This window comes from Homo sapiens, chromosome 1 (assembly GCF_000001405.40).
Source record: "Homo sapiens chromosome 1, GRCh38.p14 Primary Assembly".
Lineage (NCBI taxonomy): Eukaryota > Metazoa > Chordata > Mammalia > Primates > Hominidae > Homo > Homo sapiens.
The window spans coordinates 108,866,016-109,424,633 of record NC_000001.11 but is presented as its reverse complement, the minus strand read 5'-3'; the positions used below and the strand labels follow the sequence as shown (position 1 = coordinate 109,424,633).

The 558,618-nt window shown below is 44.3% G+C and overlaps 13 protein-coding genes, 1 long non-coding RNA gene, 1 other non-coding gene and 6 pseudogenes across 116 annotated transcripts in view, besides 66 other annotated features; 12 read left to right on the top strand and 9 right to left on the bottom strand.

Annotated features, from left to right (window-relative positions):
- The window catches only part of PSMA5 (proteasome 20S subunit alpha 5), a 27,407-nt gene extending 1,815 nt beyond the window's left edge, over nucleotides 1-25,592 (top strand). For 3 of the 4 annotated variants that reach the window (NM_001199774.2, NM_001199773.2, NM_002790.4), the window contains exons 2-9: nucleotides 2,708-2,774; nucleotides 9,271-9,397; nucleotides 11,499-11,566; nucleotides 12,450-12,557; nucleotides 12,699-12,757; nucleotides 13,521-13,623; nucleotides 14,620-14,706; nucleotides 22,544-25,592. In NM_001199774.2, the coding sequence (NP_001186703.1) occupies nucleotides 9,349-9,397; nucleotides 11,499-11,566; nucleotides 12,450-12,557; nucleotides 12,699-12,757; nucleotides 13,521-13,623; nucleotides 14,620-14,706; nucleotides 22,544-22,621 (552 nt within the window). In that variant the 5' untranslated portion in view covers nucleotides 2,708-2,774; nucleotides 9,271-9,348 and the 3' untranslated portion in view covers nucleotides 22,622-25,592. The remainder of the gene's footprint in view (nucleotides 1-2,707; nucleotides 2,775-9,270; nucleotides 9,398-11,498; nucleotides 11,567-12,449; nucleotides 12,558-12,698; nucleotides 12,758-13,520; nucleotides 13,624-14,619; nucleotides 14,707-22,543) is intronic. The other variant, NM_001199772.2, reaches the window with a different exon arrangement.
- Nucleotides 25,582-26,563: an enhancer, noted in NCBI's record as "H3K27ac hESC enhancer chr1:109940693-109941674 (GRCh37/hg19 assembly coordinates)". NCBI's record gives its function as "activates a minimal SCP1, AML or CMV promoter by ChIP-STARR-seq in naive H9 embryonic stem cells {active_cell/tissue: H9 hESC(naive)}" and the evidence as "EXISTENCE:reporter gene assay evidence [ECO:0000049][PMID:30033119]".
- Nucleotides 26,590-26,719: a silencer, noted in NCBI's record as "silent region_1149". NCBI's record gives its function as "represses an Ori minimal core promoter by ATAC-STARR-seq in GM12878 lymphoblastoid cells {active_cell/tissue: GM12878}" and the evidence as "EXISTENCE:reporter gene assay evidence [ECO:0000049][PMID:35858748]".
- Nucleotides 26,716-115,059, top strand: SORT1 (sortilin 1). 4 transcript variants are annotated; one of them, XM_005271100.3, is made up of 20 exons: nucleotides 26,716-27,047; nucleotides 55,045-55,104; nucleotides 57,153-57,226; nucleotides 69,165-69,267; nucleotides 70,103-70,267; nucleotides 73,632-73,705; nucleotides 77,102-77,151; nucleotides 78,756-78,883; nucleotides 82,476-82,620; nucleotides 83,755-83,910; nucleotides 88,288-88,394; nucleotides 97,033-97,135; nucleotides 97,474-97,642; nucleotides 99,545-99,735; nucleotides 101,513-101,702; nucleotides 106,665-106,781; nucleotides 107,676-107,784; nucleotides 109,856-109,962; nucleotides 110,250-110,373; nucleotides 110,577-115,059. In XM_005271100.3, the coding sequence occupies exons 1-20, from the start codon at nucleotides 26,742-26,744 to the stop codon at nucleotides 110,589-110,591; spliced, it is 2,493 nt and encodes an 830-aa protein (XP_005271157.1). In that variant the 5' UTR covers nucleotides 26,716-26,741; the 3' UTR covers nucleotides 110,592-115,059. The 4 variants fall into 4 exon arrangements, with proteins under 4 accessions (XP_005271157.1, NP_002950.3, NP_001192157.1 ...); NM_002959.7 differs by having other exon boundaries at nucleotides 78,753-78,883; NM_001205228.2 differs by lacking the exon at nucleotides 26,716-27,047 and adding an exon at nucleotides 31,499-31,607.
- Nucleotides 26,760-26,829: a silencer, noted in NCBI's record as "silent region_1148". NCBI's record gives its function as "represses an Ori minimal core promoter by ATAC-STARR-seq in GM12878 lymphoblastoid cells {active_cell/tissue: GM12878}" and the evidence as "EXISTENCE:reporter gene assay evidence [ECO:0000049][PMID:35858748]".
- Nucleotides 26,840-26,939: a silencer, noted in NCBI's record as "silent region_1147". NCBI's record gives its function as "represses an Ori minimal core promoter by ATAC-STARR-seq in GM12878 lymphoblastoid cells {active_cell/tissue: GM12878}" and the evidence as "EXISTENCE:reporter gene assay evidence [ECO:0000049][PMID:35858748]".
- Nucleotides 102,721-102,921: a silencer, noted in NCBI's record as "peak354 fragment used in MPRA reporter construct". NCBI's record gives its function as "represses an SCP1 promoter by STARR-seq MPRAs in K562 erythroleukemia cells {active_cell/tissue: K562}" and the evidence as "EXISTENCE:reporter gene assay evidence [ECO:0000049][PMID:32103011]".
- Nucleotides 116,627-117,365: an enhancer, noted in NCBI's record as "H3K27ac-H3K4me1 hESC enhancer chr1:109849891-109850629 (GRCh37/hg19 assembly coordinates)". NCBI's record gives its function as "activates a minimal SCP1, AML or CMV promoter by ChIP-STARR-seq in primed H9 embryonic stem cells {active_cell/tissue: H9 hESC(primed)}" and the evidence as "EXISTENCE:reporter gene assay evidence [ECO:0000049][PMID:30033119]".
- Nucleotides 117,366-118,105: an enhancer, noted in NCBI's record as "H3K27ac-H3K4me1 hESC enhancer chr1:109849151-109849890 (GRCh37/hg19 assembly coordinates)". NCBI's record gives its function as "activates a minimal SCP1, AML or CMV promoter by ChIP-STARR-seq in primed H9 embryonic stem cells {active_cell/tissue: H9 hESC(primed)}" and the evidence as "EXISTENCE:reporter gene assay evidence [ECO:0000049][PMID:30033119]".
- MYBPHL (myosin binding protein H like) lies at nucleotides 117,623-132,269 on the top strand. 5 transcript variants are annotated; one of them, XM_017001175.2, is made up of 9 exons: nucleotides 117,623-117,787; nucleotides 126,377-126,465; nucleotides 127,017-127,143; nucleotides 127,445-127,584; nucleotides 127,692-127,851; nucleotides 128,264-128,400; nucleotides 129,337-129,523; nucleotides 130,385-130,428; nucleotides 132,170-132,269. In XM_017001175.2, exons 1-8 carry the CDS (start codon nucleotides 117,643-117,645, stop codon nucleotides 130,393-130,395), a joined length of 996 nt encoding a protein of 331 aa, XP_016856664.1. In that variant the 5' UTR covers nucleotides 117,623-117,642; the 3' UTR covers nucleotides 130,396-130,428; nucleotides 132,170-132,269. The 5 variants fall into 5 exon arrangements, with proteins under 5 accessions (XP_016856664.1, NP_001252542.1, XP_016856662.1 ...); NM_001265613.2 differs by having other exon boundaries at nucleotides 132,046-132,269; XM_017001173.2 differs by having other exon boundaries at nucleotides 127,017-127,212.
- Nucleotides 123,281-123,790: an enhancer, noted in NCBI's record as "H3K4me1 hESC enhancer chr1:109843466-109843975 (GRCh37/hg19 assembly coordinates)". NCBI's record gives its function as "activates a minimal SCP1, AML or CMV promoter by ChIP-STARR-seq in naive H9 embryonic stem cells {active_cell/tissue: H9 hESC(naive)}" and the evidence as "EXISTENCE:reporter gene assay evidence [ECO:0000049][PMID:30033119]".
- Nucleotides 123,791-124,301: an enhancer, noted in NCBI's record as "H3K4me1 hESC enhancer chr1:109842955-109843465 (GRCh37/hg19 assembly coordinates)". NCBI's record gives its function as "activates a minimal SCP1, AML or CMV promoter by ChIP-STARR-seq in naive H9 embryonic stem cells {active_cell/tissue: H9 hESC(naive)}" and the evidence as "EXISTENCE:reporter gene assay evidence [ECO:0000049][PMID:30033119]".
- Nucleotides 127,369-127,940: an enhancer, noted in NCBI's record as "H3K27ac-H3K4me1 hESC enhancer chr1:109839316-109839887 (GRCh37/hg19 assembly coordinates)". NCBI's record gives its function as "activates a minimal SCP1, AML or CMV promoter by ChIP-STARR-seq in naive and primed H9 embryonic stem cells {active_cell/tissue: H9 hESC(naive and primed)}" and the evidence as "EXISTENCE:reporter gene assay evidence [ECO:0000049][PMID:30033119]".
- Nucleotides 140,395-141,120: an enhancer, noted in NCBI's record as "NANOG-H3K27ac-H3K4me1 hESC enhancer chr1:109826136-109826861 (GRCh37/hg19 assembly coordinates)". NCBI's record gives its function as "activates a minimal SCP1, AML or CMV promoter by ChIP-STARR-seq in primed H9 embryonic stem cells {active_cell/tissue: H9 hESC(primed)}" and the evidence as "EXISTENCE:reporter gene assay evidence [ECO:0000049][PMID:30033119]".
- Nucleotides 140,978-141,027: an enhancer, noted in NCBI's record as "active region_1439". NCBI's record gives its function as "activates an Ori minimal core promoter by ATAC-STARR-seq in GM12878 lymphoblastoid cells {active_cell/tissue: GM12878}" and the evidence as "EXISTENCE:reporter gene assay evidence [ECO:0000049][PMID:35858748]".
- On the top strand, nucleotides 141,489-145,078 carry PSRC1 (proline and serine rich coiled-coil 1). 32 transcript variants are annotated; one of them, XM_005271283.4, is made up of 8 exons: nucleotides 141,489-141,560; nucleotides 141,903-141,954; nucleotides 142,059-142,116; nucleotides 142,574-143,015; nucleotides 143,383-143,497; nucleotides 143,588-143,857; nucleotides 144,145-144,238; nucleotides 144,478-145,078. In XM_005271283.4, exons 2-8 carry the CDS (start codon nucleotides 141,936-141,938, stop codon nucleotides 144,479-144,481), a joined length of 1,002 nt encoding a protein of 333 aa, XP_005271340.1. In that variant the 5' UTR covers nucleotides 141,489-141,560; nucleotides 141,903-141,935; the 3' UTR covers nucleotides 144,482-145,078. The 32 variants fall into 32 exon arrangements, with proteins under 32 accessions (XP_005271340.1, XP_047288240.1, XP_047288231.1 ...); XM_047432284.1 differs by having other exon boundaries at nucleotides 143,383-143,526; nucleotides 143,718-143,857; XM_047432275.1 differs by having other exon boundaries at nucleotides 143,383-143,526; nucleotides 143,665-143,857.
- Nucleotides 146,460-147,209: an enhancer, noted in NCBI's record as "H3K27ac-H3K4me1 hESC enhancer chr1:109820047-109820796 (GRCh37/hg19 assembly coordinates)". NCBI's record gives its function as "activates a minimal SCP1, AML or CMV promoter by ChIP-STARR-seq in primed H9 embryonic stem cells {active_cell/tissue: H9 hESC(primed)}" and the evidence as "EXISTENCE:reporter gene assay evidence [ECO:0000049][PMID:30033119]".
- Nucleotides 146,729-146,788: an enhancer, noted in NCBI's record as "active region_1438". NCBI's record gives its function as "activates an Ori minimal core promoter by ATAC-STARR-seq in GM12878 lymphoblastoid cells {active_cell/tissue: GM12878}" and the evidence as "EXISTENCE:reporter gene assay evidence [ECO:0000049][PMID:35858748]".
- Nucleotides 146,873-147,167: an enhancer, noted in NCBI's record as "tiled region #472; HepG2 Activating DNase unmatched - State 5:Enh, and K562 Activating DNase unmatched - State 5:Enh". NCBI's record gives its function as "activates a minimal TATA promoter and a strong SV40 promoter by Sharpr-MPRA in HepG2 and K562 cells {active_cell/tissue: HepG2 | K562}" and the evidence as "EXISTENCE:reporter gene assay evidence [ECO:0000049][PMID:27701403]".
- Nucleotides 148,351-150,382: an enhancer, noted in NCBI's record as "VISTA enhancer hs2263". NCBI's record gives its function as "enhancer in: other[4/11]" and the evidence as "EXISTENCE:transgenic organism evidence [ECO:0001131][PMID:17130149]".
- On the bottom strand, nucleotides 148,883-175,095 carry CELSR2 (cadherin EGF LAG seven-pass G-type receptor 2). Its single transcript, NM_001408.3, has 34 exons — nucleotides 171,245-175,095; nucleotides 165,555-166,202; nucleotides 163,370-163,592; nucleotides 163,006-163,121; nucleotides 162,738-162,826; nucleotides 162,190-162,347; nucleotides 161,665-161,828; nucleotides 161,367-161,492; nucleotides 160,857-161,023; nucleotides 160,269-160,556; nucleotides 160,006-160,180; nucleotides 159,625-159,766; nucleotides 159,323-159,443; nucleotides 158,716-158,899; nucleotides 158,428-158,529; nucleotides 156,992-157,086; nucleotides 156,574-156,783; nucleotides 155,870-156,053; nucleotides 155,626-155,754; nucleotides 155,344-155,524; nucleotides 155,043-155,210; nucleotides 154,814-154,940; nucleotides 154,501-154,701; nucleotides 154,034-154,208; nucleotides 153,595-153,707; nucleotides 153,338-153,417; nucleotides 153,122-153,248; nucleotides 152,912-153,034; nucleotides 152,229-152,356; nucleotides 151,906-151,994; nucleotides 151,607-151,801; nucleotides 151,298-151,468; nucleotides 150,964-151,198; nucleotides 148,883-150,612 (listed from the first exon to the last, which is right to left on the bottom strand). The coding sequence occupies exons 1-34, from the start codon at nucleotides 174,552-174,554 to the stop codon at nucleotides 150,585-150,587; spliced, it is 8,772 nt and encodes a 2,923-aa protein (NP_001399.1). The 5' UTR covers nucleotides 174,555-175,095; the 3' UTR covers nucleotides 148,883-150,584.
- Nucleotides 149,651-149,670: a transcriptional cis regulatory region, noted in NCBI's record as "protospacer region encompassing rs12740374 targeted for CRISPR-SNP perturbation". NCBI's record gives its function as "minor T allele positively regulates PSRC1 and SORT1 gene expression in human primary hepatocytes and transgenic mouse liver {active_cell/tissue: primary hepatocyte | liver(adult)}" and the evidence as "EXISTENCE:mutant phenotype evidence [ECO:0000015][PMID:29097363]".
- Nucleotide 149,666: a transcriptional cis regulatory region, noted in NCBI's record as "rs12740374 G>T single nucleotide polymorphism; the GRCh38 assembly represents the major G allele". NCBI's record gives its function as "minor T allele positively regulates PSRC1 and SORT1 gene expression in human primary hepatocytes {active_cell/tissue: primary hepatocyte}" and the evidence as "EXISTENCE:mutant phenotype evidence [ECO:0000015][PMID:29097363]" and "EXISTENCE:natural variation mutant evidence [ECO:0001103][PMID:29097363]".
- Nucleotides 159,304-159,490: a silencer, noted in NCBI's record as "fragment chr1:109807766-109807952 (GRCh37/hg19 assembly coordinates)". NCBI's record gives its function as "represses an EF-1alpha promoter that drives an FKBP-Casp9 reporter gene in an ReSE screen in K562 erythroleukemia cells {active_cell/tissue: K562}" and the evidence as "EXISTENCE:reporter gene assay evidence [ECO:0000049][PMID:32094911]".
- Nucleotides 159,909-160,891: an enhancer, noted in NCBI's record as "H3K27ac-H3K4me1 hESC enhancer chr1:109806365-109807347 (GRCh37/hg19 assembly coordinates)". NCBI's record gives its function as "activates a minimal SCP1, AML or CMV promoter by ChIP-STARR-seq in primed H9 embryonic stem cells {active_cell/tissue: H9 hESC(primed)}" and the evidence as "EXISTENCE:reporter gene assay evidence [ECO:0000049][PMID:30033119]".
- Nucleotides 159,909-160,918: a biological region, named in NCBI's record as "H3K27ac-H3K4me1 hESC enhancer GRCh37_chr1:109806365-109807347".
- Nucleotides 160,869-160,918: a silencer, noted in NCBI's record as "silent region_1146". NCBI's record gives its function as "represses an Ori minimal core promoter by ATAC-STARR-seq in GM12878 lymphoblastoid cells {active_cell/tissue: GM12878}" and the evidence as "EXISTENCE:reporter gene assay evidence [ECO:0000049][PMID:35858748]".
- Nucleotides 163,328-163,827: an enhancer, noted in NCBI's record as "H3K4me1 hESC enhancer chr1:109803429-109803928 (GRCh37/hg19 assembly coordinates)". NCBI's record gives its function as "activates a minimal SCP1, AML or CMV promoter by ChIP-STARR-seq in naive H9 embryonic stem cells {active_cell/tissue: H9 hESC(naive)}" and the evidence as "EXISTENCE:reporter gene assay evidence [ECO:0000049][PMID:30033119]".
- Nucleotides 164,341-164,889: an enhancer, noted in NCBI's record as "H3K4me1 hESC enhancer chr1:109802367-109802915 (GRCh37/hg19 assembly coordinates)". NCBI's record gives its function as "activates a minimal SCP1, AML or CMV promoter by ChIP-STARR-seq in naive H9 embryonic stem cells {active_cell/tissue: H9 hESC(naive)}" and the evidence as "EXISTENCE:reporter gene assay evidence [ECO:0000049][PMID:30033119]".
- Nucleotides 168,406-171,560: an enhancer, noted in NCBI's record as "VISTA enhancer hs2216". NCBI's record gives its function as "enhancer in: hindbrain (rhombencephalon)[6/10] | dorsal root ganglion[9/10] | trigeminal V (ganglion, cranial)[9/10] | cranial nerve[7/10]" and the evidence as "EXISTENCE:transgenic organism evidence [ECO:0001131][PMID:17130149]".
- Nucleotides 168,406-171,595: a biological region, named in NCBI's record as "VISTA enhancer hs2216".
- Nucleotides 170,821-171,595: an enhancer, noted in NCBI's record as "H3K27ac-H3K4me1 hESC enhancer chr1:109795661-109796435 (GRCh37/hg19 assembly coordinates)". NCBI's record gives its function as "activates a minimal SCP1, AML or CMV promoter by ChIP-STARR-seq in naive H9 embryonic stem cells {active_cell/tissue: H9 hESC(naive)}" and the evidence as "EXISTENCE:reporter gene assay evidence [ECO:0000049][PMID:30033119]".
- Nucleotides 173,448-173,638: a silencer, noted in NCBI's record as "fragment chr1:109793618-109793808 (GRCh37/hg19 assembly coordinates)". NCBI's record gives its function as "represses an EF-1alpha promoter that drives an FKBP-Casp9 reporter gene in an ReSE screen in HepG2 liver carcinoma cells and K562 erythroleukemia cells {active_cell/tissue: HepG2 | K562}" and the evidence as "EXISTENCE:reporter gene assay evidence [ECO:0000049][PMID:32094911]".
- Nucleotides 174,737-174,836: a silencer, noted in NCBI's record as "silent region_1145". NCBI's record gives its function as "represses an Ori minimal core promoter by ATAC-STARR-seq in GM12878 lymphoblastoid cells {active_cell/tissue: GM12878}" and the evidence as "EXISTENCE:reporter gene assay evidence [ECO:0000049][PMID:35858748]".
- Nucleotides 174,997-175,056: a silencer, noted in NCBI's record as "silent region_1144". NCBI's record gives its function as "represses an Ori minimal core promoter by ATAC-STARR-seq in GM12878 lymphoblastoid cells {active_cell/tissue: GM12878}" and the evidence as "EXISTENCE:reporter gene assay evidence [ECO:0000049][PMID:35858748]".
- Nucleotides 175,058-175,778: an enhancer, noted in NCBI's record as "H3K27ac-H3K4me1 hESC enhancer chr1:109791478-109792198 (GRCh37/hg19 assembly coordinates)". NCBI's record gives its function as "activates a minimal SCP1, AML or CMV promoter by ChIP-STARR-seq in primed H9 embryonic stem cells {active_cell/tissue: H9 hESC(primed)}" and the evidence as "EXISTENCE:reporter gene assay evidence [ECO:0000049][PMID:30033119]".
- Nucleotides 181,640-182,139: an enhancer, noted in NCBI's record as "H3K4me1 hESC enhancer chr1:109785117-109785616 (GRCh37/hg19 assembly coordinates)". NCBI's record gives its function as "activates a minimal SCP1, AML or CMV promoter by ChIP-STARR-seq in primed H9 embryonic stem cells {active_cell/tissue: H9 hESC(primed)}" and the evidence as "EXISTENCE:reporter gene assay evidence [ECO:0000049][PMID:30033119]".
- Nucleotides 183,493-183,787: a silencer, noted in NCBI's record as "tiled region #12007; HepG2 Repressive non-DNase unmatched - State 18:Pol2". NCBI's record gives its function as "represses a minimal TATA promoter and a strong SV40 promoter by Sharpr-MPRA in HepG2 cells {active_cell/tissue: HepG2}" and the evidence as "EXISTENCE:reporter gene assay evidence [ECO:0000049][PMID:27701403]".
- Nucleotides 183,798-184,493: an enhancer, noted in NCBI's record as "H3K27ac-H3K4me1 hESC enhancer chr1:109782763-109783458 (GRCh37/hg19 assembly coordinates)". NCBI's record gives its function as "activates a minimal SCP1, AML or CMV promoter by ChIP-STARR-seq in naive H9 embryonic stem cells {active_cell/tissue: H9 hESC(naive)}" and the evidence as "EXISTENCE:reporter gene assay evidence [ECO:0000049][PMID:30033119]".
- Nucleotides 184,895-185,309: a silencer, noted in NCBI's record as "fragment chr1:109781947-109782361 (GRCh37/hg19 assembly coordinates)". NCBI's record gives its function as "represses an EF-1alpha promoter that drives an FKBP-Casp9 reporter gene in an ReSE screen in HepG2 liver carcinoma cells {active_cell/tissue: HepG2}" and the evidence as "EXISTENCE:reporter gene assay evidence [ECO:0000049][PMID:32094911]".
- Nucleotides 186,434-187,633: an enhancer, noted in NCBI's record as "CDK7 strongly-dependent group 2 enhancer chr1:109779623-109780822 (GRCh37/hg19 assembly coordinates)". NCBI's record gives its function as "activates an origin of replication core promoter dependent on BRD2, BRD4, P300/CBP, MED14 and CDK7 cofactors, with strong dependence on CDK7, by STARR-seq in HCT116 cells {active_cell/tissue: HCT116}" and the evidence as "EXISTENCE:reporter gene assay evidence [ECO:0000049][PMID:35650434]".
- SARS1 (seryl-tRNA synthetase 1) lies at nucleotides 186,452-210,741 on the bottom strand. 3 transcript variants are annotated; one of them, NM_001330669.1, is made up of 12 exons: nucleotides 210,506-210,741; nucleotides 200,586-200,656; nucleotides 196,202-196,282; nucleotides 195,062-195,220; nucleotides 193,613-193,756; nucleotides 192,848-193,003; nucleotides 189,203-189,424; nucleotides 188,528-188,657; nucleotides 188,086-188,243; nucleotides 187,764-187,829; nucleotides 187,261-187,390; nucleotides 186,452-186,903 (listed from the first exon to the last, which is right to left on the bottom strand). In NM_001330669.1, exons 1-12 carry the CDS (start codon nucleotides 210,639-210,641, stop codon nucleotides 186,746-186,748), a joined length of 1,611 nt encoding a protein of 536 aa, NP_001317598.1. In that variant the 5' UTR covers nucleotides 210,642-210,741; the 3' UTR covers nucleotides 186,452-186,745. The 3 variants fall into 3 exon arrangements, 2 of the variants coding, with proteins under 2 accessions (NP_001317598.1, NP_006504.2); NM_006513.4 differs by lacking the exon at nucleotides 187,764-187,829 and having other exon boundaries at nucleotides 210,506-210,716; NR_034072.1 differs by lacking the exons at nucleotides 186,452-186,903; nucleotides 187,261-187,390; nucleotides 187,764-187,829; ... (6 more) ...; nucleotides 196,202-196,282; nucleotides 200,586-200,656 and adding an exon at nucleotides 207,143-210,087.
- Nucleotides 193,326-194,123: an enhancer, noted in NCBI's record as "H3K27ac-H3K4me1 hESC enhancer chr1:109773133-109773930 (GRCh37/hg19 assembly coordinates)". NCBI's record gives its function as "activates a minimal SCP1, AML or CMV promoter by ChIP-STARR-seq in primed H9 embryonic stem cells {active_cell/tissue: H9 hESC(primed)}" and the evidence as "EXISTENCE:reporter gene assay evidence [ECO:0000049][PMID:30033119]".
- Nucleotides 194,124-194,920: an enhancer, noted in NCBI's record as "OCT4-NANOG-H3K27ac-H3K4me1 hESC enhancer chr1:109772336-109773132 (GRCh37/hg19 assembly coordinates)". NCBI's record gives its function as "activates a minimal SCP1, AML or CMV promoter by ChIP-STARR-seq in naive and primed H9 embryonic stem cells {active_cell/tissue: H9 hESC(naive and primed)}" and the evidence as "EXISTENCE:reporter gene assay evidence [ECO:0000049][PMID:30033119]".
- Nucleotides 197,891-198,575: an enhancer, noted in NCBI's record as "H3K4me1 hESC enhancer chr1:109768681-109769365 (GRCh37/hg19 assembly coordinates)". NCBI's record gives its function as "activates a minimal SCP1, AML or CMV promoter by ChIP-STARR-seq in primed H9 embryonic stem cells {active_cell/tissue: H9 hESC(primed)}" and the evidence as "EXISTENCE:reporter gene assay evidence [ECO:0000049][PMID:30033119]".
- Nucleotides 198,576-199,260: an enhancer, noted in NCBI's record as "NANOG-H3K4me1 hESC enhancer chr1:109767996-109768680 (GRCh37/hg19 assembly coordinates)". NCBI's record gives its function as "activates a minimal SCP1, AML or CMV promoter by ChIP-STARR-seq in primed H9 embryonic stem cells {active_cell/tissue: H9 hESC(primed)}" and the evidence as "EXISTENCE:reporter gene assay evidence [ECO:0000049][PMID:30033119]".
- Nucleotides 210,293-210,652: an enhancer, noted in NCBI's record as "active region_1437". NCBI's record gives its function as "activates an Ori minimal core promoter by ATAC-STARR-seq in GM12878 lymphoblastoid cells {active_cell/tissue: GM12878}" and the evidence as "EXISTENCE:reporter gene assay evidence [ECO:0000049][PMID:35858748]".
- Nucleotides 210,703-210,922: a silencer, noted in NCBI's record as "silent region_1143". NCBI's record gives its function as "represses an Ori minimal core promoter by ATAC-STARR-seq in GM12878 lymphoblastoid cells {active_cell/tissue: GM12878}" and the evidence as "EXISTENCE:reporter gene assay evidence [ECO:0000049][PMID:35858748]".
- On the bottom strand, nucleotides 217,853-310,519 carry ELAPOR1 (endosome-lysosome associated apoptosis and autophagy regulator 1). Of its 8 annotated transcripts, none has more exons than XM_011541825.3 (22): nucleotides 310,298-310,519; nucleotides 262,620-262,740; nucleotides 259,943-260,135; nucleotides 252,621-252,768; nucleotides 252,066-252,146; nucleotides 251,055-251,160; nucleotides 250,797-250,946; nucleotides 239,501-239,589; nucleotides 236,280-236,457; nucleotides 235,440-235,568; nucleotides 234,952-235,042; nucleotides 233,163-233,268; nucleotides 232,771-232,908; nucleotides 231,760-232,023; nucleotides 230,040-230,213; nucleotides 226,980-227,160; nucleotides 226,559-226,655; nucleotides 225,960-226,061; nucleotides 224,654-224,780; nucleotides 224,397-224,575; nucleotides 223,734-223,899; nucleotides 217,853-221,721 (listed from the first exon to the last, which is right to left on the bottom strand). In XM_011541825.3, the coding sequence occupies exons 1-22, from the start codon at nucleotides 310,448-310,450 to the stop codon at nucleotides 221,680-221,682; spliced, it is 3,015 nt and encodes a 1,004-aa protein (XP_011540127.1). In that variant the 5' UTR covers nucleotides 310,451-310,519; the 3' UTR covers nucleotides 217,853-221,679. The 8 variants fall into 8 exon arrangements, with proteins under 8 accessions (XP_011540127.1, NP_065826.3, XP_011540129.1 ...); NM_020775.5 differs by having other exon boundaries at nucleotides 217,853-221,690; XM_011541826.4 differs by lacking the exon at nucleotides 217,853-221,721 and adding an exon at nucleotides 223,096-223,315.
- Nucleotides 226,098-227,297: an enhancer, noted in NCBI's record as "CDK7 strongly-dependent group 2 enhancer chr1:109739959-109741158 (GRCh37/hg19 assembly coordinates)". NCBI's record gives its function as "activates an origin of replication core promoter dependent on BRD2, BRD4, P300/CBP, MED14 and CDK7 cofactors, with strong dependence on CDK7, by STARR-seq in HCT116 cells {active_cell/tissue: HCT116}" and the evidence as "EXISTENCE:reporter gene assay evidence [ECO:0000049][PMID:35650434]".
- Nucleotides 230,510-230,719: an enhancer, noted in NCBI's record as "active region_1436". NCBI's record gives its function as "activates an Ori minimal core promoter by ATAC-STARR-seq in GM12878 lymphoblastoid cells {active_cell/tissue: GM12878}" and the evidence as "EXISTENCE:reporter gene assay evidence [ECO:0000049][PMID:35858748]".
- Nucleotides 310,698-310,767: a silencer, noted in NCBI's record as "silent region_1142". NCBI's record gives its function as "represses an Ori minimal core promoter by ATAC-STARR-seq in GM12878 lymphoblastoid cells {active_cell/tissue: GM12878}" and the evidence as "EXISTENCE:reporter gene assay evidence [ECO:0000049][PMID:35858748]".
- CFAP276 (cilia and flagella associated protein 276) lies at nucleotides 310,803-318,683 on the top strand. 8 transcript variants are annotated; one of them, NM_001122961.3, is made up of 5 exons: nucleotides 310,803-311,001; nucleotides 316,597-316,713; nucleotides 317,512-317,627; nucleotides 317,975-318,099; nucleotides 318,536-318,683. In NM_001122961.3, the coding sequence occupies exons 1-5, from the start codon at nucleotides 310,957-310,959 to the stop codon at nucleotides 318,604-318,606; spliced, it is 474 nt and encodes a 157-aa protein (NP_001116433.1). In that variant the 5' UTR covers nucleotides 310,803-310,956; the 3' UTR covers nucleotides 318,607-318,683. The 8 variants fall into 8 exon arrangements, 6 of the variants coding, with proteins under 6 accessions (NP_001116433.1, NP_001353129.1, NP_001353131.1 ...); NM_001366200.3 differs by having other exon boundaries at nucleotides 316,567-316,713; NM_001245025.3 differs by lacking the exon at nucleotides 310,803-311,001 and adding an exon at nucleotides 311,887-312,035.
- Nucleotides 319,866-321,386, top strand: LOC100420092 (poly(rC) binding protein 1 pseudogene; annotated as a pseudogene).
- Nucleotides 322,641-323,399: an enhancer, noted in NCBI's record as "H3K27ac-H3K4me1 hESC enhancer chr1:109643857-109644615 (GRCh37/hg19 assembly coordinates)". NCBI's record gives its function as "activates a minimal SCP1, AML or CMV promoter by ChIP-STARR-seq in primed H9 embryonic stem cells {active_cell/tissue: H9 hESC(primed)}" and the evidence as "EXISTENCE:reporter gene assay evidence [ECO:0000049][PMID:30033119]".
- SCARNA2 (small Cajal body-specific RNA 2) lies at nucleotides 324,022-324,441 on the bottom strand. The gene has a single exon (NR_003023.1).
- Nucleotides 324,160-324,919: an enhancer, noted in NCBI's record as "NANOG-H3K27ac-H3K4me1 hESC enhancer chr1:109642337-109643096 (GRCh37/hg19 assembly coordinates)". NCBI's record gives its function as "activates a minimal SCP1, AML or CMV promoter by ChIP-STARR-seq in primed H9 embryonic stem cells {active_cell/tissue: H9 hESC(primed)}" and the evidence as "EXISTENCE:reporter gene assay evidence [ECO:0000049][PMID:30033119]".
- Nucleotides 324,920-325,679: an enhancer, noted in NCBI's record as "H3K4me1 hESC enhancer chr1:109641577-109642336 (GRCh37/hg19 assembly coordinates)". NCBI's record gives its function as "activates a minimal SCP1, AML or CMV promoter by ChIP-STARR-seq in primed H9 embryonic stem cells {active_cell/tissue: H9 hESC(primed)}" and the evidence as "EXISTENCE:reporter gene assay evidence [ECO:0000049][PMID:30033119]".
- TMEM167B (transmembrane protein 167B) lies at nucleotides 327,700-333,870 on the bottom strand. Of its 4 annotated transcripts, NR_136242.2 has the most exons (4): nucleotides 333,752-333,870; nucleotides 332,886-332,974; nucleotides 331,613-331,744; nucleotides 327,700-330,217 (listed from the first exon to the last, which is right to left on the bottom strand). NR_136242.2 is itself a non-coding variant. In NM_001322248.2 (3 exons), exons 1-3 carry the CDS (start codon nucleotides 333,759-333,761, stop codon nucleotides 330,055-330,057), a joined length of 366 nt encoding a protein of 121 aa, NP_001309177.1. In that variant the 5' UTR covers nucleotides 333,762-333,870; the 3' UTR covers nucleotides 327,700-330,054. The 4 variants fall into 4 exon arrangements, 2 of the variants coding, with proteins under 2 accessions (NP_001309177.1, NP_064526.1); NM_001322248.2 differs by lacking the exon at nucleotides 332,886-332,974 and having other exon boundaries at nucleotides 331,552-331,744; NM_020141.4 differs by lacking the exon at nucleotides 332,886-332,974.
- NDUFB3P1 (NADH:ubiquinone oxidoreductase subunit B3 pseudogene 1) lies at nucleotides 331,594-332,167 on the top strand (annotated as a pseudogene).
- Nucleotides 334,037-334,236: an enhancer, noted in NCBI's record as "active region_1435". NCBI's record gives its function as "activates an Ori minimal core promoter by ATAC-STARR-seq in GM12878 lymphoblastoid cells {active_cell/tissue: GM12878}" and the evidence as "EXISTENCE:reporter gene assay evidence [ECO:0000049][PMID:35858748]".
- TMEM167B-DT (TMEM167B divergent transcript) lies at nucleotides 339,884-346,342 on the top strand. 2 transcript variants are annotated; one of them, XR_947688.3, is made up of 2 exons: nucleotides 339,884-341,419; nucleotides 345,988-346,342. It is a non-coding gene; the product is annotated as a TMEM167B divergent transcript (long non-coding RNA). The 2 variants fall into 2 exon arrangements; XR_007066295.1 differs by having other exon boundaries at nucleotides 345,984-346,342.
- Nucleotides 348,374-348,623: an enhancer, noted in NCBI's record as "active region_1434". NCBI's record gives its function as "activates an Ori minimal core promoter by ATAC-STARR-seq in GM12878 lymphoblastoid cells {active_cell/tissue: GM12878}" and the evidence as "EXISTENCE:reporter gene assay evidence [ECO:0000049][PMID:35858748]".
- Nucleotides 348,631-360,494, top strand: TAF13 (TATA-box binding protein associated factor 13). Its single transcript, NM_005645.4, has 4 exons — nucleotides 348,631-348,713; nucleotides 349,569-349,647; nucleotides 358,402-358,499; nucleotides 359,941-360,494. Exons 1-4 carry the CDS (start codon nucleotides 348,687-348,689, stop codon nucleotides 360,109-360,111), a joined length of 375 nt encoding a protein of 124 aa, NP_005636.1. The 5' UTR covers nucleotides 348,631-348,686; the 3' UTR covers nucleotides 360,112-360,494.
- Nucleotides 348,724-348,783: an enhancer, noted in NCBI's record as "active region_1433". NCBI's record gives its function as "activates an Ori minimal core promoter by ATAC-STARR-seq in GM12878 lymphoblastoid cells {active_cell/tissue: GM12878}" and the evidence as "EXISTENCE:reporter gene assay evidence [ECO:0000049][PMID:35858748]".
- Nucleotides 349,388-350,374: an enhancer, noted in NCBI's record as "NANOG-H3K27ac-H3K4me1 hESC enhancer chr1:109616882-109617868 (GRCh37/hg19 assembly coordinates)". NCBI's record gives its function as "activates a minimal SCP1, AML or CMV promoter by ChIP-STARR-seq in naive H9 embryonic stem cells {active_cell/tissue: H9 hESC(naive)}" and the evidence as "EXISTENCE:reporter gene assay evidence [ECO:0000049][PMID:30033119]".
- Nucleotides 356,696-357,499: an enhancer, noted in NCBI's record as "H3K4me1 hESC enhancer chr1:109609757-109610560 (GRCh37/hg19 assembly coordinates)". NCBI's record gives its function as "activates a minimal SCP1, AML or CMV promoter by ChIP-STARR-seq in primed H9 embryonic stem cells {active_cell/tissue: H9 hESC(primed)}" and the evidence as "EXISTENCE:reporter gene assay evidence [ECO:0000049][PMID:30033119]".
- On the bottom strand, nucleotides 376,973-377,851 carry RANP5 (RAN pseudogene 5; annotated as a pseudogene).
- Nucleotides 378,229-378,508: a silencer, noted in NCBI's record as "fragment chr1:109588748-109589027 (GRCh37/hg19 assembly coordinates)". NCBI's record gives its function as "represses an EF-1alpha promoter that drives an FKBP-Casp9 reporter gene in an ReSE screen in phorbol 12-myristate 13-acetate-treated (for megakaryocytic differentiation) K562 erythroleukemia cells {active_cell/tissue: K562(+PMA)}" and the evidence as "EXISTENCE:reporter gene assay evidence [ECO:0000049][PMID:32094911]".
- Nucleotides 382,335-382,884: a silencer, noted in NCBI's record as "silent region_1141". NCBI's record gives its function as "represses an Ori minimal core promoter by ATAC-STARR-seq in GM12878 lymphoblastoid cells {active_cell/tissue: GM12878}" and the evidence as "EXISTENCE:reporter gene assay evidence [ECO:0000049][PMID:35858748]".
- On the top strand, nucleotides 382,532-454,420 carry WDR47 (WD repeat domain 47). Of its 15 annotated transcripts, none has more exons than NM_001142551.2 (15): nucleotides 382,532-382,772; nucleotides 401,113-401,279; nucleotides 407,033-407,116; nucleotides 410,709-410,793; nucleotides 412,916-413,718; nucleotides 419,919-420,042; nucleotides 422,232-422,410; nucleotides 428,797-429,054; nucleotides 433,305-433,380; nucleotides 437,954-438,111; nucleotides 441,183-441,352; nucleotides 441,855-442,025; nucleotides 442,770-442,901; nucleotides 449,880-450,098; nucleotides 453,062-454,420. In NM_001142551.2, the coding sequence occupies exons 2-15, from the start codon at nucleotides 401,122-401,124 to the stop codon at nucleotides 453,202-453,204; spliced, it is 2,760 nt and encodes a 919-aa protein (NP_001136023.1). In that variant the 5' UTR covers nucleotides 382,532-382,772; nucleotides 401,113-401,121; the 3' UTR covers nucleotides 453,205-454,420. The 15 variants fall into 15 exon arrangements, with proteins under 15 accessions (NP_001136023.1, XP_011539330.1, NP_055784.3 ...); XM_011541028.4 differs by having other exon boundaries at nucleotides 441,849-442,025; NM_014969.6 differs by having other exon boundaries at nucleotides 419,916-420,042.
- Nucleotides 393,421-393,621: a silencer, noted in NCBI's record as "peak353 fragment used in MPRA reporter construct". NCBI's record gives its function as "represses an SCP1 promoter by STARR-seq MPRAs in K562 erythroleukemia cells {active_cell/tissue: K562}" and the evidence as "EXISTENCE:reporter gene assay evidence [ECO:0000049][PMID:32103011]".
- On the bottom strand, nucleotides 394,258-394,603 carry RPS27P6 (ribosomal protein S27 pseudogene 6; annotated as a pseudogene).
- On the bottom strand, nucleotides 431,760-432,373 carry RPL17P7 (ribosomal protein L17 pseudogene 7; annotated as a pseudogene).
- On the top strand, nucleotides 437,294-437,947 carry LOC107985160 (NADH dehydrogenase [ubiquinone] 1 beta subcomplex subunit 3-like; annotated as a pseudogene).
- A 6,729-nt stretch (nucleotides 454,421-461,149) lies between the features above and the next one.
- CLCC1 (chloride channel CLIC like 1) lies at nucleotides 461,150-495,129 on the top strand. Of its 18 annotated transcripts, NR_165299.1 has the most exons (15): nucleotides 461,150-461,273; nucleotides 462,165-462,325; nucleotides 474,186-474,325; nucleotides 474,713-474,814; nucleotides 476,916-477,023; nucleotides 477,126-477,296; nucleotides 480,577-480,798; nucleotides 481,019-481,159; nucleotides 483,136-483,229; nucleotides 484,492-484,589; nucleotides 484,852-484,998; nucleotides 486,326-486,468; nucleotides 487,216-487,557; nucleotides 489,692-490,014; nucleotides 492,133-495,129. NR_165299.1 is itself a non-coding variant. In NM_001377467.1 (13 exons), the coding sequence occupies exons 3-12, from the start codon at nucleotides 474,197-474,199 to the stop codon at nucleotides 489,962-489,964; spliced, it is 1,656 nt and encodes a 551-aa protein (NP_001364396.1). In that variant the 5' UTR covers nucleotides 461,150-461,233; nucleotides 462,165-462,325; nucleotide 474,196; the 3' UTR covers nucleotides 489,965-490,009; nucleotides 492,133-495,129. The 18 variants fall into 18 exon arrangements, 17 of the variants coding, with proteins under 17 accessions (NP_001364396.1, NP_001364395.1, NP_001364394.1 ...); NM_001377467.1 differs by lacking the exons at nucleotides 477,126-477,296; nucleotides 486,326-486,468 and having other exon boundaries at nucleotides 461,150-461,233; nucleotides 474,196-474,325; nucleotides 489,692-490,009; NM_001377466.1 differs by lacking the exons at nucleotides 477,126-477,296; nucleotides 486,326-486,468 and having other exon boundaries at nucleotides 461,150-461,233; nucleotides 489,692-490,009.
- Nucleotides 461,355-461,594: a silencer, noted in NCBI's record as "silent region_1140". NCBI's record gives its function as "represses an Ori minimal core promoter by ATAC-STARR-seq in GM12878 lymphoblastoid cells {active_cell/tissue: GM12878}" and the evidence as "EXISTENCE:reporter gene assay evidence [ECO:0000049][PMID:35858748]".
- Nucleotides 461,733-462,027: a silencer, noted in NCBI's record as "tiled region #7966; HepG2 Repressive non-DNase unmatched - State 1:Tss, and K562 Repressive DNase unmatched - State 1:Tss". NCBI's record gives its function as "represses a minimal TATA promoter and a strong SV40 promoter by Sharpr-MPRA in HepG2 and K562 cells {active_cell/tissue: HepG2 | K562}" and the evidence as "EXISTENCE:reporter gene assay evidence [ECO:0000049][PMID:27701403]".
- Nucleotides 461,733-462,074: a biological region, named in NCBI's record as "Sharpr-MPRA regulatory region 7966".
- Nucleotides 461,955-462,074: an enhancer, noted in NCBI's record as "active region_1432". NCBI's record gives its function as "activates an Ori minimal core promoter by ATAC-STARR-seq in GM12878 lymphoblastoid cells {active_cell/tissue: GM12878}" and the evidence as "EXISTENCE:reporter gene assay evidence [ECO:0000049][PMID:35858748]".
- Nucleotides 462,447-462,947: an enhancer, noted in NCBI's record as "H3K4me1 hESC enhancer chr1:109504309-109504809 (GRCh37/hg19 assembly coordinates)". NCBI's record gives its function as "activates a minimal SCP1, AML or CMV promoter by ChIP-STARR-seq in naive H9 embryonic stem cells {active_cell/tissue: H9 hESC(naive)}" and the evidence as "EXISTENCE:reporter gene assay evidence [ECO:0000049][PMID:30033119]".
- Nucleotides 462,948-463,448: an enhancer, noted in NCBI's record as "H3K4me1 hESC enhancer chr1:109503808-109504308 (GRCh37/hg19 assembly coordinates)". NCBI's record gives its function as "activates a minimal SCP1, AML or CMV promoter by ChIP-STARR-seq in naive H9 embryonic stem cells {active_cell/tissue: H9 hESC(naive)}" and the evidence as "EXISTENCE:reporter gene assay evidence [ECO:0000049][PMID:30033119]".
- Nucleotides 465,860-466,361: an enhancer, noted in NCBI's record as "H3K4me1 hESC enhancer chr1:109500895-109501396 (GRCh37/hg19 assembly coordinates)". NCBI's record gives its function as "activates a minimal SCP1, AML or CMV promoter by ChIP-STARR-seq in naive H9 embryonic stem cells {active_cell/tissue: H9 hESC(naive)}" and the evidence as "EXISTENCE:reporter gene assay evidence [ECO:0000049][PMID:30033119]".
- Nucleotides 490,089-547,649, bottom strand: GPSM2 (G protein signaling modulator 2). Of its 10 annotated transcripts, XM_047418723.1 has the most exons (17): nucleotides 547,406-547,649; nucleotides 546,860-547,103; nucleotides 542,009-542,158; nucleotides 539,056-539,359; nucleotides 527,549-527,770; nucleotides 527,007-527,142; nucleotides 526,533-526,675; nucleotides 525,869-525,992; nucleotides 525,640-525,755; nucleotides 522,689-522,844; nucleotides 521,400-521,508; nucleotides 520,380-520,509; nucleotides 510,226-510,296; nucleotides 505,845-506,021; nucleotides 502,058-502,217; nucleotides 500,420-500,634; nucleotides 490,089-494,933 (listed from the first exon to the last, which is right to left on the bottom strand). In XM_047418723.1, the coding sequence occupies exons 4-17, from the start codon at nucleotides 539,109-539,111 to the stop codon at nucleotides 494,694-494,696; spliced, it is 2,055 nt and encodes a 684-aa protein (XP_047274679.1). In that variant the 5' UTR covers nucleotides 539,112-539,359; nucleotides 542,009-542,158; nucleotides 546,860-547,103; nucleotides 547,406-547,649; the 3' UTR covers nucleotides 490,089-494,693. The 10 variants fall into 10 exon arrangements, with proteins under 10 accessions (XP_047274679.1, XP_011539604.1, XP_047274680.1 ...); XM_011541302.4 differs by lacking the exon at nucleotides 542,009-542,158; XM_047418724.1 differs by lacking the exon at nucleotides 542,009-542,158 and having other exon boundaries at nucleotides 539,056-539,127.
- Nucleotides 547,254-547,323: a silencer, noted in NCBI's record as "silent region_1139". NCBI's record gives its function as "represses an Ori minimal core promoter by ATAC-STARR-seq in GM12878 lymphoblastoid cells {active_cell/tissue: GM12878}" and the evidence as "EXISTENCE:reporter gene assay evidence [ECO:0000049][PMID:35858748]".
- Nucleotides 547,414-547,813: a silencer, noted in NCBI's record as "silent region_1138". NCBI's record gives its function as "represses an Ori minimal core promoter by ATAC-STARR-seq in GM12878 lymphoblastoid cells {active_cell/tissue: GM12878}" and the evidence as "EXISTENCE:reporter gene assay evidence [ECO:0000049][PMID:35858748]".
- Nucleotides 547,894-547,993: an enhancer, noted in NCBI's record as "active region_1431". NCBI's record gives its function as "activates an Ori minimal core promoter by ATAC-STARR-seq in GM12878 lymphoblastoid cells {active_cell/tissue: GM12878}" and the evidence as "EXISTENCE:reporter gene assay evidence [ECO:0000049][PMID:35858748]".

Genomic DNA, 558,618 nt, shown 5'->3' with positions numbered 1-558,618 from the left:
CGGCTAATTTTTGTGTTTTTAGTAGAGACAGGGTTTCCTCATCTTGGCCAGGCTGGTCTTGAACTCCTGACCTCGTGGTCCACCTGCCTTGGCCTCCCAAAGTGCTGGGATTACAGGCGAGAGCCACCTCGCTCGGCCTGAGACTCTTAAAGAATTGTTTACAGGTACAGTGGCTCATGCCTGTAATTCCAGCACTTTGGAAGGCCGAGGCAGGATTGCCTGAGCTCAGGAGTTGGAGACCAGCCTGGGCAACATAGTGAGACCTCATCTCTACTAAACATTAAAAAATATCAGCCGGGTGTGGTGGCGCTGACCTTGTCTCCAAAAAAAAAAAAGAATTGTTTACAGAAGTAACTATAGTGTGAGTCAGAAATATATTAATGCCATTAGAGAAATTCAAATCAATACCATGGAAGTTTTGATGAGGGATTGCATTCAATATGAGACGATCATGGAAAACTTCACAAAGGAGCTGACATTTAAACTAGGTTTCTTGAAAGAGTAGGAATTTAATAAAGACAGTGAGATCAATAGTTGTGGGTTGGAGAATATGGGATAAATGAAGGAGGGGCAATGGAAAAGCACAATACATTTTGGGAAAAGTCCAGTCTGACTGGCACATATGATACGTGTATGGGAACAGCAGGAGATAATGGGAAAAACAGGATGCTGCTAGATATTGAATGGTTTTTAATACGAGGCTAAGGAGTTTGGGTCCTATTTCTGTAGGCAACTGTGTGCTGTTAAATAATAATTGTGTTTTACAGAGATTAATTGTCTGAATTAGGGGAAAGTGAGTCAATACCTGTTAGTGTTAGGCTATTAACAATAGTTAGGTGAAAGGTAATGAGGGCATTGAGAAGGAAGAGTGATGTGTTACTGTGGAGGAGGAATTGATATGAATTGGTATGACTTAGCATATAGTTGGATATGGGAAAAGATGGGGAGGAATGAGTCAGATCATTTAGAACTTCGTATGTTGGGAACACTGGAAGATTTGAGATGTTTTAAATTAAAACTGAAATTGGAATGGCAGGAGATGAAGTCAATTTTGCAAGGTGGCTGGATTTAAAGAGATAATATTTCAAACTGGAAAACGTTAAGTGTTAAGTGCTAATAGGATATGCAAGTGGAAATGTTCAGCAAACATTTAAATTAGTTAGGAAAGAGGTGAAACTGGTAGTAGAGATTTGGAAGTAACTTGTGCTTAGCACTCTCCCAGGCTGGAGTGTAGTGGCACCATCTCGGCTCACTGCAACCTCCGCCTCCTGGGTTCAAGTGATTCTCATGCCTTAGCCTCTCAAGTAGCTGGGATTACAGGCACCTGCCACCACGCCCAGCTAATTTATGTGTTTTTAGTAGAGACGGGGTTTCACCTTGTTGGCCAGCCTGGTCTCGAACTCCTGACCTCAGGTGATCCGCCTGCCTCATCCTCCCAACGTGCTGGGATTACAGGCGTGAGCCACCACGCCAGGCCAAAAGCACTACTATATGACATGTTACCTGTTGTAAAGTCTGGACTCCATAAACCACGGATTGCAACCATCTCATTCATTTGTTCACATATTTTTTGTGTCCATTGTGTGCTCAAAGCTTTTATAGCTGAGACCATGATTGGTGCCTCTTCTCCGTAGGGATTTCCAGCACACTTGAGCAAGGAAAGGTGGAAAGTGTTAAGTGTTAAGGGGAAGTGTTTAGAGAGGAAAGCAGTCTGACATGTAAGTTATATAAATATTGAGTGAATGAACTAGGTTAGAATTAGGAACTACATGGATCTCAGTCTGTTAAGATAACAATAGTAATTCATACAAATAAGTAGAGAAATGTACCTGTGACTAACTTTTAGTAAAAAGTAATAATTAGGCCCAGGCACAGTGGTTCATGCCTGTAATCCCAGCATTTTGGGAGGCCGAGGCGGGTGGATCACGAGGTCAGGAGTTCAAGACCAGCCTGGCCAATATGGTGAAACCCCATCTCTACTAAAAATACAAAAATTAGCCGGGCGTGGTGGCATGCACCTGTAGTCTTAGCTGCTGGGGAGGCTGAGGCAGGATAACTGCTTGAACCCAGGAGGCGGAGGTTACAGTGAGCTGAGATCGCACCCGCCTGAGCGACAGAGCGAGACTCTGTCTCAAAAAAAAAAAAAAAAAAGTAATAACTGTGTTTTATAGAGATTGTCTGAATTAGGGGGAAAACTCTTCCTACTTGCTCCACGAGTCAATACCTGTTAGGAGACTATTACAAACGTTAGGTGAAAGGTAATGAGGGCATTGAGAATGGAAAGAAGAGTGATAACCCCAAGTATTAACGTCATATGCATGTTATGGGAAGAGGATAAGGAAAAATGCACATTTTCTTGGAAATTGGCTGATAGTTTTGAGGCATGAACTTACCAAAGGAACTGGTAAGTCTATTCAGAATGGATCCAAGTTGATTCAGGATTGAGGCAGAAAAGTCATTTGCTCTCATTTCATCAATTTGGGAAGACTTTCTGGGAGTGAGGCAGAAGTGTTCTATATATAGGTTCCATTGCCTTGAGAAACTGTTAATGTACAAAAAAATGCTACAGATTGTTGTGGGCGAAGTAGAGAATAATGACAATGTGCGTATTCTGTAGCTATCTGAGCTAGTTGTCAAGGAACTTGAATTCAGTGTCTACATGGCTAGTTTTTATGAGTATAATTAATAATTTTTTTTTAAATTATAGGGGCGTGAATACTTTTTCTCCCGAAGGAAGATTATTTCAAGTGGAATATGCCATTGAGGCTATCAAGGTATAGTAGCAAGTAGCATAGGTCCTGAAATTTCATGGCTACCTAACATTTTGCTGGCAGAACACTTGGAGTAAATGTGGTTTAACCATTCCTTTAGAAAATGTTCTTATATCCCTTTAAGCAACCACTGTTAACCATTTTTATAACAGTTTCAATCCTATTCCTAATATCTATTTTAAAACTTTTTGAGCAGTTAACTGCTTCATAATTATCTAAATAGCTTTTTCTCAGTGGGGGTGGAGGGACATATTTGTGCTTTTGATCCTCTTAGCTATAAAGAGAGGTACAGAAGTCCAGAATTAGCACCTGTATTACTTTTTCTGTTTTGTTTTCTTTAGCAAATCATGTATCTGACCACCTTTGTATTCTTTCTTTTTCTTTCTTTTTTTTTTTTTTTGAGATGGAGTCTCTCTCAGTTGCCCAGGCTGGAGTTCAGTGGCGTGATCTCAGCTTACTGCAACCTCCGCCCCTCGGGTTCAAGTGATTTTCCTGCCTCAGCCTCCCAGTACCACCAGGCTGGTCTCGAACCCCTGACCTCAAATGATTCGCCCATCTCAGCCTCCCAAAGTGCTGGGATTACAGGCGTGAGCCACCACGCACAGCCCACCTTTGTGTTCTTGTTGGTAAAGTCACCTTAGGGACTAAATAAGAGATTTGTTTTAGTGGTTTTTTAGAGACAGGGTCTCACTCTGTCACCCATGCTGGAGTACAGTGACACCATCTTAGCTCACTGCAGCTTCTAACTCCTGGGCTCAAGCTTTCCTCCCACCTTAACCTCCCTAGCAGCTAGGGTACAGATGTGTGCACCATGCCTGGCTAATTTTTTTTTTTTTTTTTTTTTGGTAGAGATGTGGTCTTGCTATGTTGCCCAAGTTGGTCTCAAACTCCTGGGCTCAAGTGATCCTCCTGCCTCAGCCTCTCAAAGTGTTGGGATTTACAGGTGTGAGCCACCACACCTGGCGTGGACTGGATAATTCTTTGTTGTGGAGGGCCATCTTGTACATTTTAGCATGTTTATCAATTCCTGGGTACTACCCATTAGGTGCCAGTAGCACTCTTTCAGTTGTGACCATCAAAAATGTCTCCAGACTTTGCCAAATGTCTGGTGGGGACAAAAGGGCCCCCAATTGAGAATCACTCTTCTAGATAAAAAGTATATATGAATTCTGTCCTACTCTGTTCAGTTAGGGATTCAAGATCAGTATACTATACATAAAACAATTAGAGAACAACTAAGTGCTAAATTAAGTTTTCTGGCAATGGTTTCTGATTATATATTTGTTTGATTTTTAAGGTATACATGCATGTAGTTTCAGAGTTAGAAGGCAAAGTAGTTCTATAAACCTTGTAACAAAAATAGCAATTCTTGAGGCCTGCATCATCTAGGTTCAGCTTTTCAGAGGCAACACTTTAAATTGTTTCAGCTGGTAATGTTCTAGGACTGTACCTCCATATCTCTATAACACAGATGTATGGTTTTTTTTTATTAGGCATTATCCATGGACTTTTCATTATGAAAGATGAAGATTTCTGCCCTAACCCCACACCCCTACTCCCCACCACACACAATTGTCTTCTGAGGTGGGGATAGGGTGACCCTCTCCATATATATCATGAATATCATAATTTTGTAAGATCATTAGTCAATAGTTACATTAGTATAACTAAATGCTTTTCACAGCTGAGCCATTTTGCATTTTATAATTATTTTTCTGTTTCTGCACAACATTGTTTTTCTTGGAGTTAATAATTCTCTTTTTAAAAATATTTGCTTAATTTAGGATGATCAATAATGCATTCCAAAGTCTCTCCAGGTTACATGTATCCTCTCAAAACATTCAGGCAAATTAAGTGTCCTATTAAGGATTCCTTTTTTTTTTTTTTTTTGAGACAGAGTCTTGCTCTGTCACCCAGGCTAGAATGCAGTGGCGCATCTCAGGTCACTGCAGCCTCAACCTACCAGGCTCAAGTGATCCTCCCGCCTCAGCCCCCAAAGTAGCCGGGACTACAGCTATGCACAACCATGCGCGGCTTGTTTTTTTTTTTTTTTTTTTTTTTTTTGAGACGGAGTCTCACTCTCTCACCCAGGCTGGAGTGCAGTGGCGCTATCTCAGCCCACTGCAACCTCTGCCTCCCAGGTTCAAGCAATTCTCCTGCCTCAGCCTCCTGAATAGCTGGGATTACAGGCGCGTGCCACCACACCTAATTTTTGTATTTTTAGTAGAGATGGTGTTTCACCATATCGGTCAGGCTGGTCTCGAACTCCTGACCCTGTGATCCACCTGCCTCTGCCTCCCAGAGTGCTGGGATTACAGATGTGAGCCACCGCGCCTGGCCTAAGTTTTTGTATTTTTTGTAGAGACGGGGTTTCGCTGTGTTGCACAGGCTGGTCTCGAGCTCCTGAGCTCAAGTGATCCGCCCACCTAGGCCTCCCAAAGTGTTGGAATTACAGGTATGAGCCACAGTGCCCTATTAAGGATTCTTAATGAAATCTTGGAGCCTTCTAATCTGCTCCAGTCTGGACTGGTTGTTCTCTGGGCCTCCTGTGTACCTGTGGACTTCATTTTCTGTGAGATCATTCTAGGCATTCCCTTTAACTCCCTCTTGTGTAAGGCCCCATGTCATCTTTTTTGATTTATTTGCTCAATTTGGTAGAACCCATTTTCCAGTAGTATTGTAGAAACTATTTATTTATTTATTTATTTTGAGGTGGAGTTTTGCTCTTGTTGCCCAGGCTGGAGTGCAATGGCGTGATCTCGGCTCACTGCAACCTCCGCCTCCCGTGTTCAAGCGATTCTCCTGCCTCAGCCTCCTGAGTAGCTGGGATTACAGGCATGCGCCACCACGCTGGCTAATTTTGCATTTTTAGTAGAGACGGGGTTTGTCCATGTTGGTCAGGCTAGTCTTGAGCTCCTGACCTCAGGTGATCTGCCCGCCTCACCCTCCCAAATTGCTGGGATTATAGGCATGAGCCACCGTGTTTGGCCAGAAATAATTTTTAATTTTCAACTTCTTTTGTTTCTTTTCTTCTTATTAGCATCCCGTTCTTGTTTTATGGATGAAATGTCTTGTTTTTCTTCAACAATTTTCTAATTTTTCTTGAAAATTTTTTTCCTTGTGGACATTGTTGCTCATCCCTATAATCTCAGTACTTTGGGAGGCTGAGGGAGGAGAATCACTTGAGCCTAGGAGTTCAAGACTAGCCTGGGCAACATAGCCCGTGTCTAGAAAAAATTTAAAAAATTAGGCTGGGCAAGGCTCACACCTGTAATCCTAGCACTTTGGGACGCTGAGGCAGGAGGACTGCTTGAGTCTAGAAGTTCAAGACCAGCCTGAGCAACATAGTGAGACTTTGTCTTCACAAAAAATTTAAAAAATTAGTTGAGTGTAGTAGTGTACACCTGTAGTCTTAGCTATTTTGCAGGCTTAGGTGGGAAGATCTCGTGAGCCTGGGAGGTTGGGGCTCCATGAGACGTGATTGTGCCACTGCACTCCATCGTGGGCAACAGAGTGAGACCCTGTCTAAAATATTTTTTTTTCCTTTTGAACTGGTCAGATTGTTTAGAGCTATGTTTTTCAAACTGCAGGTCTAGACCTATTAGGAGATAATAAAATAAATTTAGTGGTCATGAGGAGCATTTCTTTTGAGACAGAATGTCACTCTGTCACCTAGACTGGAGTGCAGTGGTACGATCACAGCTCACTGCAGCCTCAACCTCCCAGGCTCAAGTGATCCTCCCACCTCAGCCCCCAGCTACAGGCACATGCCACCACACCCAGTTATTTTTTTTTATTTTTTGTGGAGGTAAAGTTTTGCCATGTTGCCCAGGCTGGTCTCAAACTCCTGGGCTCAAGTGATCTTCCTGCCTCAGCCTCCCAAAGTGTTGTGATTATAGGCATGAGCCACCACTCCTGGCCCACATTTCTTTTTTAAGTGAAACAGAGCAGTAGATATCAAAATGCCTTGCCCATAGTAGTGATGAGTGGTTTTTTTCCTGAAATTTTGTTTCTGTTATGTATTTATATTTATTTGTGGGTTTTAGTTATGAAATCAAATGTATTCCTTACTGTGGCTTTTGGTCAAAAAGTTTGAAAAACATTGCTCAGGAGAAAACTGCCTCTTCTCATTTCATTCCGGGAGGGTATTTCTGGCTGCTGGCTTCTGAGAGCTGAGTAGGGAAAGAAGGCTGAGGTTCTTAACATTTGGTTTGGAAATTTTTACATATTTATCCCGTTTTCAGTACATTATTCCTGCCTTAGACTGTGCTTGGTGTCCCCAATCCAAAGACGCTCTATTTTACGGTCTCCAGAGAATAAGCCTGGAGTCTTCCACGGGAGTGGGGGAGGTGCAGTCGTCTAGCTTTACAGCATAGGGGAGGGGATCCGGGAATCTGTTTCTTAAACATTGAACCACCTTGCAATTTTTAGCTCCTTGTTCATTTCCATTTCCAGAGGTCCTTGTTGCCACCATTTCCTTTTTTGAGGTCCTGTGATAAAAATCAGGTTGTTTCTTTACTTTCTTTACGGCTGGTTTAGGATTTGGATTACCCAGGTATCACTAACCTATCTTCTTTTTAGCTTCAAAGTTTTGTTGCTGTGTCTTCTCCCACTCTCTGTTATAGTGGATTTATGCCTTTTTAGAAGTCCTTTAATCTTACATCAATAGACTTAAGGAAGGCGTGGAACTAATGTTATGTCTTTAGTCTGCACCTTTAACTAGAAATATGAGCATTCATTTTTATTTATTTATTTTTTGAGATGGGGTCTCACTCTGTTGTCCAGGCTGGAATGCAATGGCGTGATCTTGGCTCACTACAACCTCTGCCTCCCGGGCTCAAGCAGTCCTACCGTTTCAGCCTTCCGCGTAGCTGGGAGTACAGGCATACGCCACCAAGCCTGGCTAATTATTGTATTTTTTATAGAAACAGGGTTTCACCATGTTGCCCAGGCTGGTCTTGAACTCCTGGACTCATGCAATCTGCCCACCTCAGCCTCCCAAAGTGCTGGGATTACAGGCATGAGCCACCATGCCCAACCTGAGTACTCATTTTTTTACATAAAATTTTTTGACAGTTCATCTCCTGTAGTTATGCAGGTATCCACTGATTAAGAAAATACATGACAAAAAGCTGGTGTACATTTAATAACACTTCTAAATAAAGTCACAACTCAACACATTTGAAAAATAATATATATGCGTGTGAAATGATCATTCAGTCTGCAGACATGTTAAGCAAGTTATACATAAAGATTCGTGGGATTCTTTGGAACTCTTTGCAGTGCTCACACTTGGCAGTGATTACTTTGTAGAAATAACTAAATATAATGGAATTCAAAGCAGAAAGCATAGTCATGGAAGGCTTTGATGAGTGGAATTTGGATTGGGGGAAGGAAGAATGTATTCCAGGGGAGACAGCATGAGCAGAGGGGTGCAAGGGTAGGAGATAACGTGGCTTGAGCCAGTGGGCTGGGCTATACCTGAGGGATTTTGTTGGAGAATAACGAGTAGTGAAGTTGGAAGGGAAAAGTGGCATCAGGATATGAAGGCTCTGGAAGTTTATTTGGATATATTATAGGCAGTATAGGGTGATGTTAATTCTTGAGAGAAGAAATATAATGATAATAGCATTTTATTAGATCAGTCAGGTTATAACATTAGAGATACATTGAGAGAGATTAAAGATGAGAGAGGCTATTGAAGTATCTAGGCATGGAATATGAATAACATTTGTTCATATTTGGCAGGCACCATTTTAAGCATTTTATAATATATAATGTGTTTACCCTTCTTATTATTATTGTCATCCTCATTTTGCAGGAAATGGGCATAGAGGAGTAGATGACTGGGAGTTACGTAGAGATAGAGATGAATTCCAGGTATATTGTGGACTTCTAGCGACCTTAAATAATTAATAGTTTTACGTTGTTGGTGGTGATGATGGTGGTGGTTCTTTTCGTCCCTCCCTACCTTCCTTTATTACTTTTTTGGAGGTCAGGTAGGTTGGGGAATATCATCACCTCTTGGGACAGACCAAGGTAGATGGCAGAGGTGAAAAGAGGCCAGGTCCAGAGAAGACATTAAGAGTTTTATTACTTTCTTGCCCACTATGTTTAGAACTTTTGAATCCTCCGTCCTCCAAATATTGGCATTAGAGAGTGGATTTTTCCAGTGTTTGAAAGACTTTGTTGAACTTACTCTTTTGGGGTTCTGGGAATTACATGGGTAAATTATAAAGAAAACATTAAAAATTTTAAAAAAATTTAAGGGAGAAAAAAGAACTTTTTAGAATCACAAAATTCTGTAAATCAATGTTCTTGCTATTGACAGGAATAGTATATTAATTACTTACAGTATGTTAGGGTGCTCCTTCTCTCTGCCTATAAGATGTGGCCAGTTGAAGTTTCTATCATGTGAAGATTTACAGAGAGCTATCTGGTGAGTATGTAAGACAGTTATTTGACCTATATATGGTAATCATAACATGTTTCTCTTTAGCTTGGTTCTACAGCCATTGGGATCCAGACATCAGAGGGTGTGTGCCTAGCTGTGGAGAAGAGAATTACTTCCCCACTGATGGAGCCCAGCAGCATTGAGAAAATTGTAGAGATTGATGCTCACATAGGTAAGGAGTGGAGGAAAGCTGTTCTGTAGGATCTGGTCTGGGTTAATTAGTCCTCTATGATGTTCCAAGGAAGGTTTATGAAATGAACACGTTATCCCCTTGTTAGCTATTATTTTCCAGGCAGTAGGCCAGAATGCGTAAATGTAGGAGTAGGAGGCTGTTGCAGGACTCATTTATGTTTAACCTACTCCCATAAGTTCCTTTCCCCTCAAATTTAGACTTGGTAAATGTGATGGTTGTTGAAATATGCAAAGGTTGAGATCTTTGAAGTGACTACAAGTTATAAGAATAATATAGACTTGCCTAGATCAGTCTTCCTCCTTTGTTTTCAGATTATCTTTGTATTCCTTGTTGCCTCTGCCCACTTTTTTGGTCTTTAATTCCCCTGCCTTGGCTTCTGACATCATTGTATAATAGTATTACAGGGTGAGTAATTCTACTTATTTATAGAATGGCATTTTATTTGGCTATCCAAATTTTCTTAACCTGTCTAGTCATCTAATTAATGAAGCATTGGCAAAATAATTAATTGCTTGAAGGCATCAGAACCAAATGCCATGGTGACTCTGGGAGCTTGATATTATGTCTTTCATAGATATAGAAACTGAAATTTTATCTTTTAAGATTGGAACATTGTGTCTTCTTTAACTCAAGTCACTTGGTCTTTTGAAGGTAGCTCAGTGTCACTGTGTTCAACAAATTGAGAGCCTACAATGTGCCAGACCTTATGCTAGATACCAGGATATAGAAAGGAATAAGACATAGTCCTTGTTTTACAGGAGCATACAGTCTAATTGTGGTGGTGGACATGTAAGTAAGTCAATGCAATTAAGTGACAAAAGTATTAAGAAAGACTAGTGTGTTCTTAGTAGGAGTACAAGGGAAGAAATAATTAGTTTTGCCTGGAGTCAGCGGTAGTGGGGCTTTCAGAAAAGGATTCCATGAAAGTGATTTTGAGCTGAGTTTAATTCTGAAAGATAAGGAAGTGTACACAAGGCAAACAAGTGTCTGGGTATAGCAAGGGAGAGCATTCTAGTCAGGGGGAATAGAAATGACTGAAGCCATCGTGGTGTAAAATATAAAATACCATGTCACAAGCAGTTTTGTAGGCCTGGGCCATGAACTGCAGCAGCAGAGTCGGTCAGAGAGCGGAATTCCTTTTTTACCACACTGAAGGGCTTCAATGTAATCCTTTTGCAAGGATGGGAAAGGTTTTAAGCAATGAGGTAATAGGATCCCATTATAATTTTAGAAAGGCCATTCTGATAATGATATTAAAGATAGACTAAAGAGGGCTGAAACTGGAGGCACGGAGGCCAGTTGAAAAATTTGTAATAGTCCAAACAAAGAGATGGTGAAGGTTTTAACCAACACAGTAGCCAGAGAATGGAGAGGAAGATAGAAATTGACAGAACTTGTGATCTGATTGATTGTGAGGGCCAAGGAAGAAGACGGGGTCTGGAAGGGAAATGAGTGTGTGATATGTCCAAGTAGATATATTAAGGAAGTTATTTGGCTTTATATGTCTGAAACTTGGGAGAGAAACTTAGGCTGGAGATTTAGATTTGAGCCATGGCATGTACAATAACAGTTATAGCCATAATCGTGACAGCTTGGGCCATCAGGCAAACTCTCTCTGATATAACTAGTTGCTTTGTGTTTGGGACAGAGAGGCAAAAGGCTTTTGATTTATTCGAGAGTCCTCCACTGTAGTCCATAGTGAGGTGATTTTCTTTTCCTTGTTTCCCAGGTTGGGGCATTAGTATTTGCTTCGTTTGAAAATGTATCATCGTCTACAAAGAGTGCTAAAGGGATGCTTAGGGATGTAATATGTGGAAATTCATGTTTGGTTAGCTGCTTTTCTCTGGGCTTATTTTTATCGTCTGGACTTCTGTGTCATTGTGGATGGTTTTTTGTTTCTAATATCATTAATACTTGGGTTCAGTGCAGATCATTTCCTATCTAATCTTTTGGGTATAAAATGCCATGGGATAGCTGAATGGCTGCCGTGGTTCCAATCCAGAATTTCAGGATTTCCTGAGTGGATGAAAGAGTTTTACAAGGATTTGGCCACTGGGTCACTGTCGCTTTTACATTGCAGGTTGTGCCATGAGTGGGCTAATTGCTGATGCTAAGACTTTAATTGATAAAGCCAGAGTGGAGACACAGGTAAAATTGGCATTATCTCCTTTTTACCAGGATGCTTGAGTTCCTTGTTTAGTGATTATCTAGCTGCCTGGGCTATACTGCAGGTACCTGTGTCAATATTAGATGTGGCTCTTGGGAGTAATTTTGGGTAGAATTCCCAGTTAGAACTTCCTGGGGCTTGGAGTTTAGCTGTCCAATCATTGCAGTTTTAAAGAGGCTCTGGTCAGTAGTGCTGACAGTGTCTTCCTTTTTTTTTTGGCTTTGCCTATATATAAAGCATGCATTGTTTCCTAATTGACTTTGTGTGGGAGCATCATGGCAGGAGGTGGACGTAGTTAAAGGATATTCTCCCCTCAGCTGCCTTTGCTGCCAGGCTTGTAAATAACAGCCCGCCTTTGGTGAGTAATAACTTGTACCAACTGACAAATACTGGTCAGGGATACTGTTTTTTTTTTTTTTAAACTTTGTAGCTGCTGCTTGAAGATAGGCTAGTAAGAAAAATACATCACATGGTAAAATTTTTTGTACTTATTTGCAAGTTTGCTGTCTGTACTTATGTAAGAATAAGTCATTTGAACATCAACAGAATAAGCTAGAGTCTTTGAGGGAAAGAGGCACTTTTAGTTTTTGAAAGAGTAAACTTGGTGCTTTGAGGCATAACCCTCTTTTTCAAGGCAGTAATTCTCTTGTCCGTCGTTGCGTAGAGTCCTTGTGATATGTTTATTTCCAGAGCTATTTCTCTTCCTCTCATGTACTCCCAAGTACTCAGGGTTAATGTTAATTAAGAAAACCACATTTGAGCCTTCAGTTTTCAATCCCAGTTTAAAGGGATGTGCGTAGTGAGATGGTGGGCTGCTTTAATGTCCTTATTAGAAGGTTGTACCATGCTTTGCTCTTCTTCTAGAACCACTGGTTCACCTACAATGAGACAATGACAGTGGAGAGTGTGACCCAAGCTGTGTCCAATCTGGCTTTGCAGTTTGGAGAAGAAGATGCAGATCCAGGTGCCATGGTGAGTGTGATACTTCTGTCGAGTTTTCTTATTGTTCTATGGGACTTAGGACATTTGTCCTGTGAACATAACATTCCCAGCCCCTCTCACCTCCTTACTTTATAGCCATTTATCTTAATATCTCTTATTTTTTGGTTCTAGTCTCGTCCCTTTGGAGTAGCATTATTATTTGGAGGAGTTGATGAGAAAGGACCCCAGCTGTAAGTACCATTTTGTAATTTTCCCCCATGCTTTTGCAGGGAATTATTTTAATTTGGGGTGGAGACTGAGAAGATTATTGTAGACTGTTAGCCAGGTATTAGCACACACCTGTAGTCCCAGCTACTTGAAGGCTAAGGCAGGAGGATCTCTTGAGCCTGGGAGTTGTTATCCAGGCTGTAGTGAGCTATGATCATGCCACTGCACTCCAGCCTGGATAACAGAGCCAGACCCCATCTCTTTAAAAAATACATTAAAAAAAGATTATTGTAAAAAGGGCTATTGTAGAGTGTGTGTGTGTGTATGTATATACATATATATGGCTTCTAATACTAAAGTTTAGTGATTCTATACCGTTTGCACAAATTTGGGGATTCCATGAAGAATTCCCCTATTGGAACCAGTGCTAATTCTGGAAGGAATTAGAAGTAACTTGTTACTATAGTCAGGGTATGTTTTAGAACTTTGCTCTGGAATGTTGATCTGATCCTCATCCTCAAATATTTCTAAGATAGGCATAAACAAGTACCATATTTATACATACTATACTTCTAAATCCCTAAGGAAGGTACTAATTTTCTTAAACAGTTTTTAAAATGTCTGGTTTCTCCAGACATAGAACATCTTTTAGATCTGTGCCTCAATATTTCAGTGGTGTTTCCTGGCTGCAGGGCCAAGCATTTATACTTTGTTTTAGTGAGACGTTTGTTACATAAAGTGCCACCACTCCTGAGCATTTTAGTCCTCATTTTGGGGGTTTTGCAGGTTTCATATGGACCCATCTGGGACCTTTGTACAGTGTGATGCTCGAGCAATTGGCTCTGCTTCAGAGGGTGCCCAGAGCTCCTTGCAAGAAGTTTACCACAAGGTAATTAAGTATTCTCACAACTCTTACTATTTTTTTATCATGGTATAATTTACATATAATAAAATGTGCAAACCTTAAGAGTTCAGTTCTGTTTTGACAATTGCAAAACAAGATAAATAACACTTTCATCACCACCAGAAAAATGCTCATCCACATTCCAGTCAATCTCTTTCCCTCCCTTGCAACCATGTTTACCACCATGTTTACCACTCTCCATTAGTTTTGTCTGTTGTGCTTTGTTATAAATGGAATTAAACAGTTAGTCAGTTTGTATCTGTTTTGTTTAACACACTGTTTTTGAGATCCATTCATGTTGTTCCAGTATTTCCGTTTGATGGCTGAGTAATATACCATGGTATGGATGTACCACAATATGTTTATCCTCTATATTCACAGCTTTACTTAGCACTTTACAATTGGCTCTTGAAGCAAGTGGGCATTTGGTATTTTCTTTGTGAGATGGGAAGATTTGGTTTTGGGTAACTCATTGGTGTGATTGAAGGCTGCTCTACTTATTCAGGTGGTTCATACAGGGATGCCTGCTCACATTAGCTCCTAATGGTATTGCTTTTACATGTGGAAGAAATTAGGTACAAAACAGGGTAAATTTGAATTTTCTAAACCATTGGGCTACCTCTTAGATCATTTGGGCATTATTGTTCATTGGATATTACCAATAATATTATCTTCTAAATTAAAAGAGGAATTCAAATGTACACAAGACTAGTCTATCCCTTTCCCCTTCTTCAAAGATTACTTTGGTTGGTGACTTTATTGTGGCTCACAATAAGGTTTGGGGGTTTTTTTTCCTGAAAAAATGTATTCTACTTATTTGCCATTTACTTGAGTTCTGGAGATACTTGTAATGCACCATACTAAGTAAGATGTTTGACATACTTGCTAAATACTTTTTTCAGTGAGATAAAGGGAAAATCTTTGAAGGAAGGACGGATTGTGCATAATTAATAGGCATCTTCTTGCCTTCTTTGTTTCAAGTCTATGACTTTGAAAGAAGCCATCAAGTCTTCACTCATCATCCTCAAACAAGTAATGGAGGAGAAGCTGAATGCAACAAACATTGAGGTACTTTCTGTTTTATTGTTGGATTTTTTTCGGTTTTTTTTTTAAGAGATGAGGTCTGGCTATATTGCCTAGACTGGTCTTGAACTCATGAGTTCAAGTAGTCCTCCCACCCCAGCCTCTCGAGTAGCTGGGACTACAGGTGCACACACCATGCCTGGTTAATGTTTTTTAATTTTTTTAGAGATGGGGTCTTGCTGTGTTGCCCAGACTGGTCTTAAACTCCTGGCCTCAGGCAATTCTCCTGCCTCAGCCTACTGAGTACCTGGGACTATAGGTGAGAGCCACTGCACCTGGCTGTTTTATTGTTTTTTATTCAGATATCATAGCTGGCATTGCTGAAGACTACATAGATCATGGAAATGACATTTTTGTATGTTTAGTTCCTAAGAAATTATTAACAGCCTTTGAATAATAAGCAGCTTCAGTAAAGTGGTGCTGGCAGAAGCCAGAATTCAGTGAGTTAAAGAATGAGGCCTGGCGAGGTGGCTCACGCCTGTAATCCCAGCACTTTGGGAGGCCAAGGCAGGCAGATCACTTGAAGCCAGGAGTTCGAGACCAGTCTGGCCAGCATGGCAAAACCCCGACTCTACCAAAAATACAAATACTAGCCAGGTGTGGCGGCACGCACCTGTAGTTCCAGCTACTCGGGAGGCTGAGGCATCAGAATTGATTGAACCCAGGATTTGGAAGTTGCAGTGAGCTGAGATTGTGATACTGCGCTCCAACCTGGGCGATAGAGCGAGACTCTGTCTCAAAAATAAAATAAAAAGAATGAAAGGGAGATGATGAGTGGAGAAAACAATAGTATGCTGCTTTCTCAAGAAGTTTGATTAGTGTCAGCAGAAGATAGCATTAAAGAAAAGGATTGTGTCTTTTTTAGGATGTGGAAAAGTCTTGAAAATATAAACGGAGATGAAACTAGTGTATAGAAAAATGTTGAAAGAGTTGGGCGCAGTGGCCTGTAATCCCAGCACTTTGGGAGGCTGAGACAGGTGGATCGCTTGAGGGCAGGAGTTCAAGACCAGCCTGCCCAACATGGTGAAACCCCATCTCTACTAAAAATACAAAAATTAGCCAGGCGTGGTGGTGGACGCCTGTAATCCCAGCTACTTGGGAAGCTGAGGCATGAGAATCACTTGAACCCGGGAGGTGGAGGTTACAGTGAGCCGAGATTGCACCACTGCACTCCAGCCTGGGCGACAGAACGAGACTCCGTCCCGAAAAAAAAAAAAGCTGAAAGAAATAAAAGGAGAGGTTAGGATAGTGATGGAAAAGTTATAGAAGAGGTAAGGCATGGTACACATGAAGGAGTTGGTTTTGAAAAGTAAAATTCATTCAGCATCATATTGAGTACCCATTATATAGCAGGTATTATGCTAGATGCCCAGGGTTACAGACACAGAAAATCCAATTCCTATTCAAGTAGTATACTGTGTAGTGCAGGGAACATATAGATAATAAGAACCTGGGGTGATACTTCTATAATAGCAGTAAAAACAGATTCCTGTGAGTATGTATAACTTAGACTAAAGCATTAGGGAAGCTTCTTGGAAGAGGTGATGTCTGGAAAAGGGAGCAGAAAGGTATTCCAGGAAGACGGGACAACATGTGCAAAGGGTTCAAGATGTAAAAATAATATTGTGGGTAAAGGAAACTTTGAGGTTTTGTCTGACTGCTGAGGTGTGGGATGTATATAAGATGGTGGGGGACGGTAAGGGATGAGACTGGAGAGGTATGGACCAGCTTGGGAATGTCCTTTTTTAGTATGCTAAGAGTAGACAGGAGCAAAGGAAGTAATGACGAGTAAAGATAGGTGGGTTTGGCGGTAAACCTGGAGAGATGTCCCACATTTCCCCAGATTTTTCCTAGTGATTGTAAAGTCATCTGCCGAGGGTAGGTGAATGCAACAGTAAAATTGAGAATGGGAAATATTTGGAAAAGTTGTTATGAGAAGACAGGGAAGAGTAAAAGGATTGCTGGGCCATATTAAAATCGTAGTTGAGGCCAGTAATCCCAGCACTTTGGGAGGCCAAGGCAGGAAGATCACGTGAGGCCAGAAGTTCGAGACTAGCCTGGCCAACATAGTGAAACCCCGTCTCTACTAAAAAAATACAAAAAATTAGCTGGGTGTGGTGGTGCGTGCCTGTAATCTCAGCTATTCGGGAGGCTGAGGCATGAGAATTGCTTGAACCTGGGCAGTAGAGGTTGCAGTGAGCTGAGATTGCACTCCAGCTGCACTCCATCCTGGGCAACAGCACGAAACTCTGTCTCAAAAAATAAATAAATAAAATTTAAAGGCCAACCAAGGCTGTAATTATATATCAGTAATTAAACCAATCAGTACTTACCAGGATATTTGTTGACCACACTCATGAGAAAATGGATGGTTGGATTAATCCATGGTAGGGGATTGACTAGTTAAGAACAGAAGATTAGAGAGGACTGGAGAGTATTGTTGGTGAATGTCTCACCCATAGAACCAGCTTTCATAGGCTGCTGTGAAAGGTCAGTCTAAGAAGGACTGACATTTGGGAGCCACTGCGCTAGAGCCCATCTGCTTTAAGTTCTTAGTCCATTAGTTGTTCCTTGGAGCTCCAGCCTCCCTACATGAACTGCTTCCCCTAAGAAAAGGAAAATATCCGGCCAGGCGTGGTGGCTCATGCCTGTAATCTCAGCACTTTGGGAGGCCGAGGCTGGCGGATCACGAGGTCAGGAGATTGAGACCATCCTGGCTAACAGGGTGAAACCCCTTCTCTACTAAAAATACAAAAAAAATTAGCCGGGTATGGTGGCGGGCGCCTATAGTCCCAGCTACTCCAGAGGCTGAGGCAGGAGAAGTGTGAACCCGTGAGGCGGAGCTTGCAGTGAGCCGAGATCATGCCGCGCCACTGCACTCCAGCCTGGGCGACAGAGCGAGACTGTCTCAAAATATATATATATATCCAAGTTACATCTTACATCTTTCTTTTTAAGAAAATCTTTATATGTACCTCCTTCTGTCGAGTGTCCTTACTTTCAATGAACTTTTTTGAGATATAATTTATATACAGTAAAATGTACCTATTTTAAGTTTACAATTCAGCGGATGTTGACAAATGTACAACCCCCAGTATCTGTCACCCCAGTCATTATATTGATCCTCCCAAAAAGTTCTCTCATGTCCCTTTGTAGTCTCTTCCCCCACATTGATCTACTTTTTGTCACTATAGATTTGTTTTGTGTTCTAGAATTTCATATAAATGTTTTTGTTTGTTTTTTTAAGAGATGAGGTCTGGCTGTATTGCCTAGACTGGTCTTGAACTCATGAGCTCAAGTAGTCCTCCCACCCCAGCCTCTCGAGTAGCTGGGACTACAGGTGCACACACCATGCCTGGCTAATGTTTTTTAATTTTTTTAGAGATGGGGTCTTGCTGTGTTGCCCAGACTGGTCTTAAACTCCTGGCCTCAGGCAGTTCTCCTGCCTCAGCCTCCTGAGTAATTGGGACTATAGGTGATTATAGGGACTATACTTCTTTCACTTGGCATGATTTTGAGATTCACCTGTGTTGCATCAATTCTGTTACATTTCATTGCTGAGTGCTATCTCATCCATCCTATTTTTTCACCTTTATTGCCAAGTCTCCTCCAAACAGAACCTGTATTATCTCCACTGCTTCACCTCTCATTTACTCCTCAATCACTACTATTTGTTTCAGCTTTTATTATTTCCATGAGACTGCTCCTTGCTAAGATAACTCTTATTTGTCAGATTTCATGGTCACTCTTTGGAACTATCATTTGACTTTTTTGAAGGATTCACCTCAGATTTGACAGTTCTAAAATTAAAATCATTATCTTTCCTAAAAACCATTTCATCTTCCCATATTTCTAATCTTGGTTGATGACACCCCCAGGGTACTTGTCATTCACACGAGAAACCTGGAAGACTTTGACTTTCCTTCCCTTTTACTCAGTCATTTCTTTGCTCCCTTATAAATAACTCCCAAATCCATGTCCCTTCTCCATCCCTACTTCCAGTGCCGCCTTTTGTTCAGGTTCCCATTTTTCCCCTACCTTGTATATTTTCAGAGGCTTCCTAATTAATCTTGCCCTCCTCCATTTCAGTCCATTTTTTCCTCATTGTGCTACTATAGTGGATTTTCTAAGCTATATCTAATCTTAATGGTTCTCCACTTAAAAAATATTTTCTGGCTGGACATGTGGCTCACACCTGTAATCCCAGCACTTTGGTAAGCCAAGATGGGTGGATCACTTGAGGCCAGGAGTTCAAGACCAGCCAGGCCAATATGGTGAAACCCCTGTCTCTAATAAAAATACAAGAAATTAGCTAAGCACGGTGACATGTGCCTGTAATCCCAGGTACTTGGGAGGCTGAGGCATGAGAATTGCTTGAACCCAGGAGGCGGAGGTTGCAGTGAGCTGGAATCACGCCACTGCACTCCAGAGCGAGACTCTGTCTCAAAAAAAAAAAAAAAAAAAACCTTTTCTGACTTCTATTGTCTGTGAGATAAATTCCAAAATTCTTTTCATGGCATAATTCACTACTTCTTAAGTCATTTGTTTAATCTATTAGAGACTTTGCTAAGCATTTTACATGCAATTACATCTCTTAATCTTCACAACACTTCTATGAGATAGATATTCCTATTCCGAAAATCTTATTTTACAGAAGAGGAAACTGGCTTTGAGACGGTAGGGCCAACAGGTAAATGGTAGAGTCAGGATTTGAATCCAGGTCTGGTCTTAGGTCTTATACTTTTAACCACTTTAACGTACTGTCTCCCATGAGCTCTGACCCCCTACTCCCTCTCCTTTTCACGTCATATTCCATGTGCAAGCTGTGGTCTAGCCATACAGAATTACTTTCAGTTTTGCAAATATGTCGTGTTCTTTTGTGGTTCTGTGCATTTGCACATTGTTTGCCCTTCCTGTCTTTGACTGTCTGACCCATTCTTGCCATGCTTTAATACACAACTCAAAAGTTGCTTCTCCCTGAAGCCTTCCTGGGCTCCTCCAGATCACTCTTAAACATATTCTTAGTTCTATTACAACACTTACCTGACATTGAACACATTTGGCATCTAGCACTTAGTAAATAAAGACTTTCTTCATCTTTGGATCCTTAGTCACAAGTACATGTAACTAATACACAGGTGCTTAGTAATTAATTATTGGTGAAATAAATTGAAAGAAAATATCTGTTCTACCTGCCTCATAGAGATGTTTTTTGAAAGTGAGATAATAAATAGAAAAGTATCTTTCATATTATGCAAATACATTTATTATTATGCAAATGTAAGGGATTATTTTTACTTATCTAGTGATGAGCAACTTCCTGAAGGCAGTCCTTGGCTCAGACGCTATTATTAATAGTATTGATTTGCGTTCCAGTTCTTCTGTAGGACTGTTCCACTCAGAGTTTTCCCAGTTTCTGCTTTTTAGCCCCTGTAATGTTTTGAGAAGGCTAGCCTGAGTCATGAGTGAAATTCTTTAGGCCCTCACTCTTTAGATTATTGCTCTTATATTTCTCTGTCCTCATGTCATTGATCATCAAGTAAAGATATATCTTAAGAGAAGCAGTAGTAACATTTTTATTTATTTATTTATTTATTTATTTGAGACAGGATCTCACTTTGTTGCCTGGGCTAAGTGCAGTGGTGCGATCTCAGCTCACTGCAACCTCCACATCCCATGTTCGAGCAATTCTTGTGCCTCAGCTGGGCCTACAGGCGTGTGCCACCATGCCCGACTAATTATTGTATTTTTAGTAGAGACAGGGTTTTGCCATGTTCACCAGGCTGGTCTCGAACTCCTGACCTCAAGTGATCTGCCTGCCCCAGCCTCCCAAAGTGCCATAATTGAAGGAATTACAGGCTACCACGCCTGGCCAAGAGAAGCAGTAATAATATTTGTATGTTTAAATATCCTTGGAATGGAACTCATGGTCTACATGGTAAACTAATTGTTTACCTATATTTTGCAGATATATTTGGGACTTTTCTGACATTTCATGTAATTAGAGATATATCTTTTAGGAGAATCTAGAGGAGACTACAAGCTTTGAGAGGAGAACTTTTTTTTTAAGTCTGTTCCCAGATATCAGATGTCTTAAGACTTGCAGCAGTCTTTCTGAATTTTACTTATAGATGAGGCAGAGGATACTAAACATCATATAACTGGATTATGCTGATTCTCTCTAGCAACTTTCAAGTTACATTAAATATTAGTACTGAAAATTACTTTAAAATGCCCTACTATATTTAATTTTAAAAAATTATTATTAATTAATTTATTGTTTTAGACAGAGCCTCTTTCTGTCACCCAGGCTGGAGTGCAGTGGGATGATCACAACTCACTGCAGCCACAACCTCCCAGGGTTAAGCAATTCTCCCACCTCAGCCTCCTGAGTACGTGGGACACAGGCGTTTGCTACACCCCCTGCTAGTTTTTGGGGTTTTTTTTTTTTGGTAGACACGGGGTCTCCCTGTGTTGTCCAGGCTGGTTTTTGACTCTCGGGCTCAAGTGATCCTCCCGCCTCAGTCTCCCAAAGTGCTGGGGTTACAAGCATGAGCTACTGTTTCCAGCCATGTGTTTAATTTTAAAAATTGAAGAAAAAAGACACTATGAGGAAATGACATGTAAAACACAAATCTTTTGAGGCAAATGTGAAGTGGCACCTATTGCTCAGTATTGCCCAAAACTGTGGGACATGATCAACAGAGAGAATGGAAAACCTAGTCATGATAGTTAAATTTGAAATTAACCATCTTCTGACCCTAGTTTTTTATTGTTGTTGTTGCTTTTAAATGTAAATATAATCTGGATTTCCAGTTATTACTGATATCTTCAGCAGTCACAACTGGTTTCCTATGCCAGTGTTAATGAAATCTTTTCTTGGCCAGTTCTTTTAAAAAAACGTAACAGGCCAGGTGCAGTAGCTCACATCTGTAATCCTAGCACTTTGGGAAGCTGAGGTGGGCAGATCACCTGAGGTTGGGAGTTCGAGACCAGCCTGACCAACATGGAGAATCGCCGTCTCTACTAAAAATACAAAATTAGCCGGGTGTGGTGGCGCATGTCTGTAATCCCAGCTACTCGAGAGGCTGAGGCAGGAGAATCGCTTGAACCCGGGAGGCGGAGGTTGCGGTGAGCCTAGATCACGCCATTGCACTCCAGCCTGAACAACAAGAGCGAAACTCCATCTCAAAACAAAACCAAAAACAAACAAAAAAAACTTTTTTGTTAAGTTTTGCCACATAAACAATTTTAGAGAAAATACCTGACAATAGTTAATGATTATTTGTTGTAGGCAATAATGGTCTAAGCACTTTATATATATTAACATTTAATCCTCACAACTACTCTATGAATTAGCTATTCTTATTGTCCTCATTGTACAGATGAAGAAATAGAGGCACAGAGTGGCCAAGTAACCTCAAGTCACACACACAAGCTCAACTTTTAAGTATTTAAATATACTTCAAATATATTTCTAAAGGAGTCTTTAACAGAAAAAAGTACTGACTCCATGTACTTTGCTGCTGCTTTTGTGATCCCTGTTGAAGTGACTTCAAGAAGTGACAATGATGCCAGGCATTTGGTTAAGTATGATGTGGTGAGTTAACCTTAAAATAGAAAATTTGGTCAATAAGCATTTTTATTTTGGAGCCAGAGAGCTATTTTAGGGACCTGCTGCCTGGAAAGGATATCCTTGGGACAGCAGATCCCTTAGTTCCTAATGAATAGCTGCATCACCAACACAGCTTCTCCTGACCATGGTAGGGCCATCAGCAGGGTAACTCAGCCCAGCTTATTAACCCTTCTGTTTTCTTTCCAGCTAGCCACAGTGCAGCCTGGCCAGAATTTCCACATGTTCACAAAGGAAGAACTTGAAGAGGTTATCAAGGACATTTAAGGAATCCTGATCCTCAGAACTTCTCTGGGACAATTTCAGTTCTAATAATGTCCTTAAATTTTATTTCCAGCTCCTGTTCCTTGGAAAATCTCCATTGTATGTGCATTTTTTAAATGATGTCTGTACATAAAGGCAGTTCTGAAATAAAGAAAATTTTAAAATATTTGTTAATAGACTGTTCTCTTCTAATAGTCTTTTTTTTTTTTTTTTTTTTAAGAGATGAGGTCTCACTATATTGCCCAGGCTGGTTTCAAACTCCTGGGTTCAAGTGATCTTCCCGCCTCTGCCTCCTGAAGTGCTAGGATTATAGGCGAGAGCCACTGTGCCCAGCCATTGTAATACAGTCTTTTGTTTGAAATGCAAATGTTAGTGGGCCAAAAGGACAGTGTTATTAATATCCCTATTCTATGAAGATGTCTGTTCTAAAACTGTTTTAGTGATGCTCTATAACAGAATCAACTATATCCATTAATCCCATGGTGTTGATAAATGAACTAGTCCAGCTCTTCCCAGTGGTTAATAGATGTTAACAGCACTGTAAATCCATTTCGGCCCTATAATTTCTGGAGCAAACGTGTATTTTTGCTGCTTTTCTTATAAGGAGATGCTACTAATTGACTATCAGAAGAACATGTTTTGAGGTCCTCCTCAAAACATTGATGGGTTGGAATCAGCCATCAACAGTGTTGTACCAGTTCTTGGGTCTTGATAGACAATTTGGAAAGAGATTTCCTTGTTTACGAAGTGAAGGACTAAGAATTAAATTAATGACCTTGGCCTCACTGGCAATCAATTACAAATCTCTATATCAGTAAGAGAATTGTAAAATTCAGAAGCAGTTTACATTAGACTTTGGAATGAATGATGAACTTTCCCCATTAGAGCTGCCATCATATGATTGGTGGAGATTGTTTAAAGAATCATTCTATCTCAGCCTCAAAAATTACCACGGGAAGATGGTATCAGTATCACTACTTAACAGATGAAGAATCTAATGCTGTGTGCCCATGGACACACAAAATTAAGCTGTTGGGACTTGAACAGCTCAAATTTTCTTGTTTCAGATCACCAGCTCTTGAGTAATAGGGAAATCTGGAGATTTGAAAAGTACTTGCACTGTCCACAACATGGCTAATCCATATGTGGATGATGCAGAATTGATTTAATTCACTAACAGGGACCCCATAATTATTTGCTGGGCTCTGGGTATATTGATGTGTAGGAAGTTGTACTATATGTTAATAAATTATGACTATTTGGATAGGCTGAATTCATACTAAATCCATACTGTAGTTCAACAAAAAACAACATGTTTATATACATTTGGAAACTGCAATGATAGGAAACATTTGGAAGAAAGGGATTTTGCCCTAGAATAACACATAAGGAAAGCAGAGAATTAGAGTATATTGTTACTGAATGTTCCAGAGACTTCTAGTGATTTTAACACTTATTAAGTATAGCATGTTGATGGGGAGATTTGTTTCTCTAAAGATCACTTTGTTTTATTAAATCCTAATAGAAAATACCCTTGAAAATCCTATCTCATTTATTCCTGTAACAAATTTATTGAGCACCTACCTACTATATGCCAAGAAATGTATTAGCCATCAGGCAGAGAGCTGTTCAAATGGTAGATATGATCTGTGCTCCTGTGAAACTTCTAGTGGGGAGAGCCAAACAATAAACAATATTCCTTTTTAACTCTAGGTTAATGCAGAAATGGATAAAGCCCATGTTGCTTTTGGGAGAGGTGAGTTGTGTCTCTGAATCACATGCATTTCATAGGGGGAAAAATGCCCAAATACTAAGGAGTAGCTCTTAGCCTATGTCCGTTCGCCTCAGCTTAAGTTGTTTTCCCTCCCACTGGCTGGGCAGCATATTTGTGTTTTACCTGGTAAAACAGTAAATTTCGTACCTTCTATAATTGGCATTCTTCAAAGAGGTAGAACTTTGATTTTTTTGTAGAATATTAAAACAAGCTTTCTTAGGTTAAAGAAGTGATCTTACTACGAACAGCAATGGTTTCATGATGTGTAATTGCTTTATGTTATCTTTCTGCTATAGAATGTTTCCTGGAGAAAGGTACGGTTTTTAGTAATAAGATAAATTTACTTTAGTCCTGCAAATAAGGTGAAATCTTATGTCCAGTATCTCACAAAGGAGAACTGACAGTGCCACTTTTATATTTAATGTCAATCTCATTAGACAAAAATGAAATATAGTTCCTAGGGTTTCCAATTTAAAAAGTGAAATAATAAATATATTCACTCAAACATTTTCTCAGTGCCATATGCAAGTTACCATGTCCCAGAAGCTGATACAGTTTGAAGAAGGAAATATATAAGTACTGTAAGCCTGTGATAACTAAAAGCAACATACTAAAAAGTGAAGGTACAGATAATTGGAACAAATTTAATAGCGTTTAAAAGTGTATTTGGTAATTTCTCCAGGAGGTGGCACTGTTGAGTTGTTTTTTCTTTTCAGACAGTAAGACAATAGACCATTCATCTTTGTGTCACCCAAACAAAGAAATATTCCTTTATAACCCCCTTTCCTCCCCCCACCTAATCACATGCTACTGGAACTGACTGTCTTGTGATCTACTCCCATAGTTGGCATAGATTTAAAAATAATCTTTTTTAAATTAATCTGATAGTAGTTATGGAAAGGAACAAATTGTTCACCAATTTTCATCAGCTTTATCTTTTCAGTCCAGTAACTGAGAACTTAAAAAGACTATTCTAGTGATTTTACTATCCTGCTCAGATGGCATTCAAAAACATTTTTCACTTCTCACGTCTTGGAAAAATTTGTAAATTCGTTAAGTCTTTTTGTTTGAAAGTTAATGTGACTGGAAATATTTTAATGTAAATATCGGGTTGGGTGCATTGTATCATTTTGCTCTACAATGACTATATCCTCATTTGGGTTTATGGCCAGTTTATAATTAAAAGTAATCTTTACTTGCTTTGAGTGTAATGACTTGCATATTTTGTATCTTTCTATTTGCTACCTTTTCTACTGAACAATTTCTAGCTTTCTGAAGGGATGGAGTCAGTAAGCTTAAGGATTCAGAACTGGTTTTACCTGTGCTACGTGTTGTAGAAGTTGTGTGTGCAGCTTCTGCGGTAAAGGGAACAGCGTAGGGGTTTTATTTTATTCATTAGAGGTGGATCGGGGTGCTAATTTAGAGGACATCACATACTGGAACCAAACTTGTCCGAAGCTCTCACTGCAGAGTTAAGGCACTTTGGTAAAATAAATGTGCATCTAGGAAATGATCATGTGTACAGTAGGCATTGGATCATTCTCTTGCCCCTCTTTTACCTGCCCCTAATGCCTAAGCTACATTCGAAGTCCTGGAAAACCTGTAAGTAATTCCGCCTTTGGCCTACCTCCCCTCAGAAGAGGAAGGTGAGAGAGGCCAAACGTATGGAAAGACTATTCTTCAGGCTTGCAGGAGTCACGGATGTCCTGATGTCTGTCTCCGTAGGATGTGGCCCACATCAGTTCGCATTCACCTTCTTGCAGCAAGGCAGCTGCTTAGCAGACAATGGGCGCTCCAGTGAGCGGGGTTTATAAAAACCCGAAGCCCCGGTTCATGATGGAGCCCCCTTTTCCAGCTGAGCAAGCTCAGGGATTTCCTGGGTAGGTTTTTCCAGGCTCTGCCTCACCGAAGGAATTTTAGGAGTGTCTCTGGGGAACAGGAGGGACGTAACCCAGCCCCAACTTGAGGGCGCTAGAGGTGCGGCAAGGGGTCGCGACGCCAGGAGCCCGGGGCTCGGCGGGAAGGTATGAGAAGCTCCTACGTGAACTCCACAAGCCGGGCCCGGGAGACGCCGGGCGAGGCGGGGTTGACCTCAGCAGTCTCTGCCCCGTTCCAGCCAATCAGTCCCGCATCTTAGCATCCGAATCCAGGACCCCCGAAGCCGGAGGCGACGCGAGCCAATGAGGAGTGGGCCGGGGAAGAGGGACAGGCGGCCAGCCTATGGGGCGGAGAGGCCCGGCCGCGCGTATCCAAGGAGCGCCGCGCTCGGCTCGGGGGTGTGGCGCGCGCCGGCGGGGGTGGGCGGGCGCGCCGGGCGGCAGGTGTCGGCGTCGGCGGCATTCGGCGGCGATGGAGCGGCCCTGGGGAGCTGCGGACGGCCTCTCGCGCTGGCCCCATGGCCTCGGCCTCCTCCTCCTCCTGCAGCTGCTGCCGCCGTCGACCCTCAGCCAGGACCGGCTGGACGCGCCGCCGCCGCCCGCTGCGCCGCTGCCGCGCTGGTCTGGCCCCATCGGGGTGAGCTGGGGGCTGCGGGCGGCCGCAGCCGGGGGCGCGTTTCCCCGCGGCGGCCGTTGGCGTCGCAGCGCGCCGGGCGAGGACGAGGAGTGCGGCCGGGTCCGGGACTTCGTCGCCAAGCTGGCCAACAACACGCACCAGGTGAGCGGGCGCCGGGCCCGGGAGCCGCTCGGGTGCGAGGTGCCGCCCGCGTGCCCCTCCCGGCCCGTGCGCCCCGCGACTCCCGGAGGAGACCCCAGCCCTGCCGCGCCCGCGTCCCCCGGGCCGCAGCCCCGAAACTGCGGCGGGCGGGCGGGCGGAGTCGGGCCCGGGCGGCCGGCGGGGCTGTGTTTTGTCATAGGGGAGGCAATCTTAGACTTCCACCGCATTCTTTTTTTTTTTTTTAAGTTGTCAAAATCTCTTGAACATCGTTTTTCGTCTGTATAAATAATCAGGACCCAGTAACGCTGTTAGGCCCCAGGAAGGTGAAGGAGTAATTAACTCTTGAGCGCTTGCAGAAGTTGGGCTGCGCAGAAGCAAAGGTGTGTCCTCTCTGGGTCAGTACTTTCCGGGTGGGAGAGGCGGGAGTTCAGGAGGCCCGAAGCAGCGATCTGGTCACCGTGTTTTAATAGTTAAGGGGACTAGCTTGGAAATGAGATGGCAATATTTATGTGATCTCTTTTACTGCTTCAGATTTGACCTTCTGTCATGGTACGGAAGTCTGACTAGCATGTCTATATCCCGTGGTGACAAGATTTTCAATAGTTAAGAAACGCATTGCACATATTCTGCTTTGAGCCAGCTCTTGGTCAAAAGACTTTCAAAATTATGGGATTTCTGTCCCTGGGGACAAGCAGCTCAACCTTTGCACACTACTGGACTGACAAAACTAATTATTAAGAAAGTCCTGGTTCCTTGCTTCAGCACAACTTGGGCATCTTTCTCCTATTTCTCTAAAATTAACAATTTAATCCTTGCTAGCCACATTTGCATAATGTATTTTCAATTCTATATATTTTCTCCCTTGCCTGTTTTCCTCTTTCAAAGAAAATGAATTGCACTTGGGGGCAGAGATGGGTGGCCAAGGCTCTGTGCCAGCACTTGTCCTTCTGTAACCGTTTTTCAGCGTCAGCCAAGCCTCAGTCTCCCTTTGGACTGCCTGGTTATCTGGACCATACTTGTTACCTGTAATAGAATTCTCTGATCTGAGGACACAAGACACAAATATTCAGGAATAATTGTGCTTAGTGTATCCCGAGCAGCAGCTGTGTAAAGGTAGCCAAGCTAGTGCTGGAGGGTGAGACAGGTTGGGTAGAATGAGTACTGGGAAGTCTTCCTACTTGATGAGAAAAAAAAATCGAATAGACTTCCTTCTCACAGTGGGGGATTGAGAAAGGCTTTACAACACTAATGCTTAATTTATACTGGACCACTTCCTTCCTTGAGCTAGCTGGTCACAGCATTCTTGCTCCATATTTCAAATTCTTCTCTCGCTGGTTGACCTAACTTTAGGTCTGCTGCTACTCCTGGATTTAGATTTACTCCTGTTTTTCTTTTTCTCTTTTTTTGTGAGATAGAGTCTTACCTCAGCCTCCTGAGTAGCTGGGACTACAGGTGTGCACCACTATGCCTAGCTAATTTTTGTGTAATTACTATTTTTTTTTTGAGATAGGGTCTCACTCTGTTGCCCAGGCTGGAATGCAGTGGTGTGATCACAGCTCACTGCAGCCCTGACCTCCTGGGCTCAAGTGATCCTCTCACCTCAGCCTCCCAAGTAGCCGGGACTACTGGTACATGCACCCAGCTAATTGTTCTTTTCTTTCTTTCTTTCTTTTTTTAAGAAACAGGGTTTTGCCATGTTCCCCAGGCTGGTCTTGAACTCCTGGGCTCAAGTGCTCCACCCACCTTAGCCTGCCACAGTGCTGAGATTAGAGGCGTGAGCCACTATGCCCTGCCTGGATTTATTCCTTGAGTCAGAGTCTTCCTGGTTAGTTTGAATTGATGTGTCATTTGTAATATATTGATTCCAAAGAAAGAGGTTGAAAAAACTGGCTCAGGGGTTCTAAGGCCAAATCTGTGGAAGAGTAGACCTAAAACCACTCATTCTTTGAAGTCCACATGTAAAGAAATTTTCTTCTATTTCTTTCATTTAGCTGTTTGCAATAATTTTTTTTTAGTTTTTCTCTCCCAGTCTTTTTTTCAGTGACCTTATTTAAAATAGCTATTTTGGCTGGGCACGGTGGCTCATGCCTGTAATCTTATCAATGTGGGAGGCCAAGGCAGGTGGATCACTTGAGGTCAGAAGTTCAAGACTAGCCTGGCCAACATGGTGAAACCCTGTCTCTACTAAAAATACAAAAGTTAGCCAGACGCGGTGGCATGCGCCTGTAATTCCAGTTATTCTGGAGGCTGAGGCATGACGATCACTTGAACCCAGGAGGCAGAGGTTGCAGCGAGCCGAGATCGCACCGTTGTACTCCAGCCTGGGTGACAGAGTGAGACTCTATCTCAAAAAAAAAAAAAAAAAAAAAAAAAAAAAAGTTTTTGCGTTTGTTAGTCATCCGTGGTCTCTTCTTCAGAGATCTCATCCTTTCTGTATCTGGTTAAAAAAAAAAAAAGTGGAGCCTTTGTTTAATATCATTTACCTTAAAAATGGTTAAGTAGTACTTCTTAACCAAGAATTGTTATGTAGTAGCCTGTTCTTCTGTTTATTTATTTGGTTTTAGAAGTCATAAAAAATCCTGAACTGTATTGAAGAGATCTAGTATTTTTGGACCGTTTATAAAACAGTGTGAAATAAAAGCATCAGCATGACAGAACAACTTTTTATCAGAGATATTGTACTTTGTACAACTGGGGAAGGAAGGTACATGTAGAATCATTTTTCCTACATAACATGACAGGATTCGAGTCCCAAGAAAAAGCAAAAGTTCATGGTTCTCTTATTTCTTTTAACTTGGTCCTGTTTCATTTCAAGCCACATTAATTCACATCATCAATGTATGTGAATGCCCTCCAAATGCCTAGATCTGTGCTAGATGCTGGGGTGCCAAGATACAAAGAAAAGATCATTCAGACTGGAGAATGAAAAGCCTCAGAAGGTTATAGCAAACTACTAGACCTGTGTCTGTGGCTTATGAGGATATATTAGCATTTAACCTGTCTTCTCAAGAAAGCACGGTAAAGCTAAAGCATAATAGTGCGTTTATATTACGGTTTAAGGAGACCGGTGTCCTGATGACCACTCAGGCTTCTCTGTCCATGAAATCCAGCAGGTTTTTCTCTTTGCCCAAGCCTCCCTTTTTCTCTCTAAGGTTTTTTTTCTCATATCATTTCTTTTCAATCTATTAATTTAAAATATATTTAAAGTGCATTGGGTTTATTACACACAGCATATATTTTTTCACATAGAAGTCCTAATGATTAAGTGCTTTATTTTAGGAGTTGAGGCAGGAGAGGAAAACATTTTCCTTTCTAGTTACAGTATTACAAGTTAGCTATAATAGACTCATGGGAAAGTGGAAATAAAAAATACTGGCTATTACTAAAAAAACAAACAAAAGGGATGACAAGAAAACGAAGGAGAAAGATAAATAGTTATAACTTTCCAAAAATTATGCTCCCTAATTTTGTTCTAAGGGTTTGACTTACCATGGTAAGGTGGTATAGCACTGCCTTATCTGGACTGCCTGCATTTGAACCCTGGCCATGTCACTGTGTGATCCTGGGTGAGTTACTTAAGTTTTCTGTGTCTCAGTTCCTAATCTGTAAAGTGAAGATAAGAGCACTTAATTTGTAGGGTGGTTGTGAGAATTAAATGAGTGTGTGTTAAATTATATATACATAATATATACGTATATGTATATTATTGTATAAATATATATTTGTATTACATAATATATGCATATGTAATATTGTATTTGTAATGAGTTATAGTATGTATTACAACATATCACATTGTGTTGTATAATCTATACATATGTAATAACTCATTAGAAGAATGTCTGGCACATAATTAGCACTCAGCAATTAGCTATCATTTATAAATGCTCTCTTCTTAGACTCAATAATCTTCCTTTTGCCTGGAACTCAAAACTGTTTTCATGCCACATTTTTAACTGATTCTTTCCTTCAGCTGCTTGGAGTATTCATGACATGTATAACCTTTGTACATGCGTGAAATTGAGCAGGCCTAGAAGACTTTATTGTTGGTTACTAAGTTGGATTGCTTCAAAACATTTCTGCTGTAAGCACCCCTTTGAGGGTAGGCATGAAACTGTCTTAAAGGAACAGATGAAATGCCTTGGCCAGAGTTGTGGTGGTGGCTGACATAATTTCCTTACTTCTCATTCCTGTGTACAGACCATTTGACAATTTCCTTAAAACTTTTTAAACTTATGATGAATAAAGCCAGGAACTCTTGCTTATTTTCTGTCCTCCCTCTGCTCCTGTCACTAACTACTTCTGTAAACATAACTTCCCAACTTCTACTCCAACTTTAAAGCATCTGGTTCCTTAAATAAACAGGCCCTGTAGAGAGGCCGTGTTGTATGGGGTGTCAGCTCTGGGAAGAATGCGTGTGTTTGTTTGCTGGCTCTGGCAGGGTTGAGTCCAAGCTGACAGGACTGAGTGTGCCTGTCAGAGGCTTCAGGGAGCTGCCGCTGAAGACCTCGGCCTGTTGTTGTGAATCGCCAGACCTTTGTAACACCCGGAAGTCTGAAGGTCAGTCCTTTAATGCCCCGGAACTTCCTAACTGCCTCATTTCTTCCAATACTTGGCCTCTCTTCATCCTACCTTCCCTAGCACCCCCAGCCGTCTAGCTTATTTAATAGTCTCTTGAGTTCTGTTTCTTCCATTCAGCTTTGGATCAAGGAGTAGGAACTCTGTAGGATCTCCTTCTTGGTCCTGGTTGAGCAGAGTGAGCGAAACCTTCATGAAGAGTCTTCTCTCATGCAATGTATAGTCAGACCTTTAGCCCCTAGAGGGATGTTAAAATGACTTATGCATTGGATATTTCAGTAAGAAGTATCAGCAGATTTGATGAAGTGTAATTTATCTGGGGAAAGGTTAGTCTTCATCTGAAGTTTGGTTGGGATGAGAGTAGAAAGCTAGCCAGGTATGACAGATGGCTCCAAGGGAATGCAGTGTTAACAATTAGGTAAGTTCTCTGCTGACTCAAATGTTTGGCTCTGTGCACAGTGATTTTTAATTAGAAATCTGAGTCTCATGTCTGCTTGTGGAAATAATTGGAAGAAGGCTTATGTTCTGTTCAATTTCTAATGGCTATTTTCTTTTTGTGATTATTAACAACAATAATAGGCTTTCTATCCTGCTGTTTTGATCAGATCTTTCATGTCAGGGTCACAGATACTATTAGCAGTTTCTTCTGCACTCTGCCAGTTTCCAGTCAACTCTCGTCAACAGGCATTGGGTTCTCAGTGGGTGACTGCAGAGTCTGCGTTCCCCAACTTTGTCCCAGTTGGCCTGTTACCCTTGTGTGACCATCACATGCTGGGCAGTGCTTAGCACCAAGTTGTAATGGTCAGGACGGGGGAGTAACGTTTGTTCTTCTCCCTCCTTCCTACCTAATCCTACCCCTCAATTTTTTTTACAGAAAGTGAACTATGTTTTGAGGCTGCAGAAATGAGGCTCAGATATTTTATATAATTAGGAGCTAATATTAAGGCAGACAAAGCCATCACATTTGACATGTAATTTAAAATACAGCTTTTCTAGAAACAACAAAACTGTGGCAATGGCTCTGACAATATTATGAACTAGATACTGCATTTGTAGATTTCTACAAGTTTCAGTTCCCTTTCTCTCCTTTTGTCATCAGTGTTTTTATTGCATCTTTTACTTCTATTTTTAAAAACTTGGTGAAAACTTGTTCTTCCCACTATGTGGTCTCAGTGATTTGTATGCAGGTGGATTTGAGGATTAATGGGGCTTGAAGAACAAGCTGATCAATTTCAGTCAGTTCTAGGCAGCTTTTTTGTTCTTGTTTCAATGGTGACTGCAGTCAAAGTTGGGTTAGTAATATGTTGCTTTGAGATAGTTTGGTTGAATGAATGTTCATGACAGATTCCTCATACCTATGAAAATTTTTAGGTGAAAGATGGAGGCTGTTTTTCCTTCTCTATCCCCAATCTCAATCTCAGGAAACCACAGTAAAAACAAAATCCTTCCACTCAGAACCTGTCGTGTTTTGCCGAGGAAGTTTTCTGTGAATGTAACTTATTTTCTGTTTTGTGTTTTAGTCTCTGGCCCTCGATTCCTCATCTACAGCACAAGAAGTTTTGGACTAGCTTTAAAATTTCTTTCAAAAATTCTATGATTCATATGGGAGAGGCCAGAGGTTGTGATCACAAATGTTTTCCTGGCTGATTCCAAATTTAGAAGCAAACTGTGGCTGTTTGACTTCCCAGTCAAACTTGAACATAGCATGGATTTCACATTTAGGGGTGTTTTACTACCACCTCCAGAACTTGCTTCAGTGAAATATGCATGTTCTTAAAGATAGCAGGAGTACTTTTTTTCATGTAGTTATGAAAGACATTTTTCTCTTTTATTTTGGGGGTAATATTTTACCGTTTGTTCCTTGTTGGCTGAAAAATCTAATGCTAATAAAAGCTACTAGCTTGAATAGTCCAAAAGCAAACCCAACAGATAGCAGTAAATTCATTTTTCTTTTTCCCTTTCCTATAGTACTCTGCCAAAACTGGGGCTTTTTTTCTTCATCCTGGCTGCCTGTGTGTTTGAAAATAGATGGTCAGCTTACCATAAATATATTCACATGTAGAAACTTATATGTGATTAATTGGCTTGATTTATTTTTATCAGAAGAAAACGTATGTATGTTCCTTCTCTGGCTTATGAATACTATCCGTCTTATGTTTGCTTTGGATAAGCATTTTAGTCTTCCTGTATGTCCTAAAACGCGCGCGCGCACACACACACACACACACACACACACATACACACACACACACACACTTTCTAATATTGTACTGAAGCCAGTTTGCAAGTCTGGTTCCACAGTACAATTGCTCTGAAGGACCAGGAGAAATTGAACTGGGAAGGAAAATTTGTATTAACTTCAATAATTCCCAGACAAGTTAGTTCAAATCATTTTTATCTAGTATTTGCTATTTGTCACAAAGGATTCAAAACATAAATATGTTGTATACAAAATCTCAAAGAGATGTCTCAATACCCAGATTTGGGTCCTGGCTCTGCTGCTTCATAGCTGTGTGATTATGGAAAATCACTTAACTTCAGTGGTCTTTACAGTTGTTTTTTAAACTAGAGCAGCAGCTCTTAGGATTGTTTGGAGGGTCAAATGAGAAGTTTTATCAACGTGTTTTGTTAAAGGTAAAGTACTATATAGATGTCATTCATTTAGACACTTACTGAGCTGCCTGCCATGTACTGAGTGGAGTCCAGACCTGTGCATAAACAAAGCAAAGCACTGGGGCTATCTTAAGGATTTAGGTGTTCAGAGATGTTTCACTGGGAGTTTGGAAGAAGGCTTGACCACTGCAGTGCAGTGTTCTGGGAAAGCCCTCTGGCTGAAGAGAGAATCAAAGTGGAGGTGATTTTTAGGGAGATCTGTAACGGCACGAAGGAAGTAGGAAAATCCAAGATATGTTCAAGGGATGGTCAACAGAAACTTTATTTTAGGGTGAGGTAGTTGATGGGGAGTATGACTAAGGTTTCCAGGAAAACATATAGGGAAGTTAAAAAAAAGATAGCTCTTTTGTGGGGGATGGAAAGAGAGGAGGGGCGTGGGTAGTGAGTTTGGCAAAAGGACTTACTTGTGAAAGAGAGAGTTTTAACAGATAGTGCTAGACATGAGGCTAGAGCTGGAGGAACCAGAGGTAGAAATGGGGAGCCAAGAAGAGTTCCCCTTTCAGAGGCCGGCCATTGCTTTGGTCTTGGATGTGAAGGTCCCAGAGGAAAGCAGAACAGAAGGTGAGGCAGACCATCCTTTATACTTGAAGTGCTAACGTTTCCAAAAAGCACTCCTAAACTTCTGGACCTGGTTGAAGAAGAATGTGAGCCAAGGCATGAGGAAGCCAGGAGCTGTAAGACAGTGATGCCTATGAACAGATTTTTCTGAACATTTGTGAACAAGGATAAGGTTGAACTCTTGCTGATAATGTGCTTAATGGTTTGAATCATGGATTATTGGGCCGATTAGCTGGTCAGAGCCCTTTTGCTGATGCGGCTGGCTGACTTGCTTACTGGCCAAGAGCTGGGAGTAGAACACAGATGTCCCAACATGGTGCTGCATTTGGAAGTGTTTCATAGGAGTGTTGAAATCAATGCATTTGCTTTAGGGATAAGGCAAAGTTATGAGATCCCAGTTATAAGTAATATAGTTGTGAATTCTACTCTTTTTCTCAAGGTCATAGTACCCTCAACAGAGCTCAACTAGCCTTTCTAGGCCTCAGTTTCCCGTCACATAAAATGGAGGATTATCATGAAGTTTTGAAGGGAAGATATATGTGAAAATATTTTGAAACCTTGAAGTACCGTATGAGTATGATTTGTATAATTCCTTAATAAACCTGCTGATGTGTCACAGCCCCCACAGGGCCTGCTTGTCAGCCAGGTGATCCTGATAGATACAGCCCTTGAGCCAAACCCTGAGGAGCATGTGTATTAAAGCAGACGGATGAGGCATAAATGCGTTTGGTTTATCACTTGGCAGAGTTGGATGACAGGCTTGGGTGGGGGTGGCAAGAATTAAAGTGAGTCAAGATTGGCAGAAATGTAAGACGTGTATGTAGTGGTTTTCTTCTTTTTTTAAGCCTTTGTGATTATGTCAAACTTTTGTTAATATAATTGATGATGGTTTGAGGCAGTAGTTTGGGGGAACAGGATCTCAGGTATTAGATCTGGATTCAAACTTCAGTGGTGACCATGGACAAATTAACCTCTCTGAACCTTAGATTTTTCATCTATGAAATGGGAGTACTAATACTACCTCTTAGGGTCATTGTGAAGATAGTACAGGATTTAGTGTATATTCTTTTGTTGAGGATTTCTTGTAATGATTTTCATTACAAAGCTTCTGACACATTACCAGTTAGATGCTTAAATATTTGTACATGTGCTTAATTTTTTTCATATCTCTAATATTTCTAGAGAATTATTATAGGTACTCACAAGAACTGCATCTGGATTAAGACATATTAGCCCTGGCTAAGCAGGGTGACTCACACCTATAATCCCAAGATTTTTGGAGTCTGAGGCAAGAGAATCACTTGAGCCCATGAGTTTGAAACCAGCCTGGGCAACATAGTGAGACCCCATCTGTATAAAAAAATTTTTTTAATTAGCCTGGTATGGTAGCATATGCCGGTAGCCCTAGCCACACAAGAGTCTGAGGTGAGGGGATCACTTGAGCCCAGGAGTTTTGAGGCTGTCGTGAGCTATGATTGCGCCGCTGCATTCCAGTCTGGGCAACAGAGCGAGATACTGTCTTCCAAAAATACAAAAAAATTTATTAGGGGTAGGTAGTGGTGCACATCTAGAGTTCCAGCTATTTGGAAGGCTGAGGCAGGAGGATAGCTTGAGCCCAGGAGTTCAAAGCTATAGGACACTGTGATCGCATCTGTGAATAACCACTGTACGCCAGCCTGGGCAACATAGTGAGGTCCCATATCTAAAAGGAAAAAAAAATGTACTACTTGTATCACTGGACTCAGGATGAAAAAAGAGGAGGGTGGGAGATAGGTTTAGGCAGAGATCATCTATTCAAAATGCCTTTCTTTCTTTTTCTTTTTTTTTTGAGACAGGGTCTCGCTCTGTTGCCCAGGCTGGAGTGCAGTGGCACTATCTCGGCTCACTGCAACCTCCGCCTCTGGGGCTCAAGCAGTTCTCTGCCTCAGCCCCCCAAGTAGCTGGGATTACAGGTGCCCGCCACCACACCCGGCTAATTTTTGTATTTTTAGTAGAGATGGGGTTTCACCATCTTGGCCAGGCTGGTCTTAAACTCCTGACCTCGTGATCCACCCACCTCGGCCCCAAAGTGTTGGGATTGCAGGCGTGAGCCACCGCGCCCAGCCCAAAATGCCTTTCTTGAAGCTATGGGAGATAGAGAAGAAAATAATCAGATTAATAATCAGAAAACAGTAATCAGATACCTGGTCATCTGGTTATAATAGCTTCAAGCATATATGGTTAAATAGTTTTTGTTTTGTTTTAAAACAAAATTTTAAATTTTAAACAAAATTTAAAAATTTAAGAGACATGGTCTTTACTGTGTCACCCAGACTGGAGTGCAGGGGTGTAATCATGGTTTGTTGTAACCTTGAATTCCTGGGCTCAAGTGATCCTCCTGCCTCAGCCTCTGCAGTAGCTAGGACTACAGGCACATATCCCTGTGCCTGGCTAGTAAATAGGTTGAAATAACTTAAAGTTATTTATTTTTATTTATTTATTTTTTGAGACTGAGTCTCACTGTTGTCCTGGCTGGATGGAGTACAGTGGCATGATTTCAGCTCACTGCAACCTCTGCCTCCTGGGTTCAAGTGATCCTCCTGCCTCAGCCTCCAAAGTAGCTGGGACTGCAGATGTGCACCACCACACCTGGCTAATTTTTGTATTTTTAGTAGAGATGGGGTTTCACCATGTTGGCCAGGCTGGTCTTGAACTCCTGACCTCAGGTGATCTGCCTGCCTCAGCCTCCCAAAGTGCTGGGATTACAGGCATGAGCCACTGCACCTGACCAAATTATTTTTTAAAGACTATAATTTAATAACAATTTTTCTTCCCCTTCATTAAGCTTTAATTTGTTAAGAGTTAATGGCTCTGGTTTAAGTTGATAGCTCTGAAATAGCACCTTGCATATTTCACCCCTTTCTTTAACTGAGCAGCTGCTGTTAGCTTTGCACTCTACTGATCTCTGTGAAGTTTCAAGAAATATTAGTGAAATGTGATAGGTACTTCTTAGGAACTTTGCTTGAAAGAATAGCGGACCAGAATGTTGATGGAATTATTTTTTATTATGTGCATATTGCTTTTTTAAACTTTTAACAATTATTTAAAAATAGAGATGAGGTCTTACTATGCTGCCTAGGCTGGTCTGGGATTCCTGGGCTCAAGTGATCCTTCCGCCTGGGCCTCCCAAAGTGCTAGGAGTATAGGTGTGAGCCACCACACCTGGCCTATGTGCATATTTATTTAACCTACTATTTCACCACTTCCTGGCCTATATTAACCCTCTGTTCCAGTTAAAGTGATCTTCTAACCAGTCCCTTCAGCTCCCCATATGGTCTGTTGCTTCTCCATCTTTGTTTTCATGGGTTTCTTCCTGTCTGAATGCCCTTCTAGCCCTTGTTAGTTTTTCCTGTTCTCTTCTATAATTTTGGACTGTGCCATGTAATACAACACTTCTGTCTTGTGTTCAGTTTCATTTATAGAAGTTTTACTCCCTAAATGATAAACTCCTTAAAGGTAGGGCCCAGCTTGTACTATGAGTCCTTCATCACTTTTGCCTCCCACAATGCTGAAGAAAGAGTAGTCATGAAATGTGTAGTCTGGAGTCAGACAGACATGAGATTGAAACCTTGCTCTGCCACTTACCAACTTTTTGACTTTGAGCAAATTACTTAACGCCTCTGAGCCTGCTGCTTTCTTTATAAATTAACAGTGAGTACCTTAATATATAATACTAATATAATAAGTGCTTAGTAAAGGTTAAATATTATTGTTTTTCTTTAATTCAGCAGTTGTTTGTCGAGCACCTATACACATGAGGCACTTATCAGGTCCTGGGAACTGGTGTAGAACACCAGACCTCTGCCTTGATGGAACTTTATGGACCAATAGAGAAAATGGCACTAAATGATATATAATTATAAATGTAGTAATTACCAAGAAGAAAAATAGTAACCACAGGAATAATTGACAGGTCTTTTTTAGTCTGGGGCATTAGGAAAGATTCACTGAGAAATTATTTAAACTGATACTTGAATAGAATTTTGCCAGGAAGAGTATCTCAGGCAGAGAGAACAACATGTTCATAAGGCCTGGGTCTAGAAAGAGCTTGGCATACTCCAGGATCTGGAAGAAGGCCAGTGTGGTTGTAGCAGAGGGAATGGGGGAAGGGGTTAGCGCCCACACCCAAGGGAGAAGCAGCAAGCCTTTATGGTTCTCTCGGCTCAGTCAGCTGGCAACTGGAGCATATCTCTCTGTCACTTTCTTTTCTTTAAAATGAACTAAGATATAACAATTAAATGCAAAAATTATGAAATGTAGCTATTTATTGAGAAATGAATTGTTTCATGGAAGTGACTTTCAAAAACTAAGCCTACCCTTTTATAAGTGCCAAAGGTTTTTTGTTTGCTTGCTTTTTTAATGGAAATCTTTCTAATATACTTCTCTGCCTTCTTGGTCAACAGTATGAGCCTAGGTCACTAAGAAGAGAATAAATTATGCTATACCAGGACTGCTGTGGTTTGAATGTGCCTCCCCAAATTCATGTTTTAGGAACTTAATCGTCAATGTAACAGTATTAAGTGGTGGGTCTTTAAGAGGTATTATATCATGAGGGCACCAACTCATGAATGGATTAAGGCCTTTATCCCAGGAGTGGGTTAATTATAATAGGGAGAGAGTTTGGTCCTATTTCTTTTCTTTTTGTTGTTGTTGTTGTTGTTGAGACAGAGTCTCACTCTATTGTCCAGGCTGGAGTGCAGTGTTGTGATCTCAGCTCACTGCAACCTCCGCCTCCCAGGTTCAAGGGATTCTCGTGCCTCTGCCTCCCAAGTAGCTGGGATTACAGGTGTACGCCACCACACCTGGCTAATTTTTGCATTTTTAGTAGAGATGGGGTTTCACCATGTTGCCCAGGCTGGTTTCAAACTCCTGACCTCAAGTGATCCACCTGCCTTGGCCTCCCAAGTGCTGCAATTACAGGCGTGAGCTACCATGCCTGGCCTGGTCCTATTTCTTTTCTGTGTCTCCTGTGCTTGCTTCCACTTTCTGCCATGGGATGATCCTCTGCAGATGCCTATGCCATACTCTTGGACTTCACAGCCTCCAGAACTGTGAGCTACATAAACGTCTTTTCTTTATAAATTGCCCTGTCTTGGATATTCTCTTATAGCAACTGAAAATGGACTAAGACAATGACTCACAGTATTTTAATGTGGTATGACATTTAATACCCACAGGAGCTATTGAGATATGTGGGGCTATCTTCTCCCATTTCAGATGTCCTGGATTATAAACTTAATGCCATTGTCTGCCTGTTTGCTTCTTTGCTGCAGAAATGATATTCCCTTTGTAATTCCTCTTGTAATATCCTCTTCCTCTTGCTGTTGTCCCTGTCTGTCTCTACATATATCACCCTCAAATTTGATTTGCTTCCTCTCTATGCTGAGAAAGCAGATTTCTAATATTAGACAATTCTAACCGGTTTAATAAATTGAATTAGAGTGATGGTCTGCAAATTTCTCTTAGAAGTCAAATGCACAGATTTTTAATGCATGATAGTGACATCAGAGGTCTCCTTGCTTCTTTTCGGTGAGTATCCGGGTTGCTGAGGCATCTGAATCATGGAGGTTGCTGTTGCCCCTCTCCTTTGAACACTGGCTTATTGTGGAGCAGGGAGCTGATCTCGAAAACAACAAAAACCCAGATACATAGCAGTTGAAAAGCAAACTGAGTGGCTAAATTATTGATGAGTCATAGAATTTTAAAGCTTAGAGAGACTGGAAAGATTGTCATTCTAGCCCCCGCACTTCGGTAATGATGTCAGGTTGTGCTGCCCAATTTCACGCAGCGTTTTGTAGAGCTGGAAATAAAATTTGGGTTGACTGATTATTAGCCTGGTACTCTCCTCTGTATCATGCTCCCTCAGAAAACTCTGAATAATTAAATAGATTTGGAAACTTGTACATTATTTTGTAGTTAATTTTTTCATTTCCAAGAATAGACTTCATGAGAACTGGGACATTTGTGATCTTATTTCTGGCTCATGTTTTATGATTCTAGCAGTGCCTAATTTAACAGAACTATATTCTGTTAGGATTTTCTTCCTGCCTGCAAAAGCATCACTCAGGTTGTGTTCTAGGCCTCACTGGAGTTTGGAAGCCTAATCCTAGATGGGCAGTCTGTATGGGATCACCGATGCCTTGCCTTTGTAATTCTCAGTTTTACCCCTGAGGAAATGGATTCCCAACAGATAAGATGATTTGTGCTTACCTTCCCAACCAGTTAGTTACTGAGCTAGGCTTAACGTTCTTTTGTAGTTTTATTTTCATTGTGACAGGCTGACTTCTGTAGATTAAAAGTCTAGTATGTTTAGCCTTTATTTTTAGATTTCTGTACATAAGATGCCTGTTGATAGGTTATAATCTTCAGTAGCTCAGAGCATGTATTATCACAGCACATGGTAGGCATGCAGACATATTTGTTGAAAGAGGGCAGGTATGTGAAGAATGCCATCATTGAATTCACTTCCTTCTTTGCTTGTCAAAAAGGCTGCTCCTGATGGGGTCAGGCCATCAGCAAGTGGCTTTTAAGCTGGGCCTTGCCTTGGGAAAACTGACCCACATGCAATAGTGCAGGTGTTAGTTTTTTCAGTGTTTTATTTTTGATCATGTGTGTAACTAAACATGTAAGTTTCTCATGACTGGATTTTTTTCCAACCTACAGTGACTCTTGGGACCAACTTTAAATTTTCCAAGCTTATAGTAACAGTAATTTAATTTGGTTTCTAGTTTAATTAGATGGGAAGATGGTTGTTTCCATGAAGAATCTTGTGAACAGAACCTAGGGGGTATTCAGACGATCGTAGAAATGAACATTGTGCTAATTCATGAACTCTAAAGTATGGGGGCCCCCTGCTTTAAGATGGTAGGCAATAAATGCTTGGATGAGTCTTATATCATCCGTTTTCAAGGTGGATGCATTTTAGAGAAGGTAGTACAAGCTGTCCCCTGCTTTCTAACATAATGAATTCCTGAAAACCTATTTGACAGTCAGATGGCAACTATAAATGCCAGCCAGTTACTTCTGCTTCCCAGAGCTCCCCTACCGAGGGCAGTAGATGGCTGTTGGTACCATCTGGGACACCAGAAATCACTGTTCAATAGGTAATGGACAAAAGGCTCTGAATGTGACTCTGAAAAGGAAGTTTAGTGTTATCAGTCATTAATGATATTAGGAGGTCTACCTTACATCAAGACCACCTATGTTCCTGTGCCTCAGTGTAGCAGGGGCTCTTTGACCTATCCTGTAACCTTCTGGTATATCTGTTAACTAGTGTAATATAAATAAGAATAAACTAACATGCGTCCAGGCGTGGTGGTTCACACCTGTAATCCCAGCACTTTGGGAGGCTGAGGCAGACAGATCACTTGAGGTCAGGAGTTTGAAACCATCCTGGCCAACATGGTAAAACCCCATCTCTACTAAAAATACAAAAATTAGCCAGGCATGGTGGCATGCACCTGTAATCTTAGCTACTGGGAAGGCTGAGGCATGAGACTTGCTTGAACCCAGAAGGTGGAGGTTGCAGTGAGCTGAGATCATGCCATTGCACTCCAGCCTGGGCAACAGAGTGAGACTTTGTCCCAAAAAAGAATAAATAGATAAACTGATATGGTCTATGTGTACTTTTTATATCACCCTTTCCTTTATACTTTTTCTTTCCTTCCTTTTTTTTTTAAGTAAAAATAGCTTACTTATATAGTTTTATTTTTAAAATGATTTCTGCCAATTGGAGGTGGGATGAGAGTAATTTATGCACTCTAGAAAAACTATAAAGAAGAGTGCACCCCTATCAATTCTATAATACCACTTAAAGACAGTTGCTATTGATATTTTAAAGGGTATCCTTCCAGATACCTTTTTTTTTTCTTTTTTAAGGGACAATCTTGCTCTGTCATCCAGACTAGAGTGCAGTGGCACAATCATGGCTGACTGTAGCCTTGACCTCCTGGGCTCAAACAGTGTATCTGGGACGACAGGTGCTTGCCACCATGCCTGGCTAGTTTTTATTGTTGTTGTTATTGTTGGTTTTTTGGAGGCAAAGTCTCACTATGTTTCCCAGGCTGGTCTCAAACTCCTGAGCTTAAGCAATTGTTCTGCCTCATCCTCCCAAAGTACTAGGATTATAGGTGTGAGCCACTGTGCCCGGCCCCTGATAACATTGTAACCATAAATATGCACATATGATGTCACATGCTGTTTTGTAGCCTGCTTTTTACTAATATGCTCTGAGTATCTTTCAATGTCAGTAAATACCTGAAACATTTTAGTTTTGGGTTTTTTAAGATTTTTTTAAACGTTTCTTCTTTTTTTCCTTGTTCTTGAAACATTTTTAATAGCACCTGATATATTGTTGTATGGCATAACATAATTTACTTAACAAATCTCCAGTTCTTCATTTATAATATACAGGTATAGTAATATCTCATGGGGTTATGTGGATTAAATAATAATGTGTGTAAGATACCTAACACAGAAGATGACATGTGGGGAATGTTCAATAGTTGTTAGCTGCAGTAATCACCCCAACATATGACATCTTTTATAAAGGTATGTGATTATCCCCTTATGACAAATTCCTAAGAATAGGATTTGCTCAGGCACATGATACGGACGTTCTCAGTTTTTATTTGCATCACCAAATAGCTCTCCAGAAAAGTTGCAGCAATTTATGTACTCCCACCCACCGTAGAAGAAGGTGCTCTGGTCCCTATGCCCTCACTGGATACATTTTGTCAAGTCTTTTAATCTTTGCCAGTCTGAAAGGCAAAAATGTCATATTTTTCTTTTTCTTTCTTGGCTCACTACAACCTCTACTTCCTGGGCTCAAACCACCCTCCCATCTCAGCCTCCTGAGTAGCTGGGACTACAGGTGCACACCACCATACCCGGCTAATTTTTTTTTTTTTTTTTTTTTTTTTTTTTGTGGCGACAGGGTTTTGCCATGTTGCCCAGGCTGGTCTCAAACTCCCAGGCTCAAGTGATCCTCCCGCCTTGGCCTCCCAAAGCCTGGGATTACAGGTGTGAGCCACTGCACCGGCCTGTTCTTTTTGTTTTAGAGATTAAATAGCTTTTCAAATGTTTATTGGCCATTTCTTTGTCCTTCTATGAATTGGGTGCTCATGTTCTTTCCCTATTTTCCGAAAACCTGTTTGAGGTTTTGGCCTGTTTCCTACTGATTTGAAAACCCTTTCTATATTAATATTTTGTCATGTTACAAATAATTTTATATTAATTGAAACCCTTTCTATATTAATACTTTGTCATGTTACAAATATTTTTTTCCAGTTTTTTTCAGCTTTCTCTTTGGTGTTTTGCAATTTAAACTTTTTACATAGTCAGAGTAAATCCTTAAGTATGAGTTCTGATTTTTGTACCATTTTTGTAAAGGTCTTCCCATTCCAAGGTTATAAAAATATTCGCTTATACTTCTAGTATCATTTTTTGACACAGGGTCCCACTCTGTCACCCAGGCTGGAGTACAGTGGTGCCATCACAGATCACTACAGCCTCGAACTCCCAGGCTCAAGCAATCCTCCCACCTCAACCTCCTGAGTCGCTGGGACCACAAACTCATGCTATGCCACCACACCTGGCTATTGTTTTTTTGTTTGTTTTCTTTTTTGGTAGAGACAGGGTCTCACTATGTTGCCCAGGCTGGTCTCAAACTCCTGGGCTCAAGCAGTCCACCCACCTGGGCCTCCCAAAATGCTAGGATTACAGGGGTGAGCCACTGTGCCTGGCCATTTCTAGTATTTTTATAATTTAATTTTTTTACATTTAAATCTTCGCCCTATATGGAATTTATTTAGGCATTTTAAGAAGGGAGTTAGGAATTCAGCTTTTTATTTTATTTTTTTTCCAAATAGCCAGTTTTTCCAGTGTTCTTATACCACTAACTTGAAATGCTAGCTTTATCATGTGCTAAAAGAAACCTCATCCATTCCTGGATCTGTTTTGCTCTATTGATTAGTCTATTCCTGCGCCAGTAACTCTGTCATGGGATTAATAAATTTTTCCAAAAGTGGCAATAATTTCATGCTCATCTGCTCCTGGTAGAATCAAGCTGACATTTCACCCAGCTACTCTTAAACTTCTTGGCTTCTGTGCTTCCTATCCTAGGGTAGGATTAGGTCATCTGAATGACTGTATTTGCTCTGGGCTCCTCAGGGTACTGGCTTTTGGACTGTTAAGCACAGAAACAGCATATTTACATAGTTTTCCTTAATTTTGACCTGTTTCTAGATCATACGTTTAGCTGACTCCTTAGCAATATGAAGTGACCAGATCGTGTTCTCTTTGTGCCAAATGAAGCTTGTCCAACCCACAGCCCGTGGGCCACATGTGGCCCAGGGTGGCTTTGAATGCAACCCAATACAAATTCGTAAACTTTCTTAAAACATTATGAGATTTTTTTGTATGATTTTTTTTTTTTTAGCTAATTAGCTATTGTTAGTGTTAATGTATTTTATGTGTGGCCCAAGACAATTTTTCTGCCAGTGTGCCCCAGGGAAGCCAAAAGATTGGACACCCCAACAATCTGCCTCTTAGGCATGCTACATTAGAGCAACACAGCTATTTTTTTTTTTTCTTTTTGAGACGGCGTTTCACTTTGTCACCCAGGCTGGAGTGCAGTGGCGCAGTCTCGGCTCACTGCAACCTCTGCTTCCTGGGTTCAAGCAATTCTTCTGCCTCAGCCTCCTCAGTAGCTGGGCCTACAGGTGTGTGCCACCACACCCAGCTAATTTTTGTATTTTTAGTAGAGACGGAGTTTCACCATATTGGTCAGGCGGGTCTTGAACTCCTGACCTCAGGTGATCCACCCGCCTCAGCCTCCCAAGATGCTGGGATTACAGGTGTGGTGTGAGCCATCATGCCTGGCCTCCAGTTATTGTTTACCAGAAACAAAACATGCTTCACTTCTCCCCACACTCTCCATTTGAATTATCATTTATACAACTAACACATAACATCTTTATATATATATATATATATATATATATATATATATATATATATATATATATATATATATATATCATTCACTCTACCTTCTGTTGGCTGGACTCTCTAACATAGTACTAGATGTTTTTATATGATTCATTATTTTGATATTATAGAACATTCTTCGGTAATACTGTGTCAGAGGTTTTGGGTTTTCCCTTCCTATAGGGATTATTCCGCCTTTCAGTTATTTCTGGCAACAAAGCTTTATCCTCTGCTCATATTTCATTTATTCTTCTTACTTTGCCTTGATTACAGCAATTGAGCCATAACTTATTGGCTCATTATTTTCAGGCCTATGTATCATCAGACACCTTTCCTGTCTAAGTGATCCAGTGGCCTCTCTCAGCTTTCTTTGGGTCTTTCAAGCAGGAGTACTATTTCTAAAGTGTCTTCTTAAATATATTTCCTTTTCACTATTTTTATTTTCCTTCTATTTCAACCTTAACTTTCTTTATTCTGACCTTGAGATTCTTCTTATTATTATTCTTTTAAATATAGACCGGGTCTCTCTCTGTTTTCCAGACTAGAGTGCAGTGGCATGATCATAGCTTACTGCAGCTTCGAATTCCTGGGCTCAAGTGATCCTCCTACCTCAGCTTCCTGAGTAGCTAGAACTACAGGTGTGTACCACCATGCCTGGCTGATTTTTAAACTTTTTGTAGCGATGGGGGCGGGGTCTCACTATATTGCCCAGGCTGGTCTTGAACTCGTGGACTCAAGTGACCTCCCACCTCAGCCTCCCAATGTGCTGGGATTACAGGCATGAACCACCATACTCAGCCTGAAATTCTTTTTTTATTTTAACAAGTCTTAATAGCATTTACTGTATACTCAGCATTTTACTAGATGGTGATATTAATAGATTTTATTTGTGGTGTTCTTTGAAAATTTTCAAGATACTTGCATATTATCTTCCTGTGTGTTCTACCTGCACCGCTGCCTTCTCTCATTGCCTTGCTCTTGCTTATATCTGCCTCCCAACTCTGTAAACTCTGCTTAAATCTCAGTAGTCAGACCTTTATTTCTTCACTTGAAATTTGAATTTCTCTTCTATATAGACTACCCCTGCTCAGTGCCTCTAAACACTTCGACGTGTTCAGGGCATCTTTACCAATGTTTAGCTACGTGAAGTTAATGGTAACTACAATGGGAAAGAGAGGAGTAAGGTCACCATCATGTGTGAACATCTAAGAACACATACCAGTGTATAACAGTGTCTTGGCTGGCTGGAAGAGCATAGGAATAAACGCTATTCAGCCATTATTTACTGAGACAGCAGTAACCGTGTTAGAAGGAAGATTACATACAGATCAATAATGTTAGTTCAGGACAAACAGCTATCATGAGTTAAAAAAAATACTAAGAAAAAGAAATAATGTTAGTAGCAGGAGTTTGTGATAGACTTTTACAGAGATGTTTGTGGAGCATCTAATAAATATAAGACCTTGTGCTAGGCCTGATGGGTAATACCAAATTATAGCGTCTGCCATTAAGAATTTATAGCATAATTTGAGAGGAAGACAAATATGTAAATAGTTCTACATGTATAGTTTACATGTACATATAGTTTACATTTATATATAAATATAAATAGTTATAGTACCAGGAGTGTCTGTGAATGCTGTGAGGATAATGCTTAGGAAGAGGAGATCACTTTGAGCTGTGATAATTACAAACCAGAATGGTTGGTTTTACAGTGAAAGATGGGACTTAGGCTGTCTTTCAGATCTTTTTCACTGGTATAGTCTGTCCCCTGTGGCTGTCAAAAAGAAACACCCACAATAGAATGCTGAGGAGCAATGGACAAGTGCAGAAACACAGAACTTTTCCTTTTTGAAAGTTGCATTTTTCAACTTTTAGATTTAGGGGTACATGTGCAGGTTTGTTACCTGGGTATATTGTGCGATGCTGGGATACAAATGATCCCATCACTCAGGTAGTGAACATAGTACCCAAAAGTTAGTTTACCAGTACTCACCTGCGTCCCTCCTCTAATAATCCCGTTTCTGTTGTTGCCATCTTTATGTCCATGAGTACCCAGTGTTTACCTCCCAATATAAGTGAGAGCATGTGGTATTTGGTTTTCTGTTTCTGTGTTAATTTACTGAGGGTAATGGCCTCCATGTGCATCCATGTTGCTGCAAGGGACATGATATCATTCATTTTATGGCTCCATAGTATTACATGGTGTATATAGACCATATTTTCTTTATCCAATCCACTGCTGATGGGCACCTAGGTTGATTCCATGTCTTTGCTATTGTAAATAGAGCTATAATTAACATAGTGCATGTGTCTTTTTGGTAGAATGATTTGTTTTCTTTTGGATATATACCCAGTAACAGGATTGCTGGGTCAGATCATAGTTCTCTTTTAAGTTCCTTTTTTTTTTTTTTTTTTTGAGATGGAGTCTCCCTCTGTTGCCCAGGCTGGAATGCGGTGGCGCGATCACGGCTCACTGCAAGCTCCGCCTCCCGGGTTCACGCCATTCTCCTGCCTCAGCCTCTCCGAGTAGCTGGGACTACAGGCGCCCGCCGCCACGCCCGGCTAATTTTTTGTATTTTTAGTAGAGACGGGGTTTCACCGTAGTCTCGATCTCCTGACCTCGTGATCCGCCCGCCTCGGCCTCCCAAAGTGCTGGGATTACAAGCGTGAGCCACCACGCCCGGCCCTTTAAGTTCTTTGAGAAATCTCCAAATCGCTTTTCACAGGGGCTGAACATTCCCTCCAACAGTGTATAAACACTCCCTTTTCTCCACAGCCTCACCAGTATCTGTTTTTGTGTGTGTGTGTGTGATGTTTTAGTAATAGTCATTCTTTCTAGTATGAGATGGTATCTCATTGTGAAACCTGCATTTTTGAAAAATAGTTTCACTTGCTATAGAATTACAGCTTGACTGTTTTTTTGCCAGTACTTTAAATATGTTACTCCACTGTCTGGCTTGCATTGTAGGAAGAGTCGGCTATCATTCTTTGTTTCTCTGTATGTAATGTCATCTTTTTTGTGGATGCTTTTAAGATTTTTCTCTATTGCTGATTTTAGATTATTTGACTATGATATGATGTGCTTTGGTGTATTTTTCATCGTGTTTCTTGAGCTTAGGGTTTCTGAGCTTCTTGGATCTCTGGGTTTATCCTTTTCATCACATTTGGGGAAATTTTGGCTATTATATCTTTTTTTTTTTTTTTTGAAACGGAGTCTCACTGTCGCCCAGGCTGGAGTGCAGTGGCGCGATCTCGGCTCACTGCAGGCACCGCCCCCTGGGGTTCACGCCATTCTCCTGCCTCAGCCTCCCGCGTAGCTGGTACTACAGGCGCCCGCCACCTCGCCCGGCGAATTTTTTGTATTTTTAGTAGAGACGGGGATGGTCTTGATCTCCTGACCTCGTGATCTGCCCGCCTTGGCCTCCCAAAGTGCTGGGATTACAGGCGTGAGCCACCGTGGCTATTATATCTTAACTTTTTTTTCTGTCTCCAGCCCAGCCTCCTCTAGATGCCCTGATTGCATATATAATCAGCTGCTTGAAGTTGTTCTACTTCAAAAAGAATGAACAGAGCCATCGCTGAGCTGTAGAACAACTTTAAGAACATTTGTAGAAATTGTAGAACATCTTCTGAATTGATAGCTCTGTTCATTTTTTGTCTTTTTTTATCTCTGTGTTTCACTTTGGATAGTTTCTGTTGGTATGGCTTCAGGTTCACACTCACCTCTTCTACAGTGTCTAATCTCCTGTTCAGCCTATCCAGTGTTTGTTTTTTTGTTTGTTTGTTTTTGAGACGGAGTCTCACTCTGTCACTCAGGTGGAGTTCAGTCGTGCAATCTTGGCTCAATACAGCCTCCACCTCCCAGGTTCAAGCGATTCTCCTGCCTCAGCCTTCTGAGTAGCTGGGACTACAGGTGTATGTCACCACGCCTGGCTAGTTTTTGTATTTTTAGTAGAGACAAGTTTTCACCATGTTGGTGAGGCTGGTCTCAAACTTCTGAACTCAGGTGATCTGCCCGCCTCAGTCTCCCAAAGTGCTGGGATTACAGGCATGAGCCACAGCACCCTATCCAGTGTACTTTTCATTTCAGTCATTGTAATACTCATTTCTACAAGTCTAATTTAAGTCTTTTTCTTTTCTTTCTTTCTTTTTTTTTTTGAGACGGTGTTTTCTTGTCACCCAAGCTGTAGTGCAATGGTCCAATCTCTGCTCACTGCAACCTCTGCCTCCTGGATTCAAGTGATTCTCCTCCCTCAGCCTCTTGAGTAGCTGGGATTACAGGTGCCCACCACCACACTTGGCTAATTTTTAGTATTTTAGTAATTTTCGTATTTTTAGTGGAGACGGGATTTTACCATGTTGGCCAGGCTGGTCTCGAACTCTTGACCTCAAGTGATCCGCCCACCTTGGCCTCCCAAAATGCTGGGATTATAGGCATGAGCCACTGGGTCTTTAAAAAATTTTAAGTCTTTAAAAAAATTTTTTTTCTTTAACATTCTCAATCCATTCTCTAATTTCTTGTGGAGTACAGTTACAACTGTTGCAATGTCCTTATCTACTAATTATCTTGTTATTTCTGAGTTAGTTTGATTTTTCTCTTCATTATGGGTCCTGATTTCTTCTTTGCGTGCCTGGTTATTTTTAAAAATTTATTTTAAGAGACAGGGTCTTGCTCTGTTGCTCAGGCTGGAGTGCAGTGGTATGATCATAGCTCACTGTAGCCTCAAACTCCTGGGCTCAAGAGATCCTCCTGCCTCAGCCTCCCAAGTAGCGAGGGCTACAAGCATGTGCCACCATGCCTAGCTGATTTTTTTAAATTGTTTTTGTGGAAATGGGGGTCTTGCTACATTGCCCAGGCTGGCTTTGAACTCCTGGCCTCAAGTGATCCTCCCACCTCGGCCTCCCAAAGGGCTGGGATTATAGACATAAGCTACTGCACCTACCCACCTGATGATTTTTCAGTTGGATATTGTGAGTCTTAGCTTGTTGGGTGCTAGATATTTTTGTATTCTTTTAAATATTCTTGAACTTTGTTCTGGAACACTGGTTACTTGGAAACAGTTTGATCCTTTTGGGTCTTGCTTTTAAGCATTTTTAGGCGGGACCGGCACAGCGTTAAGTCTGGGGTTATTTTTCTTTACCACAGAGGTAAATGTTTCTGAGTACTCTACCCAATTTCCTTGAAATAACGAGGTTTCCTATTATGGTTGCTGGTAACAGGAATTATTCCTGTTCCTGTGTGAGGTCTGAATATTGTTCTCTGCCGTCCTTTCAGGTAATTATTTCCCTGGCCTCAGGTAGTTTCCTCACATGCGTGTGCTGATGGGTGTTCAGCTGAAGACTTGGTGGGGTGGCTGGGGAGGCCCCCTGCTCAGATCTCCAGAATTTTTTTTCTGTGTAAGTCTTTCTTCTCTAATCTTCTGCCCTGTGAACCTCTTTGGCCTCCCCAGACGATATATCAGCTTCCTCTCTTCAGTTTAGGAAGAACTCTGGACTCTGCCTGGGTGCCCCTCCCCTGCACTGTGCCTGAAATTCTCTCCAGGCAGTAAGCCAGTTAGCTGTAGGGTCCTCCTTGTTCAGTTCCTTGTCTTTCAGGAATCGTCGTCCTTTGTGCCTGGTGTCCAATATCTTGGAAACAGTCATTTCATATATTCTGTCGTTTTGGGTTTTTTTTTCTTTTCTTTTCTTTTTTGAGATGGAGTCTTGCCCTGTCGCACAGGCTAGAGTGCAGTGGCGCAATCTTGCCTCACTGCAGCCTCCGCCTCTCGGGTTCAAGCAATTCTCTGCCTCAGCCTCCCGAGTAGCTACCGCGCCTGGCTAATTTTTTGTATCTTTTTTTTTTTTTTTTGAGACGGAGCCTCGCTCTGTCGCCCAGGCTGGAGTGCAGTGGCGCGCTCTCGGCTCACTGCAAGCTCCGCCTCCCAGGTTCACGCCATTCTCCTGCCTCAGCCTCCGGAGTAGCTGGGACTACAGGTGCCCGCCACCACGCCCGGCTAATTTTTTGTATCTTTAGTAGAGACGGGGTTTCAGTCGAACTCCTGACCTCGTGATCCGCCTGTCTCGGCCTCCCAAAGTACTGGGGTTACAGGTGTGAGCCACCGCGCCCGGCCCATTCTGTGTTTTTGTTTTGTTTTGTTTTGTTTTTTATTAGCTGTTTCCGGTAGAAAGGTAAATGTGATCCCTGTCACTCCATCTTGACCAGAAGCAGAAGTCCACCCAGAAATGAACTTTTACATTTCATACTCATGTCTGTCATGGGGAAGTTAAGTGGGCCTGGCCTTATCCTTTTACTTGGGCGTCATCTTTTTCAAAACTTCATAAGTAGTTCTTAAAGAATTCAATATTTATTGCGTGCCCACTGTGCACTATGCTGTGTGTTAGCTGCTGAAATGTATGGGCTTGATTCCTTTACCAGATGGACCTCAGGTCTAGTGGGGAGGACAGGCAAGGTTCTTGTGGCTACAATTAAAAGTGCTGTAATACATATTTTGAAAGATCTAAGATGCCACTGCAGTGTAGAATGACATGTACGTTGTCTTAAATATTAGAAATGATTCTGGATTAGGATTGATGGCTTTGTGCTGACTTGTGAATTCTGTCTCCTAACCATGACCAGGTTGTCTGCCCTTTCCTGGACATCCGTATTTTTTTCTCCCATTGAAGTGGCAGGATTGAATCTGTACTCTTGGGTCCCTAGCTCTCCTGGATTTATCTCCTTTCCATATGACCTTTTCTTTCTGCTTAACCTTTGGGCCTGCTGTAACATCTCATTTCATTTTTCTTTTTTAACTTTCACCAGTATAAGAATGTTAGAGACTGAAATATTAAAAAATTAATTACATTTGCTATAGGTAGATGAGTTTTTCAGTGAGTTTGCCCATTTTCAAAAGCAAATCTTCATTGGTTATTTGGAGTGGGTGGGAGGGACAGCTTAAGGGCAGTAGAAAACCACAGTTTTGCTAGTAAATCTGGCCTACATTTCCAAAGGAACTCTTTGGATGATGAGTGAGGTCCATTACCATTTCAGTTGTTTCAGTGAAGCTGAGAGTTGCCGGTGACACGTGATAATCCTCCTCATTCTGTAGTTGAGCAATAGGAAAATGTGGGTAATGCCAGTCTGCATTGACTGGGTCGGCTGTGTAGAGCATTGCCTGAAAAGTAAAAGTTGCAGTCCTGATTGGCTCAAGACTGATATCTTACAGCCTGATGAAGACAACCACGAATTCCAGTGCCATAACTGATGGACTTTTTCTTTTCTCTTAGTTATGACAAGGACCTTCCTTGGAAAGATAACCTGTGTTTAGATGACTGTGATCTTAGCCCTTGTGATCTGCCTGGTGCTTGTGGTAGCTCTGGATGTTCCTGTTTTTCCTGAAGGACCTCATTGATGTCATTTCAGACACTATCCTCACTCAAGAGAATGTGAGGTTTTGCTATGTGTGAAATATCATATAAGACACACTGCTATGTCAGTTTTTAAGCCTCTGGTTTCAGAAGCTCTGGCAGCCCTACTTTTTCTCAGATGCCTGGCAAGCCTGCATGTCTGAATAGCCCTTCTTTCCTGCAGAGGCTGTGAGAAGCTCTGCCGAGCATTTGAGAGTTAACCATTATTTACGGAGCAAGACCTGCGTGAGGCACTGATTGTACTAACTTACAAAAATTGTGTAAGAGATTCTTTTGACATCAAAGGTACTTACGGTCCAGAGGGGAAATCACATACGTGAATTCGGAAGCCCATTCAAGACTGCAAGAGAAAATTCGAAGATAAACAAAACAGTTCATGTTTTGAGTTCTGTTTCTTTAGATTTCTATGTGGGATTGGTGGCTTGAGTGACCAAGTAGCTGGCATCCCAACCATTTATAGACATGTTCTATTTTGAGGTTGAGTTTGTGGTTTGGGGAGGATGTGTAATCATTTTCAACAAATGCTTACTGAGTGTGCAAAGTATTCCTGTGGAAGGCACAGGGAGTACCAAGAAGTATAAAGTTACATTCCCCAGCTTCCAAGGAGCTTCTCATATCTGGGAGGGCAAGGCATGTTTAAGATTTTAAAATCTTAGTAAGATTATAAGTCTTAAGAAAAAAGCATAATCATCCACATTTATTAGAAATATATACTGAACTATTAAACTGTCTAAGAAATGGGGCTTGGGTGGTGAGCATGTGGCCTGGAAAAGAGAAGGATCTTCACTCTTTGCTATATAGACTCTATATAGTATGTAATTTCTATATGGTTTGAAATTTTTGCCAAGTGCAGTTATTACCTCTTTGGAATTTTTATTTTTTTTATCAGTTACAAAAATTATAGAGAACAGACGATTGTATTAATACATATAATATTAACCTTGAATATCTCTATGTGGTAGGATTATGAGTGACTTATCTTTATTATGCGTTCTTATAATTGTCTACATCTTCTTTAATGAATATATATTATTGTATAAGTAGAGAAAGGAAGTATTTGAAAAACAAAACCCAAAACCACCTACAATGATTATTATAACTATATTTTAACATGCTTACTATATTTTGGATATAATATACCAGCTTTCCCTTTTTTACCTCCTTACTCTCACTGCAACTCTAGTAAGGTTGTTTTATTATTATCATTATTACTATTGTTATTAAATAAAAAGGTGAAACAAAGGCATTTGCTTCTTGCTTCTGCCCGTTGTCATTTTTGAGTGAGCTAGACTAGAAGTAAAAGGAATCCAGTTACGAACTTTTCAGCTATACTGTAAAGGATGCCCAGAAAAATTTAAATTATGTTGATTTGGTTACAATTACGCCTGCCAGTGTGGGCTATGATCTTTTGTTTTAAAGCATCCTAAAAATACTTTGCTATACCTTTATATTTAGTTCTGTTGGAGAAAGCAATTAGATTGTCCCATCTCCCATCTCCCCATCTGGTGCAGTAAAGAAAACTCATCTGCTTGGCTTACTTTGTGTTAGAGAGAATTTAAATTTCCAAGTTATTTGTGATTCACATTAAGTAGTTAAATCCCATCCCTCCCAAATTTTGTACTGGGAATCCATACCCACTTTGTAATTATGAACTTAATTACTCTGAACAGTAATAAAGTTCAGATATTTAAAGAAGCCAAAGATTGAAGGAGAGTGGCTGTCATTTCTAAATTAATTTTTTTTCCCCTTATAGCATGTGTTTGATGATCTCAGAGGCTCAGTATCCTTGTCCTGGGTTGGAGATAGCACTGGGGTAAGTCATATTTTGAGTCTGTTATTTCAGCCCAGCAAGAAGATGATAACAGATTTGGGGAAGGGTTAAGCACCTAATATCATTTCTTCCTGAAACTGTCTTTAGCCTCAATCACAGAAAACACATGTTTGCAAGACAGACTTTCAGGAAGTTGTAGTTGTGTTGGTTTTGCTTTAGAATTGGGAACATCTTTTTTGCGGGGGGGTGGGGACGGAGTTTCGCTCTTGTTGCCCAAGTTGGAGTGCGATGGCATGATCTCAGCTCACTGCAACCTCCACCTCCCGGGTTCAAGCGATTCTCCTGCCTCAGCCTCCCAAGGAGCTGGGATTACAGGCACCCACCACCATGCACAGCTGATTTTTTGTATTTTTAGTGAAGATGAGGTTTCACCATGTTGGCCAGGCTGGTCTTGAACGCCTGACCTCAGGTGATCCACGCGCCTCAGCCTCCCAAAAGTGCTGGGATTACAGGCATGAGCCACTGCGCCTGGCCGGGAACATCTTCTGACCACCTTCTTCCACGGTGGGAAGATGGACACCTTTTCAGTCCTTGGTGGCTGCTTAGCATCAAGATGAGCAAGAAGAAAGATGAAAGTGCTCTGTACTGAGAAGGGAAGCGCACAATGCTTGGGGAAACCCCTATATAGAAACAGAAAATGTCCATTAAAAACATCCTGGCACTTTTCCTCCAAATTGTATTGTTCCTGTGTCCTTTCCTACAGGTGTGTTGAGGGACTGTGGTGCCCATGGGCTCATGGTTGTTCATCTGTTGGTCCCTGCCCCTGCCACAAAGGAGGTACTGCCAGGATTGGGGGAATGGAAGGAGGATCAGTCAGCTCCTTATCCCTCCTGATATACAGCTGGGCTCCCACTAGGAGGACACGCTGAGGATACATTGGCCCCTGGTCTTAAATCAGGACTTGTTGCCTGGCTGTCTTATTATCCTGCTTGAACAAGAGCAGGGGCAACATCTCCTGCCCCCTGGTATTCCATAATGCATGTGTCATAGCATTGAGGCACATGATAGTTATATTAGAAGCCTAAAGAAATAAAATCTTGGTGCTGAAAAGCAAATTGTAAATTTCTTATTTTGATTAATTTTTAAACTTTCAGTAGAATTTCTTTAAGCATAGTTCAGTTTTTTCTAAAATTTGAGTTGTACCCTAATTTCCATGATTTACCCATTTATCTTAGATAGTTGGTATCTCCAAGAATTTTTTTTTTTTTTTTTTTTTTTGAGACAGAGTCTTGCTCTGTCACCCAGGCTGGAGAGCAGTGGTGCAATCTTGGCTCACAGCAACGTCCACCTCCCAGGTTCAAGCAATTCTCATGCCTCAGCCTCCCAAGAAGCTGGGACTACAGGCAAGCACCACCACGCCCGGCTAATTTTTGTATTTTAAGTAGAGATGGGGTTTCACCATGTTAGCCAGGCTAGTCTCGAACTTCTGACCTCAAGTGATCCGTCCGCCTCAGCCTCCCAAAGTGCTGTGATTACAGGCGTGAGCCACCGTGCCCAGCCATCTCCAAGATTTCTCATATGGCTTTCTGAGACTCCCTAGACTCTTATAGTAATCCATCCAGAATCATTTCCTCATGCATAGTTTTTGGTAGATAAGGTACTGAAAAAATGAATTTCATGAAGAACCAACGGCAAGGAGAAGAAAAAGACAGACATACATGACACAGTGATCTCTGTGAGAACACCCACGCTATTCTAGACTCTGTAAGGAGAAAAGGGAAGAGGGTTCTTGCCTGAGAGTATCTTACAATAATTTGGATACAAAATAGTTAAAGCCTTCTTTTATTTTAATGTGTATTTGAGTAGTCAGCCTCACTGCTTCAATGGAGGCAATGGGGATCATCCCAACAAAATGAGCTGAGGACTTTCTCATCATTCTCAGCCCTAGTAACTAGATCCTTCTAGACTTTGGGGAGTACTACAAAGTAGGGATATCAAAAGTCTTTTAGGTGTTGGCTTAATCTCGAACACATATCAGCATGTGATTGGAATATCTTTTTTATTTACGGAATGCTTTTTTCTCTCTCCAGGTCATTCTAGTCTTGACTACCTTCCATGTACCACTGGTAATTATGACTTTTGGACAGTCCAAGCTATATCGAAGGTGAGATCAATAACACGCGTTGGAGCATTTCACTAAGTAACATTGAGAATATAGATTCTCCCTTTTCTAGACATGATGGCACGTAACAGTTGATGTAAAAGATCTTCTAGCCATCCTAAGTTTTCACCAGACTGTCACACTCAGCACATGTTTTTGTTGTTGTTGTTGTTGTTGTTTTTTGAGACAGGGTCTCACTCTTGTCACCCAGGCTGGAGTGCAGTGGCGTCATCTTGGCTCACTGCAGCCTCCACCTCCCAGGCTCAAGCCATCCTCCCACTTCAGCCTCCCAGGTAGCTGGGACTGCAGGCACACGCTACCATGCCCAGCTAATTTTTTGTATTTTTTGTAGAGACAGGGTTTCCCCATGTTGCCTAGGCTTGTATTGAGCTCCTGGGTTCGAATGATCCACCTGCCTCCAAAAGTGCTGGGATTATAGGCGGGAGCCACTGCACCCGGCCCTTAGCACACTTTTTAACGTCTACTCTTTTTTTTTTTTTGAGCAGGGTCTAGCTCTGTCACTCAGGCTGGAGAGCAGTGGCGCAAACACAGCTCATTGCAACCTCTCCCTCCCAGGCTCAAGCCATCCACCATCTTCCCACCTCAGCCTCCCAAGTGGCTGGCATTACAGGCACGTACCTCCATGCCTGGGTAATTTTTGTATTTTGGATAGACAGGGTTTCACCATGTTGCCCAGTCTGGTATCGAGCGCCTGGGCTCAAGCTGTCTTCCCACCTCAGCCTCCCAAAGTGCTAGGATTACAGGTGTGAGCCACCATGCCTGGCCTTAGCATCTAATTAGCAACTGAAAGAAGTATGAAAAGGGACCTGGTTCCAAGGAGGTTGGTTTGACCTGACTCAGGGGCAGAACAATAAAGGAAGATGAAGAAAGAGTGTATAGTGCTGTGTGTTTGTGTTCATTTATATGGATATTTATTTGTGGGAAGGTAGTATGGGGTTTAAAAAGTCTTTCTATTTAGTGTGAGTACAAAATGGTTTTTTATATTCCTGAAATGAAAATCTTCATTGTACTTTCCCAGCAAATATTTATACAGCATTTTGAGGCCTAAGCAGATTATTTTTAGGTAAGAAGGAGGCTCTCAGGTCGGACCTACCAAAGTGCTTTGTAGTGTTCACACTGGCGATGATGGTGGTAACATGTGTTCTGGAACCACAACCTATACTGTGACATTGGTGAAGTTTTAGAGTTGTCTTCTCAAAGGTATGACTTGGTTAAAAAGTAGGTTCCGTTCCTTAGCAGTAAGATTCAAGACCAACTAACTCCTAGAGATTGCTGAATGATTGTGTCTTCTCAATCATTTATGTCTGTCTCATTTTCCCCTAGAGACCTAAAGAAGTAATGACATACCAGCAGATGATATAGAAACTACCCTAGGGTCAGGGTATCTCCCAGGAGTAATGGTACTTTCTCAAGGTTCTTTATTTGACTGCTGTTCTTGGCCCAAGTGGGAGTGAACCCATGTTCAAGCTCTGAAATGGATTAGCCTAACCTCTCTTCCCCGTGAGGTATGAACTTTGACTACATCTCCTGGGCATGGAGCCAGAGGTCTCTGCCCTTCAATACATTGATGTTGGTCCCAGAGAGGCAGCAAATACCTTTAGGCCAACAAGGAATTGCCATCTAACTACAGTGTAAATTCCATGAAGGCAAGGTTCTTGACTAACTGGGGTCCCCAGGATCTAGCCAAATGCCTAACATATAGTAGGCAGGCAGCAAATAATAATTGAATAAATGAATGAATGTCTTGGCTTCTTTATAATTTTTAGATGGTTAATTAAATTTTTTTAAATATAGGATTGACTATATTTTAGAATCTTGGTGCTAGAAAGCGCTATAGTAGGTGACTTTGTTTATTCAATCAGAACAGTAGTTGAACCATTTTAGATGAAAAACATCCTATTTGGGGAGAGAAAAATGCATTTTAAAATGTGTAACTTTGCTTCAGTAACTCTTTCCTGTGGTTAAGAATGTTTGCTATTATAAATTCCCTCCTCACAAAATTAGCTGGGCATGGTGTCACACACCTGTGGTCCCAGCTACTTGGGAGACTGAGGTAGGAGCATCTCTTGGGTCCGGGAGGTTGAGGCTGCAGTAGCTATGATCACATCACTGCACTCCAGGCTGGGTGACAGAGCAATACCCTTTCTCAAAAACATAAAATATCTCCTCATGATAGTTTTTCTTACCAACCTGTGTTTCATTATAAAAGCAGTATAATCATATTATAGGACATTTGAAAATTTTAAAGGAAAGAAAAAAGTTCACCATACAGCCACGTGTAATCTTAATTTGTTTGCAGTTTATTATCTTGACCTTCCCCTTTGATGTTGTATCATATAATTGTAGAGTATTGGGAGGCAATGTGGAATAGCAAAATGTTGCCAAGCTTTGTTGGCAAGTAGGCTCAGGATTGAATCACAGCACTGTCATTGCAAACAGAATGAACTTGGGAAAGTCATTTAACCTCCTAAGTCTTTTTTGTCATCTGTAAAAGGACAATAATAATGCCCACCTCAGAGCCGTTGTGAGGTATGCTCTGCAGTGCCTGGCATGGAGTAATAGCTTGGTGCTGTTAGTTGCTGCCATGCCAATGATCAGGGATGGCATGTAGCCAGCAGGTACTGGCATTGCTGTACCAGTTGTTAAAATGAATTTGAAGCCTTCAGGCAGATTGCCTGCCCCCAGATGCCTCCACGTCTTCTACAAATGCACACTGCACCCCCTAGCCCCTGCCAACATGCAAATGTTACTAACACCTGGCATTATGACCTACATCCATGCTGATGGGTCGGTACTCATACCTTCACTCTGCTGGTAACCCCTCATTTTTTTAGATTGACATAATTTACTTAATCATTGTTCCATTGGATAGTTAGGTTGTAGCTGTTTTTTTCGCTGTAACTAATACTACTGTGATCAGTATCATACATATTTGTGTCATAGGGGATGTTTATTTCTAGTTCACTCTTCAGTAGCAAAGGAAAACCTCCACTCTGATGGATGTCAACGTGTTTTAAAGGCTGTTTGTTAAATGCCTCTTTCTCTAGGTTGAGTTATCTTCTATACCTAATGCCTCAACAACTTAAGACAATCAAAACCAAAACAAGAACCAATACTGCCATGTCACTGTTTAAATACCACCACCATCAGACTCAGCCTTTTTTCAGCCTGTTTTTGTCTAGTCTTGTGAAAAACCCCGCTTTCCTGACATACTTTACTAGAGTGCAATTCTATTTGTTTCTGATATAGTATAATGTTACCAAGGTACTTTTTTTTCATGTTACCCAGCAGTTTTTTGTTTCTTTTTTTGTTTGTTTAACCACATTGACTTTGAATATTAATTATCTCTTCCCTGCCATGAAGTGGAAACTGACTCTGTACCCACTTCCAGAGTTTAGGCGGAAACTGTAAATATGCCTTGTTGCCTTTCCAACTGGGCTGGCCTGGCTTAAAGTGACTGGCCAACCAAGTCAACCATGTCAAACATGCCAACCAAGAGGCAACTGTTGTTTCAGAAATGAGAAAGGGAAAGAAGCAGTTTGATCAAAATGGGTCCTGAGTATGCTGAAGTTGCCCAATTACCGATAAAAGCCCATTGAACCCACTCTGAAGATTTTTCTGTTTTTCACAGCATTGGTGATTATATTATTCGTTAGACCATCTTCGCATACTAAATCTTATATGGTTAAAGGTTCATTTGGATTTGAAATAAAAAACAGCAAATCACATGCCACCTGCTCTGTGTATTACAGCATGAAGTCTCACAAGAATAGAAGGAAGTTGTCTCTGTTGATATACAGAATTAGAGGGAGTATACTTCTGTCTTTAGGCCATGAAAAAGAATTATTGAAGGATTTGGGAGATTATATGTATGTGTATGTATGTATATGTGTGTATACATATGTTTCTGTATACATATGTTTGTGTGTATGTACATGCATACACACACATATGCATATTTTCCATTTAAGGGAATCATATTTGTATAGTATAAATTTTGATTTCCTTATAAGGAATATTAGTTTTATAATGGATTATAGAGTATGTTTGTCTCTCACTTGCACATATGAAGTTAAAGAAATAAACTAGCTACAATTAAGATGATAATTTGATTTTTGGCAACTAAAAGATATTTTCCATCTTTTTGTTTTATGATGTCTTGAGTCCAACTTTTCATTGTATAATGTACTTAGTGAAGCAAATGTAGGCATTATTCTACACCAATGTTATATACCTAATTATTAATATCACAAAGACTGCTGGGCTATTTTATTCCTGGTGTTTCTATTGAGAATTGCTCAAATTTCCCTATTAAGAGGTTTTGCATTAAAATATATTACATAGTCAATGTAAGTTTTTCAGAATGTTACTTGAGATTTTTTTAAAAGGATAACTTAAAGGTATACAATGCAAAGTGCTGCTAGTGCAGTAAACCAGCTTCTTCAAGGCATGTTGTGTAACAACCTTTTTAATGATATGCTCAGTTCAGTTTTCACTGCAGTAGATTGTTAACAATGACTGCATATTTCAGTTACAAGGTTGGGATAAATTCCATTTACAACATATATTTTCTTGCTTTTTTTTTTTTAAAGAAAAAGTATATTAAAATGTGATGATGGCATTTTACCTTTAATACAACTTCACTTCTATACACGTAAAGTTGTCAATCAGAGTAAGATGAAGACCCACAAATACATATTCATGTTCCTTCTGATTAAAAGTTCTGTGATTTTTTTATTTACAATATCTTACTCTCTTTATTTTCCCACTTGTAGTTTCAAAATTTCTACAGAAAACATGTATCCTTTCCCAATAATGATAAAACACAACATAGTTAAATAAAAACACAAGGTAATATCAGACAGTGGGGGAAAAAGACACTGAAATATTGGGAATTAAGTTTATTATGAATTCAAATCTTGCCAATATTACCCAGCAGTAGTTTCAGGTCCATGATTATTTTGATACATTTTAATAAACTACATTCTCCCTATTGATCTTTTACCTGGAAATCTCAGTGCAGTTGGTTGTCATTATTAGTGATAGTTATGTTCTGTAAAGTTGTCATGAATATTGAATTAGTTAATAGTGAACCATTGCTCCTAGGGGGACATATAGGGTTAGGTTTCTGCAAACTTCTGGTCACAGCACTCATTTTCATCAAATGATCAATACATAACTTTGTTTTATGTGTGTTTCTGTTTAAAGATACCTTATTTAATGTGTATTATTGATTCATTAACACTGAATTCATGGCCAATAGCACTAGAACTCTTGCCCAAACAAGGCTTGTCTCATATACTCGTATTTCCTCCATGAGGCACATCAAAGTCTTCTTGTGTTTAGGAACACTAAACAGCTTGTTGACACTGCTCTTGGAGGCTATTTAAACAGAAAAAGTACCCCCCAAAAAAAGCATAAACTTGCAAAAACCTAAGTAGAAAAAAACTAAGTAGACCGTAAAAAGGACACTTATTTATAGTATTAGAACTGAACACAAAGGCAAAGCATCACCTTGTTTGACCTCAGCTGGGAATGGGTACACTGGGTGACTCACATTTTTGCTGCTCTATGAATGTCTATAAATGACTGGCAAGGGACCATGAGTACTGATTTGGGGATTACAAATAAATTTAAGAAGGTAAACAAATTTACAAATATAGAATCCATGAATAATGAAGATTGTATAAGCTTTCTCAATTAGTAAAAACCACAAAACAATAATATTTTTAAGAGTTTACCATCATCCTTGTTACTTTTATGTTATAATTTATAGTGGCTTAGTCATGGCAAAATGAACAAAAGAAAATGGGTAGAAGCAGAAAGAGTTTTTGAGGTGCATGCTTGAAAAAGCCTACATAGCTGTTAATGAAACTTAAAGATGATTCTGGTGAAGGCTCAGAAAGAAAAGAGGAGGGCTGTAGAGAAAAATTCCATCTTAGAGAATACCTAAGTAATCCATGGTAGAATATTCGTAAAAATGTGGACCACAAAGGCCATTATGATGGGTTTCTGGCAGAAATGAGGAACTTGTTGTTGGACAGTAGAGAAAAAGCAATCCTTGTTATAAAGTGGCAGACAACTAGGCTGAATTGTGTTCATGTTCTAGTGTTTTGTGGAAAGTAGAACTTGCAAGCAATGAAATTGCATATTTAGCTAAAACAATATCTAAGTAAAATGTTGAAGTTGCAGCTTGGTTCCTCCTGACTGCTCGTAGTAAAATGTGGGAAAAGAGAAATGACTTAAAGACAGAATTATTAAGCAAGAAGAAAGCAGTACTAAAAGATTTGGAAAATTCTCAGTCTATCTAAATTGCACAGACTGCAATAATAGGATGTGAATAATTAGGATGTGGCCAAGTGACCATTTGATAAAGAGATTAGCATAGGTGTAAACTAAGAACTCAATCAGTCACCCCAACAGGAAAACTGCCAGTTTGAACCCAATGAGGGAAGGCTTTCAGATTTCAAGGACCACAGAGCTATTCAGTTGCGTATGTGTAATCTTCTTTAAGACAAGGCCATTCAGGGATCACCAAGGCTGCCTCCTCAATTTCAAAAGAAGGGACCATCACCCAAAGCCATGGGAGAAGGGCCACCCAGATCCTTGTGGGCCTACCCCCTTTCTGGCAAGGCTGCAGAGCAAGAACACAATCCCAGCGTGTCTGGGAAGAGGAGGGACCCCCTCCCCAATATTGGACCTGTAGGACAGAGCATAGAGCCAAAGAGAATTGTTTTCAAGCTTTAATATCTAGGCCAGGCGCAGTGGCTCATACTTGTAATCCCAGCACTTTGGGAGGCTGAGGTGGAAGGATTGCTTGGGGCCAGGAGTTTTGAGACCAGCCTGGGCAACATAGTGAGACCCATCTCTACCAAAAAAAAAAAAAAAAAAAAATTGAGTGTGGTGGTACATGACTGTAGTCCTAGCTACTTGGGAGGCTAAGGCAGAAGAATTGCTTGAGCTCAGGAGTTCTAGGCTATAGTGAGCTATGATCTCATCATTGCACCCCAGCCTGGGTGGCAGAGCAAGACCCTCTCCTTATTTATTTACTTTTGACACAGGGTCTTACACTGTTGCCCAGGCTGGAGTGCAGTGTCATGATCACGGCTCATTGTAGCTTTGAGCTCCTGGGCTCAAGTGATCCTCCTGCCTCAGCCTCCCAAGTGGCTGGGACTACAGGCTGGAAACCACCATGCTCAACTAAATTTTGTATACTTTGTAGAGATGGGTTTTCACTATGTTGCCTTTGGGAGGCCGAGGTGGGAGGATGCCCAGCCTTAAGACCTACTCTTTAAAAATAACTAAATAAATATATCTCATGAAGTTTGCCTGTATTTTAGACTTATTTGGAGTCACCTTTCGTCTTTTCCATTTCCCTTTTTTGGAATGGAAATGTCTATACTGTGCCTGTCCCACCATTGTATTTTGGAAGTGCATAACTTGTTTGGTTTCACAGGTACACAACTGAGGAGCAGTTTGCTTCAAGATGAATCATACCTTGAGTCTCACCTTTGTCTGATATAGATGATATTTAGATGACACTTTCAATTTTAGACTTTAGAGTTGATGCTGGAACAAGTTAAGACTTTAGGCCAGATGCGGTAACTCATGCCTGTAATCCCTGCACTTTGGGAGGCAGATGTGGGAAGATTACCTGAGGTCAGGAGTTCGAGACCAGCCTGGCCAACATGGAGAAACCCTGTCTCTACTAAAAATACAAAAATTAGCTGGGTGTGGTGGCACATACCTGTAATCCCAGCTACTTGGGAGGCTGAGGCAGGAGAACCGCTTGAACCTGGGAGACAGAGGTTGCAGTGAGCCGAGATCATGCCATTGCACTCCAGCCTGGGTAACAAGAGTGGAACTCTGTCTCAAAAAAATAAAATAAAATAAAAAGGCTTTTGAGGCTGCTGGGATGTAATGAATGTATTTTGCATGTGAGAAGGACATGAGTTTGGAGGAATGGAGTGGAGGGGCAGGGTGGGGGTGTCAGGATGCCGTACACTGAATGTTTATGTTCCCTCTGAACTCATATGTTGAAATTTTAACCCCTAGTGCGATGGTATTAGGAGGTGGGACCTTCGGTAAGTGATTAGGTCATAAGGGCAGAACCTTCACCAGTGGGATTAGTCCCCTTATAAGAGAGACCCCGAGAGCTCCCTTGCCCCTTCTGTCATGTACGGTTACAGTGACAAGAGGGTAATCTGTGAAGCAGGAAGCAGACCCTCACCAGACAGCACATCTGCTGGCACCTTCATCTTGGACTTCTCAGCCTCCAGAACAGTGAGAAATGAATTTCTGCTGTTTATAAGCCACCCAGTTTATAATATTCTTTTATAGCAGCCCTAGCTAAAATAAGCTCTATTCCAAATATATTTGTATTTTAGCATTATTTTCTTGAGTTATAAACATGTGCATGTTTACACCGTGGATACATGCAAAAATGATCATTTATTTTTGGTAACCAGAAAATGGATATTAGTGTTGATGCATAGAATTGTTATTAAAAAGACTTGTTTCTTTTTTTTTTTTTTTTTAAGACGGAGTCTCACTCTGTCGCCCAGGCTGCAGTGCAGTGGCACGATCTCGGCTCACTGCAACCTCTGCCTCCCGGGGTCAAGCAATTCTCTGCCTCAGCCTCCTGAGTAGCAGGGATTTCAGGCGCGTGCCACCATGCCTGGCTAATTTTTGTGTTTTTAGTAGAGACAGGGTTTCACCATCTTGGCCAGGCTGGTCTTGAACTCCTGACCTTGTGATCCACCTGCCTTGGCCTCCCAAAGTGCTGGGATTACAGGCATGAGCCACCACGCCCGGCCAAAAAGACTTGTTTCTAAAGCAGTTGGTTTCACAGCATTTTAACTGTTTACTTATCATTCGACGGCTGTTCATAACGCTATTAATTATCATATGGAATTTGAAAATTAGATTTATCAAAGTTGCTTCATCAATTTCCTCTTCGTGACATAGGCTGATAGAAAATAAAGTGCTAGGATCACGCCTCTAATTCTAGAGCTTTGGGAGGCCAAGGTGGGAAGATTGCTTGAGGCCAGGAGTTTGAGACCATACATATCTTCATGATATGTATGCTGATAGAAAATAAAGCTACATTTAAATAAAGCATTATGTTAAAAAATATACCCCTGGGCCCAAAGTGGCCTTGCTAGAACCCTACTTAAGTCCCAGCAGGTTGATACTAGTTCATTTTCTCCATTTATTTAACTGACTAAAGTACCAGAGTGCTGTAGCAGGTGATTTTTTGTTTTGCTCATGCTGGTTTCTTTTTTTGAAGGGCAGGGATGTGTTTGTTGTGCCAAGTTCTTAAAAAGCAAGCAGGCTTGCCAACAGGTTTGTGGAGATTCTCTGGGGATGTCATGAAGGAGGACCAATTTGTAAACTAGTACTAATCAGGCTGCTTCAACCCCTTTGGAAGATTTACAGAGCTGTTGATGATACATGCACTGTAGAGCTGGGAATTGTTTATGCACATCTCTTGGCCAGCTGTCAGGAAGATAAGAGCTGATCTACTGCAAAGCCAAAGAAAGGGTAATATAATATAGGACTCTGTTGGGTGGCGCCCAATTGTATTTCATTTATCTAGGAATTTTCTGTGTGTGTGTATGTACTTAAGGAAGGATAGAGTCATTCAGACAACTTAGACATATGTAGTTTGTTTCAGCATATTATCAGGGACCTCTACATACACACATGGATACTTCCCTTCTGTCTCCAACTTTCTCTTAGCTGATCTCTTCTGCCAGGTCATAAGCCCCCAGCAAGACAGAGGAAGACCCCAGTTTGTAAGGGAAAAAATCCTCACAGATAATTAAAAGTTATCTCCAGTTTAGGGCTAAAGGTTCAGAGAATTGGACTATAGTTTCAATTTTGCCCTTAATTAACTAGTTGACTTTTGATAAATTGCCTTCCCTTGCAACTCCTCATCTGTGAAATGAGGGAGTTGGACAAGATGTTCACTTCAGCCCCTTACACTGCTCATGGTTCTGCAATTCTTTATTTGTTGAGGCCGCTACCAAAACCTGTAACATCATTTACATCATGTACATTCAAGCTTCGCTTAATGATGGGGATACATTCTGCGAAGTGCATCATTAGGTGATTTCATTATTGTGCAAACATCACAGAGTGTACTTACTCACACCTGGACAGTATAGCCTGCTACACACCACAGCTATATGGTATAACTTCTTGTTCCTAGGCAACAAACCTGTAGAGCATGTTACTGTACTGAATACTGTAGGCAGCTGTAACACAGTACTAAGTATCTGTATATTTAAACATAGAAAAGGCATGGTAACAATATGGTTTCATAATCTGGACTCACCATCATATAAACAGTCCATTGGTAACCAAAACATCTTCATGCAACACATAACTATATTCTATCATTGAAGACCACTGCAGATTACATTTATCTGTGTGCAGAAATTTGCAGTGCACAGCAGTCTTCATTGATGGATACTTAAATTTAATGAACATTAAGATTTAGCATTTTGTATTGTGTAAGAGAGCTATACATAGTATTAAACCTGTCAGGGTTAGACAGCTATGGAATTTTTGCTTTTATTTTCCAGAATCTAAACATGGATTCGAATACTTCTCAAAGATATTGTTGGAATGAACTTTTGGAAAAAGCTTGGAAACTCTGAGAGTTGAGATTAAGTTTGTTTGTTTTTCCTAGCTGTATTTCATGTACTGAGTGCCTTACAGACTTCTGCCTAGGGATGGTAACTTCTATGGGGAAAAACTTCAAGAACTTGCTACAGCTTCATTTACAGCTTTTTCATAACTACTGTGGATTAATAGATTAGTTAGAAGCCTTTGGGAGCACTTTGCATAGATCTCACCTTAAACTAACCTGAATAATAAGGGAATAGTTGATTCTGTAACTAAGTACAGAGGAATGACAGGCTTCAGGGTCGATTCAATTCAGTGTCATAGGCTCTGCTTCTCGGTATTCTGAAATTACCTTCTCTGTGCTCCCATTGTGACAGAATGACGATAGCAGTCTTTACTGTGTGTTCACATACTGCATCATTGGGGTTTCTCAACCTTAGTACTCTTGACATTGGGGCCAGGTAATTCTTTATTATTGTGGGACTGTCCTGTGCCTTGTAGGATGTTTGGCAACATCGCTGGCCACTACCCACTTAATGCCAGTAGCACCTCAGCCCTTCATTGTGATAATCAAAAATGTCTGTAGGACCGGGCACAGTGGCTCATGCCTGTAATCCCAGCACTTTGGGAGGCCGAGGCGGGCGGATCACTTTGAGCTTGGGAGTCAAGACCAGCCTGAGCAATGTGGTGAAACCCCGTCTCTACTTAAAATACAAAAATTAGCCAGGCGTGGTGACACGGACCTGTAATTCCAGCTACTCGGGAGGCTGAGGCTGGAGAATCACTTGAGCCTGGGAATTGCACCACTGAGCTGAGATTGCATCACTGCACTCCAGCCTGGGTAACAGAGTGTGATCTTGTCTCAAAGGAAAAAAAAAAAGTCTGCAAACATTACCAAATGTTTCTTGGGGGACAAAAGCACCCTGATTGAGAACTGCTGGTCTGAAGGAATATAGACCATTTTATCAGGTAGCTATCATAAGTGGGAGGCAGTGTGCTTCCTAGAAGACCCCAAATTTCCCACCCACCTTTTATCTCCCATTGGCTCATCCTGAGTCACTCCCCGATTCCTGAACCCCCATCACTGGTGAGTGGGTTTGTGGGGGGGGGGGCGGGTGGAATGTTCTTCGGACTCACCAGGGCACCTCTGGAGCTAGGAATGTGGCTATTCAGGGTGAGCCGAGTCTCTCAGCATGATTGGTGGAAAGGGAGAATGAAAGCTGAGTAGGAACTCAGTAATATCCATGACCACTGCACCCTAAATTTGCCCTTTTTTTCTTCCTCTCAGTGAGGATTATGGGAAGAACTTTAAGGATATTACAGATCTCATCAATAACACCTTTATTCGGACTGAATTTGGCATGGCTATTGGTCCTGAGAACTCTGGAAAGGTGAGACTCATTCTTGTATACATAAAGCTTGTGCTTGATACCACATGCAGAGCTGTCAGATATTAGTATTGGCATGGTCCAGTGATTCACAGTAATGTATTTTAGTTTAGTATTGCTATATTTATATTTTAAAATTAAACACAATTTTTTAAGGGTCTCACTCTGTCTCCCAGGCTGGAGTGCAGTGATACCGTCACGGCTCGCTGCAGCCTTGACCTTCCAGGCTCAAGGGATCCTCCCACCTCAGTCACTTGAGTAGCTGGGACTACAGGCTCTTGCCACCACTCCTGGGTAATTTTTGTATTTTTTTGTAGAGGGTTTTGCCATGTTGCTCAGGCTGGTCTTGAACTCCTGGGCTCAAGCAATCCACCCACCTCAGCCCCTGAAGTGCTGGGATTACAGGCATGAGCCACTGTGCCTGCCTTAAACACAATTTAATATCGATCATATAAGAATGGAACTCTGAGCACACAGGTTTATTTGTTTTTGTTCCCCGCCCAAGGTGCACCAAAGCCCTTAATAATTATGCAGCAGTTGCTTAACATTACAATGTATATAACCTATGACAACATTTTAGTTTTTTGGAAAACTAATCTCAGTTAGCCTAATCTAGGCTTAAACCCACAGATATGATGTCCCAGCTCAGTTCAGGGTGTTATTTTTTTATAAGAATAAGACCCAAGGGGTAGAGTGGAACAACTAATCAGTTTTTATAACTCTTCTTATTTCTAGAACTAAAATTTCTTAACTAATGTCTGGTGAAAATGGTGTAAGAACTCCTGTGCTTGCATAGATAGTATCATACCCTGAATCAGATCTTTCCTCTTCCTATCAGGTGGTGTTAACAGCAGAGGTGTCTGGAGGAAGTCGTGGAGGAAGAATCTTTAGATCATCAGATTTTGCGAAGAATTTTGTGCAAACAGATCTCCCTTTTCATCCTCTCACTCAGATGATGTATAGCCCTCAGAATTCTGATTATCTTTTAGCTCTCAGCACTGAAGTAAGTCCAGTTGAGGAACATGGTTTGCCTTTTGCATTTTATAGTCTCAAATGTACTGTCTTAGAAGGATCCTTTAGGAAATGCTTTTAATATTGGACTTCTTTCAAGTCTCCTTATGGCATGAAGTATGTATTTTTTTGACGTTTTTTCCTATTTGGTAAAGGACACGATTTCCACATGCTATCTATTCCAGGTAAGTGTGATGCCTAGTTGTCACTGTAATTTTTTTAAGTGACTAAATGTATGGTATTGGAGTAATGAACTAGAAAACAGTTTAATTTAATCATTCTTGTGCTACAAGGGACAAGCATAAATTGTCAAACTCCTGATGTTGTCATTGTTCCTTTTCTATGATCAAACAACATCTTTCTAATTTTTTTCTTTTTTGTTATGTCCTCAGTTTATAAAACATACTGATTTCTGTCTTTGACCCTCATGTATTAAATATCCAAAGTCTTAAATCCCTGCGCTCCCTACCACGTTCCTATACTTTCCCCAGAGACCAGTGTGTTTCCCTAACCCTCCCACTTCTCAAAGTTCTCTGAGGAACACATTCAGCTTCTCCTTTCCTGGAGGACCAGTCTCCTTTACTGTGGTTAAGGGCCCAAAGTGGCTGAGTTGCTAGACTATAATAATCAGAATTATACTTTACATTTTTATGGCCTTCTCTCATCAGATAGAAACACCTGAGGAGCTAGTTCAAGAGGCACATCCCTTTGCCCAAACCCAGATATAATAAATCAATGACTACTGTTGTGGGGTGGCTAATATTTTTAGCAGGCTCCCCAGCTGAGCCTGAGCACCAAAGTTTGAGAGTCATTGCTGTACTGACTGTTTTGGGGTCCAAAACAAGATCATCAACCGTGAACAAGTCAGGCTGAGCAAAGGATGACATAGGAGGACGAAGGGCACTGGAAGAGAGGTCTGGGTTCTGGGCTTTCTGTGGGGAGATTTTTGAGCAGAGGTGAGGCTGAGGGGCACCAGGAGGGCCAGAGTTATGTTTTTTTTGCTTTTGTTTTTTTTTTTTTTTTTTTTTTTGAGACAGAGTTTTGCTCTTCTTGCCCAGGCTGGAGTGCAATGGCTCAATCTGGTCTCACTGCAACCTCCGCCTCCCGGGTACAAGTGCTTCTCCTGCCTCAGCCTCCAGAGTAGCTGAGATTACAGGCATGTGCACCCAGGCCCAGCTAATTTTTTTGTATTTTTAGTAGAGACAGGGTTTCACCATGTTGGCCAGGCTGGTCTCGAACTCCTGACCTCAGGTGATCTGCCCGCCTCAGCCTCCCAAAGTGCTGGGATTACAGGTGTGAGCCACTGTGTCCGGCCTCAGAGTTAGCCTAGCAGTGGAGGCCAGAGGAAGGAAACTAGCTTGCTGGGGAGTAAGCTTCAGATCTTAGAACAACAATTCCTGGAAATTGGCCTCCAGCCGCTTAAGCTGAAAGCACTATAAGGGAGCAAGGAGTGAACAGACCCATAGAGCTCCCCTTTGACTACTGCATCTTCCTTACCAAGTGTCTCAGGGTTATTAAAACAGCACTGTCCTCAGGAAGAGACAGATACAGTCTGCTTCTGTACCTGAAATTTCTTCCATTTAAGGGTAAATCTGAAGTACATATAATTGGGATGGAGAAGAGGGACCAATTTGTACTAAAGTGCAAATCAGTGGTATCAAATTCTGCCTTGTCTTTATAAGTAGAATTAGGTAAATTAGAAATGCTAGGATGTGAGTATTACCAGGGGAGAAAAAGTTAGAGGAGAATGGTGGGTGAGAGTACAGGAGTACTGAACATAAATTCTGCCTAAATAAGTTACATTTAATTTCAGCTAGACTAGGACATCTCTGTCCCATCTCCACTGAGGCGGAGCTCAGTAAGCTCACATTGCCGGTGTAATGTTGTCAGTCAGAATTTTGTTAAGTCTCTGCTACATTTCAAACTATTGGCCAATCCCTCCTTTTGAGAACTCTAATTGTTTGGCTTCTGTGACATTATTCCTTTTAGTTCCTTCCTTAACCTCCTTTCAGCCTACCCTTAAATGCCTACTCCTCATTTCACTGAGCATTCTCTTCCACTCTTACCATTTAGCTACCACCACCTATAATGTATAAGATTTTCAAATCCTTATCTCTAGCCCTGGCTTTCCCCTAATGCATCATATTCCTGTCTTGCTGCCCCCTGAATATCTCTAGCTGGATGTTCCACAAGCACCTTAAATCAATTTAAAACTGAGCTTCCTCCCTACTCTTCTCTCAGACCTGATCTTCTTCCCTTAATCCTTATACTAGTTAATGATATCACAATGCATCCTATACCCCAACCAGGAAACTAGAGTGACCAACTTACATGCATGTGCATGCACGTGCGTACACACACACACACACACACACACACACACACACACACACCCCTACCTCTCATCCTGCCCTGCAGGAGAAGTCATCCCGTTCTACTATGCTAGCTTCTAAATTCTTGCAGAGCCTGTTCCTCATGGCCAGTGTTCAAGACCTCATTAGCTCTTACCGAACTAATGTGGCAGTCATTCCCTGCTTTTCCTTGCCTCTAGTCTGGACCCTCTGAAATCCATCTTTCCCATTCACGTCCAAGTACTCCACCTAAGAAAGTGAAACGGACTGTGTCATCCTCCTGCTTAGCACACATTCCTCCTGAGAGCACCTCATATGCAATAAACCCTGGAGTCCTTACCATGGCACAGAAGGAAGGCTCTCTGTGAGCTGGCCTCACCTTTCTGCCTAGCGTTAGTTCCTCATTTGCTTACCTTGGAATTTGCACTCAGGTAATGCCTGATGGCTTTTAGCTCCCTGCACACACTGCAGGGTTTATGACCTCCTTGCGTTTGCTAATACTAGTCTCTCTTTGTGCAGCAACACCTCATCTCCCTGTTTGCCTTCTTTTGGTCCCACTGCTCATCATTTAAAACTCAGTGCACCTGTCTTCTTCAGGACACCATCTCTGATGCAATGTTCCTCCTCTCCTCACTTCTATACTAGACCATATTTTATAACTCTGCATAGTGTTGAACTTTCTTCTTATCTATGCGCCTTGTTAAACTGTGAGCCCCTTCTCTCAGCAGGGAGTGTGTCTTATTCATCTTTGTATCCCCAGTGCAACATCTGGTACAGTGCCTGGCACATAATAGGCACTTCATACGCATTTGTTATTCTGAACTTCCAAGACCCCAAAAGGGCCCAGATAAACTACGTGTGTGTCTGTGGAGCTCGGGCAGCTCTGATGGAGCTTCAGTATGTGTTTTTCCTGTCCTGAATGATTGGATATGAAATATTAAAGGTCATACAAGCAACTACACAGGATAAAGCTAGAATTTTGATAAGTCATTTATAATCTTTCAGAATGGCCTGTGGGTGTCCAAGAATTTTGGGGGAAAATGGGAAGAAATCCACAAAGCAGTATGTTTGGCCAAATGGTGAGTAACAGAAGACTCCATCTGTGCAGAGCCCTAAACCCTTCCTGATAGCGCTGCCAAAAATCACATGAATAAATATTGAGCACTTACTGTGTGCCAAGTACTCTTCAGGGTGCCATAAGAGATATTGGAGAGGGGTGTGACACAGGCCTTGACCTGGAGGAGCTTCTCATTCTGCTGGAAAAGAAGACTTAGTCTCACTTAAATGTTAGAACATAAAGTATAAAACAAGGCAGGTGACTGAGTTGCTGCTGCCTGCCCAGGGTTCATTCTCCATGAATGGTGACATCAATTAAAATACAATAAAATATAGCTTTAATTTAGGGATTTAAATACTTCTCCATGCCCAGATTTACCCTCTTGTCTAGAGTTCCATTTCAGTCATGTAGAACATGGCAAGGAATCAGGAAGAAAGCTGAAAGAGCTTCCAGACTCCTGAAGTCACATTGCGCACCACAACTCATTCACTTTTCTCGGAGAGATTCCCTGCCCCTCCGGGTGCCTGCTTAAAGAGGATGGAGTGGAGGGAGCTCTTACTTGGGAGTCTCGTCACCTTTGTTCTGTCCTCACTCTGCTGCTAGTCAGGGGCTCAACCTTTCTGGGCTTTAGTTTTTTCCTTTTGTGAAAGGAGGCTTATTTGGAGAATGTGGGGATGGCTAAGCAAGAACTGAATTAACAGGCTTCATGCCTCCAAAATCTGATTAGGCTCAGAATGTTGTTTAGAGCCTCTTTCTCCTTTCCCTTTGACTAATTTCAGCTAATTTGTGAATCCCAGTTTATAGCAGATTGGTTACAGAGGTAGGATATGTAACTGCTGCAATAAGCACGTAACAGCATTAGAATTACAGCCTGAGAGCTGGAAGGAGGTGGAATTACTCTAAAAGAGCAGACAAAAACTTAGAGAATAAACAGTATTAAATTATTTAGTGCTAGATCAAGAAAGTACACCTGTGTTAGTAACTTCTAATGGGAACACTGTGTTATAGTTTGATAGAATTGATGTTCATGATGATGACCCACAATCCCAAGAGTTTCCTGTACTCTAGGAATCAGGAAAGTGTAGAATACAGATTTGAAATATGTCTACCAAGATTGATTAAAATATTAAATATATTGCTTAAATAAAGTAGGCCTTTTCTAGAAATGTTCTTGTTCTTGAGATAGGGTATTGCTCTTTTGTCCAGGCTAGAGTACAGTGGCACAGGCATGGCTTACCACAGCCTTGACCTCCTGGACTTAAGTGATCCTTCTGCCTCAGCCTCCCAAGTAGCTGGGACTACAGGCATGTGCCACCATGCCTAGCTAATTTTTGTATTTTTATTTTGTAGAGATAGGGGGTCTCACTATGTTGCCCAGGCTGGTCTCAAACTCCTGTGCTAAAGCAATCCTTCCTCCTCAGCCTCCCAGAGTACTGGGATTATAGGTATGGGCTACCATGCCTAGCCCCAGAAATGTTTTTTTAATGAGGTTTTTATAGCACCACTCTGTTACACATGCCACATTTGCTTTCGTTTTATGTATTCTAATGAATTGTATTTGTACCTTATACAGTTTTATCAGGAAGGAAGGAATTTTTTTTTTCTTGAGACGGAGTCTTGCTCTGTTGCCCAGGCTGGGGTGCTGTGGTGCAATCTCGGCTCACTGCAGTCTCCACCTCCCAGGTTCAAGTGATTCTCCTGCCTCAGCCTCCTGAGTAGCTGGGATTACAGGCATGTGCCACCACACCCAGCTAACTTTTGTATTTTTAGTAGCAATGGGGTTTCACCATGTTGGCCAAGCTGGTCTCAAACTCCTGACCTCCTGATCCGCCCACCTCAGCCTCCCAAAAGTGCTGGGATTACAGGGCATGAGCCACCGTACCAGGTGGAAGTAATTTTTAAGATAACTAAGTTAAATTGTTTCACTCCTGATGGAACTAAAACATGTAGGTCATGTGTAAATAATTTTTTTTTCTTTTTTTAAGATAAGGCCTGGCTCTGTCACCCAGGCTGGGATGTAGTGGCACGATCTCTGCTCATTGCAGCCTCTGCCTCCTGGGCTCAAGTGATCCTCGCACTTCAGCCTTCCCAGTCGCTGGAACTACAGGCATACACCTGGCTAAGTTTTGTTAAATTTTAATCATTAAAACTCATCTTTAGCCAAGTGCAGTGGCTCATACCCCTAATCCAAGCACTTTGGGAGGCTGAGATGGAAGGATTGCTTGAGACCAGGAATTCAAGACCAGCCTGGGCAACAGAGTGAGACCCCATCTCTACAAAAAATTAATGAAAAAAAAAGCCAAGCATGGTGGTGCACACCTGTAGTCCTCGTTACTCAAGAGAATGAGATGGGAGGATCACTTTAGCCGAGGAGTTCGAGGCTGCAGTGAGCTGTGATTGCACCACTGCACTCCAAACTAGGTGACAGAGCAAGACTCCGTCACTTAAATAAACAAACAAAACCTTATCTTTAAAACTAAAAAGTTATTTTAAAATAGGATTTTGTTTTGTATCCTATGCAAGGTTTTTACTTTTGTAACATGTTTTTTTTTTTTTGTTTAGTGTCTAAATATGAATAACCAGGATGCTGCTGTTTACTCACCTTTTTAGATCTCTAGTTTCTAGGAATTTACAACCAAAAGTTCTGAAAGAACATGCTCAAAACCAACACCTTTTTTTGGTTGCAATCCAGTAAGTGCCAGGAGGGTCTGAATCTAGTTCCCTGCAAACTCCCTTTCCAGGTTACATTTTAAATAATTCAACCTCCGACCTAGTTGTCCATTTGAGATGGAAGAACTAAATTATTTAACTCATACAAAGCATTGAACTAGATTCTGAAGGGAAACAGCAAAGTATAGTACCTGCCCTGAAGAAGCTAATTTATATAGTAGGAAAGGTAAGGCATATACTATGCAAGTAAAATAAAAAACAGGCAAATGCATGCCAAGTGGCTGTGCAGATGGTACAGTGCTCTAAAACAGAGTTTCTCAACCTCAGCACTAATGACATTTTGGATCAAAGAATTCTTTATTGTGGAGGACCGTCCTGTGCATCATAAAATGTGTAGCAACATCCCTGGCCTCTACCCGGTAGATGCCAATAACACCTCCGCCACCCACCCCTCAGTTGTGATGATCAAAAATGTCAGAGGCAAATGTTGAGAGGGTGAGTAGACCAGCATGACTGCCTGAAAGAGTTCACGTAAAGAAGTGGTGGACTGTAGACAACACATGGGCCGGGCAGTGGGGAGCTTGACAGGCAGAGCTGTGAAGGACCAGGGCTCAGCGCCTGAGAAGTGGTGCTTGTCAGTGCCTGTGAATGAAGCTTGTTAGACCTGCTAGGAAGTTTGTGAGTAAGGTCAACACAGTCCTTCAGCAGTCTTAAACCATTTCTTTTCCCTGTTTTTGCCTCATTGTAGGGGATCAGACAACACCATCTTCTTTACAACCTATGCAAATGGCTCCTGCAGTAAGTATATTTTAGTCCCAGAAAATAATGTCCTGTTGTCCATTCATGGTAGAATTTTCTGGGTTGTGCAAGGTAGAAACATAAAAGGTCCCTCCATTCTCCTGAAATTGTAATAGCTAAAGAAAGCTGTTAGTGGTTATTAAAATCTTGAAAGTAAAACCAAATTACTACACTACCCAGATCAAGTAAAAATATAGGCTATACGTAGAGGCAATATTTAATCTTAGCAATGTATTTATGTAAAGCAAATATTATGCTACAGACAATAGCAAATTGAAATGCATGGTTATTTCTACAGGAAAGCAAGGGTTGTGTTTGTGTTTGCAGAAGCAGCTGGCTTCCCAAACTCTGACACAACTTCAAAACAGAAAGCAAAATCTTTCATTTACTCATTCAACAGATATTTGAGCACCTGCTCATATGCTAAACACTGTTCTAAGGATGGAGAGAAGAAAACACCCAAGGCCTGCCCTCATGGAACGTAAATTCAGGAAAACCAAAACTCCAGCTGGGCATGATGGTTGCATGCCTGCAGTCCCAGCTACTTGGGAGGCTGAGACAGCAGGATTGCTTGAGCCCAGAAGTTCAAGGACAGCTTGGGCAATGTGGCAAGACCCCCAGCCCTTAAAAGAAAAGAAAAGAAAACTCAAGACAATTTAAAATAGGATAAGATAATTCCAAACTGTGCCATGAAGAAAGTAAAGCAGCATGCTGTGGCTTTTTTTTTTTTTTTTTTTTGAGACGGAGTCTTGCTCTGTCGCCCAGGCTGGAGTGCAGTGGCGCCATCTCCGCTCACTGCAAGCTCCGCCTCCTGGGTTTACACCATTCTCCTGCCTCAGCCTCCTGTGTAGCTGGGACTACAGACGCCTGTCACCACGCCCGGCTAATTTTTTGTATTTTTAGTAGAGATGGGGTTTCACCGTGTTAGCCAGGGTGGTCTTGAACTCCTGACCTCGTGATCCACCCGGCTCGGCCTCCCAAAGTGCTGGGATTACAGGCGTGAGCCACCGCACCCGTCTGCTGTGGCTTTGATGTTTTTATGAAACACTGTATTAGAATTAAGTAATCTCTTACCTTTCCATTGAGCATAAAATCTGAAATGTATAAAATAAAACACAAATATGAATTGCCTATATCTAATGCTGTATCACTTTTTTTTTTTTTTTTTATGAGACGGAGTCTTGCTCTGTCATACAGGCTGGAGCACAGTGGCGCGATCTCTGCCCACTGAAAACTCTGCATCCCGGGTTCACGCCATTCTCCTGCCTCAGCCTCCCGAGTAGCTGGGACTACAGGCGCCCACCACCACGCCTGGCTAAATTTTTTTGTATTTTTAGTACAGATGGGGTTTCATGGTGTTAGCCAGTTTGGTCTCTATCTCCTGACCTCGTGATCCGCCCACCTCAGCCTCCCAAAGTGCTGGGATTACAGGCATGAGCCACTGCGCCTGGCCGCTGTATCACATTTTATGTTGTCACTTGATTAACATGCATAGTATTTAAAATGCTTTAGCTATAAAATTAAGATTGATTCTAAAACAACTGCTTTGAACTAGGCTCACCAGTAAGTGAAATTTTAATTAATATTTTGTCTTGTTTAAGAAGCTGACCTTGGGGCTCTGGAATTATGGAGAACTTCAGACTTGGGAAAAAGCTTCAAAACTATTGGTGTGAAAATCTACTCATTTGGTCTTGGGGGACGTTTCCTTTTTGCCTCTGTGATGGCTGATAAGGTAGGTATTGCCCTCTCCCCTTTGGGGTCTGATATTTCTGCAAATATCTCTCGTATAGATTCTCTTTATTACTTGGCATTGACAGAGTTTCTTGTCTTTTTGTTATATTTAGTACCACTGTGAGTGTTAGGGGTGATTCTTTTTGCAAAGGCTGATTGACTGATAGGCTACTCTGCACTTTGGCCTTCTGTCACCATGTGAATTCTGTTATCTTTTTTGGGATTTTTTTTTTTTTTGAAACAAAGTCTCTCTCTGTTGCCTAGGCTGGAGTGCAGTGACGCAATCTCGGCTCACTGCACCCTCCGCCTCCCAGATTAAAGCAATTCACCTGCCTCAACCTCCCAAGTAAGTGGGACTATAGGTGTGCACCACCACACCCGGATAATTTTTGTATTTTTAGTAGAGATGGGGTTTTGCCATGTTGGCCGGGCTGGTCTTGAACTCCTGAGCTCAGGTGATCCCCCCGCCTCAGCCTCCCAAAGTGCTGGGATTATAGGCGTGAGCCACCGCGCCCGGCCAGGATATTTTGATCCAGTGTTTGGGCATTACTCAGACAATGGACATCTGTAGAAAGCAATCTCTTGCTCATTATCCAAGAATAAAAATACAATTAGATAACATTAATTGAGTGCCTACTATATGCTAGGTACTATTCTAAGTCCCAGGAATATGGCAGTGAACAAAACAGATGAATTTCCTGCTCTCAGAACTTATGTTTAAGGGGGAAAATAAATACTCAAAAAATAAATATGAAGGCTGGGGGTAGTGGCTCACACTTGTAATCTCAGGACTTTGGGAGGCTGAGGCGGGTGGATCCCTTGAGCCCAGGAATTCAAGACCAGCCTGGGCAACATGACAAAACCCTGTCTCTACAAAAAATAAGAAAATTAGCCAGGCATGGTGGCATGTGCCTGTAGTCTCAGCTACTTGGGAGGCTGAGGTGGGAGGATCATCTGAGCCTGGGGAGGTTGAGGCTGCAGTGAGCTGTGATCATGCCACTGCATTCCAGCCTGGGTAACAGCACAAGACCCTGTCTCATAAATAAATATAAATGTGAGTGTGTGTGTATCAGGTAATAATTAAAGCCGCGAAGAAATCTAAAACAGTAAGAAAACAAAGTGTCAGGAGTCAGTGCTCTTTTAGACAGACTGTTTAGGATGGGCTCTCTGAGACCTAAGTGAAACAAGAACTTGACCATGTGGCCATCTGGGAGGAGAGTAGGATGAGGCACAGCCAGTGCAGAGACCCTCAGACTGGAGCATGCCCGATCAATCCAAGCAAAGGGGAGAAGGGCAGTATGGGGGGAGCACAGAGAATAATAGTCCAAAGTGGGGCCAGAGGGGGCCTGGCCAGACCTTATGTGGCCTTTGTAGATCACAATTAGGATGTGGGCCTTACTCTTCTTGTGTTGGGAGCTGTGAGAGGGTTGTGAGCAGGGGAATGCTGAGATTTGGCTTCTCTTTTGAAGAATAGGTGTGCGCAGAACAGCCTGACAGGGGCACGCGCAGAAGCAGCGGGAGCGCCGGGAGCTCTCTCAGGAGTCCAAGCTGGGGAGGTGGTAGCTTGGCCAGGCTCTTGGCAGTGGGTAAGGGGGCAGGTGGTGAGACTGTGGATACATTTTTAAACATATTACTAATAGGACTTGCTGATGGATTTGATGTGGGTTGTGAGAGAATGAGTGGAATCAAGGGTACCTTTAAGAGTCTGTATCCTGAGCGCCTGAATGGTGGTGCCATTTTCTAGGATGGCAAAGACTGCAGGAGGAGCAGGTTGTGGGAGAAAAATCAAGAATTCTGTTTTGGGCCGAGCATGGTGGCTCACGCCTTAATCCCAGCCCTTTAGGAGGCTAAGACGAGCAAATCACTTGAGGTCAGGAGTTTGAGAGCAGCCTGGCCAACATGGCGAAACCCTGTCTCTACTAAAAGATACAAAAAATTAGCCAAGCGTGGTGGCGCAGGCCTGTAATCCCAGCTACTCGGGAGGCTGATGCACAAGAATCAACTGGACTGTGGAGACGGAGGTTGCAGTGAGCCAAGATCATGCCACTGCACTCCAGCCTGGGAAACAGAGTGAGACTCTGTCTCAAAAAAAATAAAAAAAGAATTCAGTTCTGCATATGAGACACCTATTAGATATCTGAATGGAGATGTCAAGTGAGCATTTGGGTATATGAATCTCCCTAATTGCTATGGTATTTGAAGCCATGTGACCAGATGATACCTTCTGGAGGAGTAAGTAGGTAGCAAAGAGGTGGGAGGACTGAGCAAGCCCTGAAGCACCCACAACTGAAAGGTTGGAAAGAGAAGAATCCAGCAAAGAAGACTGAGAGGGAGGGATCCGGGAGGAAGAGGGAAATCAGGACCATTGAGTTAGGTGCATTCTGAGAATTATCCACTGGAGTTGGCGACGTGGAGGTTGTTGGTGACCTTGACAAAAGCACTTCATTGGAAGTTAAAAGGCCGATTGGAGTGACTTCAGTGAGAACTAGAGATGAAGAAGTAGGCAGTAAATACAGATAACTCTCCAAAGCCATTTTGTAATATCCTCCCAATAACCCTGTGAGCTAATAGTATTACCTCAGTTTTATAGGTGAGGAAATTGAGTAACTTACCTAGGGTCAACCAGTAGTGGAATCCTGCTGGAAATCAGACTCAAATTCCAGAGGTAGCTTCCTATGCTATACTGCATATATGGTATAATGCTGTCTACAGAATTAAAATTTTGCGATGTACTTTTGAACTCTGGTTTCTACCTACAGTAATGAGAATAAGATTCAAAGTAATGAGACATGTTGGTATAAGTTGAATAAGTTAAATGTACTTATCACTGAACTTTAAAGAGTATTTAATCTAAGGAAACACCGACATTAATTCTCATGCTCAGGCTAACTGTATCTAGTAGCGATGTTAAGCTATTTATCAGAGAGTTAAGTTTTAATTGCTTTCTTAACAGACTCTTTTCGTCAGCCAAATACTCCCTAATCAGTTTCCTTATAGTAATTTCCGACTCTCCTTGGCCTCTTTCCAGCCCATGCCTGTTCCCTTCATCCTGGCTATTCTGAGAGACTTCCTTAGAGAGAAGGCGTGTTACATCTTGACTTCCCTTGTGATCTCCCAAACATGGGTTTCATCTCTATTTTCTAGACCCTTAAGTATATAATTCTTTAAATTATGCAAGCACTGTATGAAAGGGACCAAACTTTTATGCAGTAGTCATCATTTTAAGAATTACCTGAGTGTATGCAAATGGCTATAAAGCCAACCTAATGTTCTCATCAAATCCTTAGCTCTACTGAAGGAGGTGGACTATCAGAGACCAAGACTATACTATCTTACAGGGCCGCATCAGAATGAAGAATTCAAAGAGAAAGCCAAGATAGCCTTACTTAGAATAGAATGGATTGTTCCTTTACCTAGAACTTTGCTAGGGGCTAGAAATTGCTTTGGTAATTGGTACTATGACCTTTCATTCATAGCAATCGTACCCAGTAGAGAAATGGATAATAGTAGTTATTTAAAACATTCTTGTTCATGTCCCTGCCCATGGCATCTTGGCAGAAAATTAGAAAGATAAATATTGACATCTGTTCTAGGATACAACAAGAAGGATCCACGTTTCAACAGATCAAGGGGACACATGGAGCATGGCCCAGCTCCCCTCCGTGGGACAGGAACAGTTCTATTCTATTCTGGCAGCAAATGATGACATGGTATTCATGCATGTAGATGAACCTGGAGGTAAGAGCTTTTTAGTGGCTTACCCTTAAAAGCATAGAGATGTAAGCTTTGAGCAGCTTTTATTTTTACATGTCGAGTTTTCCTCTTACCCCTAGAAATTTATTAGTGCCCTACTGATTTTTCTGTCCTAGAGATCATCTGTAGCCCCTGTTAAAAATGCCACTTGTTTTGGTAGCTTGTGTGTATGTTCAGGTGTTCTAGAGCAGAGCTGCTCAAAGAATGGTCAGCAGACTGGTACTGATTTGCAAACTATCTGTTACCAGATAAGTACAGAAATTGAGAGCAAGAGTTTGGAAACTCTTCTAGCCTTTTGACAAAGCAATTTTATGTCTGTTGGATCTAATGACAAAAAATTAGGGGTTTATGGCTGGGCGCAGTGGCTCACACCTGTAATCCTGGCACTTTGGGAGGCTGAGGCGGGCAGATCACGAGGTCAGGAGATCGAGACCGTCATGGCTAACACAGTGAAACCCCATCTCTACTACAAAAAATACAAAAAATTAGCTGGCCGTGGTGGCGAGCACCTATAGTCCCAGCTACTCAGGAGGCTGAGGCAGGAGAATGGCATGAACCCGGGAGGTGGAGCTTGCAGTGAGCTGAGATCGTGCCACTGCACTCCAGCCTGGGCAACAGAGCGAGACTCCATCTCAAAAAAAAAAAACTTAGGGGCATATATTTTGTTTACCTTTTCATTTTCTAATGATTAGTTTTTATTATGTTTTACAATAGCATCAGTTTGTGACATATTGGAAATCTTACAAATTGATCCTTCACTACAGATAGTTTGAGAAGCATTGTTCTAGAGTGTAAAGATTTAAAAATATGTAAACTAAACATAGGGCCTCTCCCACCAAAATATATCTGGGAAGAGTTTTTCTGTAGCATCTGATTAATTTATTCAACAAACTCAGCATCTGCCATATTCCAGGCACTAAGCTGGGTACTAGAATTAAAGATGGGCATAAAGATCTTGAGTATCAAACCTTGATTAATTCTCAGGTCTGAGTCTTCATCATGAAGAGACACAATTGGCTACTGTGTTTGGTCAGGCAGGTAATCGTGTGTGGTTAGACTATTGTTTTTCTCTTTGGTTCCACCCAAGACTTAGTATTTTTGTTTGTTTGCCTATTTCAGACACTGGGTTTGGCACAATCTTTACCTCAGATGATCGAGGCATTGTCTATTCCAAGTCTTTGGACCGACATCTCTACACTACCACAGGCGGAGAGACGGACTTTACCAACGTGACCTCCCTCCGCGGCGTCTACATAACAAGCGTGCTCTCCGAAGGTGAGTCTCGGCATCGCAGTGGTGTACTGTGCCTTCAGCTGCATGTGGTAGGATTTGAGGCTTCGGGGAACCTGTCCCCTAGTAATGTTGCTTGCCAAGCCAACAAGCCTACCCATGTACATTTTTTTGTTTCCTTTTTTTTTTTTATTGTGGCAATATGTCTAACAAAATTTGCAGTTTTTAACATTGTATAGGGTACAATTCAGTAGCATTAAGCACAGTCACAATGTTGCACAACCATCACCCCTATTTCCAGAGCTTTTTCATCATCCCAAATAGAAATTGCACCAGGTGCACAAGCACTCCTCGTTCCCCACCCAGTCACCCAGCTCTGGTAACCAACATTCTATTTTATGTCTCAATGAATTTGCCTATTCTAGGTAGCTCATGTAAGCAGAATCATACACTATTGGTTGTTGTATGTCTGGCTTCTTTCATTTTGCATATTGTTTCAAAGTTCAGCCACATTGCAGCATGTTTTAGAATTTCACTTATTGCTTTTTAAGACTAGAATATATTCCTTTGTTTGAATATAGCACCTTTTTTTTCTTTTTCTTTCTTTTTTTTTTTTTTTTTTGAGATGGAATCGCTCTGTTGCCCAGACTGGAGTGCGGTGGCGTGATCTCAGCTCACTGCAACCTTGGTCTCCCAAGTTCAAGGGATTCTCCTGCCTCAGCCTCCTGAGTAGCTGGGTTTACAGGTGTGTGCCACCACACCCAGCTAATTTTTGTATTTTTAGTAGAGATGGGGTTTCACCATGTTGGCCAGGTTGGTCTCGAGCTCCTGACCTCAGGTGATCTGCCTGCCTTGGCCTCCCAAAGTGCTGGGATTCCAGGCGTGAGCCACCATGCCCAGCCTGTTTTTTATTCCTCCATTGATGGACACTTAGGCTGTTTCCATTTTCAGCTCTTATGAATACTGAATGCTGCCATGAACATTGTTATACATGTAACTGTTTAAGTCAATGCTTTCAGTTCCTTTGGGGATATATGTAGGAGTGAAATAGCAGGATCACATGATAATTCCATGTTTCTCTTTTGGAGGAAATACCAATGGGTTTTCCACATGGTTGTACCATTTTACATGCAATACAAAAGGATTCCAATTTCTCTACTTCATTGCAAACACATTATATTCTCCTATTTTTGTAACAGCACTCCTAATGGGAGTGAAATACTATCTCGTTTATAGCTTTGATTTGCATTTCTCTAATGACTAAAGATGTTGAACAACTTTTTATATGCTCGTTGGCCATGTGAATATCTTCGTTGAGGAAGCTTCTAATTGAGTCCTATGGATGGCAGTGATTTTTAAAGTTGTGTTCACTGATGCTCCTCTGGTGCTTATGACAATTTTTGCACATAGTAGATGTTCAGTAATACTTGCCAAATGAGCCTACAAATAAACGGCTGAACAGCCTTGCACTCAAAACCATACAGTGAACACACTTGAAAAACATTTAAGACTGAGCCTTAAGTATGATAGGCAGGAATGGGGAGGGAAGGGCATTTTCAGCTGAAGGAAGTACACATGCAAAGTATCAGAGTCGCTGGGCGCGGTGGCTCACACCTGTAATCCCAGCACTTTGGGAGGCTGAGGCAGGTGGATCATGAGGTCAGGAGATCGAGACCATCCTGGCTAACACGGCGAAACCCCGTCTCTACTAAAAATACAAAAAATTAGCTGGGCGTGGTGGTGGACACCTGTAGTCCCAGCTACTCAGGAGACTGAGGCAGGAGAATGGCGTGAACCCGGGAGGCTGAGCTTGCAGTGAGCCAAGACCATGCCACTGCACTCCAGCCTGGGCAACAGAGTGAGACTGCATCTCAAAAAAAAAAAAAGTATCAGAGTCACAGGAGGGTTTGGCCTGGTGGTGGTGGTGAGACATTGGGTGATGCCGGGGGAGGAGGGATCAGGAGGACAGTCCAGCAGGGACAGACCAAACCCATGCAAATTCAGGCTCCCTATTTTAAATAAGTTATGATAAATAGAACTAGGAGTGAGGAGAGCAACAACAAGTAGAAAAAAAGATGTTTTGAATCTATGTTGTTTAGGTAATAAAGTGAGTCTTCTATATTGGGAGATGTAGGCCTATGAGAATAAGCCTGAATTTGACCCACTTCCTGCTCTTCTTGGTAAGGGTGCATAGCAGTAGCCAGCCAGGGTTCTTCTTGTGTTCTACTCAATGGCTCTACAGAGCTCACCTTTCCTTAGGCCCAGTTATACAAATAAACACATTAGTCTCAAGTACAAAGACTCTTAAAGTGTCATTTTATTTATATATTTATTTTTCGGTAGGAGGTAGGGGCTGTTTTTATTTTGTAAAGTCCTGGCAGTGGCCTACAAAGTCCTGGAGATATGGCTCCCGGTTTCCTCCCTGACTCACCTCCAGCGCTTCTCTTTCCATCTGCCCTACTCTCATCATACTGTCCACCTGCCAGTTCTTAACACAGCAGGTACACATGCACATGCACAGATTAGAGTTTGCACCGACAGTTCCCTCTGTTTCTCCAGATGTCCGCAAGGCTGATATGTCTGTACTCATGTATTACTTTTTGAATGAGACCTTCCCTGACTATCCTATTTTAAATTCCAGTTTGCCCTCGCCTCCTCACACACACACTATCAATCCACCTTTAGCTGCGCAAGTATTTTCCATAGTACTTATTTTCTAGCATACTACATAATTTACTTATTTACTATGTCTAGTGCTTGTCTCGCCCTACCGGAATGTATTTTTCACAATATTTGTCTGTTTAGTTCACTGATACATTACCAAAGGCTTACAAAAGTTTTCACTCTGGGTGTAGTGGCTCATGCGTGTAATCCTAGCACTTTGGGAGACCAAAGTGAGTGGATGACTTGAGGTCAGGAGTTGGAGAACAGCCTGGCCAATATGGTGAAACCCAGTCTGTACTAAAAATACAAATTAGCCAGACCTGGTGGCATGCACCTGTAGTCCCAGCTACTCAGGAGGCTGAGGCAGGAGAATCGCTTGAACCCGGGAGGCAGAGGTTGCAGTGAGCCGAGATGGTGCCACTGCGCTCCAGCCTGGGTGATAGAACAAGACTCTGTCTCAAAAAAAAGAGTTTTCACATAGTAGGCACTCAGTAGATGTTTGAGTAAATGAATTTTCCTTCATTTGCTTCCTTGTTTGCTTTTTCTTAGAAAACTCAAAGGAGCCCAGGCACAGTGGCTCACACCTGTAATCCCAGCACTTCGGGAGGCTGAGGCGGGTGAATCACCTGAGGTCAGAAGTTGGAGACCAGCCTGACCAACATGGTGAAACCCCGTCTCTACTAAAAATACCAAACATTAGCCAGGCGGCAGGTGCCTGTAATCCCATCTACTCCAGAGGTTGAGGCAGGAGAATTGCTTGAACCCAGGAGGCAGAGGTTGCAGTGAGCTGAGATTGTGCCATTGCACTCCAGCCTGGGCAACAAGAGCGAAAATCCATCTCAATAAATAAATAAATAAATAAAAATAAAGGAAAACTCAAAGGATATTATCTCTGAATTTAAAACCTGCAACAGTTTATATCATTGAAAATAAGAATGGGGAAGAGACGAGGGAAAAAAGAAAGGTACAAGAAAGATAGGATATGGAGTAGTGGAGAGACAATAATTCAGAGTTATTAATCCAGAACTCTGCACACTTACTGAATCTCAAGAGTCCCTAAAACAAGGCTAGTGTCATGGCCTTGTCCGAATAAAGATTAGGATGCCTTCCTGTGGTAGATTTTACTTCCCAGGCAAGCAAACAGGGAAGGAGAATGGACATCAGCCTGTTCATGTTGGTAAGGAGTTAAAAGGTATTTTTTTCAAAGAGTATCAGTCCTAAATAATTTGTGGAATTAATTGGGTCCTGTTCAGGTGGGACACCTTCTTCAAATATCTTTTTTTTTTTTTTTTCTGAGACAAGAGTTTTGCTCTTGTTGCCCAGGCTAGAGTGCAATGGCATGATCTTGACCCCCTGCAGCCCCCACCTCCCGGGTTCAAGTGATTCTCCTGTCCCGGCCTCCCGAGTAGCTGGGATTACAGGCCCCCACCACCACACCCGGCTAATTTTTTGTATTTTTGGTAGAGTCAGGGTTTCACCATGTTGGCCAGGCTGGTCTCAAACTCCTGACCTCAGGTGATCCACCTGCCTTGGCCTCCCAAAGTGCTGGGATTACAGGCATGAACCACTGCACCTGGCCTCAAATATCATATTTAAAGTGCTGCTCCGTTACCAACAATGAGCCGTTTTGTGAGGTGTTACAAGCTTGTCGGACTCCAGGTGCTATACGGTCTCAGGAGAGAGTCATGCAGTGATAAAGTGAATCTAACCTAGGTACTTCCAGTGTATCAGACTTAATGTTGTTCTCTTCCCATTCAGATAATTCTATCCAGACCATGATCACTTTTGACCAAGGAGGAAGGTGGACGCACCTGAGGAAGCCTGAAAACAGTGAATGTGATGCTACAGCAAAAAACAAGAATGAGGTTTGTTTACTCTAATGTGTGCAGAGCACAGCAGCCTTTCCATTGTGCTCTGATCAGTGCCAGCCTTTTGGATGATGAAGTTTCATACTTGATTAGGGTCCTCAGCATAAGGTGGAAAGTTTGGAGATGAGAGTAATGAAATTAACTTAGAATTTCGGAAGTAAGAACTGAGGAAAGGTCAAAATACTATGGATTATTTGTCTTTTAAAGAAGAACAAAACTGAGGGCTAACAATTTGTGGTTCACTAAACTGCTGAATTAAAACAATGGCCAGAGGGGCTGGTGATTAGTTAGGGGTCAGCTTGGCAGCTGGGAGACTTTAGAGGTTCTGCAAGAAGCCGCAGCTCCACCATTCATAAGCAGTGCACAGCCTTGCTCATCGGAAACAAGAGGAAGAGGATCTGGCCTTCCTTTCCCTCTGCCTAGGCTCCCATGGCCAGTGGGTGGTGACCTGCTTAGTGCACAGGGACGCAAGGCAGCCCCTGTTGCAGAGAGTTTGGGAACCGGAACTACGCAGGTGTCACTCCAGGAGATCTAAAGCCTGGAGTGACAGGCCTTGGCAGGCAAGGAAAAAAGGGAAAAAAAAAACAAGCTTTTTATCTGGCTCTCACAGAATGTGAGCTTGGGGGACAGCTGGAGTTCCTTCAGAAACTGAAGTACCGGTAGTTCCCGAACCCTCCTTAGTATCTGTATCACTGACATACACTTTGCTTTTCTAGGTGGGGTTTTCTGTTTTGTTTTAAGAGCCTCAAATGATGAGAGAAAGTGTGCCTTCCTACACCACCCCAACACACTCTCCTCCTTTACACTCGCAAGCACTGTTGCATCTACCCGACTTTCTGACCCCTGTTTCCCATCTGTCTGCCTTGGCCCTGCCCAGCCACTGCCCTCCTCACCTTAAGCCTGGGCAGGTTCAGTGGCCTCTGTGTTTGCCTTGCTGCCTGCAGGCTCCCCATGCCTCTCCCTGCCCAGCGCTCGTTGTGGCTCTCTTGGCCTGTGATGAATGGCCTCTGTCCCTGACCTGGTGAGTAAAGGTTCTCTCCTGGTGGGCCCTCTGCCACCTTTTCATTGTCATTGCTCACCTTATCCCTGACACACCCCTTGTAACCAACCCCCTGCCATTCCCTGAACACCCACACTATTCCTGGAGGAAGTTGGGCCTGTCTCCCCCAACCCCAGTTGACTAGGATTGGTGGAAATTCTAACCACCCTCAGTGACCATCCAGTTAGAGCTAATCATTCCTCTTCATTTCATTAATAGTTTGCTTGAACCTCTTCTTTTTAAAAAAATAGTAGTAAAATATACATAATATAATATTTATTATCATTTTAGCCATTTTGAACCCTTTTTAGAGTGTTAACTTTCATTCGGCTGTATACCTCAACTAGTTTCTGACAATACATTTCTTTTTTCCCCAGCTTTATGGAGGCATAATTGACAAAAATTGTATATTTACAATGTACACTGTGATGTTTTGATATATATATACATTGTGAAATGATTATCACAATCAAGCTAACTAACATATGCATCACCTCACAATTATCTTTTGTGTGTGTGGTGAGAACATTTAGGATCTATTCTCTTAGCAAACTTCAAGTAACAATACAGTATTCTAGACTGTAGTCACCATGTATATTTTCCCTCAGAAGCTTATTCATCCTGCATAACTGAAACTATGTACCCTTTGGCCTTCATCTCCCCATACCCCAAGCCCCAAAAGCCACCATTCTACTCCCTGCTTCTGTGAGTTTGACATTTTTACATTCCACTTATAAATGAGATCATGCAGTATTTGTCTTTCTGTGCTGGGCTTATTTTACTTAACATAATGCCTCCCAGGTTCATGTTTTCAACAGATGACAGGATTTCCTTCTTTTTTAAGGCTGAATAATATTCCATTTTCTTTGTCCATTCATCCATCTGTAGACGCTTAGGTTGATTCTGTAGCTTGGCTATTGTGAATAATACTGCAGTGGACATGGGAGCACAGATATCTTTTGGACATACCGATTTCATTTCTCTTGAATATGAACCCAGAAATGGGATTGCTGGTAGTTCTGTCCTTCATTTTCTTTTTTTTCTTTTTTTTAAAGACACAGTCTTGCCCCGTCACCAAGGCTGGAGTACAATAGCACGATCTTGGCTCACTTCAACCTCCGCCTCCCGGGTTCAGGTGATTCTCCTGCCTCAGCCTCCCAAGTAACTGAGATTACAGGCATGTGCCACCACGCCCGGCTAATTTTTTGTGTCTTTAGTAGTGACGGGGTTTCACCATATTGGCCAGGCTGGTCTCGAACTCCTGACCTCGTGATCCACCCGCCTCTGCCTCCCAAAGTACTGGGATTGCAGGCATGAGCCACCATGCTCGGCCCTGCTGTTATTCATTTTCTAGGAAAATTTCTTACGGTATTGCATAATGGCTGTACCAGTTTACATTCCCACCAACAGTGTACAGGGTTCCCTTTTTTCCATGTCCTTGCCAATACTTACCTTTTATCTCTTTGATAATAGCCATTCTAACTTGGGTGAGATAATATCTCATTGTGGTTTTTATTTGTATTTCCCTCATGATTAGTGATGTTGGGCATTTTTTCGTATACCTGTTGGCCATTTATATGTCTTCTTTTGATAAATGGCTGTTCAGGTCCTTTGCCCATTTTTTAGTTGGATTATTTGTTTTCTTGCTACTGATTTGTTTGGATATTAACCCCTTATAAGATGTATGGTTTGCAAGTATTTTCTCCCATTCTGTGTATTGTTTGTCTTCTCTCTTTTGGTGGTTTCCTTTATTTTGCAGAAGCTTTTTAGTTTGATACAATCTGATTTGTCTGTTTTTGTTTTTTGTTGCCTGTGCTTTTAGGGTCGTATCCAAAAAGCCATTGCCCAGATGAATGTCAAGAAGCTTTTTTCCCTATATTTCCTTCTAGTAGTTTTACAGTTTCAAGTCTTACATTTATGTCTCTAATCCATTTTGAGTTGATTTTTGTACATGACATGAAATAAGGATTGAGGCCAGGTGTGGTGGCTCACGCCTGTAATCCCAGCACTTTGGGAGGCCAAGGAGGGTGGATCACGAGGTCAGGAGATCGAGACCATCCTGGCCAACATGGTGAAATCCCGTCTCTACCAAAAATACAAAAATTAGCTGGGTATGGTGATGTGCACCTGTAGTCCCAGCTACTTGGGAGACTGAGGCAGGAGAATTGCTTGAACCTGGGAGGCGGAGGTTGCAGTGAGCCGAGACCGCACCATTGCACTCCAGCCTGGCGACAGAGCAAGACTCCATCTCAAAAAAAAGAAAGAAGGGTTGAAATTTATTCTTCTGCATATAGATATTCAGTTTTCCCAGCACCGTTTATTTAAGAGGCTGTCTTTTTCACATTGTGTGTTCTTGACACCCTTGTCAAAGTTAAGTTGACAATAAATGCATAGATTTATTTCTGTGCTCTCTATTCTGTTCCATTGGTCTATTTGTTTTTAACGCCAGTACCATGCTGTTTTGATTACTATAGCTCAATAATATATTTTGAAATTAGGTAGCATGATACCCCCAGCTTTGTTCTTTTTGCTTGCAATTACTTTGGTTATTCAGGGTCTTTTGTGGTTCCATATAAATTTTAGGATTTTTTCTATTTCTGTGAAAAATACCATTGGAATTTTTTTTAAGAGGCAAAGTCTTAGTCTGTCACCCTGACTGGGGTCCAGTGGAATAATCATAGGTCACTGCAGCCTCAAACTCCTAGGCTCACACAATCCTCCCACGTCCCAAGTAGCTAGGTGTGTACCACCACACCTGTCTAATTTTGGTACTTTTTGGTAGAGATGGGGTTTCACCATGTTGCCCAAGCTAGTCTTGAACTCCTGGCCTCAAGTGATCCTACCACCTCAGCCTCTCAGCTGGGATTACAGATGTGAGCCACCACAACTGGTTGTTTTGTTCTTGATGTACCTTAAGTACCTAAAACAGTGCCTGAAATATAGCAGGTACTCAGTAAACATCTGATGAATTAACGTGTTTGGATTGTTCTGTGTTGTCACAGAAAGAGGGTTATTTATAACCATATAATAGTAAAAAAAGACAGTCAAAATAATAGGCATTACATTTAATCTGTAGATCACTTTGGGTAGTATGGACATTTTAACAATATTAATTATTCCAATCCAGGAACATAGGATATATTTCCTTTTTTTTTTTTTTGTCATCTTCAATTTCTTTCATCAATGTTTTGTAGTTTTTAGTCTTTCACCTCCTTGGTTAAATTTATCCCTAAGTTTTTTTTGTTTTTTTTTTTTAAGTTTTTTTCTTGTACTATTGTAGATGAAATTTTCTTGATTTCTTTTTTGGATAGTTTGTTGTTAGTGTATATTGTATTTTTATATGTTGATTTTATATTCTGCAACTTTTTTGAATTTATTAGTTTTAACATTTTTGGTGGAGTCTTTAAAGATTAAGGATTTTTATATATAAGCTCATGTCACCTGCAGACAGACAATTTTACCTCTTTCTTTCTGGTTTGGATGCTTTTTGTTTTTATTTCTTTTTCTTACTTAATTGCTCCAGCTAGGACTTCCATTACTATAATGAACAGAAGTGGTGAGAATGGGCATCTTTGTCTTATTCCTGATCTTAGAGGAAAAGGTTTAGCTTTTGACTGTTTGAGTATGATGTTAGCTGTGGGCTTGTCACATATAGCCTTTATTATGTTGAGGTATATCCCTTTTATACCTAATTTATTGAGAGTTTTTATCATGAATGGGTTTATTATGTTGAGGTATATCCCTTTTATACCTAATTTATTGAGAGTTTTTATCATGAATGGGTGTTGAAATTTGTTAAGTGCTTTTTCTGGATTTATCAAGATGATATGATTTCTATCCTTCATTCTATTAATGTGGCATATCTCATTTATTGATTTGCATATGTTGAACCATCCTTGCATTCCACAGATAGATCCTACTTGATCATGGTATATAATCTGTTTAATATGCTGTTGAATTCAGTTTGTTAGTATTTTGTTGAGAATTTTTGCATCTATGTTCATCAGAGATATTGACCTGTAATTTTGTTTTCTTCTAGTGTCCTTGTCTGGTTTTGGTAGCAGGGTAATACCACCCTTATAAAATGAGTTTGGAAGTGTTCCATTCTCTTCAATTTTTGGAAGAGTTTGAGAAGGATCGGTCTTAATTCTTCTTTGAAGAAAGTTTGCTAGAATTCACCATTGAATCCATCAGGTCCTAGGCTTTTCTTGTTGGGAGGTTTTTGATTACTGATTGAGCCTCCTTACTCATATTAGTATGTTCAGATTTTCTATTTCTTCTTCATGATACAGTCTTGGTAAGCTGTATATGTCTAGAAATTCATCCATTTTTTTCTAGATTATCCAATTTGTTGATGTATAGTTGTTCATAGTAGTCTCTTAGGATCCTTTGTTTTTTCTGTAGTATAAGTTATAATGTCTCCTCTTACATTTCTGATTTTACTTGAGTCTTTTCTTTTTTTCTTATTCTAATTAAAAGTTTGTCACTTTTTTATCTTGTCAAAAAAAACAACTCTAAGTTTCATTGATCTTTCCTGTTATTTTTCTAACTTCTATTTCAGTTATTTCTGCTCTGTTATTATTTCCTCCCTTCTGCTAACTTTGGGCTTAGTTTGTTCTTTTTCTAGTTCCTTGAGGTATAAAGTTAAGATTTTTGAGATTTTTCTTTTTTCTTAATGTAGACATTTATCACCATAAACTTTCTTCTTAGAACTGCTTTTGCTGCATCCCTTAAGTTTTAATATGTTGTGTTTCCCTTTTCATTTGTCTCAAGTTTTTTTTATTTCCCTTTGACTCATTGGTTGTTCAAGAATATGTTGTTCAATTTCCACATTCATGTGAATTTTCCAATTTTCCTCCCTTTACTGATTCTAGTTTCATAATGTTGTAGTTGAAAAGAACTTGAGGCCAGGCACACTGGCTCACGCCTATAATCCTTGCACTTTGGGAGGCTGAGGTGGGTGGATCACGAGGTCAGGAGTTCAAGACCAGCCTGGCCGACTTGGTCTCTACTAAAAATACAAAAAAAAAATAGCTGGGCGTGGCAGCGGGTGCCTTTAATCCCAGCTACTCAGGAGGCTGAGGCAGAGAATTGTTTGAACCCGGGAGGCGGAGCTTGCAGTGAGCCAAGATCACGCCACTGCACTCCAGCCCAGGTGACAGAGTGAGACTCCGTCTCAAAAAAAAAAGAAAGGATACTTGAGGTGATTTCAGTCTTACATTTGTTAAGGCTTGTTTTGTGGCCTAACATATGCACTATCCTGGAGAATATTCTCTGTGCACTTGAAAAGAATGTATATTCTGCTGCTATTGGATAGAATGTTCTGTATATGTCTGTTAGGTCCATTTGTATGGTGTTGTTCAAGTTTGCTCTTTCCTTACTGGTTTTCTGTCTGGATGATCTATCATTGAAAGTAAGTATTGAAGTCCCTTACTATTATTGTATTGTCGTCTACCTCTTTCTTCAGTTCTGTTAATGTTTGCTTTATACATTTAGGTGCTCTAATGTTGAGTGCATTTATATTTACCAATGTTATATGCTCTTGATGAATTGACACCTTTATCATTGTGTGGTAACTTTCTTTATCCCTTGTGATAGTTTTTTACTTAAAGTCTATTTTGTCTGATATAAATATAGCCACCCCCGGCTGGACATGGTGGCTCACGCCTGTAATCCCAGCTCTTTGGGAGACCAAGGCGGGCGGATCACGAGGTCAGGAAATCAAGACCGTCCTCACTAACATGGTGAAACCCTGTCTCTACTAAAAATACAAAAAATTAGCCGGGTGTGGTGGCAGGCGCCTGTAGTCCCAGCTACTTGGGAGGCTGAGGCAGGAGAATGGCATGAACCCAGGAGGCAGAGCTTGCAGTGAGCTGAGATGGCACCACCGCACTCCAGCCTGGGTGGCAGAGCGACACTCCGTCTCAAAAATAAATAAATAAATATAGCCACCCCTGCTCTCTTTTGGCTACCATTTGAGTGGAATATCTTTTTTTTATCTCTACTTTTAGCCTATGTGTCCTCTTACACACATAGGCCTTTACAGATGGCTTCAGCAGGGGAAGCCCTTACCAGGTAGCTCATCCAGAGATTCTTGGGGGGGCAACTGACAGGTTCTGCAGGTAGGTGGGCCTGGTGCCTTGGTCTTTGGGGGTAGCTTGGAGGCTGGGTCCTCTGCGGCAGGCCTGGCAGTGGAATCCACTAGGGTGGACCTTTTAAGTGGGTCTTCAGGTGAAACACCTGGAGCCCGGTAAGTAGATCTGCAGGAGCCAGCCTGGTGCAGGGGTGGGCCCTACCCTGAGCCTGCAGGGGCTGGCCTGATGCAGGGGTCCACTTGGCTGGGTCTGTGAGAGTGGACCTGGAGCCTTTAAGTTTCTTAAAGACAAGACTGGATCTTATTTCGAACCACCATCACATCTTGTACGGTGTCTGAAGTATATCAGGTGCTTATCAAGTTTATTTGTGTAGAGTCAGCCTTTAAACATTGTTCAGAGGCTTTGATGTAATGCAAAAATAAAATAAACGGAGACAGGTTACCCATGAGGAAATATTTGCTTCCAGATATTGTAGTACATTTCAGAATCAAGAGTATGCCACTGAGCTACAACTCAACAACAAACAAATAGCCTGAATAAAAAATAGGCAAAGAACTTGTATAGACATTTCTCCAAACACAATATAGAAGTGACTAACAAGCATATAAAAAGAGGCTCAGCATCACTAATCATTAGGAAAATGCAAGTCAAAACCACAATGAGGTATCTCCTCACACAGATTAGGGTGGCTACTATTTTAAAAAGTGTTGGCAAGGATATGGAGAAATTGGAGCCCTGGTGCACTTTTGGTGAAAATGTAAAATGGTGCAGCTGCTACAGAAAACAGCATAGTAGTTCCTAAAAAAAATTAAAAATAGGATTATCATATCCAGCAATTCCACTTCTGGATTATACATCCAAAAGAGTTGAAAGCAGGTTCTCAAAAAGATATTTGTACAACCATGTACATAGCAACATTATTCATGATAGCCAAAAGGTAGAAGCAACTTGTGTCTATTGACAGATAAATGAGTAAATAAAGTGTGGGGTGTGTGTGGATACAGATACACACACACACTTAAATAATATTTAGCCTTTAAAAGGGAGGAAATTCTGACATATGCTATTAATACAACATGGATGAGCCTTGAGGACATTATGCCAAGTGAAATAAGTCAGACACAAAATGACAAATATTATGTGATTCTACTTATATGAGCTACCTAGAGTAGCCAACACAAAGTAATATGGTAAAAATCATAGAAAACACAAAGTAAAATGGTAGTTTCCAGGAGCTGGGAGGAGGAAGAAGTAGGTAACAGTTGCTTAATTGGTGATTGTATTTTATAAGATGAAAAAGTTTAGAGATGTGGTTGTACAACAATGTGAATATACTTAACACTACTGAACTATACACCTAAATAGTAAATAAATAGTTAAGATAGTACTTTTACCTAGGTCTGGGTTAACTTAAAGCTTTATTGGAAGGGTTTTGTGAAATGATTAAAGAAATTGTATCTTTATCTTTGGTTCTAATCTACGCTTTTGTTTCTTTTCACAGTGCAGCCTTCATATTCATGCTTCCTACAGCATCTCCCAGAAACTGAATGTTCCAATGGCCCCACTCTCAGAGCCGAATGCCGTAGGCATTGTCATTGCTCATGGTAAGGAACCTCCCACTCACCACCTCCAACTGGAACAGTGGCTGAGCACACTGAAACTCAGCCAACAGGCTTTGAACGCTCTGAGAAGAAACAATGTGGATGCTTTTACATTCCTTTGGTAGAATTTCTTACATTATAACAACACTTTGGGTTTTTCATCAACTTTTATCAGAGAGAGCAACACAACTTCTCCGAAGTTTTTGGTGGTTTTCTTTCCTACTAAAAGAGGCTTGATGGGAAATAATCAGAATAAATTCATTCAACATTATTCTCTCTGGAGTAAATGCTCTCTGTTTCATTGCCTATTTGTGCTAATGAGATGGTGGATTATATTGCAGGTAGCGTGGGGGATGCCATCTCAGTGATGGTTCCAGATGTGTACATCTCAGATGATGGGGGTTACTCCTGGACAAAGATGCTGGAAGGACCCCACTATTACACCATCCTGGATTCTGGAGGCATCATTGTGGCCATTGAGCACAGCAGCCGTCCTATCAATGTGATTAAGTATGCATGAACTCATCTCACACACACTGTCTGCATAGAGGGCAACTGGGGGAATGTTCTTCAGTTTATTGGGGGGATGTTACAGACTATAATTCAAATTTTTGCATTTGACAGAACTATAGATAAGATTCTAGAAAGGATTGCTTTTAATTGGCAACTCAGATTAAATGGCATTGTTTTTTCTTCTGACTGCCTTTAGCTAACATATTTGTCACTTCTTAAAAACATTCTTTCTGGGTTGGGCGCAGTGGCTCATGCCTGTAATCCCAGCATTTTGGGAGGCCAAAGCAGGAGGATCGCTTGAGGCCAGGAGTTCAAGACCAGCCTGGGCAACATAGGGAGACCTTGTCCCTTGTCTCTAATATTATTTCAATCAAAAAAAAAACCATATATATATATATGTGTGTGTGTATATATGTATGTGTGTGTGTGTATATATATGTGTATATATATGTATATATATGTGTATATATATGTGTATGTGTGTATATATGTGTGTATATATATGTGTGTGTGTGTGTGTATGTATATATATATATATATATATATATATATATATATATTCTTTCTGTCTACAAAATTATTATGGAAGCGTTCAAGCACTCTAGATTGAAAATGACTTCTTAAGTACAAGTTCTGAGCTGGGTGCAGAGGCACACACCTGTAATCCCAGCACTTTGAGAGGCCAAGGTGGGTGGATTGCTTGAGCCCAAGAGTTCAAGACCAGCCTGGGCAATGTGACAAAACCCTGTCTCCACAAAAAAAAAAAAAGAAAAATTAGCTGGGCGTGGTGGTGCACGCCTTTGGTTCCAGCTACTTGGGAGGCCGAGGTGGGAGGATCACCTGAGGAGGTCAAGGCCACAGTGAGCTGAGATCGTACCACTGCACTCCAGCCTGGGTGACAGAGTGAGATCCCGTCTCAAAAAAAAAAAAAAAAGAAGTATAAGTTCTTATAAAATAATTTGATTGTTATTTATTTATTTATTTATTGAGATGGAGTTTTGCTCTTGTCACCCAGGCTGGAGTGCAATGGTGCAATCTTGGCTCACTGCAACCTCTGCCTCCCAGGTTCAAATGATTCTTGCGTCTCAGTCACCTGAGCAGCTGAGATTACAGGCATGCACCACCACACCCAGCTAATTTTTGTGGTTTTTTGTTTTGCTTTGTTTTTTGTGTTTTGGTAGAGACGGGGTTTTGTTGTGTTGGTCAGGCTGGTCTCGAACTCCTAACCTCAGGTGATTCACCTGCCTCAGCCTCCCAAAATTCTGGGATTACAGGCGTGAGCCACCACAGCCAGCCTTAAATTTATTAATTTAAAAGCCAGTTCTTACCTGGGTCACTCTCCTGTCTTTCCTTTGAAATAATTTCTGTAAAGGTATTTACTTTCATATTCTCTCTGAACAAATCTCTTCCTTATCCTGTTAACTACAGACGTTAAAAGTTAAAATAGTTGGCTGGGTGCGGTGGCTCACGCCTATAATCCCAGCACTTTGGGAGGCCAAGGTGGGAAGATTACCTGAGGTCAGGAGTTCAAGACCAGCCTGCCCAACATGTGAAACTCCATTTCTACTAAAAATACAAAAATTAGCTGGTGTGGTGGCACGTTCCTGTAATCCCAGCTACTCAGGAGGCTGAGGCATGAGAGAGAATCACTTGAACCCAGGAGGCAGAGGTTGCAGTGAGTCGAGATCGCGCCACTGCACTCCAGCCCGGTGACAGAGTGAGACTCCATCTCAGAAAAAAAAAAAAAAAAAAAAAAAGTTAAAATAATTGTCAGCCAATAAGCCACCACCTAAATGTAAGGGGTTTTGTCTGGTTTGGGATCAAAAAGCCAGAGTGGTTTTCTGAATTCCCAGTACACATTGATCCTCTGTCATGATCTTTCTGTAATTGTGGTTTCAGGTTCTCCACAGACGAAGGTCAATGCTGGCAAACCTACACGTTCACCAGGGACCCCATCTATTTCACTGGCCTAGCTTCAGAACCTGGAGCTAGGTCCATGAATATCAGCATTTGGGGCTTCACAGAATCTTTCCTGACCAGCCAGTGGGTCTCCTACACCATTGATTTTAAAGATATCCTTGAAAGGAACTGTGAGTGTCTCCTTTGACCTTTTCTACCAGAAACTTCCAAGTCCATTTTCCTAAATAATCAATATGGTTTAATTTCTTTTAGCTGGAATCAGCAGATGCATATGCATATGAAAGAGGATTGACAGATGTTCTGTGTGGGTGATTAAGTAATGGAATGGCATCAGAAAAACAACCTCCTCCTCGGTGCTAGCACTGTCCAGGAGAAATATGAGGGCCACATATGTCATTTAAATTATTCTGTCAGCTATATTATAAAAGTAAAAAGAAAGGTGATATTAATAAAATAAACTTAATATATCCAAAATATTATCATTTCAACATTAAGCAATATTAACGGCCCAGAAAATAGGTTCAGAAAAGGATTCACAATGTTCATTGCACAGTGTTTCCAAAGTGTCACAAGCAAACCCTAACCTCACTGCCAAACAAAGATGCTGGCATTATGCTAAGAAATAAGGGGAATGGCCAGGCGCGGTGGCTCATGCCTGTAATCCTAGCACTTTGAGAGGCCAAGATAGGCAGATCACGAGGTCAGGAGTTCGAAACCAGCCTGGCCAACAGGGCGAAACTCCATCTCTACTAAAAATAGAAAAATTAGCCAGGTAAGGTGGCGGGTGCCTGTAAGGTGGCGGGTCCCAGCTAGTTGGGAGGCTGAGGCAGGAGAATCATTTGAACCCGAGAGGAAGAGGTTGCAATGAGCCAAGATCATGCCATTGCACTCCAGCCTGGGCGACAAGAGCAAGACTCTGTCTCAAAAAAAAAAGAAGGGGGATAAAGAAAAACACTGGAAAAAGGATGACCTGTAGTTAAGTGTTGGCATAATACAATAAAAGACTTAACGTTTCTAGACACTCTAGTTGAATTTGGTCCTTTGAGACTGTCGTGGGCTCATTTCCTCAGCGTGTTGATTTAGTGACTCCTGAAGGAGCAGACCCTTGGTTTGGACCTCACATTTCCATAAGACGTTCAAATAGATTTAATGCCTGAGGGTCGCTGTCATCTAAATCCATTCAGTAGACTGTACAGAAGCTGGCTTGGGAGTTCTCCCCTCAGCAGGCAGCTCCCAGTTACCCCTAAAGTGTAATGTCATTAAAAGATTTGTTAAGCACCTGCTCTTTAGCAGGCTGTATGCTGGTCTTCATATCCCAAAGGATAAAACCTAATCCACTGTCTTTAGGTCACAGCCTTTGAGTCATTTTTCCAGTAGATGATACGACATACTAAGCCAGAAACTAGGTTTATCAGCAATATGCATTTGAGAGCCGGTCAACTGAGCTAGAAGTCTAGGAAAAGGATGTTTTCCCTTCTTCCTTAAGCCAATGAACACATGGTGAAATTGAACCTGTGCTCTTGGCTAATTAGTATCTTGTCCTAAACAAAGAGCTCCCTGGTCCTGAGTGGAGAATATCTGGTTGCTTACCTCTGACAGCTCCTACTGACTGAGGGCGTAGGTGTGCAAGACACACACAGCAGCCTCTTAGTTTGGAAGGAACTTGAGAGATTTTCTATCCAGCTTCCCACTTCAAAACAAATAGGGTTTTTCCTAATCCTCAGATGGATGTTGAGATGGAAGGAATACTCTTTTGGCATGAGGAAATGCGATTGCTAGTAGGCTCTAGACTAGTGTAACTTTTTGTTTGCAATTCCAAAATGAAGGAATAGGTTGAGTCAGACATTCCCACTTTCCCTCTCCTTGTTCTTCCTATAGCCTGGCAGCTGCCTCCCGTGGGTGGGTTCTGTGCTGTGTACTTTCCTGAACAGTGTGTCTCTCCTTTAGGTGAAGAGAAGGACTATACCATATGGCTGGCACACTCCACAGACCCTGAAGATTATGAAGATGGCTGCATTTTGGGCTACAAAGAACAGTTTCTGCGGCTACGCAAGTCATCCGTGTGTCAGAATGGTCGAGACTATGTTGTGACCAAGCAGCCCTCCATCTGCCTCTGTTCCCTGGAGGACTTTCTCTGGTATCAGCATTCCTCAGATTTCTCTGTCTCCCTTTCCCTGTTGGAGGAGGTGAAAGACAGTTTTCTTATAGGGCTAACAAATATTGAAATCCAGCCGGGTGCGGTGGCTCACACCTGTAATCCCAGCACTTTGGGATGCCAAGGCAGGCAGATCACTTGAGGCCGGGAGTTCGAGACCAGCCTGGTCAACATGGTGAAACCCTATCTCTACAAAAAACAAACAAACAAAAAAAAATTAGCAGGGCATGGTGGCGCACGCCTATAATCCCAAGCTGCTCAGGTGGCTGAGACACAAGAATCACTTGAACCTGGGAGGCAGAGGTTGCAGTGAGCTGAGATCATGCCATTGCACTCCAGCCTGGGGGACAGAGCAAGACTCTTGTCCCAAAAAAAACTGAAACCCTTTCCCCCAAGAGTGGAGAACTGCTGCTTCTTATCAAGGAAGCTGAGGCACAGAGAAAGGAAACCAGAATTGTTAATAATGAAACAGATAGCACGTATTAGACAGTTAATTATTGGGCAGAACCAGCAACAAACCCGAGAAATCCTGAGTTGACAGTGGTGTGAAGGAGAGGAGTGATATAAGAAAGAAGAGAATAAAACAAACAAAAATCTGTAGAAAATGAAAAGACAGAAACACCAAAAGAAGTGGTAGAGGAGCAAAGAGGAAATTGGACTTTAGAAAACAGCCTGAGGCCAGGCACGGTGGCTCATGCCTGTAATCCCAGCACTTTGGGAGGCCGAGGCGGGTGGATTGCTTAAACTCAGGAGTTTGAGACCAGCTTGGGCAATATGATGAGACCCTGTCTCAAACAAAAAAAAAAACAGAAAGAAAGAAAAAGAAAACCCCTTGACAGCATGAGCTCAGCAGGCAGACACTAGGTTTTGGATCCTCTGCAAGAATCAAGGCAGAGAGATGGTGGTTGGTCCTGAGACTAGAGGTGACATCAGTATAGTCATGGTCCCATCAAGGTTTAGAGGCCATCAAAGTGGACTCCCTAGAGTTCAGGACCATCCAGACTTAAGGATTAGTTACTTGGCTGGCATTGGGTTAGTTGATTATATAAGGGCATGAGTCCCTGGATAGCTTAAATGAGGTAATTTTTGGGCAAATAAGAGGAACTGCTTCACATCACAGATGATAATCTTTTGGAACTTGTTACCTGCAAAAGATACTGACACAAGATAAAAGTAGATCCTAAAGGATTTGGACAAAGAAGGCAGGCAGATAGCAGCCATGGCCCTTTATGTCATGTTCTCTCAAATCGCAGGTGACAGTAGAATATAGGTCTGACCAAAATGCAGGTCTGACCCAGTGTGGTTTCTCCTGCATGGCTCACACCTGTGTGTGGCATGATTAAGGGTCCTCCCTTCTCTGTTTCAGTAAGGATCACCTTTGGTGTTCCAGTAGGGCTGGAGGTCATCGATAAACCTGTAACACTGTAAAGGGTTCTCTCCTATCCTCGACTCCAAATATGCCAAGCTCTTCACCTGTGCTTCTGCTCTTCTCCAGCAGTGCCATGGTTTTTCAGACCTCCATGCCACCGCACATGATGCTCCCTCTGCCTGAAAAGTCTTTCCACAGTCCCTGCTTCACCCCCAAGTCTGGCGACTTCCCACTTAGCCTTTCATACTTAGCTCAGGTATCACCACTAGATGGGCTTTCCCTCATCTAGACCCCCAGAGTTCCCCTATTACAGCACTTACTAAATTTTAATTACTATTTATAGGTTTGCTTCCATCATTAAGCCCCAAATTCCTTGGAAGCATATTCTATTCGATAATAATATAGTAATCATGATAGCAGCTAACATTTATTGAGCACTAACTTTATACTAGGCACTATCCTAAGCAATTTACATTTAACCTCGCAACAGAGAGGACATGACTGATATGCCCGTGGGAAGTGGCAGAGCTGGGATGTGAAACTGGCATCCCAACTCCAGAGCCCACATGTTTGGGAAGTGGGTCCTTTATGAGTGAGAAGGGTACTCACAAAAATCCAGAAATTTCTGATTGAATACCTAAAACTCTTATCCGAATTTCCTCCTGTTATTTGAGGGGTGATATCTTCAGCATCTTTTGTTCTCCATACCCTCTCTCCTAAATACTTACCAGGAAAACCTTGAAATACAAGCAGCATCCATATATTCCCCAAATACTCATTGAATACCAGCTATGCGCAGGTAATGAAAAGTGATAATGGAAAATTTGTTGCAAAACAGAAGGTGCCAGGTGCCATGGGGATTTAGAAAAGGAAGAGAACATTTCATGTAGAGCTGAAAGGAAGTGGGTCAAAGAAGGCCTTGTTGAGGAGGTGGTATGAGAGCTGAGCGTTGACAAATGGTAGGATTTGACCATGAGCATCTGGGAAGAAGCAGCTCATCAATGCCAGTGGACTGCTGCAAGCAGAGACACCAACAGCATGATCAAGGAAGGGTGTCCTGGAAGATAGGCCATTGGGGAAGTCACAGTAGTCATGATAAAGAAGTAAGTAGGGCCCAGAAGGAGGATCCTCAGGCTAAATTTTCCACTGAGATAGTGGGAAGGAAGGTAATGTCATGGACGAATACGGAAATGATAAGGAGAGCCTGGCACAAAGGAGAAAACATGATGTATTTTGAACATCTTATTTCTTTGAGGTTTTGTCAGCATATTTAGGTGGGATATCCAGCATGTATTTGAAATATAGGATTAGAACTCAAGAGAGGTAAAACCTGGAAGTTTTAGTTGCAACCAAAAATAGTTGTGATCACTAAGGGAGAGCAGATAGAGAAAAAGTAAGAGAATGCATTATACCTGCCCCCTGCCCCCGGCAAAAGACTACATTTATGGGTTAGGAAGAAAGAAGAGCAAGCAGTGGCGGGGGCAGCAGAGGGCAGAGAAACAGATGAGTGCAGCTTTACCAATGCCAAGGTTGGCAGGGGCACAACAGTATGTCAGATGCTGCAGAATGGGTGGTCTGGGGGAATGAGACCCGAGAGGGCTCCACTGAATTTGATGATTATTGAGCCTTAGGGGCACTGCAGACACTCATTTTCTTTTCTTTTCTTTTTTTTTTTTTTGAGACGGAGTCTCGTGCTGTCGCCCAGGCCGGAGTACAGTGGTGCGATCTCAGCTCACTGCAACCTCCACCTCCCGGGTTCAAGCGATTCTTCTGCCTCAGCCTCCCGAGTAGCTGGGATTATAGGCACACACCACTGCACCTGGCTAATTTTTTGTATTTCTAGTAAAGACGGGGTTTCACCATGTTGGCCAGGCTGGTATTGAACTCTTGACTTCAGGTAATCCGCCTGCCTCGGCCTCCCAAGTGCTAGGATTATAGGCATGAGCCACCACGCCCGGCCCAGACACTTATTTTCAAAGTTGCAGAAGGGGTCAAAGCCAAAATGCGTGGAAGAAAAAATAAATGAGTAAAATAGGACAAGTAAAAAAATATTCTTTTGAGAAATGTGGGTAGTAAGGGAGAGGTGGGTTAAGGAAGTAATTTCTAAGGTCAAGACATGCAGGCTAAGGAGACGCTGCCAGCTGAGTGGGAGAGATTGATTGTTCCCCTCATACTCAGGGAAGCAAGGCCCCAGGGCAGGTCGGAGGAGGGGAACCAAGGATGCTCATGGAGTCAGCCCTGGAGATTGTCAGCAGACATTGTTTCTTTGGGGTAAACAGGAAAAGGAGAGCAGTGGGTGGCACTATGGAGAGATGGGGTAGAATGGAGGACAGAAAAAGGTGTTCACATGGAAGGCAAAGACTATCTAAGAAGCTAAGAGGAACAGAAGTGGGGAAGACAGAAAAATTTGCCGTGTACTGCAAGGGCAACATAATAATGACATTTGGAGGTAAAGAAAAGAATTGCTGGCTGGGCACAGTGACTCATGCCTGTAATCCCAATACTTCGGGAGGCTGAGGCAGGTGGATCTCTTGAGCTCAGGAGTTTGAGATCAGGCTGGGCAATATGGCAAAACTCTTTCTACAGAAAATACAAAAATTAGCAAGGCACAGTGGTTCACGCCTGTAATGCCAGCACTTTGGGAGGCTGAGGTGGACAGATCACTTGAGCCCAGTAGTTCAAAACAAGCCTGAGCAATTTGTCAAGACCTCATCTTTACAAAGAATTAGACGAGCATGGTGGTGCATGCATGTGGTTCCAGCTCCTTGGGAGGCTGAAGCGGAAAGATCACTTGAGCCCAGATGGTTGAAGCTACAGTGTTCATGCCGCTGTACTCCAGCCTGGGCAACAGAGCGAGACCCTGTCTCAAAAAAAAAGCGGGGAGGGGGAAGAAAAGAAAAGAATTGCCAAGTATCCCTGAGTTGAGAGCTGCTGCTGATGCTGAGGTTTCTGTGTGAGTCTCCACCCCTCTGCAGGCTGCATCAGTCACCTCCCTGCGCCTGAGCTGCCTGCAGTGCACAGCCTTGGGGCCCTAGCTAGTCCTACCCCCACCAGGCCTGACCCATAAGCTTCTTTTCCTTAATAAGGCCCTCTCTGGCGGGGCACGGTGGCTCACACCTGTAATCCCAGCACTTTTGGAGGCCGAGGTGGGCGTATCACAAGGTCAGGAGTTTGAGACCAGCCTGACCAACATGGTGAAACGCTCTCTCTACTAAAAATAAAAAATTAGCCAGGCATGGTGGCATGCACCTGTAATCCCAGCTACTCAGAAGGCTGAGGCAGGAGAGTCGCTTGAAGCCGGAGGCGGAGGTTGCAGTGAGCCAAGAACACGCCACTGCACTCCAGCCTAGGCGAGAGAGTGGGACTCCATCTCAAAAAAAAAAAAAAAAGGCCCTCTCCGTGTCTGTTTTCCTAAATCGACCTCCTTCAGAGGTGTCACAGGACTTCCTGAGCTACTTTCTAACAACCCAAGACTGGAATGTTAACCATCCACTACCCCACATAACCCTTCATTGCTAGTCACTTAACGGTCTTCCAGCTGCTTTGAAAGGTACTTTATTTGCTGACTCTTGCAGTGATTTTGGCTACTACCGTCCAGAAAATGACTCCAAGTGTGTGGAACAGCCAGAACTGAAGGGCCACGACCTGGAGTTTTGTCTGTACGGAAGAGAAGAACACCTAACAACAAATGGGTGAGGTGGCCTTTTCTCCCTTGTCACGATGGATGAGGTGTTCTTGTTCAGAGTGAAAGCTGCTTCTCTCCACACTGAGATCCAAGCCCTACTTTAGAGCACTATTTTTGGCGGGGTTGGGGAGGGGCAGGATATGAAGGCCTCCTTCAAGGGTCAACTACAGGAGGTGAGCCATGAGTGCTTGGTGTCAGAGGACTCAACCCCACCAACACCACGAGGCAGAGCAGGAGAACAAGCTCGGCCAGATCCTGCACCCCTGCCTCCCGCCCAACCACCCCCAGGAAGGGAGGAGAGGCGAGGGACCCACAGGCAGAATGACAGAAGCGTCCCATCCGCCATGAACGTCCATCGCTCGTCTGGCACAGTTTAGGCACAGCCAGGGAGAGCTCTGTCTGATAGGACTTTCTTTGGTGATGGAAGTGTTCTGTAATTTGCTGTGCCCAATATGATAGTCACTAGCCACACATAGCTGTGGACACTAGTGTAACCGAGGAACTGAAATTTTCGTTTTAATCAATTTTAAGTAGCCACCATATTGGACAGTGCTGCTCTAGACGGGCCTCATTACCTCGCTCCCCTGATAACTTCCCCTCTCCCATTTTGTACCACTTGTTAATGAGCTTTTTTGGGGTCAGATTTCTTTGGCACAGTCTCTTAGGTAGAAAGAACAGGCATGTTTCTGACAGCAGGGGACAGAGATGCTTAGTTTGCTTAAGGCCTGAAACTACACAAAATATCCCCCAAAACATCCCTGTGGACATTCCCCCCAGGCCTGAAACATGACGTAAGGATGGGAAGCTTTTCGGCAGCTTTTCAAATCTTGTTTCCAAGAAATAGGCAGGTACCCAGGAATACATCCTTATCTTCTGTTACCAAATCTTCTTTGCCTGGTAGGTACCGGAAAATTCCAGGGGACAAATGCCAGGGTGGGGTAAATCCAGTTCGAGAAGTAAAAGACTTGAAAAAGAAATGCACAAGCAACTTTTTGAGTCCGGAAAAACAGGTATGTTAAAATAGGTCTAGTTTTCAGGTACAAATGGGATTTTGTGTTCTGCTAAGAAAAATCAAAGTTAAAGCATCAAGAGTTTTGTTACTGATAAAAAGTGGTCAAACTACTTCTCTCAGGCTTCCCTTATACAGGAAGCTGTTAGCATGAAGGATGGGTCATGTAACCCAGTGATAAGCTCACCCTACTGAAAGCTCTTTTCTTATTGAGGGTTGGGGGATGATATTCTGTAAAGTTGTAAAATTCTTAAAATCATACAGTTGTGGAAATTTCTGAGGCTGAGAGTCATTTAGGAAAACAAAAAGGTTGTCTGTGGGCTGGGTACAGTGGCTCACACCTGTAATCCCAGCACTTTGGAAGTCCAAGGCAGGCAGATCACTGAGGTCAGGAGTTCAAGACCAGGCTGTCCAACATGGTGAAACCCTGTCTCTGCTAAAAATACAAAAATTAAAATTACAAAAATTAGCTGGGTGTGGTGGTTTACGCCTGTAGTCCCAGTTACTCGGGAGGCTGAGGTAGGAGAATCATGTGAACCTGGGAGGTGGAGGTTGCAGTGAGCCGAGATCGTGCTGCTACACTCCAACCTGGGCAACAGAGCAAGACTCCGTACCAAAAAAAAAAGGTTGTCTGTGAAGGGCCATGACCTGGAATTGTGCATGTGTGGAAGAGAAGAGCACTGGGCAATAGGTAGGGTGGATCTCTGACCAAGTCATGTTAAGTATGTTCAAAGTGAAAAATTGAGCTATGGTAATGGGCTGGTTTTGATTTAAATGAAGCAAGTTACCTGTCGGGCATGGTGGCTTACTCCTGTATAGTCCCAGCACTTTGGGAGGCTGAGGTGGGGAGATCAGTTGAGGCTATGAATTGGAGAGCAGCCTGGGCAACATGGAGAAACTCCATCTTTACAAAAAAAATACAAAAATTAGCCGGATGTGGTGGTGTGTGCCTGTAGTCCCAGCTACTCAGGAGGCTGAAGGGAGAGAATCACCTGAGCCTGGGAGGTCAAGGCTGCAGTGAGCCATGATCATATCACTGCACTCCAGCCTGGGTGACAGAGTGAGATCCTGTCTCAATTTAAAAAAAAAAAAAAAAAAAAAAGGTTATGAGGCTGCATCCAAATCTGTAGCACTGAACTACCTGTGGAACTGGAGATGTGTAAAGAGGAAACCTCTTGATAATGAAACACTAGACCAGCAGCATGACTTCAGATGCTCAACAGCAGGCCCGTTTCCCAATTCGTAATAGGAGAGGTCAAGCTGGATCACCTGCAGTCCCTCCTCTCTGCTGTTCTAAGGGATGAGGGACTGACAAGGGGTGGGATTAAGGAGATGATGGGAGAGGAGTGTGTGAGTGTGTGTATTGGTAAGGGGGCGAGTTCCTCCTTCTGTGCACCCTTGTCCTGGGCTCCTGGTGACTCTCCTCAGAGTGTTCGTGTGTGTGATTGCACAGGACTCCCACCCACAGGGACACAGCTTGTCCTAGAATCCAGCTCTGCCTCCTCTGGGATACATTGAAAACACACACTCCCTATTTCCCACCCAGAAGCAGGTAGGTCACATGCAAACAGTGATATGATAAGGCTTATTTATAATAATATATAAAAAATTAAGTAAACAAATAAATCTTGGTGTCATATAATGGCCTGCCTGGTTCTTCTGACACAGCTTCTTCCCAGATAATGGCCCTGTTCTAGAGTCATTCAGCCTACTGTTACAGTAGTCTCCCTTTCCTACTCCACCCTTAAGCCCCAAGACTTGTGAACAGTGGTAGTGTGAAGCAATCATACTTGATCTAGGCAGTTGCCCAGGCTTCCAGTGTAACTTTGACATTTAAACCACAGAATTTGAAGGTTCAAGGCAGTTGGAGCTAAGATGACTCTCTGCCAGCTATAATATTCTCCTGGTAACACTGAGATGGTTCATCTTGGGGGGTTGGAAAAGAGCCATCATTAAGCGCATCAGGACTGCAGATCATTCACAAAGAGATGAGGGGAATGAGTGGCTGCCTTGACCTCAGTCCTAGGATATGCATGCCTAAAACTTTTGTGTTTGTGTTTTAATTTCTCAAGAATTCCAAGTCAAATTCTGTTCCAATTATCCTGGCCATCGTGGGATTGATGCTGGTCACAGTCGTAGCAGGAGTGCTCATTGTGAAGAAATATGTCTGTGGGGGAAGGTAAGGAACACAGAAGTCAATCCAAGGTACTGAGTTCAAGCCAGAAGGCTGATCTAGGGCATATGGCTGAGTCTACTCTTGGCAAAAACTAGGTACTTGCAGTACTGTTCCTGAAAAATCAGGCCCAAATCTTCTCATGTCGTACATTTTTCATATGTCAACCATGGACTGTGCTTTCTGTGTCTGTGATGCGTTCCTGAGTGTATAAAACTGAGAAAGTCCACAGTCCTGTAAGAAGTGCACCCCTGCTGTGTACCACCGAGTGTTAAGGAGGTTTCTGTTCACAGGTTCCTGGTGCATCGATACTCTGTGCTGCAGCAGCATGCAGAGGCCAATGGTGTGGATGGTGTGGATGCTTTGGACACAGCCTCCCACACTAATAAAAGTGGTTATCATGATGACTCAGATGAGGTGAGGCTATTTCTTCTTGAATGGTAGTACCCCCCCCCCCAAAAAATACAAGAAAATAAAGTCTGTCTTCTATTCATGATCAAGATATGCCAGGGCCAAGGCGACTTAATGACCATAAGATTTGGCAAGCCCAGAAACTAGGTGATTGCTTTTGAAATAGGAGTGTTGTGGTCTGTCGGTAATATGGTGCATGTCTTTTTCAGGACCTCTTGGAATAGCTCTTCAGAGGAGCTGGACCCAGCATGGATGGTGGAACCACAGTACCTCTTACACTCCCTGTGGCTCCAACTTCAGGAAATAAATTTCCCATTGCGAGGGACCCAGCTCTGTTTCTGCTGCTTCCATCAAAGCCAAAAGGACCTACACTAAAGAAATGCAGGGTGGGGGTGGGGAACCCTGAGCACTTTTTTACAATTGGCTCTGAGAAAAAGGGAGACATTTTAAATTCTTTAACTTCTTATTTCTCGTCCTGTCTCTTTGCAAAGTATGGGCTTTTTTGTTTTTGTTTTTTAAGGGAAACGAAATGGAATTCGAAGGGACCTTTTCACTAACCCCACTTCTGTGTGTTCTGCATGGCGCCTGCCCCAGGGCATCTGCCAACTCCAGTATCAGCTCTCACAGTGTACTTGGTACCATCCCTGGGCTCTGCTGGCGAGACGAAACAGCTGTAGAGATGAAAACAGGCTGCAGAGGCTGGCACAGCCTGGCCGGCTTTTCTCCATCTGGGGACAGTCCTACTCCAAGAACACTGCACACCAGCTCCTCACACAGATCCCACTTACTCTTTTTTTTTTTTTCAGAGACCACAGACCACAGTGATTTTTCTTTTCCCTTGTTTAATTAGGCAATACCCTTGTTAATTGCCCTTTGGCAACTAACTTAACCATGTGCTTCCCACACAGTACATCAGGAAAACTTACAGGGCAATATTTTTAACTTGGGGCAGGAAGAAGGGAGCAGCAGAGAATTGACTAGATATAGCACCTATTAAAAGAGAACTCTTGCTTCTTCTGAGATTTTTCAAGCTGTGCTTTGTGTGTGTGCCAGTAGACTTACGCAAGGACAGGGTACAAACTTAGCTGGAAGTCTGCCCAGGCTGAATGATCTCTTCCCTAGAGTTGATTGTCGGGTACACAGTGTGAACCCCCGAAGACGGAACCTCACAGTCTTCCATGTTCCCTTCTTAACTGTCGTGTGGCTCGTTGCTAAATCATGACAATGGCTGCCTATCTGCTGCTTCTTAGGTTGCTGTTGTACATGGAACCAGGACTAGAGATTTTTTCAGATTTATAGACTTAAAAAATTAGAATTTTATTACCAGGCTTTCCTTCTCACCCCTTTTTTCTGACTTTGCCAAGTAATTTGTTGACACGAAAATTTTGGAGGAACCAATTGAAAACACACTTCCAGTCTAGATGATGCTTTGTGTGATACATTAAGTTCTTATTTTGGATTAAAAGAAGTTTTCCATTTGATACCTCTCTAAATTAAATAAATTATAGAATGTAGTTGGGTGGATTTTGGGGTGGCCATATAGTAATGGAAAGCTGCAATAATTAGTTTTAATACAGCTTGAATATTTGCTATATAGAAATATAGTATGGAAAGTTTTTGGTCTTAATGTAGCTACTGTGCGGGTCACAGTTTCTCCCAATGATTATGACTGGGACATTCTTTGGTAGATACCATTTGCTACTAGTTTATTTTGTGGCTAGAAAGTCAGTTTTGTGTGTTTTTTTTTTTTTTTATTTGAAGTGCCAAATTAACTTTAGTCAGAATGTGAGCAGATGGCTAAGTTCTCTCCTCCCCAGAATGGATTAACAGCTGCGTGGAAAGTGGGGGAGAGAGTGGATGGAGACTTTTAGAGATGTTAAAACTGCAGTAGAATGAAATGAGTCAGGGAGCTTCAGTTAGAAAATAAAGTTGAGGCAGTTTTTGTGAAGATAATATGGTTAGGGCTGGAGTGCACTAGTCTTTTTGCTTATTCATTTTGCATGGTTTTAAAATTAAAAATAATTCCGAAGATACACCAGCTCACAAATGAAAACGTCAGCCTCTGCCCCACCCTCCCTCCTGCCCAAAGTGAATTTGGTACTCAGAAAAGAACTGTTTATACCACTCACCTTTCTCCCAGCATGTACTCACTGTGGGCAGATGCACCAATACATGGTAATCCTCTTACTCATTTTAAGACGTAGGAAACTCAATATTCTTCTCTAACCATATACGATAGGGCTCTTCGCTTTTAATGATATCTGGGATTTCTGTGGAACTTGGCAAATTTTCAGAGCACCTTCACTCACATAATGTCATTTGAACCTCACAATGTTCTTGGGATGGAGTCAGTTGTTCAGGGTCCCCGTGTGTGTGATAAGCAGTGCTGGCTGGCTGTCTTCAGAACTCTTGGAAATCTTTACACATGCGAGTGCTAACCACTTTGAGCAAGGCTGCCTTCTTGTAGATGACTTGCTGTTCTTTATGACAGGGATCAGTGGCATTTGTTTCCTAGCAGTATTTAGCACCTTTTTGCCACCTTGGTGAACAGAAAATTGTATTTTCCTGTCTTTCATGGCTGAAAACAAAAGTAATGGGAATTTTAAATACGTTTGCAGAAACTGCCCCTCCCCTCATTGAGGGTCACTGCTCAAGAGTGCAGGAGTGGACTCTCCACTGATGGGTCTCCCTCCCCATCCTGGTTTCCACCCCGGGCTGGCTAGCTCTGTTGGTTTGAAGACTGACAGCCAGCCTGGCTCATTCTCATTATTGGCTAGTTAGCTTTCTTTATCAACCTGCTCACTCACAAATGTGTGCCCTCAGCCAGAGAGTAAGAAAGCCCAAATCTGTTACAGCTTCTAAAAAAATAGATTTCTAATTTGTCCTACTCATGTTAGGAGCATTATCTTTGAAGGTAAAACATAGTGTATCATTGTGTAAACTCCCAGGCTTGATGTAGCAGAAGAGATCATTTCTGGAGGCTTCAGCAATGGAATTTAGCATTATAAGAGAGATTGGACAAACCAGTCCAAAGTGGTCCGAGTTCTTAAATCCAGGTAGGGAACTCACTCTTCTTTCTTCTCTGGACCTAATTGGGCATTGGGCTTTAGTGAGACCACAGACCAGGCCCGTCTCTCCTGTAGGCTTTTAATTCAATGGCAACTCTATTTCAAAGAATAAAAGCCTTTGGAGAGTTGCGGCAGTTCTGGGGGCGGGCTCAGGAGAGTCCATAGATCAGCCGTAACTGGAACGTAGAATCTACGTCTGCCTCTGAATGGACTTCCCACCTCCTCTCTCTTGCTCTGATGCTTGCCTCTGGGCCTCTCCATGCCCAAGGTGGTCTTTCATCCTTGACAGGCTGGTAATGTGCTGGCCACCTCCAGCTCCTGCATCGAGTCTGTAAACCAGAGCTGGTTCTCATGGCCTTCGTCACGATACCAGGATACGGAGGGGAGCCCAGGGCCATCCATACCCACCCCAGGGTAACGGGGCTGGCCTGGCATTAGTCATTATTTAGTTTCCAGGCCAACCATCCAGATAGAGATTCCCTCTTTCCTTTGAGCAGTGCTCTCAAGAGCTCCGTGCCTGTCCACAATGACCTAGAGTGCATCCTGCTCATTGTCAGTGTAGCCCCTCGCCCCTATATTCATCCAGGATACTTGGAAGTGCTAAAATAGGAAGGGATTCGGCTTTCAACTTTGCTACCATCTTCCCTGAAGCAGGAAAATGAACATGGACTTAAATGTTCTTTGAAAAAACCAAAGTTTTAAGATTTGCTGTGTGATGAAGTGACAGGGAGGGCCGGAGTCAGCAGGTGCCAGACTTTCTGTTCTGTCTGCCATGGGTTTGTCCAGCTCAGGTAGCTCTAGGAGCACCATCCTGCCCTAGCAGAGCCCAGGCCTTGCCCTCATGAAGCATCATTGAAATAGCAGGAGCATGTTGATTTCTTGGTTAGGTTGCATTATAATAACAAGAGTCAGAACATTAATTCGAAACAACTTGCAGTATGCATTTCTTCACACCAGTACATTCTTAAGTGTACTTGTTTATAAGGAATAACATAAACTAATCTGTACCTTTATATATATGTGTGTGTACATATATACATATATAAACTGTATAGTGTACATGGTAATGATTTATTGCTATGCCCCAGATCCTTAATGTAGTTCTCATCCTCCGCATGCCCTCAGCCACAAGCGGGTGACTGACTGTTCCCTGATGATTTGGCCCACCTCCTGTGTTTGGACCTCTAGGGAGGAGGGTTTTGGTCATACTCTCCTTATCCTCGTGCACAGAAATGCTCAGGGTCCCCATGTGCCTGTTGTTCAGCCCTCTCTCTTGTTCCCTTTCTGAGCATGTGGTCCTTCCCCAGGCTGTGGGACAGCTGCCTTCCCACGAAAGTGTAAAGCAGTATTAAGATCATTACTGCATGTGCCCTAAAAACCCAAGTTTTCTATTCCCTTAGGACAGAAAATTGCATGTGAGGTGGGATAATCGAGTTTCAGTGACCCACGTCAGTTACACATTAAAGCCAGACCCCATGATAAAATTCCACAAAATGGAAATAAAACTCAAATTTCTTTAGCATTGTGTAAATAAATCTGAATGTGTTTAACTTTGTACTGGTAATTTTCTGTATATTTGGAATATTTGGGTTAAAAATAAAACAGACTGGACTTTGTTACCTGACCTACTGAAATGACTAAGCTACAGTTTGTTGATATACTTTTTCCAGTTTTCTTGCTTCAGAATCAGACTCCAGCAACCAGAGAACAAGCCATTTAAAGAGCCAGGACTGTACATTTATAGCATGAAATGTATTCGGTCATCTATGAGGAAAACGTCTCACAAAAATGTGAGCCATAAATTACCTAATTTTCTTGTTCTTCATTTTCTTGCTCTTAGTGCTCATACAGATCTTCCTCCCGTGGGTGTGTATACGACCAGCTTTCTTGTTCTTCCTCCTAGAAAGTCTAGGCACCCACCCCACATACCTTCACAGGTTTCAGTTGCTACACTCTTCCTTCTGGACACAGCAACAGATAATTACTCCTTGAATTCTGTGTTCTTTTGAGCAGGTTTGACCCCTGGCGGCACTGAGAAGTTCAGCTTTGTAACTTCCCATCTGCTCCTCTTACATTTCTCTTGCTGTTCTTACGGGCCCTTTCTTGTCCCTTTCATTTAAGGACCTTTGGAGAGTTGCAGCCTTCCTCTCTTGCAAAGCATTTAAGAGAGGTTCCTGCCCACCCGTCTGGAACCGTTAGCCATCCTACCCTGCTAGCCTGGGGCAATATTCCATGTAATACTCCAGCACCTTGGTCTGAAGATGACAGGGCAAAGCCCTTGTTCCTGAGGCCCATCTGATGGGCGAGTTCCTACCCCAGGACATTATCTAAGATCGTTGTTTTATTTGAAGGAATTCTATCTAACATGGTATTCCAAGATTTCCTGCGCCAGAGTCACTAGGTTGGTTTTTTTAGGTGCAGATTTCTGGATAGCACCCCAGACCTATTGAATTAGACTTTCTGATGGGCAAACCTTAGGAACCTGCATCTTAAAGTTGATTCTTTACACCTTCGCTCCAACAAAGGGCTAAGACTCAGCCTGGGCCAATTTCCTCACCAAAAGATGGGTTACGTGTTGTGTAAAAGGGGGTGTATTTGGGGTCTCCTGGCTAGGAGACTGTCCACACTTACGGGGCCTTGGCTGGGTCAAGCAGGAAAAATAGTTCAGAAAGACCTTCAAGCTAGTTCTGATATGGCAAAAACCCAGTCTTCTGCCAACCAAATCAACCCCATAGGCCATCCAAGGCCCCAATAAACAGATTGTCCTGGGCCTTAGCTCCTATACCAGTTACAAAGAGGCTGAGCTTCTGTCACCCCAAGATAACACAGGCTCCTGGGATCTTACCAATTACCCCAAAATTGAAGGCAAAAATGAGTAAGAAGTCAGTCCATTTGTTCAACTGCACCCATTTTTTTTCCATGAAAAAAATACAGGGGTGAGTAGGGGGCTGTGGGAACCCTATACTTTCCACTCAGCTTTGCCGTGACTCTCAAACTGCTCTAAAATTAAAGCATTTTAAAATGCAGAGGGATGCTGGCTTCTGGAGATAAGAAGGTAGGAGTATGATAGGTGGCAGTGTCCATGGCATGTACAACACGTATAGAAAGATGGTTTGCTAAGTCTGGAAATCATGTAGGACCTGTAGTATGTGACTAGCACCTGCTGTGAGCTGGCCACTTTCCTATAGATTGTATCATTTTATCCTCAACACAATCATGGCATCATCCCTTGTTTCATAGACTGGGACTTGAGACTCCGAGTCGGCCATTTGCCCAGAGTCCCAGCTGGTGAGTGAGTGGTACAGCCAGAAGTCACACGCAGGTCTCTGAGCTCGCCTCCCTCCACCACTGCTGCCTCTCCCTTTATTTGTACTTCATCTAATAGGCAAGGCAGCCATTGACAGCTCTCAAAGGGGGAAGTGCTGGCCTGACCTAAAAATAGCTTACATTTATCAAGCACTTAGTCGGCTACACTCTGCTAAGCACTTTACAGAGATTACCTCTTTAATCCTCACAACGACCCTATGGTTATAATTATCTCCATTTTACAGATGAGGAAACAGACTGAAGAGAGACTGTGAGGTGTTGTGAGTCACACAGCTAGTTGGTGACAGAGCCCCAAGTGGCACCTGGGCAGCCAGTGCGAGTGCAGTCTCCACCTACCACTGCGCTGTGCCCGCTGCCCCCGGGGAGCGGGGGAGGATGGGACAGGCCCTGTAAAGGTCGAGTTGATAAGACTTTACAATTCATTGAATGTGGGAGCAGAGGGAGAAAGAGCAGTTCAGGCGTTGCTGTGAGTCAGCTAATCCTGGGCCCCTTCTTTGGGACCTGAATGCCCCACGGGATGAACTGGAGGTCAGGAGCAGAGATGTCACTCAACCCTCCCTACAGAAATTAGAGGTCCCTTTTGGATGGTGTGTTCAAGCTCTCCCTCCCTGGTGCTGTGGGGGGTGTCATCTCTCTCCCGAGATAACAGGGACACCTCAGTCCTCCTGGGGCTATTCTGGGCTGCTGTCTGATCCTCCTCTCTCCCCCAACCCCTACTTCAGCCTTTCTGCTGGGCGTAGCTGAGTGGGGAGGGCCAGCCCAGTTACGTAACCCTGTGGCTGGGACCCGGGAGGCCAGCCTGGGAGCAGGTGCTCAGCCCCTCCCTCATCACCAGCAGTGAAAATCTAGAGCTGGAGCTCAGCCTCTGGGAAGGCCCAGCATGGAGGCAGCCACAGCTCCGGAGGTGGCCGCAGGATCCAAGCTGAAGGTGAAAGAAGCCAGCCCAGCGGATGCTGAACCACCCCAGGCTTCACCTGGACAGGGGGCTGGCAGCCCCACTCCCCAGCTCCTGCCCCCTATAGAAGGTGACCCATGGCAGGTGGGGAGGGTGGGGAGGCCGGGTGGTGGGAGTTGGGGAAGACATCGCCACCTTCCTGAACGGCGCCTCAGGTTTTCTGCAGAGCTAAAGACTCTATAGGATTGGTGATTAGGCTGGAGATCATTCGTGAGAGCCCCCATCCCCTGTCCTTGATGGAGTCTAACTTGCTGCTCAAATGTCCCTGCTAAGTTTTTGTGTTTTAGCTGAGAAGTCAGTGATGGTGTTGGTGGCACTTTACAGTGACTAAAAATGATCTGTTTATATTTTTACCTTTTAAAAAATTGTCATAGGGACTGGGAAGACCTGATATACTAATGGCCAGTCAGGAAGGGACTGAGGGGTAAGAGATAGTGACTGTCTGCTGAAGGAACAGGGAAATAAAATGCTATGGCAATGGGGAGGCTAAGAGTGGGGCAGCACAGTGACACTCGGCCTCCTGCTGGGCAGTACCACGGGGTCAGGACCTCCTCCAATCCCCCACTGCTCCCATAGGAGATCCTGACCCCTCAGAGTCTGAGCTCCACGGAAGTGGAGCTCTCCTGGGAGAAGCATTCAATTTCCCCTTCACGATGGTCTCTGTGTGCCTCTCAGCAAAGAGGCGTTCCCAAGTGAGGAATTCCAACCCCGAGCTTCCTGCCGCCCATCCCTGAATGCCCTGGCTGAGGCCTCTGTAGCTAACCACTTCGTGGCGCTCACCTGAAAGTCTTAAGAGGATGAAAAGACCACAATCAAGAAACACGTGGACTCCTAGGGCAGGAAGAGGCAGGGGAAAAGATATACTAGACTTGGAGGCAAAGCTCTAGGCTCAATTCCTAGTGCCGCCTCTAACAGCCCTGTGACCTTGGACAAGTCACTGGACTGCTCAGTTTCCATTTTCACTCTGTAAAATGGTGATTAATAACATCTACCTATCAGGGTAGTTGAAAGGATTGCTGAGATGATCCAGGGTGCCTTGGAAGAGGCCAAACTAAGATGTAAATAAATGATCAAATATTTCCAAGTGAGAGGTGAAGGCTGCGTTCTACCTCCATAGGGTTGTGCAGCAGACTCTGTCTGCCTCTTATCCTCATGGGAGAGGCCAGGTTTCCAGAAACTATTTGAATGTCAAGGGCAGAGAGCTGGCCAAGTTTGTCCCGTTGAAGATGAAGGGAGCAAAAGTTAGTGTAAATATATTAAGCTGGGGTGATGGAGGCAGAAAACCAGTTTCTTCCCTTAAAAGGCCCAGAGAATAAGTGACAGGCAGCAGGAGAATGAGAGCCAGGACTGCTGACGCCTCAGCTCTCTCTACTGGTCTTCCCAAAAGCACAAGGGAGAGTGCTCATCTCCCCCATGCTTCTCCCCTCTGGCTGCAGCCAGCTCCTGACAGCCCCCAGTCACGGGCCCGCAAATGCAGCCCAAAGCCTCTCGTGTGCAGCAGCTCTGTACACTGCAGGCCTCAGGGCCACTAGCACCCAGTGGCTCAACCCAGTGGTATCCCAGAAGTCACTGGCAATAAGAACACCTTTGAATACTTTGCAAAATATATGTGCATCTGTTAACTACTTGGAACAAAGAAGTCATGAGTTCAAATCTTAGCTCTGTTCTGTGGCCCTAGGCAAGTCAATCCACTCCCATTTTCTCATCTGTAAATTGAGGAGTTGAACCAAATCAGGGTCTTAACCTTTTGGTGGATATGGACCCCTAGGAAAATCTAATGCCAGCTGTGGACTCTTGCCCCTGGAAAAATACACAAAAAAGTTCAGAGAGCCAACAGAGCCCCAAACCCCCACCAAAGATCCTTCAGGGTGCAATGCATGGGCCTGGACTAGATGACCCCTAAGCCCCCTGAGAGCTCCAAAGCCTTTCTTCCTCCTAACTCCTCTTCCTTACAGAGAGCTCTGGGACTGAGTATCACAGGAAGCATGTGAAAACATGGGAACTAGAGCAGGCATCAGAAATAGAAATTAATTTGCAAGATCAAAACCAACTGCAAATGGCCAACAATGAGCTTTTAGTTTGGCAAGCCTGCTACATGGCTAAATAAGCAGGAGTAGGTGGCCAGCATTGGTAAACAGTTCTATGTCTGTCCTCAGCACTACACTGAGTACTGTGTCCTGGAGACAAAGCTTGGCAGGGGCCAGAGAAGAGCTTCCAAAACAGGGAGAGGCTGGGGAACAAGCTGCATCCCTCCCATGGACAATGTGACACTCGGCCTCCTGCTGGGCAGTACCACGGGGTCAGGACCTCCTCCAATCCCCCACTGCTCCCATAGGAGATCCTGACCCCTCAGAGTCTGAGCTCCACGGAAGTGGAGCTCTCCTGGAAGAAGCATTCAATTTCCCCTTCACGATGGTCTCTGTGTGCCTCTCAGCAAAGAGGCGTTCCCTGGGACCCTGAGGTGGAGGAGAAAGAGCCCATCTGCTGACTTCAGCATCATCGCTCCAACTGACTCTGTGTTCTCTTTCAATCTGAACTGTTCTGTGTCTTCCAGGCATGGGAAACTGAATCTCATGCCTAGGAGTGACCTTTCTTCCCTCCTTCCTTCCGTCCTTCCTTTCCTCCTCCTTCCTTCCACAAATATTTAGGTTGTGCCTATGATGTGCCAGGCGCTCTTCTAGGTGCCAGAATTACAGAAATGAACAAAATAGGTAAAAATAACTGCCCTCATGGAAGTTAGATTCTAGTGGAGGGAGCTAGACAATAAATAAACAAGTAAAGTATCTAATATGTCAGATGGTGAGAAATGCTGTGCCAAAACTAATGCAGGGACGGGGATAGAACGTGCTTCGGGTAGGAAGCATGCAGGCTTCCTGCTTCAAATGGAATATTCAGTGAGGGTCTCACTAATAAGGTGACATTTGAGCAGCAACTTAAAGGATGTGAGAAAGCAATGCATGCAGATATTTGGGGGAATATTTTCCACACAGAGAGAACAACTGCAAGGACCCTGAGGCAGGAGTGTGCTTTATGGGTTGGGGCCATTGTGGCTGTAGCACAGGGAGGGAGACAGTGGCAGTATTTCAGTCTGAGAGGTAGCACGGCCGCTGTGAAGACTTTGGTTTGTCTACGAGACAGCCAGCCAGCCAGTGCAGGGACTGGGAGTAAGGACTGACAGGACCAAGTGTAGATTTTAAGGATTTTTCCAGCTGGCCATGTTAAGAATAGACTGTAGGTGGGCCTTAGACACTAGCAAGATCGACAACTGGGAATGAGAATGAGGGAGAAGGTAGGGAGGTTTTAGAAGAGAAAGGTGTGCGATAGTCACCCAGGACAATGGGAGACCGAGTGAACTTGGGAAGTCTAGTAGAATTGCCAGAGTTCACTTGGAGGTGGTGGTCACTATTAATGGCCCTCAAGTTAAACTCCATATAATTTTGTATTTTCCCCCAGTCCTGTTACTCTGTGCAGATACAGCCACTGAGTGGGTGGGAAGTTTATTTAACAAGGGTTAGGTATTGCCAAGAGAGTGCAATGAAGTCAAAGAGGACTCAGGGATTTGAGTGAGTGCAAGAGAGAGAGTATAATAATGACCGTGCAATCTAAGTTGGGTGGTGAAGAAAGTGCTAACATGAAAGGGGTGCTAGGTAGTGAGAGGGTGGTAGGACAATGGATCACAGATCTCAGTGGTGCCAAAGAATTGCTGGTGTTGGAGCACTGGAGGAAGTGAGCTAAAGGGATAAAGATTATATTAGTTAGGTATACTAGTGAATGAAACAGGTCTCAGGAATGACATACATCTATTTCTCACTAGCGTAAGAACTAAAAACTATTCTGCAGATAGTTCTCCTCCATGTGGTAATCCAAGGACCCAGGCCTCTTTCATCTTGGGGCTCTGCCATTCCTTAGGGCCCGTGATCATCTGTGTACAGCTAGCAGAAGAGGAAAATAGAAATCTAACTTCTTCAAAGCCTGGGACCAGATGTGATTCTCACCATTGCCACTTACGTCTCATTGGCAAAAACTGGTCGCGTAGCCATCCAGCAAAAGGTGGCCGGGCAGCCACTTCTCAGAGATAGCTACGCTACGGAAGGGGTAACATACATTTTTTTTGGCCAGTTAGCCATCTCTGTTATAGAGGTGGTGATGAGACAGTGGGATGCTTGTAATTCTGATCATAGAAGGATTGTAGCTCTTGGTCTAGAGAATGGCCACAGGGACCATTGGCTGAATTAGGAGAGGACAAAGTTATTGGAGGAGTGGTGGGCCAGATGTGAGAGACCCTACGGGGACTGGAAACATGGGTGTTGGGACCAGCAGGAGTTATGCCTGGAGAGGCATACCGCATGGAGAGGGTGTTGGAGAGACAGTGAGCCAGGGCTAAAACCATCAAGCACTAGGGGGACGACTGTAACATAGGGACGGGGTGGGGTGGAGTCTTTTCCTCAGAGAAGTGTTGCCTGTTCCTATGTCCTTTTATTTTTTCTGACCTTAGTTTCATGGCCTTCAAGAAAGTGACACTCTTGTACCACTCCTTTCCCATTGCACTCCTCCAGACAGGTTTCTGAGTAGACCAAGGCCACATCCTAGGCATCTGGTAATGTTTCTCTAAGAAATCCCGGTACTTCTTGGATTTCTGGAAACCTCTGGATAGTTTCAAAGCCATAGCTAGCCTCCTGCATTCGCCCTCTTTTGGTAACCCTTCACCCACATAGGCACGTGTGTATGCAGGCTCCCTCTCTCTCTCACACACACACTCTCATACACACACATACACACACCATTCACAGACACACGTAAACACACCCATACACACATTCATGCACGTACACAAACACACACATTCACACACATACACTCACACACACATACATACACACTCATACAAACACACACACACCCTCTCCACTTCTCCAATGCTTCCATCTTGGTTCTTGGCTCTCCAGGTCATAGTTAGTAACATCGGTCTGAACTATACAGCCCCTAGGGAGCCTCTGGAGAAAGACTGATCCCATAAAAGGGAATTATGAGAGGATAGGAACAATTATAGAATAGTAAAACAGGCATAAACTTTAGCAGGATAAAAGTAGGGTAGGTATTAGGAGGAATTTTCTAATCAGAAGTCAAGATCTTTGGACTTGAAGTAGTTTTCTCTCTTTTTTTTTTTTTCTTTTTGAGATGAAGTTTTGTTCTTATTGCCCAGGCTGGAGCGCAATGGTGCAATCTCGGCTCACTGCAACCTCTGCCTCCCAGGTTCAAGCGATTTTCCTGCCTCAGCCTCCCAAGTAGCTGGGATTACAGGTGCCCGCCACCACACCTGGCTAATTTTTGTATGTTTAGTAGAGATGGGGTTTCACCATGTTGACCAGGCTGGTCTTGAACTTCTGACCTCAGGTGATCCACCCTCCTTAGCCTCCCAAAGTGCTGGGATTACAGGCATGAGCCACTGCGCCCGGCCTGAAGTAGTTTTCTCTAAGAATTTTTTAGAAAGAATTAAACAGCATCCTGTCTGAGAGAAACATTGTACAGAGAGAGCCTAACTCAGAACCAAAGGCCCTCAAAGGACTTTTCAAGATGCCTTTTCTCTAAGACCCCATGAAGGGAGAAAACCAAACTGTGACTCTCACAGACCTGCTCTTAGAAAACCTAGGCTCTTAAAGACTCTAGGCTTTGGTTCACATCCCTCCTGTCATCTAAGGAGGAGAAAGACCTTGGGCATCAGGGGAAGCCATGCCTCCCCAAGGTCAGTACAATTTACACCTCGCTTGACTGCGGATGTGTGAAAAGAGATGCCTCAAATGAGCCCCGGCGTTCACATTCTTAGCAAAGAGTCAGATTGCGCCTGGGTTGGGTTGAGAGGCGATTGGAGAGCATGCTGCTGACCTGCTGACTGGGCATCTGAAGCTGCCACACTCTCTCCTGCCACCTCTGCACGTAGTCAGCTGAGTTAGCCTCACGTCCATACTCTGCCCTCCCACAGGGAGCCGGGAGCCTGCTGGGAGCAGAGGCCTCACCTACACATCCTCAGAGTCCATTCTAGAGACTTAAGTTTCGTCATCTTGTCAGGAAACCCACTGATAAGCAGAGAACCGGCAATGGAGCCGTCCAGGGAGGGAGAGACTGCCGTCCTCGCGGGCAGCCTCCTTCCTTGCTCTCGCGGGCAGCCTCCTTCCTTGCTCTCTGCCCAGCCAGGATCCCCTCTAGATCCAAGGGCCAGTCTGCTCCTCTTCCTCTAACTCCCACACCTTAGCTTATGTTCCACATAAACCCATTTCTTTCATTTTTCTCTTTAGTTCAGGTGTAAGAATGCTAACATTTTCCCAGGTGTTTTTCTAAGAAACAAAAGAAACACTAGGTGGAAACACATACATCAGCTCACAGCTACCCATAACAGCCCATTCCCTACCTGAGGTCTCAGCAGGGCGGGGCTCAGCGGGCACTTCTGTCAGGCATGAAGGCCTGGGTTCCTCTCCCCACCTCAACCCTTTGCAGTTCTTGGGTATGTCTAGCCCCCGCCTTCCCTCTGGGCCTCCTCCCTCCAGGGGCAGGCCACTGTCCAAGCCCTGACTATGGTGCTCATTGCTGGGTGGACACTGGTGGGCAAGACACAGCTAGTGCTCTGAGAATGGGTCCTTCAGACACACAATCTTAGATGGGGAGGCAGGAGTCTCTGGTGCCAGGCACGTCGTCACAGCTAGCCGGGAGGTCTCCAGAATACCGGCTTCTTTCTCGGAGCCCTCTTGCTCCCAGCATCCTTGTTCTGGTGCTTACAGGCCCTTCCTAATGCCGACATTCTGTAGGCAGGCGGCACAGGGACAGCAGAGCCAGCTTCTCTCCAGCCCTCTCCCCAGCAAATGTAGAAAGGGTTATTTCCTCCCCCAACAGTGGGGAACCAAGCCTGACAAGATGAGGTTTTGACCCTCCTTTCCAAGTACGGCCCTCTTTTTCAAAACACTATTAAGTCATATCCGCCCGTCTTCAACTCTTTGGTTGCTTGCCAAGATGGCCACAGGAGAGAAGCCCATCACACAAACGCTTCTTCTGTTCTTCATGTCCCGCCCCTCCCAAGCCACCAGAGCCCAGCCGAGGGCAGCCACAGCAGGGTCACTCAGCCGCCTGCAGCTGCTGCATCTATGCTGAGGCAGTCAAGACCTGAGCAGGGCAGGGAGGACGGGCACTCAGGCCCATCAAGTCCCCTCGTCACATATTCCTGAGGTGCAGTCTAAGACAGGCACAGCCCAGGTGAAAACATAAGCCACACAGCACAGAAGGAAACTGCAGAAACCAAACGGACCGTGTGCACTGTACATTGCCATTGATCTTCATTTGCAAAGGTCTCGCGACCTTGAGATTATCATGGGGAGACTCAGAGTGAAGTTCTCTGGACAATGCTTGCTGATTGAGCTGGAGGAAGGACACAGAAGAAGCTCTGTTTCAGTTGCGTCACTTACATGTTTGTGTTATGTAATGTATGTATTTAAACAGTTCATCTATAAGTAAACATACATATGTCATAGTGAATGCTCAGGGAAGTATTTTCACAGAAGTGTGTGCTATCAAAGAGTCTGGAATCCACTATCGAGCAGTCATGCTGTTTGCCACAGGAATGTACCAGGGGTGAAGTTCTTCCAACTGCCAAGAATGAACTGTGGCAAGAATCCTGGGTTGTTGGGAACTGAAGCACTATCACATTCTACTGAAGATAATATCAGCCAGGCGACTGCCTGTGCCTGAGAAAGGAGGAGACAGCAGCCAGGAAAAGGCCAGAAAATGGTGTCTGTCTCAGCCAGGCCCCCGAGGGAACGCAGGTGGAATGTTTGTGCTTCGGCAGCTGAGACAGTGTGAGGCATCCCAAGAGGAGAGAAATGATACCTGGTCAATCTCCAAACCTACACTCAGCACTTTTCCAAGCATTTCCTGTCTTCATCCTGGAAGCCCATACACATCATCTAATCTCTACTTCTCACTGGGACAGACCTGTGAGATCAAAGGGAAATGAGTGGTGGACCTAATCTGTCCCAGAATCTGTACAAAATGATCCTCTGCAAACTGGAAGAAGACTGTGCAGGCGCCCGGGAGCAGAGTGGCCATGCAGAGGAAGGGACCCAGACACGTGCTCTGTCTGCAGTGACATCAGTGTTGTCTCCGTGGGCGGCTGGGAGGTCAGGGTGTTGACTCTGCCTGCAGAATGGAGAGCATTCTCCTGAGACCCACACCTAACTGGGAGGTCAGGATTGACATGGAAAGTGGCCTTGATAAAAGGAATGGTATTAAGGACAAATGTAGAAAAGGGTGGAAAGACAAACCACACAGACCAGGCTGGTCTGTACACAAACAGAAAAATAAAAATGCCTCCATCAGGATGGAATGCCTCCAGATGATGGAAAGTCAGTACTTGAGAGTTACAAATTAAGAGAACTGTCAGACTCGCACTCCAGTGTTCCTTCTGCTGAGACTTTAATGTTTCCCGGGGTGTTCCTTAAGCCAACCCCTCATCCCCAAATCCCAGCAGGATGATGGGAGCACTCTTCCCCTCCCCTCTAAGAAGGGCTTAATTTGGTGACCGATTCCTGGGCCACTCACCCACAGCAGGCAGCTGGATGCAGGATTTACTTTCTCTGAGTATCCATCTCCTATTCTCTCTCTTTCCATCACTCAGAGCACCCCAAGATCTGGCTACCTCGGGCCCTGAGGCAGACCTACATCCGGAAGGTTGGGGACACAGTGAACCTACTAATCCCATTCCAGGTGATCATGCCAGCCCCATACTGGGTCCATGTCTGGGGCCAGTGCAGGTTTTGGATTTGGAAACAGATACCAAGAGTCCTGCTAGCAGAGGGGCAATCTTCCCAGCCTTGGATAGAAGGGGTCACACCACCAGAAGTCTGAGGCCAAATGACCTCTGCACTCCTGAAGGTGGGTTTGGATAGGACTGGGTGTGCACCCATGAGATGGTGTGAGGCTAATCCATGCCCTTCAGTCTACAGAAGCCTCAGAGCTTGCAGTTAGAAGGGTTCTTGGGAGTTTGAGTGGCTATTCAATTGGTCCCAGCTGCCCCGGGTGTTCATGACCTAAGCTCTCAGAGATTGGGAGACTCAAAGCCATCCCTCTTTCCCAAGATCCTTAGGCTGTTGCTGAAAGGAGGAGGCCCCCGGGAGGGTCCACCAACTTCTAACTCAAGGAATGTGCAGCTCCAAGTCAAGCCTCCCTGTGGACCTGGGGTGGACAGGACCCCTACAGCAGCAGGGAGAGTCAGGAAGCCTCTCGGGGCTGCTCAAAGCATTACCCTCATTCCTCAGGGCAAGCCCAAACCTCAAGCCATCTGGACACATGATGGCTGTGCCTTGGACACCAGGCGTGTGAGTGTGCGGAATGGGGAGCAAGACTCCATCCTCTTCATCCGAGAAGCCCAACGTGCTGACTCAGGTCGCTACCAACTCCGCGTGCAGCTGGGTGGGCTGGAGGCCACCGCCACCATTGACATCCTGGTGATTGGTACGGTGGGGGAAGTGGGAGATGGGGGGGTCCTCAGGAACTCCCTCTCCAGGCTGAAGAGGAGCCAGCTCAGAGAGCTGGGGAAGCTGCGGCAAGGCTCCCACGTCATGTCTGGGACACAGGGTGGGCGCAGGAGGGGTAACTGAGGAGAAAAAGGGGCTAGGGCACTCCTGAAGTGACTTCAATGCATGTGGGATGTTCCACGCCCACTGCCATGGCTTTGCCCTTTCAGAGAGGCCAGGCCCTCCTCAGAGTATTAAGCTGGTGGACGTTTGGGGCTTCAGCGCTACACTGGAATGGACACCGCCCCAAGATACGGGGAATACAGCACTTCTGGGATACACGGTGCAGAAGGCTGACACAAAATCCGGGGTGAGGCCAGCTGGGAAGGAAGGAGGGTGGAAGAGGGCATGTTGGGACAGGCCTCTGGTAGCTCCACATGGGGTGGCTGATTTCTGGCATCATGTTCGGCCCCGCAGCTGTGGTTCACGGTGCTGGAGCACTATCACCGCACCAGCTGCATCGTCTCTGACCTCATCATCGGCAACTCCTATGCCTTCCGTGTCTTTGCTGAAAACCAGTGCGGACTCAGTGAAACAGCCCCCATCACTACGGACCTCGCCCACATCCAGAAAGCAGGTAAGGGAGGCATGGGGATCATGAGCTGGGAAGACTTAAGGATAGGCCGGGCACAGTGGCTCACGCCTCTAATTCCAGCACTTTGGGAGGCCAAGGCAGGCGGATCACCTGAGGTCAGGAGTTCAAGACCAGCCTGGACAACATGGTGAAACCTCATCTCTACTAAAAATACAAAAATTAGCCAGGCATGGTGGTGCACGCCTGTACTCCCAGCTACTCAGGAGGCTAAGGCAGGAGAATTGCTTGAACTTGGGAGTTGGAGGTTGCAGTGAGCTGAGATCGTGCCACTGCACTCCAGCCTGGGCAATAGAGTGAGACTCCACCTCAAAAAAAAAAAAAAATACTAAGGATAAAGAGTCGACGAGGGCTGGGATCTCAGAAGCTACATGCCAGCCCCTCTTGGTGCCCTCAGCTACTGTTTACAAGACCAAGGGGTTTGCCCAACGAGACTTCTCTGAAGCCCCAAAGTTTACCCAGCCTCTGGCCGACTGCACTACAGTCACCGGCTATAATACCCAGCTCTTCTGCTGTGTCCGCGCCTCTCCCCGGGTGAGTGGGGGCTCTGGGGGGCACTGTGCTGAGCTGCTTCTTGTTCCTGCCTGTCCTAACCTAAGCTGAGTTGCAGAGCACTGTAACATAACATCTGTTACCATCACCGCCATCTGCCTCTTCTACAGCACGGTATTTAGGAACAGTCGGGGGGGTGCTTGGAGTCCAAGACGGACTGATGAGAATGACATTTCCTTTTGAATGTTTGTTTCTCATATATGGAGGTGTTGCTTACTGACCTGCTGGCAATTAGGCATGCGCCTCAAGTTGTTTCTGTGGTAGGAGTGACAGAGTCCCTGTGGTTTCTCCTTCCCATGCATACCTCATCCCATCAGGGCCGTGCACATGCAACCTGCCTAGAGTTCAGCCTTTTGCCACAACCCTGAGCAAGGCTCTCTGTCTATTTACAATCTAGTCATCATGCTCCACACACAGCAGAAAACACCATTAACAACCTGTACCAAGAATCTTTTGGGTTTTGAGTCTGGGCAAGACTACATGGAGATAACATCTCAGAAGGGGCATATCAAGAGCCCACTCTAGAAGCTACTCTCTAACCAGAGGGGACAGAGGCAACTCACAAGTCAGCAGTGGGAACAGAATATGGATGGTTCACAAGAGGTGAGCCTGATGCTCAGTGCTTCTGATCCATAAAGGGGCTGCCTGAGAGCCCGGAACGGAAGTTAGCAGTTTTCTTCCAGTCAGAAATATTGGTAAAGAAAATGAAGTTTCAGGTGCTGTTTTCAAACAAGAGAAGGAGCTTGGGGGACTGCTGGTGGCACTGGAAGGGGAAACCCTTCCCACAACATAAGGAACAGGGAGCCTTCCAGAAAGCCATTATCTCTATATAGACAGAGTCCCAGAAACTGAGCACAGAAAGACTATTGGTTCTTACCCTCGCCCCTCCTTGCTGCCTCCCTCATCTTTGTCTTCCAGCCCAAGATCATCTGGCTGAAGAACAAGATGGATATCCAAGGCAACCCTAAGTACAGAGCCCTGACTCACCTGGGAATCTGCTCCCTAGAGATCCGCAAGCCGGGTCCCTTTGATGGAGGCATCTATACCTGCAAGGCGGTGAACCCCCTAGGGGAGGCATCTGTGGACTGTCGGGTGGATGTGAAAGGTAAGGGCAAGAGGAGAACTAGTGCCTTAGGGTGCCAGTCACCTCCTCTCTCCACCGGTGGAAGAGTCAGGGAACAGAGACGCAAGCCTAGGGGGAGAAGGGGTTCCTCCGCTGGACTCTTTCATCACTGTCATCATCAGGATGTATTGGAGGAGACATTTTAATTATCTACTATCTCATTTCTCTCCATCACAATTCAATAATATAGGAAGAATTCTTATTTCCATTTTGCAAATGAGAAGACGAAAGTACAGGGAGGGAACTGGTTTGCCCAAGATTCCCAGTGTCAGTTAGTTGATCACCTGGCACTGGTGGAAATAGCCCAGGTCTCCGGGTCCTCGCTCAGCTCATTTTTCTTTATGCTGTGCAATCTTCTGACTCAGCCTAGGAAAGCTGCAACTGTTTGTCAGGCTTTATTTCACTTCCCCTCCGGTTTATTTATAGGTAATATTGCATATCCTCTCTACTTCCTTAAAGTATTTAATCACTTATCTATACCTGTCACCTTGTTCAGATCTCTATCATTGTGTTTAACATACTGTTTTATAATTATCTATTTATAGATATGTTTCCCTATTAAATTATAAGCATTTTGAGGGTAGGGACATTGTCTTATTTGCCTTTGTCCCCCCAGTGTCTAGCCCAGTTTCTGACACACAGTAGGCACTCTAAATGTTTGTTGCATGGATCAAGAATGAATGAGCCCTTACATGTCCTGTTCTTCTCTATGTATAGACTACCTAATTAGCACCATTGACTCCCCAAGAACCTGAAATAGAATATTCCTTTCTAATGCTCTGAAAGAAAGTTTCTCAGAGATTTCTGAGATGTTAACACTGAGAAATGTCCGAATTATTACAGTTCCTAATTGAGGACACCTAAGAAGGCATGGTACTCTGACAAAGGTAAGTAAAGAGAGGCAAGATGTCTCACTGGATTACTTCCTGTTTATGGCTAGTGTTGTTGAGTCAGGGACAGAGGTGCATTCCTGAGCCTTTCAGTCATGTATCCACTGGTGGCCACTTTTGTTGTAACCATTTTTTTTTTGAAATGATGTCTTACTCTGTTGCCCAGGCTAGAGTGCAGTGGCGCCATCTTGGCTCACTGCAACCTCTGCCTCCTGGGTTCAAGCAATTCTTGTGCCTCAACCTCTCGAGTAGCTGGGATGACAGGCGCCCGCCACCATGCCCGGCTAATTTTTCTACTTTTAGTAGTGATGGAGTTTCACCATGTTGGCCAGGCTGGTCTCGAACTCCTGACCTCAAGTGATTCACTCACCTCGGCCTCCCAAAGTGCTGGGATTACAGGTGAGAGCCGACATGCCCAGCTGTTGTAACCATTTTTATATTTATTTATTTATTTATTTATTTTGAGACAGAGTCTCGCTTTGTCGCCCAGGCCGGAGTGCAGTGGCGCTATCTCGGCTCACTGCAAGCTCTGCCTGCCGGGTTCATGCCATTCTCCTGCCTCAGCCTCCAGAGTAGCTGGGACTACAGGCACCCACCACCACGCCCGGCAATTTTTTTTTTTTAGTAGAGACGGGGTTTCACTGTGTTAACCAGGATGGTCTCGATCTCCTGACCTCATGATCCACCCGCCTTGGCCTCCCAAAGTGCTGGGATTACAGGCGTGAGCCACTGCGCCCAGCCTGTTGTAACCATTTTTAAAAGCGATACTGTCATCCCTGTGGAGAGAATTTATAGTAGATGCAGTCTGCTTTTGTCATATCCTCTCTATGTCTGCACTCCTCAAGTCGATGGTAGGAATTAAACCTAATGAATGGTCCTCTGAAGAAGAGTGACAGCATCCACCTAATCATAAGGAGATTCTGTGGGAGGGAGCTGAGCAGGTATTGTAGGAAAAGATGTCAAGGGAACAATTCAGAGTGCAGGAACCCACAAGAGTCACAGCACCTTGTGCCTGTGGGGTGTGTAAGGACAGGGGAGGCTGCTCCTGCTGACTGAGTAAACGCCTCAGGATCATGAGCATGGTAAAAAAAAATGGATTAATATATTTGTTTTTTACTTTGAAGCTTATGGATTCCTTCCCTTCCAAGAGAAGAAAATCCTCTTTCTCATTTATGTCAATTATAATTTAACCTTTAGGTGTGTGGTCCCAAGCAGCACATTATTGGCAAAAGACAGCTCAGCTCATCATTTAGAACCGGACAGCTCTTTTAGATTTTCCGTCATTCACATTAGCTATGTTGTGAACAAAGTGATGCATAAGGCGAAAAAGAAGCTTGAGACAGAACTAAAGAGAACAAGTTCCCAGTGTCCTCTCTGACTTGTAGCTGCTGGCTGATGGAAATTGGAAATGAATTTGATCCCATAAGACATTTATTTAAGGCTCTCACTGGTATGTAGCAAATGAAAGCCTAAAGGGGTGCGTTACAAGTACAGACTTCTCAGGAAAGCGCTCTCCGACAGTCGGCTTGCAGAGACAACTCTCCCTCCCTCACCTCCCTCTCTGTGTTAATGATACTTGTGTTCGTGTTAGTTGCCCCTTTCCCTCTCTCACAGCCAGTGCCCAGCAATGAAGTGAATTCATGGCACAGGAGCCAGGGACCGTGACAACGGTGCCCTCAGCAGCCTGGTGTCCTCTGGCCATTTGCTGTCATGGCTACAAAGTGCTCCCTCTTTTCAGTGCCTCCAGGAAGCCCGCCAGTGGTGAGACTGTGTCCTCAAGGAGCTTCGGCACCATGTCTGGTTTGGATTCATCTAAATAAATATGTGGTTCCCCAGTGCCTACGTGTCCCTGTATTTGAGACTTTCTATGAAACATTTGGAAAGTTGCCATCCTTTAGCCAGGCTGTAAGGAACCACAGGGCCTTAAGACTCCCCTTTATCTTCCCACAACCACATTCGCTTCCACAGAGGTTTCTAACACTGTCCTTTTCCCTAGACATCTACGACACAACTGAATTCAACCCTCCACAGTACTAAGTGCTGGAAAGAGATGCCGAAGATGACTTGCTCTCTGCCTCTATGGGCTTTCCAATTTAAGTTGGGATAACAGGACGCACATCCACCACAAAGAGGCAAACAGCAGAACACAAACATGCACATAGCTAATTATAGACAGAGCCCCAAGACCTGAGGGCTGGAATGATACTCAAGAAATTGGAGGGCTGGGCAATGTGGCTCATGCCTGTAATCCCAGAACTTTGGGAAGCCGAGGCGGATGGATCACTTGAGGTCAGGAGTTCGAGACAAGCCCAGCCAACATGGTGAAACCCCATCTCTATAAAAATACAAAAATTAGGCTGGGCATAGCGTCTCACGCCCGTAATCCTAGCACTTTGTGAGGCCGAGGCAGGCGGATCACTTGAGGTTAAGAGTTCAAAACCAGCCTGGCCAACACAGTAAAACCCTGTCTCTACTAAAAATACAACAAAATTGGACAGGTATGGTGGCGAGCGCCTCTAATCCCAGCTACTCAGGATGCTGAGGGAGGAGAATCGCTTGAATCCAGGAGGCGGAGCTTGCAGTGAGCCGAGATCATGCCACTGCACTCCAGCCTGGGTGACAGAGCAAGACTCCATCTCAAAAAAAAAAAAAAAAAAAAAAAAGCAAAGTATTTGGAGCAGAGTCTCATTAAACCCAGGAAAAGAATAAAGGTGAGGTTCCCTTGATTATCTTTGTTTTCATTCTGATGACAAATAAGATATTGAAGGTGTTCTGTGATAGAATCTGCAGAAGATGATAACAGTTCCTCCTATCTTTGTATGAGCACGGTGCTCCTCTCATCAAGAGTTGGAGTCTATTTCCCCTTCCCTTGAATCATGTGACTTGCTTTGACAGAAAGAATGTAGCAGAAGTGACGTGGCACCAGTCCAGGCCTGGGCCTTAAGAGGTACCTTAGTTTCTGCTTTTGCTCTTAGAAGTCAGCTCCCATGTAAAGGATCTCAGGCTAGATTACTGAATTATGAGAGGCCACATGGAGGACAACCAAGCGTCCCCACTGAGAGCCAGCACCATGGCCCCGGACACACGTGGCCACCTTGGACCCTAGAGCCCCAATCAAGCCCAATCAACACCTTGTAGAGTAGAAACAAATCACCCCTGGAGAGCCCTGCCCAAATTGTAAAATCGTGAGCAAATAAATAGTGGCTGTTGTTTCAAGCCACTAAATTTTGAAGTGGTTTGCTATATAATCATAGATTACTGAAACAACCTTCTATGCAACAGGCACTGAACTAAGTGCTTTATCTCTTTTAATCTTCATTTTACAAATGAGGACGTTGAAGCTCCTAAGTTGTCCCAAGTCATGCAGCTAGTAAGCAGCAGAGCTAGGATTTGAACCAGGTCTGTCTGACTCCAAGGCTTTCCTGCTTTCTCTCATCCCTTTTATCTGGTGATCCCCACTGTAGAGGGTCTGGGTTGGAATCATGCGTTTAAGAAAGAAAATATTTCCAGGAGGCAATACATATTAGGAAAGGTTTTGAGGAGGTTGGGGAAGTGATTTGGCTGAGCAGAATGTGAAGGGCCTTTTTGTTCAGACCAAAGGTCTATTTTCAGTTGAGGCAAAGTATCTATTCCAGTCCGCAACTGAAGTTCCAGAAGAATTAAGCCTCCACGCCATAAGGCATCCTTTGTGTCATAAATTAACTTATTTCTATGCAATTAGAATGTTACTGGGTATATACTATCCCTTTGAAAACTGAGAAAATAGTCATGCAAATCATTAGTAAGGAACCCCTGCTTGAGAGTGTTGGGGGAGGGACCAGAGTCCAGTGACAGCCAGCCATGTACACAATGGCAAAGAGGCCTCCCTCCAGTGGAAGCAGGACCTAGGTCAGGAAGGGGTGAAATACCCCCAGTTATGATGCCCTAAGGATAAGTCAGACCTTTGGCCTCAGCTCACAGCCCCTTCCCTCTGCTGTTCCCTGAATTACTCAAGGGCCATCCTTTAAAGATTGTATATTCCCAAATTTCATGGTGAAGAAATAAAATTACACTGCCCAAGACCTCCAGCCATATTCTGCATTGAAGGAGAAGCACGCTGGAGTCCTTACTGTTCTCATTTATGCATCTGACACTTAAGGAAGACTTCTGAGTTCAGGCCTACTATGTGGCTGGGAGAGGAGGAATTTCTTTCTTTCTTTCTTTCTTTTCTTTCTTTTTCTTTTTTTAGACAGAGGCTCGCTCTGTCACCCAGGCTGGGGTGCAGTGGCATGATCTTGGTTCACTGCAACCTCAAACTCCCGGGTTCAAGTGATTCTCCTGCCTCAGCCTCCCATGTAGCTGGGACTACAGGCACGTGCCACCACACCCAGCTAATTTTTTGTATTTTAGTAGAGACGGGGTTTCACTGTGTTAGCCAGGATGGTCTCGAGCTCCTGATCTTGTGATCCGCCTGCCTCGGCCTCCCAAAGTGCTGGGATTACAGGCGTGAGCCACCACGCCTGGCCGGAATTTCTTCATTAATTCATTATTTATCCAAAAACTTAAACACCTGTTCCTACATGTCATTTTGGGGTTGAGATGAGGAAAACAAATATCAATATTTCCCAGATTACTGGCTGCGCGAAGAATTTTTGTGCCTGAAAGCTATACATTCTGGCTTTGCTGTCTTTCTAATGGAGGTGAAAGTAGTTCTGTTGCCTTCTTTTTTTTTTTTTCCTGGTACTGCAACAGCTTTCAAAATCATAATTTGGGCTGGGCATGGTGGCTCACGTCTGTAATCCCAACACTTTGGGAGGCCGAGGAGGGCGGATCATCTGAGGTCAGGAGTTCAAGACCAGCCTGACCAACATGGTGAAACCCCATCTCTACTAAAAATACAAAACTAGCTGGGTGTGGTGGCACATGCCTGTAATCCCAGCTACTCAGGAGGCTGAGGCAGGAGAATTGCTTGAACCCAGGAGGCAGAAGTTGCAGTGAGATGAGATCGCACCATTGCACTCCAGCCTGGGCCACAGAGCAAAACTCTTGTCTCAAAAAAAAAAAAAAAAAAAAAATCATAAACTGGTGGAGTTTCCTTAGGAGAAATTAACTTCCAGTTTGCTAAAACTTCCTCCTCTACTCATCTAAGGATGGATGAAGTGTAGGGTTTCTCTACTCAGGCTGCTCCAAGGGGAAGAAGGAACGCAGTTCATTAACAGCTTCTTCCCCTCTGATCTCCACTTTGCTACTACTTGCCTGGAGAGAGGGAAGCCCTACTTGGCTCTAATTCTCCCACCCTCCATGTACCCTAAATCCTGCAAGCAACTGACATTCCATCTTCATTAGCAGAAGAGGCAATCCTCTTCTCTCTGCTCTTCCTCACATAAACTTGCAAGTTCTGGGTCTTCCCACCCTAAATTCTAATAGGCTCTGTCAATGAAAAGAGTTAAACTCCATAAAATATTTGAAGAGATTTCTTCTGAGCCAAGTATGAGTGACCAAGGTCCCCTGACACAGCCCCAGAAGATCCTGACAACATGTGCCCAAAGTGGTGGGGCTATGGCTTGGTTTTAATCACTTCAGGGAGACATCAGACATCAGTCAATCCATGTGAGATGTACATTGGTTCAACCTGAAACGCCGGGCAACTTGAAGCATGGGTGGAGGGGCTTCCAGGTCATAGGCAGATTCAAAGGTTTTCTGCAGGGCACAGTGGCTCACGCCTGTAATCCCAGCACTTTGGGAGACCGAGGAGGGCGGATCACGAGGTCAGGAGATCAAGACCATCCTGGCTAACATGGTGAAATCCCATCTCTACTAAAAGTACAGAAAATTAGCCAGGTGCGGTGGCGGGCGCCTGTAGTCACAGCTACTCGGGAGGCTGAGGCAGCAGAATGGCGTGAACCCAGGAGGCGGAGCTTGCAGTGAGCCGAGATCACGCCACTGCACTCTAGCCTAGGCAACAGAGTAAGACTCCATCTCAAAAAAAAAAAGAAAAAAAGGGGGGGTTTCTGATTGGCAATTGGTTAAAAGAGTTATTATCCAAGACCTGGAACCAATTGAAAGGAATGTCTGGGTTAAGATAAAAAGTTATGGAGACCAAGGATTTATTATGCAGGTGAAGCCTCCAGGTAGCAGACTTCAGAGCTCTTATCAGACCTAAAAAGGTGCCAGACTCCTAGTTCTCTCCTGGATCAGGGAAAAGACCTGGGAAGGAACAGGAATTCTCTACAGAATGTAGATCTTCCCCACAAGACACAGCTCTGCAGGGCCATTTCAAAATATGTCAAAGAAATATATTTTGGTAAGAGCTAAGTTATGAGAACACAAAGGCATAAAAATGATACAATGGACTTTGGGGACTCAGGGAAAGGGTGGGATGGGGTGAGGGATAAAAGACTACAAATTGGGTGCAATGTACACTGCTTGGGTGATGGGTGCACCAAAATCTCAGAAATCACCATAAAGAACTTATTCATGTAACCAAACCCCACCTGTTCCCCAAAGACCTATTGAAAATATATATATTGCACTGGTAAAGTCTCGTGTACATTGCCCATAACTGGATCCCAAAGGACAGGAGTTATTTGAAGCAGATGAGTGAATTTGCAGCATCTTTTAAAATAAATTTTGTGGGCCGGGTGCGGTGGCTCACGCCTGTAATCCCAGCACTTTGGGAAGCCGAGGCGGGCGGATCACGAGGTCAGGAGATCGAGACGATCCTGGCTAACACGGTGAAACCCCGTCTCCACTAAAAATACAAAAAATTAGCCAGACATGATGGCAGGTGCCTGTAGTCCCAGCCACTTGAGGCAGGAGAATGGCGTGAACCCGGGAAGTGGAGCTTGCAGTGAGCCAAGATCGTGCCACTGGACTCCAGCCTAGGCAACAGAGTGAGACTCCGTCTCAACAACAACAACAACAAAAGGAAAAAAAAAAAAAGAACAGTAAACTTTGTCCTTCATTTGCTTCTAAAAAAAGAAAAAGAAAAGAAAAATATATTTTGAGGTAAAATACTTTAATTTCTTTCAGGGCCTACTGTCTGTCATGTGATACTATACTAGAATCAGGCTGGAATTTGGCGTCTTATTGTCAGAGGCGTTTCGACCAGAGCAATTCCATCTTGAATAGGGGCTGGTTAAATAAGGCTGAGACCTACTGGGCTGCATTCCCAGACAGGAATTCTAAGTAACAAGATGAGATCCTAAGGAGGTCAGCACAAGATACAGGTCATAAAGACCTTGCTGATGAAACAAGTTGCAGTAAAGAAGCCGGCTAAAACCCACCAAAACCAAGACGATGATGAGAGTGACCTCACTGCTACACTCCCACTAGCACCATGACAGTTTACAAATGCCATGGCAACATCCAGAAGTTACCCTATATGGTCTAAAAAAAGGAGGCATGAATAATCCACCCCTTGTTTAGCATATCATCAAGAAATAATCATAAAAATGGGCAACCACCAGCCCTCGGGCTGCTCTGCCTATGGAGTAGCCATTCTTTATTCCTTTACTTTCTTAATCAACTTGCTTTCACTTTATGGACTCGCCTTGAATTCTTTCTCGTGTGAGATCCAAGAACCCTCACTTGGGGTCTGGATTGGGACCCCTTTCCAGTAATATTATTGCTACAAAAAGTCTGTTTCTGGCCAAGCGTGGTGGTTCATCCCTGTAATCCCAGCACTTTGGGAGGCCAAGGTGGGCGGATCACCTGAGGCAGTTCACGGCCATGGCGAAACACCATCTCTACTAAAAATACAAAAATTAGCTGGGCTTGGTGGCGTGTGCCTGTAATTCCAGCTACTCGGGAGGCTGAGACGGGAGAATCGCTTGAACTCAGGAGGCAGAGGTTGCAATGAGCTGAGATTGCACCACCGCACTCCAGCCTGGGCAACAAAGTGAGACTCCATCTCAAAAAAAAAAAAAAAAAAAAAAGTCTGTTTCCTTAGCCTTAAGATCTTTGTGGTTTTGTTGTTGTTATTGTTGTTGTTTGTTTTTTTTGTTTTTGAGACAGTGTCTCGTTCTGTCACCCAGACTGGAGTGCAGTGGCGTGATAGCTCACTGCGACCCCCGCCTCCTGGGTTCAAGCGATTCTCCTGCCTCAGTCTCCCAAGTAGCTGGGATTACAGGTGCCTACCACCATGCCCGGCTAATTTTTTTGTACTTTTAGTAGAGATGGTGTTTCACCACGTTGGCCAGGCTGGTCTTGAACTCCCGACCTCAGATGATCTGCCTGCCTCGGCCTCCCAAAGGGCTGGGATTACAGGCGTGAGCCACCGCCCCCTGGCCAGATCTCTGTTTTAATGTTAATGTTGGTCAGCTGTGCCTGATTCCCAAAGGGCAGAGAGTATAATGAGGCATGTCCAACCCCCACTTTCCATTATGGCCTGAACTAGTTTTCCAGGTTAAATCTGGAATGCCCTTGTCAGAGAGAAGGGGTCCATTCAGTTGGTTGGGGGGCTTAGAATTTTATTTTTGGTTTCCAGCTTCTTGGTCTCTGGTGGCATTTATTACAGTGACATCTCACTCCTGCAGACCTCACCACCTCAACGTCACAGCCAAAAACTAGAAAGTAAACAAGAAAGCCTATAAATGGCCAAAAAAATGGGCATGAACTCTGAGGACTAAAGCTCAGGTTCTGTTTACCAGAAAGCTCCTCAACCATTCCCTTAGGGCTTTTTCACTTTAAATATTCAGAACCTTTCTAGGAGCTCAGTTTATTACTGGAAAGGGGTCTTGATCCATCCAGACCCCAAGTGAGGATTCTTTGATCTTTCAAAAGAAAGAATTCAGGACGGGTCCACAGAGTAAAGTGAAAGTGAATTTATTAAGAAAGTAAAGGAATAAAAGAATGGCTACTCCATAGAGCAGCCCCAAGGGCTGCTGGTAAGCTATTTTTATGGTTATTTCTTGATTATATGCTAAACAAGGGGTGGATTATTCATAGGTTTTCTGGGAAAGGAGCATGATTTCCTGGAACTGAAGGCTCCTCTCCCTTTTATACCATATAGACGTTGCCATAGCATTTGTAAACTGTCAGGACGCTGGCAGGAGTGTCTTTTAGCATGCTAATGAATTACAACTAGCATATAATAAGCAGTGAGGATGACCAGCTGTCACTTTCTTTTTTTTTTTTTTTGAGACGGAGTCTCACTCTGTCGCCCAGGCTGGAGTGCGGAGGTGCGATCTCGGCTCACTGCAAGCTCTGCCTCCCAAGTTCACGCCATTCTCCTGCCTCAGCCTCCCGAGTAGTTGGGGCTACAGGGGCCCGCCACCACGCCCGGCTAATTTTTTGTATTTTTAGTACAGACGGGGTTTCACCGTGTTAGCCAGGATGGTCTGGATCTCCTGACCTCGTGATTCGCCCGCCTCGGCCTCCCAAAGTGCTGGGACTACAGGCGTGAGCCACCGCGCCTGGCCTACTTTCTTTACCATCTTGGTTTCTGGCAGATTTGGCCGGCTTCTTTACTGCACCGTTTTATTAGAGGGATGTTTGAGATCTGTATCTTGTGCGGACCTGCTGTCTCCTCCTGTTGTTACCAGAAAGGGGTCCGGATCCAGACCCCAAGAGAGGGTTCTTGGCCCTTGCATAGGAAATAATTCAGGGCAAGTCCATAAAGTGAAAGCAAGTTTATTAAGAAAGAAAAGGGATAAAGAATGCCTACTCCAGAGGCAGAGCAGCCCGGAGGGCTGCTGGTTGGCCATTTTTATGGTTATTTCTTGATTATATGCTAAACAAGGGATGAATTATTCATGAGTTTTCCGGGAAAGGGGTAGGCAACTCCCTGGAACTAAGAATTCCTCCCCTTTTTAGACCATGTAGGGTAATTTCCTGATGTTGCCATGGTATTTGTAAACCGTGGTGATGCTGTCTGGAGTGTCTTTTAGCATGCTAATACATTATAATTAGCGTATAATGAGGACTGAGGACCTCCAGAGGTCAGTTTCATCGCCATCTTGGTTTCGGTAGGTTTTGGCTGGCTTCTTTACCGCATGCTGTTTTACCACCAGGGTCTTTGTGACCTGTATCTTGTGCCAACCTCCTATCTCATCCTGTGACTTAGAATGCCTAACCTCCTAGGAATACAGCCCAGGTCTCAACCTTATTTTACCCAGCCTCTATTCCAGATGGAGTCGTTCTGGTTTGAAGCCTCTGACAAGTTCACTGGTGGCCCGGGCAACATTTAGAAACAACAGAGACAACACTCCTAACAAGTTGGTTTAAGCATTTTACAAATACTGCTTTTAGTTCAGAGGGGGCTACTTACAAACACCCCCTCTAAATCCCCTAAGGGCACACGGTAGAAAACGCCTTCATAATTATCCTCGTAACACCGTAACTGCGAGGACCAACATCCTCCTTTCACAGATAAGCGAAGAGAGGTGAAAAGAGGGCAAATATACTCAAGGCAGCCGCCTCTAAACCGAAACTTGGGTTCTGAGGTCAGTTAAACTTGGGTTGCATTTGAACCTAAGCCTGCCTGCGTGAAAAGCCCGTTGCTTTCTTTGCACCTCAGCTGCCTCAGGTTCTTGAAGAGGCGATGGAGGATGTACTTCTAAGAGAACCTCAATATACCTACAATATAAGTGTTTAGGTGCTCCCTTAACTTGGAAAAAACCCACAACTGAGGAACCTCGGCCAATGCGGCGCCTGCATATTGAGTGCGCCCAAGAAAACGAATTTCCTCCCGTAGAGCGTCGGTTAGCGGCCACGTTAGGCAGCACAACCGTTCTGGAGACTGGGTGCTCGGCGGCCCAGCAGAGGGAGCGGGGCGGGGCGCGAGTTCCATACTCGTGGGTCCGTTTCTTCCCTCCTGGCCAGCCGCGCTCTGCTCCCATCTGCCTACGGGAAAGAGAGTCTCCGCGCACGCGAGCACGCGCACTCGCAGCCTCAACCCTCGGCTCCGCCACCGGGATGCAGTCTTCTGGGAACGGTTCTCCCCCAGCCCCCACCGGCTGACTTCCGGCCGGCAGCTCCTCAGCCCCTCCCCCTGAGGATTCACCAATCACGGTGCGCGTGTGGCTTGAGTAGGTGGGGCCTGAGAGATTCGAAAGGAGCCCCGCCCCCTCGGAGCTGATTCCCGGGACTAGGTTGCGGGAGAAAGCCTGTTGCGTGGAAGATAAGGCGGCGCGGGAAGTGGACACAGGGTGGGCTGGAGGTGTGCTTCGCGTGTGATGCCAGGGGAGTGGAAAGGTGGCTTGGGGAGTGCAGAACCCTGAGGATAGTGGCGGGGAGGAAGATGGGGCGTGCAGGCCGCCCCCAGTGAGGAGAGGCCAGGATGCAGGGCGGCTCCAGGGCAATCTGGGCAGTTGGGGGAGCCCTCCGTATCGTTCCCGGAGGTAGCAGGAGTAGCTGTGCGGGAGGTGCCACTCCTGGGCGCTTGCTTTGCCTCCAGCATGACCCCCGACCCTGGCTTGCACCCTGAATCTAGCTGCGAGCCTTGGGCAGAATGGATACCTGAGGAAAGGTATGGTTTCTCTCCAGCTCAGATCTAACTGGACTCTCGCTCCTGCTGGCTGGACATGGAGGATTTGGAGGAAGGTAAGGAAAGGAGGGAGGGAAGAATGAAAGGGAGGAGTGAGACCCAGCGATGGAGAGCTGCATCAGGGACCCATGACTGGCTTTCATTCTTCTTTCCCCTTCAGATGTAAGGTTTATTGTGGATGAGACCTTGGACTTTGGGGGGCTGTCACCATCTGACAGGTACCAGCCTCTTTATCCCACTTATTTTCCTCTAACAGTACCTCTTTGTCTCGAATCCCTTACTGCTGAATTATTGGCTTGGGTTGGTAACTTAGCAAGGTTTGGCGCACTTGGGGCTGCTGGGCGGCTGGCTGACTCGGGCCTCTATGACACTATTGGTAGCGGGGAGAGAAGGGAGAAGCTGGAGTTAGATTTCAGGGTGTTAAGAAGAAGGATAAGTGGATTTGCTGCATCTCCATCCTGGCATCATTTCTGATGTCCGTAAATGCTAAAGGCCTATTAGGCCCCATAGAACCAGGTATCTCATCGCCCAGAGGCCACATCTCACAGCCAGCATGGGCATCGGGGCCTAGGGTCATGTCCCTGGCTCTGTTGTGGGGCTTTTATGCAGTCTCCCTTGCATAATCTCCTGTTCCCTTTTGCATGGGCATGATGCCTGGTTTGTTTCCTGTCTCAGCCGTGAGGAGGAAGACATAACAGTGTTGGTGACTCCAGAGAAACCACTTCGACGGGGCCTCTCCCACCGAAGTGACCCAAATGCAGTGGCACCTGCCCCCCAGGGTGTGAGGCTCAGCCTAGGCCCCCTCAGTCCAGAGAAGCTGGAGGAGATCCTCGATGAGGCCAACCGGCTGGCCGCTCAGCTGGAGCAGTGTGCCCTGCAGGATCGGGAGAGCGCAGGCGAGGGCCTGGGGCCTCGCCGAGTGAAGCCCAGTCCTCGGCGGGAGACCTTTGTGCTGAAGGATAGTCCTGTCCGAGACCTGCTGCCCACTGTGAACTCTTTGACGCGGAGCACCCCCTCCCCAAGCAGCCTGACGCCTCGACTCCGGAGTAATGATAGGAAGGGGTCAGTCAGGGCTCTCCGGGCTACATCTGGAAAGAGGCCCTCCAACATGAAGAGGGTGAGTTGAGAGAGTTGAGTTGGAGGTGTGCCCCAGACATGGTGTGTGCCATGATGCAGGGAGTGGTTTCCTTATTGGTAAAACAGGGATAGCATTTCTACATCTAGAATTGTTGGAATTAAATGAGAACCATGAAAAAAGAGAACCAAAACTCTTACCACAGTGTCTGAGTATATGTCTATGATAAACTCAATAAATGGTATTGGCAATAGTGATGGTGATGGTGATGTGGTGATGTTAGCAGCTAACTTCTACCCTTCCTTACTGGGATGTAGACAACTCTCCACCTCTATTTCTTAATTCCTTAAGCCACAGAACAGATATTTTTTCCACTCTAGTCTTTTTTCTCTCTCTCTTTGTGTTTCAGGAGTCACCCACTTGCAATCTGTTCCCTGCATCCAAAAGCCCAGCATCTTCTCCTCTTACCCGATCGACTCCCCCAGTCCGGGGGAGAGCCGGGCCCAGTGGGAGAGCAGCAGCCAGTGAGGAGACCAGAGCAGCCAAGTTGCGGGTGAGTGGGAGTGGGGAGTTTGTGGGATTGACCCTGAAATTTCTCCACCCCTCTCCACCAGGCCCACCCACCCCCATCAGATCCGTCCTGGCCCCACAGCCTTCTACCAGCAACTCTCAACGCCTGCCCCGGCCGCAGGGAGCAGCTGCTAAATCTTCCAGTCAACTGCCCATTCCCTCGGCCATCCCCAGGCCTGCCAGCCGAATGCCACTCACCAGCCGGAGTGTGCCACCTGGCAGAGGTGCCCTACCTCCGGATTCTCTGTCAACTCGAAAAGGGCTTCCAAGACCAAGCACTGCAGGACACAGAGTGCGGGAAAGTGGACACAAGGGTAAGAGGTCAGGAGGAAGAATGCCCGCCCTTGCCCAGCGTGTCCTCACCCTCCCAGAGCTGTCAACAGTGACCACTTTTGCCATCCTTATTGCAATTCAATTGGAAGATGGGGAGACTGAGTTACAGAGAGGATATGGGGCTGGACAGAGTCTGAGTCTTAGTTTTCAAATACCTCATGGTCAGGGGGAGAGTACTAATCCCACACTCGCTCCCTTCATCCAGTATTTCTTTTCGAGGTCAGTTAAACTTGCTGCTAACTCATTTCTTTTGTTAACCCCCATGAAGTTCCTGTTTCCCAGCGACTAAATCTTCCTGTCATGGGTGCCACTCGCAGCAATCTGCAGCCCCCCAGGAAAGTGGCAGTCCCAGGACCTACCAGGTCAGTCTGGTCCTCCCTTGCCCATCCTGTCTCCCTACCCCGCCATCATCTGGGATTCCAAGCTGTTATGCACATCAGCCCTGAATTTTGTATGGAAAGATGGAGAGAGGAGGGGAGCCTGGGGCAGGGGAAGGGGGATCCCATTTCTTCCCACCCTGAGGAGCTTGAATTCTGCTGGGTGACAAATGGGCTTGAGGAAGAAGGGCATTTTAAAGCAGTTATTCCTTCTATTTCTTTAGGTAAAGAGATCAGGACAGCAAGCAAGACTTCAGTAGCAAACCACTACAGTCAGTACCTGGACTCGCCTCTACCCAGCAGACCCTGACTCCAGCAGATTCTGGCCCAGGGACAGGAGGAAGAGATGCCACCAGGGCTGGTCTCCCAGGAGTAGAGACCATGGGAAATGGGGTGGATTAGGATTGAGCTGGAGAAGACTTAAACTCTCTGGGTTGAAAGAAGATTAGGGGAAAAGAGGTCACCTTCCAGCAGTGAAATGAACAAATAGAAGATGAGAAGTACAGGCAAGTGGTTTGTCTTTATCCACCCCCACTGTTGTGGTCAGCCCCAGAGAATTTTATCTTCTTCCTTGGCATTGGTTCACTGGACATTTCCACGTGAGCGGCCTCCGTAGCTAACCTCCCTGCCCTCTGAGGAGCCATCTTCCTGAATCGCATTCTCTACTGGACTCTGGCCTGCTTGGAGAGGTGGCAGCAGGCACCTGGTCTTCAGAAATTGTTTCCTGTGAATTCTGTGACTCCTAATAGGCCAGTTTGTGATAAGCTTACTCTATGAGTCTTCATTTTTCTAAAATAAAGTGAATGTATTTTTATATTCTCTGTATATCTGGAAGTCGATCCTGCTCCTATTTCTTTCTCTTTTTTTAGACAGAATCTTGCTCTGTCACCCAGGCTGGAGTTTAATGGCGCGATCTGGGCTCACTGCAACTTCCACCTTCTGGGTTCAAGCAATTCTCCTTTCTCAGCCTCCCGAGTAGCTGAGATTACAGGCGCCTGCCACCCACGTCCGGCTAATTTTTTGTATTTCTAGTAGAGACGGGGTTTCACCATGTTGGCCAGGCTGGTCTCAAACTCCTAACCTCAGGTGATCCACCCGCCTCAGCCTCCCAAAGTGCTGGGATTACAGGTGTGAGCCACCGCACCCAGCCCCTGCTCCAATTTCTCTTTTTTTTTTTTTTTTTTTTTTTGAGACGGAGTTTTGTTCTTGGTGCCCAGGCTGGAGCACAATGGTGCGATCTCAGCTCACTGCAATCTCTGTCTCCCGGGTTCAAGGGATTCTCCTGCCTCAGCCGCCCCGAGTAGCTGGGATTACAGGCATGCACCACCACATCTGGCTCATTTTGTATTTTTACTAGAGATGGGGTTTCTCCATGTTGGTCAGGTTGGTCTTGAACTCTCAACCTCACGTGATCCGCCCGCCTCGGCCTCCCAAAGTGCTGGGATTACAGGTGTGAGCCACCGCACCCAGCCCCCTGCTCCAATTTCTAACAAATTTGGAGTAAATCTCTAATTCCAGGCAGGGAGCCAGGATGGGCCTCCTAGGCAGGGGCCTGAATAGGCCCTAGGGCCTTGAGATTCCAGCTTATCAGGCTGTGACTGCTCCCCTTGTTGGCATTAGACAAGGACAGGCTGCCTTTCCCCAGGTCTCAGGTATCATTGGAAGGTCCAGATGAAAGTTAAGTGTAGCTTAATTCACAGTATGTGAGGCTATTAAGCTAGGATCTAGGTAGATTCTTATTTATATCCTAAACTTGAATGTCCTTTACTGGCAAAATAATGGAGCCTCCTAGAAACGCACCAGCTTCTTGTTTGCTCTCCCTGTGAGACGTGAAGGCCCTTTGGTGGTGTTCATCTTCCCTGATCACCTCAGCCAGAGCTGCTGGAACACCTAGTCAGGCTCCAACTAACATCACTGGGGTTGTCTGTGCTCTCCTCATCTCCCCTGTTAGACTTGGGGGTGAGCGTCAGGATCCGGAAACCTCTGCAGTACCCTAGTGTTGTGACCTGTGTGTAGCAGAGCATTTAGTTTATTTATTCAGAAGATATTCGAGTGCAAGATGGTGTTTGTTGAAGGAATAACAAAGACACGTTTAACAGATTTGGTGTAGGGCCTCCCTTTTTTTGCAGCCTTTAACTCTAGTAATCAGAACCAATTCAATTCCTTCTGAGTTTTGAGGAAACTTCCCTCCCTGAAGGTCAGGCCATGACTTGAGAAAAGCAGCAGGTAAGTGGGCAAAGAGAAGTGGGACTGCCAGCTGGTGCCCCCACCCATGCCTATTTGGCCATAAATGCCTGACTTAGGCACCAAAGTGTCCTTGCCCTGTCCCTGGAGCCAGAGGCCCATCACTGCTTTCCCCTTTTTGTGGCTGATTCCAAGGTTCACCTGGCACATTCACCTACTTCAGTGACAATGCCTAGATATGCACCTTTCCCTGAATTCTGCAGCAACTCCCGCAGCCTCTGGGATTCCAGGAATCGGTGGGAGGGAAGGGGTATGCAGACAGACACGGAGTATTCAGCTCTGGAGAAATTTGGCGTAAGGCAAGAAACCTCAGGTGTGCTTCCCAGCTGCGCCCTGCACTGGTGTCTAGTGAGCAGGGCCTGTTGGTGGCTCCTGGGCCAATAGAAGCACTGGAAGGTCAGCAGGCTTAGGTACACACCTGGGTGAGGCCAGAAGGTGACATGTTTGTGTGGAGCCATGTCCAGGGTGGGTCCTTAGAGGCAAAACAAGCTGCAGACCCATGTGTTGTTGCCACCTGGCGGCTGGAGAGGGCATGGCACATCCTGTTCGCCCTCTTGGTCAGCCTTGAGTTTTGTCCCCACCCCACCTCCTCCCACTCTAAACCTGCTTCAGCAGCACTTTCAGTAAGCAGTGCCAGTCAGGGAGGAGGCCCTCCTGCCATGGCTGCCCTTCTTGTTCAGCCACCTGCCTGTCTCCTTCCCTTTGGGCCTGGCTTTCTACTTTTTCTCTCTGTGCACTCTTCCATTGCACCCAGTAGCAACAACACAGAAAGCCAGTGTTTACTGGCCTCTTACTATGTACTATGAACTCTTCCAAGCACTCTACATGTGTTAACTCACTTAATCCTCATAAAAGCTCAATTAGGTGGATGCTTTTATCATCATCCTCATTTTGTGGGCAGAGAAACTTAAGGCTCAGAAAGATTAAGTCATTCAGTCTGGTTCTAGGGTTTGTGTCCTTTTTTTTTTTTTTTTGAGACAAGGTCTGGCTCTATTACCCAGGCTGGAGTGCAGTGGTGCGATCTTGGCTCACTGCAGCCTCTACTTCCTGGGTTTGAGCCATCCTCCCACCTCAGCCTCCCTAGTAGCTGGGACTACAGGCATGCACCACCACAGCTGGCTTTTTTGTATTTTTTGTAGATATGGGTTTCACCATGTTGGCCAGGCTGGTCTCTTAACTCCTGGCCTCAAGTGATCCACATGCCTTGGCCTCCCAAAGTATTGGGATTACAGGCGTGAACCACTGCCCAGCTAGGGTTTGTGTTCTTAATCATCACCCTATATTGTCCCCAGGTTAACTCCCTTTCTAGTTTTTTTGTTTGTTTTGAGATGGAGCCTCGCTCTGTCACCCAGGCTGGAGTGCAGTGGCACGATCTCAGCTCACTGCAATCTCCACCTCCCAGGTTCAAGTGATTCTCCTGTCTCAGCCCCTGGAGTAGCTGCGATTACAGGCATGTACCACCGCACCCAGCTAATTTTTTTGTATTTTTAGTAGAGACAGAGTTTCACCATGTTGCCCAGGCTAGTCTCAAACTCCTGATCTCAGGTGATCTGTCCACCTCGGCCTCCCAAAGTGCTGGGATTACAGGCATGAGCCACCGCACCCAGCTGCCTTTCTAGTTTATTGAATGGAACTTCGACAAACACAAAACTTGGAACTAGGCCGGATGCGGTAGCTCATATCTGTGACCCCAGTTTGGGAGGCCAAGGCGGGAGGATCACTTGAGCCTAGGAATTCAAGACCAGCCTGATCAACATAGTGAGACCCCGCCTCTATTAAATTTAAAAAGCATATATACTTTTAAATATATATCATATATATACACAAAAACAAAACTTAGGCTGAGAAGTAATGTTGCAAAGCACACACTTGGCTTCAGTATGAGTAGCTGCTTCATTTTCCAATGGGAAAAAAAAAACAAAAAACAACCCTGAGCAGTATAGTTAGGAGGCACTGAGTCACTGACCACCATTCAATTCCAACCAGCCTCTCAATGCAGCCCTCCCTGCTTCTTGAATTCTGCCCCAGAAAACTCATCCCTGTCTAGGACTCAGCCCTGAGGGGCTGGGCTGGAAGGCTGCCTGCCCCGTGCAGCCTCTCCCACCGTAGAAGTCCTTTCCGTCCTGGTGAAAAGGACACCTTCCTGCCCGCCCACCATGTCTTCCTTGGAAATGCCAGGAAATGGGCTCTGTGCTGATCCAGCTATTTGGGAGCAGTGTCATGGACATGGGCAGAGGGACAGGCTTATCAGCCAGTGGTGTCTGAGTCTCCCGACCTCCCGGTGGGGCCTTCTGGGCCCTGCCGGCTCTTCTGTTTTCCAGAGACCAGACCTTCCTCCCTGTGGGAGGACAGGGTACCACACAGAAGCGGACAGTGACAGTGCTGTACCCGCACAGAACTAGTTTATTCAGTAGTATGGGGCATGAAAAAACAACAACAACAAAACGCTACCCTATTTACAGCAACAACCAAACTGTACAATCTGATGGTTAGTACCAAGTTAGCATCCAGCATCTTTGTATTTTTTTTAAATCAAGTCATCAGTAGTAAAAACCAGTTAAATTTTTAACCCTTTGCAGGAATTGCTGAGGGGAGAAGACGGGGGAGAATCCACGGCAGAAAAGCCAGAGGCTGGCCTCACAAATGAGAAACAGGAGCCTTTCTTTCCTGCCCACAGCCTCTTTTTCTAGCCACCTGCTCCAGAAGGAAAGTCAGTGACAAGTCTGGAATACATGCTTGGAGTAAATGGTGACTCAGATGAAAAGCAGTCGGCAAAACTGAGGAGAGGGGAGGAGAGGTGGGGAGATGATGGCCTGGGGCAAGGGGAAGGGCGTCAAGCCCCCAAGCCAGGGCTGCTGGGAACACCCAGCCTGTGATGGCCATATCAGACCCCCGGGACTGGACACGAACCCATCCCAACACAAAAAGCAAATAAATAAAACAAATATATTAACTCTCTCTTCACAGGGAGCTGGGGTGGAGTCGGGGAGAAAGAGGAACAGGACCTGGTCCTTTGAAGAAGAGAGCCAATTCCAAGAAGGGGTTAAAAATAGAACATGTCTCAGAGGCCACAGCAGGTTAGACAAAGTAGCATTTGTCTGATTTTGGGGGGTGGGGTGGGTGAGTGGACACCAGAACCCAGACTTGAAACCTGTGCTTGATTGAGCACCCTCAGGGCAGCCGAGCCAGCACTGTGTTTACTCTTCCTCCCCCACCCACATCACAGCAAAGAAGCGCAACTTAACACATGACTGGCCTGCCCGGGGCGCGGGGCGGGCACGAAAAATGAAGCACTTTTGGGTCAGCAACTGAGCAAACACCTGGGCTGCCGCGCACGGCCAGAGTCCAGGAAAAGGAGAGGGGCTGGGGCTGCCCGACCCCCGCCTGGGGGCACAGGCTCCCCTGAAAATGTGTTCATGCAGCATTTGGGGGTCCAGGGGCGCTGAGTCCTTCTGCCCCCTCACCGGACAGGGCTTTTCCAGTTCCTGGGAGAGGCAGTGCGGGCAGGACGAGGCACACCCTTTGCCCTGGCCCCTCACCGTTCTGAGGCCTGCCCGGGTGCAGCCTGAAGGGTGTGAAGCCCTGGCTGCGTGTGGCTTTGTCCTTTCCTTTTGGTGATGGCGTATGAGGGGCAGGCCCCCCAGGAGTCCCTCTCCTCCCAGAGGCACAGCAGATGGGAAACTGAGGAGAGGCTGGGAAGCATCCTGGGAGGTCCTATCCTCTTTGGGAAGGGAAAGGGGAGTCAATTTCCAGCGTATAAAAAAAATGAATCCCTGAAGTCATGAAGAGTGGAGATCCTTTTTTAAATTCTTTTTTTCCTCTTTTCTGAAAAACTTTGTCTTGGAGATGTTGGCCCCAGGGGTCCAAAGTGCAGTGAGGGGAATGGTGGGGGGGGAGTTGGCACTAGATGGCCTTAGGTGGGGTGAGTACCCCTCCCGGCAAGGCCCAGGCTCCTCAGATGGACGTTTCGTCGCTGCTGCGGGCAGGCGATGGGGAGCGGGGCAGGATAAAGCACAAGACAGGAGCAGGGCATGAGTGCGGCTGGGGAAGGGAAGGGAGCCTCGGGCGTAGGAACCACGGCCCAGGGTTAATGCAGGAAGTTAAAGAAGAGAAATCTGGAGAGGCAGGAAAGGAAAGTGGCAGAAAAGGCAGACAGAGGGTTAGTTGAAACAGAGGAGAGAGTGAAAGCTTTCACCAGACGAAGGAAACAGGAAAGCACCCCCAGCTCCCCATCCTCCCGCACTCTGCCCTAGGCTGGGCTGCGCCGCGTAGAGCCTAGGAGGGGTGGCCCTCCCCGCAAGGCACCATGGTTTGTGGGCACGGCATAGTAAGGGAGCTGGGCCAGTTCTGCCCATTTGTCCTCCAAATGCCATCCAGAGTCACCTGGGGAGGCCCGGAGGCAGCTCTGGGCCCAGGTGAGGCCTCCGAGGGGCTGCACCCCGTCCCGCCCACCCGGCCACACTCACTCGGAGCCTGACGAGTCCTCATCCACCGTGCCTGCCTTGATGCTCATGGCGATGGGCATGACCCCGTTCAGCTGCTCCTGGAGGCTCTGCCGGGGCGGTGGGCGGGGAGGGGGGCCTCCCCGGCTGCCCTCACTAGCGGAGGAGCCCCGGGAAGACCCTGTGCATTGCTCCAGGGGGAGCCGCAGGAGGCTGCTCTTCTCGCTGATGGTGGGCAGACACTTCTTCTTAAGGATGCCTGTGGGCCGGGGCGGGGCTGTGAGGTGCGGCCACAGGAGAATGTGAGGTATGAGGCTGCTGACTAGGGGAGCTCGGCAGCTGGGGGTGCCCCACTCACCTTTGTGAGGCTGGGCAGAAGAGCCTGGAAGGGGGCCTAGGGACCCCTCTCGAGACAGGGCATCTCCATTCTCCCGCAGCCGCTCCTCAGGGGCCCCGTTGCCACTACTCTCTTTTGCTGTGGTCCCAAAGTCTCCTGGCCAGGGGGCCTTGCCAGGCCCTGGGCCCCCATCTGGTGGGGAAAGGAAGTAGATGAGGCCCACAGAGGGCAGATAGCCAGGAGGCCACCACCCCAGTCCTGCTTCCCAAGAACCCCAGGCCCACTGTCCTCCCACTGGCCCCAAAGGCCACAGCCCCAGTGCTGGCCCACCCTTGGGAGTACTGTGCAGGGGCAGTCTCTCTGCTCCAGGCCCCAGCAGGCTATCCCAGCCCTGCTCTCCAGGGAAGGCGGCCTCCTCTTCCTCCTCCTCTTCTTCCTCCTCACTGTCTGATGAGTGGGTAGAGGCATAGGAGCCACTCTGGTCGTCTTCTAAGGACAGGTCACTGTCGGAGTCCGTGTCAGGATCTAGGAGGCCAGGGAGAGATCACAGCCAGCCCAGCCACCTCCACCCACCTTCAGTAAAAGCCAGCCAACTGCCCTGCTGGGTGGCCAGAGCGTTCTGTCCTCACCATGCTGCTGGTCTTGACCTTCCAGGAACAGGCTGCCTGGATCCCCCAGGCCAGGGGGCCCTTGGCCAGGGTTCAGTGCGGACTCCTCCCTAGGAAGATGAGACCATGCTGGAGGGGTCAGCCTGGCCCCTTGCCCAGGGTCCCAGTCTCTCCTCTCCCCTGGGATCCTGGTTCCTGCTGTGGGTCCCTTACAGCTTCTAATCCAAGCTGGCCCCCACGTCAGCCACAGTGTGTGCTCCTCAACTCCCAACAGCTGGCTGGCCTGGGTCCAGCATGCGTGGGCCCCTCCTCCCCTCCTCCACCCTCCCATCTCCGGGATTCACCTCAGCAAGAAGGGGATGTAGCTGGGCTGACTCTTGCCCGAGCGACTGGTGCTGTGCAGAGAGCCGGCCGAGTCTCCGTAGGGCTGGTACAGCCGCCCATCTGCGTAGGGGCTGGGGCAGTTGTAGGACTAGGCAGGGAACAGAGAGGTCAGTAAGTGGGGAGTGGGATGGCTGGCCCCAGGCTGGGAAGAAGGAGGGTGGAGGGAACTTGCCCTAAGTTCCACCTTCCACATGCTCAGGTCTGAAAGAGAGGGCCCTGCTTCTCCGCTGTCCCCATATTGAGGCCTGGCAGTGGTCACAGCTCTGCCACAGCTGTGCTACCCCTGCATGCCCCCAGGGATCCTGGACTCACTATATAATGGCTCTGTAAAAGATGAGACCAGAAATTGTCTCCTGAGAGCACCTTGGGAGACAGAAAATTTACTAAAATTCATGAGAGATTCTCAGGTGCAAGGCACTTATTACCTGATTATCTGTCTCAGCCCCATCTCCCTCAAGTCAAAATCCTACACACCCTTTCCAACATCTCCTCCCCAGGCCGAACACAGCATTTCACCTCCCCTTCCACCTTCCAGGAAGGGATGGAGAAAAGAGAAAGGGGAGTGGGGCCAAAAGTACAGGCTCACTGGGCCTCCTGCCTCTCCCTCCCTTCACCGCCCTCCTGAGACCCCTGGCTCCCTCACCGAGGTCAGGGTGGACTTGGTGGTCAGAGCAGGGTCAGGGCTGGGCTTGCGGCTGCAGGCAAGCTTGAGTGCTTTCCGGACCTCCTTGCTAAGCACCACATAGGAGAGGAAGATGAAGGGGCCCTGGCAGGCAAGAGGCAGCAACGGTCTGTGCATATTCAGGCATCCACAGCCCAGGTGCCTCCCTTCTCCACAGGCTGGGCCAGGTACCTGGATGCAATTGCAGGTAGCAAAGAGGTAGTGGAAGAGGAGGGTGTCGCTGTTGACAGAGAGCAGTGCCAGCAGCCACGTGGCGCTCAGCAGCAGGAGGACGGCGAAGGAGGGCTGCAGGCCCGAGCTGGGGATAGGGACAGGCCATGAGTCCGGCCATGAGACCTCCCATGCTGGTGCCTGCCCATGGCCCAGGCACCCCAACCCTATACTCACACAGGACCTTTCTTCTCAAAGCCCTGCCGCTGGGCAGCACAGGAGGCCCGGGCCGCCAGGATGTACAGGAAGACACTCATCTAGGCAGGGGCAGAGGGCATGGGGTGCTCAGTGGGGACAAACAGCTTCCACCCAGCCCACAGGGCCCCGTGGCCTCAGCTGTTCCTAAAGGGAGTCCTGAGGACACGCGGCCCCAGCAGCAGGAGGACAGCAAAGGAGGGCCACAGGTGACACCCAACCCACCTGCTAGCACTCACCGAGACGGCAAAGGCCACCGGGCCAGCAAAACTCCAGATGAGCGTGTCATAGATGGAGAGCCAGCAGAAGTCAGGGTTCCCGTAGCCCTCGGGGTCCAGGCCCACGGCTAGCCCTGGAGCATGGAGACAGACGGGAGCAGTGGAGGGGTGATGAGGGGCCTGGGAAGTAGGGCTGCGGGCAGGTGGGCTCACAGGGCCAGGCATGAAGCATGGAAAAGGGTTCTGCCCACCATCGGCCCCTACCGATCTCCCCAGGATAAGGGAGTGACGCCTGGGTGGCGGCTGCAGAGTCTGGGTTAAACCAGAGGGACACCTGTGAATAAGGCGGCCTGGGGCATGGGGATGTGGGGCCTCAGGGCCTGTATGTGGGTGGAGAGAACATGGCACAAAGGTGGACCCAGGGATGTGGGACCCCAAGACTGGGAATGGGTGGGAGTACCTGTGATGAAGGCAGGCACGCCCCAGCCCAGCATGTAGTAGAAGCGCATGGGGCCGGTGTTGACATCGCGCACCTCAGTGAGTGCCCGGTACAGGTGCAAGGCCTCCAGCAGAGCCCAGGAAAAGGTGCAGAGGTACAGGAAGTGCAGCAGGATGGCAATGACTGTGCAGGCAAACTGAGGGCCCAGGCCAGGGCAGGTCAGCGACCGGGGCCCGCCCAGAGCACAGGCTCTGCTTCGGGTCAGGCATGGAGGAGGGCCTGGGTGTTGGGAACTGCTTCCAGGGAAGCCTGGGCCAGAGGCAGGTGCTGGGGGATCCCGGGGGAGCCACAGAAGAGGAAACCCTGGGCCAGGTGCTGCACTAGGCACCTTATTAGAGTTCATGGTGCAGGAGCAGGGGTTGCCAGTGGGGGCTGGGGAGGCGGCCTGAGAAGGTGGGGACAGTTTCTGGGCAGTAGGAGCATCTTACAGGGAGGTCAGCCTGGTTGATTCCCAGGAGGAAGACCAGCTGAGCCAGGCCCAGGGCAGCTGTCAGGTTACGTCGGATGCCGTGTTGGTTGGAGCGCAGGATACGCAAGAGAGTGAGGAAGAAGAAGGTGAGCAGAAGGGCAGCCAAGGTGACACCTAGAGCCACGTATGTCAGTGTCTTCAGTGGCAGGATCTCCCCATTCTGCAGAGTAGGTGGCAGGGGGCCAGGGAATTAGGAAGGGCAGGACCTGAGCACCCAGCCCCGTGCCCTGGGTGCCCACCCACGGCTCTGCAGCTGCCCCTGTGGGCCCGACCTCCCGCCGAGAAACGTCCATGAGCACAGCGAAGCTCGTCATGTGGTTGCACTGGCAGCTGACGTGGCTCTCATTGCGGAAGACGACTTCACAGCCTCTGGCCGACCAGCCACCTGTGCCACTGACCCTGTGTGAGGAAGGCAGGGTCAGGGAGACAAGGAGGGTGAGGCATGCAGGGGCCTGGACTTTCAGCCCGAAGCCTGAGGGGGCGAGGGCAGTGCAGGCTCACAGGATTGAATGGTTCCAGAAGACACAGATGGGCTTGGTCCGCTCCTCTGTCTCCAGCAGGCGGAACTGCACCGTGACGGGTTTGTCCAGGGCCCGGGGCAGAAGCTCCTCATCATCATGGACGCTGATGCTCACCACGGGTGTGTTGATGATCGGGCGTTTGGGGACTCTGATGTGGGGCAGTCAGGTGCACAGTCACCACGGCAGTCACATGACTGGGGAGACGCCCCCGACCCCCTCCATGCCTCAGCACTCACCGCCCGACCCATACCCCTACCCACACCTGTCCCCTAGCTGCTGACCTCAAGCTGCGCTTGTCAGGGTCATAGTTATGAGGCAGTAGCCCGGCCAGGGTGCGGTAGATGATGACGCTGGCCACAGCCTCACCCTGGCTCAGCTCCGGGTGCCGTCGCTGTCGCCGTGCCAGCTCCTCTGGCTCCTGGGCCTCTCCGGGGCCTGCGGGCCTGACCACGGGGGGCGTCTCTGGGAGGGGACACTGTCACACTTAGCTGGGCCCTGCTCTCTGTGGAGTCTGCACAGACACTGGGGTCCAGCTCCCAACTCAATCCATGGCCACCACTGACCTCTGAAGACAGACTCAGGCAGAATGACTGTTGTCTCAAGGTCCGGGGGCTGCTCCCCACGCAGGGCCTCGTAGCGGGGCAGCTTGGCCCCAGCAAAGTTCCCTTTGTCCAAGCGCACTACGGAGATGACTAAGGAAGGGGATGGTCACAGATCGGACCTGTGAGGCAGGCAGGACCCCAGCACAGCCGCTCTTGTCGGGGACTCCCTCCACAAACCCCTCCCCAACCCAGGCACCAGCCTTACCAATGTTGGGCGTGACGATGGTGAAGGGGCTTAGGTAGGTGTGCCGCATGTTCTGGGCCAGGGCACTGGCGTAGGCCTCATAGTGCTGGAGCAGCCAGGCGGTGCCACCCTCTGTCTGCTGGATCAGCTCCCAGTGCCGCTTGTTGGCTGTGTCCAGGAGGGCGCTGCCCACCCGCAGCAGATTCTGGGGTGGGCAAGGTCACGGTGGGTGTGCTCACAACCCACACCTGACATCCCCACCATGGAGCCCCGGCCTGTGCCCGGGCCAGTCCCTGCTCCCCACCAGGCCCCTCCCTCTGTGCTCACTGTTGCCTCCCCTGAAATGCTCCTGGACCGCACTGCCCACTCAGGTCACTGGATGCTCTGCCCCTAAGCCCTCCTCCTCATTCTCTACATAAGAGCTTCCCAGCCCTGTGCCTGGACCCACACACATGTCCTGAGATACTGCTTCCTCCCAGCCCATGGTACCACAGGCAGGCCTCTGCTCTGGGTCAGACCATGCCCCAACACACATATGTTACTATGAGAAGGGTTGGGAAGAGGGCTGGGCCAGGGGTCACAGGGTTTCATGGAGGCCTCCTGCCAGCAGGGAGCTCCTTGTAGGTGGGATGGGAGGGCCCCCTCTGCCCCCCAGGTTGCCATGAGCAGGCTCACTCACCATGACCCCTATCTAACCAGCCAGCCCTGCATCCTCCAAGCCCCACCTCAGTGAAGTGCACGTCCTGTGTGGCAGACAGCCCAAAGCCCCGCTGGGTGCTCTCGTGGGCCAGCAGCCGCGTGGCCAGCTGGTAGGCCACCTTGACGTCGCTGCCGAAGTAGCCAGCTGTGTGCTGCGTGGCGTTGCGCAGGAGCAGGGCTAGCTGCTGGGAGCGCCCTGAGTCTAGGCCTGACTCATTCCGCTGTAGCCGCTCAGCCTAGACAGGACGGAGCGGAGGAGCAGGAGTGAGGGCAGGAACTCTGGAGCAAAAGGACCTCAGGAGGTGAGAGACGGCCTCTCCAGCTGGGAGCCCAGGAACACACAGGCTGGAATTCCAGAAGCCCCGTTCTCAAAGATGGGAGTGGGGGCAAGTGAGACTCAGGACGAAGGACAGGGAAAAGATGGAGATGAGGGGGTTCACTTACGAAGCCCTTCAGTTCTGAGAAGGTGATGGACGTGCAGTTGAAGAGGTTTGGGGGGAGCCACCCCCTGTGCTCATCACAGTGGCGCACAGCAGTCCCTGGGGGAAGGAAGCCAAAAGGGCCGGCCTCAGGGAGACACACAGGAAGCCCCTGAGACTGGCTGAGAGGTTCTGCTGGAGGCCAGCACCTCATGGGCCGGGGACAGTAACTAGCAAACAAGGGCCCTGGTGAAACAGGAAGACAGGTATGTAGAACACCAGGGCCAAAAATCTCCGCAAGATCAGTCCACACATGGGCTCTAGGGGAACAGGGCATACGACCTCCTTGAGCCCCCATCCTGCCTGTCTCCAGCCACCACTTTGTGCTCTCCGCCACTTCCTGCCTATGAACCTGCTCATTGCCAGTCCAGGACCAGCGCCAGCCCCCATCCTGGGCTGGGTGTCCTGGGTCAGCAGCCAACACCCCCTACTCCCCAGACTGTCTGCCTTTGTGGTGGCGTAACTCCAGGACTCGGTGGTGAGCTGACGATTGGAACCCTGCATGATTCATCTTTGAATCTCTAGCACAGCCCTATGCCAAGCACAGTGCAGGTTTTTCAGCATTTTTGTTAAGAGTCCAAGATGTGGGCTGGGCACGGTGGCTCACGCCTGTAATCTCGGCACTTTGGGAGGCCGAGGCGGGCTGATCACAAGGTCAAGAGATCGAGACCATCCTGGCCAACATGGTGAAACCCTGTCTCTACTAAAAAAATATAAAAAATTAGCTGGGCATGGTAGCACACGCCTGTAGTACCAGCTACTCGGAAGGCTGAGGTAGGAGAATCGCTTGAACCTGTGAGGTGGAGGTTGCAGAGAGCCGAGATCATGCCACTGCATTGTAGCCTGATGACAGAGCGAGACTCCGTCTCAAAAAAAAAAAAAAAAAGTCCAAAATGTGGTGGGGTGCAGTGGCTCACGCCTGTAATCCCAGCACTTTGGGAGGCCGAGGCAGGCGGATCATGAGGTCAGGAGTTCGAGACCAGACTGGCCAACATGGTGAAACCCTGTCTCTACTAAAAATACAAAAAAAAAAAAAAAAAAAAAAAAATTAGCCAGGTGTGGTGGCGGCCAGAGGCTTAGGCAGGAAAATTGCTTGAACCTGGGAGGCAGAGGTTGCAGCGAGCGGAGATCACGCCACTGCACACCAGCCTGGGTGACAGTGACAGACTCTGTCCCAGAAAAAAAACCAAACCAAAACAAAACAAAACAGTCCAAGATGTAGGCACACCTGGGCAACATGGGGAAGGGGGAATGTGAACCAAGGAAGATGGGAAATGAAATCCCAGGACCTGGAGGCCAGAAAGTGGGGTCCCCGGATCTTCAGCCAGGAGCTTCCTGCCCTCATCCCACTAACAGCAGAGGCCATGTCCTCGACATCACATCGGGGCCTCCAACACCTACCAAAGGAGCCTTTGGGACAGGGAGCAGCAGCAGGCAGCCCGAAGCGGGTACGGGGCCACCAGATCCCAGCCTCAATCGCTCGTGGGCAGCTGTCATAATTCACTGCGGGGAAGAGCACATGGTCACCCAGGAGCAGCTCTCCCTCTGCTGTCCTGCCCAGGCTCCCCAGCCCTCCCTAGGCCTCCCCAGGCCTCCCCAGGCCTGCAACCAGCCCCTTCCTGGCTTTCCTGGGGTGCAGGTGCCTAGCACACTGTAAGGAGGGCTGCCCACCCATCCCAGGAGCCCCACCTTCACAGCCATTGGTGGTGACCTCAGCAAAAGGGTTGTCACAGCGGTCACACTGACGCCCGATGACACCTGGCTTGCATGGACACTGGCCATCCTCAGGGTCACAGACTCTGGACAAGGAGCCTGTGGGGTAGCAGTCACACAAGAGGCAGGTGGGGCTGCCTGGGGGCCGGTAGTGGTTCTCCTGAGAAAGGAGGGAAGAACGGTGTCACTGGCCAGGCTCTCTTCCCAGGATGCTCATGGGTCCTTCTCAGCTGTGGCCCCTGTGGAGAGGGTCCCGACCTCAGGTCCCCTCAGGAGCAGTATTCAAAATAATTAACACTAGCAATGCTTTGGAGTTGAGCCCATCAGCGAGATGTCACAGAATCAGAACAGGCTGCAAACCACCACCACACCAGGCCAGAGCTCATGGGTTACACATTGGCCCAGGGTCCCCCTGCGCCTCAGACACACGAAGGTAAGCAGCCAACTGCCCTGCCTGTGAGAGCAAAGGCACAAGGCCCTCAGCTCTACAGGAAGACCCATCCCTACAGCCTGCCCTCTAGGGCCCAGGAGATGTGGACAGAGGCCCAAGTGGCCACAGTGGAGGCTTGCTTGGGGCTGTCACCTTGCAGTGGCACTCGCCGCTTGTCTTGTTGCAGTCTGGGTCAAAGCCTTTGCTGACATCACAGTTGCATGGGCCACATGTGGGATGTCCCCACCAGCCACGGGGACAAGGCTGGTCAATCCTGCAGAGAGGGACCCAGGTAGGCATGAGCTCCCCCTGCCACTCCCACCTAACCTAGGTGAGCCCTATGTGGCCCTTCTGACCCTGGCTGTGGATCAGCCAGGCTTTCGGGGCTCTGAGGGACACACCAGAGAGAAGCAGCAGCCACTGGGACCTGCTGCCACATGCCCTGGTCTGCTTACCTGGTCTCACAGTATGGCCCAAGGTAATTTGGGGGACACTCGCAGGTATAGCCATGGGGGGCACTGGGCTTGCGGGTACACACAGACTGGTGCTCACACGGGTTCAGGTCACACACATTAGTACAGTTGTCACCATAGTAACCTGGGACCAGAAGGACCAGAGAGGCTCATTCCCCCACCCTCCCCTGGCACCATCTTCCATCAAACCCTTCATCTGTTTCTTTCCACATAGCATCCTATCAGCTGGCTATGGCTTTGTTGTGTAGGCAACTAAGACTCAGAGAGGTGGTGTGATGCCCCATGCCCCAGGTCACACAGCAGAGCCAGCATGTGGCCCCAGGCACCTGATAACCTGCCCGTTGCCCTGGATCCTTAGCATACCTGGATCACAGCTGCAGGAATAGCTGTCCCAGTCGTTGCTGCAATAGCTGTTAGCAGGACACGGGTTTGAGTCACAAGGGTCAGGCAGGCTACAGCCTTGCTCCACGTTGATGCTCTCCCCATGGCTGGGATCCAGGCTGTTAACCCCCTCCGGCGTATCGCTCACCCGCACACCCTGGGAGGGACAGGAGCAGTGTTGCCCTCAGTGGAGCGGGGCTGCAGGTGGTGGGGGAGGGGATGGGAGGGCAGGGCAGGACACTCACCTGCAAACAGCCCCGAAAGCCACGGGCCACACCGCCGGCTGGCCCAGGTATTCCGCCCACTGTTATGTTGCTCAGGTGCAGACCATGCAGCCGGGGGCCCAGGTTGCCCTCTGCTCTCTGCTGCCCATAATCGAAGGACAGAATGGCATGGCCGGGCCCCCCGCTGGCTCCCAGTGCCAGCTGTGCATGGTGCCAGTCACCGTCATTGGCCCGGCCTGGCTCCAGACGGAGAGAGGAGGCCTGAAGCCCTGTGCCCTCCACGCTCAGCATCACGTGGCCCTCTCGTAGCTGACACCAGGAGGAAAGAAAACAGGGTCAGCAGACGGCCTTAATCACTGTTCTCCAGCTCACAGTTCCCCTTTCTGGACCATCAAACCCATCCCGCTGCCCAGCTGAGGCCATAGAGAGGAAAGCGTATTTATTTCCCTCAGGCCCAACAGGTGGCAGCATTGACCTTCCCAACGGATCCAGCGGCCTCTATATGTCCCCACCCCTGCCCAGGACCTGCCCAGCCACTTCTGTCCAGCCGCCTAGAGGCTACCAGGGCCCTATGGCCAGGCCAGGGCCAGCCGCCCTTCCATGCATCACCTGTAGGGTGATGGTGCTGCGCCCCCTGGTGATGGCCTGCAGCAGGACACCGTCGGCCTGGCGCGTGCGGAACATGAGGCTGAGGTACCAGGGTTGGGAGATGGGCAGCGAGAGGCCATGCCAGGCCACCAGGCTGCTGCCCAGGAAGTGCTGTGGATTGGCCATTTCTGGGGAGGCAGGAAAAGGCAGACTGTGACGGGTGGAGCCTCAGAGGGCCCTGGGGCTGTGATGCTCAGCGGTGGCGGCTGCACGGGAGGCAGAGCCCACTCCCCTCATCAGCCCCGCCCTCCAAAGTGCGTACCTGCCCTGGGACCGCCCCACGCTGTGCCCAGGCCTGCCTCTGACTGGCCCCTTTGTCTCCTGTGTTGCCCTTTCAGGGCTCTGCCCAGACACGCTTTTCCACCCACAGCCCCGCTCAGCAGAGCCCTGCCCAGTGCCTGCCCCAACCCTGCCAGTTCCCAGACTGTTGATGGCACCCAGGCTGTGGCCTCTAACAGCCGCCCCTCCTACCCTGGGCGCAGCTCTTGCCCCCAAAGCCCAGGGGGCACTCGCAGCTGAACGCGTCCCACTGGTTCACGCAAGTGCCCCCATTGTGGCAAGTGTTGCTGTCACACACGTTCTTCTTGGCAGGGCAGCCTGGAATGGAGAGAAGGCAGCTCAGTGGACCTGAGCTGGGGCTCTAAAGAGAAAGCCTGTGGCAGCAGTTAGAGAGGCCTCTGAGACCCTCCATTCTGGCATCCTCACACCAGGCACAGCCCCTCCTCTCAGCACTGGGATCCCAGCCTGGCTCCACCCCGGGCCCCCATACCAGGCACGGTGCCATTGTTGGCAATGAAGTCAGCCATGTCTATGTGCCGGCTGTCCACCTGCAGGTTCCGCATGCAGCCCACGAACTGCCGCATTCGGACTGGGAAGCTCTCGGGCAGGTCAGGCACCCCGCCTAGTAGCAGGGGCCCCGTCAGATCCAGAGACCTGGGGGAGCAAAGATGGTGGCGGCACAAGGGAGGGCTGGGAGCTTCTGGTCCTCCGCTCGCTCTGCCGCCAGGCCAGAGACACGAACGGCGTAGGCAGGTGTCCAAGAGGCCCTGCAGAGCAGTGCTCAGGAAGGGCGTCACCCCTACCTGGAACTGTTCTTGTCGAACACTCAGCCCCCTCCCCAGACTGCCCCACAGGGCCTTGCTCTGATTCCCCAGTCTTGACCCCATCCCCAGGGCTGAGCAGGGGCTAAGAGAGGCAAAGGGAGAGAGACCCCAAAAGCCCACCCTCTCCACCTTCCCTCCCTGCCTGGCCCTGCCCTCACTTCACCCCATCCCTGGCCCTTTCCCCTGCTCACTTCTTGCTGCCACCCTGGGTGCCCTGGGCAGCACAGGAGTAGTTGCCCAGGACAGATCCGAAGCGCAAGGCCACTCCTGTGTCACAGCCATCCACGGTCACCACAGCCACCTTCTGCTCTGATGGGCCCTGTGGGAGCCCTGTCTGACCCAACAGTGGCTGTGGACAGGAAAGAGCAGAGAAGGGGGACACTGAGTACAGAGCCCACTAGGTTCATGGCCAGCACACACTGGGTGCCTCTGTGTGCACCCACATGCCCAGACACACGTACACACATGCATATACACACACGTGTGCTCACGTGGTTTATGCATGTAACTACCTTCCTCAGTGTCCAAGTTTGCGGCTGCCTAGTGGAACAGAGAGCATCGAGCAGTGCCCAGTGGGGTGGGAATGCCCAGCAAGGTGGCACCTTCCCAGCCGCTCCCTTCCTCTCAGCCAGAAATGCCCTGACCAGCCCACCCAAGCCTGGAGGCAATGCCACTCAGGGCTGGGTAAGCACCTGAGGCAAGAACAGAACCCCCAACCCTCTGTGCCCTCCACACCCACCTTATTGTAGTATTTCAGCTGCACCGTATGCCACTGGCCATCACTGACTCCTCCGGGCACGAATGGGGACACCGTGGTGGTTGACTCCCCTGGGGAAAGGACCAGGTGAGCTGGAATGCCTGACGAGGGCTAGGAATGGCAGGGTTTGGGGTGCCAGTGGCTGGGGCTGGGCCCAGATTTGGCTGATAGAGTATGTGGCTTGGGGTCAGGGGCTGGAAGACTTGGGGCCTTTGGAAGATGGGCAAGGATGGGGGGCAACTGTGATCACCTGCAGAGAAGGTGAGCTGGACCTGCTCCTGGATCACCTCGAGGGCCACAAAGTCATGCTTCTCATTGAAACGCCCATTGTACAACAGCAACCCGTCGCGCTCCTTTGTGGCAAACCTGAACAGGAGTTGGGGATGGGGGCAGGGAATGGGGTACCCACCTGGATGCCAGCACCCCCGCCACCTAACCAGCGCAGGGGAGGGAGATCTGCTGGCAGAACCACAGGCAACTCCAAGAGCAGACCTGGCTCTGCCGGCAGCCTGCTCCACGCTTTCACTGCCTGACCTCTTACTTCAACCACAGAACAGGAGGCACCTCAGATGCCCACCAGGCCCACTCCCCACCCCCAGTGCCCAGCCACTCACGAGAGGGCCAGGGTGAAGTGGAAACGCTGGCGCAGGCCGCGAAAGGTGATGAAGGAGTGGGCGGGGAAGCTGCGCGTGGTCACCTGGCAGTAGGGCTTCTCGAAGTCTCCAGATGGGCAATCGCACTTGAAACCGCCCACCAGCAGGTTGACACAGGTGCCCCCATTCTTGCAGACACCCGGGGTGCAACGGCCTGAGCGAGCACTCACCTCACAGTGCTCACCTGGACAAGAGGAAAGGCAGGTGAGTACCAAGTACCTGAGGACAGGAGGGGAACTGAGACCCCCCACAACCCAGTGATAGCTCCCATGGCCTCCCGTGACCCTCGTAATACTCCCCAAACCTCCCAGGCATCCCCACTTCCTCTCGTGTGCCATCTTCTCTGAGACCTATGGTCCCCAGCCCTTCATGGGCACCCTGTTTGGCTCACTGAGCCGCTCTCGCCACAGCTCCACGCACTGCTCCCCTGCAAGTTCCTCGGAGTCCCCAGCACCTTCCCTACCCCATTTGGGTTTCATAAGCACAGGCCTGCTGGGACACTTGGTTGTAAGGCCCGGATCCCGGGAGCCTTCGATGTCACACTACCAAGCACACCTGGGGGTGTCCTGGCCCCCAAGAGGGTAAATGTGCACAAGCAGATGGGCCTGCAGGACAGCGGGAGGGCTGGGAGCCTCCCTCCTCCCTCCTTCCCACTGGTGCTTTTGTCCCTCTCAGGCACTGAGATCAGTTTCCCTCCCTGGGGATGGGACCAGGCTTCCACTTAGATTTGTCTGGGTTATGGAAGAGTATGAGAGAGAAGCTGGGGAGCCCCCAGGAATGGGGCAGAGGACTCCCACCTTGAGCCCTGCGGTCCAGACTAAGGACCTCTGTGCACCTGGGACATGCTGAGAGTGGGAAACTGAGCCCTGAGAGCAGACAAGAATTCAACAGAGGAGCTGAAAACTCCAACATCAGATGGGAAAATCCACCCTTCTCTCCCTCCCCATTCCCAGATTCTAGAGATAGGTTCTCAGCTCCTGTGCCTAGTGACTGGCTCTTGTTTCCATGGAAACTGTTGTTCGCCTGCTCTAACCCCCCCCCTCCCAACCCCCCCCACCATCCTCCTGGACAAAGACTTCTCTCCCCTCCCCCAAGCCCGTCCCTCCCCTTCCCCCCACCCCTAGCAGCAGCAGAGAGAAGTCAAGTCTGGCAAGTTCTGGGCAGGAAGATGCAGCGGGGAAGGAGTGGGGCCTGCCTATGGCTGCTGGCAGAGCCAGTGGGCATGGCCCTGGAGGACAAGGAGCAGGGCCTGGGCATCTAGGAAGGAAAGGCCCACAGGGAAGGGGAGCAGGGGGTGTCCTGAGAAGACACAGGAGCCTGAAGGGAGGGGTCAGGAGCATAGAGCAGAGACAGTGAGCATCCCAGGGAGCAGGATGTGTAAAGACCTTGGCTGACAGGCCAACAGGGAAGCCGCCTAGCCAGGATCCTCTTTTACCAGCAGCTGGGCGGAGGCGGAGCCATTCTGCCCAGGCCCATACAGGTGCAATGGTTTTCTGGAGCACCCCATCTCAGAACTCAACCCCCTCCAGTTCCCCCAGCTCTTCTGTGTCTTCCCCTTAATGCCTGGGGAGAAAAGTACTTGCTGCAGCTCAGAAAAGGAACTCGCTCAGTGGGGGAGAGACCAGGTTCTAGGCCCAGCCTCACCTCTAAACCGGGTGTGATGAGACCAGGAGCAAGTCACCCAATCTCAGCGTTCCCTTAAATCAAGGCCAACACCTTCCATGCCACCAGCTGTTTCCAAGTATCAAATTAATTACATTAATCCTCACAACCAACTTATGACCTAAGTACGGTCATTATCTCCATTTCAAATAACCGAGGGCCAGAAAGGTTAAGTAACTTGTTCAAGGTCACACAGCTACTAGCGGCAAAGCTGATACACGAACACAGGCCGACTGGCTCTGGAGCCAGCTCTGCCCACAATGGCACTGCCTGTGTGTCCTGTGCACAGCAGGGAGAAGCACTCCTTGCACTGCCTTCCTCAGTGGGGTGCTGTCAGGGAGCAGGCCGGATTTATGACCTCTCAGTGTAGCTGCACCTCACTCGGGAAGAGAATGAGGCAGCCGCCAGCATTTGTCCTGATTTGTGCCTGCACCACACAGTCAGCCTTCCAGGGCTGGCCCATGAGTCCCCTCCCTTGGCTCACCCGTGTAGCCATCACGACAGAGGCAGGTGTAGCCGCCCTCGCGGCTGCGGCAGCGCCCGTGGGGGCCACAGGGCCGCGAGTAGCAGAGGTCCACCTCGGTCTCGCAGTAGTCACCCGTGAAGCCGGGCGGGCAGCGGCAGCGCAGCCCTCCGACGGGGTGGATGGGCCGGAAGAGCACGGAGGAGGAGGCGATGAAGGGCGCGGAGGAGTCGAAGCGCAGCACCGACACGCAGCGCATGTAGTTCTCGCAGGGCTCCCGCAGGCAGATGTTGTCGTCGAAGGGCAGCACGCGCTGTGCCGAGATGGCCGTCAGCAGGCTGCGGTTGAGGTATAGGCGCTCCTGCAGGTCCTCAGAGGGCAGGAAGGGCGGCCCGCCCCCGGGCCCTGGCGGCTGGCCCACCGACAGGCTCACGTTGAGGATGTGGCCCCCGGGGGCGTCGGTGTCCCGCTGTACGTTGAAGACCACCACGTGGTCCGGTGGCGTGGCCAGCGTGGCGGCCACCGCCTGGATGAAGAGGCCTAGCAGTGGTGACAGGAAGCGCTCGGGTGACATGTCCTCCAGGCGCAGCGTGATGCTGTGGGTGAGCATCTCATCGGTGATGATGGTCACACGCAGCGCGCACTGGGCGGTCACGCTGTGTACGCCGTCTGTGGAGAGGGACACAGTCAGGACCCAGCCTGGGGCTGCAATTCAGCCTGCATATTCCTGCACCACCCACCAAGAAAGGCTCTCCTTTCCAACTGGCATAAGGGTGCTGAGCCAGGTATGTCACGTGTGGGCCAATCACTCCTTCAGGGCTCAGGGGATGAGATTTGCAGTTCTCTTTGCATCCTTTCCCAAAACCTTCTGTCGCTGATGCACGGCACACCTCTTAATGTTTGTGCACCTTTCCCTGCCCAAGCCACCGCTCCTGCTCCCTTCCCCCAGAGTCTGTGCTGCCTGCGCGGGAACCCTATGTTGTCTTTTTCATACTTTTCTACAGGGCCCAGAGCATCCTGAGACCCACAAAAATCATCCCCCTGCCCCCTCAGCCTCTACACCTCAACACCACGATAATCGCAACCATGGCTGTGTTCCCCACTCCCCCACAGCAGCAGGGAGTTGGCGGGGGTGGGGGGGAGTGGGTAAACTGGGTCAGTGGGCCACCTAGTCCCCCTCCCACTGAGCCCCATGGCTGCTTGGGCGCGCAGACCTGCTATCCCCATGGCAACATCCAACACAAAGCATTCTTCCCGCCCAACTCTCTGGGCTGCTGTGGGTAGCCTGGGGGGCCCCACCCCAGGAAATCCAGCTGAGCCACGTTAACCAGTGACATCATCACCCACTGCCCCATGCTGGAGACAGGGTGAGTCGGGGTGGGGGACCGGAAGGCAGAGATAGAAGGGCCTGGGCAGCTCTCCACTCTGAGACCCCAGAGCCCCACTGAGTCAGTCTCTTCTCTGGTCCTAGGGCCTCTAGCTACTCATCACCCACTTGGCTCAACCATTACACCCAAATGCCTGCTATGCCCCCAGGCAACACACTCACTTATAAACAGCTAAGCACTAAAACACACTTGCTGGTGTCTCATTCCACCCACACACCCTAAGCCCAGAAATACCATACACACCTGAATGCACATACACATGGGAATGAATTTTATTTAGCTAAAAAATGAAAGCTGGGGCCTGGAGAAGGAGGAAATGGCTTTACAGGGCAAGAAGGGATAGTCTTTTTTTTTTTTTTTTTAAGAGACAGACTCTCTGTCGCCTACACTGGAGAGCAGTGGCACGATCATAGCTCACTGTAGCCTCGAACTCCTGGGCTCAAGCGATCCTCCCACCTCAACCTCCCAAATAGCTGAGACCACAGGTGCTCACAACTATGCCTGGCTAATTTTTGTTTGTGTGTAGAGATGGGGTCTTGCTGTGTTGTCCAGGCTGGTCTCAAATTCCTGGCCTCAAGTGATCCTCCATCTCAGCCTTCTAGAGCACTGGGATTACAGGCATGAGCTACTGGCATATTCATATTTGTATTTATTACAATGCCTTACACATAGTAGGTGTTCAGAAAACACTGAGATGTGGATGACAATCTATTCAGTCTCCACAAAGAATAAACGGACTTTAAAACATAGCAGGGGGCCGGGCGCAGTGGCTCACGCCTGTAGTCCCAGAACTTTGGGAGGCTGAGGCGGGTGGATCACGAGGTCAGGAGTTCGAGATCAGACTGACCAACATGGTGAAACCCCGTCTCTACTAAAAATACAAAAATTAGTTGGGCGTGGTGGTGGGTGCCTGTAATCTCAGCTACTCAGGAGGTCCCAGATACTCAGGAGGCTGAGGCAGGAGAATTGCTTGAACCCAGGAGGCAGAGGTTGCAGTGAGCCGAGATCGCGCCATTGTACTCCAGCCTGGGTGACAGAGTGAGACTCTGTCCCAAACAAACAAACAAAACCACATAGCAGGGGGAGCCCAACTAGATATAAAAAGCAAATGCTTACCCTAGCAGTAACGGGGCAGGAGCCCATGTTTCTGGGGTGGGGTGGGAGTAGGCAAGGGACATGGGAACAAATTCTGCATCTGTGTTGTACCTACTTGCGGTGGCTGACTGTACCAGCGGTGGCTCAGCTGAAGCCGGGAAGGCTGAAAGCAGACCCCCATCTCAGCCATGTCCTCAGCCGACTGCCCACCTACCCTCCAGCCTCATCACTTGCTTATTCTCACTAGCTCTCACCAGCAAGCCTGCTTGTCATCACCCACTTCTGTTCCTCCTGCTCTCGTCTCAAAGCTGCTGCACAGGCTGTTCCTTCCCACCCAGACACCAGCCCACAGTCCTCTGAGTCTTCTAACCTGCCCTAGCTCACCTGCTCCAGGAAGCCTGCCCAGATTTATGTCATCAGGCTCTACTTTCCTCTCCGTTTCAGACTTCCCCGCACCAGGATGCTCAGCTGGCACAGAGCTCTTGTATACCTGGTATATCTGCCTAATGATTCCTTGACGGGATATTCCCTCCAGGCAGAAAGCAGCCCAAGACTCCACACACAGTGCCCATAACTGATTAAGAGAGGAGAGGGGGCAACCAAGGCCATGGAGCGGGAGAAACTTTGCCACCCCTCAGCCCTGGGAACAAACACTTCTCCCTGTGTCCCCCACCGCCATCGTCTTAGGCCCCGCCTGGGCCCCTCTCCCAGCATGTCTCTGTTGCTTCCCATCTGGTCCACCATCTGTGGCCACCTGCCCCCTCTGCTGTTGTCCCCCATCCCCAACAGTCAACCCACTGCTCTCTCCTTTCTATATCACCCTCCCCTGCCTTGACCTAGGTCACCCCTCAGGTGCAAAGGCAGGATGGGAACAGGGGTGGGGAGTACGTTGCCTGAGCTGTCTTCCTGGACAGAAAAGGAACAGCTGGGATGGCCTCTGACCCCAGGAAATGCCACCTGTGTCCCAAGCTTAGCCAGGCACACCTGGAAAAGTGCCAGGTCCCGGTCAGCCTCCCAGCCTCTCTTCCCCTGGCAGATGTGCCAGCGGAGACTGGAGGCCAAGAGGGCTCTGCTGTTCTGGGAGCTGCCCAGACCATGGACAGGAGCTGCTGCGTGTCTGAGCAGAGGAAGAAAGAGGCGAGGAGAATTCAGCCTCCAGGGGAGCCATCGGCCCAGGCTGGGGCAGCTGCAGCCATAGGGAAGAGAGTGGAGGCACAAACACGGAGACCAAACAGGGGAAGACAAAGCCTCAGGAGAGGAGCCAGCAATGGGCAAGTGGGAGAGCCGGAGAGCCGCAGGAGCAGGGAGAGGGCACCGGAGAGAGGCAGTGCTGCAGGGCTCCGCATGGGCAGGGGCGGGAAAGAAAGAAGAGACAAAGAACAAGAGGAGGAAAACAAAGGGGCAGTGGGAGTCAGCTCCCCCTCACCCCGGCCTCCCTGAACTTTGGGGTTGCCGTGGTGACTGCCTCCAAGGGTCAGGGCCGAAGGGAGAGGGTGGGGCCAGAGCTGCCGGGCCAGGAGGAGCCGTCCTGGATGTTGCCCCGAGCCTTCTCTAGACTAGGGAACCAAGGTCTAGGGCTCTGCCCTGGTGGGAGACCGAAGGCTTAATGGGGGCGCTTCTCTGCCAGTGCCTGGCCACGCTCACCAAAGGCAGGCTGGGTGTGGAGGACCAGAGGGAGAGGCCCTCCTTCCCACCTCCTTCCCACTTGTCTCAAGTGCCCAGGCACAGTTGAGGACACAGGAGCTCCAGCCTCCCTCTTCCGCCTCCTGGAGGGGAAACTGAAGTCTCAGGAGGCTCAGAACCTCAGCCACAGTCCCTGAAAAGCTCCTGCTTCCTGGTTCCTGTGGCTACTTTGAAGGGTGGGGCAGGGAGGCATCTGTCCAGCAAGGACCCTGAGTGAGGCCACGCCCTGACTCTGGCATACCCCTCCTTCCCCTTCAGGCCACACTCCCTGGGGTGGGAGTAGGGGCCTGCCAGCCTCTTCTTTTCCTCCCTTCCCTGATGGATTTGAAGGCTGCCTAGAGGGGATGTGACCTGATCCACCCCTGGGGTGCAGCTAACAGCATCCCCTCATGAGGGTCTCAGTTGTTCCCAGGCTTGGGGAAGGCACTCAGCAACTTGGGTGTGGTCTTCTCCCTGCTGCTACCTCTGGCTCCCCACAGCTGATAAAAAAAGACAGAATACTGTCACCAACCCCCTCCAACTCTCCTCCCCCAGCCCTGCTGTCCAGGGAGTCTGTAGGCTGAGTGCTTGGCCAAGCAGCAGGAATGCCCCAGCCTGGGTTCCGGCCAGGCTCCCACGCCCTGGGACTCTGTTCTCTCCTCAGATAAGGTGCCTTGGGGTCTCTGCCCTCAAAGCTCACCAGTCCACTGGCCTGTCCTGGTCCCTACACTCCATTCCTGGAGCTTGGGCTGGTCACAGCTAGCAGGAAAGGAAGGCCTGGCACCCTAAGAACAGCCCATGAGGTGGCAAGGGGGGCCCACGAGGCCTCAGCCTGCCCCCCAGCTTCATTGCAGCCCCTCCTCCAAGCCAGACCCGAACCACGGACTCTGAAAGTGGGGTCTGTTTGGACAGACAATGAGCTCTGGCCTCACTTCCTGTGGGAGCTCTGAAGGGGGAGCCAGGCCAGGCTCTTTCTGCCTGGAGGGAAAAGAATGCGCTAGACAAAGTCCCTGTCAGCCGATTCTGCAGCTCAGCCAGGAGGCAAAAGGGGCCAGAAGAGGACTACAGGGTCCTGACCCCTGGGTGGCGGCAGCCCTGTGCTCCCGTGGTCCCCAGCTCTGCCAAAGGCTGTGTGAGACTGCAGGAATATCTTGATGGGGGTGAAGGGGCCCTGGCCTCGCCTCCTCTCCTGCGCCACAGTCCTCTCTGCCCTTCCCCCAGCTCTCCTGGCCCCCCAGGCTTCCACGCGCCTTTTTTCACAATTCTTGGCAGCCATAGCCGGGGCAGCCTCACAACACTTCCCCGACCACGTCACAGGCTGGTAGACAGTGGGGGCAGCCAACCGAAGCAGCCCAGCCCAGCCCAGCAGAAGGTGGGGCCTGCACCAGCCGCCAGGGTTCCTGGGGCTTCTTCCCAAGCTGGCTCTTGCCCCTCCTGCTCTGTGCCAGGCACTGGGCAGGGAGGTGGATCTGTAGCTGCTTCCTGGATCGCACCCTACCTCCAGTGGCTGCCCAGACCATCCCCGCGAGCTACCCCCACCCCAGCGCCACCTGGGCCCTTCCTTACCTGACACCAGCACGCTCATGATGGCCTCCAGAGGCCGGTTGTTGTCCAGTGCGCGGCTTAGCTTCAGCTCACCCGTGGAGGCATTGAGCAGGACCAGGCTGAGTTCATTTCCCCGCTCAAAGCTGTAAGTCAGACTATCTGAGATATCAGGGTCATGGGCAGGTACTCGGCCAATGGCACCCCCAGGGAAGCTGCTTGAGCGATTGGTGACATAGTTGTTGAAAAGGATCTCAAAGTTGCCCAGCACTGGTGGGTTGTCATTGCGGTCAAGGAGGCGGACGTGGACTGTAGCCCGGCTCACCAGAGGAGCTGACGTGGCCTGGATGACCAGGACGTACTCAGGCCGGTCCTCGTAGTCTAAGTCTACCAGGGCTGTCAGCTCCCCGGAGAAGATGTCCAGCTGAAAGACCTCAGGGATGTTGCCCTCCACAATCTGGTACATAATCTGGGCATTGGTGCCTTCATCGGGGTCAGTGGCTGTGACCCGGGCCACGGCTAGCCCAATGGGGCTGTTCTCTTCCACAAACACATCAAACTCATCCTGCTCAAAGACAGGGGGATTGTCATTCACATCCAACACAGTGACTGTCACTTCCATAGGTGTGCGGGCTGGGGGCATCCCCTTGTCCACTGCATATGCCCGCAAGACATACTGGGCCACGTTCTCTCGATCCAGCCTCCGTAGCGTTCGCACGATGCCTGACGTGGACTCAACAATAAAGTCACCGTCTCCATCGTCGCCTCCTTGGAAGGTGTAGAAGACCCTGCCATTAAGTCCAGAATCACGATCAGTGGCTGAGATCTGCAGGACGCTAGTGAAGGGTGGCACATCCTCATAGACACTGCCCTGGTAGGAGTCTCGCAGGAACTGAGGGGCATTGTCATTCACGTCGTTCACCAGGATCTCCAGGTAGGTGGTGTCGGACTTCTGGGGAATGCCATTGTCCCGAGCAGTAATGGCCAGGGTGTAAGACACTTGGTCTTCATAGTCCAGCTCAGCCTGGGTGGTGACAGCCCCCGTGTCTGCATCGATGCGGAACTGGGGGATGCTGTCCTCCATGAAGTAGGTGATGCGGGCATTCTCACCTGTGTCCTCATCCGTGGCGCTGATCAGCACCACCGTGGTGCCTGCCGGCCGGTCCTCATTAACATTCACTGTATAGTGGGAGCTCTGAAAGACAGGACGATGGGTGTTGGCGTCGGTGACATTCACCACAATCTGTGCCGTGTCCTGCCGAGTGCCATCGGAGGCGGTAACAGCCAACACATACTGCCGCTCAAGTTTGTAGTCCAGTGGCAGGGCAAGGGATACCAGCCCACCACCACTTTGGCTGGTGATGGAGAAGCGGTTTCGAGTATTGCCACTGGTGATCTGGTAGGTGATGACACTATGAGCATCACGGTCCACAGCTGACACCGTCACCACGCTGGTGCCCACAGCTGCATCCTCATTGAGCCGCACTGTGTACTCTGGTTGGGTAAAGGTTGGATTGTTGTCGTTGACATCCAGGACAGTCACGCTGACACTGGCCGAGGCAGTGAGTGCTGGAGTGCCATGGTCTCGAGCTTCTACCCCAAAGCTGTAGAAATCAACTTCCTCCCGGTCCAGTTCAGCAGCCACAGAGATCCAGCCTGTGCCATTGTTGATGGTGAAGGGGAAGTCATGTCCCACCCCAGCAAGGCGGTATTCCAGGCGGGCATTGTCACCAGCATCAGCGTCGATAGCCTGGACATGGAGAACCAGGTAGCCTAAGGGGACACTCTCCAGGACAGTAGCCTGGAAAGGGGTGCTGACGAAGATGGGGGCATTGTCGTTGATATCCAGGACCTGTACTGTCACCAAGCCAGAGACATTAGAGAGTGGGGGACGGCCACCATCCTGTGCTCGCACCCGTAGGGTGTACTCCTTGGTCGTCTCATAGTCAAGAGGGCTCACCACATCCAGAGCTCCAGTCTGGGCATCCAGATAAAACTGTCCCCGAGCATTGCCACTCATGATGCTATAGTGCACCACGGCATTGCTCCCCTTGTCTCGATCCGAGGCTGTGACTCGGAGTACTGGGGCCCCTGGAGTCACATCCTCCCTCACCTGGACCACATAGCGCTTCTCACTAAACTGGGGGGCATTATCATTGTCATCCTCCACAGAAAGGAAAACAGCGGCTGTGGTACTCCGAGGACCCGGGTCCCGACCCTGGTCACTTGCCTCTACCGTCAGCTGGTAGGATTCCACCTCTTCCCGATCCACAGGGCCACGGGTTCGGATCACCCCAGAGCGAGGGTCGATCTCAAAGACTTCAGAGGGGCTGCCCCCAGACCCCTCCAGCAGGCGGTACAGAATATTGGCATTGGGAGGGGCATCACCATCCGTGGCCCTGACAGTGAGCACCTCATAGCCAACCTCCAGGTTCTCCCTGAGGCTCTCCTTGTACTCCTGCTGCTCGAACACAGGGTCATGGTCATTGGTGTCAGTAACCAAGATGGTGAGTGTAGCCAGGGCACTTCGTCGGGGCATGCCGTGGTCCTGCGCCGTGACCCTGAAGACGTGGGTGCTCTTGGTCTCACGATCCAGCTCCTCGGCTGTGGTTACTGCACCAGTGACTGGGTCCAGGGAGAAGAACTGGTTGGAGCGGCTATCAAAGAGGGCATCCATGGTGTACTCCAGTCGACCTGCCTCACCCTCGTCCGGGTCGATGGCCCTCAGGGATGCAACAGGGGTGCCTGCTGGCTGGTTCTCCGGCACTGTGGCCTGGTAGCTGGGGGGCTGGAACTGGGGGGCTGTATTTACATTCCTTTTCCGACGCCCACCCAGGGACTCTTCTGGTGACCTTTCCCCTGCCCTGAGCCCGGGGGCCTGTGCCAGCTTGCAGGACTGGCATCTGAGCCGTGGAGCCTTTAAGCACGGGTGCTCCTCGGGCAGTGTGAGCTTGCCCTGTGGGGAAAGGTGGCCTCCAATGCCCAGGAGGCGACAGCTCCAGGGGCAGCCTTCAGGAGCTGGTGGTAGGGGAATATGGGCCTCGGATTCTGGACACCAAACCCTCAGGCCATCGTGGTGGGGTACCAGGTGGCCAGTCAGCTCAGTGCCCGCATCCCTGCAGCGGCTGGTGTAGAGCCAGAGGTTCGACGCTGAGGATGGACAGAGCCAGCCCATGGGGGCGCAGGCCCCCGAAGAGCCTCGTCCCCTGGACCCCAAGGAACGACAGGGCCCCACTTGGTCTCCCAATAGTGGCGGCGGCAGCAGCAGCAGCAACAGCAGCAGCAGCGGCGGCGGCGGCGTTGGGAGGGGGACGCCGGTGGCCGGGCTCCGCATCTCTCCCAGCTCCCGGCCGGCGGCCGGGTCAACGGCGGCGGCGGCTCCTCCTCCGGCTCCTGCCGGCCCCGCCGCGCCTCATGCCCGGGCCAGGGCGCCAGTCCCCGGGGGCCTCCCGTGCGCCCCGCGGGGCCTGCGTCTGGATGGCTCGGCGGGACCCCGCGCTGCACCCTCCGACGAGCCCGGGCTCCCACTGCCCCCTGAGCCAGACCCGCTCCCGGGTCACCCTGAGCACCGCGGGCTGCCGCCGCGCCTCCACCTGCGCTCCGGGCACTCACCACCTGCGCCCGGGGGCCCCGCGGCGCCCCTGGCCTTGCCGGGCCCCGGGTTCCGGAGCCGGGGTGCCCCCTCCGCCCCTATGGGATCGCCCACCTGCGCCCGCGTAGCCGTGCGCCCCGACCCCGGCCCGGCCCCGGCGGCCCCCGACGGTCCCGCGCCGCCCGCTCGCGCCCCGCGTCCCCGCCGCGGCTGCTGCCTGTCGCCGCGGCCCCGGGCCCAGCCCCGCGCTCCCTCGCCTCCCCGGCGGGCGGGCGAGCTCTGCAGAGTCGCGGCGGCGGCTCATTACCATAGACCTGCTCGCGCCGCGGCCGCCTTAAAGCGGCAACGCCGGCCGCGCTGGAGGAGGTGGGCCCCACCCAGAGCACTCCTCCGCCCAAAGCGCCAGGATTCCCTCCAGCAGGACCCTCCATCCCAATTTCCCCAGGCCGGCCTCGCCAGATGCCCGGTGCGAATTAGCGATCGGAAGCCACACAGCCGATGATAATCATGGTGGAAGTACCCTAAGTATGCCTAGAGGTTTCCAAAACATTTTAAGGGCTCTCAGAGGCCAAGTTTCCAGTTCATTCCAGTCATAAAAGCCCTCGTTGCTGTCCCCTCCCATAGGTCAGACAGAGTTAAAAGGGCCCTGAGCAACACAACAAAGCCTCCAAAATCCCAGAGAAGCACCCACAATGAGTCACCGGGCCCACTCGCTCCCTACCGTCCCCTCCACCCCACCAGCGAGGCTGTTGTCTGACCAGCATGCCCCTTGGGGTCGGGCTGTTGGAAGAATGACCCCAGCCTCATGTTGGACACCACTTGGGCTTTTCCAGGGAAGTAAATTAGAAGGGTCAGAGTGGGTGGAAGCCAGGTGGTGCAAACACACTGTCACCAGATTCGGAGGCCGGCTGCGGTGGAGCCTAGCTTTAACACAGGCTTCCTGGATTCTAGACAAGGGGCTTACACTGCCCCCTGAGGTCCTGTCTAGAGAGGCGGCCTCTCATCCCCTCCTGCCTCCCTGTCCATGTCCTGCGGCTACCCCCTCCTTCCGCCACAGTTTTGTGACCAGCGAGGAGGCCTACCTGGTACCCGGGCTCCTGACCCTCTCCAAGGCAGCTTCATTTGAGAGGGTGTGCAGGATTCCAGGGGTTCTCCAAGAGGACCAGACATGAAGCTGGACCACACGGAGAGCCAGGCAGGAGCCGTGCAGGCGACCCAGAAAAGGCTTCCCTACATCCTGGAGCAGCCAGGGGCCCAGTCAGGTAGTCCCTGGGGGGATGCCCTGGCCTGGGGGGATGCCTGGGCCTGGGTCCCAGCCTCCAACACCACAGCTATGTGACCTTGCTCAAATTCTGTGCCTCAATGTCCCTTTTTGTAAAATGAGGGGATTGAATAAGGTGAATGGTTCTCAAATGTTTATTTAGCAGTAGAATTCTTTTCTTCAAAAGAAATCTGAAGTGGAAGGCCAGAATATAGAACAGATGAGTAGTGCTGCTGGGTTGAAGTGAGGGGGTCAGGGCCTTGCCCCTCTCCACCACTCCCCCAACCAAGAAATCCCTGGGCTGCTCTGTGCAACTTGAGGGTCTGGAGGAACCCATCTGAAAAGCACTGGATCAGGTGCTCCCTTCTACCACTGCCCCCGGTCACAGTGGTGCCACTCTCACTGGGTCACAGCAGAGGATCCCCCAGCCCCAGGCCCAAGGAGTGTCTGTGTGACCACACAGTGAGGCCAAGGATGAGAAATCAGCTTTTCTCTTTTCCCCTGGGGAAACAGGAAAGGAGATGGGCCTTGGGTACAGCAAGAAAGATTAGGGTTAGACTGTGCTCCTGGCAGGATGGATAGAAGTAGGAGGAGGACCCATGGCTCAAGGAAATGCCCTCCCCTTTGACCAAACAGGAGCTTTCTTCCTCTGAGCAAGGCCAAGGGCAGCTCTGGAGATGGAGGCGTGGGTTACACGCCTCCGCAGGGCTCTGCCTCTCTAGACTTCCTCAGACTCTGGAGTTTGGAAGGATCTAGGGGCTGCGTGGGCATTTTGTTCTTCACCTAATAGCCATGTGGTGCAGAGAATGCTTGGAAATTATACCATCTGTTAATTATCCTTTGAATTGGGGTTGGGTAATGAGACTCTCATTTCTGGTGAAGGCCCAAGCCAACCCGTGGAGAAGCTGCAACTCTCCATTCATCTCGCTCCCTTTGTTGCTAAAATAAGCTTTCTGGGTGGGAGGAAAGAGTAGCCCTGGCTCTGGATCACGGAAGGTGGTTCTGGGGCCTTGCACCTTGAGGCAGGGGTTGCCAGGGAAGGCATGAGCTCAGAAGCCCCTTCCAGGTGGGTGGCCTTTCCACCCAAAGGCAGATAGGTTGGGGGATCCAAGGAACCCTTTCCTTCATCCCCAAGCACATTTGGCAAATAGTCCTTAATCCTCCCCAGTCCTCCCTCCGGGGGCACAGGACAGAGCTCTCTCCCCATCACTTCCTCAGATACTTCCAACTCCCAAAAGCAGGAGGGAAATTTCCAAGTTTCATATGCATCACTGAGAGTCTCAAATGAGGGAGGGGTTGCCCTGGTGGAGGCCTCCCTGATCCCCAGGGAAGGGCTGCCTGCTTCATGGAGCTTTCCAGTTGTAAGGAACCTATGGACCTCCCTCCTGTGTGTAAGGGACATTTAGGCCTCCCTTCTGCATAGCTTTTAGGTGCTATCAAGGGGCAGCAAGGGCTTGGGGTCTGTTAAAAGAGAATTTATTGTTCTTCTAGTCCAAACCTCCCACTTCACAGTGGAGGCTCTGGGAAGGAAGGAAACCTGCTTGGCTAGCCTTGCGGCTGTCCTTTAGCTCTGGTGGGATTTCCTTACTCAGGTTGCTTCCTGAGGACCCCCTGGATAAGGCATGGCCCTGGCTTTCAACACAACAGGGTCGCATGGGTGAAGTGCTCCAGAAGCAACTGAGAGAAAAGGCTAAAGGAATTCAGAGGACAGAGCAGTGAGGGTGGAGGAAATCCCAGAGGGCCTCTAGAGGAGACGGGACTTGGGCTGCATCTTCAAGAATCAGGAACAGCATTCCTGGAAGAGGAATTCATCAGTTAAGTCACTTAATCTACACATTAAGTGTCTTCTCCATGATTATACAGCTAGTAATGGAAGAGCTAGGATTTGGACCCCGGCAATCTGACCCCAGAGCCCACTCTCTTAAGCAGTACACTATGAATGAATGAAAGGAATGAATGAAATGCAAGCATCAGCTTGGCTGGAGCTGAAGATTGGGGTGGCTCTGCTGTGGCCTAGCACGCTGGTGAGGAAGAACAAGGTGAGCTCTGCCTTGGGCAGATCCCTGTGGCCTGAAATTCTGGAACCAATGGCCTGCTGGGAAGGAGGGGTGGGGAGGGAGGCTGCTGATGGGATCGGTCATGGTGACCTTTTGTGGGTGGGCAGGGCAGTTTCTCTGGAAAGAGAAAGAGGCCCTGGCACCCGATCCCATTTCTGGGCTCTGTGCTGCTTTAGAAAGGGCACAGAAACCAGAAGGAGAGAACCTGGCCATGGGTGACTCCTGGAGCTCCTGGACTGTGGGGTGGGTGGCGTGAAGGAACCAGGAGCCAGCAGACTGGGGGATGGGGGTGGCCAGAAATCTGAACACCCTTCGGTCTACACTTGCCTGTCGTGCCCCGCCCACTGTTCCCCACTTTCTTCAAGGCTGGAAGGTGCACTCCTTGTGGGGGCTCTGTTGTTTCTCAGTTCCCCACTTCAGGTCTGTCACAGAGGGGGATACTCAGTCAGGATTTTATGGATTCTTCATGTGGTCACCTCCCCTCCAAACCAGTCTCTGCTCGGCAGTGAAAGTAATTTTTTTTTAAACTAATAAACATTTTTAGGTTTAAAAAATCTCCCCCAGTTTTTTATTTGGGAAAATTTCAAGCCTTCAGAAAAATCAAAAGAATGGTGTAATGGTATAATAAATACCCAGATATTCTCCTGCTAGATTCAACAATTTTTATTTTATTTTTTTCAGACAGGGTCTCACTGTGTTGCCCAGGCTGGAGTGCAATGGTGTGATCATAGCTCACTGCAGCCTTGACTGCTTGAGAACAGCCCCAAGTGATCCTCCCACCTCAGCCTCCTGAGTAGCTAGCTGGGACTACAGGTGCAGGCCACCCATGCCCAGCTTTTTTTTTTTTTTTTTTTTTTTTTTTGAGAGGGGGTCTTGCTGTGTTGCACAGGCTGATCTCAAATCCTGGTCTCAAGTGGGATTACATATGTGAGCCACTGTGCCTGGTGTCTGGATTCAATAATTGTTGACACTCTGCTTTATGTCTCTCAATTTTTGAAGAATGAGAGGAAAATGAGGTGCCTGAGCCCTGGGCCCCTCCGCAGGCAGCTCCTGAGAGTCAGGGAATGCAGTATTTTTTTTTTTTAATTTTTTTTGAGACGGAGTCTTGCTCTGTTGCCCAGGCTGGAGTGCAGTGGCACAATCTCGGCTCACCACAACCTCTGCCTCTCGGGTTCAAGTGATTCTCCTGCCCAGCCTCCCAAGTAGCTGGGATTACAGGCATGCACCACCATGCTCGGCTATTTTTTGTATTTTTAGTAGAGATGGGGTTTCACTATGTTGGCCAGGCTGGTCTCAAACCCTTGACCTTGTGATCCGCCCGCCTCGGCATCCCAAAGTACTGGGATTACAGGTGTGAGCCACTGTGCCTGGCCAGGAATGCAGTTTTGTGGGTAAAGTGAATGAGTTTAGAGCTGCCCTTAGAGTAGCCTAGAGACCCAGCTGGGCTACCAGATGGTGGCTCCAGGTATAAAGAGACATCTGGTCAGCCCTCTCTGCCATCCATCCAGTCATCAATCCATCCATCCATCCATCCATCCATCCATCCTTCCTTCCTCATTTCAGGTATTTATTTTTTGACCAATATTTTCCAAGTGCCTCCCCTTCTTCCCTTTCTTGCACACCCACAGGACTGCTGCTTCGACCAGGAACATGAAGGGGAATTCCTGGTATCATCTAATATCCAGTCCAATCCAAATTCCTTACTGTCTCCCAAAGGTCTTAGACAGCTGCTGCTTTCAAGTTCGTGGATTACATTTGGTCATATGTCACTCTTTTTTTTTTTTTTTTCTCTCTCTCTCTCTCTCTTTCCTTTTTTGTTGACATCGACTGAAGAGTCCAGTTTTCTTATTGAAGTGCCACATTCTGCATTTATCTGATTAAAGGATACCTAATGGTATCCTTCACAGGGTACTATTGCACGGCCTTAGATCTGAGCATGTCATTCCCCTTCTGAAAACCCTGCCGTGGGCCTCTGTTGTACCTTGAATAAAATCCAGCGTCCTTATATTTATCCACAAAGTCCAGTGTGGAGTGGCCCAGCCTCTTCTCACTCCTCCCCTTTCACTCTGTTCTGGACATGCTGGCTTCCTTCCAGCTGTTGAACATGGCAGTCTTAAATGCCCCCACTTTCCTGGCACATATGACAACTTGTAATTAGAGTATTCACTTGGCTAACATCAGTCTTACCCACTGGCAGTGAGCTCCAGGACCAGCGAGAACACATATGTCTTGAATGCCTATCACCTAGCACCTAGCACAGGCCTGACACACACAGTAGGCACGTGGAAAATATTGGTCAAAAAATGAATACATGGGCCAGGCATGGTGGCTCATGCCTGTAATCCCAGCAAATTGGAAGGCCAAGGCAGGTGAATCACTTGAGGTCAGGAGTTTGAGACCAGCCTGGCCAACATGGCAAAACTCTGTCTCTACAAAAAATACAGAAAGTAGCTGGCCGTGGTGGCATGCGCCTATAATCCCAGCTACTTGGGAGGCTGAGACGTGAGAATCACTTGAACCCAGGAGGCAGAGGTTGCAGTGAACCGAGATCATTCCACTGCACTCCAGCCTGGGTGACAGAACAAGACTGTCTTAAAAAAAAAAAAAGATAAAAGATAAAATGAATACATGAATGGAGGATGGATGGATGGATGGAAGAGAGGGGTGACCACATGTCCCTTTATGCCTGGAGCCACCATCTGGTAGGCCAGTTGGGTCTCTAGGCTGTTTTAAGGGCAGCCCTGAACTCATTCACTTTAACCACAAAACTGCATTCCCCATGCCTGCTGCAGCCAGGGGTAGAGGTTTTGATGTCCCAGCCCTGTGAGATAGACCTTCTTTGGCGCTTGTTAAAAGATGATATTGGATGCTTTATCCTAGTGATAGGTTCCACCCACAGTGCCAGTGTTCTTTGTCAAGGGTGGCTTAATAGGCCCAGCATTCCATAAAGATGTAAAGCCATCTAAGATCCAGCTGAAAATACTGCCTCTGACCACCGGGCAGGAAGAGATGGAACCTGGGGCTGAGCTTCGAGCGGCAAATCCCTAAGCACCCTCTGAATAACGTGGCTGTTCAGGCTGTCAGAGCAGGCCAAGGAAGGAGGCCCTGTCTGGCCAGAGCCATGCTCCAGCCACGGTGGTAGGTGGCTAAGTGTGAGAGGTACACAGATGAGCTATGTCCCCAAGGGACAGCCAGTCCCTTGGACAGAGACAAAAGCTGTCACAGAGCAATAGTCACTAATATTTTTGTGTGGGGGTGGAGGAGTTAGGGAGGGCTTTTTAAAGAAGGTGGCATTTGGCCGGGCACAGTGGCTCGTGCCTATAATCCCAGCACTTTGGGAGGCCTAGATGGGCGGATCGCCTGAGGTCGGAAGTTTGAGACCAGCCTGACCAACATGGAGAAACCCCGTCTCTGCTAAAAATATAAAATTAGCCAGGTGTGATGGCGTATGCCTGTAATCTCAGCTACTTGGGAGGCTGAGGCAGGAGAATCGCTTGAACCCAGGAGGCGGAGGCTGCGGTGAGCCGAGATCGCACCATTGCACTCCAGGCTGGGCAACAAGAGTGAAACTCCATCTCAAAAAAAAAAAAAAAAAAAGAAAGTGGCATTTGAGCTATCTTGAAGAGGAAGGAAGAATTCCACTAATAGGCAGGAGGAAAAGGCATCCAGGCAGGGGGAACAGTGTGAGCAAGCGTGGAGAGGTGCAACACACGGTCAGTGCCAGGAAACAGGAGGAAACAAGGGGGCGGTGAGAATAAGGAGCAGAGAGCCGCTAATCTGAACTGGGGGCACATTTTGATGAGCTGGGGCTCCAGCTGAGAAGTCTGGACCTTATAAGTTGAGGGGAACCATCTGAAGTGTTTTGGCAGGGGAGGAATGATCATGGCTGTGCCATCTGGCAGGCTAATCTGGCACAGTGAGGAGGCTGCGCCGGAAGAAGGGACTGAGGTCCAGCAGACTAGCAAGGAGGCCGCTGTAATAGTCCAGGAGGAGGAGGGCTGTGCTGGGGCCAGGGAGCAGGCTGTCAAGGGGGCAGACCTGAGTGATGAAGACTCAATGGCGCTGCGAAACAGACTGGCCCCTGGAGATGAAGAGGAGGGAGTTGTCCAGGGTGAGTCTCAGGTGTGTGTTGGGGTGCCTGAATACTAAGAGGAGATGCCCAATGTGTATGCTGGGGGTGGGTGGAGATGCTCAGATGAGAGAGAATGGATTTGAGAGCCCTGCATGTGGAGGTCACAGAGCAGCAGGGAAAGCGGAGGTGGAGGCCAGCATTAGGGTCAGGTGCCATCTCCTGACCCTGCCCACATCTCCAGCCTCCAGTCAGTATCGCCCTTACTTCATGCTTCAGCCATTCAGGCCTTCTTCCTGTCCCCTCGTGCAGTTCCCTCTGGAACAGTTCACCTTCCCTCTGAGGGGAATGGGGTGAAGGAGGGCCAGGAATGTTAATGAGGTAACAGAGCCTGCAAGTGTCCACTGTTCATTCATCTTTGAGGGAGAGGAGCCAGATGGGATCGCAATTTGACAGGAGCGGCAGGAGTGCAGGATGGCTGTTTTCAGATGGGGAATATGTTAGCAGGTCGGGACTGAGGGGAAGTGGGGCGGGAGGTTCAGCAGAGAGCTAGCTCAAGAACAAGGACTCAGGGGAAGCAGGATGGTGGCGAGTTCCAGGGCACAAGTAGATAAGACCTGGTTTTGGAGAAGGAGTAAAAAAAAAAAAAAGGTTTTCTCTGAGACAAGATGGAAGGAGGCAAGGATGAAGCGTATTCCAAATGGGAGCTTAATTCTTCAATTTCTTCAGGTTTAAAAACCACTTGTCCCAGAAGGTCACACCGTCTTATCAGCAATTTACACCCCAATGAAAATAAACTCCCAGACCATTTTGACAGCAGGTTTGTGTAGGGGGAAGGGAACCAAGTCCCATGGAGGGACAGGGACCAATCTCCAAAATGCAGGGCTTGTGAACCAGCCAGTCAGAGCAGCAGAAGAGGACCCGCCCCTCCGTAACAAGAGGTTCTCTCGGAGGTGGCTGGGACACCCTACCTCCGCCGGAAGGTCCCAGAGAGGTAAAGACCTGGAGTTCAGGGCTTCTTTCCTGGCAGATGGATGGGGAGCTGCACATTGCTGGGTTTCTGCAACATGAACCTGCCTGCAGCACCCCCACCCCACCCCCATGGGGAGGGCTTTTTTAATTTTTATTTTTTTGAGACAGAGTCTCACTCTGTCACCCAGGCTGGAGTGCAGTGGCACAATCTCGGCTCACTGCAACCTATGCCTCCTGGGTTCAAGCGATCCTCCTGCCTCAGCCTCCTGAGTAGCTGGGATTACAGGTGCGCACCACCATGCTCGCCTAATTTTTGGTATTTTTAGTAGAATCAGAGTTTCACCATGTTAACCAGGCTGGTCTCGAACTCCTGACCTCAGGCGATCCGCCCTCCTAGGCCTCCCAAAGCGCTGGGATTACAGGTTGGCCCCGCCGGAGAGGGCTCTTAAAAGGGCAATGTCAGAGGCCGAGGCATCAGCCCCACCAGGACCTGGCCAAGTCCAGGCTGCAAGGAAGCACTCCCCTTTTGTACCTGGGAAGAGCTGCTGGGGAACCCCATGTTGGGAGGTAACTGGGAGAGCGGGGCAGGCCCCTCATCCCGGCACAGGCTCCGACACGCAGTACATTTGTCTGGCGCCCATCCCAGCTCTGCCTGTCAGACTCATCCTGGGAGTGCAGCCAGGGCCGCCCCCGCCGCGTACCCCCTGGGGAAGGATGGGGACTCGGGGAGAGGAGGCATTCTCAGGACCTGGGGTAAACCGGAAAAGCTTCAGGGGAGGAAAAGCAGGACAGACGGCTAGGAGAATGTTGGTTCCCAGGAGTGAGGTTTCAGTGTTTGGCTAATGAGCTGCCCTGCCCAGCCTGGACTGTGAGCGCAGGCAGGTCCCTCGGCCTTACGTTGGGTCCCCAGTTACCAGCCTCTTTAGAGTTTCTAGAAGTCTGGCTTATGGTTGTCTCTCTTGGTGGAGAGGCCAGACTGTTGGTCCCAGTGTTTCCTCACTCCCTGCCTAAAGCACCCAGACCTGCATCTTGGGCCCTGAATACCTGGGTGTGGGAACCCAGGGTTGGTGAGGGACCCAGGGCTCTGACTCACTCCACTAGGCCTCTGGAGGGTGTTTGCTAACTGAGGTAACCTGGGTAGCTGAGGTTGGAGATGGGGCAGGTCAAGGTGCCAGAGATGAGGGCATCAGGCGTGGGATGCGGAGGCAACTACCAGGGTGGAGTCAAGGCTATTGGGCCTGTTCCCAACTGCTCGGCTTCCAGGTGGGTCGGCCCCTCCTAAATGAAGCTTGCATCAGCCCCATCCCACTGCCTCAGGGAGGGAGAGTGTCTGGTTTTCCCTCTCTGAAGGAAGGCGAACCACACCTTTCCCAACAGTTATTTGTGAGCAGGAACTGTGTTACCTTCTTTCTGTAAACCCTGCTCCTAATGGTGCCTGGCACAAGGTAAGCACTCGGTGACCGTGTGTGCCCTCCTGCTGTTGTGCTCTTGGGTATGACCTGTGGGGAGGGACCTCAGCCACAGTCATCCTTGCCTTCACTACCATTGACTTCCTCTCCTCTGGCTTCTGGAAGCATGGGGTCCCTTATAGTTACTTTCTGCTAACAAGCCAGTTTGTCCATACAGCCATCTTCCTAGCCAGGCTCCTACACCAGTCCCTACACGGGCAGGAGGAAGGCTGGCAGGGAAAGCTGGGCTGCCCAAGGCAGGAGGGTCTCTCTGCACAAAGCAGCTGAGAGTCCAGGCAGCCAGCTCCAGCAGGTAAGTCAGCTGGGTCCTCAGGGACTCAAAGCCCCAGCTTCTGCCCTCCCACAGAGCTCTCAGGGCCATGGCAAAAAGCAGAGCCTCCTACTGGTAGGAAGGTGACAGGCACCAGGAGCCTAAGCAGGTAGGCGTGGGGAGTGGTGCAGGCAGCTGTAGGGACTTCTAAGACAGAGCTAAGGCAGAGCAGGGGCGTTCAGGGCCCTGTGAGAGTTCCCAGTGGGCTTCTGGAATGGTATAGGGGGTGGGGCAAAACTAGCCTCCTGCACACTGTGTACGCTGCCTTTCTTCAAACCAAATAGTTGAGGCCACAGGAAATGTGAGTTTCTGGTCCTTCTGAATTACAAATGGGAGCAGCTTGCTCTTTGTCCCCTTGTCCCGGCTTTGTTATCCCAGAGCTGGGGCAATGGGCTACGGCCCAGGCGGGTCTGCCTGTGGGCCCCCAGCTGGCATAGCCAGGCAAGACAAGAGAGCCACTGTCACCCCTTCACGCACCTACCTCAGTTTTGACAGGGTTTCCAGCAGCAAGATTAATAGGATCAATCTCAAGCCCCCAGTGGAAAATGGAGCACATGGCCCCTTTCCTTGGTACTATGCTCCAGCAGGCCCAAGTCGCTGCTCAGGGACTAAGGAAGCTGAGGTGAGATAAAGGCTCCTAAGTGACAGCCCAGTTCACATTCCAGCTCTCAACCTCCCAAAGAAACATAAAGCACTGCCGAGGAGTCAGGACTTCCGACCTCCATCAGGCCACGTTGTCTCATCTCCCTTACCGTCCTTGTATTTCTGTCTTCCAAAGGATGGAATAAGCATAATCATATAATCATGTCCCCACCCTACCTTCTGGGACCATCACAAAGATAAAAGAGATCATCTATAGGGAGTATTTTAACCTCCTAGGAGAGAGGCACTAAACTAACAGAAGCTGTTATTAAAGTAAAGGGTTTGTAGATTGCAGATGAAAGGCAGCAGGTAAATAAACAGCCTGAACATCAGCCTCCCCTGAGAAAGGAACTGGCTATTAGGGCAACAGTGGGAGCTCCACAAAGGGGCTACAACATTTTCTCCTCTCCTCTGCCCTGCTGGCTATCCCAATCCTTTGGAGGTGCAGCAGCAAGTTGGTATGCAGTTGGTCTCCCCATGTGGGGATGGCTGTAACGAGAGAAACTGCTGTTAATAAGTCCCCAACCCATGCTAGGCATAGAAGCTAGGGGCTCTTCTGGATTAAATACAGCCTCTCGCTTTCCACAGAGTCCTTTGTAGGGAACAGAAGTGCTAAGAGGCTTTTAAAACAGTTCTGGTCTCTAAGCTAGTCCTACCTCAATGATTTCAAGCAGGAATATATTTGTAAAGGAGGATCCTGGCCCTTGCCCTGCAAGCTTTTGTGATTCAGACTCCATCTTCCACCTTCCCCTTGAGCTTTTTCTAAGTGTACCCCTCCCTTCGCTTACCTGTTCAAAGGCTCTGTGACTTGCTAACTGGAGGGAGCAGCCTAATTTGGAAGGAAAAGCAGAAGTGTATATCAGGGAGAACCTCAGAGGCGGGGTTCAAGCCCGGGGAAGAAGACTGAGGAAGAGTCCTAAGCCCTCCCCAGAGATGCTTTATTACATGGTTTCATCAGTCATCAATGATGGGTCCCTATGCCCATGCGAGGAGACAGGAACATCTGTGTGGTACATGGCACTGTTCCCCTCTCAGCTACGCAGTCAGATGGGGGCAGGGGGATGAATGGGTGCTTGGCTTCCCTGCTGTTGGGCAGGCTCTGAGATCTCAGCAGACAGAAATGAAAGCCTGGCAAATAGGGAGGCAGGAATGTTCAAGCATCGGTGACCTCCATGTTCTGCAGCCTGTTTTCTAGGGTGACGTCTCTTGCTGCTGCTTTCTTTTTGCTGCCCTCATGTTGCTTCTTCTGCTTCTTTGATGGCTCCTGCTCAATGGGCGCAGGCTTCACAAAGGGGATCAGTTCTTGCAGTCCTGGGAGGGAAGAGCCAACCAAATGACCTGTTGTTTCTCAGTGAGTCAAAGCCCTAAGACCTCTGGGGAGAATTCAACAAGACAATGATCCCTTTGAACAGAGGGGTCCCTTTGATAGGCACTGGTTTCCTTTATTCTTTTCTTCCCTAGTCTGAATTTTAGCAGCATTTCAACATCATACCTGCACTGGCTACTTTCTCAACCAGGCCCCCTGCCCTGCCCAGCCCGAGAGGGCAGACAGAGTTTCAGGGGCTGTGTCTGAACAAAAAAACCTGGTATATCCTGAAAGGGGACTGCTATTTAGAAGAGTGTGAAGACAGAAAAGAGGAGAACGATGAGATGAGCTGGGAGTTTTACCTGGCGGCATGAACTCCTTCAATTTCTCAGGCACAGTGATGCCCTTCTCTGTCTGGTAGTTCTCCAGGATGGCGCAGATGGTACGGGTAGTGGCGCACATGGTAGCATTGAGCATATGGACAAACTCCACCTGGGAAGACAGGGTCCCAGAGGGGAAGTCGGGCTCAACTCTCATCGGGTCTTACTGACGGCCAGGAACCATCCATTCAACCAGACTTCCCCAACCACAACTGTCCAAATCAAAATGATGGGTTCTACCCCTTAGCAACTTTTTTCTAAATTTGAATTATTTGGTATTTATTGCCTATTAGATAACTGCAGAAAGATCCCTCATGTTTCGATGAGTGACAAGTGGTAGCTTCTGGTATTCTGAGAGTTGGGCCCTTTGAGGGAAGGAAGAAACTACTATTGTGGCCTTTCCTTTTCACCCCTTTCAAGCACCTGACTTGGAAAAGAGTAGGGCCTGAAAATTGGGTTTGAAGAGAGCAGCTTACAACCCAGACCTTCTTGGGTGAGAAGAGGGAAGCCTCCAACTTGTTCTGTGTAGATAAATGGAGATTATTCTTTCTCTGGAGTTAAGAAAAACAAAGCCAGAAAGAGAAAAGCTAGAATTACCTTATAGAAGAGAGCTAGATTCAGGTTTCTAGCTAAAAGAACTCAGTCCTGACTCAGTAGAAGGCATTTTCAGATTCCCTTTTTGGTCTAGATTGAGAAGCTCAGATTTTCCCATGATGCTGGGGACCAGTGCACCCCAAAGGCTGAGAAATAATTCGGACGGGCCGTGTACTGAAGACTCTGCTTCCCACCTCCCTGGGGGCCATCTACCTTGTCCATCATCTTCTTGGTTTGCCCATATCGGATTCGAAGCCGGCGAGCCTGGTAATCCGTGCAATTAGAACAGGAGACCAACTCACGGAAGGCTCCTGAGCCCGGAAACCAGGCCTCCAGGTCAAGCTTCTTACTGGCAGCATGATTCAAAGAACCTGTAAGGAAAAACCCCTAGAATTCATGAAGGAGGGATGGTATTTCAGAAGGCTAACCTTTAGCAAGCCTGAAGAATTCTTTAATTCATGTCCTGTCTCCAGAGGTGAAATCACACCCAGATATTCTTAACACCAAATACTCCCAAGTGAGAAGAGTGTAATATTTTAATTAATGTGGGCAATGAGTTGAATTGTGAGCTGTTTCTCTGTGTGGCAGCTCAGCTGGTAAGGGTGGCGTCTGGGATTACAGGAAAGGGAGGCTGAGAAGAGGCTGGGTCCCATACCTGAGACAATATTCACAATGTGGTAAGGAATCCCCAGGGACTGGTAGAACTCCTCTGCGGTGGTAATCATCTCTTCAAACATCTCCCATGACTTGTTGTCATGGGGTGATGAGTACACAAACTGTTCAATCTGCAGAGAGGGACCCAAGGAAACGGTGACAGCGGTATAGGGTGAATAAAGGACTGAAGTGGGAGACATCCTTGCCATGAAGACCTGTTTCCACACCACTGGGAGGCAGGCAAGTCTGGGCCCCCAGCAACTGGGACTGGACCACAAGAGCAAATGCTTATGGTGCGAGCTTCCCGTATGCATGCCAGCCCCTGTTCTGAGTGCTTTACATATAGTGACTGGGATAATCCTCACAATAGGCCACAATAGGCCTGGTGAGGCAGGCACTGTTACTGTTATCCTCCTCATACAAAGGCAGAAATGGAGCACTGGGGGCTTATGCATTATGCCCAATGTTACACAGCTGGTGAGTGGTAAAGCCGCAGCCTGGTTTCAGGGTCCATAATCCACGCCACTCCACCATGCACTTCCCCAGAAACACAGAGGTAAGCAATGAGAGGAAAAGCTGGAGCCAGGATGGGCCTCAGCAACACAGATCCTATCTCTCATCTAACCATTCTGGAGACAGAGAAAGTTCCACTCCTTACCCTGACCCATCTACTCACCTTCTCAAACTGATGGACTCGGAAGATGCCACGGGTGTCACGGCCATGGGAGCCCACCTCCTGACGGAAGCAGGTAGACAGGCCAGCATACTTGATGGGCAGGTCCTCCGGCCGGAGCCACTCATCCCGGTGCAGGGCAGCAATGGGCTGCTCTGAGGTGGCAATCAGGTACTTCTCATCATAGGAGTTGTCATCAGACTTTTCACTGCCTTTGCCAATCACCTGTGGAAGGAAGGAGCTATACCAGTTAAGAGGAAGTGGGGAGGACCTTGGCTAGAATAAGAAACCACAAGAAAGAGATCAATAATAGTGCAGGAAAAATTTCCTTTAATCCCTGCCTGGGAGTGGGGAGAGAATACTAAAAAGATAAAGGAATGGGTCAGTCCAAAATGGGGTCCCTGACAGAGATCAAAGAAATGTAAATTAAGAGGAAAGAATATTTTCCACTTATCTTTTTTTTGCTTTTGAGACAGAGCCTCACTCTGCTGCCCAGACTGGAGTGCAGTGGCACAATCTCGGCTCACTGCAACCTCCACCTCCCAGGTTCAAGCGACTCTCCCACCTCAGCCTCCTGAGTAGCTGGGATTACAGGCACGCGCCACCACGCTCAGCTAATTTTTGTATTGTTAGTAGAGACAAGGTTTCACCATGTTGGCCAAGCTGATCTCGAACTCCTGACCTCAGGTGATCCACCTGCCTCAGCCTCCCAAAGTGCTGGGGTTACAGGCGTGAGCCACTGTGCCCAGCTATTTTCCACTTATCTAATACAGAAAACTCATCCATGATGAATAATGGTCAATGCTGGCAGGTATGCAATAAACCTGTGCTGGTAGCCACATACATTAATCCTTGTGAGACGTTTACTAAACACCAATGTGGAGCAAAAAGGGACACCAGTCTCTGCTTTCTTGGTGCTTACAGGTTAGTGGTTATGATCCTTAAAGAATATACTTTGCTGTTCAACTGAAGAAAATAATGCAAAAAAAAAAAAGTTCAGACAGGACAAAGTTCACTGTAACATTATTTATGTAATATTATACAACCATAAAAATGAAGACCATGCAGTAACACAGAAAAATACTTTTGATATAATGATACATAAAAAGGTGGCCAGGCACGGTGGCTCATGCCTGTAATCCCAGCACTTTGGGAGGCCTAGGCAGGCAGATCACTTGAGGTCAGGAGTTCAAGACCAGCCTGGACAACTTGGTGAAACCCCGTCTCTACTAAACATACAAAAATTAGCCAGGTGTGGCCAGGCGTAATGGCTCATGCCTGTAATCCTAGCACTTTGGGAGGCCAAGGCGGGTGGTTCACCTGAGGTCAGGAGCTCGAGACCAGCCTGGCCAACATGACAAAACCCCATCTCTACTAAAAATACAAAAAAAAAAAAAATTAGTCGGGCATGGTGGTGGATGCCTGTAGTCCCAGCTACTCAACAGGCTGAGGCAGGATAATCCCTTGAACTCGGTGCGTAGAGGTTGCAATGAGCCGAGATCATGCCACTTCACTTTAGCCTGGGTGAAAGAGTGAGATACCGTCTCAAAAAAAAAAAAAAAAAAAAAAAAATTAGCCAGGTGTGGTGGCGACGCCTGTAATCCCAGCTACTCGGGAGGCTGAGGCATGAGAATCACTTGAACCCAGGAGGCAGAGGTTGCAGTGAGCCAAGATCGTGCCACTGCACTCCAGCCTGGGTAACAGAGTGAGACTCTGTCTCAAAAAATGAATAAATAAATAAAAATAAAAATTAAAAATAATGCTAAGTTAAAAGGCAATTTATGTACATGGCAATTATAAGTATGTGAAAACAACATATATATGAAAAAAATCCCAACATGAATATTTTAAGATGACAATTGTTATATTAGGTCAATGGGAAAGCAGATAATTCCCTCTGCCATTTCTAAATTTTGTTATGTAGCAGCATTTTAATTAAAAAAAAAAAAAGTAAGGAAGAAAGGTTCCCCTGGATCAGTGTTTAGAGGCCTGGAAAACTACCTTGCTACCTGGCAGTAGGAATTTAGCCACTGTGGGGCCATTCACATACAACATACGAAAGCTCTAGGGCTGTGCAGCCTAATATGGTATAGCCAGCCACACATGACTATTTAAATTAAATTGGGCTGGGCATAGTGGCTCACACCTGTAATCCCAACAGTTTGGAAGGCTGAGGCGGATGGATTGTTTGAGCCCAGGAGTTTGAAATCAGTTTGGGCAACATAGTGAGACCCTGTCTCTACATAGGAAATTAATTAAAAAAAAAAAATTAAATTAAATTAAAATTTAGTTCCTCGGTTGCATCAGCCACGTTTTCAGTGCTCAAGTCACATATGGCTGATGGTTGCCATGCTGGATCATGCAGACTTAGAACATTTCCATCAGTGCAGAAAGTTCTATTAGGCAGCGATATATTCATTCTTACAGAACTGAGGTTTTTATCAGACAAGAAGTGCCAGCCAAAATTCTTCACTATGAAACCTGTGATTCTTCCTGCCTGTGGGTCCAAGAAGCGTCTGGATAAGAGACGGAGATTGCAGGACTCAGAGAGCACCAGCTACCTAACAGTTTCCATAATACTCCACATAGGTTTCTCCCTACTGTTACCTGCAGCGGATATTTCTAATGTTCTGTTAGTGATTATCTAATCTTAGGGGTTGAAATTAGAAAAAGAAAGAAAAGGTAAAACAGGTTTTAGCGAGTAAAGGAACACATTCCTCCCTTCATTAAAAGAAAGAAGAGAGGAGGTCAAGGTTATACTGATGCTCAGGGTTTAGGGAGAGCACTTTGTTTCCCAGTGCGTCTTGAATGAAAACTTAACTTTTACCTCATCAACAGAAACAATGGAAAGATCGTTCTAATTATTGAACTATCTCCCTATATAAATTAGATGAGTCCAACAGCAGTTGTCTAACTCTACCTCCACTGTCTGGAGAGGAAATAAGCCAGTAGGAACTAAGTCCCTATTTCTGACAGAAGAGTTGAAAGGGAGGGACAAATGAATAGTAGACACTGCTGCATTGGACAGCTGTTAGCAGAGACGCTCTAGAAATCTTGAGTGCTGAACACAGAGTGGGGTGCTGTTATTGGTGTTAGAGCCAGTTGATCAGAATGACCTTCTGAACCTTGACTTGAATTGTCTGGCTCTCCCTGACATGGTCCATGGTTGAGAAGGAGCCACAAACTGGAAGCCACCTCCATCCCAAGGCAAGTATGTCTCACCCTGTGGAAGCTTCCAGTCTGGGGTTAGGAGTGGGAGGACATGGGAAGCAGGCTAGGAGATCAGTGCCACCACTGTAATTTCCTTTTGTCCAAGCACCCAAGGAATGGGCTTCTTTTCTAAGCTCATGGTGTTCAAGTATGCTTGATTTAGATACATCATACAGATTACCCAGGGAAAGGTAAAAGAGGCTCTGCAGCTGCACTGTCTAATATGGCAGTCATTAGCTACATGTTTAAGTTAAAATTAATTAAAATAAAAAATGTGCTTCCTCCATTGCACCACCCACATTTTAAGTGCTCAAGAGTCACAGAGAGAGAACGTTTCCATCATCGCAGAAAGTCCTATTGGACAGCACCACTCTGCATCACTGAAGTTAAGCTACATAACTTAAGAAGTCATTCTGTCACCTGACCCAGGCTACTCACCTTATAAAGTTCTTCATCAAACTGGCTGAGCTGTGCCACCTCCTGCATGACCTCCTTCCTCATGAAAAAGGGGGTATAAATGGGAATGTAGCCCCGACTTCCCAAGGTGCGAAGGGCATACTGGATGAGAGCCTGTTCCAGGAACACCAGGACCCCCTAGAGGAGCAGAGACACAGTACTATGTGATTGGGTCTTGTCACCATCATGTTCAGCTAGAACTGACACCTAAAGGCACCTGGGCCAAGAGAACAGGACTACCGAGGGGCAAGCAGGAGGCCAAGAAAAGACCACAGATCCCAGCAACTGACATTCTGAACCTTGAGATTCGTTCTGAACACTGAAGCCCAGCAAATCATCCAGGCACACCGTTAAGAGAATTATCCTGATGTTCTCAAAGCACTTTGGGCCTACACAAACCACAGAGCTTATGACAGTGGATTTTGATTCTTTGTTACTTGTCTGACTGTCCAATTATACTGAGCTACTTAAAGGCAGAGACTGTTCTGATTCAGTCAGCAAAACAGACATTCATTATGGAGGACCACTTAGTGGCTTTTGTTCTACGGAATCCTGATAAGCCCTCTCTTGCTTTAGAAAGAGAATTGCATCTAATTGCCAATACATTTGCAGAAAGGCAAGTACAACTGGTAGATCTGTGGGCCTCTTTAAACAGATTATGTTTCTCTACAAAAAAAAAAAAAAATATATATATATATATTTTGTTTCTTTTTCATAATCCTATCCTCACTGGTTCCCAGCTCTTACCTTCAAGAAGTACCCTCGACTCCCAGCCACCACGGCCCCCTTTTCGCCTTCAAAGCCATCTACCATCACCACCAGGTCCACATGAGAGTACTTCTTCCTGACTGTACAATCACCCCAAATCCTCTCTACTTTGTTGTCCACATCCTAAGGAAACAGAGCAAGAAAGAGACATACAAGACATATGATTTTATTATTTTTAAATTATTTTTTTTTTTTGGAGACAGGGTCTTACGCCGTCATCCAGGCTGGAGTGCAATGGCACAATCTTGGCTCACTGCAGCCTCAACCTTCCAGGCTCCAGTGATCCTCCCACCTCAGCCTCAGCTGGGACTACAGACAGGTGTGCAACACTATGCTCGGCTAATTTTTGTATTTTTTGTAGAGACAGGGTTTTGCCATTTTACCTAGGCTGGTCTCGAACTCCTGGGCTCGAGTGATCCGCCTGCCTAGGCTTCCCAAAGTGCTGGGATTATAGACGTGAGCCACCGCGCCAAGCTTGATATATGATTTCTTAATTCTACAACCTCCATCTTTCCAAACTTTATTCCACGAACAACTTAACTTTGTGAAGTCATCGCTTAACTCAAACACTACTGTGTCTCATAACTAGAGAAGGCAACTTGCTACTCAATGGAGAAGTAGTAACTTACAAAGTTTGAGAAGTAATTCTAGCCATGAAACTGGGAATGATGATTTTCCAAGAGGTCTATAGCATTCTCTCGGGGGTTTTTTTTGTTTATTTCTTTTTTTTACCCTTTTAAATTACCCCTCAAATCCTGCACAAGGACAACCCTTCCCAGACAATCGACATTGCCTGGGGTGCAGAGGAGAATGTAGATTTTTTTTTTCCAGGCTCTCATTGGTCCCAGGGCCACATGAGGGCGGACTCAGGGCCCTGACCTCCAGAGTCGTCTCGTGGTCTGTGCTCTGCAGCCTCCTGCACACCCCAGCCTGCAGTGAGTTTAATGTTCACCAGGGAATGAATGAAAGAGGCACAGATGGGCCCTGCTACGGCTGGGGTGTCGGGGAACAAAGGCTGGGCTCAGAGCAGCTTTGTGCAGGGGAAGCTCCCGCTCAGCAGGAAACTTTTATCATGCAGATTTCCCTTCAACCTGCAGCTTCTCAGCAGGGTGTGGGTGAAGGGGTTAGGTTGATTTAGCAGATCCCTCCCACGAGATGCCTGCTACCACGGGCAACATGCAGCGGAGGACAGCAGCCCTATTTAGAAGAGATTTCTGTGCCAGGAGTCTCCTCCTACCTGCTGTCTCTGCTACTTCCCAATCAGACAAGGATCTGACTCCTGCAATTCTCAATTGGTGGGCAGAGGGAATATACAAAGAACCTGCTTCTGACAGACAATGCCAGTGTTCCACAGATCTCCTCCCGTCCCCGCCCCTGCAGAGACAGCAGCGACCTAAGGCAGCCTCCTGCTGCGGCACAGCCACCTACCTCATCGTTACTGATGGGTACAGAAGGGTGCAGAAGGTTCCCAATCTCTCGGAGGTTCTCAAACCGCTCTGCTTCCAACTTTATCCGCTCCGCGTCACACTTCAGGATGGCTTCATCAATGAGGAGTCGGACTTTTTTGATTTGTGAGACTTTCAGGTTCTGCAGATGAACAGGCCAGGCCCATAAGCAGGACAGTGAGGCAAGGACAGCACAGGAATATGATTCGGTTGCCCTAACCCTGTTGTGCTCTAAAGATAGCCCTTGTGGTAGCATTTTAAAAACTGGAAACGAAGACTTTTAAGAACTGAGATTTCCTTCACACACAGATATACACAGTCTTGCCCTACAAATCCATCGGCATTTTTCTTTGGGGGTGCTTGAGGCAGAGATAGATAGTTCTGGCCACTATCTATTGTTCCCATACATTGCAGAAATTTAAGTACTGCCGCTCTCTTATGAGAACTTTCCCTTAATTTGCACTTTCTGATTTTCTTGACTGAACCAATTTAGCACTCCATTGATGTGCTGCATTCAACTGTTCTCTAGGAAGATTATAAATTTATTAGGAGTAAGAGATTTGTCTGAAGCATATTTTGTATTCTGTATTGCAGGTGTTTCAAACTGTGCTCTTATTTCTTTGAGGCAAGCGCTTTAGCAGTAGGGCCAGGCAGGTTCAGGCCCCCAATCCGAGACCTTCAAGCACAGCAACTTTGCTTTTTTGGTTTATGTTCTTGCTATATGTTAAGGGTTTCAAGAAAGGGTTCAGTGACTAAAAAACTCAAAAATTACTGCTCTTGCCAGCGTACTGAATATTTACTGTGTTACAGTAAACTGAAGTTTCTTGCCTTTGTGTAACAAACGGTAGAATATGGAGTTATATAAACCAAACACAATTCCTTTCCTTTTTCTATTCTTCCTGTCCTTGACTCTCCGACTCTCCCACTCCATCTGTCTCCATCTCTGCTGTCTAATAAATACTCAAATATAGAATATAACAAGAATGGGTGGGGACATTTCCCAGCAGCAGAAATGAAAGGATGTCACAATGCTGTGTGGAGCAGAGTGAGAGCACTTGCTGTCTAGGAATAAAATTAAGACAAAATAGCAGAGATCCTAACTTAGAAAAGAACTATAACTTACAGCTAAAGCGTCTGCAGTAAGGTCATCGAAACTCAGCACATTCTCTGGGACAGACTCATCATCTCCCACTGGCTCTTTTTTCTGCAGGAAGGAAAAAAACCCAACACAAATAAATAAAAGAAAATCTCTGGCATTGTTTTATAAAGTGTACACCAAATTAACGTATTATATAAATGAATCACAGAACTTCTTACATAAATTTTTCTAAAAGATACAACATGTAGGAAAAAAATTAGTACACTGGAAGCCAGAAGTCAAAGTGTCAAGCCCCTCCCTATGCTGCCACTTAATAGCTTTTTGATCCTAAAATCAATTAATCTGTCTGGGTCAGAGAATTAACATCCTGAAGAATATGAGAAGAATGTCATTCCCTGTACATAGATCATCATAGGAATCAGAAGAGAATTTATTCGAAATGCTCATGAGCTATAAGCGCTGGAGAGGTAGTGCAGTGCTCAGGAGCAAGCCCTGGAGCAGACACACCTGAGTGTGGATTCTTTTTTTTTTTTTTTTTTGACGGAGTCTCACTCTGTCGCCCAGGCTAGAGTACAGTTTGCGTGATCTGGGCTCACTGCAAGCTCCGCCTTCCGGTTTCAAGTGATTCTCCTGCCTCAGCCTCCCAAGCAGCTGGGATTACAGGAGTGCACCACCACGTCTGGCTAATTTTTTTTTCCTTTTTTTTTTTTGTATTTTTAATAGAGATAGGGTTTCACTCTGTTGGATAGGGTGATCTCAAACTCCTGGCCTTAAGTGATCCCCCACCTTGGCCTCCCAAAGTGCTGGGATTATAGGCGTGAGCCACTGCACCCGGCCCCGAGTGTAGATTCTTATCTACCTGCTAACAACAATCCCAGCATTGAGGCTAAGGGTGAAAGATGGATGGAATGATGAAATATCAGACAGCCAAGGAAAACAAACAAACAAAAAGTCACAGGATCTGGAACTCAGTTTAGAACAATCAATGTAATTTGACAAAATGGCAGGGGTGTAACCAGGGTTGGATTTCGTTCTCTCTAGTTTCTCTTCTCATCCTTCCGTATGATAATTCTGCTAAATCATCATTTGTAATCCTTGCACAAAACCAGGTGAATTTAAAAAGATCACTTAAAGAGTTAAATTCTTCTTAAATTAAAAAGAGTTGGCAGGGCACGGTGGCTCATGCCTGTAATCCCAGCACTTTGGGAGGCTGAGGTGGGTGGATCACGAGGTCAGGAGTTCAAGATCAGCCTGACCAAGATGGTGAAACCCCGTCTCTACTAAAAATACAAAAATTAGGCAGGCGCGGTAGCAGACACCTGTAATCCCAACTACTCGGGAGGCTGAAGCAGGAGACTTGCTTGAACTTGGGGGCAGAGGTTGCAGTGAGCTGAGATCACACCACTGCACTCCAGCCTGGGTGACAGAGTAAGACTCTGTCTCAAAAAAAAAAAAAAAAAAGAGTTAAAGAAAGTTAGTCAAAGGTCATTATAATAAGATACATGAGACTTCAACAAAACTTGCATAAGAATATTTAGCATCCGCTTTGTGAGTATAAATAAAACAAAGTATAGCCAGGTACAGTGGCTTGCAACTGTAATCCCAGCTACATGGTAGGCTGAGGTGGGCAGATCACTTTAGCCCAGGAGTTCAAGACCAGCCTGGGCAGCAGAGTGAGACCCCATATCTAAATATAAATAAATAAATAAATAAATAAATATATATATATGTGTGTGTGTGTGTGTGTGTGTGTGTGTGTATATATATATATATATATATTTTTTTTTTTTTTTAAATTAGCCAGGCATAGTGGAGTACACCTGTAGTCTCAGCTACTTGGGAGGCTGAGGCGGGGGGACTGCTTGAGCCCAGGTATTAGAGGCTGTGGTGAGCTATGCTTGTGCCACTGCACTCCAGCCTGGGTGACTTTTTAAAAAATTAGCCAGGCACAGTGACATGTGTCTATAGTCCTAGTTACTTGAGAGGCTGAGGTGGGAGGACTGCTTGAGCCAAGGAGTTGGAGGCTGCAGTGAGCTATGATCACGCCACTGCGCTCTAGCCTGGGCAACAAAGCAAGACACTGTGTCAAAAAAAAAAAAAGAAAGAACAAAAGGACTAAATCTCCTAAATGTAAAGCATGGAAATCCTTTAGGTTCATTACACATTCTCATACAATCAAAATTCTAACCATAACTCCACTCACACCCTTCAGTGACTCAGAGCAAAATCATCTTAAAAAGTTGGAAAAATCTGGCCAGGTGCAGTAGCAACACAGGGAGACTCCATCTCAACAAAAAAAAAAAAAAAAAAAATTAGCCGAGTGTGGTGGCATGCTACTAGGGAGGCTGAGGCAGGAGGGCTGCTTGAGCCCAGGAGGTTGAGGCTGCAGTGAGCCATGATTGTGCCACTGCGCTCCAGCCTGGGCAATAAAATGAGGCTTTGTCTCAGAAAAAAAGAAAAAAAGTTGGAAAAATCTGAAACTATCAGAATGAGTCTTGATAAGAACAGACTACAGAGGTAGGGAAAAAATGGACTAAATCTCAAGATTTTTGCAATGGCATCATAGGCAGGGTGATATGTTTGCAAGATAGTTACCAGGCTCCCTTGCTATTTGATAATCCCTCAGGGCAGCAAATTCAAGTTCTGAGCTCAAGGTTTGACTCTGCAACTAAGTTAGAATATGATTTTAAGCAAGCTCTTTAATTTCCTAAGCCGATTCCCTTACCCATTAAATAGGGCTGACAAATGTACTATCTGCACTCCAGCTCTGCAGTAAGGATCAAAACCAAAATAAGATGTCTGTGAAAGTATCTGAATGCTTTCGAGTGCTCTACAAATTAAAGCACTATCATTACCATTTCAATGGCAGTGGGAGTGAACACTCCCTGCATGGCTAGCAACAAAATCAGATCTAAGAATGTTATTGTGAATGACAACACTCACAATCCCATCTTCTTGCTTCAAAAAATACCCAGCTGGCACTGACTGTACATAGGTCCCAAAGAACACCCAGGGAGGAGTATGCATGGGAATTAACATAATTATGGGGCCTCTAGTATGCGAATGACTAAGTCCCACAGAAAGAAACTGGATGATTATCAATATCACTTTCCACAGCTAAAAGTGTTACACGCTGAAAGTGTAACAAAATATTGTCAAAGAGAAAGATGCCGACTGCCATGAAGTTAAGTGTAAGGTGCTAGAATCCCGAGGTCATCTTTTTATGCTCTTTACTGGTGCAGTTCCAAAGTTCTATAATTTTTTGTTGTTGTTGTTTAGTTTTGAGGTTTACAATGTAAAAGTTATCTAGATTGTAAAGTGCATTTAATTAATTAATTTATTTATTTTGGAGACAGGGTTTCACTGGAAACCCAGGCTGGATGGAGCTCAGTAGCGCAATCTTGGCTCACTGCAACTTTTGACTCCTGGCCTCAAGTGATCCTCCCACCTCAGCCTCCTGAGTAGCTGGAACTACAGGCACAGGCCGCCACGTCTGGCTAATTTTTTTGTTTCATTTTATTTTTGTAGAGATGGGGTTTCACCATGTTGTGCAGACTAGTCTTGAACTCCTGAGCTCAAGCAATTTGCCCACTTTGGCTCCCAAAGTGCTGGGATTATAGGCGTGAGCTACTGTACCCAGCTATAATATGTAATGTAATATGATTAAGGGGCTAAACAGGTATTTTTGAAGGAAGGTTAAAAACATGAACTATTCTGGATACCAAAGCAAAAGCTGAGCTGAAACATAGTATTTTTCAGGCATAGGAAGGATTTTTTTTTTGGATGAAGGCCAGTAACATTACTTGCCATTCATTATAACTCACAATTGCTGAACAACTACATGTTCTAGACACTGTGCCAAATTTTCTACATTTAAAAGAAATTTAGTTCTATCCATAACCATTGCTTGGCGTTTAAATTAAAAAAAAAAAGTTCTAACAATTCCATTCTGTAGGTGAGTGTTAGTATTGTCATTTTATAAATGAGAAAACTGAGGCTGAGGCATTAACTTGCCTAAAAGACACATAACGTAGCAAGATTTGAACTCTGAATCTGTAGTTTTCATTATGGAGCATAACTACGCTGAGACGACAAATCTGAAATCTGCCATAAAAAAGATGACTGGTGGAATTTATATTTCTAATATAAGAACAGAATAGACAACAAACAGCTAGACAACAAAGAATCTTACCTGAACACAGAAGATGGACTTGTGGTAAAGTATATGAAAATGCCTCCAAGTTCCCTGCCTCCCTATCTTTTTAAAATAATATTTTCCCCTTTGGTAAGAAATTGAACATCTTGTAGACTTAAACACTGAGTTAGAACTTCTGTGAACATTAGCTAAGAGCAAGATCAAATATCTCCGCTCAAGTTCTCATGGCTGTTTGTTATTCAGTTCTCTTACCTTCATTTTCTCTCCGATTGTCTTGCTGCATAGGTTCTTCAGCTTGTTCAAGTTGTCTGCCCGAAATCTACCTAGGAATAAAGAATCCAAGACTATACCAAAGAAATGCCCATAATTAAGATACTCCTTTCTCCTGATCTTGACTTCTTAGTACTGATTTCAGGTTAAGGCCCAAATGCCGGCAGAGCTGAAGGATCTGCCTCATGAAGTTATAAAATCTTACAGCTTTTTATTTTTATTTTTTGAGACAGCATCTTGCTCTTGTTGCCTAGGCTGGAGTGTAATGGTGCAATCTCGGCTCACTGCAACTTCTGCCTCCCAGGTTCAAGCGGTTCTCCTGCCACAACCTCCCGAGTAGCTGGGATTATAGGTGCCCGCCACCACACTCGGCTAATTTTTGTGTTTTTGGAAGAGACGGGGTTTCACCATGTTGGCCAGGCTGGTCTTGAACTCCTGACCTCGCCCTCCCAAAGTGCTGGGATTACAGGCGTGAGCCACTGTGCCCGGCCTAATCTTAGAGCTTTAGAGCCCCAAATGTAGTTGGCATACAATGGTGACTACAATAGGGTGTCCCCAGCATTTGGTGACAAGGAAAAGACCAATCTGAGGTTAAAATTAAAAAGTATCATAACCTGTATGAAGCCATTATAGAGTAACACATCTGAAAAACTTGGAAGACACTCAAGTAACTAACCTGCCCAATTATCTTAAAACTCATTTAAGGAAACTAGGTGCTATGCACAGGAATCTATAGAGAGTGCAGTCATGATTGCTACCTCTCCATGCTAGAAATGGCTAATGATACCCTTTTACTTTGATATAATGCTCATCTAGCAGCCTTGAGAATAATTTAGTCTCTTATAATTTGGTTTCCTTTGGGGGAAGACAGGCACTAACTGGTCAACATATTGGCCCAAATTAATATATTGGTATCATGGATCATCAGTCTAACTCTGATTAGCAAAATTTGGACCTCTTGAATCTAAACGTCAGGGGCAATATGATAAAAATTAAGCACAAGGTTTTTTGTTGTTGAGACAGGGTCTCACTCTGTCACCTAGGCTGGAGTGCAGTGGCACGACCTCAGCTTACTGCAACCTCTGCCTTCTGGACTCAAGTGATCCTCCCACCTCAGCCTCCCAGGCAGCTAGGACTACAGGTGTGCGCCACCACACCCAGCTAATTTTTTTATTTTTATTTTTGTAGAGATGGAGTTTTGCTGTGTTGCCCAGGCTGGTCTCAAATTCTTGGGCTCAAGCGATCCACCCATCTTGGCCTCCCAAAGTGCTAGAATTACAGGTGTGAGCCATGGCATCCAGCCAAACTCAAGCTTTTAAGAGGCAAAATTGATGACTAGAAATAAGATAGCACCTAGAGAGCCATTCTTTAAGGCTTTACCAAGAAGCTTTCCTCTTTGATACCTCTTTAACAAAACTTCAATGCAAAATGATATCACTATTTTCTCATTCACTTATTCACATTGATAAAACTATAGAGATGGATAATAGATTAGTGGTTGCTAGGGGTGAGATGGAGGGCAAAGGGAGTAGACTACAAAGAGATAGCAAGAAGGATCTTTGTGGTGATGAAACAGTTCTGTATCTTGAGCATGGCAGTGGTTATACAAATTTACACATGGTAAGATTGCACAGAACTACACACACACATGTGTGCAAAACTGGCAAAATCTGAATAAGGTTTGTGGATTGTAGCAATGTCAATTTCTTGGTTTTAATATTGTACTAGAGTTATATAAGATGTTATCATTGGGGAAAACGGGACCTTTCTACTATTTTTCCAACTTCCTGTAAATCTATAATCGTTTTGAGATTCCCTCCTATTTGCAAGGCACCAAGGTAGGTATTGGGAGTATAAAAGAAAATAAGGCCAGGTGTGGTGGCTCATGCCTGTAATTCCAGCACTTTGGGAGGCTGAAGTGGGTGGGTCGCTTGAGCCCAGGAATTCGAGACCAGCCTGGGCAACGTGGCAAAACCCTGTCTCTACAAAAAAAAAAAAAAAAAAAAAAAAAAAAAAAAAATATATATATATATATATATATATATATATATATATATATACACACACACAAAAAAATTAGCTGAGCATGGTGGTGTGTGCCTGTACTCCCAGCTACTTGGGAGGCAGAGACTGCAGTGAGCCAAGATCATTCCACTGCACTCCAGGCTAGGTGACAGAACAAGACTCTATCTCAAAAGAGAAAAAGAAAAGAAACAAAAAGAAAATAAAACAAAACCAAATATTGTAACAATGCTGAATGTTTCAATCAATGAATATAGTATATCCCTTCATTGTTTTTAATTTCTCTCAGCAATGTTTTGTAGTTTTCAGTATATGAGTCTTAAATGTTATTTATTAGGTATATCTCTATGCACCTGGTGCTTCTAAACTGTTACTTGTATATAGAAGTACCTTTGATTCTGTGTATTGTATCCAGTTATTTTGTTAAAGTTATTTAATTGTAATAGTTCAGATTCTGCATACACAATCAAGTGATCTGCAAATAATGACAGTTTCTTCCATTCCAATCTTTTATTTTTGTTTCTTGCCTTCTTCATACTGCCTGGAACCTTTGGCATGATGTTGATTAGAAGAGGTGATAAGAGACATACTTGTCTTGTTCCTAACCTCAAGGGGGAAAGCATTCGATATTTCATCATTAAGAAAAATGTGGCCGGACGCAGTGGCTCACACCTGTAATACCAGCACTTTGGGAGGCCGAGGCGGGCGGATCATGAGATCAAGAGATCGAGACCATCCTGGCCAACATGGTGAAATCCTGTTTCTACTAAAAATACAAAAATTAGCTGGGCGTGGTGGCACGCACCTGTAGTCCCAGCTACTCAGGAGGCTGAGGCAGGAGAATCGCTTGAACCTGGGAGGTGGAGGTTGCAGTGAGCTGAGGTCACGCCACTGCATTCCAGCCTGGTAACAGAATGAGACTCTGTCTCAAGAAAAAAAAAAAAAAAGAGAAGAAAAGAAAAATTAGCTATGGGTTTTTCTGTAAGTATCTACTATCAGATTAAGGAAGCTCCCTTCTATTCTCAGTTTATTGCATTTTTACCATGAGCAATTGACTCTCCACATTAAAAAAAATTTTGATCTATCTCACATAATACACCAAAATTAATATTAAATATATCTTATACCTAAATGTAAAAGGTAAAGAAATAAAATGTCTACAAAAAAACTGGAGAATCTCTTCTGAAGGTTAAGACATAACATGATTTTCAAAACAGAATACAAATTCTGTGATTTATCTATTGTGTTTTGGAAACACAATAGACAAATCACAGAAGAAAAGTCAATAAATTAGACTTCATTAAAATTAGGAACTTCTATTCATCACAAGACTGAAAGAATGAAAAGGCAAGCCACAGAATGGGAGAGGAGATCTGTGGTATCTGTATCTCACAGGTATTCTTCTATCCACACGATATAAATAATTCCTACAAACCACTAAGAAAAGGACAAATAAAAATTGGTCAAAAGGCTTGAACAGATACTTCTCAAAATAGGCTATCCAAATGCCATCAACTTATGAAAAAGCGCTCAGTATCTTTAGTCACCAAAAAAATGCAAATTAAAATAACAATGAGACACCACTATATATCTACCAGAATGGCTAAATTAAAAGGACTGCCAATGTCAAGTACTGGCAAGAATGCCAAGCAACTGGAACTCTTAGATATTGCTGGTGGGAATATCAATCATTACAACCACTTTGGAAAACTACTTGGTATTATCTACTAAATCTAAACATGTGCCCACCCTATGATCCAGCAATTCTACTCCTTGGTACATACCCAACAGAAATGAGTGTTAATGTCTACCAAAAGACACACATAAGAATGTACATATGTTCTTATCACAAAATATAAGTATTTGAGGTGATGGATATGTTAATTAGCTGCTTTTATTATTCCACATTGTATTCATAAATCATAACATTACATTGTACCCTATAAATATATACAACTATAATCTGTTAATTGCCAATCAAACATTTTTTAAAAAAGAGTCTCTAGAAGCTTATTCATAATGCCCTCAACCGGTAACAACCCAGTTTATCCAAATGTCATGCAGTAAATATGCTAGTAGAATTGATTGGCATATTTACATAATGGAGTATTATATAGCAATGAAAAGAACCAACTACTGCTACATGTTAATAACATGGATGAATCTTACAGACATAATCTTGAAAGAAAGAAGCCATGCCGGGCGCGGTGGCTCATGCCTGTAATCCCAGCATTTTGGGAGGCCAAGGCGGGTGGATCACAAGGTCAGGAGATCAAGACCATCCTGGCTAACATGGTGAAACCCCAGCTCTAATAAAATACAAAAAAAATTAGCCAGGCATGGTGGTGGGTGCCTGTCATCCCAGCTACTCGGGAGGCTGAGGCAGGAGAATGGTGTGAGCCCGGGAGGCGGAGGTTGCAGTGAGCTGAGATCACGCCACTGCACACCAGCCTGGGTGACTGAGCAAGAATCTGTCTCAAAAAAAAAAAAGAAAGAAGCCATATGCAAAAGTATATACTACATAAGTCCATTTATATGTAGTTCAAAATCAGGCAAAGGAATTTATGGTGATGGAGGTAAGAATACTATTATTTTTGGAGGAGGGGCTGACTGGGAGGTGGCATAAGGCAATCTGCTGGTGTGCTGTAAATGTCATATATATATATATATATAGTGTGTATATAAATATATAGTGTATATATATACTGTATATGTACACTATATATATATATATATATATATATATGGAGAGTCTTGCTCTATCGCCCAGGCTGGACTGCAGTGGTGTGATCTCGGCTCACTGCAAGCTCCGCCTCCTGGGTTCATGCCATTCTCCTGCCTCAGCCTCCCAAGTAGCTGGGACTACAGGCGCCCGCCACCACACCCGGCTAATTTTTTGAATTTTTAGTGGAGATGGGGTTTCACCGTGTTAGCCAGGATGGTCTCGATCTCCTGACCTCATGATCCGCCCGCCTCGGCCTCCCAAAGTGCTGGGATTACAGGTGTGAGCCACCACGCCCGGCCTAAATGTCTTATATTTTGATCTAAGTGTTACATTGGTGTATATATTTAGAAAACTCATCAACCTGTACACTAAGATTTGTGTACTTTACTGTATCTATGTCAATAAAAATAAGTTTTTGAAGGGTATATACAGGAATAGTATAAATGCTGTAAGAGATTTGTAAGATAATATAAGGAGAGCACTCAATAAATGAGGTGGCACTACAACAGTAGTTGAGTGCCAAAGAGGGCCGTTGGAAGTGGGAGTGGCACACCCTGATAAGGAGCATTCCAGGAAGAGGCAACAGTCACAGAAGTGTGAAAGAGTCTAGGAGTAGCAATAAGCTAGAGCAAAGAGCGGGAGGCCCTATGTGGGAAGTGGTAGACAGCGAGGCCAGGAAGGCATGGGGGACTTTGTAAATTGTGTTCAGGAATTTGGATTTTTATGCTTTAAGGCTGTACTGTCCAATATAGTAGCTTTTAATACCATGTGACTATGAGCATTTGAAATTTGAAATGAGCACCTGAACAGAGTGGTGCTTTAAGTGTAAAACATACTTTGGAGTTTGAGGACTTGTACCAAAAAAAAAAAAAAAAAAGTAAAATATCTCAGTAGTTTCAGTAATTTTTTTTTTTTTTCAGATGAAGTCTCACCTTGTCCCCCAGGCTGGAGTGCAATGGCACGATCTCAGCTCACTGCAACCTCCGCTTCCCGGGTTCAAGCAATTCTCCTGCCTCGGCCTCCCAAGTAGCTGGGATTACAGGCGCCCGCCACCACGCCTGGCTAATTTTTTTTTTTTTTTTTTTTTTTTGGAGACAGAGTCTCTCTGTGTCACCCAGGCTGGAGTGCAGTGGCATGATCTCAGCTCACTGCAAGCTCTGCCTCCCGGGTTCACGCCATTCTCCTGCCTCAGCCACCCGAGTAGCTGGGACTACAGGCGCCCCCCACCATGCCCGGCTAATTATTTTTGTATTTTTAGTAGAGATGGGGTTTCACCGTGTTAGCCAGGATGGTCTCGATCTCCTGACCTTGTGATCTGCCTGCCTCGGCCTCCCAAAGTGCTGGGATTACAGGAGTGAGTCACCGCACCGGGCTAGTTTCAGTAATTTAAAAATACTGATTATGTGTTGAAAATATAATTTCGGGGCTGGGCGTGGTGGTTCACACCTGTAATCCCAGCAGTGTGGGAGGTCGAAGTGGGAGGATCACTTGAGTCCAGGAATTCGAGACCAGCCTGGGCAACAAAGTGAGACTCTGTCTCTACAAAAAATTAAAAATTAGCTGGGCATGGTGGTGCACACCTGTGGTCCCAGCTACTTAGAAGGTTGAGGTGGGAGGACCAGTTGAGCCCAGGAGGTCCAGGCTGCAGTGAGCTGTGATCATGCCACTGCATTCCAGCCTAGGCAACAGAACAAGACGCTGTCTAAAAATAATAATAATAATTATATATATATTTATATATATATAACTTTTGGGTATACAAGACTAGGTTAAATAAAATGTATTACTAAAATTAATTTCATCTGTTTCTCTTTATATTTTTTATATTGGATACAAACAAATTAACAATTACAGACTATCGCCAACTTATAATGCTTAAACTTTATGATCAATAGTAATAAATTACATGAGATATTCACACTTTATTATAAAATAGGGTTTGTGTAAGATGATTTTTCCCAACTGTAGGTTAACATCAGTGTTCTGAGCACATTTAAGGTAGGCTTGGCTAAGCTATGATATTCAGTAGGGTATGTGTATTTCATGCATTTTTTACTTACAATATTTTCAACTTATGGTGGATTTATTGGGACATAAACCCATCCTAAGTCAAGGAGCATCTGTATACATGAAGCTAACATTCTATTCCTATCAGACAGTGCTGCTCTAAAGTATGTCACTGCAAAACTTAAGCCTTCAAGTAAAATGATCAGATTTGCATTCTAGAAAGATTATATGCCCTGGTGAGACTGGGTTAAGATTGAAAGCAGATAGAAAGCTATTCCAGTTGCTGGGGCAAACAATGATAAGGACCTGTTTTAAAACATGTGCAGTAAAGGTTATGAGGAAATAACAGCTTTAGCCTGGGCATGGTGACTCATGCCTGTAATCCCAACACTTTGGGAGGCCGAGGTGGGAGGATCGCTTGAGGCCAGGAGTTTGAGGCCAGCCTAGGCAACATGACGAAACTCCATCTCTACAAAAAATACACACATTAGCCAGGCATGGTGGCATTGCGCCTGTAGTCTCAGCTAGTCAGAAGTCTAAGGCAGGAGGATCATCTGAGCCTGGGGAGATTGAGGCTGCAGTGAGCTGTGATCATGCCTGGGTGACACAGTGAGACCTTGTCTCAAATTAAAAAAAAAGGAAACAACAACTTCAATTTTCAATGTACAGTAAAAAGAAAAAAAAAACCACTCAGGATAGCACTTTTTGAGGGAGGATAAAATTCTTGGGGTTTGCAGCAGATTTCCAGTTACATGGAAATCTATTTGCTTTGGGAGTGGGGCCAAGACAAATATGCCCAAGTGTAGGATCATTACGCTACTCTGAATTAAAAAGAAGAAATCACATTCAAATCCCTGGAGTTAGAAGAGTTGTGAGTTCCAATGTGGTATTATCACTCCAAGTTATACTGGACTCCTGAGTTCTCCAAAGGAACCCTAGTGGTACCTTGTAAGTCTACAGGAAGACAAATTGGTATAGTTGTAGTGGAGGGCTTGGTGAAGCTTGCTATGTGTCCTCAATTAGGGAGCATGATCTGAGTTCTTAATGTGGCTCTGGTTATAAGCCCTTGCTCAAGGCAATGAGAGAAGAACTCCATCCTCTGATCTGAAGTTCAAGATGTCAAAGAACCTTGATATAAATCTGCCAGTGTCTACCTTGGGCAGTTGGGAACTTGGGAAAAAACATAAATTCCATTTGGATGCAAAGAGAATATTGGAAAGGGTTGTCAAATAGAAAAGAATCAAATTAATAGATGCATTGGAAATAAACTATTGGCCAGGCATGGTGGCTCACACCTGTAATCCCAGCACTTTGGGAGGCTGAGGCAGGCGGATCACTTGAGGTCAGGAGTTAGAGACCAGCCTGGCCAACATGGTGAAACTCCCATCTCAACTAAAAAAAAAAATTAGCTGGGTGTGGTGGTGCACACCTGTAGTCCCAGCTACTTGGAGGCTGAGGCATGATAATCTCTTGAAACCGGGAGATGGAGGTTGCAGTGAGCCGAGATGGTGCCACTGCACTCCAATCTGGGTGATAATGAGAGACTCCGTCTCAAAAACAAAACAAAACAAAACAAAGAAAAGAAATGACTTCACATTTAGGATTAAGTTTTTTAAAACAATAACATAAACTACATAAACTGCTTTTCATAAAGAATATAAAGTGCCCTGAAGACAGAAAATATTCACGCCTCTAACAAACCTTTATCAAGGCCTTACCAAGGACCAGGTACAGTGCTAGGTACTGGGATTTTATGTATAAATGTGTATATGTATATCCACATATATACTGTATGAATAAAATTGAATCCTTGTCCCTGAAGAACTCACCACCTATCTACTTTTCAGATAAGGGACAAATCCCTCAGATGTGGACATTATACCCAAAAGACTAGCTAACACATTCAAAGTCATTTAGCACTGGCTAAGGGCTGGACTGACACAAAAATCTGATACTCCTGACTTCAGATTCAGTAGAACAGTGCTCAGGCTAGTTTTATCCTAAACAAAAAATGTGGCAAAATTAAATTCCATTGCAACTCGAAACTTCAGGTCAAGTGTGGAATCTCACAATCAAACAAACTACTACAATAGAGGGCCTAAGACATAGAATCAGCACAAAACTCAAGTTAAACAAATATTCTTTTGACATCCAAGATCCTTATAAACAGGAGAAAATCAATTTTCCTAATAGAAATCCATCACACTCTTGGATAGTGGCTGCCTTTGCAGTGTACTGTCATCGACCTAGCTCCCAGATGGTTGCAGACCTATTGCATCAGACAAATCAAATCACAAGTACTTGACAGCATCCGCCCAACCAGCGACCACTCCAGTTAATACAGGCAGAGATTTATGGGCAGATGGTTCTATGGTTTTATTCGGCTTCATGATAGATGCCCGATATGACTCCAAGATCCGGCAGTTCCAGGTTCTAGCCCAACTCTGCCAATGTCTTTAAAGGAAAACGTCCACAAATCACAATTAAACAGCTTCAGTCATTACAATCTTTTGCTCGCCTCCTCACTCCCCTCGCGTTTGATCTACCACGGAAAAGACTTTTCTAATTCTTAAAGGTATGCCCATAGGTCGGGGGATGGCCTTCCGAAAAGCTTCAGGGTCATTTATTTTGGCCAAGAGCGGCCTCCAACGCCCCGAAATGCTTCCGATACCGAAGGAATGAATCTACTGTGTTGCAGAAGTGACGCAGTCTCAGGAGAAGCCTTTGATCCTATCAAAACAAAGGAAAACCACTCTGGCCTTGCTGAAGATGAGAAAAAGACTGGGGGGGACCAAAGATTCGTGTTAGGAAAGCCGCGTAGACCCCACAACCTCCCGCCCCGGCATGTTCTGGCAACCCCTGGGGCAGGAAGGCTTGACAGCTCCCGATGCGCGTGCGTACGCACACTGGCAGCGAACGGCACTGAGCACGCGTGGAAGGGACCTCGCTCCGCCCGGGTGGAGGAGAAAGTGGGATGACCCCGGCGACCAGGCTGTGTTTTCGGGGATGGGGAGAACCTCGGAGCCACCGCACCCTGGGAGGGGGTCTGACGAAGGGTGGAAGCTGTGGCCTCAGGAGCGGTGGCTGGATTTGAGAGAGAAAATTGGGTTTAGCATCAAGGAGGTAACCCGCCCGTCCCGGTACTTACATCGTCGCCACTCGCTGTCTGCCTTCACCAGCTGGTCCACTAGTCCCGGGTCCTTGAAGCGCTTCTCCTGCGTCTCTCGGATGAGGGCTGGGTCCCCTCCTTTATCCACCCGAAACAAATCCAGATCCAGCACCATCTTCTTTCCTCCCGGGCCAACGCTCAGGGAAGCAAGGATCGCGCCGCAGCACTCAGCCTGTGACCGCCGCACTGCGCCGGCGCGCTGACCCGCCCTTCCTGCGCAGGCGCAGCTGGAGCCCGCAGGCGACCCTCCCCGCGACCGGAAGCGGCTGGTTGGAGGCGGGGCCGCGGAGGGAGGGGAGGGGAGAGTGGGTGGGCGTGGGACTATACCTCTGGTTCCTGCTCCCCAGCTCTGCTACAGTCTGCAGGAACTGTGATCGCCACATAAAAGTGTGAATGCCTCAGTTTCCTACTCCTGTCTCAGGCTAGGCAGAGGCCTGTCCCCTCATCCCTAGCTTAGAGGCCGGGGCCTTCACCAGGTGCCCGTTTTCCTCTCACTAGGTTGGGTTCTTCCACTGGGCTCTTTCCCTGAACCTCGGCCGTCTTCTCCATCTTGATACAAGAGGATGGCATATTTAGTCCCAGGGCTACCTCAGCTTAAGATTCCTGCTCTCGTGCCTTAGAAATGGTATACCTTTATTAATCTGATTATTGGATAAACCAAATTGTCACTTTACCAACTCTTAAGAGCACAGCTTTGGGAAAGTGCGGTTGTCTTTTAGAGAGAGACGAGAGAAAACTTTTCCAAAGGGACATTAAGCAGATTTGAACGCCGTATAAGGTGTTGAGGTCATGTCTTGGGTCAATTTGAAAGCGTCTTGAAGAACGGTTTGTATCATACTTTGATTTTATAATGTTCAGACCTTTAAATGAAATATTCTAGTTGCCGAGTGAAGCCAAAGTTATCAAAGAATCTCCCTGATAACAAGAGATTATTTGAAGGATTTGGGAACAGGTGATCTCCTCCCCCACCCCCACCCCCAATCCTTCCACTCTGCAGAAACTTTAAAGCCTCACTTCCAATGCCTTCTCGAAGCTAGATGTGCTAAGACCTTCTTGATCTTATACCGCCGTCATGGACTCCTGAGATGAGGGTGTGACATAGCTAACTATCATATTATTTATTTATAATATGAAATATATTTGGGCTTTGTCCCTGGTTCCTGACACAGCCCCTAAAACCCTTGAATTTCCTGGGTTATACGTAATGGGTCTCTTTGATAACACCTGAGTTTATAATAAGGAGGTGATTTAGGATGGGGGCCCTAGATAACCTTAGGATGGGGCCAGTCACCAGAGAGACCAAGTGATTGGAGGATTGGAACTTTCATCCCCACCCTTCAACCTCCAGGAAAGGGGGAGGGGAGGAGCTGGACATCAAACTCTATAAACGCTCGAACAACAAGAGTTGATGAGCTTCAGGGTTGTTGAACATGTGGAGATGCCAGGAGGGTGTCTTGCCCAGAAAGGTTATGGAAGCTCTGCACCCCTGACACCTTGCCCTATCCATCTCTTCATCTGGCTGTTCATTTGTACCCTTTGTACTATCCTTTATAATAAACTGGTAAATGTTTCCTTGAGGTCTGTGAGCCTTCTCAGCAAATTAATCAGACCAAAGGAGGGGGTAGTGGGAGCCCCAGTTTATAGCTGCTAAGAAGTATAGGTGAAATCTACTACTTGCAATTGGCATCTGAAGAGGAGCAGTCTAGTGGGATCAAGCCCTTACCCCATGGAATCTGACACTACCTCCAGGTAGCTAGTGTCAGAATCAGAATCGAATTGAATTATAGAATGCTTAGCCAATGTCCACTGGAGAATCGCTTGGTGTCTGAGGAACTTACCCCCCAGGGCCCCTCACCACTGCATCTGGTCACAGAAATGTTGTGTGTTGAGTGTGGGTTTTTGTTTTTGTTTTTTGTTTTTTGTTTTTTTTTGCCTCTTACACTATCCCTGCTCCCCAAAAAGCCTCTGCCAAGCCAACCCTGAAGTGTAGGTCAGGTCTAACAACAATGATAGAGCTAAGTAGAGACCCTGAGGGAGGCAGAGGAAAGGGGCTTGTCTGGGTGTGCTCTCCTTGGTTCAACCTGCCTATGGTATTAGATTTAAAACCAGTGGAAAGGAAGGGTGAGGAGCTGCAGTCTTGGAGGAAAACATCTAAGAAGACTCTCCTCAAAGTGTTGGGTTCCCTAAAACCTTCTGAGGGCAAGGTCTGTGATGGGGGCGCTCCCTGCTTCCATGTCATTGAAGGCACCGCCAAAGTGTATTGCCAATTAAGTTTCTAAAACAGTGGCAGGTGTTTCTGAGGCTGAAGTGATCCCAGGCCTAGGGGAGGAGGGCCACTGGGTCAACCCTTTAGGAAGGTCATCAATGTCATTCAACAAGTGATCTTGAAATTCTGATCTCTCCAAATTTATTCATGCATTTTTACAATTGATCTTATCATTAGATTACAAACATCTCCCTTTAAAATGTTCATATGGGCGGGCGCGGTGGCTAATGCCTGTAATCCTAACACTTTGGGAGGCCAAGGTGGGTGGATCACCTGAGGTCAGGAGTTCGAGACCAGCCTGGCCAACATGACAAAATCCCGTCTCTACTAAAAATACAAAAATTAGTTGGGTGTGGTGGCACATGCCTGTAATCCCAGCTACCTGGGAGGCTAAGGTACAAAAATTGCCTGAACCCAGGAGGCGAAGGTTGCAGTGAGCTTAAATCACGCCACTGCACTCCAGCCTGGGTAACAGAGTGAGACTCTGTATCAAAAAAAAAAAAAAAAAAGTTGATGTTACCTGATGAGTATAATAAATTAACATAATAGCATACTTCATCAGCTTAGAATCGTGGGATTTTTAGAGTTGGAGGGGAGCTTCAGCTATCTGTTAACTTAATAATTCCTGATTTTTTCATCACCTTGTCCCTCATGTTTTGAAATATTTTTGTCTAATGAACATGATTTTTAAAAAATAATAATTTGCCTTTTTTATTAATCAGATCTATATGGCTGCCACCTAGAAATTCTGATCAGCAGGAAATAGGCAGTGTTACTGCACCAAGTAACTCCTGCCAGAAGCTAACGCAAAAACAAATCAACATAAAAACTTTCGTTATGGAGTGATGGTGTGAAGCCCTGCCACCTTTGAATATGTGATTTCTGTTAACCCTTACTACCAAGAATGCTCTTGGGCACTGCCTCTGAGGACTGAAGTGCTCAAGAAGCCCTGACTGGAAAACAGCCAGCCAGGCTAACCCTTTTATTTTCTATATAAGGAAACAGCCCCAGAGAAGATAAGTGATGGAATCAAAACCAGGACACAGGTAAATACCTAAGATAGCCTAATGTTTGGGCTTTGCCCTTTTAGTAGCAATCCTTAGCAGAAAACAGGTCAGTGAGGACCCTGACTATGCTATGGGGCCTGATCTTATAGGGCAGAGACCATTGCGTATTTGCATTTTTCTCCCCACGGGACCTAGCACCCTGCCTTACCCATGGTAAGTGCTTGTTACATCCTCCCTGAGTGAGTGGGTTGCGAGGAAGTAGGCTGAGAGGATGGGAGCTTGTTGCAGGTCAGCGAGCAGAGTCCTGGGTGAAGATACTGCCTTGGGGATCCTGGGCAGCTAGTGGGCAGCCTAGGGGAAAAGAGCAACTGCAGAGACGGAGCAAAAAAAGCGGGTGTGAGGCACCCAACAAAAGCTGCCTACCTCAGTTTTCCCAGTTTGGAGCTGGCTAACTCGGAAGGGTTCTCTGAGGCCTCACTGTGGCAGCCCTTTGTGTTCCTCTGTCTTGGATTTGGAGTAGGGTTTCTCAATGTTCACCGAACAAGTCCGGTCCTGTCACTCCCTTGCTAGAAGTCTTCTGTGGATACCTGTTACCCTCAGGGGAATCCAAACATGGCTGGCAACGCTATATATGATCTGTCCCTACCAGCTTCTCTAACATGTTCCCTCTTTATCTCGTGTGTGTGTGTGTGTGTGTGTATGTGAGACTGAGTCTCACTCTGTTGCCCAGGCTGGAAAACAGTGGTACAACCATGGCTCACTGCAGCCTCGACATTTCCAGCTTCAGGGGATCCTCCCACCTCAGCCTCCCGAGTAGCTGAGACTACAGATGTGTGCCACCATGCCCCAGGCAATGTTTGTATTTGTTTTTGTTTTGGTAGATACAGGGTTCTGCCATGTTGCCCAAGCTGGTCTCGAACTCTTGGGGTCAAGCAATCCACCCACTTTGGCCTCTTAAAGTGCAGGGTTTACAGGCATGAGCCACCTCACCTGGCCCTCTTTATCTCTTAACATTTCCCCCTCGTATTCCCCATTCCAACCTTCTTGTGGCTCCCTTCCTTCCCTCTGAGCCTTTGGTTGCACAAGTTCCTTCTACCTGGAACTCCCTTTCCCTTCTCTGTTCCTCTTACCTGGCTAATTCCTCCTTTCTCCTGGAAGCCTTCTCTTACATCCTCTTTACCCCTCCCTGCAAATTGGTTAGACACCCTTCCCGTTTCCCACAGTACAGTAGTATTGATGATACTGTTTCAGGAGGAACTGACAACCCTGCCTCCAGTTCTGGCTTACCCACTCCCTTCTATCAGAGAGACACAGTAACAAAGGAGGTCCACGTTGCTATCCTTCAGCAACTAAGCAGGAATCATTTAAAAATAGCGTGGGTCGGGGAAAGCTGCCAGGACTTGGAGGGACTTTGATCCAGCCTCTCCATCTGATAGAATTGGGGTGCGAAATCAATTCTCCCACCACACTGTATCTTACGGTAGTCTCCAGTGGATGCCTGAAACCACGGAGAGTACGGATCCCTACATATACTGTGCTTTTTCGATCTGGTAACTCAGATGGCTGCTAAGTGAGTAATGGGTGGATAGTGCAGACAGTATGGATACTCTGGACAAAGGGATGATTCATGTCCCAGGTGGGAAGGAGTGAGATGGCACAAGATGTCATTATGCTACTCATAATGGCATACAATTTAAAACTTATAAATTGTTTATTTTTGGAATTTTCATTTAATATTTTTTGACTTAAGTTGACTTTAGGTAACTGAAACTGTGGAAAGTGAAAGTACCGTTAAGGCTGAACTACTCTATAGGGAATTGCATTTTATGTGGGATTGTTAACTTTGGCACTGAGACAAAATTAGTTTATATTTCAAATTCTCCTTGAATAGCTCTTAAAAACCCTAAATCAGTTTCTCTATCTCTTAATACTCATTGTTGCTCTATGCTTCCCAGTTAATTAATTGTCTTCCTTAAGATTTAGACCAAGTCGTAAGTATATTCTTGCCTGGTCACCTGATAATGTATTTTACTTCTTTGTCAGTGATTGGGAAATTCTTAAAATCATTTCCATATCATTACACACCCCTCTCACTGCCCCGCAGTTTCAAGCTTGATTGTGTCTGTTGCTTGTTTGTTGCATTGCACAGTACACGGTTGTATTCATAAAGATTCATAGCGGTACTCCCATGGGACTGTTTTTGCCCTGTTATTTCCCACAGTGGGGTGACGTGGAAGGCTGAGTGGGATCTGTGAGGTGAAAAGGAAGCAGAGGGGCAGAGAGGAGAGCATATTCCAATGCTGGAGGCATGAAGGTGCTTATGACTCAGAGACCATCAAAAGCTCAGTGTGGTTAGAGTAGAAACAATGTTGGGAAGGTGGGCCGGTGGGCCGTTAGGGACCCTGTAGGCCACGTAACTGAATCTATTGGAGACACAGTTTCTTCCTCTATTGTAATGGGTGTAATGGGGATAGTAGCTGCCTCCAGGGCTGTTCTGAAAATGAAAAAAGGCAATGCTGTGAAAGCATTAAGTCCAGGCTTGACACAGATGCCAAACGAATGCGTTTTCTTTTCTACTTACCTTCTTAGAGTTTGGACTGTATGTTATAAGCAGGGGTGATGTTCAAAATATTTAACCACCAGTACAACCCAGGTACCACCCAGTCAAAGTAGATGTGGGTCATAAACAACCAGCCTTGGAGTGTAGGTGAGCTGCTGCCAATTGCTCCTGCCTGACAGCAATAAGGAGCCATCAGAGATGGCACATTTGAGTGCCATCAGATGTGTTAGAAAAACGGCTCTGAGTGTTCCAGCTCTTGTAGAATTTTTTTATTTTTTTTACAGACAGGGTCTGCCTCTGTCACCTAGGCTGGAGGGCAGTGGTGCAATCCACCATCATAGCTCACTGCAACCTCAACCTCCTGGCCTCAGGCGATCCTCCAGCCTGGCCCTCCCAAAGTGCTGGGATTACAGGCATGAGCCGCCACACCCTCTTTTAGAATTTGGTTAGCAGGTTTTCTGCCTTTTACCAGAAAACTTTTCATGAAAAAAAGAAAAAGAGCTCTGGCTACAGAGCAGGGGGGTGATACTGGTGTGGGAAGCACTGGCGCGGAGAGGCCTGTTAGAAGACTAGAAATTACCTAAGGACCCTGACGAAGAACATCTGGCACTTAGTGCCATTCAGTCTGAAAAGTGTGACATTCCCAACTCATCTATTAATAGCTGAGAGAATTATTTTTGGGGATCAAGTGCCCTCAACTAGAATAAAGTCCTGAAGCAGAAAAATCCTGCCAGGCACGCTGGCTCATGCCTGCAATCCCAGCACTTTGAAGGCCAAGGTGGGCAGATCTCTAGAACCCAGGAGTTTGAGACCAGCAACATGGTGAAACCCTGTCTCTCCAAAAAATACAAAAATTAGCCAGGTGTGGTGGCGCATGCCTGTAGCTACTCAGGAGGCTGAGGTGGGAGGATCACTCAAGCCCAGGAGGTTGGAGCTGCAGTGAGCTGAGATTGTGCCATTGCACTCCAACCTAGGCAACATAGTGAGCCTCAGAAAAAAAAAAAAAAAAAGAAAGAAAGCAAAAATCTAGCAACCTCAGGAAATGGTAGGCCCTTGATATCATCTAGGATTTTCTCCACATCTAGTCTGTAATAATCTACTTCATACCCAAAGAAGCTAATTTTGCTTCTATTTGTGGATTTATTGTTATGTGGCTGGCCTCATGTTTCCTGAAAGAAACCTGAGCAGAAGGGAAGGGAAGTAGCATGCGAAGTGGTTTATGAGTTATTTCTTTTGAGCTCATTCAATCTTGGTGTGTTGGGTATCATTAGATGCATTTTATTATTGTGGAAACTGAGGCTTTGGTTATTGACTGATTCCTCAACAAGTAGTGGGAGGCTTCTAGCCTATGTCCATCTTGTTCCAAAGTCTGTGCTCTTTTCTCTGCCTCTCTGCGAATGTGGAATCCTTCTCCTTTTCAGTTTAAGCTTCCAGGACACTTACATTTCCCACTCACCCCTCCAGCCACCCAACCCATGTTTAAGAAAAACAACTTGTAAGGTATGTTTTTATTTTACAAAAAAAAAAAGTGACATGCAATAACCCATCTTCTAACAAACTATTAACGCTTGGATTACAGGGTAAAAAGGAAATCCAACCAGCCCTGATGAAAAAAAATTCGATTTCACAAAGCTGAAAAAATCTATTACAAAGTTTCTGTTGTATAAATATAGTCAGTCTTATCTTTAATGTAGTCAGACAAAAAAAAGTTTTGTTGGCACTAAAACAAAAACAAAAGCAAAAACCCTACTGCTTGAATACACCACAATCTTCATTTGTATTCCCAGCCAAATACAGATGATGTCTATAGCATGACAGTTACTGCATGTTCCAGGACTCAAGGTAACCAAATGAGATTTAAACATTTTATCATACTCCCTCTACCAACAACAGCTTGGACAGACCACTTTAGCCCTGGGTCAAGGACTAAAGCCTTTGTTCATAGAAAATTGAACATGTAGGCCAGGCACGGTGGCTTACACCTGTAATCCCAGCACTTTGGGAGGCCGAGGTGGGTGGATCACTTGAGTCCAGGAGTTTGAGACCAGCCTGGCCAACATGGTGAAACCCCATCTCTACTAAAAACACAAAAATTAGCTAGGCGTGGTGGCGCATGCTTGTAATCCCAGCTACTGGGGAGGCTGAAGCAGAAGGATCACTTGAACCCAGGATGGGGAGGCTGCAGTGAGCCAAGATCATGGCACTGCACTCCAGCCTGGGCAACAAAGCTGACTCTGTCTCAAAAAAAAAAAGGAAAAGAAAATTGAACATGTGTTTGCTCTCAAGTGGGCGGACAACTCTGTGAGTTTGCTGAAAACCATTGAATCGTATGTTTTAAAGGTGAATTGTGTAATATGTGAATTATATCTCAATAAAGCTGTTAAAAATATATGACATGCCTAACTTGCTAGGGGAGCAACAGGTGACCCCAGTAGCGTAACTCAGGAGTTCCTGACAGGTCACAGGGCAGACCTGCAGAAGTCAGCACGGTAAGGGGTAGTAAAAAGTAGCTCCTTAAAGTATTATGGCTAAAATCAGTGGAGTCAGAATAAAGAAGTCAAAGACATATGTAATTTTTCCTACTGTTTCCGGAATAGTCTAAGGGCTGTCTGTGGCCTTTGTCACAAAAGAAAGCTATTCAGTGAGACAGCAGGTGCCCAAGTATTGCTGAGGCTACAGAAGACTTTAGGCTGGAGCTCAGGAGCTGCGTATCTGCATCCACACTGGGGGAAGTTCCAACATGGACACAGGTTCTGAGAGCCTGACTCCTACAAAAGGAGGGGAGAATTTGGATACCCAAAGAAAAACTGGATTTATTAAACCAAAGGGACTCCCTGCCGTCACCAACACTGTTGATGGCCAGGGACCACAGCCTGGCTCTAGTTCTCATTGACTCTTACAAAGCCATTGCCAGGGCAGCAGTGGCTAATCAGATGAGCATTTTGTGGCAGACTAGTCACTTGCAAATGCCATCCCCTTTCTATATCTACCATCTGGTCACCAAATGGTCACTGGAGAAAGGGCACAGGCACAAATCATGGGCAATTGGGGCTTGACCAAGGGAAGGTCACCCTAGCCTGATAGTGATGGAGGCAGAACTGCCAGTAGAAGAAAGAAGAAGGTAATTTAAAGTCTTGCTCTGGTTTTACCCATTCTAGGTACTTAAAAGTTCATTGATAATAGTTTGTGTAAAATTGGGGAAAATGGGCATAGAAGACACCCACTCTACTCACCTTTCAGAAGGGATGTTGCCAGAAATTGGACCAGAAGTCTCTTTAGTTTTTTATCACACAAAGCAATTGAGAATGAAAAAAAGAGAAAGATAGGGGCTTAATAGTGAGAAGTATCCCAGCTTGGTGAACACCTTGTTTATTTTTAAATTTTTTAGAGACAGGGTCTCACTGTGTTGCCCAGGCTGGTCTTGAACTCCTGAGCTCAAGCCACCATTCTGCCTTGGGATTACAGGTGTGAGCCACCATGCTGGGCCCAGTGAAAATCTTGTTAAACTCTCCTAGCCTTCCTTCCTTGAAGACTGGTTTGATTCTGGTGCTGGCGTATGGGCCTGGGATTCAGTTCCTTTTTTGGCCAGCCTAGACGTTTATTCTGTGCCTGAGCAGATGCGTTAAGCTTAGAAGCAGACATCACGGCCACCTCAGGCCCATGCCATTGTGGGCTGTATCCCCTAAAGTGCCCCATTAAAATCTTGGCCTCCTTGTGCTCTTTTCAAATAAGAGACCCCTGTTCCATAATATGGCCCAAACTTCTAGGACGGGGGCACTCAAGGATGGGGAATTTTCCTCACTGACAGGGTTTGCTATGTCTGTGGGTAAACCCAACAGAGGATAAGGCTGGAACATCTGGGTTTGGGGCTTACCTGGTTCTTTTCAGTGTCATAGAGTGATAGTGGAAGGTTTAAAAAAAAGATAGGGAGGATGTATCCACCAGGGCTTTGGGCATTTTCTTGATGAACTTATTCCTTTGGCTTCAGTGAGAATATCTATCATTTACTTAAGAGAAGGCAATGAGCTACGTGGTTTAAAAAACAAATAAAAGGCTGAGTGCAGTGGCTTATGCCTGTAATCCCAGCAGTTTGGGAGGCTGAGGCGGACAGATCACTTGAGCCCAGGAGTTGGAGACCAGCCTGGGCAACATGGTGAAACCCTGTGTCTACAAAAAATATAAAAATTAGTGAGCCTGGTGGTGCACACTTGTAGTCCTAGCTACTTGAGAGGTTGAGATGGGAGGATAGCTTGAGCCCAAGAGCTTGAGGCTGCACTGAACAGTGATTATGCCACTGCACTCCAGCCTAGGTGACAGAGTGAGAGCCTGTCTCAAAAACAAAAACATTCCTTGTTGCCTCTCTTTGTGCTTTTCTTTTTTTTTTTTTTTTTTTTTGAGGCAGAGTCTCACTCTGTCACCCAGGCTGGATGGAGTGCAGTGGCGCGATCTCGGCTCACTGCAAGCTCCGCCTTCCAGGTTCACGCTATTCTCCCGCCTCAGCCTCCCGAGTAGCTGGGACTACAGGCACCCGCCACCACGCCCGGCTAATTTTTTGTATTTTTAGTAGAGACGGGGTTTCACCGTGTTAGCCAGGATGGTCTCAATCTCCCGACCTCATGATCTGCCCGCCTCGGCCTCCCAAAGTGCTGGGATTACAGGCGTGAGCCACCGCGCCCGGCCTCTTTTTATGCTTTTCAAGGCTTTTCTTACCCAGGCCTTGCTCCCCTTGCCCTCAGACTACCATTTTCACTCCCTTTGAGCTGGTTATCCAGGGGAAATGGATCCAGGCTGCTATGAAGATTATCCACCAGGGAACCCCGACACCCTCCTCACCCAGCCTCTCTCCTGAAGAGATCATGAGCTGAGGGCATGCGAGGAAAACTCCCAGCTGTTTCTGCCCTTAAGTTAGAGGACAGAGGAAATAGTTTCTATACTTAAGAAGATAGAAATATTTTCATTCCAAAGCTATAAGAATTATGAGCAGACGAAGCTATGGCTCTGGCGGATGGGCCATTTTGGGAAACAAGATACAAGCAAGGGCATAATTTACAAACAAAGTGTGGGTATATTTGGCAGGTTTGAGGCAAGCAGAAAGGAGGGTTTGGGTACTCTATAAAAAAAGATCTGAAATTCAAACATCTGATAAGGCCACAATGAAGAGATTTCCAGCAGTGGGTGTTGCAGGATGCTGGCACCCAAATCGCCGCAGGCTTGCAAAGGTGCTATGCAAGGTGAGGAGGCAGGTGAGGCAGGCAGTGCCTCTCACAGGTCCATGTCTAGGCCTCCTGAGGATGTCTTCAGCGGCACTGAGTCAAATCCATCAGGAGTCCTCTGAAAGAGAGATGGTGACAGGAGCTGGCTGCTGCACAGGGGCAAGTTTGGGGACAAAGGAGAGAAATGGAAAATAGGTGACAGAAGGAACCCTTATGAAATTCCTGTTTCAGTGGCTTTGTGGAAACACAGAAATGAGATACCCTCTATTCTGCTTGCTCCCTTCAGGGTCAGTTGGAGAACAATAAAAATCTTTTTCTTTTAGGCGGGGTGTGGTGGCTCATGCCTGTAATCCCAGCACTTGGGAGGCCAAGGCAGGTGGATCACCTGAGGTTAGGAGTTCGAGACCAGCCTGACCAACATGGTGAGACCCTGTCTCTACCGAAAATACAAAAATTAGCCAGGCATGGTGGCAGGCGCCTATAATCGCAACTACCTGGGAGGCTGAGGAAGGAGAATCGCTTGAACCCGGGAACAGAGGTTGCAGTAAGCCAAGATCATGCCACTGCACTCCAGCCTGGGCAACAAGAGCGAAACTCTGTCTCAAAAAAAAAAAAATTTTTTTCTTTTAAAAAAATGTTTTTGGCCAGGCACAGTGGCTCACACCTGTGATCCCAGCACTTTGGGAGGCCAAAGCAGGCAGATCACCTGAGGTCAGGAGTTCAAGACCAGCCTGGCCAACATGGTGAAACCCTGTCTCTACTAAAAATACAAAAAAAAAAAATTAGCCAGGTGTGATGGCAAGCACCTGTAATCCCAGCATCTAGGGAGGCTAAGGCAGGAGAACCACTTGAACCTGGGAGGTGGAGGTTGCAGTGAGCTGAGATCATGCCACTGCACTCCAGCCTGGGAGACAGAGCAACACTCCGTCTCAATAAATAAATAAATAAATACATGTTTTTTAGAGACAGGGTCTCGCTCTGTTGCCCAGGCTGGAGTGCAATGGCACAATCATAGTTCAGTGCAGCCTCCAACTCCTGGGCTCAAGTGATCCTCCCACCTCAGCCTCCCAAGTAGCTGAGACTACTGGCATGCTCCACAACACCCAGCTGATTGTTTTTTATTTTGTAGAGATGGGGTCTTCCTATGTTGTCTAGGCTGATCTTGAACTCCCAGCCTCAAGAGATCCTCCAGCCTGGGCCTCCCAAAGTGCTGGGATTACAGGCATGAGCCAAAAATCTTAAAAATCCCCTGCTTTGCACCTTTGCTGAATTCTAGCAGTCCCAGATAGACTCAAGAGTCCCAGGGTGAACTGTTCTCCCATTCATTTAAAAAAAAAGAAATCGCAGTCTAAGGAGGCCAAGGGAGTCTCCCTAGCAGGTCAGCACAAAGGAAACAAGACTTAGCAATCTAAACACCCAAGCACGGTCCTTTCTTCACCACCTCCCAATACCCTCCTCCCTCTTTCCGCCCTCCCCACCCACTCCTATTGGGATGAACTGGTTCAGAGCAGTAGTCAGGTATGGGCACTGGCAGAGTTGTGCTGCAGAGGACTATAGCCCTGGAGGACCTGCTTGTATGCTGTCTGCTGGCCCCACACCCAGTGACAGTATTGTCTGTATTGCATTTATAAGCTTCATACTCACCCACCCACACAAAGCCAGCCCTCCCAGCTCAGAATTGCTCAGTGGGGAACAGCTGAGACTGAACTATGATTCAGCTCCCAAAGGACTGGACCCAGACACCTGGAAGACAGCACCCCCCACTGGTCAAAGGAGAGCCTGACTTCTATCAGAAGTTGATCCCAGAGATCACCTTTTCCCTTTTCAGTGAAAATAAAAAAAGGAGTAGGGGATGATTCTTACAACATAGATGGTTCAGTACTCCTTCTGGAAGTGAAAAGGCCCAAACAGTTCACTAACTGGAGTGCATGTTGAGAGAGAAGGAGCCTGATCAAGAGCAGCCTTGGGCCCCGGGGGAAAGAGTATTGGTGTAGAAACACAGAAGGAGAAGGCAGGATTTTCAGAGTGGGGAAATGGAATTGTATCGGGCGTGGGGAGCAGGGTGCCCATCCCTGAACGGTACAGGACCATTCAGTGTCTGAGGAGCAGTGTCTCCTCCAGCCCTCCAGGCTGACCTCAGTGCACTGGCCAGGACCCCTACCTTGGAGGTAAATGATTTGATCTTCCCAAAGAGTGACTTCTTGCTGGTAAAGATGAGGTCGTCCTCTACATCCTCGCCTTCCATGATGGCGCAGCTGTCAGCTGCTGGCAGGTCACAGTCCTTGAGAGTAGCATTCATCACCAGCTTGGAGTACTTGTACTCTAGTCTATAAAACAGGAGGATGGGAAAGACAAGATCCCAAAATGTGGGAATAAGGGGGAAAGAGGTAGAGAGGTTAGGCTATGAACAGGTCCTATTCCCATGCCATGGGTAAGGAGACTGAAGCATGGTAAAATGGTGTCAGGGCTGGGGTAATAGAAGGAATCTTAGTTCCCAGTTCAGTGATCTTTGTTCCTTAAGGCTGTCTGTTTCTATGATCTCAAAATTTAATGGAAATATCAAAATCATAATGTCATTCTCTGTACTGTTAATAATAGCAAACTGAGGATACTCTTTGCTTTTGAGAATTTAACATCCATTTATAGACTGCCACGTGGTACCATCCCTGTTCAGGAGTCAGGATAACCAAACCATGCACTGGATAAGTCACAGAGTCTGTAGCCAACTCCAGAGAAAAACCCCATTAATTTATACTTTCAGATATTCTCCCTGATCAATAATCCAACCCTGTCCATCCCCACACTCCAATACCGCAACATGTACTTTTGATTCTTTTTCCAAAAGTAGCAGGTCAAGACGGTGAGCAGGATGGCAGTACAGGTGCCTGCAGAGATGCCCACTTTCAGCCAGAAATCTATGGTTTTGCAGATGGTGACTCTCTGCTCAGGCAGAGAAATGCCACCAGAGCATAGCTTGGGTTCTCGCCACACGTAAGTAGTCTTCTGTTGGGGAGAAAAACAAGGAACTCAGATCTCCCATTCCCTTCTCTCATGGAAGTGCCCGATCAGAGGGAAACCCACCTGGATCCCAGCCACACAGCTGCTGACGATAGCATGGTAGTCAGCCACTGAGCAGAGCGGGCAAGCAGCCGCGCTCTCCCACAGGAAGTGGAAGTTGCAGCCATCACAGGTCCCATCCGAGCACGTTCTAGCAAAGCAGAAAAGAGACCTGAGCTCTCACTCGCTGGAGGGGTGGGGAAGATCTGGTTGGAAGCCTGTTGTCTCATAGCTTGCCTGATTTACCCTCTCCCTGCCCAAACCATTAGCCCTACCAGGATCCTTCCAACTAGTCCTTAACACAGGTTTTGATCTCTGATTTCACTGATAAGAGGCCTTCCTGGCCTCCAGTGGGCTCCCCACCCTCTGCCCGTTTATGTTTTTGCTGACATCTTATGAGAGCTATTGTAAGGTGTCTGAGCTCCAGCATGGCTGTCTCATCAACCCCTTTGAGGTTCCTGTCCTCCCCACAGACTTGTGACATTTTGCAATAGCCACTTTGATGCAGCTTCCTCGGGGTGGGATTGGAGTTGAGGTGGGGTTCAGGAATGAACTTCCGGTATGGATACCTGTTATGTACTTTACTGTGATGTTTACAATGGCAAGAACAGGGATTTGACACTCAGACACCACTACTGGGTCAAGACGCCCTGCTTTGCTCCCCATCTCCCCAGTCAGTTTAGGCGCAGCATATCCAAAACGTCTTCCTCAAGACGCTAGTGCCCGTCAAGATGTTAGCTGCTGTTATGCGGGGAGGGGAGGGGGTGTCCTGTGGTCATATTCATTTAGAAATTTTTGATTTAGTTCACTCAGCTATTAACCTCAGAACTGGGTATTTTCGTTGCAGAGAGATTCCTAGGATCCCTAAACCTTTACTAATCCTCATAATAGCCAGAGATCATGAAACGTCCTAAAGTCTCCTTGTCTCATTTAATCCTCAAAACAACCCGCTGAGGGAATTTAGCATTATGCCCATTTTTACAGATATGGAAAAAAGAGGCCTAAAGAAGGTAAGAAATGCATCCATGATAACATAGCTGGTTAGTGGAGGAGATGATTCAACCTGGCTCTCAGCCGAGCTGTTGGTTACCATGCTACGCAGCTGCTGCCTTAATGGACCAGGAATATGAGAATAGCTTTCACTCTTCCTTCTACCCCATTCTTGCCATATGAAGACTGAGGGTCTGGGGCCATGACTGTGCCCCTAAGCACCCATTAATGGATCTCAAACTCTTTTCTTTTTTGCTCTTTTTCAGTAATCTCTGGATCTCAGGATGGAATGACTTCAAGGGAGATTTTGGCCTTTGTTACATCCCTTTGCAGGGCTTACCCTGGCAGCAGCAAACTTCCAGGGACAGTTTTCTGTGGACTGCACCTGACGCGGATGGTGGTTGATCTCCCAGAACTGCAGGACTGGGTCACATCATTGGACCTGCAGAGAAAGCCAGCCCCCATGAGGGAATGAGTCACTCAGCTGTGTTATTGGACAGCCACCAAGAGAAATCCGCATGGAGCAATTCCCTTGCTGGGGAAGTCAGGACTTGGGCTTTAGCCTGGCACACAGGGAGTGCACAGGCCTTGGTTTATACGTGGAAAGGGTGGGGATCAACAATATGTAGTCAAGGGGGAAATGCCCTGGTTTAGGAAAGTCATGGCTAGCATACACTGGAGCCTGCTTAGGCTGGAAGGGAAGTCCACTGCAGATCATCCAATATTTCTCCTTGCCTCTAGGGCAGATCTGCTCCAGTAATATCCAGGAAGCTGGGATCAGGAACTCCCAGCCCTTAGCTATCATGACTGGGCAGATCTGCTAGACCTCAGACATGTTCTGGCTTGATAAGCAGTAGGTGGCTAGAGAGGGAGGGATGCAGCAGAAATTATGGAGGAGTCCTAGGTTTCACTTGCATTAGCCTAGCCTCTCATCTTCACCTATAAAAGAAGATCACGTCCGGTATTCCCAAGGACTCCAGGTGGAAAAGTTCAGCTGGGGAGGTGATTCCATCCAGAGTCATATCTGTTGTCACCCCTGCCAAATTAGAGCTCCTAATTAGTTCTCACTAGTAGCATTAGCTGGCAACCACTTCAATTCTTCCAATACCTGTCAACATCCAACCTCACTTCATCTCATCACATCCCTGAGTGGCTTATGAAAGGGTGAAACAAGGGTTTGTCAGAGTCCCTGGGAGCACTTTGCACACAGAGTGGAATAGAAAACACAGGTCAAGAGGTTGGGCCCCTCATGTGGGGCCTTTTACCTCCCAGACTGGTAACCTCACACTCTCTTACACATACACACACACACACACACACACACACTCTCAAACAAGGCTGAGGCAGCGGAGTTACTCACCAATAAGTCGATCAGCAAGGCTGACAGGCTGTGAGGAAACCCCGGCCTTGTAGCCTGTCACCTCTGGGGGGATGATGACTGCCTGGCAGACGTAGGCTGTGATAGATTTGGAGAACCCTGACTCACCCTCAGGAATCCGGAGGTCAGTGACATTGTCGGTGCACACAGACATTTTCCTACCCTGGTTGGGGAGTGGGGAGGAAGAAGTAGGAAGAAGTGAGTGGTCACAGAGGAATTCCCAGAAGGGAATAGGGAAGGCTTTTTTACATCTAAATTTTCAGCGTTTCAATGGTATGTTGTAGGGGAATGATTCATCCCAGGTCTAATGACGAGACAGATTTGATTTTTTTGTTTTGTTTTGTCTTTTTGAGACAGAGTCTTGATCTATTGCCCGGGCTGGAGTGCAATGGTGCAATCATAGCTCACTAAAGCCTTGAACTCCTGGGCTCAAGTGATCCTCCTGCCTCAGCCTCCTAAGTAGCTGGAACCGCAGGTTAATTTTTTTTTTTTTTTTTCGTAAAGATAGGGCCTCTCTGTGTTGTTCAGGCTGGTCTTGAACTCCTGGGCTCAAGCAATCTTCCTGCCTCAGTCTCCCAGAGTGTTGGGATTACAGGGGTGAGCCACTGTGCCCAGTCAACATTTTCAATGTTATAAATTTTATTATAAATGGTGCTGGCTGGGTGCAGTGACTCACACCTGTAATCCCAGCACTTCGGAAGGCCGAGGCAGGTGGATCATGAGGTCAAGAGATTGAGACCATCCTGGCCAACGTGGTGAAACCCCGTCTTTACTAAAAACACAAAAATTAGCTGGACGTGCTGGCGCATGCCTGTAGTCCCAGCTACTCGGGAGGCTGAGGCAGGAGAATCGCTTCAACCTGGGAGGCGGAGGTTGCAGTGAGCAGAGATCGTGCCACTGCACTCTAGCCTGGCAAAAGAGTGAGACTCCACCTCAAAAAAAAAAAAAGTGCTAAATCTGGTGTCTCAGCCTTTTTTTTTTTTTCTAGATTGTAGGAAGTAGATGAGCTTGAAAACTGAAGAAAACCTTTACATTACAATAAAATAGAGTTCTTTTGTCTTTGAACTAAGGATCTATCGTGTGGCAGTACATCATAAGCATTTCTAAACAGGAAAGGAGTAGATAAAAAAATACACCATTTCCCCAAATTCCCCACCTTCATTGCTCTCCATAATTCACTGAATGACACTTTTGCTACATGAAGCCTGCTTTAATCAGTCTTATTTCCTAAGTGATCATGACCTGTTACTTCTGAGGCTTCATTTTAACTTCTTCGAAGACTTCTGAAAACAAGATAGAGACACCTATCTCTAATCTTTCATAGATTAGTTTATTTCTTGACATGTTCTCTTTATAAACACCCATCGACTTCTTTGCATGCTGCAGAAGATGGGTCAGAGCTCTATGATGTAAAGGCCTTACCACCAACAGAGTCAAAGACTAGATGCTCAAGATGCTCTTTATATTGTCACTTTTTTTTTTAGATGGAGTCTTGCTGTGTTGTCCAGGCTGGAGTGCAGTGGCATGATCTTGGCTCACTGCAATCTCCGCCCCCTGGGTTCAAGTAATTCTCCTGCCTCAGCCTCCCGAGTAGCTGGGATTACAGATGTGTGCCACCATGCCGGGCTAATTTTTGTATTTTTAGTAGAAACAGGGTTTCACCATGTTGACCAGGCTGGTCTCGAACTCCAGACCTCAGGTGATCTGCCTGCCTTGGCCTCCAAATTGCTGGGATTACAGGCGTGAGCCACCATGCCCAGCCTCTTTTGTAACATTTGAAATGAACTTTCCAACTGCTAATTGTGGCTTGTTGCAATTTAATCAAGTGCAGTGGTGGGATTAACCTTTGCATTTCTGCCTTTGAATTTTGGATCTGAAATATTTGCAGCAGCATGAAATGGCTGATGGTGACAATCTTTCCTTATAAAGCATTTCATGTTACTTTCTTTCATACTGTCAGCAAAGAGACGTGTGGATGAACTAGAAACAGTTGATTTTATCCAGCCTCTAGAAAACAAGCGACAAATGCAGTGATTGCTGAAGACTGCTTTTTCAAGCAAGGGAAAAAAACCTTTCCTTCTGCATATTTCTGGGGTTTTTTTTGTTTGTTTTGTTTTTTGCTTTTTTGTTTTTTTTTTTTTTTGAGACGGAGTCTCACTCTGTCGCCCAGGCTGGAGTGTAGTGGCGTGATCTCCGCTCACTGCAAGCTCCGCCTGCCAGGTTTATGCCATTGTCCTGCCTCAGCCTCCTGAGTAGCTGGGACTACAGGTGCCCGCCACCACGCCCGGCTAATTTTTTTGTATTTTTAGTAGAGACAGGGTTTCACCGTGTTAGCCAGAATGGTCTCGATCTCCTGACCTCATGATCCACCCACCTAGGCCTCCCAAAGTGCTGGGTTTACAGGCGTGAGCCACCGCGCCTAGCCTTCCTCCTGCATATTTTTAAATAGACTCATTTTGAGGAAATAAAGGTCAGGTAAAAGAACACCTTATTTTATTTTATTTTATTGATTTTTTATTATTTTTCTGAGATGAAGTTTCACCTTTTTGCCCAGGCTGGAGTGCAATGGCGCAATCTCAGCTCACTGCAACCTCCACCTCTCAGGTTCAAGCGATTCTCCTGCCTCAGCCTCTCGAGTAGCTGGGATTACAGGCATGCACCACCACGCCCAGCTAATTTTTTTGTATTTTTAGTAGAGACGGGGTTTCTCCATATTGGTCAGGCTGGTCTCGAACTCCCCACCTCAGGTGATCCGCCCGTCTCGGCCTCCCAAAGTGCTGGGATTACAGGCGTGAGCCACCGCACCAGGCACCCGGCAAGAACACATTATTTTAAATATCTTTATTTTCTTAAGTGTTTATAATCCTGATTATTTAATTTTAGGGGAAAAAGTCCTCAGGGAGAATAATATGTAAAAACCTTTGAAGCTCCTCAACCCCCTGCTACCTGAAGGATTTCTGGTTTTCTCCTGTGTCTGTCTCTGGCTTCTGATCCATGGGCCTCCCCCATTCAATTTTCACCCTGTCAACTGGTATACCTTACCTGGTTTCCACAGAGACTGAGGGTAAAGTGATGGAAGTATTTCAGCCCTTTGGAAGTGAAGCTTGGCCCTCCAGCAAGAGTGACAGTGTTTGCCAAAGCGGAGAAGTTGTAGTTGAAAGTCCTGGTCGGAGTGTTGCGTGAGAAGGTGCAATCGTTGTAGCACAGAGAGTGGATCTGAGGGGGAGAGGGACGGGTCGGGCCAGCTGGTCAGGAAGGGCCTTGAGGGCCTGCAGCCAAGAGTAGCAGTTTTCTCCCCCGTCTGGTCCCGCCCAAATGGGGTCAAGAGGAGGAAGAAAGGATTAGGAGTGGCTAGTAAAAGAAGTGAAACAGGCACTAGTGGGATTTATGTACATTTGCCATTCAATTATTAGCACATATATGATGGACAAACCTAAATCTGTTATTGTTCAGAAGGGAGTTTGGACAAATTCTATAGCCTTATAACCCTGTGCCTAGATTATAGAAGCCTCTCAAGACACAAGAGGATCCTTTTTACTTTCCAGCAGAAGACAATGAGGCACTAACCAGAAAAGGGTATCTGAGATGGGAGAAGAGAAACTTTTCTTGCTCCCTCCTCACCCCCTCACAGTGCAAAACTCACTGAACTCTGCTTCCTGTTTCTCAGGTTCTCTGTAGGAAACTGAACTCCGAAAGGGGCTTTTCTTCCCATAAACCCATTCATTGCTCTGTTTTAGGGTCACCATTCAGCGGTAGCCGCACACAACTGTCATTCCCTCCCACAGCAGCAGAGGGAGCTCCAGGGAAGGAAGGTTGTGGCAAAAGTCCAGGGTACCCGAAAGAGGTTGCCAGGAGTCTGTAGAATCGCTGCACTTATTGCACAGATGAACTAGGCAACGTTTGCAGAGTACATATTGATAGTGCTTTACAGATGTATGTGCATGTAGTTGTGATCAGTAAAATGCAAATTCATTTAAAAGCATCGATTAATATCTAAAAGCTTTTAGTCATAAGTACTTCTCAGATGCAGAAAGTACATGGGGGCAACAACACTGCTTATCCACTTTATTTATTTATTAGTTTTTTAATGTGCCTTTATTTTTATTTATTTTTTTAATTAGAGACAGGGTCTTGCTCTGTCACCCAGGCTGGAGTGCAGTGGCACAATCACGGCTCATTACAACCTTGAACCCCGGGGCTCAAGTGATCTTCCCACCTCAGCCCCCTAAAGTGTTGGGATTACAGATGTGAGCCACTGCACCCAGCTTTTTTCCACTTAGGAAAGGAATCCTTATACTTGTAAAGCTGAGAAGCCACTGGGATAGAAGACAGCAATGCCAGTTATCATATGTCCCAGCAATGGTTGGGTTTCTATCTTTCCAAAGAAGGGGCAGATTTCCATAATAACAGGCTGGATTGAACATTTTTGAATATAAGCCACAGGCCTCACCCCACTGTTCCTTCCCTTTAGGTCTCTGCACAGATGCCAAATAACCCTCTGGACCAGACAGTCACCAACCTCTCTTACCTGCCAACTAAAGAGGAGACTTGTCAGTGACTGAGTCCTGGACCCTGGAAATTAAGCCCTGCTAACCCTCCACAGTCACAGCCTGGATGGGTGTCCTCCAGGACTCCAACCTAGGAGTATGCTAGGGGGAGCACTCGGGTATCAGCCTCTCAAGAACCCTACCCAGGACCCAGCATCTTCTGAGGTCATCCAAGCAGAGGGTCAGGTTTAGGATGCATGCCAGACTACAGGTACCTTGTTGTTCTTGGTCCCTGGACCACAGGGCACACAGGCCTGGACACCATAAGGCTGGTGGGCTTTCAGAATTGTGTTAGTGGGGCAGGAGTGGCAGGTTCCTGAATCTCGGTCAATATAGTAACCAGCAGGACAAGAGGTGCAGGAGGAGCCCACATCAGAGGCTTCTAGGGCACAGGGACGGCAGTAGGAGGCCACACCATTCATAACATTGGTGACATTGATGGAGTAGATCTTGGCAACGTCATTGGTGTACTTCCTGCTCTGGAGACAAGGAAACAAGAGGGGAGAGGGGAGAGGCCTGAGACAGCAGCAACAATTGAGGCCTCTAGAAAGAGCAAGGTACTTAATCTTCTATCCTGTGATACTTAAGAAGAATCTGAGAAGCATCTGACTCTTTTTACTCACTTACCAGTAGCTCTTCGTGTGCATTTGATGTCATTTTAAAATGAGACTGAACCATTTATAGGACATATAAAAATGTTAAGTACCATGGGGAAAATATAATATATACAGTTTTATGAAAAAAGCAAGTCTTTTCCTTATAAAAGAGAAAAAAATGTACTTGTGCAGAAACAAACAGTGTATAGGAGATTGTCCAGATGTTAACTGGTTTATCTCTGAGTAGTAGGATTATGGCTGATTTTATTTCTTATTTTTGTTTATTTTTATTTTCTGTGTCTTCTGCAATGAGCCTGTATTCCTTTGAGTTAAGAAACTAAAACCAGAGTTGTTATTATTAAAAACAACAACAAGTCTGGTAACACATGTATCAGGGCAGGGACTACAAGGAGGGCCAACTTATTTCTTATGGTGTCATCTTTCCAGGAAGTCAGCTGGACAAGACTAGGTGGTCCTCAGAGGGCTGGGTTAGGCAGTTTTCTGCTTGACCCCCTGAGATCCTTCTAACCCTCAGATTCTGAACTTCACACTCATACTTAAGCTAATGCTAGGAGTCCTCCTGGGTTCAGAGGGTCTCTCCTGGGGGTCTGAGGAAGGGGAGGAACTTACTGCCTCATGAAAAGTGGTCCTCTGGAAGGCCCAGGTGAAGCTCGTGGTAGTGTTCTCCTCAATGATGTAGGTATAGGACTGTTTGCCTTTGGAACCTTTCCACGTCTCCACAGGAGTGTTGGTCCTAGAATTCACACCCTGAACCCAGGACAGACAAGTGAAGCGGGTGCGATGGCCAGAGGGGAAGTGGGTGCCCATGTGGCTGCCATCCCAGGTGCCATCACGGTTGGTGAGACCCTTGTTAAACTGTGAAGTCCCTGCTGGTCAGTCTGGGCCTTTCCTCTGTGGAATCACTACAAGGGGGGGTGTCAGTCACGTGGACACACCAATGGGGCAGATGGGGCTAACCCTCCCCTGGAGGCCCTCTAGCGGGCAAAGAAAGGAAAACGTACCACCATGAAGTAGAGCTCACAGTTCACAGAACAGAGGGTCTCAAAGACAAATGTGATTCTGGCCACCTCTTTATTCTCTGTGTCTGCCATCACCGACTGCGGAGGTCTGTAGGGGCAGAAATTAAAAGTCAGTTCTAAAGGCCAGGCAGTGCTTATTGAAGAGCCCAGACAACAGCAGAGCGTCTGCTGGGGGACAGGGTTAAGTTCTGAGTATGATGGAAAGCGTGTGGACTAAATCCAATTCTGCCCTCCTAGCTATGTGACCTTGACCTAGCCAAACCACGGTTTCCTTATCTGTAAAATGGAGGTGATGAAATCTCTTTCTTACCTACCCCCCATCATCGCGGGGAGACCTGAAGGCATGACAGATGTGGCGGTCCTTTATAAAATGCTGTATCACCTCACTAGCAGAATATGGTCCACAGACCAGCAACATGGCCATCTCCCAGAGTTTATTAGAACTGCAGAACCTCAGGCTCCTCCCAGGCCCAGTGAATCAGAATCTGCATGTTAATACGATTCCCAGGCGATTCGTGTGCACATTTATGTTTGAGAAGCACGTCTATCATAAGACTGTAAATTGTTGACATTTACTCAGCAGCTGTCTCTCCAGCACTGGGGAGCTTTGCCGGGGTTAAAGGAGCAGAATTTGTGATCCAGCAAAGTCCTCCGTTTGGTCCTACTTTTGGGAAAGAGAGAGCCATGCCCAAGCGGGCTGGGGTAGTAGTGGGGATGGGGGATGAGGCAACACTTTACTATGACGATCAGATTTGCAAATTGGAAAGTACTTTTTGAATGTTATTCCAAAAAAAGCCTAAAAAGTTTGCTCACCTTGCAAACACAGGCTTCATTCATCTGGCTAGCTCTGAGTAATGTGTGTTAAGGGAAGGCAAACTGAGCAACATCCCAGGGATGGGAAGCAGGGACCTCGAAGAAGGAAATGAAGGTGTCAGACTGGCACTAGGGAAGCATATTCAGTGCCTGCTTCTTATCTTTAGAGCACATATGGGCAGAAGAGTTCACTTTGGCCTTGGAAATTCATTCACGGCTTTCCTTTTGGCTTTAGCCATTTGCCTGAATTCTGAGGACCTCCAGTTCTCAGCTTATCTCTATGCAGCTGTGTTAACCAGCGGGCTGGAAAAGCCATCTGAACCTCAGTTAGTCTTAAATCACACACTGTTTTTATGGATGAGGGGCCCGAAGCCTGAACAGGTGAAGTGACTTTTCCTAAGGTCGCACGGCCAGTAAGCGGCAAAGCACAAGTGCCCTGTCTTCCAGTCTGGTGTTCCTTCCACCACACCACACTGCCAGGAGGTGTGTGTGTGTGTGTGCGTGTTTGTTTGTTTGTTTAGTGGGAAACAAATTTCGTGTTGCCCTAGGTCTTCCTGGGATATGGGGACAAATACAGTAAGAATAATCCTTCCCAATCTTCTTGCCCCAAATAAAGATGAACTGTCTATGGGCATTTCTGACCCCATTATTTTTTATTTTTATTTTTTTTCTAATCTTAAGTGATGCTGTGAGGAGGAAGAATTTGAATAGCACGTGACTAATGGCTGGGAGAAGCTATACGGGAGAGAGAGCAGTCGGTAAATCAACATGGGCAGCAACTTGAAAAACGTGATAGCATTGGGTTACCTCGGTCAAACTGTACCCTCTGTTCTCAACTGACATTTGAAATGAAATGAAACACAACCCCGGAAGCCCTCTCCTCTACAATATTCCAAAATACGTGGGATTCGGATATGGCCAAGCTGGCCTGGACTCCCCTGGGCTTTGGATTCCTCACCTAAATCCTGGCACAACCAGAGTGAGAATCATGAAGTCATTGTCTGAGGCTCCAGCAGCTGTGTAAATGTGATCACCAGCCACCTCCCAGCCTGAAAAGGAAAGAGGAGAGTTAATGCCTTGTGCTCTTGGGTGCAAGGCAAATGTGCACCCAGATGACACTCTGGAAGGGAGGTTTGACACCATCTTTTGAGGCGCCCAGAACCACCACTGAACATGAACCGTGTTACTTATCCTGCCACTTTGGTCAAAAACCCTGAAGCTCTCAGAGCAAGACCTTTGAAGTGCACGCTCATGTTTCTAGCTCTGTTCCTTCCTCTAAAGCTGTCTTGGCAGAACATATGTCCATGAGGAGTGGAACTTTCAAGGGAATGCATGACATGGTTAGCTTATTTTTCTCAGACATCACTATTATGAAGAAATGTGAAGTTGGAAGAACTGAGGGTGTGCAGGGAGCTGACAGCTCATGGCACAGGGAGAGGCAATTACCTGTCATGCCCTTGTACTCGAAGTTGATCCCACTGAGAACGGTCGTTTCCATGTTTGTGGGCAGCGTGTTCCACCATTTGTATTCAAATCCCACAGCAGGTTCAGTCCCTGCAGGGCAGCGGGTACAGTCTGGGGAACCACAAACAAGATCCATGCATTCAGTGGGAAGGCTGCAGTCACTCTGACTGGAGCTGCTGCCACACAGACAAGTTGCAACAGTAGCGGGCAGCCCAGAAGCCTGGCTGCTGAGTACTGCTGCAGGAAGTTGTATCAAGTTGACTCAAAAACATTCTGACAATGTATTTAACTCAAGATGTAAACACTGAGCCTTCATTCCAATATGCCAACCATCCTATTTGCCCACCCCAATTTCCATTTCAAAACTTAAATGTACCTTCTAGTCTGATACATATAGTTCATATTATTGTCATATTATCATTAAATGCTTTCATTTTAACAGGTACTCAAATCCCCCCAAGGCAGCATGGCTTATAGGTTTTGGTTGTGTGGGGTTGGTCATCCCAGCCCTGTAAGCCTAGTCAGCATCTCTGCCATATGCTGGAAGCCCTGCTTTGAGGATTGGGCACCTTCAGTCCTGAGTCACATTTGCAGTTGGAGCAAGGAGGAAGGAAGGCAGCCTCAAGTATGACTCTGACCTGCAGACGAGGCCAGCCCTGACCTCTCTTCTCCTGAATTTAGTCCTCAAAGGTGGCCTGGTCCTTATTCCTTACTGCCTCCCTTGGAAGGGCAGAGTCTGCATTCAGCTGGCCACTGTTAGTGCCCACACAGCCCACCCACACAGTCGATGTGCTGCAGAGAGTGGGGTGGTGAGGAGGTTACCTGAGCCATTGGAGTAGGAACCATATGGGCAGGGCTGGCAGGTGCTGTTGTTGGTTTTGAAGAAGCCTGGGTTGCAGGGTGGGCAGTGGGTCTTCACACCAGAGGCAGGCAGCTTCACTGCCCCCTCAAGGTCCTCGCTACAGATTTTCGGCTTGGCCCATTTGTACATGAGTTGTGTCTGCAGAAATGGATTAAGCACAACTCAGCCTGTGTGAGATTTAGGACATCTTTGGGACTCTACCTTGAGGATAGGGGCTGGGGGCAGAGATCCAGATTCTGGGCCAGGTAAGAGCTCCTCTGGGGTGGGGAACTTTGTGTGGCTCACGGATGTATCCCAAGCACCTAGCCCAGTGCCTGAGTCATGGTTGTGTTCAATCACTATCTGCCAAATGAATGTTGCCTGGGTGACAAGGAATAGCTCTAATGAAGACTTTATGACAGAGAATGTGGGACCAGTTGTCTTAGAGAAAGCTCCGATTCCACTGTAGAATCTTATTGCTACCAAGGTCACAGGAAAAGCAGCTGGTGAAAATCCCAGAACACAGAAAGGCACAAGGGTGGAGGTGGCTCAGATGTCCCCCGGGGACTGAGGGGGTGGCTGAGATGTCCCCACTTATTTTTTGAGTGGTACATTCTTTGCTCTTTTATTTATTGGGTAAATCCTAATGCATCTATGTGCCAGACCTGGTGTCTCAGAGATGAATGAAACATGGCCCCTGCATTGGGTACAGAAGTGGAGATGACCCGCAGGAGACCCCGGCTGAGTCAGGGGTGAAGGTGGGCAGCTCCATTCTTCCCATGTGGCCCTCAGATCGAGTCACAGACAAAAACGTGCCCTTATAGGTTGAACTGAGGGGTTGATGAACATGATCTGTGCAGATACCATACATATGAAAAGAAGGATGAATAAGGCCTCTGTCCATATTTTTCAAGATAAGAAACAAGTCCTTAAGGAGGGACACAGACTGCCTTAACTGATGGGGAGCCCTGGGCTCCTCCTTCCCCTGCTCAGCTCGGCCCTCTTCCCTGCGGAGGGCTGCGACAGCCAGAGCCCCAGGCTTGAACCTCACCTGCCTCCTGTGAGTCTCAGGGAGAGGAGAGTCCTAGGAGCTGGCAAACTGTCTCGGGCCAGCTCTTGGAGCAGCACATTCACTGACCCCAATGGATGGGCCATCCTGGTCCCTGAGAAACAACTGAGGCACAGCCAAGGTCAGAAATGTAATCATAGGAGCCAGCTCGAGGTGTGTCCCTTGATTTTAAAATACTGTTCAGAAGACAAACTCAATCACCAGACTGAGCAGAACCAGTGCGGGAATGAGGCACAAAGCAGAAGTCTGCAAGGAACAGCTGGGGAATGCATGTTCATGCGCACTCCTGAAAGCACACGCTTCAGTGCTCCTCCTCTGAGCTGGGCCTTGGCTGTGCTGCAAGGCGGGAACACAGGCTTTGGTCTGACCCAGCATCTAAAGGCCCCGGCAGTGGTCAGGCCAAGGCAGACACCCGGGCTTTCAGGCAGCAAGCACGGTACTGACCCAGAAGGCCTTGGCGTGAGCCCAGGGAGGGAAGAGAATGGGGCAGAAGGGAGGAAAGACAGCCACATTCAGTCACATGTTATGAACAGGAGGGAGAAGAGCAGCAGGATTAATTGTCTGCCTTTTATTAGTGAGTTGGCTGAGACCAAGAAAATGAAAATAAATGTTCACAAGGTCATACAGAATACCAGACACCACAGAACTGAGTCTAAGGTGCAACTGACAAGACACAGCCATTCTCTCTTGGCTGCTGGAGAAGGGGATGATGCCCCAAATACGTGGGGGAGGTGGTGTTGGTAAGAGATGACTGTGCAAAATATTCATTGTTAAGGACCAGACTTTAACCCATGCTTAGTTAGGAAAGGGAGAATTCAGTCAGCCGCCCAGCCAGCAAATGTTTATGCTCCCTAAGAGCCAAGCATCATGCTTAGTGCTGAGTGCAGAATGCCCAACTCCTAGTTCTATCCTCTTGAGAATCTCTAGCTTAGGGATACAGACAGCTCAGCCAGATCCTTCTCCGTGCACCTCAAGCCCTTCCCTGCTCACTTACACTGTTTCTCCACCCACCTGGCCCAGCTGCCGCCTCCTCTCCTGCTGTGTCTGCTGCCTGGAAAGCTCCACGGCTCCTCCCTCATCTCCTTCAGGTCTCTGCTCAAATGTCACCTCCTGAGAGGACATCCCTACCCTTCTAAAATAGTGGCACCACCCTCCTTCATTCTCTCTCTCCTAATCCTGGTTTTTTTTTTTCCTTCCTACCACTTACTACCATTTGCTATATTATATACCCATTTGTTGTCTATTATCTCTCTCTCCACTCCCTCCCCAACAAGAGTTAAGCTCCATAAGGGCTAGATGTTCCCTCAGTTTTGTTAAGTGATGCATGCCTAGCACCTAGCACCGTGCCTGGCACAGAGTCGCTCCTCGATAAATATTTGTTGACTGTTGAACAAATGGCCTCCTCTGAGAGGCTTTCTCTGCTGCCCCCACCCCAAGTCCTGGTCGCTTCTCTTCTGGGCTCCCCCAGTTCCCTGCACATCCCTCTGGTTGCCTTGACTGGGCCCGTTTTTCTCCTCTCTCCAGCCTCTCATACAGGACTGTGAGCTCCCTGGGGGCAGGAGCTTGTTTCAGTCGTCTCTGACTCCCCAGCCTATAGTGCCAGGCCTGACATATCAGTCAGCCTCAAAAAATGCTTGTTGACTCAGTGACAGTGTAGACTAGGAGGGAAAGTTCTTTTCTGAAGCAGAAAGCCTGGAGGAAAGAGAAGCAGCAGAAACGGAACAAGTCAGACCATAGGCAGGAATCCATTCCCCGTGCCAGCCCACAAAACAGTGCCGAGGGGGTGAGCCTGAAGAGCCCCGGGAGGACATTGTGTACGGACAGGCAGGCTCTGCCGGAGTGGCTCGGCAAATAGAAGAAACCAAGCAAGAGAGAATGAAGTGGGTTTTTGAAACAGAACATATGTGCATAAACAGTGAAACAAACGCTGCAAAAACAGTTTCTGACCGGAAAATGAATGAAGAGGTCTCGTTTTGCCCCCCACCCCACCTAGCCCTAGGGTCACCTCAAAGGTCTGTGGGGTTTTAACTAGTGCCAATGTCATTGACTGCTGAAGTTCCAAATGGTGGCAAACCTCAGGGAGTGGGAGACAGTCCATCTGGGGCTAAGGGGCTCCAAGACTGTACTACCCACCTCTCCGTTGGCATCGCAGGCCGTGTGTGTGTAGAAATAATCTTTGTCTGTGCAAGCTGGGCGCACGTTACAGGAAGAAGATCCTTTCTCTAAATTGCCAAAGCAAGAAGAAATATTTGGAGTTACATAAGAAAGCTGAGCTCCTGGCCTCTTCATGGCCCTGTGACTCCCAAGTCCCTGGGTGCATTGCCACACAAATATTGCCGGAAGTAGAAAATCCTGCACACTCACCCTTCCCCTTGTCTCAATAGTGTCATTTCCAGTTCCCCAACCCTGCTCAAGCTTCCCTTTGCACCTGTTCCAGGTGCTGATGAGAAACCACTGTTTGCCGCTTCCCGTCCCCCGCCCCATGGGGCAAGGGAGGGAGAAGTGGCCTGGCCAAAGGACCAGCAAGGAGGGTAGACGGAAACAGCTTCTTGCAGGTTAACCACTGCCAACCTAAGTTCCCTGAAACCTGGGGAGGTTCAGAGAGTTCACCATCTTCCAGGTGCCTTAGTGTCTTGACTCTGGGTGTGGTTTTTCTACTCCTGAAGTGTTGAAGTAAAACATGATTTTGCTTTCATACTCATTCCAAGCCTTTCTATGAATGTTCTAATATATGCCTAGAATGAAGGCCTTCCACCTTGGAAATTTCCTTTTCTTCATGCAATCATTCTACACAAACCAGGTTTGTAATTTCCTTGGACTCCACCTAACACATAAGGTTCTTCCCACTTGCCTCAACCCAAGCATCCCAACACTATCTTTATTATTATTATTATTGAGATGGAGTTTCACTCTTGTTGCCCAGGCTGGAGTGCAGTGGCACGATCTTGGCTCACTGCAACCTCCGCCTCCCAGGTTCAAGTGATTCTCCTGCCTCAGCTTCTTGAGTAGCTGGAATTACAGGCATGAGTCACCATGCCTGGCTAATTTTGTATTTTTAGTAGAGACGGAGTTTCTCCATGTTGGTCAGGCTGGTCTCGAACTCCTGACTTCAGGTGATCTGCCCTCCTCGGCCTCCCAAAGCGCTGGAATTACAGGGGTGAGCCACCGTGCCCGGCCTCTTTATTATTATTTTATTATTGTTATTTTTTAGAGACAGAGTCTTGTTCTGTTGCTGAGGCTGGACTGCAGTGGTACAATCTTAACTCACTGCAGCCTGGAACTCCTGGGCTCAAGCGATCCTCCCGCCTCCCGCACCAGCCCAACACTATCTTTAACTCTTGATTTATACCTAATGAAAAATGTTAACTGCTGGGCATGGTGGTTCATGCCTGTAATCCCAGCACTTTAGGATCTCTTGAGCCCAGGAGTTCAAGACCAGCCTGGGCAACATAGCAAACCCTGTCTCTACAAAAAATACAAAAATTAGCCGGGCGTGGTGGTGCAGGCCTATAGTCCCAGCTACTTGATGTTGAGGCAGGAGAATCACTTGAGTCCAGGAGGTTGAGGCTGCAGAGAGCCATGATCATGCCATTGCATTCTAGCCTGGGCAATGGAGAGAGACTCTGTTAGGAAGGAAGGAAGGAAGGAGGGAAGGATGGAAGGAAGGAAGGAAGGAAGGAAGGAAGGAAGGAAGGAAGGAAGGAAGGAAGGAAGGAAAAGAAAGAAAGAAGAAAAACGTGAACTATCAGTTTTCTTCTGCTCTCTGCATGTTCTCCTCCTTTCAATGTTAGCTCTGCTTTAACCCTGTGAACCTCTGGATAGTGAGAACTACTTCTATGAATTCATTTTTTAATTTTATTTTTTTCATTATTTCATCATAGGGTTTGTTTTCTTTTCTCTCTCTCTCTCTTTTTTTTGTTTTTTTTTTTTTTTTTTTTGGTAGAGACAGAGTCTCGCTATGTTGCCCAAGCTGGTCTTGAGCTCCTGGCTTCAGGCAATCCTCCCACCTCAGCCACCCACCCAAAGTGCTGGGATTACAGGCATGAGCCATTGTGCTTGACTCTCTCTTTAAAGCAGTGGGTTTAACTTTTTTTGATTTTAAAAACTCTTTTGAAAATTTGAAAAAAAGAGATGTTTCTCTCTACCTAGAAAAATATGCGTAATTCATACAAATAAAAACTTTTTGAAAGTTTTCTAGGGAATTTACTTCCTCCAGAATAAAAACAACTGCTTTATGAGGTGCACATTACAATACTGTTACTACTGCCACCACTACTTCGAATATGACTGCTGTGTCACCTGCAGATAAGCACTGAATAATGGTAAGAACTTCTCTCTCTTTATATTACCTGGCAAGCAGTATGGTGTAGTGGAATGAGATTTTTTTTTTTTTTTTTTTTGAGATGGAGTCTTGCTCTGTTGCCCAGGCTGGAGTGCAGTGGCACGATCTCGGCTCACTGCAAGCTCCGCCTCCCGGGTTCACGCCATTCTCCTGCCTCAGCCTTCCAAGTAGCTGGGACTACAGGCGCCCGCCACCATGCCTGGCTAATTTTTTGTATTTTTAGTAGAGACAGGGTTTCACCGTGTTAGCCAGGATGGTCTCGATCTGCTGACCTCGTGATCCGCCTGCCTTGGCCTCCCAAAGTGCTGGGATTACAGGTGTGAGCCACCGCTCCCGGCCTGGAATGAGATTTTAAGCTAGACGGATATGGGTTTGGATCCTGCTTCATCATTTAGCAGCTGTGTCACTTTAGGCAAGTTACTTAACCTCTCTGAGCCTCAGCCTTCTCATCTGTAGAACAGGAATAATAATATATACCTTGCTGGAGCCAGTACCTACCTGGCACATTGTAAGTAGATACTCACTAGATAGCAGTAACTATTATTACCTGCATGTTTGGGAATTATTATTATTATTATTATTATTATTATTTTTTGAGACAGAGTCTCGCTCTGTTGCCCAGGTTGGAGTGCAGTGGTGCCACCTCAGCTCACTGCAACCTCCGCCTCTCGGGTTCAAGTGATTCTCCTGCCTCAGCCTCCTGAGTAGCTGGGATTACAGGTGTGCACCACCACATCCAGCTAATTTTTGTATTTTTAGTAGAGATGGGATTTCACCATGTTGGTCAGCCTGGTTTCAAACTCCTGACCTCGTGATCTGCCTGCCTTAGCGTCCCAAAGTGCTAGGATTATGGGTGTGAGCCACCATGCCCAGCCGGGAATTATTTTTATTTGGGAGTAGTCACAGGAGAGTGAATAAGGATTAAAGGTCTCTTTACCTCCCTTTCAGTTAAGGGCTTATTTCTCAACTGATTCCTTCTTTTTCTCCAGGCACCACATGGGTTCGTAGATCAGATAATCTCCTAATTGCAGTCTTGTTGGCCTGAGCTGGAAAGTTCTCTCAACTGCACATCTCCATACCTCTTCTGTCTCTGTCTTATTAGGCTGGACAGGTGGGAACTACTGGCTGAGAAACAGTTGGGGTCTTCTCAGCTCATTTACTTGGTTACCAAGCAGGAGGCCCAATTCAGCACAGAGGGACCCATGGACTCCTGCTTTTGACTGACTTGGCCAGGAAAAATGTGGGGAGAGAGGCTGAAAACGTGGGAAGGTGCCAATTCTTAGGTCTAGCAAAGTACAAGTTATGTGTTAGAAAATGCATTCTACACCAAGACCTTTCTCTGCTTGTCAAATATTTGCTCAATCTGACATCCTAGCTCTGGGTTTTAGCAAAAATGGCTCAGCTGTTTACACACTGATCCCTGTTAAGGTGGTTTTAATAAATGATTAACCAAAATGCTGAGACCAACCTCCTTTCCCAGCTTGGGTTTCATCAAAGTGTTTAAGTTGGATGCTAGTCAAGTTTGGAAGATGGGCCTCTGTGTTTGGTTGAGGGAGTGAAAAGTGACTTAAGTAGGATTGGCCCTGGGCAAAACTGTAAGAAGATAAAGTTTATCTCAGGGGCTCCAACTCCTCTTTCTGCACCTGCCTCCTCCTTTCAATATCCCCCCACCTCCAGGAGTACAATGTTCTCACTGGGATCTGTTTTATCAAAGTAAAACATTTCTCCTGAGGGTTTCAGTACTGAATGGACACAGGCCCGGGTCAGACAGCAGCTCATGCTTTTGTGAAGCTCCTCAGTGTCGCTGAGCTTCTCTTTCTTCCTCGGTAAATGCAGAAATAACTCCCTCACTATGCTATAGGTAATAAATGAGATCATGTTTTGTCAATTGGAGAGTACTATACACGTGACTTATGAGTGTTACCTGTACCAGGAGTATTTTCTTTTCTTTTCTTTTTTTTAGAGACAGGGCCTCACTCTGTCACCCAGGCTGGAGTTCAGTGGCACAATCAGCTCAGTACAGCCTCTACCTCCCAGGCTCAGGTGATCCTCCCACCTCAGCCTTCTGAGTAGCTGGGACTACAGGTGCATGCCACCACACCTGGCTAATTTTTTTATTTTTGTAGAGACAGGAGTCTTGTTCTATTACCCAGACTGGTCTCAAACTCCCGGCCTCAAGCACTCCTCCTGCCTCGGCCTCCCAAAGTATTAGGATTACAGGTGTGAGCCATAGTGCTGGCCTGAGTATTTTCATATTAAAAAAGGAGTGTTGGGACAGGGCTTAAGGTAAATGAATTAATAAAATTACTGCTTACTATATGCCAGGCCCCTTTCTAAATCCTTTACCTGTATTAACCAATCCTCACAATAACACTATGAGGCAGATATAATTATTGTCATTCCCATTTTTTTTTTTAAAGAGATGGGGTCCTGTTCTGATGCCCAGGCCGGAGTGCAATGGAGCAATCATGGCTCACTCAGCTTCTAACTCCTGGGCTTGAACGATCCTCCTGCGTCAGCCTCCCCAGTAGCTGAGACTACAAGCAATAGCCACTGTGCCCAGCTGTCCTTCCCATTTTATAGACAAAGAAACGGAGGCACAGATAAGTAATTTGCCCAAGGTGGCACTGCTACTAATTGGTGGAGCAGGGATTTGAGCCCTAGTAATTTAGTTCTGGAGTCCATGCTCTTTAACTTCATGCTATTCTGTTTAGGAAATGGATCACTAATATGAAACATAACACAAAGAAATTAAACCTAATGATCAAATTTTAGGGACCAGTGAGAAAGATGCTTTTAGTCAGGCTTTTGTCCTTCACAATGCTCCTGTGAGTTCTCCAATCTCCACCCACATTAATTCCACCTTAGTTTAGGTCCTGGACATCAGCAATGATGCCAGCTGCAACATCTCCCTACCACAGCCTCTGCCTCCAGCATTCCCTCCCTCCTCTGCATGGCAGCCAGAGTGGTCTTTCAAAAGCACTGGCTGAAATCCTTCATTTAAAATTCTTTTTTTTTGAGATGGAGTTTCCCTCTTGTCACCCAGGCTAGAGTGCAATGGTGTGATCTCGGCTCACTGCAACCTCTGCCTCCTAGGTTCAAGCAATTCTCTTGCCTCAGCCTCCCAAGTTGCTGGGATTACAGGCGTGTGCCACCACACCCAGCTAATTTTTGTATTTCTAGTAGAGACGGGGTTTCACCAGGTTGGTCAGGCTGGTCTCCAACTCCTGACCTCAGGTGATCCACCTGCCTCAGCCTCCCAAAGTGCTGGGATTACAGGCATGGCCGTGCCTGGCCTCTTAAAATTCTTTAATGACCTCCACTGCTGATAGGATCAAATCCCAATTTTTTGCCCCTACAATAGCACAGAAGGACTGCTCCATAATCTGTTTCCGGCCTGCTTCTCAGCCTTAGATGCAACTTCTCGCCACCTAATCTCCAGCCAAGCTGAATTATTTGCAGTTTCCTGAGCTTTCTGGCCTTTGCTCACACTTCTTTTTTTTTTTTTTTTTTTTGGAGACAGAGTCTCACTCTGTCACCCAGGCTGGAGTGCAGTGGCATGATCTCGGCTCACTGCAACCTGCAACCTCCGCCTCCCGGGTTCAAGCAATTCTCCTGCCTCAGCCTCCCGAGTAGCTGGGACTAAAGGCGCCCGCCACCATGCCCGGCCAATTTTTTGAATTTTTAGTAGAGATGGGGTTTCACCATGTTGCCCAGGCTGGTCTCAAACTCCTGAGCTCAGTCAATCCACCTGCCCTGGCCTCCCAAAGTGGTAGGATTACAGGTGTGAGCCACTGCGCCTGGCCCTTTGCTCACACTTCTATCCCAAACATCCTGCCCCCACCAAATCACTAATTAACCTTTCATCTTTCCAGATCTTAGCGAGTGAAACTTTTCCTTCTTTTCTAGAGGGGACTAACCATTTTCCTTTTTTGCCTCCACTACATTCTTTTTTTTTTTTTGAGACAGTATTATTCTGTCACCCAGATTGGAATGCAGTGGCATGATCTTGGTTCACTGCAGCCTCCACCTCCCAGGTTCAAGTGATTCTTCTGCCTCAGCCTCCCAAGTAGCTGGGATTACAGGCGTGCGCCACCACACCCAGCTAATTTTTGTATTTCTAGTAGAGTTGGGGTTTTACCATATTGGCCAGGCTGGTCTTGAACTCCTGACCTCAGGTGATCCACCCACCTCGGCCTCCCAAAGTGCTGGGATTACAGGCGTGAGCCGCCACACCCGGCCCACCTCCACTGCATTCTACACCCAGCTCTCCTATCCCAACACCATGGAGAGTTACTGCACTTAGGTGTTTATATAACCACATTTCCTTTTCAACATAAGCTGGAGGTCAGGCACCAGCTCTAACCCTAGCACCAAGCTAGTCCTTGGCAACTGGCAGGTACTCAGAATATATTTGTAAATGCATGGACCTTCTGTCACTCCCTGCATACAGTCTATCATAGGCTATCATCAGAGTCTCCCTGCAATTTCCCAGTCTCTCACTGACCCTGTATTCTGGAAGAGTCAAGTCTCAAAGAAATATGACTCTCTTTGTACCCCAAGCCGGTGAGGTTGTCAACAAGTTGACCATGTTCCTCATAGTAAAAACTCACTGGCCAGGTGCAGTGGCTCACGCCTGTAATCCCAACACTTTGGGAGGCCAAGGCGGGTGGATCAACTGAGGTCAGGAGTTCAAGACCAGGCTGGCCGAGATGGTGAAACCCCGTCTCTACTAAAAATACAAAAATTTAGGCAAGCATAGTGGCAGGCACCTGTAATCCTAGTTACTCGGGAGGCTGAGGCAGGAGAATCACTTGAACTGGGGAGGCAGAGATTGCAGTGAGCCAAGATTGCGCCATTGCACTCCAGCCTGGGCAACAAGAGGGAAACTCCATCTCAAAAAAAAAAAAAAAGAAAGAAAAAAGAAAAAACTCACTTCTCAGTCAATGGGGCACATTGAGAAATCAGTGGCAGAAGGAAAATAGATTCCAAGAATTCAGACTCCCAACCTAATGCTTTTATAACAGCACTCTGGATAAAAATCAGCTTACACAGAGTTGATCAAAACACTTCTATGAGAAGTTTTTCTAGAACCACCTTGCCATTCAAACCCTGCCCAACTGCTGGACCATAAAGGGAGCCAGAGATTTAGGCTAACAAAGGTTGCTGTTGATAGAAGCAGAGTGGGGAAGAGGAATAAAAAATGCAAGTGGAAAAACAGGAATCTAGACTTACAGATAAAAACTTCCCCCAAGATCTAAAGATTTCTGTTTTAGTTGAAAACTGCACTCATAGTGGCGTGATCTCGGCTCGCTACAACCTCCACCTCCCAGCAGCCTGCCTTGGCCTCCCAAAGTGCCGAGATTGCAGCCTCTGCCCGGCCGCCACCCCGTCTGGGAAGTGAGGAGCGCCTCTTCCCGGCCGCCATCCCATCTGGGAAGTGAGGAGCGTCTCTGCCCGGCCACCCATCGTCTGAGATGTGGGGAGCACCTCTGCCCTGCCGCCCCGTCCAGGATGTGAGGAGCGTCTCTGCCCGGCCGCCCCGTCTGAGAAGTGAGGAGCCCCTCCGCCCGGCAGCCGCCCGGTCTGAGAAGTGAGGAGCCCCTCCGCCCAGCAGCCACCCCGTCTGGGAAGTGAGGAGCGTCTCTGCCCGGCAGCCGCCCCGTCCGGGAGGGAGGTGGGGGGGTCAGCCCCCCGCCCGGCCAGCCGCCCCGTCCAGGAGGTGAGGGGCGCCTCTGCCCGGCCGCCCCTACTGGGAAGTGAGGAGCCCCTCTGCCCGGCCACCACCCTGTCTGGGAGGTGTACCCAACAGCTCATTGAGAACGGGCCATGATGACAATGGCGGTTTTGTGGAATAGAAAGGGGGGAAAGGTGGGGAAAAGATTGAGAAATCGGATGGTTGCCATGTCTGTGTAGAAAGAGGTAGACATGGGAGACTTTTCATTTTGTTCTGTACTAAGAAAAATTCTTCTGCCTTGGGATCCTGTAGATCTGTGACCTTACCCCCAACCCTGTGCTCTCTGAAACATGTGCTGTATCCACTCAGGGTTGAATGGATTAAGGGCGGTGCAAGATGTGCTTTGTTAAACAGATGCTTGAAGGCAGCATGCTCCTTAAGAGTCATCACCACTCCCTAATCTCAAGTAGCCAGGGACACAAACACTGCGGAAGGCCGCAGGGTCCTCTGCCTAGGAAAACCAGAGACCTTTGTTCATTTGTTTATCTGCTGACCTTCCCTCCACTATTGTCCTGTGACCCTGCCAAATCCCCCTCTGCGAGAAACACCCAAGAATGATCAATTAAAAAAAAAAAAAAAAAGAAAAAAAAAGAAAACTGCACTCATTTGGCAAGATCTGTGTAGGTAAATATGACTTTTGTTTTAGGAATAGTGTAGAAACAAGCAATTCACAAGGTCAGTGGCTGGTCTTGGCTGAGCAAACACATACTTTCACACCTGTGTGAAGTTTGGCATGTCTTTGTAGGGATATGTAGGTCTGTTTGAGAGAGGGCCTTGTGCTGGGTTTACATATAAACTGTGTAAAAAAGGAAAAGTAGAATAGTTGTGAGTGTTTCTGGGGAAAAGATGGGACTGCTTCTCTCTCCCTTCTTGTTTGTTTCAGAACCTGTCTTGGAGGTTGGCCCTCATACCAATGTCTGGACTGTCTGAGCAGAAAGCCATCTGCTGGCACTGCCCATCCCACATCAGAGCCTCGATACCCCCTGGAACTCCCTCAAATAACCACGTCCTATTTCTCAAATTGGAATGCTTTAGGAAGCTATCCTCAAACAATAAAAACAGGCTGCTTCCTGCTGTCCCCTTACTTTCCCTCAGAGCAGTGGTTTGCAAATTGTGTTACAAGGAAACCTAGATTTCCCAGAATGCCTGATTTGACTTCAATGAATGCTCTCAGGTTGATAAAAGATTGTCATTTGCATCTTTAGACCTTGTTATCAAAATCTTCTTGTTCATCAATATAGGCTCATGAAATTAACTTTGATAATAATTGTTATACGTTAAAATGTATAAATTTATACATTTTAAATCTACAGTATCTACTGTTTATGTTATAATCTTTTTTTTTTTTTTTTTTTTTTTTTGAGACTGAGTCTCGCTCTATCACCCAGGCTGGAGTGCAGTGGCACGATCTCTGCTCACTGCAACCTCCACCTTCCGGGTTCAAGTGATTCTCCAGCCTCAGCCTCCTGAGTAGCTGGGATTACAGGCACACGCCCCCACGCCGGGCTAATTTTTGTATTTTTAGTAGAGACGTGGTTTTGCCATGTTGGCCAGCCTGGTCTTGAACTCCTGACCTCAAGTGATCTGCCTGCCTCGGCCTCCCAAAGTGCTGGGATTACAGGCGCGAGCCACCACCCCTGGCCTATATTATAATCTTATATAATGTTTCATTTAAAATTTCACCACTGACTGGGTGTGGTGGCTCACACCTGTAACCCAGCACTTTGGGAGGCCGAGGTGGGCAGATCACCTGAGGTTGGGAGTTCGAGACCAGCCTGGCCAACATAATGAAACCCTGTCGCTACTAAAAATACAAAATTAGCTGGGCATGGTGGTGCACGCCTGTAATCCCAGCTACTTGGGAGGCCGAGGCAGGAAAATTGCTTGAACCCGGGAGGCAGAGGTTGTGGTGAGCCGAGATCACGCCACTGCATTCGAGCACTCCAGCTTGGGCAACAAGAGTGAAACTCCGTCTCAAAAAAAAATAAAAATAAAAATAAAAATTCACCACTTAAAAAAAATGACTGGACTGGGCACAGTGTCTCATGTCTGTAATCCCAGCACTTTGGAAGGCTGAGGCAGGAGGATCACTTTGAGGTCAGGAGTTCGAGACCAGCCTGGGCAACACAGTGAGACCGTGTTTCTACAACAGCAACAAAAAGATTGCAACCCAGGCCGGGCGCGGTGGCTCATGCCTATAATCCCAGCACTTTGGGAGGCTGAGGCGGGCGGATCACGAGGTCAGGAGATCGAGACCACCCTGGCTAATACAGTGAAACCCTGTCTCTACTAAAAATACAAAAAATTAGCCGGGCGCAGTGGCGGGCGCCTGTAGTCCCAACTACTCAGGAGCCTGAGGCAGAAGAATGGCATGAACCTGGGAGGCAGAGTTTGCAGTGAGCTGAGATCGCGCCACTGCACTCCAGCCTGGGCGACAGAGAAAGACTCCGTCTCAAAAAAAAAAGGATTGCAACCCTTTCCTTAGCTTCCCTAATCCCTCTAGCTCTGAGCTGCTTTTTCTTTTTGCCATGACACCATGGCACTTTTTACCATCTCACATACTATATAATTTATTATATATGTATCATCTATTTCTTTTTGTTTATTGTCTCTCTTCCCCCCACCCCCGAATGTAAACCCCATAAAAACAGGGACCTTTGTCTGTTTTGTTCACTGACGTATTCCAAGCACATAGAATAGGGCCTGGTAGATAGGAGAGGCTCAATATTTATTGAATGATTTTTTTTTTTTTTTTTTTTTTTTTTTTTTTTTTTAGAGACAGGGTCTTACTCTGTCACCCAGGCTGTAGTGCAGTGGTGTGATCATGGCTCACTGAAGCTTCAACCTCCTAGGCCCAATTGATCTTCCCGGTTTGACCTCCCAAAGTGCTGAGATTATAGGCTCACAGCTTGAGAGGCTGAGGCAGGAGGATCACTTGAGCCCAGGAGTTCAAGACCAGCCTGGGCAACTAGCAAGACCCCTGTCTCTATAAAAATAAAAATAAAAAATTAGCTGGGTGTGGTGGGGCACGCTGGTAGTCTTAGCTACTCAGGAGGCTGAGGCGGGAGGATTGCTTGGGACAGGGAGTTTGAGGCTGCAGTGAGCTATGATCGCACCACGGCACTTCAGCCTGGGTGATAAAGTGAGACCCTATCTCAAAAAAAAAAAAAAATGACAAAGTGATTAATGGATATATGGATTGGCAAGGGTATTCCAGGATCCAGAAAGGAAGGGTTTAAGAATTACCATCCTCAGCTTGGCCAGAAGGATGGCTCTATTCCCTGGTATCTCCTTGTGTGTTTTGGTGGTACTCTCTATCCCCAAACTCTTCCCACCCTCAGAAACATCACCTGAGTATTTGTCAGGGTCACACTGGTGGCAAGAAGTTTCTCCTTTATTTGAATAAGAGTTGGCTGGGCAAAGTTTGCAGAAAGAGGAGCCCTGCTTGTCTGCATACGTGCCAGGTTTGCAGGGGAAGCATTCTGAAGTGTAGGCCACCCCTAGGGAGGAGGAAGAGCACAGAAAAGCAAGGATTCAGCCTGGAGACTGAGTCCCCAGGAGACTGCAAAGTCAACAGCCCAGGAAGTCAGTAACCCTGCTCTCAGTACCTGTTATGGCAATGTTTCTCACCAGCACAGGCTTGGGTACTTTGGTCCATACTGAGAAGGCTGTGGTTCTCCAATAGAGGACATTATTGCCTCGATTTAGCTCCACCTAAAAACCACAAACAGGAGCATTCATTCATCACAGAGAAAAATCTCGCTAATCTGTTGGTATAGCCTCTTGTTGGGATGACTTCTCTTACTAACTGCATGGTAATGCTTCTTCTGACCCTCTTCCTCCTCTTCCTCAGCTCTGTCCTTCTTCCCAACTTAGCACAGCTCCTCTCTCTTTCTAAGCCTCCTCTTACAACCCTCCCACCACTCCCTGGATCATATATACCATGAGCATCTCTTATGGTGAGACCAGTAAAGAGACCTGAGGGTCCTGACAACAGGGTGACTGGCACTCCCTCATTCTTCTGTGGTTTTGCAGGGGGACAGCCCCCCTCCCCAGAATACCCAGTCTTTTTTTTTTTTTTTTTTTTTTTGAGACAGAGTTTCGCTTTTGTTGCCCAGGCTGGAGTGCAATGGCTCGATCTCAGCTCACCACAACCTCCGCCTCCTGGGTTCAAGCGAGTCTCCTGCCTCAGCCTCCCGAGTAGCTGGGATTACAAGCATGGGCCACCATACCTGGCTAATTTTTTTGTATTTTTAGTAGAGATGGGGTTTCTCCATGTTGGTCAGGCTGGTCTCGAACTCCTGACCTCAGGTGATCCACCTGCCTCGACCTCCCAAAGTGCTGGGATTACAGGCATGAGCCACCATGCCCGGCAGAAGACCCAGTCTTAAAGCTGGAAAGCTGCTGGTCTTTGGAGTCAAGCCATAGAAGCTACAAGTCAGCTCACACCCATATTCTGTCAATGCTAGAGGACAGTAACTACAGCATCTTCATCATATCACATTCCTGCCCTCCAGGGACATTGGGGTGGAGGCTCAGACTGGGAGGAAGCACTCTCTGAGGAAAGGCCCTGGGTCCCTTTTCTGGGATCTCTGGGAGAAGGCTGGTGTGATACTCACACTGTGGAATTCCCATCCTTTCTCTGTGGTCTTCATCCACCTGGAGTCATCTGCATTGGGCTGGCACTGGTCATTCTGAACCTGACATAAAAAGAGTTTGGGACCAGAGTCTCAGCTTTCTAAGGAAATGGATACCTTTCCCCACATTGCACCAGCCCTCCAGAGGGCCCTTCTTTATATGGGAAGAGTTGCCAATTTCCTTTAGGGATTGAGCTCAAAACACATGAGCCTCAAAGTAGGGCAGGAGTTAGTCACACACACAAAATGAGCGTTGACACCAAAGAAATAACTTGTAACTCAGATGTGCTGTTTTCATGTCTGAGCTGGATAAAACACTTAGAAATCTGCCAGACAATTCTTCCCCCAATAGTCCTTTCACTTTTGCCTTTTCTTCTTGCCTCCTGGGCCTCAGCTCATTTTGCCCACAGCTCTCTCCAGAGAGAAAACAACAGTGATTCCCCCAAGCAGGGCTACACTCATGATGGATTCCTCAAACGGATCTGAACCCCAGAGAGGCTTTTTAGCTCCCACCCTCCACCTTGGCCAGGGGCTTACGAAAAACTCAAAGATGATGCTGGAGTCTGGATAGTAGTATTCGAAGTTAACGGTGCCAGATTGCTTCAGGTTGACGGCGTACATCAGTGTGGCTGTGCATTCGTCCGTGTTGGAGGCGATGTAGTCGCCCCGGGGAACCCACTTGGACCTGTGAAGGAACAGGAACCAGGTTCACAGGCAGGAGCACAGCCCACCAGGCTTTGTGCCATGTGCAGGTCTCATGTTCTGCTGGGTCTTTGGGAATTTTCAGGCTTGTGATTCACAAACTGAAACTTGGACCTGAAAATGCTCAGTGAAGAAAGACAAAAGAAGCTCTCAGGTAGGTCAAGGACCTGGAGTACAGCTAAGAAGAGGAAGGCAGACAGGTGAGGAAAACAAGCAGGCATGCCTCCACATTGTGCAGAGCTACCTGGGATACGGGTGGCAGGTGAAGTTGGGGAGGGCTAACATCTTTTTTTTTTTGAGGCAGAGTCTCGCTCTGTCTCCCAGGCTGGAGTGCAGTGGCGTGGCCTCGGCTCACCACAACCTCTGCCTCCCGGGTTCAAGCAATTCTCCTGTCTCAGCCTCCCGAGTAGCTAGGATTACAGGCATGCACCACCACACCCAGCTAATTTCTGTATTTTTTTTTAGTAGAGACAGGTTTTCACCATGTTGGCCAGCCTGGTCTCGAACTCCTGACCTCAAGTGATCCACCCACCTCGGCCTCAAAAAGGGCTGGGATTACAGGCATGAGCCACTGCGCCTAGTCAGGGAGGGGTAACATTTATTGGTTGCTTACTACCTTCCAGGAATTGAACTACGTGCTTTATATTCATGATTTATTTTCATCAATAAGAGGAAATGTTTTTTCTGTTTAAGAGATGATGAAACTGGGGCTTGGAGAGTGCCAAGCCCAGTATTACGAAGCAGCGAGTGGCAGGGCTGAAATCAGGTCTGCCAAACTCTAAAGCTGTCAAATAACTCAGTAGACACAGATATTCTTCAGAACTCAGACATCCACCCAGTCTAGTCTACCTGTTTTTCCAGAAATGTCTACTATAAGATGCTGCATGTAAATGGTTTTTATGGAAACAAGGAGGGCCGGAGAACCCTGGAGACAGCCAACCTGGTCATGTCTGTTTTATCTCCTAAATACGTGTTCACTCTATCCACCCTGTCCACGGGCTCTCCCTACACTCACCACCACACCATCTATGAACCAGCCCCCAAACTTGTCTCCCTGAAGCCAGTCCCACATCCTCCAAGCCCTCTGCATGCTGCAGCCCAGCGGACAGATCCTCCAGAATAGACGTCTGACCATGGCACTCCCTTGCTTCAAATTAAAACCCCTGGGACTGACTCCCTGTGGCCCTTAGGATAGGGTACAAATTCCTGATGCACTCTATATACTTCAACTCTATGACATTTCTTTCAATTCCTCTGCCAAGCTTTCTCTTACCTCTGGGCCTCCTGACATCCTCTTCCCTCTTCCTGGAATGAACTTCCTCCTCTCTCTCTCAGTTTAACTCCTACTGTGTCTTAAATGTCACTTAATCTAAAAAGTCTTCCTTGATTCTATCTGCTTCTGCTATGGGTGCCCTTAGCTCTCTTTGCTCTCCTTCTCATAGCCATAATCCCATGATATTTTATATATTTTTAGTATATTATGAAATATGTAAGACCTATACAATGGTGTAATGAACACTCCCCGACCCATCACCCTGCTTAAGAAGTTCAACACAGCAGAAGCCTCTGCGTACCCTCCACTAACCTCATCCCTTTTCCTGGAACACACTGCCTTCCCCACTGCCAAGTGACTAATTTCCTGAATCTGGTGTTTAACATGCGCATGCGGTTCTCTACATGTATGTATCTCTAAACAACATACTGTATGGTAGTGCTTCGCATGTTTTCAAGCTTCACATAAATGGTATTATATTTATGGGCTCTGAAACTCACTTTGGGAAGGAAGGGACTTCAATATACTAACTGTGAGATTCATCCATATTCACACATCCAGCTTTTTTGGCTTCGTCTTTACTACTGCATAACATTCCTTTGTACGGCTCTGCCATATATATTTGTGCATTACTCGTTGATGGACATTTGGATTGTTTGCAGTTTCATGTGCACATTCTGCTGTGTTCCTGTCTCCTTAGGCACATGTCTGAGTAGAAAGCCTGGGAGGAGAACTGTATGTGAGCCTCCCATTTACCAGCTACTGCTACACTGTTCCTGTTGCTCCACATCCTCTCCAAATTTGAAACTGTCAGACCTCAAAATTGTTGCCAATATTATGTGAGGGAAGAGACCAAATTTACCTTACTCACTAAAGTATTCCCAGCACCAGCCTGGACCTGGCACATAGTGGGGAGTCACAGGGTTAAAGAGTTGAATGTGGAAACAGGTAATCGAAAACACTCACGCTATTGCACTGTTTTGCCTGAGACCAGCCCAGGTTTCCAGTTGCTTAATAATGGCCAGTTGGGTGGGCGTGGTGGCTCATGCCTGTAATCGCAGCACTTTGGGAGGCTGAGGCGGGTGGATCACCTGAGGTGAGGAGTTCGAGACCATCGAGACCAGCCTGACCAACATGGTGAAACCCCATCTCTACTAAAAATGCAAAAATTAGCTGGGTGTTGTGGCACGTGGCTGTAATCCCAGCTCCTCAGGAGGCTGAGGCAGGAGAATCACTTGAACTTGGGAGGCGGAGGTTGCAGTGAGCCGAGATTGTGCCATTGCACTCCAGCCTGGGTGATAAAGCGAGACTCCATATCAAAATAATAATAATAATAGCCAGTTAAAGGAATCTCAGATTAGTCCACAGATTTCCCCCTGTGTTTGTCAGAATAACATGGTTATTTTCAGCTCTTTGACAGTCAGTGTTATTCTCAAAACGAAAACATATAACATGAGCTCATCCAAAATATCCCAGCTAACCTAACAGCATTGATTTCTCCTTGTTGAAAGGGATAACCTTTAATGCTGATATGCTCCACGACATCAGCTATAAATAACTCTTGAAGTTTAATAAATAATTTAAAAGATGCCATAAGTGGGTTACATTTGCAAAATGCATCATAATTCTGATTTTTGTCAGAATTGCCCCCGGTGAAGACATTTCATATTCAATAATAACAACATGTTTTGATTGATTTCTAGTGTCAGGCATCGCTCTAAATTCTTTACAAGTATCATCTCATCAATCCTTACCTCAACTATAAGAGTACTATTTTTATCATCATTTTTAGAATGAAGAAACTGAAGCCCAGAAGTGCTTAGGAAACTTACCCTAGGTCATCCAGTTGTGATCTGCATATAATGTTTTTCATTTTTAATGTTTACATTTCTCTCTCATTCTTGTTTCACTGTCACAGTCTTTGGGCGTCTGCTTGATCTTTTCCACTAATATATGACATTCTTTCTATTACACCCACGTCACTCCTGTTCCCTTAGCTTATCCTAGTTTCTGATCTCAGGCCAGTACCTTAGCCCTGGGACATCAACCCAGGACCCATGGGAGGATCCCTGAAGGCTCAGAATCCTGCCATGGAGACTCCGTTCAGCTGGTCTGTTTTGTCCCCAATTATTTATTTTGTCTATTTTGAGCCAGACACTATGTTAGATGCTGGAGACACAGTGATGAACAAGACAAGTATGATCCTTTCCCTCTTGGGGCTTGCATTCTCTTTCTAGTTGAGGAGACAGAAGCTTAACTAATCACACAATCACATAGCAATGACTGTGATAAGTGCCATTGGAGAAATGCAGGATGATAAAGAGAGTGTAACAGGAGTCTGTGGGGTCGGGGATGGTTTCTTTGAGGAAGGGATTTTTAGGTAGAGACCTGAGGGTTAAGTAGGAGACATAGAAGAGGGGACAGAGAGTCACATGTTCAAATGCCCTGAGGAGGGGAAGGAGTGTGATGGTCAGTGTGGCTGGAACACAGCAAGTGAAGACAGAAGGAACTTGGGAGAGGCTGGGGAAACAAGCAGAGGGCAGGGGGCAGGGCAGCAGGGCCCTGCAGGCTGTGGGAAGGTAGTGGACTTTATCCCAAGAGCAATTGGTAGCCATTGAATCTAGGGTTTTGAGCGGGAAAGTACTGTGACTGGATTTAAGGAGATGAGGCTGGGTGCAGTGGCTCACATCCGTAATCCCAGTACTTTGGGAGGTTGAGGCGGAAGGATCATTTGAGCCCAGGAGTTTGAGTCCAACCTGGGCAACATAAGTGAAACCGTGTCTCTAGAAAAATAAGAAGTTAGCCAGGTGTGGTGGCATGAGCCTGCAGTCCCAGCTACGCGGGAGGTTGAGGTGGGAAGATGGCTTCAGCCCGGGGAGGTTGAGGCTGCAGTGAGCTGTGATTGCGCCATTGCACTCCAGCCTGGGTGACAGAGTGAGACCTTGTTTCTTAAAAAAAAGAAAAAAGAAAGATGAATCTGGCTGCTGAGTGGACAGGCCTGGAGGAGGCTGGGAATGGAAGCAGGAGATGAGCTTGGAGTCTCTTGAGGCAGAGCAGGCAGGATTTGGGTAGCTGCACAGCTGAATAGGAAAGCCAAATACTTGCGCTCTAGGTATTAGCTCAATTATTGCCTTTCTGAGGGATGATGGGGAAACCACAAAAGCTCTCCAGATGGCCATTTCCTCTCCATTGACAGAGAAATATCCTCTCCCTCCCTCCCCGGGATGTCGTGGGATGCCTTAAGATGCAGGCCCTGAAATAGTCCGTGCGGTGGAAACACAAGTTGTTATTAACCCACCCACATCCTGCCTCTCTGAGAGATAATGATTTCTGGACTCTCGGTGCAGTCCCCAGAGAGAGAAGAAATCCTTCCTTTACATGGGTAGGAATTGACTGAGCCATGTCTGCACCTTGTCCAGGGCCTAATGACATTCTCAGTTAGGACTCAAATGGGAGTTGGTTGTCTTAACCCACACATTCCCGCTCCTTCCAGCTTTAAAGCTCTCTAGCTTTATCTCTGCCTCCAGTATTGTCATGCTAATGAATCTGACACACCAAGTTGAACTCTAAAATAACATAACATTAAAATTGGACTACAGATTAAATAGCCACTGCTTGGCTTAGACAAGATTTAAGTATAGGAATGGGAAACATTGCTCCCGGTTTTTAGAAATCCAAGTGTAATACAATTCTTGAGTCCTTCTTATCCATTTGATTGTTTGGGTATAAGTGAAACTTTCACTTGCTTTCCTCCTGTATTCACTGTCCATATTTAATAAGGAACAATATGGCTGCCTTTCACATCCTCATATCCCCCCACTTTCGCTCCCTAGGACCCAGTGTTGCCTTGCCCATAATAAATGTTATTTGAATGTGGCATTATGGAGCAGTGGAAGCTTGGGTTCGAATTTCAATCTCGCCGGCTGTAAACCGGATAACAAAGAGCAGGTCATAACCTTGCTGAGCTTCCAGTTCCTCGTCTCTGTAATAGAAATAGTAATGCCTATTTCACAAGGTTCTTGTGAGAATTAGAGAAAATAATATATGTAAAGCATCCAGAATAGTGCCTGGCCTACAAAAGACATATCTGAAATAGATATCCAGTTCTCCAAGCACCCTGGACTGAGCTTTCCAAGAAAATTTGCTAGTCATTGGGGTCTCACAGCATTTGGAAGATTTCAGCCAGCACTGGGCAAAGGCTAGGCAGAATCAGTTTCAGAAGTTAGCAGCCAAGGTGGCCCATGCCTGTAATCCCAGCACTTTGGGAGGCTGAGGCAGGTGGATCACCTGAGGTCAGGAGTTTGAGACCAGCCTGGCCAACATGGTGAAACCCCATCTCTACTAAAAAAATACAAAAAAATTAGCTGGGTGCGGTGGCTCACGCTGTAATCCCAGCACTTTGGGAGGCCGAGGCAGGTGGATCACGAGGTCAGGAGATCGAGACCATCCTGGCTAACACGGTGAAACCCCATCTCTACTAAAAATACAAAAAATTAGCTGGGCGTGGTGGCGGGTGCCTGCAGTCCCAGCTACTCGGGAGGCTGAGGCAGGAGAATGGCGTCAACCCGGGAGGCAGAGCTTGCAGTGAGCGGAGAGGGCACCACTGCATTCCAGCCTGGGTGACAGAGCGAGACTCCATCTCAAAAAAAAGAAAAAAAAAAAATTAGCCGGGCATTGTGGCACACACACCTGTAACCCAGCTACTCAGGAGGCTGAGGGAGGAGAAACACTTGAACCTGGGAGCTGGGGCTTGTGGCGAGCCAAGATGGCACCACTGCACTCCAGCCTGGGCGACAGAGTGAGACTCTGTCTCAAAAAAAAAAAAAAGAAGAAGAAGAAGAAGTTAGCACCCAAGCCGGGAAGATACCCAAGCTTTGCATATTGTGTTCCAGTCAAGCTGAGAAAGTATATTGGCTGATCTGAAATTCCGTGGTGGAAATCCGGTTGGTTTTTTTGGTTTTTGTTTTTGTTTTTCTTTTTTTTTTTTTTTTAAGACGGAGTTTCACTCTTGTTGCCCAGGCTGGAGTGCAATGGTGCGATCTCAGCTCACTGCAACTTCCGCTTCCCAGTTCAAGCGATTCTCCTGCCTCAGCCTCCCGAGTCGCTGAGATCACAGGTATGCACCACCAGGCCTGGCTAATTTTTTGTATTTTTAGTAGAGACGGGGTTTCACCATGGCCAGGTTGGTCTTGAACTCCTGACCTCAAGTGATCCACCCGCCTCGGCCTCCCAGAGTGCTGGGATTACAGGCGTGAGCCACCGCGCCCTGCCGGTTTTTGTTTTTCAATGAGACAGGGTCTTGCTCTGTTATCCAGGGGTACAGTGGTGCGGTCATAGCTCAGTCTAACCTTGAACTCCTAGGCTCAAGTTATCCTCTTGCCTCAGCCTCTCGAGTAGCTGGGACTACGGACATGCACCACCACACCTGGCAAATTTTTTAACTTTTTGTAGAGACAGGGGTCTCGCTATGTTTCCCAGGCTGGTCTCAAACTCTTGGCCTCAGGCAATCCTCCCACATTAGCCTCTCAAAGTGCTGGGATTACAGGGGTGAGTCACTGTGCCCAGCTCCAATTGGGTTTTGTTTTAAATAGACTGGGCCATTTAACCCTTGCCCCCCTTGTCCACTCTCTTATTTCCTCATGTTTTTTACCTCCCACAAATGCCTGTCCATCACTGGTAAGTTTAGGCCAGTAAGAGTGGGCCAGGCAGAGTCACATCCACTGGTCTTGCGGGCACAGCTGCAGGCCTCACCCTGGCAGCCTGGCTTCCTCTTCCCTCCATCCTCCCTGCCCAGCCTGAGGGGCAGCGGAGGAGGCTGTCCAGTGTGCCCTGTAGCCCCTTACCCAGTGGGCTGGGGGTGGGGTGGGGGTGTGTGCAGACTCACGAAGTACAGTTCCCGGTGGACTCAGCAGCACTGTCATCCAGCTCCATGTTGGCTGAGAGGCTGGCAAAGCCATGGGGCAGCTCATCCCACTCATCAAACCGAATGCCTGTGCCGAGGGAGTAGCGGCCCTCAGCGCATGGCTTACATGACTGGTCCTTCATATCCAGAAACTCCCCGGCGTTGCAGGAGAAGGCTGGAAAACAGGGCAGAGACAAGGTGGGGCAGTGAGGTCACTGCAGCCCCAGAAGTGAATGGGCTGCGAGCAGCTGAAGGGAGGAGCGCTGGGTTGGGGTCTAGGAGTTTGGCCCACTAAGATTTAGGGCCATGGCATTTACTGTGTGATTTGATTTTATTTTTCTTAAAAAAATTTTTTTTTCAGCAGTGATATTCCTTGCTATGTGTCATTCTATTTGTATGGAACGGCCAAAAGAGGTGAAGCCATAGAGACAGAAAGTAGATTTGTGGTTGCCAGGGGCTGTGGGGAGGGGCCTGGGGAGAGATTGCTAATAATATGAGGTTTCTTTTTAGGATGATTAAAATGTGAAATGAGAGTGATGATGGTTGCTGTGAATATTCTAAAAACCACTGAATTTTATCCTTAAAGGAATGAATTTCATGGCATATAAATTATATACCAATAAAGCTGTTATAAAAAAAATAGATCTAGGGCCACGGATGCTCTGCCTTGCTGTGGGACTTTGGGCTTGTTCCTGGCACTCGTTTCCTTTGGAGAGGTGCCCTGACCATTCTGAGAGCTCTCTGGTGAAGAAGATGCCAAGGTCTCTTGTGCTGACCCCTCTGAATGACACATGGCCCTTCAGCCTTGAATTTCTCCCTTGAGCCTCTGGCCTCTGCCTTTCTGGTTGTACTGCCACCATGCTAGGTGGAATTCTCATGACCTGTTAACTCAATCATTGCAATATCCTCCTAACTAGTTCCCTATTCTTATTTTTGCTCATTCTGTGGTCAGAGGTACCTTTCTAAAACAGATGTGATCAGGCACAGTGGCTCATACCTGTAAACCCAACACTTTGAGAGACCAAGGCAGGAGGATCACTTGAGCCCAGGAGTTTGAGGCCAACCTGGGCAACACAGTGAGACCCTGTCACTACCAAAAAAAAAAATGTTTAAATTAGCTGGGAGTGGTCGCGTGTGCCTGTAATCCTAGCTACTCAAAAGGCTGAGGTGGGAAAATTACTTGAGCCCAGGAGGTCGAGGCTACAGAGCTATGATTGCACCTCTGTACTTCAGCCTAGGAAACAGAGTGAGACCTTGTCTTTAAAAAAATAAAAAGTAAAACACGTATGTACTATTATTCTCCTTATTTTAAAAATAAACAGGCACTCCCTTTTGGTTCTAGAATTATGCTCTTGGCCTGGCATTCAAAGTTTTCCACGATTTCCCTGCAGCCTAACTTCCCAGCTTGACCTCCCACTACAAATCTTTTTTCACCTCAACTCCATCCATCACCTTCTCTGTGTTGCCTCTACCCTGGACCACAAGCTCTTCCTCAAATGTGTCACTCTTCATCCACGTCTAAACTTTTGCTCAAGTGGCCCTCCCAGCTATGCCTGATCCCTAAATATTCGTAACTCTCATTCTTTCTCATATCATATATGTCTGCCACCCACTAGGCTCTGCGCTCCTCTGGGGATGGCTGGCTCAGTGACTGGCACAGACTGGGAGCTTCATGAATGTTTCTGAAACAATGAGTGAATGAATGAATGTCTGCACTTTCCACCACCCTAAGCTTCTGAAAGCAGAGAGTGTGCCTTATTTGTCTTTGCAGTTCACACTGCATGTGCACATCATGGTGCTAACACATAGTGGGACTCACTGAAGTCAGCAGAGTTCAATGAAGATGGCTCATTTGTTTCCACTAGTCACACCTCAGTTCTGCTCAGGTCTCAGCAATATCCAGTCATTAATTTAACAAGTATTTATTTGCTCACTTACTCAACCAGGCACTGTACTAAGCTGATTTTAGAATTTAAATATCTTCAAACTCCTTTCCAACTCTTCAGATAATTCCTTAAATCTAGTGCCTGGTTTTTCTTGTTATTCCCTTTGCATTCCTAAAAGAATAATGCAGGGGAAACAGCTGCCAATTGTAGAAAAGTTGTGACTGCAGAGTCACAGAGGCGGGTGCTGGGGCTGCGGCAAGCCACTGCCTTTCCTATTGCACAATCAGACCCACAGTCAAGAAGATTCTTGTCTCCTGAAGTGATGCCTGGAGCATTTTAAAGGACGTCTCTGCAGAAACTTAGCCTCTCTGACTTCCTTTTTAAGAATGAAAGCAAATCTCAATCTTGCCTAATGACTGATTGTGGCTGGTGAGTGAGTGTAGATTGGAGAGACATACAAGGCAAAAATGAAAATGTATGCAAACAGAAAAGAATATCTGAGTGCACACAGCTGGCATTGCTTATGCTGTATCCACTGATGGGATTTAAATTCCTTTAAAAAATGAAAGCAAATTCAGATATCCAGTTTGCATTCATGAAATACTTCTGCACCAAATCTCATAAGGGTCTGGGATGTGGGGACTAATTGGGGAAAAGATCTGATTCCTTAATGCAGCTGCTCTGCCAGGAAGGGCCCAGATTGGATGGCAGGAGACTTGGGGGAGAGACCAAAGCTGAGTGACAGGGAGGCCCTGAGCAGGATAGCTGCTTACAGCACTCGGTGCCCTTGATGGGGTCAGGCAGGCTGGTGCACAGGCCCGGGGTATGCGGCACGGCGACCCTCCACCTGGAACCCGTGCTGTCACACGCCGTGTACTCATAGTGGTACTCAGACTGCAGGGGAGAGAACAGTGGGCGAAATGTGCATTAGCAGTGATCAAACATTAACAGCTTCCCACCCACTTCCCAGCACCATGGCTACTGATGCTCATCCTCTCAGAAATGGGCCCTGGGACCCCGGGCAGGGAGCTGATGATTATGAACCGAGTACAAGAACTACAATGATTTGGATCATTCCCTTCCACCCAGCCATGGTCTAGTCCCTAGAAATCATTTTTGTGTGTGACTCTCTTTGTTGTTATGTTTAAGTAGTGTCCTTATGGAGCAGAGGAACGTGGGAAAGGTAACTAAGGAACAGGCTAGAAATAGGTGGAATTTTTCTTATTCCAAAGTGTAGAATTTATGAACGAGGACATTCTAAATGGAAGGATGTTCTAAATGGAAGCCTTAGTCCACAAAAAATTTACAAAGGCTCCTCACAGAAGTGGTATGTATTTCTATTTCCCTGTGTTTCTTTTTTTTTTTTTTTTTTTTTTTTGAGACGGAGTCTCGCTCTGTCGCCCAGGCTGGAGTGCAGTGGGATGATCTTGGCTCACCGTAACCTCCGCCTCCTGGGTTCAAGCGATTCTCCTGCCTCAGCCTCCCGAGTAGCTGGGACTACAGGCGAGTGCCACCACGCCAGGCTAATTTTTGTATTTTTAGTAGAGACGGGGTTTCACCATGTTAGCCATGCTGGTCTCAAACTCCTGACTTTGTGATCCACCTGCCTTGGCCTCCCAAAATGCTGGGATTACAGGCATGAGCCACCACGCCTGGCCCTATTTCCCTGTGTTTCTTATGCTCCTTTCCACTCAGAAAGACTATGAATTCCCAATTGCATTTTATGAAAATATATTTGGCCGAGGCAGGTGATGTGCTCTCACTTGAGCCTGTTCATCCCTAATTTGTCTGTGCAATGGGAAACTCATAGTTTAATTGTTTTACCTGAGCTAAAAATAAATGGAATAACAACAAAACAACCAAATCAAGCATTAAGTAAAACAACAACAACAAACAGTTCCACTCAGAACAAAGAAAACACAATTGATGTGCCAAATGCCCTTAAGCGTTTCTTCCTCCTTTAAATCTGGTAATAAACAACAGACCATGGAATTAGTGATGATTTTGGCTCTGACAAGTATTTTACAATCTACACTTACCTAAAACTATATTCAAGCCCAGAGGTATTTTGTATTACTGTATGCATAAGAAAAATAGAATTAATGTCCCCCTTTAACCCACGTGATAGCCTGATTGCATAACATGTATAACGTCAAGGAGCTAAGACAAAAAATACAAGTTTTGAAGTTTGCTAATCTAATAATGCGTCAGGATCAAAAGGAATAAGCTTTATTTTTGGGGATAGGTAAACACACTGCATTTCATCTATTCCAAGATGCACGCTTTTTCCACATCTAACATCTATGAAATCAAGACGTGTCTTAAAATTGACACAGTAAGGAAGAATTGTGTTATGTTTTAAGGGATAGAGAGCTTTTTCTTTCTTGATGACACATTAAAAAAATGGTGTCTTAGAAGCAGTGGCATTTCAGACTTGTTGCAATATGGTAAAGATGTAGTTTCTTTTCTTTTTTTTTTTTTTAGACAGTCTCTTGCTCTGTCACCCAGGCTGGAGTGCGGTGGCGTGATGATGGCTCACTGTAATCTTGACTTCCTGGGCTCAAGTGATCCTCCCACCTCAGCTTCCCAAGTAGCTGAGACTACAGGAGCCACTACATGCAACACCATGCCCAGCCAATAGATTAACTCTTGACCAGAATCTTTGGCTTTGGATGTAGATGTCAATGTCATCTAGGAAAGAAAGAACATCAGGATGGGAATTCTTTGTGCCCTCTCTGGGTCTATTTTTCCCAATAATTCTTGTCTTTTCCTCATCTCAGACTCTGAGGACAAATAGGGCAACTATACATATATGATGTCAATCCACTTCTTAAAATGATACTCTCAAAAGGGTTTTGCTGCAAGAATGAGGGGTAAAATCCACTGTGTATAAATTAAATGGAGAATTGAGTGAGCAAGGCAGAAAGGACTGTGTGGTGCTTCTGAACATATTCATGCTGGTCTTTTGTGTAGTGTGTTCACAGTTCCCAAATACCATCTCGTTTCATCTTCACGACTCCCTATAAGGCAAGTAGACCAGGGGTTGTTTCCTTCATTGTACAGATGAGAAAATGACTCTCAGTGGTGTGATAGCTTGTCCAAAGTCATGCAGCCGATAAGTCACTGAGCTAGAAACCAGGCCTTCCCACCAGGAATCCTCCTCCACCCTTATAGACTCTGACCAAACACAGACTCACACAGGGCCAAATTTAACAGCCAAATCTAAAAATTAAACATGACAGTGTTGGTTGTGTGCCAGCAGCCAGGCTCACTTCTGAGGCCCAAGAATTGGTGTTAAAATATCTAATCTGTTCGAAGATCATCTCAGTTCATTCTGACTGCATTGGCCTCTTAGAGGCACATGGGCCAAATCCATTACTTTTCATCGTCTTTCATTTGATGTCCCCTGGGTCTCACTCAGGTGGGAGGTTTGCTGAGGAAATGGTGGTTCCAAGCCTAAGAAAATTTCCCTTTCAATATATGCTCATTTACTTCATGCCACTTGGGGATATTAATTCAAGGTGGCTGGTTCTAATACACCTGTTTCAAATCTGAACTACACTTTGAGATCACACCATTCAAGACATAAGCTTAGGGCGGGGCACGGTGGCTCACGCTGTAATCCCAGCACTTTGGGAGGCCAAGGTGGGTGGATCACCTGAGGTCAGGAGTTTGAGACCAGCCTGACCAACATGGTGAAACTCTGTCTCTACTAAAAATACAAAAATTAGGTGTGGTGGCACGCGCCTGTAATCCCAGCTACTCAGGAGGCTGAGGCAAGAGAATCGCTTGAACCTGGGAGTGGGGGCAGAGGTTGCTGTGAGCCAAGATCACGCCACTTTACTCCAGCCTGGGCAAAAAAAGCAAGACTCCGTCTAAAAAAAAAAAAAAAAAAAGACATAAGCTTAGAGAGAGTTAAACCAGGGATAGAACTGGCAGGACTCCTCAATTATATTCAGCGTTCTGCAAACACATCAATTCCCTGACAGTTTACTCAGTGATCTGTTACTCAGTTTACTCAGTGATCTGTCTGAAAGTATATAATTTGCATAAAGTGCAGGTCTACAAAGGAGCACATAAACACGTTCAGTATATACATCCAGCACGTAACTCCTTCCCCCTCCCTGTGCACAATTCTATGACGCACACCCAAATTACACTGCTAAATGGGACACAGCAGGCAGTGGGTGCTGCCTGTTCATCAGAAAAACAAAGGAAGGGTTTAGAAATGAGAGGGTGGGGAACTGTAGTTAGCGCATCCTTCCGTAGCGTCACCCAGCCATGTAATACTCCTGGGCACATGAGAAGGAAGAGGAAAAAAACCCTGAAACTGGAATATGCTTTGCCTGTATTGACTGATCTGTCGGTAACACTGATCTTTCAGTTCTAGAAGAATTCACTCAGACTCACAATATTTTTAGTCCTTACTGTCTAGGTATTGAATGGACTGCTGAAATGACCAAAAAAAAAAAAAAAAAGAAAACTGTCAAGTCAGGATGGTATCTGGATGGAAATCTGTCCTTCCTTCTACCTTCCCACCACTTGCTTTCAAAATAGTATCTGTTACTTTTAAAAATGATTATCAAAGTAACAGTTTAGAGGCCAGACGCAGTGGCTCACACCTGTAATTCTGGCACTTTGGGAGGTCAAGGTGGGCGAATTACTTGAGGTCTGGAGTTTGAGACCAGCCTGGCCATCATGGTGAAACCCCGTCTCTACTAAACATACAAAAATTAATCGGTCGTGGTGGCATGTGCCTGTAGTTCCAGCCACTCAGCAGGCCAAGGTGGGAGGATGACCTGAGCCTGGGAGGTTGAGGCTGCAGTGAGCCGTGATTGTACCACTACATTCCAGCCCAGATGACAGAGTGAGACCCTGTCTCAAATAAAAAAAGGAACTGTTTATAGACTAGAGATTGGAGGTAATCTATGGGTTAGATGCTAGAGCTGTACTTCATTACCATCCACTGTGGAAGATGAATAAGGTTTAAGCTGGTTAGCTGATGACAGAGATGTGGTCCACAATTCAGGTGGAGGAGAGTCCTAGGGACTGGGTTAGCCTCTTTCATGTGCCCTAAGTAAATAGGCAAATTAGAAGTGATCCCACCGCCCCTTCCCACATGGTGCTTGACTTCCCTAAGCCATAGCTGCCTCATTGAAAAATGGGGATATACAAACTCCTGCATCATAGAGGGGCTGGGCTGCTGTATAGTTATGCAGGCTATTCATAAGGTTACCTAGCTCAGGGCATGAGTGGAGGGTGAAATCTAGCTCAAGTCTTGCATGCTAGGTGGTATGCCCTATTCAGGTGTTGCATCTGCCCAGAGAGGGAGTGCCTTTTCCCCATGTGCGATAGGGCCCTCTGTGAGCATGATTAAGATGATGTAGGTCAAGCACATCACACAGTAGGTTTTCCAATCTCCAAAACAATTCAATGGTAAATTATTTTACCATTTTACAGATGGGAAAATTGAGTCATTGAGAGGCAAAGTCACTTGCTCAAAGCCACACAGCCAGGAACTGCCAAACCAGGATTGGACCCAGGCTATCTGAGTCCAGAATCTGTTTTCAAGGCTGCCGGTGTTTGAGAGCAGCCTGTGTAGGCTCCTGTCACACTTACATACTGTGTCTGGGGCACAGCACTGGCTTTCAAGCTGCTAAAAACTGCAAGGAAAGCCAAGTAGATAAAAAATTTTGCAAACAAGGCCCAAGGGGAAGGGACCCAAGTCCAAAGCTGTGTGCAATGGGAAGGCGGAAAGGCATTTTGTACCTTGTTGGAGGTTCAACAAAGACATCTATTGTTTGTGCCTGCCCAGTGTCCACCCCCCTTCTTCTGAGAGAAGCACCTCTCTGGGAGGAACTATTGCCTCCTTATTACATACAGAGTCTTGATGGGATTGTCAAGTGAGGTGGCCCACCTTCCTCTGCCATGGATGGACACATGACCCACACGAGGCCAATCAGATGCTCTTTGCTGATAAGTGGAAGATGGGATGAGGGGGATGAAGACATTTAGCCACTGAGCAGGGACCTCAAGTGGGTGGGAACTGAGGGAGGGATGGGGCAGGAAAGTGGGGCAGCGGGGGATAAGGCCCCTCCTTACTTCCCAGTTCTACCTAGGGCTGGCCTTGGTGCCCCCCAACCAAACTCCACAGAATAAAAACATAAAAATCATGCCAAGTGAAATAAGCCAGTCATAAAGACAAATGCTGTATGATTCTACTTATACAAGGTACATAGTAGTCAAATTCATAGAGACAGAAAGAATGGTGTCTGTCAGGGGCTAGAGGAGCAGGATGGGGACTTACTGTTTGATGAGTACAGCATTTCAATTTTGTAAGACAGTTCTGTGGATAATGACGATGGTGGTGCCGATGGTAGCACAACAGTGTGAATGTACTTCATGCCACTGAACCGTAGACTTAAAAATGGTTAAGCTGGTAAATTTCATTATGTGTATTTTACCACAATTTTATTTTTTTTTTAAATAGGTGATACCACAGATCCTAGAGAACATGCCTAACCTCTGAGTTATTCTATTGAGTACTCTAGAAGGTAAAAGTCTGATGATCTGATAGTCTAAATTTGAGAAATATCTCCAAAATAAAAAATATTTTTATAAAATATAAATCTATATATATTTAGAGATGGTGTCTTACTCTGTTGCCCAGGCTTGAGTGCAGTGGTGCAATCACAGCTCACTGCAGCCTCAACCTCCCAGGCTCAAGTGATTCTCCCTCCTCAGCCTCTTGAGTAGCTGGGACTACAGGTGTGCACCACTGTATCTGGCTAATTAAAAAAATTTTTTTGCAGAGATGGGGTCTTGCTATGTGGCTAAGACTGGTCTTGAACTCCTGGACTCAAGCAATCCTTCCACTTTGGCCTCACAAAGTGCTGGAATTACAAGTGTGAGTCACCACACCCGTCCAAAAATATTTTAATCACCATCCAAATGATTGGCCAAACTCAGAAATACAAAGAGGGAGGAGTGGAAGGCAGCAGGCAGAGTGCACATTGTAGCAGTGTCACTGGACATACCCGGGCTGTGGTGTTCCCTCACGCTTATTTGTTCACTATTGACAGCTTTCAAAAACATTGCATTGCAGTTGTGCAAATAAATATTAAGTGCTAATTTTTGTTCAAACATTCTGTTCTTTTAGAATTAAAATGTTTAAATGTCTCAGAATATATTTTATTTTTTATTTTATTATAAAATATAAAATGTTTATATAGCTCAGGAACAATATCTCAGAAGACATTGTTAACTTGGAATATGTCTGTTCTTCTACATTCTAAGAAAATGATGTTCACGGCCGGGCTTGGTGGCTCACGCCTGTAATCCCAGCACTTTGGGAGGCCAAGGCGAGTGGATCACGAGGTCAGGAGATCGAGACCATCCTGGCTAACACGGTGAAACCCCGTCTCTATTAAAAAAACAGAAAAAAATTAGCCGGGCGTGATGGTGGGTGCCTGTAGTCCCAGCTACTCAGGAGGCTGAGGCAGGAGAATGGCGTGAACCCGGGAGGCGGAGCTTGCAGTGAGCAGAGATGCGCCACTGCACTCTAGCCTGGGCCACAGAGTGAGCCTCCGTCTCAAAAAAATATATATATATAATGATGTTCACTCATCCCACATTCAACAAGCACGTACTGAGGGCCTGTTATGTGCTAGGTTCTGGTGAAGCAGTGGTGTTTAAAACCTGTTGATTTCTAGAGCTTTTATGTGTATGTGGTGGGGAGTGTGCTAGCAAGGATGGGACGGGGAGGAGATATAAACACACATAAACACACATCCCAAAGAGGTTTAGTTGCCATTGCAAGCTGTTGCTTGCCCCCATTTCTCCGGAGCAGGGTCTTGGTGTCTAAGGACTGTGGCAAAGACAGTAACACATCTCTAACTCCGATCTGACTAACCATTAAACCACATCATTTCTCTTCCAAGTGATGGTGGTTTGAAAGCCAGGACAAGCCAGCTCCCCCAGACATTTACCCTAGTTGCTTCGAAATAACCCCTGCAACAGCAGAGCTAAGAAGACACGGATGACTGGTCAGAACACTCCAAGGGAGAAGCACAAGGTGACCAGGTGGCAGTGAGGTCTACTGTTCTACCAGCCTTCTTCTTCCTGCCAGGGCACTTCTCCAGCCCAGCTGGCCAATGATGACTGCAACGGATGGCCCAGACTGTCTGGAAAGCCCCTCAAATGGGGCCTCCAGGGATTAACAATGGGCACTCCCCAGGCTGCGAAGGTCCTCAGGGGATACGAGGGCTAGTGGTGAAGTAAAACAAACAGTCTCTGAGACGAGGAACAAAAGACCTTGGTGGTCATTCGATTCATTCTACCCTCAGTCTCCTCATCTGTAAAATGAGACAGTTGAACTTCTAAGATTAGACAACTTCTAAGATTCCTTCCAGTTCCAAGAACTTATTATTTTGTACGGGTACTGATATGGAAATCTGTCCTTACTTCCATCTTTTTCCCCTTTTCTTTTTTTTTTTTTTTTTTTTTTGAGACGGAGTTTCGCTCTTGTTGCCCAGGCTGGAGTGCAGTGGTGCAATCTTGGCTCACTGCAACCTCCGCCTCCCAGGTTCAAGCAATTCTCCTGCCTCAACCTCCCGAGTAGCTGGGATTACAGGCATGCACCACCATGCCCAGCTAATTTTGTATTTTTAGTAGAGACGGGGTTTCTCCATGTTGGTCAGGCTGATCTCAAACTCCCGACCTCAGGTGATCCGCCCGCCTCGGCCTCCCAAACTGCTGGGATTACAGGCATGAGCCACAGCACCCGGCCCCTTTTCTTTCAAAATAGCACATCTTAGTTAAAAATAATTATCAAAGTAATACCTGTTAAATGCAGGAAAGATGAAAATACAGACTAGAATAAAAAAGAAAATAAAAATCTGGGCCGGGCACAGTGGTTCACGCCTGTAATCGAGGTGAGGAGTTCCAGACCAGCCTGGCCAACATGGTGAAACCCCGTCTCTACTAAAAAATACAAAAATTAGCCTGGCATGGTGGCAGGCACCTGTAATCCCAAACAGGAGAATCGCTTGAACCCAGGAGGCAGAGGTTGCAGTGAACCGAGACCGCACCATTGCACTCCAGCCTGGGCAACAGAGCGAGACTCTGTCTCAAAACAAAACAAAACAAAACAAAACAAAACAAAACAAAACACCTGCCACAAGTCCACCAAACAGAGATAACTACTTTTAACATTTTGCTGTATTTCTTTCCAGATTCTGATTCTATACATGCATGTACACATGCAAATGAAGATCATATGGTATATAGTTTTGTTTTCTGACTTTTTTCCATTTAATTTTAGGTCAAAAGCACTTTCCCATGTCCTTAATGGCCGCATCACAGTTTCTTTCACCATTCCCCTATTGTTGGACCTGGAGTTGTGTTCCATTTTTCCTTATTTTAAATAATATTGCAATGACACTTTCTTTGTATCTCTAATTATTTCCTTTAGATAAATTCCCAGAAGTGGAATTACTAGGTTAAAGAGTATGAGTTTCTTTGAGATTGTTGATCAAGAGATTTCTAAGAGAAAACAGACATCCCTAAGTCTTTTCTTCCACTTTTACTTTTTGATGTGGTAAATTTATAAAACCTATTATGGCAAATTTGAAATACATTATTTCAAATATATATTAAAAAAACAAAACAGTGCAATGAGCCCCATCTCATTGCCCAACTTCAATACTCACCAATTTCTGCCGTTCTTTATCTATCTCTACCCCACTACATCTGCCTCCACCTGCTCCTCCCCACATGAGACTGTCATTTTTCATTTTTCGTGGTCCTTTTTTTCTTTCTTTTTTTTTTTTTTTTTGGAGACAGGGTCTAACTCCACCACCCAGGCTGGAGTGCAGTGGTGTGATCTCGGCTCACTGCAACTGCAGCCTTGAACTCCCGAACTCAGGCCATCCTCTCACCTCAGCCTCCCGAATAGCTGGGATTACAGGCATGCACCACCATGCCTGGCTAATTTTTTTGTATTTTTAATAGAGATGGGGTTTTGCCATGTTGCCCAGGCTGGTCTTGAACTCCTGAGCTCAAAGCGATCTGCCTGCCTCAGCCTCCCAAAGTGCTGGGATTCAGGTGTGAACCACCATGCCGGCCTCATGGTCCTTTTTTAAAAGGTAAAATTTATATACATTGAAATGAACAAATATTAACTCCACAATTTTGATAAATGGCTATATTTGAGTAAAACATTAACAGGGCTAAGAATAACTACCCAAAGACTATTGGGAAAAAGGGAACAACTTCCCTACCTCCCCTACCTCCCAGAGAGAAAAGACAGAGCCAAGCAGGTGTCTCACATTCTGAGTCTAAAAACCACTGCTGCATAAAGTCACAAGTAGGAAAGGAAGCAGAAGATCAACATGACTTGGGTTTGTCTTGGCTGGGACAGGATCTGTGTCAAGAAACAGGTTCTTAAGTAAACCTGGGTTTTGTCTGGAGCCAACTTTAGACTGGATGCCTTGGGGTCTGGAGGAGGCCACTTCTTCCCTTGTTCCCAAAGGATCTGCTTTCAGAAGAGAAGTTTCTCTTCTCCTCTCATAGTCCCTAAAAAGCAGATTCTTCGGGGAGAATGTCAAAATTAGCAGCGGGGCGCAGTGGCTCACGCCTGTAATCCCAACACTTTGGGAGGCCAGGGCAGAAGGATTGCTTGAGGCCAGGAGTTCAAGACCAGCCTGGGCAATATGGCAAAACCCTGCTCTACAAAAAAATATAAAAATTAGCTAGGTGTGGTGGCACGTGCCTGTAGTCCCAGCTACCTGAGAGGCTGAGGTGGAAGGATTGATTGAGCCTGGGAAGTGGAGGCTGCAGTGAGCCGTGATCATGCCACTGTACTCCAGCCTGGGTGGCAGAGTGAGACACTGCCTCAAAAAAAAAAAAAAAAAAAGGATGAGGCTGGGGTCGCCAGGCAAATGCCCTGGAGCTGGGTATAGCAGAGTCAATAGGTAGTTGTTGACTTAGTTACAAATGCTTCTTTGCCTGGAAAGTACCTGACCCAGACCAGAACAGATTCCATTAATCAACCCCAAATTAATGGAAGCTCTGTGTTACTTCTGACAAACTCTAAAAGTTCCCTGACTGTTAGGGAGAGACTAGCCCTTTGCTGGGAAGTACCAATGAATTCCACTTAGCATAGGAACATGGAAAACCATGGAGAAATGTCAGAATTTGGAACATGAGTTCCCCAGATGAGACTTTCTCTCAGGCCCAGCCCTTGCGGGTGTTTTGTGAACTCCTGGTTTCTGTACTTTTTGCTTCAGAGTTCCTCTGCTCAGGCTTTGGGTGGATGGACTGGTTGAGGCTCAGGGGCACTGCGACCTCACTGTGTCCCATTGTGAAGAGGAGGGCTGAGGGAAGAGGACGTTTCCCATTGTTCTCCAGCTGGTCACACTGAAGCCTGGGAAAGGCAGCTGGGCTCCTCCCTCCCTCCCTCCTCCCACTCCCTTAGGACTGCTGACTCAATAGGGCCTGGGTGCACCAGCTCTAGACCTCTGAGGCCTATGTTTGTCTGATCAAAACTGCCTGGAGATCATGTTAAAAACACACATTCCTGGCCTCTACCACCAAGATCCTGATTCTCTAGCTCTTCTTCTCCTTCCTCCCCTTTTCAAAACTCATTCTTCTGTGCTCCAAGCCTTAAATATTTACCCCATTTGAAAGTAAATCACATAAACAAATATCCCACAAGACAGGGGTCCTTAACCTATGGCCCATGGATCATTGCCCATATACGGCCAGATGCAGAATTTCAGATATGTGCATTTTTCTGGGCAGTGGGTCCATTGTATGACTTCAGATCCTCTAAGGAGTCTATTATCCCCCTCCTCCTCCCTACACAGGAAAACATTGCCACCTGCCATCATGTATCAGTAATTTTAAAATAGCTTAATATTTTATCAAACCAAGGCTGTTTACTTTTTAACAGGGTGGCTGCAATACTTTAACCCACTGATTTTCAAATTATGCTCCAGAGTCTAGGGTTTTAGAAGAAAGCCAGCCCCTTCGAAGGGGGAAGTAGAGAGTCCCCCATTAATGGAGCAATATTTTAAAATATCTTTTTCTTGTTCATGCTTCTAAGTTAAAATTTTGTTTGAACCAAAAATTTCACACACCAAAAATGTTAGGATGCCAGAGTCTTGACTTGAACGAGTTGCTAAAGGTAAAACTGCAGACACCGAGGCAGACGCATAGGGTCAAGGGTGACTTTAGTCATCCCACGTAATTAGTTGCTTCCTCTGCCTACAATTAAGACCTCCTCTCCCCCAGAGCAAGCACCAGACCCAGCAGCAGTCGAAGAAGCAAATGGACCCCAGTCCTGCCGGCCTTTGCTGGCCGTCCTCAATCCCTGGACCGTCGCCTAGCAACACAGTGCTGGGGTGCAGGGGCTCCCAGTCTACAGGAGTCTGGGGGAACCCTGGCCTTACACTGCCCTTTCTTTCAGCATTGCTCTATTCTACTCTGGCTTTCCAGCTTCTATTTTGATCATAAACCGCAGAGACAGCAACTGGTCCCCCTGGCAGGGCCTACCCCACTGGCTTAGCTATGGACATATCACACAAAGCAGACAGTGGCCTCCACACGGACCTGGGGTAGTTTGTATCACCACGCTCTGGGCCAGGCAGGACCTTGACCACGTTGTCCAGTCTGTGAGTAATTTAAGCTGCCTGTCTATTTTAGGCTGAACCTTGGCATGAGGGTTCTTGGAAAACACTGACCAGTCCCGTGAGGGAGACAGGACTGCGGCAGTAATAACAGCCACCCTAGTGAGCACCTCTAAGCATCCATGTGCCAGGCTCGGGGCCCGGCACTGTACCTGCATCTTCTTCCCCTTTAGCCCTCACAAAAGCCTCCTGAAGTGTTGCCAATATTATCCCTTCCACCTCGAGCTCCCTGTTGACAATAGCAATTGGCTCCCCCCTCTCAACGATCCATTGATCCTTCAAATCTGGGATGACTTTGAATTTTTTTCCATAGCACTTACCACCTTCAAACACACACTTTATACCTTTACTATTTGCTGTGTTTATTGTCTATTTCTGCCCCGTCCCCATTCCAGATCAAATGTAAGTGTCTTCAGAACACAGATCTTTGTTTTTATCCATGGATGTGGCCCAGACACCCAGAACAGCACCTGACATAGTAGCTTTCAATAAGTATTTGTTGAATGACTGAATGGTGGGCCAGGGTGTGGCCCTAGAACAGCTCGGGAGCTGTGCGGGTGCTGGGATTACAGCCAAAAGGTCTAGACCCTGCTTTTATCCTGCCACCCCATGCTGCATGACCGGGGACAGTCATTCAATCTCCCTTGTCTATAAACAGGGAGGGTAACACCCTGCTAAGATGATTAAATAGTTCAGTAGCTCTCCCCCACAAAACTGAGTAACACTGATTTCTCTGGATGATTAGGGCATTATGTTTAGGCAAGCTCTTTGTAAACTGGTTAAAAAAAAAAAAGCTACTGCTCTAACCCTGCCTGAAGAGGGTTTATGAGGGAGCACCCACGTGTTCTCCCAGCTGAGAGAAAGGAGCCCCGCTGACATTTCTGGCCTAGATGTGATAATCCTCAGCAGTTAGCCCCTCCTCAGTTTCCCCTGTCATGTTTACTGCCTGCCCGACGCGCCCTCTTCTCTAATCCCAGTCTTCTCATACATATGGAGCAACACCTGTCCTTTTTCCACTTTTTCTCCCCTAGCAACTCCCCAGAGCTAATCTCTCCAAGAGAAACCCTGGTCGCTGACATTTATGACAGTCTGTAACTGCGGCCAGTCCCTCAGGTGCAGAGGGTTTTTCAGTACTGGTTGTAAATATCCCTAGGATTGAAATGGCTTTGTCACCAAGAAACAAAATGTCCCTTTATAAATTCCAATCTCTTTCTAGTAGGAAAGAATATAGCACACACATCTGTCTACAAGGCAGGGCTTTATGAAGTTATATTCTGAAGATGTGCTTCTATCACTTTTTAATGAGACCAAAATGTTCTATTAAATGTTTTTCACCTGAGCTTTTAATCATACATGTCAGAACCAGGCAATCTAGGTTGTGGCCTATGCAAAACTCTCCAAGGACATTGCTTGTTTGGATATGTTAGCTGTCTGTGATGGAGAGAACCTGGCGGACAGAATTCTAGCCTGGAGAACCAGTTCAACAGACAGGGCTTCTGTAACTCTACTGGAGCAAATAGATATGAGCAGCTGCAATACTCAATCTCCTATAGCACTGTTTCTCCAAATGGAGTCCTTAGAACCCTGAGAGTTCCCATATGTGTTCTCAAGAGTCCTCAAAATAATATTCTCCAAGATAATTTTTTAAAATAATAGACTTGGCTGGGCACAGTGGCTCACGCCTGTAATCCTAGCACTTTGGGAGGCTGAGGTGGGCGGATCACCTGAGGTCAGGAGTTCAAGACCAGCCTGGCCAACATGGTGAAACCCCGTCTCTACTGAAAGTACAAAAATTAACCAGGCGTGGTGGTGGGTGCCTGTAATCCCAGCTACTCGGGGGACTGAGGCAGGAGAATCGCTTGAACCTGGGAGGCGGAGGTTGCAGTGAGCCAAGATTGCGCCACTGCACTCCAGCCTGTGTGACAGAATGAGACTCCATGTCAAAAAAATAATAATAAAATAGGCCAGGTGCGGTGGCTCACGCCTGTAATCCCAGCACTTTGGGAGGCCGAGGCGGGTGGATCACGAGGTCAGGAGATCGAGACCATCCTGGCTAACACAGTGAAACCCCATCTCTACTAAAAATACAAAAAAAAAAAAAATTAGCCGGGCGTGGTGGCGGGCACCTGTAGTCCCAGCTACTTGGGAGCCTGAGGTAGGAGAATGGCGTGAACCCAGGAGGCAGAGCTTGCAGTGAGACGAGATGGTGCCACTGAACTCCAGCCTGGGCAACAGAGCAAGACTCCGCCTCGAAAAAAATAAAAAACAAATAATAATAATAATAATAAAATAAAGTAAATAAAAATAAAATAAAATAATAGACTTTTTTTTTAGAGCAGTTTTATGTTCACAGCAAAACAGAACAAAAGGTATGGAGATCTCCCATATCTCCCCACAAATTCATAGCCTCCCCATCACCAACATCCCCCACCAGAGTGGTACATTCGTTACAATTCATAAACCTACATTAACACATCATTATCACTCAGAGTTCGTGGCTTACATTAGAGTTCACTCTCGGTGTTGCACATTCTATAAGTTTGGACAAATGTTTAATGACACGTGTTAACCATTATAGTATATAGTTATAATACAGTAATTTCATTGCCCTAAAAGTTGTCTGTGCTCTGCTTTTTCCACACCCCCACACACAAACACACATAATCCTTGACAATCAATGATCCTTCTGCTGTCTCCAAAGTTTTGCCTTTTCTAGAATGTCATATAGTTGGAGTCAGACAGTATGTAGCCTTTTCAGATCAGCTTCCTTCACTTAGTAATAGGCATTCAAGCTTCCTCCATATCTTTTCATGGCTGGATAAATCATTTTAGACTAACTGTTTAATTGTGTTATCATTTGATGTTACTTAAAAAAATTAAATAGGCCAGGCGTGGTGGCTCATGCCTATAATCCCAGCACTTTGGGAGGCTGAGGTGGGCAGATCACCTGAGGTCAGGAGTTCAAGACCAGCCTGGCCAACATGGTGAAACCCCATCTCTACTAAAAATACAAAAAAAAAAAAAAATTAGCCAGGCGTAGTGGCAGGAACCTGTAATCCCAGCTATTCCGGAGGCTGAGGCAGGAGAATCACTTGAATCCGGGTGGCAGAGGTTGCAGTGAGCCAAGTTTGTGCCACTACACTCCATCCTGGGTGACAAAGTGAGTCTCTGTCTTGAAAAAAAAAAAATTAAATAGCCAGGCATGTTGGCTTACACCTGCAGTCCCAGCTACCTGAGAGGCTGAGGCAGGAAGATCACTTGAGCCCAGGAGTTTGAGGTTACAGTAAACTATGATTGCACCACTGCACTCCAGCCTGGAGGACAGAGTGAGACCCCCATCTCTAAAATAATAGTAATAATATTAGTTTAGACATATCTAAGTTCATCTTGATGACTACCTTCCCTCGAGAACAATCACAAGGTTACAGTGCCTGCTTTTGCATTTGTGTTGACAATTGCTGTCTCACCTAGTGTGGCTGCAAATCCTTTTACATTTCTCTCTTAGAAAAGTGGGTTCTCAAAAGAGAAAAAGCAAGAGAAAAAACAAAAGTAGATTCCATTCCTACACCCTCCAGCCTCCTTGAATCTGGGCAGGCTTGTGACTACTTAGACCAATAGGCAAAGTACAGCAGAAGTAACACTAAGTGACTCCCAAGGCTAGGTCATAAAGAGCCACACAGCTTCCACACTGATATATATCTAGATATGGATTTATCTTTTTCTTCCTGGCCTGGAATTCTTAATTTTTGAATCGAGATTTGTATTTTTTTTTTTAATTGAGACAGAGTCTCACTCTGATTACCCAGTCTGGAGTGCAGCGACTCAATTTCGGCTCACTGCAGCCTCGACTTCCCTGGGCTCAGGTGATTCTTCATCTCAGCCTCCTCAGTAGCTGGGACTATAGGCATGCGCCCCCATGCCCGGCTAATTTTTTTGTGTGTGTATTTTTAGTAGAAATGGGGATTTGCCATGTTGCCCAGGCTGGTCTCGAATTCCTGAGCTCAAGTGTTTCACCTGCCTCGGCTTCCCACAGTGCTGGGATTATAGATGTGAGCCACTGTGCTGGCCTGAGATTCTTATCATTTATTAATTCTGAAATTCTTAGACATATTCTCTTTGAATATTGCCTTTGTTCCTGCTTTTGCTATTCTTTCTCTCTTCAGAAATCCCACTAGATGTAAGTTGGACCATCTCATTCTATTCTATTTCTATTCTATTTCTCATTCTATTCTGTCTTTTGTCTGTACAAAAAGTACAAAAATTAGCCAGGCATGGTGGCACATGTCTGTAGTCCCAGCAACTGCAGTCCCAGTTCCATCTCTCTCTATGCTGCATGGAGTAATGTTTTCTTCATAGTCATCCACTTCATTATCTAGTCATCTCTTTCAAATCTGCAAGGGAACCTAGCCACCGAGTTTTAAATTTCTTTTTTCTTTTTTTTGAGACAGAGTCTCTTGCTCTGTTGCCCAGGTTGGAATGCAGTGGCACGATCTCGGTTCACTGCAACCTCCGCCTCCTGGGATCAAGTGATTCTCCTGCCTCAGCCTCCCGAGTAGCTGAGACCACAAGTGCGCACCACCATGCCCAGCTAATTTTTGTATTTTTAGTAGAGACAGGGTTTCGCCATGTTGACCATGCTGGTCTCAAACACCTGATCTCAGGTGATAGGCCCATCTCGGCCTCCCAAAGTGCTGGGATTATAGGCATGAGCCACTGTGCCCAGCCTTAAATTTCAATGAATATTGTCTTAGTCTGTCTGTGCTACTACAATTAATTACCTAACACTGGGTGATTTTTAAAGAACAGAAATGTATTTTTTTTCACCGTTCTAGAGACTAAGAAGTCCAAGATCAAGGCACAAGCATTTGGTGTCTAGTGAGAGCCTTCTTGCTGCATCCTCACATGGCAGAAGGTAGAAGGGCAAGAAAAGGGATCTACTGCCCCTGTCATGCTCCTTTATAAGGGTACCTAATCCCATTTACAAGGGAGAGATCCACTCGGCCTAATCACCTCTTAAAGGCCCCACCCTTTCCCCAGCAAGCAGATCACAAAAAAAGACCTCATCTTTTAATATATCACATTGGTAACACTTGAATTTTGAGGAGACCTATTTAAGCCATAACAAATGTATATATTATGTATATGCATGATATATAATATATGTTTGGTTTTGTTTATAGAAGTTGTTTGATTCTTAAAGCAAGCAGAGATAAAAGACAAAATACCTATAAAAATACTAAATTATACTTACAGCAAACTTCTGCACAATACAATAATATCTAGGAGAAAATGGGAAATATAAACAAAGTACTGAGAGAAAAGGCCAATCCTAGAATTCCATTTCTTTTTTTTTATTGAGATGGAGTTTGGCTCTTGTTGCCCAGGCTGGAGTGTAGTGGCACGATCTGGGCTCACTGCAACCTCCGTCTCCCAGGTTCAAGAGATTCTCCTGCCTCAGCCTCCCGAGTAGCTGGGATTACTGGCATATGCCGCCACACCCGGCTAATTTTTTGTATTTTTAGTAGAGACAGGGTTTCGCCATGTTGGGCAAGCTGGTCTTGAACTCCTGACCTCAGGTAATCTTCCCACATCTGCCTCCCAAAGTGCTGGGATTACAGGCATGAGCCACTGCACCCTACCTAGAATTCTATTTCTAAGAAAATTATTCAAGAATGAGATCAAAAAGTCAAAGTTCGGGCTTCAGAACTCTTCAATCTACTCTCGTCACTTCTTCAAATATAATTTTAGTCTGGGTGCGATGGCTCACGCCTGTAATCTCAGCACTTTGGGAGGCCAAGTTGGGCAGATCACCTGAGGTTGGGAGTTCGAGACCAGCCTGGCAAACATGGAGAAGCCCCGTCTCTACAAAAAATTAGCCGGGCATGGTGGCACATGCCTGTAATCCCAGCTACTCGAGAGGCTGAGGCAGGAGAATCACTTGAACCCGGGAAGTGGAGGTTGCGGTGAGCCAAGATCGTGCTATTGCACTCCAGCCTGGGCAACAACAGCGAAACTCCATCTCAAAAAAAAAAAAAAATATATAAATATATATATATATATATATAATTTTAGAAAATTCACCTTCCCTTTCCAAAAATATTGGCACCCAATAATCCTTAAGATTAAGTTCAAACTTTAGGCCAAGAGCAGTGGCTCACACCTATAATCCCAGCACTTTGGGAAGCTGAGGCGGGTGGATTGCTGGAGCCCAGGAGTTCCAGATCAGCCTGGGCAACATGGCGAAACCCTGTCTCTACAAAAATTAGCTGGGCATGGTGGCTTATGTCTGTACTCCCAGCTACTTGGGCAGCTGAGGCAGGAGGACTGTTTGAGCCTGGGAGGTCAAGGCTGCATTGAGCAGTGTTTGTCCCACTGCACTCCAGCCTGGGTGACAAAGTGAGACCCTGTCTCAAAAAAAAAGTTCAAACTTTTACAGGCAGCTGAAACTCATTTTACCATTTATTTAAAAATTGAGATAAAAATCGTATGCTCTAAAATTCAAATTTAAATTATACAATTTAGGAAGTTTTAATATATTCACAAGATTGTGCAAGCATCACCACTATCTAATCCCAGAATATTTTCATATTCTGAAATTATTTTCATATTTCATATTCATCAGCAGTCACTTCCCATTTTATCCTTCCCACAGCTCCTGGCAACCACGAATCTATTCTCTGACTCTATGTATTTACCTATTGTGGACACTTCATACAAACACAATCATACAATATGTGGTCTTTTATGTCTGGCTTCTTTTACTTGGCATAATGCTTTCAAGTGTTGTACATACTATAGCATGATCAGTACTTAATTCCTTTTTGTGGCTGAATCATATTCCATTGTATGGGCCAGGCATGATGACTCATGCCTATAATTCTAGCATTTTGGGAGGCCAAGGCGGGTGGATCTCTTGAGGCCAGGACTTCGAGACCAGCCTGGCCAATATGGCAAAAGCCTATCTCTACTAAAAATACAAAAGTTAGCAGGGTATGGTGAAGCATGCCTGTAATCCCAGTTACTCAGGAGGCTGAGGCAGGAGAATAACTTGAACCCGGAAGCCGGAGGTTGCAGTGAGCTGAGATCGCACTACTGCACTCCAGCCTGGGCGACAGAGCGAGACTGCTTCAAAAAAAAAAAAAATCCATTGTATGGACATACCACATTTTATTTTATCCATTCATCAGTTGATGGACATTTGGGTTGTTTCTACTTTTTCGGCTATTATGAATAATGCTGCTAGAATAATCATGTACAAGTTTTTGTGTGAATATATGTTCTCAATTCTCTTGTGAATATACCTAGAGTATAATTGCCAGGTCATATGGTAACTCTATGTTTAACTTTTTGAGGAACTGCCAAACTGTTCCATAACAGCGATACCATTTTATATTCCCACCAGCAATGTATGAAGGCTCCAATTTCTCCACATCCTCAACCACACTTGTTATTATCTGTCTTTATGTGGTCCACGTTACCTTTGAAGTATGTCCTTTACATGCCCCTGACAGAATCCTCTTTCCATCAGGACAGTGCCCGGCTGTGGACCAGCGTACACTTGTATGAGATCACAAGATCTGACTGTGCTCACCTCTTCCCAGCTCCACGCTCAGTGACACTGATAGCTTGAGATTGACTGTGATGGGAGTATTTACACCATGGAATTCAGCAAACACTATAAATCAGGGCTTCCTTTCACCTCCCTAGAGAGCCAGTTGTTAAGCATTTACCAGCACACCACTGACAGTATCCATTTACTCCTAACTTCATAGCTTTCTTTGACTTGCTCTTTTCTTCAGCTTCTACCTATACGTCTTCTAGTTCAATTAAAGTCCTAGTCTTTTCTAAAGCTCAGTTCAACTCTTTTTTGTTTGTTCTTTTTAATATTTTAATTTTTCTTTTTTTCTTTCTTCAGAGTGCCAGAATTCAATCAACTCTCTTACACAAAGCCATTTTCACAGTTTCAATTGTCTTTTATGTCCTTATGATTCCCAGATTATATTTTGAGCTTACTCTTGAGCTCCAAATTCTTACCCTTAACTGCTTATGGGGGCATTCCACAGGCACCTCAGACCCAACTTTAAAAATATAGTTCTCTCCAGCATGTATTCTGGATGTCAAAGAAAACAAAATAGGCCGGGCACAGTGGCTCATGCCTATAATCCTAGCACTTCGAGAGGCCAAGGCGGAAGGATCACTTGAGCCCAGGAGTTCAAGACCATTCTGGGCAACATGGCAAAACCCCATCTCTAGAAAAAAAAAAAAATTAGCCAGGTGTGGTGGTGCACTCCTGTGGTCCCAGCTACTTGGGAGGCTGAGGTAGGAGGATCATGTGAGCCTGGGATGTCAGGGCTGCAGTGAGCCATGATTGCGTCATTGCACTCCAGCCTGGGCACAGAGCAAGTCTCTGTCTAAAAAATGAAATAAAATATAGTGCTCAGCTACTCTCCCCAGCAGCATTCCATATCTAATTGAGTGGTAACATCAGCCACTTTGTAGTGGCAATACTGGCTCTTCAGGGTTTTTAAAATAATACTTTGGGCTGGGCGGTGGCTCACTCCTGTAATCCCAGCACTTTGGGAGGCTGAGGCGGGCAGATCACGATGTCAGGAATTCGAGATCATCCTGGCTAACACGGTGAAACCCTGTCTCTACTAAAAATACAAAAAATTAGCCGGGCGTGGTGGCAGGCGCCTGTAGTCCCAGCTACTCGGGAGGCTGAGGCAGGAGAATGGTGTGAACCTCGAGAGGCAGAGCTTGCAGTGAGCCAAGATTGTGCCACTGCATTCCAGCCTGGGCAACAGAGTGAGACACAGTCTCAAAAAAAAATTAATTAATAATACTTTCATTAATTTTATCTGCTAACAATTTATATTAGAATAAGTAATGTTTATATTTTTATTATTGTATACTTTACTTGATGTTTCATAATATATAAAATGCATTTGGCCGGGCATGATGGCTCATGCCTGTAATCCCAGCACTTTGGGAGGCCAAGGTAGGCGGATTGCCTGAGATCAGGAGTTCGAGGCCAGCCTGGCCAACCCGGTGAAACCCCGTCTCTACTAAAAACACAAAAATTAGCTGGATGTGGTGGTGCATGCCTGTAATCCCTGCTACTTGGGAGGCTGAGGCACAAGGATCACTTGAACCCGGGAGGGGGAGGTTGCAGTGAGCCGAGATCGTGGCACTGCACTCCAGCCTGGGTGACAGAGACAGACTCTGTCTCAGAAAAAAATAAATAAATAAAATAAAATGCATTTGAAGCTTTTAAGTATTTAGTTTCACTTATTTCTTTAAAATATTTCATAAATTCTGGACACTTAATAAAATACCAGTCTCAGCATTGTCCTTTTGCTCTGATAATGAAACTGCTATATTCAGCACCTCCTCAAGCCAGGAGCGGTGCCCTTGTATACAATCCTGAGATCTATCTATTTTCTATCTCCAAAACACTTCTTGAGTCAGTCCACCTCTCTCCATGTGCATTGCTACTGATGAAGTCAAAACACAGTTATTTCTTATCTAGAGGAGCCTCCTTACTGGTTTCCCGTGCTTTGCTCCCCTCTCCCCTCCAATCCATTCTCTAGGCTATAGCCAGAGTGATCTATACAAAATGCAAGTCAGGTTGTATGGCTGCCCCACAGCTGCCTTCTGAGCAAGGCCAGACTCCTGTAAGGTTTACGAGGGCCTTCACTCTTTGGCCTCTGCTTACCTCTTCAGTCTTTCCTCTCTTTATTCCAACCCTGCACCCTAGCCATAATGGTTTGTGATGCTGCCCACTTTACCTCAAAGTAATTCAACTAAAAATATATAGTGAGGGGATACAAATACAGTCAGGACAATCCTGGCATATAGAGAGCCAATATGTACAGATGTACAGGTTGTGCATCCTATAACCCCAGGGAGTGCTTTTCACATAGTAGTCTACAAGACACTATCCTATAAGTTATATACCACATTGGTTAATACAGTTGTTAAAATAAATAAATAAATAAATGATATATACTACAAAATAAGAATGTTATGAATACATAGCTGGGTGGGGTGGCTCACGCCTGTAATCCCAATACTTTGAGTGGCTGAGGCAGGTGGATCTTTTGAGCTCAGGAGTTCGAGACCAGCCTGGGCAACATGGCGAAACCCCAACTCTACAAAAATTAGCCAGGAGTGGTGGCACACACCTGTGGTCCCAGCTACTTGGGAGGGTAAGGTGGGAGTATGGCTTGAGCCCGGGAGTCAGAGGTTGCAGTGAGCCAAGATCATGCCACTGCACTCCAGCCTGGGTAACAGAGTGAGACCCTGTCTCAAAAAAAAGGAAAAAAAATGCTATAAATATACACATAAACATAACATCAGATAGAAATTGGCAGCCATGACAGATGAGAAATAATATTCTTCAAGAATTTTAAAAAGTGATTTATTGAATGCTCCCTAGCTTCTTTTTTTCTTTTAACCTCCAATTCATGTCAATATCTGGCTCAAAATCCAACTCCTCCAATCCCAATCCAAATAATTAAAGCTAATTTAAAGGAACCCCTCATTCTTTATGTATTATACTTTGATGTTGTGACTACCACACTGGCCAGTGAGCACTCTCCTGTCTCTGGTTTTGTTGTCCCAGAGAGAGAAGCGTGTGGTCAAGACTGTTATAATGTCTTCTGTGTATCCCCAGTATCTACAGTGTGCCTCAGGAGTGCTTGTTCAATACAAACTAACTTTATTTATTTATTTTATTTTTATTTATTTTTATTTTTTGAGATGAGGTCTCGCTGTGTCACCCAGGCTGGAGTGCAGTGGTGTGATCATGGCTCATGGTAGCCACAGCCCAAGCAATCCTCCCAACTCAGCTCCCCAAATGGCTGGGACTACAGGCGTTGCCACCACACTTAGCTAATTTTTGTATTTTTAGTAGAGACGGGGTATTGCCATGTTACCCAGGCTGGTCTCTAATTCCTGGGCTCAAGTGATCCACCTGTCTCAGCCTCCCAAAGTGCTGGGATTACAGTCATGAGCCACCGCGCCCAGCCACGAGGTAACTTTAGTAGTAAGTTCCAAGGCAACAGGGGCTACTTCCTAGGAGGAGAACTAGGGGGCCAGGACAGGGGTAGGAGGGATACTTACGCTTCATTCTGTACCCCTTATACTTTTAAAATTGATTACCATGTGGATGAATTACCTATTTAAAAATTTGTTTTAAATTAAGTTTTGAAAAAAATTTTAACGTCTCTTTTAGGGAGAAGATTCTTTTTTTTTTTTTTTTTGAGATGGAGTTTCACTCTTGTTGCCCAGGCTAGAGTGCAATGGCGTGATCTCGGCTCACCGCAACCAAGGAGAAGATCCTTTAGCAGGACACTCAGAGCTGGGACTATGGGGAGAAGGCTGAAGCAGCATTTCACCACCCTGGGCAGGACCTGACACCGTCATTGGGTTTCTCATTTGACTCTGACCCAGGGGAGAAAGTGTTCCTTCATGAGAACATTAGGAAATCAGGAAGTTTTAGCCTGCTGCTGCTGCTGCTGCTGCTGGTGGGGAGGGAGGAGGTGATAGAAACAGTTTTTCATACTGTGTTTGACATTTTATCTAGGCCTCACAAAGGGATCTTATCAGCTGTGGACACACCTGTGATATATGAGCGCTCCGAGCCATAGAGGCCAAATAGACACCTGGGCAGGTGCCTCTGTGTCCTGTAAAATGAAAACTGTGCCAGTGACTGGTGTGGCTATGGTTATCTGTATCACGTTTGTGAAGGAAACACCGAATAAAAACACAGGCCATTCTCTGGGACAAAAACGCACCCTCAGCCATCACCAAGTGTCACCAATTGAGATTCTCACCCAGCCTCTGCCATCACCAGGTGAACTGGAGATGTGTGAGTGGAGAATCATCTCTAAAATGTCAGGCTTCCTCTGGTCAACCTGATCTTAAGGGCAAACAGAAGCCAGGCTCTTGCTTAAGCAGGTTCAGCTGTAACCTGGGGCCACGCTCTGGGGGCAGGGTTGGGTGGAGGTGTACCTGAGTAGGTGCTTTCAGAAGAGATTCCCACTAGTTGATAAAGTTTCTGCACCAGCAAAGTCCTTTCACTGTCCCATACAGCTGGAATGTAGTCTTTCTAGGCCTCAGCTAACTTGACCTTCATTCTAGAAACAGCTAAGGAATTAGAAAAGTTTGTATACTTTGTGAAGAAAAGAATGAAGATCTTTCTTGTGTCCCTTTATACTTTTTGGATTGATTACTATGTGGGTTACTTGTTAAAAAATAAATAAATTTAGGCCGGGCGCGGTGGCTCACGCCTGTAATCCCAGCACTTTGGGGGGCCGAGGCGGGCAGATCACCTGAGGTCGGGAGTTTGAGATCAGCATGACCAACATGGAGAAACCCCGTCTCTACTAAAAATACAAAATTAGCCGGGGGTGGTGGCGCATGCCTGTAATCCCAGCTACTTAGGAAGGCTGAGGCAGGAGAATCGCTTGAACCCAGGAGGCAGAGGTTGCAGTGAGCCGAGATTGCACCATTGCACTCCAGCCTGGGCAACAAGAGCGAAACTCCGCCTCAAAAAATAAAATAAAATAAAATAAATAAATAAATAAATTTAGGTCGGGTGTGGTGGCTTACATTTGTAATCCCAGCACTTTGGGCGGCCGAGGCGGGCAGATCACTTGAGGTCAGGAGTTCGAGACCAGTCTAGCCAACATAGAGAAACCCCATTTCTACTAAAAATACAAAAATTAGCTGGGCGTCATGGTGCATGCCTGTAGTCCCAGCTACTTGGGAGGCTGAGGCAGGAAAATCCCTTGAGCCCAGGAGGCGGAGGTTGCAGTGAGCCGAGATCACACCACTACACTCCAGCCTGGGCAACAGAGTGAGACACCATCTCAAAATAAATAAATAAATAATCAAATATTTTAAAAAATTATCACCTTGCCTTTATCACTTACCCCTCCAGAGTGACATGGGTTTGCAACTGAAACTCTAAGTAAAAGCATCAGAAGAGGGCATTATACCTGCTCCCTTACCCCACAGAATGCCCTGCCTGGTCCCCTTCACCCCTCAAACTCACCAGTCCTGGCTGAAGTGCCCTTTTCCCCGTCCTTTGTGATATGGCCCCTAATCCTTCTGGCCGGTGGGAGCTCCCCTCCTCCACAACGGATATGGGGCAAAGATCACAAACTGCCTTGCTATGTTGTTACTGTTCAGTTCTCCTGGTCCCAGTTAGATGGTAAATTATTTGACTCACGTGTGTCTGTGACTTAAACGTCTAAATGTGCTTTGCCTGCAAACAGACACTCCATGACTATTTTGAAGAATTCCCTGATAGATGGACACACGGTCAGAGGCTGTTGCTAACTGAGAGGTTTAAATATCTAGAGACACAGGAGTTCGTTATTTTCAGGGTATTTAGCAGTAATTATACCTACAATTAATTTTTTTAAATCACAAGCACAATAAAGAGATGTGTGGGATTAAAAACTGGAAGTCCTCCTTCACCTCTCCTCAATGTGCCCTGTTCGCGAGGGATGTTCTACCTCACGGTGCCTGCATTCGTCTTTCAGGGCTGCTGTAACAAAGTGCCACAGACTGGGTGGCTTTGAACAATAGAAATTTGTTGTCGCACAGTTCTGGATGCCAGAAGCCCAAAATCAAGGTGTTGGCAGGGCTGGTTCCTTCGGAAGCCACAAGGGAGAATCTGGCCCCTGCTTCTGCCCTGGCTTCGGGGGACAGCCAGCCATCCTTGATTTCCTTGGCTTGTGGCAGCATAACTCCAACTCTCACACAGCATTTTCCCTGTGCATTCGTCTCTGTCCAAACTTCCCCCTTTTTATAAGGACCCTGGTCATACTGGATGAGGGCCTAACCTAATGATCTCATTGTAACTTGACTACATCCGCAAAGACCCCATTTCCAAATAAGGTCTCATTCTGAGGTGCTGGGGCACACAGCGGGTACTCTAAGGTACATATGAACTTTTGAAGGACACAATTGAACTCAAAACAGTACCTGTACCTCAAATTTTCCATCTAGATAAGGGGAGAAGCATAGCTCTTTGTTCCATGCTGTGAAATTTGAGAATTACTTCTTAGACCAAAAAAAAGAAAAAAAGAAAAGAAAAGCAGAATCATGTTACCTCCTTGAAGGAAATAAAATTAATGTTTATTGGGCATCCCTCATGGTCCTTGGACTTTGAACATTTTATCTCTTTAATTTTCATATCCACCCAGAGATCCTTGACATCAAAGACTGTCTCGTCCCACCACCCAGCTCAGGGCCTGGCACTGCAGGATTTGTAGAATCAATGAACTCTATGGAGTAGATATGATTTCCCCCATTTTAAAAGTGAAGAAACCAGTTAAGAGATATTCAGTCATATGCCCCCAGTCACACAGCTGGTATATAAGCTACGGATTTAGGATTGAAACCCAAGCCTGCCTTTCTTCAAAGCTCTTGTACTTTCCATAAAGCTTAAACCAATGGTTCCCAAAGTGTGGTTTCAGGACCTGTGGGGGCAGCAGCAGCAGCAGTAGCCCCTGGAGACTTGTTAGAAATTTGAATTCTTGGAGCTGGGCACGGTGGCTCACACCTGTAATCCCAGCACTTTGGGAGGCCAGGGTGGGCGGATCGCAAGGCCAGGAGTTGGAGACCAGCCAGCCTGGTCATGTGGTGAAACCGTTTCTACTAAAAATACAAAAATTAGCCAGGTGTGGTGGCACGTGCCTGTAATCCTAGCTACTGGGGAGGCTGAGGCAGGAGAATCGCTTGAACCCAGGAGGTGGAAGTTGCAGTGAGCCGAGATCCCGCAACTTCACTCTAGCCTCGGGGACAGAGCGAGACTCCATCTCAAAAGAAAAAAAAAAGAAATTTGAATTCTTAGGCCTCTCTCACTGACCCATTGAATCAGAATCTCTGGAGTAGGCCTACCAATCTGGGTTTTAGAAAGCCCTCCAGGGGATGCTGATACCTACTGCAGTTTGGGAACCCTGCTCTAAACCAGGAAGCTGCCTGGGAAAAGGCAAGAGTAGGTGTGGAGTTAAAGATTAGCTTGGTCATTATTTTTTCTTTTGAGTCACCTGCGTAGTTGCCAGATTTCCAGAAATCTTACCTTGTCCTCCAACCATTATTGCCATTATTTATGCTGAAAAATTACATGATCCCATGATTTTTTTTAAAGAGAGGGAGGAGAGAGAGAAGACTGCCTGGAGGCAATTACTTAAATCCATTCTTTCTTCAAGTTTCTTTCCTCTGCTGGAAATGATGAGACCTCCTATGGGCAGCCCTGATGAGAATTCCCAAGTTCAGCTTCAGCCTTCCCACCTAGCAAGGAGAACTAGCTGTCCTCTCTAGGATAAGACTGGCAAGATGTTGTTAAAGCCTCCAGAGGGCTTCAAAGTTGTAATGACGAAGGTGAAACCAGCTCAGCTCCGCAGGGCTTTATCTACACAAGCAGGAAAGAAACGGCAAAAGCAGCAGGTGCAGCAGCCGCCTGAGCAGCCACGGTTTCTTATCAGTAGGCCAACGGGGCACTGCCATAAAAGCTGGCTGTTCACTGGACAGATGTTCTTTTTTATGTTACACAGAGGGCCAGGACTAAGCTTTGCAGGAATAACCTGGTTTTAGAGGAAGCTACTTTTCTTCTTGGGGGTCTTGGTGGCGGAAGAGAGCAGCCAGATGCCAGCCAGAGGGGAGAGGCCCACAGCCCTGTGAGGTCAAGAAGCCCACACCAGGGCTTCACCATTGGGCTCCACCTGGAGAACCTATGAGGCTTTGCAGAGTAAAATCTGAAAACACCCAAAGCTATGGCAATAGGAGGAAGCAGTGCCATTGAGTCGCCTTCAATGTTTCCTCCGGGAAACTGTGATATTGACCACTGTGAAAAGGAGAGGTGAGGCTGGCAGGAGTGGATTTGGAGAAAAGAACAGAATCTAAAGGAGAACACTCAAGCACAAGCCATTTGCCTAAGTTCACTTTCTCAGGTGGCTTCTGCTACAAGGAATAAAAGGAAGTGCTCCTTTATACAGTACTGAAAGTGTTAACAGCACTCCTCTGCCCCCTCCCACTTCCGCCCACCCATGACCAGGCACTGACAGTTCCCCTGGGCCAGGCTGGCGCAACATCACTGGGAACAGGAGTCCACATTAGCACCTCACACTTTGCCAAAGTAGAAATGGCCTGGATCCAAAAGTGAAATTTGGTGGAAGAAATTAAGACAGGATGCCATTCTCCCTAATTTTCAGGAAGGCCTCAGATGATCCTTCTGCTTTTTAGCAGGCACAGGAGGAAACAGGACAAATCTTGCCATTTCTTTATTTTTATGCCCACTGATAAACAAGCTATCTATTTCCTCCCACTCTAAGTAGTGCCAACTTCTATAATGGTTCATAGACAGTAATTAAACATATCCCCTGCTATTCCAATTTGAGACAAAAGAAAATTACCCTGGCCTAAAAAATAAGATAGATTCCACTTCTACTTCACACATATATGATGGAGAAATAATAATCATTGATCCCATAATAATCTCGGTAGATACTGGGAGATAATATCCGGAGATACTACAGTCTCAGTAACCATAGTAACTAATTGGTGAATCTCTCTGCAATGTCTTCCTCTAATGTTGCTTGTCTTTTCCATTCTCATGCCACAGACAGACCATCAGTACATCTTTCTGTTGCACCTGCCTGCTAAATGATTTTCCCATGTTTTTTTTCATGGGCTGTGAGCACTACATATTCTAATTTTTTTTTTTTTGGCTTCTACTTTGGCCACTAGAAAGCTCAGGGTCAAGTTTCCAGTCCATTTGCTTATATAGCATTCATATATTCATGTAATGATTCTTTCTGCATTTGTCATTCTAAGTTGTACTTTTTTTTCTTTGAGACAAGGTCTTGCTCTGTCACTCAGGCTGGAGTGCAGTGGTGCAATCAGAGCTCACCGCACCCTCAACCTCCCAGGCTCAAGGGAGCCTCCCACCTCAGCCTCCCAAGTTACTGGGACCACAGACATAAGCCACCATGCCTGGTTAATTTTTATATTTTTTGTAGAGACAGGGTTTTGCCATGTTGCCCGGGCTGGTCTTCAGCTCCTGGACTCAAGTGGTCCTCCTGCCTCGGCCTCACAAAATGCTGGGATTACAGGCATGAACCACCATACCTGATCCTAAGTTGTATTTTTTTCTGCCATAATTTTTATTTTATATTTAGATTTTACTATTTTGACGGAGGTATTTCCTAAAAACCGAAGTCCTTGTAGATAGGGGCACAATTAATTCATTAGTTAATTAAGACCATTCATGGTTTGATCCTTGCCTTCCTCTCCCACCTTATTTCTAACTGTGGTCTCCTTCCTTCTGTCTCTGCTCCTCCCATTACACTGGCCTTCCTTGGGTCCTTTGTACTCATCTCAGGGCCTTTGCCTGTGCTGATCCCTACCCTTGCATGGCTTATTACTTCTGGACATTCTTCAGGCCTCGCTCAGTTATCATTGTCTCAGAAGAGTTCCCTGAACTTTTGGCTTAAGTCAAATCCCCTAATATGTGCTCTCATTGCACCATGTACCTTTCTTTGTAGCACTGTCAAAGTTGTCATTTTATCCTTATATGATTTGATTAATATGTACCTCTCCCATTAGACTACAAGCTCTCTATAAATAATGCCTGGCAGGCTGGGTGCGGTAGCCCACAGCTGTAGTCCCAGCACTTTGGGAGGCCGAGGTGGGCAGATCATGAGGTCAGGATTTCGAGACCAGCCTGGCCAACATGGTGAAACCCCATCTCTGCTAAAAATACAAAAATTAGCGGGATGTGGTGGCGGATGCCTGTAATCCAAGCTGTTCAAGAAGATGAGGCAGGAGAATTGCTTGAGCCCAGGAGGCGGAGGTTGCAGTGAGCTGAGATCATGCCATTGCACTCTAGCCTGGGTGACAGAGCAAGATTCAGTCTCAAAAAAAAAAGCCTGGTTGGTCTGCAATAAATTTTGAATAAATGAATAAGTTCATATACACAAAGATATTAGTTCCTCTGGCTCCATTTTTTTCTGTTGTCCAAAACAAGTATCTAAGCATATCACTCCCCTGCTCAAAAAACACAAGTCATTCTCCAGTGTGTTCATAATCAAGTCTAATCTTTCTCCTTACCACATTCTCCAAGGGCCTCCAAGTCTGGCCTCAAACTCTTCCTTTTCTCCCCCTTCCATTAAAGTGACCCTGGACAACCTGACATTCCCACCTACAAGTCCTACACATTCCCATCTCCAGGCACAAATGTCCCTCTTCAATGACCTGCCCAGGAACTACTCTATACCAGGGGTTGGGCTAAGATTTGGGTACTGCCCTAGGCCCTCAGATGCCTCCGGCCCCTGAAGCTTTCTCTGATTTCTTCAGTTTCCCTCTTAGAGTTGCAAACGCAAAGCCCTCTGTTTATATTCACTTTTATCTCTTATATACGTGCATTATATTTACAGACTATTCCCTTTCCCTCACTAACCTGTAAACCCCTCGAGGGCAAGCACTGGACCAATTCATTCCAAATTCCCAGCTTCAAGTACAGCACCTGGCACACTGCGAGTGCTCAAAATGATTATTTTATTAACAAATAATAATAATAACATGGAGATTTAAGAACGTCCACTGCCGGAAACTAGACCAACAGCTAAAGGAATGGATGCTTTCATTATACGCCATGGTGTGGTTCTCCTTTCAACAGGAATTAGAGCTTCATCCTCCTCCCCTGGAAGGTGCACTGAATTTCGTGACTTGCTTTTGATGAACAGAATGTGGTAAAAGTGACAGTGTGTGACCTCTGAGATTGAGTCATAAAAGGCATGGTGGCATCTTCCTTGCTCTCTCTCTGATTACCTGCTCTGGAGGAAGCTGGCTGCTATGTCATAAAAACACTTAAGCAGCCCAATGGAGGAGGCCATGCTTGAGGAACCAAGGCCCCTGCCATAGCTGTGTGAGTGAACCATCTTGGAACTGGATCTTCAAGTTCCAAACAAGCTTTTGGATGACTGCAGCCCTGGAGGACATCTTGACTGTAACCTCCTAAGAGACTCTGAGCCAGAATCACCCAGCTAAACTGCTCCTGAATTCCTGTCCACAGAAATTGTGAGATAGTAAGTATTTGGTATTTATTTTTAGAGAGAGAGTCTTGCTATGCGGCCCAGGTTGGTCTCAAACTCCTGGGCACAAGTGATCCTCCTGCCTCAGCCTCCCGAGTAGCTGAGACTACAGATTTACGTCACCATGTCCAGCTAATATTAATAAATGTTTGTTATTTTAAGCTGCTAAGTTTTAGGGTAATTTGTTAGGAAGCAATAGGTAACTAAAATATGCATTAATAGTTAAACCATTTTGAAAAAGATTATAGTTTTTAATTCCCATTATTGGGCCAAAGGAGATTTCTGTCTCATGAGTAGCTGATTTTACAAGGTTAATAACTCTATTTTTAAAATATTGATATGCTGGCCGGGTGCAGTGCTTGCACTTGTAATCCTAGCACTTTGGGAGGCCGAGGTGCCAGGATCACTTGAGCTCAAGAGTTGGAGACCAGCCTGGGCAACAGAGTGAGCCCTTGTCTCTATTTTCAATAAAAATAAATATATATATAATTTTAAAAATAAAATAAAATATTGATATGCTATTCTTTCCACCTGAGAGACTCTATATATTTTTAGTTCTTATCTAAATTTTAGTACTTCTTTGAAGCCCTCCGTGACTCTTACTCCTTCTGTGAAGCTCTCCTTAACCACTCCAACCCATACAAATAATTTTTCTCTGCTCATTGGCACTTTGGCACTTGATAACCATAACAGCTTCTACTTATTGAGTCTATACTACGTGCCGGTGCACTGGGTTGTATAGTGTCCCTCCAAAATTCCTGCCCACCCTGGAGCTCAGAATGTAATCTTCTTTGGAACAGTGTCTTTGCAGATATAGTTAGTCAAGATGAAGTCCTAATGGATTAGGATGGGCCCAAATTTCAAGGCCTTATGCCATGAGAAGACCCAGAGACACACACAAGAGGAAGGCCATGTAACAGTGAAGTCAGAGGTTGGAGTGATGGAGCTGTAAGCCAAGAAAGGCCAAGGATTGCTGGCAACCACCAGAGGCTGGAAGAGGCAAGGAAGGTTCTTCCCTAGAACCTTCAGAGGGTGCATGGCCCTGCTGGCACTTTGGTTTTAGACTCCTGGCTTGCAGAACACAAGGAAATAAATTTCTGTTGCTTTAAACCACCCAGTTTGTGATACTTTGTTGAGGCAGCCCAAGGTAACTAATATAACTAGTGCACGTCTTATTTCTCCTTTCTAATTTTCACAGTGGTCCTTCAAATTAAATAGGATTAGCTCCTTTGGTAAGTGAGATGCTGAGATTCAGCAGTTTGCCTGAGTCTTACAGTGAGGGAAGCTCCAACTGGGGTATGAAGCCCGTCTCCAGAGGCTGCGCTCTGTCCACTGCTCCTTCCCAACTGGCCTCATTCTATCATGCACTTGATCTCTGTAACTGCTGGCAACCACTTGTTCCCTTAAAGGCTGTGTGTTCCATCAAAGTTGGGTTTTTTGCGTGTGTTTTTGTTTTGTTTTGTTTCGTTGGTTTTTTTGAGACGGAGTCTCACTCTGTCGCCCAGGCTGGAGGGCAATGGCACCATCTCGGCTCACTGCAACCTCCACTTCCTGGATTCAAGCTAGTGAATCCTGCCTCAGCCTCCCGGGTAGCTAGGATTACAGGCGTGTGCCACCACGCCCAGCTAATTTTTGTATTTTTAGTAGAGACGGGGTTTCACCATGTTGGCCAGGCTGGTCTCGAACTCCTGACCTCAGGTTATCCACCCGCCTAGGCCTCCCAAAGTGCTGGGATTACAGGTGTGAGCCACCGCTCCCAGGCCAAAGTTGGTTTTATATCATATAATTCTTCTATGTCTCTTTCAGTCCATTATGTTTAATAAATACTTAATGAGGGGTTTATTTTAAATTTCAGAGGATTAAAAATTAAAACTATAAGAGGAAAAATAACTATTTGGTAAAAACATGACAAATGACCCATGAGCCCCAGAGGCAATCTGTCACTGACATCTTCAAACTGTAAAATACTCTGATGATTACTTTCTTAAATGTATCCCAGAATGAGCTACAGGTAGATGTTAAATGTTCAGGGCTCAGGTTCTCAGTCTAACCTTTAAGAAACTGATGATTTCTCTTATTTAATAAGCTGGGAAATGGCACTCTATGGAGATAATATCCTTGGTCTTGGGCAACAGAAAATGAGAGAATTTGCAGAGTGGTACAAAGAGCCTGTTTAGATCCACTTGGGCTCTGGTCTCAAACCTAAAGGAGAAAATTCTGAAGCATGTAAAATCTAGAAAGGGAGGTAACAAATTTTGGCTCAAAATATTCAACAACTGCTTAACAACTACCAATGTTTAAAAATTAATACTTTTTTAACCCAATGGCACAGGTTTCCTTTAGAAATAGTGAGCTCCTCTTTACCAGAAAGGCTCAGGCCTACCTGAAGATAAGCGCCCATCCAGGTATTGTAGGGGGCTGGCAAGGATGCCTTGGGACTGGATGACCACTAAGATTCACCTCAACACCAGCAATGTTATGAAGTTACAGTTTTATATCTAGGTGACACTCCCCAGAGTGGGTTACTAGCCACTCTATTTTCATGTGATTGGGATGGGAGGTCAAAGTAATTGATTTCAAGCACAAAATTAGCCAATTTCAGTTTTCCTTTATTGTTTTGCATCAGGTCAGGAAAAGGATGCCCCAATTAGCATGCAGGTTTATTACAATTAGAGTCCAATTTTTCTGTTTGCTTTTCATTTTGTATTAGCAGTAAGGTTCATACTTAGAAAACCACATTCTAGGCCTATGAAACTCAATTTATTTTATTTTTCATGCTGCATAGTTTTGTGGATCTTTTAAAAGTGCCTTTAATAAGGCCAGGTGCAGTGGCTGATGCGTGGAATCCCAGCACTTTGGGAAGCCAAGGCAGGTGGATAACTTAAGGTCAGGAGTTGAAGACCAGCCTGGCCAACATGGTGAAACTCTGTCTCTATAAAAATATAAAACTTAGCTGGGTGTGGTGGCATGTGCCTGTAATCCCAGCTGCACAGGAGGCTAAGGCTGGAGGATCTCTTGAACCCAGGAGGTGGAGGTTGCAGTGAGCTGAGATCAAGCTACTGCACGTTAGCCTGGTGACAGAGCGAGACTCTGTCTCAAAGAAAAGACTTAAAAAAAAAAAAAGCAGGCCGGGTGCAGTGGCTCATGTCTGCAATCCCACCACTTTGGAAGGCCAAGGTGGGAGGATGACCTGAGCCCAGGAGTTCGAGACCAGCCTGGACAACATGGTGAGACCTAGTCTCTGAAAAAATTTAAAAATTAGCCAAGTGTGGTGACATGTGCCTGTAATTCCAGCTACTCAGGCTAATGTGGGAGGGATCACTTGAGCCCAGAAGCTCAAGGCTGCCGTGAACAGTGATCACGCCACGGCACTCCAGCCTGGGTGAAGAGTAGGACGCTGTCTCAAAAAAATAAATAAATAAATAAAATAAAAAGGTAACATCATATCAGCCTTCTCAGACTTGAAAGAATTTGAAGGCTGGGTGCGGTGGCTCACACCTGTAATCCCAGCACTTCGGGAGGCCAAGGCAGGTGGACTACAAGGTCAGGCGATCAAGACCATCCTGGTCAACATGGTGAAACCCCATCTCTACTAAAATACAAAAAAATTAGTCAGGCATGGTGGCGTGCACCTGTAGTCCCAGCTACTTGGGAGGCTGAGGCAGGGGAATCACTTGAACCTGGGAGGTGGAGGTTGCAGTGAGCCGAGATTGTACCACTGCACTCCAGCCTGGTGACAGAACAAGACTCCATCTTAAAAAAAAAAAAAAAAAAGAAAAGAAAAAAAAGAATTAGAACAGTGGAGGGCCCAGGAAATATGAGAATATATTTTTGTATTTTCAGCAGCTGTCAAGCACTAACTATAATTATCTGTTGTGTTCTTTTATCTGGTATGACATAGAAGGAGAGCTTAAGAAAGAAATGTGACAAACAGCCCAATTTTTATCACTCACCAGAGGGACAATACAGACTGAGGAAAGGAAGAGTTTGACTTGTTTTCAAAAAATTTGGCAGAATTCTCCACCCGGCCCATCTGCCCTGATCCGGACAAGCTGGCAGCTTGATAAAGCAGACAAGCTCTTGAGCCTGGCCCTCCATGTCTCAGTGATTCCGTGGTGAAATCAGCACTCTTCGCCTTCCTCACAGCCAAAGCTGTCCAAGCCTGTCAGCTGACCACAGATGGAGAGGGCTAATGATCTCATTAAAGATCCATGCTACAGGCCAAGCACGGAGGCTGACACCTGTAATCCCAGCATTTTGGGAGGCCAATGCAGGCGGATCACTTGAGGTCAGGAGTTTGAGAACAGCCTGGGTGACATGAAAAAACTCCATCTCTACTAAAAATACAAAAATTAGCTGGGCATGGTGGCGCGTGCCTGTAATCCCAGTTACCCGGGAGGCTGAGGCAGGAGAATTGCTGGAACCCAGGAGGCGAATGTTGCAGCCAGCTGAGATTGCATCACTGCACTCCAGCCTGGGCAACAGAGCGAGACTCCATCTCAAAAAAAAAAAGTGCTTTTTTAGAATTATTTCTCAGTGATTAAAATTGGGATAAATTTTTATTTTCTTTACTTGTACTTTCCTGTATTGCTTGCTTTGTTTTTTAAGGATCATACCTGGGATTACAGGGGTGAGCCACTGTACCTGGCCTTGCACTTTTTTATTTTACAAGTGTAAGTTTATGTGGTTCAGCCACACTGGCCTTCTGTCCATCCTCTGAGCACCAGGCTGAGTTTGTCCCTTATCTTTGCCTGCCCAACTCTTCCACACCCTTCAGATCCATGCTTAAACTCACTCCTCAGAAAGGCCTGCTCTCACTTTCCCCATCTAAGTCTCCTTGAAATAATCTCTCATCATAGCCTTCACTTTTCCTGCATAGCACTTAATGAAATGTATAACTGCAAGTCGATTGGAATGGTTATTTGTGAGTAACAACTTGGCTTTTCAAGCCAAATGAGCTTCTCCCTGGGACCACCTAAGTGGGGAAATGTGAAAGAGAAGAGAGGAGGCTGGCGTAGTGTGGGAGAAGGATGGAACACTTCACTCCTGGTTGGGTGGAGGGGAAGCAGCTGAGAAGGGATTTGGAAGATTAAGAATGATGTACGGGGATTTTTATGCTATTTCTGTGAATAAATTAAAACTTTTCCTCCTGGAAAAAAAGTCCATTGCTCATTAGTGTCATCTTGCTGTAGTGGTGGTGTTTTTTGCTTGGTGTGTGTGTTTTTATGTATGAAGATGCATTCTTATCACCCTAGGAAGTGCTAAACTGTGTATCCAGATTGTGCAGGATTAAAAACAGACTGCTTGGCCGGGCGTGGTGGCTCCCGCCTGTAATCCCAGCACTTTGGGAGGCCAAGGCGGGCAGATCACAAGGTCAAGAGATCGAGACCATCCTGGCCAACATGGTGAAATGCTGTCTCTACTAAAAATACAACCGGGCCTGGTGGTGCACGCCTGTAGTCCCAGTTACTCGGGAGGCTGAGGCAGGAGAATCACTTGAACCCGGGAGGCGGAGGTTGTAGTGAGCTGAGATTGTGCTGCACTACAGCCTGGCGACGGAGCAAGACTCTGTCTTAAAACAAAACAAAACAAAACAAAACAAAAAAAACAGACTGCTTGGCCAGGCATGTTGGTTCACACCTGTAATCCCAGCACTTTGAGAGGCCAAGGAGCGCTGGATCACTTGAGGTCAGGAGTTCGAGACCAGCCTGGCCAACATATAGGGAAATTCCATCTCTACTAAAAAAATACAAAAATTACCAGCTGGGCATGGTGGCTCACGCCTGTACTCCCAGCACTTTGGGAGGCCGAGGTGGGTTGATCACTTGAGATCAGGAGTTCAAGACCAGCCTGGCCAACATGGTATAGTGCCATCTCTACTAAAAATACAAAAATTAGCCAGGCATGTTGGTGGGCACCTGTAATCTCAGTTACTCAGGAGGCTGAGGCAGGAAAATCATTTGAACCTGGGAGGTGGAGGTTGCAGTGAGCCGAGATTACACCACTGCAGTCCAGCCTGGGTGACAGAGCAAGATTCTGTCTCTCTCAAAAAAAAAAGAGAGACCACACACAAGGAATCGAAAGTGGTAGAGTGAGGAGCCAGAAAATCTCCCTCAACTGAAGTAATAACCCCTAGAAATGCTCTGAGGTCACTTGGGAGCTCCAGTAGGGTCCTTTTGAAAACAGGTGGGATTCCTCAGTTATGGACCAAGAATGCAGTATGCATGTGCATTGCCTATTAATTTATGAAAGTTTTAAAGGATTGATAGCATTGCCAAGGATGTGAGAAAAGGTGACGGTGTGCAAGGTTAATGAGAAGTAAAAATTGATGCAATTTCTCCAAAAGATAAATGGAGAAATAGGGAACAATATGAAATATATATGCCCTTGGTCAAAGAATCCTCATTTCTAAGAACATAATTTAAGGAGTTAACTGAATGACAGTTGAGCAAATGTTTACAACTATATATGCAAGTGTTCACTTCAGTATTCTTCATTCTAATAGAAATTGGTTGGTTATCTGAATTGGTTAGTTATATAAATTATATTATATACAGCCTACGGAACTCTATGCAGCCTTAAAAATAATAAAGTAGCTAGATGTGGTGGCACAAGCCTGCAGCCCCAGCTACTTGGGAGGCCGAGGCAGGAGGATACCTTGAGCCCAAGAGTTCAAGGTTATACTGCACCATGATGACACCTGTAATAGTCACTGCTCTCCAGCCTGGGCAACATAGTGAGACTCCTTCTCTTAAAGAGAAAAATGATGATGTAGACCTATATTTATTAACATGTAGCAATGCCCCCTGCAATATTATTGCATGAAAAAAGTAGGTTATGAAAGAGCATGTGTGGAATAAACACACTTATGGATAATTACATATTTATGGCCAGACATGGTGGCTCACACCTGTAATCCCAGCGCTTTGGAAGGCTGAGGGGGTAGATCACCTGAGGTCAGGAATTGGAGACTAGCCTGGGCAACATGGTGAAACCCTGTCTCTACTAAAAATACAAAAATTAGCTGGGCGTGGTGGCCCACGCCTGTAGTACCAGCTACTTGGGAGGCTGAGGCAGGAGAATCGCTTGAACCCAGGAGATGGAGGTTGCAGTGGGCCAAGATCGTGCCATTGCACTCCAGCCTGGGAATGAGATAGAGAAAAACTCTATCTCAAAAAAAAGTATATATTTATATCCATACATACAGAGGTCTAGAAAGTCTATAAGTATGGAGAGAAAGCTGGAAAGATATAATGAAATGTTTACAATGAGCTTAACCAATTATGAAATTCTGGGTAAGTTTCTTGGTCCTTTTTGCATTCTGTATTTCTTGAATTATTAGAATAAGAGAGTATAATTGTTGCAAAAACAATAAGATTATTTTAAAATAGTATTCAATAAGCCAAAAGGGAATAGAGAAATTTAAAGTTCATCTCATTCAAATCAACACTTTGTATGCTTTTCCTTGACTATGCAATTTGACTATGGTGCTGTAGTTTTCTTGCTGCATTCCCAAAGCAGTGATCTATACCAACAGATACGGTGATTAAAAATATTCATATGTCGTCTTTATAGAAAGATGCTGAAAGTATATAAAAGATCTTGTGGCATACTGTAAAGTAGGTATCTTTGTAATAATCTCTCATATCCTTTACTTTTCTTTCCTAGTAATTAGCCACATTTATAACTATAGGTCCATTGGAGTGGTTGGTTATTTGTATCAACTCTGCTTTTCCTAGTGGTATGCTTCAAAAATGGCAACATATTCTTCCCATCCCCCATATGTATGCCCCTACATAATGACTTTGCAGGGGCTCCCAACAGCCTGTCAATGTCAGACCTCTGGGTGAAGCATTTTAGGTAATCTGGCTTGCAGTCAATCTACCAGCTGACCAGTCACACAAGGGAGCCCAGCATAGATCAGCCACGCTGCCCTAGCCCAGTCAAACTACAGGATTGTGGGCTAAACAAGGGGTCCTGTTTAAGACAATAAGCCTCAGGGTGGATTGTTATACAGCAAAAGCTAACTAATACAGATCCCCCTACCTTTTTTGTGAGACAGGGTCTTACTCTGGTGCCATCATGGCTCACTGCAACCTCAACCTCCTGGGTTCAAATGGTCCTCCTACCTTAGCCTCCCAAGTAGCTGGGACCACAGGGGCACACCATCATGCCCAGCTAATTTTTGTATTTTTAGTAGAGATGGGGTTTCACCATGTTGCCCAGGCTGGTCTCAAACCCCTGAGCTCAAGTGATCTGCCCACCTTGGCCTCCCAAAGTGCTGGGATTACAGGTGTCAGCCACTGCACCCAGTCTCTTTTTTTTTTTAAAGAGAGAGTCCCACTGTGTTGCCCATGCTGGAGAGTAGTGGCTTGATCACGGCTCACTGTAATCTTTAACTCATGGGTTCAAGTGAACCTCCCACCTCAGTCTCCCTAGTGTCTGGGTCTACAGGCGTGGGCCACCACACATAGCTAATTTTTAAAACTGTTTTGTAAAGTTGGGGTCTTGCTATGTTGCCCAGGCTGGTCCTGAACTCCTGGGCTCAAGCAATCTGCTGGCCATGGCCTCCCAAAGTACTGGGATTACCGGGACGAGCCACTACATCCTGCCTTTTTTTTTTTTTTTTTTTTAATGGAAAGGTTATCTGAAGCTGGGCACAGTGGCTCACGCCTGTAATCCCAGCACTTTGAGAGGCGGAGGCAGGTAGATCACTTGAGGTTGGGAGTTCAACACCAACCAGCCTGGCCAACATGGCAGAGTGTGGTGGTGCACGCTTGTAATCCCAGCTATTCGGGAGGATGAGGCATGGGAATCGCTTGAACCCGACAGGCACAGGCTGCAGTGAGCTGAGATTGCACCGCTGTACTCTGGCCTGAGTGACAGAGCAAGACTCTGTCTCAAAAAAAAAAAAAAAGAGCCAGCTGTGGTGGCTCATGCCTGTAATCCCAGCACTTTGGGAGGCCAAGGTGGGCGGATCACAAGGTCAGGAGTTTGAGATCAGCCTAGCCAATATGATGTAACCCTGTCTCTACCCAAAATACAAAAATGAGCCGGGCGTGGTGACGGGTGCCTGTAATCCCAGCTACTCAGGAGGCTGAGGCAGGAGAATTGCTTGAACCCGGGAAGCAGAGGTTGCAGTGAGCTGAGATCATGCCACTGCACTCCAGCCTGGGTGACAGAGAGAGACTCTGTCTCAAAAAAAAAAAAAAAAAAGTAATACACAGGCAAAGAAGACCTCCATTATTGGGCCACTGGAGTATGAAAGATCCATATTTGCAGAAATTGTCTAAATTTCACAAGGCTAGATAGTTCTTGGTAATGTTCTTTTGTCAGAGTTTAGTCCCTCCAGTGTCTAAGGCAGCATTACCCCTCTTTTCAGGATTCATCCTGAATGTAAAGGGAAACTCTAAAGTGTGACTGAGGCAGGAGAATCCTTTGAGGCCACGAGTTCAAGGCTGTTACTTCCATATTCCCTTTTGGCCTATTGAATACTATTTTAAAATAACCTTATTGCTTTTATAACAATGATACTTTCTTAATGTAATAATTCAAAAGCTAGGCACAGTGGCTCACGCACTTTGGGAGGCTGAGGGGGGTGGATCACCCGAGGTCAAGAGTTCGAGACCAGTGTAGCCAACATGGTGAAACACCATCTCTACTAAAAATACAAAAATTAGCCGGGAGTGATGGCAGATGCCTGTAATCCCAGCTACTTGGGAGGCTGAGGCAGGAGAATCCCTTGAACCTGGGAGGCGGAGGTTGCAGTGAGCCGAGATCACGCCACTGGACTCCAGCCTGGACAACAAGAAGGAAACTCCATCTCAAAAAAAATTGAAAAAAAATTCAAGAAATACAGAATGCAAAAAGGGACCAAAAAAGTACCAAAAATTTCAAAATTTTGTAAACTGTACCAAATCTGGATACGAAGCGTTATTTTTGCCCACAGGGCACTTCCCTGAAAGACGTTACAATAGCTAAGACTCCTCTCAGATAGAATAGAGAGCAGTAGATAGCTCTTATTGAGTGACATTTCTGTTTTACCCTAAGATGTTACCTACCTTGACACCTTAAGATGCTACTAATTTCCAGAAGCCTGGCCCTAGAAGTTGCTTTCACCTGGACTCTATTTAGTGAGTGATCTGAATGAGAATTCATCTGTCCAGTTTCCAAAATAGAAGAAAACTCATCCCACCTGCGACACATCAGATTACAAAACTGAAAACTGAAGAAAGCTGTAAAAGTCTAGGTAAACACGACCCCCAAGAGCTCTGAAGAAACAGCATTACTTGTGAAGAGAGAGTGTCCCCACAGTTAAGCCCTAACTTGGTATGTCTGGGGCTAAAGTGACTGCCTAGTCTGTTTGGTCTGCTATAACAAAATACCATAGACTAGGTAATTTATAAACAATGGATATTGATTGCTCACAGCTCTGGAGGCTGGGAAGTCCAAGATCAAGGCACCAGCAGATTAGGCGTCCGGTGAGGGCCCATTCCTCAGAGATGGTGCTGTCTACGTGTCCTCATATAGTGGAGGGGGCAAAAATACAGGCCTCTTGTATTTATTTTATTTTATTTTATTTTATTTTATTTTAAGACAGAGTCTTGCTCTGTCACGCAGGCTGGAGTACAGTGGCGTGATCTTGGCTTGCTGCAACCTCTGCCTCCTGGGTTCAAGCAATTCTCGTGTCTCAGCCTCCCAAGTAGCTGGAATTACAGGCATGCACCACCACACCAGCTAGGTTTTGCATTTTTTGTAGAGACAGGGTTTCAACATGTTGGCCAGGCTGGTCTTGAACTCCTGGCCTCAAGCGATCAGCCTGCCTCGGCCTCCCAAAATGCTGGGATTACAGGCATGAGCCATGGTGCCCAGCCCCTCAGGCCTCTTTTATAAGTGCACTAATCCCATAGGATATAATCACCTCCCAAAGGCCCCACCTCTTAATACCATTGCATTGAGGATTAGGTATCAATGTATGAATTTAGGGGGGACACAAACATCAGACCATAGTGGTGACTAAGGTCCTTAATAGAATCCCAATCTCTGGAGTCACTGAAGAATAAATTATGATTAATTCACTCACTTCAGAAAACAATTTGGCATTCTCCTGTAAAGATGAATCTATACACAACCCACAACCCAGCACCCCACTCCTAGGCTTATACCTTCAAGAAACGTGTACCTGCACACCAGAAGACAGGTTCAAAAATGTCCATAGCAGCATTGTTTGAAATAGCAAAACAATGGAAACCCAAATGTCTATTAACAGGAAAACTAATTTTTAAATCGTGGAATATTCACCAAAGGAGTATTTTACAACACCGAAAATGCACAAAATATAGTAACATACAATAACGTAGATGAGTTTAGAAGCTTAGTGTTGAGTTAGAAAAGCAAATGTTATAACTCTATATACAATGCAATATATTTTTACAAAGGTCAAAAATAAACAGATCTAAATAAGATTGTTTAGAGAGACATACATGTGAAAAAAAAAAAAAAAGCAGGCTGAGTGCGGTGGCTCACACCTGTAATTCCAGCAATTTGGGAGGCCGAGGCAGGCAGATCACTAGAGCTCACGAGTTTGAGACCAGCCTGGGCAACATGGAGAAACCCTGTCTCTCCAAAACTACAAAAATTATCAGGGCATGGTGGTGCACACCTGTAATCCCAACTGAGATGGGAGGATGGCTTGAGCCTGGGAGGGGGAGGTTGCAGTGAGCTGAGATGGCACCACCACATTCCAGCCTTCAGAGTAGAGCCAGATCTTGTCTCAAAAAAAAAAAAAAATTAGGCCAGGTGTGGTGGCTCACTCCTGTAATGCCAGCACTTTGGGAGGCCGAGGCGGGCAGATCGCCTGAGGTCAGGAGTTCAAGACCAGCCTGGCCAACATGATGAAATCCCATCTCTAATAAAAATACAAAATTAGCTGGGCATGGTGGCGGGCACCTGTAATCCCAGCTACTTGGGAGGCTGAGGCAGGAGAATTGCTTGAGCCCAGAAGGCGGAGGTTGCAGTGAGCAGAGATCACACCATTGTGCTTCAGCCTGGGCATCAGAGCGAGACTCCGTCTCAAAAAAAAAAAAAAAGAAGAACCAAATACAGGAGGAAACAGAAAAGCCTAGACACTGTGCTCACAAAGTGAAGTAGCGTGCCAAAGGCTCAGGACTTTCTCCCCTGACTACAGGGGCTGATCCCAGGGACATCAGAACTAAGAACAGGGAACACTCTGCTCCCTAAAGCTGTTCTTTCTGCATTTTGGATAGTAACTCCTACCATTCTCCCACTCCAAAATCCTTACAAAAATCCTTGACCCGCCCGTCACCATCACCCTACACCATCAATCAGTTGCCAAATCCTCTAACCTCCACCGTCAGCATGTTTTTCACACAGACGCCTTTCCATGTATTCCACTGCCCCCATCCCAGTGCAGTCCCTTTATTAACCTCCTCCTTGACTTCAGTAATATCTTCAGTATTGGTCTCCTTGCCTCATCTCTCTGCTCTCATCTGTTGGCCCACCTCAACCATGCTTACTTTATATTCATGCTAATCCATTCTGCTTAGGCTGCTATCTCTGCCAGAAATCCTTCAGGGATTCTCCACTTAGTTTAGAATTTTTCAACCTTATCAACTTTGTATCTCACACTATTGCACATTTCAGCCAGCTGGTCTGCTTGCAAGTCCCAGGATCATTTGCATTTTCCACATGTGGACCTTTCGTCAAGCTCCTCCCTCTATCTAGAAAACACCCTTCCTCCATCTCTGCCTACTGAAATGCTGCTGATTATCAATCACAGAAGCAGGTCAAGTGCCAACTGTTTGAATTAATTTTCTTTCTTTCTTTCTTTCTTTTTTTTTTTGAGACGGAGTTTCATTCTTGTCGCCCAGGCTGGAGTACAATGGCGTAATCTCAGTTCACTGCAACCTCCGCCTCCCAGGTTCAAGTGATTCTCCTGCCTCAGTCTCCCAAGTAGCTGGGATTACAGGCATGCACCACCACACCTGGCTAATTTTGTATTTTTAGTAGAGACAGGGTTTCAATGTTGGCCAGGCTGGTTTTGAACTCCCAACCTCAGGTGATCCACCTGCCTCGGCCTCCCAAAGTGCTGGGATTACAGGTGTGAGCCACTGTGCCCCGCCCTGAATTAGTTTTCTTCTTTCTTTTCCTATCATCCTCTATATTGCCACTCCTGCATTGTTTACCACATGTTAATCTTATGACGTCATTTATACGTCATTATCTGTGTACTTAACTGTTCTTCCTACCAACGTTTATTAAGTACCTATGATATATCAAGGGTATGTACTAGGCACTTCACATGTTATTTTATTTAATTTAATTCCTACAACAGCCCTGTGAGATAGGTATTACCATCCCCATTTCACAGATCAGGAATTTGATGCTGACAGAAGTTAATTAACTTCTCAAAGTAGCATCCTTACTAAATGGCATCACTCATTCAACAAATTTTATTCCAATCCATGTCTGCTAGATTCCTAACCCATGGGCTTTTCAATATAGACTGGGGAACCCCTTTGAGGCCAATTAGCCCTGGAGCCTCAGGATAAGGTAGAGCGTGTTAAAGGCAGCTTTCTGCTCCTCTTTGGTTTGATTTGCTTCACTGCACCTTGGGAAATGCTCCTTTGGCTCGCAGTCAGCACTTAGCCTTGGCTAAAGAAACGATTCATGAAAACGAATATCATACAGGATGTTTAGTTCCATTTGTGACCCTGATTATTATAAAACTGTGAGAGGAATGCCAAGCCCCAGCACATGTCCAGCAGTCTAGAACTCCCACTTTGCCACTTCAGTTTAGGCCTCAAGCTAAACCTCTCCGTTTCCTGATTACATCCAGAGGGATGCCTCAGCTTTCACGAACAAGGCTGGAACAATATTATTGTCATTAGGGTCAGCCTTGGCCTGATAAGAGTCCTGCCATCAACACCCAACATCAGCTCACAAGAAATTCGTATGAAGATTAAGAACAGAGAAGAGTGGCTGGGCACAGTGACTCACGCCTGCAGTCCCAGCACTCTGGGAGGCCAAGGCGGGTGGATCACCTGAGGTCAGGAGTTCAAGACCACCCTGGCCAACATGATGAAACCCCATCTCTACTAAAAATACAAAAATTAGCCGGGTGTGGTTGCACATGCCTGTAATCCCAGCTACTTGGGAGGCTGAGGCAGGAGAATTGCTTGAGCCTGGGAGGTGGAAGCTGCAGTGAGCCGAGATCATGCCACTGCACTCCAGCCTGGCCTGGCAACAAAGCCAGACTCTGTCTCACCAAAAAAAAAAAAAAAAAAAAAGAACAGAGAAGAGCTGGTCTACCTTGAATTGGTTTTTCACCATTTGGGGTTGGAAGCCCCCAAACTTGTTTGATCAGTTCATATTGCCAAATGAATACTATAATAATGGGTTTATTCTCTCCCTGATTGTTTTGGAGTTGAGGGTGTTCAATGGCCACTGTTTGCTCAAGGAGAATGTAAACAGGACTTGCTGACGCCTGTGGCAAATGGGCATGCCTCCTAAGCCATTTCCAATCTGGCATGGGGTGTGGATCTAATGGGAAAGAAGCTGAACAGAGAAGGAGGGTGGGTAACTCTCTTTTGTGTTTCCAATGTATTTTCTATTTCAATACTCAAAGCAATCCTTTCTGAGGTAGGTGTTATTTTGATACCCATTCTACAAATCCAAAAACCACGTGGTAAGTAACAGGACTGAAACCCTGGTAGGTTGAGCTCCATAGCTTTCCACTACCTTAAGCTTACACTTTGTGGCAAGACCTTTTGCTTAGGCAAATATTGGTTATTCAAACAGGACCAAAGGCAAAATTCGTACACAAGTTCGAGTTCTCAAGTATCAATATTCTTCCCTTCCTCCAAACCAAGATAATAGAAGTGCTTAATTTCTGAAATGTCTCATATTTTCCATTGTTGACAAAGATCTCAACAAGAATTGGTAGTTAAACTGTATGATTCTTACCTTCCACTCAGGAAACTCCCTTGTTTGATTCTTAGGCAAGTGGGCTTTCTTGGTCTCATTATTTTGGTTGGTTAGACCACAGGCCATCAAGGCCAGTGAGCCAGTCACTGATAAGATCATACTGTTCCCTGCGATCTCTAAAACAGGTCATAATGCGGCTAGGTGGAAATGTAGATGGCCCAGGGCAGGTTGTCATTGGAGCTAATAAAGGTTATCAAAAGTCCCACTCACTGGGGTCACTTATGTCATATTCATGAATCTTCAAAATCAAGTATCTTTATTCACACAAAAATCCTCCCCCCCACACCTGACTTCTTTATGACCTGCTGTGCTGTAGACACAGAACATCTTTATAAGAATTTATCTCCATATGGGATGGAGTTGTTGCCAATCAGTTCACACTAACAATTTATAAAAAATATTCTGGGCTGGGCGCAGTGGCTCATTCTTATAATCCCAGCACTTTGGGAGGCCGAGGTGGGAAGTCGCTTGAGCCCAGGAGTTAGAGACTGGCCGGGGCAGTATATCGAAACCTCATTTCTATTTTAAAACATATATTTTTTAAAGTAAAGAAAATACATCTATATATATATTCTAACCTCTCAAAACCTTAGTCAAGCTTGATATTTGGGATTAAATTTACAGAGCTAGATGCTTGACTTTTTATGAAGTCCTTCACATTTCACAGAAATAACAGAACTTTTATTTTGCCTTCCCCAACGTAGTTCTTGTAAATATCTTATTGTTGCCTCTGCCATATGGTTTCTAAAAAAGTTGCTCAGAGCACAACCAAATATTGTTATTTCAATAACATAGAAATGACTTAGTTTTGTTGCTGCTAGTGCCCTTTTATGTTCCTCCAAGATGACTTTTCAAAAGCTATTTTTGGTTATAAGAGATTGACTACCTATTGTCTGAATTCTGCTTCCAACATATTGGAAATACCTTGAAAAAGACTTTGACATATGTTAAGTCAGAGAAGGAGACTAGAGGTTGGCAGAACACAAGATATTGAAGAACTCAAAATCTGCAAAAAGGTGAGTCGTGTACTGTCAGGTACACTAAACATAGTACGCTGCGGGGAGGCCAAGCTATAAGGAGGAGACACATTTTACAGTCTGCACTAACCGATGTTTAATAAACAAGGAACTAGAGAGCTGGAATCCTATCATCCCTCTCGCACATCTCCCACCTTCACACTCCGTTTTGTGTAGCCATGATAAAACCACTTCGCTCTGATACTTTTTTCTGGCCTTCCTAACTCCTTTCCTCTCCCACTACTCTTCTTTCCTCTTCCTATTTTGCTTCTCTGTGCATAATCTTTTCTTGTCAACCACTTTTAAGGTGAGTTCATCCTAACTGGAAAATAACTCGTCTGCCTCCCTCATTCTGAGTTCAGGTACCCAGGTAGCTCCCCTTCTTGGGGCTGGGACCTTTCTCGCTGAGCTCAGCATCCCAATCTGTGAGGATGATCTATCCGTGAGTCCTCCAATGTGCTGGCCTCCTCATGACGCCAGACTGGCTCCTCTTCCCTCCCCCCACGCCTCATCCCCAAAGAAATCTAAACTCCGTGGCGTCTGAAACTCTCTGCGCCTGGGTCCCCAAGGTCTCCGCCTGGATCCAAGACTTTTGTGACCAAAGCGGGATCGGGTAGGGGGGCGGCAGTACCTCTTTGCAGGCATGAAGCTCCGGTCCCGTTCCCTGGGTCACCTGGAAGGCGGTCCCAGCCCAGAGCAGCAGCCGCCACAGCCGGGGTATGCGCCTCTCAGTTCTTCCCCTGACTCTGGCGGAGAGATGGTGGCTGTGCCCAGGCTCAGCCATAGCGTTGTCCTGAGTGAGCGGCAGTAGCGGCTCAGGTGCTGCGGCTGCTGCTTCTGCTGGCAGAAGGCGGAAAAAAAGGGGAGGGAGGTACACAGGCGGAGGATGCAAGAGGCCAGGCTCGCTTCAGTCACCTCCCTGCGGCTACGCCAACACCGCCCATCCTTCCTCCTCCCTCTGTCCTCTCCTCCTACCCACGTCGCCTTGACAACCGCCTCCTCTCTGGCTCCGCGCGGGTGGGGCAGGGACCACGCGCGCCTCTGCAGCTCACCTGCGGGTCGCCATGGCAGCCGCCGCCGCTGGTGCGCGCGGCGTGGGCGCGGGAGAGCGCGCGCCCGGGGTGCGCAACCGGCCCAACAGGCAGGCCCGGGGCTCGTGTGAAGAACACAGTGGAAGCATCCTCCAAGCCAGCCAACAAATTTCCGTTTTCTACTGCCCTTTCGGGCCAGGGGTTATTTTATGAGCATCTCCGATGTTGCACACGTGGCGTGTGAACCGAGAGAAAGAAGATGGAGAGATCACCCTCCAGACGTCGTCGCCTGGAAGAGGCCCCAGTACGTGTTCCCTCCTACGAAGGCCACTCCTGGAGATCTTACATCCCGCCAAATCCATCCGTGCTTTTACAACCGGCTAGAAGAGAAGCCCTGACACTGTAGTTGATCCGAGTTTAAGCGAGGAGTTTGCCTTAGCCGCAATTTCCCAAGCGCCGCACGTGGGCCTCTCTCTCTCTCTCTCTCTCTCTCTCTCTCTCTCTCTCTCTCTCTCTCTCTTTCTCTCTCTCTCTCTCTCTCTCTGAGACAGGGTCTCACTCTCTCGCCCACACTGGAGTGCAGTGGCGCGATCTCGGCTAACTGCAACCTCCGCCTTCCGGGTTCAAGAGATTCTCCTGGATTAGCCTCCCGAGTAGCTGGGACTACGGGCGCGTGCCACCAAGCCCAGCTAATTTTTTTCCTACTTTTTGTAGAGACGGGGTTTCGCCATGTTGCCCAGACTGGTCTCGAACTCTTGGGCTTAAGCGATCCGCCCGCCTCCGCTTCCCAAAGTGCTGAGATTACAGGCGTGAACCACCGCGCCCGGCCCTCTTTGGTCTCTTGACATCCTCATTCTCTCATGGCTTTGAAAGCCTTTTGTTAGGTGCGAGGGAGAAGGAAATTTCTGGGTCATCTTTCAGGACTTCTTTCCTCAACTGAAGTCTTTTGCAGAAGTCCTGATGGTGAGCAGCCAGCACTTTTCCGCCGAGGCTCAGGAGTGCAATTCCAAGTCTCGGGCCCGCTCAGCGGAACGTTCCCTCTGCAGTCCCCGGAGCTTCCTCCCCAGGGGCCTCCCGTGGTCAGCCGCCAGGTGGCGCCCTCCTCTGAGGGAATTCCTCTGTCATAGATGGCTGGGCAGTTGCCTGGCAACCGAAACCAGCGCTCCAAACAATTGGGACCCGGGATCTTATGCCAGTGAGGCTGTGCTGCGGCTGAGCGGGCCTCCCATCCCTCTTAAAAGAGTTAGGCATTTAGCCATGCCTCCCACCCGGGACCCTTTCCAGCAGCCTACATTAGATAACGATGATTCCTACTTAGGAGAACTGCGGGCTTCCAAGGTACTGTGGTTTCTTGCGCAGATTCCCAGTAGGGTCGCCGGTAGTCTTCTTTCTGTCTGTGTGATGAGCAGAGATGGTAACATAAAGGACTCTGGTGAAGACACTCAGTCGGGTACCAGGGAAGTCTGTTTTCTGCCTGCCTCCCTATCTCCATATTCAAGTCGGCTAACGTTTCAGAGGCGTTTTTGAGCAGAGGAAAGTAGAGTTCTAGTCTAGAGGAACAAGGGGCTCTGGCAGCTCAAATCAATTGTGAGTATAAGTTATGGCAGTGCCCAGGTTCCTTCAAGCTACCCATTTCCCTATTTGGAAGACTGTTCTCTGAAGAGAAATGAGATATGGAGTGGGAGAGAATCCTCTGAAAGCCACCAGAGGTCATGCTTTACACATCTGTGTTCACACTGTCTCTGTCTTCTGGTTAACACCACAATATGTTTGTTATGTGTGTGTTTAGCATGATGGTGGACACTGATTTCGGAACTTAGATGATCTTTTTTCTGGTAGAAGTGATTGGGATATATGAAGTGGTGCACAATAAGATGAATTAAGTGGTGATTGTGGTCTAATAACAATATTGAGAGCCCCTTTTTATTTATTCAATACTTATTTACTATAAGCCAGACACTCTGCTAAACGCCAAGGATATATAAATAAATTAGATGTAGCTTCTGCTGTCAAGGAACTCTAGTAGTAAAGAGAGACCGACAATAGCAAAAATGCTTGCACAATAGCACATGTTGTGACAGAGTTGTGTGCAGGGTGCCGTGAGAACCAGGAACTTAAAGGAAAGCTTCACAGAGCAGATGCATTTTGATGTCCAAATATGAGTTAGGTAGGCCAGGTGAGGGAGTGGATAGAATGTGAGTTAGGAAGAAGGAAACAGGAACCAGATATGCAAGGCAAAGGAAGCAGCAGGTGCAAATACATGGAAAGGAGAGAGAGAATGGCTTATTTGGGGAACTGCAAATAGTCTAGAAGGGCTGGAGTGTAGGCGTGCAATGGAAGCACTCAGAAATCAGAGCTGGAGAGATGCCCTTGGTTGGCTGGGTGTGCTGTGTACACCATGCTAGCTAGCTATGGTTTCATCCTAGGGATGTGAGGAATCATTGTGGGATATTTTTTTTTTTTTGAGACAGGGTCTCCTTGCTCTGTCACCCCAGCTGGAGTGCACTGGTGCAATCTTGGCTTACTGCAGCCTCGAACTCCTGGGCTCAAGCAATTCTCCCACCTCAGCCTCCCAAGTAGCTGGGACTACAGGTGATGCCACCACACCCGGCTAATTCTTATTTTATTTTTTTGTAGAACCAGGATCTTCCTTTGTTGCCCAGGCTGGTCTCAAACTCCTAGCCTCAAGTGATCCTCCTGCTTTGGCCTCCCAAAGTGCTGAGATTACAGGCATGAGCCATGGGTCCCAGCCCCATAGCAGGATTTTAAGTACCACAGTGACACAATCAGATGGGTGTTTTAGGAAGCACAAGTGGCAGCAGACTGGATAGGATGAGAGTGAGACAAGAGGGATCAGCTAGGAGGCAGGTGAGGTGATCTCCAGGAGGAAGAGTAACAGATCTACAGCAGTGCCACAGGGGGTGGTGATCAGGTGCAGATGTGAGAAAGGTGCACAGGGCAGGACTGACAGGACTTGGAGACTGACTGGACATGGGCCCAAGAGAGGAGGTGAGTCTAGGATAGCTGCTGGGTTCCTAACGGTTTAATTCTGAGGTTTCACTGAAATGGGGCATCCTGGGGAAGCAGGTTTGGGGAGAAAGATGTTGAGAAACATCAACTATGTAGATGTTTTTGTAGTGACTGTGGTATATTTAAGTGAAGGTCAATAGTAGGCAACAGGATTGAGAGTTCTGGATTGAAGATGTATGACTGAGCTGTGTATCCGTATGAGCTATGGTACCCATATGGTAGTTGAAGCCATGGAAGGGAATCAGCTCATCCAGTGGATGTGAGCATAAGAAAAGTAAAAATGAGACCCTTGGAGAATAGCACTGCCTAAGGGACAGAGAGAAAGTGGAGCTGAGACAGTAGCTGAGAGATAAGGGCCAGAAATAAGAGGAAAACCCAGAGGAGCTGGGCCCACAGAGCTTGGTGAGGGCATTTGAGGGAATCAGCATTATGGTGCCAGAAACAGCTGAGTTCAAATAAGATCAGGCCTGGAAAGGATCCACCTGACCTGGCCACAGAGATCATTGATAACTAGCAAGAGCAGTTTTAGGGGGTGCTTGAGGCAGAGGCCAGACTGCAGTGAGCTAAAGAGGGTATGGGAATGGTGAGTGAGGAAGTAGAGATAGTAAATATTGACTCCTGAAAAGGTCTGGTTCTGTAGGGAAGGTGACAGGCTGGTAGCTAGACCACGACAAAGAAATGAAGTGAGGCTGGGGTCAGAAGAGAGCGTATGCAGAATGGTACAGGTCTCAGAAGACCAGGGAAGGGTGGGTCTGGGGAGAAAGGGTTATTCTTGAGTAAAAGGGACTTTCCTTTCCCTGAGATGGAAAGAAAGTGGATGTAAAGATGGCATTCATGCTTGACAGTCTGGACTTTCTCAGTGAAAGACAGACTCATCCTTCTGCTGACAGAGATGACGAGGTTTAAGTGGTCTTCAAGGAGAGTGGGAGGAGTGCTGCTCAGGGCCACATCAAAGGACAACTGAGCCTATGCTGGCATCAAATACCTGTAGCTTTCTTTCTTTCATACTTCATTCTTCTCAGTGATAGCACAGTGCCTGATACACACTGTTCAATTAAGGTATGACTCACAGCGGGGCACGGTGGCTCATACCTGTAATTCCAGCAGTTTGGGAGGCTGAGGCAGGTGGATCACCTGAGGTCAGGAGTTTGAGACCAGTCTGGCCAATGTGGTGAAGCCCCATCTCTAATAAAAATACAAAAATTAGCCAGATGCGGTGGCACATGCCTGTAATCCTAGCTATTCGGGAGGCTAAGGCTGGAGAATCGCTTGAACCCAGGAGGCGGAGGTTGCAGTGAGCCGAGATCATGCCACTGTACTCCAGTCTGGGCGACAGAGCGAGACTCTGTCTCAAAAAAAAAAAAAAAAAAAAAGGTATGGCTCACATAGCACTTTGCCATATTGTGGGGAAGGAGGATTACAATGTTGGATAGGTCTAATGAGAGTTCTATTTTTTTTGAGACAGAGTCCCACTCTTGTTGCCCAGGCTGGAGTGCAGTGGCGCGATCTCGGCTCACTGCAACCTCCACCTCCTGGGTTCAAGCGATTCTCCCTCCTCAGCCTCCCAAGTAGCTGAGATTACAGGCGCCCACCACTACCCCCAGCTAATTTTTGTATTTTAGTAGAGATGGAGTTTCATCATGTTGGTCAGGCTGGTCTCAAACTCCTGACCTCAGGTGATCCGCCCGCCTCAGCCTCCCAAAGTGCTGGGATTACAGGGGTGAGACACTGCACCCAGCGAGAGTTCTAATAGGTTGTTAGTTGCACTCACTGGAATTCAGTCAAATGATATAGTGGATTCAAGCATTTTTTAATACCATGTGTTAGGTAGTGTGCTAGGAACTGGGGATACAGTGGTGAATATGGCATTTTACATATAATGAAGAAATCTGTTACATGCTTTTTACATTCATGCCTGTGGAGTTTTATTGAGAGGACTAATGTCCAGTGGACTTTTTCTGCCATTCCTGCAATCAATGACCCTTCCCTGCTTATTGGAATCTTTTTCTCACCTGCTTAGACATTGCATTCTCCTGATTTCGTCTCTGACTGCTTCTCTAGGGCCCTCCTCACTCCCAGTTATAATACTGTACAATCCTCACAAACCCGTTCTTCCCTTTTGGCCTGACTCCATTTTGCAGGCTTCAGCTACTACTTCATGTGGACAACCAAGACTTCTGAGCTCTCCTCCAACAAGTTACACTTCCAATTTTCTACCTGTTATTTGCATTAGAATGTCTCACCTTTTCTTCAAACTCAGTACATCTAAACCTAAGCTCATCATTTTTCCTATCTGCTCCCAACTCTTCACTCCCCTCATCCCACTCCACACCTTCTCCTATATTCCTGGCCTGTTTCTGTCAGTTCTCATTAAGAAAACATAGGAGGATCAAGAGCCTGGGGAGTCTTGCCCCATACCATTCTTCTCTTTGCAGATGTCTGAGATTCAAATAAAACTAGATGGGGCCGGGCATGATGGCTCATACCTGTAATCTGAGCACTTTGGGAGGCTGAGACAGGTGTATCACTTGAGGCCAGGAGTTGAAGGCCAGCCTGGCCAACATGGTGAAACTCTGTTTCTACTAAAAATACAAAAATTAGCCGGGCATAGTGGCACATGCCTGTAATCCCAGCTACTTGAGGGGCTGAGACAGAAGAGTCACTTAAACCCAAGAGACAGAGGTTGCAGTGAGCCGAGATCTCGCCACTGCACTCCAGCTTCTATGACAGAGTGAGATTCTGTCTCAAAAAATAAAACAAAACAAAAAACACAAAACTGGATGGAATAAGGGGATGCTACTGAAGCTAACCACATCAGCAAGGCTTCCCGTATAACCAGGTTGTCCTGGATACGGTTTCTCTTTTGCAGAAATTGCCATATAAGAACCCAACACACCTTGCTCAGCAGCAGGAACCCTGGAGTCGGCTCAACTCAACCCCCACAATTACTTCCATGAGGCGGGATGCCTACTATTTTGATCCCGAGGTACCTAGCATTGAAATATTATTCCTCTTTGCAGCCGTTTAGGGCTTTTTTTTTTTTTCCTGTCACCCAGGGTGGAATGCTGTGGCCTGATCATGGTTTACCGTAGCCTGAACCTCCCAGGCTCAGGCAATCCTCCTGCCTCTGCCTCCTGAAACTATAGGCATGTGCCATGACATGCAGCTAATTTTTTTTTTTGAAGAGATGAGGTCTCGATATGTTGCTCAGGCTGATCTCAAACTCCTGGCCTCAAGCGATCCTCCCACTTCAGCCTCCCGAAGTGCTGGGATTATAGGCATGAGCCACTGCACCCAGCCCTTAATATTCTTTTTGAAATTTAGTCTGTCCCTAACTGCTTCAGTACTTTTCCTTTTGTCTCTAACCCAAGATCCTACCAAATCCAAAGCCAAAAATCAATTTATCTGGCCTCTGGGAAGCCAGAAGGCTTAGGTTTTGCTCTAGGCAGTTATCTAGAGCAAATGATTTTACAAACCTTCTCATTCTCTAACTAAAACAAGGACTGAATATAAACATGAATGAGGTAAAGTTCATTAAGCCCACATCAGGAACAATATTCCTGAGTCTCCAGTGAGAGCTCACCACTCCCTAGACCTAACCCAAAGATAATTCCATATCAACAAGAGTTATCATATACAACAATTTAGTGTGTACGGAGTTGGTGGATTTCAGGCCCAAGAGAGCCTTCACTATACTTTTGGGGAAGAGTAGAGCACAATAGAACCTGACTAGAGCAGGGACACAGGTGGCTGAGCTAACCTTGGGGGGGACTGACTTCTGTAGATACCAAAGGATGACCTGGACTTCCGCTTAGCAGCCTTGTACAACCACCACACTGGGACATTCAAGAACAAAAGTGAGATACTGTTAAACCAGAAAACCACGCAGGATACCTATAGGTAAGTGGTAGAGGCAGAGCCTCTCCAGCCTAAACATGCTGCCATCCAGTCATATAAGGTAAAATGTCACCTGGAAAATGATAATCACTAGGTACTCATTTGTATACAAATTTCTGTATTTTTACATCTGTGTCTATAATATAGTTTCTGTATTTTCACTGTCTAAGATGAACAGAAATCTCCCAAGATTGTGCTCATCTGTATAAACAAAATCTTTGGTTAATCCCACAGAGGTAAAAAGAGTCTTTGGCTGCTTTATTCTTGAGATCACATTCAACTACCTTGCCTTCCTCACCTTTCTCTGATTGATTTCACTCTCCACTTTTCTTCCCTATGCCTTCTTCTAGAACCAAGATCCAATTCCCTGGAGAATTTTTAACCCCTCCCACTCCACCCATCACTTTCCTGGCTAACATCAGACACTGGATCAACCCTAAAAAGGAGTCCATCCACAGCATCCAAGGATCCATAGGTAAGGGTTAGAGGACTGGGTAAGCAGATGGGGCAGTGGGGGAGTCTTTCTAAATGGACCCATGAATCAGGGATTTAAGGTGATTGGACAGTAGGGAAGATGAAGGATATCTGTGGGTCTTGGAAAGCAATGATTAAGTTGGCAAGTACCAGATTAATACCAGGGGACATGCTGACTATAGAGCTAGGAAATTAATTCAATTTTTCAGAGCCTCTTTGCTCAGCCTTAGGTCTAGGAGACAAACATTTACAGCAAGGGCAAAAACCTGGGGGTGGAAGACCTATAAGTACCTCCCATCAGTCCTCCATATGCCGGTTTTCCCAGCTGTTATGAGAAGCTTCTCCACAGTACCTACAAATGTATTGATGTTTAAAGTTTCCTAGAAAAGGCCAACGATCTGAAATTCAGTCCACTTCCTCTTCTCTTTTCTCCACAGTGTCCCCTCACACTGCAGCCACCAATGGAGGCTACTCCCGAAAGAAAGATGGTGGCTTCTTCTCCACCTAGTGTTGACAGATCCCTGAACTAATTATAGTGAAACATACTGCGGCCCACTTCCATTAAATAGATTTGTGCAAGATGAAGTCTGAAGTGTCTGTTATCCATAGATTACAAATTGCCACTTGACCACTTTTTTTTTTTTTTTTTTTTTTGAGACAGAGTCTCGCTCTGTCGCCCAGGCTGGAGTGCAATGGCACGATCTCGGGTCACTGCAACCTCTGCTTCCCGGGTTCAAGTGATTCTCCTGCCTCAGCCTCCTGAGTAGTAGGGACTACAGGCACACGCCACCACGCCTGGCTAATTTTTGTATTATTAGTAGAGACAGGGTTTCACCATGTTGGCCAGGGTGGTCTTGAACTCCTGACTCATGATCCACCCACCTCAGCCTCCCAAAGTGCTGGGATTACAGGTGTGAGCCACCACGCCCGGCCTCCACTTGACTACTCTTAAAACACGGGAAGGAAATTACCCATCTCGTAGAAACTAGTCCTTTGGGGTATATTTGCAACTTGGAAAATCATATCTTGCTGATGAAGATTTAGGACACAACAGCAGTCTTTGGTAGGATACAGATATTCATATTTTGTAAACTGAAGTCACTCCAACCATACAGAGCCATCCATTCAACACTGCCAGCAAACCTTTATGTGCCAGGAACTGAGCTAAGTGTTGAGGAAACAAAAATGGACATGAGCTACCTTGTATTTTCAGAAGCTCCAAATAACATCAGTATTTATGCTAAGGTCACACTTAAGAGATTTAGCCGTCCTGGGTTTAGGCATTTGCTGGGCTTTACTTTTCCTTGGTTCCATCTCCCTGGTCCTGACTCGCCACTGTTAATCTCTAACTCTGCTATTTGTCCTTGCCTGGGAGTCAACTCCCTTTCCTTTGTGTCAATTCGTGCTGTGATATATAGCCCTGATTCTTATAAACATGGTTCAAAAACCTGGTGCTTGGGTTTGCAGTACCTAAAAACTGATGTATTCAGTGATTTCCAAAATTACAAGTCACTCACAGGGACCTGCTGTGTCATAAAAAAGATTGGACAAGAATGGCAAACCTTTTAGAATATTGCACAATAGGTGTGATGGCTCATGCTTGTAATGCCAACACTTTTAGCTGAGGCATGAGGAACACTGGAGCCCGGGAGATTGAGCCTGCAGTGAGCCATGATGGAGCCACTGCGCTCCAGCCTGGGCAACAGAGTGAGACCCTGTCTCAAAACAATTAAATAAGTAGTTTTCTAAGCTAAAAAAGAGAGAAAGGTTTGGGAAAGGCAGATTTAAGATCAAAGAGATCCGCGAGAGTATGGTACCCAGGTCTAGGTGGTGGGGGATATACTGCTCAACTCCACTGAGAGGGCCATCACCATCGGTTTGTCAAAGAGATCTGCCTGATCATGCCGGAAACGCTCTCCCAGTCTTCCCAGGGGAGAGTCATGACCATTCCATACCAGCCCATGCCGGCCAAGTCCCCAGTCATCTGCGCGGGCGGCCAAGATCGTTGCAGCAAGGCTGTGGGCTACCCCCGAGGCACCCGTGACCTGGAGGGACCACCTCTAGATGCCTACTCGATTCAAGGACAACACATCATTTCTCCGCTTGATCTGGCCAAGCTGAACCAGGTGGCAAGACAACAATCTCACTTTGCCATGATGCACGGCGGGACCGGATTCACCCGAATTGACTCCAGTTCTCCAGAGGTGAAAGGCTAAGCAAGTTTGGATACATCTACTCAAACTATGGAGGGGCGCGGTGGCTAACTTCTGTAATCCCAGCACTTCAGGAGGCCGAGACAGGCAGATCACTTGAGGTCAGGAATTCGAGAACAGCCTGGCCAACATGGCGAAACCCCATCTCTACCAAAAATACAAAAATTAGCCGGGTGTAGTGGAGGGCGCCTGTAATCCCAGCTACTTGGGAGGCTGAGGCAGAATCGCTTGAATCTGGGAGGCGGAGGTTGCAGTGAGCTGAGATTGTGCCACTGCACTCCAACCTAGGTGACAAAGCAGGACTCCGTCTAAAAAAAAAAAACAACCAAGGCTGGACGCGGTGGCTCACGCCTGTAATCCCAGCACTTTGGGAGGCCGAGGCGGATCACGAGGTCAGGAGATCCAGACCATCCCGGCTAACATGGTGAAACCCCGTCTCTACTAAAAATACAAAAAAAAAAAAAAAAAAAAACTAGCCGGGCATAGTGGCGGGCGCCTGTAATCTACTCGGGAGGCTGAGGCAGGAGACTGGCGTGAACCCGGGAGGCAGAGCTTGCAGTGAGCCCAGATCACGCCACTGCACTCCAGCCTGGGCTACTGAGCGAGACTCCGTCTCAAAAAAAAAAAAAAAAAAAAACAACCAAACAAAAATCTACTCAAACCACCCACAAATTCACCATTCCAGATAACTTAATTGGCTGTGTAATCGGCCCCCAAGGCGCCAACATTAATGAGATCCGCCGGATGTCCGGGGCCCAGATCAAAACTGCCAACCCAGTGGAAGGGTCTTGATAGGCAGGGTACCATCAGGGGCTCTGCTGCTAGTGTCAGTCTGGGCCAGTATTTAATCAATGCCAGGCTTTCCTCTGAGAAGGGTACGGAGCGCAGCTAGAATAGTGTAGGTTCCCTCAATAACCCCTTTGTGCTGTTTTCCCATGATCCAACTGTGTAGTTTCTGGTGAGTGATTCCAGCTTTTAAATAATTTGTAAGTGTTCAGTTTCTACACAACATCATCTGCTAAGAATTTTAAAATCACATTCTCTGTTCAGCTGTTAATGCTGGGAACCATTTTTAATTTTATAAGCTTTTCCCTGTTTTTAGTTTTGTTTTGGGCTTTTTGGGTCATGAATTTTATTTGTCGATAAAATATTTAAGAGTGAAATGTTAATAAGTTTCACTTTAGTTCTGTAATATCAAGAATTTAAGAATTGGCTGGGCGCGGTGGCTCATGCCTGTAATCCCAGCACTTTGGGAGGCTGAGACCAGGAGATCACAAGGTCAGGAGTTTGCGACCAGCCAGTTCGATACCAGCCTGGCCAACATGGTGAAACCTTGTCTCTACTAAAAATACAAAAATTAGCTGGGTGTGGTGGCACACGCCTGTAATCCTAGCTACTCGGGAGGCTGAGGCAGGAGAATCGCTTGAACCCGGGAGGTGGAGGTTGCAGTGAGCCGAGACGGAGCCACTGCACTCCAGCCTGGGCGACAGAGTGAGACTGCATCCAAGGGAAAAAAAAAAAAAATTAAGAATTAAAACAAGCCAGGCACAGTGGTTCATGCCTGCAATCCCAACACTTTCGGAGGCTGAGGTAGGTGGATCACCTGATGTCAGGAGTTCCATACCAGTCTAGCCAACATGGTGAAACCCCATCTCTACTAAAAATACCAAAAAATTAGCCGGGTGTGGTGGTGGGCGCCTGTAACTCCAGCTACTTGGGAAGCTGAGGCAGGAGACTCCCTTTAACCCCAGAGGGGGAGGTTGCAGTGAGCTGAGATGGGGCCACTGCACTCCAGACTGGTCAACAGGAGCGAAACTCTGTCTAAAAAAAAAAAAAAGTAAAATAAAAAAAGGAAAAATAATAGAATATCGTGCAATAAATTCCCATTTCTAATTAAGTTTGACAACATAATTGCTGAGCAATTCAGATATGAAAGGGCTTCTTTCAGGCACTCAGGTGGAGGGTCCTTAAGCCAAACTGTTAAGAGTCCCCTTCCAGCCAGGCGCGGTGGCTCACGCCACCCAGCACTTTGGAATTACAATCCCAGCACTTTAGAAGGCTGAAGTGGGTGGATCATCTGAGGTCAGGGGTTCAAGACCAGCCTGGGCAACATGGTGAAACCCCGTTTCTACTAAAAATACAAAATTAGCTGGGCGTGGTGGTGCGTGCCTGTAGTCCCAGCTATTTGGGAGGCTGAGACAGAAGAATTGCTTGAACCCGGGAGGTGGAGGTTGCAGTGAGCCAAGATCGCGCCACTGCACTCCAGCCTGGGCAACAGAGTGAGGCTCCGTCTCTAAATAAATAAATAAATAGAGTCCCCTTCCACCCAGACTTTCCGACCTATTCACATATCTGCTGCCAAGTGGCTATATGAAGTTTCAGATCTCATTATTTAGAGTGGCTTAAGGTGGCAGAGGCATGACTACCTGGATAATCACATTATGGAGGTTGAGATACTAAACATCAAAAAAAGGCATTTGCTTTTAAAAACATGGATTCCTAGACCTCCCTGATAATTCTAATTCAGTATATTCCAGGAGTGTCCCTGGAACATTTCATGTTCTCTTAATGGACATATACATGTATAAGGACATACTAGACAGTGTGTGTATAACCCTTAGCGGCAGATGCTGTACCATGCCGTTAGCCCTGGGGATACAAGTGTTGGTAGCATACAAAAAATGTCAAGCCGGCCGGGCGCCGTAGCTCACGCCTGTAATCCCAGCACTTTGGGAGGCCGAGGTGGGTGGATCACCAGGTCAGGAGATCGAGACCATCCTGGCTAACATGGTGAAACCCCGTCTCTACTAAAAAATACAAAAATTTAGCCGGGCGTGGTGGTGGGCGCCTGTAGTCCCAGCCACTCGGGAGGCTGAGGCAGAATGGCGTGAACCCGGGAGGCGGAGCTTGCAGTGAGCCGAGATCGTGCCACTGCACTCCAGCCTGGGCGACAGAGCAAGACTCCGTCTCAAAAAAAAAAAAAAAAAAAAAGTCAAGCCAAGCCTAAAGAAAAACAAGGAGAGGACTGGCGTTATGGCGTGCACTGATAGTCCCAGCTACTGGGCAGGCTGAGGTAGGAGAATCTCTTGAGCCTGGGAGGTCGAGACTGCAGTGAACTATGATTGCGCCACTGCACTCCAGCCTGAGAAACAGAGTGAGACCGTTTCAAAAAAAAAAAAGAAAGAAAGAAAAACTAAAAAAGGGGCCGGGCGCGGTGGCTCATGCCTGTAATCCCAGCACTTTGGGAAGCCGAGGCGGGCGGATCACTTGAGGCTGGAGTTCGAGACCAGCCTGGCAAAACATGGTGAAACCCCGTCTCTACCAAAAGATACAAAAATTAGCCGAGCGTGGTGACGCGCGCCTGTAGTTCCACCTATTCGGGAGACAGAGATGTGAGGATCGCTTGAGCCAAGGAGGTCGAAGTTGCAGTGAGCCGATATTGCGGTTCTGCACTCCAGTCTGGGCGACAGAGCAAGACCCTGTCTCAAAAAAAAAAAAAAAGGAACAAAAGAAAAAAGAAAAACAAGGAGAAATGGGAAAGTGGGAGGAAAGTATATCAGCGGCCAAAAAGGCCTCCGCGACCTTCCAGCTCCAGGGGGAGGGGCAGCGGCTCATTTACCCTTGGCCACCGCGCTCAGCATCCCCGCCCGCCGCCGCCGTTCACGTGCTCGCCCCTACGCCACCGGCAGCCCGCAGCCCGGTGGCCGTGCCCAGATCAGAATCGCCTCGATAATCAGTGGCCGGGGACAAGCCCGGCCTCGTCTATCTGATCAATTCATCACTTCTGAGCGCCGGGCCCCGCAGGGCCAGCTCCGGGACCTCGGGGACCACAGCGTGGCCGCCGCCTAAGGGGCCTCGCTGCACAGCGCCCCGAGGGGGCTTCGCAGGAGGAGAGCTTTTCATTTCGGGTCGGCCCGGCGGGGCTGGGGTCACGATCCGATCAAATAAGATCAAAGTGTAAGCGGGAGGAGGGGCGCAGGGGTGGGCGCACGCACTCGCCTAACACGCTCCAAGCGCGCACACTCACACACTCACGCGTCCACTCACACTCACCCTGCACGCGCCTCACACGCGACGCCACAGCTCCGCACACAACACCCAGGACCCAGGCCGCTCTCCCTCCCTAAAACAGCGGAAGTCCGCTCCCCCCGCGACTTTTAAGCTCTCCGCCCCCTCCCGCGCCTTGGAGGATTCTGGGAGAAACCACCGAGCACAGGCGGACGAGTCCTGAGGAAGGGGGTGTTCCTCAGAGTGCGCGCGTTGCTGCCCTCGCGTGGCTCGGAGGGGAACATAGGTCCCAGGAAAAGGCAGTACTAATTTCCACCTTACAGAATCGTGGTTTTTTTTTTTTGGAGACCCGTTCTTGCTGTGTCGCCCAGGCTGGAGTGCAGTAGCGCGAACACGGCTCATTGCTCCTAGATCAAGTGATCCTCCCACCTCAGCCTCCTGAGTAGCTGGGACCACAGGCGATGGCCACGGCACTTAGCCTTTTGACCTTTGTATAACTACATAGTTATATACATATCTTTAGTTTTTCTGTGATCGTGACTTTAATTTGTCTTCAATTTCTTTCTTTCTTTTTGAAATGGAGACTCGCTCTGTCGCCCAGGCTGCAGTGCAATGGCACGGTCTCGGCTCACTGCAACCTCTGCCTCCCGGGTTCAAGTAATTCTCCTGCCTCAGCCTCCGGAGTAGCTGGGATTACAGGGGTCCGCCACTATGCCTGGCTAATTTATGTATTTTTAGTAGAGATAGGGTTTCATCATGTTGGCCACGCTGATCTCGAACTGCTGACCTCGTGATCCGCCCGCCTTGGCCTCCCACAGTGCTGGGATCACAGGCGTGAGCCACTGCGCCCGGCCCAATTTCTTTCTTTTTTTTATAGACGGAGTCCAGCTCTGTCACCCAGGCTGGAGTGCAGTGGTGCGATCTCGGTTCACTGCAACCTCCACCTCCTGTGTTCGAGCGATTCTTCTGCCTCAGCCTCCCAAGTAGCTGGGATTACAGACGCCCGCCACCACGCCCGGCTAATTTTTGTATTTTTAGTAGACTTGGGGTTTCACCGTGTTGGCCAGGCTGGTCCTGAACTCTTGACCTCAGGTGATCCGCCCGCCTCAGACTCCCAAAGTGCTGGGATTACAGGTGTGAGCCACCGCGCCCGGCCTTAAATTTTTTTGAGACGGAGTTTCGTTCTTGTTGCCTGGGCTGGAGTGCCATGGCGTGATCTCGGTTCACCGAAACCTCCGCCTCCCGGGTTCAAGCAATTCTCCTGCCTCAGCCTCCCAAGTAGCTGGGATTACAGGCATGTGCCACCACGCCCTGCTAATTTTGTATTTTTAGTAGAGTTAGAGTTTCTCCATGTTGGTCAGGCTGGTCTCGAACCCCCGACCTCAGGTGATCTGCCTGCCTCGGCCTCCCAAAGTGCTGGGATTACAGGCATGAGCCACCGCGCCCAGCCCTTTTTAAATATGATTCAACTTCAGGATATTCATAGGTGAGTGACTTCTTTTCCAAGAAGACATCAATCTCTGGTCATTACCATGGGGAGCATCAGCTTCCCCAGTAGCCCCTTCTCCCTAGGGAGAAGGCAAACATCATTTTACCAAAGGGAAAGGTAAGGAATAGAGTACGTATGTATGTATGTATGTATGTATGTACTTATTTGAGACAGGGTCTTGCTCTGTCTCCTATGCTGGAGTGCAGTGGTACAATCATGACTCACTGCAGCCTCAACCTTCTGGGCTCAATTGATCCTCCCACCTAAGCCTCCCAAGTTGCTGGGACCACAGGTAACACCTGGCTACTTTTTTTCTTTTTTTTTTTTGAGGAGTCTCGCTCTGTGACCCAGGCTGGAGTGCAGTGGTGCCATCTGGACTCACTGCAACCTCCGCTTCCCAGGTTCAAGCGATTCTCCTGTCTCAGCCTCCTGAGTAGCTGGGATTACAGGTGCGTGCCACCATGCCCAGCTAATTTTTTGTATTTTTAGTAGAGACGAGGTTTCACCGTGTTAGCCAGGATGGTCTTGATCTCCTGACCTTGTGGTCCATCAGCCTCAGCCTCCCAAGTGCTGGGATTACAGGCATGAGCCACCGCATCAGGCCCACACCTGGCTACTTTTTAAAACACATTTTTGTAGACAGAGGTCTCACTACGTTGCCCAGTCTGGTCTTAAACTCCTGGGCTCAAGCGATCCTCTTGCCTTGGTTTCCCAAAGTGCTGGGATTATAGACTTAAGCCACTGCACACAGCCAAGAATACTGTATTTAAATCCAAATATTAGGAAGTCAGGATATCTATGAAATGGGTACAGATAGGAAGGCATATTCCTGTCCCCACTTAGAGAGCCCTAAGTCTGCCCACAACTTAATGCTGTGGCACCCAAATTTTTGAGCCTTCATTTATGGTCATATCTATTAAAACATACGTTGACTTCCAAGTTCCAGAATGAGTAGAGTGTAAAATAGCAGTGGTTATATAAGCAGAATTAGCTCCTCTCACATTAGAAAGCATAATTTTAATGGCTCAATTCCTTCTTTTTCCTTTTTCAATGAAATGGGTGTTGGGGGGTAGAAATCAGAAGAATTTTGGAGAGTAGTACAAAATGATTTAAGTTCTAATTTGTACTTGTGCCAGTCTCACCAGGCACTTGAAATAAACAAATAAGGGGGAAAGTACCCATTGTATGTGCCAGAATCCCGCTGGCTCAAGGATTTTTTTTATTTTTTATTTTTTTTTTGAGACGGAGTCTCGCTCTGTCACCTAGCCTGGAGTGCAGTGACACATTCTTTTTTCGTATTTTTAGTAGAGACAGAGTTTCACCATGTTGGGCAGACTGGTCTCGAACACCTAACGTCAAGTGATCCACCCGCTTCAGCCTCCCAAAGTCTGGCTCAAGGATTTTCTAGGTGTCTGGCTGGTTAACTTGTTAACTTCATTTGAATGAAGATGTTTATGACTGTTTAGAGCAGATGATACTTGTATTTTAATAGCAATAGCAGATGGAATGTATTGGGGGTGCTATCTACCTTATTTCATTCATATACCTCAATACTTATTCATTCACATATATATGAATATCTTATTCGTATATATATGAAAACTTACTACATGCATTTATATTTAGTTATATATATCTCAGCATATCATATATACATATATATATCTAGTTATAGATATCTCTAGATATATCTGTCTCAGCTGCCCTAAAGGAGAAAACTAGGCCATCATAGATTCTTAACTATATAATACATTCAATGCTCTCACAATGGGATAACAGGAATGATGGTATTTACTAATGTGAACTAAAAAGGTAGGCTATGAACTGAACCCAGGGGAGGACTGAACAAACTTCAATAAATTCAGCATGTGACAAATAAATTGACAAAGACTGTAGGGAAAAAAAGGTTTATTTTCAAGGATTTGTGCAGACAATGGTGAATAAAAAATTGTATTTCAACTATAAAAAGGAGCTGACTTCATTCCACCCTGGCCTACAGGGTTTATGGTGATGCCAGTTTGAATCTGAGGCAATACTGCTATCCCCATTCCTCCACCTGTAAAAGATTCCCCCAGAGGAATAACATTCTATAACTTTTAGTCAAAAATATGTAAGACACATCAAACAAAGTAATGAGTTAAACAAGTTTCTGCTTATCTGCTTAGGGAAAGTCAAGAAATGAAACAAATGTATATTTGTTTCTGGCTGTAAATTACCTTTACCTTGTGCACTTTTTGGTACATTCTGGTATGAAAACCTCTCAAAATGTAACAACACAAGAGTTTGGGTCAAGACGACCCACCCAGGAGGCTGTAAAAACTGGTTTGAACTAGAACTGTGGAATGGAACTAGTTTAAAATATGAAGCAGCTCTAAACACCAAGCTTAGAGACATTTGCCCTATTAGAAAACAAAAATCATTAAAGCTACAAAATAACAAGTGCAAACATGCTGAACCTGTTTCCAGGGAGTGACATTCCCTTCTGCCAACAGGTCCCAAACTCACACCCACAAGGTGTAACTCTCTTTCCTGTTCCACTAGATTTCCTTTCTCTCATCTCAAAGGTCCTCAGAAATGACAATGGAAAACGTATGAATTGTTGAAATTTACCCTGTGGACCAATTCCTGAAGAGATAACAGCCACAACTCTGAGATGATTAGACATGCAGTGTTTACTTGATGACTTTCTGTATTTCTAGAAACCCTCAAAGCATTAAACTGCCTATTTCAAAATCTAAACTTCCTAGCAGCTTTTATTATTTGGAGTAAGCAGACAGAAGACAATTTACTGCCACACAGGAATCAACCACAGCTAACTTGTCCACCATTAAGTTTTACGGTAATGGACAATTCAACTGGAAGACCCATGTCTATGCTTGCTTATAATAATTTAATTTTAGACCTACTCTTTTTTTTTAAATAGAGAAGTTCTAGACATCCAACAGCTGATCCTTCCATAGATATAAGCAGGGAATGGAGAAGTCTTCCTGCCAAATGCTGAGCCATCTAAAATGGTCTGCTCAGGAGTTACTAACTCCATGGCAAAGTACTTCAGTATCAATTGCAAAGTTCTGTTTTCTTCTACTTCAGGAAACAACCTCATTTGATTTGTGGACCCTATGAACTGTCCAAACACACTGATGAATATCAGCAACTTCTCTCATTTGAATTTCTCATGTCCTTAAAGTAAATAGAATTTCCAGAGACAACTAAAGAGCAATGCAATATGAAGAAAATTAAAATTTGGCTAAGAAAAATAAGTAATCAACTAAAAATTGCCATAACACTCAGACTTAAACAGAAAATAAGTTTGTTGTCTTTTATAAGATGACAAAACTTCAATCTAACATCACAAGTTCTTATACTAGATGAATTTACTAGTATATGAATCAATATACTAGATTTCTTTCTTCTACCCCAACTGCAAATATACTAAACAATTATTTCTTCAATAGTTTCTTTTTCCCCTAGTCGTGGCATTTAAAACTGAGTAACAGTATTTAGCACTAAGTAAATTTAGAAAATATAAAAAGGTTTTACGAAATAGCAATAGTTGATTCATTTTTCATATACCATCTGATCAAGTGAAGTCTCCATTTGAGGATACTGGTGAACAGAAAGATTTTTTCTTGTCTAAGCCACTGCTTTCTGGTCTCATCACACAGATAATTCTCAAATTTTATGTAGGCCCAGATTTTCTTGGCAAAACTCTCAAGATACCAGCACATAACACAGCTACTTCATCTGTTCTCTTTTTGCAATGAGCACTATGCCTCTCTTTTATGTTCCCGGATGGGTACATGAAAGATAAATTTCTAAAGCCAAAGAATTTCTTGGCATTTCATAACTGTTTCCCACCCAGCATCCCCTCCCCAATTTGCCAGATCCAAATCAAAGAGTGAAAAGAAGTCTTGAAAATTCTCTCTCTTCAAAAGAAGTCTGAACACAGCCTAGTTCCTTCCCTAATGAGCCTCAGTTTGAAAAGATCCTGATGAGGAGCTGAAGAACAAAACAGGATGACAGGTTTTTATGAAGGAGGTATGTAATCTTATCACCGAGGGGTGTAATTTATCCGGACATTATATGCACTCTGCCAAGGACTGATTTACACATAGATCAAAGGAAGCTGGCTTTCTGTAGTCCCCTGAAGCATAAATAATGTTCGTGACCATGAGTTTTCCCCACATATAGCAGGGGCAGATGCTGTGGTGTCATCCTGGGGACCGATGATTTCAGCTGAACTCTCCTACACTGGGTTCAGGTCTCCAACAGGTTCTTCATCCCCGTCCCCTTGGTTGGCAGTTGATGACTTGGGTGCTTTGGAATTCATTTTATAAACAGGACGTAAAAGGCCATTACAACACAAGCAATTGCCACAGCAGCATGCAGCCTGGTTCCAATCACAGCGGCTAGCAGGCAAAAGAGAGAAGAAATCACACCCTGCCCTTCACCGAAGTCCTCACTTTCAAGGTGATATTTTGAAGTCTCTAGTCACAGACAGACATATCAACGCTCTCAAGGGCCTGGGATGTTTTTATTTTATTTTTGGAGGCAGTCTCACTCTGTCGGCCAGGCTGGAGTGCAGTGGCGCGATCTCGGCTCACTGCAACCTCTGCCACCCGGGTTCAAGCAATTCTCCTGCCTCAGCCTCTTGAGTAGCTGAGATTACAGGCGCCTGCCACCATGCCCAGCTAATTTTTGTATTTTTAGTAGAGATGGGGTTTCACCATCTTGGCCAGGCTGGTCTTGAACTCTTGACCTCAGGTGATCCACCCACCTTGGCCTCCTAAAGTGCTGGAATTACAGGCGTGAGCCACCGTGCCCGGCTCCCTGGCTAATTTTTGTATTTTTAGTAGAGACAGGGTTTCACCATGTTGGCCAGGCTGGTCTCGAACTCCTGACCTTGGGTGATCTGCCCTCCTCGGCCTCCCAAAGTGTTGGGATTACAGGCATGAGCCACCGCATCCGGCCTCTGAGATGTTTCTAAATGCTATCCTTATGCTTTAGGGTCTAGGTGAATATACTGTTTGTTTATATTTTGTCCTTTTTCAAAAAAAAATTTAGGTAGATAGGATTCCAAATGAATGTGCCTCAAATAAAAAGTACAAAAAAGCATCTGAGTTAATTAACTCAAACCTTAAAACAGACTCCAATGTACCATTTACAGAAAATCAAGAAAAATTTTCCGTAGAAAAATTTTTTTCCCACTGAAGGGAGGAATTCCACCCCAGCCTAAAATGATTTGATGTGTATACTTTTACTCCATGGAGAATACAAAAATCATCTGGATGCTAAAATAGACAATTATGTTTTTAAATAATTTTTTTTTTTTTTGAGACAGGGTCTCACCCTGTCACCTGGGCTGGAGTGCAGTGGCTCCACCATGGCTCACTGCAGCCTCAACCTCCTAGGCTCAAGCAATCCTCCCACCTCAGTCTCCTGAGTAACTGGGACTACAGGCACGTGCCACCATACCTGGCTAATTTTTGTATATTTTGTAGAAATGGGGTCTCACTGTGTTGCCCGGGCTGATCTACAACTCCTGGACACAAGCAATCCTCCTGCCTTGGCCCCCCAAAGTGCTGAGATTATAGGCATGAGCCATCACACCCAGCAAATTTTAACTTTTACCTCTTCCCTCAACTTTGGAGAATGATTAATTTTCCAGACTCTCAGACCCAATCGGAGGGATTTTTTTCTAAAAATGAAACCAAATATAATCCCAGCTCACTGTACTCCCTACTTTGTAGCTCCACACTGTCCAGAGATGGCAGTCTCTTCTCCCTGTCCAGACATGGCCTCACCTTTGTAAAACACACCCCAAACACCCTTCTTCTCTGATAGCAGCCAGGTTTTGAGACGAGGTACTTTCTTGAAGTAGGCACAGGTGCAAACAAAGAGCAAACCAAACACCAGAATCCCATCCAAGGAGTACACTGTTAAATAAAGAAGAAAAGAAAACCTTAGGTACTGATCTAGCGTCGGACCTGTGATCCCGCCTGAGAACTCTAAGGAAGATAGTGTGTGACATAATAACAAAATAATAACCTCAACAGGCAGTACTGACACTTGACAAGGGGGAGCCAGGATCCTGGGACTAACACGATTATTTTACTGTTCCCAAAAATTGCTTGTAGGAGGAAGGGGGATCAATTGAGCCCAGGAGTTCGAGGCTGCAATGAACTACGATCATGCCACTGCACTGTAGCCTGAGCAACAGAGTGAGACCCCAACTCAAAAAAAAATTTTTTTTTTTACATCCCCTTTACTAAAATGTCACTGGTCCTTCCCCTCACCTTTCAAGAAGTAGAAATCCTGGGCAGAAATTAGCATCCCAGGAATGACTAGTGTTGGCAATAGATTGAGACATATGAATCCTTAGAGACTCAGCACAGAGAATTTAACATGTTCTTGTTATAAATCACTCATATGATAAAGGAGAGCTAGATATGTAGCCAAAACTGTCAGATGTGCAACTGTTGGTGAAGAATATGTTAAGGCAAAAAATTAAGCTTAATGAAAGTTGCAAGAGTAAGAATCCACATGACTACAATTTTCCTATCATTATCTTACACTTTATGGATGATACTCTTAACAAACCGAATTTCTGCCAGAATAATAACAGATTTTTCTAAAACAAAGAAAAAGTATCTAAGGCTTCAACATAGAAAGCTTTAACTTCTTAGCTCTGTTTCTTAAATACATAAACCAAGCTTATTTCTTGTACAGGGAAGCACAATGAATCACCTAATTGCAAAAAACAAGAAGATATTGGACCACAAAATGGGGGAAGAATGACTAAAATTTATTCAGCAACTACCGTGTCAAACTGCTGTCTTACTTCCTGGTTCAGATTCTGTCTTCCTCTGGGTAAATTCCCTTTTCTTACTGTGCCTAGTATCCTGAGACCTCTGACTTCCCAGGAAGCTCCAAATGAATATTATATATAACCAGTGTCTGCCAGTTCTAGATCACACTACCTCTCTTCCTCCAGTAAAACTGTCTCACAGCTAAGCTGTCACTAAGAAAGGGTCCAGCAAATTAATACATACACTAAGGTTTTCTGAGGAACTATACCTTCACGTGCTACCCCTTTTCTCTCATAAGTTTCTGCAGACAATGCCAAAATTCACAAGGAGGTTAAATTCGAGTCTTCAGTGCCAGGTCTATGGACAAAGTACTTTTGAGAAATGCTTTCCGGAGCCCCTCAAATCATCGTAATGCCTAAAAGGCTTTCTCTTCTCCTTTCCTGTAAGGTTGACACTAAAAATCATGAAGGCCCTCCTTCCTGTCCTCCTCTGGAATTCAGAATTCATAAAGTGTTTGAAGAGGCCTGGAAAATTAGGTCAGATAAACTGCCTCATCATCTAGAAGAGGCAGTGTCTAAATCCACCCTTTGCAACACTAGTCAGGGTCTCCACGTGGGATCACCCCGCCAGGACTTTAAAATCAGAAATCTTTCCGGTATTTTTCCGTAAGAAGAAGCTTTTGTGGGGTCTACATTCACCAGCAACCCCAAAAGTGTGGGACTTGATATTCTATGTCATTTATTGGCCCTCTCAACAAAACTACGGTCCGAAAGCATGAGAACGCAGGGAGCTGGGAGGAGGAGCCTCTCTCTTCCCCGGGTTTAAATAGCAGTAGTACCTCTGGGACTGACCTCTCCAAGGGCCAGAAAGAACTAAGAAAAAGAAAAGGGAAAGCAAAGCATAGGGATAGATAACTCGAGGTGTGAGCATAAGAGGCACTGGGGGTCCTAGATGAATATGGGAAGGGGGAACCCGTAGAGGAGTATAGGGGTACAGAAGTTAGGGGCGTCGAGAGGCCAAGGGGGGCCGGGCTGGGAGGGGGCGGGGAGAACGGCCACGTCAGTCCCGGCCCCGCCCGCCACGTTTTCCCTTCGTCCTTCACTCCCACCCTCCGCTCAGGGCATCAGTTCTCACCGTTCGTCATGGCGGCTGGCCCTGGACCTGGGTAGGGGGTCCGGGTTCAGTGGTAATAGCGGCGGAGATGGGGGAGCGCCCGCTTGACACTTCCCGATCCGGGCCGAGGTGACTGGAAGAAGCCGTAGTACGCAGGAGCAAGGGCCGAGAGGCGAGCGCCGAACGCTATCAGGAGTGGCTAGCCGATTGTCGAGCTCGGGAAACTGCGTGTTTACGTAGGGTAAGAAGAACGCTATCTCGAAGGCTTCGTACTTGGCCGTGGTAACTAAGTCTTTTCTGCGTGCCCCTGCGGGCGTAGGGCTGGGGCTGGCCCGCGTCAGTGTGTTTGAAAAGGTAAAGGCTTGTAGTTTTGTAGTTTATTTTGCGCCGTGGCGGCTGCTGTGTGTAAGCAGCAGCCTACCTATGAGGTTTTCATCGTCCTGGGCTTCCACTTGAGAGAACTCCAGCACCGCGGGTGAAGAAGCCGCACCTGCGGCCTCCGTGACTGCCCTTGAGCTGCTCTTCCTTACTCCGGATGGAAATCTAGTCAGACTGCGTCTGAACGTTGCAAATGAAATGAGGAACCTTGTAACAAAAACAAGTCGCGGCCGGGCGCGGTGGTTCACGCCTGTAATCCCAGCACTTTGGGAGGCCGAGCCAGGCGGATCACCTGAGGTCGGAGTTCGAGACCAGCCTGACCAACAAGGAGAAACCCCGTCTCTACTAAACATACAAAATTAGCCGGGCGCGGTGGCTCATGCCTGTAATCTAAGCACTTTAGGAGGCCGAGGCAGGCGGATCACCTGAGATCGTAGTTCGAGACCAGCCTGACCAACATGGAGAAACCCCGTCTCTACTACAAATACAAAATTAGCCGGGCATGGTGGCTCATGCCTGTAATGTAATCCCAGCTACTCGGGAGGCCGAGGCAGGAGAATCGCTTGAACCTGGGAGGCGGAGGTTGCGGTGAGCCGAGATCGCGCCATTGCACTCCAGCCTGGGCAACAAGAGCGGAAACTCCGTCTCAAAAACAACAACAACAACAACAACAACAACAAAAACCAAGTCGCATCTTTCAGATCCTAAAGCACCACGTCGTCGGAAAACATTCAAAGGGTTGCCCGTTTGCTTGTGTGAATTTTTCTTTTCCTTAAACTATCAGGAGAATCTCGATTCTCCTGCATTTAATTAATGCTGGGATCACTTCAGCCACTTTAACCAGAAATCGGCGATATCTAGACACCGCTTCTCTGAGGACACTTTGACAACGTGACAAAAGACATTGCCAGTCTAATGATGGGGGTGGGGTGGAGGAGACAAAAGTACAGATTCAGATTTGCATACTGAAATCCTTAATTGCACACAACTCGGCCCGCTTTATTAGAGTTCGGGCGGAAGTGCGACACCGAGTCCTCCAAGGCTAACTGGAGGGTTAAATTATACGGTTACTAATCCGCCGTGCTTGTCAAGGGCCTAAAGGGACTCTGCCCCTTTCTGCTGCAGTGCCATCTGCTGGCTGCAGCCTGCTTGGTTACCCAGAGGGAAAACTGCCAAAGCATCCTCTGGAAGCTGGCCTGGAAAGACAAGCCAAAGTCTAGTGCAGGACAGATGCCTTGAGAAAATATACATACATGCAGAAAGAAAAAAAAAAAAAGACGGCGTATATACGGGACAAAACCTAGGACAAGGCCAGGCAGCCACTCAGATTATATATATGTTTGCACATTCACACACAGACAAATTCCCCTGCCCAAAAGAACTGTTCAGGACCACTCAAAAACAAAACAGAACAAAAGCTCTATTGTTTAGGCCTTCGAATCCTTCATCAACCATTGTCTAAAACAGCAGCAGCTGGCCGGGCGCGGCTCACGCCTGTAATCCCAGCACTTTGGGAGGCCGAGGCAGGCGGATTACCTGAGGTCAGGAGTTCAAGACCACCCTGACCACATGGTGAAACCCCGTCTCTACTTAAAAAAAAAAAAAGAAAAAAGAAAAAAAGAAATACAGAAATTAGCCTGGCATGGTGGCGTGCGCCTGTAATCCCAGCTACTCGGAAGGCAGAGGCAGGAGAATAGCTTGAACCCGGGAGGGAGAGGTTGCAGTGAGCCGAGACAGCACCACTGCCCTCCAGCCTGGGCGACAGAGCGAGACTCCATTTCAAATAATAATAATAATAATAATAACTGCCCCCCTTTGGCCGGGCGCGGTTGCTCACGCCTGTAATTCCAGCACTTTGGGAGGCCGAGGTGGGCGGATCACCTGAGGTCGGGAGTTCGAGACCAGCCTGACCAACATGGAGAAACCCCGTCTCTACTAAAAATACAAAAGTAGCCGGGCATGGTGGCACATGCCTGTAATCCCAGCTACTTGGGAGGCTGAGGCAGGAGAATCGCTTGAACTGGGGAGGCAGAGGTTGCGGTGAGCTGAGATCCTGCCATAGCACGCTAGCCTGGGCAACAGTGAAACTACGTCTCAAAAAAAACAAAGAAAAGAAAAAAAATTGCCCCTCTTGTAATCCTACAGCCATCACCTTAGTAATTTTGCTATATCGGTAGTCTTTAAGTATCAATTATGTCCTCACAACAATGAAAACTTACATTTTTATAACATTTTGACATTTTCAAAGCAAACACACCTTGTCATATGATCTTATTTAACCCTCACAACTGCCTGATTACCCCTGTTTTAGAAATAAACCAAGGTTTAGGGTAAGGACTGCCAAGTATTACACTGGCACAATAATTCCAGCCTTCTGAAATCAGGACTAGAAAATTTTCCTCCATACCACACTGGTGTTTCCTTTGACAGCAACCACTACCTACTGAATAATGCCTAAGTCCTTAGCCTGCTACTCAAGGCCTTCCAATAGTATTTTCCACTGTTCCCTATATGGGCTTTAAGCTTTGTCTATAAAGACTATGTTCTTCAGTTACAGTCTTTGCTTTCTCATTTTTGCTCATGCCACTCACTTTTTAGAGATAATTTTTTCTCCCCATTTTTTTTTAACTAGATGAAAACCTCTTCAGTTTTTGTCATACTCTGAAAGACAAGTCTTTCCTCTTCTGTCATTCTCAGAGGTTAGAATAAAAGTTAATCAGCTGGGCGCAGGGGCTCACGCCTGTAATCTCAACACTTTGGGAGGCCGAGGCGGGAGGATCACCTGAGGTCGGGAGTTCGAGACCAGCCTGGCCAGCATGGTGAAACCCCGTGTCTACTAAAAATTCAAAAAAATTAGCCGGGAGTGGTGGCAGGTGCCTGTAATCCCAGCTACTCAGGAAGCTGAGGCGAAAGAATCACTTGAACCTGGGAGACGGATATTGCAGTGAGCCGAGATTGTGCCATTGCACTCCAGCCTGGGCAACAGAGTGAGACTCCACCACAAAAAAAAAAAAAAAAAAAAAAAAAAAAAAAAGTTAAGCCCGGGCGCAATGACTCACGCCTGTAATCCCAGCACTTTGGGAGGCCAAGGTGGGCAGATCACCTGAGGTCAGGAGTTCAAGACCAGCCTGGCCAACATGGTGAAACCTTGTCTAAAAACACAAAACTAAAAACACAAAAATTAGCCGGGCATGGGGGCGTGAGCCTCCAATCCCAGCTACTCAGGTGGCTAAGGCAGGAGGGAGAATCGCTTCAGACTGGGAGGCGAAGGTTGCAGTGAGCCGAGATTGTGCCACTGTACTCCAGCCTGGACAACAGAGTGAGACTCCCTCTCAAAAAAAAAAAAAAAAAGAATAAAATGTAAAGGCTGGGCATGGTGGCTCACACCTGTAATCCCAGCACTTTGGGAGACCGAGACAGGTGGATCACTTGGGGTCAGGAGTTGGAGACCAGCCTGGCAACATCGTGAAACCCTGTCTTTACTAAAAATACAACAATTAGCTGGGTGTGGTGGTGTCTGTCTGTAATCCCAGCTACTCGGGATGCTGAGGCAGGATAATCACTTGAACCGGGGAGGCAGAGGTTGCATTAAGCTGAGATCACGCCACTGCACTCCAGCCTGGGAGACAGAGCAAGACTGTGTCTCATAAACAGAAAAAAAAAATTAAGGATGAAATCAAAGCTGAAAAACCAGGAGGAGTGATGAATTGGCAAATTACAATTTTTTTTTTTTGAGACAAAGTCTCACTCTGTTGCCCAAGCTGGAGTGCAGTGGTGCAATCACTGCTCACTGCAACCTCTGCTTCCTGGGTTCAAGCAATTCTTCTGCCTCTCCTCCGGAGTAGCTGGAACTACAGGCATGCGCCATCGTGTCCGGCTAAGTTTTGTATTTTTAGTAGAGATGGGGTTTCACTACGTTGGCCAGGCTGGTCTTGAACTCCTGACCTCGTGATCCGCCCGCCTCGGCCTTCCAAAGTGCTGGGATTACAGGCGTGAGCCACCACACCCAGTGGCAAATTCCAATTTTTATTTTATTTTATTTTAGCTTTGAGACAGAGTCTCGCTCTGTCGCCCAGGCTGGAGTACAGTGGCGCCATCTCGGCCCACTGCAAGCTCCGCCTCCCAGGTTCCCGCCATTCTCCTGCCTCAGCCTCCGAAGTAGCTGGGACTACAGGCGCCCGCCACCACGCCCGGCTAATTTTTTGTATTTTTAGTAGAGACGGGGTTTCACCGTGTTGACCAGGATGGTCTTGATCTCCTGACCTCATGATCCACCTGCCTCGGGCTCCAAAGTGCTGGGATTACAGGCATGAGCCACCGTGCCCGGCCTCAAATTACTATTTCTAAAGGGCAGTGATAATGCACACAGTATCTTATGATTAAACAGTTTTCTTTTAACTCCACTCAAAATTTACTTTTTCTTCATTTTCCACGTCTGTCTCTATTCTTCCTACTTTTTTTCTCCCACTCTTAAATTTATTTCTTCTTTCTCCCTCCACCATATTTTTTCTTTTTCATATTGTAAAAGATATTTTACATTTTTTTAATTGAATAGAGTGAGTCTCACCAGGCTATTTCAAAATTAGTTGTATCAAGACTTTTATATTCTAAAATCAAAAAGTTGACCAGGTGCGGTGGCTCATGCCTGTAATCCCAGCACTTTGGGAGGCCGAGGCAGGCAGATCACGTCAAGAGATTGAGATCATCCTGGCCAACATGGTGAAACCCCGTCTCTACTAAAAATACAAAAATTAACTGGGCGTGGTGGCACGCACCTGTAGTCCCAGCTACTCGGGAGGCTGAGGCAGGGGAATCGCTTGAACACGGGAGGAGGAGGTTGCAGTGAGTTGAGGTCGCGCCACTGCACTCCAGCCTGGTGACAGAGTGAGACCCCGTCTCAAAAAAAAAAAAAGTTCAGTTTTCTGTGAAATTAAGTTAGTTCCTTTCTAAGGTTGTTGGAGGATTAAGTGAATTACTATTTACAACAATATCTGACATGAGTAAGTATTCCATAAATGATAGCTATTATTGTTGTTCATTTTGAGGGAAGAGAGAGACCCTCTCATATTGTTCTATACTCAGAAAAGGAAAGAGAAGAGAAACTAAAGGCAGGTAGCCCAGTGCCTAGGAACCACACCTGAAACCAGGCCTAGGCCTGCCTGACCTAAGCCTGGTAGTTAAAATTCGACCCGTGACTTAGCAACTGATGTTATCTATAGATTCCATATATTGTATGGAAAGACATTGTGAAACCTCCAGTTCTGTTCTGTTTCGCTCTGACCACTGGTGCTTGCAGCCCCTGTCATGTACCCCCTAGCTTGCTCAATCGATCATGACCCTCTCATGTGGATCCCCTTAGAGTTGTGAGCCCTTAAAAGCACAAGTTGAGCACCTGAAGAGCTCGGCTCTTGAGACAGGAGGCTTGCCGATGCTCCCAGCCGAACAAACCCCTTCCTTCTTTAACTCGGTGTCTGAGGAGTTTTGTCTGAGGCTCCTCCTGCTACAATTTGTTTTAAAAGTATCTGTGGTTGGCCTGGTGGCTCACGCCTGTAGCCCCAGCACTTTGGGCACTGAGGTGGGCGGATCGCTTGAGCTCAAGAGTTCAAGACTGGCCTGCACAATATAGTGAAAGTCTGTCTCTACAAAAAATAAAAAAATTACCCAGGCATGGTGATGCATGCCTGTGGTCCCAGCTACACGGGAGGCTGAGGTAGCAGAATCACCTCAGCCCTGGAAGTGGAAGTTGCAGTGAGTCATGATTGTACTGCTGCACTCCAGCCTGGATAACAGAGCGAGACCCTGTCTCAAAAAAAAAAAAAAAGTACTTGTCAGTGTCTACTACTGTGTGCTAAGCACTTTGCTTGATTTTGCAGAAATGGGGCATAAATAAGTCCCTGCCCTCAGAGAAGAAAATATGTTGGGTAAGATAGATGAATAAACACATTTTAATAGAACATGAGCATTGTGTAAAGACAGTATCTTTGATTTTCACAACTGTTTTACAGATTTTTTTTTTAATTAAATCTTGAGACTTAAAGAAGGGACGTGGGTGAGATAACATAGCCTGTTAGGATCCATACCCAGGTCTAAGTTCAAAGCTCCCTTTCCCTTGTTATCACACTGCCTCAAATTACAGTGCTTTCCACTGATACTGATCTTTGATTATTTTGTTACAATCATTAATGTTTCTGTCACCCTGGAAAGTCTCATAGCCTCACTGCCACCCAGTGCAGTCATGTCTCACATCAGGCCAAAGCCTGGGTGACCAGCTCTTGCAGCCCAACTGCAAAGAATAAATAGAGCCTACTGGCCTAGGGACTCTCAATTCAGACAGTTCTTCCTCAATTCATTTCAGTGTTCACTGGAGAATTGGTAGTTGTTGCCAAACGCCTGTCAGTCAAGAACAGTGGCCTGTTTGTTAGGGTTGTTGCAGTTATTGTGGTGAACACTAATCAGTCATGGGGACCATGACTGTGGCATTCTGGTTTAACCAAAGAGTAAGTTGAGCCTCAAAGGCACAGCTTGCAACAATAGCTTCATTTGAATTACAACATATTTGAAAAGGGATGTCAAATAGGCATTAATTTATGCTACAAACATTTGTTCCAGGACTTCTAAATCTAAGGAATGTGCTAGCCTTTGGGAACTCAAAGATGAATGAGAAATAGACTCTGTTCTTAAAAAGTTTAAGATTTAGTAGAAAAAGATAAGCTGTGTTTATAAATAACCAAAAAATACAGCAGAAAGTGAGAAGTGTCCAAGGAAAATGAAAACTAAGTGCCAGGGTGGCGGGGGGGTGCGTAGAAATGGGAAACTGCCTTCAGCTGGAGCGTTCAGGGAAGGCTTTATTGAGGAGCAGACATTTTAGCTGGGCCTGAAAAGCTTATAGCATTTCAATAAGCAGAAATAAAGAGCATTCTAGTGGGGAGGGAATTGAGCCATCAAAGCCCTGGAGAGGGAAAGTGTAAGGTAAGATTGGGGCACAGTAAAGCCTCCCTTCCTCCTTCAATGGCTAACTCACATTCATCCCTCAAGTCCCAACTCAGACCTCACTTGCTCAAGGTAGACTTCTCGGACCTTCAGTCTACTTCCCTGATCATGTTTCCAAAGCATACTATATCTGTTTAACTTATGTCCCCCTGCTATATTGTAATGTTCATTTGTTTTGTCATTTTATCCACAATCCCATAGCTAGTGCTAAACATTTTGCAAGTGCTTCATGAATATTTATTGCATGAATAGTTGAATGTGGCCTTGTGGAACTGGAATGCAGAGCTCATGAAGGAGAACAGCAGAAGATAATGGTGAAAGGTAGGCCCTTAAATAAAAACAACTGCCGGGCACGGTGGCCCATACCTGTACTCCCAGCACTTTGGGAGGCCAAGGCGGGCGGATCACCTGAGGTCGGGAGTTCAAGACCAGTCTGACCAACATGGAGAAACCCCATCTCTACTAAAATACAAAATTAGCCAGGCGTGGTGGCCCATGCCTGTAATCCCAGCTACTCGGGAGGCTGAGGCAGGAGAATCACTTGAACCCGGGAGGCAGAGGTTGCCGTTAACCAAGATTGCACCATTGCACTCCAGCCTGGGCAACAAGAGTGAAACTCCATCTCAAAAAATAAAAAAAAATAAAAACAATGATACTTATGGAATATTCACTACATGCCAGGTACTACCCAAAACACTTTATGGTTATTAACACATCTAATAACCTCATAATAACCTTATATGGTTAGTAACTATTATTATCCCCCTGTCATAGATGAGGAAATGGGTGTACCAGCAGGTCAAGTAAGTTGTCTCAAGGTAACATAGCTGATAAATAGTACACCTAGGATTTCAGACTCAACCTATCTGATCTCAGAGTCTGCATATTTAACCATGGACCATAGGAAGTGTGGTTAAGACTCCATTAAGATTATTGCAGAAATTCTGAAAGCCATTTTAAAAGTGACATAACCTCACTAAGCCCAAATTAGGGAGAAGCACTGTAGACGTCTACACCCTGGGATGGAGGGGTGAAAGTGGAGGTAGGGGTGGGACTGCAAAGCTTCTGCCTTGATTTGGAGTCTGAGTGGTGCTACCTGCCTACCAATATCCCATCACTAACACCTCTCAGACCCACCATCCAGCTCCTGCTTTCCTCATTTCTGATAATCCCACCCCTGCCATTCCTTCCAAATTACTCTCATAGAGCTCCATTTCTTCCTTCTATCAATTACCTCTCTGCTGATTCCATTCTTTTGTGAACAAATCTCTTTGGTCATTACCTTTTTCATTAAAAGCTCATTCCATTTTTTTGCTGTAATGAAAAACAGGATTTTCTGAGCAGTTAGCTAAATGGCTGGGATAAGTTCACAGCTTCATTCATTCAGTAATCATTTATTCAAAGTCCACATTCCTAGGTCCTAATGCCCTCTTTTTTCTTTCTTTTTTTTTTTGAGACGGAATCTCGCTCTTGTTGCCAGGCTGGAGTGCGGTGGCATGATCTCGGCTCACTGCAACCTCTGCCTCCCGGGTTCAAGCGATTCTCCTGCCTCAGCTTCCCAAGTAGCTGGGACTACAGGTGCGTGCCACCACGCCCAGCTAATTTTTGTATTTTTAGTAGAGACGGGGTTTCACCATGTTAGCCAGGATGGTCTCAATCTCTTGACCGCTTGATCCGCCCACCTCGGCCTCCCAAAGTGCTGGGATTACAGGAGTGAGCCACCGCTCCCGGCCTTTACTGCCCTCTTAAGGCTACTTTCCTCTTTGCTTTTCTACCTTCAGTATCCAACTATGTACTCGTTCTTTAACCTGTTATAATCTGGCTTCCATCTTCACCAACACCCTCAAACTTTGTTCTCCAGATCATTCCCATACCTCCTAATTGTCAAATCCAAGGCCTTTTCTTAAATCTTCAATCTTGTGGCCGGGCGCGGTGGCTCAAGCCTGTAATCCCAGCACTTTGGGAGGCCGAGGTGGGCGGATCACGAGGTCAGGAGATCGAGACCATCCTGGCTAACACGGTGAAACACCATCTCTACTAAAAATACAAAAAAAAATTAGCCGGGCGCGGTGGCAGGCGCCTGTAGTCCCAGCCATTCGGGAGCCTGAGGCAGGAGAATGGCATGAACCCGGGAGGCGGAGCTTGCAGTGAGCCGAGATCAAGCCACTGCACTCCAGCCTGGGCGACACAGCGAGACTCTGTCTCAAAAAAAAAAAAAAAAAAAAGAGAAATCTTCAATCTTGTAATCTCTGGCACTGAGCACTCCATGCCACCTGCTTTTCTTTGTTGGTTTTGTTTTGTTTTGTTTTGAGACAGAGTCTTGCTCTGTTACCCAGGCTGGAGTGCAGTGGCATGATCTTGGCTCACTGCAACCTCCGCCTCCTCGGTTCTAGCTGTTCTTCTTCCTTAGCCTCCCGAGCAACTGGGACTACAGGTGCTCGCCACCACATCTGGCTAATTTTTTTATTTTATTTTTATTTTTTGTATTTTTAGTAGAGACAGGTTTTCATCATGTTGGCCAGCCTGGTCTGAAACTCCTGACCTCAAGTGATCAGCCCAAACCTGCTTCTTTTTGAAACTTTTTCTTTTTGGGTTTTCAGTTTTTCTCCTCCCTCTCCTCCTCCTTATCCTACTTTTATCTTTTCCTACCTCTTTGACTATTCCTTCTGTCACTCTGTCTCCTTGATGTACTGTTTCTAAGGCTGTGCCCTTTGCCTCTATTCTCTCAGCCTTTGTTTCCGTGCAATCTCTAGACTATCACTTTGTGATGGTATCTCCCATGTCATTTTCTCTAGTACTAATTTTTCTTTCTTTCTTTCTTTCTTTTTGTGTGTGTGTGTTTTAGTAGAGACAGGGTTTCACCATGTTGCCCAGGCTGGTCTCGAACTCCTGAGCTCAGGGAGTCCACCCACCTTGGCCTCCCAAAGTGCTAGGATTACATGCGTGAGCCACCACACCCGGCTTCTAGTACTAATTTTTCTGTGGATTTCCGGGCCTGTAATTCCTGGCCTGGATTTCCATCAGTTTTAGTACATCTCCAGACTCTCAAACACAGACTAAACTCATTTCCTTCCACTTCCAACTTCTTTCCCCTTTTTCTTTCCTATTTATATTAATAGCATTCCATTCTTCTGTCAATAGCTTTCACATTCATTGTCACAAAGTCCTGTAAATTGTCTCGTAAAGTTTGTGTTAAATCAGTTCCTTCTTCCTCTTTGCCTTAATTCAGATTATAATCATCTCTCATCCTAGTTTCCCCGCAAAAGTGATCTTTTTAAAAACTGTAAAGTCATGTGACACATCTGTTTAAAGACTTCCCAAGAACTCTGTAGTTTGAAGTTCAGTCTCTGAAGAGAACATTTAAGGCCTTTCACACGCAAATTCCAGCCTCGTTTCCTGCATCCCCACCCAAAAAACTTGGCTCTGGCAACCCACAGAGAACATCTTGTAGAAGCACACCATGACTTTTTACTCTGTGTTTTCCTTCTGCTCTGCTTATCACACTGCAATTTTTTTTTTTTTTGAGACGGAGGCTTGCTCTGTTGCCCAGGCTGGAGTACAGCGGCGCGATCTCGGCTCACTGCAAGCTCCGCCTCCCGGGTTCATGCCATTCTCCTGCCTCAGCCTCCCAAGTAGGTGGAACTACAGGCGCCCGACACCACGCCCGGCTAATTTTTTGTATTTTTTTTAGTAGAGACAGGGTTTCACTGTGTTAGCCAGGATGGTCTCAATCTCCTGACCTCGTGATCCGCCCGCCTCGGCCTCCCAAAGTGCAGGGATTATAGGCGTGAGCCACCACGCCTGGACTGACACTGCAATTTTTTTTCCCCCACTTTGTGTTTTGGATCTCAGGTTCACAGGATTGAATTATTCACATGCCGCAGCTCATGGCATAGTATTACAATTGGCCCTTCCAAAGTCCTTCACTTTTTATTTATCAATTTATTCCTTTTATCCTTATTCCCATTTCTCCTACACTGCAACTTTCTAGTGTGTTTAATGTTTACGCTTTTTTATATTTTCCTTTAAAATAAGTAGTATTTTTAATTTCTATAAATGGTATTATATTATAGATTTTATTGTTTCTTTTTTAACTTAGCACTGTTTTCAAGTTCTGTCCATGTTGCTAAATCTATTGCTTCTGATTGCTGCATTGTACTCCGTGCTGTGCATCCAGCATATTTTACCTATCTACTCCACTGATAACAGACACTATGAATGTTTTATGCCTGACCTCCTGGACACTGGATCACTACCTAAAAGCAGTTCTCAAACCTATCAGGCTCAACAATCTCCTTTAAATATTAATAACAAATACAGTGTCTCCATTATTGTGTAGTGAAATTCAAAAATAATATAATTTACTGTGGTAGGTGACCTCTCAGAAAGCCCCCAGTGATCTCCCCAGCAATATTCTTGCCCTTATGTAATCCCCTCTCCTTGAACTTGGGCTGCACTTTTTTTTTTTTTTTCTGAGATGGAGTCTTGCTTTGTCGGCCAGGCTGGAGTGCAGTGGCACCATCTCAGCTCACTGCAACCTCCGCCTCCCGGGTTCAAGCAATTCTCCTGTCTCAGCCTCCTGAGTAGCTAGGATTACAGGTGTGCATCACCACACCCGGCTAATTTTTGTATTTTTAGTAGAGACAGGGTTTCACCATGTTGGCCAGGCTGGTCTCAAACTCCTGACCTCCTGATCCGCCCACCTCGGCCTCCCAAAGTGCTGGGATTACAGGTGTGAGCCACTGCGCCCAGCCCTAGCTGCACTTTTTTACTTACTTCTAGTGAATAGAATAGGGCAGAAATTATAGGATGTCACTTCCAAAATTAGGTAACAAAAAACCTGTGATTTCTGTCTTTTGGGTTCTCCCACTTGTGTCCTCTGGAGGAAGGCAACTGGCACATTGTGAGCTGCCCTATGGAGTGGATTACATGGCAAGGAACTGAGGGAGACCTCTGGGCAACATCCATTAAAGAACTGAGGCCCTTAGTCCAACAACCTGGAGGAAGTGAAACCTCCAGCAACCTGTGAGTGACTCTGGCAAATTCTCCTCCATCAACACTTGAGGTATGACTGCAGCCCCAGCCAACATCCCGACTGCAACAGGAGGGACCTTGAGCCACAGGCACCCAGTTAAATTGCACCCACATTGCTGACCCACAGAAACTGTGTGATATTTGTTTTAAGCCACTAAGTTTTGGGGTAATTTGTTACAGCAATAAATAACTAATATATCTACCTACTCACATAATTTTGAAAATAACATAATATCCTAACAGGATCCAGTGATCCAGTGGCCAGGAGGTCAGGCATAAAGGTAATATAAAAGTAAAGTAAAAATAGTAACATTTGTTTCAATATATAAATACTCAGGTATGATGGCACTAGGGGGGGATAATGAAGATTTCAGATGCTTCTACCTATATGTAGAATTGCTTTGAATGCAGACTGATTTGGGTGAGTATTGTCGACCTAAAAGGAAGAAGCTGAGGCAAAATTAATATAAATAGAGAGTTTATTTGGGCCAAACTTGAGGATTACAACTCAGCAGCATAAAGTTGCCTAGAATATACACTCTAAGATTAGCAGCAGGTACAAGTGGATTTTTAAAGGAAAAGAATGAGGACAGGGAGTGGGCTGATACAAAGTTGTCTTTAAGGAGTTCTCATTGGTTCACAAAAATAACATTGATTAGTAATTGGCTAAACATTATCAAGCTATAGGGTGTGCGATATGGTGTCTGATGGGGCATAATTAGGCTAATTTATAACTAATACTTGTGGCAATAGCAAGCGGTTTTAAGACATAAATACATAGCTCAAAAGGGGGCAAGCAGGATGTGATTGCCTCTCATTTTAATGCCTCTTTGGGCCTAATAATTTAACTCACATTCCTCAAATCAAAGTTATTTTTTCATTATTCACTATTCAAATTATTACAAGTGATGTTGCTTTTGGTGACGTTATTTCTTGAAATGGTACACAGCTCTTAATGAATTCCAGACCAAACAAAATACAATTACTATTCAATTTTGGGGTAATAACATTCCTAGAAACTTCAACGTACATTAAAAGTGTGGGAAAATGCTTTGTGTTTATTTTTTTAATTTTTATTTTTTGAGGTGGAGTCCCGCTCTGTCACCAGGCTGGAGTGCAGTGGCACAATCCCGGCTCACTGCAACCTCTGCCTCCCGGGTTCAAGCGATTCTCCTGCCTCAGCCTCCCGAGTAGCTGGGATTACAGGCGTGCGCCACTACGCCCAGCTAATTTTTGTACTTTTAATAGAGACGGGGTTTCATCATGTTGGCCAGGATGGTCTTGATCTCCTGACTTTGTGATCCGCCCACCTCGGCCTCCCAAAGTGCTGGGATTACAGGCGTGAGCCACTGCGCCCGGCCGCTTTGTGTTTATTAACAAAGATAGGTTCAACTCTCAGATAATTAGTTTTCACTCACCGAATGTTCAGCAGGACATTCAGAAATCGTGTGTATTACGGGATTTTCTTTATGTAGCATCATCTGTTACACTGTAGGGACATTTATATTATATCCCTAGCTCTGGCCTTCCGATGCCTGTGGTTTTGCCAGCCATTGTTCTGACCAAAAGCCTTCCCCGGTGGACACGGTGGCTCACACTTGTAATCCCAGCACTTTGGGAGGCAGAGCGGGGCAGATCGCTTGAGGCCATGAGTTCCAGACCAGCCTGGGCAATGTGGGGAAACCCCATCTCTACTAAAAATACAAAAATTAGCTGGGCATTGGTGGTGTGCGCCTGTAATCCCAGCTACTTGGAGGCTGAGGTGGGAGGATGGCTTGAGCCCAGCAGGTCTAGGCTGCAGTGAACCCTGATTGCGCCACTTCACTCCATCCCGGGGGACAGTGAGGTTGTGTCTCAAAAAAACAAAAATAAGGCCGGGCATGGTGGCGCACGCCTGTAATCCCAGCTACTCGGGAGGCTGAGGAAGGAGAATCACTTGAGCCCGGGAGGCAGAGGTTGCAGTGGGCCGGGATCGCGCCACTGCACACTTCAGCCTGGGCGACAGAGTGAGACTTCGTCTCAAAAAAAAAAAAAAAAAAAATCAAAAAACCTTCACAAAATTTTAAATGCTTAGTCTCGGGACACCATCTCTTGGAAATTTGTGATGAAGCACAGTATCCCCAATAATTAACACAGTGCTTAGAAACAGTGGAACTACAAATCTTTAAAATGATTTAAAAGCATATTTGTCTGATAAAGGACTGCTGGCTTGCCCTCCTATGATCCATAGCTTCGCAGTCCCCAAACAAGAAGCTGTGATTCAATACGCAGTAGCAAATTCAGGGTGACAACGAGATACTCGCGACCTAGCCCGTGATTTCCTTTTCTTTGTTAGTTTTCAATTCCTTCGGGATTACAGGGAGGCGCTCCGGCCTCCTCCCTTAGAGACTGTCGCATTTCCGCCGCTAGGCCGGAAAGCACCACCGTCCTCCCGCAGGCCGCAGAGGGCTAGGCCCAGCTACGGCCCCGCGCGTCACCGGAAGTGAGGCGGCGGAAGTAGTGTAACCAGCTGGGAGCCAGCCGGCAGGACGCTGTGAGTTGGCGTGCTAGTGGGATGGCAGATGAGGAAGAAGACCCCACGGTGAGTGACCGTCTCTGTCCAAAACCTGTCTTTTCTTCACTCCTTCGGGCTCAGTAGCGGAGGCAGAGTTCAGGATCGGGTCTGCTTGCCTTAGTGAATTCAGCGGACAGAGTTCGGGGACTTCACGCCCTAAGGATTGATCATTTTAGAAAGTGGGGAAGGACATGAAGGAAGAGTAGGTTTTGTGACCCCTTTCCCCTTGATTTTGGTCTGTATTTGCCAGACACTGAAACACGTACAGAATCATCAGAGATCAAAACTAACATCTATTAGCGCGCACTATGAGCCAACAGTTCAATTGTTAACAAAACTGTACTTACTGTGAAGTAATGGGAAAAGAATGCATTGAAAGTCAGACAGCCTGGATTTCAAAATTTCCATTCTCTCTGAGCAAGTTATTTAACTTTGAACATCAGTTTTCTTTTTATAAAATAGGGTTACGGGCTTACTTAAGGAACGTTTTTAGCACTGTATAAGCAAATGCATAGGAAATATTAGTTTTGCTTACTACAAAGTCTACAAAGGTAGACTTTGATTCAGTATCAACTGTTTAACAGTAACAGTAGTAATAGGCCACCTTAGTTGTTTAAAAATAAAACTTATGGTCATTGGAACTCTTACAAGTAGAAGCAGTAGGATTATTAGTTAGGAACATTGTAGAAGCCATTTTTGCATGAGTTGGAAGTTGGACTAGATACATAGGCTCCTTCAATGCTAAGGTTTCGTGGTTTTTTTTTTTGCTGCTTCCTTTGGCTTTCTGGCCTATCTGTTGAAAAGGAAAAAAAAATGTCATTATTAAAATATCAAATGCAAGGCAATTATTTGACATTTCTATATATACATTTTAACTTCTAGTTTGAGGAAGAAAATGAAGAAATTGGAGGAGGTGCAGAAGGTGGACAGGGTAAAAGAAAGAGACTTTTTTCTAAAGAATGTAAGTAGTATTTGACAATGATTTTGTTATAGATGATGAAAACTTTTGGACATGTCCTTTCAAAGTAGCTTTATTGCTTTGAATGTTTCCCTGTAGGGATAATATTCTCAGACTAGCCTATCAAATTCTGTTTAACTTTTGAATCAGATAGTACCAATCCTAACCCCAATTGTGTGTGTGTGTATAAATTGCTTTTTTTTTTTTTTTGAGACGGAGTCTCGCTCTGTCGCCCAGGCTGGAGTGCAGTGGCGCAATCTCTGCTCACTGCAAGCTCCGCCTCCCGGGTTCATGCCATTCTCCTGCCTCAGCCTCCTGAGTAGCTGGGACTACTGGCGCCGGCCACCACGCCCACCTAATTTTTTTTGTGTGTTTTTATTTTGCTTTATTTTATTTTTTTAATTTTTTTAGTATTTATTGATCATTCTTGGGTGTTTCTCAGAGAGGGGTATTTGGCGGGGTCATAGGACAATAGTGGAGAGAAGGTCAGCAGATAAACATGTGAACAAGGGTCTCTGGTTTTCCTAGGCAGAGGACCCTGCGGCCTTCCTCAGTGTTTTGTGTCCCTGGGTACTTGAGATTAGGGAGTGGTGATGACTCTTAACGAGCATGCTGCCTTCAAGCATCTGTTTAACAAAGCACATCTTGCACCGCCCTTAATCCATTTAACCCTGAGGGGACACAGCACATGTTTCAGAGAGCACGGGGTTGGGGGTAAGGTTATAGATTAATAGCATCCCAAGGCAGAAGAATTTTTCTTAGTACAGAACAAAATGGAGTCTCCTATGTCTACTTCTTTCTACACAGACACAGTAACAATCTGATCTCTCTTTCTTTTCCCCACATTTCCCCGTTTTCTATTCGACAAAACCGCCATCGTCATCATGGCCCGTTCTCAATGAACTGTTGGGTACACCTCCCAGACAGGGTGGCGGCAGGGCAGAGGGGCTCCTTACTTCCCAGATGCGGGCGGCCTGGCGGAGGCGCTCCTCAGTTCCCAGACGGGGTCGTGGCCGGGCAGAGGCGCTCCTCACCTCCCAGACGGGGTGGCGGCCGGGCAGCGGTGCTCCTCACCTCCCAGACGGAGTAGCGGCCGAGCAGAGGCGCTCCTCACATCCCAGACGGGGCGGCCGGGCAGAGGTGCTTCCCCACATCCCAGGGGATGGGCAGCCAGGCAGAGACGCTCCTCAATTCCTAGACGGGGTGGCAGCCGGGCAGAGGCTGCAATCTCAGCACTTTGGGAGGCCAAGGCAGGCAGCTGGGAGGTGGAGGTTGTAGCGAGCCGAGATCACGCCACTGCACTCCAGCCTGGGCAGCATTGAGCACTGAGTGAGCGAGACTCCGTCTGGAATCCCGGCACCTCGGGAGGCCGAGGCGGGCAGATCACTCGAGGTCAGGAGCGGAGACCAGCCCGGCCAACACGGCGAAACCCCGTCTCCACCAAAAAATACAAAAACCAGTCAGGCGTGGCGGCGCACGCCTGTAGTCAGGCAGGGAGGCTGCAACGATCCCAGATCGCTGCAGTACAGTCCAGCCTCGGCAACAGAGGGAGACGGTGGAAAGCGGGAGACGCAGACGAGGGGGAGGGGGAGGGAGAGCTTTTTTTGTATTTTTTGTAGAGACGGGGTTTCACTGTGTTAGCCAGGATGATCTCGATCTCCTGACCTTGTGATCCGCCTGCCTCGGCCTCCCAAAGTGCTGGGATTACAGGCGTGAGCCACTGCACCCGGCCTATAAATTGCTTTTTAAGTGAGCAAATGTAATTAGTGTTTTAATTTAGGGCAGAAGAACATACCTCCATTAGTTTTCCTCTTGCCTTTACAGCAGTAGAGAGGCTTCTTTGACTGTAAGCCACAGGTAATAATGGATCCTGCAACAGGTGTTGAGGGAGAGTAGCAAGTGAGTTGGGGCTTGGGCTTTGGACTAAGGCCCTGAACAAAGTAAGAAGGTGGTGAACAGCTGGGTGCAGTGGCTCACGTCTGTAATCCCAGCACTTTGGGAGACTGAGGCGGGTGGATCACTGGAGGTCAGGAGTTCGAGACCAGCCTGGCCAACATGATGAAACCCCGTCTCTACTAAAAATACAAAAATTAACCAGACGTGCTCGCTTGAACCCAGGTGGCAGAAGTTTCAGTGAGCCAAGATTGCGCCACTGCACTCTAGCCTGGGTGACACAGCAAGACTCTGTCTTAAAAAAAAAAAAAAAAAAGGTGGTGAATCGTGTAAGGCATTATAGTGACATGGAGGCTAGATGCAGTGGCTCACGCCTGTAATCCCAGCACTTCGGGAGGTCAAGGCAGGCGGACTGCTTGAGCCCAGGAGGTCAAGACCAGCCTGGGCAACATAGTGAAACCCTCTCTCTACAAAAAATACAAAAATTAGCAGGGCATGGTGGCATGCCCCTGTAGTTCCAGCTACTCTGGAGGCTGAGGTGAGAGGATGGCTTGAGCCCAGGAGGTGGAGGTTGCAGTGAGCCCAGATTGCACCACTGCACTCCAGCCTTGGTGACGAAACCAGACCCTGTGTCCAAAATAAATAAACAAATAAAATAAACAATAACATGGAGATTATAATGTATTGATTCTCCATCCTACCCCCTCAGTAGACGGTTTTGACCCTTTTTGGCAACACGAGGAAGGGAGAGCTGCTACTAATACTGATGATCCAGGCCAAGCCCTGGAACACAGCATGAAAATGTGCTCTCCATCTCCCAGTCCTGGGTCCTTTATGTAAAGTTATGTCTAAGTATTGAGAGATGAGGCCGCACAGATTTATGAATATGATTTATTTAGGCTGGGTTATATGTGAGCAGTTCCCAAATGCCCTTGAAACTACAGGGTCAGTATATATATATATATATATATATATGTGTGTATATATATATATATATATATATATATATATATGTGTGTGTATATATATATATATATATATATATGTGTGTGTATATATATATATATATATATATGTGTGTGTATATATATATATATATATATATATATATATATGTGTGTATATATATATATATATATTTTCTTTTTGAGACAGAGTCTCACTGTTGTCAGTCTGGAGTGTAATGGCGCAATCTTGGCTCACTGCAGCCTCTGCCTCCTGGGCTCAAGCGACTCTCCTGCTTCAGCCTCCTGAGTAGCTGGGACTACAGGCACATGCCACGACGCCTAGCTAATTTTGGTATTGTTAGTAGAGACAGGGTTTCATCATGTTGGCCAGGATGGTCTTGATCTCTTGACCTCATGATCCGCCGTCTCAGCCTCCCAAAGTGCTGGGATTACAAGCATGAACCACCGTGCCCAGCTTCAGCGTCAGTGTATCTTTTTTAAGAAAAATTATTTTCTTAATTTTTATTTATTTTCTTAGAGACAGGGTCTCACTCTTCTGTCACTGGGGCTGGAGTACAGTGGCATGATCATAGCTCACTGCAACCTTTAACTCTTGGTGTCAAGTGATCCTCCCACCTCAGCCTCCTGAATAGCTGGGACTATAGGTGCATGCCACCATGCCCAGCTAATTTTTTTTTTTTTTTTTCCTGAGATGGAGCCTTGCTCTGTCACCCAGGCTGGAGTGCAGTGGCGTGATCTCGGCTCACTGCAACCTCCACCTCCCAGGTTTAAGCAATTCTCCTGCCTCAGCCTCCCAAGTAGCTGGGATTACAGGTGTGTGCCACCATGCCCGGCTAATTTTTTGTATTTTTAGTAGAAACGGGTTTCACCATGTTAGCCAGGCTGGTGTTGAACTCCTGACCTCAGGTGATCCACCCCACTCGGCCTCCCAAAGTGCTGGAATTACAGGCGTGAGCCACCGTGCCTGGCCACACCCAACTAATTTTTGTATTTTCAGTAAAGACAAGTTTCACCATGTTGGCCAGACTGGTCTCAAACTCCTAGGCTTAAGTGATCCTCCTGCCTCAGCCTCCCAAAGTGCTAGGATTACAGGCATGAGCCGCCAGACACTGTTTTATTTTTTAAACATCCAAATCCTTTTCCATATTTTGTTTCCTCACTAATGCTGACCATTTCTTATTTCATTTCTCTGATGCTCCTTATACCATTATGTGGTTTTTACTTATTAGGTCAGCATAAGAAGGGGATCCTTGTACCAGAGCATCCCAGAGTGATGTTCAGTCGGTTGTTAGCAAAGACCTTTGTTCCACTGAGATTACTTTGTGATGACAGGAATTTGTAATCTTCAGGCTTCTCCTTATCTTACCTGAATATTCATAGAAGTTACTGACGAAAGATCTATTCTCCTGAACCTTTAAAAAAAAAATTTGGGGGGGACTGGGTACGGTGGCTCATGCCTGTAATCCCAGCACTTTGGGAGGCCAAGGTGGGAGGATCACTTGAGGTCAGGAGTTCAAGACCAGCCTGGCCAACATGGCGAAACCCCGTCTCTAATAAAAATACAAAAATTAGCTCGGCGTGGTGGTGCATGCCTATAATTCCACTACTCAAGGGCCGGGCACGGTGGCTCATGCCTATAATCCCAGCACTTTGGGAGGCTGAGATGGGCGGATCATGAGGTCAGCAGATCCAGACCAGCCTGGCCAACATGTTGAAAACCCATCTCTACTAAAAATAGAAAAATTAGCTGGGCGTGGTGGCCTGCACCTGTAGTCCCAGCTACTTGAGAGGCAGAGGCAGGAGAATCGCTTGAACCCGGGAGGCAGAGGTTGCAGTGAGCCGAGATCACACCACTGAACTCCAGCCTGGTGACAGAGAGAGACTCCGTCTCAAAAAATAAAAATAAAAAAAGAAAGCGTCAAGGTTTTGAAAGATGAAAAAGTCAAGGAACTATCGGATTCGAGGGAACTAAGGAGGCATGACAACTAAATAGTATGGGAACCTGAAACAGAAAAAGGACATTGGTGGAAAAACTTGTAAAATCTGAATGAAGTCTGTACCTGTACCGATGTTAATTTCTTAGCTTTGATGACTCCCTATGGTTGTATAACATGTTAACATAAGGGGAAGCTGGATATAGGGCATATGGGAACCCTGTACTATTTTTGCAACTCAGCTGTAAATCTAAAATTATCTTTTTTTTAAAAAGGCAAAAAAAAGTACAGAATCCAAAACAGAACGATAGGAACTATTGGCTCCTGTGTTTGTTTTTTTACTCCTGTTTCTGGACCTAAAGACTCTTGCCAGTGTAAAACCCTAGGGATATGTCTATCTCAGGCTGGTTTCCAAGTCACCCTTTTCTTCTGTAGGCCTGGTCTACTTTCTTCTCTTTGTACTTCTACTAGTTTTTACTTCTTCTAAATAGAGGAATTATTCTTAATTTACTCATTTCTTCCTTTAGAAGTATTCTATGAGTATCTTTTTTAAAAAAAAAAACTTAGGTACAATAAATTGTGCAAGTCTTAAGTGAACAGCTTGCTGAATTTTATGTATGCTATACAGTCGGCTCTCTATGTCATGGGTTCTGCATCCATGGATTCAACCAACCTCAGATGGAAAATATTCAGAAAAAAAAACTGTGCCTCTATTGAATATGTATAGACTTTTTTCCTTGTCACTATTCCCTAAACAGTATAGTATAACAACTATTTACATAGCATTTACATTGTATTAGGTATTGTAAGTAACCTAGAGATGATTTAAAATATACATAGGATGTATTTAGCTTATATGCAAATACTATGCCATTTTATATCTGGGATTTGAGCATCTGCAGATTTTGGTATCCACGGGAGGTCCTGGAACCAAGCTCCCAAGGATACTAAGGGACAACTGTATACATGTGCGCACACACACACACACACACTCACACACTTGTAATCACTACTAAGATCAAGATACAGAACACTTCCAGCATTTGACAGCATTTCTTACCATTTACATATACCCCTTTGATAATCTGATAAAAGTTATAATTATTCCCAGAAAAATGCCCATGTACAGATAATGTATAAAATTTTTCCGTATGATTTCAGGGTAGTCTCAAGGACTTCTTTTTTTATTTTTTGAGGCAGAGTCTCCCTCTTTCGCCCAGGTTGGAATGCATTGGCATGATCTCAGCTCTCCGCAACCTCTGCCTCCTGGGTTCAAGCTATTCTCCTGCCTCAGCCTCCCAAATAGCTGGGATTACAGGTGCGTGCCACCACGCCCCCCTAATTTTTGTATTTTTAGTAGAGACGGGGTTTCACCATGTTGGTCAGGCTGGTCTCAAACTCCCGACCTCAGGTGATCCGCCCACCTTGGCCTCCCAAAGTGCTGGAATTATAGGCGTGAACCACCGCGCTGGCCTTCAAGGACTTCTTAAAGCTTGTCTCTGGACTGGGAGTTTATAGGCGATAGGATAAGAACCTCTGTGGATCTCAGCTGGGTGTGGTGGCTCACACCTGTAATCCTAGCACTTTGGGAGGCCAAGGCAGGAGGATTACTTGAGTCCAGGAGTTCAAGACCAGCCTGGGCAACAAGGTGGGACCCTGTCTCTACGAAAAAATAAAAATAAATAAATAGTTAGAAACCAGTTCAAAAACTGCCTAGGCAACATAGCAAGACCCCTGTCTCTAGAAAAAATTTTAAATGGCTGGGTGTGGTAGCTTAGGCCTGTAATCCCAATAATTTGGGAGGCCAAGGCAGGCAGATCACTTGAGGCCAGGAATTCAAGACTATCTGGGCAACGTGGCAAAACCCTGACTCTACTAAAAAATACAAAAAAATTAGCTGGGTGTGGTAGCGCATGGCTGTAATCCCAGCTACTTGGAGGCTAAAGTTTGAGAATCTCTTGAATCCGGGAGGTGGAGGTTGCAGTGAGTTGAGATCGTGCCATTGCACTCCACCCTGGGTGACACAGTGACACTTCTGTTTCAAAAAAAACCCCACATATTAGCCAGGCATAGTGGCATGTGTCTGTAGTCTCAGCTGCTCACGTGAGCCAGGGAGGTTGAGGCTGCAGCAAGCTGTACTGCAACACCACTCCAGCCTGGGCGACAGAGCCAAGACTGTCTCAAAAAAGGAGAGCAAAAAAAAGAATTCACACGGATCCTGTCTGCCCTAAACTACAACTACCAACAAGTGCGATGCTGTTGTGGGTATGAGTAAAGACGCGAACCAGATCAGCTGGGTTCAAACTCAGGTTCCATCTCTTACTAGCTTTGTGACCTTGGGTAAATCAGTTACTGCAGTGCTTTAATTTTCTCATCTATAGAATGGGGATAATCAATAGTTTCTACCTTAAAGGATCATTGTGAGGATTAAATGAGTTATATATGTAAAGGACTTAAGACAGTACCTGGCATATAATAAGGGCTATATATGTTTTATCTTTTGGCAGTTATTTTTATTTGTCTGTATTAGACTTCTCTCTTATTATTTTTGAGACACAGTCTCTCTTATTATTATTATTATTTTTGAGACACAGCCTCCCTCTGTCACCCAGGCTGGAGTGCAGTGGCGCATTCTCAGCTCACTGCAACCTCTGCCTCCTGGATTCAAGCGATTCTCATGCCTCAGCCTCCCGAGTAGCTGGGATTATAGGCATGTGCCAACACCCCCAGCTGACTTTTGTGTTTTTTTTTTTTTTTTAGTAGAAACAGGTTTTCACCTTGTTGGCCAGGCTGATCTCAAACTTCTGGCCTCAAGTGATCTGCCTCAGCCTCCTGAAGTGCTGGGATTACAGGCGTGAGCCACCATCCAGGCCTACGCCCAGCTAATTTTTGTTTTTTATGTAGAGACAGGGTTTCGCCATGTTGCCCAGGCTTGTCTCAAACTCCTGAGCTCAAGCAGTCTACTTGCCTGGGCCTCCCAAAGTGCTGGGTTTACAGGCGTGGGCCACTGCACCCGACCTAGACTTATCCTTTGCATTTCCTATGGTTTCTTCAGATGAAGCCTGAAAGGGCTTTGCTGCAGTTGTATTGATCTAGGAAATGTCAAAATTCCTTGTAGTAAGCCCTCTGCTTTCTCATTTTGAGTACCCTGTTTCTTCCTATAAGAACAGATTTGGGGCTGGGCGCGGTGGCTCACGCCTGTAATCCCAGCACTTTGGGAGGCTGAGGCACGCAGATCACCAGGTCAGATCATCGAGACCATCCTGGCTAACACAGTGAAACCCCTTCTCTACTAAAAATACAAAAAATTAGCCGGGCGTGGTGGTGGGTGCCTGTAGTCCCAGCTACTCGGGAGGCTGAGGCAGGAGAATGGTGTGAACCCAGGAGGCGATGGAGCTTGCAGTGAGCCAAGATGGTGCCACTGCACTCCAGCTTGGGCGACAGAGCGAGACTCTGTCTCAAGAAAAACAAACAAACAAACAAACAAAAAAAGTATTTGGAGAACTGTCTCTCATGTCTTTTCCCCTATGGTAATATCAGTAAAGAGTCTGCCGTTTTTCCAACGCCCCACTGCCATGCCCACACACAAAAACCACCTCCAAAAAAGGCTAAGCTGTTGCTGTCTGTCCTGTCCTTTGCCAGAGTTTCCTACTTAAAGGTGTTCTGCTGGGGGCAGGGACTGGTAAGTAGATGCTAGAGATTAGGAAAAGACTGTTTACCTTAGGGTTCAGTAGGTGGGAGGAAGGAAGAGTTTTGCTGGAGGCTACGTGGGAACAGTTGGTCATCAGACTGTTCTTAAACCTTTTACACAAGAATCCATACTTGGAGATAACAAATACGATGTAAATATGTTTTCATACCAATATTATCTATAACTTGGTTCATTTCTACTTTATTTTTTTAAAGTATCAAATTGTTAAATCTGTAAAAGTAAACAAAAGTAAGTGATTGTTCTTTTACAGTGCGATGTATGATGTATGGCTTTGGGGATGACCAGAATCCTTATACTGAGTCAGTGGATATTCTTGAAGATCTTGTCATAGAGTTTATCACTGAAATGGTAAGATTCTTTCCTAACTGGTCTTAGTTAATTGAAGAATAGATTTGAAATATTAAACTTTAGGTAAGACTAGAACTTATGGCATCCCTTTGAAATAAGCTATCCATTTGAGTGCTTGTTTGCAGAAGTTATTGGTTACTATTTATCATTGAGGATGGAGGTTATACATGTATATTCTATCCCCCCTTCTTCCTTTTGTTTTTTTTTTTTTTTGAGATGGAGTTTCGTTCTTGTTGCCCAGACTGGAGTGCAATGGCACGATCTTGGCTCACTGCAACCTCCGTCTCCCGGATTCAAGGGATTCTCCTGCCTCAGCCTCCGAGGAGCTGGGATTACAGGCATGCATCACCACACCCAGCTAATTTTGTATTTTTAGTAGAGACAGGGTTTCTCCATGTTGGTCAGGCTGGTCTCAAACTCCCAACCTCAGGTGATCCGCCAGCCTCGGCCTCCCAAAGTGCTGGGATTACAAGCGTGAGCCAACGCGCCCAGCCTCTTGCATTTTTTATAAGGACATAATTATAAAATCCTTGAATAAAATAAAAATATTATCCATAATACCATTATCCAACATAGGTTTTTTTTTTTCCCCTCCTTTTCCAGTATTTAAAGATACGCAATTTTTTGTGTGTGTGTGTCTGTGTGTGTGACAGGATCTCACTCTGTTGCCCAGGCTGGAGTGCAGTGGCATGATCATTGCTCACTGCAGCTGAGACCTTCCGGACTCAAGTGGTCCTCCCACCTCAGCCTCCCAAATACCTGGGACTACAGGCACATGCCACCATGCTTTGCTGATTTTTGAATTTTTTGTAGAGACAGGGTCTCACTATGTTGCCCAGGTTGGTCTTGAACTGCTGGGTTCAAGCAATCTACCCCCTCAGCCTCCCAAAGTGCTGGATTACAGGCATGAGCCACTGTGTCTGGCTCAATGCCGTATTATTAAGTATTTAGCTTCTATTTTTTAATCATTAGAAATAATGCTGTGATAGGTCTTTGATTTTGCACAGGTGAGTATATAATGACAGGATGAGATAGAGTTATTTGATTTTTAGAAAACCCACCAATATTTATTGGGTATTAAGATAGAGGAGGACACAAAGCATAAATGAAATGGGTGGGTACACAAAATTATAAAATTATTTTATATAAATGAAGACAAAATCTACATATATCAAAAAACAAAAAAGGAACAATAAAGTTGACAGCTTTCATGTCCTTAAGATTTTTTTTAAAGTGCCTGTGAAGCATAAAGGAGAACATTGCTAATAATCCAGTAGAAAATAGACAAAGGACATGAGTAGAAAGATAATTCACAAATGAATAGCCATAATAATAATAATAAGAGAAAATCTTCTACCTCACTTGCAATTAATAAATGCAAATTAAAACAGTAAAATATTAGATTTAAAAAAGTTAAATGTAATATGTTTCTTTGTAATAGACTCACAAGGCAATGTCAATTGGAAGACAAGGTCGAGTACAAGTTGAAGATATCGTCTTCTTGATTCGAAAGGACCCAAGGAAGTTTGCCAGGGTTAAAGACTTGCTTACTATGAATGAAGAATTGAAACGAGCTAGAAAAGCATTTGATGAAGCAAATTATGGATCTTGACACTTTTTGTAGTTTCCGAAAATTACCATCTGGGGAAACCATATATAATAATTGTATATTTTCTAAAGTAAGATTCTGATATCTAGCCATGTAAATGAAAGATGGAGAAACACAAAGTTTTCAGCCTTTATTTTTATGCCTTTGATTTTAGGGTGATATTGGTGCATGTAATTGCCTGCCTTTATATTACCATACTTGAATTACTTACTGGGTTTTAATGACCACACATAAGTCAAAGTACCTTGCAAACCATGCCGTTGTTCTGACTTTTGACTATTTAAAGGATAAAGTAGTATTTAATGTGTTAGGTATGTTTATGCCCTTGTAAGCTATACTGTAGCTTTTTTTTTTTTTTTTTTTTTTTTTGAGATGGAGTCTCACTATGTTGGCAGGCTGGAGTGCAGTGGCGTGATCTTGGCTCACTGCAGGCTCCACCTCCCGGGTTCAAGTGATTCTCCTTCCTCAGCCTCTCGAGTAGCTGGGAAGTACAGGCGCCTGCCACCACGCCTGGCTAACTTTTTGTATTTTTAATAGTGACGGGGTTTCACCATGGTAGCCAGGATGGTTTTGATCTCTTGACCTCGTGATCCACCTGCCTCGGCCTCCCAAAGTGCTGGGATTACAGGTGTGAGCCACCGCGCCTGGCCTACTATAGCTGTTTAATATGTGAAATCTAAATGGCATTTTTGACTTGACAGCTCAGACTTGTACTTCATGTATTCAGAAGTTTTTAGACAACAATTAGTTTATTGTCTAGTTCATTATTAAAGATAATGAACTAGGCCGGGCGTGGTGGCTCACACCTGTAATCCCAGCACTTTGGGAGGCTGAGGCGGGCAGATCACTTGAGGCCAGGAGTTCCAGACCAGCCTGGCCAACATGGCAAAACCTCACCTCTACTAAAAATTAAAAAATTAGCCAGGCATGGAGGCATGTGCCTGTAATCCCAGCTACTTGGGAGGCTGAGGCAGAAGAATTGCTTGAACCCAGGAGGCAGAGATTGCAGTGAGCCGAGATGGCGCCACTGCACTCCAGCCTGGGCAATAGAGTGTGACTCTCAAAAAAACAAAGATAATGAACTGGTTTGCATTTCTTTTAAAGAGATGATAGAGGAAAATATAGTTTTTTGTAAGAATGTTTATCTCTCTTAAAAGATAATCTTTTAATTTTCTTCAGATAACAAGTTATTATTATTTTTTAAGAAAGCAAGTTTCACGGGCCGGGCGCGGTGGCTCACGCCTGTAATCCCAGCACTTTGGGAGGCCAAGGCGGGCGGATCACGAGGTCAGGAGATCGAAACCATCCTGGCTAACACGGTGAAACCCCGTCTCTACTAAAAATACAAAAAATTAGCCGGGCGCGGTGGCAGGCGCCTGTAGTCCCAGCTACTTGGGAGGCTGAGGCAGGAGAATGGCGTAAACCTGGGAGGCGGAGCTTGCAGTGAGCCGAGATCGCACCACTGCACTCCAGCCTGGGCGACAGAGCGAGACTCCGTCTCAAAAAAAAAAAAAAGAAAGCAAGTTTCACATGAATAATGCTGTGTTGGAAGGCTTTTTGATTTAAAATCTTTTCGGATTTATAACATCCTGTTAAGTTTTAGGAGAACCCGTTTTCCCAGAGCAGATTCAAGCTTCTAAAAATAAATGCTTTCAGTAGCAGGAATGGCATTGTTTAAAAAGCTGATGGCAGGGTAAGCATTTGGGTTAGTGTTTTATTAACATATTTGTAAGTACTTGTTCATTGTGGAAATGTGTCCTTGACTAAAACCATACGTGGCTATGGAAACCATGTTTGTAGTTCTGAATACACAGGTTTTGTGTGTATTTACTCTATGTATTAAATTATTATTGCCCTTAGTTTAAAGTAAGGATTACAATTGGATTTAAGTAGATCACTGAATGTTATTGTTTATGAAACTTAACTTTTTGTATGCTGCTTATAAACATGATCTATAAATCAGTGCTTGGGAAAATTTTACTTTCTTAATCTACTGATACAGGAATAAAATATGAACAATTAAACAGGTTGATCCTTGAATCTGACTGATTTGTGACTTTTTTTCCTCCCAGAATATTATGCCCATTACTGGTAATATGATAATTCTTGCTGCTTAGTCTAGCTGAAAATTTTTTTTATTTCAGTGAGTATCTGGGTGAATCTTTTCATTTAAAAAAGCAGGACTGGGCCGGGCGCGGTGGCTCAAGCCTGTAATCCCAGCACTTTGGGAGGCCGAGGCAGGTGGATCATGAGGTCAGGAGATCGAGACCATCCTGGCTAACACGGTGAAACCCCATCTCTACTAAAAAATACAAAAAAACTTAGCCGGGTGTGGTGGCGGGCGCCTGTAGTCCCAGCTACTCGGGAGGCTGAGGCAGGAGAATGGCGTGAACCCGGGAGGCGGAGCTTGCAGTGAGCCAAGATCACGCCACTGCACTTCAGCCTGGGGGACAGAGCGAGACCCCGTATCAAAAAAAAAAAAAAAAAAAAAAAGCAGGACTGGGCACCATGGCCCATGCCTATAATCCCAGCACTTTGGGAGGCCTAGGCAGGAGGATCTCTTGAGCCCAGGAGTTGGAGACCAGTCTGGGCAACATAGAGAGACCCCATCTCAACTAAAAATCAAGGCCAGGCACAGTGCCTCACACTTGTAATCCCAGCACTTTGGGAGGCCAAGGCAGGTGGATCACTTGAGGTCAGGAGTTCCAGACCAGCCTGGCCAACATGGTGAAACCCTGTCTCTACTAAAAATACAAAAAAATTAGCCGGGCGTGGTGGCATGCCTGTAGTCCCAGCTGCTTGGGAGGCTGAGGCGAGAGGATTGCTTGAGCCCAGGAGTTGGAGACCAGCCTAGGCAAGCCCCATCTCTGTAAAAAAAAAAAAAGAGCCAGGCACAGTGGTTTCCGCTTGTGGTCCTAGCTACTCAGGAGGTGAGGTGGGAGAATCACTTGAGCCTGAGAGGTCAAGGCTTCAGTAAACTGCTCACTCTGTCACCCAGGCTGGAGTGCAGTGGCACAATCACTGCTCACTGCCTCGACCTCCTGTGCTCAAATAATCCTCCCACCTCAGCCTCCCGAGTAGCTGGGACTACAGGCATGCCTGGCTAGAGAACCTATTTCACTGTGTTGCCCAGACTGAGTGGGGCTTTGCGTTGACTATTTTAGGTTGCAAGTGATATAACTTAACTCAATACTATTAATAGCATAAACAAGGAATTTATTGGCTTACCTAACCGACACATGGGAAAGGGGATGGAGCTGAATTTAGGGTTGACTGGATCTAAGTACTTGAGAAGCAAGACTGTCTCTCTGTCTTTTATCCTAATTTTGGTTTTATTCTAAGAGTGGCAAATGAACATGATGGCCAGCAGTTCTGGGGTTCCCTCCTTACAACTCCAAATTGAAGAAGCTGCTTTACTTCGTAATAGAGAAAATTCCAAGCAAGGATTATGAGGATCCGAGCTCTGCTTATTTTCTTCCTGGACCAGTCACTATGGCCAGGAAGAAGTTGTACTATAGCCCGGATCTCTTGCCCCACTTCTGGTAAAAAAGAGCTTGGAATGGGATTGGGATACTAGATACTGCTATTAGCAAAAAGGGGAAAGAGGCTCGGCGGGCTGACTTGATGCCTGAGCTTACTTATTAACTTCAAATTCTGGTAGTAAGGTGGCATGGCTGTCTTCCAGTATTTAGAGCTGCACTGTGTAAATGGTAGCCACTAGCCACATATGGCTGTTTACATTTTAAAATGAAAAATTCAGCTGGGTGCGGTAGCTCACGCCTGTAATCCCAGCTTTTTAGGAGGCCAAGACAGGCAGATCACTTGAGGTCAGAAGTTCAAGACCAGCCTGGCCAACATGATGAAACACCATCTCTACCAAAAATACAAAAATTAGCCGGGTGTGGTGGTACGTGCCTGTAATCCCAGCTACTCGGGTGGCTGAGGCAGGAGAATTGCTTGAACCCAGGAGGCAGAGGCTGCAGTGATCCGAGATCGTACCACTGCACTCCAGACTGGGCAACAGAGTGAGACTCTGTCTCAAAAAATAAAATATTTAAAAAATGATAATAAAATGAAAAATTCACTTCCTTAGTTGCGTTTGCTATATTTCAAGTGCTCAAAACCCTTATGGTAAGTGGGTACAGCATTGGACAGTGCTGATATGGAACACTGCCATCATCACAGAAAATTCTTTTGGACAGTGCTGATCTGGAGTATATATAGGTGCTCTCTCCTAAATTAATTCACTTTTTTTTAAACTTCCTATGGAAAATCTCAAGTATACACAATAATAGTGTAACTAGCCCCCAGCTTCAACAAGTAACCAACTTTTTGCCAATTTGTCCTATCCCCCTACCTTTAAATAATTTTCTTATTTTTAATTTTGGACCTTGGTTTTAGAACCCTTACCTTTTTTAAGGTAGGGGGGCAGTATTATTTTAAAGCAAATCTGGCTGGGTGCGATGGCTCATGCCTATATTCCCAAAACTTTGGGAGGCCAAGGCGAATGGATCACCTGAGGTCAGGAGTTCAAGACCAGCCTGGCCAACACAGTGAAACCCTGTCTCTAATAAAAATACAAAAATTAGATGGGCATAGTCGCGGGAGCCTGTAATCCCAACTATTCGAGAGTCAGGCAAAAGAATCCCTTGAACTCGGGTGGTAGAGGTTGCAGTGAGCCAAGATCGTGCCATTGCACTCCAGCCTGGGCAACAAGAGTGAGACTCCATCTCAAAAAAATAAAAAATAAAAACAAAAGCAAATCCCAGACATCCTTGTATCATTTCATCTATAAATGCTTCAGTACATATCTTTTTTTTTTTTTTTTTTTGTGACATAGTCTCACTCTGTCACCCAGGCTGGAGTGCAGTGGCACGATCTTGGCTCACTGCAACCTCCACCTCCTGGGTTCATGCGATTTTCCTGCCTCAGCCTCCCGAGTAGCTGGGATTACAGGCATCTGCTACCATGCCCAGCGAATTTTTGTATTTTTAGTAGAGATGGGGTTTCACCATGTTGGCTAGGCTCGTCTTGAATTCCTGACCTCAAGTGATCCACCTGCCTCAGCCTCCCAAAGTGTTGGGATTACAGGTATGAGCCAATGTGCCTGAGCTTCAGCACATATTTCTAACAAAGTTTAAAAAGCCCACATATTATTACCATATCCTATCAAAAATTAACACTAATTCCTCAATATTCCATCTAATACCCAATTCCTGTTAATTTTTTTATTTTTTTGAAATAGGGTCTTGCTCTGTTGCCCAGGCTAGAGTGCAGTGGCATGATCATGGCTTACTACAGCCTTTGCCTCCTGGGTTCAAGCAGTCCTCCCACCTTAACCTCCCAAGTGGCTAGGACTACAGGTGTGCAGCACCACAACTGGGTAATTTTTAAAATTTTTTTGTAGAGAGACAGGTCTCACTATGTTGCCCAGGCTGGTCTTGAACTCCTGGGTTAAAGCAATCCTCCTGCCTTAGTCCTGCCAAAGTACTGGAATGATTGCAGGCGTGAGCCACAGTGCCTGATGCCAAATCCTGGTTTAAATCTTGCTGATTTGTCTCAACATATCTTTTTTGAGTGTGTGTATTAATCTCAATTGTTACTGTAACAAATTACAGCTCATTTAGTGACTTAACACACATTTATTATTTAACTAGTTCTCTAGGTAAGAAGTTTGACCCTAGCTCGGATCACGAGGTCAGGAGATCGAGACCATCCTGGCTAACACAGTGAAACCCCGTCTGTACTAAAAAATACAAAAAAATTAGCCTGGCATGGTGGTGGGCACATGTAGTCCCAGCTACTCGGGAGGCTGAGGCAGGAGAATGGTGCGAACCCAGGAGGCAGAGCTTGCAGTGAGCCGAGATTGCGCCACTGCACTCCAGCCTGGGCAACAGAGTGAGACTCCACCTCAAAAAAAAAAAAAAAAAGTTTGACCCTAGCCTTACTGTGCTAAAATCAAGGTGCTGACACAGTTGTGTTCCTTTCTGGATGTTCTAGGAGACACCTGTTTGCTTGCCTTTTACAACTTGTAAAGGCTACATTTCTTGGCTCATGTTACCCTTCTTCAAAGCTAGCTAGCAATGTTGCATCTCCCTGGCCTGTGACTCCAGCTGGTAAGGATTCTCTGTGATATTGGACCCACCTGGATAACCCAGAATACTCTCCCCATTTCAAGGTTCTTAAGTTAATCATGGAAGCAAAATCTCTTTTTACCATGTCAAGTAACATATTCTCAGGTCCTGGGAATTAGGATGTGGACTTTTTTTTTTTTTTTTTTTGAGATGGGGTCTCGCTTTGTGACCCAGGCTGGAGTGATCATAGCTCACTGCAGCCTCCAACTCCTGTCAAGCAATCCTCCTGCCTCAGCCTACAGAGTAGCTAGGGCTATAGGCAACACACCACTATGCCTAGCTAAAGGAAGTAGACATCTGTGAGGGGTTATTATTCTGCTTCCCACATTGTCTTTGAAGTAGGATCTAAACAAGGTGTCACCCATTGCATTTGTTTGGTATGTCTAAATTTCTTTTAATCTATAGTAATTCCCTCCAAGCTTTGTGGCTTTTTGTTGTTGTTGTTAGAGACAGGGTCTTGCTCTGTCACTCAGGCGGGAGTGCAGTGGCAGGATCATAGCTCACTGCAGCCTTGAACTCTTGGGTTCGTCATCCTCATGCCTCAGCCTCCCAAGTAGTTAAGACTACACTGCACCTGGCTAATTTTTTTCTTAATTTTGTAGAGATGGAGTCTCACTATGTTGCCCAGGCTGGCCTTGAACTCCTGTCCTCAAGCCATTCTTCTGCCTCAGATTCCCAAAGTTCTGGGATTATAGGCATGAGCCACGGTGCCCAGCCTCCAATTTTATTGAAGCACTCTCTCTTTTTTTTTGAGACCGAGTCTCACTCTGTTGCCCAGGCTGGAGTGCAGTGGCGTGATCTTGGCTCACCACAACCTCTACCTCCCAGGTTCAAACAATTCTCCTGCCTCAGCCTCCTGAGTAGCAGGGATCACAGGCAGGTGCCACCATACCCAACTAATTTTTGTACTTTTTTAGTAGAGACAGGGGTTTCGCCATGTTGGCCAGGCTGGTCTCAAACTCCTGACCTCAGGTGATCCACCTGCCTCAGCCTCCCAAAGTGCTGGGATTACAGGCGTGAGCCACCATGCCCGGCCGGAAATGGTGTTCTTGAGTAAAAACTGTAATAGTGTAAGTGTAGAAATTTTAAAGTGGAGGAAAGAGCTCACTTGGCCTGTCATCAGTGGAGAAAGGTGCTGCCTGGAGAGTCATCTGGCCATTTTCCAAGAGACTTTGGGAGGTTGCATTACTTGAATGAGTATACTATAGTCCAGAGCCAGAGTTTGATTTGCAGCATTGCAGGCTTAGAAACTGATTTCATCAGCAAATAGCACATTCATCTCTGTGGGTGCGCTCATAGAATCCAAACTTATAAGACCAATGTATGAAAACGGATACCAGTTTATAGATGTAAGTAAAACTTGCACCTATATGATCAGCACATTCTTCCTTCTCTAGACATACACATGTAGGAAATGAAAACAAAATTATGAGGGTGAATGACAGTGAGAGGAGTTACATGAATGCATCGTCTAGAGCAGTGGTCCCCAACCTTTTTTGTACCAGGGACCAGTTTTGTGGAAGACAGTTTTTCTACGGACTGGGGTGAGGGTGATGGGGGGATGGTTTCGTGATGATTCAAGCGCATTACATTTATTGTGCACTTTATTTCTATTATTATTACATTGTTTTATTTTTTTACACACACGCCCATTTAATTATTTTTATTTTTATTTATTTATTTATTTATTTTTGAGATGGAGTCTCACTCTGCTGCCCAGGCTGGAGTGCAGTGGGGCGATCTTGGCTCACTACAACTTCTGCCTCCCAGATTCAAGCGATTCTCCTGCCTCGGCCTCCTGAGTAGCTGGAATTACAGGTGCCCGCCACCACACCCGGCTAATTTTTGTATTTTTAGTAGAGACGGGTTTTCACCATGTTGGTTAGGCTGGTCTCGAACCCCTGACCTCGTGATCCGCCCGCGCTGGCCTCCCAAAGTGCTGGGATTACAGGCGTGAGCCATTGTGCCCTGCCTAATTTTTTTTTTTCTTAAAGAGATGAGGTCCTGCCATGTTGCCCAGGCTCATCTTGAACTCTTGGACTTAAGCCATCCACCCGCCTCATCCTCCCAAAGTGCTGGGATTACAAGTTTGAGGCACCGCACCCAGCCTAAAACCAAAAACTTTTTAAAGCCCTGCCTACATCACAGAACACACCCATTTCTCTAGGTCTGATTTTCTTACAGTCCCCATGTTTTCCTTCTTGCCACAAATAGATACTGGAAGTGTGGATGATCAGGGAACAAAGTGTTAAATGTGTTGTTGAAGGCTGCTGCTTTTCCTGGGCCCTTGTAAATGACTACATGAGTTATTCACACCATTAAATTATGCGATAGGGCAGTCTGGGCCCTATCTCTACAAAAATAAGAAATAAAATTAGCGAGGTGCAGTGGCACGCCCTTGGAGTCCTAGGTACTTGGGAGGAGTGGTCCTAGATGGGAGGATCACTTGAGTCCAGGAGTTCGAGGTTACAGTCAGCTATGATTGCACCACTGCACTCCAGCCTGGGCAACAAAAGGAGACCCTATCTCAAAAATAAAAAAAATGAAAAAATCTGCCCAGTCCTGTAAATCTAGCACCTCTGGAAGCCAAGGTGGGAGATTCATTTGAGGCCAGGAATTCAAGATCAGCCTGGGCAATATACTGAAACCCTGTCTCTTAAAAAAAAAGAAAAAGGCCAGGCGCAGTAGCTCACACCTGTAATCCCAGCACTTTGGGAGGCCGAGGCGGGCAGATCACCTGAGGTCAGGAGTTTGAGACTAGCCTGTCCAATATGCAGAAACCCCGTCTCTACTAAAAATACAAAATTAGCCAGGCATGGTGGCACACACCTGTAATCCCAGGTACTCGGGAGGCTGAGGCAGAAGAATTGCTTGAACCCAGGAGGCGGAGGTTGTGGTGAGCTGAGATCGCGCCATTGCACTCTAGCCTGGGTAACAAGAGTGAAACTCCGTCTCAAAAAAAAACAAAAACAAGGCCGGGCGCGGTGGCTCACGCCTGTAATCCCAGCACTTTGGGAGGCCGAGGCGGGCGGATCACGAGGTCAGGAGATCGAGACCATCCTGGCTAACACGGTGAAACCCCGTCTCTACTAAAAATACAAAAAATTAGCCGGGCGAGGTGGCGGGCGCCTGTAGTCCCAGCTACTCGGGAGGCTGAGGCAGGAGAATGGCGTGAACCCCAGGGGGCGGAGCCTGCAGTGAGCCGAGATTGCGCCACTGCACTCCAGCCTGGGCGACAGCGAGACTCCGTCTCAAAAAAAAAAAAAAAAAAAAAAAAAAAAAAAAAAAAAAAAACAAAAACAAAAACAAAAAGAAACACAAAAATTATGGGATTGGTTCAAGGAAAACGTTTTCATATATTGAGTATTTATTAAACACCTATTGTATCTGAGACAGCATAGGTATCATTTTGTTATGTGGTATCCAGATAAGTGGAGTAAGTGGAATTCTTTTTTTTTTTTTTTTTGAGACGGAGTCTCACTCTGTCACCCAGGCTGGAGTGCAATGGCATGGTCTCGGCTCACTGCAAGCTCTGCCTCCTGGGTTCAAGCGATTCTCCTGCCTCAGCCTCCCGAGTAGCTGGGACTACAGGCTTGTGCCACCACACCTGGCTAATTTTTGTATTTTTATTTTTGTATTTTATTTGTATTTTATTTTTGAGACGGAGTTTTGCTCTTGTTTCCCAGGTTGGAGTACAGTGATGCAATCTTGGCTCACTGCAACCTCCACCTTCCGGTTTCCAGCGATTCTCCTACCCAGCTAATTTCTGTATTTTTAGTAGAGATGGGGTTTCACCATGTTGGCCAGGCTGGTCTCAAACTCCTGACCTCGTGATCTGCCTGCTTCGGCCTCCCAAAGTACTGGAATTACAGGCATGAGCTACCGCGCCTGGCTTAATTTTTGTATTTTTAGTAGAGACAGAATTTCACTATGTTGGCCAGGCTGGTCTCGAATTCCTGACCTCATGATCCACCCGCCTCGGCCTCCCAAAGTGTTGGAATTACTTTGGGCGTGAACCACCACGCCTGGCATTTTTTTTTTTTCCAAGACAGAGTCTTGCTCTGTCACCCAGGCTGGAGTGCAGTGGTGCAACCTCGGCTTGCTGCAACCTCCACCTCCCAGGTTCAAATGATCCTCCTGCCTCAGCCTCCTGTAGCTGGGACTACAGGGGCACGACATCATGCCCAACTAATTTTTTTTTTTTTAGTATTTATTGATCATTCTTGGGTGTTTCTCAGAGAGGGGGATTTGGCAGGGTCATAGGACAATAGTGGAGGGAAGGTCAGCAGATAAACATGTGAACAAGGGTCTCTGGTTTTCCTAGGCAGAGGACCCTGCGGCCTTCCTCAGTGTTTTGTGTCCCTGGGTACTTGAGATTAGGGAGTGGTGATGACTCTTAAGGAGCATGCTGCCTTCAAGCATCTGTTTAACAAAGCACATCTTGCACCGCCCTTAATCCATTTAACCCTGAGGGGACACAGCACATGTTTCAGAGAGCACGGGGTTGGGGGTAAGGTTATAGATTAACAGGATCCCAAAGCAGAAGAATTTTTCTTAGTACAGAACAAAATGGAGTCTCCCATGTCTACTTCTTTCTACACAGACACAGTAACAATCTGCTCTCTCTTTCTTTTCCCCACATTTCCCCCTTTTCTATTCGACAAAACCGCCATCGTCATCATGGCCCGTTCTCAATGAGCTGTTGGGTACACCTCCCAGACGGGGTGGCGGCCGGGCAGAGGGGCTCCTCACTTCCCAGACGGGGCAGCCGGGCAGAGGCGTCCCCCACCACCCTCCCGGACGGGGCGGCTGGCCGGGCGGGGGTTGCCCACGACCTCCCTCCTGGACGGGGCGGCTGGCCGGGTGGGGGCTGCCCCCCACCTCCTGGACGGGGCAGCTGCCGGGCGGAGACGCTCCTCACTTCCCAGATGGGGCGGCTGCTGGGCGAAGGGGCTCCTCACTTCCCAGACGGGGTGACTGCCGGGCGGAGGGGCTCCTCACTTCTCAGACGGGGCGGCCGGGCAGAGACGCTCCTCACCTCCCGGACGGGGTGGCGGTCGGGCCGAGAGGCTCCTCAGTTCCCAGACGGGGTCGCGGCCGGGCAGAGGCGCTCCTCACATCCCAGATGGGGCGGCGGGGCAGAGGCGCTCCCCACATCTCAGATGATGGGCGGCCGGGCAGAGACGCTCCTCACTTCCTAGACGGGATGGCGGCCGGGAAGAGGCGCTCCTCACTTCCCAGACTGGGCGGCCGGGCAGAGGGGCTCCTCACATCCCAGAGGATGGGCGGCCAGTCAGACGCTCCTCACTTCCCAGACGGGGTGGCGGCGGGGCAGAGGCTGCAATCTCGGCACTTTGGGAGACCAAGGCAGGCGGCTGGGAGGTGGAGGTTGTAGCCAGCCCAGATCACGCCACTGCACTCCAGCCTGGGCAACATTGAGCACTGAGTGAGCGAGACTCCGTCTGCAATCCCGGCACCTCGGGAGGCCGAGGCGGGCAGATCACTCCATGTCAGGAGCTGGAGACCAGCCCGGCCAACACGGCGAAACCCCGTCTCCACCAAAAAATGCAAAAACCAGTCAGGCGTGGCTGCGCGCGCTTGCAATCCCAGGCACTCTTCAGGCTGAGGCAGGACAATCAGGCAGGGAGGCTGCAGTGAGCCGAGATGGCGGCAGTACAGTCCAGCCTCTGCTCGGCATCAGAGGGGAGACCGTGCAAAGAGGGAAAGGAAGAGTGGGAGGGGGAGGGAGCCCAACTAATTTTTGTAGAGACAAGATTTCACAGTGTTGGCCAGGCTGGTCTGGAACTCCTGACCTCAAGTGATTGCCCACCTCAGCCTTTCAAAGTGCTGGGATTACAGGTGTGATTCTGATAAGTGGAATTCTAAAGTTAGAAATAGGGCTGGGTGAGGTGGCTCATGCCTATAATCCCAACACTTTGGGAGACCTAGGCAGGCAGATCACTTGAGCCAAGGAGTTTGAGACCAGCCTGGGCAACATGGCAAAACCCTGTCTCTACAAAAATTAGCTGTGTGTGGTGACGGGCGCCTGTAGACCCAGCTACTGAGGAGGCTGAGGTGGGAGGATTGCTTGAGCCTCGGAGGTGGAGGTTGCAGTGAGCTGAGATTACACCACTGCACTCCAGCCTGGGCAACAAAGCAAGGTCCAGTCTCAAATAACTAAATACAATGAAATAAAGTAAGGAGCAAATTTCTTATGTGTTACCAGTAGATTGATAGAAGTTCCTATTTGAACTTTTGTACAAAATCTCATGTTATTTGTAGCACTGAGACTTCCATGTATAATACTTTATTATGGTTATACCTAATATTATGATTATTTCTGCTTACACAGAGAACCTGGTAGACTGCCTTGATATCATTGGGTACATTCTTTTAGGATCAGAACAATTGCTAAAGCAAAAATCATTTTTCAATTTGTATTTGCATGGCCATTTTAGATAAATAACTGAAATTTTATTGGAAAGAGCCTGTATAGTTACTGACCAAGCTCTAAAAGAAATGCTAATACTATACTTATTTTTTCTGAAATAGGGTTTTTGTAAGTATTTTGGAGGCATATGAACTTATAAGACACCAATCAAGACTTGTTTTGGTGATTATGACATTTCTTCCATCTTTATAGGAAGTTCTACTAAATGGTCACAAGTTTATTACCGGAAACTTTCTAACCTTATCCTAAAACACTTATCTGAAATTATGATGCTTAATGTGCTTTAGGTATTACTAACATTTCCTAACATTTAGTTTCCCCTTTTAAAAATTTTGACATATGGCCAGGCACGGTGGCTCACGCATGTAATCCCAGCACTTTGGGAGGCCGAGGCAGGTGGATCACGAGGTCAGGAAATCAAGACCATCCTGGCTAACACGGTGAAACCCTGTCTCTACTAAAAAAAAAAAACACAAAAAATTAGCTGGGTGTGGTGGTGGGCGCCTGTAGTCCCAGCTACTCGGGTGGCTGAGGCAGGAGAATGGCGTGAACCCGGGAGGCAGAGCTTGCAGTGAGCTGAGATTGTGCCACTGCACTCCAGCTGGGGCGACAGAGCGAGACTCTGTCTCAAAAAAAAAAAAAAAATTTACATATTTCACTGACTTGATTAAAGTGGATGTTTTCCAAAATAATTTATTTTATTTTTATTTTCAAGAATATATCAGATATTTACTTAATATAAATAACAGCATATCTCTTTTATGTACAACCAAGTTTTTGTTTAGAGGTCTAGATAGGAGCCCTGGAAGACCCAGGTAATTCTACCTCTGTTGCCCAGATTGGAGTGCAGTGGCGCGATCTCAGCTCACTCCAACCTCTGCCTCTTGGGTTCAAACGTGCGCCACCACGCCCTGCTAATTTTTGCATTTTTCAGTAGAGACAGGGTTTCTCCATATTGGCCAGGCTGGTCTCAAACTCCTGACCTCAGGTGATCCGCCCCTCTCAGCTTCCCAAAGTGTTGGGATTACAGGCGTGAGCCGCGGTGCCTGGCCCTTGAATCTGTTTAAAGGAGAAGCAGCAGTGGTGGTGCTTTGTTCTCCTAAAGCCTCACTTAGGTTAATTCCATATCTTGGTTAGGTGCTACTGGCTCTGAAGCACAAAGCTTTTTGATGTGTGTATGTATGTGCGTGTTCTAGTAATGGGAGTGGAGCTTCTAAAACACGTTCTCTTAGCTCCACAAACTTCCCCTGAATTCCTTGAGGCAAAGTTTCCTAGCTTGGGCTTGTACTCAGACTCCTTTCTCCTATTTGGGGAAAACCAAAAACTCCTATTCTCCTTTTTAGAGATAACATTTAAGAATCACATTAAAAGAGGTCCACCTTAGCCTATAGGCGTTTAAGTCACAAGGCACCATGAATCATTCTGTCATGTAAGAACCTGCATTTCCAAATGATGCCTAACCTAGTTCCTGACCCAGAACTGGCATTCAGTTAATATTTGGTGAATGATTGAGGCAGTACCTTGGAATCTGAGGACAGTCCTTCATCTAAGCAAGCCTTGTCCTCTTTGAACAATTGACTGCTATTGCAGCAACTAGAGTGAAAGACAGGAAGATCTAATCTTAACCAGTGTGGCTGAGTATAGAAGGAAAGGTGATACCTTAGGCTACCAGCTATTAAGGTTGTAGTGTAAACTTTGATGTTACATTAAGAAACAAATATACAGTCAATGCGTTTATAAGTATGCAAGTGATAAGATGTACCAGATGTCTTGTGTTTCGGTGCCTCTTTCTTTCTCTCCTTCCACCTTCTTTTTTCCAGAAATATAATGGTGGTATATTTGCTTCTAACAATGTTGAGTCCTATTCATTGAAAATGCATATGCAAATAGCACTATGCTATAGGTTATGGAGAATATAAACACTAATAAGACCTCTTATCTTCTCTACCTTGTCAGAATAGGGTCCATTTTATTCAAGCTAAAATTTCTGGCTGAGCATGGTGGCTTAAGCCTATAATCCCAGCACTTTGAGAGGGAGTGCAGTGACACAATCATGGGTCACTGCAATCCTTGACCTTCCAGACTCAAGCGATCCTCCTGCCTCAGTCTCTCCAGTAGTTGGGATAACGTGTTACCATGGCAGGCTATTTTTTTTATTTTTATTTTTAGTTGAGATGGGGTCCCACTATGTTGCCCAGGCTGGTCTCGAACTCCTGGGCTCAAGGGATCCTCCCACCTTGGCCTCCCAAAGTGCTGGGATTACGGGCATGAGCCACTGTGTCTGGCCCAAAATTTCTTTTTTTTTTGAGATGGAGTCTCGCCCTGTCGCCCAGGCTGGTGTGCAGTGGCGCCATCTCAGCTCACTGCAGGCTCCGCCGCCTCCCAGGTTCACGCCATTCTCCTGCCTCAGCCTCTCGAGTAATTGGGACTACAGGCACCTGCCACCATGCCCAGCTAACTTTTTGTATTTTTAGTAGAGACGGGGTTTCACCACGTTAGCCAGGATGGTCTCAATCTCCTGACCTTGTGATCCACCCGCCTCGGCCTCCCAAAGTGCTGGGATTACAGGCATGAGCCACCGTGCCCGGCCATCTGGCTCAAAATTTCTTAGAACAATTAGCCAGGCAAGGTGGCTCATGCCTGTAATCCCAGCTACTCAAGAAGCTGAGGCTAGAGGATAGTTTGAGCCCAGGAGTTTGAGACTGTGGTGAGCTATAATCATGCCACTATACTCCAGCCTAGGTGACACTTTAGCCTGGGTGAGAAAGTGAGACTCTGTCTCTTAAATAAATAAATAAATACTAAAATAAAATTTTCAGTTAATATAATGTAGAATGAGGCAGGGCACGGCGGCTGATGCCTCTAATCCCAGCACTTTGGAGGGTGAGGCTGGCAGATCACTTGAGGTCAGGAGTTTGAGACCAGCCTGGCCAACACAGTAAGACCCCGTCTCTACTAAAAATACAAAAAATTAGCTGGGTGTGGTGGTGCACGCCTGTAATCCTAGCTACTTGGGAGGCTGAGGCAGGACAATCGCTTGAACCAGGGAGGGAGAGCTCGAAGTGAGGTGAGATTGCACCACTGCACTTCAGCCTAGGTGAGACTCCCTCTCAAAGATAAGAAATCATACTAATGTGGTAGAATAGAAAAAGAAAGTTTTAAGAGTCAGAATGTCTCTGCTACATACTAGCTGTGTGACCTTGGGCAAGTTATTTTCTTTAATCACTCAAATAGGAATAATTAATAGGTGTTTTAAGGGAGATTATGAGGCTTAAATGAGAACATAAGCAAAGCATTTCATTTTGTGTTCAATGAATGCCAAAGCCAATCTAATACTTCACTGGGGTTTTCCTTCCTTCCTTCCTTTCTTTTCTTTCCCTTCCTTCTTTCCTTCCTTCCTTCCTTCTCTCCTTCCTTCCTTCCTTTTCTTTCCCTTCCTTCCCCCCTCCGTCCCTCCCTCCCTTCTTTCCTTTTCTTTCCCTTCCTTCCCTCCTCCCTCCCTCCCTCACTCCCTCCCTCCCTCCCTCCCTTCCTTCCTTCCTTCCTTCTGATGTAACTGTGGCAGTCTTATATTTGCAACTCAAGAAGGAATCAACTGCGTTCCAAAACAGCTAAATATGCAGGTCACCCAAAAAAGGTTTTGTTTGTTTGTTTGTTTGTTTTGAGACAGAGTCTCACTCTGTCTCCCAGTCTGGAGTGCAGTGGTACGATCTCGGCTCACTGCTGCAATCTCTGCCTCCCAGGTTCAAGCAATTCTCCTACCTCAGCCTTCTGAGTAGCTGGTATTACAGGCGCCCACCACCACTCCCAGCTAATTTTTGTATTTTTAGTAGAGATGGGGTCTCATCACGTTGGCCAAGCTGGTCTCGAACTCCTGACCTCAAATGATCCACCCGCCTAAGCCTCCCAAAGTGCTGGGATTACAGGTGTGAGCCATGGCGCCTGGCCATGAAGGTATTATTATTATTATTATTATTATTATTATTGTTATTATTATTGAGACAGAGTCTCTCTGTGTTGCCCAAACTGGAGCGCAGTGGTGCAATCTCGGCTCACTGCAACTTCTGCCTCCCGGGTTCAAGCGATTCTCCTGCCTCAGCATCCTGAGTAGCTGGGATTACAGGCGCCTAACACCACGCCTGGCTAATTTTTGTATTATTAATAGAGATGGGATTTCACCATGTTGGTCAGGCTGGTCTCAAACTCCTGACCTCGTGATCTGCCCACCTCGGCCTCCCAAAGTGTTGGGATTACAGGCATGAGCCACTGCGCCTGGCACAGGTATTTTTTAAACTGCCACATTCACTCCGAAGCCCATTCATCTCCTTCAGCATCCCACAGATGAAGCACATGTTCCGCTTAGCTTGATAACAAGGTGAGGCACACTTTGCACTGCTGACGTCACAGGAAAGCTGTCTATAAAACTATACTTCTGATACTGGGCTCCAGCTTTGTTCTCACAGGTAATCATCCTCATCCAGGAGAGCAGCTGTCTGAGCAAACTCTAACTCATGCTCTTATTGCTCTGTCAAAGCTGGGTCCATGACAACCTCAGGTAGGGGAGTACAGGGTAGCAAACCCCAAGTTAGGGCCTCCAATGAGCTTCCTAGCAAGCCAGAGAAAGGGCTTTTCAAAGTTGTAGTTAGTTTTGGCAGTAATGTCATAGTACTGAAGATTCTTCTTTCGGTGGAAGACAATAGATTTTGCCTTCACTTACCTGTCCTTAATATCCACTTTGTTGCCACACAACATCATGGTGATGATTTCACACATTGGCACCAAATCTCTATGCCAGTTAGGCACATTCTTGTACGTAACTCTTGGTGTTACATCAAACATTATGATGGCACACTGGGCTATGGGTTCGATGTAATAACCATCTCTGTTCACCACATTTCTCCTGGCCGGCTGTATCCCATTTATTGAACTTAATACATCTTCTGTTGGTGTGGAACACTTGGGTGATGAACCTCAACACCCATACCTCTCAAATGTGGCTACATACCTCTCAAATTCACCAGTCAAATGATGTTTCACCAAAGTAGTTTTTCCAGTACCACCGCCACCAACCAATACAAGTTTGAACTAGACCTGGGGCTCTCCCTGGGCAGCCATCATGGTGTTCCTTCCAGAAGTGTCTCCTGCCCGTTGGACTGAGTGGTTCTTCTGTTTTTCAAGCACTCTCCCTAGCAGGTGATCGGTTGTTTGTCAGATTGTCCCTGATTAGTTACTCTTTCTAGAGCTAGTAGAAGATTTAAATATTTAAAGGATGCTGGGCTGGGCACGATGGTTCATGCCTGTAATCCTAGCTCTTCGGGAGGCCAAGGGGAAAGGATCATTTTAGCACCAGCCTGGGCAACAAGGCAAAACCCTGTCTCTACTTAAAAAAAAAAAAAAAAAAAATTAGCCAGGCATGGTGGCTTGCACCTGTAGTCTCAGCTACTGGGCTGGGGAAGCGGAGGTGGAAGGATCGCTTGAGCCCAGGAGTTCTAGGCTGCAGAGAGCCATGACTGCCCTACTACACTCCAGCCTGGGCGACAGAGTGAGACACTGTCACAAAAAACAAACAAACAAACAAACAAAAACCCTCTAGAATTCTATGATTCTGACCCAATAATTAATTATTAACGATTTGTTAATAAATGTAATTAATTCCTAGCTGGGCACGGTGGCTCACATCTGTAATCCCAGCACTTTGGGAGACTGAGGTGGATGGATCACTTGAGGTCAGGAGTTCGAGACCAACCTGGCCAACATGGTTATACCCATTCTCTACTAAAAATACAAAAATTAGTTGGGTGTGGTGGCATGGGCCTGTAATCCCATCTATTCGGGAGGCTGAGAAAGGAGAATTGCTTGAACCCGGGAGGCAGAGGTTGCAGTGAGCTGAGATCGCCCCACTGCACTCCAGCCTGGGCGACAGAGCAATACTGTCTCAAAAAACAAAAAAAAAAAAAAAGAAAGAAAATGTAATTAATTCCTAAAGTTTCAGAATATGGGTCCATGGGGAAAAGGTTCTAACTGATAAAAATGTGGGAAATGGGATAAAAAATGAAGTTAAAAAAAAAAGGATACTGGTTCTCAAAACTTCTTGTTTGATCATAAAGATTTAGAAGTGGTTTCTTAGATGAACTATACTAGCAAAATAATTGAGATACTACTTTCAGGAAAAACGTATCTGCCTACTTTTTCAATTTAAACACTCTGTAATGTGTTGTTTGTTTGCTTGTTTTGTTTTCAATATCAAGATCCTGGGTAACATTCAATTATGTTTATATTTATTTGCCTGTCACTTATCATTAAGAGGGTTCATAATGAAGACTTTCTTCCAGGAGTTACTGACTAGGCAATTGAAATTTTGTAGTTCAGCTTTTGTGTGTTGTTTTCTCTGAATGCATAAGTATTTTTCTTAGAAATGTTTCCTCGGCTGGGTGCAGTAGCTCATGCCTGTAATCCCAGCACTTTGGGAGGCCATGGCGGGAGGATCACTTGAGGTCAGGGGTTTGAGACCAGCCTGGCCAACATGGTGAAACTTCGTCTCTACTAAAAATACAAAAATTAGCCGAGTGTGGTGGCACACAAATTAGCTGAGTGTGGTGGCACCTGCCTGTAATCTCAGCTACTCAGGGGGCTGAGGCAGAATTGCTTGAACCCAGGAGGCAGAGGTTGCAGTGAGCTGAGATTGCGCCATGTACTCCAGCCTGGGTGACAGAGTGACTCCGTCTCAAAAAAAAAAGAAAGCCAGGCACAGTGGCTTATGCCTGTAATCCCCAGGACTTTGGGAGGCCAAGGCAGGCAGGCGGATCACGAGGTCGAGACCAGCCTGACCAACATGGTGAAACCCTGTCTCTACTAAAAATACAAAAACTAGCTGGGCATGGTGGTGTATGCTGTAGTCCCAGCTACTCTGGGGGCTGATGCAGGAGAGTCGCTTGAACCCAGGAGGAGGAGGTTCAGAGTGCCAAGATCGCACCACTGCACTCCAGCCTGGGCGACACAGTGAGACCCCATCTCAAAAAAAAAAAAAAAAAAAGGAAAAAAAGAAAAGAAAAGAAAAAAAAGAAATGTGTATCTTCAAGCTCTCGCTTCTTTTATCTTGAACTGGACAAGATTTTGTATTCCCAGAAATATGGTTTAAATTTTGTTTATTTTTAATTTTTATAGTTACATAATAGTTGTAGATATTTCTGGAGTAAATACAATGTGTAATGATCAAATCTGGGTAATTGGGATATCCATCACCTTAGAAATGCATTATTATTATTAAGACACAGGGTCTTACTCAGTCACCCAGGCTGGAGTGCAGTAGTGTGATTATAGCTCATGGTAGCCTCGGACTTTGAGCTCAAACTATCTTCTCACTTCAGCCTCTCAAGTAGCTAGGACTGCAGGTGTGTCTCACCGTGTCTAATTTTTTATTCTTGTTTTTGTAGAGAGGGAGTCTCACTATGTTGCCTAGGCTAGTCTCTAACTCATGGCCTCATGTGAGCCTCTGGCCTAAGCCTCCCAAAGTGCTGGGATTTCAGGCATGAGCCACTGTGCCCACCCATTTATTATTTCTTTTCTTTTTTTTTGAGACGCGGTCTCGCTCTGTCACCAGGCTGGAGTGCAGTGGCCCAATCTCGGCTCACTGCAACCTCCGCCTCCCGGGTTCAAGTGATTCTCCTGCCTCAGACTCCCGAGTAGCTGGGACTACAGGCGCACACCACCACACTCGGCTAATTTTTGTATTTTTAGTAGAGACAGGGTTTCACCATGTTGGCCAGGATGGTCTCGATCTCTTGACCTCTTGACCTCGTGATCTGCCCGCCTCGGCCTCCCAAAGTGCTGAGATTACAGGCATAAGCCACCACGCTTGGCCTGCCATTTACTATTTCTTTGTGTTGGGAACATTCTGAATCTTCTCTTCTAGCTGTTTGGAAATATAGAATAGATTATTGTTAACTATAGTCACCCAATTATGCTATTGAGCACTAGAATTTATTCCTGCTACATAACTGTATTTTTGTACCCATTAACCTCTTTATCCCCCCTTTGCCCTCCACTACACTTTCTAGCCTCTGGTAACCACCATTCTATTCACTACCTCCACGAGATCAATTCTTTTAGTTCCCACATATGTGTGAGAACGTGCAATATTTGTCTTTTTGTGCTTGTCTTGTTTCACTTAACATAATGTCCTCCCGTCCCATCCATGTTGCTGCAAATGACAGGATTTCATTCTTTCTTAATGGGTGAATAAGATTGTATTGTGTGGCCGGGCGCGGTGGCTCACGCCTGTAATCCCAGCACTTTGGGAGGCCGAGGCGGGTGGATCACGAGGTCAGGAGATCAAGACCATCCTGGCTAACACGGTGAAACCCCGTTTCTAATAAAAATACAAAAAAAAAAAAAAAAATTAGCCGGACCTGGTGGCGGGCGCCTGTAGTCCCAGCTACGCGGGAGGCTGAGGCAGGAGAATGGCGTGAACCCGGGAGGCGGAGTTTGCAGTGAGTCGAGATGGCGCCACTGCACTCCAGCCTGGGCGACAGAGCGAGACTCCGTCTCAAAAAAAAAAAAAAAAAAAAAAGATTGCATTGTGTATATGTACCACATTTTCTTTATCCATTTGTCTGTTGATTGACATAGGTTGATTCTATATTTTGGCTATTGTGAATAGTACTGCAATAAGCATGGGAGTGCCAGAAATATTTTTGATGTTTATTCTCTTTACCAGACTGTTACCCCATTTTCCCCTTTTGGGAGGTCCAGCTCACTCTGGACTTTCGCCTCTGTGAGGATGATGTTCTTTTTTCTGTGAGACGGAGTCTCTCGCTCTGTCACCCAGGCCGGAGTGCAGTGGCATGATCTCGGCTCACTGCAACCTCCGTCTCCCAGGTTGAAGCGATTCTCCTGCCTCAGCCTACCAAGTAGCTGTGATTACAGGAGGCTTGCCAGCACACCCGGCTAATTTTTGTATTTTTAGTAGAGACGGGGTTTCACCATGTTGGCCAGGCTGGTCTCAAACTCCTGACCTCAGGTGATCCGCCCGCCTCGGCCTCCTAAAGTGCTGGAATTGCAGGCGTGAGCCACCGCGCCTGGCCGAGAATGATGTTCTTACAGGTTTGTGTAATTGTATTCTTCCTTATGGTTATACTTCCTGGATGCTTAATTAAGCTCGGTTGAACATCACGTATATTTGTGGAATAAGGGGCTTACAACCAACAGGAGTAGACAAAACCTGAACATATTAAATGTTAAGTAACTGAAAAATGCTTTCAAGGCAGATCAGCTTTGCAAAATGAGAAACCAGGAAGGGGACAAACAAACTACTGGAGTTTTCTGGGACGAAGTGGGACCTAGGAAAGCAGCGAAAGAAGGGTAGAAGGCAACATTAATTTCATTAACCTTTATTAATTATCGGGGAGGAGTATGAAGAGTCAATCCTAATGCGCAGTCTTCTCCATTTGCAGGCGACAATCCTGTTCGTGCTATTTTGGGACATGGGGTCACCGGCCAGCTAAGGGTCTACGTCCCTGCCACCAGTCTCACGCTATTGCCGCACCCGTTCTGCTACTCCCCCGGGCCCCTAGCCGGTCCCTCCAAGCCCGACCCCCGCCCGCCCCGCCCAGGCTTTGGTCCGCCCCGCCCAGGCTTTGGTCCGCCCCGCCCCTCCCCGCCCCAGCTTTGGGCCCGCCCCTCCACGCCCCTCCCCGCCCCGCCCCGCCCCGCCGACTCGCCCTTCGGCTCAGGCACCTGCCTGGCCGCCCCGCGCGGCGGGGTCCTGAGGCGCCTCGGGGAAGCGCGGCGATTGGCTGCCGCTCGCGGGTAGAGCTCGGCTCCCCGGCACTTGACAACCGCAGTCTGCAAGAGGCTGAGCTGAGGAGTCGCTGGGCCGGGAGGGGCGGACGTGAGAAGGACGGATTGACGAACTGATGGATTGACGCGCGGGCGGTAGGAGGGAGGACCGACGCCAAACCCAGACCGCCGCCGTCGTGCTCCTGCCGCAGCCCGGAGCCGGCCGCTTCGGGGCCCTGGCCGCCGGCCTCCCAGCCGCGTTCTCCTCCGCCGCTCCTCCGGGCTTGCCCTGGAGCCCTCAGGTGGGTGACTCCGGGAGTCGGAGGCTGGGTCGGTCCGCTGCACACCTCGGGTTGCCATGGTCACCCGTCGCCTCCTGTCACCACCTGACACGGCTCCGACCGGGCGGCCCCGAGGACTGTGTTTGCGGCCCCGGAGAGGGGTCTTTAGTGGGCTTGGGTGCCGACTGGGAGGGGGCTGGGGTCGTGGGTGAGGCCCCAGCATCGCGGGGTGAGGATCTGCGAACTGCTGGGCCCCGGTTCGAGGTCACCGGTCCTGGACCACACCTTTCCCACATTACCAGTTGGATTCTGGGGGCAGAGCGACGCCCCTCGCCCTGGCACTGAGCAGCAAGTGAGCGCGAGGTTCGTGCCCATCTCGCCGCTGCGCCGATTCTTCCTTCCTCGCCCCTTGGTCGAGCCCGTGCGAGAACTGAGGGGCGCGCTCGCGTCCCTTTCTGGGCACGCCTTGGCCCGGAGGAAGAGAGGGAGCGGCGGGGCTGGGAGCCCCGCTGGGGCCGGTTTTGGCCTTTCTCACATCAATGGTCGGGATGGGAGCAGGCCTTTGGGGATCTGGGTGTGGTCGCGGAAAGGGGCAGCGACTCGATTTAGAACTGGGATTGCGCTGGAGGGGCGCCTGCGTAGAAGAACGCAAGGTTGTGGAACTCAAAGGGTTAAACCGCTTCCCTTTATTGGGGAGAAAAATATTGGAACTCTAGCTCTGGGGCGAGGCCATGGGCAAAGGGGGCGGGGGCGGGGGGCGAGGGTAGGCCGGGGCGGCATTTGGGCTTTTGACCAGATGATTTTTCCTTCTCTGTACCCAGACGTGCAGTTAGTAACCGTGCATGGTATCTGAGGGGACCGTTTTTTTTTTTTGGCAACTTGGTTTTCTCTGCATAATGAAAGGAGAAGTCTTTGTTCCACCCAGATTCGTAGGTTGTGATCCTAATACTTATTTCTCTCTTTGTTGGAGACTCTGTAGAATGCCTCAAAAAGTTAATGGCACAGAAATGAACATGTAGGTTTAAAAAATGCTATAAATCTTTTTTTCACAGTAAATTCAAGTAGAATTTTTTTGTCTCCAGTGTTGGCATATGTTGCATTGGCATTTTACTAAGAAGGAGAAACGCCTAAGAGCCCATTTTCCTTTATATGGCATATTGTCGAGGTCTCATTTAGGAAGAAGATGAAATGAATAATTCTACTTTAGGTTTGGGAGATTAGGAGAGATTGCTTCCAATAGGAAAGAAACATTATTACACGGTAATGGAAAAGTCAAGTCACAACAGTATATTGTTAGGTAAAAAAGCCAAAACCCAAACACTTGAATTTGGATGCCATTATGAAGATGTAAATTTTTTTTTTTTTTTGGACGGGATTTTAACCTGTGTTTATCTCCCACTGGTCCACTTCCTGGTTCTTTTCTCCCTCGCCTTAAAAACCAGTACTGTTAAGAATGTGTCATAAGAGAACAGGGGTACTATCCTATGTTACTACTTACATAATGGTGTTCAACCTCTTTTCCTGTTTGTGAAATAGAATATATTAGTTATTTAATGGGCGGCATATGAAATGCTTAATGTATGCTGCAGTTTCAGAAACGCTTTAGTTATGAAAAGATGTGCAGTTTTCCTTAGTAGATCAGTAAGCTGAAAAATCAGATTACCTGTATTTAAGCTTTCTTTTGCTACTGATTGCATTCTTGTAAGAGCTGCTAAGCTTAACATTGACTGATTTCTCATTCTGTAAAATGGTGATGCTTGCTATTGTTTTAGTCTGAGAATGGGCTTTGAGTTGAAAGCACTTTGGAAGGCATCTGTTGATTACCTTTTTTTTTTTTTTTTTTTTTTGAGACGGAGTCTCACTCTGTCATCCAGGCTGGAGTTCAGTGGCATGATCTCGGCTCACTGCAGCCTCTGCCTCCTGGGTTCAAGCGATTCTCCTGCCTCAGCCTCCCAAGTAGCTGGGATTACAGGTGCCTGCCACCACGCCCGGCTACTTTTTGTATTTTTAGTAGAGATGGGGTTTCACCATGTTGGCTAGGCTGGTCTCGAACTCCTAGCCTCAGGTGATCCACCCGCCTTGGGCTCGCAATGTTGGGATTACAAGCTTGAGCCACCGTGCCTGACCCTGTATATTATTTTTGAACAGAAGACTTGAACCCAGGTCTTCAGACTCCAAATCCAATGCTGGCCCACACCTGAGGATACTTCAGTTTTGAGACTATTACACCGAATAGCCAAAGCTTGCATATTTCAACTAATTTTTCTCTATGTTGAGTTTGTTTCTGTTCAAGTGAAAAGATATCCTTAAAAAAGGGTTTATACCGGCTGGGCGTGGTGGCTTGTGCCAGTAATCCCAGCACTTTGGGAGGCCAAAGCGGGCGGATCACGTGAGGTCAGGAGTTTGAGACCAGCCTGGGCAACATGGTGAAACCCTGTCTTTATCAAAAATATAAAAATTAACTGGGCATGGTGGCGTGTGCCTGTAATCCCAGCTATTTGGGAGGCTGAGGTAGGAGAATTGCTTGAACACAGGAGGCAGAGGTTGCAGTGAGCCAAGATCATGCATGCCACTGCACTCCAGCCTGGGCGACAAAGCGAGATTCCACCTCAAAAAGAAAAAAAAAAAGGATTTATACCACACACTCCCTTAAAACCTTTCTTTTGTGTTCTATAGTCTTATTCACTGTAATAGCTCGATCATTGTATCCCAGTTTGTAGCATGTTGTTAATACATAGTAAATGCTCATCACTCATTACCCACCTGAACTTCTCCTGTTTAAATGGCTTCAGATGAATATTATCACAAGTAGGAGTTTCTTCATATAGTATGTTTAACATAATTGATCTCAGTGAACTTTCCAATATTTATTTATTTATTTATTTATTATTATTGTTATTATTTGAGATGGGGTCTCGCTCTGTTGCCTAGGCTGGAGTGCAGTGGCGTGATCTCGGCTCACTGCAACCTCCGCCTCCCAAGTTCAAGTGATTCTCCTGCCTCAGCCTCCCAAGTAGCTGGGATTGCAGGTGCACATACCCCCACACTTGACTAATTTTTGTATTTTTAGTAGAGACAGGGTTTCACCATGTTGGCCAGGCTGGTCTTGAATGCCTGACCTCAAGTGATCCACCCAGTTCGGCCTCCCAAAGTGTTGTGATTACAGGCGTGAGCCACTGCACCTGGCCTGTTTATTTATTTTTTGAGACAGGGTCTCACTTTATCGTTCAGGCTGCAGTACAGTGGCATGATGATAGCCCACTGCAGCCTCAAACTCCTGGGCTCAAGTGATCCTCCTACCTCAGCCTCCCGAGTAGCTAGGACTACAGGTGCTTGCCACCACACCTGGCTAATTTTTGTATTTTTTGTAGAGATAGGGTTTTGCCATGTTGCCCAGGCTGGTGTTGAACTCCTAGACTCAAGTGACCTGCCTGCCTTGGCTTCCCAAAGTGCTGGGATTACAGGCATGAGCCACTGCACCTGGCTCGATATTTTTTAAATTACTGAAATATTTTCAAAAATAAGTAAGCTTATTCCAAAGTAAATTTTTATACTTCACAGCACAGTAGCTCTCCCGCAGCAATTCATTAGCAGTCCTTTTGACACATTGTCCTTACCAAGGCTAGGAGCTCTGAAGGGAAGGAATTTACATTTATTGAGCACCAGTTGCATGCTTGCCACTCTGCTAGGAGCTTGTTCTCATTTTACAAGTCAACATCCTGTTTTAACTGAGAAATAGTACTGGGCTGGGCGAGGTGGCTCATACCTGTAATGCGAGCATTTTGGGAGGATGAGGTGGGAGGATTGCTTGAGCCCAGACGTTTGAGACCAGCCTGGGCAACATAGTGAGACCTCATGTCTACAAACAATTAAAAAAAAAATGCTAGCTGAGTGTGGTGGTGCACACCTGTGGTCCTAGCTACTGGGGAGGCTGAGGTGAGAGAATCACTTGAGCCTGGGTGGACAAGGCTCTACCAGCCTGGGAGACAGTGAGACCCAGTCTCAAAGAGAGAGAAAGAAAGAAAGATAGAAAAAAATAGTACTACAAGCAAAAAGACATAAAAATTTTATACTATTTATAATTACTAGTTATGTAGTATGCTTGACATATGTAACTCAAATAATGTTTTTTTCCTATGGCTAAGTACCATGTTTTGTGACTCTTGTTGTTGTGATGAAAAAGAAAATGGAACCTTTTATAAAATCTTTTGAGAAAATTTTATAGAATTGGGTTGGTTTTTTTTTTTTTTTTTTTTGAGACGAGGTCTCGCTCTGTCCCCCAGGCTGGAGTGCAGTGGTGCGATCTCAGCTCACTGCAAGCTCCGCCTCCCAGGTTCATGCCATTCTCCTGCCTCAGCCTCTCTGAGTAGCTGGGATTACAGGCGCCCGCCACCAAGCCCGGCTAATTTTTTATATTTTTAGTAGAGACAGGGTTTCACTGTGGTCTCGATCTCCTGACCTCGTGATCTGCCCACCTCGGCCTCCCAAAGTGCTGGGATTACAAGCGTGAGCCACCACGCCCAGTCTTGTTTTGTTTTTTGTTTTTTTTTTTTTAGACGGAGTTTTGCTCTTGTTGCCCAGGCTGGAGTGTGATGGCGTGATGTCGGCTCACCGCAACCTCTGCCTTCCAGGTTCAAGTGATTCTCCTGCCTCAGCCTCCCTAGTAGCTGGGATTACCGGCATGTGCCACCACGCCTGGCTAATTTTGTATTTTTGGTAGAGACGGGGTTTCTCCATGTTGGTCAGGCTGGTCTTGAACTCCCAACCTCAGGTGATCTGCCTGCCTCGGCCTCCCAAAGTGCTGGGATTACAGGCGTGAGCCACCGCACCTGGCGATTTTCTTTGAAACTTTAAGAAGAGCTTTGGAAATGAAATTCCGGGAAGTGCAAAAACAGCATTTCACAAATAGATGATGATATAAAGAAATTTTAGGTGTATTCATTGTAAAGAGCCTAGATGATGGGAATTGTTAGTTTCACTGTATATAGTTCTTGATCAGACCACACCTGGAGTGTTGTGCTTTATTATTTATTTATTTATTTATTTTGAGATGGAGTCTCACTCTGTCGCCCCAGGCTGTAGTGCAGTGGCATGATCTCGGCTCACTGCAAGCTCCGCCCCGGGGTTCACGCCATTCTCCTGCCTCGGCCTCCTGAGTAGCTGGGACTACAGGCGCCTGCCACCACGCCCAGCTAATTTTTTGTATTGTTAGTAGAGACGGGGTTTCACCGTGTTAGCCAGGATGGTCTCGATCTGCTGACCCCGTGATCCGCTTGCCTCGGCCTTCCAAAGTGGTGAGATTACAGGTGTGAGCCACCGCGCCTGGACTATGTTTTTTTTTTTTTTTTGAGACGGAGTCTTGCTCAGTCGCCCAGGCTGTAGTGCAGTGGTGCCATCTCGGCTCACTGCAACCTTCACCTCCTCCTGGGACTACAGGCGCACGCTACCAAGCCCGGCTAATTTTTGTATTTTTAGTAGAGACGGGATTTCACCATGTTGGCCAGGATGGTCTGGATCTCCTGACTTTGTGATCCACCTGCCTCAGGCTCCTATAGTGCTGGGATTACAGATGTGAGCCACCGCGCCTGGCCTATTTTGGGTTCTTTAGGAGGGGGATTAACAGATATTTAGAGGAGGATGACGGGAGTGGGAAGGGATCTAGAAGCTATCTTCTGGTGAAGAATGGTTTTTGTAAGGATCGATTAGACAATGAATGTAAGATCCTAAAATAGTACCCAGTAGTTTTTGCATTGTAAACAAAGCAGTTAATCCTGTTTTGGGGATTGTACTTTAGTTGGTACCTTTATAGATTAAAACCTTTGAGATCTAATCCTTTAATATGTATATATTTTTCATTTTCATAGTTCTTTTTTGCTTTAAAATTAAAAATTGAGCCAGGCAAGTTGGCATATGTCTATAGTCTTAGCTACTCAAGAGGCTGAGGCAGAAGAATTGCTTGAGCGCAGGAGTTTGAGGCTGTAGTGTGCTATGAACAGGCCCGGCAATAGCAACTACACTGTAGTCTGGGTAGCATAGTAAGACTCCTTCTCTTAAAAAAAAAAAAAAGAAGATACAAAATTAAAAATTGGCTGGGCATAGTGGCTCATGCCTGTAATCCCAGCATTTTGGGAGACCGAGGTGGGTGGATCACCTGAGGTCGGGAGTTCGAGACTAGCCTGGCCAACATGGTGAAACCCCGTCTCTACTAAAAATGCAAAATAGCTGGGTGTGGTGGTGGGCGCCTGTAATCCCAGCTACTCGGGAGGCCAAGGCAGGAGAATCACTAGAGCCCAGGAGGCAGAGATTGCAATGAGCCAAGATTGCGCCACTGCACTCCAGCCTGGGCGACAGAGTAAGACTCCGTCTCAAAAAAAAAAAAAAAATTTAAAAATTGTATTCATATGAGAAATGCATGTATTAACATACAAGTAATGCATGAATATATATTGGTTGTTAACTCTTCAGATAAACTGCAAAGAGTAAAAAATAAAAAAGTCTCCTTCAACCCTTTTCTTCTCCTAGATCCCTGCCCTCCATCCCAATCCCATGCCTTTCTTCAGAGATAATCACACTGAACAGTTTGGCATGCAACATTCCAGACCTTGTGTGTGTGGGGTTTTTTTTTTTTTTTTTTTCTGAGACAGGGTCTTACTCTTTTGCCCAGGCTGGAGTGCAGTAGTGCAATGTTGGCTCACTGCAGCCTCAACCACCCAGACTCAAACAATTCTCCCACCTCAGCCTCCTGAGTAGCTGGGACCTCAGGCCTGCACCACCACGCCTGGCTAATTGTTTTTTTTTTTTGGAGAGACAGGGTTTCGCCATGTTGCCTTGAACTCCTGAGCTCAAGCTATCCTCCGATCTCAGCCTCCCAAGTGCTGGGGTTATAGGCATGAGCCACTGTGCCCGGTCTCAGACCTTTGTATATTTATTTAGACACAGAGATATTATGCCTCTCTCCTTTTAAATAAATGGGCCTGTTTATATTCATTCATTCAACAAATATTTATTGATAGCTGTACTATTCTGTGATGCACTTTTCCTTTTTAGGATATATAGATATACGTCACTGTGTTAGTATTCTATAGCAACAGTCCTCAGCCCTTTTGGCACCAGGTACTGGTTGGTTTACTGTCTTCCTAGAAGAAAATTTTTCCACAGACCAGGGGTGAGGTGGAAACCATTCTACCTCAGATCAACAGGCATTAGATTCACATAAGGAGACTGCAGTTTAGATCCCTCATATGTAGGGTCCGTGCTCCTATGAGAATCTAATGCCACTGCTGATCTAACAGGAGCGGGACTCAGACAGTAATGCTCCCTTGTCTGCAGCTCACCTCCTGCTGTGCAGCTCAGTTCCTAACAGGCTGTGGATCAGTATTGGTCTGTGTCCTGGGGGTTGGGGACCCCTGTTTTATAGTATGAATTTACCATAATTTATTTACCAATTCTGCTATTAAGGACAGTTCAGTTTATTTCTAATTTTTCTCTATTACAAATAAATTTTCAGGGAACATTTTTTATTTGCAAGTATTTTTGCAGGCTAGGTTTCTATAAGAATTGGAATTGGGTAGTCTACATTTAAGTTTATTTATTTGAGATGGAGTTTCACTTTTGTTGCCTAGGCCAGAGGGCAATGGCGTGATCCCAGCTCACTGCAACCTCCGCCTCCTGGGTTCAGGTGATTCTACTGCCTCAGCCTCCCAAGTAGCTGGGATTCCAGGCATGTGCCACGACGCCTGGCTAATTTTGTATTTTTAGTAGAGATGGGGTTTCACCATGTTGGTCAGGCTGATCTCAAACTCCTGACCTCAGGTGATCCACCCACTTCGGCCTCCCAAAATACTGGGATTACTGGCATGAGCCATCATGCTTCACCAACATTTTTGTAGGTAAAAATTTCATGCTGTCAAATTCTCTCAAAAAGTCAGTCCCAGTTTACATTCTTCTTTTACTTTTATTTTTTTGACACAGAGTCTCACTCTGTTGCCAGGCTGGAGTGCAGTGGCACGGATCTCGGCTCACTGCAACCTCCGACTCCCTGGTTCAAGCAATTCTCCTGCCTCAGCCTCCTGAGTAGCTGGGATTACAGGCATGTGCCATCACGTCCAGCTAATTTTTGTGTTTTTAGTAGAGACAGGGTTTTACCATGTTGGCCAGAATGGTCTCCATCTCCTGACCTTGTGATCTGCCCGCCTTGGCCTCCCAGAGTGCTGGGATTACAGGCATGAGCCACCACATCTGGTCCCCAGTTTACATTCTTAACAACAGTATATGAAGGCATTTGCCCACACTCTTGCCAAAACTAGATATTATCGGGTCTTCTTTTTTCTTTTTCAAAACTGGTAGGCCGTAAATGGGTAACTCATTTTACTGTGTGTGGAAGTGAGCATGTTGGTACCTTGTTATAAAACTATTATTGAGGTTGAGCATCTTTTCACAAATATATTGGTATTCATAGTTCTTTTGTGAATTGTCTATATTTTTTGCTCATTTTTCGTCTGGAATTTTGAGGGTATTGATTTGAAGATGCTATTTATATGCTCCAGATAATAACCATTTAGCTTTTTTTTGTTTTTGTTTTTCCTTTTGAGGCAGAGTCTCATTCTGTCGCCCAAGCTGGAGTGTAGTGGCGTGATCTCGACTCACTGCCACCTCTGCCCCCCTGGGTTCAAGTGATTCTCCTGCCTCAGCCTCCCGAGTACCTGGGATTACAGGTGCCTGCCACTGTGCCCAGCTAATTTTTGTATTTTTAGTAGAGACGGGGTTTCACCATCTTGGCCAGGCTGGTCTTGAACTCCTGACCTCATGATCCACCTGCCTTGGCCTCCCAATGTGCTGGGATTACAGGTGTGAGCCACTGCGCCCAGCCCCATTTAACTCTTTATGTGTGTTTTACTTAGTCCTACTTTGTGCCTTGTCTTTTAACATAATTGTTTGTGGCAAGTTTCTGTTGAATGGAAGATTTACGTTTTGTAATTTTTTTTTTTGGACAGAGTGTCACTCTGTCACCCAGGCTGGAGTGCAGTGGTGCAATCTCAGCTCACTGCAACCTCCACCTCCCGGGTTCAAGCAATATTCCTGCCTCAGCCTCCTGAATAGCTGGGATTATAGGCACATGCCACCATGCCTGGTTAATTTATGTATTTTTAGTAGAGACAGGGTTTTGCCACGTTGGCCAGGCTGGTCTTGAACTCCTGACCTCAAGTGATCCGCCCACCTGGCCTCCCAAAGTGCTGGGATTACAGGTGTGAGCCACCATGCCTGGTCTACATTTTACATTTTTAGTGTCAAAGTTGACAATTTTTTTTCTTTACCTTTTCTGCATTACATGACTTAATTGAGCAGCTTGAGTAAGAAAATCTTTTTTTTTTTTTTTTGAGACAGTCTCGCTCTGTCGCCCAAGCTGGAGTGCAGTGCTGCGATCTCAGCTCACTGCAAGCTCCACCTCCCGGGTTCATGCCATTCTCCTGCCTCAGCCTCCCGAGTAGCTGGGACTACAGGCGCCCGTCACCACGCCTGGCTAATCTTCTGTATTTTTAGTAGAGACGGGGTTTCACCGTGTTAGCCAGGATGGTCTCGATCTGACCTCGAGATCCACCCGCCTCCGCCTCCCAAAGTGCTGGGATTACAGGCATGAGCCACTGCGCCTGGCCAGAAAATCGTTTTTATCATGTGAATTGTTAGTACTTCAGTAATTTTAAACATACTTGTTTAAAAATTTCTGGGTTTGAATATGGAAAGAACACACATACCTTAGTCCTTAGTCTCATAAAGAAAGATTGAGGCCAGGTGCAGTTGCTTATGCCTGCGTTCTCAGCACTTTAGGAGGCTGAGGCTGGCAGATATCTGTAGCCTAGGAGTGGGAGACCAGCCTGAGCAACATGGTGAAATCCTGTCTCTACAAAAAACACAAAAATTAGCCAGGTATGGTGGTGCATGCCTGTAGTCCCAATTACTGGGAAGGCTGAGGCGGGAGGATCTCTTCAGCTCAGGTGGTCAAGGCTGCAGTGAGCTAAGATCGTGCCACTGCACTTCAGCCTGGTGTTGAGAGCAAGACCCTGTCTTAAAAAAAAAAAAAAAAAAAAAAGAAAGAAAGATTGAAATGATATTCAAATCAGATCTGAGAAGAGGTCTTGGGTTATGGGGAAGAAATACAAATTCCTTTGAAATATTATTACTTCATTATATGCATTAGTTTACTAATTCCTTCTAGTAGTTTGCAAATGTAAATTTGTTATTTATGTTTTATTATTTTTAATTTTTTGAATAGGTAATATTTGTCCATGGTACAAAATTCAAAAGGGTATATAGTGATCTTCCCATTCCTATTCATTTTAGGTTCAGGGGTACATGTACAGGTTTGTTATATAGGTAAACTCATGTTACAGGGCTGCTTTGTTGTACAGATTCCATTTCTATTCTTATCTAGTTTTCCTTCTAGGATACAACCAGTATCACCAATTTCTTATATTTTTTTCCAGAGATATTTTATGCATGTATACAACATACAGTTTATATTAGTTTCTTTTTATAGTTATATAAAGTTGCACCTGCTTTAAACATAATTTATTTCTTCTGGCCAAAAATCATTCACAGTTCCAGAAGGTAAATTAAAGTAATTGATAAATTGAGAACTGCTGTCAACAGTAAGCAGGGGCACGTGCTGCACCCATGTTACAAATGTTAGGTGATTAGCAGACATGACAGAGCTTTGGTTAGAAGAGCTTTTCTTTTGTTTGTTTGCTTAAGTGATCTAATGCAAATCTATTTTGTTTCTTCTTATTAAACAGACTTTATTAATTACAGGCTTCTGATTATCCCGGACTTTATATTTTCTATATATTCTTGATGTTTCCCAAGAATATGTACTTTCTGATATTGAAATGTAAGTTAAAGCAAATTATAAAACTTGAAGGGAAATCATAGAAATTAGACAAACGAATCCCCTTACTTTATGAATGAAGAAATTGAGGCCCATAGAGGTTAGTGACTTGCAACATCACATATATATTCCTGCAGGTCTGGACATTTAAAATTAAATGACCTGGCAGCAACATAAAGTTTTTTGAATGCCATGTTATTAAAAACAGCTAGCAGTTTTTTTCTCCTTTTTTTTTTTTTTTTTAAAGGAAAAGATGCAGTAGTCCTGTGTTGCAGTTTGGTATTTTATTGAAAAGCTTCATGACACTTCATCTTCTTGTCTGCATTTTTGTTTGTGAAGTTCTGTTGTAAAGCACTATTGTTCCATGTTAGGCACTCTGTAATACTTGGAAGATTAAAGAGAGCAGTTTTTATTGTGTGAGATGGAATTGCAGATTAATGGAGCCTTTATTAAGCACTTTTGTCATAACTATAAGGTTTATAATGACTGTGCCCTAGTTCTCTTAACCTTATATTTATAGTAATTCTTGGCCTGTTGTGTTTTTTTTCCTTCATAATGTGTGTTTAAGTAACCGCATTGCAGATGAACATTTAATTTTTATTTTATTTTATTTTATTTTTTATTTTTATCAAAAATGTGCTTATTGAGATGGTTTCCCACTCATCTTGATTCAGAGTGCTTTTAGTGCTGCTTCTTCCTGAAGGAACATCCTTCTGTAAGCCTTGCTTTTCCTCCTGTAGGCTGGCAGAGGACAGTGGAGCAGCCAACACACAAAACTACCATTTGTGCATGGCTAAAGACCGTGGTGATTTATATTATCCTGGGCATTTCACACCCATGAAGTAGGAATTGGGGCTCTGCACCAGGCGTTTCTTCTTGTGTTTCTTCTTCTCTTCTTCTGGGGAGGGATGAAGGAGATCTTTTGCGAGAGGCATGTTCTCCTGTGGGTAGGTCGTCACTGCCAGAAAGGGACATTTAATTAAATCATATCTGCTTATATTTGGTTAGAAAGCTACCAGTGATATTTTTTCATGAAGTTTTTCCATATCTTTGTATGGAAATACACAGAGTCAATATATTTTTATTACTAGAATATTTTCTTTCTTTCTTTCTTTTTTTTTTTTTGAGACGAAGTCTTTCTCTGTTGCCCAGGCTGGAGTGCAGTGGTGTGATCTCAGTGTACTGCAGCCTCCACCTCCTGGGCTCAAGCAGTTCTCTGCCTCAGCCTCTCGAGTAGCTGGGATTAGAGGTGCCCACCACCACGCCCGGGTAATTTTTTTAAAAAAATATTTATTTATTTATTTATTTATTTATTTATTTATTTATTTAGAGACAGAGTCTCGCTCTGTCACCCAGGCTGGAGTACAGTGGCGCAACCTTGGTTCACTGCAAACTCTGCCTCCCAGGTTCAAGTGAGAATCAAGTGATTTCTCCTGCCTTAGCTTCCTGAGTAGCTGGGACCACAGGCATGCACCACCACGCCCGGCTAATTTTTGTATTTTCAGTAGAGACAGGGTTTTATCATGTTGGCCAGGCTGGTTTCGAACTCCTGACCTCAGGTTATCCACCAGCCTCAGCCTCCCAAAGTGCTGGGATTATAGGCATGAGCCACTGCGCCTGGCCAATTTGTTTGTATTTTTAGTAGAGACGGGGTTTCAGCATCTCGGCCAGGCTGGTCTTGAACTCCTGACCTCGTGATCCACCTGCCTCGGCCTCCCAAAGTGTTGGGATTATAGCCATGAGCCACTGCGCCCGGCAGTTTCTTATGTATTATTAACATTTTACCTTTAATCTTAGATTTCTAAAAATAATTTTATTTCTAACCCTTTAATACATCCTTCTAATCTTGGTTTACTAAGATGGTAATCAATAGGAGTCCACATAGAGACCCCATCTGGAATTAATTTCAGTGTATGTTAATTGTATCTAAGGACTAAAATACTAAATACCTTCTAGCTGGTTTCCAGACATACTTATATTTAAAGAACACTCTTATTTCTTTACCTAGTCTGGATATTGGATATAAGTAAAACTTACTTTTTAAAGGAAAATTCACAATTACATTTTTGTGATTTTAACCAGAGGCCAGAAGGGAAAGAGGAAAGGCAAGGATGGAATATAGATTTATTTATTACCGTTGAACTGTACACATAAAAATGGTGAAGATGGTAAATTATATATGTATTATTAAATACATATTAAATTAATTAAAATTAACCTCAAAAATGTTTTTTAAAAAAAGTTTTTTAAGGCCAGGCACGGTGGCTCATGCCTGTAATCCCAGCACTTTGGGAGGCTGAGGCGGGCGGATGACGAGATCAGGAGATCAAGACCATCTTGGCCAACATGGTGAAACCCCACCTCTACTAAAGATACAAAAAATTAGCTGGGCGTGTTGGCACATGCTTAGGCTAAATAGCTGGATTGCTTCAGTCACAGCTCCATCCTTTTCAGTAAGTTTTTGAAAACAATTAAAAACAAAGTCCTCTGGGCCAGGCATGATGGCTCATGCCTGTAATCCCAGCACTTTGGAGGTCGAGGCGGGTGGATTGCTTGAGCTCAGGAGTTCAAGCAGTCAGACTAAGCCTGGGCAACATGGCGAAACCCAATCTCTACAAAAAAAAAAAAAAAAAAAAAACCCAACAAAAATTAGCTGGGCCCAGTGGCACATGCCTGTGGTCCCAGCTACTTGGGAGGCTGAGGTGGGAGGATTGCTTGAGCCCAGAAGGCCAAGGCTGCAGTGAGCCATGATTCAGCCACTGCACTCCTGCCTGGGCCTCAGAGTAAGACCCTGTCTAAAACAGACAAACAAACAAAACCATAGTCATCTGTTCTGTACTTTTGTAGAGACATTTCTTCAGTGACTTTACATCTCAAGTTAATTCAGCTAATATTTATTTATTGAACACATATTATGATTATATGTGCATCTCATTTTAAAAGATAATTTTAGTAGTTCCTAAACTTGTTAAAATCTTTTGCAGATTTATAGCTCCCCCAGAGGAGAGGGGAAGAAGTAATTATTATTGAATTCTGTTTCCCTGAATTAGAGAAAAGTTCTAACTTTGTGGTGAATAGTTATTTATTTATTTATTTGAGATAAGGTCTCACTATGTTGCCCACCTCAGCCTTCCAAAGTAGCTAGGATTACAGGAAATAGATGTTTAAAATATGTATATAGCTGGGCATGGTGGCTCATGCCTGTAATCCCAGCATTTTGGGAGGCTGAGGCGGGTGGATCACGAGGTCAGGAGTTCAAGACCAGCCCTGCCAAGATGGTGAAACCCCATCTCTACTAAAAATACAAAAATTAGCCGGGCGTGGTGGCAGGCACCTGTGATCCCAGCTACTTGGGAGGCTGAGGAAGGAGAATCACTTGAACCCGGGAGGCGGAGGTTGCAGTAAACCGAGATTGCACCACTGCACTCTTGCCTGGGTGACAGAGCAAGACTCCATCTGGGGGAAAAAAAAAGTATGCAGTATATATCACTTACAGAGGTAAGATTTTGGGAGCCTGTATAAATGTTTCAGTAATACAAGGGAGTTAGAAGAGAATAATTCTAAGATATAGTCATCAAGCATGTGCCTATGCCTATATTTATACTGTATTCAGCAACAGTGAAGCTTATAAGAATTAAAATTCTGGGCCAGGCTTGGTGGCTCACGCCTGTAATCCCAGCACTTTGGGAGGCTGAGGTGGGCGGATCACCTGAGGTCAAGAGTTTGAGACCAGCCTGGCAAACATGGCGAAACCCCGTCTCTACTAAAAATACAAAAAATTAGCCGGTTGTGTAAGTGCACGCCTGTAATCCCAGCTACCCAGGAGGCTGAGGCAAGAGAATTGCTTGAACCTGGGAGGCGGAGGTTGCAGCCAGCCGAGATTGCCACTGCACTCCAGCCCGGGCAACAGAGGGAGACTCTGCCTTAAAAAAAAAAAATTCTGTGTTGGGTGATTAAAATATATTATTCTACTGGGAATTTCAAGGTATAGAATTAAAACTTGTCTTTTTTTAATTAGTTTTTTTTTAAAAAGAAAACTTGAACCAATTTTAAGTTAATTAGGACATATTTTCTGTTACCTTCAACTGTCAGTATAAAATATGTATTTGTAAGAATGTAGTTCTCTTAGGCTTTATTAACCAAAAATGACTGCAACATTAAACTTGTAGTTATTATTTAAAGTGGGACTATTGCCATAAATTCCATTCAGAGTAACTTTATATCTGGACTGATATTTAGATTGAATGTTGAATATGAAGCCTATACAATGTTTAGTATCATTGGTATATTGAGCTATATTAGAAAATTATAGTCCCAATTGTGCATTAAGTTTGTGTGGTTGGTACATGGAGATATATGTGATGTGCCCTCTAAGAACCTACAGAGGAGGGAATATTTTTTTCTGAGAGTTAAATTAGTAAAAGCCATTTTTTTGCTAGTAAGAATTACCTGAAGGGCTACTCTGGGCACACTGCCTATTGGGTAGCCTGCTCTGCAAGGAGCAGTAAAAATAAAAAAAAGAATTGTCTAAAGATTTGAGGAATGCTAAAATCACTAATCAGTGTGCTCTAAGAATAATATTAGGGAGACAGTTCTGATATGATCAGAATTTAATGAGTAGTTTCCACGGATAACCTGAAAAAAAAAAAAAGGTGGGCACGGTGGCTCATCCCTGTAATCCCAACACTTTGGGATGCCGAGGCGAGAGGATTGCTTGAGCCCAGGAGTTCGAGAGCAGCCTAGGCAACATAGGTAGATCCCGTCTCTACAAAAAGTAAAATAAAAAATTAGCTGGGTACGGTGGCACACACCTGTCATCCCAGGTACTTGGAAGGCTGAAGCGGGAGGATCACTTGAGCCTGGGAGGTCAAGGCTGCAGTGGGCCATGGTCATGCAACTGCACTCTAACCTAGGTGACAGAGCAAGACCCTGTCTTTAAAAAAAAAAAAAGAATTTAGTGAGTGGAAATCTTAACTTATTTTACCGTATCCTCTTTTGGACGAAGTCTGTGAACAGGAGGATGGTGGTCAGCTCAGAAGATAGGAAAGGGAAACCTAAAGCATGCGGAGTTGGGTAGCTGGTGTGTTGGGAGATAAGTTTGTGATTTACTGTTTCCTGAGACAGACATATTCTTACTCTGCAGAGGGATTTGTGTAGTCTGATGTCATTAAATATTTGAGTGAGTCGTATAATTATTTTTCTGTGGTTTGTCCCTTGTTTACCCTAGCGCCACTTTTTTTTATTTGTTAGTTTTTTTTTCTTTTTCCGAGATGGAGTCTGGCTCTATTGCCCAGGCTGGAGTGCAGTGGCACAATCTTGGCTCACTGCAACCTCCGCCTCCTGGGTTCAAGCAATTCTCCTGCCTCAGCCTCCCAAGTAGCTGGGATTACAGGTGCGTGCCACCACGCTCCGCTAATTTTTGTATTTTTAGTAGAGGTGGGGTTTCACCATGTTGGCCAGGCTGGCCTCAAACTCCTGATCTCATAATCCACCCGTCTCAGCCTCCCAAAGTGCTGGGATTACAGGTGTGAGCCACTGTGCCCAGCCTTCTTTTTTTTTTTTTTTTTTTTGAGGCAGAGTCTCACGCTACCGCCCAGGCTGGAGTGCAGTGGTATGATCACCGCTCACTGTAGCCTCAACTTCTGGGGCTCCAGTGATCTTTCCACCTCAGCCTCCTGAGTAACTGGAACTACAGGCACACATGCTGGCTGATTGTTATATTTTTGGTAGAGACCATGTTTCGCCATGTTGCCCAGGCTTGTCTCGCACTCCTGGGCTCATGTGATCCTCCCACCTCGACCTCTCAAAGTGCTGGAACTACAGGTGTGAGCCACCATGCCCAGGCCTCTAGCTGAGGGAGAAAATGTACTCATCTGCTGATGAGAGCATTCTAGTCTGCTAGACATTTGCATTTCTTGTTATAAACAAAAAAATCAACCCAAAAGTAAAGAAATGGAAACAACACTAACCTGTGGGCCTACATATATTTTTTGTTTTGTTTTGTTTAGAGACATGGTCTTCCTCTGTTGTTCAGAGGTGTGCAGTGGTGTGATCATAGCTCACTGTATGTAACTTCTAACTTCTGGGCTCAAGCGATCCTCCTGCTTCAGCCTCCCAAAGTGCTGGGACTACAGGCGTGAGTCACTACACCCAGTCCACATGTGTATGTTTATGTTTCTGCAAGCTTGGTTAGAATAAGTTGGTCCTGTGAGAAAGATATGCTTATAGTCTGTTTCATCTGATGAAGTTTCTTTGTGGCTACTCCCCTAGTGTGGTGGTATTTTGCATTGCTCTGAACCTTAACATTTGAAAACTGTAACAGTTTAGGCCATTTAACTTGTGTGGCTTCACTGGTAAAATTAGAATGTTGAACAAATGATCTTATAGTCCTCCCAGGTCTAAATCTTTATGGATTCATAACCTGAGCATTATGTGCTCAGTTGTAGCAGACCTACAGGTAAGAGTTAGAAGGAAGCTTAGAGAGTATTGAAATATCACTGATATTACCCATATGACTAAAGTTGCACTTTTTTCTTTCTTTTTTTTTTGAGACGGAGTCTAATTCTGTTGCTCAGGCTGTAGTGCAGTGGCACGATCTTTGCTCACTGCAGCCTTGATCTCCTGGGCTCAAGCGATCCTCCCACCTCAGCCTCCAGAGTGCTGGGACTATAGACACACACCATCTTGCCCTGCTAATTTTTTAATTTTTTTTGTACAGATGTGGTTTTGCCATGGTTCCCAGGCTGGTCTCGAACTCCTGAACTCAAGCAGTCCCTCCACTTTGGCCTCCCAAAGTACAGGGATTACAGGCGTACGCCACTACACCTGCCCTAAAGTTGCACATCTTAACTAACCTTGTTTTGTTTGGCTCCGCTGTACTGACCAGGTCATCATTTAGGTATTACTGCTAGACTAAAGCTTCTTAAAGCAAGGCCAATGTCTCCTGAGTACAGAATCATGTCTGTCACAGAGAAAAGGCATTAAGTACTTATTGAGTGAATGTATTAGAGCATACCTGGGACAATGTATTTGGGACATAGCTAAACATGGTTTGGTTATTAATGACTTTTTAAAATATTCTCTATTATGGAAAATTTTAAACATGTAGGAGTAGACAGGATTATATAATAAACCCTCATTTACCTATTACCCTGCTTCAGTAACCATAATCATTCTTGTTTCATCTTTATCTCTTCCCACTCTTCTCTTCTATTATTTTCATGTAAATCACAAAGTTTATATCATTTAATCTGTAATTATTCCAATATGTATTTCAAAGATAAGGACTTTAAAAAATCATGGCCATACCATTGTCACATATTAAAGAACGACTTGGTTTTGATAAATACTAAGTTAACTTCACTTCAGAATATGTGTACTAAAGATTCCCAGTAAACCTGTTATGTGTAGTTGCCAGGCAGTTAAACTTAGAAATAAATCAATAGGACTAGCTTTATTGTTTTTCTGTTTCATATTTAGGCTATCAATATGACGGCTGAAGAAACAGTGAATGTAAAAGAGGTTGAAATCATTAAGCTAATTTTGGACTTCCTGAATTCAAAGAAGCTTCACATTAGTATGCTGGCCCTGGAGAAGGAAAGTGGAGTCATAAATGGCCTGTTTTCAGATGATATGCTTTTCCTGAGGTATGATTTCATTATACTGTGAAGTTTGTAGCTCCTTCGAAGAAATGTTAAGTATTAATAAGGTAATATATATAATACAGATAGAACTTTATAATCATGAAAAGGCTATGTAAGTATAATTTTAAAAAATATTTTATTTTATTTTATTTTTTGAGACGGAGTCTTGCTCTGTCACCCAGGCTGGAGTGCAGTGGCGAGATGTCGGCTCACTGCAAGCTCCGCCTCCCGGGTTCACGCCATTCTCCTGCCTCAGCCTCCTGCGTAGCTGGGACTACAGGCGCCCATCACCACGGCCAGCTAATTTTTGTATTTTTAGTAGAGATGGGGTTTCACCATGTTAGCCAGGATGGTCTCGATCTCCTGACCTCGTGATCTGCCCACCTTGGCCTCCCAAAGTGCTGGGATTACAGGCGTGAGCCACCGCACCCGACCTAAAAAAATATTTTAAAAATAGAACATTTACAAAATAGGCTGGGCGTGGTGGCTCACGCCTGTAATCCCAGCACTTTGGGAGGCTGAGGCAGGCGGATCACTTGAGGTCAGGAGTTTTGAGACCAGCCTGGCCAACATGGTGAAATCCCGCCTCTACTAAAAATATAAAAATTAACCGGGCATGGTGGCACATGCCTGTAATCCCAGCTAGTCGGGAGGCTGAGGCAGGAGAATCATTTGAACCAGGGAGACGGAGGTTCCAGTGAGCTGAGATCGCACCGTTGCACTCCAGCCTGGGCAGCAGAGTGAGACTCCGTCTCAAAAATACAAAAATAAAAAAAAGGAACATTTACAAAATAATGCTTTCTGTAGAATGTTTTCAGTAGTAAGACCCAGAGGTCTGTTAAAAAGAACAAGAGTCATCACTCCATTGTGGTTGTGGTATGATAATAAAAGATATTTGACTAAGAAAATCGGACTTTGAAAAGGTAAAGAAAATGTTTCTGAAATACCATTTTTTGGCCATAGAAATAAGATGTGTTCATTATAGAAAATATAGAAAGATAAATAAAAGAAAAATTACCCCACCACACAGACATAATATTGTTCTTATTCCTTGCTGTTTTCATTCTTAGAGTGTAAATTCTGTGCATCTTTTTTTTGCATCTATTAAAAATAACAATTCTGTTGTGTTTATGATTTAGAATCATGCCTTATCTATTAACATCACAAGGTTTCTCTGTGTGATTACAAACTTATATTTAAAAAATTTTCAGGCTGGGCATGGTGACTCAAACCTGCAATCCTAGCCATTTGCGAGTCCAAGGCAGGCGGATCACCTGAGGTCAGGAGTTTGAGACCAGACTGGCCAACGTAGTGAAACCCCGTCTCTACTAAAAATACAAAAATTAGCTGGGTGTGGTGGTGCATGCCTCTAGTCCCAGCTACTCGAGAGGCTAAGGCAGGAAAATCACTTGAGCCCGAGAGGCAGAGGTTGCAGTGAGCCATGATGGTGCCACTGTACTCCAGCCTGGGCGACAGAGCAAGACTAAATAAATAAATAAATAATAAATTAAATAAATAATAAATTAAAAAAGGCCAGGCGTGGTGGCTTACGCCTGTAATCCCAGCACTTTGGGAGGCTGAGCCGTGTGGATCACTTAAGGTTAGGAGTTCGAGACCAGCCTGGCCAACGTGGTGAAATCCCGTCTCTATTAAAAATACTAAAATTAGCTGGGCATAGTGGTGCATGCCTGTAATTCCAGCTACAAATAAAAAATTTCAGTTTACTTAATTTCCTAATGGCTCCCCTAATTTTAAACAATTGTTCCCAATTTATCTTAAATAATTGCTCTACAGAACATTTTATACTTGCGCCTTTTTTTTTTTTTTTTTGAGATAGAGGCTTGCTTTGTCACCTAGGCTGGGGTGCAGTGGCATGATCTCAGCTCACTACAACCTCCACCTCCTGGGTTCAAGTGATTCTCTCGCCTTAGCCTCCCAGGTAGCTGGGACTACAGGTGCACACCACCACGTCCGGCTAATTTTTGTATTTTTAGTAGAGGCAAGGTTTCACCATTTTGGCAAGGCTGGTCTCAAACTCCTGACCTCAGGTGATCTGCCTGCCTCGGCCTCCCAAAGTGCTGGGATTACAGACATGAGCCACTGCACCTAGCTGAGACTTTTTCTATATATTGGATTATTTCCTTAGGACAAGATTCTTAGAGGTGGAATTGCAAGGCAAAGTGAAGTAACATGTTTGCCAAAATGGAAAGCTAAATATATTCTAGTCTGAATTGGATAGAAACGGAAAATCCCAAATTTGCAGGCAGAAGTGTATTCTATTTTTATGAGATACCAAATATCCTTGACAAGAAGTACAGATTCTTGGACATGTGGCATTTTGTGACTTGGAAAGCCTCAAGAAATGAAGTGTTCCTCCCAGGAGGCAGAGGTTTCAGTGAGTTGAGATCGTACCATTGTATTCCAGCTTGGGCGACAAGAAGGAAACTCCATCTCAGAAAAAAAAAAAAAAATGAAGTGTTCCTAGCTTATGAAAAGGAACCATTCAACAACAACAACAATAACAGCAATAACAAAGCTTTATTATATTAGGGGACTCTATTTAAACTTGTTGCACTTCCCTATATTTTGTGTTATGAATATCATCCAGCCCCAGGGAGCTTAGTTAATAGTGTAGTATTTTTTTAAGCACTATCTTTGAAGCATTAATACTCCTAGAAGTTAACAGTGGCAGCTCTCAAGTACCCTCCTGCTTGATTTATGATGAAATTTTACTGGTCTGAGGTGAAATGCAAAGAATAATAAAATAGTAGGTTTTTCATTAAACTAAATATGTTCGGCTGGGCACAGTGGCTCACGCCTGTAATCCCAGCACTTTGGGAGGCCAAGGTGGGTGGATCACGAGGTCAGGAGATCGAGACCATCCTGGCTAATGCGGTGAAACCCCCCGTCTCTACTAAAAATACAAAAAATTAGCCAGGCGTGGTGGCGGGTGCCTGTAGTCCTAGCTACTTGGGAGGCTGAGGCAGGAGAATGGTGTGAACCCAGGAGGCAGAGCTTGCAGTGAGCCGAGATCGTGAGCTTGCAGTGAGCTGAGATCGTGCCACTGCATTCCAGCCTGGGCGACAGAGCAAGACTCTGTCTCAAAAAAAAAAAAAAAAAAACAACTAAATATGTTCATCTTAAAGGGCTTGCCTTTGAAATTGTGTCCTTTCTTACATTTTAAATATTGAAATGCACCTTTATAAAATGATTATGATATACAGTGATTGCCTTATTTTTATTTAAAAAATTTCTTTATGTTAATTTTTTTTTTATAAAGGTAGGATCTTGCTATATTGCCCTTGGCTGATCTTGAACTCCTGGCCTCAAATGATTCTCCCACCTTGGCCTCCCAAAGTGCTAGGATTTACAGGCATGAGCCACTGTGCCCATCTTGCTTTTATTAATATTTCTTCTTTGCAGCATATTGTTAATCCTATGTAGGTCTTCCTGCCCATCCTTCCCATTTAAAATTTCTCTGTTCTAAAACATTCAAAAATAGGGAAATTGCCGTTGTGTAAGAAAAGATGTAAGAATGCCTTGTAACTTTTGGATATTCCCATAGACCATTTAAAGTAGGATGAAACTTGTTCTTATTCCTTGCTGTTTTCATTCTCAGTGTAAACTGTATTCTCAAAGCTGTAGATTTCACATAGAATTCACAATGTAGAGCAGAGTTTCTCAGCCTTGGCACTGCTAGCATCTGGGCCAGATAATTCTTTGTTGTGGAGGGTTGTCCTTTGTTGTAGGATGTTAACGGCATCCCCAACTAGATCCCAGTAGATCTACCCACTAGATCCCAGTAGTATCCCCAGTTGTGACTACCAAAAATGTCTTTAGATGTTGCCAAATGTCCTGACAGAATGCAAAATCACCCCCAGTTGAGATGGATTTTCACCATGGTGCCTCAGCCTCCTAACATGTTGGGATTACAGGTGTGAGCCACCACTCCCAGCTTTTTTTTTTTTTTTTTTTGAGACAGAGTCTCACTCTGTCGCCCAGGCTGGACTGCAGTGGCGTGACTTCGGCTCACTGTAACGTGCCTTGTAGGTTCAAGCAATTCTCCCTGCCTCAGCTTCCCGAGTAAGCTGGGATTACAGGCACCTGCCACCACGCCTGGCTAATTTTTGTATTTTTAGTAGAGATGGTGTTTCGCCATGTTGGCCAGCCTGGTCTTGAACTCCTGACCTCAGGTGATCTGTCTGCCTCGGCCTCCAAAAATGCTGACAGCCACCATGCCTGGCCCACTCCCAGCTTTTAAAATTCTTTTTACTTTTTTTTTGAAACAGGGTCTTGCTATGTCACCTAGGCTGCCAGGCTGGAGTGGAGTGGCATGATCATGGTCACTGCAGCCATGACCTTCTTGACTCAAGCGATTATCCCACCTCAGCCTTCTGAATAGCTGGGACTACAGGCATGTACCACCATGCCCAGCTAATTTTTAAATTTTTTGTAGAGATGGGGTTTTGCATGTTGCCCAGGCTAGTCTTGAACTGCTGGGCTCAAATGATCACCTGTTCTTTCTTTTTTGTGTGTGTTTTTTTGAGACAGGGTCTCACTCTGTTGCCCAGGCTGGAGTGCAGTGGCACAATCTCAGCTCACTGCAGCCTTGACATCTGGGCTCAAGTGATCCTCCCACCTCAGCCTCCCGAGTAGCTGGGACCACAGGCATGCACAACCATGCCTGGCTAATTTTTGTATTTTTTGTAGAGCCAGGGTTTCGCCATGTTTCCCAGGCTGGTTTCGAACTCCTGAGCTCGAGTGAATTGCTTACCTTAGCTTCCTAAAGTGCTGGGACCACAGACATGAGCCACTGCGCCCAGCCACTTGTTCTTAAAATAATATATAATAGCTTTAAAACTGTAAGATGAATATGGAAATATAGGAACTTTAAAGCTTAGTCCATTTTTTTTTTTTTTTTGAGACAGAGTCTCTCTTTTGTTGCCCAGGCTAGAGTGCAGTGGCGTGATCTTGGCTCACTGCAACCTCTGCCGCCCAGGTTCAAGCTTCTCCTGCCAGTAGCTGGGATTACGGGCGCCCGCCACCACGGCCAGCTAATTTTCGTACTTTTAGTAGAGACGGGGTTTCGCCATGTTGGGCAGGGTGGTCTCAAACTCCTGACCTCAGGTGATCTGCCCACCTTGGCCTCCCAAAGTGCTGGGATTACAGGTGTGAGCCACCACGCCTGGCATGTCCAATGTTTTTACATAGGTCAAAACCCACATATATATAGTTAGTATGAGTGGTTGCAGATTCACAAATTCTTCTCATACAGTGTATGTTGTTACAAATAAGTTATGAAAAATTTAGGCCAGGTGAGGTGACTCACGCTTGTAATCCCAGCACTTTGAGAGGCTGAGGTGGGTGGATCACCTGAGGTCAGGAGCTTGAGACCAGCCTGGCCAACATGGTGAAACCCTGTATCTACTAAAAATAGAAAAGAATTAGTGGGGCTTAGTGGTGCGAGCCTATAGTCCCAGCTTCTCGGGTGTCTGAGGCAGGAGAATCGCTTGAACACAGGAGTCAGAGGGTGCAGTGAGCCGAGATTGTGCCATTGCACTCCAGCCTGGGCAACAGAGCGACACTCTGTCTCAAAAAAAAAAAAAATTATGAAAAATTTATTTGAGGAATCAAATAAAATGTTAATCTCATTGTGTGCTTTATGAAGTTTGAATGCTGTTTTGTCATCTGTTCTGCTTTTAATTAGTATAACCTGAATTTGGTGACATGCTGGTTTTTTTAAATTTTTTATTTAGGCAGCTAATACTTGATGGTCAATGGGATGAAGTTCTTCAGTTCATTCAGCCTCTAGAATGTATGGAAAAATTTGACAAAAAAAGGTAAGATTTTATCTAAAGTTTTTAGTGTCTCATCATTGGTAGAAGCTTAGCAAAACAATGAACAAAAATTTTCATTTTCATTTTTCTTTCTCCACTGGCCTTGAACAGAGAGTAAACAAATTGATCTCTCTCTGTCACCCAAGCTGGAGTGTGGTGGCATGATCACAGCTCACTGCAGCCTTGGTCTCCTGGGCTCAAGCAATCCTCCCACTTCAGCCTCTCAAGTAGCTGGGACTATACAGGCGTGTACCATCAGCCTAGCTAATTTTGTATTTTTTTTAGAGTTAGGGTTTCACCATGTTGCCCAGGCTTCCCTTGTGTTCATTTGGATTATTTTAAGTTGATTTAATGTTCACTGACCCTTTCTTTTGCTATTAGCAATCTGTTGATAAATTGTGAATTTTTAAAAACAGGTTCTTGTTCTACCACCAGGCTGATGTGCAGTGGCATGTATGTGGCACTGCAGCTTCAAATTCAACAGTGAATTTTTCATTTTGAATATTGTGCTTTTCATTTTCAAATTCGTATAATTTTTTTGTAAGATTTTTCCATCTGTTCATTCATTATGATTATATTTTTCTTTAGGTCCTTCAACATACTGAGAGTAGCTGCTTGTTTGCTAGTGTAGTCCTTGTTTGGTAATTTGGACTTGTGCTTGCTTATATCAGGCTCAGTTTCTAATGATTGCCTTTTCTCCTAACTGGGAGTCACTTTTTGTTTTTTTTTTTAACTATATCTAATTATTTTGTAAATGTAATCTGCACATTTCAGCTTCACTCTTGAGGCTCTGAATTCTGTTCTCTTCCTACATAAAAAGTTTGATTTTCATACAGGCAGTTATTTAACTTAGGTAGCCTCAAAATGCAAACTCTTTCTCCCCTCTTGTGGATACCAGAGATTTGTCCCGAAATCTCTGCTCAGTTCTTTGGCCTTTCATCTGTTTTCTCCAGGCTCCTTGGAGTCTCCCTTGCATCTTCACAGTTTAGGGGATAGCCAGGGATATGGGTACCTAAGTTTATACAGTAGATTTTGGTATGTTTCCTACTGTGACGTCGTCCTTTTTTTGGATCTTCCTCTCATTTTTTAGCTGCTCTGGCAGTACCAAACTTTTTTTTTGAGACAGGGTCTCATTCTGTTGCCCAGGCTGGAGTGCAGTGGTGTGAACACAGCTCACTGTAGCCTTACCTCCTGGGCTCAAGTGATTTGCCTGCTTCAGACTCCTGTGTGGCTGGGACTGCAGGCGTGTGCCACCCCGCTAGGCTAATTTTTAAATTTTTTGTAGAGACCAGGTCTGACTTTGTTGCCCAGGCTGGTCTCGAACTTCTGGGCTCAAATAATCCTCTTGCCTTGGCCTCTCAAAGTGCTAGGATTACAAGTATGAGCCACTTTGTTCAGTCAGTACCAGACTTTTCAAGCTACAGCCTTCTGTTTGAGTTCTAGCTCACACTGTGTGAACTGGGGAGTGCCCTCAGCTGGAAAGCCTTATGCTGTTGAATATAACCCCTTAAATTTCTGGGTTTTTTTTTTTTTTTTTTGAGATGGAGTCTCACTCTGTCACCCAGGCTGGAATGCAGTGGTGCGATCTTGGCTCACTGCAACCTCTGCTTCCCAGGTTCAAGCGATTCTCCTGCCTCAGCCTCCCGAGCAGCTGGGACTACAGGCATGCACCACTGTGCCTAGCTAATTTTTGTATTGTTAGAAATGGGGTTTCACCATGTTGGTCAGGCTGGTCTCGAGCTCCTGACCTCGTGATCCACCCACCTTGGCCTCCCAAAGTGCTGGGATTACAGGCTTGAGCCAACGCACCTGGCAAATTTCTCTTTTTTTAAGGATTGACTTCCCTCTAGTTGTGCCAGCTTTTCAAATGCATTCAAAATAGTCATTTTTTGAGGCCAGGCGTGGTGGCTCACGCCTGTAATCCCAGCACTTTGGGAGGCCGAGGCAGGCGGATCACTTGAGGTCAGGAGTTGGAGACCAGCCTGGCCAACATGGCGAAATCCTGTCTCTACTGAAAATACAAAAAAAAATTGGCTGGATGTGGTGGCACATGCCTGTAATCCCAGCTACTTGGGAGGCTGAGGTAGGAGAATCACTTGAAACTGGGAGGCAGGGGTTGCAGTGAGCCGAGATCGTGCCACTGCACTCCAGCCTGGGCGACAGAGCAGGACTCTGTCTCAATCAGTCAATCAATAAACAAACAAATAAATAAAATCACCTTTTTTTGGTATTTTATGTAAGATTTATTGTTGTTATATGCAGAAATGTTAGCCAGATATAAGTTACTCTATCACTATCAGAAGTTGAACCTGTTGTTATTTTTTGATTTGCTATTCAGACCATGCTGCTTGATATTTCTTTGCGTTTGTACATTCTTTACTTACCTGGAATATTAATCCCTTCACCATCTCCTGCCTTTACCTGGTACACTTCTGATTGTCTTCTGAGAGTCAGTTGTTATGTCTTTTTTTTGTTAACTTTCCACCTCTTTTGTACAATTGGTTTCATACTTTTTTGAGGCCTTGCTGAACTCTGAATATTTCATATAATTTATTAGGTGACCCTCTTTTTGAAGGCAGGGATTTTGTTTTATTGGACACAATTTGCTACTACAACAGTGGCTGAAAGAATGACTGAAGGTTCATTATTTTTTTCTTTCCAGACTTGGAAACACTTTTTCTATAAATTGCTTCAGGCAATAAAGCTTTTGATTCTTAGACAGGTTAGGTAGACTCTTTGCTATCCCTTCCCCTCTGAAAAACTCTTGTTAAAAAGCTTTAAATTGGGACCAGGTGCAGTGGCTCATACTTGTAATCCAAGCACTTTGGGAGGCTGAGGCAGGAGAATTGCTTGAAGCCAGGAATTTGAGATCAGTCTGAGCAACAAAGTGAGACCCGGTCTCTACAAAACAATTTTAAAAATTGGCCGGGTGCTGTGGCACACAGTTGTAGTCCTAGCTGCTTGGGAGGCTGAGGCAGGAGGATTGCTTGGGCCAAAGTTTGAGGCTGTAGTGAGCTGTGATCATGCCACTGTACTCCAGCTTGGGTGACAGAGCAGAAGACTCTGTCTCTAAAAAAAAAAAAGAAAAGGAAAAAAGCTTTAAGTCTCTAGTTATTTTGTAGTGTTTTAGAAATGTTCATTTTCTCCTACCCTTTCAGCCCCATTTTTTATTAGACTTTTCTCATATTTAAAAAGAAAATATTTGATTTAATCTTTCTACAATGTATATGTATTTAAAAATGTAACATACCCCATAAATATATACTATTATTTGTTAAAATTTTTTTAATAAAAAACAGGATGTAAGGTAAACAAAACATTTTGGATATAAGACTTGATTTAATATTAGGTAACATTTGATATCTTCCATAAAAATTGGATTGTTGTTTACAATTAATATTGGAAGTATAAATTCATTCTCTGAGTGTTAAATTGTGATTACTTGTGACTGAACTTCAGTTATGGCTTCAATGTGATAAGAAGCCTAGTAAATTATTTGAATAATTTTCCTAAAGCAAAAGTACTTACATAGTAACTTCTAAGTATATTTGACATCAGACATTGGAAAAATTAATGCTTCATTTTTTTCCCACAGGTTTCGTTATATTATCCTGAAGCAGAAGTTTTTAGAAGCTTTATGTGTTAACAACGCGATGTCAGCAGAAGATGAGCCCCAGCATGTAAGATTTTTATTCCTGAAGGTTTGCGCCCTAGTCTTGTTTTCAGTCATAAGTATTTTAGTCACTAAAACGAAGGATTAGCATCACAAGTTTTCAGAGTTTTTATGAGCTGGGATGGGGCAAGATCTGGTGTTTTCCAGGTGTAGTATTTTCATTCTGTAGCGCTTCTAAACTTGTTCCATGGTTTAAGCCAAGATATATAAATAGCTGGCTAGTTGAAGAGTGTGTGCATCTCTCTTGTTTAAGGTAAGTCAGCAATAGATAAAGTTTGACTTGATGACTCTTCATCATTTCTTCTTTTTTTTAAATCCCGGAAGTGGGTTGGTTATATTTATGTCCTTTTTCTCTGTCTTTTCTGTATTGTCTTTGATCCAGAGATAGTTTTTTTTTTGCTGAAATGTTTGTCTTCATGACTATTTAAATTTAATGAAATTAAATTCATTTTGATTAGTAAAGTGACTTTTAAAGATTCAGTGTAATACTAAAACCGAGAAAACTTGTATTAAGTTCTGGTAATTGTTAACTGAAGTAAAGTGTCTTAGTCCATTTGACCTGCTATAACAAAATATCATAAACTAGGGGGCTAGTAAACAATAGAAGTTTATTTCTTACAGTTCTGGTAGCTGGAAAGTCCAAGATCAAGGTACCAGCAGATTCATTGCCTGGTGAGGGCCTGTGCTCTGGTTCATGGATGGTGCCTTCTAGCTGTGTTTTCAGCTGGTTAAAGAGGCTAGCTAGCTCTCTGGGGTCTCTTATATGGGCACTAATCTAATTCACGAGGGCTGAGCATTTATGACCTAGTCACCTCCCAAAGGCCCTACTTTTCCAATACCATTACCTTGCGGGGTTAGGATTTCAACATAGGAATTTTAGGGAGGCACAAACATTCAGACTGAGGCAAAAACCAAAGGATTTTACAGTGGGGACTTTCAGATACAGATATATTTGCCAGATAATGATGTTCAAAAGTGAAAAGAACACTGGAACATGAGTTAGGAGACCTATTTTTTATTCCGTCTTTGCCACTAATCAACTGAATTACCTTGGTAAATGTGTACCCTGACTTTTCCCATATGTAAGATATGGTGGCTAGACTAGGTGAGTGCTGAAGTTCCTTACATCATTAAAAGCTTATGATTCAAAGACAATATTCACTATACAAATTATTATAATTTGTCTCTCAGCTAAGCTTCCATTTTGGTCTGTCTGGATTGTTTTGTAGTAAGTCAACTTTAGGCATTCCCTTTCTGTTTTTTTTTTTTTTTTTTGAGATGGAGTCTCACACTGTCACCCAGGCTGGAGTGCAGTGGTGCGATCTCAGCTCACTGTAACCTCTGCCTCCTGGGTTCAAGCAATTCTCCTGCCTCAGCCTCTCAAGTAGCTGGGATTACAGGTGCCCGCCACTGTGCCTGGCTAATTTTTTGTATTTTTATTAGAGACGGGGTTTCACTGTGTTGGCCAGGCTGGTCTCGAACCTCATGATCTGCCCACCTTGGCCTACCAAAGTGCTGGGATTACAGGTGTGAGCCACTGTGCTCGGCTCCCTTTTCTTGACTTTCTATCTCCACACAATTTTGCTCTAAGGTAAGTTTGGACTAACAGAGTGGCTCTTTTGCCTTTTGGGTAAGCTGGAATAATAGCAAAGTTTATAAACAATTGAACATTGGCATGCTTCAATTTTCATTTCTAGAAAAAAAATTCTTACCGTTAAAAAATTATATATTTGAGAGCTGGGCACAGTGTGGCACACCTGTGGTCCCAGCTACTTTAGAGGCTGGGGATCACTTGAGCCCAAGAGTTCAAGGCTGTAGTGCACTATATTTGTGTGTATGAATAACCCCTGCACTCCAGCGTGGGCAGCAGAGTGAGATCCTGTCTTATGCCTGAATTATAATAGAACAGTGTTTTTATAGATAAAAGTTTAATGTACTAATAAACCAAGTTTATTATTTTTATTTTAGTTGTGAAAACATTATGTTCCTATCTTGAAAGCTGTTGCATATCCTACAAATTATATGAGTATTCTGTGGCAATATAATTTATTCTTTGTACTCTTGTCGTTTTCATATTTCATAGCATGTTTTTTATAGTGATTATTTGATCATTTATATTTTTCTTACAGCTGGAATTTACCATGCAAGAAGCTGTGCAATGTTTACATGCTCTAGAAGAATACTGTCCTTCTAAAGATGACTATAGTAAGCTCTGTTTGCTTTTGACTTTGCCTCGTCTGACCAATCATGCCGAGTTTAAGGACTGGAATCCCAGCACCGCACGAGTTCACTGTTTTGAAGAGGCTTGTGTCATGGTTGCAGAATTCATCCCTGCTGATAGGAAGCTAAGTGAAGCTGGTTTTAAGGCTAGTAACAATCGTTTATTTCAGCTTGTAATGAAAGGCCTGCTTTATGAATGCTGTGTAGAATTTTGTCAGAGTAAAGCAACTGGAGAAGAAATTACAGAAAGCGAAGTGCTTCTTGGCATCGACCTCTTATGTGGTAATGGTTGTGATGATTTGGATCTGAGTTTACTGTCATGGCTTCAGAATCTTCCATCTTCTGTCTTCTCTTGTGCTTTTGAACAGAAAATGCTTAATATTCATGTTGACAAACTTCTGAAACCTACAAAAGCTGCATATGCTGATCTTTTGACTCCTCTTATCAGCAAACTCTCTCCCTATCCATCATCCCCAATGAGAAGACCTCAATCAGCTGATGCCTATATGACCCGCTCTCTGAATCCTGCTTTAGATGGCCTCACCTGTGGACTAACCAGTCATGATAAGAGAATTTCAGACCTTGGAAACAAAACTTCTCCAATGTCACACTCCTTTGCTAACTTCCATTATCCAGGGGTACAAAACCTCAGTAGAAGTCTCATGCTTGAGAATACAGAATGTCACAGTATTTACGAAGAATCCCCTGAGCGGTAAGCATTTGGTTATAAAAATTAGGAAATCTTAGGCCGGGTGCAGTGGCTTATGCCTGTAATCCCAGCACTTTGGGAGGCCGAGGTGGGTGGATCACAAGGTCAGGAGATTGAGACCATCCTGGCTAACACGGTGAAACCCTGTCTCTACTAAAAATACAAAAAATTAGCTGGGCGTGGTGGCAGGTGCCTGTAGTCCCAGCTATTCAGGAGGCTGAGGCAGGAGAATGGCGTGAACCCGGGAGGGGGAGCTTGCAGTGAGCTGAGATCACGCCATTGCACTCTGGCCTGGGCCACAGAGTGAGACTCCGACTCAAAAAAAAAAAAAAAAAAAAAATTAGGAAATCTTCAGAAGTTTGAGATAATCTAATTATAGTGTGTATATGTTTTCTTTGAGACAGGTCTGGCTCTGTCACCCAGGCTGGAGTGCAGTGGCACAATCTCCCAGGTTAAAATCAGCCCCCTGAGTAGCTGGGACTACCGGCACACACCACCATACTCAGCTAATTTTTGTATATTTGATAGAGAAGGGGTTTCACAGTGTTGCCCAGGTCTCAAACTCCTGGACTCAAGTGAAGCAATCATCCTGCCTTGGCCTCCCAAAGTTCTGGGATTACAGGTGTGAACCACCATGCCCAGGAGTGTGTATGTTTTCTTAATGTTCAGGTCCTTTTAGTTGAAAGTTAGTCGTTAATACTTTAGTAAAGGTTTAAAATTTTTGATAATTAAAATTATATGAGAAAAATCTTTATATCTTATTCTTTTGCTGGTTATAGATATAATACATGTGCTGTGAAGAAAATTTGGAAAATATAGAAGAGTAATAGTATGAGAATTAAAATCCCATACAATCTCATACTTAGATGGACCAGTCTTTTTTTCTATGAGTATGTTTTTTTGTTTTTTTGTTTTTTTTTGAGATGGAGTTTTGCTTTTGTCACTCAGGCTGGAGTGCAGTGGCACGGTCTCGGCTCACTGCAACCTCCGTCTCCCGGGTTCAAGCAATTCTCCTGCCTCAGCCTCCTGAGTAGCTGGGATTGCAAACACCCGCCACCACGCCCAACTAATTTTTGTATTTTTAGTAGAGATGAGGTTTTACCACGTTGGCCAGGCTGGTCATGAACTCCTGATCTCAGCTGATCCACCCGCCTCGGCCTCCCAAAGTGCTAGGATTACAGGTGTGAGCCATTGCGCCTGGCTATATGAATACATTTTTAAAAACTGGGAATATATTACATAGATTTTCATGTAATCTGCTTTTTCCACTTGAAAGACCATGACTATTTTCCATATTCTTAAACATTTCTTGATATCAATGATTAATCATAAATATATGCAGTATTTCATTGTATGACTATATCACAAATTTAACTCCTTATTGTAGGATACCAGGTTGTTTCTACTTTTTTTCTCCTGTACATAGTAGTGTAGTGAACAACTAGAACTTAAAACTCTAATTATTTCCACTTACTTTACTTTAGTGATTCTTATACATATGAAGGAAATAAGTGTTAAAGCCACCATTCAGTTTTTCCTTCAAACCTGGCATGGAATAATAAACTCCTGATCAACAGTTATTTATTTCAGGGTTAGGAAACTTTCTGCCTCATTTTTCCAGTAAACCCATGAGGATGTATAGATGGTTTTCTGTAACTTAGAGTTGGCGCAATGAAATATTAGTGTTGACTTCAATAAATTTATTTCATGAAAGAGATAAAAATGAAACCTTTTCACATTACATAGGATAGTTGGAGCCATTCTTTGCAGAGGAAGGAGCAGTGGGCTCAGAATTTCTGTTTCTTTTATTTTTATTTTATTTTTATTTTTTTTTTGAGATGGAGTCCCGCTCTGTCACCAGGCTGGAGTGCAGTGGCACAATCCCGGCTCACTGCAACCTCTGCCTCCCGGGTTCAAGCGATTCTCCTGCCTCAGCCTCCCGAGTAGCTGGGATTACAGGCGTGCGCCACTGCGCCCGGCCCAGAATTTCTGTTTCTAATTAGAGCAGGTGAACTGGGTGCGGTGGCTCAGGCCTGTAATCCCAGCACTTTGGGAGGCCGAGGTGGGTGGATCACTTGAGGTCAGGAATTCAAGACTAACCTGTCCAACATGATGAAACCCTGTCTCTACTAAAAATACAAAAATTAGTTGGGTGTGGTGGCACGGGCCTGTAGTCCCAGCTACTCAGGAGGCTGACGCAGGAGAATCGCTTGAACCTGGGAAGTGGAGGTTGCAGTCAGCCTAGATCGCACCACTGCACTCCAGCCTGGGCAACAGAGTGAGATTCCGTCTCAAAAAATAATAATGATTAGAGCAAGTGGAGATCCTTAGTTAAAGCATAAGAAATACAGGATGAGGCCCGGCGCGATGGCTCAAGCCTGTAATCCCAGCACTTTGGGAAGCCGAGGTGGGTGGATCACCTGAGGTCAGAAGTTTGAGACCAGCCTGGCCAATGTGGTGAAACCCCATCTCTACTAAAAATACAAAAAAATTAGCTGGTGCATGCCTATAATCCCAGCTACTTGGGAGGCCGAGGCAGGAGAATCACTTGAGCCTGGGAGGCAGAGGTGTAGTGAGCAGAGATTACACCATTGCACTCCAGCCTAGGCGACAGAGTAAGACTCCATCTCACTCCAAAAAAAAAAGAAGTATAGGATAAATGTATAGGGAAGCCTTTTCTGTTAAGTTGCTCTGAGATTATAGAGGAGAGAGTTGTGATATTTTCTTTCATGTGCTTTAGAGAGGAGAATCTAACTTCAATCAGTTAAGTGAGGGACTTCCTAAAGGGTAGGTTAACTTTTTTTTTTTCTTTTTTTTGAGATGGAGTCTTGCTCTGTTGCGCAGGCTAGAGTGCAGTGGCGTGATCTCGGCTCACTGCAACCTCTGCCTCCTGGGTTCAAGCGATTCTCCTGCCTCAGCCTCTCAAGTAGCTGGGATTACAGGCGCCCGCCACTGTGCCTGGCTAATTTTTGTATTTTTAGTAGAGCCGGGGTTTCACCATCTTGGCCAGGCTGGTCTCGAACTCCTGACCTCATGATCTGCCCACCTCGGCCTCCCAAAGTGCTGGGATTACAGGCATGAGCCACTGCACCCAGCCTGAACATAGTCTTTAAAGTCAGACATAGGTCTGAACAATAGCTTTGCCATTTATTGGCTGTGTGACCTTGGGAAAGTTATTTAATCTCTCTGAGCCTCAGTTATCTTCTCTATATAATAAAGCGTTGACTTGCAAAATGAGATAAAGCTTCTAGTAGAGTGGCAAGCATGTGATTGGTACTCAGTGAATATAAATTTCTTCCTTTCAGAGCTCATGGCTTTGGTAAGGACAGTGTGTCAAAAAGGACTACTAATGAAATGCTGTGAGAGAGTTACTGTCCTGTGGATAAAGTATAAAAATTTACTTTGGAACAAATGCACCTATTTTAAAATATATTTTAGATGTAATTTTAAAAATATTGGGACTGGTATGGTGATTCACACCTGTAATCCCAGCACTTTGGGAGGCTGAGGTGGGAGGATTGCTTGAGGCTAGGAGTTTGAGACCAGCTTGGGCAATAGAGTGAGACCCTGTCTCTATTTATTGTTTTTTTAAATGTTATATATATAGAAGCTCAACTAGACCAAGTATGCTAAGTATGCAACATGAAGAGTACTACTTGAAATACTTGAAGTCAGTATCTTTTTTTTTTTTTTTTTTGAGTATACATTTAAAATGTATTTCAGGCTGGGCATGGTGGATCACTGGAACCCAGGAGTTCAGGACTATCCTGGACATCATGTTGAAAACTTGTCTCTACAGAAAAATACAAAAATATTAGCCAAGCATGGTGGCGTGTGCCTGTAGTCACAGCTACTTGGGAGGCTGAGGTGGGAGGATCAATTGAGCCCAGGAGGTTGAGGCTGCAGTGAGCCTTGATTGCACCACTGTACTCCAGCCTGGGTGACAGCAAGATATCCTATCTCAAAAAAAAAATTTTTTTTTTCAGTGATTACTATGTGCTAACACCATGCTACAATATGATTGAACTGCTATGGTGAACAAGAAGATAAAACATGAAAGAAAGGGAGTGTGTAATATTTTAAAAGGATATCTTTCCACTTGAACAGAGACACTTAAAATGGAGAAAAATCATTTGAAATATGTAAGCTTGAAATGCATGTATTTCAGGCATGGACTGGCACTGGAATTGGAGTCTGATGACCTGAGTTCAAGTTCAAGCTCTATTTTCTAGCTATGCAATCTTAGGAAAATGACTTGTTTTTTGAGTCTGTTACCTCTTTGTGAAATGGGTCTTATAAACTGTTTCACAGGTTATTGTGCAAGTTAAATGAGATAATGCATATGGAAGTTCTGTATACGTTGCAAAATTAAATGAAATGTTACTTTTTGAAGGTTATTTTATTCTTTATACAGTTAATAGCTCTTACAAATTCTTCTTTGTGGACATAAAAGGGGACTTCCTGTGGCCATTAGTAATTCATAGCACAGTCTGGTAGCCAAAAAACTCCTCAGTCTTTTGTTTTTGAAACGGAGTCTAGCTCTTATTGCCCAGGCTGGACTGCAATGGCGCGATCTCGGCTCACCACAACCTCCGCCTCCCGGGTTCAAGTGATTCTCCTGCCTCAGCCTCTCGAGTAGCTGGGATTACAGGCATGCTCCACCATGCCGGCTAATTTTGTATTTTTAGTAGAGACGGGGTTTTTCCATGTTGGTCAGGTTCGTCTCATACTCCCGACCTCAGGTGATCTGCCACCCTCGGCCTCCCAAAGTGCTGGGATTACAGATGTGAGCCACTGTGCCCAGCCCAAAGAAAGTCTTCTAATAAAATCTCAAAAATTCTTAAAAATCTATAGAAACATATGGAGGAAATAATGTTTAGATAACAAAACTGTAAGTTTATATTTTATAAAGATAATTTAGGCATTGTATTATCCAACCTATTATTTGTATTCATCAGCCTATTTTAAGCTGAGCCACAGAGAATATAAGTGACTGTCCCAAGGCCACACAACTGATTTTATTTTTTATTTATTTTTATTTTTATTTTTTTGAGGTGGAGTCTCACTCTGTCACCAGGCTGTAGTGCAGTCGCGTGATCTCGGCTCGCTGTAACCTCTGCCTCCCTGGTTCAAGCGATTCTCTTGTCTCAGCCTCCCAAGTAGCTGGGACTACAGGCGCGTACCACGCCCAACAAATTTTTGTGTTTTTGGTAGAGACAGGTTTTCACCATGTTGGCCAGATGGTCTCGATCTCCTGACCTCGTGATCTGCCTGCCTCGGCCTCCTAAAGTGCTGGGATTACAGGCGTAAGCCACTGTGCCCGGCCCACCCAACTGATTTTAAACTGTAGTCCCTGCTCTCACTCTCCCTGCCTAATAACCTGGTACTCCTCCATTAAGACCTTCCTATTTTTTAAAACCCTTTTTGTGGTGTTAGAAGAAAGGAAAATAAAAAATCGATTTGTGTACAGTTTATAAACAGGCTAAATATTCTTTTTTTATTTTTTGAGACAAGGTCTCACTTTGTCACCCAGGCTGGAGTGCAGTGGCGTGATCTTGGCTCACTGTAACCTCTACCTCCTGGGATCAGGAGATCCTCCCACTTCAGCCTCCCAAGTAGCTGGGGACCACAGGCGCCCCACCACACCCAAATAATTTTTTATTTTATTTTATTTTATTTTTTAGAAACTAGGCTTCACCATGTTACCCAGGTTGGTCTTGAACTTCTTAGCTCAAGCGAGCTGCCTGCCTTGGCCTCCCAAAGTGCTGGGATTACAGGAGTGAGCCACCGTGCCTGGGCTATTCATTTTTTAAAATTAAAATTTCTTGGCTGAGCGTGGTGGCTCATGCCTGTAATCCCAGCACTTTGGGAGACTGGGGAGTGTGGATCGCTTGAGGTCAGGAGTTTGAGACCAGCCTGGCTAACATGGTGAAACTCCGTCTCTACTAAAAATACAAAAAATTAGGCGGGTGTGGTGGCAGGCACTTGTAATCCCAACTGCTCTGGAGGCTGAGGCAGGAGAATTGCTTGAACCTGGGAGGTAGAGGTTGCAGTGAGCGGAGATTGCGTCACTCCAGTCGGGGCTACAGAGAGAGACTCCATCTCAAAAATAATAATAATAAAATAAAATTTCTCTAACTAAAATATATTTTCCTTTACTCCCCCCTCTGCCTTTTTGTTTTTTTGCACGTTTCTGGAAGAAGTGATACACCTGTTGATGCACAGAGGCCTATCGGCAGTGAAATCTTGGGCCAGAGTTCAGTTTCAGAAAAAGAGCCTGCAAATGGAGCACAGAATCCAGGACCAGCTAAACAAGAAAAAAATGAGGTAATATTTACTAAACCTAGTGTTTTTCAGAGTTATTCTCTTTGTAAGAAGTAATAGAATTTACTTAGAATGTAAAAAGAATTTTCTGATATTTGGGAGTAGGAAATAATATACATAGATTTTCTTATTATTAGCTTATTTTCTCTCCTCTCTTCAACGAATATGTGGCTATTTAGTTGCCATTGGGTATTCTGGAGCAATTTTAACAGGTGAATTTACTAGCAATCTAAAATATTACTGGTGACATTGCATGTTTTACATGCTTTGCGACTCAAGTAATTGCGCTTACATTAAACATGGCTAGTTTACGTTTGTTTTTTTTTTTTTGAGACGGAGTCTTGTTCTGTCGCCCAGGCTGGAGTGCAGTGGTGCGATCTCGGCTCACTGCAAGCTCCGCCTCCCGGGTTTGTGCCACTCTCCTGCCTCAGCCTCCCGAGTAGCTGGGACCACAGGCGCCCGCCACCACACCTGGCTGATTTTTTTGTATTTTTAGTAGAGACGGGATTTCACCATGTTAGCCAGGATGGTCTCGATCTCCTGACCTCGTGATCCGCCCACCTCGGCCTTCCAGAGTGCTGGGATTACAGGCTTGAGCCACCGCGCCCGGCCGGCTAGTTTACATTTTTAAGAGATATGGTCTATATTTTACTAATTAGATTTAAGAATAAGAAATTAGACATTTTAAATATAGAATAAAACTTTTATCCAAATCCAGGGTTCTAGATTATTTTTCTTTGGTGTTTTTGTGAGGAAATGGTATTGTGAAATAGGGTATAAGTTTTATATAGGCTGGATATGGTGGCTCATGCCTGTAGTCCTAGCACTTTGGGAGGCCAAGACAGGTGGATCACCTGAGCTCAGGAGTTCAAGACCAGCCTAGGCAACATGGTGAAACCCCATCTCTACTAAAAATACAAAAAATCAGCCAGGCGTGGTGTCACAGCTACCTGTAGTCCCAGCTACTTGGGAGGCTGAGGCAGGAGAATCGCTTGGACCTGGGAGGCGGAGGTTGCAGTGAGCCAACATTGTACCACTGCATCCCAGCCTGGGCGACAGAGTGAGACTCTGTCTCAAACAAACAAACAGGTTTATACAGCATGCCACTTTGAAGGGGTTAAGTGGTTTTAATAAGTTGAATATGTTTTTTGTTTTCAACTAAATATTAAGAATATATTTCTTTATAGCAATGCAAGAAAAAAATTAAAATTAAAAAAAGAATGAAGTAGAAAAATTACTATTAAAAGTACATGGATATGCACCAAACAACAGAGCTTTAAAATATGATGCAAATATTGAGAGAGCTGAAGGGAGAAATAGTTTTGCAATAATAGTTGGAGACTTCAATACCCTACTTACAATAATGGATGAAACATCCAAGTAGAAGATCAATAAGGATATAGAGGACTTGAACAATACTGTAAACTGACTAGACCTGACAGACATGTATAAAACACTCCACTCAACAACAGCAGAATACGTATCCTTCTGAAGTGTACATGGAACATTTTTTTAGTACTATATGTTAGGGCTACTGGGAATTGTGCTGCGATAAACATACACTTGCAGGTGTCTTTTTGATATGATGACTTATTTTCCTTTAGGTGGATACTCAGTGGGATTGCTGGATTGAATGGTAGATCTACTTTTAGTTCTTTGAGAAATCACCATACTGTTTTTTTCCATAGAGACTGTACTAATTTATATTCCCTCCAGCAGTGTGTAAACATTCCCTTTTTACCCCATCCATTCCAACATCTATTGTTTTTTAGTGATGGCCATTCTGGCTGGGGTAAGTTGGTATCTCATTATGTTTATTAAATATTAATGCAGTCCCTCAGTATGGATATTTTTAAAGAAATGCCAGATTTGTATTAGTCTTTATCTACATTCATTTTCTCTGATCATGGCCCCCTTGTAACCATTATAATTTGTATTTTTATTTTGGGTTAGTCAGGGAACCAAGGCAACCATTCATTTCGGTCAGTCTGTTTCCGTGGAATAAAGCAAATTAACTGATCCACTTGAGTATTAAGACACATACTGTTTTTCAAAGAGCAATAGATTAAGTATTTTGTGATTGTTAAATATAGCTAATTGTATATTTTATTCAGCATTTATAAAAGGTACTGTTAAGATATATTCTGTCATAGTTTGCTCAAATATATATGTTTTTTTCTAATGTTTTTAAGCTTCGAGATTCAACAGAACAATTTCAAGAATATTATAGGCAAAGATTACGCTATCAACAGCATTTAGAACAGAAGGAGCAACAGCGGCAGATATACCAACAGATGTTGCTTGAAGGAGGCGTGAATCAGGAGGATGGTCCTGATCAGCAGCAGAATCTTACTGAACAGTTCCTTAATAGGTTGGTCTTCTAATCACTTTTTAAAATATGGAGTTATTTGAAAGCTATTTAAAACATGCAATAACTGCTACTTTCTATGTATAGTTTGACATTTTAAGGCTTTTTACGCATTTGAAGTAATGTGGAGTTACATATTGCTTTCTAGTCACAGCATTCCGAGGGCTCATCTAGTTTTGTCCTTATTCCCTAAGCAACTAGAGCAGAAGAGTGCAGAGGTTCAGTGCACTGAACAGCTGACAGCCAGGTGGATCCAGCTCTCCCAGGGTAACTGCGGATCTAGGGGAAGTCACTCTAGTTCTTTTTATCTCTTTATCTGCTGCTTTTTTTTTTTTGAGGCAAGGCTCTCACTCTGTCGCCCAGTCTGGAGTGCAGAGGCACAGTCTTGGCTCACTGCAGCTTCAACTTCCTGGGCTCAAGTGATCCTCCTGCCTCAGCCTCCTGCGTAGCTGGCGCTACAGCATATACCACCACACCCAGCTAATTTTTGTATTTTTTTTGTAGAGATAGGGTTTTGCCTTGTTGCCCAGGCTGGTCTCAAACTCCTGGCCTCAAGCGATCCGTCCACCTTGACCTCCCAAAGTGCAGGAATTACAGGCATGAGCCACTGTGCTGGCCCTTATCTACTTCTTATTTCTTCTAACCTTCTTACAAGGTTACCATGAGGATAAATAGAGTTAATCTTTGTAAAGTGCTGAGAACAGTACCTGGCACACTGTAAACACTATGTTGTTAGCTGCTATTTTTATTGTTACTAAAGTGCTTAAACCTACAGATTTTTTTTGATTTGCTGTATTAAAATTATTTTTATAATTTCCGCCAAAACAATATGAACTACATTTATTGTTTCCAATTATAGGAGAAATATATACACACACGTGTGTGTTTATTTTTTATTATTTTATTTAATTAATTAATTTATTGATTTATTCATTCTTGGGATGGAATTTTACTCTGTCACCCAGGCTGGAGTACAGTGGCGCGATCTTCGCTCACTGCAACCTCTGACTCCTGAGTTCGAGCAATTCTCCTGCCTCAGCTTCCCGAGTAGCTGGGATTATAGGCGTGTGCCACCACACCTGGCTGATTTTGTATTTTTTTAGTAGAGATGGGGTTTCATTGTGTTGGCCAGGCTAGTCTTGAACTCCTGGGCTCAAGTGATCCGCCCACTCCCAAAGTGCTGGGATTACGGGTGTGAGCCACCACACCCGGTCTTATGTATGTGTGTTTAGAATTCAATAAAATAATATATATTTAAATAAGCAATGATTGTTGGAAGATTAAGTGAATTAATATATGCAAATGTGCTTACAACAGTTCTGGCACATAGGAAGTATCCTATAAATGTTGGCTATTGTCATGATTACAATTAGGTAACTGTAATGGTGACTGTTAGCTCTTCACTTGATTCAACAATATTGGAAGTAATCTGCTTGACAACTCTGAGTGTTGTGTAAGTCAGTGAGCCTGAAATTGATCCTGTCTTCAAACCTTCACAAAGGGAGTGGTTTTTTTTGTTTTGTTTTTTGTTTGTTTGTTCTTTTTTGAGTTGGAGTCTCACTCTGTCGCCCAGGCTGGAGTGCAGTAGCGCAATCTGATCACGGCTCGCTGCAGCCTCTACTACCCCAGCTGAAGGGATTCTCCCATCTCAACGTCCCAAAGTGCTGGGATTACAGGTGTGAGCCACCACGCCTGGCCTTTTTTTTTTTTTTTTTTTTGAGACAGAGTCTAGCTCTGTCGCCCAGGCTGAAGTGCAGTGGTGCGATCTCGGCTCACTGCAACCTCCGCCTCCCAGGTTCAAGCGGTTCTCCTGCCTCAGCTCCCTGAGTAGCTGGCATTACAGGTACGCACCACTATGCCTGGCTAATTTTTGTATTTTTAGTGGAGGCGGGATTTCACCATGTTGGTCAGGCTGGTCTCGATCTCCTGACCTGGTGATCCCCCTGCCTCAGCCTCCCAAAGTGCTGGGATTACAGGTGTAAGCCACTGCGCCTGCCCTTTTTGTTTTTTAAATGGAGATAGAGTCTTGCTCTGTCATGTTAGGCTGGAGTGCAGTGGTGTGATCATAGCTCACTGTAACCTTGAACTCCTGGGCTCAAGTAGTCCTCCTGCCTCAGTCTCCCAAAGCTCTGAGATTACAGGCATGAGTCATCGTAGCCGGCTCACACAAGGATTGTTTAAACTGGTGGTCTCAAGAGTCTAAATAGGCCTCTGAACATCCAGTTTGAGTGTCATTTTCTTATCACCTCTGTTGAAGTGGGTGGCTTGTCAGAATTATTCTTATTTGATGAATTGCCATTTCTGGTTTTTGGATGTTTTCTTCATGGCCATAAAAGTCATGGATGTAATTTGAATTTCTGACCAACTTATTTTGCAGTGAGAGCAGATATCTAGCAGTGAGAAGATGAAATGGCAAAGTTCTGTGACCCTCCTCCCCAATAGTGGTTAGTGATGTACGTCCTCAGAAAAAAAGCTAAACTATTCGGGAAGGTTCATCTTTCCTTTATAGACAATCATAAATAGAATTTAAATTCTTTTTTTTTTTTTTAATTTGAGACAGGGTCTCGCTCTGTTGCCCAGTCTGGAGTGCAGTAGTGTGGTCATGGCTCACTGCAGCCTCGACCTTCTGCCTCTGGGGCTAAAGTGATCCTCCAGCCACCACAAGCAGCTAATTTTTATATTTTTTGTAGAGATGAAGTTTCACCATGTTGCCTAGACTGATCTTGAACTCCTGAGCTCAGGCAATCCTCCTGCCTCGACCTCCTAAAGTGCTGGGATTACAGGCGAGAACCACCATTCTGGGCCTAGAATTTAAATTCTGTCTTGTAATTTAGGTTTGTTTAGAGTGTATTTATTGTTTTGTTTTTTGTTTTTGACATGGAGCTTCCATGCCCGGCCCATCCTAAATTTTTATATATTAGTTTCCCATAAATTTTCTGTCATTCTCTTAATCTTATCTATTCTGTTCTAACCCTTTAATATAATTTTTTTTTTTTTTGGGGACAGAGTCTTGCTCTTGTTGCCCAGGCTGGAGTGCAGTGGCGCGATCTCAGCTCACTGAAACCTCTGCCTCCCAGGTTTAAGTGATTCTCCTGCCTCAGCCTCCCAAGTAGCTGGAATTACAGGCACTGCCACTTATGCCCAGCTAATTTTTTGTATTTTTAGTAGAGACAGGCTTTCACCATGTTGGTCAGGCTGGTCTCGAACTCCTGACCTCAGGTGATCCACCTGCCTTGGCCTCCCAAAGTGCTGGGATTACAGGCTCATGCCTGGCCCAATATTTTTGTTTAATTATTTTTTCTAGACTCTAGTTTTGTATATCTGAGCCTGTACTAGGGCTTTAAGATATGTAAAATCAAGGACAAATTGAATGGAGATAGAATCTATAAAATGTGCTTTTTCCTCTCAATGTTTTATTCTTCCAAATCACTCTTGCAGGTCATTATTTCTAGATTTAAATTTTACTTCTTCCTTCTGAGGGGCATAGACAGAAGAGAAGTAAGGTGTGTTACACAATTAGATCTTATTGAAAAAAATTATAGCATGATAGGAATTTTATTAATAGTACTGTATCATTACTTTATACCTCTTGATCTTTTGTTTTTATTAATACTAATAATTGGCACCATTGATTTGACAATTAATAGGCGTATTCAGCCTCTTCCCCATCCCAGCCCATTTTAAGAGAGTTAAAATGCTATATTAGCATTTTTTTTTTGTTTTTTGAGGCGGAGTCTTGCTCTGTTGCCTAGGCTGGAGTGCAGTGGCATGACCTTGGCTCACTGCAACGTCTTCCTCCCAGGTTCAAGCGATTCACCATCTCGGCCTCCCAGGTAGCGGGGACCACAAGTGTCCACCACCATGCCTGGCTAATTTTTGTATTTTTAGTAAAGACGAGGTTTCACCATGCTGGCCAGGCTGGTCTCAAACTCCCTACCTCAGGTGATCTGCCCGCCTTGGCCTCCCAAAGTGCTAGGATTACGGACATGAGCCACTGTGCCTGGCCTGTATTAGCATTTTAAATGCTTTTTATACTTTGCATTTTTCCCAAATTTATTTGACCTCACATCCCTTTTTATGGGGAGTATAAAAAAGATATATGTACATTTCACAAGAAATATGTTTCACAGAACACAATTTGAGAAATGCTACTTAATTATAATTTTTAACTGATAAATATTTAGTATAAGGCTAACAGTTCCTCTAATAATATTGAGCTGCTTTTTTGGAAGTATTTTTAAACCCTAAAAATATAAATAAACAATGTTTAATGTAGGAAAATTAAAAAATACCATAAGCCACAACACCTCTCAATAATTGTACTCCCTGTGTTAGTCCTTTCTTATATTGAATCTCAGCTGGAGAAACTGATGCTGGGTTAGTTTTGGGTCTAAATCTTCTTTCCTCCCTCCCTTCCTCCCCTTTCCCCTTTCCTTTCCTTCCTTCTTTCTTTTTTTTTTTTTTTTTGAGATGGAGTCTTGCTCTGTTGCCCAGGCTGGAGTGCAGTGGCACTATCTCGGCTCACTGCAAGCTCCGCCTCCCAGGTTCACGCCATTCTCCTGCCTCAGCCTCCCGAGAAGCTGGGACTACAGGCGCCCACCACCACGCCTGGCTAATTTTTTTTTTGTATTTTTAGTAGAGACGGGGTTTCACCGTGTTAGCCAGGATGGTCTCGATCTCCTGACCTCGTGATCCGCCCGCCTCGGTCTCCCAAAGTGCTGGGATTACAGGCATGAGCCACCGCGCCCAGCCCTCCTTCTTTCTTTCCTTTTTTTTCTTTTTCTTTTTTTTTTTTTCTGAGATGGGATCTCACTTTGTTGCCCAGGCAGGATCACGGCCCATTGCAGCCTTGACCTCCTGGGCCCAGGCAATCCTTCCACCTCAGCCTTCCAAGTAGCTAGGACCATAGGCCTGCACCACCATGTCTGGCTAAGTTTTTCTTTTTCTTTTCTTTTTTTTTTTTTTGGGAGAGACGGGCTCCCTCTGTTGCCCAGGCTAGTCTCAAACTCCCGAGCTCAAGCAATCCTTCTGCCTTGGCCTCCCAAAGTTCTGGGATTATAGGCGTGAGCCATCGCTCCTGGCCATGGGTCTAACTTCTTTTTTTTTTTTTGGAGATGGAGACTTGCTCTGTCGCCCAGGCTGGAGTGCAGTGGTGTGATCTTGGCTCACTGCAGCCTCCGCTTCCCAGGTTCAAGTGATTCTCCTGCTTCAGCCTCCCAAGTAGCTGGGATTACAGGCATCTGCCACCATGCTTGGCTAATTCTTGTATTTTTAGTAGAGATGGGGTTTCACCATGTTGGCCAGGCTGGTCTCGAACCTGACCTCAAGTGATCCGCCCACCTCAGCCTCCCAAAGTGCTGGGATTACAGGTATGAGTCACCGCACCTGGCCCATGAGTCTAAATCTTAAAAGAGCAATGTAGCTTCCTGTTTGTGCCCTTTGTAGCCCTGATCTCAATATGGAGTCAGGCTACAGCAATGGAGAGACTATTTGTTGAGGGCAAGGCCCTGAGGCTAACTTGTTTTGCTCCCTGTTTTATCTCCCTATTGTCTAGATCAGAGACTGGCCAATAGTATTTGTAGAATGAATTAATGAGTGAATAAGTACATGTGGAGTATTAGGGATGCCATTTGACTTTTTACTCATCATGGCTTGCTCAAGTCATCCATTTCCTACTTGATACTACTCAAGACAGATGGAATGAAAATGGCTTGTTTTGTTGATGAGCAATTTTGGTAGTGGTGATATTGTTATTGACTCTTTCTGAAAGTTAAGTTTTAAATGGAAAATTAAACCAAAGTTATATTGGGGAAGAAAAAGAATTTTTTTTCTGTTTTTATTGTAAAAGCTGCTTTTAAAAAGTCTGTGATACTGGCTGGGCACAGTGGTTCATGCCTATAATCCCAGCACTTTGGGCGGAAGGCAGGAGGATAGCTTGAACCCAGGAGTTAAGGACCAATCTAGGCCATATAGGGAGACTCTGTCTCTACAAAAAATTTAAAAAGTTAGCTGGTCATGATGGTATGCACCTGTTGTCCCAGGTATGTGTGGGAGGTGGAAGGATTGCTTGAGCCCAGGGCTGCAGTGAGCCACGATCATGCCACTGCACTTCAGCCTGGGCAACAGAGCGAGACCCTGACTCAAAAAAAGAAAAGTCTATAATGCCCATTATGCCTATCTTCTGTAGTGTTATACTATGGGAAAATGTGGATCTTCTTTCAGTATCTTGGTTATGTCTTAAGTTGATGGTGGTAATTTTTAACACTAAATTTGCCATAGATTATATATTATATGTGCATATTTTTACCTTTTCACACTTTTAACCTTGTATATATTAGGAATGCAATTAAGTTTTTATTTTAAAATGATTACATTGTTTAATTTTATAGGTCCATTCAAAAGCTTGGTGAATTAAATATTGGAATGGATGGCCTTGGTAATGAGGTATCAGCACTCAACCAGCAATGTAATGGGAGCAAAGGCAATGGATCTAATGGTTCTTCTGTGACTAGTTTTACTACACCACCCCAAGACTCTAGTCAGAGATTAACACATGATGCTTCAAATATTCATACAAGCACTCCTCGTAATCCTGGATCAACAAATCACATACCTTTTCTGGAGGAATCACCTTGTGGAAGCCAAATGTAAGTGCTTGACTTTGTAAAACTTGGAAATATTAACTTACTACTAATGGTTAGAAGGTTGAACTTGTCTTTGGAGCCTTATAAATAAAAGTTTTTAGAGCTTACTGCCTACCAATTTTTTTTCCTAATCTGCCTTCATTTGTCTATATTCTCTTCTACCAACTTCTAAGTCTCTTTATAGTTTCCATTTTCCTTCTATTTTTCTTTTTGCTTCCTGACTACCACCAAGGCAATTATATTTTTTATAAGCCATCCTACTCAAAGAACCTACAGTTTTAGGATCTCTAAATCTTGATTTTCTTTTTTCTTCAGTTGGCATCTTTGAACAAATAATCTTAAAATTCAGACTTTCAGGGCATAGAAAGATGTTTTACAATCTGGTGGAATGATTACAGCTGCAGTGTTGGCTGCTTTGGCAATTACAGCAGTGGAAGACTGCATATTTACATTTTCACTATTCAGGGAAAATTTTTATCTTGCTATCATTAGTATACAAGTGTTAATTTATGCAATGGGAATAGTTAAGGAGCATTTTCTATATTCTTAGCATAAAACACTTTTCAGGGTGGTTCATTAAAAAATGTATAAGATGAGATTCCCAGCTTTTTGGCTGAGATTAAGTACAAAAATGTATAACTTGCTTTTGGCACTTGGATGCTTATAGGAATTCACTTTATAAATAATTAGTGTCAAAAACCTAGTTTTATTTCAGAGCATAAATTCAATTTTTGATTCTTTTCTGAATTTTTATTTTTTTACTATTTGCTTTTTTATTACAGCTTTCATAATAGTTGTTTTGAGTACTTTCAAAACAAGAATTCAGATTTTAAAATTTAATTTTTGTTTTTGTCCATGTAATATACATACATGGTTTCAAAAGACAAATAGTACTTCAAGGCTTAAAATAAAACCCATCTTTGTCCATGGTTTTATTTCTTATTGGCTGCCATTTTCAACCCATTTGGCTGTTTCTCTTGATATATATACATACAATTTTTTTTTAAGATGGGATCTCACTATGTTGCCTAGGCTGGTCTCAAATTCCTGGGCTTAAGTGATCCTCCTACCTCAGCCTCCCAAAGTCCTGGGATTACAGGAGTGAACCACCACACCCAGCCTTTTGCTATATATTTCCACATTTCTGAAAAACATACTTCTATTACTGTTTTGTTTTGTTTTTTTGAGATGGAGTTTTGCTCTTGTTGCCCGGGCTGGAATGCAGTGGTGTAATCTCAGCTCACTGCAACCTCTGCCTCCCAGGTTCAAACAATTCTCCTGCCTCAGCCTCCTGAGTAGCTGGGATTACTGGCATGTGCCACCATGTCCAGCTAATGTTTTGTATTTTTGGTAGAGACAGGGTTTCACCATGTTGGCCAGGCTGGTCTCGAACTCCTGACCTCATGATTCGCTCACCTCGGCCTCCCAAAGTGCTGGAGTTACAGGCATGAGCCACCGCACCCGGCCTCTATTACTGTTTTTGCTATCTGTTGATTCTCTACCATACTCCTCATACATAGCACCCTCACTTTGTCTATCCCTTATTTTCAGTATATATCAATTTTTGTTTAAATCAGTATCAGTGTGATTTTGTTTAAATCAGTATCACATTACTATGACCTTGTAAATGTTATTTACAACTGGGTCATGTAGTGCCATATGATTATATTTCTTTTTCATATAGCTTCTTGTTTTTCCTGGAGACAGTAATTGCCTCAAGTTGGTGTTCATGTGTCTGTACATGATGAGTTTTCTTAATATTTATCACTAAACTATCTGTAAGTGCTTTGACAGAATTATAAAATCATAAAACTTCTCTCATTATTGTAAAAAGTGTCAGAAATTTCTCTATTCCATTTTTTCCCCTTGGGAGATGTCCCTCCAGGATCACTCCTGCTTCACTTTATATTTACTGCTTTTTGATCACTTTATGTAGGTCTAGATAGAATCCTGGGACTTTCCTCACTGTTCTGCTGGGATTTCCTTTGCCTCATCTCTTTATTAGATTCCCTGTTTTTAGCATCTCACAGTTTCCTGAAAAGGGGTGCCTTAGAGGTGAAGTTTCTGAGACCTTGCATGTCTAAAAATGTGTTTGCTTTATTTTTCACCTTTTTTGTTAGTATAGCTGGGTATAGAATTCTAGGATGAAAATCATTCCTCAGTATTTCAAAAGCATTGCTACATGATCTTCCAGTTTTAGTGTTCTGATTAAAAAGTCTGATGCCATCTTGATTCCTCATTGTCTTTTTTTTTTTTTGAGACAGTGTCTCACTTTGGCTCCCAGGCTGGAGTGCAGTGGCGCAATCTTGGCTCACTGCAACCCCCGGCCTCCTGGGTTCAAGTGATTCTTGTGCCTAAGCTACCCTACTAGCTGGGACTACAGGTACATACCACCACACCCAACTAATTTTTGTATTTTTAGTAGAGATGGAGTTTCACCATGTTTACCATGTTGGCGAGGCTGGTTGATTCCTCATTCTTTGGGTGAGGCCTATTGCTCCTTCTACTCTGGAATTTTTCAGGTTCTTCTCTTCCCTGATAGTCTGAAACTTCATGATGATATAGAAGATAGACCTTAGAGTGATTCTATTTTTCCTTATTCTTCTGGGTATTTCATGGGCCCTTTTAAGTTGGAAACTTAAGTTCTAGGAAATTAAAAAAATATTATTTAGCAATTTCCTCACCTCTATTTTCTATGGATTTACTTTTTTTTTTCCTTTTAATTACATTTATTTTAATGCTGAATTTACTCCCGTGCCATAAGTTTTTGTTTCTTCAGTTTCTTCTGGGATATCCTTTTCTTCTGGGCAACCTCCTCTTCTGGTTTAGGAACAATCTGTTCCTTTTCCGTAAGGATCATCTCAATGTGGCAGGGAGAGCTCATGTATGGGTTAATCCGACCATGAGCTCTGTAGGTCCGGCGGCGCATCTTAGGTGCTTTGTTCACTTGGATATGCTCAATGACCAGAGAATCTACATCTAAACCCTTAAGTTCAGCATTACTCTCTGTGTTTTTAAGCATGTGCAGCAAAAATTCAGCACTCTTTTTGGGCCACCGACCTTGTGTCCAGCCCCACTGCTTGGCCTGCGCACACCTGCCAACTCCACCATTGTAACGTCGGAATGGTACACACTGTTTCTGTAAAGTGACATCTTTCAGATACTTCGTGGCTTTTCGTATATGCATACCCTTGATGGCCTGAGCAGTTTCACGAGTGTTCTTAAAGTGAACACGAAGATTGGAACCTCTTGATTTGCATGATTCCGTGGGGTTCTCCGGGTCAAGTGAATAGCGAACCATTTTCACAGATTACCTCAGGCTGCTTCGGATTTACTTTTTTCTACCATCATATTTTAATTTTCTAAGAGGTCTTTCTTATTATCTAATTTCTTTTCCTTTTTAAAAAATAGATCTTGCTCTTGTTTCCTTATTAATCTGTTATTTCCTCTTATATCTAAGGATTTAAATTACATTTTTGTAGCTTTTGTTCCCTAAATTGCCTCTCTTCTCCCAAGTTCATTTTTCTGTTGATTTTAGTCTCTACCTTTTATCTCGGCTTTTTTCAGGTATCTAGAAAGCTTTGGCTGGCCGTAAACAGTGAGACATTAAAACAAAAGCTGGCTGGGTGTGGTGACTCACACCTGTAATCCCAGCAATCTGGGAGGTTGAGGTGGGAGGATTGCTTGAGCCCAGGAGTTCGAGAGCAGCCTGGGCAACATAGGGAGACCCCGTCTCTATTATATTTTATAATATTAAATAAAAATTTTAAAAGCTGATTGGAAGGAAGGGCTACATATGTGGGTGGATCTGTCTGCTTGTTGGCCTCACAAAAATTGATTAAGAGGAAACATAGTTTTACTAAGGTACCCTAAACTGTAAGTTTCTGATATTTTTTTCTCTTGGGCCAGATAATTTTCCTGAAGAGCATTCTCCAGTGTCCTGTCTGGGGTTGGATTTAAGCATAGCAAACAGGATTCTGGAACTAAGCAAGGGAAGGGTACTTGACATCTCACTATAAAATATGTGGACTTTGACTTAATTTTCTTTCCAGAATGGCTTTTCATCTCCTCCTTACAACTGTCATTGGTGCCACTGAATCCAGAGCTTATTTTAATAAATGTCTCCAGAGAGTAACTTTGGAGTCAGCTAGGATTGTTTGCTAAAAAGAAAAATTAGTGTTTGAAAGGGTAAATTAATTTAGTTTCTATTTTGATACATGGAGTAAACTTTACTTGAATTTCTACTCCCACAGCTCTTCAGAACATTCGGTCATTAAGCCACCTCTTGGAGATTCTCCAGGGAGTCTTTCAAGGTCGAAAGGGGAAGAGGTAATACTTTGGGGAAGGAAGTTTTATTGTTTTCATATGCACCTGTAAATTTTGCTAAGAAATTTTCAATTCAAAGAAAGAACCATTTTAGTCAGACGTGGTGGTGTACAGTACCCAGGAGGCCGAGGCAGAAGAATGTCTTGAGCCCAGAAGTTTGAGATTGTAGAGTACTAGAATCGCACCTGTGGATAGCCGTTGCACCACTCCAACCTGGGCAACAGAGTGAGACCTCGTGTCTTAAAAAAAAAAAAACAAAAAAAAACCCCACAAACTTTTACTGCTAATGTTGGTATTTATCTCGAGGCTCAAGGCAGTTGAGCTCTCAGTGGTGTAACTGAAGAGGGAGCCTTAGAAAGCACAGTTGGACACGTGGGAGTGTTCATATTAATGGCCTAGTAGTGGCCTTGGGACATGAATTGAGGCTCTGTGTTATTCTCTGAACCCTATGGTTAATTTCATTATTGGTATCTCTTTGGGCTTCTCATCGGTACACCTTTTTTTTTGCTTTGGAAGCAAACATCCTTTCCTAGCTAGTATACAGCTTCACTCTATCTTACTTTTCCTAGTTCAGATTTTAACCCCATAAACAAAGGTGTTAATTTGAGATGCTTTTAGGGATGAAATAGATAACATAAATTAATAAAATTGACCATTTTTATGATAAGCACAAAGGAATATTTGTCCCTTGCAAAAGAAATATGCAAGTCCAGTGTTTCCAATTCCTTTGATTTAAAAAAAAATATTAGGCCAGGCATGGTGGCTCACACCTGTAATCCCAGCACTTTGGGAGGCTGAGGCAGTTGGATCATCTGAGGTCGGGAGCTCAAGACCAACCTGGCCAACATGGCAAAACCCCGTCTCTACTAAAAATACAAAAATTAGCCAGGCATAGTGGTTCACGCCTGTAATGCTAGCCACTTGGGAGGCTGAGGCACGAGAATTGCTTTAACCCAGGAGGCAGAGGTTGCAGTGAGCCAAGATCGCGCCATTGTACTCCAGCCTGGGGGACAGAGCAAGACTCTGTCTCCAAAAAATATATGTATGTATATATATTAATAGAGACATGGTGTGACTACGTCACCCAGGCTGGTCTCAAATTCCTGGGCTCAAGCAATCCTCCCACCTCGACCTCCCAAAATGCCAGGATTACAGGTGGGAGGCACTGCACCTGACCTGATTTTCAAGAAAAGCTAGAAATCTAGATTTTTATGTGAAATCACCTAGTTTTTTAAATGACAACAAATTTAAAAAAATTTTAAGGCTGGATGCAGTGGCTCACTCCTGTAATCCCAACACTTGGGAGGTCAAGGCAGGTGGATCACCTGAGGTCAGGAGTTTGAGACCAGCCTGGCCAACATGGCGAAACCCAATCTCTTCTAAAAATACAAAAAATTAGCTGAGTGTGATGGCGGGTGCCTGTAATCCCAGCTACTTGGGAGGCTGAGGCAGGAGAATCGCTTGAACCTGGGAGGCAGAGGTTGCAATGAGCCAAGATTATGCCATTTCACTCCAGCCTAGGCAACAAGAGCAAAACTCTGTCTCAAAAAAAATTTAAAACACTCTGGAGGACAGCAAATAAAATCAGTTTGTGTGGCTTCTGCTATAAAGCAATCTTTAGTAATTTTTGATGTGCTATAGGCCATTTAGTTAATTAGTCGTTTTTCCTCCCTTTTTCTCTTATCTACCCCATGCTATTATATAATTTTGCAAACAGTCACATTCCCTGTGTATGGATTATTGGAAAATGCAACATTTCTAGTCAAATTCATACAAATAATATCAGAATTCAATTCACTTACATAGGACATACATAGCGTAACACATCAGGTTTGCCCCCCTACTCCTGCAAGGAGGATGTATTGCATGAATAAAGGCTTAGGTAGAGAGAGGCATAGTCTTTTCATTGCTGTAGTCATTATGGGTCCTAGACCTCTCAGAATACATCCAGAGCTGAAGTGATTTTCCTTTGTGTGTGTACTTGACATTCATACTTCTCAAAGCCGGGGTTTGGTTGAGTCTGACCATACCTAGTGTAGAGGTTCCTGCACCATGTCCAGTCAGTCCTGGTCAGGGTAACACGGTGGTTTCAAATGACATCAGTAGTAGGTTCACCAAAGCTTTTATACAGAACTGCTTCAGCATCTCTCTTCAGAAGAGAGATCTGGATGGACAGGTTGACAGTTTAAAGTAAAAATGAGGCTAGGCGTGGTGGCTCACACCTGTAATCCCAGCACTTTGGGTGGCTGAGGTGGCAGATCACTTGAGCTCAGGGGTTCGAGACCAGTCTGGCCAACATGGTGAAACCCCATCTCTACTAAAAATACAAAAATTAGCCGGGTGTGGTGGTGCATGCCTATAATCCCAGCTACTTGGGAGGCTGAGGCAGGAGAATCGCTTGAACTTGGGAGGCAGAGGTTGCGGTGAATCAAGATTGCGCCACCGCACTCCAGCCTGAGCAGTAGAGCGATACTCCATCTCAAAAAAAAAAAGTAGAAATGAAACATTCAAATGTTTCCATTAAAATTATTTTTACAGTTTTAAAGGGATGTTTGTTTATTTATTTATTTAATTTGAGACAGAATCTTGCTCTGTTGCCCAGGCTGGAGTGCAGTGGTGCGATCTCAGCTCACTGCAGCTTTGACCTCCCAGGCTCAAGTGATCCCCCCACCCCAGCGCCCTGAGTAGCTGTGACTACGGGCATGCGCCACCACACCCGGCTAATTTTTGTATTATTTTTCTTTTTTTTGGTAGAGATGGGTTTTCATCATGTTGCCCAGGCTGTTAAAGGGATATTTTATAACTTCAGCTTGAAATACTGAAATATTCATTGATAGAGATAATGGTAAACATTTTTTCTTAAGCAGATTAATAATCCTTTATACTTCCTTCATTTAGAAACACAAATGAAACTCTATTTGTTAGAACTTCTAGTGGGCTTTTTTTTTTTTCTTAATAGTTAAAGAGAACTTAATATAGGAATGCATACTTATTCTTTCCTTCCTTCTTGGTGCCCCGCCCCTCCCCCCTTCCTATCTCCCCCTCCCTGACAGGTGTTGCCCAGGCTCACTATAGCCTCAACCTCCCAGACTCAATCGATCCTCCCACCTCAGCCTCCCAAGTAGCTGAGACTACAGGTGCATACCACCACAGCCGTCTAAAATTTTTTTTTTTTTTCATTTTTATAGAGATGGGGTTTAGCCATGTTGCACAGCCTGGTTTCAAACTCCTGGGCTCAAGCAATATGCCCAACTCGGACTCACAAAGTGCTGGGATTATAGGCATGAGCCACCGTGCCTGGCCCGTATTTATTCTTACATTTTGTCTTAATAATTGAAGAAAAACTTGAGTGTTTATGAACTGAGCTTAGTTTAGCAATGAGTAATGAAAAATAGAAAAATTAGGGAATTTGAATATGCTACTTAATATATGGAGACTGCTGTCAGAAAAACTTCATGTAATCATATGTATTTAAAAACAATTGGCTGGAACCAGGTGCGGTGGCTCATGCCTGTAATCCCAGCACTTTGGGAGACTGAGGCAAGCAGATCACTTCAGGTCAGGAGTTTGAGACCAGCCTGGCCAACACAGTGAAACCCTGTCTCTACTAAAAATTCAAAAATTAGTCAAGCATGGTGGTGGGTACCTGTAATCACAGTTGCTCAGGAGGCTGAGGCAGGAGAATCACTTGAACCTGGGAGGCAGAGGTTGCAGTGAGCCAAGATCACGCCACTGCACTCCAGCCTGGGCAACAGAGCAAGACTCCATCTCAAAAACAAACAAAACAAAACAAAACAAACAATTGGCTGGTGCGGTGGCTCACACCTGTAATCCCAGCACTTTGAGAGGCCGTGGTGGGCAGATTGCTTGAGCCCAGAAGTTCAAGACCAGCCTGGGCAACATGGCGAAACTCCATCTCTATTTTTTTTTAATTAAAAAAATTAAAACTTTTTAAAAAAGGAAAGCAATAATGCTGCACTTTAAAAGAATCATCTAAAGAATACAGAAATGGCCCATGGACATGGACGTTAACATGAACATAGTAAAATGGAATTTCCAGATTATAAACAATGGAAGATAGAAGAAACACCATTAGAAACTATCCAGGAGAAGCTGGCTGCAGGAGGGCTAAGGGATCTATGGGGCTGTAATGAAGCTTAGAGAAACATGGGTGACTTTGCAAACAATGTTTCCTCTGATGGTGCATTATTAAAAGGATTCAAAGATTTGCTGCATTTGTGGTAGCTGTAGGGGTTTAATATTACCTGGTGTCCCAGAGTAAAGATAAGAAGCATCACTGATGATAATACCTGGAAGTATCTTAGTGGTTTCTTAACTCTCCAAAATAAGATTTCTTCACTGTAGCCTACTTGTCTGTGTGTTTGCCTCTTAAAGGATATTAGTAAGATTTAATAAAGTAAGAAAAACATAGAGAAAAGAATATATGGTTATTGGCAGTAAACCTAACATGATCCAACAAGAATAATAAAGTTCAAATGAATTTAAAATGGGAGAAAGATGAATTCTTTCAAATTCATTTTTTTAATAGGATAACTAATATTCATTCTTTCCATAGGATGACAAATCAAAAAAGCAGTTTGTTTGTATTAATATCCTAGAAGACACACAAGCTGTTAGAGCAGTGGCTTTTCATCCAGCTGGAGGTTTATATGCTGTTGGTTCAAATTCAAAAACTCTGAGAGTATGTGCCTATCCAGATGTAATTGATCCAAGGTAAGGATCAATGATTTGTGCTGCCATTCTTACCTTAGTTTTTAATTTAGCCGTATAGGTTCCTTTTTCAGAATTGCCATTCAGTAGTGTTTCAAATCTTACTTTCTTTCCTTCGATTAAACTTTATTTTCTGTTATAAAATAACTGTTTTTACTTTCAGTGCTTAGGAAATATACTTAAGTCATTAACTTCATAATTTTTTCATAAAATGTTTTTGATTACAACATTGCTCATTTATGGCTTTAGACTTCTTTATTTCCATGGCTTTTGTATTTTGTTTTTTATCTGAAAAGTCTTTATATAGTAGACCCCCCTTATTTGCAAGGGATACATTTAAGAACCCCAGTGGATTCCTGAAACCTTGGCTGGTACTGAACCCTACGTATACTGTGTTTTTTCCTATTCATACACACCTATTTATAAATTATGTATGTAATTTACATATAACTCTTACTCTTTTACACCTCTTAAGACTTTTTAATTATAACCCTAGTTTGAGAAACAGGGGTGGGATTTTTCATTTATTTGCATTTTTTTTTTTTTTTTGCTATCTCTATGTCTGAAACCAATAATTTAGGCTTTTGGACTGTGGTAGCATTTAATGATTGGGAAAGGGAATATAATAAGGTCCATGTTAATTGATAGTATTATAATTTACTGGTGCTCACTGCATTATTTAAGTCGAAATACTTAAGAAAGAATGGCAAAATTCTCTATAAGGGAGTGAGAAATAGCAATAATTATGGAGGTAGAACCAAAGACTTATATGTTTAGGGTTAACTTGAACTTAAGGTAACTGTTTCTCATCTTTTGTATTTCTTATACAGACACAGATGTTTCATAGGCTGTGAAGAAACTGATTTGAAAATAAATACATTTATTTAGCAAATATATATTTTGGGCTCCTATGTGCTAGGTACTATAGTTGTGTGTAAAACAAACATGTTTATTGGCTTCATGGAACTTCTTGTTTAGTGGGGAAGATGGATATAATGCAAATGAACACAAATATACATTTTGGTAAATGTTATGAAGAAAGATTACAACGTGCTGTGAGAATAAAATGGGGATGGAGTAGGGTGCAAACTGGCGAGTCAGAGAAAGACTTCTTTGAGGAAGAGGCACTAAAGTTGAGATCTAAGGAGGAGTAACCTAGCTATGTAAAGAGAAGGGAGAAGAGAATAATATAGAGGGAACGTGAGGTGAGAAAGAGCTTGGCTTTTTTTAGGAACTGAAATAAATTCAGATTGGTTGGAAAATTATGAGCTTGAGTTTGATAAGGCCGCAGAGATAGACATGAACTAAATTAGGCAGAGCTTTCTAGCCATTTTATATTTCATGCTGAGTGCAGTGGGACACCACTGAAAGTAGCAGATCAAGTGTAAATGTATTTTGAGATGATGACTCTGCCTGTGATTGGATGGCAATAAGAGGAGACACTGGGAGAGAGGGAGGAAGCTGTTTGTATTTGATGGTAATGTGATGGCAGTGGAGGTGGAGCAAAGTGGGTGGATTTGAGAGGTATAATCCATTTAAGGAAGGAATCGGTGGGACTTGGTGATAATTGGTTGTGCAGCTGAAAAGAAAATCTTTTTATCTGGTCTGTTCTCTAGATCAGTTTTTTGGGTTTTTTTTGTTTTTGTTTTGAGACAGAGTCTCACTCTGTCGCCAGGCTGGAGTGCACTGGCACGACCTCAGCTCACTGTAACCTCCACCTCCTGGGTTCAAGTGATTCTCCTGCTTCAGCCTCCTGAGTAGCTGGGACTACAGGCATGCACCACGATGCCTAGCTGATTTTTGTATTTTTAGTAGCGACGGGGTTTCACCATGTTGGCCAGGATGGTCTTGATTTCCTGACCTCTTGATCCGCCCTCCTCGGCCTCCCAAAGTGCTGGGATTACAGGCCTGAGCCATCACACCCTGCCTAGATCAATATTAAACACTTTTTAGGTATTAGAGATTTGTCAGTCTTCTTGTTTGTTTTTTAAACATTTCTTAATTATGAACATTTTCAAAGACTCAAAAGTAGACTAGTATGCTGAAATGCAATAGTTGTCAAGATTTTTGTCACATTTGCTTCATTCATCTTTTTTTGTTCATTTGCTAAAGTATTTAAATCTTAGATATGTCATTTAACCCTTTCATCCTTCAGGATGAATCTCCAGAAACATGTACATTTTCTTACATAGACTTGATTTTATCATTATACCTGATTTAGAAATCTTTAGTGTCATATTAGTTCGTGTTTCAAAGTGTAGATAAAATGCTGTTACCCCACTAAGCCAATGTTTGACTGTCATTAAAGGACAAACTCTTGAGGAGCATGGCATTTAGAACCCTCCACAGCTGAGCCTGCAGTGCCTCACCCACCACATCACTCCTGCTCACTCTACTAAATACCTCATGCTTTTCACTGCTAGCCCCACAGACTCTTTCCATTGCTGCATGCTCAGCCAGTACTTTCCCTACTATATTTTATTGTCACTAAAGTGGTTCTCCTGCCTTCTTATTTTTCTGTAAAAATTTGCCTTATCCTTTAAGGCCCAGTGCTTTATACTGGACTATGTAACAACTTATACTTGCCTTACTGTATATGGGTAGTCTCATGACAATATCTACCTGTACCAGATTTTAAACTCTGGACAGAACTCTTGCACATTGCTCACATTATATGTTTATTACATGTTTATTATGTGTTTATTATATGTTTATTACATGCTTATTGCATTTTTTTTTTAAATTTGGAAGCATTGTTAGCTTTTTTAATTTTTTTTGTTTCTGAGTTTAAAATCCATGAAAAATATGAGAAACGGAGATTTTTTTTTTAAGTCGTATATCCTGTTTCCTTTGTCATCTGAAATGAGAGTTTAGTATGATTTGGTTTATAATTTTACTTTTTGGGTTTTAAGTATGCTGCTAATTTTATTTCTTCTATGATTTTGAAAACTATTAATAAGCTGTTGTCTGACACGCTTTTTCTCCTTCCTTCAAGAACAAGTATAATATGGAACCTCATAACTGATTGTAGCAAGCAAGAAATTGAAATATATTTCTGTAATTTTTCTTTTCAGTGCACATGAGACTCCTAAGCAGCCGGTGGTACGTTTTAAAAGGAATAAACATCATAAAGGATCCATTTACTGTGTGGCCTGGAGTCCTTGTGGGCAGTTATTAGCAACAGGATCAAATGACAAATACGTCAAAGTGCTGCCCTTCAATGCAGAGACTTGTAACGCAACAGGTAGGGCCCAAGTATGTAAGCAGTAGCTAGCTTACCAGTGTATATGTTATGTTTTCTCCATGTTGTATTTCTGTATTGTCTTTAATGAAATCCAAGAATATAATCTTAAAGAATAATTTTTTCAATAATTCTAATTGTTTAGTTACATTCATGAGGTATTACTCTTTCTTAGTAAATTCTTACAGGTGTCTAGGTGGTGTTTGAGTTTTATAAAATTATTATTAGAAAAATAGCCTTTAAATAGCTACCAGATGTTTTCTAGAGATCACTTGTCTTCTTTTTCTTTGGGATAAGAGACAAGATAACCCTGTGGTAACAGCTATTTTGATAAAATTCTTTGCTCAGTAAAGTGAAACTGCTTATAATACCAATCCCTAAATGAAAATACAAACCATATTTCTAAACCATTATTCTTGACCAGTTTTGAGGTAGTTTAGCAATCTCAAGTTATCACAGTAAGTTGAGCAGCATTTTTTTTTTTTAATTCTTACTACTGTTTCAGGACCAGATCTGGAATTTAGTATGCATGATGGAACAATTAGAGACTTGGCATTTATGGAAGGCCCAGAAAGCGGAGGAGCTATTTTAATAAGTGCTGGAGCAGGGGATTGTAACATTTATACAACCGATTGTCAAAGAGGACAGGGCCTCCATGCTTTGAGTGGACATACTGGTATGTAATATCAGTTTCAAGTGCTGTTTTTCTTTTTGTTCAATCTGTGCTTTTTTTTCCTCTCTGCATTTTCTTTTCTAAGAGACAGGGTCTTGCTCTTACTGTCCAGAGTGCAGTGGCACAATCACAGCTCACTGCGGCCTCAACCTCCTGAGGTCAAGTGATCCTCCCACCCAGCCTCCTGAGTAGCTGGGACTATAGGCACGTGCTACCATGCTTGGATAGTTTAAAATTTTTTTGTAGATATGGTGTCTCACTATGTTGCCCAGACTGGTCTTGAACTCCTGGGCTCAAGCAATCATCCTGTCTCAGCCTCCCAAAGTGTTGGGATTACAGGCATGAGCCACCATGCCTGGCCTAGTATGGTTTTGATGTTGTGCATTTTACTGAGTTTTATTTTATTTTTAAAATTGTCAATCTATTTGATAAATGTGAAAAATCTCTATCACATAGTATATTTGACTAACCAGACCACCACTTGCCCTGTAAATAAGGAGTACTTAGCTTTTTCTTTTTTTTCAGATACAGGGTCTTGCACTGTTGCCCAGGCTGGAATGCAGTGGCTTGATCATAGCTCACTGCAGCCTCGAACTCCTGGGCTCCAGCAGTCCTCCTGCCTCAGCCTCCTGAGTAGCTGGGATTATAGGCATGAGCCACCTTGCCCAACTCTAGAGTGCTTAGCTTTGAATATGTTATGGAAAGATACTCTCCCACCTTAATAATTGAGTATATGATCTTTTATAGGGCATATTTTAGCACTTTATACCTGGAGTGGCTGGATGATTGCATCTGGTTCCCAAGATAAGACTGTTAGATTTTGGGATCTTCGAGTACCAAGTTGTGTTCGTGTTGTTGGCACAACATTTCATGGAACTGGTAGGTTTTTCTTTAAATGATATATATGGGAAAAAAACTTTGTAAATTAGACTAGTCTACTTCTTCTCCCCTGCAATATAAAAAATAGAAAAAATTGTGAAATAAATACTTGATATTTTATTAGTTACTTTCAGTTCTTTCACAATACTTGCATTTGTTACCTTATTTGTAAAAATAATATTCAGCTTAGGGAACCAAGGCCCAGGGAGATTAAATATAATGTCCCAGATTGTCTGTTAGCAGGGCCATTTTAGAACTCAGACCTTTAGAAACATTTTTTAAAATGCATGCACATGGCAAAAAGTGAAATTGAACAAAAGAGTGTACTATTTTCTTTCCATTCCTATTTCTTGGTCTCTCTTTCACTAAAGGACCAATTTCTTATTTATTCTTCCAGAAATATTCTATAAATATGTAACCAGAAAGTTTGTATGTACCCTAATCTCCCTTCTCCTGTAAACACAAATACACACACACGCACACACACACACACACAAATGGTAGCATGCATTACAAATTTCTCTTTCTAAACTTAACAGGATGTCTTGGATTGTTCCATGTACTGTTCTTTGCATTGTACCACCTCTTTGGTTTTTTTTTTTTTTGAGATGGAATCTCACACTGTCGCCCAGGCTGGAGTGCAGTGGCGTGATCTTGGCTCACTGCAAGCTCTGCCTCCTGGGTTCACACCATTCTCCTGCCTCAGCCTCCCAAGTAGCTGGGACTACAGGAGCCCGCCACCATGCCCAGCTAATTTTTTGCATTTTTTAGTAGAGACGGGGTTTCACCATGTTGGCCAGGATGGTCTTGATCTCCTATCCTCATGATCTGCTTGCCTCAGCCTCCCACAGTGCTGGGATTACAGGCATGAGCCACCACTCCTGGCTGCATTGTACCACCTTTTAAGCATGGTATCTAAGAGTGACACAGTATTCTGCCTTTATCCTTATTTTATTCTGAAGTACCTTTTCTGCCTTTGTAGTTTTTTTGTTGTTGTTGTTGTTGAGACAGAATCTCCCTCTGTCACCCAGGCTGGAGTGCAGTGGCACAATCTTGGCTCACTGCAACCTTTGCCTCCCAGGTTCAGGTGATTGTCCTGTCTCAGCCTCCTGAGTAGCTGGAACTACAGGCGCCCACCACCATACCCGGCTAATTTTGGTATTTTTAGTAGAGATTGGGTTTCACCATATTGGCCAGGCTGGTCTCAAACTCCTGACCTCAGGTGATCTACCTGCCTCCACCTCCCAAAGTGCTGGGATTACAGGTGTGAGCTACCACGCCTGGTCCTTTGTAGTTTTTAATAGCAGAATTAGAAGAGAATTCTATGGTACTATTCCAAGTGAAAAGATCTGCCTTGTATTCTAAATTTTTAGTGTTTTTTTTAATGCCTTGTTTATTCTTTTGAGTTTCATGGACTTTTTTCTGCACTTTGATTCAAACCAGATATGATGTTTTACAGCACATTTGAGTCCATGATCATTGATTTGTTAAAATTTAGTTTGTATCATTTTCAAAATTAATATATGACAGTTTAAGGCAGCAGTCCGCAACCTTTTTGGCACCCACCAGGAATCAGTTTCGTGGAAGACAGTTTTTCCATGGGTGGGGTGGGAAGGGGTAGGGATGGTTTAGGGATGAAACCACTGCAGATCATCAGGCATTAGATTCTCATAAGGAGCACGCAACCTAGATACCTTACATGTGCAGTTCACAGTAGGGTTCCCGCTCCTGTGAGCATCTAATGCCACCACTGATCTGACAGGAGGCGGAGCTCAGGTGGTAATGCTCACTCATTTGTCACTCACCTCGTGCTGTGTGGCCCGGTGCCTAACAGGCCATAGACTGCTGTCAGTCAGTGGCCTGGGGCTTGGGGACCCCTGGTTTAAGAAATCAAGCAATTCAATAAGGCTTATTAAGAAAAACAGCATTGCCCTGGTTAAAATAATGTAAACAATGACTACTGATCTAACCAAAACTGATATAACTCTATTGAAAAGATGTGGAGAGAGGAAGAATTTGTATGTGAATAAGGGAAATATTCGTATTTATTTATTTTCTTATCTTTAGGATTATTTATTGACTTCCTACCATAGATTAAGATTTAACTTTTTCATGTGCCTTTCCAACTCCCATCATCCCACATTCACATATATTTTTCCTCTCTCTGCATCTTTTCTTTTGTTTTGTTTTTTTGTTTTGTTTTGTTCTGAGACAGGGTCTTGTTCTGTCACCTAGTCTGGAATGCAGTGTCGCAGTCATGGCTCACTGCAGTTTTGACTTCCAGGTTCAAGCCATCCTCCCGCCTTAGCTTCCCGAGTGGCTGGGACCATAGGCACACACCACCCTGCCCAGCCCCTCTGCATCTTTTTGATATATCAATTTTGGTTAGCTCAGTTAGTCATTGTTTACATTATTTTAACCAGGACGATGCCATTCATGGCTTATTTTTTTTCCTGTGTATATTTTCCTTGGGGTTAATAATTGTGTTTGTTTGTTTGTTTATTTGTGTAGTTTCTATACACTTACCACTAATTTATTTTTAAACTCTAGCTTTCTACATTATTTTCAGGCCACTTTTCTCCATTTCAGAGACTTCTAGTTTTTGGTCGTCTCCTCTCTCTGATAACATTAATGTCTTCCTCTTACTGTATCTCTCCTCCTCTGCTTCTCTATCATGCACATACAAACATTTTATGGAATTGGCAATGCCAAAAATTCATCTCTTGATCTCCTTATCCCCCTTCCAGTTCTTACCCTCAATTTTTGCTTCCTTTTTTACTCAGATATCTCAAAAGTCTTGCCTATATATATCGTTAGCCATTTCCTTACCCTCAGTCTTTAACTTATTCTAATGTGGTTCCTGCTGCAACCATTATAACAAATGCTGTCTTTTTCAAGATCACCAACAAACTTCTGGTTGTCAAATCACTTTTATATCCTAATTTTGCTTCAGCTCTCAGTGTCATGCAACACAGTTGACTTCTTCCACTTTTCTTTTGGGCTTTCTGCTATTCTCTTACCTTTCTGGGTATTATTCTTTTGCTGGCTCTTTCTCTTTGCTCAAATTCTAAATTCTGGCATTCCCTAGGACTCAGGACTTTAGTCTCTTCTTTCTTTAGATGATTACATCCATTTCCCCGGCTTTAAGTGTAACTCATATACTGAAAGACTTATATTTTTATCTCTAGCTGAAACCTATTCTGTGTGCTAGGCTCATAAAATTCTTTTTTTTTTTTTTTGCTTTTGAGACGGAGTCTCGCTCTGTCACCCAGGTTGCCCAGGCTGGAGTGCAGTGGCGCAATCTCGGCTCACTGCAAGCTCCGCCTCCCGGGTTCACGCCATTCTCCTGCCTCAGCCTCCTGAGTAGCTGGGACTACAGGCGCCTGCTACCATGCCCAGCTAATTTTTTTGTATATTTTTTAGTAGAGACGGGGTTTCACCATGTTAGCCAGGATGGTCTCGATCTCCTGACCTCGTGATCCGCCTGCCTCGGCCTTCCAGAGTGCTGGGATTACAGGCGTGAGCCACCGTGCCTGGCCTTTTTTTTTTTTTTTAATTAAAGGATGGACTTTAATCTTTATTTACGGGACACTGTAAGATATGAAATTTCATGTAGAAATTAAAATGCATTCAGAGGACAAGCTTCATACAGTATATACAGCTTGGAACTGTTCAAGTATAGTTTCAGTGTAAAAAGTGCTACAATAACAAGCCACATTTAAAAAGAGTTCTTTTTTTTTTTTTTTTTGAGAGAGTGTTTCGCTTTTGTCACCCAGACTGGAGTGCAGTGGTGCAATCTCTGCTCACTGCAACTTCCGTCTCCCAGGTTCAAGTGATTCTCCTGCCTCAGCCTCCCAAGTAGCTAGGACTACAGGTGCGTGCCACCACGCCCAGCTCGTTTTTGTTTTTGAGAATCTTACTTTGTCGCCCAGGCTGGAGTGCCATGGTGTAATCTCAGCTCACTGCAACCTCTGCCTCCTGGGTTCAAGCGATTTTCATGCCTCAGCCAGGCACCACCACGCCCAGCTCATTTTTGTATTTTTAGTGGAGGCGAGGTTTCACCTTATTAGCCAGGCTGGTCTCGAACTTCTGACCTCAGGTGATCTGCCCGCATTGGCCTCCCAAAGTACTGGGATTATAGGCGTGAGCCACCGCGCCTGGCCTTAAAAAGAGTTCTTAGTAGAGAAACAGTAAGACAAACTTACACCAAACATGGTATATAACAACTTTATGCCTCAGCTACATGATCTAAAAGTTAAATGTTCCAGGAGTTGCACCTGGCCGGGTGTGGTGGCTCATACCTGTAATTCCAGCACTTTGGGAGGCCGAGGTGGGTGGATTTCCTGAGGTCAGGAGCTCGAGACCAGTCTGGCCAACATGGTGAAACCCTGCCTTTACTAAAAATACAAAAAAATTAGCTAGGCGTGGTGGTGGGCGCCTGTAATCCCAGCTACTGGGGAGGCTGAGGCAGGAGAATCGCTTGAACCTGGGAGGCGGAGGTTGTAGTGAGCCAAGATCATGCCACTGCACTCCAGCCTGGGCGACAGAGTGAGACTCTGTCTCAAAAAAAAGAAAAAAACCCAGTTACCTATTTTCCTGTTTATTGCTACCACTCTAGGATAAATAGCATAAACCACCATCATCTCTCAACTGAACCACAGCAATAGCTTCCTTACCATACACTTTCACTTGTGCTCCCTTTAGTCTGCAATCCACGTAGCAGTCAAAGTATGCTTTTGAAAAAATAAGCCTGGTCACCTCACACCTTCAGTGACTTTAAATCTTAAAGTACACACTTGTTATCACGACCTACAGGAGCCTGCTTGATTTGGCATTTTTACCCTTCTAGTCTCACCTCAGATCACTTACTTTTTTCTTTTCAATTCCTGGAACATGCCAAGCTCCTCCCATGTCCAGTAAAGCCATATGCTGTTTCCTTAGTTGGAAATGTTCCTCCTCTTGTCTTCTCATGGTTAGGTCCTTCGTGTCTTTAGGTCTTAACTTCAATGCCACCTAGCCAGAGAGGCCTTCTTTGACTTACCTAATTGGGACCTCGCCATTATTTTCTATTACTGAACTCTTATCACTATTTAAAATTATGTACTTGTTTACTTGTTTAGTGCTTACCTCCTCCAATAGATTTTAAGTTTCATCAAGGCAGCAATGATACCTGTTTTATTTTCAGAAGAGGTTTAGCACCTACCATAGTGCCTGGCCTAAGGGAGTAATGATTTAATAACTTTTTTGAGTAAACGAATGAAGATTTTTGTTGACACTATAAACTTTGTACGTGTAAAACTAAACTGTATTTCTCCTCTAAATCAGTTATTCTTCCCACCTTCCTTACTGTTTTTTTTTTTTCCTCTTCCCTAGTTTTGATAATGGTTCTCTTATTTTCTCATGCAACTAGATTTGAAATCTGGGACTCATTTTTGCTTTATTTTAATTAACTGCCCCACTCAGGCAGTTAATTTCCAAGACTGTTGACTGTTTATTCAGGTTTTGTTCCTGAAATCTTTCTTGTCTTCTAGTGGCCTCTTTTGTTCTACAATCTTTCCACTTTAATTTGATACACATTTTCACTTAGATTACTCAAAGTACTGCTCGAATCATGTAATTCTCTTGCTTAGAAACCTACAATGATGCTTTACTGTTTACAGAGACAAGTTCAAAACTCTGCAGTTTGAGATTTAGGCGCTTGACGGCCTGGCCCTAACCTACCTTTTGCATTTCAGTTTCAAGCTGCCTTTCAAGTTAACTTTTATCTCCAGCCAAACTGATCTACCTTCCTGTAAGCTGTTTTATACTTTTCCTCTAAACCTTTTCTCATGTAATTCTTCCTGATCGTAATAGCCCTCTTCTCTTTCAGTATTTCAAGAAAAGATTATTCTTTATTACATACAAATGTATGTGTTCGCCTGTGTATACATACATACATACTCTTATTTATGCTGTTTATTGTTTTTCAAGGTCTAACTTGTGTCCCATTTTTTTATGAAGTCTTCCTAGACCACTTTGGTCTAGAGCAGTGTTATTCAAACTTTTTTTTTTTTAATTTATTTTTTTGAGACAGGGTCTCACTCTGTCTCAAAAAAATTTATTATTTTTTTTTGAGATGGAGTCTCGCTCTGTCGCCCAGGTTGGAGTGCAGTGGCGCAATCTCAGCTCACTGCAACCTCCGCCTCCCAGGTTGAAGCGATTCTCCTGCCTCAGCATCGTGAGTAGCTGGGATTACAGGCACGTGCCACTCCGTTCGGCTAACTTTTGTATTTTTAGTAGAGATGGGGTTTCACCATGTTGGCCAGGCTGGTCTCGATCTCCTGACCTTGTGAGCCACCTGCCTCGGTCTCCCAAAGTGCTGGATTACAGGCATGAGCCACCGCGCCCAGCCTGTATAATTAATTAACAAAATAATTATTAATTATAATAATTTATAAAATAAAATTATTTATTTTATTTCTGGGAGACAAGGATTCAAGTTGCCCTGAATATATGCCCCCAAGAGCTTATTTTCTGTTCACAGTTCCTATTGGCAGTAATCTTGTGTTGCTTTAGTACATTTCCTATACTGTTGTCCTAAAATACATTTTGTTACTGAATTTCTTGTCTCTTTAACTACACTCTTAGCTGGGTATAGGAGCATTTCTAGATACTTCCAGTAGTGAAAACACTGGATTGAGAAAAGTGGTTTCTGTAGCATGGCTCATCTATTGCACTATAGGTGATGCTGTTGCACACAGTTCTCTCAAATGACAAAAAATGGACTTTCTCATTTCTTACAAAATTTTGTTTAGGCCTTGGGCCTTAAAAGGACACAACTGTTTATTGGTTAACTGTTAATTTGGATTTTTTCATCGCTGAATAGTATTGATAAACTACATTAAATCTTTAGTATATGGTTCAATGGACATAATCAGCTGTGTTGCCATTTGGGTATATTGATTTTCTGTATTTAAACTTTCATTCCTACCACTACAGGCAGTGCAGTGGCATCTGTAGCTGTAGATCCCAGTGGTCGTCTCTTAGCCACAGGTCAAGAAGATTCTAGCTGCATGTTGTATGACATAAGAGGAGGAAGAATGGTACAAAGTTATCATCCTCATTCCAGTGATGTTCGCTCTGTTCGATTCTCCCCTGGAGCTCACTACTTGCTAACAGGCTCTTATGATATGAAAATAAAGGTGACAGACCTACAAGGTGATTGAGATCGACTTCTCTGTTTTTAGTCTTTCCTGTTCTATTTGGGACCTTTATTTTTTTGTTAATGTGATGTGGTTGATTATATAATACTTTCAATTATTTTATAGTATTTATTGAGCAGATTCTGAGACTATATTAAGATATATAATAGCAAATTATTAAATAAGCAGTGAATAGTCTTATTGTTAGGTTTTGTTTTTGTTTTTATAGAGGCAGGGGCTCACTATGTTGCCCAGGCTGGTCTCGAACTCCTGGGCTCAAGTGATCCATCCGCCTTCGTCTCCCAAAGTGCTGGGATTACAGGCGTGAGCCACCACGCCCAGCCTGTTTTTGTTTTTGAGACAGGGTCTCGCTCTGTCGCCCAGGCTGGAGTGCAGTGGTGTGATCTTAGCTCACTGTATCCTCTTATCTCCCCTGCTCAAGTGATCCTCCCACCTCAGCCCTGCAAGTAGCTAGGACTACAGGTGCATGCCACCTCACCTGGCTAATATTTGTATCTTCTGTAGAGACAAAATTTTGCCATGTTGCGCAGGCTGGTCTCAAACTTCTGAGCTCAAGCGATCTGCCTGCATTGGCCTCCCAGAGTGCTGGGATTATAGGCGTGAGCCATCATGCCCAACCTTATTGTTAGTTTTTGATTTTTTTTTTTTGAGGCAGGGTCTCACTCTTTCACCCAGGCTGGAGTGCAGTGGCACGATTATTGCTCACTACACCCTTGACCTCCTGGGTTCAAGCCATCCTTCTGCCTCAGCCTCCGAATAGCTGGAACTACATCTGTGCACCACCATGGATGGCACATTTTAAAAATTTTTTTGTAAAGATGGGATCTTGCCATGTTGCCCAGGCTGGTTTTGAATTCCAGGCCTCAAGTGATCCTCCTGCCTCCGCTTAAGATATTTTTTAAAATCAACATTTATTTATAGTGACTCATTCTGAGATAAATGATGGATTTGTGTACTGTTATTAGCTTCTACATTAAAAAATCATTAGCATACAATCTTTGTAATTAGGTCTTAGTATCTAGTTTTAGTTTTAAACATTCATCAAGCAAATATTTATTGTATATCAATTAGGGACTGACAGATGAGAATAAGACAGTTAATTCCCTCCCTGATGGAGCTTATATTTTAGAGGTCAATAAAAAGTAAACCAATAAACAATGTAATTTTAGGTATTTGTGCTGTTTAAAAAATTAGTATGGTAGGGAGATAGTGACTAGGGTGAATAGGGGAAGGCTATTTATTTATTTATTTTGAGACAGAGTCTTGTTCTGTTGCCCAGGCTGGAGTGCAGTGGTGCATCTTGGCTCACTGCAGGGGGAAGGCTATTTTAAATAGGATAATTGGAGTAGGTCTCTCCAAGGAAATGCCATTTGCATAGAGACCAGAATGATGAGGAGGAACAAGCCAGGCCAGGATATTAGGAGAAGAGCACAGCAAGTATAAAGATGCTGAAGTAGGAACCAGCTTAGCACGTTCATGACACTACAGGAAGCCAATGTGCCTGGAACTTAGTGAACTAAGAGAGAGAGACACAGAAGAATAAATCAGAGGCAGGGTTTTATAGACTTTTTTTTTTTTTTTTTCTGAGACAGAGTCTCGCTCTGTCGCCCAGGCTGGAGCGCAGTGGTGCAATGTCGGCTCACTGCAAGCTCCACCTCCCAGTTCATGCCATTCTCCTGCCTCAGCCTCCCAAGTAGCTGGAACTACAGGCGCCCGCCACCACACCTGGCTAATTTTTTGTATTTTTAGTAGAGACAGAGTTTCACCATGTTAGCCTTGATCTTGATGGTCTTGATCTCCTGACCTCGTGATCTGCCTGCCTTGGCCTCCCAAAGTGCTGGGATTACAGGCGTGAGCCACCGCGCCCGGCCTATAGACATTTTTTTTAAGGGCTTTATTTTTAATAGCAGTTATAGGTTAACAGCAAAATTGAGAGATACGGAGATTTCCCATATACTCCTGACTCACACATGCATAGCCTGCCTCCCCCATTATCAGTATCCCCTTCCACAGTGGTACATTTATTATAGTTGGTGGGCTATAAGCATTTTAAAAAGTATAATGTGAAGCCTTTGGAAGATTTTAACTGGAAGGGATAGGAGCTGAATTATATTTTTGGAGAATTTGGGGTTCTGTAGGGAGAGTAGATTGTAAGGGGGCAAGAGTAGAAATATAAATGTCAGTGAGGAGGCTGTTGGAATAGTTCAGGTGAGATGATGGTGGCTTGGACTAGGGTGGTGGAGGTGGAGGTAGTAAGAAATGACTAAATTTGAGATATATTTTGTTTGGATCAGCTTTGAGGAGTGAGGGGAAAAGGAATCAATGACGATTCCTAGGTTTTTGTCATGAGCAACCAGATGGTGCCATTGAGATAAGGGAGGCAGGTAAGGGGAGGAACAGGTTTAGGCAAGAAAACCAAGAGTTTGGTTTTAGACAAGTTTAAATTAGGATGACTATCAGACAAGTGAGATATTGAATGACTATTTGGATACTAGTCTGGAGCTCAGATGAGAACCAAGATTGGAGATAAAATATGTATGAATTGTAAATATATAAATGGCCATGTTGCTAGATGAAATTTTTTAGGAAGTTAGGTACAGAGAGAACAGAAGAAATCTGAGGGTTGACTCCTGGGATTCACCAAGCTTTACGTCAAGAAGAAAAGGGAAACTAGCAAAAGATGAAGTGGCACTGAAATCAGGGAGAAATCAAGTTGAGAGAATTTCCGAGAGAGAGAGAGAGGCAACTTGTCAAATGTTGCTGTATGGGTATATGTTAGCAAATACTAATAGCATAATTAGGTAGGTAGTAATTTATCCCTGTATAAACCTTTCAATGTATTATATTAATGTAGTTTAAGATTTTTTATACTGTAATGTCTTAAAGTAACAGGAAGTCTATACAATCTATACATATACTTATTTTGCATTGTAAATCAACATCTCTTTTGTAATTTAGGGGACCTCACCAAGCAGCTTCCTATCATGGTGGTGGGGGAGCACAAGGACAAAGTGATTCAGTGCAGATGGCACACCCAGGATCTTTCCTTCCTGTCATCCTCTGCAGATAGAACTGTCACCCTCTGGACTTACAATGGGTAGAGCACACCGCATGTCAGTCTATGCAGCAAAAGCACAGAGACTTAAGACTACTGAGTTGTGAAAATTACAAATCTGAAGAACATAGTGTCCAGGAAAGTGGTTTAGCACGAAGAGGCCCCTTATTACCATGTATCCCACTGATAGGAGGTGTTGGGTGGTGTTATTCCGCAGTGCTTTCAGTCTTCCATGTGAGCTCGTGCTGCTGTGACCTGCTATATGTAGTCTCGTTGCCAAAGTCTGCAGAAGAGCTCTTCAGTTGTTGGTGTGCACTCCAAGTCAGGATGGACAATGTGTTTACGGTTTAGTATTCAATGCATTCCTTGGTCTTTGCCTAAATAACAGTTTTATATGCACATTGAAATGGAATTATACTTCAACTATATTATTAAATGTAATGCAACCAAGTTCCTCCCAGATTAAACTTCCCAGGTGTTCAGAATTACTTTTGCTCTTCTCACGATCCCATATTGTATTATCACTTGTCTTCTAGAGGTCAGAATTCCATAATATATGTCACTCAAAAGTTACATGGTTGCTTTCACTTAAGGATCATTGTGGAGTTTAAAGATGAATGAAAAACTGCTTCTTAGTTTACTACATGGTATAGGCCCTTTTTTCTTAAACCCAGGGATATGATTATTTTGTCATATAATTTTGTTTCAGGCTAAAAGGTAAATGTGTTTGCTTCAGAAACTTGTTAACTTCAGTTTTTTGAATGCAACAGGATACCTCCCTTCCAAACTGAACTGTAGAAGCAGAGCAGCAGCAGTTATGTGATGCAACACTTGATGGTACAGTAAATTTACTGGCATTTTTCTCCTTAAAAATTAAAATCCTTGACATAGACCATAGCATGGCTTGAAATGCTATGTCTGCATGATAATTTAAAATGGAAGATTTAAACTTTGCACTCCAAAAGCTTATTTGGATTTTTTTCTTGCACTGTTTTGTGTAATGCAGAATAATGATTTTATTTCTACAGCTTTGTAGATTCTAACATTTATGTATCTTTATTTTCATATTGTACAGTAATTTTACTTTAAATTATTTAAATAGGCTATTTTATTTATTTCAAATGCAGTTGTATTAGTTCTCATTATTGAACTGTCTGTGCACTGTATGTAGCAAGCATTTTTCATCTGTTGTATACAAGTGGAAAGGGTATTAGAAGTGTAACTGTGCTATTATTTCAATAAAGACCTCTTGACATTTAAAACTGTTTCTGTTCCTCAGTCTTTGGCTTTCAAAATAATGTTATTTTTTCAGTTTACTGGGAGAAAGTGAGGTCCAGTGGATGAAGTCCATAATCAGTTTCTTAGATTTCTTTCTAAAGTTCTTCTACTAATTTGCTTTTTAATCCTTGGCAACTGTATAACTTATTAACAAAAAAATAATTTTTCTAAAAATGGGGTCTTGCTTTGTCCAGGTTGGTCTTGAACTCTTGGCCTCAAGTGATTCTCCTGAGTCAACCTCCTGAAGTGTTGGGATTATGGGCGTGAGCCATTGTGCCTGGCCTGTATAACTTTTGTGTGTCTTCTGTCTCTTTTATCCAAGATTTAGAGAACTTTCTATCCTTAATATGTTGTGAAAGTTGACTAATAAAAGCCTAACAATATGTATAAATTTGAACTCAAGAGTATGAATATGTCGAATTAGGTAATCACCCAACAGGTTCACCATGCCCTCTGCCTAGATAGAGCCAATTTATTCAAGACAAGGGAATTGCAATAGAGAAAGAGTTATTCATGCAGAGCCAGCTGTGCAGAAGACTGGAGTTTTATCACTCAAATCACTCTCCCTGAGCATTCCAGGATCAGAGTTTTTAAGGATAATTTGGTGGGTGGGGTTCACTCCTAGTAAATTGGGAGTGCTGATGGGTTGGGTTGGAGATGAAATCATAGGGAGTCAAATCTGTCTTGAGTCAGTTCCTGGGTGGGGGCCACAAGATGAGCCAGTTTACTGATATGGCAGATGTCAGCTGATCCATCAAGTGCAGGGTCTGGGAAATATCTCAATCTCTGATCTTAGGTTTTACAATAATGATGTTATCCCCAGGAGCAATATGGGGAGGGTCAGAATCTTGTAGCCTCCAGCTCTATGACTCCTAAACTGTAATTTCTAATCTTGTGGCTAATTTGTTAGTCCTACAAAGGAGGCAATCTAGTCCCCAGGCAAGAAGGGGGTTTGTTTTGGGAAAGAGCTATTACTTTTTTTCTTTTTTTTGAGACAAGAGTCTCGCTCTGTCGCCCAGACTGGAGTGTAGTGGTGCGATCTCAGGCTCACTGCAACCTCCACCTCCAGCAATTCTCCCGCCTCAGCCTCCCAAGTAGCTGGGATTACAGGTGCGCACCACCACACCCAGCTAATTTTTGTATTTTTAGTAGAGATGGGGTTTCGCCATGTTGGCCAGACTGGTCTTGAACTCCTGACCTCAAGTGATCTGCCTGCCTTGGCCTCCCAAAATTCTGGAATTACAGGCGTGAGCCACCGTGCCTGGCCAGAGCTGTTATTTTTGTTTCAAACTATAAACTATAAATTAAGTTCCTCCCAAAGTTAGTTTGGCCCACTCCCAGGAATGAACAAGGACTGGTTGGAAGCAAGATGGAGTTGGTGAGGTCAGATCTCTTTCACTGTCTCAGTTATAATTTTGCAATTTCAACTTAGGAAGAAATAAAATACAGCTAGCTTGTGGGTATTCGATAGGTACACAAATTTTCTACCTTTCAGGCATGCAGAAGGGAATTCTGCTAAAAGCATGCCACAGTCTCTCTCTTTTTTTTTTTTTTTTCAGATGAAGTCTCTGGCTCTTGTCCCCAGGCTGGAGTGCAATGGCATGACCTTGGCTCACTGCAACCTCCACCTCCCAGGTTCAAGCGGTTATCCTGCCTCAACCTCCCGAGTAGCTGGGATTACAGGTGCCGGCCACCACTCCTGGCTAATTTTTTTATTTTCAGTAGAGACAGAGTTTCACCATGTTGGCCAGGCTGGTCTCGAACTCCTGACCTCAGGTGATCCGCCCGCCTCGGCCTCCCAAAGTGCTGGGAATACAGGCATGAGCCACCATGCCCGGCCCAGTCTCTTCTTTAGTTTACTTTCATGTTGAATTTCACACATTTTAGATATTAGATAAGTTGTGTTAAGTTTAAAACTAGGAAAATAAGCTATTTCTTAGAGACCAGTTCAAGTTCATGGTTAAAAATATTCATAAAATTGTGTATTCCACCTTCATCACTGTCAGGGAGAAGAGATTCTCCTGGACATGAGGTATGGAATTCATTTCTTTTACTGCAGTACATTAGATAGTAAGCATCAAGGCTGGGTGTGGTGGCTCACGCCTGTAATCCCAGGACTTTGGGAGGCTGAGGGGGTGGATCACTTGAGGTCAGGAGTTCGAGACCAGCCTGGCCAACATGGTGAGGACTAAGCTCTGATTTTTTTTTTTTTTTTTAATCTTCCTATCTAAGGGGACTGGGGAGTTATGCCTTACAAACCATGACTTCTCATCAGATGGGTTTTATTTAATCATGTATATCGTGACTTACTTTCCAATCTGACTCTGGCATAACAAGAAAATCAAAATGTTTTACCCCAAAATACATTTCCTTGCCATACCTTGAAATTGCCCTGCAAAGTCTTTTGTGGGAAAAATGCACATCCTATAGAGAATCCCTTTTCCCTTTGTTTTCCTTCCTTTCTTTCCAGATCCAGGAGATAATCAACTAAGAAGCAGGCACCTTTTTAATTCCTGTAAGAAACATTTTACAACCTGCTCTCTCTGAAGTCTTTTATCTGAGCGCTTCCTCTGCCCAATAAAACTCCGTCTCCACAATCTTCTATCTAAACCTGAACATTCCCTTTGATCCCAGGTCTTCAGACAAACTCAACCAATTGTCAACCAGAAAATGTTTAAATTTACCTATAGCCTGGAAGCCCCTGCTTTGAGTTGTCCCGGCTTTCTAAGCCAAACCAATGTATTTGTTAAATGTATTTGATTGATGTCTCATGCCTCCCTAAAATATGTAAAACTAATCTGTACCCTGACCACCTTGGGCACATGTTCTCAGGACCCCGAGGGCTGTATCACGGGCCATGGTCACTCATATTTGGCTCAGAATAAATCTCTTCAAATATTTTACAGAGTTTGACTCTTTTAGTCAACAATGGTGCAACCCTGTCTTAAAAAAAAAAAAAAAAAAAAGATCAGCCGGCTGTGGTGGCATGTGCCTGTAATCTCAGCTACTCGAGAGGCTGAGGCAGGAGAATCGCTTGAATGCGGGAGGTGGAGGTTGCAGTGAGTCAAGATTGTGCCACTGCACTCCAGCCTGGGCGACAGAGCAAGACTCCCTCTCAAAATAATAAGCACCAGAAATTGTTATATTTGCTTCAGTAAATAGCTGGTTACATATGTCCTTTTTTGTTTGTCTCCACATGTCTTCTGCATGGGGTGACTAGGTTCTTTGAGGTTCACATAAAAGAGAAAATGAGAGGACTGAAGTATCTATACTCTTGGGGTCCATCTCATTTGGCAGTGCAAGGAAGGGGAATTGGGGTGGATGGGTAGTGCAGAGGTTCTTAATTATTCCCAGGGAGGACATTTAGAGGTCTGTTCCAATTTTATGTGTGTGTGTGTGTGTGTGTGTGTGTGTGTGTGTGTGTGTGTGTTGCCTCAAGTTGAGAGATTATTTCTATTTTTAAAATGTTTAATTTTTCTATTGCATTGTGTTATATTGACAAAGTCTTGCTCACTATAGCCTAGAACTCCTGTGCTCAAATGATCCTCCTGCCTCACTCAGCCTCCCGAGTAGCTAGGACTACAGGCACATGCCACAATGTGGGGCTAATTTTTTTTATAGAGATGGGTGTCTCACTATGTTGCCTAGGCTGGTCTCAAACTCCTGGCCTCTTAACAGTCCTCCCATCTTGGTCACCCAAAATGCTAGCATTACAGGCATGAGACACCACATCTGCCCCCAAATTTTATTTTTAAAATGTTTACTTTTCCAAAATTGTAATGTCGACGGAGTCAAACTCTGTAAAATATTTGAAGAGATTTATTCTGAGCCAAATTTAAGTGACCATGGCCCATGACATAGCCTCAGGAGATCCTGAGAAGATGTGCCCAAGGTGTTTGGGCTACAGCATGGTTTTATATACATTTTAGGGAGCGTAAGACATCAATCAATACATGTTAAATATACATTGGTTCAGTTCAGAAAGATGGGACAACTCAGAGGTGGGGGTGGGGGGATGGACCTGCTGTCACATTGGTATCTTACTGCTACAAAGTGTGTCAGTGTTAAGGTCTCTGTTTTTTTTTTTTTTCCTGAGACAGAGTCTCGCTTTGTCACCCAGGCTGGAGTGCAATGGCATGATCTCAGCTCACTGCAACACCCACCTTCCAGGTTCAAGCGATTCTCCTGCCTCAGCCTCCCAAGTAGCTGGCATTACGGGCCCACCGCTTTGCCTGCCTAATTTTTGTGATTTTACTAGAGACAGGGTTTCACCATGTTGGCCAGGCTGGTCTTGAACTCCTGCCCTTAAGTGATTCACCTGCCTTGGCATCCCAAAGGGCTGAGATTACAGGCATGAGCCACTGCAACTGGCCTCAGGTTTACTTTAGAATGCCCTTGGCTGAGAGGATGGGCCTATTCAGTTGGTTGGGGGGCTTAGAATTTTATTTTCGTTTTATAGTAAGAAGCCAAAGGACACAACAGAGTGAAAAGGCAACCCACTAAGAGGGAGAAGATGGGGCCGGGCATGGTGGCTCATGCCTGTAATCCCAACACTTTGGAAGGCTGTGGCAGGAGGATCACTTGAACCCAGGAGTTTGACACCAGCCTGGGCAATACAGGGAGACCCTGTCTCTAAAAAAAAAAAGAAAAGAAAAAGTGGGAGAAGATATTTGCAAATCCTATCTGATAAGGTGGTTAATATCCAGAATATATAAGGAACCAAAACACAACAAAAACCCATTAAAAAATGGGCAAAGCCAGGAGTTCAAGGCTGCAGTGGGCCATGATCATGACACTGCACTTCAGCCTGGGTGACAAAGCGAGACCCTGTCTCTTAACAAAACAAAATAAAACAAACAAAACAAATGGGTAAAGGACTTGAATAGACATTTCTCCAACAAACATATACAAATGGCATGACCAATAAGCACAAGAAAAGATGCTCAACATCACTGGTCATTAGCGAAAGGCAAATCAAGACCACAGTGAGATACCTCACACCTATTAAGATGGCTACTATACAAAAATAAAAAGATGTCAGTGGAGATGTGGGGAAATTGGAACTTGTGCACTCTTGGAGGGAATGTAAAATGTTGCAGCCACTATGGAAAAGAGAATGGCAGTTCCGCCGGGCGCAGTGGCTCATGCGTGTAATCCCAGCACTTTGGCAGGTCGAGGTGGGTGGATAACGAGGTCAGGAGTTCGAGACCAGCCTGGTCAACATAGTGAAACCCCATCTCTACTAAAAATACAAAAATTAGCCAGGCATGGTGGCAAACGCCTGTAGTCACAGCTACTCAAGAGGCTGAGGCAGGAGAATCGCTTGAACCCGGGAGGCAGAGGTTGTGGTGAGCCGAGATCGTACCACTGCACTCCAGCCTGGGCAACAAGAGTGAAACTCCATCTCAAAAAAAAAAAAAGTACGGCAGATCCTCAAAAAATTAAAAATAGAATTACTACATAATCCAGCAATTCCACTTGTGTATATATATTCAGGAGTTGAAAGCAACAGATATTTGAACATCTGTGTGTATACCCAAAAGGGTTAAAAAACAGATATTTGTATATCCATGTTTACAGTATTATTTCACAGTAGCCAAAAGTGGAAACAACCTGTTATCCATTAACAGATGACTGAATGAACTGGTATATACATAAAATGGAATACTATTCAGCCTTAAAAGAAATTCTGACACGTTACCACATGGATGAACCTTGAGGACATTATGGTAAGTGAAATCAGTTACAAAAAGACAAATGCTGTATGAGTCCTTATATGAAATACCTAGAGTAGTCAAATTCATAAAGACAGAAAGAATGGTAGTCGCTGGGAAGGAGGGAGGGGAAGAATGAGGCGTTACCACTTACTGGGTACAGAGTTTCAGTTTTGCAAGATGAGTGCTGGAGATGGATGGTGGTAATGGTTGCATAACAATGTGAATGTATCTAATACCACTGAATTGTACCTTTAAAAATGGTTAAGATAGTAAATTTTACCATCTTCACAGTTTCCCGAGATTGCAAGGCCAGCAGTTAAAGACAAAAACAAAACTACTTCCAACTGCCCTACAGTGTGCAGACCTTTCCCTTGTCCTGCCCTGAGTAGAACTACAGTTGTCATTCGTGATCCTCCCTTTAAAAAATTATGCTTGTGGCTAGGCGCGGTGGCTTACACCTGTAATCCCAGCATTTTGGGAGGCCGAGGCGGGCGGATCACCTGAGGTCAGGAGTTCGAGACCAGCCTAGCCAACATGGTGAAACCCTGTCTCTGCTAAAAATACACATTAGCTGGATGTGGTGGTGCGCGCTTGTAGTCCCAGCTGCTCGGGAGGCTGAGAGAGGAGAATTGCTTGAACCCGGGAGGCAGAGGTTGCAGTGAGCCGAGCCGAGATCGCGCCACTGCACTCCAGCCTGGGCAACACTGTGAGACTCTGCCTCAAAAAAAAAAAAATCATGCTTGCGTTTCATGGCGAATGTTACACATTCAAACTTATCAAATATATTAATAGTAAGAAAATAGGTTTCCTATCCGTTGTATATATTTGAGTTCCAGGCGAGATTTCCTTCGCAGAAAGAGTTCCGCAGATGAAAAGTAAAAGAAAATCCGCGGCGAAAATAACCCGCGCGCAGAGGCCGGTCCCGCTACTAGCCCCGCCCAATCAACGAGGCCAATCAGCGGCCCGCAACGGGGGAGGGACACGCAGCCGTCAGCCGAACAATTCGATGACGAGGCCCAGGAAGCACGCTGAAACCCTGGGCGGCGGCAAGCTGTGCGACCTCTTCTGCGGCCGGCCTGGGCAGGTGTCTTCCTCGAGAGGCAGGCAGGGGATCCCGGACGTGAGTCCGTGCAGTTGGGTGTGTTGTGCGGCGGGTGGGGCGGGTTACCCGCCGTTACGCCCTGGCGGGTCCAGCGGACTCGCGGCGCAGACGCTGGGGAGGCCGCAGGCGCGACCCGGGGCGGGGACCGTGCTAGCTGCGTGCGTCCGCTGCGGCCTGTGGGTGCCCCGGGCTCCTACCTCAGCTCCCGCGCCGGCGGCTGCCTGTCCGCCGCGGTTGCGCGCGTTCCGGGGAGGTGCTTGGCCCAGAGAGCGGCCTACGGAGAAGGCACAGCGAGGGCAAAGCGAGACCTGAGCGCACGTTGAATTCTGTTGGCTTTGGTTATCTCTGAAAACTTTAAGCATAATTTGAATAAATGCTGTCAGCAGAATAGCTCGGATTTAGTTGTAGTTAATTTTCTAAAACTTCAAATCTGTGAATTAACACAGTTAACAACAACAACAAAAACGGACACAAAACAACCTCCAAAATGGATTTTTTTTTTTTTTTTGAGACGGAGTCTTGCTGTGTCACCCAGGCTGGAGTGCGGTGGTGCTATCTCCGCTCACGGCAACCTCCGCCTTCCGGGTTCCAGCGATTCTCCTGCCTCAGCCACCTGAGTAGATGGGACCACAGGTGCGCGCCACCAGGCCCGGCTAATTTGTAAATTTTATTTGTAGAGAAGGGGTCTCCCTGTGTTGTCCAGGCTTGTCTCTGACTCCTGGGCTCAAAGGATCTTCCCATCTTGGCCTCCCAAAGTGCTGGGATTACAAGCGTGAGCCATTGCGCCTGGCTCCAAATCTGATTTGAGTGTAAAAAGTTAGACACACCATAAGCTGTAGGTTTATTACTGGGTGGTGAAAAACAATTCAGGTTTTCTTTATAATAGTGATTATGAAGTGTTCTTCCCAGACTAGCTTTATCGTCATCTGGGAAATTGTTAAAAATGCAAATTCGCAAGTTTGAGAGCCATGGTTCCAAGAAACTGCATAAGCATACGAAATAAGTTGCAGCCTCCCGACTTATACCCTGGTACTTCTAGTCTAAAACAGGATTTGACTCTACTAATCCAGGTTAGTCTTGCCTTTCCCATTACTCATGTGCTTTCGTTGAAACCAAAGACTTTTTCTTTTGTGCCCATTTCTACTCACTGCCTGGCCGTCTGCACGACGATCTGTGTTTCCTGGTAGTTCTCCAGTCTAGTAGCTACTATAAACTACTCTCCCTATTTCCCGCTCTGTGGAGATGTCGTTCCAACAGGTCCTCTCCACTCTAAGACCCTATCCTCTCAGAGAAGCCCCTGAGAGCCATTAGTACTTTTGCCCTGGAGAGGCAGTTTAGGTAGAGCCAGTCTGGGTTCTACCACTTACTAGCTTGGTGGTCTTAGGCAAGTTACTTTGTGTGATCTGTAAAATGAAGATGAGTGAAGATAAGAGTACTACTTCCAGTAGTTTTGTGAGGATTAAATTAATGTAACAGTGCTTAGCACATAGTAACAAAATATTAGCTACTTTTTTTTTTTTAGACGGAGTTTTGCTCTTGTTGCCCAGGCTGGAGTGCAATGGCGCGATCTCGGCTCACCGCAACCTGCACTCTCTGGGTTCAAGCAATTCTCCTGCCCCAGCCTCCCGAGTAGCTGGGATTACAGGCATGCGCCACCACGCCCTGCTACTTTTGTATTTTTAGTAGAGACAGGGTTTCTCCATGGTGGTCAGGCTGGGCTGGAGCTCCCAACCTCAGGTGATGCGCCCGCCTTGGCCTCCCAAGGTGCTGGGATTACAAGCGTGAGCCACCGTGCCCGGCCTTTAGCTACTATTATACATATTATAATTTAAAAATTATTAGTACCGAAGCCTGAGACAGGAGAGAAATGGTAAAAATAGTAGGGACTGCGGGAGAGAGAAAGAGTAGTGTCCCCTGACAAGTACTAGAATGACATAGGTGCCACCATTAAACGAAACTAGCTAGGATGGTTACTTTCGATTAACACTTTGCTACTCAAGAGTGTGGTCTGCGGCATCACCAGGAGCTTGTTAGAAGTGGAGATCTCAGACCTACCTCAGATTTACTGAATCAGAATCGTTTTTTTTTTTTTTTAACAAACTCTTCAGCAGGTTTAGATGTAGCTTTGTTTGGAGGAAGTGTGAGATTCGTTTTAGGATTTCTCAAGGAGTTCCAGCCTTCAATCAGTGACCATGGGGATCTGGCAGGAGGGCTTGAATTTCTAGCTGATTCTTCTATTCTGTCTTACCCTCCTGTCTTCCATCATTTCTGCATTGCTAATCTCTATCCCTGGAGAAATCTATGGAACTGCTGGTTATTACTGTAGAAAGTAACATAGTTGCCAATAGTACGACTTTGTGGATGTCACAGTCAAAACTCAACTGCCTGGCTGGCACAGTGGCTCACCTGTAATCCCAGCACTTTGGGAAGACAAGGCGGCGGGCAGGGGGATCCTTTGAGCTCAGGAGTTCGGGACTAGCCTGGGCAACATAGCAAGACCCTGTCTCTATAAAAAAGAAAAAAAAATCTCAACTGCTTGACAGGCTTTTTATTCACTTCCCTTTGTATAATGCCTCCTGTAGTACCTTTTTTCCCCTCCAAATCTCCGTTTCCCCCATCCTAACCTCCTCACAGTGTTAGAAATGCAAATTACTCTTAATTTCTCTGTCCACTTCATATCATATTATAATATGAAATCTGTCAGTTTCTCTTTTTACTTTAGAAATTTTGTCTTCATCCATCTTCATTCATTTCTATTTATGGAGTATATAACCTCATTGCCTATGAAGAACCCTTCCCGTAACCTTAATTTCATGCACTCCCATCTTGGAGCCTCTCTCCAGTTTACACACTCCCTTTGTCACCTACTTCTTAACCACTTAGAGAATTAGGCTTCTCACTGTCATTCTCTGAAAGGTCATAAATGGCCAACTAATTAACCAATCCAATGGCTTTTTTCCAGACTTTGTTCCTCTCCACTTCTCTGAAGTATTGAATACGCTTGATACCACTTTCTTGAAATTAAGTCCCTCCTTAGTTTTTGCCCATTGCATATTTTGGCTTGTCTTCTATTGCCCTGATTAGCCTTCACTCTCCTCTCTGGTATTTGCTTCTTCCATGGCTTTCTTCCTTAGTTGAACTCTTAATTTTTTCCAATAAAGTATACAGTTATTCAGTATTTCTAAGTATCTCCAGAGCATAACAGTGATTTTAGTGTTTTTTGTTTGTTTGTTTGTTTTTTAATTGAGTCAGGGTCTTGCTCTGTCACCCATGCTGGAGAGCAGTGGCGTGATCTCGGCTCAGTGCAGCTTCAACCTCCCCGGCTCAAGTGATCCTCCCACCTCAGCCTCTCCAAGTAGCTGGAAATATAGACGTATGCCACCACACCCAGCTAAATTTTGTTTCAAGTTTTGTAGAGATGGAATCTCCCTAAGTTGCCCAGGCTGGTGTCGAACTCCTGGGCTCAAGTGTTCCTCCTGCCTTGGCTTCCCAAAGTGCTGGGATTACAGGCGTGAGTCGCCACAACCGGCCAGAAACTATTGTTCTATTTATTTTGTGCAGAGCTTTGGTTGTTCAGGCAGGAGGGTAAATCTGGTCCCTGTTACTCCATCTTGGCCAGGAGTAGGAGTTGGGGAAGTGCTTTGGGAGTATAGAGTCCCCCCTTTACCCTTGGAGTATACATTCTAAGATCCTAGTAAATGCCTGAAACTTCAGATAGTACTGAACCTTGTATATATTCTATGTTATTTCCTATACATCTATTCCTCTGCTAAAGTTTAATTTATCAGTTAGGCACAGTAAGAGATTAACAGCAATAACTAATAAAATAGAAAAATTATAACAATACACAATAATAACAGTTATGTACTGTGGCTGGAATTTTTTCACTTGAGGTGCGACAGCAAAACTAGCATGAATTTCTTTCTCCTCCTGTACAATTTCATGGATACAAGTTTTGTTCTTAACATAGATCTTAGCAACCTCATCATATGAGCTTTTTTTTCTTTAATTTTTTTTTTTCTTTTGAGTTGGATTCTCACTTTGTCACCCAGGCTGGAGTACGGTGGTGTGCTCTCAGCTCTCTGCAACCTCTGTCTCCCAGGCTCAAGCGATTTTCCTGTCTCAGCCATTCAAGTAGCTGGCATTACAAGTGTGTGCCACCATACCTGGCTAATTTTCATATATTTATTTATTTATTTATTTTGAGACGGTGTTTCACTGTTGTTGCCCAAGCTGGAGTGCAATGGCGTGATCTCGGCTCACCTCAACCTCCGCCTCCCGGGTTCAAGTGATTCTCCTGCCTCAGCCTCCTGAGTAGCTGGGATTACAGGCATGTGCCACCACGCTCGGCTAATTTTGTATTTTTTTGTAGAGATGGGATTTCTCCATGTTGGTCAGGCTGATCTCAAACTCCCGATCTTGGGTGATCCGCCCACCTCGGCCTCCCAAAGTGCTGGGATTATAGGCATGAGCCACTGTGCCTGGCCTATTTATTTTTTGAGATGGAGTCTCGCTCTGTCGCCCTGGCTAGAGTGCAGTGGTGTAATCTTGGCTCACTACAACCTCCGCCTCCCGGGTTTAAGCAATTCTCCTGCCTCAGCCTCCTGAGTAGTCAGGACTACAGGTGCTTACAACCATGCCTGGCTAATTTTTTGTATTTTTAGTAGAGACGGGGTTTCGCCATGTTGGCCACGCTGGTCTTGAACTCCTGGGCTCAAGTGATCCGCCTGCTGGGCCTCCCAAAGTGCTGGGATTACAGGCATGAGCCACCACGCCCAGCCCTTTATTAAGTTGAGAACTTTCACTTTTTCACTTAAAGGAAGCACTTTATGGCTTCTCTTTGACATATCTGAATTGCCAGCATCGTTACTACTGTGCTTTAGGGCCATTATTAAGTAAAGTATAGATTCCTTGAACACACGCACTGAGATACCACAGCAGTCGTAACCCAGATGGATACTAAGTGACTGGAGTGTGACACCTACAGTGTGGACATCGTCCCATGTGGGATGGAACAGGACAGGAAGAGAGTTCCTCACACTATCCAGAGCTGTGCATAATTGAAAACTTAGGAACTGTTTACTTCTGGAATTTTCCATTTAATATTTTCAGACTGCAGTTGACTGTGGGTAACTGAAACCTCAGAAAGCAAAACCGTAGATGGGGTTACCACTGTAGAGTTACTGTGTTACCTTGATCCAAAACCTTTACCTGAATGATTCCTTTAACCATTCCCGGTAGGCTTTCTCTGTTAAAGCTGCTGTACCAAATCCAGGGGTCAGTTTGCTGCCCTCTGATCGCCTGACCTCTTAGCGGCATTCAACATATTTGTCTGCTCTCTCCTTTCTTCACTTGGCTTCTGAAATTCCAACCTCTCTTGGTTTTCTTCCTGCCTCATAGCACTCACTAGAATTATCTCTTGCTGGTTCCTCCTCTTCTTTCTGATCCCCGAATGTTGGCTTGCCCAGGACTCAGTCTTTTGTCCTCATAATAAATCTTCTGGTGATCTTACCCAGATCATCTCTTTTAAACCCCGTCTACATTCTGATCGTTCTCAAATGTAGTCCCACTGCTCTCCTTAGCTTCATCCTGCATATTTATAATCTCTACTTGGACATCAGTGGACACTTCAGATTTACTATATCCAAACAAAACTCTTGATCTTTCAGAACTTGCAGTCTTCTTCAGTCTTTTCCCTTCTCCCAGTTGCCCTGGCCACAAACATAGAAATCGTCCCAAATCTTCACTTGTCCTTACCGACATCCAAATTTTCAGCAATTTCTATAGTGTATTTCTGTATTAGAGTAGCAAGAGATGTTATAAGAAATAAACCCCTATATCTCAGTATATGCCATAAATGAAATTAATTTTTGCTCACATGAAAGTGAAAAGCTATATTCCCACTTAGTGGGTGGCCTTCCAGGTGGTCATTTAGGGGCCCAGGTGCCTGCATAGTTTGGCTGCCCTCCTCCAGGGCTCAGTGTCCTGGGAATTCCCTGGTTGGGAGAGGGCAGCTGGGAGGTTTTCATGGGCCAGACTTGGATGTGGTGCATATCCCTTCTATCCGTTGGGTTGGCTAGAACTTAACTATTACGTGGCCATACTTCACAGAGAGGCTGAGACATACAGTCATCATTTGTCCAGAAGGAAGAAGAAATATGCCTAGTGACCTATTAGCTGGTCATTTTGCCAGATGTAGTAGGGTCTACCTACAGATTTTAAAAGTCTGACCATTTGTCATCACCTTTGCTGCTGTCTTTAGCTCATGTCACCTTCATCTCTGAAGTGGATGACTACAGATCTTCCTAACCTCCTGATAATCTTCCATTCTAATCTCTACATAGTAGCCATAGTAATGTCTTTTAGAATGTAAACCAGATTCTATCACGCCCCTATTTAAAAGCCTCAAGTGGCTTCTTGTTACACATAGAGTAAAAACCACACTCTTTACTGTGGTCTACCACTCCCTCCCCGCCTCCCCGCCTCCCCGCCTCCCTGCCTCCCAGCTCATTCCCAAGACCCAGCTGTTCTGGCCTCCTTTCTGTTCCTTGACTGCTTCAGCTTCTTCTCCACTCAGGGCTTCTATACTTGCTGTGTCTTCTCTCTGGATGTTCTCCAAATCTTCCTAAGATTATCTTATTTTTCTCCTTAAATGTTCTTGTGGTTATCTGCTTGCATGTAACAAACCACTCTAAAGTGTAATGCTTTTTTTTTTTTTGAGACGGAGTCTCGCTGTGTCACCCAGGCTGGAGTGCAGTGGTGTGATCTCGCCTCACTGCAACTTCCGCCTCCCAGGTTCAAGTGATTCTTCTGCCTCAGCCTCCCGAGTAGCTGGGACTACAGGCGCGTGCCACCATGCCCGGCTAATTTTTTGTATTTTTAGTAGAGACGGGGTTTCACTGTGTTAGCCGGGATGGTCTCGATCTCCTGACCTTGTGATCCGCCTGCCTCAGCCTCCCAAAGTGCTGGGATTACAGGTGTGAGCCACCATGCCTGGCCAAGTGTAATGGCTGTAAATAACACTTTTATTACTGCTGGTGATGTTGTGGTTTTATGGGGTGTGATGGGGCTCAGCTGGATAGTTCTTTTATTCTACATGATGTTGGCTGGGTCACCAAGTCAGTCACCAGAGGTTGGACTGGAACCACCAAGATGGCTCACCCACATGGCTGGCCATTGATATTGGCTGCAGGCTGGGAGCTCAGTGTGCCCCTGCACCCAGCCTCTTCGTGTGACTTGGCCTTCTTACAAGGTGGCAGCTGGCTTCCAAGAGGGGCGTGTTCCCACAAACATATGTTCTGTCTTAGGATTCTCCAGAGAGACAGTGAGGGTGGGAGGATGGATGGATGAGAGGGGATTTATTAGGGGAATTAGCTCATATGATTATGGGTGCCGAGAAGTACCATGATAGGCTGTCTACAGGCTGGAGATCCTGGAAGGCCAGTAGCCTGGCTCAGTCCAGGTGTGAAAGCCTTAAAACCAGGGAAGCCTATGGTGTAATTTTCAGTCTGAGGCTGAAGGCCTGAGAACCTAGGGGCTGCTGGTTTAAGTCTGGGATTCCAAAGCCTGGAGAGCCTGGAGTTCTGATGTCCAGTGACAGGAGAAGAAGGGTGTCCCTGCTCCAGGAGAGAAAAGAAATTCCTTTTCTCTTTTTTGTTGTATTAGGGTCCCCAGCTGACTGAATGGTGCTGGCCCCTACAGAGGGTGGATCTTCCACACTCAGTCAGCTGACTCACAAACCAGTCTTCCCTGGAAACCCCTTCAGACACATCAGAAGGAATGCTTTGCAGTTCTCTAGGTTTTCCTTAGTCCAGTCAAGTTGACACTTAACCATCACATGTTCCAAAGTGAAGTAGAAGCAGGCGACCCTCTTGAAGGCTAGGCCTAGAACCATCATAGCCCCACTTCAACCAAAGGATTTTGGTTCAGTAGTCACAGGGCCAGCCCAGATTCAGGAGAGGGGGAAATACACTCCATCTTTCCGTGGGGAGAGTAACAAAGCATTTGTGACCGTCTTAGATCTTAGGGGCCTACCCTGAAATACCCAGCATCGCCTAATCCATATGTACCACTGTCTTGCTTTATCTTCTTAGGATTTATCACTATCTTGAGTTACATGTTTTTGTTTTTGTTTTTTTGCCAACTTACTGTCCTTCCTTCCCCCCTAGAATGTAACCTTCCTGAAGAAGACCTTTGTCTGTGTAGACTCCTGGTATCCCTGTAACTTAAGACAGTGCCCAGCATGGTGGCTCATGCCTGTAACCTCAGCACTTTGGGAGGCCAAGGCGGGTGGATCACCTGAGGTCGGGAGTTCAAGACCAACATGGAGAAATCCCTGACCAACATGGAGAAATCCCTTCTCTACTAAAAATACAAAAAATTAGCTGGGTATGGTGGCACATGCCTATAATCCCAGCTACTTGGGAGGGTGAGGCAGGAGAATTTTTGAACCCAGGAGGCAGAGGTTGCAGTGAGCCAAGATCGTGCCATTGCACTCCAGCCTGGGCGACAAGAGCGAAACTCCGTCACACACACACACACACACACACACACACACACACGCAAAGACAGTGCCCAGTATACAGTAGGTATTTGGTAAATGTTGAACAAATGAATGCTGAACTCGTTCCACAACCATATTCTCATTATGAATTTCTTTTTAAAATTAACATCACCATTTTTGTTGCTGGTAGGCCAAGGTCTGTAGAATTGATCTTCAGAGTGTGCCACATGTGTTCTTTCTGGTTTTCTTGCCACCACTCTTTTAGGCCAAGTACCACATCTTTTTTCTGCTTCAGCCTCTTTGTTGGATAATGAATCCAGGTTTTCCTCCTCCTGTGCGCTTAGTGCTGGTGGTGGTGGTGGTTGTTGTTGTTTTTGAGACCGAGTTTTACTCTTTCACCTAGGCTGGAGTGAAGTGGCACGATCTCGGCTCACTGCAGCCTCCGTCCCCCACCCAGGTTCAAGCGATTCTCCTGCCTCAGCCTCCCAAGTAGCTGGGATTTACAGGTGTGTGCCACCACGCCTGGCTAATTTTTGTTGTTGTTGTTGTTTTATTAGAGACTGGGTTTCACCATGTTAGCCAGGATGGTCTTGATCTCCTGACCTCATTATCTGCCTGCCTCGGCCTCCCAAAGTCCTGGGAGTTAGTCGTAAGCTTTTTTCCTCAGCAGTGTCATCACCACCCACCCACCTCTACCTCTCACCGTATCCATCCTCGCAATTGCAATTGCTGAAGCATACACTTTGCCCTCTGCCTCTCCCATCTTGAGCACTTAAGATGTTACCCATACCTCGGATTCCCATTCCTGTGCAGTCTTTCCACTTTCTAGTTTCTCCAGTCGGATGTGTTTTTTTTTTTTTTTTTTGAGACGGAGTTTCACTCTGGTTGCCCAGGCTGGAGTGCAATGGCATGATCTTGGCTCACTGCAACTTCTGCCTCCCAGGTTCGAGTTATTCTCCTGCCTCAGCCTGCCGAGTAGCTGGGATTACAGGCATGCACCACCATACCCAGCTAATTTTGTATTTTTAGTAGAGATGGGGTTTCTCCATGTTGGTCAGGCTGGTCTCGAACTCCTGACCTCAGGTGAGCTGCCCGCCTCGGCCTCCCGAAGTGCTGGGATCACAGGCGTGAGCTACTGCACCTGGCCAGATGTGCTTTCTTTATCCTTTGAACCTCTAAAATCCTTGAGTCCTTGCTATGGCTTTATTTGCATTTGCTGCTTAACAAACATTTACTGAATGTCTTTCACGTGCCAACCACTGGGCTGGGTGTTGAGGTTGGGGAGATGGAGGGACAAGATAGAGAGGCCAGTGGGAAGGTGACTTCAGATCTAGGTAAGATACTATCTTTCCCTAGAGAAGTTCACATTAACAGTGGTTTTCTGTCTTGGCTACACATTAGAATCACTTGGGGAGCTTAAAAAGATCGAAGTGCCTGGGTCCTAATCCCAGAGATTCTGATTTAATGGTTTTGGGATATGGCCAAAACATTGGGAGTTTCAGAAGCTCCTCGGGTGATTCTAATATGGAGCCAAGGTTGAGAGCTATTGTGCTAATGGAAGAGACAGACCGATAAATGGCTAATTTCATTGCTTCCAATGCCAGAAGAATATACAGGGCACATGGGGAACAGGAGTATTTAATTTAGCCTAGAGTGATTTTTATTGTACAACTAGACCGTAAGCTGTTTATGGGCAGGGCCCAGGGCTTTGTCATCTTGGGGTTCTCTTGCCTGATTCTTATATGTAGTAGGTATAAGATAGGCTGCCCAACAGAACTTTCTTCGATGATAAAAATGTTCAAATGTTCTGTATCCACCCTGTCCAATATGGTAGCCACTACCCATATGTGACTATTGAGTGCTTGAAATGTAGCTAGGGGGAATGAGGAACTGAATTTTAAATTTTATTTAATTTTAATTAAATAGCTACATAGAGGAGTTACTAAGTGTTTAAATTATTTGACTGTTTATGCAGGGGCTTAGGTAAGGCAGGTTATTTTCTCTGAATGGTTTTGAAGTTTAGTCACTGCATTTGAATCGTAAATTCCCACCTTTCTTTCTTTTTTTTTTTTTTTAAAGGCAGAGTCTCACTCTGTCACCCAGGCTGGAGTGCAGTGGCGCGATCTCAGCTCACTGCAACCTCTGCCTCCTGGGTTCAAGCCATTCTCCTACCTCAGCCTTCTGAGTAGCTGGGATTACAGGCACACACCACCATGCCTGGCTGAGTTTTTGTGTTTTTAGTAGAGATGGGGTTTCAACTTGTTGGCCAGGCTGCTCTCGAACTCCTGGCCTCAAGTAATCCGCCCAGCTTGGCCTCCCACAGTGCTGGGATTACAGGCGTGAGGCACTGCACCTGGCAGTTTCCCACTTTTCTTATTTCTCATTTGTTAAAAAAAAACAGGGGGGGCCAAGCGCTGTGGCTCATGCCTATAATCCCAGTACTTTGGGAGGCCAAGGTGGGGTGGAGGTCGGGAGTTCGAGACCAGCCTGACCAACATGGAGAAATCCCATCTCTACTAAAAATACAAAATTAGCCAAGTATGGTGGCCCATGCCTGTAATTCCAGCCACTTGGGAGGCTGAGGGAGGAGAATCGCTTGAACCTGGGAGGCAGAGGTTGCAGTGAGCCGAGATTGCGCCATTGCACTCTAGCCTGGGCAAAAAGAGTGAAACTCTGTCTCAAAAAAACAAAAAACCCAAAAATAGGGGGGAGATTCGTTAAAATACCTGTTTTTAAATTGACTTTATTGAGCTATAAATCACATACTATATAATCCACCCATTTAAAGTGTCCAGTTCCACCAGGTGCAGTGGCTCATGCCTGTAATCCCAGCACTTTGGGAGGCCGAGGTGGGAGGATAGCTTGAGCCTAGGAGTTTGAGACCAGCCTGGGCAATATAGTGAGACCCTATCTCTACAAAAAAGTTAATTAATTTTAAAAAATTAGCCAGGTGTGGTGTAAGCTTGTAGTCCCAGCTACTCAGGAGGCTGAGGTGGGCCGATCACTTGAGTCTGGGAGGTTGAGTCTGCAAGTAAGCTGGTATTGTGCCACTGCACTCCAGCCTGGGCAACAGAGGGAGAGACCCTGTCTCAAAAAAAAAAAAAAAAAAGTATACAATTCAACGGTTTTGGGTATATTTGCATGTATTTGCAACCATTATTATAATTTTAGAACATTTTTCATTACCTCAAAAGGAAACCCTGTACCCTTTAGCTACTATACTCCCAAACCTTCAGCCTTAACCACCTGTTAATCTACTTTCTGTCTTAATAGATTTGCCTATTCTGGACATTTCATATATATGTACTTATATAATGTGTGGTCTTTCATATCTGGTTTCTTTCACATAATGTAGCATTTTCAAGGTTCATATGTGTTGTAGCATGGTGTCAGTATTTCATCCCTTTTTATGGCTGAATAATATTCCATTGCATGGCTATACCAGTTTTATTTATCAGTTAATGGAAATTTGTTTGTTGTTGTTGTTTTTTCTGTGATGGGGGTCCCACTCTGTCACCCAGGTTGGGGTGCAGTGGTGTGATCTTGGCTCACTGCAACCTCTGCCTCCCAGGCTCAAGCGATCCACCTGCCTCAGCCTCCCAAGGGGCTGGGATCACTGGCTTGCGCTACCACGCCTGGCTAATTTTTTGGTTATTTTTTTCATTACCTAGCCTGGTCTTGAACTCCTGAGCTCAAGTGATCCACCTACCCAAAGTGCTGGGATTACATGTGTCAGCCACCACACCTGGCCCTGTTGATGGAAATTTGGGTTTTTCCCACCTTTTGGCTATTACGAAAAATGTGGCTCTGAACATTCATGTACAAGTTTTTGTGTGGACATATATTTTCATTTCTTTTGGGTATATACCTAGCAATGGAATTGCTGGGCCATATGGAAAAATACCTATTTTCTTATATCAGTGAGCATATTATGCATATATGCATTTTTTTAATATATGAACACCAATTTATTTTTATTTTGTGTACCTTCTTCCTTAGATACTGTTCAGAAAGTGTTATCTTAACTCTAGAAGGAAGTAGTTTTCATTACAAAACAATCTGGCTGGGTGCAATGGCTCATGCCTATAATCCTAGCACTTTGGGAGGCCAGGGTGGGAGGATCAGTTGAGGCCAGGAGTTTGAGACCAGCCTGGATAACATAGTGAGACCCTGTCTCTACTAAAAATTAAAAAAAAAAAATTATCCAGGTGTGGTGGCACACACCTGTAGTCCCAGCTAGCCAGGAGGACCTCTTGAGCCCAGGAGTTGGAGGATGCACTGAGCTGTGATTGTATCACTGTACTCCAGCCTGGGCAATAGAGCAAGACCCTGTCTCTAAAAATAATAATAATAATAATAATAACCCAAAACCCAATTTATTTAAAAAAATAATTCTATTTCATTATATATATTAAAAATTGTTTTAGCCTTATACAGGATGCTGTGTTCTTTGCTCCTTTGTGAATGTCTGTTGCTGGTAGCTGGTTATGCTCATGATGATGACTGGATTGACCCCACAGACATGCTTAACTATGATGCTGCTTCAGGAACAATGAGAAAATCTCAGGTATTAAAAAAAATTCGTGCATGTGTGTGAGACCTTATCAGTCCCATGATGGAAACAGTCTAGCTCTGTTGTTTTGCACAGAGCTATGAGGGTCATGGATCCATGATTAGCAATTATGCAGAATATTTTCTTGACACTGTTAATCTAAAATTATTTCAAACCTACCTGGTATTGAATTTGAATGTAAAGCCCTTGAAGTAGCAAAATAATATGATTTTAGTTCTTAGTGTGTACATTTGAAACTTTTTTTTTGTGGTTCAGTACAATTTAAGAATATAACATGCAGAGTCATGAAATGATGAAGTCAGAATCTTAGTCTTCATTAACCAAAGGCTATTTTTGTAACTAAACTATAAAGAAATAAAATGTTTCTATACTCTGTTTTAGGCAAAATATGGTATTTCAGGGGAAAAGGATGTCAGTCCTGACTTGTCATGTGCTGATGAAATATCAGAATGTTATCACAAACTTGATTCTTTAACTTATAAGGTTAGTTTTTTTATTGATAAATTTTATATTTTTATATTATGTTAAATCGCTCTATATTCTTGTCTCTGCTGATAAATTTGTATTTCTAGTGTTTCCGTGTACCGTATGATTTTTATATGTCAAATTTTTCTTTGGATACTCTAACCTTGGTTTCTTATTAGTTATTCTAGCCTTGGTTTTTCTAGTAGTACCTTGTATTTTCCTGTAATAACATTGACATCTCTGTGTTGTAAGTATTTCTTTACCAGACTGCAGACTTCTTGGTGCAAGGAATACGTTTTATTGATCTTAATTCTCTGTCACCTATCACAGGGCTGAGGCATAGTAAACTCTCAACAAATGTAGCAAATGAAGAAATGTGTCTATTACCAGCTTATACGAATAAGAGTTACTCTTAAGAAGGATTATTATAATTTAGTGTGTAATAGCTATTCATTCCTTCATTTATCCAATCCTCTTAAAAAAATGTAGCTGAAGAGTTTACACAAAAATAAATAAGTCAAGGGATGTGAATGTAGTCGTTATGTGCTGTGGGAGCCACCCTCGGTTGGCTGCGTAGGCAGGGTGAACTGGTAGCAGTGTGGAGGTAAGGAGGTGAGGCCTGGAATGGAGAAGGGGGGTGTCAGTGAGATCAGTGGAGGCTGCAGAGGTCCAGCAATGCTGAAGGTCTGAAATGAGGCAGTGATGGGTTGAAGATAAGAGGCAGATATTAAACTTTTATGAGGTAGAATAGGCAAATGTTGATGGCTTAGGGAAGTAGGGGGGATAAGGGATAGGGAAGAGCTAGAGTGAATGAGTCCCAGCTTGAGAGACTGGGAGAGTTTGTTCACTGAGATCCAGATATAGCCCAATAAGATCTATACCCACCTGCTTGTGATTCTTATTAAGTACGAATACTGTCTCACCTGAGTGGTTGAGAAGGTGCGCTTGGATAAAATTTGCTTCACTCCCATGATTTGAGGAAGCCACAAGAAAAAGAAAAGGAAAAAAAAATTGCTTCACTTTGTGTATTATTATTGTATAGTGAGCTATACAAAAGTTTGGCTGCACAGCAAAAATGCAGAAATACCTTTTTACAGAATTTTTTTATTCCATTGTTTGTGACTGGTTTAAACATTCTAAGAAACATGGTTGGCAAAATGGAGTCTTGAATTCTTTTTTTTTTTTTTCCTAAGTTGTTTCTTTAAGGTTTAGAAAATAAACTGGTTTTACAAACCTTGCCTGAGAGCAAAGGAAACTGCTGTGTTCTTCTATTTCCTTCTCTGCTCAGTGTCCTTCTTAAGTCTGTGTGCTGCTCAATTATTGTCATGTTTATCCACTGATGTGCATTTCAGCGCTCAACTCATGGTCCACACTCCGTTAAAAAATGCAAGTTGATGATCACAAAGTTATTCTAATGTTTGAAAAATACCCACTACCCTCAGCGACTTGCCTGCTGGGTTGGTGGTGGCAGAGCTAAGTTCGTAGGAAGTCTGCTCCCGTGTAGAATTGTGTGCTGAAGGGTTGCCATGTGGGTGGTACCCTGGAGAAGCTGCAGTTCCTGCCTTCCTGAGCATTCCATACAGCATGGGATGATTAATTGCTGATTAAAACATTAATAAAAGGCCAAAAGTCATATGCACATTGAAGAAATACTCTGTTGTGTCCTTCATTTCATCGTCTGGCTTCATCTTGTTTCTGTTTCTCTGTCCCTTTGTTTCTCTCTGTGTATTTATTCTACTCTTCCCTCCTGCCCTTCCTTCCTTCTTTCTCTTGTTAAATTGTTGCTTTGGAATTAGAAAGAGGCAGATTGGTCCAGATGCTCTGCTTGTGGATCTCTGCCTCCTTTAGCTTTAAAGTTGCTGAAAGTCAGCAGAAAAACTGCCAGGTTAGGGCTAAGTATTGGATCTGTGCTCCTTATTTGTTGCCTACTTGCCCTTTGCAAAGAGAACATGGGGAAGCAGGCCAGCTCTGCACTGTAATGTATTATAGCTGATAAATGCAAACTTGATCAAAACAACTAGCTCCTTACCTTGATTCCGATGACAGCACTAGGCTAGAAACTTAACCCTTATATTATACTTTGACTCTAACTAATGTTGAATTGATTTTATGGTTACAGATTGATGAGTGTGAAAAGAAAAAGAGGGAAGACTATGAAAGTCAAAGCAATCCTGTTTTTAGGAGATACTTAAATAAGATTTTAATTGAAGCTGGAAAGCTTGGACTTGTGAGTATTTGATGGTGTGATACTAATCCGTATAGTGTATATTTTTATTTATTAATTTCAAATAATATGAAGAAGTGAAAGCATCATGATGCTTTTTAACAGAGACCACCTGACTGACTCTTTAACCAGAAGCTATTCATTCAGGATTAAAGGCACTACTATACTGCTTTGCAGTGGTCTGGTGGAAGATGAGCAGTGCAGACCGCTCTTTCTCCTCTAGTTTGTATGGATTTACTTACTCAGCTCTGTGCACTGCTCCACCAGTTAATGGAGGTGAGGAGGTGGGGTGATAATTCTGTTCTGATCCTACTCCTTGTTTTCTCTCAGTATATGCTGAGAAAAAGAAAAATGTGTTTTCTGTAGTTTTTCTCCTTGTTGTTTACTGTGGTGAGTGCTACTTTATAGACATATTGTTCATAATTATTGTTAAAATTTCCTTTTTTTTTTGAGACAGAGTCTCGCTCTGTTGTCCAGGCCGGAGTACCGTCGTGCAATCTTGGCTCACTACAACCTCTGCCTCCCGGGTTCCAGCAATTCTCCCTGACTCAGCCTCCCGAGTAGCTGGATTACAGGCACCTGCCACCATGCCTGGCTAATTTTTGTATTTTTAGTAGAGATGGGGTTTTGCCATATTGGCCAAGCTGGTCTTAAACTCCTGACCTCAGGTGATCCGCTTGCCTTGGCCTCCCAAAGTGCTGGGATTACAGGTGTGAGCCACCGCACCTGGCCAAAATTTCTATTTTTAAGAAGTCACTGTTTTCACTTTGGGAAGTGAAAACTTCCCAGACTTAATGCATTAATTTAGTTTTAATTCACTTACCAAAGTGAAAACATCAAGAAAACATAAATTTAATAACTTATAACATTTAGAAAGCTCATTTAAAAGCTCATAGACTTTTTTTTTCCTATTGTGTGTGCCACCAGAATTGACTTAGAGAGTCAGAGACCAGCCTTTGGTCTTGATCTGGCCATTAGCCCCACCTGCCAGAAGTGGTTACAGGCAGATCCCTGAAAATGAAAGGCCCTTGCATCAGCACAGTGTAGGCTGGCAAAACTTGCCATATACTCCATCTTCCTGGTACAGTAAGAAGTGACCAAAAGAAAAAGGAGTGTTAGATGAATAACGCCACCTTATTCTGGAAATGTAGAAGCAGATGCGTTCTCATACGTACACTCTGTAATTTGAGCCTTACAGCTACGTACAGGGTGGAACAGAACCTAGATAAGGAAACAGATGGAACCAAAAATACTTAAGATGGAAATGCTGGAAAATATTTAGTTTCTGATTTTTTTTTTTTTTTGAGACAGAGTCTTGCTCTGTCACCCAGGCTGGAGTGCAGTGGCGCAATCTCCGCTCACTGCAAGCTCCGCCTCCCAGGTTTACACCATTCTCCTGCCTCAGCCTCCTGAGTAGCTGGGACTACAGGCACCCGCCACCATGCCCGGCTAATTTTTTGTATTTTCAGTAGAGACAGGGTTTCACCGTGTTAGCCAGGATGGTCTTGATCTCCTGACCTCGTGATCCGCCTGCCTCATGCCTCCCAAAGTGCTGGGATTATAGGCATGAGCCACCGCGCCCGGCCACGTCTGGCTAATATTTTTGTGTTTTCAGTAGAGACAGGATTTCACCATGTTAGCCAGGCTGGTCTCAAACTCCTGACCTCAAGTGATCTGACCGCCTCGGCCTCCCAAAGTGCTGGGATTACAGGTGTGAGCCACCATGTCCCACCTTGTATTTACTGTTTATAAAAGAAAAAGGAATTTTATTTGTATCAACTGGCTAATTAATGCAAAATTTGTTTAGTGATTTTGCTAAGCTGAACTCACACTAATAAAGGTAGTTATAAATATGTAATTTATGGAAACCCATTATTTTGTTGCTCTTTGAGATCCTTCTTGTTTTTCTTGTTTGCACTAATACAGATTTTAGGCTATCTGAAAACTGTCAGGAAATGAAAAGTCATGCAGTGAATCATAAAATGAAGATGCACAGTTGATCCTCATTCTTCACAGATTCCGTATTTATGAATTGACCTCATTAAGTCTGTGTAACCCCAAAGTCAATAATCGAGGTGTTCTGTGGTTACTCTGGGACACAGTGAAGAGTGGTAAAAAATTTGGGTTGCCTGTTGCAGGCATTCCCAGCTGAGATGGAACAAGGCAATCAAAACTGTTTTCTTGTTTCAGCTCTCGTACTGCAAACAAGTGTCTTTTTTTGTGGTCTATTTAGTGGTATATTTTTTCGTGCTTTTTTGAGGGGAGAGGGGTGATTTTTTTTATTTTTATTTTGAGACCAATCATTAAACAGCATCATTTCGTTGTTTAAAACGGCCCTCTGATGTAGTGCTGAGCTGAGGTCTAGTGTTTCTAAGTGCAAGAAGGCCACGATGTACTTACAGAGAAAAGGAAAAGGTGTGTATTAGATAGGCTTCAGTCAAGCGTAAGGTATAGGACAGTTGTCCATGTGTTCAGTGTTAGTGAATGAACAATATGTATTTTAAATAAGGTGTCCTTAAACAGGAATGTACAGAAACACACATAAAACAAGGTTATATATTGATCAATTGATAAAAATGTTATGACAGGTTTGCACGAACCAAACCCTGTATTTATTATAGGAGTAATGGTTCAGTACTTGCTAATTGGTGTTTGAGGTGACTTTATAGAAGATAACTACTGTGAGGCCGGGTGCAGTGGCTCACGCCTGTAATCCCAGCACTTTGGGAGGCCATGGCGGGCGGATCATGAGGTCAGGAGATCGAGACCATCCTGGCTAATGCGGTGAAACCCCGTCTCTACTAAAAATAGAAAAAATTAGCCAGGCGTAGTGGCGGGCACCTGTAGTCCCAGCTACATGGGAGGCTGAGGCAGGAGAATGGCGTGAACCCAGGAGGTGGAGCTTGCAGTGAGCAGAGATTGCGTCACTGCACTCCAGCCTGGGCGACAGAGTGAGACTCCATCTAAAAAAAAAAAAAGACGATAACTACTGCGAATAGCAAGAATCAACTGTATTTTAGTGAAATTTACAGTATCTTTTTTACATAGAGTTCTAGAATTTTTAAATGTTTTTCATGTATATTATCTTTGGTTTTCATGTTGGCCTGTGAAGACAGGTGGATATTATTATTATTTTTTTTTTTTAGAGACAGGGTCTTACTCTGTCTCCCATGCTGGAGTGCAGTGGTATGCTCATAGCTTACTGCAGCCTCGAATCCGGGGCACAGACAATTCTTCTGCCTCAGCCTGCTGAGTAGGCAGGAGCCAGGTGCACACCACTGCACACAGCTAATGGTTAGAATTTTTTGTAGAGATGGGGTCTCGCTTTGTTGCCCAGGCTGGTCTTGAAGTCCTGGCTTCAAGCTATCCTCCCACCTTGGCCTGTCAAAGCACTAGGATTATAGGTGTGAGCTACCTTGCCCAGGCTATTATTCTTATACATATGAAATACTGCAAACTAATATTTAGTTCCAAATTGGCTTTTGTCTTAAAATGGTTCACCAAGTAGTAATAAAATTCTCTTTCTATTGTTTGTTTTTTGGTAAATTTAATTTAGCCTGATGAAAACAAAGGCGATATGCATTATGATGCTGAGATTATCCTTAAAAGAGAAACTTTGTTAGAAATACAGAAGTTTCTCAATGGAGAAGACTGGAAACCAGGTGCCTTGGATGATGCACTAAGTGATATTTTAATTAATTTTAAGTTTCATGATTTTGAAACATGGAAGTGGCGATTCGAAGATTCCTTTGGAGTGGATCCATATAATGTGTTAATGGTAAGATGGGATGAGGGCAAGGGCAACGTCATTAAGTTTCCTTTTTAAAATACTTTCCAAACTCCACCATAATTACGTTAAGAACCTGTACTAGGTCACTTATACCGTATTGATGAACAAGCCACAAAATTGTAGAAATGATTTTGTGCTTTTGAGTCCAGTTCTTTTTAGCTGTCTTAAGTGTTTTTGGTGGCTGATTTCTGCTTCTCTCTGTTTTAAGGTACTTCTTTGTCTGCTCTGCATCGTGGTTTTAGTGGCTACTGAGCTGTGGACATATGTACGTTGGTACACTCAGTTGAGACGTGTTTTAATCATCAGCTTTCTGTTCAGTTTGGGATGGAATTGGATGTATTTATATAAGGTATTATATGGATGGAGGGTTTTACAATTTTAACACATTTATTCACAATGAAAGAAGACTCTAATCCATTGAGAGCAATCTTGCCTTGGATGTGGGTTGGAGGCAGTGATTAGAGGTGGCCCACGCTGGAGAGGAATTAAATGGACACTTCTTAGCTGACAGTTTTTTGATTCCTTGACCAGTTAGTGGGTAAAAAAGTTCAGTCCTAATTTTCATAACCCAGTTAATGTTAACATTTGGGCATCTAAGTCAGAATAAAGCCAGGTGGGTTGGGTGTGGTGGCTCATGCCTGTAATCCCAGCATTTTGGGAGGCTGAGGTGGGCAGATCACTTGGTCAGGAGGTCAAGACTAGCCTGGCCAACATGGTGAAACCCTGTCTCTACTAAAAATACAAAAATTAGCTGGGCCTGGTGACGTGCACCTGTAGTCCCAGCTACTCAGCAGGCTGAGGCAGGAGAATTGCTTGAACCTGAGAGGTTGCAGTGAGCCAAGATTGCGCTGCTGCACTCCAGCCTGGACCACAGAGTGAGGTCTGTCTCAAAAACAAGGAAGAAAAAAAAAAGAATAAAGCTATGTGGATACATTTAAAAATTATCATGTAGGTAATTTAGAGTATGTCATTCTATGTCTTTGCTAGAAATGATACCAAAATATTATTTTTTAAAAATTAGGTTATTTTTTGAATAAGTGGTATATTCATGGCAGAGAATTTAGAAAAGGCAGATACAAGGAAATTAATTTTTAAAATAACCTATAATTTTATCACCTAGAGAAAATCTGTCAGTAGTTTAAGGTATTTCTTTCTAGATTTTTCTAGATTTTAATTATCTTTCAAAGTTGGGATCATACTGTATATAGAAATTGGAAAGGACCACTACTGTTCCCATCAACATAGCATAAATAATAATCATTGAAAGAAAATTTTAGATCTTTCTAGCAGAGTGAGTCAAGTAGCCAAGTATTTTCAATGATTTCATCTGGTTAAAGCATTGTGACATTTCCTTAACCTTTTGCTGTAAGTATTATAGTATTTAGAACTAATTATTTACAAATTAAACACAGATTCTGTGTGGAAGGAAAGTTGCTTGAGTATTGTCACCTTAATGATTGTATATTGGTCATTGTACTGGAAATTATCCAGTGCAAAATAGGATATCATCAACTATAAAAGAAAATAAGAAGTAGTCATTTAATTTGTATGGCTAGAACTAATTGTTGTTGTTGTTGCTGTTGTTTTTGAGACAGTCTCACTCTGTCCCCCAGGCTGGAGTGCAGTAGTGAAATCTCGGCTCAATGCAACCTCCACCTCCCGGGTTCAAGCGATTCTCTTGCCTCAGCCTCCTATCTGGGACTACAGGCCCGTGCTATCACGCCTGGCTGAACTAATTTTTAAAAACAATATTTTTAGTAAAGTTTCCCTTTTTCATTATAATTACTTACAGAGAAGGCAATTGTAGTTAGTACTTTATGCTTACTTGTTGCATTAAGGCTGTACTTTTCCATGAACTGGAAATAGCTACTCTTTACAAATAATATGTTTTCCTATAATCCTAGCACTTTGGGAGGCTGAGGCGGGCGGATCACTTGAGGTCAGGAGTTCAAGACCAGCCTGGCCAACATGATGAAACCCCGTCTCTACTAAAAATACAAAAATTAGCTGGGCGTGGTAGCGGGCACCTTTAATCCCAGCTACTCGGGAAGCTGAGGCAGGAGAATCGCTTGAACCCGGGAGGTGGTGGTTGCAGTGAGCCGAGATTGTGCCACCGCACACCAGCGTGGGTGACAGGGCGAGACTCCGTCTCAGGAAAAAAAGAGAAAAAATAGTAATAATAATATGTTTTTTTTTAATTAAAAATTTATAACAGTCTGGTTTGGATGAATGGTAAAGACACTCTTTGAATGAAGGTCTTTTGGATGTGTAGGCCTAACCTTCATAGGTAACGGCCTCTCCTGGTTCCCTTTTGGTGTTGGGCAGCTAGCTTTTGCACAGCATCAGGCTGAAGTCGCCAAGATGGAGCCATTAAACAATGTGTGTGCCAAAAAGATGGACTGGACTGGAAGTATCTGGGGTAAGGTGTTTGTGCACTTGTCCTTATTTTGAATAGAAATTCTGAGAATGAAAGAACATAGAACAAAGAGAATGATAAAATAACAGGAGGCTTTCCATGACTGAATCTTTAATATCAGAAGAACATGCAAGAAGCATTTTAGGTTTAAAACCAGTGACTTTTTATGCTCATCTAAAGTCACAGGGAAGGAATAGAAGTTGTATATATGTTGGCTCTGATATTATCTGTCTTCCTTCATAAGACTGTGTGAAGGATCCTATGCTCGCTTTTGTTCATCTCGTTCTTTGCACAGGGTCTGGCATATTCTCAATAGAAGTTTATTAAACAAGTGAATGAATGTATATATGAATTAATATCCATCTTAAATTTAATGGCCTTATATTGACTTGTGAAATTTTATGTTGTAGCTTTACTTTTTTTTAACTACGGGAAAAATTAGTTTTTTTATTCTTTCACATTTTATAAACATTCTCATGAATGTTCACTACCTTTGGTTGTATGTATCTAGCAATGGGGATGGTTTAATAATGTTCCAAGGCATTTTATAAATGCAAGTCCATGACTGACACGGAATTCTGCAGATGGAATCCAAAATAAATGTTTCTTAAAAAGTTGTGGGAACTAAACCAATTCAGCCTTCCTTCCTGGCTTCAGTGGACAGTGAAATGCCTCCTCTAGCTCAGGCTAGTTTCCCAACGTATATAAGCCTGATTTGGAAAAATTAGAACTAATATTCCACTTTATTTTGTAAACTCCATAAAGAACTGACTTTTTAAATTAAAAATTTACTGAGGTAATTGTGGATTCACACAGTAAGAAATACTACAGAGAGAGCCCGTGTACCCTTTCCCCATTTTCCTCCAGTGGTGACATCTTGCACAGCTTTAATAGTACAATATCAGAGCCAGGATATTGACTTTGATACAATCCACCAGTCTTATTTCGACTTCCCATTTTACCTGTACTCATTTGTGTTTGTGAAGCATTGCTTTTAAAGTGTTTACCTTTTAGACATTTTTATAAAATACAATTTTTTATCTGCATAAAACATGTATAATTTGAATGGATTTTTAAAACATGATTTTGGACATAAGATGAAAAATTTAAAAATCAGCATTACAGGGAGTCTACTTAAAACTTAAGATAATTTAAAACTCATTGGTGGGTGGTCAGGGAGGGTCAAAACCAAAGTAATGTCTTGTTTGGGAATGAAATGCAACATTAAAAGAAATGATCAGTGTTTTGTCTGTTTCTCTAAACAGAATGGTTTAGAAGTTCATGGACCTATAAGGATGACCCATGCCAAAAATACTATGAGCTCTTACTAGTCAACCCTATTTGGTTGGTCCCACCAACAAAGGTATAGCATATATTTTGTAAAAATTACTTAAAGTCAGTCAGAAATCCCTTGTATTTTAAAGAACTTTAGTGTTTGAGTCATTTTGCTAATAAGCGTTTGTCCAAGAAAAAATACTTTTGCACAGTGATTTTCACATTAAAAATGGCACAACAGCATTTTAATTTATGTAACATACTTTCAGCATCAGTACTCAATGAATTTTGATGCATTCTGTACCTTAGTCCTGTGAGGAGAAAATTAAGTTGCTTTTCTCTCGTTTTAGGCACTTGCAGTTACATTCACCACATTTGTAACGGAGCCATTGAAGCATATTGGAAAAGGAACTGGGGAATTTATTAAAGCACTCATGAAGGAAATTCCAGCGCTGCTTCATCTTCCAGTGCTGATAATTATGGCATTAGCCATCCTGGTTAGTATTAATATATTAGCACTGTCGGGCCAGGCGCGGTGGCTCACGCCTGTAATCCCAGCACTTTGGGAGGCCTAGGCGGGCGGATCACGAGGTCAGGAGATCGAGACCATCCTGGCTAACACAGTGAAACCCTGTCTCTACTAAAAAAAATACAAAAAATTAGCCGGGCGTGGTGGCGGGCGCCTGTAGTCCCAGCTACTCGGGAGGCTGAGGCAGGAGAACGGGGTGAACCTGGGAGGCGGAGCTTGCAGTGAGCCGAGATCGCACCACTGTACTCCAGCCTGGGCGACAGAGCAAGATTCCGTCTCAAAAAAAAAAAAAAATTATACATATATGTATATTTATATATCTATCTATATATATTTATATTTATATATCTGTCTATATTTATATATTTATTATATATAATATATATTTATATATTATATATTTATATTTATATATATATATGCACTGTCAGTATTTAGCAAGATTTATATTAAATCTTAGTATTAATATTAGTAATACTGGTTAGTATTAAATATTAGCACTGTCAATATTTAGCAAGATTTACAGAAAAAAAGGCAATGCTAAAATTATTGGGCTTCTTTGATGTTGTAAATCAGGCTAAGTCACGCTTAATGAGAAGGCGATTTTTAAGTGATACAGATTTTTTTCCTCCCCTCTGCCCCTCTAAATGATACAGACATATTATACTTACTTGTATATTTTTATAATCAAGAAAGTAGTTCTCTAGTTTGATTGCATATGTCATAGCAGTGATTTAGAATAATAACCTCTTTTTAAATGTGTTAACCTTGGTAAATTAATACACAGGAAATAGGAAGTTGATTTCTGTCTCCCAGAAAGGGGGACTTCTTATTTCTAGTCAGTTTTTGCAGCAGTGAGAAGGGTAGAGCATTGAGTTTGACACAGAACCAGAAAGGGATGTGGAAGAACATGGGTATGCTGAGAAAGAGTTTGGGGATCCAGGAGCAGACATTAAGAAGAAATATTACTCGTCATCCCTCCATGGTCTATTCAGTGTTTTTTGTTATCGATTTTTTAGCTATTACCCAAGTAAAGCAGTTGTCGCATAAAACAAAAAGAACTCAGATGTGCCAAGGGAAATTCTCTTCCCTAAGGATACAAGATTCACTATCTCTGTTCACTTTGAAATCGTTTCTTTTTTGGTTTTGTTTTTTGGCTTGTGATTACAGGATTATGTGGTTGACGGGTATTTTTTTGTTAGGTGACATTAGTTCTATAGTCATAGTTTAGTCTCTGAAACTGAAATTATCAGCAGAGTCTTCACCATCTGTTTTTGTTTCATGTGCTCCCTCAGGAAAGTTATGCTCTTTGACTTTTGCTGCTTTTGTCTTCAAATAGTAGTGTTTGAAAAACTAGTACAGAAATTTTCAAAGTTTCTGTTCTCAGGACCTCTTTGCAGTCTTAAAAATTGAAGCCCACAAACAGCTCTTACTTAAGGTGATTATATTTATTGATACTTACATATTAGGAGTTAAAACAAATTTAAAACATACGAGTACTGTACACGCAAGCATGCATCCCCTGAGTCTGAGTGAGGCTGTCACTCTAGCATCTGGAATGCTCCGTTGTATATTCAGGAGGGGACAGTGAAAAAGACAAATAATAATGTCTTTGTATTATGAAAAGTTTTGATCTCATAGATCTCCTGAAAGTCTCAGGTATCCCCCGGGGGTCCCTGGGCCACACTGTAAGGAACTGCTGCCTACTTTTTCCCATGGAATGTGAATCAAAACCTGTTGAATTTTAGCTGTAACTTAAGCCTAGTTTATATTTGTAAAAAGAAAATGTACAGAAGATTGTTTACATAATGATATACAACTTTAAATATTTTCAGCATTTACCTTATATGATGGGCATGAATCTAGAAACATGAATAATTATCAGACTAGAACCTTCTAATTTAAATATCTAGGCTTCAGCCTGCCATTGTTATAGTTCAATCGAAATGTGTCTAGCTGATTAAAATGTCTACTGAAAGATTTATTAAGTTTTATTGGCCACTCTGGCCTTGTATTAATCTAAAGAGGTCTCTAATGAAAAAAAGTCAAATTAACATGTTTATGTCTATAAATGCCACAAGTAAGTTAAATTACATAACTTTGTTAGCACTCTGAATAAAATGCCTCATAACTTTTGTAAGTTAGCCATTGAGTCCTCAGGAAAATGTATTTCTTTTCCTTACAGAGTTTCTGCTATGGTGCTGGAAAATCAGTTCATGTGCTGAGACATATAGGCGGTCCTGAGAGCGAACCTCCCCAGGCACTTCGGCCACGGGATAGAAGACGGCAGGAGGAAATTGATTATAGACCTGATGGTGGAGCAGGTGATGCCGATTTCCATTATAGGGGCCAAATGGGCCCCACTGAGCAAGGCCCTTATGCCAAAACGTATGAGGGTAGAAGAGAGATTTTGAGAGAGAGAGATGTTGACTTGAGATTTCAGACTGGCAACAAGAGCCCTGAAGTGCTCCGGGCATTTGATGTACCAGACGCAGAGGCACGAGAGCATCCCACGGTGGTACCCAGTGTAAGTCAGCAACTCTTTTATTCTGCTGTCCCTTCATTACTGGTTCTAAATCCTTCTGGAAGAGGTCTGATTGTTTTTACTCTTTTACCCCTCACCCTTAATTATATCATGAGTGATACAGCCACTCACTCTCTCCCCTTTCTGGTCAAAAGTTAGTTCAGCTTCCTCAGAAGAAATAAAATTAGATTTAACTTTTATGTAAAATACAATTTAACAGTAGTTTGTTAGAGCAGATGGTAATTCATATGAACCTTCATGGGAAGCCAGCGTATGAGCATGACAGAAATTTCTATCTTTGAAGAGATCAGAGAGAAGGCATCACTGAAGGCCCGGAGCTCTAGGGAAGGTACAGTAGAGCCCTAAAGGATTAGCTGGATGGAAGAGTGGGCTGGGGCCAGGGATCAAAAACATTGCTTCCCCAAATCTTCAGTGTCATTGGCTGGCTAGACTATACTTTTTACCTGTAGAATGGTAAGAAGAAGTTTTTCACCATTATCAGTCTTTTAAAGGGACATTTCCATTTCTGTTTGAGAGAGGAATTTGTATTGTCATTTGAAATGTTTAAATTGCAGCTGTTAAACCTTTGAAACAGTTATGAGCATAATAGAATCTGGGAAATTATAGAATCCCTTCCCATAGTTTCATATAAAAATAAACATATCTACATGTATCTAGAAAGATGGACCAGGCGCGGCGGCTCACGCCTGTGATCCCAGCACTGGGAGGCCGAGGCAGGCGGATCACTGGAGGTCTGCAGTTCAAGACCAGCCTGGCCAACGTGGCAAAGCCCCATCTCTACTGAAAATACAAGAAAATTAGCCAGGCGTGATGTGGTATGCACCTGTAATCCCAGCTACTTGGGAGGCTGAGACAGGAGAATTGCTTGATTCCAGGGGGCGGAGGTTGCAGTGAGCCGAGATCGTGCCATTGCACTCCAGCCTGGGTGACAGAGTGAGACGTCGTCTCAAAAAAAAAAAAAAAAAAAAAAAAACAACTTAAGATGGTCCTTCCAGCTTTTATAGTTAGTAATTACCTGTCACCTATCTCAGAAGTCTTCCAGTGACTTCCTATCTCACTTGAGGGGAAAGCCAGTATTACAATGGCCTGGAAGCCTCCTTGGTCTCCCCTTCCCCCACATCCACTACCTCTCTGGTCACCTCTTCTCCCTCCGTGCTTACTCTACTTTAGCCATAAGGGCTCCTGACTGTTCCTTGAACTTGAGAGCCTTTGTACCTGCTGTTCATTCTACAGTCTTCATTTATATATCAATCATATGGTTACTTTCTTCAGGCCTTTACTCATTTTTATTATTTTTGGAGACAAGGTCTCACTCTGTGGTCAAGGCTGGGGTGCAGTGATCATAGCTCATTGCAGCCTCAAAATCCTGGGCTCAACCGATTCTTTTGCCTCAGCCTTCTGAGTAACTAGGACTATAGGCATATACGACCATGCCTGGCTAATATTTTTTATTTTTTGTGGATATGGGGTCTTGCTGTTACCCAGGCTGGTCTCAAACTCCTGGCCTCAAGCAGTCTTCTCACCTTGGCCTCCCAAAGTTATGGGATTACAGGTGTGAGCCACCATGCCTAACCATATCACTTTTTCAGACCACCCTAATTTAAACTGTAATTTGACCCTGCCAGCCCACCCACATTCAGCACTCATCTCTTCTCTGCTTTTTTTACATAGCCTCTTTAATTCAACATATCACACTTGTGTGATTTTCTTCTAACCTAAATATAAGTTCCAGTGAGAACAGTTTTATGTATTTTGTTCCTGCTGTATCCCTAACACCTAGAACTTAATATATGCTCAAGAAATATTTGTCAAATGAATTATTCTCACCAGGCAAGAGAAGTTGACAATACTGATGACCAATTCTCTTGACCCCTTCTAAGCTGGGCCACTAGACCACCCAGTATATGCGCTAAGCGTTCCCACTCCTCTGTGGGAGTACTGTGGAGTTTGGTGAGGTATAATAACATTTATATAATTATAACCCAGCACTGGACCCTGGATTTGAAAGAGTTTGGAGCTTGCTACAACGGATTTGGGTGGGAACTTTTTAGATATGTTTGATTACTAAGACTTCACATTACATTAAACAGTTAAAATGTAATTTTGTACTTTATAGCATAAATCACCTGTTTTGGATACAAAGCCCAAGGAGACAGGTGGAATCCTGGGGGAAGGCACACCGAAAGAAAGCAGTACTGAAAGCAGCCAGTCGGCCAAGCCTGTCTCTGGCCAAGACACATCAGGGAATACAGAAGGTTCACCCGCAGCGGAAAAGGCCCAGCTCAAGTCTGAAGCCGCAGGCAGCCCAGACCAAGGCAGCACATACAGCCCCGCAAGAGGTGTGGCTGGACCACGTGGACAGGATCCGGTCAGCAGCCCCTGTGGCTAGAGGAACACCAGCACAAACGACAGCCTCAAGTCTCCTTCGAGCTTTGTAAAGTATACTCTTCACTCTCTTTCTCTTCTCTGCAAGAATTCTGATTACTACAAAGGTGCCAACTTCAACATTCACATTTCAACTTCAACATTCACATTTTTACTGACAATTAGAATTAACAAACACGTTATATATGTAAAAGCTTTTCATTTCATCTTCTCTTTGATATTTACATCCCATAAAGTAAGAAGTGTTTATTTTAAGATGAACAGATGACAGGCATCACTGATTCTGGATAGTTAAGGAGGCCAGTTTGAATTGGGGACATTGAAAAAGAAATTTTATTGTTACAGGCACTTACGGGAACCCACTAACCAATTTACATTGCCTAGTGAATCCACTAGAGTTAAGGCCACCCACTTGATGCCTCCAGCATCTTCATGCAGCCATGGAGTATCGTTACCAGGATCAGTCTGACTGACACCTCAGCTTATCTCTACGCAGGCTGCCCACAGGTCACTGTGGCTGTAGTTTCATCTTTTCCACAGCTATTACTACGCCTGCATCCTTATTGTTCCTTTTACTTTGTTTACTTAGAGAAAACTGAAGACTGCCAGGGCAATTTAGATAACATAGCTTGTTATATTGGTAATCTGTTTTACAGAGTCAGTCGACTGAAAATGACTTTATTCTTTTCCCCCACCAATTGAAGTGCATGGGCTTTTTATAAAACCTATTTTTTGTGTTACTCAGAATCCTAGCAGTGGAGACTATTAGATATTACCATATCTTAATTCATATTATAGCAAATCATATTGTCTTGTCCATAGGAAGTTTGCATTTTTAGAGATCTATACATAGAGAATACCATGATGAGGAAGAAGAGAGTTGGGTGTCTTCCTTAACTGCAGACAGGACATCAGTCAGCACTTTACATTAGTCTTTCTGATTATCAAAAGCATTCCTCATTTTAAACTTTTTAAAAAGCAATGCATAAATTTTGTACCTGTCCTTAGCAGACTTCACAGACATCAGGTGTCCTTTGTTTTAACCATATTCACACTACAAGTTATGTTCAACTGCTTACTAAAAGTGATACCAGTCAGGAATAAAGTCTTTAAATTTTCATGCAGATATTTGTATCCCAAGCACTTGCTTTTTTATTTTAATATGAAATGCAGAATACACATTTTTGGATCCAGGAAGTGTTACTTACGTGCCTGTAACAATGTAATTTTAGGCCAGGTGCAGTGGCTCATGCCTACAGTCCTAGCACTTTGGAAGGTTGAGGGAGGATGATCGCTTAAGTTCAGTTGTTGAAATGCAGAATACACATTTTTGGATCCAGGAAGTGTTACTTACGTGCCTGTAACAATGTAATTTTAGGCCAGGTGCAGTGGCTCATGCCTACAGTCCTAGCACTTTGGAAGGTTGAGGGAGGATGATCGCTTAAGTTCAGTTGTTGAAATGCAGAATACACATTTTTGGATCCAGGAAGTGTTACTTACGTGCCTGTAACAATGTAATTTTAGGCCAGGTGCAGTGGCTCATGCCTACAGTCCTAGCACTTTGGAAGGTTGAGGGAGGATGATCGCTTAAGCTCAGTTGTTCAAGGCTATGTACTAAAAATAAAACTAGCCAGGCATGGTGGTACACGCCTGTAGTCCCAGCTACTTGGAGGGCTGAGGCAAGAGGATCGTGAGGTGGCAGTGAGTTATGATCGAGCCACTGTACTCCAGCCTGGGTGACAGAGCAAGACCTTGTCTCAAAATTATACATGTTAATATATTCTAGTTTAATATTGCAAACATCTTTAGAATTTCATCAGAAACGTGATTTTTTCTAAGAAATGCAAAAGGATTTTAGGATTTTTAACACAGAGGACATGTTTAACAAATGAATCCTGACAGACACCTGCAGTTTAGAATAAATTTGTGAACATCCATGCGTATAAAGTGTCCTCTTGGGACAAGACATGTTCACACTGACTTGGGGAATATGCCCCCAAGGTGAGAGCTGTCTTTTGAACTGTGATCTGACTCTGAAAAGTAGTGAATGCCCCAGGTGATAGACTGTAACTGTGAGTGGAATTAATGCTGCTTGCATGCCTTTTAATCCAAAACCAAATTCTTTTAAAAAATTTTTAAATAAAATTTCACCTTTGTATTCTTTCATTACAGATATCCATTTGGGGATGAAGTCTACTTTGACAGCTAGCAAGGCGACATGCAACTGTTGTTGAATGATGACAGCAATTCAGGAAAGACTTAAATATGAAAGCAAATTGAACACATCGGGTGTTTGTTATCAGAAAAGAGATGAGATGAGATAAGACTTGTTTATTGACTAGCCAATATGTCATTAAAATTAAGGTTTATATTGTGAAGCTTTTTTGAAATTTTACTTTTTTTTGAGAGTTTTGCTCTGTCACCCAGGCTGGAGTGAGGTGGTACAATCTCGGCTCACTGCAACCTCCACCTCCCAGGTTCAAGAGATTCTCCTGCCTCAGTCTCCCGAGTAGCTAGGATTACAGATGTGCATCACCATGCCTGGCTAATTTTTGTATTTTTTAGTAGAGATGGGGTTTCACCATGTTGGTCAGGCTGGTCTCGAACTCCTGACCTCAAGTGACCCGCCCTTGTCGGCCTCCCAAAGTGCTGGGATTACAGGCATGAGCCATTGTGCCCAGCCTATATAGTGTGAAGCTTTTAGGAAAATCAGAACAGGGTAGACAGCTGTTAAAAACAATGTTTAAATGGAATAATGTTGAATGTTTACAGGCTGTAAGAACTATTGTATACACAAAATAATACACAAAGTTTGTACTTTGTGTACAAATACAAATTTGTACTTTGTGTACAAATAATACAAAAAGTTTGTATACACAAACTTTTTACGTTGTGGTTTGGTATATTGTCTTAACTGAATTTTCTTATAAGAACCCCATGAAACTTACCTGAGTTTTTAAAATGCTATCCAGGACATCATACCTTATAGTATACATGAAACATAATGTAATCCAGGTTGTAATTTAGAACTTTTTTTTTTTTTTTAGCTGAGCACTTAATGTAATTAATTCCAGGTTATGACTCTTAAAAAACATTGGCCATTAGAGAAATAGTTCTATTTGCCCATCCAAATCACCTGAATGACTTTTTGAAAGAATAGGGGTCCACATCCCCAGATCCCATCCCAGCTGTGCACAGTCTGAAGCAAGCAGAGTGAAACAAGTTGGCAACTTGTTCCAAGCGTGGGCCTTTGCAGTCTGTGATCCAGTGTTACTCCAGGTCCCAGTCTGTCCCATACTTGTCTTTTGCTACAGTTAGTTAGTTACTTTGTTATCATCCCCTTGTAAACTGCCTTCAATATCTGGGATAAGGAAGACAAAGCTTAATGACAACTAAGGTTCTAGCTGACATCTTTCTTTCATATTTAATTTTTGTGAGTTTTCATCTGTTTTCTGTTTGTTTATGTGTCCTAGGTTCTTGACCTAACCACATGGGTTTTGTTTTTTGTTTTTATATTAGAACTTAGAAAAGTTTGTTTTACAGCAGTATTATGGAACAGAAGAGACCATTTTAAATAATTTTTTTAAACAGCCCAAAACACACAAAAGATACTTGTTTTCTAGAGACAGGGTCTTGCTCTGTCACCCAGGCTGGAGTGCAGTGGCACGATCATAGCTCAGTGCAGCCTCCACCTCCTGGGCTCAAGTGGTCCTCCTGCCTCAGCCTCTTAAGCAGTTGGGACTACAGGTGTGTGCCAGCATGCTTGCTGTTTTTTTTTTTTTTGAGACAGAGTCTTGCTCTGTCACTCAGGCTGGAGTCCAGTGGCTTGGTCTCAGCTCACTGCAATCTCTGCCTCCCAGGGGTTCAAGTGATTCTCCTGCCTCAGCCTCCCAAGTAGCTGAAACTACAGGCGCATGCCACCATGCCCAGCTAATTTTTGTATTTTTAGTAGAGACAGGGTTTCACTATGTTGGCCAGGCTGGTCTCAAACTCCCGACCTCAAGTGATCCGCCCGCTTCGGCCTCCCAAAGTGCTGGGATTACAGGTGTGAGCCACTGCGCCTGGCTGCTGATTTATTTTTCATAGACACGGGGGTCTATGTTGCCCAGGTTGGTCTTGAACTCCTAGCCTCAAGCGATCCTCCTGCCTCAGCCTCCCAATGTGCTGGGATTACAGGAATGAGCCACCATGCCCAGCCCAAGAAGTAGAGTTTCTTTTATACTGACTTTGGCCTAAAAAAACAGATTTTCATGGAGGAAAAAAAAACCTAGATTTTTAGTAAGACTATTTTATATACTTTTTTACATTGATCAAGTACATTATTTTTACCAAACAACATTGTTTCCCACTACATCCATGGTTATGTATAAAAAAACGCCATTGTCAATTAAGATGTTAAAAAATTATTTCCATAAGAGTATTAAATTCTAATCTATGATTCACTTAACTTCCTACTTTATAAACACTAGGTAAAGTAATCTCACAAGCTGCCAAAGAACACATCCCAAGCAGTAATCACAGACGATGAAGCACCTTACAGGACCCCTCCACCCTCAAACGCGCATGTCCAGAGAAGTATTAATGCCTTAATAGACTACTGAAGGTTAACTATTTACATCATTCTAAAAATATTTTAAGCTGTATTACAGTGCTATAAATTCTCCTTTTAAGGAAAAAAGTAATAGATTGTTTCCTTACCGTGTTTGAAAGGAAAAAAAATAAATCCATAGTAACTAATGGTCTGCCGATTTTTTCCCTGAATTTTTAAACTCCAACAAAGCATTATTTTGCAAAAAGTCCTTTAGCCCAAAGTCAGTGTCTCTGTTTTGATCTCTTTGTAAAAGAACTCTCTGTTCATCCATTCTCTTTCCCTGGGACCGTAAAATAAGGCTGAAAAAGTCTTCATCTGGTACTGTCGGACCCTTTGTGGTAGCAGGTGGTGGAGCACATCTTTGATCATCTAATCTGGATCCCTAGAAGTTTATGAGAGAGATTAAAAGACATACTGTGGGAAAGAAAGCACCAAGCTATGTTAAATCTCTCAGTCACAACAAGAAAACGCAGTTGTAAACTTTTATTTGGGGCTTCTCAGAAATTAATCTTTGTTTTTATATTGTTCTCTTTAGTTCCCAGCCTGATTTCTGAAAGAAATAATCTTTAAACCTGAAACTGCATAAAATTTTTCCTTTAAAATGGCTTATATAGGTATAGCTGCTTCATTGGTTTAGTACGTGCATTATGTTAAGTCATACTGTTTTAATTATAATTGGTCACAAGGATAAAAGACAAGGTCAACTGTATCTAAGTATGACAGTTCAAGGTTATAATCTAACAGGCATCAACTGTGTAACTTAACAAATCTTTAGAAATATGTACAAACCCCATGAGGAACTACCTTAAAAAAATCACGTCTTAGGCTAGGGGACAGCAAACTGTAACCCAGTGCCGGCTTCTGTAAATGAAGTCATTTTCATTTTCCCATCAATACATATGTTTATATACTATCTATATGGCTGCTTCCCTACTAAATGGCAGAGTTGGGCAGTTGCAATAGATACCATATGGGCGGCAAAGCCTAAAATATTTTCTATCTGGCCTTTTACAGAAAAAGTTTGCCTGCCTCTGTCTTAGGCTGTTAAATCTGTTAAGAAATAGCCCAGAATGAATTTTTTTTTTTTTTTTTTTGAGACGGATTCTCGCTCTGTCATCCAGGCAGGACTGCAGTGGTGTGATCCTGGCTCACTGCAACCTCCATCTTTCAGGTTCAAGTGATTCTTCAGCCTCAGCCTCCCAGTAGCTGAGACTATAGGCATGCGTCACCACACCTGGCTAATTTTTGTATTTTTAGTAGAGATGGGGGTTTCACCATGTTGGCCAGGCTGGTCTCGAACTCTTGACCTCAAGTGATCCACCCGCCTTGGCCTCCCAAAATGCTGGGATTACAGGCATGAGCCTGGTCTCTGAATTTTTCTTTCAAGTTTGAGTATTATGATTCTTATATTAGACATGCTACTTGTCAAAAAATACATGCACTTACAAGTATACACCATAGTTTCTGGCATTGTAGCTCAAGAGTAAGAATAGAAGTGTGATAGCTGATATTTGAATATGCACTACATTGTTAGGGACTGTGATAAGACATAGATCCCTGAACATTTAAGCCCACAACCCTCAGAGGGTGCAGTTATTTACTGCCCTCCTAAGTGAGTGCCACCTCCACACATACCTGGCTCATTCATTTCTCCTGTCATAAATTGATAATTTCAATGTCCTCCAATTAACCCAACACTTGGGCACTTAGTTCCTAGACTTCCTCACTTAGTTCCTAGACTTCCTCTGATTGAATGTCCTCATCCTTCACTTCGGCCTTAGCCATTTGGCTCCCATGGTCATATTCTAGCCTCTTGTTATCTCTATAGAAATGCCTCTTCCAGTTCTTTGCCCATTTTTGAATCAGGTTGGTTTTTGTTGAGTTTTAGGAGTTTTCTATATATTCTGGGTATTAATCCTTTATCAGATATGTGATTTCCAAGTATTTTATGTTGGGTTGCCTTTTTACTGTTGATAATGTCCTTTGATGCACAAGTTTTTAATTATGAAGTCCAATTTGTCTACGTTGTTGTTGTTGTTCCCTGCTCACTCTTTTGGTTTTATAACCAAGAAATCACTGCCAAACCCAATGCCATGAGGCTTTCCTTTTTTTTCCCTTTAGAGACAGGGTCTCACTCTGTGGCCTAAGCTGGAGCACAGTGACGTGATCATGGCTCACTGCAGCCTTGAACTCCTAGGCTCAAGTGATCCTCCCACCTCAGCCTCCTGTGTAGCTGGGACTACAGGTGTGTGCCATTAATTTAAAAAAATTTTTTTATAGAGATGGGGTCTCACTATGCTGCCCAGTCTAGTCTTGAACTCCTGGGCTCAAGCAATCCTCCCACCTTGGCCTCCCAAAGTGCTGGGATTACAGGTATAAGCCACCACATGCTCCTCTTGAGTTTTATAGTTTTAGTTCTGATGCTTAGGTCTTTGGCCCACTTTGAGTTTTGCATATGGTATTAGGTAAGGGTCCAACTTCATTCTTTTTGTATGTGGCTCTCTAGTTTACCCAGAACCATTTGTTGATAAAACTGTCTTTTCCCCCACTGAATGGTCTTGGCACCCCTGTTGCATATTATTTGACCACACATGCAAGGGTTTATTTCTGGGATCTGTATTCTATTCCATTGGTCTATATGTCTGTCTTTTATGCCAGTACTGCACTGCTTTGATTAATGTAGCTTTGTAATAACCTGAAATAAAAAAATGTGAGCCCTAAAGCTTTATTCTCAAGACTATTTCGGATATTTGGGGATCCCTTGAGGTTCTATATGAATTTTAGGCTATATTTTCTATTTCTGTAGGAGGAAAAAGTCATTTGGATTTTTACAGGGATTGCACTGAATTTGTAGGTCACTTTGGATAGTATCGAAATGTTAACATTATTAAGTCTTCTAATCCATGAACATGGGATATTGTTCCATTTGTTTTCTTTCATCTCTTTCAGCAATGTTTTGTGGTTTTCATTATACAAGTCTTTGCCTCAGTGATTAATTTCTAAGTATTTTATTCTTTTTGATGCTATTTTAAATGGAATTTTAAATTTCTTTTCCAATTGTTCATTGTTAGTGTATAAACACACAACTGATTTTTGTGTTGATTTTGTATCATGCTACTTTGTTGAACTTGTTGATTACCTCTGTCAATTTTATTGATACTTTGTCCTTTCCAATGTGAATGCCTTTTTTTCTTTTTTTGCCTAATTGCTCCAGCTAGAATTTCTAGTACTACATTGAATAGAAGTGGCAAAAACCTGCATTCTGATCTCGTTCCTGATCTTGGAGGAGAGCTTTCAGTCTGTCACCATTGAGTATGATGTCAGCGGTACATGTTTCATATATGGCTTTTATTATGTTCTGGTAGTTTCCTACTGTTGCTAATTTTTAAGTTTTTATCATGAAAGAGTTTTGAATTGTCATTTTTTTCCTGTATGTGTTTTTTCCCTTTATTCTGTTTATATTATGTGTTACACTGATTGATTTTCACATGTTGAACAATCAGTCCTTGCGTCCTGGGAATAAGTCCCACTTGGTCATGGTGTAAAATCCTTTACAGCAGGGGCGCTGCTAAATTTGGATTGTAGGCTTTTGTTGATTTTGCATCTGGATTCATGAAGGATATTGGTCAGTACTTTTCTTGTAGTGTCTGTCTGGCTTTGGTATTGGCAATACTGGCCTCACAGAATGAGTTATGAAGTGTTCATTTCTTTATTTTCCTTCTTACAGCCTAGATTCTTAAGTCCATTATTAAAATCACTTCCTGGCACATGTCTTCAACTACCATTCTCTCCCCTGAATCCCATTCTCCTGGAAAAATAGCAGTCTTGATTTATCTCTGTGCCTCAAGCAGCTGGCCATGACTGGATAAAATACACAATTGCACTCACTAGTTTTACTTCCAGTGACTGAACCTCAGGTGGGTTCTTAGCACAGCACAGTGTTCTTAATACTTTCCCCCTAGTTTCAGTTTCTCTAAGTCAACTATTTCCCACTTCCTTTCTCTTCAAATTTATAGTGCTCCCCAACTCCAATCTTAACTGATGACTACTTCTTTCTTTGGTGAGAAAATAAAAGCAGCCCGAGAGAATTCCTACTTGCTCCCATCTCCAAATCCGTACTCTGCTTTCCCTCTCTCACCTACACAAAAACTGTGTTCTTCAGTTACCCCAGACTTACCTACATCACTGACTCTTCTCTACTTGACCATTTCCATCTGTAGATAAACTACGTTTTCACCCCCAAAAAGAAAAAAAAAAACCCCACATTTGCCTTGTATTTATTTTCTAGCTAATGGTCCATTTAACCCATTAAAGTTTCTATATTTACTATCTCCCCTTTCACACTTCCCATTTTCTCACCCCACTCAATCCTTTGTCCCCACCATGCCACTGGAACAGTATCTTTCAAAATTATTCATAATCTCCATGTTATCAAATCTAGTAGTTCCGTCATCATCTGACTCAGGTTCTTAGCAACATTTGCCACAGTTGAGCACTGCTTAAGATACACTCTTTACTTGATTTCCACCACACCACACCCCACCCCTCCCCAGCCCACCCTTGGGGTATCCTTCCAACTCTCTGGCTGTTGCTTCTTTGCCAGCTCATCTTCCTCCATCTAACCAGTAGATTTTGAAATGCTCAGGGCTTAGTCTTCCTGTCCTATTCTTTAGGTACTTTCTTCCCAGGGCTTTAATACCAGCTATAAGCTGATGTCTCCCAAATTTACTTCTCCCTTGGGCTCCAGATTTTACATCAAATTGCCTATTTAACACCTCTACTTCATTGTCTATACCAGTCACACTTGCCATTCCTTGAACTGGCTAACAGTTTACCAAATTTAACATGTCTAAAACAGAACTCTTGCTTTTTCTCTCCAAACTTGCTTTTCTTCTAGTCATCTCCATTTCAGTGAATAGAACCATTCATTTCCCAGTTATTCAAGGTATAAGTCATCCTTGATTCTCTTTCCCTGAAACCCTCTACTCAATTTATTAAGAGGTCCTGCCAACTAACCATAATATATAACTGATATAATAGCTAATAATGTAGCCCTATGCTAACTACTTCTCACTGTTACCACTCTAGTCCATATCACCAATATTTTTTGCCTGCATCACCATACAATCTTTCTAGCTGGTTTTCATACTAACACCCTTGCCACTCTACGTTCTTCCATCAGTAGCCAGGATCCTCTTTGAGGACACTCCCAGTACCTTCCTAATACATCTAAAACACGACTTTATCATGGCCTCCAAAAGCCTAGATGATCTAGGCCCTGATTACTTCTCCATCCTCATTTTGTACAACTCTTCCCTTCCCCTACTCATCCCATGCCAGTCACATCTGCCACTCCTTGAACTGGCTAAGCTTTTATATCCAAGAGGGGACTTGCTGTCTCTGCATGGAATACTCTTTCTCTAGATACTCACATGGCTGACTGCTTCACTGCATTCAGGTCTCTGTTCAAATGACAATCCAGAAAGGTCTTCTCTAACCACCCTACCTAAAACAGACACTCCCCCTACCACCAACACCTTTGCTTACCCACTACCCCTTTATCCTCCTTTAAAGTTCTTCATAGCAAGCATAATTACCTAATACAACACACATATACTCTCTCTCTATATATATACACACACACACACGTCTCTCCTAAAATGTAAGATCCTTTAAAAATCAAGTGTGTCCTCGATGCCTAGAATAGCAGCTGAAACATAATCGGTGTTCAATAATTTTTTACTGAATGATGGACAATAATAACTCTCTAATACAAAATAAGCCCTTCCTGAATGAGAATTATAACACTACCAATGTTTTCAGTGGTATCTGAGCTGTATGCAGAACGAAAAAAATATACAGACATACTTGACATTTTACAAGGATGTCAAAGAAATCTTCATCAGCCTCTTTGTTGTCATTAGTCATCAGGTGGCTAAGTACCGACTGGCTGTTTTGTGTTAGACGAAGCCCTGGCAAATTACTGAAACTAGCCCTCTGGTCATCCAGACGGCGACTCTGTGAGCTGGCAAGAAGATCTAAAAACTCATCCGTGTTGGGGGATACCACAGGAACAGATGATGCTAAGAACAGAAGAAGAAAGCCAAAGATTAAAAAAAAACAAAAAACAAAAAACAAAAAAACCTAGGCACATTTATTATATACCTAGATCTTTTCGGCCTTGCCAGTCCCAAGACCCGCCCTGCCCTCCTGCTATAGCGCTGACACTGATGGGCTTTGGCTAGATGGGTGTGGTTTTTATTGGCTGGAGGGAAGAATGAGCCCCAGAGTACTTCAGATGACCCACTTGGACGTTATTCAGATTTGACTATATTTCTCTATTTAATGCTCACTCAAAATGTAACTATAAGATATGTGACTAGATTTCAGAAATTGAACAAACTGTTTTTCTTACATAATTTCTCAGACCAGGTTGTGTAGGACAGTGTTTTTTATTCCAAGCCCTGGATACAAATCATTTAGTAAACTAACAGTTAAGTGCTGCTGGCAAGTCTTGGTCTATGGTACAAGAAGTCTTTTGGTAGCTGAAATAGAAAAATATAAGTAACCTATTTTAGTCCTTTCTAACTCAGCCAGGCCTTAGCCTCAGCCTTAGCCATATGTTTCTCTTCAGTCTGTCTTCGTTTTTCTTTTTTAATCCAGATATGAAGCATTGACGTTTTATATATAATCATAAGGTATGTATAACGACCTTTCTTCCTCATTTTTATTTTTAAAAGTTATATTTAGGCTGGGCACAGTAGCTCATGCCTGGAATACCAGCACTTTGGGAGGCTAAGGCAGGAGGATCACTTGAGGCCAGGAGCTCAAGACCAGCCTGGACAACACAGCAAGACCTCATCTCCACAAAAAATAAAAATAATTAGCCAGGCATGGTGGTGTGTGCCTGTAGTCCCAGTTACTTGGGAGGCTGAGGTAGGAGGATCACTTGAGCCCAAGAGTAGAGGACAAGGCTGCACTGACTACGATCATGGCCTGGCACTCCAGCTTGGCTAACAGCAAGATCTCGTCTCAAATAAATTAATAAAATCAGATTTTATTTTTATATATTTTTTAGACATAGGGTCTAACTATGTTGCCCATGCTGGAGTGCAGTGGCTATTCACAAACGCGATCATTGCACACTATAGTCTCAAACTCCTGACCTCAAGCGATCCTCCCACTTCAGCCTCCCAAGTAGCTGAGATTACAGGCATGCACCACCACACCTGGCTCACAGTCACATTTTCCACAACAGATTTTTCAAAGAAAACTAGGGAGGTAGTATAATATAGTTAGTAGAAAGCACATTGGACTAAAAACACAGATATACGTAAGGGAACTGAAAAAACCTTGTTTGAACTGTATAAATAACAGCATTTCAGATATACCTGAATTCAGGCTCATTTATTATATCTCTTATGATGGGAATTCAATTCTCAGAAATAAGCCACAAGAATATCAAAGAGAACTATTAAAATCGGGGGAGAAACAGAGATGACTTACTTTTTAGCATCATTTTAGGGGGAGTGGAAGAAGTTGTTGTTGAAGCTGTATGGCAGTTCTTTTCTTGTAAGCAACATCTCTGATCATCCATCCTATTGCTTTGAAATCGGCTTAATAAGTCAAAGAACCCTTCATCTCCAATAGTATCTGCACTGATTTTCTAAAATATTGAGAGGAAGTCTAGTTTATTTGAATATTCCAGTATTATCTTTAGATCATCAATGAACATCATGATGCATTCAAATGCAAAAGGTAAAGGATGAGGATTAAAAATTGACATTTTGAAAAAGAATACAAGATGGCAAATATTGGTAATAAAATGTTATTTTAATCCAACAAAAAGCACTTCATTTTTTAATTCCTGTATTTCTAAGGCTAAAGAAACAGACTTAACAGAACCACTACAGATACTGAATTATGCAAACACTGGTGATACAGGCCTGTACTTCAGGCTCTACATTCAGTTCTAAACATTCTGCAGTGGAATTTAGGTACACTTATCTCTTTGTAAGAGCTAAGAAAGAAAACAAGTGTATTTTCCTACCATAGTGATTTCTAAGGTCTTTTTTTTATACTTAGATTTGAAGATCCTGAAAAAATACAAACTTCAAAAAAATATTTGTGAGGAGAGCAAGAACTATATTTATACTTCATTTGGAAGGCTTCAAAACTGAAATGATGAATATAATGTTTAATACAAGTAATTATTTTAATTTTTTCATAATGATATATTATAATAGAGGCACATATACAAAAATGTTACGGGCCTGAGGAGGAGAGAGGAACTAATTTTTAGGAGAAATAGGGAAAATTTCATAGCATGTATTTGTGTTGGCTCCTTAAGAATGAATAAGCATTTGGAGGTGAGAGATGTTTCATACTGGTTAATATGCAATCCAAAAAGTTTTTAGTATTCAACTGATTATGAACTGAAGGGCAGGGGTAGCTATAGAGGAGGGAAGAGGCCTTTGTATTCAATACTAACAAATGTAGACTTTATCCTATGTGAAATAAGATGAGCACTGGCAATAGTCAATTTTAAGCAGTTTTGTTTAGAGATAATAAATGAAGGCAGGGACATCAGTTCAGGTACCTATTGAAGCCTAGGTAAGAGAGTAAGTACTAGGCTAAGACATGGTAGCAGATTTTTTTTTTTTTTTGAGGAGTCTCGCTCTGTCATCCAGGCTGAAGTGCAGTGGTATGATCTTGACTCACTGCAACCTCTGCCTCCCAGGTTCAAGCAATTCTCCTGCCTCAGCCTCCTGAGTAGCTGGGACTACAGGTGCGTGCCACCACACCTGGCTAATTTTTGTATTTTTTATACAGTCAGGGTTTCGCCGTGTTGGCCAAGCTGGTCTCAAACTCCTGACCTCAGGTGACCTGTCTGCTTTGGCCTCCCAATGTGCTGGGGTAGCAGATATTTTTGGAAAGGGGTGAGGGTGAGAGCAGATCTGAGGGACACAGTGGATTTGATGTGGTTAGTGAAAGAGGGTATCTTGCATGACACCGGGGTTCCTGGCTTAGGGACAGAGTAAATGGTATCCCTTTAACTGGGATAAGGAAAACAGGAGTGACTGAGAGACGTTTTTAACGTGTTGAATTTGAGATTTGGGAATGATACATACATAAGCTACAGTCAAATGTGTTAATTACCAACAAAAGACTTTTTCCTAGGGGCAAAAAAGCCTAGAATTCAAAACTCTGAATGTGAAAACACATATGGCTCCTAAAGTATGGGCATTTTCAGTTGAGCTAAGTGAGCTTAGTTAAGACCCCAAACCTTGAACAAAGGCATGGCTTCCTTGAATTCCAGTCCTGCTCTAGACCTACAAAAATATCCCTGAATTTCTATATACCCCATAATTTTTCCTTTTATTAGTCATAGCTACCCCAGAAAAGCTATGTAAGAAACCACTGATAAAAATCGAGGCATTCTATAACAATACCACAGACTGGGGGGAAAGAAATCGAGACAAAAGATACTACACAAAGGTGTAGGTATAAATGAAATGCTGACAAAAGAAATCTCTAATTTAAAAAAAAAAGGCTTTTTTTTTGCAAAGGCTCTCATTGCTGGAAAAATGGATTTTATTTATTTTACTCTTTTTAAGACAGAGTCTCACTCTGTCACCCAGGCTGGAGTACAGTGGCGCGATCTCGGCTCGCTGCAACCTCCACCTCCCAGGTTGAAGCAATTCTCCTGCCTCAGCCTCCCGAGTAGCTGGAATTACAGGCATGTGCCAACACGCCCAGCTAATTTTTGTATTTTTAGTAGATACGGGGTTTCGCTATGTTGGCCAGGTTGGTCTTGAACTCCTGACTTCAAGTGATCCGCCTGCCTTGGCCTCCCGAAGTGCTGGGATTACAGGTATGAGCCACTGCGCCCAGCCAATTTTATTTTATTTTTTTTGAGATGGGGTCTCACTCTGTCACCCAGGTTGGAGTGCAGTGGCGCAATCTCAGCTCACTGCAACCTCTGCCTCCCAGGCTCAAGCAGTCCTCCCACCCCAGTCTCCTGAGTAGCTGGGACCACAGGTGTGTGCCACCACACCCAGGTTATTTTTTGTATTTTTGGTAGAGACAGGGTTTTACCACATTGGCTAGGCTGATTTCAAACTCCTAAATTCAGGAGATCTACCCACCTTTGCCTCCCAAAGTGCTGGGATTACAGGCATGAGCCACTGCACCCGGCAGATAAATGGATTTGATAATATGAAGTACCTTCTTTGTAATGTACTTTGATCCTTTTACCAGATTATGGGGTAGCTGGATTCGAGATTTCCCTGATACTGATTATCAGTAAACCCACGGTATTTTTATTTCTAAATAAATTAAATAAACTGATTGTTATGATCATTTTTCTCTTTTTTTTGAGACAGGGTCTTGCTCTGTTGCCCAGGCTGGAGTGTAGTGGCATGATCTCAGCTCACTGCAACCTCCACCTCCTAGGCTCTGGGACCATAGGCATATACCACCATACCTGGCTAACTTTTTATTTTTTGGTAGAGACAGAGTTTCACCATGTTGCCCAGGCTCATTTTTCATCAAAAGTTTGTAATTCTATCATTGTAGTTTCAATAATGTGATTAATACAAGTAGATGCTAACAGACACTTTTCATTCTAAATTAATATTTAGAAATCCTTGAGCATCTGAATTTAATTTGTTCTGCCTTCTGAGCTGAGTAGAGGGTGGTTTTACTGGGAGACAATGCAGTGAAATAACTGGTAGTATTTTTGCAAACAATAGTGACTCAAATAAATAATTATTGGCCAGGCGCAGTGCCTCACACCTGTAATCCCAGCACTTTGGGAGGCCAAGGCAGGCAAATCATTTGAGTTCAGGAGTTTGACACCAGCCTGGCCAACGTGGTGAAACCCCGTCTCTACTGAAAATACAAAAATTAGCCGGGCATGGTGGTGTGCACCTGTAATCGCAGCTACTCGGGAGGCTGAGGCAGGAGAATCGCTTGAACCCGGGAGGCAGAGGTCACAGTGAGCTGAGATTGCGCCACTGAACTCCAGCCTGGGTGACAGAGCAAGATTCCATCTCGAGAAAAAAAAAAGAAAAAGAAATAATTACTGTCCAATACAAGGAAGCAACTTATCTACTAAGACAGTAATTACCATTTCTAATTTTGAAGAAGATAGAAAAGATAGGGAAATATGAATACAAAGATATTTTATATTAAATGTCTAATTTAAATTACTAAAAATTCAGCATGAATACAAGAAAACCCAAATGTCGGTACTCAAAACACAATACTCAAAAACTTAGTTTAAACGTACCCTCTGAGAATTTGGAATTCGGTGGTCAATAGAATTACTGGCATCTTGGAGAACTTTAGTGGAGGAATTCGTTTTGTATTTTTTCCCCTTCAGTCTGTTGACAAAGAGTAGCTTTGCAGAAGGTTTGGCAATAAGAGGTTTTTGCTTAGCAAGAATTTCACTGTTCCAGTTCTGTACCTACAAAATTATAAATGGAAGGCAGGTGAATAAACACCCCCAAATCCCCAGCTCTCTTCTGGTTTCCCATAATATTAACCTGACGTACTCACTTATTTACTATTGGGGGAGAGAGGAAGAATTTTAGATCTCTTTAAAAATATCCTTTTTAGTATATTGCACTATTTTCAAGACTTGTACCAAATGCATACTGTGGATTCTCATTATCAAAACATTAAAATGCTGGTTTTTAAGAACCTACGAATAAGAAAGCAAGGTTTACCAAAACTCTGTAAAAATAAAATATGAATGGTCAGAGAAGGAGCCAAAGTTTTACTCTAGACGTGAGTTACTTAAAAATCTGTTACAACTGGAATTTTTGGATGTATGTAGAATTTTTAAACATAAAAATTAATATATAAAACATAGTAATTTTAAAAAATAAAACGGTACTGTTTTTACTAATACCATACTAAATTCTCAATAGGCGAAACCAATTTATAAAGGTCTAGATCTGGTTTAAATACATGACAGCCTACAAATAACAAAATAACATTTATTGAGTACAGTGGAAAAATATGCACTACATACAATAGCTCTGACATTTGCAGCTTTAACATTCAGTCTTAAATGTTTACAAGTAAGTCTAAAGGTTCATGCTATGTAATAATTTTAGTGACACACATTTTTTCGTAGGTAAAATTACAGTCAAATGCACAGATTTTAAGTCTATGATTGGAAGCCATATAAACCCTACTCCAATCAATACAAAGAACATTTCCACCAATCCAGAAAAGTGCCCCATGAGACACAAATTGAAATAAATGTACAGGGGAGTGAGACATGTAGCTAGGGATGGTGGCTCACACTTGTAATCCCAGCTACTCAGGAGGCTGAGGCACAAGGATTGCTTGAGCCCAGGAATTTGAGGATTGCTTGAGCCTGGACAACATAGTGAGAACTCATTTATATATATATATATATATATATATATATATATATATATATATATATATATATATGTGTGTGTGTGTGTGTATACATTTGTTGCTTTTTTTAAATTTTTTTGAGACGGAGTCTCACTCTGTTGCCAGGCTGGAGTGCAGTGGCACGATCTCGGCTCACTGCAACCTCCGCCTCCCAGGTTCAAATGATTCTCCTGCCTCAGCCTCCTGAGTAGCTGAGACTACAGGTGCCCACCACCATGCCCGGCTAATTTTTTGTATTTTTAGTAGAGACGGGGTTTCACCATGTTGGCCAGGATGGTCTCGATCTCTTGACCTCGTGATCCACCCGCCTCGGCCTCCCAAAGTGCTGAGATTACAGGCGTGAGCCACTGCGCCCGGCCTTGTTGCTGTTTTTAAAACATGTAGCTAGTAAGTGAACCAAGCCATCGATTCCTTTTCACATACAGGTTATAAGGGGAAATTATTTACTACAGTGGATTTCGTGGTCTATTGTTTAGAGAAAAGGAAAATGGTCCTTGATGTGAGAACATAAAACTGCACCCAAAACCCAAGAAGAAAAATTAAAAATGTTCCTTATATATTTATTTGAACTTCTCAACAATACTGAAAACAAGAATACAGGGCGAAGCAATGTCTTAAAAACTGTGAAGAAAAATTATTTCTAACCAAGAATTCTAAAGTCAGCAAAATTATCAAATGTGAGGTTAGTAAAGACATTTTCACATATCCAAGTTCAGGCATCCAAGTCTCAAAAGTTCCCTCCCACTGCACACTCTCCCAGGAAGCCTCTTAACCTAGAAGTCTCCCTTTTTCCTTATGTATGCTTCTTTACTATGTTGAGAATAATGAAATAATGAATTCTTTGACAGCTTTATTATGAGGAAAAGAAACCAATACAAAGAACTAATTACACTTAAACATATTTTACATTAAGGATAGAATTTTATCACTTGGCTCTTGGAGAATTACAAGGTTGAATCTGGTCAGCTTCTTACATAACACTGTTAGTACCACTACATAGGTAGGCAGAAGAAAGCAAATTAATTTTGCTACTTATTAGTATGTTCCTAAAAGAAGAAAGTAGACAAAAATGGCCTTTTTAAAAGCTTTTAAAAATAATTTGTGGATTTAACAAATTTATATTTGAGAACCACTCACAGAGAAGAGCTGGACATTTGGGAAAATCACAAAGTCCTTTAAAAATTACTAGAGTTTCCAAATAACTCTGTGAATGGCTGGAATAAAAATATTTTGGATATGATTCTCACACAATTAGATTTTGGTTTTTTGAAGACTATTCACACATAAACTATCACTATTGAAAAATCATATGTTATTGTTATAATGATAGGGCAGAAGAATATTTAATGACATGGAAAGATGTTCCTTTTTCTTTTTTTTTTTTCAGAGACAGGGTCTCACTCTGTCACCCAGGCTAGAGTGCAGTGCCACAATCATGGCTTATTGCAACCTCTGCATCCCAGGCTCAAACGATACTCCTGCCTCAGCCTCCCAGGTAGCTGGGACTACAGGCATGGCATGTGACACCAGGCCCAGCTAATTTTTCTATCTTTTTTTTTTTTTTTTGTATAGACAGGTTTTTGCCATGTTGCCCAGGCTGGTCTCAAACTCTGGGGTTCAAGTGATCTGCCTGCCTCAGCCTCCCAAAGTGCTGGGATTACAGGCATGAGCCACTGCGTCCAGCTGGAAAGATGTTCTTGATAGATCACCACATATTAGAAAATAGTGTCTATAATATCCATATGAAAATGCCAGATGAATAGATGCCAAAATAACTGCAGTTACCATCAGGAGGCAGAATTACTGATTATCTTGATTTCTGTGTTCAGATTTTCTAAAGTTGCTGTAATGAAGGTATTTTATAAAAGCATTTTTAAAAATATACCACAGTGGCTAAATAAAATAAGTAAAATAAAGAAAGGCCAGGAGCAGTGGCTCACGCCTGTAATCCCAGCACTTTGGGAGGCAGAGGTGGGCGGAACACGAGGTCAGGAGATCGAGACCATCGTGGCCAACACGGTGAAACCCTGTCTTTACTAAAAATACAAACATTAGCTGGGTGTGGTGGTGCCCGCCTGCAGTCCCAGCTACCCGGGAGGCTGAGGCAGGAGAATCGCATGAACCTGGGAGGTGGAGGGTGCAGTGAGCTGAGATCGCGCCACTGCACTCCAGCCTGGCCAAAGAGCGAGACTCCGTCTCAAAAAAAACAAAAAAGAAAAAAAAGAAATAAAAATATACATAAAAGAATGAGAACCTATTTTTTTTTTTTTTTTTTTGAGACAAGTCTCGCTCTGTTGCCAGGCTGGAGTACAGTGGCGCGATCTCAGCTCACTGCAACCTCCGCCTCCCAGGTTCAAGCGATTCTCCTGCCTCAGCCTCCCGAGTAGCTGGGACTATAGGCGGACACCACCACACCCAGCTAATTTTTGTATTTTTAGTAAAGACAGGGTTTCACCATGTTGGCCAGGATGGTCTCGATCTCCTGACCTCGTGATCCACCCACCTCGGCCTCCCAAAGTGCTGGGATTACAGGCGCGAGCCACCGTGCCCGGCCGAGAGCCTATTTTGACAATGTAATTATTCAGTTCAAAGGAAACGGAAAAAAGTAGCCTTGATGTTTTCTTCAATAACCTGTTTCTAATTATGAAGTCCCTTCCCTTTTACTGTGCACCCCTCTCCTGCAAGAAAAAGCCTAGGGAAGATGTATCTTCAATACAAAGTACTTGTTAAAAAAAAATGCTTTTCAAGAATGCAGCCAGAAAAACAACTCTCCTCTTGATCATAAATTTCATTTATCTTGGCAATAATGTTGCTATGTAGTTGGGGAAAAAAGCTTGTCCTTTTGATCTTCCTGATCTTCTATTAATTAAAAGTAATACATTTGCATAGTAAATGATTCAAACAGTTCAAACTGGTATATAAAGTATTTCTAGCCTAACCCAGACACTCAGTCCTCTTCCCAGAAGAAATCATTGTTAGCCCGTTTCTTATATCTTATTCCAGAATGTTTTAGGAATCTACAAAGGAAATATATGCATGTATTTTTCTTAAACAGATGGCAGCATACGGTACTCATTCTTTTTGCACTATACTTTTTCTGACTTTTTTTTTACAGGCAAATTTTAAAGTGATACCTATATAGGGCAAGCCTTATTTAAATTATTTCATTAAATTAAAAATTACTAAAACATTTTATAATAGTTCATGAAATTTAAAACATAAAACCTGCCACCCACCTTTTCTGGTGTTAACTTCATAAGTTCCATATTTTCCATACTATGCCGGCGTCCCAACTTGGGGCGTACACCTTTGTTTAAAAAAAATTAATTCAAATAAACCAGGGAGCCCTTAAGAGTACAAGTTCAGCATCATTACATTATTCAGTTCTAAAATCTGATACACAAACCCATATGAAACGAGAAAACCTGTACAAATATGTATTCTTCCAAGAATAATAATTTTCTATACCAGCTACACAAAAATAGAATATACATTCCCCTCTAAAATGCTTTGATGTAAGGAAGTTACATTTTGGTTGGAAACTAACACTGGTTACTACATTACCCCTTAATTTGAAAAAGGCATTTTATAACAACTGGTTTTATACTATCCACACAGTTTCAAAAATAACAATCTGTAGAGCAGTTTATTCCTTATAACAGAAGGAAAAGGCTGTAGGCCTTCAATTGCGTGAAAAGAATCAAAATAGCATCCCCACTACTATGCTGTTACTCTTTTCTAGGTTACCCCTTTCTATTTTAAGATCTCATTAGATGACAGACTTACTGCCAGTCAGAAAACAAGTAAACGAGTCCTTAAACTTTTTTCAATAAAGTTATTAAATACAGAGAATTTCCATATCCATTCAATGTTTTAAAATATTAGGCAATATTTTAAAAGGCATAAGAAATACCTAATACCCAGCTTAAAAAAAGAAACATTACAAACACATTAAACTCCCCTTGTATAACTCCCCTCATAATTTCCCTTGTCTTCCCTGCGCTTTTATGCATTTTCATTACAAATGTATGTATTTCTTAGCAATACAGCATGTGCTATATTGCTTTTGAAACTATATTGGTTTTAGAGCTATATTGGTTTTGAAACATTTATAAATGGTATCATACTGTATGTATTCTGCAACCATCTTTGAGAAACCTTATGTTTGTGAGATTCATCCAAGTTGCCATGTATACCTTAATTCATTTTCATTGCTGTTTTTGGCAAAGGCTTTTTTATAATAACTGGTTTATACTATCCACACAGTCTCAAAAATAACAGACTGTAGAGTGGACTAGGAAATCATCCATTTTATTAGTGACAGATATTTGGGTTGCTTCCAATTTTTTTGCTATGATAAGCACACTACAGATATTCTTGGAAACGTCTCTCAGTGTACATGAACAAGCATTTCTTCTAGTTTGGTGGGTATCAGCAGTATATAACTGGGAGCACAACAGGAGTGAAACAGCTGGATCATCCAGTTGGCGCATCTTTAACTTCACCAGAATGTTGCTGGATTGTACTTCAGGGTATACCAATTTCTATCCCATCAATACCACACAAGAGTTTCCATTACCCTGCATCATTTGAATACTGGTAGTAATTTTTGTTTACCTCATAAGTTTCTACCAGTACTCCACTGTGATGTTTGCTGATGAGATGAAGTTAAATATCTTCTCATATATTTATGGGCTATTTGTGTACTGTTCATCACTTTTGCCCCCCGCCCCGTGTCCCCCCCACCCTTTTTTTTTTTTAAAGTAGAGACAGGGTTTCACCATGTTGGCCAGGCTGGTCTCGAACTCCTGACCTCAAGTGATCTGCCCACCTCAACTCCCAAAGTGTTGGGATTACTTGTGTGAGCCACCATGCCTGGCCGGCCCCCGATCTCTTTTTTTGAGAAGAGGTCTTGCTCTGTTGCCCAGGCTGGAGTGCAGTGGCGCAATCACAGCTCACTGCAGCTTAGGTGACCTCTTGGGCTCAAAGCGATCCTCCCACCTCAGCCTACCAAGTAGCTGGGGCTATAGGCATGCAACACCATGTCCATTTTTTTTTTTTTTTTTTATACAGACAGGGGTCCTATGTTGCCCAGGCTGGTCTTGACTGCTGGATGCAAGCGATCCTCCTGCCTCAACCTCCCAAAGTGCTGGGATTACAGGTGTGAGCCACTGCACCTCTCCTGCATCATCACTATTACTGCTCTAAATCTGTCTTTCACATTGAAATCCTTAATCCATCAATAATTCATTTTTATGTGAGATTATTTTCCATATATGTGAGGAATATAGGCTCTCTACTCGATTCCACTGGTCTATTTGTCTTTATGCCAACAGCACACTGTCTTATTACTTATATCTGTAAAGAAAGCACTTTTCATATTCTTAGGAATGTTTTGGTATTTCTCAGAACTTTTTTGTTTCATATAAACTTATGAATAACTTCATGAAGTTCCACAAAATAATTGTGATGTGTTTGGCAGTGCACTTAATTTTTATCAATTTGAGAAGAACTGAAATCTTTTATAAAATTTTGTCAGCCGGGCACGGTGGTGCATGCCTGTAATCCCAGCACTTTGGGAGACTGAGGTGGGCAGATCCCTTGAACTCATAAGTTCGAGACTAGCCTGGGCAACATGGCAAAACCCCATATCTGCAAAAAAATATAAAAATCAGCCAGACATGGTGGCATGTGCCTTATAGTCCCAGCTACTCAGGAGGCTGAGGTGGGCAGATTGCTTGAGCCTGGGAGGTAGAGGCTGCAGTAAGCTGAGATGACTCCACTGCAGTTCCGCCTGGTGACAGAGTAAGAGCCTGTCTTTAAAAAAAAAAAAAAAAAAAAAAAATTGTCTTCCCACTTGAGTATGGTTTATCACCCATCAATTACTAAGAGATATGTATTAAAATTTCCCGTTATGATTGTAGATTTTCCTATTTCTTTGGTCAATTTTGCTTTATGTACGTTGAGGCCTTGTTATAAACACCTATTAAGCCCAGACACATTTAATGCATTCATCTTCCTGGTGAATTGAACTGTTAATCACTGGTAAGTACCACCGTAAAGTGACCTTCTTCATTTACTTTGGTTTTTGTTTGTTTGCTTGTGTTTTTGTTTTTCTGAGATGGAGTTTCGCTGTGTTGCCCAGGCTAGAGTGCAGTGGCGTGATCTCGGCTCACTGCAACCTCCACCTCCTGGGTTCAAGACATTCTTCCACCTCAGCCTCCTGAGTAGATGGGATTACAGGGCCCTGCACCACCCCCAGCTAATGTCTGTATTTTTAGTAGAGACGGGGTCTCACCATGTTGGCCAGGCTGATCTTGAACTTCTGATCTCAAGTGATCCACCAGCCTCGGCATCCCAAAGTGCTGGGATTACAGGCGTGACCTACCACACTCAGCCGACCTTCTTCATTTCTAGTAAGACCCTTTGCCTTAAAGTACATTTTATCTATTAACATAGCTATACTGACTGTCTTTTGGTTAGTTTTTGCATGATGAATCTTCTATTCTTTTACTTTCAGGTTTATTATATCCTTATATTAGATATTTCTCTTGCAAGTAGTGTGTAGTTGGATTTTATTCTTTCTCCAATCTGCTACTGTGTCTTATAAATGGAATATTTTCATTTAATAGTTCTAATGAAATAGAACTATTTCATTAGTTCTATATGAAATAGATTTAATAGATTTGGATATTTGGGTGATTTTCTCTTTACTATGTTCATTAGTGAATTACATTAATTGATTTTCTAATGTTGAATCCACTTGAATTTTTTTTTTTTTTGAGACGGAGTCTCTCTCTGTCGCCCAGGCTGGAGTGCAGTGGTGCTATCTCGGCTCACTGCAACCTCTGCCTCCTAGGTTCAAGTGATTCTCCTGCCTCAGCCTCCTGAGTAGCTGGGATTCCAGGCACACACCACCACCCCTGGCTAATTTTTGTATTTTTGGTAGAGACGGGGTTTCACCACGTTGGTCAGGCTGGTCTCGAACTCCTGACCTCATGATCCGCCCGCCTCAGCCTCCCAAAGTGCTGGGATTACAGGGGTGAGCCACTGCGCCCGGCTCCCCGTTTGTTTTAAAATACATTACTGGATTTGCTTTGCTAATATTTTGTAAAGATTTTTATATCTTATGTTCACAAGTAAGGCTGGCCGGTAATTTACTTTTCTTGTATTGTTCTTGTCTAGTTTGGATATCAAGGTTATGGTTCTCAGAAAGATTGATAAAAGTATGTCCACTTATTCAGTTGCCTATAAAATTTTTGTGTAAGGTATTATAATTAGTTTTCTTAAGTGGCTGGTTTACCTCACTTGTACAATCATCTAGGCCAGGTATTTTCCTAGTGGGAAGATTTTAAATTACTGCTCGAATTTCTTTATAATTTTAGCCATTAGCATGCCATTCACATTACATTTTACCATTGGAACAGTTTTGGTAACTTGTTTTTCCAGAAATTGCCCATTTCTCCTAGATTTTCAAATATTTTGTCATAACGTTATTCAGAATCTCTTTTTAATCTCTGCATATTTATTATGCCCTCTTTCTGTAGACTTAGTCAAAATTAAACTAAACAATTTGGAACCAAATTTTGACTTAAAGAAAACACTGTTTTAATTTTATTAAATTCTGCTTTTTAATTTTTGCCTTCTTTCAGTGTTTTTTTTTGTTTGTTTGTTTTACTTTTTAAGCTAGATGGTATTAAGCTTTCAGCCTTTTTCCTTTTTTTTTTTTTTTTTTTTTTTTTGGAGATGGCGTCTTGCTCTGTCGCCAGGCTGGAGTGCAGTGGTGTGATCTCGGCTCACTGCAGCCTCCGCCTCCTGGGTTTAAGCAATTCTCCCGTGTCAGTCTCCTGAGTAACTGGGACTACAGGTGCATGCCACCACGCCCAGCTAATTTTTGTATTTTTAGTAGAGACAGGGTTTCACCATGTTGGCCAGGATGGTCTTGATCTCTTGACCTTGTGATCCACTCGCCTGGGCCTCCCAAAGTGCTAGGATTACAGGCGTGAGCCACCGCGCCTGGCCAGCTTTTTCCTTTTTAAATACAACATAAATTTTGCTCTAAGTACCAATGTAAGTCACATGCCACAAAATTGAAACAATATTTTTATAATTCAGTCCTAAGTTACTTTCTAACTTTAAGATTTCTTTCTCAACCTGTAAGTTACTGAGAAATGTTATGTTTTCAGATTAATGTTTTATATATTATCTTATTAATTTCTAAATTAAATGCACCGTGCTCAGAGCATGTGTGATACAGATGTGATACAAATCCTTTTAAATTTGTTGAGATTTGCTTTATTGTCAGTTTTCTGTAAATGTTTCATGAATACTTAAAAATAATGGAAATTGACCAGTTAGGTCAATATATTTCCATTAAAGCAGTGGTTTTCACTTTTAAGGTGTGACCCCATATTAAAAAATACACATATATACCTAGAACATACACAAACATACAACAAAATCTTCACACAACAGTTTTATATACATACATACACATACGTGTGTAGTTTTTTGGTTTTTCTCTATTGCCCAGGCTGGAGTGCAACAGCATGATCATGGCTTACTGCAGCTTCGACTTCCTGGGCTCAAGTGATCCTCCCACCTCAGCTTCCCGAGTAGCTGGGATCACAGGCTCATGCTACCATGCATGGCTAATTAAAAAAATTTTTTGGAGAGATGGCGGTCTCCCTGTGTGCCCAGGTCGGTCTAAACTCCTGGGCTTAAGTGATCCTCCCACCTCAGCTTCCCGAGTAGCTGGGATGACAGGCTCATGCCACCATGCACGGATAATTAAAAAATTTTTTGGAGAGATGGCGGTCTCCCTGTGTGCCCAAGTCGGTCTAAACTCCTGGGCTCAAGTGATCCTCCCAAGAGCTGGGATTACAGGCATGAGCCACTGCCCCGGCGTGTGTGTGTTTGTGTTTTGAGATGGAGTCTGGCTGTCGGCTGTGTGTGTGTGCGCGCACGTGTGTTTTGAGACGGAGTCTCTCTCTGTCGGCTGGAGTGCAGTGGCGCGATCTCGGCTCACTGCAAGCTCCGCCCCCCAGGTTCACGCCATTCTTCTGCCTCAGCCTCCCGAGTAGCTGGGACTACAGGTGCCCGCCACCACGCCCAGCTAATTTTTTAGTAGAGACACGGTTTCACCGTGTTAGCCAAGATGGTCTCGATCTCCTGACCTCGTGATCCACGTGCCTCGGCTTCCCAAAGTGCTGGGATTACAGGTGTGAGCCACCGCGCCTGGCCTCCTGTGTTTTTTTTGTTTGTTTTTGTTTTTGAGACAGAGTCTCGCTCTGTTGCCCAGGCTGGAGTGCAGTGGAGCAATCTCGGCTCACTGCAAGCTCCGCCTCCCAGGTTCACGCCATTCTCCTGCCTCAGCCTCCCGAGTAGCTGCGACTACAGGCGCCTGCCACCACGCCTGGCTAATTTTTTGTATTTTTAGTGGAGACGGGGTTTCACCACGTTAGCCAGGATGGTCTCGATCTCCTGACCTCATGATCCGCTCGCCTTGGCCTCCCAAAGTGCTGGAATTACAGGCGTGAGCCATGGCGCCCGGCCCCTGTATGTGTATTTTTAATGCTAACTGCAACTCATAAGACTCATTTTATAACTCATGAATGGGTCAGACACATAGTTTGCAAAATATTGCATTAGATGAAGCCTATTAATTGTGTTGGTCAAATCTCAACTTTATTACTGATGTCTGACTCCTGACTGATTTTTATCAATTATTGAGGTGTGTTAACATCACATTAAGACATAACTATCACATAAGACGGATTCTGGAGCCAGAGTGACTAAGCTTAACTCCCATCTCTACCACTTACTACACAGGTAACCCTGGGAAATTTACCTAACCTCTCTTGCCTCCATTTCCCCACCTGTAAATTAAGGATAACAGAAACTTAACTACTAGAATTGTTACAATTAAATGAGTTAAAACATGTAAAGCACTTAAATCAGTGCCTGGCATATCATAAGCACTCAATAAATGTTAGCTTTTTTTTTCAGTCTACCTAACATTTTTGTTATTCTCTTGTTTTCATTTCCTTGTTACTTCTGTAAACGTTCAACCACAGTCATTTTATTTTCTATATCTGATAATTCTAACATCTGAAGAACTTGATGACCTAATTTTGTTATTTTTTTCCTTACTATCTTGGCTTGTTTCTTTACATATTTGGTAATTTTTTTGTTGTGAAACGCTTATGACCTGGAATCAAGGATGCCTTTCCCCCAGAAACTATTTGGTCTTACTTCTGCTAAGTCTCTAGGAACACCTCTAACCCAAAAGTGCTTTAATGGATTAGGGTTTCTTAGACTGTGCAGATGGTATAAATCAAATTCCAAACCAGTATGTAGGGAGGCTTATGAATTCATGAATTAAGATTTTTAGCGAAGGCTCCTTTTTTCTACCTTGAGCCAACACCAGAAATAGACAAGTTTTCTTACAAATCCTTTCTCCTCACACTGGGGAGATGGCAATGAACAAAAGAGACCAAAAAACACCTGTCTTCATACAGCCAGAGTGAGCAAGAGGTGGAGTGGCAGGAAAAGAGGCTGAAGAGATAGGTTCAGATTACATAGGGCCTTTCAACCATGGTGAGGACTGAGGATTCCGTTCTAGGTGTGATGGGAACTAACTGAAGGGTTTTGAACAGAGGAACGACGTATATTCTAAAGGAGCACTCTGAGGCCAGGCATGATGGTTCATGCCTGTAATCCCAGCACTTTGAAAGGCTGAGGTGGCAGGATCACTTCAGCCTAGGAGGTCGTGCCTATAGTTCCGTCACTGCACTCCAGCCTGGGCGACAGAGCGAGATTCCATCTCAAAACCCTCCTCCCAGGTTCAAGCGATTCTCCTGCCTCAGCCTCCTGAGTAGCTGGGACTACAGGTCTGTGCCCCTGTGCCTGGCTAATTTTTGTATTTTTAGTAGAGATGGGGTTTTGCCATGTTGGCCAGGCTGGTCTCGAACTCCTGACCTCAGGTGATCCACCTGCCTCAGCCTCCTGAAGTGTTGGGGATTACAGGCGTGAGCCACTGTGCCTGGCCAAAATATTTTTTTAATTTAGAAAAAAAAAAAAAAAAAAGCACTCTGGCTCCTGTGTGGAAAAGTAAGTGTGAGAGATGCAGAATCGAAGTAAGAGAAATCATTGGTAGGCTAGGACTCTGCTGGGAGCTGTCGGTAGCTTATACTAAGATTGTTGCAGAGTACACTGTAGGAGAGATTAGGGATATATTTTGAAGGCAGGTTTCTGATAGGTTTGATGTAGAAGTGAGTGAAAGAAAGGGAACAAGGCCAGCTACTTGAGAAGCTGAGGTGGGAAGATCTCTTGAGGACAAGAGTTCGAGACCAGCTCGGGCAACAGAGTGAGATTCTGTCTTTAAAAATAAAATAAAATAAAATAAATAAATAAAAGTAGAAAGGGAACAAGTATGACCCCTAGTTTTTTGGCCTGATTAGTTGAGTGAATGGTGATACTATTTCCTGAGATAGGGTGGGGTACAGGAAGAACATGTTTAGGAGAAAACATTATGGACATGCTAAGTTTTAGATGCCAATTAGATATGGCATGACAATGGAAAATTTTAAACAAATGAGTCTCAAACTCATGAGAGAAATTTTGGCTGGAAATATAAATCTGAAAATAATCAGTATATAGACAATATAAAAGCCAAGTAACTGGATGAGATTATCTAGAGCTGTGCTGTCCAATAGCCAGTAGCCACATGCGGCTCTCTACATTTTAATTAACCAAAGTTAAGTAATATTAAAAATTCACTCCCTCTTGTAGTAGCCACATTTCTAGTGATCAACAGCCACATGTAGCTAGTGGCTTTTACATTGGATGGCAGATGTAAAACGTTTTTATCATCACAGAAAAGTTCTATTGGAAGCACTGACTTAAAGCACAGAATAGAAGGAAAAAGGATAAAATCAGTAAGAAGGAAGGAGAGAGAGATGGAAAATAGGGAGGGAAAGAAGGTAGGAAGAAGAGGTCCAAGAACTGAACCCTGAGCACTACAAACGTAGAGGAAAGATGAAGAAGAGGAGAGAAGAGAATAAAGACGAGAGTGGCAAACCAGAAAAGCAGAGTAATCCTGGAGGCCAAATGAAGAAAGTTTTCTCAGAAGGGAATGATTGGCTATAGGAAATATTGCTGAGAAAAATCAAGTAAGCTGACATGTGAAAACTGAATGATATATTTGGTAAAATGGAGGTCTCAGAGACATGGTGAGGGCAAAGCCCAACGGGAATGGGTTGAAGAGAGAAAGGGAGGCAAGGAAGTAAAGACAATGAATATTAGTGTCTTTTCAGGTTTTGTTATAAGAGCGAACAAAGGAACAGGTCTACAGCTAGAAGGGTCTATGAAGACAAGCGACTGTTTGTTTTTGCTTTTTAAAGATGAGAGCTCTTAACGGCATAACCTATTTGAAAGTTCAGCACAGAAAAACGTCTTAGCCCATCATTCAACCACAAAGCACGCAGTCACAAATTATTATACGGTTCACACTTCAGAACTTTTCACTAAATGTTCTTTGAAAATCTAAATCAGATGACTAGCCACTAATTTCTTTTCCTGAGTTTAAAGAAAAAAATTGGAAAAAGTAAAGGTAGATTTATCACTGACTTTAAAATTCAAAATATTTGTCAGTAGTTTTTTTTAGACTGAGAATTTCTCAAGCTTAGGAAAATGATCTCATATAGAATCACATACTGATGAAATTTAAAAATGTGATCCTAATCTTATCCCTTTTATTTCTTTAAAAGTAGATTTTCTTTCACTCAAAAAGAGACATTATAGCAAATTTCCTCGCTATAGAAATGTCAAACAAATCGGCACCTAAGGAAGGTGTCCTAAAGATAGGTTTTGCCACCAAAAAAAAAGAAAGAAAAATAAAGAGAGTATCTTAGATTTTCTGAATTTAAAAAAGTCCTAAGAAAATTCACCTTGGAAATGAAATGGGGGAAAAAGAACTAAACAGAAAACAGATACGTAAAACGATATGAGATAAAAAGGATAAACAATAACATTTTAAAATTTTGGCACCTTCACATTTACAAATTTTTGAATGAGCTTAGAGATAGAGAATTTAAATGTATTTTTACAAAAGAAAAGAACAATACCATCACCATTCCTAAGTTCATGGTAAAAACTATAAAATATTGTTTTACACTTATAAATTATATATTATAATTATATATATATTATATACAAAATATATAATTGTAATATATATTTACAAACAGAGCTGTGTACAGCAAAAAAGTGTAATAAGTTGAACTTCCCATGTTATATATTCTCTCTGAATATGCCAAATTTGTGATAAATAACTTTAATCTAAATATTGAGGATAAAAAAATTGGGTTTTAAAAGTCCTATTACTTACCATTCAAACTGCTATCAATTTCAGTATTTTCAGACATTATGGAGTTATTTGTGCTGTAGCTCAGACCAAGAACCATTTGAAGGTCTGAGAGATTAAGTCGTGCTGTTAGTTCACCACTTTTATCCCCAACCTACAACACAAACATTTATATTTTAGAGTAGTATTTAAAGAGAAAGAATGGTGAAGATTATTTGTAAATGTAGTGAACCTAAAACTAGAAGAAAATATAGAGAAATGAAAATAGTTATATTAGAATTATGAGACTATGAATGAATGAAAATTTTTTTCCATTAATAGTTGTCTTAAAGAATACAGAAAGAAAAAGCAAGCTTCTAAAATATCACAATAGGACAGCTAATTGTATTCTTTTAATTCTTTAGTTCTCTAAACATTAGATTGCTCTTGTTCTCTGGAATCATACTAAGTAATAATGTAGATTATCCTGGACACATTAACTTGGTATATGAATAAAATTTTCTTAGAATATTTTATTCCCATAGTATAATAATAATGTTTATTAAGCCAGCACCAGACATTTTGCTAGGCACTTTTAATATACATTAGCTCTAATCGTTATAACACTTTGCAAGGTAGATATTATTATTCCCATTATGCAGATGAGAGAAACTGAGGCTCAGAAAAGGTTTCCAAGCTCAAATAGCCAGTAAGTGGCAGAACTACAACAGGAAGCAGTCCTTAATTCTAAGAACCATGCTTTTCCTTCAATACCATGCTACTTCTCCATGTAGAGATGCGGGTAGAGTAGGGGCATATTTTAGTACTCTCCTTCCACTTCCCCATGCCCGGCCTTACTTTCCTGTCTTCCTACATGAAAGCCAATACAAACATAACTGTGATCTGTACCTCAAAATGCTTTCTGGGGTTCTTATGCCAAGAGAATGATATATAATCAAATTTATTATTCAGCCACATGATCAATCTAGAGAAATAGGGTTCCCTCCCCCAACCTCTAATTTGTAAATTACAATAGCACAGACAGCATTTTTTTTAGTTTCATACCTCTCTTGAAATTTCCAAGTGCTTTTCAGCAAAATGCATTGCTTGATCATGATTTCCTAGTGCTGTGTATGCATTTCCTAAGCTCCAACATGCTCTTCCTTCACCAATTCTAAAACGTTATTCAAAGCGAACATGCAGTTATTTGAAAAGAGGTCCTATGTATAGAATAAAAGCTATCTAGCAGGAACTAAAGGGATAAAGAATGCTTTGGATTGATTTGGTCTTTCATATAAATAACATACTATCATGATATTATAGACATACTAGAATACCCAGATTAAAAAAAAGAATACCCACATAATACTAAACTCACAGTCAAGTATTACAACATAGAAAACATGCTTTTAAAATATGAAATACATTATAAAGTAATAAATCTCAAGGATAGGTATTCTGGTCCACTACCCTATTTTCCTTCTATAACAGCCCTACCAGGTAATTATTCAGTGTGTGTTTGAGCAGCAGGGAGAGAGAACGCACTACCTCTTGAGGTAGCATACTTCATTTTGAACATCTGCATCGAAAAGTTCTCTCTCATACTGAGGTAAAAACAAAATCGATCTTCTAAAGCAAACATCACAGACTAAATGCTGGAAAATAATGTTTTTTAATACAGTAAAACAAAAAAACTGAATTAGCCACTAACATTTAAAAATCAGATTTCATATAAAACTCAGCACTTCCAGCTTCTCTTTAAAAAACAGGAAGATGTGGACATAACGGATTTTCATTCCTGGCTGGCAACAATTAGTTGGAGTTGGGTAGCAGTTGCCCCCTTCACACTGGACATTATCTCTAAGTTCACCACAATTCCCACACTTATGTAGTTAGGAAAACTTTTTTTTTTTTTTTTTTGAGATGCAGTCTTGCTCTGTCGCCAGGCTGGAGCGCAGTGGCGTGATCTCAGCTCACTGCAACCTCCACCTCCTGGGTTCAAGCGATTCTCCTGCCTCAGCCTCCTGAGTAGCTGGGATTACAAGCGTGCGCCACCACACCCGGCTAATTTTTGTATTTTTAGTAGATACGGGGTTTCACCAGGAAGACTTCTGAAGAGGTAATTGAGTTTGGGACCTAGTCATTGATCTTGGGTCAAGGGCATATGGAACCAGACTAATCCTCTATCACAGACTAGCCCTTCATACAATGATATACAGAGGATATCACTGAAAGAAAATTCCTTAAAAGGGATTTTAAGGAAAACAAAGGAAAAGAAACAAAGGAAAAATTCTAGGGATTCAATAATGCATCTATATTTTACCTTAGTTATGGTAAAAAGACGTAAAACATACCTATCATTCAGCTCTTGAGCAATTGCTAAGTGCTTCAGATGATAATCAATGGCCTTTTCATAGTCTTGAAGTAAAGTATATGTATTTCCAAGACTGTAACAAGACTGTGCTTCTACAGCTCGGTCTTTAAGCTGTCGGGCCAACAGTAGTGTCTTCCTACAAGAAGAAATTAATTCTTATATAATGATCATTCTCAGTTTGGGCTTTAAGAATCACAAAACAAAACTCTCATTTTTCCTCTCTGCTGCTTTCTGCTGTCTTTAAATCTCTGAGAGCCTAATATTCATATCCCGTACTTTCTCCATTACTTTTAGACAAAATGAAAAGACGTTTTTGAAACACAGAAAGAAGATTCAAGACTTTTAGAATAAATTTGAGAATCCTAACAATTCATCAAAGTAAAGGAGTATTGAAACATAAAATCAAGAGGTTCTAGAGATTAACATAATATCTTTAACATTTAAAAAAACTTTCCCTTTAGTATTGGCAATAGCTAAAAGAGGCTTTTTTCCACATGACATCTGTTTTCAATCATACCGTCACCTTTGCATTGTCAAAATTTAAAATATTTAGGTAAAATTCTTATGTGTAGGCTATTAGTCACCACTTAGGTAAAATTCTTATGTATCGGGCATTAGTCACCAACTCATGAAAAATACTGAATACTACATCCAAACATTACCCAAATTCTACCTGTGGTATTGCCAGTGAGAAGCTAGCGTAGCAGTTAAGAGCATAGATCTTGGAGCTAGACTGGGTTTAAATCCCAACTTTGCCAATTACTAAGCTAAGGGCAAAGTCACTCAATCTCTCTGTATACCAGTCTCTTCTTATATAAAATGGGGGAAATATCTCGAAGGATTTTTGTGAGGATTAAATTAATATGTATAAAGTGCTTAGAATAGCATCTTGTGCATAGTAGTTGCTGTATAAATGTTAATGTGTTATTATCAGTGCTTAAACCTATAGATGCTTTTGGATTCAGTAATTTAAATGACCCTCCCATTATTTCTGTCAAATAGTATAATTACTTCATATCACTTATAACTATATGACAAATTACTATGCGGTAACGTGATAGCTTTTTTTAAGCAAACAAATCTAAAGTTACATATTTAATGATGATACCTTCAAATCTGTCACCTTGGGAGGCTACCTACTTATTCTAATGTTGCCTGTCTTTTCAAATATTTTTGAAAGACTTTTGGAATTGCTTTCAGATCCTGTGGCATAATGCTTTCTGGCATACCATTATTCTTTGATGGTACAGTTGATTTGTAAATGATCAGAAATCTTTCTGGAACCAAATTCAATTACTAACATAGGTTTACCAAACTACTGCTTTGTATCCGGAAGGATATGGATCTACATTGTTAGCCTTCTTGTTTGGCCCTGATAACAATTCCAGGCTGGGTGTGGTGGTTCACGCCTGTAATCCCAGCACTTTGGGAGGCTGAGGTGGGCGGATCACTTGAGGTCAGGAGTCCCAGACTAGCCTGGCCAACATGGCGAAACCCCGTCTCTACTAAAAATACAAAAATTAGCTGGGCGTGGTGGCAGACACCTGTAATCCCAGCTGCTCAGAAGCTGAGGCAGGAGAATCGCTTGAACCGGGGAGGCCGAGGTTGCAGTGCACCAAGATTGTGCCATTGCACTCCAGCCTGGGCGACAAGAGCAAAACTCCGTATTTAAAAAAAAAAAAAAAAAAAAAATCTAAAGAAGAGTTCTAAAAATATTTCTAACCAACGACTTGGAATATATATAAAGTTCTGAGTTCTAGCCTGCTTATTGGGAGGAAAAAAACTAAGTTTCATTACTTTATATTCATGCTTCTTTAGTCAAATAGCCACTATCCATTTTATAATAGAACCTTTCAGTATTTAACACAGATACACCATTTAATAATTAAGACTTCTCTATATCCCTTGGCTTTAAATATAGGAAATTTTTATATTTAAAATCAAAATATATACTCCTTCACATAGTACACAGTGATATATTTTATTTGGGAGGCTATTTCATATCTAACTAACCTAACCAACAAATATTAACCATTAGTTGATGTTTAAAGCAAAGTGGAATGCTATTTAATTTTTTTAGATAGGCCTAAAACAATTTTACCTTTTTTATGAAGATGACAAATTATCCAGAACTGTCTCATATTGGCTTCTTTAACAAAATACAAATCAATCACTGTGTCTTCGGTTTAGTCAAACTGCCTTCTACCCAAAATCTGTAAGAGGCTTCAATCCCCACTAACTAGGGAAAACTCAATCTAGAAAGCACAGATCAGGCAACTTGAAGCTGTCTAAACTTTCTATCATCTATGTCTCAAATCTACTGATAAGAGAGATCCTGCCACAGAAGAAGCTGGGATTGTAAATGCTTCAGGTAAGTGAATGGGGGACTCAGCTTACAGTGACAGTCAAATATAGGCAGAAAGAGGGTAAAGGGAGAACTGCTCAATAAGAGGGTGGGAAGGTAGAGAAAAAAATTCAGTGATCACTGGTATAGACTATAAATATTTTTGTTACAAGGCTTTCTTTTGGCCTCTCTTCTAACCCATAACTGAGTGAAATAAAGCATATACACAATATACACCACATATGCTAAACAGGTTTAAAAGATATTAAAGGTTGAAAACTTCATTTAAAAACAATTACTTTTAAAGATAAAAACCAATATTATAAAGGGGTCATACTGCTGCTATTAAATCTTATGTACAATAATATTTATTGAGCACTGTGTACCAGATACTGTGTTTAGTATATTATTTCATTCAATCCTCACAGCATTCCCCAAAATGAAGTATTGATATATTCTGTTACAGATAAGGAAATTGAGGCTTAGATGCCAAAAGTTCTGCTACAATCAGATTTTAAACCTAAAGCCTATGAATTAATGGGACTGAGTATTCATTTTACATTTATCTACAGAAATATTAGACTAACTTGTAGTATTCCGAGGCAGTTTCAAATTCACCAAGAAATATATATGCATTTCCAAGGTTGCTATATGCTCTTCTTTCAGCTGCTTTATCTCCAAATTCTTTTGCAATAAGGAGACGCTGAAACAAACAATTTTAATTAGATGTAGATAAAATAAAACTGAAGAATGATCTAATCACTGTTCAGAACTTTGATGGAGGAAATGATCTGGCTCCAAGGCTTTCCACTGTACCTGCTCATGAGCTATAACTGCATCCCTGAAGTTGCCAAGGAGGTAATGTGTGTTTCCAAGATTTCCAAAGGCACGTCCTTGTGCCGCTCGGTCACCCAAAGCAGTCACTAATGATAGGTTTTCCCTAAGGGATCGCAAAAAGTGATGAAAAAATAAGTTTGCAGAACAATTTTATGTATGTGATTTACATATCTAATTCTTTTTATCAGAAAAAAATGTAGGGAAGCTTACAGCCATAATGTGCAACATTTTAAGGATGACATCTATGATGAAGAGCAATTATAGGAAATAGCTGGGAACACTTTATTAAACTATTCAGATAGGTTTCTGCCCAGGGTCAAGCACAGAGTTAATCTTGGAACCCCTATAGTTAAGTAGTTCTATGAAATTCTATTGGTAAAAGACTAAATTACTCTAAATAACAGACCAACCATTGACATTTCTTGCTTTTGCCACTAAGTGGCACTGGTCTGCAACTTAAATGAAAGCTGCAGATTACTACTAATATAACACTGTAACATTTAAGCAACTGAATTGATGATTTTGCTAGTTCATAACTTTAAAATCTTTGCCAAACTTAAAAACTTACTACTGAATAAAGAACGTACAGCAGATCCACGGCTTAGATGGGCCTACATGACTGCCCATATCAGCCCCTACTCACTCATAAAAATCCACGGCTGCCTGCAGAGCATCTCTCACTTCTTCTGGAAATTCTCCTACATCCTGGGGACCAGGGCAACCAAAACTTTTCCCTTTGGCATGATACACATTCCCAAGATTGTAAAGTGCTCTTGCTTCTCCCACCTAAATGAAGACATCAGCAAAGTTTACATTTTGAAAACAGAGGTCAGGTTTATCATATATATTTGTAATATCCTTAGTATTACGGACAAGGGAAAAAAATTTTTATATTGGCTCTCCATACAGAACCAATCAAATAATTACTTATGAAAGACCTCTTACTATTTCCTTCTTTTTCTCCATTAAATTTTTTTTCTTTTACTTCTATTAGTCTATAAATGTTTTCTTTTTTGGTATTAATTTTAAAATAAACTATAGAATAATTAAATAGTATTAAAATGCAAAGCCCTTTGAATGAAAATATTAGGCCTACCATCTAATGCTGCGGTATTACCTTGTCATTAAGCTCTCTGGAAATATCTAGGTGTCGCTGACAACAAACTATGGCTTCGTCAAAATTCCCAAGAACTTTTAAGGTGTTTCCCAGATTACCACTAGCTTTCGCTTCCCCCAGCTGGTCTCCAATAGTCCTGAAAAAAACAAAAAACAAAAAACAAAAAACCAAATGGTATTAAAATACAAATGGTGTTAAAATATAAAGTAGCCAGAGTACAGTTTTCCAAGAGGACAAACTGACATGCTTAAGGTAAGAAAAACCCATTGGCTTTGAAACCTACTTTAAATAAATATTTAAAACTTACATTTCTGGATTTGAATGTAATTAGTTTTCATCCATTTAATTAAACTCTAGGGTCAATTCACTACTATTCATTCAATTAAACTGTGTTCAGCCTAAAGGTTAGTTTTGAAAAGCGATGTTACTGAAGTAGAACTCATTAAATGTATTAAGTTAGTTTTTGTTAATTGAATAGAAATATTTTTTAAAGTAATAGCTAATTTCAGAAGGAAGAATATTTAAAAGCTTAAATTAATTACCTTGCAAGGGTTAAATCATGATGGTGATATTCTAATGCTTTGGCATAATCATGCAAATAGAAATAAGCATTGCCCAACTGGCTGTAAATAGCGCTAAGTGTTTTTAGGTCTTCAGTTCCAACTTGAACTGCAGCTTCAAAGAATGACACGCCAGCGCGGCAGTCTCCTGATTTACATAGACGTTCCCCTTCCAAGGCCAGCTCTAGGCAAGAAGCTTCCATTCTACAAAATTATACAGGACAGACATTTAAACATAACATTACAGCTGCATCACAGTATTTTTAACTTCCCGTAATATAATTTAAGCGGCTACTCTTGTTCAGGGCAGCTGCCTCTATAACTGAAGTTTATATACATTCCTGATAAAACAGTAAGCAGTTATTTGTAGCAAGAGGTAATTTGCCTATTCGAATTTCTCTGAGCCTGCTCAGAGAGGTCAGGATAGCTAAATATCTTTATGTGGAGCTCATTTTAATTGGCCCAGAGCAATCCACGTTACTAGTGAAAGAGCCTAAAGCAGTATTTCCCAAACAATTCTGAGTTGTAACAGACCTCTGGACTTCCTTAGAGTCTGAGAAGATGAGTATGTAGGAAAGTGAGGCCCTACAATTATTAATATTGTTCTCTACCCAGGTATCCAAGTAATCTAGTCACCTGTTCATCAGCCCCTCTGACCATCCAGCCATCCATCCCTCGCTCTCTCTCTCATACACACACAACACACACTCACTCTCCTTCCTCTTCTTACCACCACATGTCCACTTATACCCTAGAAAAATAGAGGAACAAAATATTCTTGATCTGTAAGACACATTTTCACAAGAGAACTAGGTGTCAAGAAACTAAGTTAGAAAACAATGATTCAAAAATTTGCAGAAATACTAATTTTGAAAGTCTGTCCCTGAATTGAAAAAGAAGGATTAAGTCACTGTAAACATATCTGGGAGAAAAAAACACTGATACTTTGGATTCAAATCCTAAATTTTAGAGGGTGCCCTTCACCAAAGTTGCCATTGTGTTTCTTCAGCATCTTCATGATTTCTGCCATATGTAGGAACTACCTATTCGTTTAATTATTTCTGTAATTTGGCAAATTTCCTTTAAATTGGCACACTATCTTTAACTTATCATTTTAAAAAAATGGAGCTTCATCCAAAGCAGTACTCATGAAACTGTGAATTTGATACGATACTTATATGTATATTCTAATACAACGGTCTCCAATCTTTTTGGCACCAGGGGCCGGTTTTGTGGAAGACAATTTTTCCATGGACGGGTGGCAGGGGATTGTTTTGGGATGATTCAAGTGCATTACATTTATTGTGTACTTTATTCCTCTTGTTACTATACATTCACCATAATGTACAATCAGTGGGAGCCCTGAGCTTGTTTTCCTGCAACTAGATGGTCTCCTCTGGGTGTGACTGGAGACAGTGACAGATCATCAGGCATTAAACTCTCATAAGGAATGTGCAATCTGGATCCCTCGAATGTGCAGTTCACAATAGGGTTTGCACTCCTATGAGAATCTAATGGTACTGCTGATCTGACAGGAGGCGGAGCTCAGGTGAAAATGCTCACTCGTCCTGCCCACCTGCAGCTTACCTCCTAACAGGCTACAACAGTACTGGTCTGTGGCCCAGGGGTTGGGAACCCCGTTCTAATACACATTAAACAAATATGAAATTATTAAAATCTAAAAGTGAGTAAAGTTACCTTATGTACCACCAGTGGCATACATATCACTCTTTGAGAAGCTCTGATTAAGCTCATCAAATGTTTTAATTTTTGGAACAGCATTAAGTTACTCCTTACTAGAATGAGCTTTGAGCCACTCCAATAGAGCAGTTGTTCTTAATGCTGGCTGTACAACAGCAGAGCTCACCTGGAGCACTTTCTAAAACTCCCAACGCTGAACTCCACCCTCTGGGTGATGTCTGGCCACCTGTATTTTTTTAAAGCCCCAGGTAATTCTAAAGTACAAGTTAGGGTTGAGAATCAGTGCTTTTATAAGAAATGTGAATTAAACCACCACCCACCCTAATATCATTCAAATATGATTATACTCTGTATATCTAGTGGTAGATCAATTAACATGTTTTTGTGAGTGCTGTTTTTCAGTCTGCAAAATTTCAAGGGTCCTTAGAGCCATAAATTAAAATGGGATTGTAAAGTAGAAAATGTACCTGATGAAGCTAAAAGCCTGGACAAAGATAAACTGAGCCAATTGTAAAGGTTCAAAGCAGACTTCTGGTTTAGAACAAGCAGATATATGTAGCCAATTCCAATAGGTAATTTTCAAGTTTTCTATCTAGGTATCTTTTTTTTTTTTAAGAATTCAAATGACTTAGCCAATGGCTACTGCTTGCTCATCTTCACTTTTTTTTTGAGACACAGTCTCTCACTGTCACTCAGGCTGGAGTGCAGCAGTACAATCTTGGCTAACTGCAACCTCTGCCTCCTGGGTTCAAGTGATTCTCGTGCCTCAGTCTCCTGAGCAGCTGGGATTACAGTCATGTGCCATCATGCCTGGCTAATTTTTGTAATTTTAGTAGAGACAGGGTTTTGCCATGTTGGCCAGGCTGGTCTCAATCTCCTGACCTCAAGCAATCCACCCATCTTGGCCTCCCAAAGTGCTGGGATTACAGGTGTGAGCCACCATGGCTGGCCCCATCTTCACTTTATGGATCTATGCAAAATAATGCAGGTAAACCTCCAACATTTTGCTACAATATTAGACTACAAGCCAATTAGATACAGGAGAGAAGATCTAAAATACATAGTAAGATAAGCAGTTAAATCAGAAACCTTAAACAGCTATATTTATGTTTCTTTATATGTCACTTCACAATTAATAAAGCCTATTTTTGCCTTCCAAAAATGAAAACTGCCCTTTAGAATTGTATTTCTGAAAATGAGATATTTCATAAAAGAAAAAATTGAGTATATCTGTTTAAGATTTTATGAAGTTATTGTCATATTCTATGTATAAAGATAAATAAATCAACAAAAGATATATAAAAATGTAATTTTTTTTTTCTTGAGATGGAGTCTCACTCTGTCACCCAGGCTGGAGCGCAATGGCTCACTGCAACCTCCGCCTCCTGGGTTCAAGCAATTCTTCTGCCTCAGCCTCTTGAGTAGCTGGGATTACAGGCATGCACCACCGTGCCCAGCTAATTTTTGTATTTTTAGTAGAGATGGGGTTTCATCATGTTGGCCAGGCTGGTCTCCAACTCCTGACCTCAGGAGATCCGCCTGCCTCAGCCTCTCAAAGTGCTGGGATTACAGGCGTGAGCCACTGTGCCCAGTCAAAATGTGATTTTTATTAAAGGATTATTTTGCTAGATGAAGTACCTGAACTGGTTGTCTTTATTTGTCAAAAACTGAAACCAATGAATTTCTAAGAAATATTATTTAAAAAAATGGAAAAGATATTTTTATTTGTAAAATAATTCTTTTCCTACAAAAAGTTTTTAATTTAAGCATTCTAAATTATGTTAAAAATTATATCTCAAGCATTTTCAGTGCTAAGAATTGATCTTAAGGTATACTTACACAAATTTAAGAAGATACATATGAAAGGATATTCACAGCAGCAAAAAAACCACAAATGAATTAAATGTCCACCAATAGAGTACTGGGTAAAAAAAATTACACGCCACTATACAATGGATTACTAATGATGGCGCATCATTTCACTGAGGGGGAAGTGAGGAAATGGTCACACATGACAGCACCATCAGTTCAGGATGACTGGGTTGCTGGCCGGGAAATTAGGAATAAGGCAGAACTGGCTATTCATGTGAACAACATTTAAAAATCGGAAGTATAAAAGTGTTTGCCAATATTCATATAAAACTGAGAAGTATCTTCTTCAAATAAATAACTTCACCACAAATGACTGATCTTCTGGATTTAAGTTTACAGAACATTTTACTGGAACCATTGATCCAAATGATGTGGCATCCCACAAAACTTAGCTATAGATTGAATGGCATCGTAAGTGTTACACGTTTTTAAAAAGGCATTTTACATAATTGTCATAAGAAACAATACTAGCAAACTGGAAGCTTGCTGGCTACATGGCTGTCCTTGAAGTCCATGTAGTGAGAATGCCCTACAGGAGAGACTATCTTAGAAAAGTTATTCCAGTGACTAATACCTGAAATAATGTCCCAAACACTCTAGTTTATGATTAATTCTTAGATAGATTCAGGCTCTGGTGTATTTTATTAGAAAATAAGTTAATATTCTGGCAAAAATCTCTAACACCTGAATCAAATATAGATTTATGCCTGCAAAATAGGGCAGCTTGGTTTATAAATTTTTTAGAAGATCATTAAATAGTAACAGAGAAAGTAATTTCATATCCTCTCTGTCACTATGAGAGAATAGAATTACTTCCTTTGTTTACCAGTTGGGTTGAAAACAAAGAACATACCCACATGTAGAAGAAAAACCAAGAACATACCCCTCCATTAAAATTCATCCCACATACAAAGTTTCCTTTATGCTTCTGAGAGCCTATCTAGCTGTATAATCAAAGAAAATATGTTTCTAATAAACTTCAAATAGACACAGTACTACTATCCTTAACTGACGTGTTTTCATTTTTGCTAATAGAGTGAACATTTTAGCTAGAATTTCTCATTTTCTGTGCAAACTCATGTCATTTCAATTTTTCTTTTAATTTTTAACTTCTCTTCCACACTAGATTTTGCACTTGACTATTATCCTCTTTACCTCCTTAAATTTGTTTCGTGTTCACAGGACGTCAGTGAATGCAAAACATAAAACCATGATGCTACATCTTTCTAAAAGACTTAATAACATCAATTTTGTCCAGATTTGACTCTTGCTTCAAAGGGCTTACATACTATTTAAGAATAAATGATGGAATTCAGGACTTAAGAGGCAAAATAAGACTACTCTCCATTTTCTCTATTATGCTTTCCATTTCTGTGGTTGTGTGATCTTCTTTCATAAATCCTAGCTCTACCTTCTCTGTATTCTAATTGGGCATGAACCTTTTCCATCACCAGTGCTAGCCCCAATAAACAAATTTCATCCATTCAATTTACCACATATATCTAGCTGTTCTCATTTATTATGTAAAAGGAAAAGTAGTGCTCAATTGATTTACATTTGTATGGTTAGATGATTAATAATATAGAATAAGAAGGAAGAAAATGATTAAAAAACAAAAATTTGTATGGTAATTTAGTTTTAAAAGTGATTTTAACCTTTATCAAACTTAATTCTCAAAATAACCCTCTGAGGCTGGGTGCAGTGGCTCATACCTGTAATCCCAGCACTTGGGAGGCTAAGGGGGGGTGGATCGCTTGAGCCCAGGAGTTCGAGACCAGCCTGGGCAACATGGCAAAACCCCATCTCCACCAAAAAAAAAAAAAAAAAAAATTAGCTGGCTGTGGTGGCATGCACCTGTAGTAGTCCCAGCTACTCGGGAGGCTGAGGTGGGAGGATAGCTTGAGCCCAGTAGGCAGAGGGTGCAGTAAGCTAAGATCACACCTCTGCAATCCAGCATGGGTGACAGAGCCAGACCCTATCTCAAATAAAATAAAATAAAAATAACCTTCTAAGATAGGTATTGCTACAGAAGGAGAAAGTGATGCTGAGACAGGTTAAATGACTTGCTTAAGGTCATGGGATGTCAAAGTTGAGATATGAAAATTTATCTTTGTCTCCAAATCCAGTGGTCTTTCCATCACTCCATGTTACCTTAAACTACTCAAGAAAGCACATTAACAACTACATTGAGCTAACAAAATTAAAGAATTCAACACCATATCTGTATTCCTTCACAACTTACATGCAAGAATCTAACTTTTACAATATTAAAGTATTAAAATGCTTATTATTCACAGTAAGAAGTATAAATGACATTTTCCAAAGAAACACAAAACCAGAGGAACTAGTGTAACAAACCCAATGTATCCATCTTTCAACGTCAATAATTACACATATATAATCAATATATTATTTATTCATCTCTACTCTGATCGTTACTCTTCCAACCCCAGATTGGTCTGAAGTACATTCCGGAAAGCATATGATTTAATTTGTAAATACCTTAGTATGTATCTTTAAAAGATTAATCTTTTTCAAAAAATACAATCACAATACCATTATCACACATAAAAAATTAATAATTCCTTAAAAATCAACCATATAATTTTTTTTTAACTTAAATTGTACTTGCTATCAGTCTCTACCTTTTGAAATAGGTGCAAAATATTTCAATAAAGCATTCTGATGTCCCCTTAGGAGGTTACTTAGTGTTCCAAGAAACATTCCATTCAAAATTACAAATTCATTGTGCCACAGAAACTCCTCCAGGGATAGAGGAGGACCTCCACAATGGAAGAACCAGATGGATAAAACATTTCATAAGGATTTACTATAGCAGAAGAATAACTTATACCAGCCTATGGCCTAACATAAAGAGTTCAAATCATTACCCCCAATTATACGACAATCCAATCAATATACAGAATGCTGGTCTTAGAGCACTGATAAAGCCAGAGATTTGTTTGGTATAGTCCTATTACAGACAGTACAGATTTTTAAGTTTCCCTTGGTGAAGTCCTATAGCAAAGTGCAACCATGTTTGATCTAGACTGTATCACAGAAAAAGGACAATTCTAAGATCTTCCAACAGGCAGAGGTACAAGCCATTCCTACTTATCTACTGTTCTTACCATATTAGAAAGCACAATACTATTCAAAACATTTAGCAAGACAGATAAACATCTTATTACGTTCATATTCCATTGAAGTTCAATATGTGCCAGACAACATGCTAATTATCATGGCTGCTGAGGAGTGACCACAGCTGAGGAGCTAATGCTCAAAGGGAGAGGTGAGGAGGAAGGGAGCACCATAAAAACAGATTAACTTAATTTTAATACAGTTGGTGCTAAGAAAGAAAAATGCACAGATTGTAATATGAGCACACGGAGGCCACAGAGCCTAACTATGGAGCTTAGAAATGGTTTCCAGGAGGAGATAATCTCCGAGCTGTATCTTAGAGTAGAATTAGCTAAACAAAGAAAGTGGGAAGGGAGTTCAACATAGGGCATAGCATGAGCAAAGACACTGAAATATAAAACAGCATGACATGCAGGAAACCAGAGCTCAAAGTGCAAGGTGAAGAATGGCAGGAAGTAAGGTCCCAGGAATAGGCAGAAGCCAGATAATGAAGATCTTGTGTTCTATGTTCAGCTTGGCCGGGTGACTAGGAGCCACCCTAGGTATTAAGCAGAGAGGTTGCACGGTTAGCTCTGTGTTTTGAGATTGAGCCCACTAGTGACAAGTCAAAACGACGGGTTCCAAGAGGTGAAGAATGGAGGCAGTCTGGAAAGAAGATCCTGAGGATCTCAATTATAGCTATGGCGGTGTAAAAAGTAAAGTAAAGGTTCCTCTTCAAAGACTTTCCTCCCCATCTAATTAGGAATAAATAGTATTTATTCCTTAGACGCAAAATTTATTCAAAGAACTGTGTTAACATTCTTAAATATCTGCTAGCGGTAATAAGGAAATCAATGTACCTTATGTTCTTAGCTCCCACAATTTAGCCTAAGTATTTGCCCTAGCATGCTTACACTGGTCCAAGCAAGCATTAGGTCATAGCCTGTTCCTCTTCCTTATTTAAAAGTGTTTTTATCTTTCTCAACATTCCACAAGTTACTTCCTCCTTCCTTTGTTCCCCTCTACCTTTGCCTCTTTTAAAAAGTTCTAAGTTGCTAGCCAATCGGGACAAATACAGAATGTGAGGTCCCGTTCCAGTTAATGGAAACCAGACACAGCAGTAGGGTGGATACATCAGGTTATAAATGACCCTGTCTCCTTTGTTCAGTGTACTCTCGAGGCAAAACTGCTGATGAGTGTACCCCTTCTGCAGCAAGTAAAAATGGCCTTACTAAATAAATTAAATTTATGTTCAAGTGCTATTTCTTTACAGCACCGGGGAACAAGCCTTTCAAACAACTGGGAGGATGCACATGAGTAGATGAATCTGAGAAACATTTAGGAGATGAAACCAGCAATACTTCATGCTGGATACAGAATGAGAAAAGAAAAAAGTATATAATTCCCAGGTTTCTGGAAATTTATGTAAAGGGTAGGATGGCAGCATTTCGTATATTAAAAGCTCATCTTAATTATCTTAAATGTCTTCCATTTTATTTTACTTGAAACTCTTTTTTAATAGAAATGTCCTCATCTTACCTATGTTAACTTCCTTGGCATGAACCTTCCTAACGTGAACTATTTACAGGATGATAAATCTCCCATTTCCTAAATATGTTAAGACATCTAAAATTTGGTACACCCTCCTGAGATTTTGAATTCTATTAATTGCTACTATATTCTGATGTTCATCTAATAATTAACTTGTAACAGTTTTGATAAAGAATCTATTACCAGCTGGGCACGGCAGCTCATTCCTGTAATCCCAGCACTTGAGGAGGCTGAGGTAGGTGGACTGCTTGAGCCCAGGAGTTCGAGACCAGCCTAGGCAACAGAGTGAGATCGCATCTTCACAAAAAGATTTTAAAAATTAGCCAGGCATAGCTGTAGTCCCAGCTACTCAGGAAGCTGAGGTGGGAGGATTGCTTGAGCCTGAGAGGTTGAGGCTGCAGTGAGCTGTGATCATGCCACTGCACTCCAGTCTGGGAAACAGAACAAGACTCTGTCTCAACGGGGAAAAAAAGGCCAAGTGCAGTGGCTCACGCCTGTAATCCCAGCACTTTGGGAGGCCGAGGCGGGTGGATCACCCGAGGTCAGGAGTTCGAGACCAGCCTGGCCAACATGGCAAAACCCCATCTCTACTAAAAATATAAAAGTTAGCTGGGCATGGTGGCACACGCCTGTAGTCCCAGCTACTCAGGAGGCTGAGGCAGGAGCACTGCTTGAACCTGAGAGGCAGAGGTTGCAGTGAGCTGAGATTGCACACCACTGCACTCCAGCCTGGGTGACAGAGTGATACTCCATTTCAAAACAAAAACAAAAACAAAAACATATTCCCTAATCACCTTATTAAATGATGATAATATTTAAGTTTGCATTTATTTTATCGTTTAGTGCAATTACCAGAACTTGCAGAATATTAATAATCATAGTGCAGATAGCCTTGTTTTGTTCCTAATTGCATTAGAGATGTCATTAATATTTAACACTAAATATTAAACTGGCTATTGGTTATCATGTTTACAAAGTACCCACCTATTCCGACTTTATTTAATACCCATTCCTTCAAGATGCTCATTTATGAAGGCTGAGCTCCACACACGGATGGGGGTAGGCTGCATGCTCTCACAGACTGTCACTGGGTGCATGGTGTCTGTGGGTGACACTGACCTAAGCAGCCCATCTAGAAGGGTGCAATAGGAAGGTCTGTATGCAACCCTCTAGGAGTGAGGAATGAGAATGGGAGCCTGGCTTGCAACAGGCAGTGCCTGGGAGGATGGCAGGTAATGGCATTCTAGGCCATCCAAGGAATAAGGGGCAAAGTCTGGGAGGCAGAGAAACCTATGGGGTTTGGGGAATCGAAGGTGTGATGAGGAGATATGGAGGGCAATGAGGTGGGCAAGGCCAGGAGATGGGGACATCGCACTTGGTGCTCTGGGCCTCGAGGTGCAGGAGGGTTAGCGCCTCGGAGTCCCAGGGTAAGTGTATGTTACGTCCTGGAGAGCAGCTTTCTCAAAACCTTGAGCTCTACCTCCCCCACCTGCCTGTGTGGTTTTTTAGAGAGTTGTGTCTGTTACAGGCCTCTTTCTCCTCCTTAAAATGTTCAACCCACATTTTTAAAAAAAAATTTGCATTAGCTGCCAACATTTCAGAATTTGGAGACAGCACAATAAAGATTTAGATTTCCGGCCGGGCTTGGTGGCTCATGCCTATAATCCCAGCACTTTGGGAGGCCAAGGCGGGCATATCACTTGAGGCCAGGAGCTCAAGACCAGCCTGGTCAATATGGCAAAACCCTGTATCTACTAAAAATACAAAAAATTAGCTGGGCGTGGTGACACACGCCTATAATCCCAGCTACTCGGGAAGCTGAGACAAGAGAATCGCTTTAACATGGGAGGCGGAGGTTACAGTGAGCCAAACTCGTGCCACTGCACTCCAGCCTGGGCGTCAGAGTGAGACTGTCTCCAAAAAAAAAAAAACAAAAACACAAAAACACACACACACACACTCTTCAGATTTTCAGATTTCCTGGGCTCTTCTGAAAAATCAGGAAGACCTGCCCATTCTGTACCTTCATTCTGCCCAGCTATCACTTCCTGGCTATCTTCCCTCCTTTCCTGATGTGTATGTCTGATTTGGATCCTGATCTAGATCAGTGGGAAGCATCCACCCCCACCAACACACATACATGTGCATAACCTATTATATATAAGGTGTAGCCAAAGGGAGTGTGTTGTATTTGTGAAAGACACTTGTGGATGCAGAACAAAGGTGGGAACACTGGTCCTTACAATCTGCAACCTTCTACCAGGAATGTAGACAATCCATTTGGGCATCCAAGGGAACACTGTAAGTCCTAGAGGAGCCAGGCCATTTCCCTAGGGACCGTGAAGCTTGTGAGAGAATGCATGTGGGTGCCTTTCCTCAGCCTGACTTGCTTTCTGGAGTAAATTAGGGATTACCAAACCACTACTTCATGTAAAAATGTGGTCTTAAGTATTAAATCAGCAAAACAACACAAAATGTCACTAGACATTAAGCTTAAAAATGACATTTCTTTTGAACAGCGCTTGTTTGTATTTTAATAATAATGTATTTATATTAATGTGGATTAGGTACATATTTAAAACAGTAATAATGGTTGTGAAATAAAATTTCCTTTAAAGATAAAATAAAAAGCCAGGTGCAGTGGCACACACCTGTAGTTCCTGCTACTCTGGAGGCTGAGGCAGGAGGATTGCTTGAGCCCAGGAGTTTGAGACTTGCCTGGGCAATATAGTGAGACTCCCATCTCTGATAATATAGAAAAAGTAAAATTAATAAAATAAAAAATATACAAAAAAAGGAAATGAGAAGGGAATCAAAACAATACACTACAAAAAATAAAAATAAATCAAAAATAAAAAGTTCATGTCTAAAAGATCACATTAAATTACAATGCAAAGGTTTGGTCCTTCAGCTGACCACATTTTTAAAAAATCCACCTTTTAGCCCCAAAGATTTTCAAACATATTTCATTTACATATTTGCATTACATAAAAAGTTACAAATTATAAAGAAATTATTCATAAACTCTTCCAGAGAACATTAAACAAACCATAGTACATAATTGGTCTCTACTATCATTTTCTTACAGAAAGGAAAACTTACAACAAAAAGAAAATATTGTCTACAGACAATACTATGGCTGGTATATTTGAGTATTTTCAACTGAAACTTGAAATGGTCATCAGAGTTAAAAACACTTTAAAATAAGGATTAAAAGTCATCCATTAAGACAGCAATAGTCTTACCTGTAACGAACATGAAAAGAATGGTCTTCTCTCATGCTTATCAAATTTTCCTCCATCGAGTCATATTATAAGCTGAATAAAATAAAATTATTTTATTTTGTGCCAATCCAGTCCTTTACAATGTAGAATTGTTTGTAGAACATTGTCCGGTTAGTATATTAATGAGTTGGTGTTAATACATCCTAAGCTCCTGATTCTTCTTTATTAATAATGAAAGGAGGTCAATGTCAGACAGCTTAAAGGTTCAAAATGTATCCCAAATCCTTGCATCTCTGGCCCTTTCAGCAGCACTTCAGCAACATTTCTGCAAAAGGAATACAAGATGCTTTGCTTGAAGTCCTATTTTCAAAGAACAACCTACAGTAACCCTGAGCTGTACATAATCACAAGCTAACTCTGCAGACTGCTGTCATGTCAATCAATACAGAAGATAGCACAGGGCTTAACTGTCATCATGGAGCTTCTAAATAGGGGTGGGAATAGATGAGATTTGAGAACTGTAATTTTTAAAATATGTTTGAAATTTAATACTTTTATGTAATATTTTCTGCTATAAACAAAAAAGAACAGTATGTATCATATTAGCATCTAAAAACAAAATTGCTGCTTCAAACTTTTAAAAACTACTATTAACAAATCAAATGAAAATTCAATAATTATTTGAAATAGTCAACTCCAAACTCAGTAAATTTATTTCTTCAAAGAAGATATCACACTGATACTTCGGTTATAGTTGGATTCATTTGCTTTCAAAATATATTCTACTTAAACTCTTTAAGGTCTTTAAAATGTTTTTTATTAATATTGGGTAGGTACAAAAGACATTTGGGAAATATGTATATGGTAAAAAGAATGACACAACAAACATTTATATAACACCATTCAGTCTAAAATAAGAACATTACCTGCCTTTAAAGTCTCCTGGGTAGTCCAACCTAACCCATCTCCTTCCTTTTCCCTCTAAGGTGATTTCTAAACTGTATTTTGTTCCTTATTCCTTTGCTTGTCTTTACAACTTTAACACGAATGTCAGTATAGTCCTAAATAAGATACCATTTAGTTTTATATGATTTTGCTGAACGTTGTTTCTGAGATTTTTCTCAATTGTTGTGCATAGCTACAACTTGCATGTATATTCCATTGTATACCAAATGTATTTTTCATTCTGCTGTTGATGGACATTTGGATTATAGTTTTTTGGATTGCTGTTACTAACAGTATTAATATTCATGCCACTGCACTCCAGCCTGGTTGACAGAGCAAGACCCTGCCCCAAAACAAAATGAAACAAAAAACTACCATGAACACTGATATTAATAACTCAATGTACTAGTTAGGGCCAGGTGCAATGGCTCATGCCTGTAATCCCAGCACTTTGGGAGGCAGACACAGGTGATCACTTGAGGCCAGGAGTTCAAGACCAGCCTAGCCAACACGGTGAAACCCTGTCTCTACTAAAAATACAAAAGTTAGCCAGGTGTGGTGATGCAAGCCTGTAATCCCAGCTACTCAGGAGGCTGAGGCATGAGAATCACTTGAACCCGGGAGGTGGAGGTTGCAGTGAGCCTGAACCCGGGAGGCGGAGGTTGCAGTGAGCCAAGATTATGCCACTGCGCTCCAGCCCAGGCGACACAGTGCAACTCTGTCTGCCCCCACCAAAACAACAACAACAACAACAACAAACCCTCAATGTACTAGTTAAGCAGCTAAAGAAAGAATAAGCAGATGAAAAATAATAAAGAGAAGTTCAGAGAAAAGGAGGACAAAATGAGCAGCTCTATAATATATCTAATAGGAGGGTGAGAAAGAAAAAGAGAGGAATAAAGGTAAAATCTTCAGTGATAAAGACTGAGAATATTTAAATAAAAATGAATCCATACCGATACATTAGAGAGAGCTACAGCATATCAGACATAAACTATAACCTCTGAGATAACAGTTGAGAAAGACAAAGAAGGATATACATATACATATATGAGATAAATTGGTAGATATACAATCATAAAGTCCTGGAATCTCAGTGTTATAAACAATCCTAGAGGTCAGTTAGTCCACTATCTTACTATAGCATTCCTACATAGGTCATAAAGCAGCTAATCTTAATTTTGAATATTCCTGTAAGAAAATCGTTCCATACTTTGAGCAATTCTTCCATTTCTACCCATTTGTTCTACTTCTTCCTTCTGCTGCCATATACAATAAAGCCTAATTCCTCTTCTATATAACATCCTTTTAAGTATTTCAGCTATATCATAAACCAGACTAATGAATACTCACTGCTCTGTTAATTAAGTACAGCTAGAAGTTAATAGGGAACAGAGCAGAAGGTGAAAGGAGGGAAGGTAGAAAGAAACAGCCTTGGGAATACTGATGAAGTTTCCAAGAGGAAATGAGGTTTTCACATTAATAACAAGTTTAGCCTGCAAGAAACACAAAATAGTACTCCTCTTATCTCTTCCCTTGGCCAACAAAGGAAGCACTATCTTTTGTTGTTGTTTTGTTTTTTTAGAGATGGGATCTTGCTATGTTGCCCAGGTTGGAGTACAGTGGCTATTCACATCACAATCATAGCACACTGCAGCCTGGAACTCTTGGTGATCCTCTCGCTTCAACCTCCCAAGTAGCTGGGACTACAGGTGCATGCCACAGCACGGGCTAGGGAGCAGTATTTTAAGAAAGAACAAAAAGGTAGCAGCTATCAACACATCAAATAGCAGCTATCAACACATCAAATCTCTTTTCCTTTTGTTCAGAATTCCACTGTGCCTCTTTTTTCCTTAATAAAAAAATTAATAAAGGGAATTAGTGTGGATACTCATTGCAATAGCTCCAAAGGCGTCTAGATTACACAAACAGCTAAACTGGCAATGATATTATCTCCCGTTATCCACTATGAGGTTTGGGCTGTTATTTATAAAATGGAGCAGAAAGAGAGGTATTAGAATTAACTTACCTTAGAATTAAATTAAATTATAGTAGGTCCTCCAGATCTGTGGGTTCTGCATAGTGGATTCAACCAACCGCGTATCAAAAATATTCAGGAAAGAAAATGAAAAGTTGTGTCTCTACTGAACATGTAGACTTTTTTCCTTGGCATTGTTCCCTAAACAATACCATATAACAACTATTTACATAGCATTTACATCGTATTAGGTATCATAAATAATCTAGAGAGGATTAAAAGTTTGTGGGAAGATGCGTATAGGTTATATGCAAATACTATACCATGTTATATAAGGAACTTGAGCATCCATGGATTTTGGTATCCTCAGGGGGTCCTGGAACCAATTCCCCACAGATACTGATATTAAATTTAAATATTTTTCTTAGGTAGGCCCGGTGGCTGACATCTGTAATCCCAGTGCTTTGGGAGACCAAGGTGGAAGGATCACTTGAGACCAACAGTTCAAGACCAGCCCAGGCAACGTACAAGACCCCGTTTCTACAAAAAATTGAAAAATCAGCCAGGTGTGGTGGCCTGTGACTATAGCCCCAGCTACTTGGGAGGATGAGGCAGGAGGATTGCTTGAGCCCAGGAGTTGGAGGTTATAGTAATCGATGATTGCACCACTGCACTCCAGTCTGGGCCACAGAGTGAGACCCTGTCTCTAAAAAAATAAAACAAAATATTGTTCTCATCCATGAGTTCTTAATGAAATTCTAAATTTTGCAATTATAAAATGTTAATTTCATACTCCTTAAGATGTAAACATGTAGCATTTACATGTTTCACAAATTAACGAATAAGTAAATGAATATAAATAAAGTTGCAAAATATTTTACTTGATGAAAACTGCATGTAGAAAGAACCATTTCTAAGACCATTAAAATAAGCAAGAAGACAGAATGCTATTCACTATTTCAATAAGAGCAATTTATAATATAGTCTTACTATTCTCAAGGGAAGAATATCTTTAAAAGTGCCTCTTACATTACAATCTCCATAACAATTAGGTAGCACTTCACACAAAAAAATATTCACTGAACAAACAAGCAATTCTTGATTCATGATTCATGTTTTAAGAACTCTCTAGCCAATTTAGCAATAATGTGTTCACTCATGTTCCTCATTACATGGAGTTAACAAACCTACTTCCTAGATACAATGTGTGTGTATATAGTGTAAGACTAGTAAAATTTGCAACAAATATTAAATTACAAATTTGATCATTAGGATAAGAAAATTTAATCACAGGACGAAGAACTGGAAAATAATTTGTAGGTTTGAAAGGATATTGAGAAGTCATCAAGTTCAACCTCCAACCTCCACTACTATTTACAACTAACAATCTGCAAGGAACAAATCTGTCTCTTAATAGCATCTTCCAAGCAATGCTCCAAAAACCTCAAAATTAACAAAATTGCTAGATCACGGCATCTAACCATAAAGAAAAGGCAATCATTTTTTCCATATCCCGGGAATTGACAGAGACATATAGAAAGATCAACTAGTACATAACTCTAACTGCCTCACATTTAATTATCTGATTAGGAAGTCAAAATAGACAGACTCCCTTTAGACAGCTAGGTGGACTTCCAGGCACTGTCCAAGGTATGCAATCAGAGCAGACAAGAAAGGCTAGCTCTTTATCAAAGAAATCCTAGCCCTGCTTTACTCCACTGGCAGTAAAAAGTTTGCAAACCAGGTTACATTTTGTGCTTCTTCGAATTTATCTAAACTATCTGATCCTGACTGCCACTTAAATGCCAATAACTTTTGGTCTGTTTCTTTGTTTGTTTTTGGTCTGTTTCTTCCATCCATGGATCTACACAAACTGGTAACATTCATCAGACAATAAATATAATTTACTTTTCTTGCCACCAGGTTAGATCATCTGAACTATATATAAACCTTTTTGGTAAGCATAGCCATTTATTATTACCAACGATGGTCCAGTCATCAGCTTCAATCAATTAATACATATACATAATTTTAAAGCTCAATAGTGAAATAGAAAAGAAATGGTCCTTTCCACTAAGCATTGTTTTTTTTTTTTTTGAGACGGAGTCTCACTCTGTCGCCCAGGCTGGAGTGCAGTGGCGCCATCTTGGCTCACTGTAACCTCCACGTCCTGGGTTCAAGTGATTCTCCTCTCTCAGCCTCCCACAGGTGCCCAGCACCACGCCTGGCTAATTTTTGTATTTTTATCAGAGACAGGGTTTCGCCATGTTGGGCAGGCTGGTCTCGACTCCTGGTCTCAAGTGATCCGCCCACCTGGGCCCCTCAAAGTGCTGGGATTACAGGTGTGAGCCACTGCACCTGACCCAAACACATTTTAAAGCAGAAATAAATCCCAAATGCAGAAATATTATAAATGCTTAGAAAGGGTCCCTAGAGAGTTTGAGTTTAGAATTCTCCATAGGAAAATATATTAAACATGATTTTGTCTTCTCTTCCCAAAAGTTATCACCATTCTGTGGGAAAATAAATGTTTCTATTCAATAATGTTTTGTGATAATATGGGAATAATAATTCTAACTGAAAAGGACCAGGGAAAACTTTTTGGAAGCAAGGAATTTTGTACAGCACCTTGAAGGATGGGTAGATCTTATTAGCCAAATGAAGGAAAGGCATTCCAGTCAAGGGAAAAGAATGGCTCAAGAAAAAGGGAGGGTAGAAATGCACAGAATGTGTTCCAGGATAAGCACACAGTATTCAGAGTAGTGAAAGAGAAGGCTGAGAAGGTAGAACAGTAACAAACTGTGAGGGACTCTGAACATGTGGCAGAAGCATATATTCATATTCAGCCCCCCCTTTTTTTTTGAGATGGAGTCTTGATCTGTCACCCGGGCTGGAGTGCAGTGGCGCGATCTCGGCTCACTGCAACCTCCGCCTCCCTGCCTCAGCCTCCTGAGTAGCTTGGATTACAGGCGTGTGCCACCACACTGGGCTAACTATTGTATTTTTAGTACAGACGGGGTTTCACCACGTTGGTCAGGCTGGTGTTGAACTCCTGACCTCGTGATCCGCCCACCTCGGCCTCCCAAAGTGCTGGGATTACAGGCGTGAGCCACCGTACCCGGCCTCAGCCTTTTATTTACACAATGGGGAACCTTGCTGGTATTTTTTCCCCACAAAGGAATAGCCAAGTTGGATCTCTGCTAGGAAGATAAACCAGCAGCAACATATAAGGCAGGAATGGGGAGAAAAGAAAAATACTACAAAAACTCCAGAAACAACTACTGAATAGGAAGCATTTTCTTGTCATCTCACAACACCAACGACATTGCTTTGCACATAAGAGAGGCCCAACAAACTTTAATTTCTTCCCTGGGAAGAAGACAGGAATTATGACGAGGCCAAAGAATCCTACAATAGTGAGAAAACCGGACTGTAATACATTTCTTCTCCACAGTAAAGATTCTATTCATATTTATGTAAGAAACTCAGAAAAGTCTTACTCTTCACTTATGTTTTGTATAAAGATGATTAAGAAGATATTGAAAATATAATGTGATTTATAAGATGATTTATAAAATAATGAAGCAAGATAGTTCCAACAGAAAGATTGAAATATTTCTGCGAAGCTACAACAAAACACAGCACCTAAAGGCATCTTTAAAGTAGAACTTGTCCCTACAAATGGAATCCAGAGACACAGCAGAGATTTAAACAGACACACAGAAGCAATACAGCATGTGCTTTGGGATCAGGCCATGATTTGAATCTCGGCACAGTGACTTATTAGTTATATGATCTTACGCTAAACTCTCAGTTGGTGTGGGCATAATGACACTTACCTAAAATGTGCTGTGATAATTACAGACATGATTTATAAAGCACCTGACCCAGCACCTGGCTCTGATACATAACAAAAGTACTCAACATAGTGCTGTAGTAATAACAGTAACTGTTATTATAAAATAGACATATTTAATATATATTCAAATAAATTTAGAATAACCTAAATCTATGTCAGATTTTCCATTTTAAAATTCCAGAGAACTAATTACAAATTTCTAAAGATAGATCTTAGAAATATTTTATGTTTATGAAAAGGTCATTTTTAAAACTACTATATCTTATCACTGTTTTAATTAGTCTAGTAAGCAAGTCTCAGATCTATATTAAAATATGTTTGTAACACCGAATATCTGATTTAAGAATGTAAGAAAATACAATTAAACTGCTTATCTGGCCAGAGAGGATTTTGGAGACATGCCTCTACAACAACATCACACAACTTTTTACTTTGAAACCGCTCCAATACTTAAATTATAAGTAATAGCCTGGGAAATAGCTTGCGAAAACGACTCCGTGGTAGTTGTAAAGAGAAGTAGGTGTGAGACCACCCCTAATCCCTGAGGCCCCCCTCTCCTTACACACACCATGTCAACCAACAGTGATCTACCCTTTTTAATGTTGTTTATTCACTTCTAAACAATCAACTAAAGCTGCTCCTGAATAGTGAGAACCCAATCAAAAGTGGTATTTATCAGAAGCAATCACACCGGCTATTATCAGGCCAGAAATCTTCGGTACACCCTTCTAAAGTGGCAGCTTGAAAACTCAGCTCTGTTGGTCCTGCTGACTTCCAACACACCCCACGAACGCTCCAATGCAAACCCGATAGAAAGGAAAGCCAAGAACCTACTTCGTTTAATTCTACGGTGTGGTTAAATTATGCATTAAGGCCAATAAAATTTCCATCCTTACTCGTTTTCTTTAACAGAGTTCAAATGCTACTAGTTCAAATGCTCTAACTGGTTACTATTAAAACAAGGAAATTACAGATTTTTTTTTATTCGAAGGTATTCTATAGATTTCAGGAAAGAGTTTTCTTAACGTTTTATGTTTACTTACTCTTTTTGCAGCAACTACCAATTTCTATGGTAAATCGACCAGTTGGTGCCCAAAAGTTCACTAATTTAAGCACGGTCAAGGCAGGTATTTGCCATAAACTGCCTGGTTTAGGTAGGACGCGCCCGACTCCAAGTGATTGCAATCAGCCTCGGAATGAATTCCACGGGGATTCGGGCTTTGATTCACAATTTGTTACTCACATTCAGAGTGGTAAGAAGTCGCTGGACTCTAGTATAGTTTTTATCTTAAAAAAAAAAAAAGACTCAGGAGTGAGGCTCTTAACGCTTTACTCTCATTTGAAGACCTTCCGACAAAAAAGCAGCAACTCCTCAAGCCGAGTTTCTGGTTTCTTGAGCATCGACGCCGCGTCCCCGCAGCGCCCACAGGTCCCGCAAGCCCCCAGCCCGCCTCCTGCCCAAAACAAAGGACGTCACCCCCAGACCTCTGGACACAGAAGCCCCACACGCACGCACACGCACCCCTCCCTGTCACCTCCCTCCGAGAGCCCCTCAAACGCCTCAGAACCCGCGTCGCGGAAGCGCTCACCTCCCGCGGGCGGGCGGGTCCCGGGTACGCGGTGAAGGTGCAGCGGCGGCCGCCTCGGGCGACAGACGGGTGGTCACGGCCCCTCCCCAAGGCAGGGGCACCGCAGGAGGCCGGCGCGCCCCCTGCTCCCGCCCCCGGCAGGTCACGTGGGCCAGAGCTCGTAGCGCCCCTCGCTTTCCCGGAGCGTCCCTCCGCCACCTAGGGGTCCCGCCGCTCCGCCGGTCTCAACACCGCCCTCCTCTGCGCCTGCGCCCCGGCTCCAGGCGCTCTCATTCAAACCGACAACGCCCCGCGTCTTTCGGACCGGCCAATGGCGGGCGGCGCAGCGGGGCGGGGCGGGGCGCTGGTTGCCCCCCTCTTCGCAGTCCTGGGGAACCGTCTGCGTGTCAAGGTGACAGGGGGCTTGGGAGCTTGGTCCTCCTCTGCTCCGGGACGTGTCCTCAACCCTCAGACTGAAGTTTCTTTCCTGTCCTCTTCTTTCTTCTTCAGACACTAAAAAGTAGAGCAATAAATATTGTCTAGAGTTGGCCGGGCGCTGTGACGGACGGCTATAATCCCAGCACTTTGGGAGGCCGAGGCGGGCGGATCACCTGAGGTCGGGAGTTCGAGACCAGCCTGACCAACATGGAGAAACCCCGTCTCTACTAAAAATACAAAATTAGCTGGGAGTGGTGGCGCATGCCTTTAATCCCAGCTACTCAGGAGGCTGAGGCAGGAGAATCGCTTGAATCCGGGAGGCGGAGGTTGCCGTGAGTGGAGATCGCACCATTGCACTCCAGCCTGGGCAACAAGAGCGAAATTCCATCTCAAAAACAAAACAAAACAAACAAACAAAAAACATCGTACAGAGTTCAGATAGAGGCTGGCCTAGATCCCTTTAAAAAAGGAGCGCAAAACCAGCGCCGCCTTTTTGGAAGACTTGGTGCTGCGCTACAGAATGAGTGTCCCAAGCGGCAGATGCGGGATATAGAAGAAAAAGAGGCCTCTGTGGAAGGAACAGAGGGACCGTGTGAAAGTCTGAACAAGGCAGCCTCAGTTCTTGAGGCTGTGCCCAACCCTGGCGTTTCCAGCTGTTGGAAAAGCAAACTTCTGTTGACTACAGAATCGCTGGTTCCCAGGAAAATTGGGTGGCAGTTTTACTCAGTTTCACTCAGTTTCAGCGCCTACATTCTAAAGACACTGGGAAGAATAAGTTTTATTTCCATTCACCTCTCCTCCATGTCAAGGTGACCCCAAAATAGTAGTCACCTTATAGTTTGTTCTTCACAAAATACCGGCCGGGCGCGGTGGTTCACATCTGTAATACCAGCAACTTTGGGAGGCCGAGGCGGGGGGATCACCTGAGTTGGAGACCAGCCTGGTCAAAATGGTGAAACCCCGTCTCTACTAAAAATACAAAAATTAGCCGTGCCTGGTGGTGGGCGCCTGCAATCCCAGCTATTCGGGAGGCTGAGGCAGGAGAATTGCTTGAACCCAGGAGGCGGAGGTTGCAGTGAGCCGAGATCGCGCCACTGCACTCCAGCCTCGGCGACAGAGCGAGACTCCGTCTCAAACAACAACAAAAACCAAAATACCAAGACCAGAGTCTCTCTGGGGTAAAGCATCTGATGAATTTACTTAGATTATTTTTCAAATAGATATTTCTCTTCTGAAATGAAGTTTAAATGTTTCTACAGGGTAAAGGCTATGTTAAAGAAAACTCCGGGTTCAGTATCTCCGTGAATGATGGCCATAACCAGTGATCCAAGCAACATTTCCCATTAGGTGCATGTTATGGCAAATTGCTTAAAGGAACAGCTTTATCATCAAACTAGACCTGGGTTTGAGTTCCAATTCTGCTACTTACTTGCTGATTGACCTTGAATGAGTTATCTTCTTTAGTCTTAGTTTCCCCACCTGTAAAACATAATAAAGCCTCTTCTAATAAGGGTTGCTATGATGCTTCTGTGAGGTAAGGTTGTTAAGTGGTTGACATAGGGCCTGACACATAGAAACTGCTCCATACTTGATACCTATTATCGTTACAACCATCTTTAATATCAGGTTCTTGTAAATAACAATGGAATTGGTTGGCTGTACTGTTTCAGAGGTAGGTATTAATTCCTTCTTAATTATAAATTCTTTTAAAGTATGGATACTGTGAAAGCCACAAAGGAAATTTTATATATATAGAGAGAGAGACAGGACCTCCCTCTGTCACCCAGGCTGGAGATCACTGCACAGCAGCCTCAACCTCCCAGGGCCAAGTGATCCTCCGATCTCACCCCTCCCCTACACCCCAGTAGCTGGGACCACAGGAGCTTGACACTATGTCTGGCTATTTTTATTTTTTCAGTAGAGAAAAGGTCTCACTATGTTGCCCAGGCTGGTCTTGAACTCCTGGGCTCAAAGGATCCTCCTGCCTTGGCCTCCCAAAGTGCTGAGATTATAGGCATGAGCCCCCTCACCCAGCCAGAAGTACAACATTACATTCAACATGTCCAGAATTATTTACCCCCTGCAAATCTTCTCTTACATATGTGATTTCTATCTCTGATATTAGTTACTTCCATCTTCCTAATCACTCAAATTGAAAAATATCTTTTAAATGGCATAAGTCAGATTATGTCACTCTCGTACTCGTAAACCTTTAGTGATTTCCCATTTAATTTAAAATAAAATCCAAACTTCCTGTGGGGGAAAAGGCCTTAAGCCATCTTGCCCCTGCCAATTTCTCTCTTCTCTCCTATTTTTTCCTCCTGCTGCCTCACTTTCCTCCAAGTACACAGGGCATTCTTCATGCCCTAGAATGGACTAAGCCTCAAGGTTCTCTCAGGACCTCCTCCCTGCCTAGATTTTCCCCAAGCTCTTTAAATGGTTGGCTTCTTTTCATCCTCAGCTCTCAGCTTATTCATTACAGTATTCAGCAAGTATGTATTAAACTTCTGCTGTGTGTCAGGAGCTGTTCTAGGTACAGGGAATATAGTAGTGAGCACAACAGAACACAGCCCCTGATCTCTTGGAGCTCAACAAAAATAAACAACAAGAAATATCAGGACTGGGTGTGCTCACACCTGTAATTGCAGCACTTTGGGAAGCTAAGGTGGGACGGCTGCTTGAGGCCAGGAGTTTGAGACCAGCCTGGGCAACATAGTGAGACCCTATCTCTACAAAAATAATTTTTTTTATTAGCCTGGTGTGGTGGCACACACCTGTAGTCTCAGCTACTCGGGAGGCTGAGGCTGAGGCCCAAGAGTTCAAGTCTCCAGGGAGCTATGATCCAGCCACTGCACTCTAGCCTGGGTGACAGAGCCAGACCCTGCTTCAAGAAAGAAAAAAGAAAAAGAAAAATATCAGGTTATGATAGGTACCATGCAGAGAGTTACAAGAAGGGTGATGTGAGAGTGAGTAAGTGACTACTTTACTTCAGATTGGGGGCTAAGATAAGGAAGTCCTCTCTGAGAAAACGGCATTCAAACTGGGATTTGAATTATGAGAAGGAGCCAGCCTTCAAGCAAACTTCAGGGAAAAGCACATTAGGAAAAGGCAACAGCCAGTGCAAAGTCCTGCGAGGATTTTGCAGGATTTGAGAGCTTTGTGGACTTGAGAAACCGGAGGAAGGCCACTGTGGCTGCAGTGAGAAAGAAGAAAACATACAAAAGGCAATGTAGACCTTTGTAAGCCAGGGTAGTGAGTTTGGACTTTATTTTCTAAATATTATAGGAATCCTGTGGAAGGTTTTAAATATGGGAATAACTTCATCTGATTTATATATATATATATATATATATATATATATAAAATACGTATATATATATATGTATATATATATACGTATATATATATATATATATATATATATATATCTTTTTTTTTTTTTGAGATGGAGTTTTGCTCTTGTTGCCCAGGCTGGAGTGCAATGGTGCAATCTCAGCTCACTGCAATCTCTACCTCCAGGGTTCAAGCAATTCTCCTGCCTCAGCCACCCGATTAGCTGGGACTACAGGCATGTGCCACCATACTCAGCTAATTTTGTATTTTTAGTAGACAGGGTTTCACCATGTTGGTCAGGCTGGTCTTGAACTCCTGACATCAGGTGATCCGCCTGCCTCGGCCTCCCAAAGTTCTGGGATTACAGGTGTCAGCCACCATGCCTGGTCCTGATTTATATTTTTAAAAAAGCACTCTGGAACAAATCCAGAATTTGAGACATTCTGCAACTAGCCCAGACTCTTTATAAATGTCAATGTCATGAAAAACAAAAAGGCACATTAGTCTTGCTGGGGATCCTGGATCAGAGAGAGAGAAAGACAGAGAGAGAGAGAGAGAGGAAGGGATCTGTTTAAAAACATACTGTGATCTGCTCCATAACATTTATGTTTAAATGCCTATTTTATGCCAGGCACTTTGCTGGATGCTGGGAACACAGCAATGAAGTTTTTACCACATCACTTCCACAGTACTAGATGAAACCCCCTGGTGATCACACTGCTGACAGGCTTCCTTGACCATTTTCCAGTGTGTTGGAGTAGGGGGAGAGCACTGATAATGTACATAGCCTCACAACATGTGGGGTTGTTAGGATAGGCCAAACTTTGCTTTAAGATGAAACCAGGGTGGCTAGACTTCCCTGAATTATAAACGACCACACTGAATCAAGGCAAACTTGAATAACCAAGTAAATAACATTTGTTGCTTCCCTCCCCCAACAAAATCTATCAGAGTAACAGTGCTCCCTTGACTAAAAGAAAGAAGATTGGTTGTGTAGTTTCCTCAGCAAGAATGTGGACTTGATAACTCCACCTTTTAGAATAAAAGGAGATCCGGTGCGGTGGCTGATGCCTTTGATCCCAGCACTTCAGGAGGCTGAGGTGGGAGGATCGCATGAGCCCAGGAGTTGGAGACCAGCCTGGGCAACATAGTGATACCCTGTTTTTACAAAAAAATAAAAATTAGCCTGGTGTGGTGTCATGTACCTGTGGTCCCAGCTGCTTGGGAGGCTGAGGTGGGAGGATCACTTGAGCCCAGGAGGTCAATGCTGCAGTGAGCTGTGCTTGCGCCACTGCACTCCAGCCTGGGCAACAGAGCAAGGCCTTGTCTCAAAAAAAAAAAAAGTGTGTACATATATATACACACATACATATGTATCTATATATGTATGTACATATATACACATATATAGGTGTATGTATATATATAAAATAAGAATAAAAGAAGGAAAAAATGAGAGTGTGGAGTAGGTGAGTGAGTAAGAGCTTTCCAAAGGAATAGCTAAGAAAAAGAGAATGGGAAGGAGACTTCAAAATGCAGGGAAACAGCCTACTAACATGCCTAATCTCTCATGTGAAATCTAGAGTAAATCAGTAAATAATAATAGCTAAGATTTATTGGTGCTAGATATATGCCAAGCACTAGTCTAAACTTTTTTCATGTTTGAGGATTATACCTGGACATTGACTGATGTAAAGACTAAATGAATTAATACATATAAAGTGTTTAGAACAGGGCCTACCACATATAAGTGCTAAATTTTGCTATTATTATTATTTTAACTATAATCTCCACGGCAACCCTATGAAGTAGGTACTAACATCATCCCCATTTTACAGTATCTTAGGCTGGTTTCCCTAGAAGCCAATCCTGAGATGGGATTTAGACCCTGTAATTTATCGAGGGAGGGCTCTTTAGGAGGAACCCATAGGGAGAGAGTGAAACAGGATAGGGAAGGGGAAACAACCAAGAAAAACGGATCTTAGGAAATCCTAGCCTTGATCTGCTCTATTGAGGGAGGGCTCTGGAATCTAGAGCATAAACCAAACTGCAGAATTAGCCCCATCTTACACAAAGGTGTTTGTACCTTTGTATCAGGATAAAGTGGGGCGTAACTGCACCCCCCCAAGTGTGGCTGCCTTCCCTAGTGTAGACTCTCCAGAGAAAAAGGCACCTGTGAGCTCTAGCAGCCAACCTCACAACAGTGGAGAGACAGGTGTACTGGCCAGTAAAGCGTATCCAAACAGGGCACCTAACATAGCATCCACCAAGGCTAGTAAATGGTAGAACCAGTCTGTCTCAGGAGCCATGCTTTTACTTTCTCTATATATACTGACTTTTAAAAATTCAAAAGGAAAATGACAAATGGAGACCTATGTTACTGATAAAGAGTTAATACTAAATACTTAGTATTTAAATGAAATTACCTTACAGTCTAACCTCTTACAATGAAATAACCTCAAAGAAAAAAAGACAACAACCCAATAGGGCAAAGGACAAGGACCAGCACTTAAGTGACCACAATGAGCTCACTTACAAACTTCAGCTTCATTATTATTTAAATAAATGCAAACTAGAACAGCAATGGGACTCCTTTTTTGCCCATCAGACTTCAGATTTTAAAAAATTATGTTACCCATTGTTGCTGAGGATGTGATGAAATGAGTCCTCTCATAAGCTGAGGTCGGAGCTGCAACTAAGTATGACCATTTTGGAGGGAGATTTTGTAATATGTGTCAAAAGCCTTAGTACCTCTTGACCGAAAAATTCCATTTTTTAGGACTTTACCTACATTAACAATCAGGCAAATGTGCAAAACAAATGCACCAGGATGCTTATCACACAATCACTTTTAATATTCAAACATTTGAAACCACTTACCTGTCCAAAAGATTGGTGAAAACAATCAAGTCATCCATATAGTGGAATATTGCGCAGCAATTGAATTTATTTGCTAGCTAAGATAGATGCATATTGGTTGACATGGAAAGGTATTCACAATGTATTGGATTCAGTTCTTTTAGGAGCAGGTTATAAAGTGCTATAAGTATTAATGTTTTCTAATATGTTTTACAATGAACATGTATTACTTGTAATTAAAAAACAGTTATATTGTAGATAATAGCTAAATATGCAAAGGACAGAGATAATTCACAAATGAAGAAATAAAAATGGACAATAAACATGAAAAATGTCCAACTTCATGAATTATTGAAGTACTACAAATTAAAACACTAAAATACCTTTTTTAATTAACAAAGATTTTTAAAAATATTACAATTTAGTATTGCAGAGAGCATATCAATATATTATTCCCACACTGTTGATGAATATATGCTTGTAATCAATTTTGTTTTTATATTAAGAGCATTAAAGTACTTACACTCTGTCCTAATACTTTCCCATCTAAGAATCTATCCTAAAGAAATAATTAGAAATACAGACAAGGATGTTTTACTGTTGGGTTATTTTAAAATATTGAGGCCAGGTACAGTAGCTCACTCCTGTAATCCCAGCACTTTGAGAGGCTGAGGTAGGAGGATCACTTGAGTCCAAGAGTTTGAGACCAGACTGGGCAACATGGCAAGACCCCATCTCTACCAAAAAATTTAAAAATTAGCTGGGTGTAGTGGCACACGCCTGTAGTCCCAGCTACTCGGGAGGCTGAGGTAAGAGGAAGGCTTGAGCTGTAATTATGCCGCTGTACTCCAGCCTGGGTGATAGAGCAAAAACCTATCTCAAAAACAAAAAAAGAAAATGTTGAAAACTTGGATATACCCTAAATGTCTGTCATTAGGGAAATGATTATAGTATAGCCATGTAGTGGATATAACTATTAAAAACAAATTTTCATTTCAAAGTTTTTAATAATGTGGGGAAATGTTCTTGACATTAGGTGAAAAAAAATTGTATAAAATTTTTTACATATTATGACCTCGAAACACTAGAAGCAATTATGCTGAAGCATTGTCTTTCTATACTTTCCTCGATTTTTCACATTTTCTACAATAAGCAGATAAATATAAAATATAAAAAAGTTAAAAACTGGCTGGGCGCGGTGGTTCACGCTTGTCACCCCAGGACTTTGGGAGGCTGAGGCGGGTGGATTGCTTGAGTCCAAGAGTTCAAGACCAGTCTGGCCAACATGGCAAAACCCCATCTCTACTAAAAATACAAAAATAAGCTGGGAGTGGTGGCACATGCCTGTAATCCCAGCTACTTGGGGGGCTGAGGTGGGAGGATAACTTGAGCCTGGGAGGCAGAGAGTGCAGTGAGCTGAGATCACGTTACTGTACCCCAGCCTGGGTGACAAAGTGAGACCCTGTCTCAAAAAAAAAAAAAAAAAAAAAGTTGAAAACTAAGAAAAACCACTGTGAATTTGTACATATTTCCCACACATGCCTCTCTCTATCACTTCCTTCTGGTATCTTTCTATTAAAAAAAAAAAAAGGTATGAAAAGAGAGTAAGTGCTTGGGGGAGGCGGATAATACAGATGTTAGTGGTTGGGTGGAATGGAGAGAATCTGTCCTGAGCTGGGGTGACCAATCATCCCAAGACTGAGAGGGCCCCAGGATGAGGGACTTCCAATTTTAAAACCTTGAGGAGTTGGCAAAGGCAATAGCATGGAAACCCTTTGGGACTTGTAGATCAAACAAAGATGGTAGGTTTAAGAAGCCTGTCTGAGAAAGAGAAGCAAGTAAGTAGCTTAGGGCTTTAACCAGGAGACACCTCTCTTTCTTTACAGGGTTGGTGAAGATATATTAATACCTCTTAGGGTTCACTAAAGTTGAAGTGGACACTATCACTGGTTAACAGCAGATCTAGAGGCTGCCTTTGCTTTGCCAGCAAAGCAATCAAATGCTCTTAATTTACATGGTGTCAGGTGTAAAGGAAGTTGCAAAGAAGTTGCCTGGTAAAACTTCATTACTACCACATTGTTCAAAAACTCAGTAGGGTGGCTTGCTAAGAAAGGAAGCAAGACTCTTATGATGACTCTAGAAGTCTTCCATGTACCTAACTTCTAAGATTCTGTTTGCCTTTAGGGTAACATGCTTGCTCAGATGTTCTCCTCTGAAGATAATGACATTGTTTTATGATGTTATTATCAGTTTTAATAATGGGATTGCAAATGTGCCCAGAGTTTTAGGCAAATCATACCAATCCAAATTGTCATCATTTGGAATTCTTTCTACCTTAGTGGCTAGACTCCACCTCAGATAGTTGTCACTGACCCTTCCCAAACCATTGTGTTCTGCATTAGTAGAACAGAACTTTGGTAGGGCTCTGGTCTCAGAGACATTAACCCATTTATGCCTGAGGTTGCATTTTTTGGAATTTTTGCAATCAGACCTTAGTGATGACCTTGAGCAGTAGGACATAAATAATTCCCACACGCTTAGCATTCCGATAATGGAACACTAGGCATAAAAACTAAGTAAATTTTTAGCGGTGTCTCACTTCCCCGTTGGGTCACATTCTTTCCAAGAAACCAAGTATAGTCATCCTACAGATACTTGCTAGCATGCTGGAGGGATTGTGCAGAAAAGGGTAGATCTTTTATGAATATTTGAGCAACACGACCATGCCAATGTCTATGAATTCTACCCATTGCTTCCACTCTCACCAATTATGACTGTTCATCCTCTGACCACAGGCTTCTTTTAAGACATTTTTGTGTTCACAGAGCCTCTTAAACCCATTTAGGAGGATTATAGATGTTCTCTCTAGCAAGCTAGGTACAAAGGCTTTTTCAGTCCACCTTTCTCAGTTAAATTTTCACCCTTACTTGCCCTTCCATTTGGGGAAGAGGGAGAAGGAGAGAAGGTAAAAAGATTTGACATTTTTTGAGCACCTACCATGTGTCAGACACTGAGCAAGGCACTTCCATACACTTATCTAATTTAATTGTCATGAGCACCCTTTATCTCCATTTTGTGGATGTGGGGACTGAGGTTCAGATCACTTAGATAACTTATCCAAGGTCCTCAATTACTAAGGAGCAGAGCTAAGGGTCAAACTCATTTTTTTTTTATTTGTTTGTTTATTTGTTTTTGAGACGGAGTTTCGTTCTTGTTGCCCAGGCTGGAGTGCAGAGGTGCAATCTCAGCTCATCGTAACCTCTGCCTCCTGGGTTCAAGCGATTCTCCTGCCTCAGCCTCCCTAGTAGCTAGGATTACAGGCATGCACCACCATGCCCGGCTAATTTTGTATTTTTAGTAGAGACAGTGTTTCTCCATGTTGGTCAGGCTTGTCTTGAACTCCCGATCTCAGGTGATCCGCCCTCCTCGGCCTCCCAAAGTTCTGGGATTACAGGCATGAGCCACCGCGCCTGGCCCAAACTCAGCTTTTAAACAACTTGTGCTTCTCCACTCTCCTCAAGCAGCCAAATTGGTCTTCTTCCCTTCCTTACCTCCTCCCTGTCTGCCTTCCCTTTTCTCACTGTCTCCCCTCCCTCCTTCTACTAGTATTTTATTATTGTGATAAATGCTACTAAGGAGATACATGGAGTACTCTGGAGGCTTATATCAGAGGACCCTGGCCTACTGTGGGAATGAAAGAAGGTTCTGGAGGAAGTGGCATGCTAGGAGTTGAGTAAGAAATAACCAGGTAGAAAGGCAGGAGGAAGGTGGGGTGGACACTTCAGGCCCCGTGAACAGACGAAGGGAAGGTCTAAGGTAGGCAGGAGGCAGTGTATTTGAGGAGCAAAAGAAGTTCAGGGGACAGGGGACCCCCAGGGGCCAAGGAGTAAGTGCAGAGAGTGAGCACTTCAGGGAGAGGATTCCAGTCCTCATCACTAGCTGCACATCCCACTCACATGAAGCACTAAGGAAGAGGATTATTTGCAGTCTTTTTTTTGAGACAGAGTCTCGCTCTGTCGCCCAGGCTGGAGTGCAGTGGCGCGATCTCAGCTCACTGTACCCTCTGCCTCCCGGGTTTAAGTGATTCCCCTGCCTCAGCCTCCCGACTAGCTGGGATTACAGGTGCGTGCCACCACATCTGGCTAATTTTTTGTATCTTTAGTAGAGACGGGGTTTCACCATGTTGGCCAGGCTCGAACTCCTGACCTCGTGATCCGCCTGCCTCGGCCTCCCAAAGTGCTGGGATTACAGGCGTGAGTCACTGCGCCCAGCCCATTTTCAGTCTTCACAGAGAAAACACATTTTATCCTTGAGTAGTGTTTCTAACTGGGGGCCCTATTGGCGTTTTGGACGAGAGCATTCTTCTTTGCACAGGACTTTACTTCCACTGTGGCCCCTGAGTACTAAATGCCAGCTGCACTCCGCCTCCATTTTTAAAAGCCCCTGGGTGGTCCTGCCATCCTATTGAGAACCCACGGCTCTAGTTCAGGCTGCAGGAGTGTCACTGCCATCAACTTCAGGACCATGCTTTATCCCTTCATCCAGCAACATCCAAACTCCTCTTTTGGTGGATCTTCTTCCCTGTAGACATCCTAATGGTTCTC

What these genes read in the sequence shown, in the direction of transcription:
- SORT1 (NM_002959.7), top strand. Translation starts at nt 26,742, where the DNA reads ATGGAGCGGCCCTGGGGAGCTGCGGACGGCCTCTCGCGCTGGCCCCAT. An exon ending in CCTCTGTGATGGCTGATAAG is followed by an intron (nt 78,884 to 82,475) that starts GTAGGTATTGCC and finishes CATCTGTTCTAG; the next exon opens with GATACAACAAGAAGGATCCA. An exon ending in TTTTGAGTCCGGAAAAACAG is followed by an intron (nt 107,785 to 109,855) that starts GTATGTTAAAAT and finishes TAATTTCTCAAG; the next exon opens with AATTCCAAGTCAAATTCTGT.
- MYBPHL (XM_017001173.2), top strand. Translation starts at nt 117,643, where the DNA reads ATGGAGGCAGCCACAGCTCCGGAGGTGGCCGCAGGATCCAAGCTGAAG. An exon ending in ACCTACTAATCCCATTCCAG is followed by an intron (nt 126,466 to 127,016) that starts GTGATCATGCCA and finishes CTCATTCCTCAG; the next exon opens with GGCAAGCCCAAACCTCAAGC. An exon ending in CATTGACATCCTGGTGATTG is followed by an intron (nt 127,213 to 127,444) that starts GTACGGTGGGGG and finishes TTGCCCTTTCAG; the next exon opens with AGAGGCCAGGCCCTCCTCAG.
- PSRC1 (NM_001363309.2), top strand. An exon ending in GGCCCTCCAACATGAAGAGG is followed by an intron (nt 143,016 to 143,382) that starts GTGAGTTGAGAG and finishes TTTGTGTTTCAG; the next exon opens with GAGTCACCCACTTGCAATCT. An exon ending in GCGGGAAAGTGGACACAAGG is followed by an intron (nt 143,858 to 144,144) that starts GTAAGAGGTCAG and finishes ACCCCCATGAAG; the next exon opens with TTCCTGTTTCCCAGCGACTA.
- CELSR2 (NM_001408.3), bottom strand. Translation starts at nt 174,554, where the DNA reads ATGCGGAGCCCGGCCACCGGCGTCCCCCTCCCAACGCCGCCGCCGCCG. An exon ending in TCTCAGAACTGAAGGGCTTC is followed by an intron (nt 156,784 to 156,991) that starts GTAAGTGAACCC and finishes CGTCCTGTCTAG; the next exon opens with GCTGAGCGGCTACAGCGGAA. An exon ending in CATCGTCACGCCCAACATTG is followed by an intron (nt 155,755 to 155,869) that starts GTAAGGCTGGTG and finishes CCCCTTCCTTAG; the next exon opens with TCATCTCCGTAGTGCGCTTG.
- SARS1 (NM_001330669.1), bottom strand. Translation starts at nt 210,641, where the DNA reads ATGGTGCTGGATCTGGATTTGTTTCGGGTGGATAAAGGAGGGGACCCA. An exon ending in AGACAGCGAGTGGCGACGAT is followed by an intron (nt 200,657 to 210,505) that starts GTAAGTACCGGG and finishes CTTTATTCCTAG; the next exon opens with GTAGATTTCGGGCAGACAAC. An exon ending in TTGATGAAGAACTTTATAAG is followed by an intron (nt 189,425 to 192,847) that starts GTGAGTAGCCTG and finishes TTCCTTCCACAG; the next exon opens with GTGATTGGCAAAGGCAGTGA.
- ELAPOR1 (NM_020775.5), bottom strand. Translation starts at nt 310,450, where the DNA reads ATGGCTGAGCCTGGGCACAGCCACCATCTCTCCGCCAGAGTCAGGGGA. An exon ending in TTTTGGAAAAAGAATCAAAA is followed by an intron (nt 223,900 to 224,396) that starts GTACATGTTGCG and finishes CCTGTTTTATAG; the next exon opens with ACTAGAGTACAAGTACTCCA. An exon ending in TCAAATCATTTACCTCCAAG is followed by an intron (nt 221,691 to 223,733) that starts GTAGGGGTCCTG and finishes TCTCTCTTTCAG; the next exon opens with AGGACTCCTGATGGATTTGA.
- CFAP276 (XM_011540647.3), top strand. Translation starts at nt 311,955, where the DNA reads ATGCCTCCCACCCGGGACCCTTTCCAGCAGCCTACATTAGATAACGAT. An exon ending in ACCACGCAGGATACCTATAG is followed by an intron (nt 317,628 to 317,974) that starts GTAAGTGGTAGA and finishes GCCTTCTTCTAG; the next exon opens with AACCAAGATCCAATTCCCTG. An exon ending in CAGCATCCAAGGATCCATAG is followed by an intron (nt 318,100 to 318,535) that starts GTAAGGGTTAGA and finishes TTTTCTCCACAG; the next exon opens with TGTCCCCTCACACTGCAGCC.
- TMEM167B (NM_001322248.2), bottom strand. An exon ending in GGACAGTGTGGAGCTACAAA is followed by an intron (nt 330,218 to 331,551) that starts GTAGGGAGTACA and finishes TTTGCCTGCTAG; the next exon opens with CCGCTGTGATTGGAACCAGG.
- TAF13 (NM_005645.4), top strand. Translation starts at nt 348,687, where the DNA reads ATGGCAGATGAGGAAGAAGACCCCACG. An exon ending in ATGAGGAAGAAGACCCCACG is followed by an intron (nt 348,714 to 349,568) that starts GTGAGTGACCGT and finishes TTTAACTTCTAG; the next exon opens with TTTGAGGAAGAAAATGAAGA. An exon ending in GAGACTTTTTTCTAAAGAAT is followed by an intron (nt 349,648 to 358,401) that starts GTAAGTAGTATT and finishes GTTCTTTTACAG; the next exon opens with TGCGATGTATGATGTATGGC.
- WDR47 (XM_011541029.3), top strand. Translation starts at nt 401,122, where the DNA reads ATGACGGCTGAAGAAACAGTGAATGTAAAAGAGGTTGAAATCATTAAG. An exon ending in TCACCTTGTGGAAGCCAAAT is followed by an intron (nt 429,055 to 433,304) that starts GTAAGTGCTTGA and finishes CTACTCCCACAG; the next exon opens with CTCTTCAGAACATTCGGTCA. An exon ending in CACAACATTTCATGGAACTG is followed by an intron (nt 442,902 to 449,879) that starts GTAGGTTTTTCT and finishes CTACCACTACAG; the next exon opens with GCAGTGCAGTGGCATCTGTA.
- CLCC1 (NM_001377464.1), top strand. Translation starts at nt 474,197, where the DNA reads ATGCTGTGTTCTTTGCTCCTTTGTGAATGTCTGTTGCTGGTAGCTGGT. An exon ending in TTGATTCTTTAACTTATAAG is followed by an intron (nt 474,815 to 476,915) that starts GTTAGTTTTTTT and finishes TTATGGTTACAG; the next exon opens with ATTGATGAGTGTGAAAAGAA. An exon ending in ATTGGATGTATTTATATAAG is followed by an intron (nt 481,160 to 483,135) that starts GTATTATATGGA and finishes GGTGTTGGGCAG; the next exon opens with CTAGCTTTTGCACAGCATCA.
- GPSM2 (XM_047418723.1), bottom strand. Translation starts at nt 539,111, where the DNA reads ATGGAGGAAAATTTGATAAGCATGAGAGAAGACCATTCTTTTCATGTT. An exon ending in CCAGAGAGCTTAATGACAAG is followed by an intron (nt 526,676 to 527,006) that starts GTAATACCGCAG and finishes GTCTTCATTTAG; the next exon opens with GTGGGAGAAGCAAGAGCACT. An exon ending in ACATCCTTGTAAAATGTCAA is followed by an intron (nt 494,934 to 500,419) that starts GTATGTCTGTAT and finishes ATAAACTTCTAG; the next exon opens with GGATCCAGATTAGATGATCA.